Below are 576,716 nucleotides of genomic sequence, written 5' to 3'. Positions count from 1 at the left end.
AAAATGCACATGGGCAATAGCTCTGACCTTGGAAAATCATAAAATAGTCATGGAAACAAGTACCTGTGAAGATTGATGGCTTGAAAGACATGACTTAACAAACCGAGAGGAAGAGTGGAAGAGAGGAAGTATTGAAGGACAACATACTTATGATTGCTTTCAAACTGACATACAGCTTGCTTCCCTCCACTGCAGCGGTCTATAAAAATTGCTAACAGGAACAGACATTGAGCACAAGTGTTCAGTGCATCCTTATAATCTTCCCTTGACATAACCATACAAAAGGGAAAGTCTCGACACGAATAAGTTAACAGATGATATTGGTGGATATCGTAGAACTTCACATCACTAGCCAAAGTATGTTAAGGAAAATGTATTTTCAATTCCCAAGAACAGTTTATACTAACTCTTTAATGTGTTTGCTTATAAAACAGTTATTTCCTAAATATACACAATAGACCAGGAATTACTCTGAGCTAGAGAAATATTCTGCCCAAGGAACTTAATTATTGTGAAAAAATGCTAAGTAAACACACAATTAGAACACAGTGGGATAAGAACAAATATCCACATCATAAAATACAATGTAGAGAAAAGTTCAGCTGTCTCAAAGTAGGAAAAGCCAATAAGTTTTTGTGTGAATATACCTATTGATTATAAGAATTCAAAAATAAATCTTAAAGAATACAAGAAAACACTCCTTCAGAAGACTGCAAATATTTATGGTAAGATAACTATAGATAGCAGATAGGTGATTGGATGATTAATTGGTAGACAGGTTCAATAGCAAGGCTCAGAAGTTCAAGGGCCATGTATGAGTAGCTACCAGTTTATACTGGCTTTTTGCTAACTGGTTTGGTTTATGCCCAAGACTAAACTTTTTTGTGCAGTCTTAGGTTCAAGTTTTTAATGTATTCACATGGAGATTTAAGACAACAACAGCATATGTATATAAGGTTTGTATCAAATAAATGATAGTCTCTCTTTTTTTATTTTCTTTATTTTTCTTTAGTTACTTTAGAGGAAAGGAGCGAGAAGGAGAGAGAAACAGAGGAAGAGTTCCCTTCGGCTGGTTGACATTCCAAACGCCAGCAATTGCTGAGGTTGGGAAAGGCTGAAGCTGAGAGTCAGGCACTCCGCGCAGGCTCCTCTCGCATGGATGAGACAGATACCTGCTCATTGAACTATCGCTGCTATCAACCTTGGTGTGCACAAATGCAGGAGCAGAGCAGGAACTCAAACCAGGTACTCCAAAACACTCTGCAAGCATCTCAAGTGATGCTTAACCACGACTTAGCTGAATGTCTGCTGCAGGCTGATAGCTTCCATGTTAGTAAGGAGAAACCTTGCATAAATGAACCAGAACATCAGAGAGAGGGTTGGAAAGAGTCAGAGTGGTAAATCATACCATGAACAACCATCCTGTCCTATGAGCTGTGAGAAAATATGTCACTGTAGATAGATGATTTACAAGGTCCGAGTCACATTTTAAAGCCACCACTATGTCACAATCAAGGGATGTGAAAATATTGGAGGCATTGGAATTCTTTATGAGACTGCCTACTCTAAAGGTTTGAAGTCGAGAGCTGTGTAACCAAGACTGTCAGCCTGTGTGAACAAGGCCAACTGCGGGGTTGCAAAAGACAGGGCAAATTTAAAAGATTTTAAAAATGTGCATGGCATCCCTGGCAAGTCTCAGTGTGTTAGTGCTTTAAGACTTTTGAACAAAGTTGTGAATCTTCTGAAAATAATTCTATTCTCTGCTTCGAGGAAACAGTATTTGACTTGTCCTTCATCCCTGGCACAAATCTACAATCCTGAACACTGGACTGCTTGTTACGAATTCAGCATTATCTGATCCAGAAAGCTATAGGTTGTGATGTGCAACATCATACTCATCAAATGGAAGCAACAGTACAGACAGTTCTCGCTTTGCAAGGTTGCAATATGCACAAATTGCAATCCCCATGGTTTAGTAAAACACCAGTCCCCCAATTACGCATAAGTTTCAGTGCCACAGTTAACTTAGAATGAGCACTTTAAGTACCATACTCACTGCTAAGTCTTCAGTCTACACATAGAAACATAGGTACAGATCTGTTCCACAGCCATTGACCGAGCATGCCATTTTTCTAAGTCTATTCATTTTTTGTCACTACTACCCAATACAAACATACTTAGAAAGAAAAAGAAACTACATTATCTCTCCGTTCCCCAGTCATAACCCTATGGCACTGTGGAAGATGGCTGATAATTAAGATGCAATATGCCAACACAGATGGAAGTGTATTGAAGTTTTAAGGGGGCACAGAAGAGCTAACTGTTGATATGATGCCAGTGCACAGCTTGAGGCTTATAGTCAAAGGGGCAGAATTGACATGATGAGACATGCAGCTGTAGTGAATCAGGGATCAGGTTTGGTCTTTGTATGGCATCACATTCTCCTGGCAACTAGCTGCCCAGCCTTAGACAATAGCATCTGTCCTTTCTAAAAGCAGAGCCCCAGCCTAGCAGTGCCCGAACACCATGCCTCAGCTCTTTCACATTCCTCTACCTGTTCAAGATTCAGTCTCGATCAGAATCATTACAAGTGGGACCAAGCTGCTAACAATAGGACAATGGAAGGACATAGCCAAGCCAAAGTATCCGACGTCTAATCGTCAAAGCTCCCATGTGTCTCAGCCGAAAAATGCTCTTTCCATGGCCAAAGGTCACAAAGATATAATTCATTCCAACACCACTCTCCTGGCTTTTTTTCCCTGGTTTTCATTTGTAAGCACAGTGCAAGCTGCCAGTTCCCCATAGCTCTTCTGTTCCATGCCCTTGCAGCTCAGCACCTAAGGAATGTCACTCCTGGGTTCACCGGATGTGACCCCTACCAGAGTCATCCGTAACGCATTGTTCACCTCCTCCTCAGCTTTTTCTCCCTCGTCTTCCAGAAGCTCCCAACTACGGCCACATTCTCCTTCCAAAGCTGCTTCCACATTTTCAGCTATCACTATACCCACCAAGCCACTCAAGGAATCAATTCTGTTACTCCAGCAAATTATCTCAGACTGGGCAGTTTATAAAGAAAAGAAGCTTAGCTTGTTCACAATTTTTACAATCAGAAGTCTAAGATTACATAGATCCATTAGTTAAACTTAAAGGGAAATGGAATCTGCCACATACAGAGGAGACCAACCATGTTTGGCAACATGTATACAGCAAGCAGGTCTCAGTGCAAGCTTTTCTCACAGGGTTCATTTGTGGGAATGACACTAATCTCATTCAGAGACAGTTTCCGCAGTTATCTAATTACCTTCCATTTGGCCCCACACCCCAAGGTTCTACCTTCCCTTAATGGTTTCACCAACTCTTGACTTTGCCACTCTGGGGACAAGGCTTTCAATACATGAGCCTTTGAGGTGAAATCTTACACCATAAGAAAATTGTAGCCAGCGCTTTGAATATATCATAACACCTTCCTCTGTCTTGCAAGGTTGCTGCAGAAAATTCCTCAATCTTTTTAAATAGAACAAGTCACTTTTTTCTTATTGTTTTCCAATACTCACTTTGTCCTTCATTTCTGATAGTTTATTTCTAGTATGTTTATCTTTGGATTCATCTTCACCGATATAAATTGGACTTCCTGAATCAAGATTTCCAGACCTTTTTCAAGGCATGGAAAGTTTCAAGCCAGAATTGTTTCTTAAGAAGCTGTTTGTATTTTTGAGGGTTTCTCCTTCTGTGACTCTGATAATGAAGGCGTTGTTTTCTTGATGACATTCTGAAAGATCCTTACCACAAATCTCTTTTTCTCTTGCATCATCTCTCAAACTTCATCTCTCCAATATCTTTGTCTCAAACTTCTTCCTAAGTTTGCATCTATATGATTGTTCTTTTGAATTTCATGTTGGGTAAATCACACATTTCCTTTTTTTTAAAATCAGAATCAGTTTCTGGAGAAATGTCATATTTAATTTGGAACACATTTCTCTGTTTTTTTTTTTTCAGTTTTCATCAATCATTGAGTTGGTTTCTAAATATTGGGTTAGGGCCAGGTGCAGTAGCCTAGCAGCTAAAGTCCTCACCTTGAACGCACTCAGATCCCACATGGGCACCAGTTCTAATCCCAGCAACCCCACTTCCCATCCAGCTTCCTAACCTAGGAAAGCAGTCAACAATTTCTCAAAGCCTTGAGACCCTGCACCTATATGGGAGACCTGGAGAAGTTTCCTGGCTCCTGGCATCAGATCTGCACAGCTCCAGCTGTTGCAGCCACTTGGGTAGTGAGTCAACAGACAGAAGATCTTCCTCCCTGTCTCTCCTCCTCTCTGTATATCTGACTTTCCAACAAAAATAAATCTTTAAAACAAACAAATGAATAAATAAATAAATATTGATTAGAATATCGCATTTCTTCATCTAGTAAGATTGATAACCTATGACAACTATACCCTACCAAATCAGCCATAGCAGGTACTCCAGATGCTTCACAAATTTGTTTGCTAGTCCTTGATGTCACGGGTCCCCAGCTTAGGATGTGCCAAATCCCATCAGTATCTCGAAGCAGGTGAGCAGGAATGCAACCTCTTTGATGCTGTTGAGAATCTGGGATGTTCCAGGTCCTCAAGGAGAAGGTGGAAGCTGGAGATTATCTCCTACTAACTGTACACTAAGTCAGGAGCGGGATCTGTGATGAACGCTTCTGTTCTGATTCATACCACCTACTTTGAGCTTGAGATAATAGTCACTGAAAATGTACCCATTTCAATTAAAAAAAATCTCTGTGTCTTTGGTCTAGTAACACTCAGGGATACCAAGTTCTTACAAAGTTATTGATTACTTAAGAGAAAAGCCCTCTGTTGCAAGCTATAAATTTTGGGATAGTCAATCTATGCACAACTCCTTTCCGGAAGCACCTGTGAATCTGAATATATTACTGGAACAAGTCCAATTAAAAGGGGGTAGGAAGCGTCTACCCACTTTCAAGTTCACAGGCATCTATTATTTATCTGTCCCATTGGCTCGCAGATACAGGCCACCGCAAAGCCTCGCCCGCAGGCAGCAGCTGAAAATGCAAGCAAATACACCCTTTCCAGGGAAAAAATGCAAAGTTTGGCCTTTTAGATGATTCTCTCTTGAATGATCCCAGACTTTCCAGCGAACAGAAATACTGACAGGTCATTCAACTCCACCCATTATTCTCCCCTCTGAATTTCAGGTAGACTTGAAGTTCCAAATGCCTACAGTTGGAACATGGAAGAGCCACATCCTCTGGGAGGACCTGGAAACAATGAAGAATGGCAGGTAAGGGGAAGGGGTGGTGCCTGCTGCGCGATGTGTGCCCTAATGCTCCTCAGCTTTTCCTTTCTGCTTGGATGTACATATTGTCCGTCCCTGTTCCCAGTGTGTGAGACACTGTCTGCGAGTTCCAGATTTTTCTGCGAGGATCGATCCACAGGAAGCTGCTTCTTCTGCGAAGGAAAGATGGGAAAGTCAAAAGCCTGTGTATATCATCTTGCGAACATCACTCCATGCTGTGGGGTTGGTGTTGCTGTTGTTAATAGACAAAGTATAAAGATGGATAAAGTAATCCCAGTAGGATAGGAAAATTGACCTAACTCATACCCTAGCTGGTGACAGAGCCAGGATTGTTATATTTGTGTTTCGACTTCTGAGCCTTATTCTCAAAATTTTCTTTTTATGTAAATAGCCAGGTGATGAAGGATTGCATGGCACAGAGTCTGAATTTTCACTTGTGAAGCTTATTGGTTTTCTATTGTTTTGTCGTGACAGTTAATTGAGAAGGATATAGGATGTTAAGCATCACTCTTTGTACATTATTAGGAGGCCAAAGAAAATAATCTAACTGTGAAATATCTGGTCTTTCTAAATTACCTAGCTTAGTTTAACATAAACCGAGCACATATTGACTCACTGAAGCAGATCAATAGGACTGTACAGTGGAGATTACACCCACCCAACTAGCTGTTTTCATCAATATCTGTAGAAGAGTTAGACAATGCTGTACACTATCTCTGAATAGAACTGTTATGGCCCTCGAACAAAACCAAGTCATCTGGGAACACAGAGTCCAAGCAGAGGGTAAGCAGCGAGTACAGTCACTATCAGAAGACGACTCCAGGCCACATGTTAACGATGAGGCACAATTAAGAAAACAAATTCCAGTCCTGAAATACGAAACTCATGACATTGGGTTAGAAAATCCCAGCAGATGTTTGTACGTATGCATTTTGATAATTAAATGCATATGCTGATTTCTAACAACTCAAAAATACCAGCAGAAATATAATTAATAAAGATATTTAAATATACAGGCTCAACAGCATAGGATGAGATTACAGTAGGCAAGTGATAGCAATCTCATTTGAGAAAATGCAATTCATCAGTAACTGATTTGGCAAATCACAAATCTGAAATCAAAAGATGTACGGTTAGAAGTCGTAAGAATCTTGCAAAAATTTAACTTACAGAATCCTGGAAGAATTCGCAATTGCAGTCAGCAACCTCTTAAAGTGGGACCAAAGGTGCAGAACTGAAAAAAGACAAATTAGCTAAATTTCTTCACAGTGCAAAGTTAGACACCACCTTCCCATTCTCCTGAAACATTAGGAAACAACTGTTCCTTCTGCATGTTGCAGAACGTGAAAGTCTAGTTATAGAGAGCTCGAAAGGGGACCGAAATGCCCATCAGCAGAAGATTGGATAAGAAAGCTTTGGTTCATCTACTCCATGGAATACTACTCAGCTATTAAAAAAAACAAAATGCAGTTCTTTGTGGCTAAATGGGCACAACTGGAAACTATAATGCTAAGGGAAATGAGCGAATCCCAAAAGATTAGATACCACATGTTTGCCTTGATTTAACCTGTAATTTTTTGTTTGGTTGTTTGTTATTTTTTGAACCTGTCATTGATACTGTCTCAACCCAGATGTTTCGAAGAATGGAACTTGCATTATTTTTAACATATTGTTTACCCAATACTATGTCAATTAATTCCATAATGTTGTATAATGATACTGAGGCCTTGTTGGGGCTTTTAACTGACTGGATCTTTACTCTGTTAGACCTATCTTCAGACCATAGAAGGTCTCCCCAAGAGGCCACTGAACTTATCTGGACAATAAGACGCTGAACTTTATGCTAGGCATGTGTTTGCAAGCAATGAATCTCAACTGAACTTGAACTATGGTTATGCAACAAGGTGGAGGAATCCACCATGGGGGGAGGGGTATGGGAGGGGTGGGGGGATCCCCAGCGCCTATAAAACTGTACTACATAATATAATGTAAGCAACAATAAAAAAAAAAAAAAGGAATTTAGTCACAGATTAGAGGACAGAAGTGAAACAATTAAATGAAAATAGAAACAAAAAGGAGCCTGCAATAGTGAAGGGAGAGATCTCTTCATTTCCTCATTCTTTTTTTTTTAAGATTTATTTTTATTGCAAAGTCAGATATTCAGAGAAAAAGGAGACACAAAGAAGATCTTCCATCTGATGATTCATTCCCCAAATGACTACAACAACAGGAGCTGAGCCAATCCAAAGCCAGGAAGCAGGTACTTCTTCCAGGTCTCCCATCGGGTGCAGCGTCCCAAGGCTTTGGGCCATCCCTGACTGCTTTCCCAAGCCACAAGCAGGGAGCTGCCTGGGACGCGGTGCTGCCGGAATTGGAACCGGCGCCCATATGAGATCTGGGTGTGTGCAAGGTGAGGACTTTAGCCACTAGGCCACTGTGCTGGGACCCATTTCTTCATTGTTTTGACTTTGAGAATATCGTGTGCTAGTTTAATATGCCATAAAATTGAAGGCTGAGAATGATTTTATCTAGAATATTTTTTTAACCCAAGATGTGAAACAAACTGTAGACATGAGACTATATCAAGGGAGGGGCATCGATGAATGGTGAGGTCCTCCCTAACAGATTGTACTTACACTAGTTTCCTCATTAAGTAACAACAAAAGTCCAAGCATTTTGGGATAATTCTGATGATTCTTCAATGGGGAGGTCATAGACCAAAGCTTTTTGAACAAATTAGTAGGAAAAGGAAATGCACAATTAACTGAGGAATATGGTTGCGTATGTACCTGACATTCCAAGATACAGCTAAACATGTCATTGATACATTTGCATATGCTTATATTTTTATACAGTATAAGAGATATAGAGTGAAAATGACTTCACAGTAATTAAACAAGCTGTATACACCAAGACTTACAAAAGAATAGCTACAAGAGAATAATTTAGACATTACATGATTAATCTATTGCGAATTAAAAATAAAATTTTGGGGGCTCACATGGTGGAGTTAGTGGGCTTGTGGATGGGGTGGGCAGTTATTTCAGGGTCACATGCTCCCCCACCATCTAAGTATTCCCACCTGCCCTCCTGTGACTCACCTATCACCTGAAAGGGGGCAGTATTGCATTGTTGTGTAACCACTCCCCTCACCCTTGTTGGTTGAGTATATCAATCCCTGTGGTAGACCACCAGCAGGTGGGAATGCTTATTCCCTCACTGTGAAGTAGTTTCCACCTAGCGTTTCTACCTCTGCGGAAAGCAGAGATGTAGACTGCACATCGATACAGCTTCAACGTTAATGAAAGAGAATGAAGAGATAACACCTGGAACAGATTTAAGGAATGACTGTTTTTTTTCAGAAAGTTTTTTGTAACCAAGAGCATACTGTTTATAGATTATGTTAACTTGGTTAGAGTCAGACCCATCTAGTTACTCTGAGTGTTGTTATGGTTATTTTGAAAATCTAATTAAACCCCCTCTGTGCTAAATTTAAGTAAGAAATATTGTTTCTGCTTATTGTATAAAACCCATTGAATTAGCAGAATAAAGCAGAATTCTCTAAGTAGACAGTAACTGATTACTTTTATTTCATGTGTTTCCTATGAATTTACATGTCTGGGTTCCTCAACCCAACTGCAAGAATTTCAAGGATATTTCTATGGATGTGTTTGTACATACAAGGGCATGTGTGTAAATATGACTTTTCTCAAGGTCTTGTATCTGTGCTTGAACCCTGACTCATACAAATGCTGGAGTGAGAATATTCCAAGAAGTTTTGAAATACCAGAGGACAGCAAAGACAATCGAAAGCAGGGGAAATTTGCAGATAAACACTTTTTAAGAACCCGAATAGCATTAAATGTTTCAATAACAGGGACAGGCATTGGGCTCAGTGATTAAGTCACCTTTGGGAATTTTGTGTTAGATTGGTTCAAGTCCTGCCTACCCCATTTCCAATCCAATTTCCTGCTATTAAACACCCCTGGGAGGCAACAGTTGATGACTACAGTACCTGAGTCCCAATCATCCACTTAGGAGAATAAGAAATAAATATTTCTAATATGATCTGGACCAACCCCAACTGTTGCATGCTTTTGGGTTGTGCAACTACATTCTAACTCTTCTCTCCCTCTCTCCATTTCAAATAAAATGAAAATTAAAATAAAATATTTAAAAACAAACACAAATAATTGAAAGTTTCAACAGTAACAACTTTTGTTAATCACATGATTTAAAAGTGATTTCAATTATCTAAGGTAAAATAATGCATAAAATATTATATAGGCTGTGTTATGCATTGACTTACGTCCTCAAATCAGTAGGTTAAAATCTACAAATATAGTGCGTAACAACATAACTTTATTTGTAAGTGGATCAGTACAAATTCAATTAGTAAAATCAAGAAGATATCAGATTGGAATATCGTGGGCCCTTATCACCAATATGATGCACTTATAAAAGAGAGCTTGTGAACAAAGACAGACACACACATGCACACACACACACACACACACACACACACACACACACACACAGAATATCATGAAAAGATAAAAACAGATATCTATTATGTTTCCAAATTTTACAAAAGCCAAAGAAAGTCAGCAAAATAGTGGAAACAAAAGAGAAGCAGAGAGGAGTGAACGGGGCTCTCCCTCACAGTCCTGAAGGAGAGCCAGCCCTAAGGACATCTTGACTTTAGATGTCTGGACTCCAAGACTGTGTGACAACAAATCACTTTTGTTTAAGTTACTTAGTCTATTTTAGTTTGTTAAAGAATCCTTAGAGAACTAATACAGTCTAAGAAATTTGGAAACCAAGTAAGGTAGAATGCAATTTTGGCGTTGTAAATTCTCAAAATACTTATTTTTCATGTAGTTCTTGCTTTTCAAATTCATTTTCATTTTTACTTGAAATTAGAGAGACAGAGAGACCCATTTGCTTGTATGCTTCCCAAATGCCTACAATCATTTTGGCTTGTCCCACCAGAACCCAGGATTCTAGAACTCAGTTTGTTCCCCAATGTGGGTGTCAGGATCCAAGTGCTTGAGCTATCCCATGCTGCATTCCAGTATATGTGTCCCAAATAGAATCTTTGATATACCAAATGTCACAGGTATTGTAGCCTTGTCCAGCCTGGTCTGCCCCTAATCCCAGCTCCCACACTCGCCAGTGGGAATAGTAGCCCAGTAGGGGAGCTCCCTGTAGTACCCTACTGGGTTCACCTACTCTCCCCAGGGTCTCACGTGTGCTGGTTGGGTGCTGTGGCCCAGTCTGATATGTATGTCCCACCCAAGCTCAGCTTTTGCCAGTGGATGCTCTAGCCTGGCTCAGCCCAACCTACCCCCGGTTCCAGCTCATGCTGATAGAAACTACAGTCCAGCCAGTCCAGCCAGCCCCCAGTCCCGGCCTTTGTGTGTACTGGCTGGTATTGTGGCTTAATCTGGCATGACCCACACACCATTCTGGCTCTTGGATTTGCCAGCGGGTGATATGAACTGGTCCAATCTGGCTTGCCCCAGATCTGAACCATAGCTAAGCCTGTGGGTACCATTCACTGGCCTGGTCTAGGCTGCTCCTTTTCTTGGTTCTTGCACTTACCTGTATGGACTGTGTCCTGACAAAGGAGTTGCCGAGCTCCTCCATCAGAACCTCTCCCAATTCCAGATCTCACATCCACCAGTGGGTCCATGGGCCAGCCCTACTTAGTCTACCTCCTGTCCCACAGGAACAGTGGGAAAGTACTGTGAAAATGTGTATGGGTTTGCATTCTGGAGGCAAAGTGTGGCTAAACCAAGTGCCCCAACTTTCCTATAACAGCAGTTAGTCAGTTAGCCCCGGAAGTGTATCAGTCAAAATCCACATGGCTCTCTGCCTCATCTACAGTAGCTAACTTTGCATGTAGGTACTTCAAAAATTAACCTACAAAAGGTTTTAATATTTTAGTTACCATTATTTTTTAACCATGATGTCATATCTACCAATTACAAATTAGGTAAAAATACATGAAAATTTTTGAAAACTATTATAGTTGAAAAGGAGTAAGTTTTAAAAAAATATTTCATAGTTCCATTAAATTAAGTGACATTGAGAGTCATTGTCAGTGTACTGATATCCTCCAATATTCACTCAGTAAATAATTATTGGTCACATCTGGAATAACATTATCCTTTTCTTCCTAAAGTTCATCAGAAGAAAGATCTCAATGCTTTTGTTAATTTTAATAATGAGAGGGAAAAGCTGTGTTCATTTATTTTATTTATCAGTTATTTTACAAATGTGAAATTGTATACCAATTGTTGAGGCAGTTCTTCAGTTCTGCTTATTTGTGCTGTCTAAAATTGAGTTAACCCTCAGCTGTATGTAAATAAAGTATTATTTGATGTCTCACGGTATTTTTTCTATATATTGTTTCATTTAATTAATGCTAAAAATTCCTTCTAAAATCCTTCTAGAACTCCTTTCTTTCCTTCTAACACTTTCCACCTTAAATTACGCAAGTCTCACACTCCAAGAAAGATAGTAGAGAAAGCCAAATTTCCTTAACTTGCATATTCTGTTTCACATCATTCCTTCTGAGTTTAATATCTTTCATTAGAATCTTCCATTGTCAATGTTTGTTTGGAAACTTTTAATGATAATGATGATGATAATGATGATGATAAAGTCATGATCTTTGAGCAGACCACTCAGCATAATTGACAATTAGACCAACTGTACTGTTCTCATTGTCCCATGTAAGACAAATAATTAGCCTGTTGTAATATTCTTTTTTATAACAGAAAACCAATTGATTGGTCATATAATGGTGTCAAAGACTCTGTCTCTGAGACTTTGGGCTTAAAGAATTGAAAAATCTAGCATTTTTCAAGTAGTAGTAATTATTGCACATGGGAGAGGTGGCTCAAACACAGGATCTTTGCTTGTCTTTGGAATGTGCAGACTCCATTTATAGGCAACTGTGAGAACCGTACCCTCTGTGTCCCTAGGAACCGTCATACTAGGGTTAGCTCCATTGACGAGCATAGGTTCCATTTGACACTGTGTTTGGGGAAGCCTCAACAATAAAGGCAAGATTGAAACTGGAGCAGCCAGAACTAGAATATGTTCCTATATGGGATGCCAGCTTTGCCAGCAGTGGTATAACTCATTATGCCACAGCGCCATCCCCAGGATACAAACCTAAAGAGCCCTGTGCCATCTGTGCCTTTACCTTTGCACCCTGCCTTATTCTACTCTGAGTCCCCTTAAGCTCTGGAAGTGCACAAGCTGATTCGAGTCCCCAGCCTTCCCCATGTCTTGTTCACGGATCTTTGCATTTCCACAGTTCTTGCTTGAAGCCTTTGAGGAAGGTTTCTCTAACAGCCTCTCTTGAATGACACCTTCCACCACCTCATAATATTCTTTTCTCAATATGACAATGGTTTCTCACCTGAGTCATGTCACTATGCGTTACATTACTTCGCAATTTTTATTGATGCCTTATCAGCAAAAAGACCCATGCAATTATTAATGCCTTATCAGCCACAAGTTTGATTAGGGTATAGTAATTGTCCTTTAAATATTTGGATAAGGATTGAAACAAAGAAGAAGGAAAAGTGAAAGTTAAAATGAATGAAAAAAAATGAATACAGATGAAGAAAAATAGAAAATCTTCTAAAGTCAATACTAAGTTAAACAATTATAATAATTTGGGGTCTGATGTGATGGCTCAGTGGCTAAATCCTCACCTTGCAACCACTGGAATCCCATATGGGCACCAGTTCATGTCTCAGATGCTCCACTCCCCAACCAGCTCCATGCTATGATCTGGGAAAGCAGTAGAGAAAGGTCCAAAGACTGGGACCCTACCCCCTGTATGTGTGATCTAGAAGAAGCTCCTGGCTCCTGGCTTCTGATCGTCTCAGCTATGGCCATTGCTGTCACATGAGGAGTGAACCAGCAGATGGAAGATTTTTCTGTCTCTTCTTCTCTCCGTAAATATACATTTCTAATAAACTAAATAAATCTTTAAGAAACAATTATAATATTTTGAAGTCTGTTATTTGGAAAAAAAAACAATGTAAGACTTGAAATATGAAAAATGCATGCATATGGAAATACTAGAAAATTTTTCCTTGAGTTAAAAGGAAGGGATTAAAGAACAAATTAATCTCAAAATCGTAATACCTGAGTGACCACCTTTTAAGGGCAGCTCTTGGAAATAACCCTGGTATTGTGGTATTCATCTAGTTCAGCTCATCTATATGAATGCATCTGCTACCCACATCATTAACCTCATCATTTTATCACCACAGAGTACTCTGCCCATGTCCGCCTATTCTCTGGCTTGTCTCTTTGGACACACTCTGATCTGCCTTTGGGAACTCCATTTCTCCACTACAGACCCTAAGGAGACATTCACTTATTTCTGCCAAACTCTTGTTGCTCTGTGCTTGCTGATTGGAACTGAATATTGTTGATTAAAAAAAAAAAAACCCCTCCATTACGTTGAGGACCTTCAAATTTGATTCACAGAGTGTGTGGTGCTGCACGGTAAGCAGACCCTCAACAGAGGTGAGCAGAGCTACAACACTCTCCCAAGAAGTTTGCTTTCCTTCTTTCCCCCACAACATTTCCCATACCTCTTTCTTTTCCCTCAAAAATCACCCACCTTAGCCCCCTTCCTATTATCAAATGATAATTTTATCTCATGGTCAAGCCATTAAGCTCACTCTTCCTTAAGCTCTTCCCAGGAGATAAATCAACAAACCCACGTCCACATTCAGTCTCTTCTTGCATGGATAACATTGAACACCCCCACACTCGTATTAAAGTTGAACTTCCTGCTACTGTCCAGTTCACGTCTCTTCACCAAATCCTTGCTTTCAAAAATGTTCTCTCTCATGTTTGCATGATCAACTTTTGTCCTATTCTGGAAGAAAAAATCACCAACATTCCATTTGCTATCATCATCCTTTTATTAAATATCATTTCCAGATACCCAATTTCTCTGCTTTCTTCATGAAAAATATTTTTTAATGGAATTGATTATTTTTTGCCTTTATAGAGTTCAGCTAGGCAAACACTGCTGAAGTTTGTGAATGTGTGTGTTAAAGGAAATAATTTATCCCAATATGAAAACTACTCACCTAGTGTTGTAAGCCCGCTGCCTCCATGTCTAGATTGAAATATAAAATCCACAATACAGGTAGTCAGGAAGGGTCATACAAGATGGAATCTACAACCATGATCTAGAAATCCACAAAAGTGGAGTGAAATGTGTGTGCCTTCTTTTTGTCTCTGTTCTTGAAGACAAGCATAAACTAGAAGCGCTGTGATTCTTTGTCTTGGTTCTAACTAGAGAAACTGAAGAATCGAGTGAATGACAGTAGAGTGATCTACAAACCAAGCTGTTACTTCCCACCAATATGATGAGTCTGTGGAACAACAAGCATGAGAACCTAAGAGTGGCCGTTAATTCCTCTCCTGCCTTTTAATCACCCAAGAGTGTCCCCTGCTGCTTACTCCACCAGAGAAACAATGAAAGAAACCTGAAAATTTTGGAAAAGCAGGTTAACACTTTGCAAAGGCATCACGATTCCCAAGCCACATTCTACATTTAACCGTGGAATACCAATTGGTTCCTTAGCTAGCAGTACCTTGAGACCAATTCTGTTCTGCTTGTACAAGATCTCTCAGGAGTTCTGTGTGGTTACCAATTTGAGTCATTATACTTATCATTTTTGGAGGGGGATAAGCTGTAATTCTGATACAAGTAAACTGCCTTCTTTCAAAAGGAGAAATGACTACCGGAGGGATTTTTAGCCAGTGGTAGAAGTTATCATCTTGTCCAACATTAAGCTGGAGAAGCATTGGCAGCCTTTTGTAATTGTCCCAGAAATACAACAGAAATATATATTTTAGAAACACAAAACAGTATGTCCCACTCTACTGCCAGAATCCAAGCACCTGGAAGTGCTGAAAATCATTCAGCTTGGACAATGGAATATAATTGAAGGCAGAGTCACGTAAAGACAATTTGAGCTAAAATCACTATTTGCATGTTGTAAGCCCTTCGTTTACAGTAACTTCTTGTAAGTTTCTTTGCTGCCTGGCACAATGGAGCAATGGCTAAATCCCCACCAAGCACTGAGATCCCATGTGGAAGCCAGTTTGTGTTCCAGCTGCTCCATTTCTCATCCAGCTTCTCGTTTCAGACATGGAAAAGCAGTAGAGCATGTCCCAGTTCAGGGGACACTCCACCTGCATGGGAGGCCCAGAAGAAGATCCTGGCTCCTGAGTTCAGATCCACCATTTGAGGAGTGAAGCAGCAGACGAAAGATCCTCCCTCCTACGCATCTCCATATCCCTTTCTCTGAGTAAGCCATATTCCCATGCTTACAAGTATGTTGGTCTCAGAGCCTGGTCTCCCAGCAGGGTGGTGTACCAGCCCAAGGTCTTGCCTGCCTGCCTGCCTGGGTCCCGTGTAAGCTCATGCACTTTTCTAGATCCATCTGTCAGTATGCCAGCGCACCAGCATCTTCTCCCCTCATACCCTTTTGAAAAAAAAATAGAATAGGTAACTATGTTGGCACACTGGTATAGCTAACACAAAGTTGGCATTAAGCAGGACCAGAATGTAACACTTGCTTGAGTATAAGGCAACCTAGACATTCACATGTAGCTGGGGATGATGGTGTGTTTCTAAGAAACAGGGAAACAGGGCAATTTTACTGTGAGATTATGAGCTACTGTAACTCATTATGACAAATGGTAAGAAAAAAAAAAGCCGTTGGGACCATTGTAAGTCACTCTTTGTTGTTGTAACATAAGATTTATAGAGCTGGGTTTGGTAATTACCAATGGGACAGTTCAATGAAAACAATATAAACTAAGAAACAAAGTTGAAATGACTGCTTTAAATGTCTTGAATAAAACCTCAATGTCCTCAGATCGATAGTAAGCAATGTAATAAGAGATACAACAGTAAAAAATTGAAAAATAATAGCTAATTTTGTTTCCCAATTTTATGTACACATCAGCGCACATGTTCCAGAGCAATGGGTCTCAAGTCGTATATATGTAAAGATAAAAAGCAGGGAGGCATATTTGTACTAACTTTTCATTATTATGAATAAAATAACCCAAATAAGATAAATTATGAGTCCAAAAGCATATTCTGACTTACAGTTTTTGAGACTTACAGTTCATAATCAAGTAGCTTTAATGATTTGGGCATTTGCTTAGGTGATGATTAAAGCAGGTGAGGAATGACTTCTGGGGAATGTCCAACAATTAGGCTACTGCACTTGCAGGTAAGCAAGGATGCTGAGACTATGGGTGGGAGGAAAGAAACCCATGCGTCAGACCAATGCGTCAGCCCACATGGGAGACTTGAGGTGGGCTACTTGGTATCAGCCACCACCCATCACTGCACATGAAATACAGGGCTGCAGGGCCAGCCCAGCAGAGCTGGACCACAATACACACCAATTAGTGTCGGGATGGGAATTGGGCCACATTAGCCTAGTCCAAAACATTAACCAGCACTTGAGAGAACCAGGCCTGAGGCAGATTACATGGGGTATCTGAGTGCTTACCCCTGTGGAACTGCAATATCCACTGATTTACTCAGTATCTGGCGGTGGTGAGGTACTGGGTTGGGGATCAGGATGGGCTTGTACAGGGTACGGCATCTGTAGGCACACCCAAGAATTGGGTATGGGTTGAGTTGGCCTGCAGCATCCACCAGGACACATAAAGGCCAAGACTGGGGTGGACTATGCCAGGTAGGAGTCTAGCACCTACTCTGACAGTTATGAGATCCAGTTATGGCAAACTCTCCTACCATGCTGTAGCTCCTGTTGGTAAGCATGAGAATCAGGGCTAGGTTTGTGCCAGACCAGGGCTGCTCCACTTCTTGGCAAGTGTGGGCTGGCTTGGGGGATGGACAGGCAAGGCTGTACCAAGCCATAGCACAATTGACTGCACAGGAGCCATGTCAGGGTGCAGACCATGCCATGCTATGCTATCACACCCAACAGTTTGCGTGAGAGCTGTGGATTGGAGGAGGCTAGGAAGGCTTTGGTTGCAGTATCTACAAATGACAGGAATAGGGGCTGGTCAGACCATTCCAGACTGCAGCATCCAATGGGGCTTAGGTCATGCCAGCTTGGGTTGGAACAACCACTGCCATGTGCAAGATTTGTGGCTAACAGTGGGCTCAGTAGAGAAGCTAAGGGGACCAATCTGCTGTGCTGTGGGACACACTGGTGAATGCAAGAGCTGGGAATGAAGGCAGACCTGGTTGAACATGGCTGCAACATCCCTTGGCACATACACAGACTAGATGTGGGATGTGCCAGACTGGGCCTGGCTCCAGCATCCACTGGTACTCGCAAGAGCCAGAGCAGGTATTAGACAGGCTGAGGAAGATTGAGACATGTGCTGATCCACATAAGAGCCAGGTCTGGGGGTGCACCAGGCAAGCTGGGATATAGCACCCAACAGAAAGAGCCAGAACAGGTGTGAGCTGGTCTGGCAAGGTCACATTGTGTCAATGAAAGTTGGGCCTGGAGGCAGGCCATATTAGGCTGAGTCAAATACCTATTGGTGCGTGCAAGATCTGCAACTGGAAGCTGGTCTGACAGGGTAGCTTTAGGAACTCCTCTGTTACAAGGAGCCCCAGCTTGTAAGCATGAGAATTAAGCTTGGAAGCATTCCAGTTCAGGCTGGGCACCTGTTGGCATATATGTGGGTCAAGTCTGGCAATGGGCCAGACCAGGCTATTCTGCAACATCCACAGGCAGGTGTGAGAGGCAGAATGGGGTACAGGCCAGGCCAAGTCGGAATGCAATACTCACCAGTTCACATTAAGCCCAGGACCAGGGGCTGACAAGGCTGGGCTACACTGAAGCATCCCAGCATTAGCTGGGATTAGGGGCAGACTTGACAGAGCCAAGCTGCAGCTCCTGCCAGTGAATGACATAGTGAAATGGGCCATGCTGGACAGGCCGAAGCACCTAAGAGTGTACTCAAGACCCCAGGTAAGGAGCAAATCAGTTAGGGAGATAAAGGGGCACCCCACTGAGCCATTGCTCCCACTGGTGAATATGAAAGCTGGGACTGGAGAGATATGATTGTGACAACCATCAGCCTGTGCATGAGCTAGATTGGCAGAAGGACCAGGCTAAACCACTGCATCCACTGGCACATTCAAGAGCCGGGATAAGTGCCAACTGACTGGACTTTGCCGTAATGTCCATTAACAAGTACCAGAACAGGGTGAAAGTTGCATTAGACTGGATAGCACTACCTCATAGAAAGGCCAAGACCCAGGGCTTGGAGTGGGTATAGTGGCTACTCCTCTGCTGGGCTATAGCTCTCACTGTTGAGCCAAGAGCTACAGCTGGGGTGGTCCAGGCAGGACAAAGTGGCAGCACCCATCGATATATGCTTGGACTGATTCACAGGGTGCAGTGAGCTGAGCTAAGCTGCAACAACCACAGGCATATACAAGAGCACAATTGGGATTTGGCACTGACCAGGCTAGTCTGCTGTACATGTTGGCACGTGTAGGAACTGGGAGTTGGGCAGGCCTGGTGCCGGTTATTGAGGGTCACCTTAGCTAGGCTGTAGTTCCCGTGGTGTGTGTAGGGGCAAGGTCTGTAGCACATTGGGTTTGGCTGGACCACAACACTAGTCAGTTTACATGGTACATGGGGCTACGGACAGAATTGACAAGGAGATTGTAATTACAAGTGTGTCACTCTGCACCAGATCCTCTGCTGGCTCGCATATGCAAGAGTCAGGTATGGGGTCATCCCAAGAGAGGCTTCTTGGGGTAATTCCCAACTAGATCATTGGACTCAAAACTCCAGCCACAGAAGAACCATAGGATTGTGGTCCAGCCTTGGAGTGCATGTTTCACAACTGGGCCTCCATGATTGCTATGCCTGTGTAGTGGACCACATGCTCAGGTGTATGAGGGGAACATGACGACCAGCCTATTCAGGCTTGCAGAGGACATTGGGTGCCATGTAAGGAGGAAAGCAGAACAACTCTGCTGGCTGAGCTTTGCCAGCAAGTGTCTGAGTGAGTGGATGTACTAGGGTGGACTCCTCAGCCAATGCGCTTCAGAAGGATTTTCTCAAACTTGAAGCAGCAAAACCAACAGCATCTCGGAACTCTGAAAAGTACTCTAGTGATACCCTCAGGTCACTTCTAAGATGACATCAAGTGGACATCCCCAGCCCTGGATACTGATGTAGTTTGGCAGCTGTGAGCAGAAACCTCCCAGTCCTGCCCCACTCTACACTCCATACATGAGAAAGAGGAAGAAAGGGAAAATTGGAAGCCTTTGTTCCACCTACCTTCCTCCATACCTATGGGCCTACAAAAATGTCAATTATGTGAGCAACATCAAAAAATAAAACTAAAAGAGAGAGAGAAAGACAGAAAAGCATTATCTTTGAGTTCATTTTTTAATATAAATGTATTTATTTTAGAGACTGATGCAGCAAGAAAGTGTGTGTGTGTGTGTGACAGAGAAAAAAAGAAGGAAGAGAAAGAAAGAGGACGCACGCCTGTGTTCTGACTCTCTCCATAGCCGGGAGCCTAAACCAGGAGGCTGGAATTCAATCTGTGTTTCCACATGTATGGCACGGAGCCAGTTACTTGAGCTACAACACTAGCTTTCCAATATTTGCATTAAGAAGGGAAACTGGAGTTGGAATTCAAGCCAGGAATTAAAACTAGGCATGCATTTTAATGACATCTTAAGCATCGGACTGAACACCCAACCCTCCGTGAACTTTTAAATGAATCCTCCACGTGTTCTTTTTTCCAACTTCATCCATTGTGGAGGTATTCCTGATAAATGAGAAATGAGTAAGAAAAATACACACATTTATCTTATATAATTTTTAGTGATGTGGACAACTTCATAAATGCAGACCCAAAGGAGCATGGCAATCTATGCACTATAGTGCTGAACTGATGAAGTGTAGACAGTTATGGGGAAACATGATTGGAAAGAGTTTGCAATTTTGATCATGAACTGGGGAAAACTGGAAGAAGTAGTTTGTTCAGATTCATCTTGGCAATTTCCTGTCTGGAAAAAAGCTATTCCTTTCCTCTGACAGTGGGGAAGGTATATGATCTTCTCAGGACGCCAGCTATATAATCTGTTTCAGTGGAAAATGGCAAAGGCAAGATGAGTGTAGCCTTTGTGTTTGTGTCCTTTTCTCAAATACCAAGGTGTGTGTAAGAGTTCTCTCCATATATTGGCTCAAAAATGTAACATCTTCTAAATCCTGGGATCCATAGACTTTGCACTGAGTTACAGTTCTCAAGTATTCACTTTCTTCCATCACTAGTGTAATCCTAGGTAGGTTGCGTGAAGTTCAATGTTTGGCCAAAAAAACAAATGATACACATTAAACTTTGCATGGGTCATTTCCTGCATAGCTCTCTTTCTTCCTTTTCCTTTCCTCCAAACTGTATTAATTTCTTTTTGTAATATATTTTTAATTTGAATTTTGAATTGTGAGGTACAATTTTCTGTAGGCTGGGATTCCCTCCCCAAACTCCCACCCTCTGTCAGATTTTCCCATTTTGTTACAATAGTGTAGTCCTTCATAAGGAATCATAATTCTATCAGTCTCTTATTTAAATGTACCCCGACATCGTTGGTACAGACAATGTCAGACAGTCCAGCATCCCATTGTCTACACGTGTCCAATAGTTTCATTTGGAATCCATCTTTCATTTGGAAGCAGGGATGCATGTTCATCAGACCCCCACATCTGTATATGATAGACCCCAGTACTCCATCACTATACGTTACCATAAGTGAGAAGCCATGAAACAATATCAACAACTGGTATGAGCTAGAACAGCCACAACAACAACATCAACAACAAATTACAGCACCATGAAAAAGAAAAACAAAACAAAACAAATCAAAACATGAATTGTATTAATTTCAGCAGCCAAGAACTTAATTTCTATTTCCTGACTCTAGCAAAGCAACCAATTTTTAAGCTCCAAATGCCTGAATTTAGGTTTCCTCTGTGTCTCGGTGCAAAAAGTGATGAAAGAGCAGAGCACACGTGATAACATCCCCTCGAAGTCTCAGTCCTAAACTAGGCATTGTCCAATGCGAAAGACAGTTTATCCTGCTCTAGAGTTACTACAAGGGTTAAGCTTGAGGTCCTGCCTTCACATAAACTACAAAATAAGCTCAAGTATAAGGTAATCGAGTATATATGCATAGTGTCATGGATGAACTATAGAATGGAGACTAGCATAATGGAGCATAATGGAAAATGAGGATATGTGGCAGTATAAATCTTGACTCCTGGATAGAAGGAGGATTCCTAATGAAACAGTTAAACATACTTTGACAGCATGAAGCTAGCTCTTCTACCTTTGCCTGTACCTATGATTAGCACAAAGTTTAATTTGTTACTGCTCCTATAGGACTATACTATTGTGATGATACGAGGGAAAATGGTGGGAAGGGACTATGGGAAGAGAGAAAGGGGATGGAGGAATCCCTACGTCTACAAGTCTGCATCATCAGAAAAATAATAATACTGAATTTAAAAGTGTAAAAATATTACGTCCATCAGAATCAGAAACAAAAACTAATGCTTTGAAAATGTGAGATGAAATTATGAATGTTTCACTTGTATGTTAAAGATGACACACTTTGGACGTGAAAATGCTAATTATAATGAGTATAAATATCTTTTCAAGTTTTACATTTTCATTGTTTTCTGTAAATAAAGTCTGCAAATTGTTCATTTGGTGGCGTATAAACAAATTGAAGATAATTTCAAGGTGCATTGTAACGCAAATCCATTTTTTAACCGTATCTTTGTCACTCACAGTGATTTGTGCTAGTACGTGACACATTATAAACGTTGTGTTGAGCAACACTTTCATTTGCTCCAATACATTTATGATTACGTTTCTGCATACTCTTATTGAAAAACCTAAGGGAGCATTTCAATCAATCATAACATCGCTTATCATTTGGATACAAACAAGACTGATTTACTTTTTTAGCTACCAAAATAATATTAATGTCAGGGTTGTGCAATGTACCTCCTCACCTTGATTTCTCTGCACAATATTAATTACAAGTGTAATCCATTGAAAAATTTTTTTTAAAGTAAAAACAAAAAGTATAGAAAAAGTAGAAGGTTCATTTGACAAACCTGACACTCAGTTAATTTTAGCTCTTATTCGAGGAGAATTGGGCTCTTTGTAATGCATTGCTTAATATTTAAATGTAAGCTAAAAAGTCAAGCACACTTGCAAATAATAGTCACATATTTCAAAATATCAAATGTCATCCCACAATCACTTTCAACCTTTTTTCCAAATGATAAAATTGGATTCTTAATTTCAGAACCAAGAATGCAAAAAGAATTCCAGCTTTTTAATTACTAGAATGGGATTTATTAGCACATACCTAACATAACATCACAGTCTTTATAAAGTTTAAATCTCAAAACTCTAAAACAAGTTGTGAGCCATGAATTACTGCAGAAGGGCTTTTCAGGTGGTTGAAATGCTTCTATCAGGCCATTTGCGTATGCACTTACAGGAAGCCCCGTGAAGCTAAGCATTTATCTGCTCTTGATTAGCATTGTTTTTCCAAGCAGATTATTTATTAATCCAACTTCTAGTTACTGGATCCTAGCCTGAAGACATGCATGCTAGGTAACAACAATAAACAAGCAGGCATCATTGTCTCCAATGAACTCAGTGTAGTACAAAGGCAAACATAAGCAGTCATTTACAACAGAATGCGATGGCTGCAGAAACAGAAAACTCAGGAGAAGCTCAATCTCCTCTCTATGCGATGACTCAGCACCTCCCACTGGGAGGTCCCTGTGCCAGGCCCTAAGGAATCACATTACATTAAGAACAGTGTGGGACTTGGGCCTTCAGACTTTTTGATATCCAACTCCAACCTTTTTTTTTTTTTCATGAAAATTCATTAGGAAATAACTTCTTCCTAGGAGCCATTTGCTCAATAAAAATAAACAAGCCTATTTTTAACCTGCTTATAAGCACAAACTTTGATAGCAAAAAGAGCTAAAATAGATTAAAACTTGAAAACAATAGGAAAATAGGACTACCATATGCATATTTCATTTTAACCATTTTTTCAACTGTATAATTATATCACTTTTCTTTAAAAGTATAGTATAAAAAGTGTATGTGGTGTGGAAGTCTACAGTTTCATGGCTTCAGAAAGCGCAAACAGCCTAAATCCAGGTTGAGACACAATATCCACATTTTTGGAACCACTTTTTGTCCCTTAACTTCAACTCCTAGCACATCACACTGGATCGAGGTATCATTCTAACCTTTTAAAAACATTTAATGAGGCCAGCACTGTGATGCATCCAAGTAGGCCTCCCACTGCAATGCCAGCACTCCTTAAGGTCACTGGATGAAATCAGAGCTGCTCCACTTCTGACAAGGATTTGCACCACTGCCACCCAGATGAGACCCTGAAGAGCCTCTTACCACACAATGTTGGCAGGATTCAGCCACATCATTATGGTCGCTTGTGGAATTCATTAGAGAACAGAAAGCTCTCTCTCCGGTTTTCATGAAAGAGAGAAAGAGAAAAAGAAATAAAGAGAGAAAGAGAAAGAGAGAAAGAAAGAAAGAAAGAAAGAAAGAGAGAGAGAGAGAGAGAAAGAAAGAAAGAGAAAGAAAGAAAGAAAGAAAGAAAGAAAGAAAGAAAGAAAGAAAGAAAGAAAGAAAGAAAGAAAGAAAGAAAGAAAGAAAGAAAAAGAAAGAAAGAAAGAAGGAAGGAAGGAAGGAAGGAAGGAAGGAAGGGAGGGAGGGAAAGAAAGAAAGAATCTTGACACTCAACTGAATAGTGGCAAGGAGAGTTACGCACAATTTTAAAAATGCTTGAAGAACTGGGCCAGTAAACAATGTCAGAATAAGTGGCTGGCAATAAGATTTAATTCCAGAAATGCAGACTGCAGAAATGCCTCTTTTTAAATTTAGGAAGTGCCCTTTTGATGTTACTAGTGCAAGACTTGACACATTGCAAATACATCAACAGCAAAAACACCATCATCTTTTTACTTCAGGGGTCTCTCTGGCCACTCGAACTTGCTCTGAAAGACATCATCACTTGACCATGACCTTCACTCCTATGCTAGAAAAGAAAGAAGAAAGAAAGAAGAAAGAAAGAAGAAAGAAAGAAGAAAGAAAGAAAGAAAGAAAGAAAGAAAGAAAGAAAGAAAGAAAGAAAGAAAGAAAGAAAGAGAATTGTGGGACTATTTTCTTATTGAGAAGATAATCTGAAATGTGTGAGTGACAAAGTCCATATACTTAAAGTGCACAATGTGTTTATTGTACAGTGATCCCCACAATCAAATTAATCAGCACAGCCATCACTGGCCATTCCGTACCTTAGACGTTCACAGTTTGCAATAAGAATTGGAATTTTATACCCTTCAATCAATATTAATCATTTGCTTAATTTCTACCATGTTTTAGAATTTTACCAATTAACATTGCATTTCTAAAAATATTTTTCTTAATTTTTAATATTCAATTAATACCATTGGATTATATGTTTTATCTTGTGAATAGCATACTTTTTTAAAGATGTGAGAATCAGGTATACTGTTGAAAAGAGCTGAAAAAATTACTTTATTGAAATTTAGGGGCCCGGTGGCGTGGCCTAGCAGCTAAAGTTCTCGCCTTGAACGTGCCAGGATCCCATATGGGTGCTGGTTCTAATCCCAGCAGCTCCACTTACCATCCAGCTCCCTGCTTCTGGCCTGGGAAAGCAGTCCAGGATGGCCCAAAGCCTTCGGACCCTGCACCCACGTGGGAGACCTGGAAGAAGTTCCTGGTTCCCGGCTTCAGATTGGCGCAGCACTGGCTGTTGTGGTCACTTGGGGAGTGAATCATCGGATGGAAGATCTTCCTCTCTGTCTCTCCTTCTCTCTGTATATCTGACTTTGTAATAACAATAAATAAGTATTTTAAAAAATAAATAAAAAAAGAAATTTGGTATTTCTTTTTTCAGCATTTTATATTTACCTATTGAATATTATCATTAAAATGTTTCTAGGTAGGAAAACATGATTCATATCAATATACATGGTCAAATTCCATACTATAATACTTAGACCTATTGTCTCCTTTTCCACACTCTTTAAAAGAGAAAGGAAATTTCACCCTCCTCCAGCCTTTAAATAAATACTTACTTACTTGTTTACATTTTCCTGAAAGGCAATGTGACAGAAATAATTGCATCTTAAAGAGATGGAGACTTTTTCTTTTATTTGTTTGATAAGTATATTAGCCATTTCTTCATATTAACAAACAATCACAAAATTTTAGGAGTTTGGAATGGTAAGGATCCATTTTTCTTACTCAAGGTTATGCACTTGGAATGGCTTTGCTCCAGGCTGCAATTTTAGTTTAGCTCTTTTCCACATGTCTCTCTTACAAGTTCAGTTGTAAAATGCCCACAACAGCAGAAACAGAAAGCTAGGCACTTTTCTTAATTTAATAAGTAATATATGCTTTCTTAAGGCAATTGTACAGATTTCTACTCCAATTGTTAGTCTGCATATTTACAATACAAACTATGACATTTTGTAATGTGAAAATGTGACCTTTTGAGAAAGTGTATTACCTGACAGTTAAGATATCAATACGCCACACATGAGAATCTGAGCTCCATTTCTGGCTGAAGCTCTTGACCTGGGAGACAGTAGTGATGGTACAACCTATTGGAATCCTGCCACCCAACCGGAAGACCAAGGGTGCTTTCTCAACTCCCAGCCAAGCTGTTGCTGTGTACCTTTGGGAAAGCAGGTTTTCTATCTCTCTCAAATTTTTTTAATTCTCTGAAAAGTCGTAGTAAATATCTAGATAGAATTGAAACAACATGACAATGAACTTGGCAGAATATCTTAGGTAAGCAGGATCTCAGCATGTACATTAACATTTGTACTTCTACACATCCTCGGTAAACTTTGATATTTTTCATTTTAATACTGCCCTTTAGGTTGGAGGAACAATGATCTTTCTTTGTGATTTTTGTTTGCATTCCTCTACTAGTTGTGGAGATTGGCCACAGACCATTGTGTTCACTGGTCATTTAAACCACCTTGAAAAGAGTGTATGCCAGTGTCATCCATGCTCATACTGGCAGTGGACTATATTTTTTACCATCGAGAGTTAGCTGATATTTTTGAATTTGGGATTATGAGACTTTCACTTTTATTTTTAAAAACACAGCATAAATTTAGTGTCAATAAATGTGTGCAATGAATTAATCACTATTGGGTATCTCACTTTTTCTGATTCATAAACCTGCCAGGAAGCTGGTGCTACAAATCCACTCAGACACTCTACACAACTGAGATAGTACCCTTAACAGCTCATGAATCAACTTCCAATAGATGGCATTATTTTAATTAGCTGGCATCTGGAGTTACATAAATACCATGTCCACTCGGTAGTGAGTTCTCACTGTTGTAACCCCAGGCACTGTCTAACCATGTCTTCTCATTCTAGTCTGTTTCTCTTTCAATTCTTGTTGCCAAAGGCACACATCCTAGGTTGAGAGAACAGTTTAAAGATATTGCAGTAATAACTTTAAGTTACACTGAAGCATCCCCCCAAATGACCTATCCTTGATTCAACTCTAGATCATTACATGAGGATGGGGTATTTCACATTTCAAGCAGGTAATTTAACAACTTGATTATTTATCCCTTGCACTGAGACCTAATTGAACCCATTCCAGCCCCATTGGTGACCCCAAAAGATGAAAGTTTACTGATGTACTTATGAACTCTGGGAACTTGCTCTTGCACTTCTGAGTCTCAAAGAGTTTTTCCCACGATACAAAATAAAGGATTTTCCCGCAATCAGCACCCAAGTAGCACTAGTGAATTAACACCATTCCTCTTCTCTGAGTCCGTCTTCAATACATAAGACACAAATCTCACTCCTTGAGGGACAAGAAGAAAATAAAAATCAATTCCATCAACTGACATTTTTTATGATAATGCCAAGATGTTTGCTGTGGGTTAATGATATCAATATAAAATATTTATAGGTATAAGACATGTGTACCTCTTACTGTCCTGTTTGAATACTAAAATTGAAAAATGATTCTCACGGTTGGTGCCACAACAAATCTACTATTACACTTCAGCAGGCATTCATAGGAGGATTTTAATTTAATTTTAGTATTACATATTCATTTTATATTGCTCTTGGTTAACTTAGAAAAATTTCAGTTACTTCTGAAGTAATGCATTTAATAATATTCTCAGCGACTTGAAAAATTAGCTCATTGCATAGCATTTAGTTAATCAATGCTAGAGTGTTTGCTATATGTTAAACTTCGATCTGGGATACAGGATCAAGATTTTGGAAAGAATTTACAATACTTCAAAAATAATGCTAAGTCAGTGAAGCATGCTGGGATTATGATTAACTTGTCAACACCTGGCTGAAATGATGTACAACACAAGTTCATAAATGGTGAGGGAGCATAAATTATCATTTGGTGAGCATTTTTCTTTTTGTGCACAATGAAGTTTAATAAATGCGTGAAGTAAGACTTAGTAAGCAGTTTGACTTCTATCTCTAACTGATATGTATCTTCTATTACTGTTTCATAAAAATAGGACAAAATAGGGTGATTAATATTTTTGACTGTATTGCTTCATAATTGCAAATGTCAAGTTCCTTTTGGCTTGCCCCCCAAAAAAGGAAAAAAAAATTGTTTTGGTAGGTTGTTGTGAAGGATATCTATTCCACTGTGCTGTGCAGTGTTAGGATCTTATTAATTCTGTTTTGCTGCCTTTTCATGCAACTTCCCTTTGGCTCCTCATAGTTCCAGGACTCTAATAATTTCTGTGTTCTGTCAAATCCAATTATTGTTAACCTCCATTAATGAGGGAGAAGATTCAGAGTATTTGTCTTTCTCTGTATGGCTTAGTCATCATATAACGTCCTCCAATCCCATTTTTGCTAACAAATGACAAGATTTCATTCCTTTCCATTGGATCCAAATAATATTCATACATATATATATATATATATATACCCATGATGTTATAAGTTTATATTTTCCTGATTGCTAGAGTTACTGAATTCTTTTCCATATAATTGATGGCCATATCTTCTTTGGAGTAATATCCATTCGGATCTTTTCCCCATGTTTTTACTGGATTGGGTTTCTGTTGTTGAGGCTTGGAGTTCTTTCTACTTCTGAATGTTATCGCTTTGTCACATACACAAGCTTTCAGAGGTTTTCTGAGCTCTTGTTCCTTGTCTCCTTTGTGTGTAGATTGTTTTCCTTCTGTGCATAAGCTTCTTGATTCAATGTAATATGATATGTCTACTTTCAACTTTCTTTTCTGTATTTTGTTTTTGCTTGTGGTGTGTTATTAAAACCATCTTTGCCTACATCACTCTCTTTTTATGTTTTTCCTTTGCTTTCGCCTTTTTTGTGTGATTTCATATGAATTAAAGATTGTTCCTTTAATTTCTGAATGAATAATGTCATTCTGAGAGAAGAATGCCATCAATAGGGACTTCATTGTACCTGTAGATTGCTTTGGGTACCTTGGATATTTCAACAACAGCAATTGTTACAATTCATAGATGTTTTCATTTATTTATACCTGCTACAATAATTTTTATCAATGTTTTGCAGTTTTCATTGTACAGGTAGTTCACTTTCTTAATTAGATTTCTTCCTTAGAGTCATCTGTGCTTGTGGTGAGAGTGTTTTGTTCATTTTCCTTTCAGCAGATGTGTTGTTGGCATACAGTGACACTGGTTCTTCAAGTTGGTTTTGTCTCTTGCAGATTTACTTCTGCTTTTTTATCCTAGCATCTTTCATGCAATGTAATTAGATTTTTCCATGTATCTTATCATTTGGCAATGCAGACATTCTGACCTCCTGTTTTTTGGTTTGAATGCCTTTTGTATATTTCTCTAGCTTACCTGCTTTTGCAAGAGACCTAAACTTCAGTGTAATGAAAGTGGACATCCTTTTCTTTTGCAGATCTTAGGCCAAAATTTCTAGCTGTTCCCCACTCAGCGTTGTGTTGGTTTGATATGCCATGGAGAGATTATTGTTTTCAAGCACGGTCCTTCTATGCCTAAAATAGTGCTAGTTTTTATCAGTGCAGAACAGTAAGTCTCATTGATTTTTTTGCATCTATTAAGGTAATTAAATGATTTTCATTGTTCCATGTGTTGCACTTCATTATGTTCATTGATTTGTGAATGTTAAGTGACTTTTGTATGCCTGAGATAAATCCTATTTGATTGCAGTGTCTGATCTTTTGATATGCATTTGGATTTGATTTGCCAATATTTTGCTAAGAATTTTTGCATGTATATTTGCCATGATACTAAGCTGCAGCTTTCTTTCTTTTTGTTTTTTGTCATGGTTTTGTGTGCTTTTTGTTACTCGTGTTGATCCCAAGATTAGGAGAGGAACTTATTCAGATCCACCAAGTGAACAGGGCAGTTCTAGATGTAGAGACAGAGGAATGGAATATAGAGTAATCTGTGGGAAGAAATAGTATGGGAAGTCTGCAGGGCCATTGCACTGACTAATCTCAGGAGTCAGGAAGCTCTGTAGACACTTCAGAGCCAGGTTCAGTACTAATGTCTTGCTATTGACATGGAATTCATGGCTTAAGTTAAAGAAAATTAACTAGAAAACAACACTTAGCTCAACACTTCCTCACTAAAAGTAAATTGATTGTTTGTTGAGTTGCAGTTTAAATATGCTTTTATTTAAGTATCTACCTGCCTCCATGAATGTACACATGAGTGTGTCATCTTTTCATTTGTTTAGATGAATAGAGAAATGTAACCATTTTCAGCAAATAGAAGCAACATATTTAACATCAACCATATATTTGAGTAACTTATTTCTTCATTCTGTCATTTTTATAATTCTATGATCTGTTTATTGGTATAAACAAGTCAAATGAAATAAAATACAAATAAAAATATATTTAAAGTGACAGATTTTAAATAAAATATCAAAAAATGTATTTCATAAACTTTTTAGAAGATAGCTATGTAGAGTTAAAATTATTTGCAGCACTAAACACAGTAGTAGCAAAAGAAAGATATGCATCTGAAATTAAAGAAACAGAAATATTCTCCACTCAACTATCTCTATTAAGCTGTCATTTGCTGTTTAATTTTTTTTTTGTCTTTTTTCCAGCTGATTCTTCTCTTCTGTTCTTAGTCAGCTTTCACTTCTGACATAAAGACAACAGAAGACAATGCTGAGATGTTTATTCTTGTTGTACCCCTGTTGGTCTATAGAATTCCTTGTATGGCTGTGTGTGAATGTGCATGTGTGTGGGGGAGGGGGGAGGGAGGCAGAGAGAGAGCAGACTGACCCAACAATGCAAATCAAGAAAATGTTACATGTTGGTTAGTGAACAGTGGAGATTGATGTTTATAAATCCATATCGGTCAATACAACTGAAGGTCACAGGAAGGAAAACCCCTGGAATATGGGAATTAACATTTAATTATAATTTCTCATTGTCTGTCACTCTGTGTCATCCACGCAGGCACCCCACAAAGACGTTTAAGTTATTAGACCTGAGGATCGTGTGGTTTGCTCTTCCTGTGGTGAATCGTGCAGAGCTGTATTTGTAATATCAGTGTCACATTCCTTCTGTCTTTGAAACTGGCCTGTGAATCCAAGTGATCTGGGGTCTTACTCTAGTCGTATGTTGGTAGAAATCAGACTGACTGCATATTGCTCTTCAGATTGCCGCGGCCCCATCTCCTGAGTGTTTCTGCGATCTTCAGCATGTTCTCTAATGGTCCCTACCTAAAGCACACGCTGCAGCATGCTGGATCAGTCTGTCTTCAAATCAAGCTTGTTAAACTCTAAACCAAAGTGGTCATTTAAAATGTTATCATAATATATTATGAGAAATGACTATTTACATTTGAAATTTTGGAAAAGTACACATTGATATTAGTATGTTAAATAAAGCTGTTGTAATAAAGAAAAGGCTGAAATTTTCAGCAATATAAAATTCCATGAAAGCCTATTGTTGAAGACTTCAGTTGTGAAATGGGTACTTAACTTCCTTATTGTGTGGGCTGACTTTAAACTTTCATGTATTCCTTCAAGTATGCATATTAAGATATTAACCCATGCTGCTTTGCTAAATACAAATTCTATCCTTTCTTGAGAAAGAAAAAACAATGGTATATCCTGGGGTCTTAAGTGCTACTTGTAGCTAGTATTTTTCCTTGAATCTGCAGTGAGGAAAAACACATTTAATTGCTAGTTGTCAGATTTGATGAAATCAACTGTCAAGGAATTTCCAGTAAGCTGTAGAAAGGGACAAACAGTTTTTGTGAATTTTTTTTTTTTGATGATTTACATTTGCTGAAACAATGCACTGTAAATCCTCAGGCTGCTGGAAGATTTCAAAGGCAAGGCATGATTGTAGCAGCAACCGCAACTTCAGCCGTGTAAAGGAAGCCGTATTACAGCTGGTGGAATCTAGTGGGGACTTGGACAAAATATTCCTCAGTCACAAAGCACAAAAGTCACTTTGTCCTCTCTGCCATAGTGCTTAATTTTAAGTGTTTTCTAATCTAGAAAATCTAACAGTAATATAAAGTAAGATTCCAGGCCTACAATGTCTTTCAAAGTTTCAAGTTATATCTGCATCACAGCCGAAAATGTAAAAGAAAAAAAGAAGGAAAAAAATGAAAGAAGGTTGAAGAAATTTATAACTAAGCTAACTCCATTGTTGGATTTTTGGGAAGAATTCTGATTTTAAATTTTAAGTCAGAGGACAGACTGAAATTAAAGAAACAATGTGAAATACAGAATGAATTTTCTAGGAACAAAAATTGCACAATTTTTGGTATGTTTTTAATAATCGATGTGATTAGATAACATGTGTTCATGAAAATCTTCCAAATGGGGAAAGAAAACAGCCATTAGGATTAGCCAGCACATAAACCAGCTCTATGAGGAGTCAGTGTCCTCAGCTCCTTTGGAAATGGCCCGAGACCATCCCAACTCACCCTGCTTCCCGTTGCTGGGGTTCCAAACTCAACCAATCCCCAAATGAGTAATGATCTGGAGAACTACTATTTCACCTGATGTTGTCAATATTTGAAAATATTTCTATTGCTATACTTTTTGCTAATTGAAAAAGTTATTCTGAGAGAGAGACAAAGAGAATACAAACTTCCATTTACCGCTTCCTGATTGTCACAGAGCTATGCATTGCAAATTAAGATGCCACATTTTTTAGGAAAGAGTTGACAGTGTTTGATGCTATAAATTCTCAAAAAAGGAATAATACAATATTTTTTTCTAGAGTGTCCTCAAGTTTAGTTGAAGCGACTTTAATTACTTTTGTGTTAACATAACAACTATCTTCATTAACATGGTATCTGTTTACAAACATGTGCATACTTTCTAAGTCTTAAAATGCTTAACTATTACAATGAAAGGTGGCTTGAATTAGCTTTAGGCAACTGATGTCAAGCAGGATCTCCTGCCTAAGAATGACTCTCCCAATATTTGAGGAGCATTTTAATATTTAATCAGGCCAGGGTCCCAGGTGCCTTGAAATATGTAATCAAACCCAGACTAACTTGTTATTACAGATGCCAACAATATCCTGTTTGAAGCACTAAGAAAGATTAGGTAATCAGTTTGAATACACGCAACATGAATTCTGCTAAAACTGAACAAAGAATATGCAATTCATGGTGAAGCCTGAGTGTGAGAATGCAAAAACCATTGAACTATTTGGAAAACATAGGAGAACATTGCACCCAAAGAAATCAGCAGTTTACAAATGCATCAGATGACTGCAACCACCAGTGCACGTGTGAGCTGACATGGGTGATGGAATGAGCCAGATCCCTCATTGCCTGGCATGCGCAGGAGTCAGAATGGGGTCACCTCTGGCAAGGTTTCTTTGAAGATCCACCCCCCCACTGGACCATTGAACTCAACAGCTCCAATGACATTGAAAATCACAGGATCTGTGGTTTGATTGTGCAGTACATGTGTCAGCATTGGGTCTCCTCAGTTGCTGAGGCCTGTGCAGTGAACGGCATGCCCAGATGTTCATGGGGGACATGACAACCAGTTTTTTGAGACCTGCAGAGGATGTCTAGTACCACAGAGGGCAGAACAAATTGGATGGCTCTCTCTCCTGTTCAAGCTTTGACAGTGAGTACGCAGGGAAGTCGAGACTTTAGGGTAAATTATGTCATGGAATGGACTTTGAAAGGATTGCCTCAATGTTGCAGCAACAAAAGCAATAGCATCTCAAACTTGTGAAAGCCACTTGAGCAGTATTCTTGGGACATGCTCCATATGAGGGAACCTGGGATGACCTCAGATGGGCTGTCTCCCAACCCCAGGTACAGGTGTGGTTGTGCTGCTGGGAACAGTCCTCTCCTCTTCTCTCCCCACTTTCCCCAGATACAGGAAGAGAAAAGGAAATAGGGGGCAGTTACTTCATCCACATTCCTCCATTCCTAAACCGTCCCCAACCCAAATTGGTGGTCCACAAGAGTATGCATCCCCATCAACTATGTAATCAACATCAAAAATAATATGAATGCACTATTTAAAAGCAAAACGGATAACTCATTTTAAGCAGGAATTAGACATGGCAGAAGATGAAGCTCACAATGTCTGACTACACATCAGCCTGCAAGAAAGAAGCTGATCAAGTCAGCAAAGTGAGAAAAAAAGGTATAACCTTCAAATATTATAAAGAACTGCTTCATAATAGCGAGAATTTGTTTTTCTAGTTTACATTATAATTGTAGTTTTATTTTTATGTTTTATCAAGTACACTGTCAAAAAAAATAATACAACAATTAGGAAAGATACTTTATCTTCCTTGAAAGTTCTACCAATAACAACTTTTTACCTTGCTGTACTGTGGAGGATTTTTCTAATAGTCAATAATGAAAGACAAATTTGTATGAATGCTTAGAAATTATCACGTGGACCCAGTGTGGAGCCCATAGCATGGTAACCTTCTCCCTGTAATTGTTGACATTTCATATGGCCAGTTGCTCCACTTCCAGTCAAGCTCCGCGTTTCTGACCTGAGAAAGCAGTAGAGGATGCCCCAAAGCCTTGGGACCCTGCACCCACGTGGGAGACCCAGAAGAAACTCCTGGTTCTCCGCTTTGGATTAGCTCAGCTCTAGTCACTGCAGCTACTTGGGAGTAACCATCAGATGGAAGAACTTCTCTGTCTCTCCTTCTCCCTGTAAATCTGCTTTTCAAATAAAAATCAATAAACCTTAAAAAAGAGAGAGAAAAAGTAAAGAATTTTTTGCCTGCTCGTGACGCTGAAAACACACACACACAGACACACACACACACAATCTGAGCAAACTACTTTTTAGCAAATAAATTACATCCTCAATAACAATCCTACAAGTCTGGAGACCATCTTTTTAATGGTAAAAGTTACCACTACTGACATTTGGTTACACCCCTCCGTGCCTTTCTTATCAGGCTATAAAAGAGCAAGAGATTCTTGAGGAAGTCACTTGTTTCTGGCATGTCCCTAAAAAGAAATGCTCATTTTTATTTTCTCCATCCCTTTCTTTTTCTCATCCTCCATTCTCTGTTTCTTCTCTCTCACTTTGCACAGAACAGAATCAGTTTCAGACAAAAAGTAATATATGTAGTGTGTATGTAAATGGTAAGGGGTATTCAAATAAAAAATTTACTTTAAAATAGTTCTAGTATATGGCTCTAAAATGGGATAAAGTTAATTATTGAGATGAATCAGTCACCTGTGGACTTTATTTGAGATGCTACCTGTTTCTCCTGAACATTTTACTGATGCTTTGCTTTGTAAGTTTCAATTTCTAATTAATTTAGCTAATTTGTAAACTAAGCTCAAATTGGAAAACTTAAAGCATGCTAAAAATTTAAAAACGTTGTAAATTTGGACATATTATTTTAAGAAAAATGCAAATGCATTGAATAATATCCAATGTAAATGGGACTCTTGATTTCTAGTGTCCATTATAGCATTTGCTTGTCCTGTTCACATACCAGGCCTCTTCAAAGGTTCCCTTAGGCGAGTCACAGTCATTTTTCTGCTTCAAAGCTGTTTCCCTAGGTTGTCATAGCCTTTCCCATGATTTTCCATTTCCACTCAAAATGAAACCACCATTTTTTTCCTCAACTAGTGCAATGATTAAGCTAAATCATTGAGCAATACCAAAAGTGCACTGGTTTGATGGAACAAATTTATTTTCTTGTCTTGTAAACTTGAGATCCAAGCAATTCTGCCCCCCTGCTGCAAATCACTGACCCGGGATCCTCCAAGTCCATGGCTCCAGTGCCTTAATACTTGACCTTTCTCCTTAATCACTACGGTAAGACAAAGGTCACTGGAGGCCATCAACCGGAAAGTAAACAATCATCCCGCCAAGAGGTACATGCAACTCCTTAAGCAACACAGGAGAGGCACGAATTGGAGAATTAGTCTTCTGGGTATGAGAAAAATTAAAGTGGTGATACCAACGCTCCTTACACAACTGGAAAATTGCAGCCTTTTCCCTTAGTCTCCCTTTGACCTCCCTTGTTTCTATAACCTATTTTCACAGGAAACAGGATAACACCTGAAAAAGGCATGTTTTATTTCATAATCCTAATTTAAACCTTTTCAGTGGGGGCCAGCTAGTAAAATTGGGTGCAGAAAGGTAAGCCAGCCAGAACCCCAGATCTCCTTCCTGTCCAGCTCCTTGCGAAAGCAGCCAGGGGAGCAGCAGGTGACCCAAGTGCGTGGGCTTTTGGCACCCACATGGGAGACCCACTTGGAGTCTCAGGCTCCTGATCCAGCCTGATCTAGCCTGGCTGTTACAATGATCTGGGCCATGGACCAGGGGATAAAAGATTTTCTGTCTTCCTCTCTCTCTTGTGTTTCTTCTCTCTCTCTCTTCTTTTTCCTCTCTCTCCCTCTCTTCTTCTCTATCTCCCTTTTTCTACGAAGTCTCATGAGAAAAAAAAAATGAGGATTTCAAATATTTTACGCAACAAAATCTTTTTAAATTATGTTTTAACGATTAACATTTATTTATTTGAAGAAGAGATAACAAGTATTCCCACACAATTCTATATCCAGAATGACCAAGACTAGGCCAGGTTGAAGCCAGGAACTGAATACTCACCCCACGTCTCTCAAATGATCAACAAAGACCTGAGGTTTGAGCCACCACCTACGGCTTCCTAGGCTGTGTGTTAGCAGGAAACCGAAAGGAGAATAAAGCTGGACCTCAAACTGAGCACACAGCTCTGGACTGCACATATTCCCAGGCAGTATCTTACTGCTATGCACAATACTACCTCTTAAGCACATTTTTTTTCTATAAATTTATGCTCTATAAAAAAGGCACAGACACACACAGAGAAGTTAGAGAATTTAAATAATATAAAAAAGTTGAAGTTTATAGGATGATTAGATTAAAAGAAGTCTGGTGCAAAAAAATTTTTAATCCATGCATTGTTCTGTCATAATAAACATTTTTCACAAATAAATCTGAATGCTAAAGACTTTTGCACTCAAATTCATCTTCCAACTGTATTTTTCATGAAATTGTAGAAGTACTCTCATGTAAAATCCTATTTCTTGAGGTTCTAACGCAGTTACACCTTCAAACTCAAGTGGAGCATAAAGGACATAAAAACAGATTAAAACTTTCAGTGTGAGGTTAGTGGTCACCATCAGTTAGATACACGAGAATTAAATAATCCACAGCCAAGCCAGCTGCTCATGCTGGAGAAGGCAGGTGATATGAAAAAAAAAAATCTATCTTTTTCAGCACTACAAATCAGTAATAGAGGATTCTAGATAAAATGACAACATCTTAATAGATTCATATAGCCCAACATGAAATTTCTTTTACCCGGCAATCAAGTCTCATGAAGAATCAAATGCAAACCATTCTATAACAACATAGTAGGTGGTGCAGACTTAAAGAGATGAATATAGCTAAAAATGTCAACACTTGGGAAGGCTCATAAAAAGAAAATGCAGCCAATACTTAGCAGTTTCCTTGGGAGTCCATCGGGAAGTAGAGATGCATACTGCTTTGTAATTGTTTTGTATTTTGACAATAAGATGCTGGACTCTCTACCATTGTTCGTACCTACAATGTCAAGATGTAATTAAATAGCAGAATGATGGACTTAAAGACTATGAAGAACTATACTATTGTAATCTTATAGGGAAATCAGTGGGGGGAAGTTATTTGGGGAGGGGGTCGGGGAAGTCCCAGAGGCTATGGAACTGTATTATAAAATAAACAAATTATTTAAACAAAAAAGAAAGAACGGTGCAGTGAGTGGCTCGGATCAAAGAGGGTGGGACATGGAAGAAAATTTGAGTGAGATCCAGCAAGAATCAGAGTGCATAAGTGAAAACTCAGTTCCCCAATGGATTAATATCCCAAGTAACACACAGGTGGAACCTGAGGGGACAATCTTCAGGTCCTGGTGATTGTCAGGCAGGAGCTAGAAGCCACAAGCCTTCAGGAAGGGATGGAATGTTTCCAACTTTGGTAAGAGGAACGTATTAAAATTGTATCAAGTGAAGTGTACTTTAGTGCATCTTACAGCTGTGGTTGTCAAGAATACTAATTAAAAGTTACAAGTGAAGATCCCAACTTCTTCAGTTCTGATATGCCTGCCTGCTTATTCAAACAGTTAAGAATGTATGGCTGTCTTCTTAGAACCGTATCCATAAATTCATGAAATCTGTTCTCTTCACACTAATAAAATATTTTTTTAAAGAAAAAGAAGAATTTTCTATACCAACTGAGAAAGCAGGCATGGAGCGTTTAAAATGGAGGACGTTTACATAGAAACAGAGATTGTTCTTAGGAAAAAATATGAAAGAACTTCTAAAAGGGTCTGAAAAAATGAAATTCTAAGACTATAAGACTAATAGTAATGCTTTTTATGCACACTGTCCGTGACCTTATACAAAGATCTCTCTAGCACATAAAGTTTTCAAAAAATTTTTTTACAAAACAATTCACACACACACTCAGGAATACTACTCAACCATTAAAAAAAATGTTGTGTTTTACAACAAAATGGATGCAACTGGAGTCATTTTTGCAAAGTGAAAAAAGCCAGACCCAGAAATGCGTCCATGATGCTTTTTGAAGTTTGTGTAGCCCACATGTAGAGTGAAAAAGTGAGTGGACATGAATGAAATTGACATCTTGAGATTTTATTGTTGTTCATAATCCTCATCTACATTTCAGATGAATACGATCTTTCTATTTTTTAATTGTTGAACGCTTTGTTTATTGGAATATTAAGCTTGCATTTTTAAAGTAAATTAAAATTATGCAATTGCAAATATTTTACAAAAAAATTAATAAACATAAGAGGAGGAAGAGAAATATTAACATATTTTGAAACTGTATCTCGCAACTACATGGAATTTGTTATATTTACATTAATAAAAGCTTAAAAGCATCTATTACGTCTACACGCAATGAAAATTCAGAGTTAAAAAGGAAAATATTGGCCATACATAATCTTAATGTAACTCTTCTTTTAGTTAAGTTCTTTAGCTTTAGAATAATATTTAAAGTTGTCTTCAGATACATGAAGCAGTAGAAATGTTCCCAAGACGTGCCCCTGAGTTTTTTCTGTTTGTCTAACTGAATAATGTCAAGTAATTCTGGCGTGTGGTTTGGACCGTCTCTTCAGGTTTTGCTCTAGAGTGTCCTGGCTTTGCTAAACGCCTACAGTGACTCTCCCGGCAAACAGAAAAGTCTGTCCCAAGCAAGGTTCCTGAGGTCCACTGGGCGTGTCACTACCTGGACTGGGGTTTTACACTGACACAGTTCTCCATCGCCCCTTCCTCCAATAGCAAGTGCACAAATCCCTCTCTAATGAAAGTATTTGTTGTGAATTTAAGACTCCGTTTTAACTGTCTCTGCTAATGTTCACACTAGGACATATAACATTGTAATGCAACATCTTATCTTTCTCTTTGATTTGTTAAGGCCACAGTGGTGAAAGAGACACGTTAGAGTGACTATCACAGTAATGATGATAGAAATATTTTATTCATGTGATTTTGAACATGGTTAAATGTAACATAATTGTTGCTTATACTTACAGCTTGAAGACTAATTTTTACATCGTTTCCGTATAACCACTTGGTTAATTGTACTAGGATGTGTGATTAGAAACTGGACAATATCACAAAGTGGTTCTTTGCAAAGTGTCTTTTATTCATAGGTGCTGACACTCCTCAACGGTGCCTTACTCAGAAGTCCCTGGGGAATGCTTCGTGTAAAATTACAAAGGCCATTTTAGGATCCTGAGATTGCTGGGTTCATAAATATACAAGGGAATGATCCATAAAACATCACTGGACTATCAGGTTGAATCTGTATGGAATTAGTCTCTAAGTGCATCATAATCCTAACAGATTGTCAGGAGAACAAAGGAGATATCAACAACACAGATGAACTCATTCAATACACACGAGGACATGGAATTGTCAACAAGCTCTACATGTAAGACTGATTAAGACATCAAACTTCATGAAATATTTCCACTGTATGTTTGAGTTCTTTGATCTGAATTGTTGACATCACCTGAGTACCCCTAATAATGAGCTAGTCTTATCATACTCTTAAAGATTTAATAGGATATCATGTTAGTTTATCCATCATATAATATTGCATATCCTATACAGTACTATATACCAGAATATACTTTGTATTGTGTAATAACTCAAACTATTTGGGGAACAGTATTCTCAGAGATTGAGAAAGCAGAGCCTTTCCACCACTCAAGAGGGAGGAATGCAAGCAATGTGACAGAGAACACTGACGATTTAAAATCCTCCCCGTGCTTGTGGGAAAGGAAGGCAGCCGGATGCTGGGAGAGTGTGGGACAACTTGTGATCAACTTTTGCAACCATCAAAAGACAAGTTGTGTAAATTTTTAATAAAAAAAAAAATCTAGTCTCTAATATGGCTTTCAGCTAGTTAAAAATATTGCTACTTTTTAACCTGTTGTTCACAGATAGATCCATTTTCACGACTTGAATAGTCAGTGCTCTCCTAATTAGCTGAACCCAAATACCGTAGCAGTTTTAAGTGAATGGCAAGTTACAAGTCACCTGAGCCACATTAAAGTCATGTTTCCAACTACTGGTAAATAATAACCCAGTATCCACTAATTCAATTAAGAATGTCAGAATTTTTGCATCAGCAATACAACTTTAAAACGTGTTCTTCATTATGATTTCATGCTCACCAACTAGTAAGTTATAAAGCAATTTCTACGGTGCTGTTTCAGGAGACTAATCCTGTACACCGTGGCACCAGCATCCTGTATGGACACTGATTCATGTCTGTGCTGCTCCACTTTGGAGCCAACTCTGCACTTACACAATTCATCTTTGGCTGTTGCAACCATTTGGCAGGGGAGAGGAACAAGTGGATGGAAAAATCTTTTTGGGCCTGGCGCAGGAGCCTAGTAACAGAAGTCCTCACATTGCATTCACTGAGATCACATATAAGGACCAGTTCATATCCCGGCTGCTCCACCTTCAATCCAGCTCCCTGCTTGTGGCATGGGAAAATAGTCAAGGATGGCCAACGCCTTGAAACTCTGCACCCATGAGGGAGACCTGGAAGAAGCCCCTGCCTCCTGGCTCCGGATGGGCTCAGCTCTGGCCATTGCAGCTACTTGAGGAGTAAACCCGAGGATGAAGTTCTTTCTCTGCATCTCCTTCTCTCTGTAAATCTGCCTTTCCAATAAAAATAATAGATAAACCTTAAAAACTCCTTTCTGTCTCTCCTTCTCCCTGTATAAAATATGCATATCAATTTTTAAAAATCTTTTAAAAAATTATTTCCCAGGAATGTTAAATACTGAACATTTCAATATTGCAAGGCTGAAATTGAAACACATTGAATAGAACAATCAAACACATTTACAAAGCAGCCCCAGCCATACGTTCATGAATAAAGAAGGCATAATATATGACATACATTGGCATTCCAATAAATTCAAGATATGTTTTCAATGTTGCATCATATTAGATGGAATAAATGATATGGATATACAGTATTAACTTCTAGTTGATGATAAATAGGCAATATTCTTTCTTATTTATTGGGGTGGTATTCTTCTTGTAGTATATCAATCTCATCCAATTAAAAACACAGTCTTCTTGACTGATACCTTGAATTATTGACGATTAATATCCAAGGCCAACTCAAGGCTCTGAGATTGAGCACAGACAGCAACCGAGAGCTGTAGAAGAGCCACTAAACACCTTGTAGTGCACAGTGGGAACAGAGACGAATGCAAGGGAAGCTCCCATGGAATTCATTCAAGATAGAAGACGTTTGTAGGTAAAGTTTTCACAGCATAAACCACATATGTCAGGCACAATTCTTGCTTATTAATGTATGTACATTTACTTGTGATTTAAGATTGTGGGTAGTCTTGCCACTAACAATAATACTCAAAATTAGATTTACCAAATATTTAAGTTGGTACTATATCTTTGATTTTTGTGTACCCTCCTTTAGTTTATTGTTTTATTGGTAATGGATATCCTTTAGTGGTTTAGCTGGTGAAGATCCAAGAGTAATAAGTTCTATATGTCTTTGTAAATCTGAAATGAAAGCACTTTGTTATAGAATTCGGGGTGAACATCACGCCTCCCGATATCCCTGGCCCTTGTGGCTTTGGGAAAGCCTGGGCTCGATCAGCGATTTTTTGTAGCAATGCTCTGTGTTTCCCACCTGGTAATTTTTAAATATATGCATAACTTAAACTTTAAATTCTGAATATGTACTATAATCAGTCATTGGTTTGGCTTTATTTCCCTTGTTTGGGGTTGGGGATGACTCTTCAATCTGAGTTTCATGTCTTCTCTCCTTTATAAAGAATCTCAACCATACATGTTTGCAATGAAAGAATCATGACTGGATTTGAACTGTAATACTGCCACAAGGAATCCACCATGGGGGGAGGGTATGGGGAGCGGTTGGGGGAATCCCAGAGCCTATGAAACTGTGTCATAAAATTAAATGTAATTAAAATTTTAAAAAGCCAGTTAAAAAAAAAAGAATCCCAACCATTATACAATTTAGTTGTGTTTCCTCCTCATTCTGACCCTCTTTCTGAAACTTATTAAGTAAGATTGGAGCTTCTTCTAAAGGGTCTGTTATCTTCTTCATTAGATTCTGTCACTTTCTCCAGGAATGTATAGTTATTAATTCTGTCTTCTGCAAAGATACATTTTACCTACATAAGCTTTTTGATGGCTTTATTTCTCATTTATAGATTTTTAATTTTATTTTACTTATAATATTTCTTTCCTTCCTTCCTTCTTTCCCTTCCTCTCTCTCTTACTTTCTTTCTTTTGCTCAGCTAGTTTTTCATCTCTGGTATCCTGTTTTTGTTTGATTCATGGTTTTAATTTAACACATTTATCTTAAGGTCTATTTCCAACTTTGTTGTATCTCTGAACTCTTTCTGTTACATCAAGCTTTCTGTCCACCATTTGGTAATTTTCAATCATCAGCTCATCCCAGCAATTATTTATTTCAAGGTGAGTCACAGCTTCTAGACTACACAAGTCTTAGGAACCACTTTGTGTTTGATTCTGCTGAAGCAGTGAAACTTTGAAAATCGCACCCATATCCAGCTGTGAATGAAGATTTTGACTACTTCATGGAAGCCTACCCAATCAAATGTCCTCTTTCTATCGTTATCGCCAGTACGTAATATGGAGTTCTGTAGTAGGATTAATTCTCTTTCCACCCATTCCTTACGTATTACAAACATTAAATGCATATATTTTCCCCTACATTTTTGGCTAGGACTTAGAAATCATCCAAAATGTGTACCATGAAGCCAAATAATGTATAGGAAACTATATTTTATTTCACAATTTTTCAGATAAATGGTATTGAAGCTATTTATCTCATGATAGAAGACTACTTTCTCTGATATGTTAATCTATGTGCTTTTTTTCATTCACACAAGTATAGAAACCATTACAAAATATACTTGCATAAAAGCTTCAAATTTAAACTGCTTGTCAGGTGTAGCAGTTTTGTACTTGCATGCCCTCATGCAAATATTTATTTCCCAAGAAAGCTATTATGCTATACTAATTTCCTGTATTAACAAAATGATAGGCACATATTAAGGGAAAAATAAAATTCCCAAAGGAATGAGTACATTCTAAGTACATAAATTATAAAAACTGTTTTAAATGTTAATCTATGTACAAAATAATATGCAAAAAATGAACCTCCTGTTACATTTGCCCTGCAGTAAGATAATGCAAGATGTCAGAAGCAAAGCAAGCTGTTGGTTGCCAGCCCCTAACAAAGGATCGGGTTTCTCTAGACTGGGTCATCACAGAGTACTTCTACTGAAATAATAATGGAGACATATCTTCATTGATATTTCTTTCCATCAGAATAATTTCAGAAAAGGTGTAAAATAAAATATATAATATTGGCAATCTGGAATTTTGGAGTAAGTAGAGTATATTTTAGATTAGTGCAGGGGAATTAAGCTACACATTACCCATGCTTAATCTAGATACAGGGTGGTTGTTACTAGATATTATTATTTTTGCATCATGATCAGTAGAGTATTTCATTTAAAAAGAGTGAAATCTCTCAAATTTTTCTTCTCTCTCTCTCTCTCTCTCTCATCTATCTCCACCCTCTTCTCTCCTCCATATGTGATTCAAAGATTTCCCCTAAGTAGTACACACAAAGGTTTTCATTCAGCCTGATTCCACTTCAATTCTAGCCAGACTAAATGTCTAGAATAAATCATCATAGCTCATATCTGGATCAGTTAGGCATCTAATCTGCCTCTACTCAGAGCAGAACATTTTTCCAGATGATCTTGAGTTAATGCTCCCTCATTTGTCATTCTCGCCAACAGTACAGAATGTGCTAGCAGTAGCCTATGACAGAGAAAGATTGGCCAGAACATCCTAAGCTATGTTCCAAGCACCTTGAGAGATAGGATGTCTTTCCCTGTTTTTGGTAAACATTTCATGTGACCCCCTTTCCCTGCCAGGTATGAAGACCACAGTGGGTTGCTTTCTGAAGTGCCTCGGCTGTGGTGCAAGTGTGACGGCACAGAAGAGCTGCACCACTTCATCTACTCTCAGGCCAGCCTCCTGTGACTTACAGGGTTAGCCTATCAGGAATTCTAAAATTTCTTTATTCTTGCTGCCTATCTGTAACAATAAATTGCTTCAATCAATTTATCGTATGCAGGTGCTCATCGTCACTGCACTGAGTCAAGCTGGTAATCCACACAAAGCGAATATACTTTACAAAACTGATGCATGGGATACAACCTTATTGGCAAAGCAGGAGTGGTCATTGCTTCTGGGTAATACTGAGCCCAAGACTGAGATGTTGAACACCAGTGTGCACAGGATGATGTGACACACTTAGATGACTGTGCCTTTGTGGAACTTGAAAGCTCGAGAAGTGTAGACTCCAGACTCTGAGACACATGAGAGGTAACCAATACACCCAACATATACAGACATGAAGACACACTCTCCACAGAACAGATACAGAGAATCCCAGAAAAGTCTGCCATAACCTCCTTGCTGTGTTTGTTTTGATGGAAAGGTGCTTCGGAGTCTAATGCTGCAGTCTGGTGTAGGTCTGAGGCCTCTTGGGCCCCTCCAGAGGTCAATGGGCGTAGACTCCTGTAATACAAAAGGAGAAAGGGGTAGATTCAGACTTTACCGGAATTCACGGACACTAAGGTCTACATGATAATATTCAGGAAAAGGCCAGTCATGACAGCAAATGGTCTTGAGACAAACATCTGGTAACACACCATGTCTCTCTGGCCCAGTGCTGATTGGGATTTGGCTCTGTCAGCTAAGGTTTGCAGAAATAATTCCCAGTCTGTTATTATTTAATGTAGTACCTTCCAGGGAGTGGAGAACAGGCCATCACTCTGTAAACACAGGACATGCAATAGATGTGTTGGAACCCACATTGTCAAAATGTTATAACAGTTTCTTTTTAAAAGTTGGACATTGACAATGGACTGCCACAGACTGAATGCCAACCAAGGCCACTTGGGCAGTAACCCAAAGAAGAACTCTAAAGCCCATATAGGAAATGATTAGTGCATTTGGGAGACTGGGCTACACAAGAATCTCTTGTGCATGGAAAATAACTACAATAAGAGCCTGCTGCCTGTATGGAGAAAATATATGCCGCGTATGCCCCTTGGTAAGTACAGGGACTACCATCACCACATTAGATCGCATTTTGCTGAGCTTTTGAATGATCGATGAGACTACCCAGACGAAGAAATATCAACTTCGAAAAGCACAACAATATGAGCAATTTCATAGTTTACTAGATAGATGATACATAGATAGATAGATAGATAGATAGATAGATAGATAGATAGATAGATATTCAGGTATACCAGTGAAAACATTGAATGATGAACAACTGTCTCATAAAGAAATTTAAAGAAAGACTTGAAGACAGCCTACCAATCATTCCACCCTTATATTGCTATGGAGTTACACCACCAAATACTGCATTGCAACCAAGGGGAAACACACATTGCAGTGCAGGCTGAGAAACAAACTGTAGGTCACTAGCAGGGAACTTCTGGGAATTCATCTTTGCTCTCTGTTTCCTCCTCTATACGATAGTGCTCATAGAAATGCTAGGTACAGCAGCTCGTGCCACGGCATGGCAAGCCAAACTGCAGCCTGTTCTGCCAGCATCTCATACAGACAACAGGTCAAGTCCTGGCTGCTCCAAGCATGACCCAGCGCACTTCTAGTGACCCTAGGAAGCATAGAGAAAGATGGCCCAAACACTTGAGTCTTTGTTACACAGGTAGGAAACGTGGTATTTTGCTGGGCCAGCCATAGCTTTTATGGCCATCAGGAGAATGAATTGATGGATGAAAGACGGTCTGTATCTTCCTCTGTCTCTCTGTAACTTTTTCAAATTAATTAATTAATTAAAAATACGTAAAATTTTTAAAAAGGAATTGTTGAGTACATTAACTGGAAAAAAAAATTGAAAAGGAGTTCAAAATTTCACCCATTGAATTTCTAGTCCAGATAAATTCTTCAAATATTTTATACTCTCGCGATTACTGCTGAGTTTTGTTTTTCATATTATTAAGTGATAAAATTATGGAACAACATATTCAGCATTATGAAGCAAAAAATTATACAAAGAAGATCAATTCATAAGGAAAATAAGATATAAATCATCAACAGCAATTTTTCTGCAATGTGAGTTAGCAAATTTTCTCAATGATTCCTGAGGGATTTTTAATTCATCTTGTCATTCAACAAATACATCCTGTAACTGCCTGTGTTCCATGCCCTGGCCTGACTCTGAAGACACAGTATAGACCAAAATAGATGACGTAGAATTCATGGTACTACACCGGAAATAGAGACTAAGCCCTCAACAAACACCAAATGTGACAACCTTCATCTTCAATTTCCCAGACTCTAGCACTGGGAGCAATGCATTCCTGCTTTTCATAAATCACCCAACCTGTGATATTTTGGTATAGCCATACAGCCAGAGACTCCACAGCTTAAGCCCCGGGTACAGCTGATGTTCTGCACATTTCCACGTGATATCAGGTCAGGAGATGAGTAGAATTGCTCAGCATGCCTTTCATAAGCACACAATAGCTACCAACTGGAGGTGCTAGCCATAAAGATTGGAGCAGGCCAGAATATCTGAAAAGTCTGGTTGAGAAATTGGAACACACTAGAAATACAAGGAATAGAAAAGAGAAAAATAATCCATTTAAGAGGAAACAAGAAAAGCCTTGATACAAAAATTAGTCATTTTATTATCTTGTCAAACAAGAGGAACACATATGTTGAAATTCACTGAGGTGCTTCCCCAAATAATTTTTTTATCACCTTTAGATTAGTTTCCCAACAAAATCACAGACACGTGTAACATGTTAAATGTGCAGTTAGAATCAATACTTTATTCAGTTTCTGACAGGTTAGCGTTCTACTTTCATAAATCTATTTTGTCACATTTTTAATAATTTAAAGGTTAATTTCATTCATTAGGAAGCATCAATGAAAATAATCAGAAGATAAAGTTGGTTAGACTTCTAGTACTTGCAAAATAGAGCATTAGTGCTTACTCAATACTAAATTGCATTAATACTTCATGCAAAATAATATTTTAAGTAAAATACTTTAAAATACTATAAAATGCTTAAATCACTAATGCTTATGCAAAATAAAGTATTAGTGTTACTCACCTTCTCAAAATATGTATTTCAAACGCATGCCTAAAAACACTCTAATGTTCTACAAAAATTCTGTGCTAGCAAAGTAAGCTAGAGAATGCCATTCAGTCCAAGGTCCATATGCATGTTCATCAAAAGAATTAATAAAACTAAAGCAAAAATCTATCATTCTGAAATCAAAGAAAAAATAGTCAAAAAGGCATTTTAATTTTTTTTAAATTTTGTACATGACACTCTGTCTTCCAATGTCTAAAGTACTAAAAGTCTTGAACAAGCACAATACTGTAGCTGCCCCGGAAAAAAAAAAAATCACCATACCCCTTAAATTGCTGCTAATTACTATAGACGTTATCCCAAAGTGGCATGTTCATTTGCAACTTTGTGGCCATCATGTGGCTTACAACACAGGCTAGCCAGTAAACACAGACAGGCTAGTCTCTCAAAGGGGCATGCCATCCATGTGACTGTACCCCATATGTCCATGCTGCTCTCAGGCGTCTCAGCAGGTGCAAGGCTGGAATCAGGTGAATCTATTGAGAAAGACATCAGTTTTCCCAGGAATTAGAGCATCAGAGCATGCAACGTGGAGAGCCGCCCCAGGGACCCCAGTGAGTTCACGGAGGGAGCAGCCCTGCCTGGGTGGACAGTCCCAGTTCCAGGAGACCATCTGCTACATCAGAATTCCTTGTTTCCTCAGACCCATCTTCCCATCCTTTGCCTTGGGAAACCATTTTCAATCTTTGGCAGGTGAAATTCTACCAGTAGCTTTGACTTTAGCACATTGTAAAAATCGCCCTCTTCCCTAAAAACTCCATTTTTTTCTGTTTCTCAGCTCCCATAAAGTTTTCTGTGTCATGCACACATCAGAATACACACACCCAGGCAACCACGTTTCCACTTTTCCTTTGTATGTCTTCTTTTATCCTAACAGACTGTGAGATACTTAGAAGTCATCATGAGATGCTGTTATTTCACACAGTTGGAGAAATTGTATGAGCTACTTTTCAAATCTAGAAAATTTTTAGCAAAATATTTTCAATACTGTAAAAGGTCTCTGGACAGTGTCTATGAGCACATAGCATGAATTGTCATGATACAGCCTTGTTCTGGCACCGTTTACACCGGATAAAGAAATATTCAGCTTTCATAGTAAATTATAATAATAATTCTAATTATGCATTCTTCTGAACAGCTAAATTAGCCACCTACTAGGAATGGTGTGTCTGGAAAGAGTGAGAGACCCTCTGACAGCGCTGGCAGGAGTGATTGCCTTCTTTTAGGAAGACACTTAGCTATGCTGCTAGCTTTTAGCATAAAAAGAACCAAAGTATTGAAGACAAAATGAATGCAAAAGGTTCCTCCTGGGAAGGTCTGACTTCATCTTCACTCTACTAAGCACCTGGTTGTTGGAACTGGTGGGTGGTATTCTTGCACATGTCCTAGACGTGCTAACATCTTGGAACAGCAGAGTTAAGTCTCCATTTGCAATACTCACCTCTGTCTGATCCCAAACTGCAGTTAGAGACCTGCCTCCTCCACTGCTGATCCAGTTTCCTGATCATGCACCTGGGAAAGCAAAGGGGTCCAAGTGCTTGAGCCCTCACCATCCATCGGCGAGACCAGATGGGGCAATCCTGCTATGAACTTGGCTGTTGCAGCTACTTGGCAAGTGAATCGGCTCATAAGAGGTCTCCCTCTCTCTCTCTCTCTCTCTCTCTCTGCTTTTCAATTAATAAATTAATAGATCTTTTAAAATAACCCTATGTTGGAAACCAACGATCCTTAGAAACCTCATGAGAAGCAGGGAGGTAAGATGGGGTTGGTGGCATTCTAGCTCAGAGGGGACCTAGGTGGCCAAAGCCACATGCAGAACCACTGTTGGATCCTCCACCAAGCTGGTGCTGCTGAAGAGAGAGTCTGTCACATTCATCACTGCGGGGCCTCAGGATTCACCACCAAGAGATGCCCAAGTTACCACTAGCATCAAAGCCATGAAAACTGCATTTCCTCATAGAGACTGAAGCATAAATGATGCACACTTGTCATGTTAGAATTATTCAGAATTATTTCAAGATCATTTTTCTTCAATTATGTTTTAACTCACATAGAAAAAAAGTAAGTCTAGTTGTCACTGAATCATCCACCATTGTGTTTTCCAATGCTATAATTATCAATTATGAGCTGATACTACCAGTGGACGTGCCAATGTGCAAAAGTAGCAAAGCTATTCCAGGAGGAGGCCATCCCTAGGGAAGTAGCTAAGGAGTTTTCTGGAACTGTTCATTCTCAGTGTAAACGAACTGCACAGAGGCTGGCATGGTGGATCTATAGGCTATAATCCTCCACCTGCAAGCACCTCATATAGACACTGGGTTTGTGTCCCGGCTGCTCTACCGCCCATCCAGCTCTCTGCTTATGGCCTGAGAAAGCAGCAAAATTGTTACAGCCCTTGGGACCTTGCACCCACAAGGGAAATCTGGAAGAGGCTTCTGGCTCCTGGTTTCAGACGACACAACTCCAGTGGTTGTGGCCATTTAGAGAATAAATAAGTGAATGGAAGATATTTCTCTCTGTCTTTCCTTTTCTCTGTAAATCTGCCTTTCCAATAAAATGCTGGCATGGGGGGTGGGGACAATTTCTGTCAAGTTAAACTGCACAGCCACCTGGAGAGCACAAGATTCAGGAGTGGGAATGGGCCAAGTAGGAAACAATGGGCTCCTCCCTCTTTGGTTGCCACTCCCACTGGTGAGCATGAGAACCAGGACTGGGGAAGACACGCTTAGGCAGAGAGTGGCACCTGCCAGCACATGTGTGAGCTGGACAGTGGGGCTGGTTGGGTTGAACTAGGCTACAATGCCCATTGACACAATTGAGAGAAGAATAGGACATGGGACAGATTGGAGCAGCCTGAGAACCAGGGCAGTAGGCTCCTGAAGCTCCCACTAGTGTCTATGAAGGCCAAGTGTATGGTGGGCATGATTAGGTTGGGCTCCAATACCCACTGATCTGTGTAAAAGACAGGGCTGAAGACAGAACTGACCCAGCAACTGCAACCACCAGCATGTGCATAAGCTGATTGGGGTGATGAACTGTGCCAGACCCTGTATTGACAAGCACACACAAGAATCAAGTCTGCGATCACCTCAGATGAAGTTTCTGTGGGATTCCCCTAACTGAATTGCTGGACTCAGAACCCTAACCATAGAGAGAATTGCAGATTCCATGGTCTGATGTGGAGTGCATGTGTCAGAGCTGGGACTCCTCAGTGGCTTAGACCGAGCAGTGAACAGCATATCTAGGTGCACATGGAGAATATGGCGATATGGCAGTTAAATCGGAGCCTGCAGAGGACACCTGTTACCACAACAGAGGAAAGAGGACAGAACAAATCTATCAACTACCCCAGCCAAGCGTTGGCAGTAGCTAGACAGAGACTCTAAGGCGGACTATGTCCACAATGGATCCTGGAGAGATTTCATTGTGCTTGGAGTGGTGAAATTGGCATTAATTCAGAACTGTTGAACTATCGAAACTTCATGAGCAGGACCCTCACAGCACTCACTTCAGGGACCCTGAGGTAGTGTCAGGTGGCTGCCCTCCATCCCAGGGTGCAGAGGCTTTTGGGAGGCTGGGTGTGGCTTCTCTCCTTATCTTCTCCTTTTCCCTCAGATGCAGGAAGGAAGGAAAAAAAAAATGTGGAAATGGTAATCTCACCCAACTTCCTATAGCTCATAAACCTAGTCACCCTAATCAACTATGAAAAAATCATCAAAAATAAAATAATTAATAATTTTTAAAAATTATATGTATATAATTTTTAAAAGGTGCTTCATAAATAATGGAGACTGACATGTGGCAACTTTCTCGTTACAGAGCTGGTAGATGTGGAATACAAACCTCTCTGACACCTCCTCAACCCCAGTGCCTATAGGCTCAGTGCAGACAAGATCATAAATTAAAAAGGCAAAATCAGTTTCACTGAAATATGCTTGGCTTGCCTCACCCTCTGTTCCGACATGGAGTAAGTGAGGGGCCTCTGGAATGTTCTCTCTGCTCCTCTGTAAACTGCGTTGTGCACCTGTCACCATGATTCCTGCATACGCAAAATTAACAGCATCTTGCAGGAGTCCCCAGTACATAACACTAGGAGTCCAGTAAAGAAGCAACGTTCATACAGTCTCGAATGGAATGGGAAGATGATGAATACAGCACGATTGACCAGAGGGGGCAGGCAGCAGCATTTGGGAGCAGACTTGATTTGCAAGAAAATGTGAGAAAACACTAGGCAGGACTTGGGCGAATTTTACCATTCTCCTCCAGAGGTGAGCAACACCTCATCTGCACACGGGCAGGAACCACTCGGAGAAGCAAACTGAAGGTGGATTGAGGTGATACTGCTGCTTTCTGTACGTCAGCACTGCAATGCCAGGGTTCTTTAAGGATTGCATGGAAAATATATACCATTAAAAACCTATTTTTGCATTTAAAATCCATTTTTGTCAGTGAAATGAACTTACCTTTTCATTCGCTTTTTCCATAAACTAAGCTTGGAAGTTTACCGATTCTTACATGCGCAACTATTATAGCTTCTGACTTTAATCTTAACAAATGTACATTATACACTACATTCCAAATATGACTCCAAGGCTGTAGTCATCAAGCCAGACTATATTAACTTACACAGAGTCAAAATGCAATCAGACATAATTTTCACATCTGTGATAACTGTGATTCTGACATACAGGAAAGGAAAAACCTCTGAATAAAGTATAGAATTTTCCACCAAGAGCAAGGAGATGGAACCAATTGGCACTAAGATGTGAGCAGTTCAAAGAAGTGATAGGAAGAGTTCTCATGAGGCAGGAAGAAAAAATATTTTTAGAAAAGGAAAGGAAAGGAAAGGAAAGGAAAGGAAAGGAAAGGAAAGGAAAGGAAAGGAAAGGAAAGGAAAGGAAAGGAGAAAGAAAGAAAAGAAAGAAAGAAAGAAAGAAAGAAAGAAAGAAAGAAAGAAAGAAAGAAAGAAAGAAAGAAAGAAAGAAAGAAAGAAAGAAAAGAAAGAAGAAAAGAAAGGAAAGGAAAGGAAAGGAAGGGAAAGGAAAGGAAAGGAAAGAAAGGAAGGAAGCAAGGAAGGAAGGAAGGAAGCAAGGAAAAGAAAGAAAGAATCTTGACACTCAACTGAATAGTGGCAAGGAGAGTTACGCACAATTTTAAAAATGCTTGAAGAACTGGGCCAGTAAACAATGTCAGAATAAGTGGCTGGCAATAAGATTTAATCCCAGAAATGCAGACTGCAGAAATGCCTCTTTTTAAATTTAGGAAGTGCCCTTTTGATGTTACTAGTGCAAGACTTGACACATTTCAAATACATCAACAGCAAAAACACCATCATCTTTTTACTTCAGGGGTCTCTCTGGCCACTCCAACTTGCTCTGAAAGACATCATCGCTTGACCATGACCTTCACTCCTATGCTAGCACAGCAGGAAGCTCACCCACTCTATCAGCCCCAGGCATTGTTTCAGACTTTGGGATAGCAAGATAAATAGTGGAGCCCATACCCTCATGGAGTTTATAATCTAGAGAAAGTTAGGATCAAATAGCCACAGGCATGATGGACAACTATCTTATCATGCTGCATTTCATCAAATTGGAAATGTCACCAATTGCATAGCAATACACATAGACTTCAAAGCGGTCCTCGAGGTGTGAGTGCTTGACACAGTGATTAGGGTGCTGCCTGGGACCCCTGTGTGCCCCTCTGGTGCCTGGATTGAGCCCTCATTCCTCTGTTTCTGATCCAGCTGCTTGCTAATGTGCACTGTGGTAACCTCAGCTGGTAGGGTCCTCATCACCCATGTGGGAGACTCGGATTGGATTACAAGATCTCAGCACCAGCTTGGTCAACTCCTAGTTGTTTGAATTTTGAATGTGAACCAAGCAAGTAAGATTTCTGTGTCTCAAATAAATATGTTAAAGGTCACGTAAAACTGAATGTATAGATGTACAATTTGGGGTAAATATTTTGAAATAAGCACATATGAGGGATTTCCAAAAAATTTGTGGACAGGCAGGAGTTCAGTGATTAAGTTGTCAGCTCCTGCTGCATGATGGAGTGCCTGGGTTTGAGTCCCAGTTCTGCCTCTTGACTCCACAGTTGGGTGTGAGGGCAGGCCCTGGGAGACAACAGCAATGGTTCAAGTAATGAAGTCCCTCTCACACCACTGGAAGACACAGATCACGTTCTCACCCACCACTACCATGAGAAGTGAGCCAGGATGGGAGACCTGTGTATGTGTGTGTTGTCATTCCCTCTCCATCTCTCTTCCTCTCTTCTTGGCCTCTCAAATAAATACAGTCTTCAGAATATTTGTATAAACTGGTATTATGAAAAAAAACACATGCTTTCAAAATCCTTTGCACCAAAGTAACTTCTCTTTTTTATAATTTTAGAAAATATTTCAATGGCAGAGAGGGAGACAGAGACAGAGAAAGTCCTGCCTTTCAATAGTTCACTGCCTGAATCTTTGTTGCAGTCAGGCTGGGGCTGGTTACTCAGGACCTGGGAACCAATCCAGGTCTTCTCTGATCATTCAGGTTATCCCCCCACTGCCTCCCACAGTGTGTGTCATTAGGAAGCTGAAAGCAGCGGTGGAGCCAAATGCAGATGCTATGCTATGGGATTCAGTGATAGCAAGAGCCTGTACCAAATAGGGGTCCTCAGTTTCCCCTTAAACGGTATTTTCCTATGAACTTGTTGAAGCATGCTAACATACATTATTTTGTATCATTATTCAATCACGATAACAATAGGATGTTGTTTTGTACCATTAAGAAGACAAGATAATCCTCTTCTCTGGAGAAATGTTTTCTTATCTCATAATTTTATGTGTTTTAAGAATATATACGGGGCAGATTTTCATCATATATTGCTCTCATTTCATAAATACAAAAATATGTCAGGGAAAAACAGCTTCATAGTGATTCCACAGAGCTTTCCTGTATCCATAATCAAGCTCTGTTCAGTGAAGTTAATGTCCCATGTCCCACAAACACACACACACATACTGTCTCATACACACACACACACACACACACACACACACACACTCACACTCAATCACTCAGTGTGCTACAAGGAATGTTACTGTTGTAGGATTTCTTGTCCATTTTTGCCTCCAAATTTATTCCCAGTCACTGAACCCCATTCTGCAATTTGAGTGCCAGTAATTCTCACTTTAGCACACGACAATCAGTGAGCATGGAACTCGGTGAGAAACGACATGCTGTCATCATCTATTGTTTGTATCTTTCTTTTCCAAGTGCCATAAAGAAATGTATTGCACTTTTCAAATAAATGCAAAGTAGCACTCATCCTGCCATTGACTTCTGCTTGCTACATTATCAAACTCACACTACCTGAGCAGTGTTTCTCCTTCTCACAGGCATTTTGTGTTGTCGCTGTATCAAAGCAGTAACTAAATTTATAACGGAACAAAATGTACATTATTCTACCCTTCACTACTTTGTACTAAAGTGATTAATCAACAAAATCACAGAAAATTAGCTGCTAAATAGAAAAAAATAACATATAGTTAACAAAAGAGTCTCTGCAGTTAAATGAGATAACAAATACAAAAAAAAATTGTAAAACATCATCCAAGTCAGTGACCAAAGAGTTATAACAAACTCAGATTTTAAAACTTTGAGAGGAATTGTTGCTACATTGTACAGGCTGTTAATGCAGTCAGGAAAAGATAACAATGACGCAATAATAGTGATAACAAATACAAGCAATGTAGACAGCAAATTCAAGTCCAAAGAGAATGAAAAGATCCCAGACACGTTTAGCTTATAGGGTTAGGAGGATGGAAAGATTCTATTTTTGAAATATGGGAGGCTTGAACACATAGAAATGTCAGTCAGTATAATCTACTCAAAAGAGCAAAGTAGCAAAGAATAAAAAAGAAGATCAATAAAGTACCAGTGAAAACAACAGATTTCGATTAGGCTAAGCATTCAAAGAACTCTATGAGCAGCATTGCATTTGAGCTCAGGCCTAGAAAAGTTACTCTGGATGGATTTCAGGAAGTTAGCTAACTATTCTATACTTCAATTTCCTCATATGAATTACGAAAGTAGGTACCTGTCTCACATGACGCTCGTAAAAAATCAATATTTGTAAATTACTTGCAATAGCATAGAACAATGTTAAGCACTTTATTATTATTATTTTATCATTTTGGGGGATTAAACTCATAAAGTCAGTAATCTTCTGAATTAATATCTCAGTTCTTACAGGGAAATTGATAAGTAAACTTTATGTTAACATTTGAAAAAAATTTGACTTTGCAAAATTAAATGAACACTTCAAAATGCACAATCCCAAAAGTCCTTCCAAAGTTTAAAAGGCTATGGTTTAAACATGATATTTAACAAACACAATAATAGAAAATTATATGTATGTAAGAATATAACTTCTCTGAAATTTCAAATGTATTCACTAAAACTGGTTTTTAAGTTTCTACCAGGGACTAATTTTAAACCCAGTTAAAATGTTTGTATTTAGGAGTGGTTATTTGGCTCACAGCATGTTAAGATACTGTTTAGGCCAGCCACAGTCCCAAGCAGAGTGCCTGGGTTCCATTTCTGGCCCCAATCCTGATCACAGCTTCCTGCTCTCCCGGACGTCGGGAAGATGAAAATGATGCCTTGATTGGCTGGAAACCCACCAACCAAATCACAGACCCAGAGTGGGCTTCCAGTTCCCAGCTTCAGCTTGATAATGTCCTAGCTGCTTTTGGCATTTGTGGAGTAAATCAACAGGCCAAATTCTCTGTGTCTCCAGATACGTCTGTTCCTCTCAAATAAATGAATTAAAAAAAAAACACACTACGTTCATTAGCTTATATTCAGTAACCTGTTTTGTATACCTCTTTTGTATATTCTTGTTCTGACATTATTTTATATATATATATTTCAGCAGCTTTAATTTTGTCAGTTCCTCTCCGCCACGCTTCTTTTATTCTTTTTTTTTTTAAATCAAGCCACCTTCTATTTTGGGTTCTTTTTAAATATTAATTTCTTGTTTTATTGTTTTTGATAGTTTGGTTGGCACTGGAGTCTCCCTTCCCTCTCCCCTCCTTTCTGTTCTCCCCTCCAGTCTCACAATGGGTGTCTTTCGTGAATTTTCCTAAGTCCATCATGCTGCCGTTGCAGTGTCTCCCAACCATGTAGGAGACTATTAGTCACTTGGTTGTGAGTTCATTCTTGTATCCCAGGGCTTTAATGAAGGTACAATGAGGACTAGATCCTCATTATTTACGGGAAGTACCAATAACAATGATAAAAGGACATTGACCATCTCAGGTAATTATAAACAATCAGTCTCTTATGGATGGTTGATTAATGAATTATATTACAAGATCTTATTACTAGTGTTTATCTCATCCTTACTGCCCTAGTTCTTTCCATACAATCTCCCCAAAACAACAATAATAAATCAACAACAAATAAAACCAGTTAATCAAACAAGCAAAGAAATCTAGTGAATTTGTTGTACGGGTCCAAGGAGATGACTTTGAATTCAAAAGAAACCAGGGAGCCAGTTCTTGGGAACAATAAGGACTGAAAATGTTAAAGGGAGAGACCCCAGGTACTAGTTTTTCACTAGCATTTTAGGTTTTCAAAGCTTTACTGCTTTTGTCTCTCTATTCCCATTCTCTCCTTCTCCAGCAATTTTCCTTGCATTCCACCTAATGTAGTGACTCATATCCACCTATGTTTCCAGGTTTAGATGCCACGATTCCACTTCTACCTAGGAGATTTATCAAACCAAAAAAATTCATGAGAAGATTTTATTGTTCTCACCTGGCCAAGGTAGACACTCCATGACTAGTATTTGCCAAGACATAGAACTGTGTGTGTTACCAGTGAAATTGATACAGTGTGCGTATGTAATCCTTGGAAGAGCAACAAGTTTTCCATAGAACCATAGAAGCCAGTTGCAATATGAATTGTGCAAAAAAAAAAAATCTAACCAAGTATTCTAGTAAAAATCACATTTTCTATTCTTTTTTTTAAAGTAGCTTGATGAATTTTTATGTACTTCTGAAGAAACATAATTTTTATGAAGTTAGGAGGCACTATAGAAGGTATTGAGATACTAACAGATGTGAATATTTTATACATCCTGATTTTAAAGAGGATGTGGGATTTAAATTCGTTCTTTTTATTCTCACCATATTAATTTTTGACATTACCTTTATCCTAGTGTAATCAGATGATGGACAAAGCGTACAAAAGTATGAAAACACATGAAGAGACATGGAAATGTCTACTACAAAGATAATTATTTTGCACCAAAAATAAATTTGTCTTTTAATTCGAGGTTCCCTTGAATTTTTTAACTATTCTTATACTCCATGACTTCTTTTTTTTGTTTGTTATTTAGCCTAGCATAGTTTTTCATGATAAGCATTTTGCACAAACCTTTTGAAGATTCTTCATATACATGAGTTTTATATTATTTTGTACACAAATAAACATAATTTAATTCATTTTCCCTTTTAATTTTCCAAGTTTCTTATTTTGGAAGGTGGGATATTTAAGAGGATGCATATAAAAATCTTAGATGCTCTCTATACTATCTGTTTATCATGTTCCCCATACTTTCATGAAAGAGCTACTGTTCAGTTTGTTGTTGTTAATTGCATGTCAGAATTACAGAGACAGAGAGGAGGGGAGAGAGAGAAAGAAGAAAGAGAAAAAACTCTTCCATCTCCTGGCTCTTTGTTGAATGAGCACAGCATCTGAGACTGGTCTCCAGACAAAAGTTAGGAGCCAAAAGCTTCTTCCTGGCCCCTGGTGTAGGGGTCCAGGCACTTGGGCCATCTCCTGCTTTCCAGGTACATTATCAGGGAGCTAGATCACAGGTGCAACCTCTGGGACTAACTGGTCTTTAAAGCAGATTACGGCATCGCAGGCAGTGACTCTGCCCTTTATCCATCACAGAACATGTCAATCCCAAGAGCTATTTATTTGAAACCCAGTGTGCTAAAGAGAAAAAGAGAAGGAGGGCCCGGCGCGGTGGCGCAAGTGGTTAAAGGTCCTCGCCTTGCACCCCCGGGATCCCATATGGGCGCCGGTTCTAATCCCGGCAGCCCCGCTTCCCTTCCAGCTCCCTGCTTGTGGCCTGGGAAGGCAGTCGAGGACGGCCCAAAGCTTTGGGACCCTGCACCCGCGTGGGAGACCCGGAAGAGGCTCCTGGCTTCGGATCGGCATAGTATCGGCTCGTTGGGCTCACTTGGGGAGTGAATCATCGGACGGAAGATCTTCCTCTCTGTCTCTCCTCTCTGTATATCTGCCTTTCCAATGAAAAAATAATAAAAATAAATCTTTAAAAAAAAAAAAAAAAAAAAGAGAAGGAGAGGGAGAGAGAGAGGTAGATGAAGAGGAAGGGATGGGAGGGAGAGAGAGAGAAAAAGAGAAAGAAAGAGAGAGAGATTATAAGAGAGATGGAGACAGAGAGATTCTTCCATCCTCTGATTCACTCCCCATATGGCCATAGCAGCCCTAGCTGTTCTAGGCTGAATCCAGGATCCTGGGGTTTCCCAGGTAGGTGGCAGGTCTTAAGCACCTGGGCCATCCACTAGTGTTTTCCCAGTCACGTGAGCAGTGAGCTACGTTACAAGTGGAGCACTTCGACATGCTGGGATAGAATGCAGATGTTATAGTTGTGGCTTAGCCTGTTATACCACAGTGCTGGCCCCAACACTCTTATTTTACTCCAGTCTTGATATAAATACTTGCATTCCTAGTTAATTTGACCATAAAAGGTTATCAGTTGATATCAGAATACAACAAAACAAGTTTCATATTTTCTTCAAAAAATCTTCTTATTTTCCAAGAGCAGCATTACTAACAAATTGTACATGCATATGCAAGGTATTGTGAAGCTACATTTTGAAGGACTTAGAGAATATCTGTATGCTATTTTTTTTCATTTATTGTTGCTAACAACATTTTCTGCCCCAATTTTAATTAGCCGCCTGCAAATATTATTCTAATATGTGATAAAAATATTCGTGCAGCTACAGAATGGGTGTTTTAGTAGAAAATTATCTAACATGGATGATGGTCAAATTTGTAATTATGCTTTAAGATGTTTTAACATGGAATGCTTGCTTTTATTTACATAAATATTTAGTACAGTATAAAAAATGAAAATCATTCTTGGAAGATTTTGTTTTGCATGTAAATCGTCATTTACAATTTGGATTATTCGTGTAACTCAGTGGCCAGTGGGAGTGATAGAGGATTTTGACTTAAAAAAAAAGAGACAGAATTTTGATGGTTATTTATAATAATGATCAATTAACACACTTTAAATCTAAAGTGATTTAAATGTTCTGTATAACAGGTATTATGCCTGCATCCCATTTAGGGGCCAGTATATACCTCGGCTGCTCCACGTCTGATCCAGCTCCTTGACTATGGCTTAGGAAAGCAAAGGAGGATGGTTCCAGTTCCTGAGCCACTGCACCCTCCTAGGAGAGCCAGAGGAGGTTCCTGGCTTCAGGCTGGCTCAGCTCTGGCCATCGTGGCCATTTGGGGGAGTAAATCAGAAGGAAGGTGGCTTTCTCTCTCCCCATTTCTCCTTTTCTTTGTAACTCGCCTATCAAATACAAATAGATTTTTAAATATGTGTGGATCCATAAACGTGAATGGATGTAAACATGACACCAAGACAGAAGCCATTTTAAGTGTACACTGGTACAATGTTGAGAAGAAGCAGCAAGGGTCAATACCCTACTTTTCTGCTGAACTTACAAAGAAAACAGTCTTTTACCTTCAACTATGATATTTGCTATTGATTTTTGCAACTCTCCTTTGTAAGGTTGATTAAATTCCCTTCTGTTTCTGATTTGCTGGGAAATCATGCAGGTGTTCCATTTTGTCAAAACCTCTTTGTAAGACTAATGAGATATTCACATCATAGGTTACCGCAACTGGGATTTTTGATTAAATGAACTTGCACACCTAAAATACATCCAGCTGATCATATCAGCACTATTTTTTCCATGTAACTAAATTTTGTTTGTGGTTATGTTGTAGGAAGTTTTCATAGTCATATTCAGGAAATCTAATTTTTTTTGAGGTATCTTAGGAGGTTTATTCCAGTGGGGCAGGAACAAGGTAGGGGTGATGGAGATGAGCAGGGAAAGGGGGAAAAGGGGGAAAAAGAGAAGGGAAGCAGGGAAGGGAGGTCGGAAGGAGAAGAGAGAGACAGAGCTGCACCTGGGAGCCTTTTTGTCTGCAAGGTGTGGGGCGGGAATTGGGAGGGACTGAGGGCAGGCCTCAGGGGATTGGTGCCCAAGACTGTCACAGGTGATTGCTTGAAGAATGATTGGTAAGTGGGCAGAGTTGGGGAAGGGGCTGGGGGGCTGAGGGTGGGATTCTCAGGTGAAATGCCTGATTGGTGGACTGCTGGACTGGCTTGAATTTCGTGAGCTGTGAGGAAGAGGAAATGGCGCTGGGTCCAGGGTGGGATATTGGAATAACTCCTTACATGCCTCTCTTTTGTTGTATATAAAGGAAGAGGGGCACTGTTCTCTATGGCTTCTTGGAGCTGTTTCCGCTTGGCAGTGGTCGCAGCCTGGTGGGAGGAATGGGAGCTGGAGGGATGCTTCTAGTCCTGCCAAAGAAACTGGTTAATGGTTTCAATAAAAAAATTTTCTTTTTTACATTTGAGTGGATGGCGCCGGGGTGGAGGGAGGGTTATTAAGAGTCTTTTTTAAAGGGGGGTGTGAGTTCTCTGTTTCTCTTAGCCAGGCCTTCTTGTACTTTAGTCATTGATTCTTCATTACTCCTGAATGGTCAACGTAGACAGGGTCACTTCACCAGGAACCAGAGACCCTGACTGCCTCTCATCCCATCTGACTCCTCACATTTCCGTAGGAGTGAACAGGGATAAAGGGACGATGGCCGCTCGAGCTGCTTCCAAGTATTCCAACTGGGTTTCTAACTGAACTCAGAACCTGTTAGGTTGGGAAAGATTATAACTATGTTACGTTTTGTTATCTGAACTTCAACAAAGAGAAGCCTTCAAGTGCCAGGCAGTACTTCAAACACCTGATGACTTCTACCTTCATCCAGGAACCTCTAGAACCCCCTACTGCTGCAGTTACTCAACAACGCCCCCTTTCAGCTTCATGTTTTATTATGCTGTACTTGCCTAGCGTTTGTGTAAGGATAAAAAATGTCCTCATAGAATGAGTTGGAAAATATTCCCTAGTCCTCAATATTAGTTTAATTGCTTCCTAAATGTTTGGTAGATCTCACCAGTAAAGTCATTTGGGCTTGGGCTTTTCCTCATAGAGTGTTTTTAATTAGTTGTCATAAATGATGAGCTTATGGCAAATCTTCCCACATTTAAATCCCCAAATATCATGACTTTGATAACTAAAATATTAGCACAAGACAACAGAGTCTTGAAATACTAGTTTGGGACTATGTGGAATGTTCAATGAGTTATTTTGAAGCCAAGGATAACAGGAAAGCTAAAACATTTTCCGGTCACTGTTAAACACCTATGGAAGGTAGTGTTTCCATCATCCTCTCATGCTTTTAAGCTGGTAAAATGCAATATGGAAGCAAACTACATTGTATTAATATGATTCAATGCTTTATGTGCTGCTGCTCAGACAGTGTTACAGTGTGCAGAATTTTTGTGTGTACATGCTTCGTTTAACAGTTGTGTCACCTGAAACTTTTGCTTTTCTTTTTGTAGACATATTCATTTTTTAATGGAAAATCATATTTGGCAGAGAGAAGGAGAGACAGAAAGATCTTCCATTTGCTGGTTCACTCCCCAGAGGGCCACAATGGCCAGAGCTGAGTTGACCAGAAGCCAGGAGCCAAGAGACAGGAGATCCTTCTGGGTCTCCCACACAGGTGCAGGTGTCCAAGGCTTCGGGCCATCCTCTACTGTTTTTCCAAGCCACAAGCAGGCAGCTGGAATGCAAGTAGAGCATCCAGGACCTGAATAGGCTCTCATGTGGAATCCATGCAAACGTAAGGGAAGGACTTTAACCACTAGGGCATTGCGCTGACCTCATCATCTAGAACTTTGACACTTTCTTCTACTTTGCAAGAGTTTAGTTTTCTATTTCGCAACTATGGTGTTTCTATGCTAGCTACTTTCAGTTATTTATTACATGTTATATCGAGTACCATTTTCAATTAAATCAATAGAATGGCTTACCACCAGCCCCCAATAAAATTTATATTACATAATCCTAATACCACAAGTGATGTTTTTAGTGAAGTCAGCCTTCAAGAATGGGACTGATTTGTTTTATAAGAAACTCAGGAGACTTACATCTGATGCCTCTTCTGTCATGTGTCCTCATAGGGTCATGGCCATTATGAGAAAGCAAATTTCCAGCATAGTATGATTCTGCCAGCTCCATAGTCTTGGGCTTTTTATTTTTAAAGATTTATCTTATGATGATGATGATGATTATAAAGGCAGATTTACAGAGAGAAGGCGATACAGAGAAAAAGATCTTCCCTCTATTGTTTCAATCACTAAGTGGTCGCAAAGCCAGAGCTGAGCTGATCCAAAAACAAGCCAGAAGCTTCTTCTGGGTCTCCCATGCAGGTGCAGGGTCCCAAGGCTTCGGACCATCCTCCACTGCTTTCCCAGGCTACAAGCAGGGAGCTGGATGGCAAGTGGAGCAGTCAGGACATGAACCATATCATCACCCAGATGGGAAACCTTGCCATATACAACAGGAGGATCTGACCATCGAGGCATCATACTAGGTCCAGTCTTGGGCTTCTTAGCTTCTGGAACTCTGTGACATAAATGCTTGTTATTTACAAGCCTCCCAATCTATAACATTTCCATTATAACAGTTTGAACAAACCAGGACAGATACATAGCCTCATTATCAAATAAATTTAATAATAAGTAACTTAAGTCATAGTAATTTTATGTGTTGGTACCTCTTTTTCAGGTTTAACCTTATCAGTTAAGTGTTTTTAAGATAATTAAGTCAAAAGTATTCCTGACAGCAAATTTCCATTCAAGGCTACTCTAGAAACTTGGTGCATATTTATTTCAAAACTAAACTTTATTACATAAAACATCACAAGGGGTGGTGACTCATGGTCCATGTGCCACAGTGTGGGGCTCAGGGGCTAAAAGGTCACTAAGTCAACAAGATGGCGACTAACAATCCAGGTCACTGACGGGCAAGATGGCGGCCAAGGACAGAGCCCTGGGCTTGAACCAGAGCAGGAGTCACGTAGCTCCAAGGAAATACTGATTAACTAGGGCCATCTCGCTCACATACCCCTGGCCTATGGGAGGTGGCTTCTGTAGTCATTCTCCTAGTAATTGGCTCCTAGTTTCTCCCCTCCCAGAATTCCCGAATTTCCCAGCCTGAGGCTATCCCTTACCCTATATAAGAAACTGAATTTCTCCAATAAATTGGAACTGCTCAGAAAGAATCCCTGTCCGTCTGTTTGTCTCTCGCGGGCCAGGAGGCTGGGTGGTGGGCAGCAGGCTCATCTTCTCCGGCAATGGGGTACTAAAGGAATCTATGGGGGAGACCCCACACCACAGAATTATTATTCTCACAAATTGAAATTTCTTGCATACTTAACCCTAAGTGGAAACTGGTAGCTCGTAGGCCATTTGCTTATGTACCGCTCTGATAACATGGCTTAGCTCCTCAGAACTGTGACTTTCAGCAATGGGCATCTTCCTTCACTCTTGACTTCAGTTATGCTAAATATGCCAGACTATGGAAATCTCCTTAAATAACAGGTATCTTCTGTGGTTCTGGTCTAGTTAAACTGTGTGAGCTACTGTGCTTGGAAAACTAATTATGATACCTCCTCAAGTTTAGTGCTATAAGAGCAGATGTAATGTATAATCTGCTCTACAGCCTAGTGAGGGAAAAGTTCACGTCTTCAGTTACAAATGTATATCATGGCCGTCACAAACGTGTAGAACTTAGTTTCTTTTCATTCAGACAATTCTTTGAAACTTCATTTCCACCCTATACTTGACTACATCCAAATTTTCCTCCAAAAGCAGCAAAATTAGCCTTTCTATAGCATTTGTTTTATACTTATGATAACATTAACTTTGAAATGCAGGCATCCTTTAATGGTTCATCTAGGTTTAAATCCCTAATTCACATCCTAATTCTAGCCTTCTGTTGATCCTCACTCTTGAAGGTGGCTGGACACGGTTCAAATACTTGGTTTCCTGATATCTACATAGCAGAAATGGATTGTATTTTTGTTTCCTAGCTTGAGCCTGCTCCAATCCCCTGTTATTGCAAATACTGCCAGGGGTGAACCCATGGCTGGGTCTCTCTCACTGTCAAATAACTGAAAATTTTTTCAAAGAAAAATTAAATGTATTTACTATCTGATATAGAAAAATAACACTGGTTAAGGAATGTTCTGTATAATATTTAATGTATTCCTAGGGTTTATTGCATCCACTCTCAGCTAACAAGATACACAGCTGATAGACAGCAGTCATTTATGAAAACAACAACCGTCTGACCACAAATCCAAGTTTCCTGTTATTGTACTATCTGTCCTCAACCTCTGTTTCCCAAGATGGCGTGCATCTATGGAATGAGCCCCACAATATAATGCAAATCCCAATTTCTTGTATCTTAAGAAGGCTGAAGGATGGGGATGGGCTGAAGGGTGCACTGCGGGATAAGGAAAACAAATTTCTCTTTAATATCTACCAGATTTCCTTCAAAGTAATAGTTGAATACAAGGTGCTAAGATTGCCAAATTTTCACTGCCACTTTTTGAGGTAGAGACAATTAATCTCATTTTAGAGTTGAATAAACTGAAGCTCAGAAAGGTTAATTGCTTTGCACAAAGTAACAAAGCTAATAAAGAAGAACAAATCTAAGCACCCGGTTCTCTGTGATCTATAAACCTAGCTGCCTTCTCACACAAGGATGCTCCTGCTGATTAGCACCGTGTATTAAGTAACAGCTAATCATTTAGGATGCTCTTTGTTCCCAACTTTCTTCTCCATAAAAGTTCCCTTCCTTATCCTTGCTTTCCAGCAATGATTATCACTCTCCCCTCAACCCCACACAAATACGTATGCTCTTCATTCTGCAGCACACATACTTTCATCTTCTTAAACATTTTAACATGGAGCATTTCCAACATGTATAAAGTACACAAAGCAATGTTATGACTCCTCATGCATTCATCACTTAGTTACAAAACAAATCAGCATCAAAGGTGAACATCCTCCTCAGTCTCACTCAGTTAACATGTTAGGTAAAGTTTTATTGGATTGAAATGCACAAATATTACATGTATGATTTTATTGCACATGTACAGAGTCTATTTGTTAGTCAGTTGCTCTTGATCCCGGAGACAATCATTAGATCAGCCACATTGTTTTTGTCAACAATTTGTTGTGTTTTGGAGTTGAGGGTGAAGTTCGGCAACATGTTGATCTGACATATGTATACATCACTCATGTCTCACGCATTCTTCATTTGTCAGCTGGTTACTATTCAGAATATTTAAACCTTCAGGCTGCTATAAAGGAAGTTCCTAAGAACACTTGGATTAAAGTATTTACATGGAAAACATGTATCATTTCTTAGTTATATTTCTTGTTCCAGCTACTTACCTATAAATTTATTGCCTATAAAATTCTGTCCGGTGAGTGACCAAAAATATTTTGTCCCACTATCTGTGGTGTATAGATTGTTTCCTTTGCTGTGCAGAAGCTTGTTAGTTTCTAAGAATCTCATGTGTATATTTTTGCTTCCTGTGCTTATGACATACTACCCTGTAATCATTCTACAAGGAATATCTTCAAGCATTCCCCGGAGGTATGCTACAGGTAGTTTTACATCTTCCATTTAGGCATTTTTTTTTCCACCTAGAGTTGATTTTTGCAGAAAACGAGTGATGAATAGAGTTCACATTTTATTCTCTTGCACATGGATATTCAGATTTTTCAATACCATTTACCTGTTCCAAAGTATGTTTTTGGTGTCTTTGTTGAGACTCAATGGGTTTTGGAGATAAGCATTAAGGAGTGCTATTCTTTCCCCTCAGTCTATGTGTCTAGTTTTTTGTTTTTTGACAAGTGTTCATGCCGTTTTGGTTACTATACAAGGTATAATGATGGTTCTAATTTCCTTTATTGTTGGAGGTCCTTTGTGCTTCCCTGGGCATTTAGGATGCCCTGCTTCTGTGAAAAATGTGTTTTGATGGAGATCACACTGAATCCTTAAAGTTCTTTGGATAATGAAGACATGTTGAAAATATTATCTCTTCCAGTTCATGATCATGGTGGTATTTTCTCTCTCTTTTTTTTTTATCATTTCTTTATTTTCTTGTTACAAAAGACATTAAACTTTAATTGTAGGTGTTCTCTATTTCTTTGTTTTTATCTTTGATTTCCTTTTTTTTTTTCTTTTTTCCTGTTGTGAATATGATTGCTTTTAGGAATGAAATGGTTTTTACACAACAAATTAACCACTGGTATGTATAAGGGACATTGATTTTGGGATATTACTTTTGTGCATTTTTACTGAATTCATTGACTATTATGATCTTTGAGGCATTTAAAAGGCTTCGTTATATAAAGTATTATATAATCTGCAAACAGGTAATTTCCTGCTTTTATATATTTTCTTTCTTTCTGTTATCTATCACTCTAAGACTAACAAACATTGGCACCAGACAGTGGACCATGAAGGCTGTTTGGTTCTCAGGTACCAAAATACTTGAGTTCACTTCACTTTAGGAGTGGGTAACATCAAACACAAAGTAAACTGCTGGCCAAGCAGATGCACACTCCGCAGGTAAAGCGGGGTCTGATCAGAGGGAAGTGGTCCTAACCTCGAATTGTGTTTATTGTTAAAGAGGAGAAATGTTCTAATAAGAAGGAAATATCCTAATATGGGAAAAAGGCATCCATGTCTTCTATTGAGAAGTTGAATTCTGTTTGCCATTATACATGCATCATTTGATGAAACAGGAGGAACATTCTACGAAGGATACTTGCTAGTAAGGGAAGGACAACCATGATGTTTCTGAGGAATTTTTATTCTGTGTGTGGTTGATGTTTCCCATCCTGGTACCTGGAAGCTTTGCCCTACAGCATGCCAATGTATTATGATGACTGTAGGCCATGATGGCCCAAGATTACGATGAGCCTGATGCAGGCCAGTTGTCTGTTTATTCTTAGTCTCGGGGAAACCAAATCCAAGTTCTATAGATCAAATTCTATAGCAGCTGTTATTATCTCCAGGTTGCTTAGCTTCTTTCTGCTCCACCTCCCTAATGGACAGGTGATGCATAACATTGGTGACAGTGGCTGTCCTTCTCCTGTTCCTCACCTTAAAGGAACATTTTGAGTTTTTCTAAGTGGAGTATGATGTATGTTTGTCATGGATAGCCTTTCTTATGCTGAACTCAATTCCTTCTATAGTTAATTTGTTCAGTGATCTTATCATGAATCAGTGTGGAATGTTTTTCCATGTCCTGCTGCATGTATCTGTTGATCCAATCTTCCAACCCTGGAATACATACCAACTGATTTAGATGCATGATTAATTGGTTCAATGTACTCTAGGATTTTGTTGAGAATTTTACATTTTTTTATCAACAATGCTGGTCTGTTTTGTTGGATTATTTTTTTTTTGGTTGTCATTTCTTGTCTGGTTTCATAATGAAGGGATTTGATTGGCCTTGTTTGAAAGAAAAAACAAAACTGATTGGAGAAATTGCCACAGAATCCATAATTTTGATACTCTAATCCAATGTGCAGCAAATTTGGGTGGTGTCAATCAGCAGTTTATTTGCAGTGCACCAAACAAGGAGTCAGTCAGCTAACATTTCATTCCCAGATTCCCCAAAGGGTTAAAAGCAGTGAATTATAGTTCAAAATTTAAGATGGGCAATGCATGATTAGCTCATGTGGGGACCCTGGTTAGTAAATAGTGTGTCTTTCCTTTGATTGGTCAATGACAGCCAGTTTGTTTCTTTTGGAACAGCAAAGGTGGTCTCCAGTCTTTCTGTCTAAGGCGCAGGTTGAGTGTCACTTCCCTGAATTAGGGCATTGAGTTCCAGCAGGACTCTCACAATACAGGTTCACCCAGAGACGTCAGCTATGCGAAACAGAATGGCAACCCAAGTCTTGCCTTATGCTACTTCATTCTTTGATTTTAAATTTTTTTCCTAATTTTTCAAGGTGGAAACTGAGGCCTTTGATTTGAGAATTTTTTTCTTGTATTAGAACAAAAGTTTCCTTGAAAGGTAGAGTTACAGAGACGGAGAGGGGTAGCAGAAAGGAGAAGAGGAAGGAGAGAGAGGAGGAAGGAAAGAGAGAGGGAAGAAGAGTAGAGGGAAGGACAGAGAGAGAAAGACAGACTCACAGATACTAGTTTAATCCCCAAATCACTAAAATGGCCATAGCTGTGCCGGTCCAAGGCCAGAAGCTAGAAGAGTCTTTCAGGTCTCCAACATAAGTGCAGATGCCCAAGGACAGGTGTTACCCTGTGCTGCTTTTCCAAGCATGTTAGCAGAGAGTTGGATGGGAAAAGGATAAGCGGGAATTTGATCTGGCACACATATGGGATACCAGCACTGCAGGTAATGTCTTTACCCAGTGTGACACAGCACCATCCACCAATTCATTTTTTAATAGCTTCTTAGCATTTCAATGCATTTTGTTTATGCCTCAAATTAGCGCAAAATAATTTCTTATGTAACACTAATTTTTACTTGGCCTAGAGGTTATTGGGTTTCATATTTGGAGGCGTTCCAGTTATCATCTTTATTTCTTTAGTTTTTAATTCCTTCATGATTAGGCATATTCCTGTATATGACTTGAACTGGCTTGACACTTATTGGATGCATTAACTGATTCAGGAGAAATTTGTAATGTAGCATGCGCATCTGAAAAGAAGGCTTATTTTAATTGTAGCCTTCTCTATTTCTTTTGAAAACCTTTTCTTCATTAAGCCTGAGGTCAGTCAGAACTAGCTGAGGTCACTACAACCTCCTGAAGAACCGAGCCTTTTTCATTAAGTCATTTCTGTGTCCCAGGATATTTAGCAGGTATTGGATTCCTGGAAATTGTGTCACCCACAGAAAACACTTTTTAAAATTTTTTTCTATACTTTCATAGTCTGAATTGTATTTTGAATATTTTCTTTTGCTGTATGGTCTGTGCTGAACTATCATTTGGATAATTTGATAAAATACATTTGATTTCATTGTGGGAAGTCTATTCTACTGCTCAAGAGAATGGTCATTGCATGATGGCTATTGTGGATCTGTGCCTGCTCAGACCAGACATTTTCCATTCCTGCTAATTTTCACGATCTCTCACCTAGGGCATCACTCAGTTACTTGAAAACCACTTCTTGATTGTCCAGATATTAACTTTAAACTTTCTTGGGTCTGAGGCTGTGGTTAGTGATAGAATGTTTAGAACTAGCAAGAAAGCTTTTCTTAGTACCCCACCTGATGCTTAGGAATCACGAAGCATTGCACTTTGTTCAAGCTAGGCAATGTTGATCACTGTGAATCTCAAGGATGGTTATGTCTCACTTTGGTTTGTGGCTGTTTTTCTCAGTTATTTTTCAGCTATGTATTGACCAACATGATTCAGCCTTCAGGAATTCAGTGGGGGGCGGGGATGGTGTCGGGAGTTGGGCACATGAATCCATCTCTTCTATTTTCTCTTATGCTGTACTGTGAAGGCTACCTACTCTGGCCTCTGTAATTCTCATAGCACAAGACTGTCAAAAAGCTGCATCAGGAACATTCCTGAGAGCGTAAGTTATGACAATTGTACTGCTCGCATATTTTTCTAAAAAATTATTTCTAGGGGATTACTCCTGCATTGCAAGATGCGATTCATTGTTTTACTGTTTGTTTCTTTTCAAAATTTTATTTATTCATTTTAAAGGTAGAGTTAAGAGAAAAGGAGTAACAGAAGGCAGACAGATCTTCGACCAACCTTCAGTGACTACAATCACCACAACTGGACCAGACCAAAGTCAGTAGCTAGAAGCTTCTTCCTGTTCTATCACACAGGTGGCCGGGTCTCAAGCAAATTGGGCCATATACTGCTGCTTTCTCAGTCACGTTAGCAGGGTATAGTCAGGACAGGAGCCAGGCCCACATGGGATCCTGAAGGTGGCTTTTTTTAGTTTGGATTCTTAGTTATTTCTGATAGCAGTATGAATATGATCCCTTTTGCTCAACCATGGCTAGAAGAAAAACTTCATATATACTCACCTTTGACATCATTATACCTTGTACATATCAATCCACCTTGTCATTTGGTGTTATTTTCATTCACCCTGAATTAGTTCCTTCGGAACTGATATTTTTATTGATCTCTCTTTAAGTTCCTTGGTGCTTTATTCTGCTGTCTCCTCCACATTATACATTTCAAAAAATGAAATTCATATTTCATTTATCCTATATCTGAGATTCAGTGCTTAGTTCTCTTTTAAAATGGCTTTATTTCATTTCCCATCTGTCTACTAACTATGGATATATGTTCCTTTAAGTCATTGAGCATATGTTCAATTTATTAATGTTTTAATTATTTGAAAAGCATAGACAGAGACAGAGAGAAGCAGGAGCAGCCAAATAGAGGCCTTACATTTACTGACTCATTAGCCAAAACCATGCAAAAGTTGGCACAGCTCAAAGCCAGGAGCCAGGTAGCCAGGAGCCAGGTAGCCAGCGTGCGTCTCCCATGTCAGTGATGGGCACCCCAATTCTTGAGCCATCACCTGCTGCCTCTCAGAATGTACAATAAGATGAAATTGGAATTGGGAACAGAGCTGGAACAAGAGCCGAGGTGTTCTTATATGGATTGCCAGAGTCTCAAGAATCATCAGAACGACTGAGCCAACTTCCCGGTTGCACTGAGCACACTGTAACAGTTCAAACTTCTGGACTGCTAATTCTAATTTTGTATTCTGATGATTTCTCCTTGTGCATTGTACATTATAAAGGCTATAGATTTAATTATAGTCGTTTTCAGAGAGTTGATTTTTTAGTAGTTTATTTTACTTTGCTGAACTCTAATTGTGTCTCACCTTTGTGGGCAGCAATAAAAATACCAACTCAGATCTTTCAGATTTGAGCGATTACATTTTTGTGGAACCCTATACTATCTTTCCTGAACCAAAGAAAGAAAAAAAAAATCGAGTTCCCGGGCTAGTGTTTAGCACAGCGGGCAAGCCACCCCCTGGGGTTCCTGCAGGTCCTATCTGAATCCTTCTGTTAGAGTCCTACTTGCCCTATTCATCCCAATTCCCTCTAACATGCCCCCTGGAAGGCAGCCAGGGAGGGCACCGAGTTAAAACCCTGCTACCCACAGGAGATGCAGAGGTTGAGCTCCCGTCTGTTGGCACCGGCCTGGCTCAGATCTGTAGCAGGTATCTGAAGAATAAACCAGTGAATTGGAGATATCTCTCTTTCATGCACTGTCTATCAAATAAGATAAATGTAATTTCCAAAATCATTGCTTTATTAAGTTTTGTGTATTTTCATTTTTTTGTTTGTTTTTCATCTCCTAGCCAACTCTCTTTGCCAGGATTTCCTCCATAAATTTCCAAATGTTTTCCCAGCACTAAACTCTGCTCTTAGGATTTAAGAAGGCCATGGTTTCCTATTGTAGGGTAGTGCTCTTCAGTCTCAAATAAAAAAGAATTAAAAATAAAATAAAACTCACGAATTCAATTTATTTCTCTTTACAGCAGACTCCTCTCCAGTTGTTTCTGACTTATAGCATTGTATATTGCTTTCTAATATATATTTTAAATATTTTCTGTTTTATTATTTCTCTCTGCAGGGGGGGTTATTATAAGTAAACGACAAGAGCTGGGACTCTATTAACCTTTAAAAATATTATTTCTGTGTATGTGAATGTACATCATTTTATGAAGGGAACAGGATGAAAATAAGAAATAAGTAACAACCCTCATTTGTCACTAATCTTTCCCAATTGTTTGTCTCCAAAATGTGCCGAGTGCCCCTTATTCCATGAAAATCAGTGTTATCAGAAAATTGCTTTCAAAAATCAAGCAAAGGAGGACTCATCGGTGGGTTACCTTCTTCTCTGAAAACTCTGTACGTGCCAACTACGTGTGATTTTATAGCGCTGGGTCTCTGCACCTGAACTGTTTTTAAGAAGGACTTTTTTTTCATATGGAGTAGAAACATTGGGGTCTACCCATTGGACTGAAGGCATGCCATTTTCTTTCTAAAACGTATCCAGTTTGCTTTCTGTGGAATCTTCTTCCTCACAGGTCTACTTCTATCAGATGCTAAGTTTGGGCTACCCCTTTCATGGAGTTATATAGGATTTTCATTTTTGGTCTTTTTTTCCTCAAGTTTGATTGGTTTTCACTTTATTTGAAAAGCAGACAGAGAGAAAGATAGCTCTTTCACTTCCCAAACGCCCACAACAGCAAGGTTGGATTCAGCCAAAGCTAGGAGTCAGAAATTCAATCCAGATTTCCTCTGCGTGGGGAGAGGGACCCAGGCAGCTAAGAAATTGCCTGCTTGCTGCTCCCTGCCCAGGGTAAACCCTGGGAAGTGGCTGGACAGGAAGTGGAAGAGCCACTACCGGAACCAGGTCTCTGATATCTGATGTTGATATATTAGGTGATGTGTTAGCCTCTTTGCCAAGCACCTGCCCTTCTTTTCATTTACCTAATTTATCACACTGTATTGGAATGGGTGTATTAATTTATCTTCCTAAAAGATTAAATTCCTTGATTTGGACATTACATTATTTAAATCGGTATATCTATCATGTATTACAATATCTTTCAAAAGTGTTTTTTTTCAATAGGTCCAGTTCAATGAAAAGTTTGGAGGTGGAATTTTACTATCTACTTTGTATATTGTTCTTACAACTTAAAAATGAAGATGTGGAGAAGTTGCTTTGCCCTGTTTTTTGTTCAACTGTTCTGTCACGTAAAAGTACTGAAATGGTATAATGTTTGTTCGCTTGTTTGTTTTACAATTTTAGCTCATGCAAGCTTTTACTTCATTCATCAGAATTGGCATAAGTTAGACAAATCTCCCCACACAGTCTTGCTTTTAAATTATAAGTGAATACCATCCTAGCCAGTGCTTTTGATCGACATGCTTAACAGCCTGAAGAATCAGTGTCCATGGCTGTTCAGTTGTTACACACACTTTGACCATTGATTTCACTTTATTAGTAAATGAAATTAACAGGGAACAATTCAAAACACGGACCTTATTTTACATTTTGACTGAAACGTTACCTTTTGCTCTCCCTTAAATTAACCAGAAATTTTACTTTCCTTTGAGGTACAAAGCAGACAGTGTGGGAGGTTGGTAATTTTGAAAACCTTGAATACATTTTTCTACAGAAAATGCATTCTCAACATACTGAAGCATCATTCCATATTCAAAATATGTTTTCTAAACAGAATCATCGTTCAATATTTGTTGCTTTGTTGCTTGTAAATATTTTTCACGTCACAAGCATTTCTTTTAACGGATATAAGGCTTTCATTAAAAGCAAAAATGACAAGTAATATTTAGGTGCCTGCACAAACAAGAAGGAACTGTTCTTTCTTTCTTTTTTTTTTTTTTACTAGAAAGGAAAATAATCAGAAAACAGATGATAATGAAATAATGTCAAAATAGGGTGGGTAATTTCCTGGTATCTGCTTCAATAAATACATATTCTTTGTGTATTTAAAATCTATATTTCTCTCTCTCTCTCTCTCTCTCTCTATATATATATATATATATATATATACACACACACACACATCCAACCCAAACTCATTGATCGTTATTTTCATCCAATGTCTGAAAATCAAAAAGAAATGATTTTTTTTTTCACAAAATGGAAATAAAAGCCTGATCACAGCCTTTAAGGTTTTGTTTCATTGTGAGCCACTTGAATTGCTACGGTTCTGGAGAAAACTGTACTGTCTGTGGTGCACACGGCTCTTCTGTTGCCCAAAACACTGCTAGCAGGTGGCAAAGATGAGGAAAAGACAGAAAATGAACAGGTACCACTTAGGAAAGAATCATTTGCTCTAACTAATCCCTCTCCCTCCCCAGAAAAACATTAAACTGCAATTCTCCAATATGTTGTGTTACAAATGGAGAGCCAAATCTACAACCTGCTAACAAATTTAAAAAACGTTTTAACCAGAGACTGTATCTTCTCCTCCAGAGTGAGGCAATAGCATGCTGCCTTCGGTAACGTTATTGCTGAAACCTTCCACTTTCAAAAGCTGTATCAGCTGACAAGGTGTGGTTTCAACACATCGCACTGAGCCTACAAAGTGACACACTGAGCTTCCCATGAAGGTGACTCAGTTCCTTTTAAAAACACAGATGAAACCATCTATTCTCCATGCTCACTGAGCCATGTATTCCAGAGGGGTGTTTCAATACTCAGTTACTCAGTAATGGTCTGGGATTTTTTTTTCTTCCTTTTTTACTCAGGAAATACTTTCTTCAGGCTAATTTTCACTCTACATTAAGGCTAGTTTAAGTTAATCAACTGGGGACTTTATGGAGAGTAATCCTAAAATGTCTTCAGAAGGAATGACAAAAAAATTAAATGTTAAATTCCTCAGCTCGCCACTATGCTTTCACGCCCATCATGATGGAACAGTTCCACACCCTTCATGGGCTGGCCTTTTTCACAGTGGGATCCTCTCTCTTCACATTGCATTTCTAAATAGCAAATTATGAAATTCAATATGTTCAACCAACTAGCTTGCTGCCAGCGACCACACAAGATATTTTCCGAAATAAACAAAGATACTGTAAGATTGAGTGCCAACAAGAGTATTCATTGATTTCTACTTGAATATGTCTTTGTTTGAGAGACAGAGAAAGGAAGAGGCATTTAAATAGAGCTCTTCCACCTGCCGTTTCATACTCGAAATGCCCTTGACAAGCAGACCTGGACCACGGTGGGACTAAGTGGCTGGAACTCCAGGTACCACTCCTGAACAACCACCTTGCTACCTCCCAGGAGATGGAAGAGCATACATGGAAAGGAGAGAGGAGCTGGGAGTCTGACTCATCCTCTCATACACAGCGTGGGTGTTGCAGGCAGCCTCTCTTTGTGAGTATACATAATTACATACACATATTTTTTCATTGATTTGAAACCCACAGTTGTAGAAAGAGAGAAGGAGCAACAAAGACAGATTATACATCCCTTGGATCAGTTCCCAAATGGCCCCACAGCCAGGTCTGGACAAGGCCGAAACCAGGTGCCAGGAGTTTCAGCTGCGTCTCACACATGGATGCAGGGGTCCAAGAACTTGGGTTTTCTGCTGCTCTCCCAGCAGCATTAACAGGGAGCTGGATCAGACGTGGAGCAGTGGAATAGCAAAGAGCACCCATGTAGAATGCCAGGACTGCAAGCAGTGGCATAACCTGCAAGGGAAGCCACTGCAATGGCCCCTGAGGGCATCCCTTCGCTGCCTACTCATACATCTGCTCCTAGAACGATTTTTTTTTTAAAGATCCATCCATTTTCATTGGTACAGATTCACAGAGAGAAGGAGAGACAGAAAGAATTTACATCCACCGGTTCACTCTTCAAATGGCCTGAATGACTGGAGCTGAGCTGACCCAAAGCCAAGAGCTTCCTCTGGGTCTAAAGGCTTTGGACCATTCTCTACTACTTTCTAAGGCCACAAGGAGAGTGCTTGTTCAGAAAGGAGCAGCTGAAACACAAACCTGTGTCCATATGAGATGCTGAAGCTTGAGGTGGTGGATTAGCCAATTGAGCTATGCTGCCTCTAGAAATTATCTTAAGAGATAGTAGGAACTAAGAAAGTACCTGCAGTGTTCTCAGAATGGTTAAATATTTTCAACAGCAAACAAGGGCTTTCTTTTGTCTTTATAAAATGATGGTGGACCTAGGAACCTGTATGCACACAGGTGCACGCATGAGAGCTCCAAGCAGGCTCACAGGGCCACAGGTTTGCTTGCTGCCCCAACAGAACACCAGGCTTAGGGACTGCCTGCTTGCAGGAATGTGGGATGTAGAATGCTCCAAGGAAGAGTATATGGGGATTGTGGGAGGTGGGACCTCTGAGGGGGTATGTTACAGGTGAGGAATGACTTCTGGGGGACTTGCAACAACCAGGCAAATGAAGCAGGTAAATGTGGAGGCTGAGACCAGGTGATTTGAATGAAGGAAACCAGAGGAAACTTCCTGGGTCAGAACAATGCATCTACTCACGTGGGAGACCTGAGCTGGGCTGGTTGGCATGGACCACCACCCCCTGGGAGGTGCATATACAAGCTTAGACTTCAGGGTCTGCCTGGCAGGGGATCACAGTACCCACCAGGGGGTGGATCACGAAAGTTGGAACATAATACTAATCAGCAAATGAGAGACCTTGGTCTGGGGCAGATTCTGTAGGGGATATCTGGGCTCACCCTTGTGGGACAGCAATACCTGCTGGTTTGTATAAGGATTGGGATGGGGGTGATAGGCCAAGCTTGGCATGATCATGGAGCTCACTGGCATTTATAGGAACTGGGGTTGGGAACAGGCTGGGCTTGCCCAGGCTGCATTATTTGCAGGTGCACCCCTGGGATGGGCCAGGTTAGATACCAACCAGTACACACAAAGGCTGAGATTGGGGGTCAAAGGGGCAAAGTATGCCATGTAGAGACCTAGCATCTGCCTTTTTTGTGCTGTAGTCCCCCCTGGTAGTGTCACATCAGAAGATGCAGCCCAGAACAGGTTGAACAAATGTCCTGCTTGAGCTTTGGAAGCAAGAGTCTGGGTGAGTGGATGCACTGCGGTACTCTGTAAGCCAAGGGACCATGGAAGGATATTCTCAACCTTGGAGCAACAAAACCAACAATGTCTCAGAATTATCAAAACTACTCAAGCAATATCCTCAGGGCATTCTCCTCCAGAATAGCATTTCTAATATATCAGATGGACACACCCAGAATGCAGGAGAAAAGGAAAGAGGAGGAAAATTGGAAGCATTTGTTCTTCCCTCATGCCTGGGCCCTCCCCCCACTAATCAGTGGTCCTCATGGGTGTGCATCCTTCTCTACTGTGTTAACAACAGAAAAAATATAAAAGAAAGTGGAGCGACTTCAAATGAAACCTGCATCTACAGTGGGTGCAAACACTTCAGGTAGCAGCTTAACCAGTTATACCGTATCATTGCCTCTCTTGGCGACTGGAGTGGACCTTGGGGGATTTTGGGGGGCTCAATAAGACTGGGGGGCATCTCACAACTTTGGGGCCACTCAGGTGGTGTCCTCGGAGCATTCTTCTTCACATCAGGGTTGCTGAGGTTCTATCAAGTGGATAGTCCCTTTCCTCAGGTGCTGTTGTGGTTCAGCAGCTGGGAGTTGTCCCCACCCCACTTCCTCATCCCTGCACACGAATACAGGAGAGAAGGAAAGAAAGGGAAAATTGGAAGCATGTTTCCTCCGACCCTCCCCCATGCCTTGGCCCTCCCCACCCCAACTGATCTTCTTTGTGGGCAATGGATCCATGTCAGCTGTGTTGACAAAATCAAATATTAAATTTAAGGAAAAAAAAGTTGAAATCTCAACTGTGTCTAGTGGTTGAAGCTGTGCCCCAGCAAGCAGTTTTGACTAGTACGTAGTGGGATCTGAGCTAAACTGCCAAGAGCAGCTTTGCTCCATGTTTCAGTGGGTTCACAGGCATCTTCACCTGCTGTTGATATGAATTATTTATTTATTAGTTTATTTATTTATTTAAGATTTGTTTTTTTTTAAAGGCTGATTTTACAGAGAGAGTGGGAGAGATACAGAGGAAATCTCACAGCTGCTACTTCACTCCCCAAGTGGCTGCAGCAGCCCGATCACAGCTAATCTGAAGTCAGGAACAGGAGCTTCTTCTAGGTCTTCCACACAAGTGCAGGGTCCCAAGGCTTTACCAGGCCACAGGCAGAGAGCTGGATCAGAAGTGGGTTAACTGGGACACTAATTGGCTCCCATATGGGATGCCAGATCAGCAAGTGGAAGATTAACTTACCACACCGCTTTGTTGGCACCAACACGAATTTTTATCTGGATTATTTTGGCCCCATCATGGGTACTGTCTGACCTGAAATTCTACCCTATCCTTTTCATCTAAGAACAAGAAAATATTCCTGAGCCAACTTGATGATGGTGAACTACGCTGCCAAGAACGGCAAAATTATAATTATCACCAGAATTGAGGCCATAATTACTCCAATGGCTAGTGCCATCTTTCTGGTTTTTACCTTTGTTTCACATAAAACTCACATTCATGCTCATGCTTTAAAGCACAAATCAGTGAACTCTGGCCAGAAGACTATGTCTGACACTTGTCAGCTTTTTGTAAACTGTTTTTTGGACCACAGTTACACCCTTCACTCATGTATGTTCTGGAGCTACTGTACACTACAATGGGAGACCCGAGTAGGTGCCCAGTGGACCATATGGGTGACAAAGCCAGAGATAATTGCTGACCTCTTACCAGAAAAATCTTCTAAGCCTTATTTTAATGCTGCTGCTTGAGCCCTTTGTGGGTGGTAATTGTGATTTTGTTCACAAGAAGATCAGCACTGAAGCGTTTTCCTTCTTTTTCCTGCCCAGAGCCTTGCTGCATTCCAGCATGTCTCCCAGGGGAAAGATCATCTGACACGAAATAGTAAAGTTTCATTTGTCATAGTTCACTGTGATGCTTCTTGACTTCTGTCACCATGGTCATAATGACAGAGGCACATGACAGAACTCTAATTTCTACATGCACAAACCTTTTCCTTTGCTGTATATCTATTAAAGGTGGAGTTATGCAGAGAGAGAAAAGAGAGAGAGACAGACAGACAGAAATATCTTGCTTATATTGGTCCGCTTGCCAGTTGGCCGCAATAGTTGGGGGGCTAGACAGGCTGAAGTGAGGAACTGGCAGCGTCTCGTTCTCCCTTGCAGGTGCAGGGGCCCAAGGTCTTGTGTCAGCATTGCAGGCATTAGCTGTCCCAGTATGCCACTGAATTGGGTTGCCTTTTTTTTTCCCATTTCTCTGAGAACCAGAGACACTCAAAGCTAATTAAGCATTCATGTTATATTGAAAAATACACTAACAAAAATGACCTGCCTTTGATTGTATACCTCTACTTGTGTTCATGCATTGTTCTTGCCATGTCTCTGAAAATTAAGAATTTGCACTTCAGAAATAGCAGTTCAAGGGCTCAGTGCAATGGCTCAGTGGCTAAAGTCCTAGCCTTGTAAGCGTCAGGATCCCATATGGGTGATGGTTCATGTCCCAGCTGATCCACTTCCCATCCAGCTCCCAGCTTGTGGTCTAGGAAAGCAGTCAAGGATCTTCCAAAGCCATGGAACCCTGCACTTTCTTGGGAGAACTGGAAGAAGCACCTGGCTTTGAATTGGCTGAGTTCTGGCCATTGAAGCCACTTGGGGAGTGAACCAACAGATGGAAGATCTTTCACTGTGTCTCCTTATCTGACTTTCCAATAAAAATTTTAAAATCTTTTTTTAAAAAGTGGCAGTTACTTTGCTTTTATCTATAGGAGCAACTCCAACTACACATGGGCTATGCAGCTTTTTTGCTTTTTTCATACTGATTTGAGAAATTCGGCTTTAAATTTTGACTTCATGTAGGTATGAGTAGGGCTATAAGTCACTAATATGCATTTGCCATGATTATATTATCATGAATACTGAACACACCCCAGGGCCTGGCATGTAAGAGAGTATTGTGTGCTCTATACATGCATCAGATCGTGCCATTTGTACTGTTAGTAGTGCTTAAACAGAGTATAAGTCATTCTGACCATGTTAATCACATTCTTTCTTGGGTATTGTTATAAAATGGTGCCCTATTTTCATGGAAAACCCCCGAGTGACCCAGCATGATTCATAAAATATCTCTGATGTTTCATGCACATGTTAAAACACTTCATGAGGGAACAGAACTTCAGGAATAATTGTGTTGAAACAAAGTGCCACTTTGGAATGGTAATTGCCCTGCAATTCTCTGTTGAACAATATGTTAATTCTTTAAAATCTTCCCAAAGATAAACAAAATGCAAATGTAAAAGGGGGAAGGAAAAATAAACAAGGAAAACTGTTCAAGTAAAATTAAGCATTCATACACCTAGGTTCAATATTTAAGTAGTGATGATAAGAGAGTGAACTAGTGCATATTTATATTAGATAGCACATGAATCTGAAATTATGCAAATTTCTGTAAATTATGTAAGATACAGCATCTATGTTGTGAAGAACTGTATGATATTATATGCATTTCATATGTAGGAGAGAATTCAAGAAGTTCAAGGTAAAATAGAATTAAAAGAAATGATTATTTTGGTACAAAACCATTTTGAAATACATACAAGGTTTTTTTTTTCATAATATTTATTTTCCAGAACTTTTGAAAGCGCTCTGATGAAATTGAAATGAAGTATTTTGTTGTGGTTTGGATGCGGTCTCCCTGAGCTTGGTCCTCAGTGTGCAGTAGTGAAAGGTGCTGGGCATTTTCAGAGAAGAACCTCACCAGGACAGACGATGGGTAACAGGGCCATGGCCGTCTCCTGAAAAGCTCACCCTTGCTCCCAGGGTGGTTTGGGTGAGTTGATTTTTTCCTGCTTGGCCATTTGTCACGAAGGAGGGACCCCATCCCCTTCCTGGCCATCTCACCACATGTTCTCTTCCATCTTCACCGTTTGTCACGCTCACAGGTTCATTGCCACGAGGTAACTCAGCCAAGAAGAGACTTGCCAGACACCAGCACAACTCTGCTTGGATTTCTAAGCTAGTAAAACCATATGCCAAATCAATCTTTTCCCAAGTACTAAGCTTCACGTATTTTTTTTATTGCAGCATAAAATGAACTGACACATGTTTACTTTAGTGCAATGGGAAGGAAACTGTAAAATGAAATAGGCTAAAGAGGATTGGCAGATGTATGGGTGTCTGTGTCAATTGCAGAGAAATGGTGGGCAAGGCAGTTTTCAGGTTAGTACTGTGGTGCTATTCCAGAGCTGAACTGTTGAGCTGAAACATTTCCTTTATGGTTATATATTGTCCAAACTATTATATTGAGAATGTATGATTTTATTGAGAGTGTATTATCTTTATAATCACAAAAAAAGCTAACATTCTCTAAAGGTTGATTATGTGATTCGTCACTTTCTCGTTCTATCAATAATCACAAACATACCAAAATACAATTCCTTAGAAAAACAGGAAGGTGCTATTTTCTTGGCAAAATTGAGGTTTAATGGTCTAACCTTGTTTTCATTATATCAACATATCTTTTTCCAGAGAAGTCATTTCTCTCATGCTGCCCCTATCTATTGAGTCTTTTCCTTGCTTCCTACATTCCCTCACCCTCCAACTGGACGCTCTACAAAACTGCCTACCTCCTTGACTTTTATAAGGAACCAATCAAAAACCCAGAGAAACTCCAAGCAAAATACAGAAAGTGTTTTCAATTCTTCAAAATCTTCCACGTCCACTTGCATATTCATTCCTCGGGTCTAAATTCTGTCAAGTACAAGCCCCAAATTTTTACTCTGTTTTCTCTCTGACCTTGACTCACTGAAGACTGCGACCCGTAACAGATATGGGAATTGACTTGTGCTCACTAGTTCTACAAAATGTGTGCTAACTTGTTATAGCAGTAACAGGGATAAGTGCAGTTGGCTGCACAGTTACATTTCAAATCCTCTTCCAGAGTGTGTACTCCTCCAGGAGATTTCATCTCTGCCCACAATTGCAGTCAGCATCCTTGATACCTGGTGGCGAGCACTGTCTACACTTTGAGTTCAGGCAGAAAGCACTAATTCAAAAGTTGAACTGTGGGCCCGGCGCAATAGCATAATGGTTAAGGTCCTCGCCTTGAACGTGCCAGGATCCCATAGGGATGCCGGTTCTAATCCTGGCAGCTCCACTTCCCATTCAGCTCCCTGCCTGTGGCCTGGGTAAAGCAGTCGAGGGCAGCCCAAAACCTTGGGACCCTGCACCCACGTGGGAGACTTGGAAGAAGTTCCTGGCACCTGGCTTCGGATCAGTGCAGCACCGGCCGTTGTGGCCACTTGGGGAGTGAATCATCGAACGGAAGATCTTCCTCTCTGTCTCTCCTCCTCTCTGTATATCTGCTTTCCAATAACATAAATAAATCTTAAAAAAAAAAAAAAAGTTGAACTGCAAGCATGGCTCCCTGTCATCCTGCTACTTGCTGAATCTCCTGTCATCAAATCGAAGCTCTATACCATTATTGCTTCTAATTTAGGTTTAATTTAAGGCCACAACTGCTCCCTCATAGAATCACTGTGACCAAATCTACCTCTTCCAAACTGTGAAAGAGTGATATCTTTAAAAAAGCAATCGGATGGTGTCAATTCTCCACTCCAAACAAGTGTAGGATTGCATTATACCTAAGATAAAATCATCTGTTGGGGAAGATAACACTTATTTGTTCCGTTATGATATTGTCCCAATATGGAATGATTTCTTCGTTTTTTAAAAATGCCATTGACTATTCCAGGCCATTAAGTCAACAGTCTGTAGATAACCTAGCAGAATGTCCCACATTCTGGTTATGGATGCATATTTCTTTGGGTGGTGCTGGCCATATTATACCTCCTATACCTCCTATAAAGGAATGTTATACCTTGAGACTTGCTTCAGATTAAATATATTTGGGGTTAATATTCCATGGGTGGTGTTAGGTATTTAATATGGAATTACATCTAGAATAATGTGATTGAAGAAAAATTCTATGGGGTAGCATGAATTTGAAAATGAATGATAGGTTGTATTTTATATTTTCTTTCAAAATACATCTTTGTTTTGTTGTAGAAACATGAGGAGAGAGGGAGAAAAAGGCAGAAGAGGAAGTGGGGACAGGGAGGGAGGAGAAAGAGACAGAGACACAGTGAGAGAGCGAGGGGGACCTGGAGAGACAGACTTCCAAAGAGGTCAGGGAGATGCATGCAGGCACATACAGACACAGAGCTGAAGGAGCTGAGTGTATGACCCTGGTGGTTAGCCAGTGACAAATTTACATGGAAGTCCTATAAATCCAGTTGCAATTCAAGACTGGCAGTCTGGAAACAGAAAATTCTTCCTTGGATGACTCTGCCTCTTCAACCTTCAGTTGCTTGTATGAGGCCCAGCCACACGATGGAAGGTAATCTATTTTACTCAACATTTACGGACTTACATGCTAAGCATACTTAAAATTACCTCCACATTGGGCTCAGGGAGGTGGCCTAGTGGCTAAACTCCTTGCCTTGTACGTGCCAAGATCCCATATGGGTGCCAGTTCTAATCTGGCTGCCTCACTTCCCATCCACCTCCCTGCCTGTGGCCTGGGAAAGCAGTCAAGGACAGCCCAAAGCTTTGGGACCCTGCACTCACATGGGAGACCTGGAGGAGTTTCCTGGCTCCTGGCTTCAGACTGGCTCCTCTTTGTATATCTGACTTTCCAATAAAAAATAAAAATAAATAAAGCATTTAAAAAGCCTCCACATAAACATTAATACCAGTGCATAGACAAGCATCTGTATGTCATAATCTAATCAACGACATGAAGTAAGCGTGACACATACAATTCTATTTGTATACATCTAGAGTGCCCACTTCACATATTTCTTGTCTCCAGTAGGCCTGTTTTCTTTCATGTTACAATAAGGCTCTACCTTTAAGTGAAGTAAGTTGTTATTTCTAGATTGCTTGTAATTATTTCAGCATTTTCAAACTTTTTCTATTTCCCAATTCTTCATGATATGTTTAGTATCATTACAAATTATGACATGGCGCCTGGTGCAGTAGCCTAGTGGCTAAAGTCCTTGCGTTGCACACTCCAGGATCCCATATGAGCACCAGTTTGAGGCCTGGTACCCTGACTTCCCAGCCAGCTCCCAGCTTGTGGCCTGGGAAAGCAATGGAGGACGACGCAGAGCCTTGGGACCCTGCACCTGCGTGAGAGACCTGGAAGAAGCTCCACGCTCCTGGTTTTGAATCGATGCAGTTCCGGCCATTGTGGCCACTTAAGGGATGAATCAGCTGACAGAATATCTTTCTCTCTCTCTTTCTCTCCATATACCAGACTTCCCAGTAAAACTAAAATAAATCTTAAGAAAAAAAAGAAGCATGATGTATTTTAACCCAGAAAATGTAGAAAACATAATAGCATGAGGTTATCATTTCAAATTGTAATCCACAGATATCTTTGATATAGACCCCGCACTTACAGAGTCTCTTCCGGCATGAGAATCATATAGCAACAGCTGTAAGCAGATAGTCACAACAGCGTTGAGATTAGACTGTAGCACTCTGAGGAGTACTCCAGTACTCTGTACAGTACTCTGTACTCTGTACTCTGAGGAGTACTCCAGTACTCTGTACAGTACTCTGTACTCTGTACTCTGAGGAGTACTCCAGTACTCTGTACAGTACTCTGTACTCTGTACTCTGAGGAGTACTCCAGTACTCTGTACAGTACTCTGTACTCTGTACTCTGAGGAGTAACTCACGCTCAGCATTGTTGACAGGAAAGCTCCCCGCGGGCTTCATTTCCAGTCAAGCTCTTAAAGGCATTCAGAAATACTAATGTAGGCTTCTGGAAAAATACAAAAGGAATAACTTCTCCCATCCGAAAACTCCCTGACCATAAGTCAAATCTCCACATCATTTCATTCATCAAGTTTCAAAATGATATGGCATTCCTAAACTCCCCACATTCCTTCTTGATTTCTTTGGAATTTCCCAAAATTTTTACTTCTCATTTGCTTGTCTCTTCATGGTGACGAATACATTTAATACCTGGAGCAAGCAAGGAACAGACCCTGGCACTTTTTTTGGCGATGGCCCAGGGACCAGTTCAATTTAACACCGGTCTGTTTTAATCATTCCCTAATTTTGCTCTTTCTGGAAGAACTGACGCTTGCATTTAGTTCTGACTGTGACCTTCAGGACAATAGCTCAGACTCAGCTCTTTAACTGCTACTGATTTTAGGTAGAAAGTCCAGCTCTTTCAGATTTAGTTCCGAGTGTAGTCCCTTGGCTGGCACTGAATTTGGATGTCTTCCAGTCCCTTGCGTAGAAACTATGGCAACAAGACTTATCCACAAGATTTGTCCTTGCCAGACAAGGGCTGGCAGTGCCAGGGGTGGGTGCACAGGTGCAGGGTCATCTGAACGTGCACAGCACACTTGTACCTGGCACTCAGATCTCTGATGTGCTTGTGGGCATCACTGATCATTGTTTCAGAAGGTCTAAAAGGTATCTCTCATCTGATCAGAAGTCATGGCGTGGTTTAGAAACAAAAATTGATTACCTTGAGTTTCTTACTGATTGTGAGAAATGTAGAAACTAGTACATGTATTTTATCAAATGTGATTTTTACTTAAGAGGATATGAAGAAAGCTCAGTGGCTGTGTTTAATGCGTGTCTATTACTAGAGAAGACCCAGTGACACCGCCTGTTTAGGTCTGCTCCTGACCTTCAATTCATCCTAAAGATTCGGAAAATATTCTTTCAATATGAAAATCGGATGGGAATGAAATAGTGAATTTCATGGAGGTTTCAAGGGACAGAGTTAACAGCCTGCCTGGGGGCTGAGCCAAGGGGCAGACACAGCCTTGCCCTGACTGTTCTCTTCACTGCGTGTCATTTACACGAGCTTATGTGGCAAGCATTCCAGAAATGGCTAAAAGTAAGACTAGATACAGCTCAAACCATACTAAGATTGTGTTGCAAATAAATAGAGCAAATTATTTTTTTTCTGTTCCATACCCAACCTTCGGCAGAATCAAAAAGGAGAAAGAAATCAAGTCTTATAGAGTAAATATAGGTTAGTAAATATTTTAAATTGCATGTAGGTAGATCAAAATATGGATTTGATGATAAATTGTAAGATAATTAAGATAATACAAATTTAATCCTGTTCATCTTAAGGGAGAGGAACTTCTTTATAGTTAGTGGGTGTTATTTGTGGGTTTTTTTTTTTTTTTTTTTTTGGCTTCAGGACGCAGCAGGGCAAAGCAATTACAATCCAAATCACCTTTGTATTCAGCAGTGATGCTCCTAGTAACCCCTTTTAAGAATCTTTCCTATGTAAGTATTGTGCTTGTGTAACAAAGATAAAGTGTTAGCAGTAACTCAATTATCTCATCAAGGGTGATTCTCATATGCTACGATTTGATTTGATTAATTGCCAAAAACTTCACTGGCAATGATGTTTAAGCAAGAAATGATGAAACTAAAGCAGAATTCAAGCACACATGCAAACACACTACACGTGTGCTCTTCCCAAACACGCTCCATTACCCTGATGCAAATCACGGAAGACAACACAGCCGAGCACCCACTGCCAAGGCTCACCCACACCGGCCAGCCGACACCCACTGCCAACGCTCGCCCACACCGGCCAGCCCGACACCCACTGCCAACGCTCGCCCACACCGGCCAGCCGAGCACCCACTGCCAAGGCTCGCCCACACCGGCCAGCCGACACCCACTGCCAAGGCTCGCCCACACCGGCCAGCCCACACCCACTGCCAAGGCTCGCCCACACCGGCCAGCCGACACCCACTGCCAACGCTCGCCCACACCGGCCAGCCGAGCACCCACTGCCAAGGCTCGCCCACACCGGCCAGCCGACACCCACTGCCAAGGCTCGCCCACACCGGCCAGCCCACACCCACTGCCAAGGCTCGCCCACACCGGCCAGCCGACACCCACTGCCAAGGCTCGCCCACACCGGCCAGCCCACACCCACTGCCAAGGCTCGCCCACACCGGCCAGCCCGACACCCACTGCCAAGGCTCGCCCACACCGGCCAGCCTGACACCCACTGCCAAGGCTCGCCCACACCGGCCAGCCGACACCCACTGCCAAGGCTCGCCCACACCGGCCAGCCGACACCCACTGCCAAGGCTCGCCCACACCGGCCAGCCTGACACCCACTGCCAAGGCTCGCCCACACCGGCCAGCCCACACCCACTCACCAGTTTCAAGGTCTCCAGCACACCCTCAGCATTGGACGCCGTGCCTGTGTTATCTCTTGTCTGACAGTTTCATTGACATCTGCAGAACTTACTTACGTGTCATTAGGAAGTTTAACGTGACTTTAAGCAAGTTTAAGAGAGCTAAATAAACTCTATGGAATAGTAATTCCATGAATGCAAATTCTCTTCACTATCTCGGGTTCTCTACTTCCTGGAACCACACAGCTTACCTTGTCACTACCGGATTCTCATCTCTGACTCCATGTCCAGGACCACTCAAACTTAAAATTTTGTTAAACTAAGAAAATAATGGAAACATGGGTCTCACTGAAATTTCAAACTGTGAAAAGATCAAATTAATTCTATGAGTTTTTTTTTCACTGCCAAGGCTTAGTAGGTATAATTTATAAATAAAATTCATGCTATGCTATAAAAATATATGCTATATAATATGATGTTTTGATAGCTATAATGTTGTGATATGATGAAATAAAGCTACTTCAAATGCTCCTCCCACAAACTTCTGATTATTTTGCAGGGTGAAAGCATTTGAGTTCTGTACTGCTAGCAATCACTCAGGCACACAGCACAATAGTGCTACGCAGTGTTACGCAGCATGGTGACTATACTTATTGATCATGTACTGGCTGACTTTCAGTTTATTTATTTTACATATATAGACCAAAATCCACTTGTGAGAAAGAATATTTATCATGTGATACATGTTTTTAGTGTCATGGGATAGAATATAACTACATGAGAAATGGAGGTTGAGTTGCATTCATTTCAGTAGAGCTCCAATTGTTCATGTTTAGTTGCTTATCACAAATAATTACTATCTGTTGAAAATTTCATTTGTAAATTTCAAAGGTTCTTAAATATCTTCACTGCCTTCTGTTCCCACTAATTTGTTTTTATCTTTAGTTTCCTTCTTGCCAAAGAAGATAAAACACTTCCTGAAATCCTAACAGGTGCTTCTGACTCTGAGCCATCACATGCATTTGTCTTTATTTCCTTTCAAATCAACGTGATACAAGATCACTTGCCATACACGAACAAAGCTTGTACTCACAAGGTTGCCTTGACCCAGTGCCTTGTGAGTAACTGTAAATAGTAAGGCCCCTTCTTTCACGTTGGCTAACACAGGGAGGGTGGGCTCTATTGTTACCATCCTCTTGTAAACTCACCATTGCTGCAGCATCTGGTCCACCACATGATGTTCTAGCTGTGTGTCTCGCACGTTTTGTTGAAAAGGAACAGAGTATTTTAAAGTCAGTTGCCAGTGTTTCTAAAATGAGAATTCAGAGCATCCTTGCCAGATCTGTATATGACAAAAAAAAAATTAAACTATGACATTCTGCTCCAGTGGATATGAAAGTGAGAAATCTCACCTATGTTTGAATATTAATATTGTACAATTAAATAATGGCAGAACTATTGATTTACATGTGCTCTAATATTAAAGTATTTTTTCCTAATATGTGTACTGTAGTCTTCATTTTGCATTCTGTGCGTATTAAGGAATAGTATAAGAGTGTAATAAATATTTCTAGAATTTGGTATATTTCAAACAGTTGATCTTCTGCACCTAGTCCTGCCATTTAATGAATTAGAGTTAAAATACAAATTCAAAGATGTTTCCATCAATTAGTAGGCTAATCACCTTACTGTGAGGCAGGGCAGAAGGACAAAAGAATTTAAAATGCAATGACAGGAAGTCTTGGTCATGGAGCTGTTTCAGAAGATAAAGTCAGGAAGATTGTTATTTAAATGCAACAGGATTTGGGGAGAGTAACAAAGAGTATATCATTTAAAAAATGTGATTTGAGTACAAGTTTTTAATTATGTAGAAAATATCTTGAGGGACTTAATAACCAAAATTTTTAAATTAAAGAAGTATATAAATAGTTTTTTTCCTTTAAAAATTAGAAAGTATCTGAATAGGTAAAACATGCTGATATATATGGCAAAGGCTGGTTAGAGAATCCTTTCCAAAGCAAAAGGCAAGAATTAGGAAGAATATAGTTCACATATATTTTTCCAGCTGTGGCAGCATTCCAGAGGCAAAGCTAAAAGTATGTAAACAAACACTCCAACAAGCCAGTTTCTAAGAGGCCTCACTTCTCTGCTTCAATTCATGCATTATCTTCATGCAAACTCTACACATAGCTCGCATGACTTCATGGAGGAAAGACTGCTGGTTCTTTGTTTAAGCAGAAATGCAGCACATGTCATTACCATGCTGCTAAATGATTGTTCTTACGGCATTACAAGAGCTTAAGAATATTTTACATGAGAAAAAATACGGCCAAATCTGAATGACGACCACATGAGATGCAAAAGGTAGCATATTTTTAGCATATTGCGCACCCATCAATGAAAGAAAAGACATGACAAATCCACTTTAGTAATGTGTTGATTTGGTAAACTTATTTGAATACAATTTGCTGAAGACCAAGTAGATATATCACAAATGAAATGAAAGCTTTAGGCTTTCACTGCTGTTGCCCAAGCTTAAACCATGGCCATTATTTCACTAGTGCCTTTTAATCAAACAAAGGCTAGAGAGCTGTACTTCATATGTTCAACATATCCAGGGGATTGTGTTAAATTAAAAGTAAAACCTTCAAATGGTATGACATTACACTATGAAGAATTATTTTCTTTGTAAAAAAATGTAAAATTTATTTGACTTTTATATATTTGAAAGAGAGAAAGCGAGAGGCAGCTGAGCTCTGTCACCTGCATTGTCACTCCTCAAATGTCCACAGCTGCTTGGGCTTGACCTGACTGAAGCCAGAAACCAGGAATGTAATCCAGATCTATCCTAGCTGGCTGGCAGGGCATCACTCCTGCCTCCCAGCGTGCACATTAGAAGATGGCTAGAATGGAGAAGAGAACAGAATCATGCCTCACTACTCCAGTGTGGAAGGCAGCTACCCCAAGCAGTTTGTTAACCATTGCGCAAAAACACCCTCCCCTAGAAATGGAGTAACTCAAGAGAGCTATTTGAACAACAATAACCTCTGGAGTAAGACATGGACACTCATCTGTCACTGCAATTTCAGAGCAAGGCAGTTCTAAGTCTCACATTCGACATGTCTAGGTAGTAAAATACGTGAAAGAGACATGAGATGAGAAGGAGAAATAAAGAGAGAGAACCAAATGTAGGTGAGATGTCCCTAGAACGCATTGATTTTGGTCTTAGTCGACACTAACACAGGGAGTCATAAGGGTAGGTGTGTTGAGGAACTCACCTGCTCATTGAGCAGGTGTCTATGGAGCGACAGGAAGAAGGCAGGAACTGCTGTGGGTGGTGCTTCACATGAAGCATCTTCCAAAAGTTCACGAGAATGCATATTATGAAAAAGTCTGTATGGATTTCAAATTTGATTTGCAACAAAACAACCTTCATCCCGTTTTCCTAGGGACCATTGGAAGGAACCTTGTGTAAAACACAGCAGAGATGGATTACTCTGGGAGAACATACTCTAGGAAACAGAATAGAAGCACTGAGCAAAAAATCTGAATGACAAGAGGGTACCAACTGAGGAGTTTTAAGAAGTGGATAAACAGCAAAGCAATTTGGTACTCGGGGAAGCAAAGCAGCAAGGACAGTGTGAGTGAGACACAATGTGACAGGAACTGTGACAGGGAGAACTGTGCCAGGATCTGGAAGGTAAAGCTGGGGTTCGTGTAGCACAGGAAGAGCAGTGGCAGCAAGAGGAGAGGGGCACGAGTGAGCGAGTTACACAAACCAACGGAGCTGGGAGTCACATCATCCAGGAGGCATGACAGCAAACCGAAACAATCATTTGGAAGGAAGAAATCAGTGAATCGCTGTTGTACCAGCAGTGGCACGAAGGATGTCTGACATGATGAGCGCCTTAAGACTGCTTTTCTAAAGCTGTGGGCCAAAGCAGCCACAAAATGACACATTAGCTAGAGCTGCCTGACGGACTTGGGAAACTCTCCCGGCTCATTGTTGATGTTCAATCGTTTCCTGTTGCAACTACATCAGCTAAAGGAAAGAGCCTCACAGGCTTACTGTCCCGGAGTCATCCAGGCAGCCAGGACCCTTCCAGTTTCTTTCACCCCCGTCTACTCCCTTGAGCTCCTCTCCCTTTGCCATCTGTTGAATGAGAATGAGAATGGCCTCCACGTTGGAGGGTGTTCAACACCTGCTGTCAGAAGAGAGCATTCTACCTCCTGTCCTGCCCTCTTCTCACAGTCCTCCTCTCTCAGTATGATGGATGTTGGAAACATGGCCAGGTGTCACCAAAAAGGAACCTGGAATGCTCTTTGTGCGACCAGAGAAGGAAGCAAAACAAAGGAAATTAGGTCAAGGATAATGCACATGTATTAGAAATAATCAGTTAACCAACGGGCAGAGTCAGCAACAATGTATATAGTAAAAATGATTAAGATAATGTAAAATAAATAGTATAAAGAAAACAAGATATCCAGTAACAGATTTTAATATTTCCTTTATGAAAAATATACAAAGTCACCATTCATGAACTGATTAACATCATGCTAGAACAGGATGTACTAGACTACATTCACATATTACCTTTTGAATTGAATATTACGTTTTCTGGCTTCCTATCCACTCAGAAAGTACACAAGCATAGAAAGTACATCAGTGTAGATCATTGCATTTGGATATTGGGACTGTTTTTAAACATTTAGTTTCTGCGTGTTCCCAGAGTGAATAATGCAGGTTCATTATGTCCTCATTCTAAAATGCAATATGTGTAATCATCTGTGTGGTTTTTATTTATTGAAGCAAAGAAAGCTAAAATTGAGATTTTCCCACTTTTTAAAAAAATTAATCATCCAATTTTTACCTTATTTGAAACATAGAGACTGAAACATATACACAGAGATCTTCCATAAATTGTTAAGTCCCCAAACGCAAACAAAATCTTGAGCTCCAGCCAGCTGAAACCATCACATGGGCATGCAGTGCAGGCCTCACAAGTGGGTGGCACACATCCACTGGACCATCACCTGCGTCCTGCTGAATCTTCCACCCCTGGGACTCATGAACCCAGCACCCACGTCACATGTGAGCCTCCAGACCCAGGCCAGACAGCCTGGGCCCTGCCAAATCTCCCACCTCCCCGCTGGGGCTCACAAACCCAGCACCCACCACACAGGAGGGCCAAAGCCCCAAGCCCTTGCACATGCATAGTAAGGGGTTTCTATGTTGTGATAACCATTGTCCCATAATGGGTAAGTGGCATATAAAAATTTCTTCCAGGGGCTGGCATCATGTTGTTGACACCACAATGCCAGCATCCTATAGAGAGGCCAGTTTGAGTCTTGGCTGCGCTACTTTTGATCCAGCTTCCTGCTAATGGCCTGAGAAAAGTAGCTGAAGATGGCTCAAGTGCTTGGGTCCCTACCAAGTGGGAGACATGGATGAAGCTGCTTGCTTCTGACTTTGGCCTGGCTTAGCTCTGGCTATTGTGGCCACCTGGGGAATCAAACAGCAAATGCAAGATCTCTTTCTTTCCCTCCCTGTCTCCCTCCAACTCTGAGTTCCAAATAAATAAATAAATCTTTGAAAAATTATCCTATGAAATACGCATTCAATATAAGATTAATTATCAAAACAAGAGCCAACATAAACAGCAGCAATGGTATTTATTAACAAGTTCAGTTATTGGGTCAGGACTCAGGGGACAAAAATCAGTGATGGATTAACTTGAGAGTACATAAATTCAACACAAATTTTCTAGATAATCCAAAAGACAACTTGAGGTATCAGTTTTACTTTTTTATGAATTAAGTCCATATTATATTCAACCACTCTATATTTTGTGTATATATAGCATACGTATTATATATATTATATATACTATACATATGCTGTATTATATATATAATAAATGAGTTATAATTTATAATTAAATTTTGGGATACTTGTGGAAAAATGGTTTAATGATGGTATATGTTACAAAAACTTTGGAGACACAGGTCTACACAAAGATGTACATTTTTCTAAATGCACGCAAGAAAAGTGTCTTCTTAACTGTCAGTCTTTACACTTCATTAGCATATCTCATCACTATATTTGCCAATAAATGCGAAAAGAATAAAAACTCAGTCGTTGGGCACGGACATTTTTGTGAACGCCCTTCAGATCCAGTCTCTGTGCACGTATGTCTCCTACAAAGCTTGCAGAAAATCTGCAGTCATATTGCTATCCTTCCCTTCAATGTTTCAGAAACAGGCTTTGGCCACCAGCATCCCATATCACCGCACGTGGTTCCAGCCCCAGCCCATTCACTTCTGATCCTGCTTCTTGCAGGAGCACCCCTGGGCATGCGCTGTAGGTGGATCAAATGCCTGGGTCCCGGCAACCCATGTGGGAGATGACCGTTGAGTTTTGGTCTCTTGGCTGCGATCTGGTCCTTCCCTGACTGGTTCAGAGGTTTGGAGAATGAACCAGCAGATGGAAGGCATCCCTCTATGTTTCTGTCTCCCCCTCTCCTTTTCAAATTAAGTGATGGCAAATAATTTGAAACTATAATTCAGGAACCTACAAGTTAAAAAAATAGAAAGTTGTCCTTCCAACCAATATTGGTTGAAGTTCTACTACAAGTCAGGAAATGAGCCAAGTTTTAGAAACACTGTAGAATGGTAAATATGAGATCATTATAAAAAGGTTATGAGCTTACACGTGGGCAACAATGGATAACAGTGTTTTCTTAAAGTGTTGCTCAATTTTTAGGCCCAGATTTGAGTAACCTTTTAATTACTCTTTTCTTCTCTCTCTCTCATTCTCCTTCTCTCAGTCTCTCTGCTTTTCAAATAATAAAATGAAAATAAATAAAATTTAAAAACTCTATGATTTCATATCAATGGACTGAACAACTGATAGCTTTCTTTCACTGATCAACTTACAGCTCCTTTATTTAAACAAGATGACCTGATACATCCCTGCGTTCTGCTATGATCAATGGGTACCTAAAAGAACTTGCCATTGCATTTATTATTTCAGATATGAGAACAGCAACCAAAACGAGAGGAACAGAAACAAAGCTCTATAAGTATCAGAGCAAATCTGTACAACAAAAATCACTCAAACATCTGTCAAAGAACCAGAATGAATAAACTGGCAATTCTCAGCTCAGGAGGCCAGACCTCCATCCAGTTCCTACTCCTACAGCCCGTGTATTTAGGCCATCTTCCACTGCCTTTCACATGCAGGAAGCAGTGCAGCTGACTGGGAATCGGAGTAGCTGGGACTTGAAGCAGCCTCCCAATACAAGATGCCAAGTGGTGGCTGAACCTGCGTCACCTGCTGGCCCAGCGTGCTAATTTTTAATCAAGGAATTTAAACTGCTCACATTTACTTCCCTAACATTATATTTTAACACTATTATCTCTTCTCGGCCTTTTGGCTAAGATCAAGTGCAATATCTGTCCTTATTATTTTAATTTTAATATTTTAACACTATTTATCATTTCACCATTTCGTTGTTTTGGTACTTCTGTTTCACTGATTTTAAAGAATATGGTGCTGGGCTAGATGGCTGCTTAGGAAGTAGTTCATACGGCAGGAAGACACAATCAGAGTACCTGGGTTTCCTTCCTGGGCACCTGCTACCGGCTCCAGGTGCCTGCTTCTGGCTCCACGTGCCTGCCACCGGCTCCAGGAGCCTGCTTCCGGCTCCAGGTGCCTGCTAATTCAGACCGGGGGAAGAAGCAGCAATGGCTCAGGGAACTGTATGCTCTTCCCACAAGAAAGATCTGGATTGAAATCCTGTCTTCCATTTGTGGGCGTTTGCAGAGAATACCGGCAAATTGGAACACTCTTTGTTATTTCCTCTCTCTTTCTCTTGAATAAATGCATATTTTTTAAATGGAGTGCACATTTCAATTGAATTACCTAGAGACCTTCTTGGCTTTAAAATGAACACAAAGGAAACAAATTTCATTAATTTGGGCCTAATGTGGTAGTCTAGTGGTTAAAGTCCTTGCCTTGCATCTGCTGGGATCTCATATTTCCCTGATGCTCCACTTCCCATCCAGCTCCCTGCTTATGGCCTGGGAAAGGAATTGAGGACGGACCAAAGCCTTGGGATTCTGTAGCCACATGGGAGATCTGGATGAAGCTACTGTCTCCTGGCTTCAAATCAGCTCAGCTCTGACTATTGCAGTGAATCAATAGATGGGAGACCTTCCTCTCTGTCTCTCCTAGTCTCTGTATACCCAACTTTACAAAGAAAAAAAAATTCATGAATTTTATGCAGTTTTAAGAACATAACGATACTTCCCACTATCCCCTCCCCTTCATTCTTTTCTATTTTTTTAAAAAGTTTTACCATGCCATAATGACAGATTTGTTTAAACGCTTGATTCATATTCATGTTAAAATCAATCTTTTAATTTGGATAATTCTTAATTCAGTTGCCATACATTACCTCCCTAGCATTTTTCCCAGTTCATATGTATTTATTTTTTTCCTTGAATGCACTGGTCTTACATTGAAAGAAGAAAAGTCATCTTTCCAGAGTAAAACTTGTGCACTGTATTCTGCAGTTGTGTTTATAGCACTTGTTTACATTCACTAGCATAATTCTCGTCCCCACAGATTTCAGCGCTTTTATACAATAATTATAGATTTAATTACTTAATTCACTTGAAAGAGATCAGGAGATGGAGAGAGCTGGAGTGAGAAGAAGAGAGAAATGAGACATTCCGTGTGCAGGGTCACTTCCCTATGCGCACAACAATTGCATTCGTTTTTAGCTGTTCAATGCTCCTAGCCACTCCTTAGTTCCATTCCATGCATCTGTTGGGGACACGCAAAAATTCTTCTCGAAATTTTTTAAGGAAAAAATATTGGGGTGTCATTTCTGTTCAGCCAGGCATGTCTCCGTTGGTTTGTTGCGAACACGAACAATACCTTTAGCGACATAACATATTTGAATCGCTATCATTTTTCTATTAGATCTCTATTGACTTTGCTTCACTGTCCTCTTGAATTTATTGTTGCCTAGAAAGAAAAAGTGAAACTTCAGGGACTCCTTAGAGAAACCACAGCTCAGAAATCTAACAATAAGGCAGACGAACAGCTTACTGAGAAATGATTTACCAAGGGAGAACTACTTCCTGCTTTGAGGAAAATAGGGCAACAACCTTCAGCCCTTGTCACATTTGAAACAGTTCAGCCAGAAAATTTTATAAAATGGGTTGAATAGCTGGTTAAGCCTAAAATCTCCACACTTCAAATGCTTGAGTTCCACTTGTAGGAGACTCACAAAACAAGTTCAGGCATCTTCCTTGTGCTGGAAACCACAGAAAAATGGATAATTATGTGCCAGTCAGACAACAGAAAGCTGCAAATCATAGAAGTAACTGCAAGAGATAAACAATGAACTAACCACTGCCAACAACGAAGCCTGGAAGTAGATCCTTCCCCAGTGGGGTCTCCAGGTAACGCATTCCCGTATGCGGCCTTCATGGCAGACAGGGAAAGCCAGGAATCACGGAACCGAGGAGAGCTGTGCCCAATTTCTAGAAACTGTCTGAGTTGATGATATGTTTTGCAGCATTGGGCAACTAATACAGCAAATGATATTCAGAATCCCATTCTTATTTTCGTTTCCTCACACAAACAAGATTCTCTATTTTGACTTCTCCAGAGAACAGAATCCCAGTGTTGGGTGAGATAAGAAAGAGGTTCACCCGTGAAACCACAGAGACTGGGTGAACTTGTAATTCTGTTTGAAACACAATGTCAACTAAAACTTTCCTTTTCTCCAGGAGTCCACATCAGTTTTACTTACACCATAAGTTTCACAACTTTTTTGGAACTTAGGGTGAAAAATCATATTGATATTAATTTTTCTGCTGGTTAGTTTAGCATTCAACTTCCTGTGATCACTTCATTACTTCTGACCCATTCATTAAAATACATAAAAATCCACCCATAGATTTCTGTTGTCTTTTTTCCTGTTTTCTTGCCATTGTGATTTGGTGTTGAAACCAAACATATCAGCAAATTTTAAACAGACATTTCAGCAAATTTTTGGAATCACTTAAAATGGGTTAATTCTCTATCATCATCATAAAATGCAAAATTCATCAGTATGCGCCTACACGGCAACGACTTTCAAAAATCCAGAAATTATCATGTACTCGTGTGGGATTAACAGTCTACGGATATCTTATACTGTTCTTTATAATTTTTAATATTTAAATATCAAATTTAGATTTGAGAACTTACAGTTAAGATATTTAGTCCATTTAACAGAGTCCTTGGATTTCCACAGTACTATAAAAATATTTGATCATAAACTAAACAATTTTAACCCACCTAAGTTTATGAGAAAATTTTTTTAAAGGGAGGGGACTCCAAGTACAAATCATGACACAAAATAACCAATATGTTTTTGCTTCATAGGTGATTTCTATGTGTGGTTTTTTTTTTTTGGAGAAAAAAAATGCATAGAAGTAGACATGCTGTTTTCCTCCAACGTACTTGGAGAAACCATGTACAACCGTATGCCTACAGGCGCGAAGGTGTTTAAACAGAGATCTGTCTCCATTTTCCTCAGGCCCGCCACTTGACATTTCAAAAGATAAGAAGTACTGCTCAGCTTGAATGGACTCAAAAATATCTCTGCAAATGTATTTGCACTCATCCTTTGAAATGTCAGCTTGGGACCAAATGGCATGTTACAGGGACTATAACATAAAGAGTTAGGAGTTTGAAACAAAATGTTTAGAGACAAAATGAGGTTGAAGAATATGCATTTTGTGTCAATCAAGAATGTAAATGATTTTGTGGCTATGAAGTCATTAAAGCAGCTTGATACTATTGGGATTATTGAAATTTAAACATAAGAAATGGTTTCTAAAATGCGTGTATGTTCAATTTTCTGAAATCTGCTTTTAAAATTTTTATTTACTATTTCACAGATTTTTAACTTTGTTTTGCATGTATGTTAAATATTTTTATGTCTCTCAATGTTTTCTTTTTTAGAAAGATATACTACAATAGTGTGCGTGACACATCCTGCTCTTTTTGGATAATCTGGGGGTAAAACAGACATAACAGTAAGCACATATATTTAAAACTGATGATAAAAATTGACATACCAATCCCACTTTAGTGCATTTCTCCTACGGAGATGATGACCCATTTTTATATAAGAACCAGTGCTCACAGCACACATGTTCATGGAAGCCTTATTTACCCTACCCCAAGGTTGGAAACCACTTGAATGTCTGTCATGCGTGAAGTGGTAAAGAAATTGTGGTACACCCATACTGTGGAATACTACTCAGCAATTAAAAAGGATTGAGCTGCTGACATGCAAACAACCCGGGTGAAGCTCCAAGGAACTGGGTTGAGTGGAACAGCTAATCTCAAAAGTTTCTAATAGATTCCTACCTGTGTAAATTCTGTAAAAACAAAAAAGTATACAATAGATCAGCTGATTTTCAGGGTCGATGGGTGTGTGTGTGTGTGTGTGTGTGTGTGTATTGGGAGTTGTTCATGTTTGTGTGGGTTTCAAGGGATAACAACAGGGACAACTGCAGGTGCTTTGGTTCAATTATGAATGGTTTGGCTCCCGAGTTCATACAAGACTTTGAACTCTAAAGTCATAACGAGAAGACATAAGGAGAATGGAAATTAATCCAATTATGTTGTCTAGAGATGGGGCCTTTGGGACATGCCGGCTTCCATTAGATCCCCAGGGTGCAGACTCATGATCCAGTCCTGGAGGCTTTCTCTGATGTTGCCCCAGCACCCACACAGCTAGAGGCTGACACGTGCTCCCTGCCTTGGCCAAGTGCTGCGAGGGGCCACATGGGGACTGCACCACCAAGAAGGTTGCCTGACCTTGGTGAGGCGAATAAATGATGAGCTAAATAAACCTCCTGTCCCTCTTAACGGGTGACACTGGGTATTTCCTTACAACAACAATAACTGCTCTAGCAGTGACAGCGCAGCTACCATATCCTAAGTGTCCTAATGGTTTATCAGGGACACACATGTAAGAAACCGCAGGCACACGTGTACACACACATAGGTACATACACACAGAGTGGTTGAATAATTGTTGCAATCTGAATGAACTCTGTAAACAGTGCATGTCCATTTTGATTTTATGCTAACACTTTGGGAAATTTAAGGGCCGTGAGACTTTATGCATTTCTCTGCAACATCTTGTGAATTTGTAATTATATCAGAACAAAATGTTGACCAAAAACTCTCTTGAAGAAAAATAGTTCTGACAGGAAAAACCTTAAGAGAAATGATGATGTTACAAGAGCAAGTCCCGTTGCATTCTGAAGGCTCTCCTGTGCTCACATTCCATTGGGAGGCAGGCCAACGCTGCAGTGCTTGGACTCCGCACATGTAAATCCCCAGGGAGACTGCGCCTAGGCCCTGGAGCAAGAACTTGGAACTTGTTTCATTTTGACCTTAAAAAGACCACAGGGGGTCTTTTTTGGCATTGTTGATTACACTTTGTAAACATGGAAAGAAACTTATCCTAAGGTACAAGTAATGCTGGGATATGTTTTCTCAAGGTAAGGAAGAAGACATTTTTTGTTGTTGTTGTTTTGGCAAACAAACCTTTTGTTTAGTATTTTAAATAGAAATGTTATAATATATGCTTTAATTTTTTTATGAGTTTAATAACTAAACTGACTCCTAAAAAAAAGAACTACTGGTATATCCCAAACCATCGTCTGGGTTTGGGATTTAAGATTCGTACGTAGGGGTTTTTTTTTTCACATTTTTCTTCAAATTTGTTTTCATTTCATTTGAAAGGAAGAGGGACAGAGATGAATGCATAAAGACAGCTTTTCTGAATGCTGGTTATTTCCCAGCTATCTGCGAAAGCCAGGTCTTGGCCAGGACGAAGTCAGCAGAACGAAGTCACAGCTGTGCCTGGGGACATGAATCAGCATCTATGGCTTTCCAGGCAATATTACCAGGCAGATGGATCGTAAGCCGATAATCAGTGTCCAATCTGACAATCCAGTATGGGATGATGAAATATAAACATCACAAATGGTGATTTAAACACAAGGGCAAATGTCCTAGCCTGCAGGACACAACGCTCAAACCCTGAGGGTGGACTGGGGATGCAGGACTGCTGGCCCCCTGGCTGCTGGCAAGAAACACAGGGGCACACGTACTTGGAGAAGAGCGCTCATGTCCTTTATTTTACTCCTCATATATATACCTTCTTGAGGAGAGGAGGAGGGGGTGGTTTCTGGAACTAATTATCTTCATTAAGACAGGGGAGGAACTAATCATCTATATTGAAACAGGGGAGGAACTAATGATTTGAACAGGAACAACGGTGGAGGGTCTGTTCCGCTTGCTTTGCATGGGATGTTCTGGCCGCAATATCCTGCTTGCTGTGGCCCTGCTTGCCCAAGGCAGGCTTTGCAATGCAACAGGTTGTGAGGCATGCCAACTCCAAGGCCTGTAAGTCTGTACCTCCTAACAGGCAAATTCAATGCTTGTCCCAATACTCAGCTTTCAAAATGTGGTGTTCTTCCAGAGAAGCCATAATTTTTGTCAGTTGACTTAAAAACAAAAATCCAATGGCACTTTAAATATAACTAACCAATTGTGATATGCACCTTAAAGAACAAAGCAAAAAGAACTGTTTTGGAGGTTGGCTCCCTCTTGAACCGCAAAACTAGAGGAGGCTCTTTAAGAATTTTTGGGATTGTGGTGGCTGAGGTTCTGTGATTGGAACCCTCTTAGAAGAGATTGGGCCAAGGGTTTCCTGAAAGAAATGGCTTGAATGTGTCCCCAATGGTTCATGTGCTGAAATGACTGAAATACAATTCCCATTGTGAGATCTTAAGAAGCAATCTGATTACTTCTCTAATTGGAGAAATTTGGGAGTGGATTAGGATCACATGGGGAGATGGAGGGAGGCTCATATGATTCAGCAGTGCTGCTTTGATACCCGGAGCTCTGTGGTCCTCGTCTTTTACCAGATGATCCCTACATGACCATCATTTGATATAGCTCCTTAACCTTGGACTCAAGAACCGTGAGCCTAAAATGAATCCCTTTTCTGATACGCTTCCTAGCTTCATAGCAATGGCAGATGGAGCACAGTGGTTGGGAATGTCAGGGTGAGCACTGAGGCACAAAGGGTGAAGGATGTTCCTTGAGGGCGAGGGAATCCAGGCAAGGGATAGCAGCAAAGCCTGTGATGAGAAGTGATCTCTGGGAGACCTCAGATGACAAACTTTCAGACAAAACCTCAAAAGGTCAAATGCTATTTCTTTTACTTTCTTTTTTTTTTTTCTGTATAAAATTTGTATGTTGGGGGAGAATCAAGACGGCGGAATAGGGTCAGGAAACATTTAAACAGATGGAGAAACATTTGATCAAGATGAAGCAGAGAGGGCACATTCCAGGAAATAGGAGAGGAAAGAACAACAGCAGAGGGGTACCTAGAGACTGACAGACACAGGAAAGCAGCAGACACAACAGTGTGCTGTTGCAGTGACTGATGATCCAGCAGCATTCAGCTCACAGTGGGCAATTTAAACTCCACTAGCAGCCGGAACTCCACCAGCAATCAGGTGGGAAGGGACTTTCCCTGGGAGCATGGGAGGTGAACCCAGACAAAGAACTGTCCATCTTGCTGGTCTGGTTGATTTGACCAGGAGCAGAGACAGAGCAGCAGATCCCAGATGGGCAGTGCAAGAACAGGGTAGATTTCACAGCCTGGTCAGCCCCCTAGAGCCGAATTGGGTGTCATTTTGTGTAAGGAGGCAAAGACAAGGAAAAGGACTGAGCATAAACTGAGCTGGGAGTGAATTCATTTTTGACTCAGTGAACTGCATCAACGTAGCATCCTACAGGATCCACCAGACAGGTCTGGGTTGCCCTCAGACCTGACGGCAGCAGATCAAGAACTCTAGTAGTGCTATGTCAGTTGCCATTTTGTGCATCATGGGCAAAGTTAGGATTGCAAGGGACAACAGTGAACTGCGCATGTGCTGAAGTCACGAGAACTCACCGAGTTCAGTGGATTGCACTGGTCCCACAGGAAAATAATACGGACTGTGGCATCTTATGGGTCAAAATAGGTCAGTGTGGCATCCAGACCTAATGTCTAACAGGTTCCGGCAAGATTAGCGCCACCAACAACCTACCTATTTAGGATACCTGGTGTCTCCCTAATCCTGGGACCTGCTCCAACCGGAAGTGGGAGAAAGGTTGCAGAGACAACAGTGGAACCTCAGCATGGTATCATAGGAGGTGGAGACTGGTGAGCCAGGAGTTGGGGCTATGAAGACCATGGTGGAAATCTAACATAAGAACCAGACCTGGAGCTTGCTGGAGGGAGTGACACAACTGGCTGCAAGCAAGAAGCTGTGTACCAACTGCAATAAGTAAAATTAAACTGTAGACCTGTGGGTGACACAGCTTAGAAACCGGCCCCAAGGAGAAGACTCTGCTAACCAGAAGTACAATGATCAAGAGCAAAAGAAGAGACAAAGGCACAATGAATATTACTGAAGACTCCCTAGCAAAAGAGCAAAATCTTATGCCAACTTCAGAGTTAACTGAGGAAAAAATTGAGAAAATTAGGGACACATAATTTTAAAAAGTCATTATAAAGCTTCTTATCAACAATGAGAAGCACATACAAGAGTTCAAAGAATTTAAGGAATATTTTGCACAAGCAATAGCAGCAATAAGGCAAATTAAGGCAGATATATCAGAAATTAAGAACACAGTAGAGCAAATTAAAAGTACAGTGAAGAGTCCCAAAAATAGAATGAAGCAAGCAAAACAAAGATTCTCAGAATTGGAAGATATTTCCTGTCACCAGGGGGAAGCAAGCAAAAAGCTGGAAGCATAGCTGGATCAGGCCAAAAAAAGTATTCAAGAATTGAAAGATACTATTAAGAGGCCAAATATAAGAGTTATGGGAGACCCAGAAGATGCAGAAAGAGAAACTGGTTTTACAGATATATTTAACGAAATAATAAAGGAAAATTTTCCTAATCTGGAGAAAGAATTGAGAAACAACATACCGGAGGGGCACAGAACTCCCTACAGGCTTGATCAAAAGAGATCTTCACCAAGACATATGATCATCAACCTCTCTTCAATCTAACATAAAGAAAATATACTTAAATGTGCACATGAAAAAAACCAATTGACATATAAAGGAATGCCAATTAAACTCACAGGAAACCTCTCACAGGAAACCTCTCACAGGAAACTCTACAGGCCAGAAGAAAACGGAATGACATATTCCAGATTCTAAAAAAAAAAAAAAAGTTGGCCCAGGATAAGATACCCAGCAAAAGTTTCTTTCATTTTTGAAAATGAAATATAGTTCTTCCACAGTAAAGAAAAGTTAAAAGAATTTGCCTCTTCCAAACCTGCCCTACAAAGACTACTTCAAGATGTTCTCTTGACAGAGAAGAGGAATAGCACCCATCAAAACCAAAGGCAAATGTGAAGAACATCCCAGTAAAATGACAATAGAAGACTAAATCAAAGAACAACCTATTGCTAAAATGACAGGACCGAATTACTACCTATTTGCATTAACCCTGAATGTAAACGGTTTAAACTCATCAATCAAATGTCATAGATTAAAAGACTGAATTTTTAAAAAACCATCTATTTGTTGCCCACAGGAGACACATTTCACCAACAATAATCAGCGGAAACTGTATCTCATAGATTTTGATTTTTGTTAGTTTCATCTCTTCAAAACACCTTCTTCTGTATAAATTCTTCACTGACTCATAGATCATAGAGTAGCATTACTTTCTTTAAGAAGGTTCTTGATTTTCTTTTTCATTTCTTCAGAGACACATTAGTTAGTAGAATATTATTTAACATCATGGTGTTGTTAATTTCTTTTTTTTTTCTGTTGTTGATTTTGTTTTGTGTCTTCCTTTAAAGGGGTGTATAGTAGCTGTGTAATGGAGACTGTCATATATAGTAACATGTTATTTAAATTCATGGCATTGTAAATTTCTATTTTTCTATTGTTGATTTTGTATTGTGGTTTTTCATTTAAGGGGATGTACAGTAACTGTGAAATGGAGACTCTCATATCCAGATTTGAGGATACAATGTAGTATGCATCTCCACTTCCAAAGATGGACTTACAATGAAACTGCTTAGTGTATCTTGACAATAGGATGCTGGACTCTCTGCCATAGTCCATGCCCCCATATGACATATGACTGTGTATGAAGAACTGTACTTTTAGTAATGATATAGGGGAACTAGGTGGTGGGGGTGGATTTGGAGAAGGGATAAGGGAAATCCCAGGAGCCTATGGAACTGTATCATAAAATGATAATAATAATAATTTTCAAAATTCCAAAAAAATGGTATGTGTATGATACCTACATGTTACTAACAAAGGGAGATGGATGTGATCAATTGTGAAGTAAACAGCAGGAAAACAGGGCCAGAATGACATCAAATTGAGGGACCTGGAGAACAGGGGGGGAAATGTCCTGAAAGCCGAGGCGTGTGAGCGAAGTCGTGCCACGCACAGCATCTGAGTGCATGGAACTGCGGCTGTGTGAGAGACAAGTGAGTCACAAAACGGCCTCCCTACTTCTTGAAAGAGCAAAGGTTCACTCAATTAAATTTCATTTTATTCATCTATAGTAATATAAATTTGCTTGCCCTCATCTGCTATTTTCTGTCTATCATTCTTCCTTCTTCTTTTGTTTTTCCTTTTCTATCGTGTGTGTGTGTGTGTGTGTGTGTGTGTGTGTGTAAAGAGGGCATATCATTTCCAGGAGAAATTTTTACTTGCATTTTTGTATTGTTATTCAATGAATGCTTATTACAGAAAATGTCCAAAGTAAAAAAATAAATGCAAATTATTCACCAGACATATGCAAATATTATATTAGTGGAATGGGTCTTTCAAAACTTAAAAGGACTTTTCTTTTTATGCCTTTCTTTCACTATTTCAGAGTGGTTTTTTTAGTCCATACATATTCTCTCAGGCATTGAAATGAAATCATAAATCTCTACTTTGTAGACTAAAATATTTACCTTTTGCAATTGAATATTAATATTCCGGTCTACTAAAATATCATTGTTTAATAATTTAGCCCATTTTCATTTGCTTAGATTATTCTTCACATATATTTGATATACATAGCATAGCTACTGGATCGGAAATCACCCATATTTTAGCAGCAGCAGAAGACATTGTGAAATCACTCTGCAAAATTATTTTAGCTCAGCGTCTCCCAAGAAAATATAAGAATAAGTGAATTATAACAGCTTTCATTTATTTTTAATTTTGTTTCATAATCAATAGTTGTCAAAAATCCATACGAATACTTTACCTCATCCTGTTCCCCACCCCTTTGTAAAGTAGAGCTAGTTACATTATGAAACGTCTTGTAGGAATGGGAGAGGTAGAAGTTTCAAGTCAGTAAAGACACTGAGTTGAATTAACAAGTCTCTGAATGTGTGAAATGGTACAGCCTCGCTCTTTTTTAGCCTTTTGGCAAGTGCTTCCGGAGTCCTGAAGACAGGCTAGAAGAGGCGGTGGCTGCATTCTCACACTTGTGCCACTTGAATCATGGGACTCTGTGTACAGTTTTCCTACTTCTTCAGTCCTGAGAGTTCTGACCGCTTCAGTGACCACACTTTCACACGCAGCGATTGCTGTCCAAGATGCTGGGGACACATCATGACCACAGAACTTTCTGGCAAATCAAGTTGGCTCATTGTAAGCGACAGCATCCTCGACGCATGCTTACTGCGATGTCTGTCATATGGAATCGTTAAAGGAATGGGGAAGGCATGAACCAACGCTGACAACCACTACGGTTCTTTGGCTCACTATAATTTATTTGAACATCTTGTTCTTCCTTCTTTGCCACAAACCTTCCTATTAATAATCATGAGCGCTGTGAGGATCTCAGTCTGTCCTCAGTGTTCATATAGAACAGAAAAATACTAGTGATTTTTATAGAAGCACTTGTAGGGAGGTCCAATGAATAAAAAACTCAATACATTTGAAATAAAATAATGTATAATCTCAAACTCTCATTAATTCATCAAAATGATAATAATTATTTTAAAACTAAATAATACCCAAGGGATTTCTGCATAAATTTTAGTCTAAAATTTAATCTTATATTGACAGGTAAAAATATGGGTCATTACATGAGAGAAGGGATTCTTGTATTTCATGAAACAAAATTTTACTAGACAAAAATTACAACAATTTGTTTTGTGTCCAAAATTCAGTGGCTAAATTTTCATCAACATTTACCTTTGGAATAAAAATAGTTATCAAAGCTACGTCATCAAACATGAATCCTCTTTAAGAAATCACATACCTGAAGAACTGATTCATTGGGGCACATGACAGCTTCACTAGAGCATCTTATAACAACCTATTTGGGGTTAAAATTTTACGATTTTGCTTGCTTTCTCATCAAATATTCCCAAAGAGAGAATGCAATTATATATGATAAACAGCTAAAGCATCGATGTAAAAACTGCTATTTTATGACATTTTAGGGCAAAATGCTCTGGGTTTGATGGAGTCCTATTTACTTCTTACAAAGATGACGGCTTCTGTGTATTACCATGAATGACCTGAATTTGGGGCCATTTGTTAGTGTGCCAACCATCTATCTGATCACAGACCTCACTCCTGTTAGTACCTCGATTTGATCTGCTGCTTCCACTGTGCACAAAAGTACACAATTTTGTGCATGAGACTCAAGTTGTATGTATTTATGATGCTTACTTTCTTGTTTTCTCTTACATATTTGCTCTGTGTTCTACTATTTGTTCAGTAACTCGTGGATTTAAACGAACATGAAAAAGTGGAAAATGTTAATGTATTATTAGTCTCACTGATGCAGAATTTTGAGGTAATCAACTCTCAACTTTAGTGTTCAGTTCCAATACATTAGAATTGTCTTAAATAGAGCCAGGACCTCGAGCCAGCTGTGAGCTTGCTCAGGTCACCTTGCCTCATCTCCTTAATTACCACCACAGGGCACCAGTTGCAATGTGGCTGATACACCAGCATTAACTAAAATTCCTGCTCTAGAAACATCCCCGAAAGCTTTGGGCATAGCAGACTTCTAGCAAACACCGGCCAGTCTTCTGTGAGACTTTGTAGTCTCACTTTGAATGCAGTGAAGAGATGCTCCGGTTTCTTAATATTTTCAAGCTAACTGCAGCACAGTGTTTTACAACAGTAGTGAGTGAGCTTCCAAGATGCCTGATCAAGCTTCCTCTGAATAGCCCTCGTTTGTAGGAAGTTTGGCACCTAAGGTACTTCCTGGCATTAAGGCCAAAGCACCCGCTAGGACAACCCATTCAACACTGAACCACAACCTCTGTCTATGCAAAGCGGTGAGTATAAAAGGGAGAAAAAAAAATCTGTCGTGTCTGTCAATGCCAAGGTCCTGCAGGTGCACCGAGAGGGTTTACAAGCCCAGATTAAGCCACGGCCAGTGCAATGTCTCCTGTGACACTGAGGTGCACCGGAGACATTCTCAGTGCCTTCTTAGATTAACCCTCCTTAGACCAAACACTGACCTCGGTTGCCACCACTGGGGCTTCGTCTTGCAGCAGCTGACTGTTGCAAAGGTCTGCAATAAATGCTGCTAAACAGCTAGGAGAACTAGGGCTGGCACCGACAGTGGAAAAATGAAAAGGCTGTTGCATTACTGATTCTTAATCATTTAACAAGGCAGCGATCTGGGCTTGGAGCTCACATGGATGGGGTCCTAGGGTTTCTTTGATAGCTTTGATTTAAATTCTTTTTGTACATAGAAATAAATACACGATATATATGTGCACAACCCCACCAGTATGTCATTCACAGAATTTTGGCGTTATGTAGACTGACATAATTCATAAGGCACAATATTTGGAGGAGGAAATCTAAATCTTTTTTTTTTCTGGGAAAAAAAGCATTAACCTTGCATAGCTGACTCTCCTTGGGCACTGGGTATCACAGAGGAGGGCACTGGGGAGCCCAGGGGGCAGATGTTAAATATTTTGGGGGTGACAGAGTTTCTGTAACTTGCACTGGCATATAAAACCCCCTTGACTTTAGGGGATCACCGAATTGGAAATTTTATTGTGAAACAAAATTCACAATTCGTAGAAGCTTTTTGTAGCACAAAGTGTTTGAAATTTCAGGCTGAAGAAGTTGGAGTATTTTGTAGTAAAAAAAAATCGAAGAGAGAAGTGCAGGAGAGTAACACAAAAATGCAAAGAATATGGAATTAAGCTCATCTTTTGCAAACCCCTCCCTTAATTGATGAGAAAACCGAGGCCTGCAGAAGGAACCTTCTGCCTCCCGTGACTGTATTACAGATTCCTAGGCTATAGATGTGTTACTTAGTATTCTGCTTCGATATTTTTAAGTAACTCAACTATCTAGGGGAGGAGGGAGGCTTCCATTTTGAACGGTCCTCAAATAGCAACATAAATTTTAACTTTCCATTTCACTGTGAGGCTCTTTGCCAAACTGGGAGACGGATCCCCTGCCTTTGCTCTGAATGTGCCTCACGCATTTGGAGCCCATCACAATACAAAGAAGCTGTTTTCAGATTTCTGGTGCCAAAACATTTCAGGAAAAAAAAAGAAAAATCAAAGCTGGGCTTCCACCTCGTCACAAAATTGCATCACTGTTGCTTTCTCCTTTCATTTTTACTGTGAACATTTAGACAAAAAAAAAAAAAAAAAAAAAAAAACCCAATGTCATCCGCTAAGGACAGTGAAAGATGCATTCCAGAAGGGCCTGGGCATTCCAAGCTGGCCAGGCGACCAGGCTATACGGGGGGAGGTGAAGGGCGCAACCTTTGTAGTGGTTGCTGCACCCCCAAATTAAGGGAGATGTCATCCCTCTACCATCCCATCTTTCCCGAAGCGTTCTTTGCCATCTTTGCTAAATGCCAATATAAAATCCTTCCAGGTACGTGTCTTTGAAAAAAAAAAAGAGTAAATTCGAGGGAAATAGTACAGGAAATGAAGGTATAAAATAGTTGAAGCACTGAACGTTAATGTTCCAACTATTTCTCTTAATCACTTGGAAATCTCTCGGTGCAACATAACACAGGCAGTTATAACAATAGTTATGATAATCCAATTTCTAAAATGCCTGAAATCATTTGACCCTAGTTACGTTCACTGGAATTAGTGGCCCGTATCTGCATGACATACAGTTTCTAAAATATGAAACCCGTAAGTGAATGGGATCATCACATGAGATGAGTACTTGGCATAGCACAAATCCTCATGTCTCTCAAAGAGCTCCTGACTTCTGCTTTAGATACCAGGCGATTTACTTCTGGAAGCAAGGTGGAGTCCTTACTGCATTCCAACCGCCGAAAAGTCCTCAGAGAAGCAGGGAGAGACGCGGGTGTTTAAGCAACTGGCCACGGATCCGCAGCGACGCGACCACCCCCCTGTGGATGCTCCACGCCCGCGAGGGGCAACAGGCCAGGTGCTCGCCCAGGGGTTTCTCTGCTCCCGGCTGTGCCAGAGCTGCCTTTCCCGCCGCCTCCCGGGAACCCCGGGCCTCCCGGGCATCGTCGTCAGCAGGAGCCTCGCTCCAATCCTCTGGGGGTTGGGGGAGAGAAAGACGCGCCTGGCCCGGAAACAGCTAGGCAACACTCACCCGGGCAGCCTGCCTGCAGACGCCTTCGCTCCGTGGGCGTGGGGCTCCGTCTAAGCCGCTGACACCCGGGAGCGCGGGAGCGGCGGAGGGCGGGGAGCCGGGGAGGGGCGGCGAGGCGGGGAGGAGTGGGCGGCGCGGGGAGGCCGGGGGCCGGCGGCGCAGCAGGAGCGCGGCGTGGCCGTGCACTTCCCGCTTCGCCTCGGCGGCCGCGCACTCGCCGCCTGCCCGCGCGCCGCGGGCGCCGCAGCCGCTCCGGGCGCACTCGGCGCTCCCGCCCGCCGCCTCGCCTCGCCGCCGCGCCCGCAGCGCCTGCAGCCGCGGCCAGCTCCCGGGACCGTCGCCTGCGCTCGCCCCTCTCCTCTCTCTCGTTCTCCTGCGCCTACGGGATCCCCGCTCCTTTCCCTGGACCTTTCGCCACCCTGCTCGCTGCCCTTCCATTTCGGTGGAGGCTGGTGGGCATTTCGACTTGACTTGGGATGACTTGTCTTCCTCGCCCGGGTCCGTTTCAGCTCTGAGGACCGGCAAGGAGCCTCTCCCAGCGCCACTCCAAGACGCTGACAAAGTGTGGAGAGGCGGAGGCGCGGGGCGCGGGACACCCGCACCGGCTTCCCCCCTAGGACTCTTCGGAAGCCCGTCGCAGGGGACGGCGAACCCCACGAAAACTTGAGCCGTCTCCACGTCCCCCGCGCGTGCCGCCTTTGGAGCAGCCGCCGCGAGCCGCGCGCCGGAAGGCGGAAGACCCCGGGAAGCGCGAGGGGGACCGGCGGCAGCCTCGGCCGCCCCCTCTGCGACGCGGGCACCGTGCCTGAGGCGCGCGGGACAGCCGCGGCGGAGGAGGCCGGGAGAAGATGCGGGGCTCAGGGCCCCGCGCCGCGAGACGCCGGCGGCCACCGGGCGGCGGCGGCGACACCCCCGGCCCTTGCACATCCCTGGCCGGCTGCTGCTCCGCACCTCGCAGGGCCCCGCTCTGGACGTGCCTTCTCCTGTGCGCCGCGCTCCGGACCCTCCTGGCCAGCCCCAGCAACGAAGGTAGGGCGATGGGGGTGGGGACCGCGGCGACCCGCGGCGACCCGCGGCGGAGGTTCGAGGCGGGGCCTGGGAGCGTGGGTCGCGGCGCACCGGACTCGGGGCCCAGGACTACACCTTACCATGCCTGCCCGCCCTGTGCTTTGCTCGGGCCGCGGCGTTGCTTCTCTGCCAGTCCCAGGCTACTGTATTGTTTGACATGCGCTACGGGGCGCGGGGCAACCGACCTACCCAGGGACAGGGCCCGGCAGCCAGGCGGAGAGGGGAGGCTGGGACCCGCGCCGCGATGTTGGGTGCGGCTAGGTTTCCGGGAGGGTGCCTGGGGGAAGTGACAGTTCTGGCTGCCTGTTGTGGGAAGTGTTGGAGGCGCAGCGACAGGAACGTTGGGAGCTGTGGGGCTTGTAGGAACCGTTATTTGAGGACGGTGATAGGAAACGTGGTAGGAGGTGGCTGGGTGCTGTGGGCGCAGTGATTTAGGGCATCGCCAGCTGCTATTCCGGGGTGGTTGGCTGGCACGTGCTTTGGTTTCTCGGATGGCGAACGGAGAAGCAGCCCCGCGGTGCTGCTGCCCTTGACTTGGGGGTTGTGTGTGGGAGTGCTCCAAGACATTTGCAGTCCAATGTGGACGAAAGAGCGAAAGTGGGACGCGACGATAGGACAGGCGGAGGGCCGGGGTGTTGCTGCGGGGAAGTTGTAGCTGGAACGCTCCGGGGGAGAGCAGGGACTTGCGTGATTCACGCGGCGTCCCGGAGCGCACAGCCGGTTCTTCGGGAACCCTGGAGGTTGTCCTGGGGGCGCTCCAGGAGAGAAGGACCGGGCGAGCGCGCGCAACACCTGTGCCTTGCACCCCAGGCTCCGGGAGAGATGCTGGGCCCTCGGCCCGGTTCCCGTGCCGCCACGCAAACCAAACCCACCGCCCGAAAGCTTGAGGGTCTAGCTCACTCAGTTCTGGGGGCGCAGTCAGCGCTACTGGCGGCTGGGGCGTGGGGTGGGGCGGAGGTCGGGGCTACCGGGTCAACTGCCCCCTTAACCCTCATCCTGGCACCCCTCCGCAACGGTCCCGAAAACCCTACCCCGTGGACTGATAGGGATTCGGATTGGGGCAGTGGGGCTCAGAACCTTAAAGATATTCCTGGAGTTCCCTGGGCAGAAGAGGACGCTAGAGTGAATAGATGAAGCGGCGGCCAAAGACCCCCGAGTGCCCAGCGGGCGCCCCAGTACCCCCACCCCTACTCCTCATCACTCACACTGGCCCTTTCTGCCTGGAACCTCCGGATTTGGGTTAAAATGCTGAGGGAAGTACACATCTCTGACTCTCACGCCCTGCCTATTAATGTCAACTCCCAGGCTTAAGCCGAGCGATTTGCATTTTCCCTTCTCAATGAAGTTGTCAAAGTGTTTTGTGAAGCCCTAGACCACTGCTGCATCGCGTGTTAGATTCTTTGCACGAGAAATCCCGAGTATTACGGCAGGGGCAGGGTTCTTTAGAACTGCTCTTAGGCCTTCGCGGGAGGCACACAGGTGAGGGTGGCCAGAGCCGTTCACTGGTGCCTCCTTCATTCTCCCTGTGGCTCTTCCATCTTCTGGTCCTTCCAGGTGTCTTGGGCAGGAGGCATGAGATGGGGAGGGAGGGAGGAGTGAAATCCAAAGGAGGGTGGCGCTGGGCAGGAACTCTAGCCTGGGGTGTGAGCTCAGGGGAACGGTGGAGGGAATGGATGGGAGCTGTTGGTGCACAGCCTGGCTGGCAGATGCTGCAAACGAGACTCCAGTCTGGTGGGACTCGGCCTGGCTGTTTCTGTGGATTTGTCCTCCACAGGTGGATCACTGTCTCCCAGCAGGTGGAGCGGGTAGCAAAGCTTGGGCGGCGGTGAGCTGGGGTGCAGGGGATCTGACATTGACCCGGCAGCACCTGCCCCTTGGGGCTCAGGACTTGAATGCAAGCCTGCTGTCCCCAGCCCCTTTGGTGACAGGTCTCTGAGTACACTGGATTAAAAATCAAGTTTTAGGAGTGGCTGTGGTTTTAATCTCAGCCCGACAGTCTCCCATCTTCATAAGAGTGTTTGTCTTTAAATTTACATTCGTTTTGTTTCTCTGTATCGGTGTCCTTATAAATTGAGCAGCAAGTTCTATTAAACTGTTTATAAGAGGATACTGTGAATTTTCTTAAAAATATTGAGGAGTGAGGTTTTTAGTTTTTGTTTCTGGAGGAACGTTGAAACGGCAGGGACAGAAAGATATCCGTGTACTCAGAATTCATTAGTAGCTTAATCTCATACAATGTGCCGTCTGTCTTTAGGAGTACATGCTGGGTTTTCAAACTGTCATGAGTATATGCATTTATATATGGGGATACTATGAGGACTCGTTTTGTGGAAAGATTTATCATGAAGATAGAAATAAACATTACATATATAATTGACAATCAGTCATTTTAAGCTTAACTGACAGATATTAGCAGTTGAACAAAAGACACTTATCACGAATCTTGAAATGATGCTGCAATTTATTTTTTTCATAGTAGAATGTGTTGAATTGGAAACAAGAGGAAAAATTTAGAATTCTAACAAATTTATATGATAAATACCTGTTACCAGTTGTTGGACATTAGGCATAAACTCCATGCAAAAGAAACCATGACCCAACAGTATGCATGAAAAACATGATTATGATTAATTCAGAGGGAATAGTAGAAAGAGATTTGTCTCATTGACCAGGCAGGATACATGTGACAAGTGCTTCAACAAGTGAAATTTAAATGGCTCTAATATTGGAGCATGTCCAGTACTGGGAATTGTGGAGATGGCCTGAAGTTATTCAGTAACTGCCACTTTTTGCTGTCTACAGATATATTTGTAAACAAGTATTATTTGACAAGTGCTTTTCCCAGCAGGGACCCTTGGCCAATTACTGCTGAACAGCTCTGCATTGAAAATGATTCACCCGCCTTGAATCAAGCTGGCTTCCTCAAAGCTGAAGTCAGCCACGTCCCAGCAAAGGGTTTCTGACAGTTGTCAGCAGTTTGCATGGGAAAAGTCCAGTTTCTTGTCTTGGAATGTTTTACAGCCCTCAGAATGTGGTACCTGAGGGTTCTGAGAAAACAAAAGAAAAAAACCCCAAACACCCACACATGGCAAGGGGTAAAAGTGCTGAGACAACAATCATAAAACTGTAAATGTCTTTCCTGGCCAGGGAGAAGAGAAGAAAGACTTTGTGTTACGGTTTTTCTTGCCTTATAATAGGACCAGGCCCGTAAAACAGATTGGAGCACATAATAGATTTGTAAAACGAAATGGCTTCGTTTTGTGGCCTTGTCATCCTGTTGTAACTCATTTCTTTTTAGGTAAGTCCAGGGGCTCCCCAGAAAGGGGGCTGTGAAATCATTCCCTCACCAGGACATTGCTGGACAAGAAAAGCCAGCCATTGCCCTGCTTTTGAGTCCTAGTTGTTGGCACCAGAAGCAACCCTGAAGTTTGGGCTTTTTACTTAATAAGCCATGTCCTGGACAGGGGTTGGTCCGAGTGGGATGGCGGAGGCGCTGGGAGCTTGCCCCGTTCTGAGGCTGAGATGAATGTCAGAGTTTCAGAAAACGTGGTGTGATTTCCTTGTGAGACAGAGGGTGAGCAGTTTCTGTGTGTACACCCTGGGATTTCTCCCTCATTGAGGCTGTTCTCGCCATGGTCTCGCCCGGATATACTGTTCCTGTTTTACTGGAGTCCAACGAGAGCACCAGCAGTGTGGGAAACAGATGGACGCTTTACACTTGGGCCTAGATTATTTACTGTTATTTCTGTCATTCCTTAACTCCACAGGAGGTGCTCACTTAGAGCAAGTGGCTTTGGGATCTTTCCATGAAATGTTAGGATGCCATCGTAGAGTTTTCTGTGGATACAGGTGCCCAGGTCTGCAGCGTGGCCACTGGGCGTGTGTAGACTGACCGACCCTTCCTCTGAAATCGCCTTAGTTAGAGTGCATGTGTTTGCTTGAATGACTAATAAATTCTCCTTGCTCTGGAAGAAGCCTTTCTACATTTGATGGTAAAAACAAAATCGAACAATGTTGGTGATTCTGTTAACTAAGTGTAGCGGCATTTAAGATTTGAACCGCACGTGCTGTTTGCAATGTGAAGAGTGAAAGTATTGATCAGTTTTTACAATGTTTTTCCATTCAGATGAGCAGATACAGATGACTAGTGAATTATTTTAAATTAACAGGAATATCTAATTACTTCTGGAAGATTTTGACGTTTTAGCATTCTTGAAATTGTCTTACAGTAGTTTTCATAAAGCATCAAAACCCAATGAAATTTAAATGTCAAGGTTTGCTCACTAATAATTGAAAATATATTGCCACATTTACCTTTTCTCTTCAAGCATTGGGACCCGTGATTGTAACAGCACTGTGGGAGCTAAACCCGTGAGCTGTTTTCATGGAGCTTTGGAGAGATTTGTACCTGTGTGTTATCTCTGTTTGTACGGTTCAGGAGGAGCCGGATGGCTCTGCTGTGCTGTCTTGGCTCAATACATACGGGGGGGCATTTGGTTGGCATTTATATAATCAATTGGATAAGTCAAATTTTCCTCAAAAGAATATTCGGTCCACTAGATGATGGTTCATTGAAAAAAATCCCCCCATATGATTTCAGCCCAATCACACAACATTCCTGTGGAGTTGTGGACATGAAGGTGGGTGTGCAGAGGAGGGCTTCGGGCTATCAAAGTACACATTTGGGAACGTCCATCTTGTCAAGAAAAACACGAACAGTTCTATTTATTAGTCAACAAAATGAGATTTTGCAGTGAAATGCAGTCTGCATGGGAAGGAGCTGAGCAATGGGCGAGTTCCCCATGCGCTGACAGTTTTGAAATGCTGTGTAGCAAACGGAAAACTGGGAGATCTGACGGTTATTCGCTGTGAACAGCTTGGCAGAATGACCAGTTCCATTGAAAAGGCTTCTTTCAAAATAGGAATGACCTATTTTTAAGTATTTGGTTTTAAGCTTTCAAAAACACTTACATGATACTTTTCTTTTTCTTTTTTTTTAACATTCTGGCTTTTCAGACAGAACTTTATTTCTTCAGAGTTAATGAAATGGTTCTAAAGTGTCTGAATAAGGCCAAATGGATGCAGTGTAAGAATTACAATTTTGGAAGAACAGCTCAGTTTTGATAACCCATTTTACCATATGCAAGTTATTACTGTAATAAAAAGCATTTCTCAAAAAAGCCTTAATGATGTTAAAATTATTCCAAATTCCTGAATATTGAAACTTGCTTGAAATGTGCAGTATTTGTTTTCACAGAACAGATTTCACATAAAGAGTGGAGTTATTCTGGTTAATTATTCTTATTTTCAAAAATAAAGGTATGAATCTAACTTAAAATTCTCAGAGTATGTAATATTTACTTGAATTGTTTAAAACAAATTCAATTAACTAATTTTGTGAAGAATGGAGAAATTCAATTGTGATTTTTCACTATTGTAAAAATTCTAACTTGATATAATCCGTTAATACAAAACCAATAGAAACAGCTCCGTAAGTCACACTTGCGTGTGCTTTTTGGAAATGAGTAGTAATTTGTAGTCTTGTTCCTTTGCTTTTCTAAAAGTTCAGATTTTTCATCTAGCATTCCTAATGAGAATTCCAGGTGTTACAAAGTCATAAAATAAAACAGTGATTTACTAGGTGCCCACTTGGACTTTTTAAAGGCTCTAAGGTTTGGCATGATGACATTTATTAACTGCCATTAATGGGAGTAGAACGTTTTGCTTTTTAAAATAACTTTAGCCATCTGAAGAAGCCAAGAGTCCTTTCCGCTGCTTAGACATTGCTGGCAGATCTGAAAGCCGTGTGTGTCTCAGCTGTGCCCTACCACTTCGTTGTGTTTCACTGAAAGGAAACCTGGCAGATTCTGCTCTCTTTTCAACATTTAAAAAAAATTTTTTTTGGTAGTGATTCTTTTGCTCTGAGGTCTCACAGCCTTTATGCTGCCATCAGCTTGTGTATTATTTTAGTCTTCCTGGGAAGTGCATAGTTATAAACAAACTGCGTGGACTTGAAGGTGTCTGCATCCAGACATGTTTTCATTCTGTTTTCCGTGAACTGTTTGAACTCCCCTCGTGGTCCTGTCAGTTAAATGAGTTCTTAAACTGTGACAGAGCATCCAGAACTTTGTTGAGCACAACTGAAATCTGGGTCACGCCTCCTTTCCAGTGCATCTCCCAGAGACTTAGTGTTCCTGGCAAAAGGTGTAGGGCATTTACTAAGCAGCCTGCAGGCTGGGAGGGTGGGCTCTGGTCTACGTGCTCTGGGTCGGTGCCGATCAAGGAAGGGTAGCCGTGGTGTGATAGTTGCATCTTGGCAAGCCTGACATTTTGTTTTAATATGATTTTGAACTGATGCCTAACAGTTGTACAAAGCCAGTACTAAGAGAAGTCTTTTGAGTGTTGTTTTTAGGTTATTTAAAAAAAAAAAATCACACCTACAAACACACACACACACACACACACGCAAACGGAAGAAAAAAAGAATTCTAAGAAGCACAAAAACCCTCTGGTTCATTTTGGTTTGTTGAATTGGGTTGTTCCCCTTCGGCTTCGCTGCGCAGCCTTCGTCTCTGAGATACGTTTGTGATGCTTCTCCCTGGGTTTCAGCTGTGGGAGGGCTGCCCAGTCTGTCCTCTGAAGCCATCCGTTTGTCTGCACTCCTGCAAAAACTGGGCCCACAGCTTTGTTCAGTACATGGCCTTTTTTTTTTTAAGAGCCAAAACCTGAAGCCTGAAATATTTTGCATATGCTTTATGAGAAAATGTTCCTACTTGGAAACATGTTTCAGGCTAAGTATTGGAAGATTTAAGGAAAATACAGTCTGTTCTTTTTAGATGGATAGTATCTTTTTTTCCCTTTAATTTTTTTTTTTTCACATTTGTGTTCATCTGTCACAGCTCCCTCGTTCTCTCTCTCGCCCTTGTACCTTCCAGCTCCAGTGAGCAGGAGTTAGGTACGGAAGCGCCTAAGCATGCCAGGTTCCACCCGCGTCCAGGAGGTCATGCATTTCCAGTGGGGTATTAAGAAGCTCATGAAGTGGAGCGGGCTCTTACTCAATAGATCATGACTTAATTCAGACATCAGAAGTACAGCAGGTCAGCGCGCCATCTGCCACGTGTGCCTTGCTTACAAGACAGCTCACTTCGTGGCTTGGCTGTCCCTTCCTGGTCCAGGATGCTCGTTAATGTCTCTTCTAGGGAAAGACAAGCTCAGCAGGTACATCCTCCTGGCACCAGCTCAGCCCAGCAGTGCCACAGCAGGAGCTTGCTCTGTGAGCCAAACGCCTGTCTCTCCCTAAACCCTGGCCGAGTTATTAGCAGGCAAGGTGACAGAGACAGCCTTGGCGAGTCACTGCAAGCTGATTCTCTTGTCACGCAGCACAGTCCCTGTAGGCAGTGGTGGTGATGATGTGGGGCTGAATCTTATAAAGGGTACAGCCAGCCCCTGTAAGACTGGAAGCACTCCTGGGTCCTTGGAAATAAGTGTGTCCGAAGATTGAAACCATCCTGGTGGATTTCTGTTGAAGGAAGGATGGGAGGGGGCAGCAGTACTCACAGCCATGGAACTAAAGAGTGACCTTGACGTTGTAAATTTGGGATCCAGTTTTTGATTTCACCCTGGGACGTAAGGTGAGAATTAGGCAACGGAATTACAGAAAAATCAGAAAGAAAGAAAAAAAGTGGCCTTGGAATTCCAAAATAAACACATTCTTGTTTTTGCTAATTTCTTTTATGCACTTAAAAAAATCAGCTAATTTGTCTCTGTGCTGATTGGCAAAGTGTTGCACAAATGTAGGTTGAGGAGGGGTGAAAGAAACCTGGGACGGATGGGTGACACACATGGAATAACACTTTGCTGGTTGGACAAAGATTGGGAAGATTGGGCCCAGCGGGTAAGGTAGCCTAGAGGCTACAGTCCTTGCCTTGCATGCTCCGGGATCCCATACAGGCACCGGTTCTAATCCTGGTGGCCCCGCTTCCATCCAGCTCTGTGCTTGTAACCTGGGAAAGCAGTGAGAATGACTTGGGAGACCTGGAAGATGCTCCCGGCTCCTGGCCTTGGATTGGCTCAGCCCTGGCTGCTGTGGCCCAATTGGGGAGTGAATCTTTGGATGGAAGATCTTCCTCTCCGTTTCTCCTCCTCTCTGTAGATGTGACTTTGCAATAAAAATGAATAAATCTTTAAAAAAAAATTGGGAAAGATTTTACATTGTCTGGAGGAATTCCTGTAAGTAAAGGAATATGAAAATAACTTAATTTTAGAAATTTAACAAAGATACGGATTTTGTTAACCCTTTGAGAGCCCTGCAGGTTAATATTAGCTTCAGGAAAATTATGCTTTGTCTCTGGCAGTACAGATAAGGTGTAAAGACTGAACTCAGCTCTCTTCCGCGAGTGATGGTGTGGTTCTGAGCCGTCCACCTGCCATGCCTCACAGTGGACATGGTGACTGCTAAGGCACATTCGTAGGCTGCTGGGGAGGTGCAGGGATGTGCATATGTTGCGTAGTAAAATACATACAGCCAAGTGTGCACACAGAAGAGCATTGTCCCCGCCGTTCTCTTCTTGTTTTCTGTGGAGATTGGAGGTGTGACTTCGTTTTTCTTGAATGGGAGGAGGAACAGGCATCTGGGTAGGGAAGGCACTCTCAGGGAAGGAATTGCAAACTTTCCACCAGACTTCGCAAAATCAAAGTCAGCACACGAATCGTCTTCATTTTCTGTCAGTTTTCTTCATCAGGTAGTATTGAATGCAGTATTTGATTAGGAAATCAAGGGGAAACCACTGTTGCAGGGGCCTGGCTTGTAAACATTGCCTTGGGCCTCATCTCCCTCGGGTAAATGGATAGAAAGCAGATGTTTATAGTAGCCATGGACACATCCAGATTTATCTTCAGATATTTTGTGTATTTAATTCTTGATTTGTATGATACTGGTTTTCTTTTAAAAAATATTTTAGAATAGAGTAATGATTACACACACAGATTGGGTGAGGGGCTTGGCGTCGGGTCCAGGCAGGTAGGCGGAAGCCATCACTGTGACCTGACGTTTCACACACTACATGTGTGAAGTGTGGAGGATCAAATCCTTAGCAGCTTTCTGAAACATACCTGAAATTGCAAATTTACACTTCTGTGTTTAGCTTGAAAAATTTGTGGAAAACTGAAATTCAAAGATACTTTTATTTTGCTACCAGTCGTTTGGATATCTGTGGAATTTTGATAATATGAATTTTTCCTAAATTTTTGAAGCCCCTCACATAGATGGGTTTAAACATTGTGCCACATGTTAAACTTGGCTTAATTCCATTTTTCATGATCACTCTGAAATACCCTTGCATAATTTTTGGTTAAACGAGTTATGTGCTGCATTAGTATGATTTGGCACTGCAACTGAGTTTTTATATTTTCAGAATAGTTATATTCTGTGAGGACTTCTCTTTTACATAGGGAAACACACTTGAGCGTAAGGCAGTTTGAAATGCACCGTGTCTGGATAAGCTTGTACAACATATGTGCCTGTTGTGTGCTCGTGTGTATGCACCCGTAGGAGCAATCGCGCTCACATGGGGTACTGACATTTTGCTTTAAGTGCCTTCTTATTTTCCTCCAAACAAGCCTGGGCAACAGCATTGCAGCTGCCATCATCGTCTCTTCTCTGTTGTACCAGGAGACAGTGAGGCAGGCAGTGATTACAGTACATGTCAGGGTTTCATATCTGAGAAGGAAGGAGCCTGCAGTGAAACCCCGGCAGGCTGACAGCAGCGCCGTCCTGGCAGGGTGTTCTTACGGAGGTCACTGTTGTCCTCCAGAGATGCGCGGTCACTCTGACCTTCACCATCCAAGTAATGGCTTATTTCACAGACTGGAAAGAAAGTAAAAACACATAATCATATGGTCCCATTCACGTTCACGCAGCTCCAGTCTTTACCTTTCATAAACCTCTGAGTGATTGCTGGTGTTCTTACCCTCTCATACTGATTTATCCCTGATGACAAAGCTTCCGTCATCTGGAGCCCAGGAGCACGAGGGGACATCTCTTCCGGCACAGTTCCTCTTTCCATTTCAAAGTGTGTGTTCTGTATCTTTTTGCCTGTTTTTCCCTGTTACCTTGGTGTACATACTATAAAGTTCTCAGGCTCAGTACAGACTTGATCCCAGACCTAGTTCACACCCTGGAACCCCTTAGGAACCTGTTCTCTGGTAAGTGTTGTCTGCTGCTCGTCACCAGTCCTCTATTGGGAATAGAGAGGTGTTTGGAAAATAGAGTTTTATCCTAGTTTGTGACACCCAGAAAATTTAATTTTTTAGACAACACTACTTCTCAGAAGGGACTAAAAGAGTCCATGGAAAAAAAATATATATATGTATTTTTTTAAAAAAGAGATCTTTACTCATTTTTAACATGGACTTATCGAACTTTGTCTTTAGATTTTATTTGCTGAGACACAAATATACAGAAACAGACACAGAGAGAAATATGTGCAGTGCAGGTTTGCTCCCCACATGCCTCAAGGTCACTTTTGTCTCTTATCGAAAGTCAGTATGCTTTGTGTGGTTTTTTTTACCCTATTGAACAGAATGGCATTTTTTTTTTTAGAGATTTACTTTATGTGTCTGAAAGACAGAGTGACTCACACACAATGAGAGAGAGAGAGAGAGAGAAGAGAGGAGGGATGTATCTTTCATTTGCTCCTTCACTTCTCAAAGGCATTAAGCAGCCAGAGCTGTGTCTGACTGAATCTAGGAGTCAGAAATTTCTTTCGTATCTCCTGTGGTCCAGGGACCAATCACTTGAGACACCCTCCACTGCTTTCCAAGGTGTGTTAACAGGGAACTGGATCTAAAGTGGAGCAGCTGGAACTCAAACTGGTGCCAGATATGGGGTTCTGCTGCTACAGGCAGCAATTTTACCCGATAAGCCAACACTCTAGCCCTTATGTTAAATATTGTATAATCATTTGGATATGGTACTGTCATGGCAGTAACCGATTCCGCACGATTCATTAAATATCCCGTTGGCTAGAGTAGGGAAAGTCTACATGATAGATGAAGCAACTGAAACAGGAAGGTTTGACCTATTTAAAACACAGAAGTAGCTCTGAAGTCCTGTCACTGTGAGTCCATGTGGGACTGGGGAATTGAGCTCAGCCGCTGGGAGCTGTGTGATCGTGCACAATTGAATACCTACCATTTCCTATGTCTTTGTCTATAAAATGGGGATGTTAATGCGATATGGTTTGTAGAGATGCTAAGATGTTTAGTATACCTCTGTAAAGAACTTTTTAATGCCCTTGTGTGTAATATATAATAGCAAGTGTTAGCTTACACGTGCTGAGAAAATAGTGTGGGCTGGCTTTCTGACCTTTAGCACGATCAAATTTTCTTTGTTAGTGGGTGAGTACTGTCTAATATTTACTGTAAATGGAAGTACCAGAAGAAAAGCACTTGACTTCAGTTCAATTGCTCCACCAGGCTCTTATTTACTCCCTGGGTAAAGTCCTTCAATGGCCCTCCAAGACCCTCAGGATAAACTCATCTGAACTCCTTGAGGCTGAGAGTGAAATTCTCACTGGTTTGCTGCTGGCTCCCCTTTTCCTCCGAGCTCCCGGTCCCTGCACTGCAGGTGCCCAAGCAGAGCTGCTTGCAGAGGTGTTGCACTGTCAGAACAAGCTCACTTGGAGACCCTCCCTTGTCCCTTGGGTGGTTTGATCGTTGCACCTAGATCAGTACAGACTGATGTCCACAGGGTTCTGTGCTGTTTCTATCCCAGATGCAGTCTCTAATACTTAGATGGGATTCCCTTTTCATTATTTATGGACATTTCTAATGTTTATCATTTGCCAAGAAATTCAAATTAATTCCAGGAAAAACTGAGAGTGCAGGTTTTTGGGTTTGTTTATTCTTTTTTTTTATTTTTCAAAAATATTTTCCAACTCAATTTAGAACCAGCTCAGTGCCTCGTCCTCCTTATGTAACTTCAGGAATATATGGTATACTCTAGCCATTGATGCCTAAGTGAGTGGCTTGAAGTAACATCTCTGCATAATTTTAAACTCACTGTGTTTGTATTTTTAAAGAATTTTATTTCAGAATAGTATTAAATTTACAAAATAAAGAACACTAAGTAGTAATAGAAAGAGGTCACCTATCCTGCCAATCTCAGGTACCCTGTTAACATCCCTTGTTAATATCCCCCATTAGTCTGTTTGTCAAGTTAAAGAGCCACACCCAGGTTCCCCTGTTTTAGTGCAACAACTTTTATCCTGCCTGCTTCTTTTATCCTCCAGTGACAAACACATTATGCCCCAATTAATTTCTAAGTGTTCACACATAAAGGAGACTATGTGGCATTTGTCTTTATGCCTTCCTTGTTTCTCTCAACATGATGTTCTTCAGTTCATTCATTTTACTGCAAATGATGGCATTTCATTGTTTTTTTAGTCCAGTGATATTCTGTTGTGTGTGTGTGTATATCCTTATTGTCACTTCTGCTTGGTTGAATCTGTGTTTTGTGTTTTGTGAATGATAACCTTGAATGTGAAGGAGCAGTTGTTTTTTTTTTTTAACACAGTAAATTTATTTTGAGTTTATCTCCGTTTGTTGGGTTCTTGAGTCATATTGTTGTCTCATCTCCAGTTTTTAAAGAAATCAACCTCCTGTTTGCCACCGTGGCTGTACTAATTTGCATTCCCTCACATCACTTCCTCACCAGCCTTTGGTGTTCTCAGTCTTGTAGATAACTGCCGTTCTGAAAGATGCAACACGGTAATGCCATTGTGGAGCTGTTTTGCATTTCCTGAATGGCTGGCGATACTGAGTATGTCTCCACATACTTGTTGCCCACTTTTGTTTGCTCTGAAAACTATCCAGTGCTTTGAGCCACTTTTTAAATTGAATTGTTGTTGTGGAAGACTTTTCAAATTTGCTGCTGTATTCTGTGTGCTACTTCTTTGTTGGGTGAGTAGCTTGTGTAGAATTGCTCTCCTTATGTTGGCTTGTCTCTTCATTCTGTTATTTGAGTCCTTTACTGCACAGAGGCTCCCGAATGCAGCATGGCTCAATTTGTCTTGTTTTGCAGTTGTTGCCTGTGTCCTGGGTCTTATCCAGAAAGGCAATGGTGACTTACAGTATTACTCTTACATTTTTCCCAGCAATCTCATAATCTCAGGTCGTTAACTTAGCTCTTTGATCTATTTTGAGTTGGTTTTTGGATAGAATGAAAGGTGTAATGATGTAATTTCATTCTTCTAAATATAAATGTCCAGTTTTGACAAGGTTGTTGTATCTGCAGCGTATGTTCTTGGCACCTTTCTTGAGAATTAGTTAGCTGTATGCTCCTTGGTGAGTTCTGGGCTTCCTGTTCTTTGCATCTGTGCTGGTTTTTATGTCAGTGCCATGCTGCTTCAATTACTATGGCTTGATAGTATACCTTGAGATCAAGTATTATAGTGCCTCCAGCTTGATTTAAAAAAAAATTTTTTTTTTGCTCAAAATGACTCTTTTTCTGGATGTTTTAGTTTTCTATGTGACTTTTAGGACTGTTTTTTTAGAATCCTGTAAAGAAGTTATTATTCTGTTGATATATTGTAACATTCTCATTCCTGCCTCATTACCCTAAAGTGTAGCCAGTATAACTCTGTTCCAGAACCCATGTCTGGTAGAATTTAGTATGTGTTATTATTGGCAACAGAATTCACTAGAAGAGAATTGAGGACAAAAGGGAGTCTATTTAAGGAAACAATTTGCAAACTGGGAACACATCCTTGGGCCCAGAATGTTAAGTTTGCTCCTTGTGGAACCCTGGGGAGGGCTGTCTCAGGCTGATGAGGTGATTGCCATATCTTATCCCAGGCCACTATTCAAGGAGAGCTGGAAGATCGCAGGGGTAGAGAGTGGGACTGGGGAGTTGCTATTCCTGGTTGAAAGATTTTGACTGATTTAAAATGTTGTTATTTGGGGAGAGCGAGTGGAGAGAGAGTCAGGAGCTGGGGGAGAGGAGAGAAGAGTGAGAGTGAGAGAAGTAACTACTGATAGGCTGGCTTCCTCAGTCCCTGCACGGGTGTGGTAGCTGGGGGCTGGGCCAGGGCCGAAGCTGGGAGACAGGAACACCATGCAGATCTCTGACTTGAAGGGTAGGAACTCAGCCGGCCAGGCTGCTCTTTGCCACCTGTCCGACTCTGCTTTGTGGAAGCCGGAGGGAGAGGTCCACTACGAGACCTAACCCAGGTTGTTAGATGTGGGAGTGACATCTTAACCCCTTGGCTGAACATTTTCATCTTGACTGAGTTTTAAAACTGTGACATATAGTTCAGTAGCCAGGTTGGGTGATGAAACGGAACTTTATGGAGATTGTTTATCTCTGCAACATGCCTGGGCGGGAGCTGTAGGGTGATTTTCCAGGAGTCTGGTGCAAAACAGAGTGTGGGTATAACCTCTGGTCAACAATGGCTGCTGAGTTCCATTGTGACTCTCGTGAGCATCTGGAGTGTCAGGACCCATCTTTTAGATAGGTCTTCAAGGCTGTTTTCCCACACCCTGTCATAAGACAGGAAACTAAGACATGAACCAGCTTGCTGATGAAGCTCTTGCCAAAGCGAGGTAACACCAAGGCATTTATCAGCAGGATGCTTCCTTTCAGATTTACCCAAAATAGCAAGATTAGCATAGAAACCAATTCATAGATATCCTATGGTTACCTTCTCTCTTCAATTGAATGCATTTACACCCCTGCTCCCTTCTTCTGATAAAATTTTAACATTCAGATAAGTCGCACAAACCATGGTTAGACGGCATGAAGTAAAATTTTCTGCTTTAAGCAGGACTTAATTTTACCTCCAGAAAAATAATTAGTGTAAAACATCTGTTTCTTAACGGTTTGAATTTCTTGGGAGTAGATGGATTTACTTTTTCATTTGTTCTACGTTTCTTGGATTATTTTGACTGTCACTTACTTTATGAAACCCTATAGATTTACAGCGTGGTGGAATTCTTAATATTGCCAATAAAATAGCAGGGCAAAAGGATGCCATCAACGTGTCATTAGAATAGTCGTAAAGCGGATTTACATCTCTAGGGGAGACATTGTAAAACCCACAAGTATACATCTGTTTGTGTCTCACTAATATGTCTAATTTTTTTCCTTCCAAGGAAAACAGCATTTTTGTTATTTATAAAATAATAAGTACATCCAAAATACTAGAGGGCTTAGGTGGGATTCTACTGAATTTTAGGAATTCCTTGAACAGAGCTTCTGCCCAGTAGAGAAATATAACTGATAGCTGCCTCAAAGACTGTCACCATCTAATATTTGATCCTACGATCGCATTTGGGGGTTGAGATTATTATTCCATTTAAGGAGGACAGTTGAGTCTTGGGGCTCAATAATATCAAGCCATGTAGCCCATCAAGTTGCTAGAGCAAGGGCTGCGTGTTTGGGATGTTGGGACTCTGCTTATATCGAGTTTGCTGCAACTTACATTGATCTAATTAGAATTAGTTTCATAATGTGTATTTTATTTACGTATATTCCCTTTAAAGGGAGAGAACATTTTATAAAAATCATTTGCTTTATAAGAAAATTAATTAATTAGTGTAAGACTAATGTAAGTATGTGTATGAGGAAATATGGAAAACCCATGTCCAGAAAAGTCTCACTACCATCGGTGCTACAACAATTGAATAAAAAACTAAAGTATCAGCTTTCTGTTACAGAACTCTCATTTCGTGGTTGAAACTGACATTTTTTTTCCATCTGAATCTGGGGTATGAAAGAAGCTGACGACAGTGATATTTTTGTTTGACTTATTGAATAATGTCGTGAACAATATTCCTAATTTTCAAAACAGGCGCAGACGATTTTCGTCGAATAGATTCTTATGTAAGACCTTGTGGAAAGTCAAGGACAAAATGTTAGCAGTGGTTTTCTCATGGTTTTTTTTGTTGATAAGTAGCAGACAGTGTGACCTGTCCTTCAAAAGAAACCGCCGTGGCAGCACAGTCCACAGGAGAGATCCAGCAGAGGGGCTGGGGTGTGGCCTCCTCTGCATCGGTTGTGCTGCTGAACTGTGTCTCGTGAAAGCTGCTGCTGTCTGCACCATCATGTTTGAAAATGCACAGGATCAGGGTGAGGAGCATCCTGACTTGTCTCTTTCAGAACAGGTACTTGAGAAAAAAGTTCAACTCTACAGGCCAGCTTGCTCAGGGCAGCCGTGGGGGGTCCTCACCTAGAGGTGCCCGCCAAAGCCAGCCTCAGAGCATGGCTAAGTATAGTGTCTGCCCTGACCAGAATGCAGCGCTTCTAAGCTTCGCACAGCAATTTCTATGGAATGTATAATTTAAGAATCTGTTAATCTATAGTTTAGGAACCATCCGTAAATAGTTCTCATTTTTAATCCTTGTTTAAAAAAAAAAAATGCTTGCTGAGTACAGAGGTTTTCAGAGGCTTAGAAACTTCCTCCAGTTTGACATTTTCACAGTCTCCCAGCCATGTGATAGGTAGAGTCAGCTTACCAAGCCAGGGCGTAGTCTGGCCTTAGTGTTGGCAACCCTAATTAGTGTGAGGGTAAGAATTACTTGGTTGGTGATGGCTGGGGGTGGTTTCTAACATCTCTTAGCTCTGCCTACTACCCTGCTTTTTTCTGTCTTGGAAGCAGCCTCTGTGCTTCTGTTAAAACAAAACAAAACACTGCAGATGGTTCAAGTGTGGGTGATACGAATATCACACTTACAAAAATGATATATGAAGCTACTCCTGAAAGCATGTGCAAAATGGAATCAGAAGTGCATTTTAGGGGTCAGCGTTGTGGCATAGCAGATGAAGCCACCTCACAGTCGACAATCCCAGCTACTCCACTGCTGTTCCAGCCCCATGCCAACAGACTCTAACAGCATTGAACATGGCTGGAGCGCTTGGGTCCCTGCCACTTAGTAGGGAGCGTGAAAGAAGCTCCTGGCTCGTGGCTTTGCTGGGACTGTGAGGGGGGTGAGCCAGTGGGTGGAAGATATGTCTGTCTTCAGCTCTCTGTGTAACTCTGACTTCACAAACATCGGTAAATGTGTGGGAGAAAGTGTATTTCTGTACTAACAATTCTGTTTTGGATAATTAATAAATATAATAAAATATTCTTAAAACTTGTAAATGTGAAGATTGTCAAGGAGTTCATAGGGAACACGCAGTTTGAAACAACTACGTGTGGATTTCAAGTGTTTTGCTTTAAACCATTAATTCTACATTTACTCCTCTTTTACCCATCTATTTTTAAAGAAAAATATGTATTTAATTGAGAGACAGAGGGAGCAATTGGGAGTGCAGTCTCTTGGCTCATTCCCATGAAAGGTTCATGGCCGACACACAGGTGCTCACTTCCAAAGCCATCATCTGCTGCTTCCCAGGGACACATTAGCAGGTAGCTGGAACCTGGAGAGAACCCTGGACTTGAACCCTAAACTTGCAGTTTACCATGGGGCATAAGTAATCTCACCTGGTTGAACCTCTAGGCCAAATACCCTAATTAAACTGACCTTTTCATTCCATTCTTCCAGGAACATTGCAAGGACACTTCTCTGGGCTTGTGAATGTCTCACTTATGTGATCAGCACTCAGAAAATGCTGTTTATTTGCTCTTCTCAGTTAAAAATGAGATTATTAAACTTTCTAAAGTGAAGATGATATCCATGGCTGTCAGATAATAGTGTACAAGAAGGACATACATAATATCAGAGTCATCAAGAAATTATCAAGATATAAAAAGTTCAAACATGAGTTAATATATGTAGCTAATGATGTAGCCACTAGATTCAAAACTGATCTTTGAAGTATGTGCTTGGATTAATAGGTCCCCTTTTGTTTACAAATCATATAGAGCTAGATTTAGGGAATGTTGATGATCCTTCACAGGTAGTAGAAATTGGTACAAGTTTCTAGTCTTCAAAGCCAGGTAACTGGAAGGCTGAGCAGTCAGAATCAGCAGGGCCTTTCCTGGTTTGTTCACTGGTGAACTCCTGAAGCTCAGGGTAATCCCTGTCACCTCAGTGGGTGCTCAGTGACAATTGAATGCTGAGTTGGACATTATGCCCAGTTGCTTCTATACTATTCACATTATAGGTACTATATTAGGATACAAACCATAGAAAAGCCATTTAATAGTGGCTTGGAACTAAGGTTTTTGTTTGTTTGTAAAAGAGCTTTCAGAGTAGATGCCTGGTGGCTTGGACTCAGGAACCTGTGTGACCTTGTTGGCCTCAGCCATGCCTTGTTGCTTCATGGTCTCAAGAAGTCCGCTGTTTCTGCTCCTGTCACATTCAACTCAGAGCCAACAAAAGAAAGGGAAAAGAAGAGCCGAGAACTTTGGCAGCTGGCTTAGGCTGTTAGTTGGGGCAAAGAGAAATTTCCCGGTAAATGACAAGTAGCTGTCTGCCAGACAACCAGATTCAGTGGAAGCAACAATAATAGAAACTGCATCATCACTGTTTGCTAAGCTCCATCAGGATGGATTGTCTGGCAGGCAAGACAGCGGTGAGATTTGGCTTCTGAGGCAGGAGAAGGGTGTGAACAATTTAGAGGCATATTTACTTTATTGGTTTTATTTTTGTCTTGGCTGTTTTGATCTTTGGAAAAGGTAGGTAACTATCCACTGTAGTTAAACTTTGAACAATTTAGCATTGGGTGAACACGGCAAAACTGGATTACCACTGCATCAGCCTTTTACACACAAACACGCACACACAAAAACACAAAAAATCGTATGAAATTTCAGTAAGGTGTTTCCAAACTTTAAAAAGAAAAGCTCTGTGATGGGTTACTATCATTTTGTTTCATTTCAGATAACACAAATCGTCAACTTTAGCAGAATTGCAGGACGGACATAAAAAGTAAAATTGTCATAAAAAGTTGTGATTGTCACTTACTTTACAAAAAAGAATTCTTAAGTCACCCAGATGTTTGGTCATTTTTAACGTATGATATTACTTTACAGTACAAACTGTGAATCTGTGTGTTTCCTTTTTCTGCATCCTGAGATCTAATCATCGTTTAGCCCGAAGGTTGTAAAGTTAATGGCTGTATAGATTGTTTTGAAGTTGGATATATTGTAATCAAGCATTTAGGGTAATTAGGAACCAGGGTAAAATTACATTCAAACCCGAGAATTAGCCGTGCATCCATTCCCACTCTGTTCTAATAGTTTTTACATACTTTTTTTCGGACAAAGTATGTTTGGACAGATGCATGCTCTATTTGTCCCAATTAAGATTCTAAAAACATAATGAATAACAAAATAAAAAATTACACAAGAGGGACCCTCATTACTTTTTTGCCTACTCTTTGGCTTTCTGTAATCTCCACACATATTCTAATTTTCTTTCTGCCAGCAACTTGATACTAAACTGTGATTCCCCTAGGAAAACGAATGCCCTTTCTGACTTCCAACTTACATCCACTATGATGAGAGCATTACAGCGGCTGCCATCCACAGGCCACTGATAATCAAATTTATGGGAATAGCAGTTAAGTGTTTCAAAGGGGTGAACTTTCGCAGGAGGAAGGCTAGATACTGACCCAAATGTGATACAGAAACAAGAGTAAAGACTGAAGTTAAACTTGCGTTTGGATTCCAGCTACATGCTTGCTAGCTTTGGGATCTTGGCTATATAATGTTGGCTTTTCTCTTGAAACTGCAGAAGACTATGCAAGGCTTGACTAGCTTGGTTACGACACCTGACAAGGTGGCCACTGAAAACCGTATGGGCTGGCTCTTTTTCCTGCCATGTGTCCTGTGAATGTAGCAGACGGCTCATTAGTCATCATTTGGCTGTCGCTTCTCTGTGTTAGGTTTTCCTATAACTTTATGCAGAATAACCAGGGGATACTAACTGAGGTTTTTTTTTTTCTTTCTTTTTTGCCACCTGTCTGCATTCACACTTTTAGAATGTATTACCAATTCAAATTCTTAAGTGTGCTTCTGAAATGTCTTTCCCCCATCGTAGATGTCTGAAAAATGGTGTGCATTTTTTATTGCTTCATTTTGAAGGATAGTGGCTAAAACTCCTTTGTTGATGATGATGAAAATAGTTTGGAACAAAATGAGTGATATTAATTAGGACAAACAGATATAGGAGAACACGGAGGCTTAATCAGATCGAAAGGCACAGCAGAAGCCATCTTCTGGGCCGCAGAGCATCTGAGAGTTTAGTTGACTTCATTGTGAATTTCATTGAAATGCTATAAATACAACTTTGAAGGTGTCATGGCGGGACTGAAGGGAAACAGGCTCTAGAAATAGAAAGATGTGTTTGCCTGCAACCTAGGCCACTTGGAAATTGTGTTGGTTAGTGTGTTTTTGCCTGCACATATCCATAAATCACATTACATTGATTAGCAGTGAAATTCAATTTTCCCATATAAAAGTAAGTTCTATGAGAGGCAAGGTGCAAGTTAAGAACGATTAGCAAATGTGTGCTGTAATTTAGCACCAAGCACCTTGCCTTCACTTCAGCAGCCTCAGTCTGTAGGCTTTGCTGTCTTACTGCTACTTCTGTTGTCACCATGGCCGTACCAGTGTCAGGAAAGGCAGTCGTTGCCAGCCACTCCTGGGCAAGTCACGAAGTCTCTGCACTGGTCATTAAACAGAGCTGATTCAACAGAGGGATCGCATAGTTGGAATTAAAATAAGGTCATTTCTGCTAAAATACAAGAAGAGGGGAAGGAAAAAGCTTGAATAAATTGAGAGAAGAGAGAGGGGACAGCCTGTGGAAGGACATTAAAAAAAAAAGTACAGAATCCTGAGTGAGTTTGAAGTCGAGGAATGAGATGATCATATTGGTGGCTCAGAATGAGCTTTGCAAACAGTATTTTGAAGAAATTGCAAGGGCTTAGGCTTCTCTGCTGAGAAACAAGGCGGAAGATTTTTCACGTGGAACAGCTTGGCCAGGATGTGGCTACACTTATTTTATGTGAAACAGAGTAAGGAATTGAATAAGTTCTCAGTAAGATGGAGTTGGTATTGGGTCAGTAATGCACTGGGGTGGGGGAAGGGACAAAGACAGGATGACCACTCCCGGGACTCACGTTTCTGGTTAGAACAGTAGTCCTGTTGAATTGCATTTACTGAATCAGGGGACACTAGAGCAGGAGCAGGATTTGGAAGATTCTTTGCTCATTTGGGGCTACCTGAAATTGATATGACTGCTTTGTATAAACGTGTTTATAATCCTATAAACTGATAGGAATTTCAACAGAGAAATTCACATGATATGCAGATTTTGGAGTCATTAAACATTTAGATTATTAATGAATATTGGGATGTTCTTGTTTTCTTCTGTGGTAATTACTATGGGATGCGTGCTAATATTTCCTTTGATATCAACAAATAAAATGCCAATCCCAAAATTAAGTAAAATTATATTAGCCATTCTCTATCATTCTTGGTCCAATTTTGTGTGTGCAGAATCAAACCTTACCAAGACTTCTGTTCTTTGGCAAGCCCCTTTTATAGTTTTCATGCCAAAAATCTTCCTGATGCAAAAACCTAAAACACAGTTTTCACTAAACTGACAAATTGAATTTTCCAATGGGAAGCACATGTCTGTCTCAACACTCAGTTTGTCAACTGCTCTATGTCTGGTGCAACAGTTGTCAACCTCTAACCTGCAGCCTGGAAGCAGAGCCTGTGCTCAGGGGACCGTGGAGGGAGGCAGGGCAGCTCTGTGTCTGGAGTTTGTTCCCACAGATTAGTTAAATGTGAGCTGTAATTGAATCAGTAGCCTTTCTGATATTGTTAAATGGAAATCAATAAACAGACCTCCATCAAAAATCTTCTGTAGGCAGTGGGGCTTGGACTCAGTGCCTTTCAGGAGTGGGAAGGCCATCTTATCTACCACGATCTAAGTGATTCTCTCGGGAGCCTTGGGGAGAGGTAGAGCTACTGTTAGCACTGTGCTGGCTAATGGTGACGTCATGCAAGGAACCTACAGACAACTTAGAAGTGGGACTGCGCCTGGGGCTTTCTGCTTCACCTGTGTCTTCAACATCACTCATCCTCTCCAGGCTTTGCCTGTGCATGACGGTGGGATCACATGTCTGTCGTGTCTTTTGCCTTCCCAAAGTCTGAAAAGATGTTCATTTTTAGTGTGCCTATTTTTTCCTAGAGAATCCGATAAATTGGATTCACACTCTGGGTGACTTGTATTATTTAGCAAGGTACCAAGGAAAAATCATTGGAGTTGAGGGGCTATCTGGCAGGTTAAAAATGTTTGAAAGAGTCGTGGAAGAGCATGTTTGAGTTAGTAACTAAAGATGGTCCCTAGTTATTTGAATGTGGGTGAGTTTTAGGACACTAGTATTGCATCTCCCATTTAATATATTTTGTCCTCTTGCTACTATCCTTAAATTCCCAGAAAAATAATGTTAGCAGTACTCGACCTGTTTGAAGGTAAATTCTTTCTTTTTTTTTTTTTTTTAAAGATTATTTATTTCTACTGCAAAGTCAGACATACAGAGAGAAGGAGAGACAGAGACTTACTCCCCAAGTGACTGCAATGGTTGCTGCTGTGCCGATCCAAAGCCAGGAGCCAGGAGCTCCTCTGGGTCTCCCACGTGGGTGCAGGGTCCCAAGGCTTTGGGTCATCCTGGACTGCCTTCCCAGGTCACAAGCAGGTTGCTGGATGGGAAGGAGAGCCGTCAGGATCAGAACTGGCGACCATATGGGATCCCAGTGCGTTCAAGGCGAGGACTTTAGCCGCTAAACCAATGTGCTGGGCCTGAAAGTCAATTCTTTATTAAAGATTTTCTTCTGTTCAAAAAATATAACTGTTGATACGTCATAATGAAATTAAGACACAGGTAAAATTAAAGCACTGTTCACACTTAGCTTCTATTGAATTCTCTTATTTTTATTCGGCCAAAAGTTGAGGTTGTTTTATTTTTTTACTTTCTAAAATGTTCCTGTGATAGTGGCATTTTCTGATGTGTAACTTTGGCGGTTTGCAAAAAATAACCCTTGCAGAGTTATTGCTTGTGGGGAATGAGTCTTCCTAATGGCTGAGTAGCATAGCAGCCGCTGTCCCCAGCCTCGTGGTGGTTATATAGTGGCTGAGCGAAGATGACTTTGAAGGCTGTCTCCCAGTTTTCTCATGTGATGCTCTTAAAAATATATATAAATAATAGAATGAAGTATTTTCTATAAAATTTCTGATACCTAATTAATGTCTTCAAGAGTAATGCTGGTATCAAACATTTGCTCTAATTATATTCATTAGTGACTTCTCCTGGACACGTTTTAATTAAGTTGTACAATGTAGATCAATACTCATTGTGAATTCATTGCAATTTATAACAAGCATATATGCTGTTCAGAACAACTTAATTACTATAATTGTAGCACAGAAGACACTTGGTAACTCTGCTTTATTATGGCCAATCCCAACTCTTAAAACATCTAGTAATGAAACTGGAAAATGAACCTCTGAAAATTCACATATATCTTGTCGCCTAAACTTCTGTGCTTTTCATGTAACTAAATTTTCTCATTGTGCATCTCCATTATACAGCCAGCAGGTAAAATGAGCACCTGTAACAATTTTATTGGTTATATGGAAATGATTCAGGGGCGTTGTATTGCCAGATGATCTATTTGCATTTCCTTAATTAAAATTAATTTTTTATACTTTTCTTTGCTTATATAAGTAATATTATTTTGGTTGGAAGGAATGGCTTATCTCCTTAGCATGCTAATTATGTTAATGAAGTTCATGCTAGTGGTGTAGTACACAAAAGATTGAGAGAGTGGAGATTTTCTTGTAATATTATTAGGTTAAAAAAAATAAAAAAAGGTGGCTTCCCAACTATATGACCAGTAAAATTTGGAATTTTCCCTGACTTTTTCTTGTTAAAGATCAGTGACAAACACCTTCCCAATCCTCCAGCTATTGCGATTAAAATGTCTGCATACATAATCAGATCTGCATGGTGTTTGCTGCTTTGGACACACCCTCCTCATTTGCCCCCCAGCGAAATGGTGTTTTCACAAGCCTAGCAGTCAGGAGTTAAACATGGTGTTTTCGAAGGAAACAATTTGATTTTCTCTATTCAAGTTTCTGGAGACAGGAATTAGTAGTTAATGAAATATTCAGGAATGATATCAAACAGGTTTAAAGCAGAAAGGATCAGAAATATGTTCCTTAAGAAGACAGATTCTGAGCAGCTGGTAAAGCTGGCACTCTACAAGGGCTGAGAGCGGTTCAGAAAGCACCCGCGGCTGTTCAAAGCATGGTACGAAAAGAAAGATGCAGAATTTTTTTCAACTTTTACAAAAAAATTTATTTTTCATGCTACAGTCCCATAGGCTCAGGGACTTCTCCCACCCCCCTCATTTCTCCTTCCCCTTCGGCCCATTTGCTCTCATATCGTATTACAACAGTCACAAGTTCATCTTTCTGTTACTTAAGTGTATCCTGACATTGTATAGTAGACAGTAGCACAAAGTCCAGCCTCCTATTGTAAAAACATATTTAACAGCTTCATCAGGAGTCCCTCTTTTATCCAGGAATAGAGATGCATACTGCAAAGATACAGATTTTAAGATTTATATGTGAATTTGTATGTGAATTTTCTCTGATGCATTAATCCTGCCATATATATATATATATGAGATCAACATTATAATAAGCTAAAAGTAATTGTGTAAAATGTCTAATTTCCATGTTTTTCTCAGTTCCCATTTAAGCAATGTTGTGTATAAATATTTTTGCATGTGGATTTTATGGAATTATTTGTTTCCATAGGAAAGTCATGTTAGACAGTTATATTCCTGAGTTCCTGTGAGACAGCCTTTTGAAAACAATCACAACAAGGAAGGTTGTGCAGATTTCTGTTGTGACTATTTTCCTGTATTTTGTAGTATCTTCCACTCTCCCAAACACCCAATGCATGTGTTAGCTGCAAGGCTATTATTTTGAGCTCATTTGTTTTCTTCCATACATACAAACGTTTTAAGATGAAAGAAAGATAAAAATTGCAATTTTAAAGCAAACTCAGGTGTGTGCAATTAGATATTGAAAGGGTATTGGGAATTCTGTGGGTGAAAAATGAATATTTCGGATTCACATATTCTGAAGAGGTCTAAAAGGAATGCTGTGTTTCTCCTGGCTGGCTGGTTATGAATTCCTGGAATTCTGTTGCACATCAGGTTACCACCCCAGGATTAAGTTCATTGTCACTGTCTTCGGAGCTCACACTCAGCTCTGCTGGGGTGCTCTGCTTTTCCTGGGCTCTGCTGTTGCGCTGCTGCTGCTCAGTATCAAAGGTTAATCAAATGAATCATTAAGATGAATAAACATAACAATTTAGATTCCATGTTCCCCTGGTATTTAGTCATGTCTAGACACAGCCCCAGTGTCCCAGAAAAACTAAAATGAGGACAAGGACATTTATGTTTAATGCAGCCTTATTCCCATGGAAACCAGGAAAGCCAACAATAGAGTAAGAAGGGGTGTATGTATCTGGGAGCTCAGGGATGTGACTGGCGGGATTGTCAAGGTCAGTAGGTAGTCAGACAGCTCTAGATTGATTTCGTTTTGTTATTTTAGAAAGAAGTAGGCTATCAGTTCTCTAAAAAAGTTGTAATTCTATGTATTTAATTTTCTTATTCCTTAAAGCCGCAATGATGTGAATGGTTTAAAGATTTATTTATGTAAATAAATCTTGATGGTTGAGAGACAGAGGCAGGTAGAGACAGCTCCCGTCAGCTCTCATTGATTCTCTGAATCTTTGTAATGGGCAGAATGGCCAGGTCTGGGCTGAACTATAAAACTTGGACCTAGGAGAGCAATAGTAGTTCCCCACGAGGATGCCAAGAACCAGTTCTTGAGCTGTCACCACCACTTTCCAGGGTTAGCAGGACGCTGGAAGCAGGAGTTAGAGCAAGAAACACCCTGGACACTGCGCTGTGGGAGACAGGTGTTCTAACCCCCGGCCAACTGTCTGTCCGCCAGCCTATTTCAATGCTGGTAATATGGCTGTAGACATCACACTTTTAAGTGTTTAATAGATAAATAAGGGTGCTTCAAATACTTTGTGGCAAAAAAAAGAAATTTAAGGAGATTTTATACAAAAAAATTTATTTGCAGTGGTATTAGAGAGCACATTTTCGGCTGTACCCAGGGCTTGTTTTGCTTGCAGATAGAATGATCCATTTGGAATTGGGTCTGACAATGTAAGGATGCTTTGCTAACTCAGACTAACAGTCACCCAGGTGTTTGTCCTCTTAAGTGCATTTGCCTTGTTCATCAGACTGTCCAAGTGACCCAGCTGTTCAGAGAGCCAGGCACATTCATGTGGGGTAACATAATCCTTTAGAAAAATAAGGATATGTGATCTAAGTATGAGACATTTTGCAAGATAGTTGTCTTCAAGCTAATTTTTTTAAAAAGAAGATTTATTTATCTGAAAGGCAGAGTGATGGGGAGGGGTGAAAGAAAGAGAGGAGAGGGAAAGAAGGTATTTCCCATCTGCCAGTTAATTCCCCACATGGCCACAGCAGCTGCAGCTGGGCCAGGAGCCAGCAGCCAGCAGCCAGAAGCAAGGAACCAACAACCAGGAGCCAGCAGCCAGGAGCAAGGAGCAAGGAACCAACAGCTAGGAGCCAGGAGCAAGGAGCCAGCAGCCAGCAGCCAGGAGTTCCATTCAGATCTCCCACATGGGTGACAGGGGCCCAAACTTTGGCCATCTTCTGTTGTTGTCCTGAGTGCACTAGCAGGCAGTGGGATCTGAAACAGCAGCCAGGATTCAAACTGGTGCTCCAGAATGGAAACAAGGAAATACTGGTGTCACAAGTGGTAGCCTACTAGCTCTGCCTCAATTCCAGCCTTTCTTCAATCCACTTAAATATTTTTTCAGAAACTACACACACAAGCATATACACACATACACACATATATTGTATGTATATGAGTGTGTGTGCGTAAGAGCGACCCATGCACTGTTTGTGCATACATGTCTGTACACACTGATCCATGTCTTGTGTTTTTATTGAAAATGTTCTTTTCCAACTGGAGGTTCCATCCTGGACTTTTCAAGCATCATGAATCTGATAGTTCTATAGAAAACATCTTTCAGACTCTTAGTCTAAGTTTGGCAATGTAGTGGGCTCTTAGCCATAGCATCAACTTTAAGGATTGCTGTAATTTCCTTGTCTTGGTTAAGGGTGTAGAGATTTATTTCTTAATTAAACTTGCAATTTGGGTTACAAATTTGAGTTAATATCACACAAGTTACAAGCTTAGGAATAGTTTATTGCTGATTAATGTAAATTATTTGTTAACTGCATCATAATAGCTTTCTGGAAGAAAATAAAATATGTTCCAGTACAGCTTGATGACTACAGATTAAGCCCTAAACCTCTAATGCCTTTGCAAAGAAGCAACCTGGTGGGACCTTCATTTTGATGGGCCTTTCTTTCGTTTTTTTCTTGTTCTTGGTTATTAGTTCCATTTCCTTATTCTTGCTTTTTGGGAAAGCATTGAACTCAATGACTGGTGTATACATTTCTGCTCTAATTGTTCTCCAAATGTTTTTGAAAATCGCATGTTCACTTGCTTTCCAAAAATGTTTTCTAAAAATTACAGCTCTTGTATCCATCATAGTGAAAGCCTAAGGAAATTTCAGTCATGTAAAAAAAAATGTATATTTTTAGTAACACTATTAAAGCAGGATTGCGTTATTATAGATTTTGCTGAGTTCTGCTCTTTTTCTCTTTCAGTGAACCTGTTGGATTCACGCACTGTCATGGGGGACCTGGGATGGATTGCTTTCCCAAAAAATGGCGTAAGTTTTTATGGAATCTTTTCTAAAACCTGAGATACATGTGTTGTGACAATTCTGTGTGAGTTTGTGCACTCACCTCTTTGTTGTTCAGAGAGGAGAAGTATGTCTGTGCGAGAAGGGACGTGTGTCAGCTGTTGTAGCGTCACAGGGACTTCAGCTGTGAAAAGTGGATGCGACGGAAGTGTTTTCAATGACTGCCTTCCAAGCATGTTGTTTTCTCCTGAGTATTTTTCCGCAAAGTGATAGGAAGTTTTCTTTAGCCTTCAGGAAAATTCCAGATCCAGTCTTGGAACACACTTTCATAAATAACTGATTTGCTATATTAATATTGCATTTTGAAGAAGGTGAATCAATATTGATTGAAGACTAAGGTTCGTTAATCTAGTTTATTTAATTTACAGAATTAAAGAATGCAGCTATTTTAGGAAAATTCTTTAAATTCTCTTGATAAGAATTTCTGCAGTTTGAATTTGTTCAACATTCAGATTTTCAGTTTTAGTTTTTTAAGCTCAGAAAATATGCTTCAGTCATAGAATTGTATAATTAGCAATTATTTTAAAACAAAGTGTTTTATGAGATTACATTAAAAACGAAAGTAACTCATGTTAAAACCAGGTAGGCAATTTTTAACAATATATATTTTTAATTGTCATAATATTAACAGTTCTACCTATCGGCTACATTAAAGAGTACTCCATTAGCCTCAATCACACTTAAAACCATATAAATTCAATCAGATGGAAAGTGAAAATATAAGTAAAATTTTTAGATCTAGATCCATATTAAACTGAAATTATCAAATGTGTCACATTACTGTTCTATTTAAACATTTCAGACTCAAAGATGATTCTATTATCTAATATCTTTAATATTTCCTGAATTTCAAGGTACAGTTACTGAAATCCACTATGACAACCATACATCAGTTTCAGTGCTACCATTTGGATAAAAAAATATGAATCCCATGAATAGTGCAACAATTTTAATGCATATATGTGATTAATTTAATTTTTCACCCTTATGGTATTTTACATGACATTTAAAATGAGGTTTCACTCAAGATGGAATATTAACTAGCAAATTATTTTTTCCCTTCTGGAAATACAATCTTAGAAATATGGCAATGACACTATTTTTCAAAAATAACTGTTAATTTTCTTTTTAAATTGTCTGTCACTATCTGTAATTCATCTTCAGAGAGAAACAAAAAAACTGTTGAATTAAGTCTTTATCCTCAAGCTTTGAAAAATTTGTTTCAAGTAGCAGTGAATATTAGAATAGTTTGATGTGGTTTTATGATTTGGTATAATAAATTAAAAAACCATACAATACTCCCGTTTGAATTTATGATTTAATAGATGAAATACTTATAAAATAAAGTTATTTATAACTAAAAGAATGTGTTGAATGAATTTAGGAAATTACATATTGTATTCCTTAAATAAATTGTGTTCAGTGTTGTTTGTGTGTTAAATATTCTGCAATTTGTGTAGAATTGAGTAAGATAAGGACCTGTCCTTGACAAAGAATGAGTGATCTTAGTTTGATTGTTTCAATCATTAGAATGTACGAGGTAGAGAAAATGTCAAGAAGTTGACCCTTAATTCTGCAGTTCTGGAAAACTGACGTAGTTTAATAACATGTCACTAAGTCCCTCCCTCCGACTGTAATTCCTGGTTTAAAGTGAGTAATTTTACTCGGGAGTTGGGCTGTTGCCTGACGCTTTGGTTGAAACAGAGTGTATATGTTGAATAAGTAAATGAAATTGATTGTGTTGTTCTTGTGGCAGTTCAGAATTCTTTGTACGAAATATAGAAGCACGTGCTTCACTTTCTTTCCTCTGTGTAGTACGTGTTAGGAGTGGATGTAATTATTTCTGGGACTGTTTGAAAAAGGGCTACTTCAAATCTGAGTGTAAGAATTGGACAGAAATGTAGGGAAAACACTGTTATTTGTCCTCATTGTTTCAGACACAAACATCAAACATGTGTTAGAAACAGTCATTATGCCTGTCCCGCCCTTGCCCTTTCTTCTGTTACAGGGCGAGCTCCTACTCTTGTCGTGGATATTCTGTATTTACTGCCAAAACTTGGCTCCGTTTCTGACTTGTAACAGGACGTCAGCAAACATGTACTGAAAGGAAGCCTGTTCTATGCGTTTACTAACATTCATAAATGAACAGAAGCTTCTGACATATGATTTTTAACTCATTTGTTCTCATGGTAGTTTCTAAAGAAAGAGGCTGAGCCAAAGGCATGCATACAAGAGAGACTGTTTGCTGGCTCACTCCCCAGATGCAGCTTGGTTGGGGCCAGGCGGAAGTCGGCAGCCCAGATCCAGTGTTTGTCACATGTGGGTGGCAGGGCCCCAGGCACGTGATGCCACCTCCAAGGGTGCATCCGAAGCAGCAGATCAGGGACTCCGCTGTGGGATGGGTGTCCCAAGCAGTGACGTCACGGCTGTGCCCAGTGCCTGCTCCCCCGAGCTGCAGGTTTACAATAACTAGTAAATGGGATTTGCAGAAGTGACAGCCCACAATATCCTCCCTTAGCCTTCTGGTGAATTTCTTTCTTGTACAGTCCATAAGACACTTTGTCCATATCCTTGCTTATGCATGAGAGAGAGACAATTGTCATCAGCATGTAAAAATTTAAAAAATTTCAAAGAAAACCTAATTTCCAACTTTAACTGCCTAAAGGATTTCTGTATTTATTTGAAAGTCAGAGTTAAAGAGACATACCGGTGGCGTGGGGTGGAGGCTGCCAGGAGGAGGCGTGGGGTGGAGGCTGCCAGGAGGAGGCGTGGGGTGGAGGCTGCCAGGAGGAGGGAAGGAAGACAGATGTATTCTGCCCCCTCCTTGACTCTCTGGCCAAAGCTGCACACTTCAGCAGGGTCCCTGTCAAGGTGGCAGAGGTCAGGTACTTGTGCCATGTTCTGCCACTTTCTCCAGGCTGTTCGCGGGGTACTGGATTTGGAAGTGGAGCCACTGAGATATAAAGCAGCACCCACGTGAGGTGCTGGTGTTGTGTTACCTGCTGCAGCGCGATGCTGGGTCTAATTCCTGGCTTTTTGTTGACTGTTCCAAAGCTGGTCGCAGATTGCAGTTTTAGGAGATTAAGCAGATTCTCTGGTTTGGCTCCCTTTCTACTGACACCGTTCCCTGATTTAAGCTGCCTGTCTGTGACCTTGGCTCCACTGAGGATCCTTTTTCTCCCACATTGTGTGAGCATCAGCATCTCCTTTTGATTCAGGAAGGATCTTCTCATTTGTTTTTTTAACTTTGCTACATACGGAGATCATTGTCTTCGAATCCTTGTTTGAGTTCTTTACCTTGCTTAGGATGCATCGTTGCGGTCTGGGCTTCAGCCTGTCCATAACCCACTGTGTAAGTGATGGACAGCTTGATTGTCAGCATGCACCTGTGCGTCTTATGGTTTCAGCGTTATGCTGGACATATCAAGAACTATCGTGTCATGGCAAATTCCGTGCATGCTTACTCGGTGCCTCCATTCCAAAGTTGTCTATTCCCTACCTAGCCGGTGCCTGCCATTCACCTTTCTAGGCACCAGGTCTGCTCTCCTGAAGGAAGAAAGCAAGAGTTTCTGACGGTCACCCTTAAGTTTGAAGAAGTGTGATGATTCTGCGAATGAACAACTAAATAAACAACATCGCAGTTTTTTCTAGTCTCGTACTTTCTTTTTGTAGTTGTGAGGAAGTGAAAGAGCAATGATAGTACTTGCTACAATTGTGCAGGCTTGCCGTATGGCTAGAAAACACTGCATGTTTGTGTGAGAGGACACTGCAGTTTCTGGAAGAATGGAATGAAAAGATGCCAGGTTACGTGGGTGGCGGCGCTGGCATTGCGGCGCAGCAGGTTTGAGTACCCGGTGCTCTGCCTCCCAGCTGGCTCTCTGTGCACCTGCACACAAAATGGAGAATGATCCAAGTATGTAGGAGATTGGATAGATTCAGGGCTCCTTTTATTCATGTGGCTTGGCCCTGCCTTGTGGCTCTTGGGGATTGAACCAGCAGATGAAAGTTATGGCTTTCTATTTGTCTTTTTGTCTGACAGATGAAAGTCTCTTACAGAAAAATAAATTGGAAGATAAAATGTATTTCTTCCAAGTTTTTGATGATCATTTATACTGGACACATATATCATCAAACCACTCTTCATTTTCTTGAAAAACACTCATACTAATATACAATGCTTAACAGAGTGCACAAAGGGACCTTTAGTGTTCCTTTGCTTAACATTCATTTGTTTAATTATTTGAAAGGCAGAGTCTAGGAGGAGAGATAGAGAGGAGAGAGAGTGCTGTTTTCCATCTGCAGGCTCCCTGCCCAGATGGCTGTGACAGTGGAAGCTCCAACTCTGGCCTTCTTTTGGGATGACAGCATCGCAGGCCATGCCCTCATCCGGTTGGCCACAGCGTCTGCCCCGTTCTTTTTTTTTTTTTTTTTTCCACGTGAAGAGAAAGAGACTCAGTAAAGGCAGGTGACTGAGAGAAGAAGATGAAGAGGTAGAGTGCCCTGACGCTCATGTGTTTTCTGATACTGATTGTTCAAAATTAGAAATGAACCACACTAAACTGTTAGGTCTGTATGGATGTGTCTGGGTTTTGGAATGTGCTCGATTTTTGCTTTAGAGAAAGCAGGAAACTGGAAGTTTCTCCCAAGAATGCTTTATATAAGCAGGGCTGAGTTACATCGCATTCATGGGTAGCCCATGCAGTTTTTAACGTTTAGTTTTGAAGGTCAGTCTTACACATGCATGCACACACAGACACATATACAAGAGAGAGAGAACCAGAGAGAATGATTTTCCATCTGCTGTTCACTGCCCCGAGGTTCATGTTTCCGCAGGAGGGCCAGACCTAAGCCAGGAGCCAGGAGCTTGTTTCGGTCTCTCCCGTGGCAGCAGGTGTCTAAGCAGTTGTGCTGTCCTCCTCTGCTTTTCCCTGACCACTGGAAGGGAGCTACATTGAAAGTAGACCAACGGAGACTCCGAACAGCACCCTGTGCTACAGGTGGCGGTTTTACCTGCTATACCATTTATTTTAAAACAGCATATAATATATACATATATTTATATAGCAAAATGTATGCTGCATTTTATGTGTCTGGCTGTTATATAAACGTAAAATTATATTAATAGAACTAAGCCTGCAATTAATAGAATAAGTAACTCGATTGCCACCTCGGACTGTAATTTATTCTGTAGTACTTGGGGCCCCTTGGTAGTCAACTTTACATTTCAGCTAAGCAGAGAGGCTGTTGTATCATCTATCTCCTGGTGTTCCAGATAGTATAAAAATGATGTAATATATTTCAATGCACTATGTGACCCCCGAGCCTCTAAAGAAATAGGATGATGTTTGACAAAGCTCTTCTGTTTTACTTCCTTTCAAATAGGGGCAGGAAATAGACTTTGGTGGTTAAAAGAAACAAACCTCGTGTTCTCTTCTTGGCATATGACCGGCTGTAATGAAATGAGTGATATTTAAAGGCAGTCAGCCTTCGGCACCTGATGTGGACCTGGTAATCTCATTTCACTTTGAGTAAGATCAAAGAGAAGGGAAAGCTTCCACAACTGATACTTTCTTAATTTTTTCTCCTAAAGTTCAATTAATTAGTTAGATAGAAAGGATGGGAGAGGGCAGAGAGAGAGGAAGAGAGACCCTGGTTTACTTGCCAGATTCCCCCAAGAGCAGGGGATAAGCCAGGTTGAAGCTAGGAGCCAGGGGTTCCAGGTGGGTTTCCCACAGGGGTAATAAGTTCCCATGGACTTGAGCCGTCATCTGCTGCCTGGCAGGTGCGTTAGAGGGAGCTGATCAGGCTTGGAACTCTGTTCCAGGCCTTCTGAAGTGAGAGGTGACCACTCGAGCTGTGGATTAACATGCTCTGCTTACCCCCAAAACTGATATCCGATTGAAAACGAAACTGAGAGATATTAACTGATTTCAGGCTCAGTAGATGTAAAGCCAATTATAAATGTCACCACTTATTTGAGTACAATCTTCTCCAGCTTTCTTAGTCCAAACCCAACGTGGACAGTTCTTGAACAGTCTGTCATGAGGTCAGGGTTATTGTTACGAAGCTCTGCGAGCAGACTAAGCTGTGATACAGAGGTCCCAAGATACATTGTTTCTCATACTAAGGATGCTGTTTTTCCATTTATTCATTATGTTTTCTTCAGATTTTATTTTTAAATGTTTATAACCATTGTGACCCCTTTTTAAAGTTTGTTTTTTAGGTTTGAAGAAAAACATGAATAGAATGTCCAGGGCATTCTTTATCTGATAATTCTATCCACCTGTTTATTACTAGTGTATTGTCTTATTGGGGCTGATATTTTTTATGTAATCAATGAGCCAATATTGGAGACATTATTGTTCACTGAAGTCCATACTTCACAGTAGAGCTCAATCTTCCTTCGAACATTTTTTGCACATTCTGTAGATATTTAACAGAGTGTAACTTTAGGGTACATCACAGTGGGACCACTCGAATGGTGCCCCTGCCCTGAGAACTCCTGTACTCACATAAGTATCATGCCTTTAAGGAAAGTGAGCAAGGGCTTACTTGCTCCCTTAACATTGGTCTGGTTTTTTTTTTTTTTTTTTTTCAGCGGTTTCTCTGTTTTCCCTTTTCTAGAATGTCATATGTTTGGCATCACATGGTGTGCAGTATTTTCAGATTGTCTTCCTTCCGTTAGCAAAATATATTTAAGTTTGTCCCTATCTTTTTCTGGCTTCACACTGCATATTTTGTTATCATAAAATATTGCTCTATTTTTTAGAGAGGAAATTTTAGGATTTCAAGTAGTAGTTTTGTTTGCACACACTATGCCATTTAAGTGTCAAATATGTGAAAACAATACCAAGTCTAGATTTTAGAAGGTATATAAATCGTTACAAGTATGCTTCTCTGAAGCTAAAACTGATGTTTTATGTAGATCTATTTTCTATCAAAATTATAGAAGCATTTAGAATAGACTAGCAATCCTCATGGTAAGGATTTTTTCCTGATTTCTGATGAATCATTTGTCTGAATAACAAGAGCCAGTAGAGTCTAAAATATGTAATTTCTCAATAAGGATTTCTTCTCTCTTTTTGCCTTTACTCTCGTTGCCTATTTGGAGCATTACAAGCCTGTGTGTACATGCCCTGGAAACATATTTTCATTCATTCTGACTACATTAGTGTTATTTCAGTTATCTGTGGGGCATTTGATGTTTCATCTGAATATTCTTTTTTTAAAAATTATGATTTTTATTTTGGTGGTCTTTACATAATGGATCAGGATGATTAGGGTCATGGGCTACAGGTAGGGGGGTGAGATTACCATTTCCACATTCTTTTTTGTTTTTTGTTTTTTCCTTCCTGTATCTGGGAGAAGGGGGAAGATAAAGAGAGAAGCCACACCCAGCCTCCCAAAAGCCTCTGAACCCTGGGATGGACGGCAGCCACCTGCTAACACCCCAGGGTCCCCGATGTGGGGCATGCTCTGAGGGTCCTGCTCATGAGGTTTTGATGGTCCAACAGTTTCAAATTATTGCCTATCTTGTCAATCCAAGCACAGTGAAATCACTCCAGAATTCACTGGTTGATTTAATCCACCTTAGAGTCTCTGTTGGCTCAGATATTCACTGCCAACACTTGGGTGGGGAAGTTGATCAATCTGTTCTGTCCTCTGTCCTCTGTTGTGGTACCAGGCATTCTCCGCAGACTCCAGTGTACTGCCATTCCTCCATGTGCACCTATAAATGCTGTTCACTGCTCGGTTTAAGCCACTAAGGAGTCCCAGCTCTGACACATGCACTCCACAGTCAGACCATAGAACATGCAATTCTTTCTGTGGCTGGGGTTCTGAGTCCAGCAATTCATTTGGGGGGAATCCTACAGAAACTTCATCTGAGGTGATCCCCGACCTGATTCTTGTGTGTGCTTGCCAATACAGGGTCTGGCACAGTTCATCACCCCAATCAGCTTATGCACATGCTGGTGGTTGCAGTTGCTGGGTCAGTTCTGTCTTCAGCCCTGTCTTTTGCATAAACCAATGGGTGTTGGAGCACAGCAAGATCCTGCCCAGCGCATGCTAGGCCTTCACAGACACTAGTGGGAGCTGCATCCTAGTTGGAACAACCCACAATAACCCCCATCAGTCCTGTCCCCTGCCCTGGTTCCAGTGCTTGCCAGTTTGAACAGCAGACTGCTCCAGTCTGTCCCACATTCCATTCAGCTCTCATTCATATCAATGGGTGTTGTAGCCTAGTTCAACCCAACCAGCCCCACTATGCAGCCCACATACATGCTGGCAGGTACCACTCTCTGCCTAAGCGTGTCTTCCCCACTCTTGGTTCTCATGCTCACCAGTGAGAGTGGCAACCAAAGAGGGAGGAGCCCATTGTTTCCTACTTGGCCCATTCCCACTCCCGGATCTTGTACTGTCCAGGTGGTTCTGGTTGAAGTGGTGGTCCAGCAGCGGAGCCCTCCAGATCCTGCCGGCTGGGTTCAGTTCCTCCTACGCTGGGTCTCACGTATGCTGGTTGGGTGTTGTGGCGCAGTCTGGCATGGCTTGTCTTCTCTTGACGTTTGCCAGTGGGTGCTATAACTTGGCTGGGCCCAGCCCACCCCCAATTTGAACTCATGCTGGTGGGGGCTACAGCCTAGCCCAGTCCAGCTGGACCCCAGTCCTAGTCCTCATGTGAACTGGTTCGTGTTGTGACCCAGCCTGGCCTGACCCACACTTCATTATGGTGCTCGGATTTGCCCATAGGTGATATGAACTGACCCTGCCTGGATCACCCCTGACCTGCACCAAATGTATGCCAGTGGTTAAGGTTTCCTGGCCTGGTTCAGGCTGCTCCCAGTTGTGGTTCTTGTGCTCACTTGAAGGGACTGTGGCCTGACAGAGGAGTTGTCCAGGCTCCTCCATCAGATCCTCTCCCAATGCCAGATCTTGCGTACACCAGTGGGTCCATGCTCCAGCCCTATTTTGTCCACCTCTTGTCCTAGCAGGAACATTGGCCTTTCCTGACTGGCCTCCACCCGTTCCAGTTTTTACTGTTGGTTGTTACTGTCTAGCCAAGCCTAGTCCACTCCCAGACCCCTCAGACTTCAGAGCTTACTGCTGTGCTGCCAACAGGCAAAACCTGGCTCTGTTGTCACTGTAGCCGCCTACAAGCTCAGGATTTGCCCACCACTTGGCAGCGGTGAACAGGGTTCTAGGATCCCCAGCAGGAAGCCTGGCCTGGCATGGTTTCTTCCAGCCACAGCCATGTGGTTGGGAGATTCAGGCACCCACACCTTTGCTCAGACTTACCCTGGACTCTCATCTAAATGTTCTGATCATGGATGTAAACATGATTGTTTCCTGGAAATTTTTAGCCAATGTTTTCAAGGCTTAGCCTTACAAGAAGAAAGTGAATGGCTTTGGTGTGCGTTTGAAGCAGTGTGTGTTCCTACATCTCAGAGAATGTGCCTGTGCACACTTTTTCCATGTGTGGTGTTGCATGTGGTCACGGCTGTACCTGCCTCCTGTTCCCTGCAGGCTTGTCTGCACTGCTGTTTTTCTCACTGAGGAAGCCTCCGTGTTCCCCTGAGCATCCCCTCTGCCTGTTCTGCATTTGATTTCACTCTGTTTTCTTCTTCCAGTAAAATTCAGGGAGCAAACATTGTTTTTAAAATGGTTTTCTTATATTGATCTTAGAGACTGTTTAGGTAATTCAGGAACATTTGTGAATTCGAGTGAAATTCCAGAACGTTGACCTAATTCCTAGTTTGTACTACGATGGAGACAAAATGACTTGTTCTCTTTCTAGGGGAAGGGTAGAGTAGGAAGAAAAAGCAGCAGGCCTCCAGGTGTTCTTCAAAATAGGAAGTATAGCTTTTCTTTTTCTATTTTGTGATCTGTTTGAGAGGAAAGACGTGTGTCCTTGCTGTCTAAGTTGGCAGTAGCTCCGGCCTGGATTACTGGAAATGGATTATGAATATATTATCAGTGTTTTAGGTGCATTCCCTTGAGTCAGTCAAAAAGTAACCTGGATGTCCCATTCTGCTACTCAGTTTTTGGCAGAAGTAACTGTGTATGTGTTATATATGATGGTTTGTCTTCAAAATTAAAGGCAGAAAATAAAGAGAAGTATTTGAGCACGGTCAATCTCTTCTGTGTTGATTATGGTCACTATGGGTTTTGCCAAAGTCTTATTTTGGTTTTGCTTCCTACTGCAGGAAGGGGAATCTAATGGCAGGCTCTGAGGCCCATGCTTGGAGCGGCCGAGAAAGATCAAATTGATCCTGATGTGGATAAAAGAGTGCACGCTAGTGGATGTAGAAAAGCTCTTTATGTGGACAGTGATAGAAATGAATTCTAAAGGGACTGAATATTATCATATATAATGCAAATGCAGGATAATAAACAAGCCTAGTGCAGAATGGCTTTGTAGGCATTATTTTTCAAAAAATAAGAATCACACCCATTTCATAAGGTAATTAAAATAAATAATTTGAGGAATAATTTAAGATAGTCATTCAGTGTACAGTGAAGTTTGGAAGACATAACAGTTTACATTTATATTTCCCGCATGGGAACTTAGCAGTTATTAAGGAAGTTAATTTAAAGATGTTGTTTTTGTCTTTCACATAAATAACAATGTAGAATGAATAATGGTCATAAGATTTTATTACAAGGTAGAATAGAGATATTTATGTATTATTTATTCATTAGGTGTCACTCTGATTATGCCTTACATTCAAAGTAAATATAAAATAACACCAATAGGTTTTTATGTGCTGGGAACAGTTTTCTCACATGGTGGGGAAACTCACACGTCTATCTAGGGCATGGGTCAGCATTGTGATGCCAAGGATTAAGCAGCCACTCGCAGCTCTGGCATCCCAGGTTGTAAATTCTAACCCAGCTCTTGCCAGAAGAAGGTACAACAGGTGGTCCAGTTGCTTTTGTCCTGCCCACCTAGGTGGTAGACCTGGGTGGAATACCAGGCTCATGGCTTCAGTCTGGCTCAGATGAGGCAGCCATCTGGACAATGAAACGAACTACAGGTGACAGATGCTCTGTTATCTATGTGTCTATCTATCTATCGATCCATCTATTATCTATCTATTATCTATCTTTTGCCTATCTTCTGTTTCCATCACTCCTTCTCTTTACCTCCCTCTGTCTAACTGTCATTCAGTAAAACAAGTGTATATATTTTTAGAAAAGCTCATGGGATACGTGCATTCTCTTCTAATGCGTTTTCCATGAACTTGTGGAAGCATTGCTGTGTCATAAGCCGGAGAATGACTTGTGTTCTTGTCGCTTTTCTACAACCGGAAATGTTCCATTATTTTGATTCCATCCTAAGTATCACTTCCTCAAGCATGTCTTTGTGAGATGAGCTCCGTGCCTCTCAGCAGATCATGTCATGGAATCCTTCTTCCTTCAGTTCCAACCTCATGACTCTTTGTTCATTCTCCAGATTGGAGTGTGCACAGCTGTGATGCTCATCACTTTGTTTAGCTAAGTGTCTCATTCTTTTATATATGTAAAAAAATGAGGGACAAAAGAAGGAGAAAGACACACAGAGCTCCCACCGCTGATTCACTCCCCAGTGGCATTAGCATGTGGGGCAAAGCCAGAACTGGGATCTCCATCTGGGTCGCCCATATTGGTGTCAGGAAACCCATTACTTAAAACTCACCATACCTCTCCCTAGGTTACGTCAGCAGGAAACTAGAGTTAAGGGCTACAGATAGAATTGGACTGGTTGGCTCTCTTCTTTAATTATTGTTTTTCCCCCCCTCGTTTGGATTGTGCTTATAGCAAGTAGGGAGCCTAACTGAGGAAAAGTGTCTCAGGTTGCTTGTAACGAATGTCATACAGGGGACTGTGAAGTCAGGAGCATCTGAGATTCTGAGTGTTCCTGGTTAGTTCCCATGTATTTTGTTTCGATTCCCAATATTTTTCTTTTCCCTGTTATTTAGTAGGGGTTTGTCTAGATGCTGCCCTGGGCAGAGGTTTTCTTTTTTCTGTCAAGTGATGTAGTACATGCAAAATCTGAGCCTAAACTTCTTTCTCTTCTGGGAAAAAAAAATCTCTCAATACATTTGCACCAGTTTGCATCCAGATATAATATTAGGATGTTTGTTTTATTTTGCTCTTAAAAAAAAAAAAGCTTGCGTCTTCCTATTTATTAATGAAGATGTTGGATAAATCTGCACTTTGCAGCTGTCCCGAAGGCCTGACCACCAGGTAGAGTTCCAAGTGGTTTGATTGCTGTTTGTCACGATCTTTTTTTTTTTTTTAAAGTCCTTCAACTGTTTTCAATTCCTGTGACGATGTGCCCATGCAAATCAATTTGAATTAATTTTGCAAGCAAATGCTTTATGGTTCTGAGTACATAATCTCCCTCTCCCACAGAGAAAAAATATACTGTAATCATCCAGCATTCCTGTTGATTATTTCCATTAATGGCAGCAGGGGAAGTGGCAATGCGCTAGACTCCTCTCACATGTGAAGTTATTTGAGGCTTTTGCTATTCATCGCCTCATTGCCTTATTCAGTCTCTCCCTCTCTGCTGTTCAGTGCTCACACTAATGCAGAAAATTATGGGCCAAACTGGTCAGCGTGGGATTCTTTTTTGAAACTGGCTGCTACAGCAATTCTTTTTTTTTTTTTTTTTTTTTTTTTTTTTAAAGATTTATTTTTATTATTATTTTTTTCATTGGAAAGGCGGATATATAGAGAGGAGAGACAGAGAGAGGAAGATCTTCCGTCCGATGATTCACTCCCCAAGCGAGCGCAACGGGCCGATACTATGCCGATCCGAAGCCAGGAGCCTCCTCCGGGTCTCCCACGCGGGTGCAGGTTCCCAAAGCTTTGGGCCGTCCTCGACTGCTTTCCCAGGCCACAGGCAGGGAGCTGGAAGGGAAGTGGGGCTGCCGGGATTAGAACCGGCGCCCATATGGGATCCCGGGCGTGCTAGGCGAGGACCTTAACCACTTGCGCCACCGCGCCGGGCCCTACAGCAATTCTTAAGACCTTACATCCCGATACCTTTTCTTGCAAACGGACCTGAATCTCTCCTGTCAACTCTGCAGAGGATTCCTGTATGTTTCTACCCCTGGTGTTTTTGCACGAATGACGTGAAATACTCCATAGAACCCGCCATGATGTTAATCATTTTTTCAAGACCCAGTTCAGATGATTCAACAGAAAACCTTTCATTACCACCCAGAAGGGTGACCATTTCCTAGGCTGGATGGATACAATTCTTATTAAGTATTGAACACACTGAAAATTAGGTATTTGTAGTGCTGCATATTGTTTCAGGGGACACTGTAAGCTGCTCTCCTGTAAAGATCATTTTGCCCCTATGTCTAAAACTCATCCTATACCTCAAAAATAGATCCAGATTGGCTGAGTGCTGCAGACTGATTAGAAACTAAGGTCTTTAAATCTTTAGGCAGCAGTGGTTGTTGGAACGCTAGGGGTGCACATTTTTAGCTGAAAAAGGAATGGTGAAGAAAACATCAATGTTTGGCATTAGGGATGCCTATTTATTTGATCGTATGCAGCGTTGAACCAAGCACATTTAATATTGTGACTTATTTTATAAAAAATTGCTCTGTGCTGGATGCTGAAGACTCAGCTGTTCTCAAGTAACTAAGCAGATACGTTTTGGATGACACCTTACATACATAGAAGTAAAGGCAACACCGAGTCTGTTTCTCCATTACATTTCATTTGAATTACTAATCTGTAGTAACATTTGTCTCTAAGTTGGCAGTGAGGTTAACATGAAGACTTAGAAGTAAGCTAATCTGGATTCAGAATCGGATTCCACCCCTTTGTGCCTAACATGTACCAGGCAAATCGGTTTCTCCTTTTATCATCAATAGATGATATCCAGTACAATCACCTGCACAGAGCGGTGAAGACAATTAGATTGAGACAGCAGTACTATGGTTAATTCTGCACCTGGTCCATGTGAAGCACCCTGTGTGATGTTATTATCCTTAGTCTTGGTTCTTGTTCTTATTTGTCTCACCGCGAAACAGGTACTGGACATACCTGTGTTTCTATATTTCTGGGATGATTATGTTTTATTATTCACATAGTCTGTTATGTAGATTTAAACTATATGTTACTGAAATTTTAAGGATGGCAAACTTTTGTGTTACATAACTGATCTAGGTAATTTATTCATGGAGAATTTAGTGATTTTGTTAGAAGGCATGCTGCCTCTTTAGTTGGTAGCACACACGGGGAGTTTACCAAACTTTTGTCTTCATTGGTGAAGAATTTCATTGGTGGCAGCAAGAAAGAAAATTTCCCAGTAAAGGAAGGAACAAATCACCAATAATAAACAATTGCATGTTGGGGACTTGCTGCTGCTTGGTTTGCCAAACTTCTGAATGTTGGTGCCTCCCTTCACCCTGACCCAAAAGAAAAGTGCAGGATTGGACCAGGACCCAGTAGCAAGTAACTGAAGCATTATACTCTTTCTCTTCAGTAGTCAGGATATTAGAGAAATAGTTCATCCATGCATTATTAACATAAAACATTACTTACAAGGAGATTTTCCCAGAAGGCTTCTAACTTTATAGATGACTGAGGCGGATTCGGTTACTTATTATTCAGCCTCTTAGATTTCAGTTAATTACTAGTAGCATTACCTGACTTCAGCTAGTGTAAGAGAAAGAGAAGGTTTAATGTAAACTTTCAGAACTGGAAATGATGGTACCAGGGTCTGGGTAAAGTCCTCTGAGCTAAGCTGTGGTCATATTGCCTCCCGTGTTGCTGCTTCCCACCAATACTTACTCTTCCCCCTGAACTGAGACTCCCTGTTTCATTTGCCCATGACTCCCCTGCAGTTCTGAACTCAACTTCCTTCACTGCAGAGACCAGCTCACACTGCCTGGCAGTTCCACATTCTGCCTAGAAAGGTTATGACAGAGTCCGTTTGGTTCAGCAATTCATCATGAACACAAACAGTGTAAGCTGTACTGAGAGCAAGATAGTCATGGCGTGCCAGTGTTGTTATGGCTGTTGGGGGCATTCCGAAAAGAAAAGTCACAGTTGCCTTTAATTAGTCCCTTTTAAGAATTCTGTAGAAGAAGCATTTCCGTAAATATAATGCTGTTTTGTATAAGGTCGATTTAGCTGTGAAAGGAGGCATGGCTGTGAGACTTATGTCCACCATTGCTCTAAATCTTGATCTGTACAATGTATGTACATTTTACCTTGAAATAGACACTTACAGTGAATTGACCTTTTTGATTTTTTAAAATATTGTGTTAATATATGTAGCAGTGTAGATGTGGTTTTTACTTCATTGCTGCTTATTGGATATCTTTTTCTTTTTCCACTTTTCTTCCATTTATTCTGAAGCTTCATATTTCATTTTTTATTATTAATTACATTGTACTATGTGATACACTTTCATAGGCTTTGGGATTCCCCCAACTCCTCCCTCTACCCTCCCCTTGCCCTCCCCCCATGGTGGATTCCTCTACCTTGTTGCAGTATTACAGATCAAATTCAGTTGAGAGCCTTTCATTGCAAGCATATACCAAGCAAAGAGTCCAGCATCCAACTGTTCAGATACATTCAACAGTTTCTTGGGGAGACCATCTCTGGTCTGAAGGTACAGTTGGCAGAGTATCATCCCGATCAATTGAAACCCCAACTTAAATTAACGACAGTTTACAACATTATGGAATTAATTGACATGGTATTGAGTAACCAATATGTTATTATATGCAAGTTCTTAACCACATCCTGAGACTACTTCATTGACATTTTGGTTTTAGTTTGTATATAACCAGCTTCTATATACCTTAAAATGGCTATAGGGTACTATTCAGCTGTCTCGTGTCTGTTCTCATTTTAGTATTTAGCAGTCCGTAGCATTGAGGCATAATTCTGCTGAGCCTGGCAGATTTAAGGATAGTCTAAACTGGCTTATAACTCTAGCAAGGCATATGACAACAGTTGAGGTGTGAAACTATTTTAGGAGGGGTGTGCAGAGAATTCTTCCATTTCACAGAAAGGAGTATTTAATCTCTATGTCCTACCTAGTAAGGTATATGTGAATCCATGCTAACTGTTTCCTGTCAGGTTCTAAGCTTTCCTTATTGTTCTTTGTCTATTATGATTGTGTTTGTTTGTTTGTTTTTGGGGAGGGGGCTCCAGAGCGACCCTGATGGTCATTGCCAGAGAGGATGTGGATCCGAAGTTGGAACTAAGTAAGGACCAGCGAAAGCTCCTCTCCCGAGTCCCGAAGAAAGTTTGCTGTTCTTCTGTGTCTACAGACCGCTCAGGGCTCCTAGCTGTTGTTGCGATGACCTGGGTCCTGCGAGGAAGGATTTGGGCTTCTTCCATTCCATGTGGTAGATCCCAATGGGGGTAGGTGACCTCAGAGTCCTCGGCCTCAGAAGGCACTCCAATTCCCTATGGTCTCTGTGGCAGTTGGAATTTAGTCCTTGGTGCCTGTACTGATAGTCCAGGGGTCTCCAGAGTTGGGATACAAGCCTCCTCCTGTCCACCTGCTCCACTCTGGGGCCCCCCCCTGCTCTGTGCATATGACCTCCTGAATAAAAAATGATTTATTTATTTATTTTTATTGGAAAGGCAGGTTTACAGAGAGAAGTAGAAACATAGAGAAAGATCTTTCATCCACTGGGTCACTCCCTAAATGGCTACAATGGCTAGAGCTGAGCTGATCCAAAGTCAAGAACCAGGAGGCTTTCTCCGAGCCTCCCACACGTGGTTGCAAGGACGTGGGCCTTCTGCTACTGCTTTTCCAGGCCGCAAACAGGGAGCTGGTTGGGAAATGGAGCAGGTGGGACAAGAACGTACAGTCAAATGGTATCCCAGTGCTGGCAGTAGGATGATTAGCCAATTCAACCATTGTACCAGCCCTGAATGTCTTTCATACATCCTGATTCTTTTTTCTGTTTTAAAGGTATTTTTTTGAATATTTGTTTTTTGCATGTATATATATAATATTTATGATATTGATATATTATTTATAATATTAATGTCTGTAATATTTTTGACCATCTTTACATAGTTAATTAGGGTAAGAATGTTCAAGGGCTAAAGGAAAGTGGGTAAGACCATTATCTCCACGTTGATACGTTAATTGGGGAGATCTCCAAAGAGACTTTGTTTGAGGTGTTCCCAGACTAGATTCTTGTATGTATTAGCAAGTATAGGGCCCTGCACAGTCCATCACCCTAATCAGCTGGTGGTTGCAATTGCTGGCTCGGTTCTGTTTCTAGCGCTGTCTTCTACACGAACCAATGGGTGTTGCAGTCCATCCTGGTTCTGCCTAGCACACACTTGGCCCTCACATAAACCAGTGGGAGCTGCAGCCTAGTCGGAGAGACCCACAATAACCCCCACCAGGCCCACCCCCATCCTGGTTTGTCAGTATGTGCAGCAAGCTAGTCCAGTCTGAGCCACATCCCATTCAGCTCTCATACATGTCAATGGACATTGAAGCCTAGTTCAACCCAACGAGCCCGACTATCCAGCCCACACACATGCTGTTGGGTGCCTTCCTGTCTAGCCACCCCTGCCCCTGTCCTGCTTTTCTTGCCCTCTGGTGGGGGTGGTAATCCAAGAGGGAACAGCCCACTATTTCCCTTCTAGGCCACTCCCACTCACCCATCGTGCACTCTTCAGGTGGTTCTGCAGTTTAACTTGACAGAATTAGCCCCCTGTGCCAGCATCTACCAGTTGATACTGCGGCAAAGCCCAACCAACCCTCACCCCTCTGATTTGTGCTTTCACCAGTAGGAACAATCAGCCCAGCCTGGCTTTTCCCTGATCTAGCTCACATGAGGCCCACAGGTGTTATATCCCTGCCTAGTCTGGTCTGCACCCATCCCAGCTCACATTCTCCAGTGGAAGTAGCCGTCCAGCGGGAGAGTACTCCCATATTCCCCCTACTGACTGTCCCCTCCCTTCCTGGTTCTCACGTGTGCTTTTGGTTTAAATCCCCAGGTCCCAAGCTCACCCTGTCCCCCTCTGAATATTTGAAAGAGACAGAGTAACAGAGGGAGAGACAGAGACTGAGATGGTGATATTTCATCTTCTAATTCACTCCCCTAAATGTTACAACAGCCAGAAACTGGGCAGATTCAAAGCCAGGCGCTGGAAACTCCATCTGGGTCTTCCACGTGGATAAAGAAGCCAGAGCAGTTGTGGGTCTTTTGTGGGTTTTGCAGGCAGGTGTGCAGGGAGATGGCTTGGATGTGCCGTGAATAGGAGCTGAACCTGAGTCCTGCAATGGCGTGCTCATGTCATTGCAGGCAGTATCTTAACCTGCTTCGCAGGAATGCAGTCACCAGCATTCTCTTCTATTACAGGAGTGCTTCCATCCCCTCTGCTGCTTTGACTGCGTGAGCATTTTTCATGTCTCTCTGTATCCGGATAGTCTGACTAGTCACAAAACAAATACCATCCTATTAGCTCACTGTTTCCGTAGAGCCTGAGAAAATCACCCTTGTGATTGCTGACCTGGCTCTGAGAGTCCCTGTGCTGCCTCTCTTGGTTACAGATGAGTCGTGGATTGAAAAATACTGAAACAAAAGGAGGAGGCAACTTTTATTGTCTGTTCATATTGTTTTTTCTTATGTGGAATTTCCTTTTATAATATCAATACTTCCAAAATGTTATTATGCATTATTTAATGAAACAGGTTATGAATCTGAGTGCATTGAGCAGCTGTATTCCAATTTGGTTTTATTTCTTAACATTTGATCAAGAACTGAGATAATGGAAATGCTGGGTAGATATTGCATGAACATCTAACTTAATCCCTCATGTATTCATCAGGATAGTGTAGCTGCCAAGGCAGTTGGAGAAGCTTCATTTTAGGCAGAGTTTTGTATAGTTGGGCATGCATAGGCTTTAGTTGATTATAACATGCAAATGAATGATAAGCCAATGAATTACAGAGCCTACTGTGATTACAAATTATTCAAATAATGGGAGATTATTCAGTTTGCGCCACAAATCCTTGCAGTCTGCACAGTTAAAGGCATAACTGCGAGTGTGAACTTGGAAGCCACTTCATTAAGCAAGTCTCTCTGGTTTGTTGTTTTTCTTATTTTGGTGCCAGAGTAAATGCAGTACTGAATTTATCTCCACTTAGGATTTTTCATAATTTTATGTTCTAAATCTATATTAATGTATGTATAAATATATAATATATAATAATATATAATAATATATAATATATACATAAGATATATATATTTTTAAAGATTCATTTATTTATTTGAAAGAGTTAGAGAGATGGGGAGAAACAGAGAACAAGACAGACAGAAATATCTTTTAACACTAATTCACCCTCCAGATGGCCACAATGGCTGGAGATGGGCCTGTCCAGCCAGGAGTTCCACCACATCTCCCATGTAGGAGCAGGGGTCCAAGCACTTGGGCCATCCTCTATTGCTTTCCCTAGTGTGTTAGCCGGGAGCTGGATTGGAAATGGAGGGGTTGAAACTTGAACTGACAGCCATCTGCGATGCCAGCACCACAGACAATAACTTTGTTATCCTGTAGTGTCCAACCCCAGAAGGAAGATTTAGGAAATTGTGAAAAAAAAAACCAAAAAATGAACCCTACCATCGTTTAAACAGCAGTCACAACAGTGGCAAACGGTGACTATGTCTTTTTTATATTGAGTTAGATTTATGAGTTATTCCAAAATGTTATCACCTCTGTTTTCTCATTTCTCAAAGAAAAAATTATTCATTAAAAATGATTATTAATATTCAAGCGCATGCTTTTGCTTTGACACATGGAGTCAAGGTCCTGAAGTGAGTGTAGACAGGAAGGGCAAAGGTTAAGCAGTTGCTTGGGATACTTGGGATATCCACATCTACAGCCTTGTGCTTGTGTGTGCTTGAAGATGCAAAGTACCTGCTCCCTACTACCTGTGTGAGAAACCAGGCCTGAGTTCTGCACCCTGGCTTCAGCCTGCTGACGCTCCAGCTAGTAAGAATATTGGAGAAGTTAACTGGCATATGGAAACACTCTCCGCTCGCTCTCTTTCTGCATTTCAAATACATTGCAAAAAATGTAAGAAGTAGATGCAAACCACAATATGTACTTATTTAGATACTGAGATGAGGTTTTGGAAAATACCAAAGATGAACAATGGCTTTACTTGTTTAGTCTACAAGAGAATAGAACCCAATAATGCAATGCTTGCTAGCAGGAGCTGCAAGGGGTTCGTTCCGAGCCAAAGCAGCTCCACTGAGAGAGTGAAGGACATTTTGTTTATTGACTTTCTGGAAGGACAAACAGCACTAATAGCTGCTTACAGCGTGGGTGTTTTGAGAAATGTAGCAAAAAAAGCTAGCACAAAATACCTTGGAAGTCTTACCCAGAGAGTCCTTCCCCGCCCTGACACTGCCTCACTCCGTTCCTCTCCACAAGGACAGATTGCATAGCAGCTCCATAGCAGGAAGTCCATTTGACTTTTTTTTGTTTGTTTGTTTCCTATCCTGGAAAATATCTTTAAGAATCTCCCATTTTTCTTCAGTTACTAATATCGAGAAGATAGCAGTGATGTCATAGTCATGGCTGGTATCATTGCTTTTGAACTTGTGGCTTTTGTTGAGAAATGAAATTTGTTTTTTTTTTTTGTTGTTATATTTTAAAAAACTAGATTTATTTTATTCATTTGTAAGAGACCAATAGGAATGGAGAAAGATAGAGAGAGAAGGAATTAAATGAGTAAGAATTATCCCATCTCCTTACTTACTCTCTGAACGCTGGCCTCAAAATTCATGTACCCTTTCTCTGCTTAACCTGCATTTGAGTTGTTCAATAGTTACTGGCTTTCAAGAAGCTGAGCTTTGTTGCTGAGCTGGAAATCAACTTCAGACACTTCAATTTGTGATACAGGCAATCAGATTTTTGTCTGAAGTTCTAAGTAAAATTGTGTCCTTTACCAACTTTTATCTCCTAGAGTTTTCTTTAAATTTTTGAAATCCTTCGTATGAGGCAAAGACACTTTTAAAATCAAGTATCTATTTAATTAAAAGTTGGTGTTGCAGAGGGAGGGAGAGACAGAGATCTTTCCTCTGCAGATCACTCCCCGAATGGCCCAAGAGACTTGGCCATGCCAAGCTGGCACCAAGTGCTTCATTCAGATCTCCCACAATGTTTCAAGTTCGCAACCACTTGGGTCATTCTCTGCTCCTTTTCCCGGCCATTATCTCAGAGCTCATCAGAACAGTGTCCATGTGAAGGTCAGCATTGCAGGTGGAGGCTTGACCTGTTACACCACAGTGCTGGCCTCCCGAAATCTTCTTTAATTATTAGTTTGCAGATTCTTACAACTGGTTGTGTCAGGAAACATTTAGCCATATTTGTGGCCATTTTCATGAGAAGTATTCAGTAAAACACAGAACATTTTAATTCAAAGAAATTGTTACCGATTTAAACACTTAGGTGAAGACAGTGAGATAACTGGGAGTGCAGAAGTTGATAATTTTCTGTGTTGTAATGACGTACACAGTGGCACCTAAGATTCCCTTTCTTTTTTATCTTTTATTATTTGTTATTATTATTTTATGATACAGTTCCTTAGGCACCTGGGATTTCCCTTATCCCCTCCCAAGTCCCTTCTGCCCACTGAGTTCCCATATATCATTACTAAAGTATAGTTCTTCATACACAGTCCTTTTTTCATTATTGTGGGCATGGACAATGGCAGAGTTCATCATCCTATTGTCATACAGTAAACAGTTTCATTGTAAGTCTAGCTTTAATCTGGAAATGGAGATTCATACTGCATTGTATCCTCACATCTAGATATGTTAGTCTCCATTTTACAGCTACTGTAAATCCCCTTAAATGAAAAGCTACAATACAAAATCAACAATAGGAGGAAAAATAGAAATTTGCAATGCCATGAAGTTAAATAACATGTTACTAGATACGAGAGTGTCCATACATCCCCTTAAATGAAAAGCCACAAAAAGAAAATCAACAACAGGAAAAAAAGAAGAAATTAACATCACCATGAAGTTAAATAACATGGTACTGACTAATGTGTTGCTGAAGAAATGAAAATCAAGAACCTTCTTGAAGAAAATGATGCTACTGTATATCTATGAGTCATTGAAGAATTTAATTCGAAGAAACTGGTTTGAAGAGATGAAACTAACAACAAAAATGTCAAAATCCATGCGATATAGTTTCTGCTGATTTTTGTTGGTGAAATATGTCTCCTGTAGGTAATGGATGGGTTTTGTTTTTTAATCCTTTCTACTAATCTGTGACATTTGATTGAGCTTAAGCCATTTACATTCAGGGTTAATATGTATGGTTGGTACTTTGGTCCTGTCATTTTAGGAATGGGTAGTTCATCCATTAATTTAGTCTTCTGTTGTCATTTTCCTGGGATGTTCTTCACATTTGCCTTTGGTTTTGTTTGGCGCTATTCCTTTTCTCTGTCAAGAGAACATCTTGAAGTATTCTTTGTAGGGCAGGTTTGGAAGAGGCTAATTCTTTTCTTTACTGTGGAAGAATTTTATTTCATTTTCAAAGACAAAGGGAAACTTTGCTGGGTACGTTACCCTGGGCCAATATTTTTTTTCTTTTAGAATCGAATATGTCACTCCATTCTCTTTTGGCCTGTAGAGTTTCCTGTGAGAGGTCTCCTGTGAGTTTAACTGGCATTCCCTTAGATGTCAGTTCATTTTTTTCACAAGCACATTTAGCATTTTCCTTATGTTCGACTGAAGAAAGGTTGATTCTCATGCGTCTTGGTGAAGATCTCTTTTGGTAAAGCCTGTTGGGAGTTCTGTGCCCCTCCTGGATGTGGTTTTCCAATTCTTTCTCCAGATTAGGAAAATTTTCCCTTACTATTTCATTGAGTACACTTTTAAACCCAGTATCTCTTTCTTCACTTTCTGTGACTCCTATAGCTTTTATATTAGACTTCTTAATAGTGTATTTCAGTTCTTAATAGTGTATTTCAATTCTTGAATGCTTTTTATGCCCTGATCCAGCTCTGCTTTCAGCTTTTTGTTTGTTTCCCCCTGGTAACAGGAAATATCTTCCAATTCTGAGAATCTTTGTTTTGCTTGCTTCATTCTATTCTGGAGACTCTCCACTGTACTTTCAATTTGCTCCACTGTATTCTTCATTTCTGATATATCAGCTATCATTTGATTCATTTCCAGTGTGACGTATTCCTTGAATTCCTTGAAAGCCTGCTTTACATGCTTCTCATTGTTGATAACAAGCTTTATAATGAGTTTTTGAATTCTGTGCCCACATTTTCTCAATGTCTTCCTTCGTTTACTCTGAAGTTGGCAAAGGGTTTTGCTCCTTTGCTAGGGAGTCTTCAATAATATTCATTGTGCCTTTGTCTCTTCTTTTGCTCTTGGTCATTGTATTTCAGGTTAGTAAGTCTTCTCCTTGGGGCAGGTTTCTAAGCTGTGTCACCCACAGGTCTACAGTTTGATTTTACTTATTGCAGTTGGTACACAGCTTCTTGCTTGCAGCCAGTTGTGTCACTCCCTCCAGCGAGTTCCAAGTCTGGTTCTTATGTTACATTTCCACCATGGTCTCCACAGCCCCAGCTTCTGGCTCACCACTCTCCATCTCCTTTACTACCATGCTTAGGCTGCACCATTGTCTCTGCAACCTTTCTCCCACTTCCGGTTGGAGCAGGCCCCAGGATTAGGGAGACACCAGCAGTCCTATTTATTTAGGATATTGTTGCTGGTAATCTTGCAGGACCTGTTGGCTGTTAGGTCTGAGGGCCACAGTGACCTATTTTGACCCATAAGATGCCACAGTCCGTATTATTTTCCTGTGGGAACAGTTGAATCCATTGAACTCAATGAGTTGTCGTGTGCTCAGCACATGCACAGCTCACTGTTGTCCCCTGCAATCCTAACTTTTGCCACCTTGTACAAAATGGCACCTGATGTGCCCCTACTGGAGTTCTTGATCTGTTGGCTGTCAGGTCTGAGGACTACCCAGACATGTCTTGGGTGGAAGCTATAGGATATCACGCTATTGCAGTTCACCGAGTCAGAAATGAGTTCACTCCCAGTTCAGCGTATGCTCAGTCCTTTCTCTTGCTTTTTCCTCCTTAAATAAAATGATGCCCAATTCGGCTCTAGGGGGCTGACCAGGCTGTGAAATCTACCCTGTTCTTGCACTGCCCATCTGGGATATGCTGCTCTGTCTCTGCTCCTGGTCAAATCAAATGGACCAAACAGGACGGGCAGTTTTTTGTCTGGGTTCACCCTGAGCTCCCAGTGAAAGTCCCTTCCCACCTGGTTGCTGGTGGAGTTCAGATCTCCGTTTGCTAAATGCCACTGGAAAGCATTCACTGCAACACCACACCATTGTTTTCACTGCTTTCCTCTGTCTGTCAGTTTCCAAACACCCCTTTGCTGTTGTTCTTTCCTCTCCTGTGTCCTAGAATGTGTCCTCTCTGCTTCACACTGGCTAATGTTTCTCCATCTGTTTAAATTTGTCCTTATCCTATTCCGGCATCTTAATTCTCCATATTCACTTTCTTACACTTGCTTCTTAGGCAGCATAGGGATGGCTGGCTAGTCTGCAGCTGGAAATGGTGACCCCAACGTGGTTTCTGTTATGTTAGTTGGGCCGGACCCAGCTTGTGCTGCGTTGGTGTACAGAGGCACCGTGGTGTAGATGCGCAGGCTGTGCTGGGAAAGCATTTCTGGTCCATCTTTTCCAAATAAAATTTAATGAAACATGTTCCTTCTTAGTTGTAGGGAGAAAAGAAGTTTTTAAGCTTATTCTCTAATTGAACATCTGAGTAATGTCATTCGTGGCTCTGCGGTAGAACAGACAAAGCGGCTGTGAAAAGTCCCATAAAAAGCTAATAGACTTACATTTACTTTCTTGAGAAGAAATGCGTCTTTTTCCCAAATTTACTGGATCACACATAGGCAAGCAGAATTTCAAAGGATCACTTTGATTTGAAATTGTATGGGTTTATATAACTTCATAAAACAGCCTTAAAATTTAGTCTTGATATGTTTTAATTTACTTTTTCCCATTTTCATCTAACAGGCACTGCAGACAGTAACATATGACAGTATTAATTGATTTTTTTACATTATAACGTGTTGATTTATTGCTGTTTGGTTTGATACAGGAAAATGCATTACCCCAAAGATCAGTAGTGCAACAAGCATTTTTATCGTCGTTTCTCTTACAAAGAAAGACTTCTTTTTCCTTCTTATTATTTTAGGATACGATAGAGTAGGCTCTGGGATTTTCTTTCCTCCCTTCCCAAATCCTCTCTCCCCCACCCACTGAATCCCACTTATTATAACCACAGTATAGTCCTTCACAAACTGTACCCTGAAGTTGTATGGACATTGGCAGAGAGACTAGCATTGGCGATTTAAAATGAAGAAAGTCAACAGCAAGCAGCGCTTGTATTATTTAACACATGAGTCCAGTCGCATTGGGTACAACACAGTGAAATTTGGACTTCAATTCCAAATGAGTAGTATGTACCCGAAGAATGAAATAGCTGGGAGTGAACTCTTATAGGACTTGGGGAAAATGGTAAGGAAATCTTCTATTTCATTGTATGTTGGACTACAATATTTATAAACAAAAAGTTAAAAATTACTTTTTGCTTTTGTACTAAATTAATACATTTTGTTTTCCTTTGCAGAGATAAAGTTAAATGTCAAGATTTGTTTTACATAATGCTCCTTCTGAATGCAAAATAGCTAGTTAAATATGCTATGTGTGATATTCGGTTAACATTTGTTGAAATGCATTCCTTAAATGAACATTAAAATGACTGCCTACACACCTGTGTGCTAGGATCTGGAAGTTGGTTGTGGTTCTTGAGTAATACCAAAGTAAGTCTTGTTTATTTTTCCCTGCAAATCAAATCAGTTAGTAGTGCTTAGCGAGCAGTTTCATCCACAGTTAATTTTAAGAGTTGAACTGATATTTGCCGTGGCCTCTTTTTTAGAATTGGGTCATCAAGGTCAATTGCCAGCTCTTTCTAGAGATGAGAATACTGATTTACATCACAGAACTTCAGGGAGATACAAAATGAGCATGGCTTCAGTGCTTGCTCTCTCAGTATTCCTCAGTGCCGTCGCTGGGAGTTGAACCTGTTTAACGAATAGCGAAGGGAGTGGCTTAACCTGTTTAACACGCAAGTGTGATATCTGCACGTGGAACCAGGTGCATATATAACATGCAAAAATTTTTCATCGTGCATGTTGTTGGTATATTCCCTTAAAAACAATAGACCATTTAATCATTTTTAACATTCTTAGCTATGTGAATCTTAAATGTATATGCTGCCCGTTAGTGCAGTAAGCACTGAAATCGGAGGTGGTCATTTGCTCCATGCCAGTGACAGGTTTTTTGTTTTTTTTTTTTTTAAATATATCACTTGTTTTCAGATGCCCATTTGTGTGCGAAATCCATCAATTACTTACAAAGTGAGTTTTCCAGCAGTTGGTGGCCCTTAGAGGTACCTGCCTTCAATTGCTGAAAACTAGTAGAAGCTATGTCACAGCGGAGCCTCCGGAAGGATTCCCAAGCAAAGCTCGCCGCTTAATAGCAGTAAGTGCAGGTGCCTGCCACGGTGTGCCAACTGCCTGTTGCACATTCGACAGGTGTGGCAGCCAGAGTCTGCAGTAAATGTGTAAATAGTTGATACGAATGATACCGAAGAGTGACAAAATCAAAGTATTAATTAATTAATTGCAAAGTTTCACTGAATTTGGTCTTGTATTTAACGTAATTCAGTGCATTTTTGTGTTCATATTATCACCTCCTGATTATTTAACTTTTCCTAAAGCATAACATTCTCATATTCTTCTAAACCATTCATCTTAATTTTATAAATAAATGTCCTAGATTCTTAATTCAGATTACATTTTCCCTTTGTTTGTTCTGCAAGCATATGGTCTTTTATTACTAGTGTAACGTCAAGTTAAATAAATAGTGTGGATTTCACCTAACGTTCTTCACATTGTTCATTAATTACTGATAGCGCAGGTATGTGCAGTTTTGTATTTTTCAAGTTGACTTAGGGTTTAATATGCTTGTCAGATAACACCCTAACTTCAGTGCTGCTTCCGGTGTGTGCTGGGGCGAGTTCAAAGCGCATGCTCCTGTTACAGCATCCGGCTAGCTGGTTTCTGAGACAGATATTCTGTGTCACCTTTGTGTTACTCTGTGACACCCGTAATAGCAGAGAGGATCTGTGTCCTTGGTGTGGAGGAGCAGGGCTGTTTGCGCTTGGCCAGTCTTGGTGGAAGTCACCGAGTCCAGCATCTCGGTGCCTGAGCATCTGGGAAGTGGCCCTGCTGCGGGTGCCTAGAATCTCAAGGCCACGCTGCTTTGTACATCATAAAGCCATCTCAGAGAATGAAGCAGAAAACACCCAAATATGCCTAAGATTCCAAATCTTCAGGCCAGATAACTATCTTTTAATTTCATTGTCCTGTGAATATTGAAACACCCTTTGTGTTACGCGAGTCCATTACGTGTCCACTGTGGCACGCTGGCTCTGACGGCAGGTGAGGGGACAGCCAGGGCCGCCGTGGCTCGGCTCTTCACAGCTGTGTCCCCACGTGGTCACACGTGGTCACCGCGTCTGCAGGGTGACAGGACGAAGGAGTGGATGTAAGGCTGAAAGGGGATTTTGTTTTTTTTCATCATGGACAGGAATATGAGTCTAGGTACCTGGGATTGTTGTTAAAGGGCTTGTAACTTACAGTGTGATGCCCGTAGCAGCAGGAAGGCGTGTCCCACGTGTATACATACGTATATGGCCTTTTACACGAATTTTGGCTTTGAATTCCATCTTTGATTAATGAAAGTTTTTTTTTTTTTCTAAACATAGCAATGCAATTTCCAAGTTTCATGCCGGTTATTTCCCAAATTTATGAAAGTGCAACCTTTGCATAAGCTAGATGGCCTGAATTCACGGTATACAAATCAGGCGATATAGATTTTATATAGCGAATATGTGTTCATATGTTTAAATATTAATGTTCTGTTTTGACAGTTTTCAGCTCTGCTGGGTTTCTACATGGCACACCGGCCACTCTAGTCTCATTAATAATTAAAGTGACATGAACCTGAATTTTGAATACACCACTTTTTACCTCAGAAACCAACCAGATCAAGTCCAGCCAAGAGGCAAGATTTATTCCTTTTCCACAGTCAAAAAAAAAATCAGGCCAAATGAATCTCCTAGAATTATATAGGAATGATGGTGTTCATTAAACAGTGAGTCAAATATTAAACTCAAAGTACTTCCTAAATCAAAACTTACAAATATTCTCTGTCATTATCATTTCAATAAAAATGGAATTCTACTAATAAATTTTCTTTTGAATTGAGGTATTTTTTTTTTTTTTTACAAAATGTTTACTACAATGAATCCTCGTTCTTATGATTTAGTGAAACAGGGCCCAGTGCAGTAGCCTAGCGGCTAAAAGTTTGTGCCATGATCCTATATAGGCACCAGTTCTAAATCCGGTGGCCCTGCTTCCCAGCCAGCTCCCTGCCTGTGTCCTGGGAAAGCAGTGGAGGACGGCCCAAAGCTTTGGGACCCTGCACCTGCGTGGGAAACCCGGAGAAGGCTCCTGGCTCCTGGCTTCAGATCGGCTGAACTCGAGGCTTTGTGGCTACTTCGGAGTGAATCATCACATGAAAGACCTTCCTCTCTGTCTGTCCTTTTCTCTGTATATGTGACTTTACAATACAAATAAGTATACCTTAAGAAAAAAAAAGAGCTAGTGAAACTCTGGCATGGTTCATGCAATAACGTTTTAGGATGATGTCGGACTTGTGTCTTCATTTAAATATGATAACATTTGATTGTCCAGGGTTTTATTAAATCTGTCATGTGGCCTTCAGTTTGAATGCTGTTTTGTAACCTCACGTAGGTCCGTATGTAAAAAGCCATATAGAAGTGTTTTTGTGGGAATGCTTTTGCACTGCTAGAAAGTTCAGCCTTATTTCTGAGCCTGTGTTGTTTACCCAGACACAAGTTGGTAGCTTTGATCAAAACCTCGAATGTGTTTCTGGTTCGTCTTTGAAGAGAGCACCGAATCAGATGCTCTTTAGAGCTGATCCCAAACAAACAAAGTTACTTTTCTGTAAAATAAAGTACAAAATACAGTTACAGAGAACTAAGATAAGGGTGCCTCAAGCAGGTTGGGCCTGACTGAATAATTCTAACCTTAAGAAACTCATCTAAGGTTTAATCACGCTCCTTAGGCTGCGGCAAATTAGAGTTTAAGTGAAACTTTAAGCCCAGGACTTAATGGACTGCAGCCTCCTCTGAACTCGGGGCACTGGTGCTGATATCGTGCCCAGGCACTTGGTCTTGCCAAGTTTCTCACGCACTCAGGAGCATCCCGTCCACGTGCTGAGACCCGCCAGCCAGGGGCTTGAATCAGGTGCCGAAAAGCTCCCAGAATGCTCAGACCACATCTCTGCACCGACGGTGGAGACCACGTGAGGGTGGCACCGGCTGTCCTGGAGGAGATTCTAGAAATATCCAGCACCTTCGGTGCATGTCCTAGCCCCAGGCACCTGAGTTTCTGATACTGGATATCTAGTTTATCTTCTGATGATGATTTCTGAACATGTTTCACTTTGCTTTGGTGCCTGTTTTCCTGTTCCTCAGACAAATAAAATTACGAAGGCCTGTAAAGCTACGGTGCCGGAAGCACTGTGTGTGTACGAAGTAGTGTCAGTATAGCAGGCACATTGCAATTAGAGGGAGATGAAATTTTCACTTCCTTGTATTCTTTTTCTTTTTAATTTTTAAAAAAGATTTATTGACTTTTATTGGGAAGGCAAACATACAGAGAGGAGGAGAGACAGAGAGGAAGATCTTCCATCCGATGATTCCCTTCCCAAGTGGCTGCCATGGCCGGAGCTGCGCTGATTCGAAGCCAGGAGCCTTCTGTGTCTCCCACACGGGTGCAGGGTCCCAAGGCTGTTCTCAGTTGCTTTCCCAGGCCACAGGCAGGGAGCTGGATGGGAAGCGGGACGCTGAGATTAGAACTGGTGTTCGTATGGGATCTCGGCATGTTCAAAGCAAGGACTTTAGCTACTAGGCTACCGTGCTGGGCCCTTCCATGTATTTTAAAGCGAATGTTGTTACTTGAGGCAATCAGTAAATATGAGTTAATATCGCATCACGCACTCAACGTGCCAATGGCTCTGACGAGTCCAGTCAGCAGACATCCTTTCATCTTTATTTGCCCGACTTTTATAGGTTAGTGAAAGTCATCTTACCGTGTATTTTTTGGCTCCATGCCACTTCTGGCCTTAGTATTAATCCTTGCAGGTTGGGGTTTGAGTGTCCCAGGGCTTGTGCTTATTGTGATGGGAGCAATAGATAAAGAAGAAACAATTTGTGTCTGCAAGCGAGGCTCCTCGGTGTTTTTACTTCAGGCTATCTTGTTTCGTCCTGCTAATCCCCGCCGCTGTGTTCATCTTCCAAGTGAGGCTGTCCGCCGAGGTGGGAGCGTGGAAGCGTGTCTGTGGGACCGTCCGGTTGCGGGTGACCCCGTGCCTTTGGCTCACGAGTCCCAGCGAGTTACGGGACGTGCTTGTCGGTTCTCTGTGATGCGCGTGGGTGCCGGAGTAGAGAGGCGGCGCTTCGTGCGGTGTGCGCATCCCGCTGCACTCAGTCCGCCTTTCCGCTTTTCCTGCCGACCCGCCAGAAAAGGGGAAGCTGTGCCACCCCGGGCTTTTTTTTTCAAGATTTATTTATTTTTATTGGAAAGTCAGATATACAGAGAGGAGAAAGACAGAGAGGAAGATCTTTCATCTGATGATTCACTCCCCAAGTGACTGCAACGCCTTGTACTTCGTCTATCCGAAGCCAGGAGCCAGGAGACTCCTCTGGGTCTCCCATGTGGGTGCAGAGTCCCAAGACTTTGGGCCATCCTGGTCTGCTTTCCCAGGCTGCAAGCTGGCTGGGAAGCAAGGGTGCCGGGATTAGAACTGGAGCCCATATGGGATCTCAGTGCCTTCAAGGAGAAGACTTTAGCCGCCAGGCCATGGTGCTGGGCGCTCCATTCTCTGCGTTTTAAATTAAATTTATTCCTATATATGGAGAAAACCTAAGGAAAAATTTGTAATCTTATACAAATGCATCATCTGATACCTCAAGCTATCTGGATAATTTTTGAATGCATTACTTAAATTTTTCTTTGTTTTTGAAGATGTTAACATGTTTTAAGTTTTGGCAAATCCTTAACCAAAAAGTCTTTAGTAAGAAAGTGACCTGATATTACTTCTTAGCAGTACCTGAGCGTCTCTGCAAGAGCAGGAGCCTCACTGGAATGGCAGTTGCTCCAGGCCATGGCGAACTGTCCTGGAGATGAGTTACTGTAACTAACTGCCACACCTGTGCTACTGTAATAAGTAAGATACAAAAAGGAGCAAAGAGGATAGATACAAAACCTTGAAGAAATGAAAATGTAACCCATCTGTCTGCAGTTTCATGGCCTGGCAGTTGCCTGCTTGCAGAGAAAATGCAAAATCGGAGTCAAATATCAAAAACATCTCTCTCTCTCTCTCTCTGTGTGTATTCTGCAAGTGTTTTGCACAAGGGTCCTGACCGTGAACACACATCCCCGCCGCCCACCCGAGAAAGCGCCTCTCGAGGGAGAGAGAACCCTGGCAGCCGAGTCCCTGCCCGCGGTGTGCTGCGTCTGCCCTGTCTCCAGGAGCAGGCTCGGAAGGCATTCTCACAGGGGTTCCCCTGCACCTTTACCCCAGACTGCATCTTCCCAGACAGCACGGCCACGCCTCCCAGGGTCAGTGCCGGAGTGGAAGCTCAGCAGCTTTGAAGCGTTCAGGACTTCTCAGCTGAACTGAGTGATGATTAAAATGTATAAAAATGTCTGGGAATTTCTAATTATGTACTGTATTCTTAATAGATTCTAAATAATTATTATCATGTTTTCTTATTGAAATATAGACTCCTGGGCTCTAGAGTTCTGTACATGTGGTGTAATTTCATTCATTTTCCAAGGAAGTTACAATTTAACAACCATCAGAAAAGCTTATGATGCAGTTAATTATTAAGTCAGTATTTGGGCGTCTGTGTTCTTGGTCACCCGAGTTAGAGGGATCAGAGGAGGCCGGAGCCTTACAGAGTTGTGTTCAGTGTAGGCAGAAAGGTGACATCTATTTTTTAATAAATAGGAAGACCTAAAGAGAAACTGAGTAGATTTTCCAGCGAAATGGCAAGCTAAGGTTTTCTGAGTCACAGAGCATAGGGGTGTGACTCCAGCAGGGAGCAGGGACTCGATACACCTGTTAGGGGAATCCGTGCTTTCCCTCCTCGCTCCTTCACGCAGGCCGGGAGAGTCTCTCAGCGTCGTTCCTGCTGAATGGTTAATTCTGTCAGCTTCAGGGGGTTTCAGCAGAGAAGAAAAGGAATTAAGATGGCTGAACGAAGAAAAAAAATTATATGTCGTTAATCATTTTCCCCTGACAATAGATTTCAAAACTGTGAGTCAAGTTCAATTATTTAATGTCAATGTGTACTTTTTGTGAGGATACATTCTTTAGGGCTGCTTATTTTAATTTGAACAAAGCTGTATATTTCATATTTAAATATCAAAAATACTGTTTTAAAATTTTTTGCAAGCCATTCAGCTTAAATGTAAATAAATTATACCCATTTTTCAACCTGCTGAATCTCTTCAAAGTATCTTTTGTAGTATCTGTTAAAAGAGATTTGGGCCCGGCCTGGTGGCCTAGTAGCTAAAGTCCTCACCTTGACTGTGCTGGGATCCCATATGGGCACCAGTTCTAATCCAGGCGGCCCTGCTTCCCATCCTGCTTCCTGCTTGTGGCCTGACCCCATGCCCAAGTGGGAGACCTGGAGGAAGTCCCTGCTTCCTGGCTGCGGATCGGCACAGCACCGGCCATTGCGGACACTTGGGGAGTGAATCAGTGGACAGAAGATCTTCCTCTCTGTCCCTCCTCCTCTATATCTGCCTGTGCAATAAAAAATAATAGCTAAATCTTAAACACCCAAACAAAAAAGAGAGATTTCAGGTATAAAGAAATGGTTAACGTGGTAGCAGTGGGTGTCCATGCTGCGTAGTGATGTGCTGTCACCGTGTGCCTGTGCGACATGAGCAGGTTCCTGGCACGGTAGCTGTGTTTCCGTGGACCGTCTAAGCGCTCTGGGGCTAGGGCGAGTATGGCGTTTGCCGCTGTATCAACATCACACAGTAATGAAGGAAGGGTTTCATGCGGAATCTTACTGGAATTACAAGCCCAATCATCTCCTTCAAAAACTTTGGGTGTGACATTTCTTGCAGAATCTGAGAAAAACATACAGTAACATATGTGGAGCCTGTCTGTGTCCCTGCTGTAGGTGGAGGGAAGCCGTGATGTAGTTCCTGCTGGGAAGAAGGTTGGTGAGAGAGTGGTGATGGCCCCTGTGCTCCCGCAGGGGTGCTCCCCGGGCGGAAGCTCTGTGAACGTTACTAAGTGTCCCCCAGGGTCGAGCATGTGGAGTTGCTGCTTGGGTAAAGTCATAGCTCTGCCCAGTCCAGCTTCCTGCTCGTGCACATTAGAGGGGGGAGGGGAGGCCAACAGGTGCCCGCTCCGGTGGTGTGGAGTCCTTGCTGCCCATGCCGGAGGCCTGGGTTCAGATCCTGGCTCGGCCTCCGCAGTGGCTAGGCATCTGCGCACTGGGCGATGTCTCTCTCTCTCACTGTCTCTCTCTTGAAGTTTCTCTCTCATATTAATTGACAGTTTTTTTTTTTTAAGTGCACTGAGTTTCTCAGTTAAAGCAAATAGCATTGTTCTGACTTCCCCTCTAGCTTTGCCCCAATGAGTAAATTTATTAACAAGTGAGTATGGCTCATATTCTTTTGCAGTGGTCAGGGAAAAAGTATTTGTGTTGTAGTTTTTGGACTTGACATTGAACCCACCTAATTAGATCTTGGTCCCTAATAACATGGGAAATGAAGATACTATCACATGTCTTTAAATATCTTATACAAGAAGGTTAAAAATTGTGCTTCGAGCAAGCTCAACATCAGGTGACACTAATCCTGCTTCTATTTCCACAAATCATTGGAACTTATTAGTGTTCTAATTGGTCAATTTAATAAAAACTTACAATCTTCTGAGCCCTCCAAGGGTTTGCCAACTGTTACTTCCCAGAGAAAATTAGGAGCAGGGCTACACGGCTAAATGGAATTCACAGTGAATCAAGTAGCACCCGTTTCCATGAGATTCAATTCTCTTCACTATTAAACCTTTCCTGGAGCTGCCAGTTCTTAACACGGAGCAGAATTGAGCTTAACCTTCCCTTTCTTTCCTTGCTGTTCTGCTGCTGGAGATGGTTCTCGTGAGGAAGAAAATAGTGGCCAGAGCGAAAGGCTGGCATCATTTCAGGGCCGATGCGCCAAGTGTTCTTGGACTAAATTGCTTGTAGGAAAAGGCAGGGGAAGTAGCTGTCACTCAGAAGTTCTTCCTGCTTCTCGGCCAGTAGGTCCTGACACATCGCTGAGCCAGCCAATCACTGCTGCTGTTTTATTCATGATTCCTTCCTTTGTTCGACTTTCATTCATACATAGCTGACTTCAGTCAATGCTGTATTGCATTTGTACACTTCTTCAGGCAAAATTCTTAACACTGGGTGAGGAGCAGATGATTGGTGAGTCCTGGTTTTTTTTTTTTTCATGTCAGTGAGGAAATGAATGTCTTTAAACACACAGCAGCGTAAACTGACAGTGGGACGTAAATCCGCGTGCAAAAGGAGACCTCGGGGTTGAAACTGGCCTCCTGAGCTGTCCCTCCGAGTGGCTGCAGCCTAAAGCACCTGTCGGTGAATGCCATTGCATAGCTCCCAAAGCGTGAGAATGGGCAGCAAATTCATGTGTATCTTATGAAATAGCCATCTAGTCAGAAGTGGGAAATGTTATAAAAAGAGAAATTGAAAAATTTTGTGTGTATCTTAATATGTTTATGCATATTGCCAGACATACTTCAGTGTTGCACTCAGCATTCTCAAAGCTTTCATTTAGTATCGTAAGAAGATATAAACTAGAAAGAACCCTGATAGATTTCCAAGAAATTTTCCTTCTCTGTGAAATATTTACTAAGATTCTAGTTGCATAGACAATGCCTAGAGTGACATTAAAAAAAAATGAGGGCCCGGGTGGCGCCAAGTGGTTAAGGTCCTCGCCTTGCACGCCCAGGATCCCATATGGGCGCCAGTTCTATCCCGGCAGCCCCACTTCCCTTCCAGCTCCCTGCCTGTGGCCCAGGAAAGCAGTTGAGGACGGCCCAAAGCCTTGGGACCCTGCACCCGCGTGGGAGACCCGGAAGAGGCTCCTGGCTTTGGATTGGCATAGCATCGGCCGTTGTGCTCATTTGGGGAGTGAATCATTGGACAGAAGATCTTCCTCTCTGTCTCTCCTCTCTGTATATCCGCCTTTCCAATAAAATAATAATAAAAATAAATCTTTAAAAGAAAGATATAAAAAAATGAAACATGTAGTAGCATTTTGCATAAATAAAGTATATGGCTATACCTCTTAAAAATACCAGGCAGACTTCATTTATTCCATTCATCATTTTGGCTAGCAATGATTTTCCTATCCTCTTACTCAGGTTTTGCAAATTATCATGGTTCAGTGGATTCAGGTGTGAGCTTTGAACTCAGTAATTGTGTATTTCAGTCTCTGTACATGGTGTCATTCATGGTCTCATCGCTTCTCCATGACCATGCCTGTGGCGTGGCTCCAGCCTGTGGCGTGGCTCCAGCCTGTGGCGTGGCTCCAGCCTGTGGCGTGGCTCCAGCCTGTGGCGTGGCTCCAGCCTGTGGCTCCATCTGTTTCTTCCTTCACAGTGTCCATGTGTGTTACATCCTGCGCCAGACTCAGCAGCTGTGTGGGCTTCATGCTCACTACTTCAGTTACAGCCATGAAAACATCACTACATCTTTCATTTCGTTCTTTCGTGACTCGGCTGGCTTCCTTGTTGCTACTCAATTCCCACCCTCAACTTCTGGCAGCTACTAAACTCTTAGACACTTATAACTAGATATTTTGAACCATACTTGTTAATGGAACCGTGAGACGCTGCTTTTCGTTCAGAGTGGGGTGTACTATTTCATATACTAACCAGCAATTTGGTGGTCGACCAAAATCTCGTTGAAGCTACATAGTATGAAAATCATATGCATGTGTATCAGTACTTCCCCTCCAAAGTCTATATCTTTGAATTTCAGCTTTCCATGAACATTTGTAGTACTCAAACTAGTTTCTGCAGTATTTTTAACACTGGGTGTTGTCACTATCTAAAAATACAATTTTAACTCATTGTAAGTAGGTGTTCAGTAACGCTTCGCCGTGAGCTTGACTTGAATCTTCCTGGTGGCTAATAGCATCGATGGTCTTTATAGTGACTTAAAAAGTTTTGCTTCCAACCTGTTTTGTTCAGTGACACATCTATTCATCCCTTTTCTTCATGTTGTAATTGGTTATGTTTTTTCCAGTGAGTTTTGCAAGGTACATTTCTTAAGCTTAGTTTTGTGAGATAACAGAATATTTGTACAGGCATTTACTCTCCTAGCGTGTTCAGTATCTCTTCCGTCCTGGGCTGCCTCTGACTAGGAGTCAGTTGACGGTCAAGTTCCCTGACTCTCCATCTGAGATCTTTTCCTGTTGCTAGCCCCAAGCATTTTCACTGTGTTGGCGCTCGTTGGTGTGAGCAGGCACGGATCTCCATGGACACCGATCGGGCTCCGGGGGTGTTTTCTATCTGTGGATCAGTGTTGCTCGTTAAACTTGGGAAAACTTGGGAAAACTTACACGTTCATGCAGCATCATGTTCAAACATTACTTTGAGGACTTTTGTTGCATAGCTGCAGTTATATAACCTTTAGGTTTATATTTCTCTGGCATTCTCTTCAGAAATTTAGTGTCTATTTTCTAGAAAATTTTATATTTTTATGAATTGTTACTTGAATAAAATGTAATAACACTTCTGCATTTATCAATAATTTTATTGTTTATTAGAATTTGTGTTTTTTCCCATCGTATATCTGAAATCTTCTTGGATCTGAATTACTATTAACTTTATATGTTGGTCTATAATATGAATCGCATACCCTTTATTCCTATTTTTTGGTTACTGTTGACGATTGTCTAAAATTATTAATCAAAAGAGATCCTTTTTGTTGAGATTAGTTTTTGATCACACACAGTCTTTGTTTTAGAAAGATTTATTTATTTTTCATTGGAAAGTCAGATATACAGAGAGGAGGAGAGACAGAGAGGAAGATCTTCCATCTGATGATTCGCTGCCCAACTGGGCACAACAGCCAGAGCCATGCTAATCCGAAGCCAGGAGCCAAGAGCCTCTTCTGGTCTCCCATGTGGGTGCAGGGTCCCAAATCTTTGGGCCATCCTAGACTGCTTTCCCAGGCCACAAGCAGGAAGCTGGATGGGTAGCGGGGCTGCTGGGATTAAAACCAGTGCCAGTATGGTATTTGGGTGCATGCAAGGTAAGGACTTTAGCCGCTAGGCCACCGTGCCGGACCCCAACCAGACACAGTCTTAATGCAGAAGGCTCAGTTTGCACTTGATTGAAGTCTGTCCCTTCCATCTAAGAGAGAGACACACTGGGTTGCTGAAAACCAAAGCCATTGCTTATGGAAATTGCACTTGCTTCCTATCCTCCAAGCTCACCCAACACGACCTTCTGTTCTGTGACATTTTACGGGTGTGGCTGCAGCAAGGGGTCGGGTGGACTTGAGTCTATTCCTGCAACACAATCACGTAAACTTGAATAAGCTCTCAGCTCTAATGTGACTGTTTCCCGACAAAACAGTGAGCTAGAAATTTGTGTTGAATAGCCACTGATTACAAGAACATGATTAATCTGAGATATGGAATTGATTTATGGGGGCTGTTGTCCAGGCCTGTATCATGAGCCTAGTATTATCCACTGAAAAATGAGGGCAGAGACTAGAGAACACGGGCAGCTTTATATTTCTTGATATATTTTATAAACTAGGCACATAATTCAGAGTTGTAAATGGTTTACCGAAAACTTTTTTTTCTTGCCAGAATAGCAGAAGTATAATTATATTTATTTGCTCTGAAACATTAAGCACAGCAGAGGTTAATCTACTTTATTTTTGTTAAATTGAATCTCAAGTGAAATAGTTTTTTTTCCTCATTTACTGAAACATTCATACTTCTTTGAAAAAAAAAGTTTTCTATCAGACTTGTTGATTGTTTATAATAGGGCAGAATTTTCATGAAAGTGTATCATAATACTAATTTCAAGTTGTACATGTTATATACGCATGCAGTAAAATAGCATTGGGAGTTCATCTCTGGCTTCTTGTAATGACTGTCATGGTCAAGGGGTGTCTGAGATCTTCCGAAGCCTTGAAACACGAATATTTGGCTCTCGTTGGTGGGATCTTAAAAGCTTCATGGTGCATGTATCCTTCTGCTTAATTAAGCAAGTCTGTATTGAGTGGCAGTCAATCTAGAAAAATATAAAATCATTGATTTTGTGTATTGCTCTAATTATACACTAAAGGTCATTAATATTACCGTAGCTTTATGCAATGTTAAGGCCTGGACTAACGAAAGTGGTAACAGTGCATAATAGCAAGGTCCTGTAGCATCAGCAGGATGCTGTCTTCAAGTGCAATGGTGCCAGAGAGGATCTCATGGTGAGTTTTAGCCTTGTTGTTTTGTTGTTTTTGTTGCTGCTGCTGCTTAATTATAATTCGCAGCACAGAATCACCGACAGTTCAGATAATACTTGGATGACACACTGAGATCATGTAAAACTATATTCAGTGTGCTAATTTGTTAATTTCAGACATGTCTACCCACTTAGCTCGTTCTGACTTTTAACATTATTGCTGACTTGTTCTTAAGTTTGAGTTCATTCTCGTTGAGTAGGTTTCAGGAAGAAATGTCAGATTTTTTAAGTTTTGAAATATTTACGACACGTTTGATCATCTTACATGATGTAGAGCTATTTTTAAAGATGCACTTGTTTATTTATTCTTTTGAAGAAGTGGCAGCAAGAGATGGGGAAAGAGAGCTTCCATCTGCTTTTTGTCTTGCCAGATGTTTGCCGCAGCTGAGGCTGGCCTGGTGCATGGCAGAGTCCAGAAGTCATTCTAGGTCTCCTGTCTGGGTTACAGGGGTTCAGATACTTGTCTCAACATCTGCTGCTTACCGTGCACTTTGGAAAGCAGCTGGATTAGAAGTGGAGCAGCCAGGACTCAGTTAAGCACTCAGACATGGCATGCTGTGTCCTAGATGACAGCTTAACCTGCTCCACCATAGTGCCTGTTCCAACGTGCAGCTATTTGTGATCCCTTCCTAAAAGTTGGAAGAACTAAAATGTAAATATCTGTGACTTATAGTTTTCTTTTTTATGTTTATATTTTCTTAAATATGTTAGTTAAAAATTTTCTTGGCTGAATAATAAATGTCTTGGTTATTCATGTTTTAAAAAAGAGGTTTTTCAAATTTTGCCCCATGCTGCTTTGGATGTTGTAACTTCCAGGTTTATTTCTTTTGAACTTAGGTGCTTTTCTTAGACTGAATAAATAAATAGTGGAAACGGAATAAATAAATAGTGAATACATTAAAAAATATCAATGCCAGTATTCAAGGAAAAGCAAAGCATGCTTTATTTTTCCATTGGGAGAAATCTTTCCTTTGAGATTCATACCTGGTTTAAGAGATGCTCAATTGTTAGTGAATTGTTTTGTGAAAATAGCCATAGAAATTTGAGAGTTTTAATCCCTGTGTTTATCAAATGATTTTACTTGTATCATGGATTGAATTTGCTTTCATAAATAGTTGTGTTTTGTTCTGGAGACAATAAAGTAATCATATCCATGTTATTTTATATGTAGAAAATTAATTGGGTCATTTCTAACAATTTTGCTACATCATACTCATGAATTTTAAAAGATGCTTTAAACAAATGAAACTCCCATTTGGCATGTGTCAAGTCATTATTCCAGTAATATATGATTGAGCAAATGTAGCAAGATTTGGGTTCAAATGATTTTTTCTGAAAGTTGGTTCATTTAATTGTATTTATTTTACTAAATCATAGCTATAGGTATAAAACTTTCTCACTGTGACTGTGCATTAAAACTGGACATGCTGCTGTTGCTGCTGCCCCCGGATGCCTGGGTTTTCATCCAAAGGACACTGAACAAAGAAATTGGGGAGCTATGAGTCTACCAAAAAGAAAACATGTATCTACTTCACTAAGCAAAGAACATTTTTCTGTTGGCTGAAATAACCTCATGTGAACTCGCTTAAATTCTAATTTTAATCCATGCACAGATGAAAAAAAAACATTAATCCTAATCAGAGTTCTGATTGTGCAGATTAACTGAATTGGCACTGATTATAGGTATTAAATGTGCTGGGTTTCTTATCTGTGAATGGTGCACAGGTTTCTGATGTGAGTGTGATAATCACCTCGTGTACAGATGGAACTTTTTTAAAGCATGACTGTTTCATTCCTGTACTGTGTTAGCTCTGAGGTGTTCACTCAGCACAGGCTCACCTTTGAATTATAACAAAATGGTTTTCAATGGGTTGATGATGACTCAAGATGACATTTGCTATTTTAGTTGAATCTTCCCTGTGTGAGCCATTGGATAGCTATGGAAAGGCGGGTAGACAAGAGAGTGATATTTGTAACTGAAGTACCTTGCTCTTGGTGATAAAGTGTTTTTTCATAAAGAGCAATGGCTTCCAGTTGGTAGTAATACATCAAACACAGTGATACGAAGCCAGCGCGCACGAAACCTTTCAGTAGTGGAACCTCGCTTTTGTACTCTTGCTCATGTTCTTAAGTCACAGACTATGGAAGATTTCCTAGTCTGCTTTCTCTTAGGGAATGTCCTAGATTGACTGCATTAGTTCATGCCATACTTCTGCTTGGAAAGACATACAAACATACTCCATGGTACATCTAACTCAAAGCAAAAACACAGTGTTTTGTGTGGCCCTATGAATCTCCGGGGCAAATCTGGGCATGTTTGGCTCATTTTAGCCAATTTAGCAAAACAGGAGAAAAGGGAAGTCATGACAATGAAAATATGATATTAAATTATAAAAGAATCATTAGCAAGATACTAATAAAATTAAAAAAAATACCTTTACTGAGTTTGCATTTTTTTTGTTTGTTCATTTTTGTATATTATCTGATCTTTGCAGTGGCAGAAAGCTTGCACAAAGTCTGGATTTTAGGCATGCATAATTTTTGAGATAGTAATTCAAATGTTTCTCATTGGTTAAAATGATCCCTTTATATAAAATATCATTATGTAAAGGAATCATCGGCATGTACCAATAAGGTCGAAACAGGCTTTAGGTGATAAACAGGGACTTACTAGGAAGTCGTGCTTGGCAGGTGTTGGAAAGGTCTGGAGAGTGCGATTTTGGGTCATATTTTTTACACTGCTGTGCCAAAAGCATTGCTAGGATTGTCCTTTGAGTCCACGGAAGTCTGAAAAGCAAGGCCGTCGTGTTTCAAGTTATCCGAGAACGTGCATCTAAAGGTCTAAATGAGTTTGATTGCCGTTAAGCTTGCGATTGAGGATTTGAGTATGTGAGTCATTCTGCAATTTCTGAGTCAGAATTTTCAAGTTTTAGAGGAAAAGAAAGAGTTGTGTGACTTGGGGGTTTGAAAATGAGATTGGAACTAACAGTGTTGTGGGAGAGAGCCCACGTGTGGGGCACAATGCAGATAAGCAATGCAGGGAGCAGCTGACAGCTTGGGTGACTTGAATGTTGGGAATCCAGTGAAACCAATATGGCTGTTAAAAATAAGTCATTTTTACCTTTTTGCTACTTCTTTGGATGTAACTGACGTGGGATACCCAGCCAGTTGTGGGTTGAGGCTTCAACTGACTGGGAGCTCTCTGTGCCCTGAGGGAAGAGTAGCTAGCCTGGGCATGCAGTCCCTGGACTCTGTGTATCTAGCCCCGTCATCGTCAGCAATGACATAGAATCATAGAGACTTGCATGGGCCCCAAGGATGAGCTCTGGGGCACTAAGGATCTGAAGAAGCAGAGCTGTCCACCATGATTGGATTTGGTGAACCACACTGGCAAAAACACTCAGATTCTGACAACCAAAGGTGCCTTGGTTCCCTGGATGTTTGCACTGGCAGGGAAAGTGAGTTGTCCAGGTTAAAATCTTGGAATGTGTTGATACTCCTCTTGCTTTTACTTGCTAACAAGAAGCTGCTAAACGAATAATGCAACAATTTATGTTACATGAGTGATTTAATGCATTTTATTTAAAATTCTCGACTTTCATACTGGAAAACTGTCATAAAAAGATTTGAAGTAACATTAAGGTAGATTTTGAAACCTTTCTTGGAGAAGAATGATTTTTTTATGCTTATGTCCGTTTTACTAATTCAAAGACATTTTAATGAATTTTATTCCGAATAAATGGCTTTTTTGTTTTCATTTGATTAGTTGAGATGGTCCTTTGCATGAAGCATTAATCATGACATTTAAGAGCCGTTTATAGTAAAGATATTGGTGAAAAAATGTAAGTGGTGTAATGACGTGATAAAATAGGAAGCTGACTTAGGAAATCACAGGGTAAGCAGAGTTTACATGCTTTTTGAGAGAGGTCAGAGATTAAATCAGAACATGAATACTGTACATTGCAAGATACCTGTAAATTGTTATGTCAGATATAATCTTGATGGCTACATTTCGGGAGCTTAGGAATTATATCTCATTATCACCTTTTATTTATTTGTGTCACATGAAATCTAAAATTTTGAGAGAGGCTAGTGAAGGTAAGATATTTGTTTGCATGCATCTTTGATTTCCCATTACTGACGTTTTTGTCAACCGAACAGGGTCAAGAACTAACAGTGTATTGCATTTCATGTGTAAAGAGATGAATGTGTTAAATATGTTATCTATAATATTTACTATCTTAAACTGCTCATTTTAAATTTATTGAAAGTTAGCATGATTTTAATGCTGTGTTACATTCGAACATTGACGATTGAAGTAAAAGTTATATGTACTTTTTATACTCTCAAATTCTAAAAAGACTTAAGGAATTTTTTATGCTATAATGACATCATTATGAAGAATAAAAATTTGGTTCCATACTGTTGAAGAAATCCTCATAGCGCATTGACTTTCTCAGTATTGGAGTGTTTCTCTTTAAAGGAGGACGCTTGTATCTCCTTACCTGGATGACATTTTTGAAGCTGTGTAAGCCATAGTTATTGTTTTCAATGTCTGATGTGCTTCCAGAAATCTTCAGCTTGTTGTGCATTGAATAGCACATTGTTAAGGCAGAATTAATGCATTCCCAGGTTGTAACAAGAAGTCAGTTATTTTGAGATGACAGGATCATCTTTTATCAATCTACAATTTTGAAAATTTTACTTCTTTTTATTATCATTTTTTTTTCATTTTATGATACAGTTCCATAGGCACGTGGGATTTCCCTTATCCCTTCCCCAACCCCCCCCCCCCACTGAGTTCCCCTATATTATTACTATAGTATAGTTCTTCATAAACAGTCATATGTCCATCACTGGGGGCATGGACAATGGCAGAGAGTCCAGCATCCTATTGTCAAGATACAGTAAACAATTTCATTGGGAGTCCATCTTTATTTTGGAAATAGAGATGCGTACTGCATTGTATCCTCACATCTGGATGTGATAGTCTCCATTACACAATTACTGTACGTCCCCTTAAATGAAAACTCACAATGCAAAATCAGCGGGAAGAAAAATAGAAATTTACAATGCCATAAAGTTAAGTAGCATGCTACTAGATATGTTAGTCTCCATTAAGCCATTGCTATACATCCCCTTAAATGAAAAGCCACGATACAAAATCAACAACAGGAAGGAAAAATAAGTTAGCAACACCATGAAATAAAATAACATGCTACTGAATGAGTAGTGTGTTGCTGAAGAAACATAAAAAAACTCTACTATATTTCTATATCTGATAACAAATCAATGAATAAGCCTTTAACTATTGAATTTCTGTTGGGGTATTGAGTAGATGGGTTCAATGAAATATCTATTATTAATTTTAAATTTATGAATTTTGTATCAGTTTTTATTACAACATTAATTTGTTATTTTTAACTTGACAGGATGAAATAACTGGCTGTTTGAGAACATTAAAATTTCTTCCTCTTTCCCACATTTAGTTATTATAGAAAACTTATAATTTTATAAATTGTTCTCCTCTTTCCCATAATAAATATTGTCTCCACTATTTGTTCCCCTGCTTATTATTCTTCCAAATATATACTTTCTTTGTTCTTCTCATTAACCTCATTCATATTCAATTTTCTTTTCTCTTTTGCTCTGAAATGCACATTTCTACTGTGGAGCATATCAGTCAATCCTATACGTTCATCTTTGGTTTATGGGGTGTAATGAAAGATGCAAGTTCTTAACTTCAAAGGGAAAAATTAAAAAAAAAGTGATTTATTTTCTCCCAACATGTTGTATTGACCTTGTTGTCTCAATGCTGTACTTCCAGAAAATCATAATAAGTATTAAACAAAACCACAAATGGATTTCAGAACTTCTTTACATCCAAATAGCTGATTTTTGAATTTCAGTTTCTGTGACATTTCCTGACAAATCTTTGTGTGCATGTCAAGGCTCGAGGCATTTGTGTGGCTTATTCTTCCTTGTGATGTGTTTTTGTGATTGTTCCCGGTTTCCTTCCATTTATTTGAATATTCATCTTTCTCATTTTTGTTGTGCAGTGGGAAGAAATTGGCGAAGTGGATGAAAACTACGCCCCTATCCACACCTATCAAGTATGCAAAGTTATGGAACAGAATCAGAACAACTGGCTTTTGACCAGTTGGATCTCCAACGAAGGTGCTTCTAGAATTTTCATAGAACTTAAGTTCACCCTGCGGGACTGCAACAGCCTTCCCGGAGGCCTGGGAACCTGCAAAGAAACTTTCAATATGTATTACTTTGAGTCCAATGATGAAAACGGGAGAAGCATCAGGGAAAATCAGTACATCAAAATTGACACCATCGCCGCTGATGAGAGCTTTACAGAACTTGATCTCGGTGACCGCGTCATGAAGCTGAACACGGAGGTCAGGGATGTGGGGCCGCTCACCAAAAAGGGCTTCTATCTTGCCTTCCAAGACGTCGGTGCTTGCATTGCTCTCGTTTCTGTGCGTGTGTACTATAAAAAGTGCCCTTCCGTGGTGCGACACTTGGCTGTCTTCCCCGACACCATCACTGGAGCAGATTCTTCGCAGTTGCTGGAAGTGTCAGGTTCCTGTGTCAACCATTCAGTGACAGATGAACCTCCCAGGATGCACTGCAGCGCAGAGGGGGAGTGGCTGGTGCCCATCGGGAAGTGCATGTGCAAGGCCGGGTACGAAGAGAGAAATGGCACCTGCCAAGGTAAGACTTGCCTGCGGTTTCACGGCGGCCACGTCCCTCACTTCCAGCGTGTGTGCGCTTCCACCCAAGGTTGTGAACTAGTGATCTTTTACTCTGTTAATCTGTGGAGAGTGTTTCTCTTGCACGCTGATTTCTGTCTTTTCAAAAGCACTGCATGCCTGGCAGTGATCAAAAACTTAGTGCAGTAATTTATTGGCTCTGCATAATCGATACCCGCGGAGTTTCACTTTGCATTCGAAAGTTTTAGTTTTGAATGATCCGAATCAAGGAATTAAATACCTTGCACCGCTTGGTTATTGTTTGCTACTGTTTAATTCCTCTCCATGAAGCTGTTTGCTGCACTTGACTTACTGTATGAAATTCAAAAATGAAGGTTCTTTCCTGAGGTTTGTTTTGGCTTACTTTTGAAAACTCTTCAGAAGTGAGTTCAGCCATATGAACTTCAGGGCAAAACATTTGTAAGCTCACCGGACTTAGTTTATGGTATTTGCATGTGGCTGCTGTTACATGCTTGCTTTTTAAAATCTACAGATCCATTTTAGGAGCATAATAAGCCGCGCCCCACAAAAAGAGCTACTTGGTGATAGAGCCAATGGGCAAATGCTGTTTCAAAGCAATTTGCCCTTGGAGACTTCTTTTCTGCTTTAATTTTTCCTTTAAATTGAAACTCGACCATGCATGCCTCCCTATTCATTTGATGGCTCCTCGTTTGGCCGCACTGTGGTGAGTTGCCTTTTAAACTTGGATCCTGGGGTTTTCTGCAACAGGGTAACACTTGATGTTTGAGCAGAGGGAAGCCAGCTTTTGGGGAGTAAAGTAGCTATTTCATCCCATTAAAAATAATCATTTTTTTTTTCTGTGAGCCCAAATCGTATTTTATGTGACATGTTCGGGCTTTCATGTGCATCATTTGGGGCCAGTTGAATACCGACCTGGTGCCTTGGTCCCACCCTGTGCCCCATGGCCTCTTTTGTCGGGATGCCGCTTGTAGCATGTGAGTCGACTCGCCTGTTCGCCTAGTGTTGACTGCAGATGGAGCATAGATCCAGAGAAATGAAACAAGTAAAATCGCTTGTACATTTTCATGAATTTGGTTAATTATTCTTGCACTTAAGTTTCCTCTTTGAGCACCAGCTTCAATTTGGCATTTTTTGCTTTGCTCTCTAAATGAATTCACTTTTTCAAATAGAACACAACTGCCTGCACTGGATTTAGAAACACACACACACCTGACAGTCCTCTCAAATTAACATTATGTTTCTGAACTGTGTGTAAGGCTCTCGGTGAAATGAATCACAGCTTTTTCCTGATTGCATTTAAAAACGTTAACTTTCATTTTTGAGCATTACAGCTGGTTCAGTTCAGGTTCAATGTTAAGTGAAGAAATCCAAATCAAGAATTATAAGATCAGGGCCATGAACCTGTTTTAGTTTAAAATAATGTAAATATAAACCATGATTTACATTTCAAACATTTACTTAATAGTATTGTATGGCAGCGTGCTATAGTTGATTACTTGTTCATACCGTTTTGTGGAATTCGCGAGTGACTTTTGCTTTCGTTTAGGTTGACAGAGGAGGAGAGAGAGAGCTGTAGTTATGGAGGACAGAATTTGCGCAGTGTGATTAGAACAGTTTCCTGTGCCTATGAACTATATCGTGATGCTAGTGTTTTGACAGAATGTTAGTGCGAGCATTCACACACTTCCGCGTTCTTGCTTGCACTTTCCTAAGTAGGGAGGAAGTGCTGAATTGTGAGACAGTGGGCTTAACTGAGGAGTGTGCACTGTAGCCCACTTTACTGAATTACCGTGAACTCCAGCTGTGGGTGACGGGTCGTCTCTAGACCACACAGCCCAACAAGTGTGGTGTACAATTGAGGCTCTGTGAATCTTGATGCTGTACAGTAAACAGTGTATGCCATTGTAGGCATACAACGCAAAGTACTTAAAACATTTAGTGAGTAACTCAGTGCAAGCAAGTATCTGTCGGGTGTTTGCTTTGGACAAGTATACTCTCTGGCTGTCTTTTTGTCTGTATGTAAAGACGTGCATGGGTGAGGACTGGGTGGATGAGGTGTGTAGGGTAAGTGCCATCCTGGCTCTGACTTGCACTGATCACCAAGTCTTTAGAACTCTACTTCCTGCGAAGGCAGACAGTTCAGAAGCATCTTTGCCATCTTCCTGGGCACTCAGTTTCAATCCTTCCTAAAATGTTTGTTGCAGGTCCACCAAGTTCTCTCTTAAAACCATCTACTTCTGCTTCCTTTGTCCTTCAATTTAGCAGCCTGCCTTGCTAAAATTTTGTTTTTCAGATTTAATGAATGACTAGAAATTTTGATTTTTGAACCATATCCGTGCTATCCATATCCATATCAATATCCATATACATCCTGTACATGCGCAGTCCTTTTCTTGCCAAGTATGCCCTGGGTCCTGCGCACATCCAGCTGTTTTCTTCAGGCTTAGTGTTTGTCAGTGTCCTACGGTCCAGGGTGGTTTTTACCCAGACTCATCCCAAAGTGAGCTCGGATCCCTCCCTCTGCAGTAGCCACAGCAGATTTTTTTTTTTTTCGATTTCCTAAAGGAAGTTTGTTTATTTTTTACTATTTGTTCTTTCATGATTTTATTTTCTTCCCCTGGAATATTTCTGCACTTCCTTTATGCCTGCTGATGATGTTGATCCTTCCCACCTGTGCTCCTGTATCTCTGCTTCGCTGACAAGGTCAAGGCTCGCTGGTGTTAATTCATTCAATCTCCCTGCGTAGAATTCTTTCAATGTACCATTTTGCAAAGGTTCGTTGATCAGCAACTGGAGTAAAGACTCTTCCCACCCCAGTTGTACTACAAAGTCCTTGATATCAGCAGTGATTGTTTTCATTTAATGAATGAGAAAGAGACCGAATCGCAACAGGATGGAGGTAGATTCCAAGGAAACAAGAGAGGCCGTGCGAAGTCCTCAGTCTTGGATTTAAAACACTGCCTTTTGTTGATTTATCTCACATTTGTATTGTTTCGTCTTGCTATATCTGAAATTCTTGTTGGTGTTCCTGAAAATTGACAAACATGTCTTTAAATTGAACCTTCCTTAATCCTATGACGATCAGACCATATTCTGAAGTTTGGATTATTAAATCACATGTGATTGACACTTCCTATATTAGGTATGATAAAGACCATCTCAGTGGATTTTCTACATATCAAAATATATTTATAGTATGACCTTATTCTCTAATGATATTTAATTACCCAGCTTCCTTGATAACCTCACTGTTAGGATTTAATTAAGAATATAATTATAATAAGAATCTGAGGTTTGAATATATCCGTTTTAATAGTTAACATAGTATATTAAAATTTGGTGGAAGATGACAGCATACTTCCATGCCCATGATCTGTTACATGTGTGGTGTATAATGGAGCTGACTGGTGTCTGAGAAGATGCATTTTCAGTGTTCAGGATGCTGGCTGGTCCATGAACACTTGGTCTCAAGCCACAGGATCTTGGAGCAGTGAATCAGGAGTCCTTGCTAATTCCACATCTCCTCACTTAACTTCTGTAAACACAGGTGCAGTTCCTTTCCTGTAATAATCTGGTTTTACCGAAGTACTCCCATCTCAATTTTACCAACTAAAAGTATAGTGTAGATTTGTTTTGTTAGTTTTAATTTTATGCCTGAATTTCCAGTAATGAGCTGCTGAAGTACACAAATTTATTTCTTTGAAATGTTCTTTATGTTGAGAAACAAAGCTTATCCCAAACCTATTTATCCAAGTATGTTTCCCTACTTGCTATTTATTATTCTTTCTAATGACATGTCTGCTATTTTTCTTCTCTTAAGAGACATGTGAAAAACATTTTTTGAATACAAAATGCTTAGCAAAAGACCCGTTTTGAACATTTCTGCTTGTTACTGACGTGAATGGTGTTTGACAGAAGTAATTGAGATCACATGAATCAAATGTGGCCTGCTGAGTTCTCTTGTGATTATGTTGCTGCCTTCCTCCGATGCAAGGCAAGCCCACTAATCTTCATCAGTTGCTAGTGGAATAAAGTAGTAATTTGAAATTAGCCTTAGATAATTATGGTTTCCCATATAGCAAAGGGAGGAAAGAGTTTTAGATTGTAGGTCACTGCCAGAACCAGCCAGAGCGAAGAAGGTATAGAGTCCATGCTAAGATGCAGGGTAAGGGCGAGGTCCACCTCAAGCACAGTGGGGAAAACGCATTTACTAATTGTCCAACTGGGAGATGATTGCACAGTCAGGAAAATGTACTGAAAATACCCAGCTGAAAAAGAGCCTTGGTTCAGAAATAGTGCACGTGCAGTGGGGAGCAGTATGCCCATCATTCATACTGTTGGCGCTTGGTTGTGACTGAAGCAAAGTTGGCTGGGAATATAATCAGTCAGGTGTTCACATAATTATGCAAAGATTGCCTAGTTATTTTTTTTATTAGTATTAGTATAAAAATGTCAAAGGGCATTGAATGTTGATTCTACTTAATATTGTTGATATATAAAATAAAAGAAAATGGATTTTAATTTGAAAACTTGAATAAATGATGGTAGTGGTAGTCGTGTGAGCTGTCAGTGATGTGTATGGAGGTTGATTTGTGTGTGTCTGTGCTGCTGTTGAAAGCGAGACTCCAAGATAATGAAATGGCCACGTCAGTGCATTTTTAGATGTCCCACATGAGAAATATAGAAGGTCTTTATTGTTAAAAAGAAATAAACTGATATGTGGCATTGTATGGGGTTGGTTCTATTAAGCTTTCAGACCATGTGCACAGTTGATTTTGTTTTTCAAAATTTACTTATGAGCTTGAATGGCAGTGTGACAGAGAGGGAAGAGGACACACACACACACACACACACACACACACACACACACACACACAGGTTTTTTCATCTTCCATCTTCTGGTTCACTTCTCAAATGCCCCCAACAGTCAGAACTGGATGAGGCGGGAGCCAGGAGCCAGGTATCCAGAGTACTTGGCCATCCTCTCTGCTGCCTTTAGGGTGTCTTCACGAAGAGCTGGCTGGGAATGGAGTAGCTAAGTCAGGAACTGGCTTTCTGGGACAGAGTGGCTGTTCCCAAGCAGATTAATGTGCTCAGCCAGAATGCCTGCCCGTTTTGCATTTTCTACACTGTGCTTTCTCAGCACTCACTGGCAGTCTTGGTAATTTGGGCCAGATGCTTTTCATACTGGTGATGGTGGTGGTGGCAGTAGCAGGGATGTTTTGCGCATTTGAGGATGGTTAGCAGTTTCCTTGGGCTGTACCCACTAGATGCAGCAGAATGCGTTACTACTAATTTTGACAGTCAAAAATATCTTCAGATATTACCAAAATTATACTGAGTGAAAATTATTCCCGATTGACTACAGCTATTCCAAATATTCACTGTCTCCAAATGAACAGGTGAGCCACTGAAACTGTGTTCATGGAGAGCTTCGTGAGCTGGTCACCTTTGCAGCGTGAGCATGTTTACTTGTCCCAATTTCACAGAGTGAAACTTGGCAGTGTGGCTAACTGAACTTGAATGTGATGGGAAGCAGGTTGCCTGTGATTGGCGGTATGAACTGCTAATTAGCATAGATTCTGATTCAGGCTGCTTGCCTTCCAAACCTATGTGTGCCAGTTCTCAGCCCTGCATCCCTGTGCATGTTCCCAAATCTGTCTGCTAATGAATTTTCTCTCATTTAAACTCTTCATGGAAATCTTGTGAGCTAATACCTGAAAATTACTTAATACAAGGCCAACCATTTTGTTCTTAATTCAGTTAAAATGGGCCGTTTCTTATGTTTATCTTTATGTATCTATATCTACATCTATGTATGTCATTAAAAAATAAAATGTACTGGTAGGGATATGTAACTTCCATTATGAAAGGGCATTCCCAATACATTTTTATCTAACCAGGTATATACACCTAACTATGCATATTCTTTAGCTATTTCATGCACCACATGAAAATCCTACATTTGCATTTTGAGTGAACATGCTCTATAAATATCATAGGTCCTGCTTTATAAGGATTGTGTTAGGAATTCAAAGCTGAAAGAGCTGTTACTTGGGTGGCAGTTTATCCTTCATTCCTCAAGTTACCCTATAACAGGGCACTATAAGCTACCAGTGCAATTTCTGTATGCTGGGAACACAGCACGTCCGGTTGACATGAGTATGAACTCCCGTCTCCAGTTCCAGTGAAGGGGAAATCTTGACATGGTGTGAGTAGTTGGAGTTCAAGTGAGCTATTTTTTACAGGACAGGGGGAAAGATTTATTTCTTCTCTGTGGTCGAATCTTCACATGAGCATGGCTGAGCCAACATGTAAGAAATGCGGGAAACAGGAGCTTCCAGTGCAGAAATCTGGTCTAATACGTTAATTACGTGTCTCTGTTGTTGCTTTTAAAAACTGTATCATGCTAGTTTCTTTAAATGCATTGAAATATAAAAATATAAGAAATTTAAAGTGTTAATTTCTGATTTTCCATGTAAAAGTTGTTCTGAGTTCACACCTAAGATGAAACACACACATTTCAAGTGTGAAGTGGTGACCTCTTGATGGATGGAATCGGTGCGTGCACGGTTAGTTGGACATTATTATACCTTTTTTAAAAAGAGGACCTGGATATTGTATGGATCCAATGAGAGCAGTAAATTGGTGAATTTGTGGGTAGAAAGAGAGGATGTTTTGGCAGTGAAAGAGAGAGGAACCAAAGCAAGGGTCAAACTGATGACTTGAATTTGCATTCTCACATAAAAATAGGAATGTGTTAGTGCAAATTCTGAGTATCTGTCTAGCCACCTGTCTGTCTTCTCAAGCATCACACATAGTTGTAGTTTATGCTTGCAAGAGTTGTGAAAACAACTGTGCACGTTTTCCTTTAGGAAGGTTTCTAGGACGTTTTGTCCTGGTGAAGACTGCTCCATTGTATGGCTTTGCCAGTGGATTCCAGCACCGACGGCTTGGCGTTCCTTGTGATCATACACATGGAGAGTTAATGATGATTTCATTCTCAAATACACTTGGGCAAAACATGCATTATCACAGATTAAGGTAGAAAGTTGCTCCTATACGTTTTAATGACAATGACCTCACGAAGATCTTTACATATCTATATTCTTGCATGTTTTAATTGATATATTTAGAAGTGGCTGAAAATCAAATTTAAAAATGCTAGAAAAATAAAGCATAGTCCGTTTGTCTTATGTCTTCTTCTTCTTATTTAGATAGCAAGAAAAGGATTTGTATAAATTCTGATAACATGAATCGGTGGAGTCATCATGAGCAACATTATATGGGAAGAGAGATTCAGTACTGAAAAGTTAGAGAATGTATGTTCACAAATATGTTCCTGACAGTTTCAGTTTCCACAACTGTAAATCAAAAATGTTAGCAAAAATGATAAGAAGCGGGCCCAGCGTGGTGGCGCAAGTGGTTAAAGGTCCTCGCCTTGCACGCCCGGGATCCCATATGGGTGCTGGTTCTATCCCGGCAGCCCCGCTTCCCTTCCAGCTCCCTGCCTGTGGCCCGGGAAAGCAGTCGAGGACGGCCCAAAGCTTTGGGACCCTGCATCCGCTTGGGAGACCCGGAAGAGGCTACCCGGATCAGCATAGCATGGGCCATTGTGCTCACTTGGGGAGTGAATCATGGGACGGAAGATCTTCCTCTCTGTCTCTCCTCTCTGTATATCCGCCTTTCCAATTAAAAAAAAATGATAAGAAGCAAAATAGCTAATATCTGCATACAATGAATAAATATGAGACTCCCGGCATCGGATGGATGTGTGGAAAGCATTAGGAAATGTTTGGGTGTTCAGGCAATTCAGGATACTGTGCTTTTTGGGAAACAGGCCTCAGGTCATTCCCTTGTGTTTGGTAGATGTGTCACAGCAGGAGTGAACCTGACAGAGCCTTACCTGCCCTATCTGTGGAATGTTACATGCTGTAGTATGCACCTGTAAAGTGTGAATTTAAATCACATCATGTTTGCCTGCCAAGGAGTGTTTCCTGTGCTAGCCATCTTGGAAAACCCTGGCAGTACGGGAGAAATGAAAGATCTTAGTCCCAACCCCGGAAATACTGAGTCTAAGACTGCGTTGTTGGTAGCAGGGTTCTTTTGACCTTTGATGTGCTGATACAAATTTTACAAATTTGGAAGATGAGGTATGTGTGAAAAAGATCCTATCACTGCATAAAGTACAGCATATACTTATGCTGACTGCTTTGTATATGTCACAATCCTGCACTAACCACAGCGTATAAGACCTGATTTAGTCATGTCTGTGCTCCCCTCAGAATGTTCTGTGATGGTTTTCTTTTATAGATTGTAATTATGTAACTTTCACTGTATTGATCTAATATAATACTGTGTTTATTTTTTAATATTTGAATCTTGACTTAGGATTACCTTTTTACTGTCTATTCTTTGTTCATTACCATAAATAGACAGGAATTGTAAGCTGGGAGAAAGAATCAAAGCGTAATCTCCCCCATCTGTGTTTCTTGTTTGTTTCCCCTTTGGTTTCGGATCGTCTTACTGCCTCATAGAAGGGCCTCACATGATTTAGCATTCCCTCCGCTATGCCTCGTTCGGACACAATTTTATCTGATTGCTTGTGTGTCCAACTATTTTTTTTTATTATGTTTTTGACAATCTTTACATAGTAAATTAGGATAAAAAGATTCAAGAGCTATAGGAAAGTGGGTAAGACTATTATTTCCATATTGTTTCCTTCATGTTTAAAGGGGGATATTAAGGGAGAAGGCCCACCCAATTTCCCACCCTCCCCAGGTCCTGCATGTAGGGTATGCTCCGAGGTTCTTGCTCAAGTGGTTTTGATAGTTCAACAGTTACGAATTGCTGCCAGTCACGCCACTCCAGGCACGATGAGGTCTTTGAAGAATCTACTGATTGACATGGTCCATCATAGAGTCTCCATTTGCCCTGTGTTTTGCTGCCAACATATAGCTGAGATGGTTGATTGACCTGTTCTGTCTTCTCTCGTTTCTTGGTTAGGGTTCTGAGTCCAGCATTTCGATTGGGGACATCTCCAAAGAAACTTTGTCTGAGGTGTTCTCAGAACAGATTCTTGAATGTGCTAGCAAGTACAGGGCCTGGCACAGTCCATGGCCCTAATCAGCTGGTGGTTGCGATTGTTGGGTTGGTTCTGTTTTCAGCCCCGACTTCCACTGGAACCAATGGGTGTTGCAGTCCATCCTGGTTCTGCCCAGCACATTCTTGGCCCTCACATAGACCAGTGCGAGCTGCAGCCTAGTTGGAGGTACTCCTAATAACCCCCACCAGCCCGTTCCTACCCTGGTTTGCCAGCATATGTAGCAGTAGTCCAGTCTGTCCCACACCCCATTCCACCCCAGCCCCTGTCCTGGTTTTCGTGCCCTCCCATTGAAGTGGTAACCGAAGAGGGAGGAGCCCACTATTTCCCTCCCAGGCCTCTCCCACTCCTGGATTATGCACTCTCAGGTAGTTCTGTGGTTTGACTTGACAGAACTAGCCCCCAGTGCCAGCTAGCATGTACAGGGCCTGGCGTCCAACTTTAACAAAGCTACACAATCATTCTACACAATATCATGGCTGGCATACAGTGGACCGGTTTCGATCGTATTGCCTCGTGCTGGCTGAGTTGTCGATCTTTCTCATAAAGCCTCCCAGGTGATGATGAGTACACTCAAAACTGGGAAGTGTTGTGATATTTTAGCGTGCATGGATTAGTAAGAATCTGTGCTCCAGAACCTACTGAGTTAGATTCCAGAAGAATATGACTGTTGTCCCCACCGTCACTGTCACACTGCCTCTTTGGGCTCTCCATCAGTCGGTGGCCGGCCCTCTAAACTGTGTCCCCTTGAGGGGGAGGTCAGCTCTTTAAGATCACAAGCTCTCTTCCTCCTTGGTGCGAGGCTGGGGTCCTGGGCCCGGACAGGGACACCCATGTGTGAGGCAGCAGCTTTGCCAATGGTCACCCAAGGCTTTGCCTGTTTACTGTTGCTCTGCCTTCTGGATTGTCCTTCCCAGATTGTTAGTTTTTTTATTTCTTCTGGTTTCCTTACGCTTAAATATAACATAATGAAAAGAACCTCAAACTTGATTTTATTTATTTCAGGATTTCTAGGTGTTCCATCTGGAGGATTTTTTAGGTTTTCTTACTTCTGTCAAGTTATTGGAATTGGAAGCATTCTGCAAAATAATCAGTTCTAAGGCATGCAGTGCCCAGATATCAATCCCTTACTTTTAAAAAACTGTGGCCATACAAAAATTGTGGATATATAATACTTTCATTTGAACCTTCTTCATACTAAAGTGAAAGATATTCATCATGTAAAAAATCAGGATGTTTTATGAAAAATACTTCTCATTTATGCTGTATTCAACACTCATCTTCATTATGTATTTAATAAATCACCAAAAATAGTTAAGCTGTTTAAATATTGGAAAATTAAATAATGCTTCTGGTTTAGTAAGATTGTTATTTTAACAGAAGAGGTTTATATAATTTTCTTATAAATATTTCTTATAAATATTTTCTTATGAAAATAAACATTTCTAATAAATATTATTATAAAAATTTGGCAAGAAGCATTAGGAATAAAATGATTTATAAGACATTAGCATACCTTTAGTTTCTTCATATTCCTTCTTTTTTCTGTGATCAGATGCTCTCAAACTTTATTCAAAACACAGTATTTTAAAAATTCAGAAAAAATATATCTTGGCATTGAGAATGGAACTTAGAAGTAAGTTTGTGAAACGATACATTTTTAAAACTAGTCTAAGGAAGGTATACTTATAATCATTTTAGCATAAAGAATCCTCAGTGATAGCACAAGTCAAATTTTACTTCGTTTGTCAGCTCAGCAATTATAATCAAATCATGTCAAAAAGAAAAAAATGTGAATTTAAAGTGCTATGGTAATATTTTTATTGCAATAAGATTAATCATATTTAGTGGTATTTACAAGTTCAGATATATATTACAGACAAAATCTTAATAATTTGATACGTTGTATCAGCTGTTGCTCAAATAAGTAAAAACACAACAGTCCTTTGGAGAATAAGGAAATCTTCAAGGCGGAGGGAGGATATGGTGTTATTTGCACGATGTATGTAGTTTCAATTTTCAATTTTCTTTGTTATTTTTTTTTTATTTTTTTATTTTTTTTATTATTTTTTCATTGGAAAGGCGGATATACAGAGAGGAGAGACAGAGAGGAAGATCTTCCATCCGATGATTCACTCCCCAAGTGAGCGCAACGGGCCGATACTATGCCGATCCGAAGCCAGGAGCCTCTTCCGGGTCTCCCACGCGGGTGCAGGTTCCCAAAGCCTTGGGCCGTCCTCGACCACTCTCCCAGGCCACAAGCAGGGAGCTGGAAGGGAAGCGGGGCTGCCGGGATTAGAACCGGCGCCCACATGGGATCCCGGGCGTGCAAGGCGAGGACCTTTAACCACTTGCGCCACCGCGCCGGGCCCAATTTTCAATTTTCATAATTGAACATGTCAACTGAAGTTTCATGATGGCTAGCTAATTAGCAGGGATAATGAGGCTTGTGGTTGAGTCGGGGGAGGAGTTTATGTGCAGGCTGTCACACTTTGTATTTTCAGTTTGGACAAGAGTCACTGATGTAAGTTTAGACTCCGTTCTGCTTTTATTTCTTGTACTGTAAAGCTCCACTTAGCCCCCTGATTGAGCTGTAGTCTGTAATCACCATCGTGTACGTCATCAACCTGAGTAGGTGCACTTTGTGATAAGATGGAAGATGTTCTGAGCTTCATCTGTACACATTTAGTAAACCTCCTGAATAGATTAGTCTGGAAAACTACCTCTTTTGAGTGGTGCATAGAAAACTAGCTAGTTACCTAACTCATACATGTAGCTTAATTTTTTGTTTGTTAGTATCAATTTATCTAGCTCATGCGTGCATTAGTTTATGCTACCCATACGAAAACAGTCCTGTGTAAACTGAAGTTGTATCAATTTATTGCTTTGGAACTTGAACATGTGCCTTCGTTCAGAGACATAGCAGTTATTACGAAGCAAAAGCCCCGGGGGTCACTAACTCTCATAGTTCTTGCTAGAAAGTATGTCACCAGCAACAATAATAAAAAAGTGAATTTCGAGCTTTCAAACGATCTCATAACTGGTTTTCTTTACATGAAAATGCTTTTGTATTCTTCATTATTTGTAGTCATTTGTGAGGATCACGTCTCCTCGCGTTTCATTCTCTTCGGCGTTTTAGTGCTTTGTCCGCATTTAAGGCTGGTCGGTAGTATTTCATCTATAAGATCTGAAGTGATTTGTTGATAAGCTTTGATCTTTTCTGAGCTTGAAGATATCCTGTTCATTTTAGTGCTGTGAAGGTGGAATTTAAAGAAGAAAAGGAGAAAAAAAGGGAAGAGCCCCAGTTTGGGGAAGTAACAATTAGAGCAAAGGATGATTTGACTGATGGATCACTCCATTTCTTTGATGGGATTATTAGCAGGGCTCAGGCTTGGAGAGTGAATGCCTCAATGATCGCGCTGTGTGTCTGTAACAGAATGATGACACGCTACTCCATATGCACAAGGCCTTCCCCTCTGATGAATGCAGAGGGTTTTGAAAGGATTCCGTTAGGATGGTTCTAAAATAAAGAATGGGATCATCACAATTTTATTTTCCATTGTTTTTTTTTGAATGGAAATTGTGTGAAGTGATTCCTGCCAGTGTTTCCCTGCGTCTCCCTCACACTTCCTTTCTTCGCGCTCTCCGGTGCTGCATCTATCTCACCATCTGAAGGCAATGTCATTTCTTGGCCCATGAACGCCTTCCTCATACTCACCCATCCCAGTGTTTTCCAATGCTAAAAGCTTCTTTTTATAGCAGCAGACTGACCTGTGTTATTTATTTATTTACGATTCTCTTTAGAAGGTTTTGTGTGTCATCTGTTTTTGCTCTCTTGGTTCAAGCATGATTTAATATGTCAACACTGGTTTGCTTAACGGCCTTTGATTGTCTTCCATCCTTGACTTAGAACCGGGCAGTCGCCTTGGCATACTACTGCCCAGACAAATGAAATGTCACAACAGTGAGGCTCCTTGCTTGGTGACAGCGGCAGGGAGGTGGGGAGAGAATTTCAACAGCAGCAACAGAGCCAGGGGAGGTCACGGTGTTTTGCGGGCCCACGCAGACACACTTGGGGAGACCCTCTTCCTTCATTCAGCTAAAAATAGATTAAATTACAAAACAGGGTATTTTTCCCCCACTGTGGATGATTGGCAAGCATCTGTTACCAGTTGCACTAAAGTAACACTCAATCAGAGCACTTTTTGGCTTGTTTGTTTGACTTCTTCCATACTTGTGTGTGAAACCCTTCATAGTTTCCGCTCTTAATACAGAATGATAGTACGAACCCAGCCCGAATGAGATTTCTACTGGCCCCTTAACTGAATGTTTTGTTTCTGGTTTCAAATGCTATGTTGGATTGTAAGGACTGGGGACTGATGAAGCTCAGACCTTAGCACAAAGAACAACTGCTCTTGGGTGCTGTTTGCCATGAAAGATTTCAACAGTCTCCCTGAGAAGTATCCCCAGGTCAGACGCTCAGGCTCCTTTGCCTCGTTTCTCACTGCAGTCATGTGCCAGCGTGTGACCTGACCATGTAGGGGTGTGGCCTGCCCCACGACCCCCCACTGGGGCACGAGGGAGCCCTGGGAAGTGGAACACACTCTGGTGATCCAGTCTTTGCCAACTGTTTATGCCTAGGCCTCTATGGAGGCTCTGAAGGGTGGTTTGCGTGACTAGAAGTGTCAGTGTTTCAATAATCTTAATTTTAGAGAGAAATAAATTCAGCTCACTAGATCCGTTGCAAATGATTACAGGCAAGTCAGACAAATGGAGACCATTAATAAAGTGCCTTGATGAGGCACTGAAAAAGAAGTTAAACATTCAGCAAGCAGGGTTGAGAAATCTGAGTTCTGCAATAATCTGATGAAAGTGAAGTCTTCGCCGAGGGCATTTTCAGGGAAAGCCTGGCTGGGTGTTCCCATGATGAGTTCTCTGGAGGATGGAAATTATTTTCATCTGAAGCTAGGACAGGATTGGGATTAAAGTCGAGGAAGAAAGAACCTTGTTTCTAGCAAAGACAAAAGTGGGCAAAAGAGGCTGGTCTGACTTTCAAGTGGAGTGTACAAGGCTGTGATACTCTTAAACTAATAGTGATCCAAGGACGGCCCCGGAGCTGAATGTCAGAATCGTCTGGCTTGTAGACCTTGGATGGCAAGGCGAAGAGGGTTGACGTGTGTGCGGCAAACTGCGCTGTTCGATGTTTTATTTATAATCCAGCTTTTAAGCCAGCCAACATACTGTGAGCCACAATTTCTGGGGCAGCTGAAGCTCAGAAGGTTAATTTTGCTAACATCGCACAGACTAAGATGAGAAAGTGACAAGCTGACGTCTGAGGGCAGTGTGTTTGTTTCAAGATCTGCAGCTCAACTCTGCATCCTCTGTTCTCTGTGAGGGTTTTAATTGCATCATCTCAGATCCTGTCACCTGGAAGCTTAAAGTGGCGTGTGTGAGAGGTGCACAGATGTGGGCAGGGGCACCGTGGAGGACCTGGACCTCCTATAGCTGTCTTTCTGTGCTTAGTCTCAGAAACTCACACTGAGGAAGTGGCAGGGCAATTCAAGGTGGGCCGGAGAATGGGCTGAGTAAGCAAGTGAGAGCAAAGGGACCCGGGAGCCTCGCAAAACCTGAGCAAGAACACACAGAATTCCAGCATTCTTCCTGACCTTGGCATTGGGACCCTGTAATGAGGTTTTACAAATAATCTGGAACCAAACTGGAATTTACCACTTTTTCTTAAAAAAGGGGTACATCCTTTTGGAACAGTTGACTGTGGGCATGAACTCAACACACATGCTTTTGAGATATGACCTCTGACTGCAGGTGAAGGCTCTGGCATGTGGCATCTGTTTCGGAGAGTTTGTTTGCTTGCTTGCTTTAATGATTTGGCCTCTGGAGTCTCAAAGTGGCGTGGTGCTTAAATCTGGTTTGGTTATGTTTTGTCCGTCTGTTTGTTTGTTTTTCTGTGTAGGGTGTGATGTAAGGGAGTAAAAGCCATGCTGTGTTGAGGCTGGTCAGGGTTCTCCCAGGAGTGGCATCCTCTGACCTCCCGGGTCAGGTGCCATGGTTCGATTTTCTGACTCCACAATGAAGACGCCAGGGGACTGTTCACCTCCGCATCAGTCTTGCATCTGGCATGGGGAGCAAGCTGTGTGGTGCTTTCTTGGAGAAGACTGGCACTCCGACACCCTCCTGGCAGCTGGGAGGCTGAGCAGAGCAGAACACAGGCAGAGCAGACTCCTTGCTATATGTTGCTTCTAGCCCTTGTTCAAACTCCCATGGAGCTCTGGTTTTTGTTTTTGTTTTGTTTTGTTTTTGTTTGTTTTTGCTTGTTGAATCATAAGGTCAGCGGTGCATTAAGCCAGTGGTTATAGACTGACCTGAGATTCTGATTTTACAATAATTAAAGAAGAAAATCAAGGAGAGGAGGATAGGGATTGAAGGGAAGAACCAGCAGTAAGGGAAGCCTGTTTATCTTAGAATTGTGTGTTTGAAATACAGGGCACCTGTTCTTTTATGTTAGTACAGATTAAAAAGGAGCAAGGCACAAAGCCAAACAAAAGCATCAGAAACACAGCACTGAACAGACTTTTCTCCAAAAACAAATGAACATGATTGAAAGAGTTGTTGCTTCTCTATGGAGTGGTGTGAGTTAAATGATCAGCATGATAGCAAGGCCTGAAGACTGGTCTACTGCAGCAAGCAGGCATGCTCAAGGAAAAAAGAAATTACTCGTGCGTGACCAGCCTCAGCTATATGTCAGCTGTGTAGAAAACACTTTATTTTGAAGATTGATCTGTTTGAAAGTCAGCCTTATGAGGAGAAGAGGGAGATGGCTTTATTTAAATTATTACCATGTAGAGAAAGGATTGAAAGGATTTTGTAGGAAGAATTCTTCCATACCTTGCATCCTTTGATTCATTCCCTGGGTTACAGTGAGTCATGGGTTTCATCCAGATCGCCACATGGTTGGAAAAGATCTAATTTTCCAGGTCATCTATCCCTGCATTCCCAGGCTGATGATCAGGGAGTGGGCTTGGAAATAGAGCAAGGAGCCAAGACACTAAGCGGTGCCCACATGGCATAACGTTATCACACACAATGGCACTCCCTGCCCAGACACCACAAAGGTTCATAGGAAACACTTAAACATCAACAATAATTCAGCTAGATATATTCTATTCTTTTTGTTGTTGTTGTTTAAAGCTTTTGTTTCTCTTTGTTGAAAGACAGATTTACAGAGAGAAGGACAGAGAGAAATATCTTCCATCTACTGGTTCAGTCTTCAGGAGGGTGCAGTGGCTGGAGCCGCACCTTTCCTAAGCCAGAACCCAGGAGAATTTTCCAGGTGTCCAGTATAGGTGCAGGGTTCCAAGGCTTCGGACCGTGCTTTTCCGGGCAGGCAGGGAGCTGGAAGGAAAGTGGGGCAGCCAGGATGTGACCTGGTGCCCCTGTGGGATCCTGGAGTGTGTCAGCTGAGGATTTAACCACTAGGGTATTGCACTGGGTCGTCTATTCTGGTTTATATTTTCAGAATGTTCAGTTTAATATTCTTTTCTCTTTCTTCTTTCTTTCCTTCTTTCTTTCTTTCCTTCTTTCTTTCTTTCTTTCTTTCTTTCTTTCTTTCTTTCTTTCTTTCTTTCTTTCTTTCATTCTTTCTTTCTTTCTTTCTTTCCTTCCTTCCTTCCTTCCTTCCTTCCTTCCTTCCTTCCTTCCTTCCTTCCTTCCTTCCTTCCTTCTTTCTTTCTTTCTTTCTTTCTTTCTTTCTTTCTTTCTTTCTTTCTTTCTTTCTTTCTTTCTTTCTTTCTTTCTTTCTTTCTTTCTTTCTCCTTCCTTCCTTCCTTCCTTAGTTCCTTCCTTCCTTCCTTAGTTCCTTCCTTCCTTCCTTCTTTCCTAAATTTAATAAATAAAGCTCAGTTTTTATAGCTATTTCAGAGGAAAATTTACAGCCAAGAGCAAGCATAAAAACACTTTAGCATTGATTTGATGAAAAACAACAACTACTAATTCTTTTTCTAAAATCACATACAAGGGGCTAGTGTTGTAGTAAAGCAAGTAAAGCTGCCATCTGTTACCCAGAATTCCACATGGAGCTGCTTATAAAGTCAGCAGCTCATTTCCAATTCAGCTCTTTTCTAATGTGCCTGGGAAGGCACTGGAAGATGGTCCAAGGATTGAGCCACTGCCACACACTTGGAAGGCCCAGAATAAGCTCCGGCTCCTGTCTCTAAAATAAATAAAACATCTTAAAAATACAAATTAAAGAACACATAGTGATACTATTTTTCAGAGAATCAATATAAAGGATATAATTATATTTAGATAGATGTATAAGTAATGCTGAAACAATCACAGAATAACTCAAGGTTATACAATTATTGTATACCTTGAATATGTTTACTTTTAGTGAAATCCATGTTATACTAAATTGATTGTAATTATAAAACAGTTGCTAACGTGTCCATTTCTATAGGAGAAAATTTCATGGTTTAGTGCAACGTATTTTCCATTGAACTTCCTCATTCTTTAAACCATGAATATAATCTAGGAATTGAGGGCGATATGAGCATACATTCAAATATCCAAGAAAACTCCCTCTTGACCACATGCTCTTTGCTTTCCTCTTTGTTTTTCCTTTTTTATTTTTTTCATCTCCTCTGTTATTTTTAGGAGACTCTGGTGTCATTCTGAAAATGTTCTCTTTCATATATTTTACTATATTTGAGTTAAAAATTATTTTTTAGAACTGAATTTGGTGCATTTGAGTCAAAATTCTTTTTAAAGTTGTATGTATTACTAGTTTTACACAAGGCCAACATATGTACCTGAGTGTTATGGAAAAATATGATTTTTCTATTTTTCCTTACCAGTTTGCTCCTGAGAGCTGATCAGAGCAGGTGTTTTTATGGTCTCTGGCAGAAATGCAGCTAAAGGGAACTGGGGTCTGCAGAAAGCCTCATGTTTCCCTTTTCTCCCCCAATGCTTCCTTTCTGTAATCACAGAAACAGAAAGAACTGTCTTGGTGTTTTTGCCATTTCATTCTTGTTGATACCAAAATGAGTGTATCGTGTTAAACTCATGAAAGTATTGCCTATATTGGTTTTTAAGTTTAATAAAACTCATTTTTAAGGAAGTGTTTGATCTTGAATACCTATGAGGTCTCAGTGCTGGGGAGTTAAAGCAAGGTGGTTCTTTTTTCTTTCTGCTTCTCCAATGCTTAGGATTATCTTCTGAAGCTACTTTGTTCTTGTATTGTTTTGATCACTTGTATTGTTTTAACCACTTCCGATTAAGTCGTCTTAATTTCTCTCTTTCTTTGGTTCTGTCAGCATTATAAATGTTCTCTAATATAGACACATTTCCATTGATTTCCATATCTTTGCTCCTTGAGAAAACCTTACATTCTTGAGAGGAGGCTCTGTCGGCTTTCATGTATTCAAGGGATGACATTTGTTCTTTTCATCCAGAGGCAAAGTGGAGGGGATGGATGGAACTGCGGTGACATCTAGGCGTTAGCTGAATCATGAATATTTGTGAGATGCACATAGAACATTTTATGTGCAATAAATCCATTTTTGTTGATTTCTGTTGTTGTTCTTCTGTCTGTAGTGGTGATGCTATATGCCATGGTGTGTGAGGTAGGTTTTGTGTGCCACACACTCTTTTAAGCACTCAAAGTTTACTGTGTAGTTAGATGCACACACCCACAAGCGTGCAGCCTATCAGGTGGGTGCTATTTTAATTTTTACAAAAAAAAATTGAGATCATTTTAACTTGTATTCTAGAGCTTCCATTTCTCTCTCTCTCTCTCTCTCTGTGTGTGTGTGTGTGTGTGTGTGTGTGTGTGTGTGTGTTTAAATCATTTGTTTGAGAGAGAGTGAGAGAGGGGCTTAGAGAGAGAACCACCATCTACTTGTTCACTTCTCAAATGTCCACAGCAGCAGCAGAGCCTGGGCTGGGCTGCAACCAGGAGCCAGAAAGTCCAGCGGGGTCACCCATTGGCAATAGGGTCCCGAATACTTGAACTATCACTTGCCACCTCCAAGGGCCACATTTCCAAAAACTAGATTGAGGAAGACGAGGCAGGAATAGGCCCCCAGACTCTGATGGGAGGTGTAGACACACAAAGTAGCAATTTAACCCAGTGCATCATAATATTTGTCCTTGTAACAATATTTTCATTGAATATTTTTTTATTAAAAAATGGCATTCAGACATGCTTTTTCTGATAAAGGGAGAGTATTTCCAGGATATTCCATGAAGAGCTACATTTGCATATAAGGAGACTACTGAAAGTAAACAATTGGTCAGGAACAAAGATAGCAAAAAAATTTAATCAAAACACTTTTAAAATCAAAGAGGTAGAAACATCTTTTTTTTTTTAAAGATTTATTTATTTTTATTGGAAAGTCAGATATATATAGAGAGAGATCTATCTTCCATCTGATGATTCACTCCCCAAGTGACCACATTGGCTGGTGCTGCGCCGATCCAAAGCCAGGAGCCAGGAGCCAGGAACTCTTCCAGGTCTCCCACATAAGTGCTGGGGCCCAAGGCTTTGGGCCATCCTTGACTGTTTTCCCAGGCCTCAAGCAGGAAGCTGGATGGGAAGTGGAGCTGCCGGGATTAGAACTGGTGCTCATATGGGATCCTGGCACGTTCAAGGTCAGGACTTTAGGCTCTAGGCCTTGGTGTCGGGCCTAGAAACTTCTTTCTTGCAGGTATTCAGTTTTGGTTCGTACTAATTTTTATTTGCTCTGCTATGGATACAGGCTAATGAGAACAGATGTAATTTGTCACCCTGGGGACCTCCTTGGGGACGGACACCTGTGTCAATCCACCTCAAATCTGAAAGAAGCAACATTAAATTCTTACCAAGGAGTATTTTCAAATAGGACTTGAAGTGTTGCTTTTAATTTTTTAAAATGTATCCAAATGACAGTACAATTTGTATAGTTTACATTCAATATTGACATTTTTAGCTGAGTTTCCATCTTGTTATGCATCACGGTTAGTTTCCATCCAACAGTGACTTGGTTGGATGGAAAGTATTATATTTAGAATCAATTGATGTTTATAGTTGAAACAAATATTTCCTGTAGGTTTTCCTTAACATGACCACTTATTTCTTATTACTGTGAGAGGAAGGAAAATTCTTACAGCCGTGAGTGGAGAGAGTGACTGTATACCATAGGGATTTACTGAGCTATTTATATCGCTCATGTGTTGACACTGTATTTGGGTTTTCTTAGATTAATATCTGGTATTATTATAATTTATATACATATATACAGGCATATTTAATCTACTTGTAAATATAGAAATATATGATTTATTTCATTATTTATGTAAAGAATGGTTGCAAGTCTTTCTCCTTTACCAATAAAATCGAACTGTACATTTCCTTAAAGGTGATAACCGCAAGCCAGAGGGAGCAGGGCTGGACCACGTTTAAATTAGCCTCACTGTTCTAGCATGTCTTCCTGGACTGCAAGGTTAATTAGTACCATAGGCAATATGCATTATTCATTGCTGCAATCAGCATTTCATTCTGCTGGGCCTTTATCCCCTACAAACTGTTGTTCCTCTCATTGCAAAACCTTGATGTGCTAGTGCCATATTTAAATTTACTGTATTATATTTGATATATACATGTGTGTATGCGTGTATGTATGTATGTACATATTCTGATTCCATTCCAATATAGAAAAACAGTAAGGTTAATGACCAACGTCCTCTAATATTTGATGAAGTTGAGACAATGAATGTTAGTCGTAATGGATTAGTATTTAGTTTTGTACCTTTAATTGCACCTTTAATTTAATTTGTACCTTTTCCTATCTTATAAAGAAAGCTTTAATAATGTTCTACTTGGTGACTATAGATTTTATCTAAGGTATTGATTTTTTAAAATAATTCCATATGAATAATTGCTTATGTTTAGGGCAATTACTGAGAGCAGAGATTTTTTTTGAGATTTATTTATTTTACTGCCAAGTCAGATATACGGGGAGGAGGAGAGACAGAGAGAAGATCCGTGGTCGCTGATTCATTCCCCAAATAGCTGCAAGGGCTGGAGCTGAGGCAATCCAAAGCTGGGAGCCAGGAGCCTCTGGGTCTTTCACGTGGGTGCAGGGTCCCAAGGGCCATCCTTGACTGCTTTCCCAGGACACAGACAGGGAGCTGGGTTTTCTGGCATTAAAACTGGTGCCCACATGGGATACCGGAGCATGCAAGGTGAGGGCTTTAGCCACTAGGCCACAGTGCAAGACCCCAGAGCAGAATTTTTTTTTTTTTGTCTACTGCTTAGCAGCAGGCAGAATTGACCTCTGGCCTAAATATATTTCTAAATGAATTTAATGTACATGCATGTGCATTTTAAATAATTATGCATGTTTATTGACTATTATGTTGTTTTTCAGTTAAACAGAAACAATGAAGTGATTTTCCTCAGTGCCCACGCATAGATGGTTGTAACGGAAGGTATTTGTCCTAGTTGCCAGGACATCTGTGTCACAGACTGGGGTGTCTGGGTTCAAATCTTGACTCTGGCTCTGGAGTCCAACTTCCTGCTAGTGTAGATGCAGCATGGCAGGTGGTGCCTGAAGAAATTGGGTCATTGCCACCCGGTGTGGCAGATGGGAGCTCTGTTTGTCATTGCCTGCCTCTGTTCTCCGTCCGTCACATAAATTAAAACAAAACAAAAAAAGATTTGTAAACAACAATGTTAGAACTCTTGACGATGTGTCTCATGACGAAGAAATAATTTGTTTAGAAATCTGCTAATTTCATATTAAAGTTTATGTCATTTGTTTAATTATCCTTAGCCTGCCTTTCATTTTTAAAGAAGTAAAACACATAGAATATGTCTATCTTAGAACCAAGTAAAGATTTTAACTTATTGCAGTAAAGATGAGCAAGAATTTTTAAAAGCACTGCGGCTGATACATTTTAAAATTCATCTTTGTTCTGCACAAATGATATATTCATCTGTGTGGTGAACAAATTAAAAGAAGCCATTGAAGTTTGAAGCCAAAATCTTGAGACTGAGGGTATAAATAATTAGTGATGTTTGAAATATTCAAACCATCACTGCTTAGAGGAAAGTGGCTTTAGGAATGCCGCGTTCATGACTGGGTGGGCTTCCGCGTTTGGCCATCAGGATGAAGCTGACTTTACAGAAGAGGAAACATAACTTCCCCTTCATCTTCGTTAAGTCCTAGCTCAGATCCCTGTAACACAAGATTGGTTAACAAGAAAAGCAAACAGAAGGGAATTAACATGGATGTCTCCTGGATATCTGGGAAGAACCTAATTTAAAATGCGTAAATCTTGAACAGATACTTAAAACTTGGATTTACGTGAATCTTCCAAAAGTTCATGGAAAACGCATGGCATGCAGACACTTTCCATGCGGTTCAAAACTGCTTGTACCAGCAATTTCTTTTTAAAGATATTTTATTTATTTTTATTGGATAGACTGATATACAGACAGGAGAGACAGGAAGATCTCTCCTCTGAGTCACTCCCCCCAAGTGACCACAATGGCCAGGGGTGAGCCAATTCAAAGCCAGGAGCCAGGGATTTCCTCCAGGTCTCCCGTACGGGTGTTGGGGTCCAAGGCTTTGGGCTGTTCTGAACTGCTTTCCCAGGCCTCAAGCAGTGAGCTGGATGGGAAGCGGGGCTTCCGGGATTAGAGCCGGCTCCCATATGAGATCCTGGCACATGCAAGACAAGGACTTTGGCCACTAGGCTACAAGCTGAGCCTGCACCAACAATTTCAATTCTTTATTTCCATGATCTATTTTTAGTTTACACCAAGAGCGTCTTTGGCAAAGTACGTTTTTAGAAGTGACCACATAAAGCAAAGCACTTGAAGCTCTATGCTACGGAAATTGTGTGAAGGCAAAGAAATTGGGGGGGGATGTAAACTTAGGTTGATAACGTTTGTCATGTGGAGCCCTCTGGTACCATATCTGGGCTGATAAGTGTGCACTGTTGTTTTTAGTGGAACAGCCAGGACTTGAACCTGTGTTCTTGTGGGATGCTAGATAGCATGTGGCTCATTACACTGCACAACTCTGGTCTGCAGAAGTAGCATCTTATTCTTTGTTGAATAACCAGTAGTTTCACTTGTTTCAGTTACTTCCCCTATAAATCCAAGTTCCTGGAATAGTGTGTTTGGTCCTTAGAGGTGTGTTCTTGAGATGTGCAGACAGCCTGTTTTTGTTGGTTGTCAGTTACCGCACTCAGAAAGCAGAGTTCCTCATTCAGTCTTTGTAATTGACACATCGGTGATTGGCAATAAAAAAGGAAGTATTCATCTTTGAATCAGAGTAGTCATCACAGCACTTATTCATTGTTGAAACAGAGTAAAACAATAAGCACACATGAGTCTCCTTAATCCAGCAAACCTGAAAGCTGTTTATACCAATTGTGGGGAGATGCATTGAGCAATGCGTGCATTTAAAATTCTGATTTAATAAGTGCAGTGAGTGACAATTATCTCTTAATTTTGTCATTGTGTTAATGTGAGACTATAATTAATTATATATAGCAACCTATTCTAAATGTAATTCAGCATACATTTTTCTTTTGATATTCACGAGTCTCATAGATGCTGCGCTCCCCTAATCTAGAGACAGCCAACGAAGATGTGTTTATGCTCCTCATGAAGTCCCCTGCAAGCCAAGCACACACAACCTCCTTCCTCCCCTCCAGCCTCCCATACATGACCCAGGACAAACAACACTGACAGCATGACTAAAGTGATACACCGGTAGAGATTCCATTGGCTCATGCCTGTTTGCTTATTTATGTATTTTTCAGTTGCAGCAAAAATAATTACCTGAAGATGTTTTGAATAATTTATTTTTTAATCCCCCCAAAGTAACACACCTGTTGGTTACAAAGCTAAATTCTCATGTAGCAATTTCTGTGTTAGATTAACATTTTGAAACATCAAATACAAATCATTTCTTACATTAAACTGCATTCTCTAATTTAAGGTGTCATTGAAAATGAAATTACTATGGTGTTTGATTATTTCCAGAAACATTATATTACCACTCTCAATAACATACTCTAACACTTTATGATAAGGGAATCAGTATACAAGGCTGGTAAGAATTTTATGGCTGGAAACATGTAAGAATGTGTTATAAAGGCTTTTATTTATTTGTTTTTCTGAAGTCCAATTCTTGTCTATTTTTTTAGTTTGTTGCCAAATTGCTGTCTAGTGCTCATGTCATCAACATATTTATCATGAGCCTCCAAGACATGTTTTCAAGAATGTCCTTTTTGCCCCACCCTTTTGAAAAATTGAACACCATACTTTTGTTTGCAATAGTGATGATCTTCTTATAAATAAAATCGGTTTATGTGCATGGTTTCCATGCTTAATTTTGTACAGGTTTGCAGTTCTTAACCTCTGCCACCATTCTGCACTTGTGTAAGTGGATCAGACCATTGGGAGCTGGGGACATGTGCCTGACACATGCATTTGTCTCCCTCCACTTACTGGACCTTGAGGTCCACCACCTGGTTCCTAGAGAGGATCTTTAGTGCTGGCAGCTTTTACTACTTGTTGGGATCTGACACCAATGTTTCCCTGGAGAGGGGGAGTGAAGGAGGAGGCAGAAACACAGCCAGTATTTCCCCGAGTATAAAACTGTGGGAAGAAGTTTGGAAGCTGCAAAGCCACCTGTCTGGTGAGTTGTACATTCATTACCACCAACAGCACCGTGACCAACCCCATGCCGCAGAAATCTGGGGATAGAGATAGCGTTATAACTGGAGCAGGGTCGTGTAGAAACTGGGAAAATGAAATGATAGGACTTGAATTATGCTTGGAAAGGATATGAGATCGGAGATAAGAGAACGAAATTAGGTGTAGATAGAATTATTTTGATATATGGACAGAAATATTCCAAGATGAAGTAAATTTTTATGAGTTACTATTATTTATATGGCATTTAAAAATTTTAAAGTAGGCACTTATTGCTACTAACTTCATATGACATGTTAATAAAGAAAATTATTTGAGGGGTATATAGACACTCTGTGTTACTACCTCACTTTTTTTGTTTGTTTGTTTTGTGAACCTATTGAGAAATCTGTCGATAAGTTTGTGCCTCATTGTTCAACAGCTATGCATGGAATCCAAGTAATTGCTGCCTGCTCAGGTGATCAAACCTGAGCCTCATTGGGAGGTGTGGATGGTCACCTGGGGCTCGTTGGGAGGCATAGATTGGTCACCTGGGCCTCAATGGGAGGTGTGGATTGGTCACCTGGGCCTTGTTGGAAAATGTGGATTGGTCACCTGGGCCTCAATGGGAGGCATGGATTGGTCACCTGGGCCTCAATGGGAGGTGTGGATTGGTCACCTGGGCCTCATTGGGAAATGTGGATTGGTCACCTGGGCCTTAATGGGAGGCATGGATTGGTCACCTGAGCTTCATTGGGAGGTGTGGATGGTCACCTGAGCCTCATTGGGAGGCATAGATTGGTTACCTGAGCTTCATTGGGAGGTGTGAATGGTCACCTGGGCCTCAATGGGAGGCATGGATTGGTACCTGAGCCTCAATGGGAGGCATAGATTGGTCACCTGGGCCTCAATGGGAGGCGTGGATTGGTCACCTGAGCCTCGTTGGGAAACGTGGATTGGTCACCTGAGCCTCAATGGGAGGTGTGGATTGGTCACCTGGGCCTCGTTGGGAAACATGGATTGGTCACCTGGGCCTCATTGGGAAACGTGGATTGGTCACCTGGGCCTTAATGGGAGGCATGGATTGGTCACCTGGGCCTCAATGGGAGGCGTGGATTGGTGGTGATGCCCTGCAGTGTGACGGCTGGTGTGTGAGGGGAGGGTTCCTGGCTTCGGACAGATGCTCAGGACCAGTGCTGGCGGCATACTTTTCCTTTATCTTTTTGACTTTTAGACTGATTTCCAGCTAGTGATGCTGAATATCCGCTGATGTGTTCACATCTAGGCTGTTACTACATTTCCTCATACATCAATGCCTCGACCTAAAATTAAACCCGAGTTATAAGTAATCTAGTCTGTTTCAAATTAAAGTGTGAATCATGATGTATATGGAGAATTTGCCTCAAATTATATTACAGGCAGAGGAATAATAAGTAAATTGGGATTAATTACAATTATGTAAATTAACTGGCTGCGAATGGCTTTTCCTGTGCTGCTCTCCCAGCATCACACTCATCCGTTATGAACCACAGTAAATGTGTGGTTACTTCGCTCATGCACCACTGTATGAACAAATGATAGAACAGACTTTCAAAATATAAAAAAAGATGGAAGTTTCTATTAATGTGTAAATGTCCCTGAGGTGAAATATATATAGGAACAGAATTAATACAGCCTTAATTGAAGAAGATACTTTGTAAATGCTGTGACCCAATAGATAAAACTTCATTTTAAAATTAATTTTGGGTAACAACAAAGTGTTCATGCATAGTAGAATGGAATTGTTGCAACAACGTAGTAATCTCAATCCTTTGTTTAGCGATAATAGTGATAATAAACAACAAAATCTTACTTTCAGTAAAAGTTCTTCGCAAACAGTTTTTTTCTTGGGTTTGGAGAAAGTGCACATAGAATATTCTGTTAGCATCAGTATTAGAAAGTTCTGTGCCTGTTCAAGGGCAGTGGGCTGCCTTTTCCCATCTGTGTGGTGTATAAATTCATTTCTTTCTGTGTGGAGGATGTCATTCAAACTGATGGGCATGCTGTGAATTGGCCAGGGAGCTGCATTTACATTGAACTTGAAGTCAGAGCCTAAATCCCAGGGGCCCTTCTCCAATTGCCTGCCTGTCCCACCCTAGCTTCTCAGACTTTCTCTGTGTGTCTAGAGTGAGAGATTCCCCAGGTGAATTGAGTTATAAAATGTGTGACAACCCAATAGGAAATAAGGCAAAGGTGGCCAAGTCTATGAGTGCAACAGGAGCTTTAGGTTCCCCATTGTGCAAGTATTTAGTTGAGAAGCAAAGAGTGACAGAGGGTCCCATCTGTTACTGTGCTGCTCGGATACGGCTGCTGTTTCTGACTGATGGCAGAGGCGGGGAGCTGGGCACTGCATTCAGGTCATGTGTGTGTGTTGCAGGTTTCCAAGTACTGGAGCCATTACCCTTGCCTCCCAGGGTCTAAATTAGCAGGAAGCTGGTGCTGGCATCTAGGCAGGTGCTACATATTTTAACTTTCTGGAATGTTTGTGTATTTAGAAACTAAATTTTTGGGCTCGGAAGATAGTATTGTTTTATTTGAAATCTGTTCTATGTAGCTGTCATTGGTTTGCCGACCATTGCTGCTTAAGCATCACAGGCATTGTTTGAAGTGAAGCTGGGAGAGTTGGTGTGAAGGTCATGGCCTTATGGGTGGGTGGCAGTTACACATGCCATGCTCCATTCCTCATGTTTGCCTGACTCACACCTTGCCAACTTCTCCATGAGAATGGAGTGCTCCGGACTGACCACGCTGTAGAAACTCAAGCTTTGGCCCACGCTAGGCAGAGTTCATGTCAGTGCGTGGTGTTCTGTGATTATCTTCCATAATCTCACCATTTCAGGATGAGGGAGGTCATTGCAGTCAAACTGACCAATAAATATTTTCCCATAATATTTTATTGCTATATTTGAGGTACATTCTAAGTTTGCATTATAGCCACACGCTTAATGATCCACTACACAAAGGGTACAACAAGTAAAAAGAGACAATTATATTTCAGGGTGGAAATACGCAAGGGTTCTGAACAATAATCAAATGAAAAGATATTTGATGCCAGTGAGATGGCCTAGCAGGATAATCTCTGCCTTCAGTGCCGGCTTCCTGTAGTGAGTGCTGGTTCAAGTCCTCCACTTCTGACCCAGCTGCCTGCTAAGGGAAACAGCAGAGGATGCAGTGGGCCCTGGGCCCTTGTGGGAAACCAAGGAAGAAGTTTCCAGCTTCAGATCTGCACAGGTCTGGTTTCTGCAGCTGTTTGGGGAATGAGCCATTGAAAGAAAATCTCTCTCTGTGCCTCCTCTCTCTAAAATATGCCTTTCAGAGAAAATGAACAGGCAAATAAATCTTTAAAAAGACATTCAAAATCACTCCTATGAAGTGCATTTAAAAATAGTCATCAAATCATTAAAACTCTTGTAGTATGTAATTATTAACAAATTGGCCAAGATTTGAAACGCAGATCGGCAAAACGTGGCATTTGTAGCAGATTTTTAGATTGAGGACTAAATCTGATTTTGTGTGCTTGATTCTTTCCTTGGAAGCAGGAAGGAAGAATTAGCACCATTCAGGTGAGAAAATACGCCTCGGTAATCTGGTAATGTTATCATTCTTGGCAGAAGAGTATTTGGGAAAAGCTTCAGGAACTGAAGAGCCGGTGTCACCCAGGCGAAGGAACATGGGGAATCGGCCCTCTCCGTGTTGAGTCAGGGAAGTGGCAGAGAGCTGGAGGTAGAGAGGGGCCTGAAAGCAAAGCTCAGCATCCATGGGAAGTACAGGGTGAAGACGCCACGTCCTGCGTGACCATCCTGGGAGCCCAGAACCGTGGATCACCTCTGTGCCCAGGTTCTGAGCAGCCATCTCTGAAGACGTGATCTCTCGAGGCGCAGGGGACAGTCCAGTTCTGATGGTTCTGTTGGAATGTTTCTCATGGAATTGCTGCCGCCTTCTCTTTGGCCTGTCTCTGCTCATTGCTCCATCCTAAGATCGCTCTGTTCTCATCCATTCTTTCTCTCTCTCTTCCCCCAGATCTCTCTCCCTCTCTTGGATTTGTCCATTCCAAGGCAAGCAACACTTCCTTTTCTAGGGGAAAGTTCGTGTTTTCTTTGTGGAATAGTCTGCATCCGAATTATACCCCTATGGTGATAAGTTCTTCCTAGCAAAGAAACTGCTGTGGAAAAGCAGTTCTTTCAGGCATCACAATTTCCTTAACTTTGCTCTTGAACTGAAGGTGAGATTCCAGAGAGCCCGTTGTAATTTGCAGGGATTTAAAGAGAGCCAAGTCAGTGGTTGTATTCACACAAATGCTGGAGCGGCATGGAGGCATCCAGTACTCTCTGACAAGGTGACGTCAAACGGCTGTGTAAGATTCTTAGGTTTGGATACAGAGGTGACGAGGTGTTTAACTGTTTTTTCTTCTTGGTAGGAATGACATTTAAATATATCATCGTTTACTTGAGTATTGCACTTCAGAATTATTTTCTCATACTATGTGTCTGAATAGTTTTGAAATATATTCAAGTGAGTTTTCCGGAATTATGATGAATATGAGTACATACATACAGAATGAGCATGAATGAATTCTCTCCTAATTTTATTGTCATTTCTAACTTTGTATGTACATAGACCTATACTGTCCATATCCATAACCTGAAACTCTTTGTAAAAGAAACGGGTTTGCAGCCATAATTGCTGCAGATTTTCCCAACTAGTGTAAGGTTTATTATATTATTATAAGTTATGGAAGTTGTTAAGTGTTATTTGTGCTAAGTGTCTATATGCTTTCCCTCTGTTGGGATGATTCATGCATGTAATCTTTTACATGTGAGTCTTGGCTTTACTTTACTTCAAAGATCTGTCTATTTAAGGACAGATTTTATAGAGAGAAAGAGAGACAGAAAGGTCTTCCATCCACTGGTTCACTCCCCACATGGCTGCGGTGGTCAGAGTTGAGATGATCCAAAGCTGGGAGCCAGGAGCTTCTTCCAGGTATCCCGGAGTAATGCTGGTTTCCAAGGCCTTGCGTCATCCTCTGCTGCCTTCCCAGGCTATGAGCAAAGGGGGTCAGTGGCTGAGCTGCCAGGTCGGGGATGCTGAGCTGGGATCCCGGCGCCTCAGGCTGAGCGGTTGTCCTGTTGCACACCAGCCCTGAGGTTTCACGTTAAATACAGTGCTTCCATTCTGTTTCTAAACCAGATTTTACCTGTAATGTGCCTGCCTGGTGGATAATGCTAGATTAAAATGATCAAATAATGAAATCACTATGATGATATTATCACTAATAATGAAATTACTACCTCTATAAGCAGTACATACTTGAAAATCAATTGGAAAATGACTCTAGAGTGAAGACTTCTGAAGAGAAGTCCACTTTGGTGCCCTCTGAGCTGAAGCTTAGGAAGTGCCACTGCCATTTAGGGACAGAGTTGGAAAAGAGACATGACAAATTCCCCACTGTTTCTTTCTTTCTTTTTTTTAATGGTTCCCAGGGTGTGAAAACTGACAAGAAATCCTCCGGGGAGCATGGCACTAAGCTTTAGCTTACCTGCCTTGGTGTAGTAACCTACATCCTGCCCAGAGCCCTGAGGCTGAGTTCTGCCTGCACTTCACCTTCAGCCGTCTGCTCACAGGCACCCTGAGTGTGGGCCAGGCTTCCGGGGCTTGAACACCTTCTCCTGGAGGGGACCAGGTTGTCCTTAGGCTCTGGAAAGTGAAACAGTAAATGAGAAATCATTTGTTTCTGTCTCCCTGTCACTTTTCCTTTCAGATAAATTGGTAAAATCTATACAGAAACATTTCTTAAAATAACTAAGCTTCAAGGAGTCCCTTTATTTTTTTTCCTTTCCTTAAAAAGTATTGATTTTTTTCTTCAGAAACTTGCACATGATAATATTTGCCTCACAAGAAAAATAATTGATATGTTAGGGTTTTATTTCTACAGGGAACTTAGCAGCAATCTTCATAAGGGAAAGAATGAACTTTTAAAGATATTTTTGGCTCTAGGTAATGAGGAAGAATAAAGCAAAAAGAATCCATGAACCATTTCCTATTGACATTTGTTTTAATTAGGGATTTGTTAGTTCAAAATTGACATGATTGGGAATGAAGTTGACTTAAAAATTAGATATTATATTCATTATTTTGAAAAGTTATATTTCTAACAAGGAATGCTTATCATAATTTTGGAATTCTTGTTACAATCTATTAATTTTTACAATATAGAGCTTTTTGGAAATGTAACTTGTAATAGAAGTTCGGAATGTTAGTGTTCAATGTTAAGAAACTGAAATTTGCATAGAAAATTCAGACCCTTCCCCAAATATGAAGCAGGGCATTCCCTTGTGACTGAATGAAAATACAGCCATTGCTTGCAGATGGAGGTGCAGTATGAGAGGTGTGTGGGTGGGTGGTGGTGGTGTGAACATTCTGGTGAGTGTTCAAGTCTGAATGGGGTAGTTTACTGCTCATCTAGTGCTCGCAGGTTGTAAGCCTGTGCAAGTCACGCCATTCAACACTGTGGGGATCGTAACTGCAAAATGTGATGCATCTGTGTGCGGCATTGGCCTCAATGGAACCTGTAGAAAGTGAGAAAATGGGAAAGGATCAGACATTACATTACTGTAGATTTTATAAAAAGTAATTATTTATTTGAAAGTCAGTTACATGCATTGTATATTATGTGTTATATATTACATATATATGTGGAGAGGGGAGGGAGTAAGAAAGAGAGAGAGCGAGAAAGAGAAAGACATCTCCCAGCTGCTGGTCCACTTCTCAGATAGCCAGGGTTAGTTCCCACTGAAGCCAGGAACCAGGGGCATCGTCTGGGTCTCCCACTGGGTGGCAGGAGCCCAGGCACTGGGTCTGCCTCCCCCTGCGTTTCCTGGGCCGTTAGCAGGGAGCTGGATTAGAGATCTGGCAGCCAGAACAAGAACTGGAGCTCACAGAGGACGCTGCTGTCCCAGGGAGCAGCTCAACTCAGTATGTAGCAGTGCTGGTCCCAGGATGGTATAAGGACACTAGCTATTAAGGCTAAATTAGACTTCATTTTTTTCTCCTTTAAAAAGATTGGATATTATAGCTTTTTTATAAGCACTTCAAATTTTTAAAACTTTTGAATGCAATGTAGTAACAGCTGGAAGCAAACATAATGTATAGCTGGACAACAGTGGTTTCCTGACACCATTCCTCTTTACGTGTTTTGTATTTTGCCTTTTTTCTTTGTCAGGGTTTGTGTGTGTGTGTGTGTTGTTGTTGTTGTTGTTGTTGTTGTTAAGAGCTAAAACCCGAAGACACACTCACCCTAGGCCCACACAGTGTTGCTGTCTTCGCATTTCATCCTACAGGAAAGTCTTTGGGGATGGGATCAGCCAAGGAGCTGTTGTCTGTTTGACAACAATGCCTTCTGCTGGAATAGCACCTGGAGAAGCTGTGTGAGGCTGATCACAGTGGAGTACACTCTTAAGCAGCACTGAGGGAGTAAATGTGCAAGCCAGTATCTTACCAGCTCATTGTCATTATCAGGTGCTACGTAATCATACACAATTCCTTAAGCTCCACTTTCACCCTGGCGTCATCACAAATACCTGAAGAATGCATCGTGCTGCTCTGTTGAAAGGGTTAAGGTGTCATTGGGTATTTCAGCTGTGTCTAAACATTGCGGGACCGTTGTCGCATAAAGGACCTGGTACTGACAACACTGTTCAGTGCCTTGTACCTTAGACCTCAGAAATCAGCTTTCATGAAAACATGGCTTGTGGTGGTCACCTTTAGAAAGAGACACAGATGATAAGCTAAATGGTTGGAGAAGCATGCCTCTCTTTATATTTTTTAAACGTACCTTATTTTTCTCATTTCCTCTTGCTGCTTAATAATAAAATGTTAAGGAATTGGGCGGCTCATCTCATCCATCTTCTCAAGCACTGCCACATACTATTTAAAAAAAAATCCCCTGAATGCTAATAGTTCATTAAATCTTTTTTAAAACAACTGTTAATTTAGATAATTTAAGTAATATATATTTAGCACTTGTTGCTGACAAACCCACAGATTATTCCTTTTACAGTTAAATGGATGATACTGTGTTTTAAGACAAACATCCCTTTTAAGGGTAAATTCAAGATAAACTCCTTCTATTTTTATTCTCCCCTTCTACTACTCCAGGCGATGTTTCTACTTCTTGTTTCCTTATTATATCCTTTATGAGGTTTTCATTTACTCAGTTGGGAGAGGCGGGATGACAATTAGAGGATGAGAAGACAGGAATAAAGAGATGGTGAGGAAGAAGAAAATGAGACCTGTGACTTTTATTGTAATTCTGAATTTGATGCTTTCGTGGTATTTGTTTCTTCTGGGGTTTTGTGTTCCCATTCTGTCCAGATGCTGTGACATTCTTGTATACAAACATGTTTAAAAATGTATTTTCGGAGAGAGAGACACTCTCCCATCCACTGGTTCCGTAGCTCACCCTCAGGGTCCATCCAGAACCATTTTTATCCTGCTGGAGTGGAGCTGTGGTGCTTGGTGGACACTCTGGAGAGGCGATCTGACAAGGGAGTGACATTCATCTCAAGGCTCATGAACTGTTTCAGAAGAATGTGGGACATTTGTATTTGAAGAGACCTGCCAGCATGGCAAGAACGGAGTGCGTGTGTGCCCTGTCTGTACTCAGAGTGACCCAGTCGGCCAGGTGCCCATGGCGCTTTGAAGCTCTCTCGGCCGTAGTTCTTCGTGAAGGGCACAGAACGTGACGTAGCCTGGCATGATGAGGGTATGATGAGGGTACTGAAGCAAGCTGTGTTTTACCAGCTTCTATCAGAAAATAAAGCACGTCATGGGGGCAGGGAAGGATCCGTCTCAGCTCAGAGCTTCTGTGCTGCCTGGCTCACTTTCTGGGTTGGGGTGTGAGGTTACTTCAGAATGTTCATGGAAAATGGAATGAAAAGATTCCAACATTGTTGATACCAACATTTTGATATCCGTGAAAGCTATTTTTGTAAAATCATTTTCCATGAATTTTAAAAGGTGCTTCCCATAACCGTGATGAGCCTTCCCCACATATTGGATGGAGATCTCTCTCTCTCTCTCTCTCTCTCTCTCTCTCTCACACACACACACACATACACACACACCACACATACACACTCTCTCTCTCACACTCATATAAAACCATTTAGTAGATAGTTGTGTTAACTTGGAGATTTTGAGCTGCAAGTATCTTTCTTATAGAATACATTGCTGTAGCAAGGAGGTGATGGACTTTGAAAATGTTTCGTCAAACCCTGTGTGAATTCTTTAAAAAAAAAAAGATTTATTTATTTTTATTGGAAAGGCGAGTATACAGAGAGGAGTGACTAGAGAAAGATCTTCCGTCCGATGATTCACTCCCCAAGGGGCAGCAATGGCTGGAGCTGAGCCAATCTAAAGCCAGGAGCCTCTTCCAGGTCTCCCACGTGGGTGCAGGGTCCCAAGGCTTTGGTTCCTCCTCCACTGCTTTCCCAGGCCACAGGCAGGGAGCTGGATGGGAAGCAGGCCTGCCAGGATTAGAACCTGCGTCCATATGGGATCCTGGGTGCTTTCAAGGCGAGGACCTTAACCACTATGCTATAGGACCACCCTGTGTGAATTCTAACTCACAAAATGAAAAGAGACTTGCCTAACATGGGAGTGGGGACACACCTGTTGCAATTGCAGATACTCTGAGATCAAAGAGCAAAGATCAAACCTTGTAAAGCGAAAGGCCTGAAGAAAGAACTTTACTTTTGCATCCTCATAGCAACTGGATGACTTTCGACATGTATATTTTTTTCTCTCATATGTGAATTTTATTGTTCTTTTTCATGCGGGTTTTGAATAAAATACAGTGTATGCTTAATCAGCAAAATCATTCTGTTTTAATGGTGTTTAATTCATCTGGCCCAACAACATTCTTTTTTCTTATCCTTTAAAAAATTATAAACCTCAAATAAAACATTATACTATTAATGGGATTTGAACAGAAGTATTTCTAAAAAGTATCCTATTGCCACATTATTTTTTTTTCTTCTACAAAGGCAGTTTTCCCCTCTAAGATTAAGCAGCTCTTTTAAAAGGCCATGTATGTAGAATTTAGTTGAACTGATACATAGTCTTAAAAGCCGTTTAAAGTGGTGGACTCCATCTAAAATATTAATCGCTTTATTTGGCTTATACAGATTTCATTTGGACTTAACAATATTAACAAAACATTTATTTGAAAAAAGTAAACCTAACTTTAATATTTATTGTCCTACACTCTTTAATATGGTAGTAATAGTTTTATCACTGGCTATTAGTCTGTATTTAAAATACAAGTTTCTGATAGAGGATTATGACAACTGGGCGTGACATGGTGGCCAGGTTCCCATACTGGTGCTGGTTAGTATCCCAGCTGTTCCGCCTCCTTTCCATCTCTCTACTTGTGGCCTGGGAAAGAAGTGGAAGATGGGCTAAAGCCTTGGGACTCTCCCCACGTGGGAGACCCGGAAGAGGCTCCTGGCTCCTGGCTTCATACTGATTCAGCTCTGGCCATTGCATTCACTTGAGGAATGAATCAGCAGATGGAAGATCTGCCTCTCTGTCTCTTCTCCTCTCCGTGGATCTAACTTTCCAATAGAAATAAATAAATATTAAGAAAAAATCATGACAATATGTGTTTTCAGCGATACCATTTGTTACACTTTGAAATAGTTTCTGACTGGAGAATGCCTTTTAAAATGTATTTATTTTTTATTGTGCTTAGATATATTAAGCACAGTTAATGTTAAAATATGTATTATGTGAAATAAAAATGCTAGTCATTTTAGTGTAATAAAATGCTGACTCTCAGTGATGAAAACTAAACATTACTAACAAACATTACTAACTATTTATACCTTAGAAGCTATGTAAAAATCAAGGTTGAGAAACATGAAAAGTACATTCATTTCACTTTTATATTTTTTTAAATAATTTCCTTGAATAACTTATATACATATGTTTTCAGTACATTATTCTTATTGCTAGGACATTCCTGCTTTCCCAAATAATTTCTCAAAATGACTTGCTATTTTTTATGTTGCATGATACTTGTTATAGATGTTGATGAGTTCTTCAGTGTAAACTGAAACACAGTGCTAGCAAATGAAGATTCTATTTTAAAAGGAGCAGGGAGTAGTATTGTCCATTAACGAACATCTTCTAGTATTTCACATTTGTGAGAATTGGTATTTCAGTTGATATTTAGAGTTGCAGTCTAAATATTAAATATGATTATTTGGTATTTCAAGACAACTCTGGAGCGAGTTTAATCTTGCATGTCACAAGAAATAATCGTGATTAGGGACAGTTACACCCAATGGACTGTATTTGGGAGATACATTTGGCTTAGGTATCTCAAAGTTGTGCGGATTGAACTCTCATACTCATGGCTTTACCAAAACAAGCATATTTCTCGTATTCCTCCTTGACAACTGCTGTTGGAATGCTTGAAAAGATGTTTCACGTCCCTCGTGAGCACTCTACCCCAGCAAAATTCAGAAGGTTTTTGAAAGAGACACTGGCCACCTGGAGTACAAAGACACTTTTTCTCTAGAAAAGCAACATCGAGTTGTGTATAACCACAAATTCTATACATGGCAAAAGAGCCTTTTAATGAAGTTAAATATATTTTAAAACTAAAAATAAGAACATAGTTTTCCAATATCAATTCTTTGCAAATGCAAGTAAAACTCTCTCCTGCATTAAGATTTTATAATGAAAACCAGCCAATGCCTTACTGACTTCTGAAAAACATTTGAAGAGCAGTAGTTTATCAGTGGACAGAGTCTATACTGAAAGGGGCAGAAGACAAGATGTCAGCGACTTCAATTTAAAAACAGCAGAATGTACAAAAGGAGTTCTCAAGTGGCCTCAGAGGAGGAAGATCCAGTGATGTGAATTTCTAGTTTCTCTGCGTGTATATGGAGCGTGCCATCACATGCTATCTTCAGTATTTCTTGAAAAATATGCTTTAAAGATGTACCCATTGATTTTTTGCATGTTGAATTTTTGTATGCTGCAGTTCAGTTCCATTCACTTTTCAGAGAGAATGTCATACTGACGTTGATTTCTCAGTTTGTCTGGGCTCTCTCTTGACTGTAACTTACAGAGTGCACAGCTGAGGTCCATCTTAATGTTTTCATGTCAACATAATTGTGCCGGCACTTCCCCTGTGCAAAACATGGTTTTGCTATGATCATGTCAACCTGACCTACCGTGGCCGTTTCAAGAGCAAGTATTGAAACAGAGAATCCCCAGTGTGTTGATGTAACCCTGTTGACTGCTAAAAGATGAGTAATGAATAAGTCACTGTGAGTAGTAAATTGTCTGCCCAGTTCATTGATGCATGCTTCATAAATAAAGAAGCTTAAGAAACAAAATTTGTTCACAAAATAACAAGAATTTTCTCTCAAAATGATCTATGAAAGCAAAATTTTTGCTGTTTTGTACTCTGATACTGTACTCTGATTATTTTCAAGATTTTGTTCATTGTCAGTGTGGTTCTTTGACATTAAGACCTATATAATCTCTTCACCAAAGTATCATAATAAGAACTGAGTCACCAACGTTCATATTTTGACAAAACCATTGTGTATTCAAAATGGTCTTTAATGATGCTAGTATTTTGCTAGAAGAAAAAACACAGAAGAGATGTATAGTAATTAGCATCTGTCATTTGCATTTCACTCCTGTTAGAGATGTGAATGGACAGTCTAGACAAGCACTGCCACTGACTGGAGCGGGTGTTGCTAATCAGCAGATGTTTGCAGGAACCTCAGACCTTTGGGGCACCTACTCCTAGCATCTCTGCGGAGAACAAAATTGGAATAGCACTTACAGCACCGTGCTGCCTCTCTGGATTTCCATAAAAAAATTGGAATGAAGAAAAGAAGAGAAAAAGGGGGTGGGCAGAGTTGAAGAAAAACTGAAATTCATTTAGTAACGGAGTCGCTACTGACATTGCGGCTTATTTCCTGAAAACGTCTGTAAGGGAAAGATGTTTCAGAAAAGTCCTTCTGGGAGAGGATTTTTGAGGAGCCCTGTGAGGTGTCACTTTGGGAGTTGCTACTCGCTATGAAGAGTGCTAAGTGGTGTCCTACAAAATCTCTGTGTACACCTGCCAGAGAGAATTGTGTGTTTAATACACACTGCAATTTAATCCATTTAGGCTGTTATTATACTGTGTGACATGTGCTCTGAACATCTTTGTTACTTGAATGGAATTGCTAAACAGACAGAGGAGTCTCCATTGTTTTCCAAGTTACACAACCATGAGAAAATAGAGGCAAAAAGCTCTTAATTACCATATTTCCCTGTTGTAAAAGTGGAGCCCCCACAGAGGTCGCTTTGTAATGCACAGGACTGTGGGATTATTAAAGACAAGTCTGAAAGATATTTTGAACTAGTTTGGAGAATTCAAGGTTGGAACACAAGAATTGGCCTAATAAAATGTCACGTCATAAAGGATAAGATGAGATAAATACAGCCTCCTCATTATGATTGTATTGTTAGAAGGAAATAAAAAAGCTCATAATTTATTTAAAGGTATAAACTTACAAATACTTAATATTTATTCAAAGAAATTCTGCAGTTACTGTTTGTTAGTTTGTGTTTCTAACATTCGTAAGCCCTTTCAAGCCTGTTTTTGACTCTGTTGTCATCCCTGGAAATGAATTTACTCTATGTGTTCAGTAAGGTATGACTTCTTCTAACCTTGGGGAATATCTTGTTGCTTGCCAAGTCACCACTAATCTGTTTTAGCTGACACAAGTGCAGGTTTTGCACAGTTCCTGAAAGCAGAATATTATTTTATTTGAACTGTGGATTATGAACATAATGAATAAAACCTTACATTTTTAGTCATATAGATTGACAAAAATGCTGTACCAGATTAAGATCAATTGGAGTGTAAGCAAAGGGTAATTGACTTAAGATGATGCTGGAAATGACTTAATTTTCATGAAAATCATTGATGCATCTTTTAAAATTTTGAGTTCCCAAGGTTCCTTCTTTCACAGGAGTAGAAGTGTAGAATTTAAAGTACTTTGTGAAGGCTTACGAAGACTTACGGAAATGAAATTTGGCTGAAAATATTAGGTTCTGAAGTTGAACTACATTTTTTTTCACATTATTGCATAATGATAAAAATTAGGTTCTGTTAACTCTGATTTAGCAAATGGGCCACTATTGATATTGAAACCTGTTTCCTAAAAATCCTGTCTGTGGAAAGGTAATTTGTCAAGAGCCATAGTTTTTTGGAGTTAATTTCAGAGAAACTCAATCAAGAAACCAGTACATTTCAATTGGGAGGAAATAGTTTGAGGTGGTTCCCTGCAAAATATTTTCATATGAAGAGTTTTAAGAAAATCCATCGAAAATGCATGTTATTTTTTAATCTCATTTTGCTATGGCATTTTCGAAGTTCTCTCATATTTCTGCTAGGTTTCCATAATTAACAGTGTACTGTATGATCCTAGAATCTTTGTAATGCAAGGACATTTACAGGCCACTATCACATTTAATTTTGGACACAGGTAAGGAATGTGTGAGGGGATCAGGTTCAGTGGAGAGCACCATGTTTGAAATACCAGCACCGAGGAATAGGACAGCCAGTAGACAGATGCCGTTTCGATAAGCTTATTTAATGTCAACCCATATACCAAAGCATTGCTAAATCCTGGTAATACTTCATTTTTTTCCCACCAGAGGCGATATTTATATGCTTTTGTAGGGTGAGAAATCTCTCAAAATGGGTAAAATTTCACAAGAATACCAATTATTCTACAGAATGAATTTTTAAAATAACTGTTACATAGAGCTAAAAAGCATTTCAATGGATAGTAACAGAAATTGTGTAGATCGAAATTGAACTCCACTCTCTTCTGTCCATGCTTCTAAAATGATATAATGGAAAAAGAAAACATGAGGTGACTTTATGGATAATAGAATGAAAAGATAAGTTTCCCACTGCTTAACAGGCCCTGCAGGAGGAAGTTTAGCTGAAGTGGCATAGTACTTGATGGAAACCTGTGTTGGACGGCAGCACCACTCGGGCACATTGTTGGATTTTAGAGTTCTGTGTCTATTCTGGTCCCCTAAGAGCACTTCCCATTGACCTTTAGGAAACAGCAGTTCTGCTGATGTGTTTGTGATGCAGAATCAGCAGGTGAAGGCAGATGCAAAGGCAAATTCTAGAATGAAGGAAACTTTTTGTGTTTGTTTAAAAATGAAGGAAGCCTAGTGGAGAAAGTAGGGTGAATTTGAACACAGGCCAGCTTATTTCAATGACTAGAACTAAGTCCTTCAACAAGACATTTGATACAAAAATGGCTGGAATGGAATTGTTCTAGTAATTGTACAATAGGTTGTCTTTTTTTTTTCCTTGTTAGCCTTGGGCTTTTCTCAGTGGGTGCCTTCAGAATTCATACTATTGATCCTTTATCTGTTTCAGTTTGTAGAGAAAAATCTCTCATCACTCAACATGACTCATCCCTCCCCCGAGTCATTTTTCCCCATATTATTACAGGAGGATAATCCGTTAGCCACAAATGGTGGGGGGATTCCTAAAATTACAGAACTGTGTCATGGAAAACAATAAAAATACATGCACACAGAAAGTCTTATCACCCACGGATTTTTAATAAGATTGAAATGAAAGGAGTAGGAATTTTCTTCCAGGTAAAAGCTAAGCGTGTTTGCATGTGCTAATTCATAAATATTTTTCTCAATAAGCACTTGCTTTGAGTCTTTGGTTTGCACACTGATTAGAAATAAGAGATGTGGTTTTGTTATTTTCTACTACATCTGCTGATTCATCCTTATATTCCCATAAGAGTGGTATTTGGATCATTTCCCTATAAATCTTTCAATTTTGTGGGTTTTATTTTAATTATTTCTTAATTTGAGTTGATTAAAACCTAAGTATAATGTAATCTCTTCCCACTTGATCTTTTAGAAAAATAATTACATTCTTGTCTGAATTGCATGTTTTCCTTTGACCGAAAGATACTAAAATGCTTGTGTCTCAGGATAATATAAATGTTTTAGCTTTCACTGTGAGTGAAGGAACTCAGGGCCACTCTGAACATGTGAATTATACCGGATGAGAGTATCAGTGCAGCCTTCATCACCATCAACTGAGGAGTAAAATTCATAACATTTTGGACAGAGGGCAACCCTGCCGACTGGGACCCTAAAGCAAATATCAGCCAGATAGCTCCGTGACGACACGAGTATAGATCACGTCTACTTGAAAGTATTGTTTACTTCAGTCATGGCGTTGTAACTCAAAACCATGTTAGGTACAGTCTATTTAATGCAGCAGTATCTTTCATGTCTTGCAGACTTTTGAGATGTCAACCCATATACCAAGGCATCTTTAAACCGGAACATCTCCTAAGTTTGTTGAAGAGTTCTATATTATAAGCTTCCCTTTTGGGAACTGGAGCAGTAGAGGAAAAAGCGAAAAACAAAGCAGCATTGTTCGATCCTCCTGAGAATTGCTGTGTGGGTCTTCTCTCTGACTCCCTTAAATGATGAATGTTCGGTTTCTCGCTATGCATGGCAGCGGAGTAGCAAAATTCTGTTACAAATATACTATTTGAACTTCATGAGGACGACTCAGTCATCTGAAATTTTGTATGTTAGTATTGGTAAGTCTGGTTTCAAGAAGTGAAATGCATTCCTTCCCTCCAGACTTGAGGGAATTACAGCATGCTCTAACTGTATGCACGCAGTCCAGATGACATCCAGTGCTGTTTTGGAGAGCCCCTAAAAGCCTCTGAAAATATAAGAAGAACAATCTAGAAGCAGAATTTTAAGAACCAACACTTAAATAAAATCTTACCCAATAATAAGTAAAAGAGTACTTCTCGGTAATAGGAGGAAATTAGTCATTAATTTTGTGAAATTAACAAAACCCAGAACATTTCATTGAAAATTACAATTGGACCGATAGGCGGTTGATGTTATTTTCATCATACTTGAGAAATATAACCCCAAAAAGGCATGTCTGTAGACCAAGTGGTTCTCACTCTTTCTTTGAATGATAGCTAATGACCTTGACATTTGACTGAGGTCCCAGATAATCATTGACAAGAAGAGCTGTGTGGCTGAAGGTAACTGCCTTTCTGATAAGCATGGTTCACCAGAAGCCGGTTACCGATCAAGTTTGTTGTGAAGATTATCATGCTGGAGAGTCACCAAAAATATCTTCGGATATGACTCCCTAGTGGCAGTGGGGAGAAAGGCCGTTCCAGGGAGAGCAACAAGGCAATTCTTTCCAAGCACTGATGTTTGCCTTCAATTTTCTGGCATATCAATCTTGCTTGAGAATTGTTTCCTAGAATGGTTTTCCCTTCAACCTTTTGTGGTTCATTCTACGCCTCCGCCCCCCTGGTTTCCAAGAAATCTACCACAGATCAATACATGTATTTGGCTTTTAGTGTAATGGAAGCACATGGACTTGGTGATGAGTTGAGGCAGTGCAAGAATTTAAATCAATACAGTGTGTCTTAATTTCAGCCACCGAACGCTCCTGTTGCTCACATTTTTCTGCTTCGACTATATCTACGCATTCATATATGTGAGAGTGGGGGATGACTGTTGAAGCAGTGGGCCACTGTGAACAGGTTAGGTTCAGAAACACACGCCCCAGCTGAGTCTTGCCATGGCACAGCCCCTTGCCTTTAGTCTGCTCGCTGCTTGCCCATGCTTGTGAGTAGAGCGACAAGGGGGTGCTCCCTGACCACCCAGGGCAGCCATGGGGCACCCCCTTGTCTGTGATGGTGGATAAGATCCCTGGTTTGTACCCGCTGCTGGCACATTGCCTAACACAGGGTTGGCACTCTGACTGTTCAGCTGCCATGAGTACAGGCATCTTAGAACAAATTTCACCATCTTAGAAAAGTGTATTTTAGAAAACGAATTTGATTTTGGAAAACAGGAATATTAAGTGGCTGTTATTTTAGTATTTTTGGGTTTAACGGTGCGGCAGGATGTATTGAGGACATTCTTTCTGCATGATTTCAGGTCTTAAGAAATCGTCTGAGATAGCACCAGTTTGAATTTCCATATTGGGTCCATGTCAATAATTGCCTTGTAATTACTAGTGAAAATGGCGTGAGACATCTTCAATATGAGATTTTTACTCTAATATGGAGATTATGACTCAGTGATTTAAACCATTCCTGGGAATACAAAGGCTCTCAAGAGGATCTGGGAACAGTTAACAAGATGCCACTAAACCAACACCAAAAGGTTGTTTGTTAGACAGAAACATTTTTTTTAAAAATACCGAAGGCCTGGCTCTATATTCTGTATTAGTTCATTTATCTGCAGCATATTCTTTAAGCTAGTTAGCAACAGCAAGTGTTAGTCAGGATCCTTATGTGCAAATAAACAGGCTTAAGCTGGCCATGATTGTGTTACCTTTTAGGTGTTTTGTTTTGTTTTGTTTTCTGTTCCAGGAGCTTAAAAGGCAGCTTGGATAAGGGCCTGGAAGGCTGACACTGAGTTAGTATCTAAAGAAAACCACTGGCTTCCAGTATCATGCCCAAAACAGGCTCCTCAAATGACACGTAGGCTTGTTACAATAAACAAGTAAGGATGTTTATTGCAATCATGGTAGACATTTCTCTGTAATAATTTCATTACACATGTCATAATGGGAGGGTGCTGCAATTTTCAGAGTAAAGTTGTTTTAAAAAAGGGCTGAACGACACAGAGAAGGAAAAATCCTCATCCTTTTTATGTAGAGTGAATATTAAGTTTTGGTTGCAGAAAAATTGACTAGGCGCTGTTTGAGAGAGGGGGACTCAACCAGGCAGCGAATAGCCTAAGAGATGCAAAGCGGACACCTGGCTCAATGCGCCATTTCCTTTAGATGGCTCATGCATGAAAAGGCAAGTGCATTGGCAGGGGCTCAAGGAGCATTTTGCATTTTCTGAAGGCTTTTTTTTTTTCTTGGTGTGGAGGTATTTGATAAAAACAATCACTTGATTCAGATCAGTATGCTTCAGATGACAGGGTTCAATATATTGTAACACTTCACACTTGCCAGGTGTGTCGCCACACTAAAAAGTCAGCCGCCTCTGGTGGACTAGAATCCTGGCTGTGAATGGAAGGAGTGTTCAGAGGTGACGGCCTCAGTACTTCCGGGATGGCCTCAGTACTTCCGGGACGGCCTCAGTACTTCCGGGCTGAGGTGGCGAGCTTGTCGCGCAGCAGCAGCACTGCCCGCTGTTGGCTGTGGTGGGTTAGAATAAGCATTTTGAAGCAAACATTCTCACATTAAACATTGATATTTTCAGCGATAAAGACATTTTTATCCTGTCAGAAATCAGCCCTGTAAGAGAAAACAGCCAGCAATTGCGCAACCTATTTAAAATGGGTGTTTTGTAGCTCTAAGCTGTGGGGAAAAGTCAGTCTAGAAGTCCCTGACATTTCCAGCACAATTTTTCTTTCTGGAAGGCATCCTAATACACATGATTCATCTGCGAACCTATGGGAGATTTCTCACAGGCCCCTCTGTGTTTGCAAGCTCTCACCCCACAGGAGCACCTGCCAGGTTCACCTGCTGGCTAATATTTATTAAAGATGAAGAGCCCGTGATATCTCTGTGAAACACAGTGTCGTGGAGGGACCGCAGAGCAGCCTCACCCTAGCTGGAGCTGGGAGCAATTAAAGGAACTGCAAGTGAAACAGGTGTATTCCATGCAGGAGAGAAGCAGACTTCACAGTGTGCTTCTTAAGATGGGACAGCCAGCGGCCCCACCCATTGCTGGGGGACAGCAGGCAGCAGCCCCGCCCATTGCAGGGGGACAGCAGGCAGCAGACCCGCCCATTGCAGGGGGACAGCAGGCAGCAGCCCCGTCCATTGCTGGGGGACAGCAGGCAGCGGCCCCGTCCATTGCAGGGGGACAGCAGGCAGCGGCCATGCCAATTGCTGGGGGACATCATGCAGCAGACCCGCCCGTTGCAGGGGCACAGCAGGCAGCAGACCCGCCCATTGCAGGGGGACAACAGGCAGTGGACCCGTCCATTGCAGGGGGACAGCAGGCAGTGGACCCGCCCATTGCTAGGGACAGCTGTGGAACGGCCAGTGCAGGCGCCTTCCTGAAGGTCCCTGTGGGTTATTTTTGAAGTGATTGGCAAACTTAGGTCTCTGCTTTTTGTGTGTGCTTTTTATGTCTTTATGAAGGAGGCTTTCTGCTGATTTGGGCAGATGATAAAGTGAAAAATGTTTTTTCATTAGTAAATGAAGAAAAAGGATGATTGGGGAAAAATAATTAAGAATGGTTGAAATTTACCACAGTGCATTTTATCTTAGAAAATTCTACTGGATACAAATTTGCATCAGAACACTATCTTTACCTGTTTCTCAGCTAAGTCCTGTTTTCAAAGAGGTGATGCTTAATTGCTCTGTGGTTTTTTTCCAAAGGGAAACCAATGATATAAGGCGTGGGGAGGCTGATTCCAGCCGAGCCCCACTTTTCTCTCAATGTATTCAGCACCAGGCCCGCCTTGCAAGGGAGAGGTGCTGAGCTGCCCCTGGTTGAGTCCTGCCACTCAGAACAACATTTTATTGACATCATAATAGTTCTTGTGGGATCTCTTGAGCCTGTTTCATTTAATCTGGCACGTGGTGAAATACCGCATCTCCACTCTTGCCATCAAATTGGCTTTATGCTTTTTCAGAACTGATGTGTCAGCTGAAAGGTGTATGTGTGTGTGTGCGCGTGTGTGTGTTTTACCAGGGGAGCTGGCTGCTGAGCTTTGCTCTAGGTCACAAGTTTTTCTCACATCTTAAGCTATCAGTAGGATTTGGTGAAGCTGGTACACATTCATCAAAATCAGCATATTTTTTTAGGTCTGTTTAAAAAACAACTTGAGCTGAAATTGGGTTAAAAAAGCTTATGGGCAAAGAATAAATTACTAAACAGTTGGAGAATTAATTTGAATGTATTTTCCCAAGGTTTTGCTATTTTTTTTTTCTGTTAGATTATTTTGTAATGCTTTGGAAAATCATAAAAAGTTTCCAGTTGTATGCAGACTAAAAAATGCCAAACTAAAAAAATGTATGCTCTGTGGGTATTGTGCTGGTGTTCCTACGTGGTAATGGCAATTGAGCACCCGACTCCTCCCGCGGTAGTCTAGCTGCAGGATCCTGTGTCTGCAGGCTCACACAGTCGCTTTCTGCCTTTTGTGAAACCACTCCTGCGAGCCCCTCTGTACCACGGGAAGTAGCCCAGATTTGAACAATGTGTTAGAATATGTAATATGTGAAAGTCAAAATAAAGCAACTGAATTTGTTTTCTGGTTCTGTTGCAGATGGATAAATGAATAGTTTGGTATTTTGTGGCTTGTTCTTAGAATGCTGTAAGGGTCTCTTTAGACCACTATTGGTGTAAATTCATTTTCTAATTCATCTTTGTGTGTCTGCATACAGACTTAAAGCCTTTCTTCACGTAGATTTCAATCTTTTGCTTATGTATTATTTTTTAAAGATTTATTTATTTTTATTGGAAGGGCCAATATACAGAGAGGAGGAGAGAGAGGAAGATCTTAAGTCCATTGACTCATTTCCCAAGTGTCCCCAGTGGCCGGGGGTTCCGCAGATCTGAAGCCAGGAGCCAGGAGACTCTTCCGGATCTCCCATGTGGGTGCAGGGTCCCAAAGCTTTGGGCCATTCCCCACTGCTTCCCCAGGCCAGAAGCAAGGAGCTGGATGGGAAATGGAGCAGCTGGGACACGAATTGGTGCCCATATGGGATCCCAGCCTGTGCAAGGTGAGAACTTTAGCTGCTAGGTTACCGTGCCCAGCCCCTGCTTCTGCAGTCTTAATGAGTCAATCTTGCATTCTTGTTTCCAGTGCAAGTGAAGATACATCTAGTAGTAAAGAGTTTGAATTACTGAGTGCAGTTGACATTTTCAAATCTCAGTTAATACAAAGTAGCAGCTTTGGGTTCATTGCAGTGGATCCATGTAGAAGCATACATAGGAAAAAAACAACCTGCAGATAAAACACAATGTCCATGAAACGGAGGAAACCTGTAAAGTTTCTGTTTTCTTGTGTGGAGGATGTGACATTTTACCCCTGGAAGTGGACTCTTTGCTACTCTGAAATATTAGTGCTGCATATAGCACAGATAATTTTTTAAAAGATTTAGTTATTTTTATTGGAAAGTCAGATATACAGAGAGGAGAGGCAGAGAGGAATATCTTCGGTCTGTTGATTGACTCCTCAAGTGACTGTAATGGCCAGAGCTCAGCTTATCCAGAGTCAGCAGCCAAGAGCCTCCTCCGAGTCTCCCATGAGGATGCAGGCCCCCAAGGCATTGGTCTGTCCTCCACTGCTCTCCCAGGCTACAAGCAGGGAGCTAGATGGGAAGTGGGGCCACTGGGGCACAAACCAGGTGCCCATATGGGGTCCTATTGGGGGCCCAGTACAGACAAGTATTTTGGATCCTAATGTGGGGGTTCCTGGGCAAAGGCTGCCCACTTTCCATACCCACCCTCACACAGCCTGGTTTGGAAACAGTAGCTGAGTTGCCCCTTGGGTGTGTTCTCGCTAACTCTTTTGCATCAGAAATAAACAGCCTTAGAAAGGCTAAAAAGAATCATGGAAAAATGTTTCAGGATGAAGAGATCCATTAAGCACACATAGTGTAGTAGTTCCTTCATCAAATACAGAGTGAATGTTAGCATTTCTTGAAAAAAAGAAAAAGAAAATGGAAGTTCAGAAGAAATGATGTGTACAGTAAACTTTGACTATAATGATTTATATTTTTGGTTTTTACCTTTTCCCTGTCCTTACTTATTGAATTGAAACTGATTTCTCAGCTGTATGTCCTGTACATGTTACTGAGTTTAAATTTGTGCATAATTTGGTAAGAAGTCATTATTTGGTGACGAGGGGAGACCTGGGTTTTGTTAATGTCACATAGTATGTTAGCATTATGGCCAACTAAATGATAAAACTCAAATTAATAGAAGTAGTAAGTGAAAATCATGGATGGTATATTTCTACTCTGTGTATATATATTTATGTGAACTTTCAAGGTGAAAACATGTAACTCAGAAATTTGAAGAGGTACGGGTGTCTGGGATTTTTTTTCCTAATATTGGCATCTTCAAAAAACATAGGAAATTATAAGTAGCGGTGTAAGAATCCCCCCCTTTTTTTTATTAAATGAACTTTCCAAGTGTTAAGGTATAAATATTTATTTTTTCTTTTGGATCAGTGACAACATCTTTTGCTAAAGGATATTTTTGCTGAGAATGTAACAAATACCCGTTTGGAAAGATATCTGGTACCTAAAATGAAATCAGACTTCTCCAGTGTTCTCTCTTAGGAGGGTGCACGATATCAAATCATTGAAAGATTTTCCATTTTGGGAAAAAAAAGTTATTTAAATCTTTAGGTTGCTGTGAAGCTTTCATATATAATTGATTTATAAACATTTGAGGTCCCACGTCTGAATACTTGATATAGGCACCGAAATATTTATACAGCCAGAGAGATTAAAGGAGGTGACCCAGTACATCACAAATATTTATCTAGCACTGTCTGTAAGCTACTGTGACCCACATTTCTTTTCACAGATTATTATAAAACGAATTTCATCTTCTTTTTCTGAGGGCCCAGAATTGATTGAACAAATCAAATGCTAAATGTAGCGATGGAGAAACCAAGGCGTGCCCCGTGTGGCCATTGGCAGGGTGGCTGCTGATGAAGAAAGTGTTTAGAAAACAAGGCAGTGGATGGAGACACCCGCAGAATGCAATTTCTGCTTTGAGCTGGTTTTATCTTTCAAGATACCTGCTTTGTTTTTTTCCTTGGTGTGAATTTTCATATTTAAATCAAGTAACGTCCTGGTGATGAACAGGTCCAATACACTGGCCATGGCCACCCGTGGGTCCATTTGGTTTTTGAAGTGCTTATAATAATCCTCTGATGATACACACACATATGCACATGTTATATATGCACATATAACACATACATATAAATACACACATGTACACATATGCATGAGTATCTACATATACACAAATACACACACACACACACATATATATATATATATATATTTGAATTTCTGCTTTAATGAGCTAGATGTAAAATTGTGTAGGAAGATGCATTTCCAAATGCCGACCTATTCCTAAACTTGTCATTGAGAGTTTGAAAGTTGCTACACTCAGAGAAAAGGTTTAGAGCATGTAATCATCTTTCTGAGGCCTTTGAAGACTCTAATTTTTATTCCCTAGCCAAGCTTGTATTTATCATCTAAAAATGGATAAATGTCCCCAAAGCAGGTGCTGTTTGGAAACTCTACAACTCAGCAACTTAGCATTCTGTCGCTGAATAATGAAGCAAGTACCTTAAGTTAAAATGACTTGGACGAGGTGCCTATTTTTGACATTATATTGACTATTTTTTTAAATGGTGTTTTCCTATTAATGTCTATGCTTTTTAATCAAGTAAAAATAATTTTGATTGTCATATTCCAATTTAGGAGATCTAAAAATACCGCTTGAAAGAGAAGCGAAACATGCAGAGAACATCCTTGAATATAATCAGTAATTTTAAGAATTTTAAATAACATTGCGACCTGACAGAGACTATATTTTACAAGTATTTTTGTCTCACGGTGTGAATTAATCGCTAATTGCCTTTGTGTGATGAGTTGAAATGGGTCCTTTCTTCCTTGTCACTGCCGGAGACATCTCGCCTCCCGCTTCTTAAGGAGGTCGGGGCTCAGGCCTCTCCTTGAATCCTAAATGAGATTTGTCAGTCAAGCGTAGCAAAATCTAATCTCACCCAAAGAAAAAGAAGAAAAGGGACCAGAAAATGATCTGATTTTCCGATTTCATGGGCAAGGTTAGCCCGGGAAGTGATGAAAGTGCCATTTAAAGTCCGTAACTAAGGTGGTATGTCAAACCTTGCGGTAATAACGGATAAACCGTGTGGAAAGATCTCGCTTTAACAATTTTACAGTTGCTAAGTGTGAAAATTGTAATGTGGTCAAGCTCCAGGACTCCATGGCAGTAGGTCCAAAGAACTGGAACAATGCTCAACTGGAAAGCGTTTTCAGCTCCTGTAAGTCTTAAATACTGATGAGATCCGCGTCTGCCCTGGCTGTGGGGACGGCGTCGGTGCTCGCGTGTGCAACAGCTTCATTAGTGACGTGGGTGTCTTGTTTTCCCTCGGCGCTGAAGGAAAGCAGCGATTCTGCGCAGACAGGTCGAGATGATGAAAGCCCGACGTGCCTCATGCCTAGTATTGACTTGAACTAGGTTGTAGCAAAAACACAAATTACTGAAGTAGAATTGCAAATGCAGACAGGATAAATATTTTTCTAAAAATCATAACATCTGAAACATGAGCTTCTGGTGCTCTGGATACTATTTGCACAAAGGCATCTACGAATGTACGCATAAAATTCAGTCATGACATGGATTTGTAAAAATTAATAAGAATATAGTTTCAAATTTTGTCAAGATAAATGCAAAAGTGAAAATAAGAAAGTATGTGATGTTAGAACATGGAGTTAATTGACGTGAGTGGCTGATATGTTAGAAAATGCAAGTTCTTAACCACATCCTGTGACTACTTAATTGACCTTTGTATTTTAGTTTATACACAACTGGCTGCTATACACCTTAAAATGGCTATAGGATACTATTCAGCTGTCTCGTGTCTATTTTCGTTTTAGTATTTAGCAGTTTATAGTGTTGAAGCATAATTTTGCTGAACTTGGCAGATTTTCAGATAGTCTAAGCTGGCTTATAACTCTAACAAGGCATTATGTCAACAGTTGAGGTGCAGAACAGTTTTAGGCGGGGTGTGCAGAGAAATCCTCAACACCTCAGTGAGGAGTAACTAATCTTTGTGTCCTATAGTAAGGTATGTGTGAGTCCACGCTTTCCGTGTCCTGTCTGGTTCTAAGCTTTCCTTGTTGTTCTCTGTCAATCTATTCGTTTGTGTGTGTGTCTGTGTTTTGGGGTGGGGGGCTCTGGAGTGACCCTGATGGTCATGTACAGGACTCTTTAAGTCTACCAGCGCCGTTTGGGGTATAAAGATGAGTCCAAGCAAGGAAACTAGCCCTGGTAGAGTTTAAGATCACTGTCTTCCTTTTTGTAAAGTCATATCTAAAGTAGAGATTTCTTTTTGTTTGTTTTAATTTCAGTTTTTAATTAGTTTTAACAGATTCAGTGTGGTTTGTAGATTTAATTCGAAAAACATAATGGTATTTCCTTCCTCTCTTGTGGCTGGCCTCCCTCCATCTCTCTCTCTCTTTCTCTGTCATTTTTACTGTAACTTAGTTGCAGCTTAAGGGGCTGCCTACACCTTGTGATGTGCATATTCATAGTAAAGAACTCTGAGCGAGCAAGCGTTTGGCGTAGTGTTTAAGACACCACTTTTAACTGGAGTGCCTGTGGTGCTTGTCCTGTCTGCTCCTGTCTCCACTTCCTTCTAATGCACATCCTGGCAGGTGGCAGGTGATGGCTCCAGTGCTTTAGGCCCTGCCACCCATATGGGTAACCTGTATTGAGTTCCAATTGCTTGGCTTCCAGCCTAGACCCAGCTATGAATGCATGCACATGGGGAGTGAACCAGTAGATTACAGCCCTCTCTCTCTCTCTCTGTCTCACTCTCTCTCTCTGTCTCTCCCTGTATAAACTTAAAAGGGAAAGTTCTTAGAACATTTTAAATTACTCATTCTTTTCTAGTCTGAATTCCATTGAATTTAATTTCCTTTATGCTTCAAACACACAATAAAGTGTTAAATATTAGAAGCTTTGCCTATATTAACCTTCTTTTTGATTTGTCATCAATCCTCCAACTCGCCCTTTCTGTCTGTAATTATGAATTTGAGGCCAGAATACTATTTAGAACTGCTCAAGTTTTTGTCTCCTTGTAATGATTTTCTGATTTGGTTGTCTGAAAATCACCTTGATAGCTTGAGAGCATTTTAGCTGATCATATAATTCCAGGTTGTCAGTTATATTCAGCCAGGACTTCATTCTGCTCTCTCCCACGTTTTCTGTGGGGAATTTACTCATGAGTCTGCTTTTTCTTGCATGAATATTATCTGACAAACTTCAGATTTTTTTAGTTTTTTCCTTTCTATACTTTTACTAGGTGGCTATGTTAAGAGCTGTGAAAGGTCAGCTCTGCTGGCTCTTCTTGCAAGCAGATTGCTTGCCACAGTTTTAGATGCTGGCTAAAGACATGGTGTTCCTAGATTCAAGACTGTTTCTCATGGCCAGGTAATTACTATGTGTGCCGGGTCCTTGAGCCCAGATACCTACATAGTGATGGGAATGGGAAGTGGGACAGTTGCTCACGCAGAGGGCTTCATTTCAAGTGAGAGATCCTGAGTTAAGAGAACGTGAGAGCTGACGCTGTTAGGTTTGTTACTGGAGAGGATGCAGAAACCTGATCTTGGCCCCAGGTCACTATCCTTGTTACCTGAGGCTGTGTGCTTTTCACACATCTTCATGAAAATATCCCATGACAAAGCCAGACAGTGCTTCTGCTTGTAAGCCACGCAGAATTCCAGAACATCTCTCTAGTGTATTGTTTTATGTTTCGTGTTTTCCTGCGTGGAGTTAGTAGAATTTCTTGCATTTGTGATTTCCGATCTGTCATCTGGTTTGGAAAGTTGTGAGTTGTTGCATTATTAAACAGCAATTCTGACTTATGGTATCTCTATTTCTCTGGTTTTGGTGAGGAGCTATTTAATTCTTGACAGTCCATGCCGTTTGTGTCATGCCTGGTCTTCCACATTTACCATGACTCTATTTTTCTGTATTTCATTCTGGAATCTTTTCTCCTGTATTCTAGATCATTGAATCTTTCTTTTACTTTGTCTAATCTGATGTTAACCCATCCATAGAATAGAATTCTAGATTTTGTTATACCTTTAAATGTTTATTTTTCTAATTGCGGAAAAATATTCTTATATTTTTCCCATTGGACAGTTATTTTAAAATAACTGTAATCTGAGCATTTACTGTCCGTATTGGTAGTTCTAACACAATATTCACTTGTCAGTTGCTATTGATTGTTACTCTTGTTTAAAATATGTATGTATGTATTTGAGAGATATATGAGATGAGAGAGAGGATACCGATCGATCTGCTGGTTCATTTCCAAGATGGTCACCACAGGTGATTCTAGTCTGAAGGCTGAAGGTGGGAGTCAGAACCTTCTTTGTTTCCCACTTGTGGCAGGGGCCCAAGGACTTGATCCATCTTCCATTGCTTTCCCAAAAACATCAATAGGAAGATGGGTTAGAAGAAGAGCACAATTTGAACAGGCGATCTGATATGGAATTGCATAGTTGCAAGCTGTGGCTTAACTTGCTGTGCCATAAGAGTGTTCCCGGTTGCTGTTTTATGCTGTTTTTTTTTTCCCAATGTTATCTGCCATCATAGTGTAGTGATTTTTGATACTTGATAGTAAGTTATATCATTGGAAAGTTATGACTGTATTTGACATAAAGCCATTTTTTTTTCTTTTACCACCAACCCTGATTGCTGGTAATCCAGGATCATCTCAGTCCATTTTCAGAAACTATAATAATCTGAAGCTAAATAGGATGGTGTATGAGATGATATCTGGGTTTATCTGGACTGCAGCCTTTCAGATGCACTTCACAATGCAGGTATTCGCCCCGGATCCTAGCCCCGTGGTGACCATACATGCCAGTCTATCCTTCCTATATAAAACAAAACAGAAGAAAACAAAAGCTTAACATTTCATTTTGAGAATAAATAGTGTATGGACAGTCCCCCAAATACATCAGGCAAATGTTTTTAAGTGTTTTGTTCTACTTTTCTGAGTGTCTCAGAATTAGGGAGCAGGGAAGGGATGGAGAGATGAGGGATGGAGGAAGGAAGGTTGGCAGAGAAAGAGCTTGAATTAAGTATTTCCTCCTAATCAAAAGAGGGAGTTTGAGAATTTGTTTTTTAAAAAAGTCTTTATTGATTTGAATGGTGGAGAAACAGACTAAAGAGATCCTTTGCCAGCTGGGTTTATATCCCCGTGCACTCTCCAGGGGCTAGGTTAGGCATGCCAGCCGACTAGAACTGTAGTTGTGCCTCCCCTCTCAGTGCAGGGACTTCAGCTATTACCTGTTATACCCCTCCACCCCCCACACCATCTATGTGTATTATCACAAAACAAAAATTGAGACCGTAGATGGGATTTTAACTCAAGCATGCTGGTAAGAGAAGTGGGCATTCCAAGCAGCCTCTTAACCTCTGGGCTAAATACCCACCAGTGAGGGTGATGGTACGACCTGTTTGTATTTTTTTTAAAGACAATTGAAATGGCTCAATCAGAATATGCATTTAATGGTAATACCACAAAGAAATATAAAAGTATTAATGGGTTATGAACTATTCTAGATGATTGAATGTGTCAGGAACTAGTCAATTGGTATTGACTAGCTTTGGTAAAAACAGTCCTCCTGTCTTGTTTGCTCGTTTATATTACCTACTTGCCTTTTTTCTCATCACTGAAGTGATAGCAGTAAAATCCTTCCTTTTTTCCACTTGACTTTGAATCTTCATTGTCTTGCCCATTTGATGTATAGGTCACTGAAGGTGACAGAATTCCACAGGGGTCAGAAAGCCAAGTTCATCCAAGAATGCCTCTGTCCATGCCATCTGTCTTCTCCTGCATGTGTGAGGTGCTACTCTTTCTCCGTCTCACACACACACACACACACACACACTCCCCCCCCACACACACACTCCCACACACACACTGAGCTCTTTCTCTCTTCTCGGCACTAATTCATCACGCCAGGCATTTGCAAGCATCTGTTATTATAGTTTTCACAGCGGAGAACACTATATTTAAGGTTGCAGTGACACTTCCATTACAGAATTGTTGCTTCTAGTCACATGGGGACTTATGAATGATTATTATGTTAGGGAAGAGGTTGAACTTTTCAGTAAATATATTATGCACATCGGTTACTTTGCAAGTTGTGCCAGGATGGCTTTAGTTGCTTTGAATTAATAAAAAGAAATAAAATAAAAGTGCTACCCGTTAGAAAATAACATGATTTTGATAACTGTGATTTTGGTTGTTTTAAATAGTATGCCACCATTTATGTCTGTCATAAGATTTTGAAAGTCATTACTATTCAAGTTATTAGAGTGTTATTAAGTAAAAAGTCCACTTGCTCAATTTGAACAAAATTAGAAAACTGAAGTATAAATTACTGTTATGAATCAGTGGACAGTTGCTAAAATATCTGATTGTCTCACTTTTGATATTCAATTACAGAAAAAGATGAACTATTTGAACACAAATAAGAGTCGTTAGAAACTTAGATTAACAGATACCTTGGAAAGCTGTTTATATTGGTAATTGTGTGACATCACACTGTAAAAAAAAACCACGGAGAATTCCACCCATCTCCATTAATCAAGTACTTTAAAGTATTTGCAAAGCTGGGAGCAGGTGCAGTGGAGAGATTCAGTGTCTGGAATGCCCACATTCTCTGTCCACAAGCCTGGTTTGAATCCTGCTTCCTGCGTTTCTGTTAGTGTGCATTGCGGGTGGCAACGGAGGATGGCTTCGGAAGGAGATCCTATCGAAGTCCTCCGATTCTGAGTTTGGCCTGGGCCAGCTTTGACTGTTGGCAGGCGTTTGGACAGCCAATCAGTCTCTGTCTGGGACCAGCATTGTCAAATAGTGGATGAAGCTGCCACCTGTGATGCTGAAGTTCCCTACAGGCACCTGAGAAAGTCTCGGCCACTCCACTTCTAATGCAGCTCCTTCCTAAGGTCCTGTGAAGGCAGCTGTCCAACCCCCTAGGAATGAGTCTGCGAAAGCTTCCGAAGGATGTGCTTGAGCCCCAGCACCCAGGTGGAGACCTGGAAGAAGCTCCTGGTTTAGGGTTCCAACGTGGCTCATCTCTGGCTGTTGTGGCCTATGAGTCAGTGAATGGCAGGTATTTCCTCTCTCCCTTCTTTAACTCTACCTTTCAAAGAAATCGTTTCTTACATTTTTTTTCTCTGCCTTTCAAATAAAACAGAAAACATTGAGGATTATATCTTCTGTTCTATTCAGAAAATATGAATAAAGATCATAAATATTTGTTTTAATTAGAGACCAGGATAGCTCTAATTTTATTAGTAATATTACCCTTTGCTGTGAATATTGTACACCAAATATGACAGTCAGAAGTTAGCAGCACTTTGCTCCTGCACTCTCAATGCCTGATGATGTACTTATAAAAGTAATTAATTTCAAGATAAGAAAGAAAGCAGAGAGGCGTAGTGGGATTATGAATAACGCTCTAAAAACCCAGCTTGATAGAAGGAGTATTTTCTGCTGTTCCACAGCACTGGGAAGGGATGATAGCTCATCACAACCTATTATGTATTTATGAATAACTACAAGGGAGGAGCTCAAAGGCTTCAATCAAAAATGATAAGGAGATGGAAATGCAAATTACTGTGAATTGAACAGAGCAAAACTTTATAAATATCTTGAAATGTCACCGTGTGTACTATAAATGTGTTGAGTTTGCATGTCAGTAACAATTTTTAAAACCCTGCCAAATACACAAATGAAATAATAAAGTGAATATTTCCTTAGTATTACAGCGAAATATTAAGACAGCAAATAAGGTGCTTATTTTTGTTTCACACGGAGGTCATCGCATACAGACACCTGAGCTACCTCTGCCTGAGTGGCTATTTGTTTGCATATTGGCTTGCTGCTTTTAAGCTACAAGTCAGAATGGAGCAGATCTGGGAGAGACCCAGTGACGTGGTGGGCTAAAAATACCTGATTTGTCTGTCAGGATTTTAGAGATTCCTGGTTTAGAGTAGTGTGAATATGGTTGATGATGCAAGCTGTCATTCCTGACACGCTGCATACTTGGCTAATCTGAATTTGTTAAACACACACATATGGCCAACTGAGATTGGAGTACTGTTCTGTGTTGCCAGTAGGGTCACCTCTTAGCAAACTGAGTCAAGGCCTATGTAAACTTCCAGTGGGTCTTAAGAGGTTGATAATGTATGCATGCCGTGTGTAATTTCTTCTGCCACTTTCGAAGCCATCCAATATTCAAAGTGTTTCACAATTTTTATTTTCACCGTATTTCTACTAGTACCCAGTTAGTCTCGGGTCTAGAATTCCTTATATGTCACTTTCATTAATGTCCTGAAGATTTCATGTAATGTCTTAGAAACACTACCACTCAGGACTTGGCATCATGTGTTGCTTTGATGTTTCTCTTCTCAGAGAGAGTGGTCCAGTTATGTCAACACGTAGTCTTCACAGTGCTTTAAGCAGAAGCTACTCTAAAGAGCCGCTTTGTTGGGCAGGGTTTTCGGGCCTGCCAGGAGGACCCTGGACCAGTCACCATCAGTAAAGTGATGCCCCATGAGGTCTGCCACAGATGATAAAGTGTTTATCACAGTTGATCTTTTTGCTATTGTCTGTCTAATTAGCATTTGAGAAGCAATGCAGATCTGAGATTCAGGAGAAGAATAATTGCATATATCCTGACAAATGTGAATTCAGATGGATTTCAGATGGGGAAGAAGGAAGACATGGAGGGAGAAGAGGAATGGAAGTGTGGCTGTATTTTCCTGGGTGTCACAGATTCGGGTTGTCCTCGTGTCTTTCTTTTGTTAAAATATATTCCTTTCCATGGATTAGAGAGTACTTCATGGCCAGAAGTGACAAATACTTGTAAAAGCAGTTCTGTGTAACACAACAGCTGATATGTGGTTTCAGAGTAGTGTGGGGAACGCTGCGGAGCTCATGCTGTTAAAGGGAGGGATGAAGGGAAGAAGACAACGCTGAAAAAATAAGCCATCTGAGATAGCAAATTAGGGTCAGTACACTTGGCCATCCTGCAACTTGGCTATCTAAAAGCATGGGTAAAACAAGCCAGGTGTTACAGAAGTTCCTAAAAGTTTTAAATTATGACTCGATTTGAGGTGTGACCAGAAACTTGCCATATTTGCCATTTTTGGTGAGCATCCTTTCAACTATTTCTCTCTTTTACAATATAAAACATAACTATTTTCCTTTTTTCTTTTACCATACTTTTTTTTCTGTTTTGAAAATATAAATTACCTTTCAAACATTTACAGAAAGCATTGTCAGGGCACCATGCTAGGCAGAAAATAAACAGTTCAGGGAGGGAAAGTAATGACTTACTGAAGCAGGGCATTTCTTGGGACAAAGGTGGGCGGCAGATCTTATTGTTCACGGGAAAGATGCAACTTGATTCTTGTGAAAAGATATGTTTTCATGTTGAAATTTCTTTACTTTAAAAGAAACCTCTTTTGGGGGCCAGTGCAATCACTCAGCTGGCAAATCCTCCACCTCCAAGTACAGCATCCCAAATGGTCACTACTTCGTGTCCCGGCTGCCCCACTTTCCATCCTGGTCCCTGCTTGTGGCCTGGGAAAGCAATGGAAGATGGACCAAAGCCTTGGGACCCTGTGCCCATGTGGGAGACCTGAAAGAGCTCCTGGCTTCTGGTCGGACGGGCTCAGCTTCAGTTGTTGCGGTTGTTCGGGGAGTGAACCAGGGGATGGGCGTCTTTGTCTCAGTTTCTCCTTTTCTCTGTAAATCTGCCTTTCCAAGAAAAAAAAAAAAAACTTAAAAAAAAACATAGCTTTTTAAAATACTTTTCAGATTCTAAGAATATATTTTTGGTCAGTACAGTGACATTTCTTACACATTTCTTGTTTTATTAATTATCTGATATCATTCATGATCAACTTTTATACATTCTTTACATTTGTTTCATTGTGCTTAATTTCATGTATGGTGCTGACCCCATCAGTATCTGTGTCCTGTCAACAGAGAATTTTGTTGATGGCACATAATTCTATTCTATTCTGTTTTTATTTATATATATATAAATATAAAATATATATATTCATATATATATACATATATATAAAATAACTTCTCGGGGATTCTATGGATCCAGCTACTGCACTTGCAATAGTTGAGAGGGAAACCAGAAGGCATGTCTGGGTCAGGCCAAGGCAAGTCTGCAGTACTCACCAAGATTTATGTGAGCCAGACTGGGGCCCGGCTGGGCTGGGCCAGACTGTAGCATCCTCTGGCACATAGGAGAGCCAGGACAGGTTGTGGGTTGCACCCAGCTGTGATAGGCAGCTATAGCTGCCAGTGAGAGCTGAGAATGCCCGTGGGCCATGCCAAGGTGGGACATACAAGATTAGGGTTGGGAATGAGCCTGGCAGGAGAACTTTGGGAATTTCCATGCCAGGCTGTAGCTCTCATTGTAGAGTATGAGAGCCAGAGCAGGGGGCAGGCCTGGCAGGAGATAGCTCCTGTTGGCATGCGTGTGGGCTGAGTCTGGGTGCCAGGTGGATTGAGGTAAGCTGTAACACACTTAGGTGAGCGTGAGAGCCAGATAGTATGTGCGACAGTCTGGGTTAGATCACAGCACCTGCCACCACACACAAGAACCATGGTTGTGGATGGGTATGGTAGGGTGTCACCCCTACTAGGTCATAGCACCCACTGGTGTGCATGAAGACCAGGCTGCAGGTGGGCTGGGCTGCCCTGGCCAAAGCACCTGTCAGTTCATGTGAGAGTTGGGGCTAGAGGTAGAACTGACCAGGTAGCTTACATCCACTGGTGTGTGAGTTGGCTGCTGCAGGTGACAGACCAAACCTGACACTGCATTGACTGGCAAACAGTCAATTTCTTGGGGGACTACCCGACCGGAGCATTTGACTCATTGGAGCCTGACCAAGGGACAATCCTCAGATGTGTAGTACAACATTTGAGTGCATGTCTTGGTCCTGGGCCTCCTCGGTTGCTGATGTCTGTGCAGCAGTAAGCATGCCAAGATGCATGCAGAAATTTCCTAATCCTTGAATTGGTGAAATCAACAGCATTTCAAAACTATCTTGAGCTGCTTGAGCAGAACCCTCAGAACATGCTCCACATCAGGGACACTGGGATGACATCACGTGGCCATTCTCCTTCCCCAGGCACTGAGGTGGTTGGGAGGCTGGGTGCAGCCTCTCCCCTTATATCCCCCCCACCCCCTGAAAATCATTTGAAACATATCCCAGTCACCTTCCTCCACTGACCTACCCACCCTACTCGGAGACCCATGCGGGTGTGCATCCCGCTCAGCTATGTAAACATGTTAAAAATAAATCCAATGACAGGGAATGACATTATGCCTATATTTCTGTATCCCATTTCTATAATTAACATGAAATATGTTTGTCATACCCAGACAATGTCTATGCCTCCTTTATATCATTTGACCCATAGAAGATTAATAGTTCCTTAATATTGCATTCAAACGCATGTTTTCTCTGTCTACCACCTCCTCTTCTTTATGGTTCTTCTGTTAGTAATTTTCACCATTTTTAAAGAATCCTCCGGCACAGAGTTTAATACTTGTTTTTGGGAAGGATAATGATGGAGTAGGGTGAAATAGGTAAATTCCATCTAATTAAAAGCTGTTACAGCGACAGTCTCACTTATTCTCCTGAGAGGAATGAACTTGCTGTCTCTCCGTAGACATGGGGATGCTTCCACCATGGATAAACATCTGGTAGGAGTAGCAAAGATGCTCTGTGGTGAATGTTTATGCGCACCTGCTGCCCTCTCTTCAGGCGTACAGCCTGTTTGTGCTTGTCTCGTGTTTCTGCAGCCGTGCTGTTTGCTTTAATAGGACTATCCGTCATAAATACCTATTACTAAGCTATTTTTATATTATTTGTATGTTCAGCCTTTTTCATCTCTTGGGGGGAGGGTGTCCCAATGAGAACTAAATCTGTTTTAAATACATTGTCCAGAGCAGGTTTGCTCCCCAGTTTTCCCAGTTTTTTGTCTTGTGGTTGCACTACTTTTATCTTTGATGATGGAAAGGTTTTTTTTTTTTTGAAAGGCAGATTTACAGAGAGGAGAGACAGACCCTCCATCCACTGGTTTACTCCCCGAGGCACGATAGCTGGAGTTGAGCTGATTCAAAGCTTGGAGCTTCCTCCAGGCCCCCCTGTAGTTGCAGGGTCTCAAGCCTTTGAGCCATCCTTTCTCTCTTCTCAGGCCATAAGCTGGGAGTGACCGGGAAGGGCTGCAGCCAGGGCATAAACTGACACCCATATGAGATGCTGGAATTTGTAGGTAAGGGATTTGCCAGTTGAGTCATGGCACTGGCCCTGCCACATTATTTCTTCCATGCATGCTTGTGTCTGTGTTCACATCCATGAGCAATGCTGAGAAGTGTTCTTCCCTGGTTGGTTATCATGGACCCATCTAATCCTCAAGAATCCTTTGATTAGGAATAGAGACTGGACCTGGAGTTGGTTATCTATTTGTTTTGTATTCTCTGTCTCTCTCCTTCCTTCCTTCCTTTTTTCACTTTCCTTTATAGCTTCTAGAACTTGTAGTGAGTGCACCTTATAGGCCAGGCTGCTCAGTGCATCACCTTTCTCATATCATGTAATGTATGCTTGTTATATTAGCAGGCTAATAGATGGGGCATATGACTGTTGAATCTCTAAAGTATAATCTTCCTTATATAGAGCTCTGTGTTGGACTACAAAGGAAGTAGGATGTTGCGGTCTTCTTCTCACCCAGCCCCCTGGTACTGAGTCCGGGAAACAGTGGAAGATGGCCCAAGTCTCTGGGCCATCAAAATGGGAGTCTGGATGGGAGTTTCACAGCGTTGGCTTGGCCTGGGCTGGTGCATTGTGGCCATTTGTTGAGTTAACCAGTGGAAGCTCTTTCTTGCTCACTCTCTTTTGATCTTTCTTATCTCTCTGTAACTCTGTCTTTCAAACAAATAAGTAAGTCTTTAAAAAATGTACAGTTATAATCAAAATTGCTTGTTACTCTTATCAGTTATTTGTTAATGCATAGCTTAGAGAAGAGTGATACTCTCATTATTAAAAAGGTAGTGTTTTTAAGAGATTTCTTTTGTTTGTTCATGTTGAAATTTTCCTCAAACTTAGGAACACGGAATTCATTTTGGTGATCATGAAATGTTGACTTCATTTACTTTGACCCCAAATACACGTTCCCTCTCTGGGCCCTCTTGTGTTTAAATTTTTTGTTACTCAAAAGGCATGCAGATTTTCTCTGAAATAAGGATACCAAGGGCCTGTTTAATAAGAGTGACTATAGGTCAGGTCCTCCCAGCAGATTAAAAGGGATTCTTTTCTTTAAATTATCAGTTACAATGAGGAAATTATGAGAGCAATATTTAAGAAATGCCTGCACAGTACGAGTTGGATGGATGTGCTTGTGGATATGAATCTCTTGGTACTTGGTAGAAAAACAGAAACATCTGAGGTGATTATTTTTAATATCCAGAAATCTATTATTGAAGGTAAAGAACAATTTGAGAAATATACATTAATCTACCATTTCTGATATGTGTATTTAATAGAAGTTGTTTCAGAAATGTTTTGTGTGTTTTTATGGTTTGTAAGCTCTATTTTGTAAGATTTGGGCTATGTGTGAAAGCGTACAACTATTTTAATATTTAGTTAAAATGAACAGGTTAACTATTAAGGCGGGAGTTGGTGATTTGCACCAGAATCCCGAATGCAGAGCTTTCTATTCCTGATAAATGACACAAGTTCAGAACCGACTGTATTTTTGGCTGACTCTGAATTACTTTGAGCTTCTAAGTAAGCCAAATATATGAAAACAACTATAAATCCCCCCCAAATACTGAACCAACATGAGAATCATGCACTGAGCTTTTGTAGATATTTATTCTGAGCCTTTTTTTTTTAAAAGCCGGGAATATATTCTGAGGGGAAAATAGGACTCTCTTACAGGTTTTGCAAAAGTTTCAGGATTAAGTGCCGGAGTAAAAAGGTATAGTTAATTTTTGCTATCTGCAAACGTTGATTTTTTTTCTGTTCTATGAATTTTACACGATATTTCTCATCCATCACACATTTATGTCTTAACTGCAAGTCTGGTGGACACTAGTTTTATTGCTTAACCTAGAGATGATAATGTTCCAATTTAGATGTGAATATATGCTCAGTTGAATTGCAAAAAATGTCTATTGGAAAATAAGTGGTCTGTATCCCATTTTCTTATAACTGAAAAATGAATTTTTGTTCAGTACCTTCTGCTATTTCTACCACAGGGAAAATATGGATATTCACCCTCTCTCTCCTGTGAGGAGTATGTTCCAATTTTTGGATCCCAAGAGTTTTATGGAAAATTTGTCCCTTTAAGTCATAGCCTGACCCAATTAAAATATGAAAGTGATTAATTCACCTACCATTTAAAAAATGTGAAACTGGGTTGTCATGATGGTAGCACCATTCTAAATATGCACAGATTCTACCTTTTATGGTGAATGGAATGAAAAATACATGAACCGTACTTGATTAACATTAGTTTTAGCTCCTCTTTGGGTATCATGCATTAAATATAAAGAGTTCTACAGGATTATAATTTTTCCAATTCTTCTTATGTGAAGGAATATTTTAGATTTTAGATTTTGTTCTATTGAAAATGAAGGACATATTAATCTCACTTCATATAGAAGAAGTTATTGAATACATGCTTACAGTTCAAAATATGATGTATTTAATCTACAGTAAAAAACGTAGTGGTCTTGCAACATGCTAAGAACACATTGTGATCCTGGATTCCCTGGGTTTGAACTCTGCTTTCCTCCAGCTTCCTGCTTCTTGGCATCCTGGGCAGCAGCTGAGGACTTGGGTACTGCGTTCATGCCACCTGTGGCGAAGAACTCCGTTGCACACCAGTATGCGGGCGTCAGCCCACTCATGCCTTAGTGGGGATAAATCAGAGGATTAAAAAGAGCCTGTCTCTTTCTTGCTTATTTTAAATCTGCCTTTCAAAAAAAATTATAACAACACAGTAAAATTGACGATCAAATAGCAATAAATGTATAGTTTTACTTACATGGTAAATCAGTGCCTGCAAAATCCCAGTATTATGAAAATTTTGTCTTGTGCCCCGTAAAACTGTCTTTGTGGCAGAGATTTCCTTGTGCTTCAGTGAGGACCCGATTACAAGAGGTCGTGATCCTGTCCTAGGTTAAAGAACTTAAAGGAGTAGGACCACAGCCATAAGGTGCTTGGTCGTCCGCTTCAGGAGCCATTAGCATGGGGTGATTTCCTATCAAGGCACAGAGGAGCAGACACGGATCTGCCCTTCGCAAACCACGGGGAGCAGGATGCATCTAAGCAAGTGCGTGACAGTGAAGATGGTCGGTCCACTGCTACGCTGAGCACTGACATGTACGTTAAAGTCACAAGATTGCCCGTAGACCATGAATGCTACTTTGTAGGATTTTTAAACATTCTGTAAACTTCATTCATGTGATATTTGTTTCCAAAGATCTTCAAAGCACTCTAAGAATCAGAAATACAGAAGTGTAATACCTTAAGGGGAAATTTTTATCCTCAGTAAAAATAATAATTACAGTTTTGGTTACGTTGTGTCTCTGTGAGATCACTAGCACAAGGTTAGACCTCGGTTCCTGATTGAGTTTTGCCTAAATCAGTTCTACTTTTTCTCTGGATTAGACTTACATTTTGCTCTTTGTGGTGAAACACATATTTTAATGCAATGTCCTGATCGTCTAATTCTCTGAACTCAATATTAAGCCACAGAATATTTATTGTATTTCTTTAACATCTTATATGTGTTGAAATGTTCAGTAGTTTGGAAAAATGAGTATTTTAAAAATTTGAATAAATTATGTCATAACAAAGACTAATCAATTGCCCATTCTAAGAAAATTTGCAGTCTTGCTTTTAATGGGCTGAGAAATTGGACAAGAATTGTTCCTTCGTTTTCTAAGGTGAGTTTTGTTGGAGGCCATGATGCTAAAATTTACTTGCCATCAAAAGGCATCCTCCTTCTGTGTGTTTTCCCACCCTTCGTCTGGCTCCTGCGGCCGCAGGCTGTGATTCAGCACTTCTCATACTTGTGTCCCAACACCGACATTGGGGAGCTTTCATTGTAACCGGGGAACATGGAAGGTTATCTAAGATTACCACAGTCTCATTAGCAATTAAATTATACTAATTGATTGGGAAAAAAATCCCATGGTGCGTCATAAGGGGAAAAAAAAAAACGTAAAACCAGTTCGTTATTTTGCTTTCGCTCACAAGCAGAAAATCTCGCTAAGCAGTGAGATTCACCATGTTATCGTGTGCAGCTCAGGGACGCTGTCCAGCAGGGAGGGCTGTGCATGTTTTGGCATTGAACAAGGGCGTGCACATAAGCACGCTGAGGGTTTTGGCAATTCACAAAGTACATTAAAGGAATATGATGGTAGAATTCTCTTAGGTGGCCAGCGTCACTGGAAGATAAACCAAAGCTAAGGCGTTTTTTTTTTTTTCCCTCACAGAAAATTAGAGAACACATCTCAGCAGGTTTATTTCCCAAGGTTATTGATTATTTGTCGAGGGAACATTATATGAGTATCTACTTAAGCTTATTTTATTGTGTTGGCACAGCAACATTCCATTGATGTGCAATAACCTTTTTCTTTCAATTTTAATTGATAACCAAAATTGTATATATTCGTGTGGTATTCATGTGGTATGATGGGCTGTCTCAAAACACGTGTGTGTTCTGCAGGGATCAGCTTAGGATAAGCACACTTATGTTTTGCAGATTTCAATCTCTGCTTTTGTGGGAAACATTGAAAATCCCCTCCATGTGTGATATGTATGTGTAATGTGTGTGTGTGTGTGTGTGTGTGTGTGTGTGTGTAATGGCAATCACCTGTTTTGCAATTAAATATTAGTTCTTGTTCCTAACAAACCAACTTCCACTCATGGACTCTCTCTCCTTCCACACTAGTCTGCCCCGTGTCTGAGAACCGCTGTTTTGCTCTTACCTTTTGTGAGGTCATCATGTCTTAGACTCGACTGCTGAGTGAGATCTCGTAGCACGAGTGTTTCTTATCACGCTCATTTTGTCTGAGATAATACCTCTCATGTGATCTGAAATTACAGCTAGCTTTTCCATCTTTGTACAGACATCAGGAGACACCACAGCTGCTTCCATTCCTTGGCTGTTTTAAATTTAGTGCTGTTAAACACGGGATGAGACGTCTCTCCAAGAGATTGAACTCATCTGGACAATTACCCAGTCATGTGCTCGCAGGGTCACGTGATCACTTTACATTAAATCTGAGGATCTTACATAGGTGCTATGAATTTACATTCCAGAGAACAAATTGTGAGGGTTCCTTTTTCTCCACATCCTCTCCAGTGCGTATTATTTTAAAAAATATTTATTTATTTTTATTGAAAAGTCAGAGAGGAGGAGAGACAGAGAGGAGCTTTCATCCATTGGTTCACCCCCCAAGCCAGGAGCCAGGAGCCAGGAGCCAGGAACTTCCAGGTCTCCCATGTGGGTGCAGGGTCCTAAGGCTTTGGGCCATCCTTGATTGCTTTCCCAGGCCACGAGCAGGCAGCTGAATGGGAAGCAGGGCTGCTGGGATTAGAACCGGCGCCCATATGGGGTCCTGGCGCATGCAAAATGAAGACTTTAGCTGCTAGGCCATCGCACCAGGTCCTGTCATTTTCTTTTGATAATAGTGATCCAACTAGAGGTACTAGCTCAACGTGGCTTTGATTTTCCTGTTCCTGTTGGCTTTAATACGTCTTCTTTTAAAAGCACTGATTATATAGCTCTCCTGCCTGTATTATTTGGCACACTTCTATATTAAGACTTTAGTTCTTTATATTTTCTTTGAAAGTAGAGGTACAGAGGGAGGGAAGGAAAGAAATACAGAGAGATCTTACAGCCAGGAAGGTCAGATGACCTCAATTATTGGTGACTGAGGTCCATGTAAGCCAGAATCCAGGAGCTTCTTCTGAGTTTCCCATCCGTATGCAGTTACCCAGGAACTTGGCATAACCTCCACTGCTTTCCCAGGTATAAACAGGGAGCTGCATTGGAAGTGGAACAGCTGGGAGTAGAACAGATATTGATATGGGATGCTGGCTGCCTAGGAGTGAACTTACACCACTGCACCACAGCATGGCACTGGCCCGCTGGTTTTTGGTTTTAAATCCTCATGAGATGCATGGCTAACCAGTATTTTCTCCTTTTCTACAAATTGTCTTTTCAGTCTGTTGGTGCTTTTTTCTTTTTCTGTTAAAAGCTTTTCAGGACCCGGCGCAATAGCATAGTGGTTAAAGTCCTCGTCTTGCACACACCTGGATCCCATATGGGTGCCGGGTCTAATCCAAGCAGCCCTGCTTCCCATCCAGCTCCCTGCTTGTGGCCTGGAAAAGCAGTGGAAGATGGCCCAAAGCCTTGGGACCCTACACTCATGTGGGAGATCCAGAAGAGCTCCTGGCTCCTGGCTTTGGATTGGCTCAGCTCCAGCCGTTGTGGTCACTTGTGGGGTAAACCATCGGAGGGAAGATCTTCCTCTCTGTCTTTCCTCCTTTCTGTATATCTGTCTTTCCAATAAAAATAAATAAATCTTGAAAAAAAACTTCTCAGTTTGATAAAATTCTGTCTGGCCATTTTTGCTTTTGTTTCTTGTGCTTTTAAAGTATTATCCATAAAATCCTTGTCCATTCCAATATCCTGTAATGGTCCTCTATGTTTTCTGATACTTTGGAAGTGTCAGGCCCTGCAATGAGATCTTCAATTCATTTTGTGTTGATTTGTATTCATATTGGGAAACAACAGGTCTTATTTTCTTTTTCTCAGTGCAGATATTGGATTTTTCCGCTATGGTGTTTGAAAACACTGTCCTTTATCCTGTACGCGTGTCCTTAGCATCTTTGCCCATGTCAGTAGGCTGTACATGTGTGGGTTAACTTTTAGGCTCTTTATTCAGTGATGTTTCTACCTTAAGGGATTTTATTTAAATATTTATTTATTCATTTATTTATGTATCTTATCTATTCCTTTATTTTTCCTTGTGAGAATTGCTTTGTCCTTTCAGAAATCTCATTATTAGTTAACTTGTGAGCTAAATGTTGTTTTGATAAATTCAACCAAATTCTGCTTTTTCTTTTTTTTTTTTTTGAATGTTATTTTCTGTCTTTTGTATCTGACGGGTAGCTTTTCTGTGTGCCTTGAGTGGCACGTTATTCCTGATACTGCTGTGAAGATCCCATCCTGTTGTCTCCAGGCCTGGGAAGTTCTGCCGGAAATTCAGCAGCCAGCTGAACTGGGACAGCCTTATGCACTGTGCGCTTCTTCTGACAGCTTTGAGAGGTTTTCATCTTGCAGAGCTTAATTATAAAATGTCTTAGGGTAAGCTGTGTTCAGAGATGAGACTTGATGTGTCCAGACTCCAGTGTCATTATGTAGGTTTGGAAAATGTTCTGTTTTTATCTCGCTCTTTTTAAAAAGATTTATTTATTTTTACTGGAAAGGCAGATATACAGAGAGGAGGAGAGACAGAGAGGAAGATCTTCTGCCTAATGATTCACTCTCCAAGCGGCAGCAATGGCTAGAGCTGAGCCAATCCGAAGCTGGGAACCAGGAGCTTTTCCGGGTCTCCCACATGAGTACAGAGTCCCAAGGCTGTGGACCATCCTCGACTGCTTTCCCAGGCCACAAGCAGGGAGCTGGATGGGAAGCGGGGCTGCCAGGATTAGACCCGGTGCCCATATTGGATCCCATCACGTGCAAGGCGCGGTCTTGAACCACTGCGCTATCATGCTGGTCCCTGTTACTATCTCTTTAATGTGTTCTGTTATTACCTCCTTGAATATGAATTTTATCTCATCAACCTTCTCAGGTTCACCATCAATTCCAGTAATCCAGAAGTTGAATTTCTTGTCGTTTTTTCCCAGTTTTCATTACCTTCCTTAATTCTTGTTGATTCTTTTGTTTGCTTGCTTTCCTTGCTCTGACTATTTCTAATGGATTTTTAACAGAGTTTTAATAGATTATCTTTCTACTGATAACTATTGTTTTTTTTTTTCTTTACTCATTTTACTTTCCCTGTCAAGGGTTTTGCTTTGATTTTTAAAACATTGTTTTAGAAACATTTCCATCTCTGTTAAGTTTCTCAGTAGTTTGAGTATTGAATTGTTTCTCCACTTGTTTTTTTAAACTTTTTCCTGTAAAGAGCGATTTTTGACTTGCATGAGGCATTTTTCATCGGATCTGTTTCAGACATGTTCTCGTGTTCCTTGGGTAAAGTCAGGGTTTGCTCAAAATTCCCCATGTCTGTGACTTATAGCAGCAATTTGTGCAGTGGCAGATGAGGGATTTTTTTTTTCTGGTCCTCATCTGGCTCTGTGACTGTTTTCTGGAAGCTCTAACCATCTGCCTGCTTCTTCTGGGTCTCTGTACAATTTTAGCACTAGGTGAGCCCTCAGTTGCGATTTGTCATAGTTTGTTACTAGTGTGGTGCTTTTTTTTTTTTTTGATACTATGCAGGAACCATATTCTAACATTGTCCCCAAATCAGTTTTTATGTCCTCTATAGGGAGAACTGAGTGCATATCTAAAAATTGGTTGTCTGTCCCTTTCCTGCAGAATGGCTAGCCCAGTTGTCTCTTCCAAGTCCCTGGTCTGTGGTTGGGTACCCAAGGGTTCTGACTGTGCAGCAGTACAGACAAACCTGTGAAGCATTAGTGACACAGAACAAAATGAGTAGACCCCACATGGTAGGATTGCTGCTTGTGGCTGGGACATATCTTGGAGTTCTATCTGTGAGCCTTGGCCGGGGGTTGAAGGCCACTGGGTTTACCTAGAATTGTATCACAGTATAGGTGGACCAATGCTGGGCTGCAAAACCAGGCGTTGACTTCCGCAGACTTACAGCTTGGACACTTTCTTGTCTGCTCTCAGTTACAGTAGGGGTGTTTGCCACTTGGCTGAAGTCCCCAAACACTACTACCTACAGCTACTGGCCTGGAGGCAGAATCTGAGGGATCTTGCTTGACCCTGCGTGTTAGAGTGAGAGGCGTGGGGGAGTTTCAAGTTTGAAATGTACCTCCCCCAAACGTGTGAAGTGTATGGCTGCTGGAGAGGTGATGACCGACAACCCTTTGCTGGTTTCATTTGTACAAGTGTTCTGATGGTCACACTAAAGTCAGGCAGTGCAGTGTCTCACCTGGTGCCCTTACTGCTTGTGGTTGGAGGTGGTTGAGTTCATGAATAGCTGCTCCACTTGCTGTCTTTTGCAGAGATGATTCCTAGGATGGTTGAGGTGCCATCTTATTCTGGCAACTTATCTAGAATGACCTTCACTCAAAGGGACTAACATTCCATCTGTAGTGGGAGCACACTGGACTCCACTGTTCTCAGAATCGGAATCAACTTGTGTCATTTATCTAAGTTAATGTTTCTGATCCTGACAGAAAATCATGTATGCAATAATTACTAAATGCATACACAGATGTACCTTCTTTGATATGTCTACTTAAGAATATTGTCATTTGAGAAGTGAATTTACAGAATGGAGAGAGATTGTGGGTTCACTCCCCAAATGATCGCAGTTGTTAGGCAGGAACCAGCATCTTGTTCCAGGTTTCCCATGCAGGTGCAGGGTCCCAAGGCTTTGGGCCTGCCTCCACCCTCTTCCCATGCAATAAACGGGAAATAGGATCAGCAGTGGAGCAGCCAGGACACAAAACAGTGTCCATAAGGGATGCCAGTGCTTGAAAGCGAAGGAATGGTCTGTTGAGCCACTACACCAGCTCTGATACGATTTGTCTCATTTTAATGACAATTTGCCCTGCTTGCTGACCTGCGGGTGTGTGCATGATCTGATGATGTTAACATGAAAAGACATTATAATGTTTAGGTTTTATTCAACTCAGAAAATATTTCCCAAAGGGTTAATATTCTGTTTTGGCAGGATGTTTTTGGGAGATTCAATGAAAATGAGAAACTCTAATATTTATGTAAATAATTTTCCCCAAATGTTTTTAATGTATTTCAGTAGATAGTATATTTTACAACTACCAGGAAGGTGAGGATAGCCATATGATGACTTATTATTTAGCTTTTACTTTGAATTTAAACATGTAAATGAATACTTAAAATCGCATGAATAAGTAATATACAACTTTCCCCAGAGTATCATATGCACATATACTTTTTTATTTCTTATGCTCCTTTTATCTGAAAAGCACCAAAGGAAGCAGAGCCACAGACAAGGAGACATTCCCCATCCTGTGATTCTCTCCAAAATTCTCACACTAGCTGAACTAGGCTGAAACCAAAAAACAAGAACTGAAGACTGGCCTGCTGGGTAGGTCCAGAGACCCAAGTGTTCGAGCCAGATTCTGCTGCCTGCCAGGGTGCACATTAGTAGGAAACTAGACAGAACAGGAGAACTGAGACTCAAATCAGAAATGGGGGCATGGTGCCCAAAGCAACGTGTTATCTATTGTGCCAAATATCTGCTACAGTATTTACTGTCTTTCATACAGCAGGTTTTTTTTTTTTAAAGTGTACCTAGTTGGGTATTTGAACCATTTATGAACTGTTGAGAAGATCAAAGCTGTCTGAGCATTGACACATTGTATTGCATTAGTTTTGTTACTAATCATTCTGAAGATGATTTTAAAACATGGCAATAATGCAGAGTACAGAACATAGAATTCATCCTTTTTTTCCTATATTCATACATGTTCACTATTAGCTTTTTTGGAGGAATTGGTAGAAAAATCTCTTGCTATTCTAAATTTGGAGTTAATATCTATAATTTATGAAAAGATTCTTTTTCCTTTCCTAGGATTAAAACAAATACTAGGTAATATATTGTCATCATTTTAGCCAGTTGTACAGAAGTGGTAAAAACCAGAATTTTAACTTACGCACTTTTTCTTTTGTATGGCTTTAAGTGTAACAGTTCATGGTACCAGTACAAAGATTTTCAAAAACTAAAGTGGGTATAATGATACTCATTTTGCTTAGCTCAATTGTGGCACATGAAGACAGGTTGATAAACTCTGAATTTTATATAGATTTGAATGTACTGCCAAAAATATTCCAAGAGTGAAAATATACATCACCATATTAAAATAATCTTAATGTTTATTAAGTCCCAAACAGCACATTTACCCAAGATAAGGAATATAAAAATTGCCTATGTTAATTACTTTCAGAGAATAATTTGTCTCAGCATTCATTGAGTGTTTAGGATATGGACTGAAGTCAAATAATTAAGAATGAAGAGAGAAGAGGGTGATGTTTGTGATAGGAGAATTATTAATGATAGCCTTCAGTAGGTGTGCGAAGTGTCCCGAAGCACTTTTTCTTCCCTGAGCTTAAGGGCATAATAGGATGAGTTCTTTGTTAACCAAAATCATATGGACATGAATCATGTGCAACAAAATGGGTGTTTTAGATTGTGTCAATGATGGCAATAAAGTGAGATTCTTAAAGAGTCCATTGAAAGGCATGCCTAGAGCAGCTCCAACCTGAAATTATGAATCTGGAAATTATGTGTGTTAAACTCTCAGTTGTTTTCTGAACTGTGTGGAATACTACACCACGAATGGAAGAAAAGAAGGAAATATGACCAATAATAGGTTCAATGATCAGAAAGTTAGAAGAAAAAGATATATTAGAGTAATTACTATATGATGTTGAAGGGGTCTGATTGAATCCAGGAAAAAGAATTTCAAAATGGTGAAAATTGTGCAGACAGCGTAAAGTAGTGTAAAGCAGCTAAAAATCAGCATGTGGGTAAGCCAACAGTTTCATCCTAGGAGGAAGCCTGGCTGCAGATTTTTATTTAAATGAATTGAAGAAGATTGTGATGTAATATTTTAATAAAATATTTAAATAAGAATCTTCAAATCATTATGTATCTAGTCCAATTGTCTTTAAGGAGATTTCAGTATTTAATGGAAGACTTTTGAAAAACCACATTGAATTATACCCCTAATTGATTATAAGTGAAAATAAGTGAACATTTTGTATTTTTAAAAGGGCATTGTGAGGAATGTTATGTAATTAATGTACAAATGTCAAGAGATAGCCCGAGCTAAGCTTTGTGGAACAAGAAATTAAGTCACTGCTAGTGATTCAAATCCATGTCAGAGTGCCAGCTCACTGCCAGCCTGGCTGTTGAGCTTCTCCTTCAGCTTCCTGTTAGTGTGTGTAGCTGGACGCCAGTAGGTGATGGTCAGAGTATTTAGATCCCAGGCACTAACGTGAAAAACCAGGATGAAGCTCTTGGTTCTGGACTTTGGCTAACCTTCTTGTAGTAGCCACTTGTAGAGTGAACCAGAGGACAGAAAACATCTCCCTGCGTGTCTTCCACTAATGCTGTCATTGTGCCTGATGAAACAAAACAAAAACGACCTTTAAAAGGGAGCCAGTGCATATTTTCTCTTACTCTTCTATTTGTTTATCCAGCATATGCTGATATTACTCATTATGCTGTCAGTTGTTTGTGTCTTTCACTGTCATTTCATAGCGCAACAATAGAGAGGAACAGACTAGAATGTGAAGCAAAGCATAGAGCTTGTGAGTTCCGCTGGGTGCTGTGACGAAAGGACAGCAGATGGACTTGCTGCATATTGAGCCATCAAGGAAGGCCTCTCTGTGGAGATGATATTTAAGGTCGCATCTCAAATGTGGAACATTTGTTTCAAGGATGAAAAGTACATTAAGCCTAATAGAGACATGACCTTATTTAATCATAGGCTACAGTGCAATACAACACAATATTCCTATGAGACAAGTTTATGTATCCATTAGAATAAGATGTTGAATGTAAGTGAAAGCCAAGAGGCCTCAGCAAGTTTCATTATGCAAAGAAGTGATTACTTTTCTCTTTTGTAGCGAGTGCCATTTGGTGTGATATTGATAATTGTACTTTAAATGAAAAAATAAACTGACTGATACTAAAACAAAATCAGCAGTCATTACATATTGTCAGCATGTTTGTGCAAAAACCATGCTTGAAGAAGGCCTTTCCGACATTGTGCAGCTGCCTGAGGATTGGAACGAGGGCGAGGTGGTGCACATCAGCTTGAATTAATTGTTTTTATAAACATTTCTTGAGCACCTATTATGTATCTGATATTTTTTCTGGTTGGTTTTATTATGTCATACACTACAGCTGTTTTAATGGGGAAAAAATAATTACATTTATTCCACTCCAACTTTTTCAGTTGCCAGATGTTTTAATTGAAAATAGCTTTGGAACACTCTATGGAAACCAGTCACCCCTTTCACAGTAGACAAGTGCTTTCCTAGCCCAAGGTCTTCCTGTTTCTCACTGACACTCTGGGCAGCAGGTTAATTGTAATTGCACGGTCACCTGGGCTATGCTGTAATTTGAAGTAGAGTTCCTCTTCTGTGTCAGGCTCGGCAGTATATTATTTCCAGGCATTAATGCTAGGATGTTCTTTAAATTGGCTCTGGAACTGGGCAAGGAGTGATTTACGTGCTCGATTTAGTGCGCTCCTCTTGCTGTCCGCTTCAGGCCACTTTCCTAGTAATAGCAGAATGTGAGTGGAATTAAAATTCTGATGTTAGCTAACATGGAAGAGTAATAGCAAACGCAAGGAGATAAAGCCACCCTTGTTCTGCACATCTTTGTGCAGGTAGGGAGCCTGCCAGTCACTAAGTATCCCAAACTACAAATTTCGCTTCTGAGAAACCCCGAATTAAGTATTAAATGTGGATTTGAATGAATGAGTACCTCTACACACTGGATTTGTAACCGACTTTCTAAGCAACCAGGAAGGGCAAATATAAATGTTTTTTAAGACAAGAAGAGGAAGAAGTGAGTTAGTGTCATTGCCTGAGAAGTAGGCAAAATGCATTTCAATGGGGGGAAAAAAAAGAAGAAGAAATGTAATTTTGTTAGCATTACAGAAATAAGTACCAAAATTAAAACACATTATGTTTCTCTATATCTAATTTTGGATTAATAGGATTAAATTTGGTTGCATATCTTCCTGTGGCATTTTGGCTCGTGGCACCTAATGGTTTATCAGAGCTTGTGACTTAGCTGCCTCCCATGTTGTAATTATATTTGCAGACATTCACAACAAGCTTATTATAGCTCTCATTATGTGAGAAATAGCTACAGCCTGGTGTATCTGAGAAGCAAATAAAATGTACACTTTCCCAAGTAGAGTCTTCTTTCTCTGAGAGTTCCCTTCACTATTTGGAAATTCATCATTAAAACAGCTTCCTTTTTTGATGAAGATTAAGAGTCAGATCTGGAAGCGGCCGGTAGGAAGCCCCTTCTGCTCCTAAGAAGGTGGCTGATGCCACGGTCATTTCTTGTAGTTTAAATATGGGGGATAGTCTTAGGCTCATTTGCAGTATGGCTTCCAAGACTATAAATTCATATTGGAGAACAAGCCAATTTTATATTCTTAGCTAACACTGAGCTTTTGGGGGATTTAAAGAGAATGTTTTACAATTAATTCGCCTCATTTATTAATTTATTTAAAAAGGTATGTAAACAGACCAAACTTCATGCCTCTCATATATACAGCTTTAGGGACAGAGTGATCCCGTTTCCCTTGACCCACTCGCTCCTGCGTCCCTTCCGCCTCTGTTTGTCTTTTTTTTTTTGTCTCATCTGCTTTCATAATCCTTGGCATATCTCCCACTAAATGAAGAATTCAGGTAGTAAGCAGAAGAACCACTGTTCCTCAAGCGTATATGCAAGAGCTATAAAAAAAATCATATTTTGAAACATCAGTTCCTCTCATATACATTCCTTTTTGCACCCTCTATGTCAGTTGCTAAAAATCAGGAAAAAAATGCATTTGTCTTTTGAGGACTGGCTTAATTCAGTAAGCATGATGTTTTCCAGTTTCACTTCTTTTCTTTTTTTTTTTTTTCCTTTTTTTGGTGAAAGACAGGATTTCATTCTTGTGTATAGTGGAGTCATACTCTATGGTGTGTATATGTACGACTATTCTCTCATACGTTTACTTATCTTCGATAAATTTCTAGAACTTAGAATAGTAGGATCCTATGGTGTACCCATTTTAAGATTTCTCTGGAATCTCCATACTGTCTTCTGTTGTGTTTGTATTAGACTCCATACTCACAAACAGTACATTCATTGTTTTGGGGTTTTTGGATGCCAACTCTTCTAACCTGGACAAGTGGAAACCCTGATGGTGAGTGATCCTGAACATTGAACATGATTTCCTGTGTCTTTTGGTATCTGAAAAGTGCCTGTTTATATTCTCAGCCTGTTCCTTAAGGTTAGTTTGCTGGTTTTATTGTGAATGAATGTTTAATATCCTTAAATATGCTGGGCATTAATCCTTTATCAGATGTATAATTTGTCAATCTTTCCTTCTATTCTCTTAGTTGCTGGTTTATTCTTTTGAGTGTTCCCTGTGCAGTGCAGAAGCTTCTTAGTCAGATGTAATTCCTGTCTGTTTTTGTCTGTACCGATCATGCTTCTGGGGAATTCTCCAAGAATACTTCGCCTTTGCAGTCATATGACAGTGCTGCTCCAGTGTATTCCTTTAATGATAGCATGGTATCGGGTCTTAGAGTTAGTTATCTGATACATTTGACTTGATCTTTTGTATGCGGTGTAAAGTACGGGTCTTCCACATACATAGATTCAGTTTTTCCACTACTCTGTTGAAGTGACCATGCTTTCTCCAAGGATTGATTTTAGTTCATTTGTCAAAATCTTGTTGGTTGTAGATGTGTGTATTAGTTTTGGGGGTTTGTAGTTGGCTCTCTGGATTGATATGTCTATTATATGTCTCTTGTGATTCCACATCAAATATAACATCGTTTTTCCAGATCTCAGAACATCTTTGGTGTTTCAGTTAAGATTGCATTGAATCTGTAAGTTGCTTTGGCTAAAGACATTTTGACTAATTAATTAACTTGATTATTTAATGAATTTGATACAGGAACACGGAAGTTTTTCCATTTTTTGTAGATGTCTTTTTTCATTGTAGAAATTTTTCACATCTTGATTAACATGATCTGAAGGCTTTCTTTTTCAGTTTTCAAATCATTTTATTGTGTAAATCTCTTACATGCAAATTGGGTGTTTATTTTTCATTTTGACTTTTATGGTACAATTATGTAGAATCTGGGATTCACCCCCTCAAATTAGTCCCACCCCCTAACCAGTTTTCCCCGTATTGTTACAATAGTATAGTCTTTCATAACAAGTTATAATTCTATCAATATGTTATTTCAGTGTGCTCCGACATTGCTAGTACAAACGATGCCAGGCAGATGCCAGTTGTCTAGATATACTCAACAATTTCATTATGAGTCCGTCTTTGATTTGCAAATAGGCATGCATGTTGCATTGTATCTTCACATCTGCATATGGTAATCTCTAATACTCCGTCACTATATTCTCCCTTAAATGAGAGCTACAAACTAAGGTCAACAAGAGATATGAAGTTATAAACAAAAAAGAAAATAATATACAACATCATAAAGTGAAAAAAATAAGCCATGGAATAACCAACACATGGGTGACAAAAAAAAAAAAAAAGATACAAAAGCCTAACTTGCATGGTGGTTTTCTTATTTTAGAGACCATTTTGTATATGTCTTTTTGTGATTGACTTATTTCACTTAGCATAATGGTATCTAGTTAGGACCATGTAGTTGCAAATGGTATGATTTCATTTTTAATGGCTGACTAATATTCCACGGAGTAGATATACCGCAGTTTGTTTAACCACTCCTCTTTGGATAGACATTTGGATTGCAATTCCAATCAAAATCCCAACAACATTCTTCTCAGAATTAGAAAAGAATACATAAAAGTTCATCTGGAGACACAAGACACCACAAATAACCAAAGCTATCCTGAAGAATAAAAATCAAACTGGAGGAATCACAATTCCAAACCTCAAGACATACTACAGAGCAGTGGTCATCAAAACAGTCTGGTACTGGTACAGAAACAGAGAAGACCGGTGGAACATAGTAGAAACATGAGAAGTGAGCCCACAGTTGTATAGCCAACTAATCTTTGACAAGAAAACTGGAAACAATCCAGGGGAAAAAGCCTAGTTTATTCAACAAATGCTGTTGGGGCAACTGGATAGAAGCTTGTAGAATTAAGAAGCAAGACCTGCATCTGTTACATTATACAAAAGTCAGCTCAAAATGGATCAAGGAACTGAATCTACACCCAGGAATCATAAAACTATTAAAGGAAGATATAGGAAACATGCTCCAAGAAATGAGAACTGGGAAAGAATTCTTAGAAAAGACACCAAAAGCACAGGCAGTTGAAGATAAACAAATAGGACTACATCAAAGTAAAAAGCTTCTGTATAGTAAAGGAAATGATTAACAAAGTAAAGAAGCAACCAACATAATGGGAGAAAAATTTTTGCACACTACATAAGTGATAGGGGAGTCATATCCAGGATTTACAAAGAGCTTCAGAAACACAAGGGCAGTTAAAAAAAAAAAAACAACCCTATAATCCAAATGTCTTAAAATTTTTTGGAACTTGTAAATTGAATAAATCATACAAGTAATTTCTCAGCCATGGCATTGCTTCTATATTCAAAGGATTTTCATTGTTTGAAAAAAATTTTTTTGTATAATTAGAAAAGGAGAGAAAAGACAGAAACATATTCCACTTAATATTTTACTCTCCAAATGGTCATAAAGTCTGGAGCTGAGTCAGTCTAAAGCCACGAAACAGGAACTTCTTCCAGTTCTGCTATATGGGTACAGGGTCCCAAGCACTAGAGCCATCTGCCCCTGCCTTCCCAAGTCATAAGCAGGGAGCTGGATTGGAAGCTGAGCAGCCAGTACAAAAACCGTCACCCATAGGGGATACTGTCAGTGCTTGATGTTGGAAGTGTACTGAGTCATAGTGCTGGCCCCAAAGGCTATTGATTTTTGTGGTTGATTCAATGTCCGCCACTTTGCCAGATTCTCATTTCTAAGTATCTCTGTTGACGTCCTTGGGTACTTTGCTATGAACTGTAGTGCTCCAAGATGTAATATGACATCTTTATGACTCCTGCAGTTGCAGTTCTCTTGCTTTGTATCCATGTAGGGAGTATACCTTGTCATTTCCAAAACCATTCTAACTTTTCCAGCTATTTACCCGGTCATCAGTAACCTTTAATAAACAAATAAAAAAATAGTAATACCTGTGATCAACAGGATGTTTAATGGGCCAGATATTGAATGAAATACTCACGTTGTAAATTTTAATATTTTTAAGTATTTATTTTTAAGGGGATGGTTGATTTACAAAGTGAAAGAGAAACCCAGAAAGATCCTCTATTACTTATTCACTCCCAAATGGCTGCCACAGGCAGAGCTGAGCCAATCGAGAACCAAGAGATTCTTCCATGTCTCCCACATTGGGTCAGGATCCCAAAACTCTGGGCCATCCTTCACTGCTTTCCCAATTGACCAGCAGGATGATGGACAAGAAATGGAGCAGCTGGGACACACACTGGTACCCACATGGGATGCTGGGACACACACTGGTACCCTCATGGAATGCTGGGACACACACTGGTACCCACATGAAATACTGGGACACACACTGGTACCTACATGGGATGCTGGGACACACACTGGTACCCACATGGAATGCTGGGACACACACTGGTACCCACATGGGATGCTGGGCTTTGAAGGCAGGGAATGAGTGTATTAAGTCACTGTACCAGTGACATAGATTCTATTATGATTCCACTTCATTTGCATTAACTGAAATTCATAAGAAGATAGTTTCCTCAAGTAGCAAGGCAGTCAGTTAAAGGAAATTTTCCTGTTCTCTTTATCAGCAGTGTCTAAATTGAAAATGGATTTCAAAAACAGATTTTTTTCAGTGTCTGAAAGAAACAGAATAAATTCTGAAAAACCTCATGGTAGTTGTTTGAAGGCAAGAAATGATGACATTTGATAAACTATAACTTTGATTATTTGTATATCATTCCTGTGATGGTGTGCTTGTGGTTTGTTTATATCAGGGGATTGCTCTTTGAGAAACTTATGTTTGTATGTTTTTGGTAAGACCCTGTTTTTCTTTTTATAATTTCTTTGTGTTTTTATTTGAGTAAGACTGTACTTTAAATGTGGACCCTTTAAGAAAGATATCACTGCTCTTTATAGTATAGTAAATAGATTTTCTAATCATTCCAGTGAGTGCAATAGGCTACTTTAATGGTCCATAGATGAGCATCTGTGAAATATAACATCGAATCAATATTTGTAGGAAACAGATTGATAACCAGTTCTAAACAGGAGGAAAAACTCTCTTTTAAAAGATTTATTTTTATTGGAAAGTCAGATGTACAGAGATGAGGTGAAAGAAGGGAGAAATCTTCCGTGCACAGGTTCACTCCCCAGGTGGCTGCCCTGGCTGGTGCTGAGCACATCCAAAATCAGGTCTCCCACGTGGGTGCAGGCTGGGCCATCCTCAGCTGGTTTCTGGGCCACAAGCAGGGAGCTGGATGGGAAGCGGAGCAGTGGGGATTAGAACTCATACCCGTATGGGATCCAGGCATGCAAGGCGAGGTTGTTAGCCACTAGGCCACTGGGCCAGATCTGGGAAAACTATTTTTTTTTTTTGGAATACTCTGGACTAGCATCTGAAATGTTCTGTAATAGGCTCATGATAAAATTTAAATGTATCTTTATAAATCATATTAGCATTTTCTGACACTCAGACCAAAATACTTAAGAATCGTAAAACTGCATCTTTTTGTTTCACAGTCATATTCATAACGAGCAATATGAAAGGACGTATTTCATGCCACATGCAATATCATTAGCATAAACTTCCAAGAAGTATCTAGGTAATAGACATTGAGTGGCTGGAAAGCTGTGTGACTGTAAGATTTGAAGTATCTTTTATGTCTTCAAGTATTTTTTCCTTAAGGCACAGAATACATACTTAGGATTATGCATGAAATTCAGCAGATGACAGGATAGCTCAAACATCTCTGAGAAAGTAAATATAGTCCGACTCACAAAGAAATGTGACTTTATGCACTACGGCAAACCATTGTGTGAAGTACTGGATTTTTGTGAAGACAAAGTTTAAGATTCCCTCAGACAGATTGTATGGATAATCTGATCACTGGTATTTTCCTTTTAGAAAATTTGTCAGCTGTTACAAAATCTGCTCTTTTTCATGGGAAAATAATGTAGTGAATAATCTAAAACCTTTGTCCTTTTGTAGATGTTAACACTTTAAAAAAACAAAACCTTGAAACAATTGATTGGTAGAGCAGATCTGCAGTAATAAAGAGGTCAGTGTAAATACTTGTAAATATTTCTCTACAGGTTATTTGACACTTCATTTTTAAATTCAACTCATATTTCATTGTCTTGAGCATATATGTTGGAATACATGTAACATATTTGCTCATGTAAGAGCTTACAGTTTGGAAAGAGAAAGCATAGGCATGGTTAATTAATATGAGATCTGCATAATGTGGTAAGTGGCATGTAAGTGTTCAAGCACGGATTACATAGGTATGCAAGTTCTTACAGAACTGTGAAGTAACAATAATCTATTATATTTTTAAAATGTTGAAAAACACACCTGATACTAACCTATCTTTGGCTTGGTAGACAAGGATAGTCTCTTTGTTTTCTTGACTGTGTCCTAAGATTCCTTCCTTACATAGTCATTCAAAATATTTTAAAAAATTGCTAATTTATTTATGGCTTTGATTGTCAAATCTCTGTTAAAATTCAATCCCTGTGGTGTACTGTTTTTACTAATGTGCCCACGTATACATATAGTGTAAGGGGGTTTGTATTGTGGCCTATCAGGTAAATGACAGCCTGTGATGGTGCCATCACTGCATGGGTGTTGAATTAGATCCCAGCTGTGATCCATTTGTGACACAGTTCCCTGCTGATGGCCGAGGAAATCCCAAGGACTTGGTCTGCCACCCACGCAGTACATGCGGCTGAAGCTCCTGGCTCCTGGCTGCTGGCTTCTGGCTTCTGGCTCCTGGCTGCTGGCTTCTGGGTCCTGGCTTTGGTTCCTGGCTCCTGGCTCTTGGCTCCTGGCTCTTGGATCCTGGCTGTTTGACTCCTGGCTGCTGGTTCCTGGCTGCTGGCTCCTGGCTGTTGGTTCCTGGCTCTTGGCTTCTGGCTGCCGGCTTTGGTCTAACCCATCAGTCTGTTGTAGCCATACAGCCATTGGGGGTGAAACAGAGATTGAATCTCTCTCCCTCTCTCTGTTTCAAATAAATGGCTAAATCTTTTATATATATAAATATGTAAATACATCTTTATAATGTGTAAGTCAACCTTTAATATATATTTATTTAATATGTGTCTGCAGTATAAGGAAAATATAGTGAAAGCAATGTCAACATCAGAAATACTTGTATAAATATTTACAACTTTGTATAGACAAAGGAGTTTTTCTAAACAATTGCTTTTAGGTATTTCTTGGTGCTTCATACTGTATTTGGGTATTCATATTTTGCATTTTTAAGTTTTTTGTGGCTCTAAATTAACATTCTTTGTATTTGCTTTATGAAAGTTGTGAACTCAGCAATCAGTAGAGTGGAAGCAGCATCTCATACAGGCAGATAGAGGTTGCTCCAATCCTGTGAGACTGAGGGATTCCATTGGACAGATAAACGGTCAGTTCCCGTTGGCCTCCCAAGTTGGTGGAGGTCATGTGACCAAATTGGCCTGTGAGGCTCTCCCCTCCCTGTTGCGATATGAAAGATCAAGATATATTGCAGGATAGTTATGATCAGAATATCTGTAATACTGACACAAAGACATGTAAACAAGTGGAACCACATATAACCACTGGAAGATAATCCACACATCTACAACAAACTAATCCTGGACGGACAAGCCATAATGAATTCATGGATATAAAGAACATTCAGTTCAATAAGTGTTGTTGGGAAAGTGGGATCTGTGCCTACGGAAACATGAAACCAGACTCCTGTATAAACACTTTATTTACAAAATCAATTCACAGTGGATCAAGGACCTAACTGTAGGTGACCTGATACCCTAACACTAGTAGGCAAAATCATTGGAGAAACCCTGCAAGTCATTGGCATAGTCAAAAGGTATTTTGGGAGAAAAACTCCAGAAGCACAGGCAGTAAAAGAAAAATACAAGTGGAATTATGTCAAGCGCAGAAGCTTCTGCACTGCGAAGTGAAGCAGCAACCAACAGATTGGGAGAACATGCTTATGGGCTGTGCACGCAGAAAGGATAAATCTAGAATATAGGATGAGATCAAGAAACTTAACACTAAAACAGCAAACAGTCCAGCTAAGGAATGGGCAAAGGATATGTGCAGATATTTTCAAAGGATGAAGTCCAAATGTACAACAGACTCAAGAAAAAATGTTCAGGATGAACAGCCAACAGGGAAATGCTAAAGGAAACCAGGAAGATATTTCATTTTACTCCAGTTATAATGCTTATTATCCAGAAATCAACAATGAACACATACTAGTAAGGAAGTGGTTAGAAAGGTCCTCCAATCCATTGTCAGTTGGTGAGTACATTAGTGCAGCAATTATGGAAGACGTGGAGATTCCAGAGAAACCTGAGTGTAGATACACCATATGATCTACTCATTCCAGTCCTGGGAATTCACCCATAGGAAATAAAATCAGCATATGAAAGTGTTGCTTTTCCCCTCATATGTACTGCAGCTCAAGAGCAGAGATGTGGAATCCACCCAAATTATCTATCAGTTTGATATCCAGTTAAATACCACTTATATACCATGGAATAGTACTCAGGCATAAAAAAAAGAATGAAATTCTGTATTTTGCAACAAAATGGCTGCATCTGTAAACTGTTTGCCTAGAAAAATAAGGCAGTCACAAAAAGGTAATAATGCAGTGCTTTACCTGATATGTAGCAGCAAATATAGCATGTGAAACATGTATAAGAATAAAGCTGCTTTCTTGAAGTCTAATTTTTGCTTTTAAACTTGTTTACACTAGTGTAGAACTGTGGTCTTTCTGCTTCCTTCTAGTTAAATATCATGTCTTAATCATGAATGCATCTTAGGATTATATACTGGACTGAAATTATGTATTTGCTACAGTGAAAGAAAGAAGGAATACAGGAGGGGGATCAGAAGATGGAGGGAGGACAGGTGGAAAGTGTTTTTATCTTGGGATTGTAACTGTGACATGCACGGAATCTGTTCTCTTATATTGATAAAAAAAAAAATGGAAAAGAAAGCAGAGCCCTCGCAGGTCTGCTGTTTTGTATGTGAAGTTACAAAGTGGAATCGAAAACAAAACAAAACAATTATGTCTATAGGATTCAGTTGTGTGCCCATTTCTGAGTACTTCCCTCCTGCACGAAGTTCTGGATCCACTAAAAACAATGAAGAGGTGTCTACAAATAAATAAGCGTACTTTAAACATTAATTGAAACATGATAATTAGGCATGGCTGATGGAAGATGTCTGTTATCTATGTGAGAACCTTTTCGTGTAATGGGAGCTACTTGTATCTTTTAGTGCCGGACACTTTTGGTTATTGATTATGCTTTTAGACTCCCTTGAGACACTCTCATTTCCCCTGATACCTCTCAGAGTGAGTGACTGGCTGAAAATGTGCTACAGGAGATCATCTCCTTAAGACACAAGTATTAATGAATCACTTTAAGTACAGAGCATTGGATGAACAGGAAATGAAAGTGAAGCGTTCAGGAAGGACGGATCACCTATGAATGCCCAACATGCGTGGGAGATGGTGGACAGATACAGATGAATTGGGAACCTAGTAGTTCCTCTGCTGTTTCTGTTACAACAGCTAAGATTTTGTTATTGTACATACATGTTCAGAACACCCTCATGCAAGTTATTGGATGAGCTCTGAAAAAATTTCCACCTTTTATTTACTGATATTCACAGAATTCTAGTCAAGCAGACACGTTGTAGAAGTTTGACTTGATGTAGTGTATTATTCCAAGCTATGCATGGATTTCAAAATAATTTAAACCAAAATAACCTTACTCTGACTTTATTTTTGTCATGACCATTTTATGGTGCCCTTGTATACTAGTCCCCGAGCCTATGGAACTCTATCATGCAAAATAACAACTGAACATACAACTTGCAAATATTGTTAATATAAATAAGTAATTTGATGACAGTGTGGGTTTGGAGAAGATTATAAGCAAAGTATCAGAGACTGTTATGGTTGAGTAATTGAGGCACAATTGCTGATCGCACTTGTCTTGACATGGTTCATGACAGTTTAACTGCTTGGCTAATCTGGCAGAAACAGAAAGACCTGTCTCTCATGTGTGAAAGTGCCAGGGTGCAAAAGGCCCAGAACCCGTCCCGGAGAGGCAGAATGCATGGCAGTAGCGCTCAGATGGGACTCCAGTGCCCCGCGCTCAGTGCGTTTCATCAGTTACTGGAATCTTAGACCTGTTCCTGCTGGTCTGAGTTCCGAAGAGGTGTTTCTCAGAAATACACTACTTGCTAATTAAAAGAAGAATTTGGATGAACTGTGGAATTTAAATGAAGAGTAATGTTAGGTTTCATAATAGTTTTCAGAATCAGAATTTCACCATTCCATCTCGGGCAGTGGCTGTCCATGTGGGAAGCTCGGACAGTGGACTTGCTGCAGCTGATTAAAGGGGGCTTGCCATGGTGGGAACAGTGGCTGGGTTACTTAGTGAAAGTTTTCTCTTTTGCTTTCTTATTGGCTGAACTTCACCAACATGGACTCTCAGATACTTAGGGACAGTATAGTTTAGGTTCAGCGTTTCTTTTGATGTTTGCTGTGCAAACTTAACTTTCCTGAAGAAAAGTAGATGTTCAAAGGAAATAGAGCAGGGGCTAGATATGACATACGGCTTCTGTGTATTGGAGTTAATCCTTTATTTCTATCCTCTGAGACTCCCCCTGAAACATAACTCCTCTTTCAAAGCTTTCTCCCTCTTAAGGGATTGGCAGGTGCACTTCCTTTCTCCTCAGATATCTAACACAGGAACACAGTGATAAAGCTCACACGTGTGCACCTGACTGAGGTCATTGAGGCAAGCCTTTTTTTTCCCCTCTAATATTCAGAGATTGTTGGATCTGTGTTGCATTGCGCATTTGGCTTCGGTAAGTGATTGAAAAGATTGGGGATTGAAATTAAAGTATACTGAATATGAAATGTGATTACAGAGATACAGAGGTAATGTGTGAGTGGATCTGTGAGTTTGTGAATACAAATGCATGCAGATGCAAGTGATTCCAAATATGACAAGATGGAGCAAACCTGTGCTTTTGGTGCACGTTTATGACATGGCATGTATTTTAGCAAATATTTTAAATTACCCAAATTTTATAGAAGAGGACAATATAAATATGAAACATTGATGAGTTTTCTCTTCTTATGTGATATTGACATTTATGTGAAGTTTAAAAAAATACCACCTTGGCAGCCTGGTGGCTAAGGTCCTCACCTTGCATGTGCCAGAATCCTATATGGGCGCTGGTTCTAATCCCAGCTGCCCCACTTCCCATCCAGCTCCCTGCTTGTGGCCTTGGAAAGCAGTTGAGGACAGGCCAAAGCCCTGGGACCCTGCAGTGGCGTCAGAGAGTCAGGGGAGATTCCTGACTTCTGGCTTTGGATTGGCTCAGCATTTGCTATCGTGGCTACTTAGGGAGTGAAGCAGTGGACAGATCTTGCTCTCTGAATCTGCTCTCTATAAATCTGATTTTCCAACAAAAATTAATAAATCTTTAAAAAATATTAAAATCAGCTTTTTATAGGCAAAATGTGGGCTTCCCTCAATATCTATACAGTGAATGCACACAGTACTCAATTCCAACATATATAATTGCATGATATTTACCTATAAACGTCACATACTCTCCAGTTTATTTTAAAATGTATCTGGATTGTAATATAACTACAGGGTAAATGGTGTATAAATACTACATTTTAAAGAATAAAGGTGAGAAAAAAATCTCATCCATGATCAGTACAGACATTTCCCCACACCCTCAAATAATTTCCGTATTTACTTTGTTTAGTCCTGGGTGTGTAATTCATAAAACCCAGAAAACAAGCTATCATTTATTATTTTGAAATAAGCCGATTTGATGTGTCCTTTGTCTTATTTATGCTGGAAATTAGCTATCAGTTAAATTTGTGACAGTGTAATGCTTTTAGAAAAACTTAGTAATGCATCTTTTTCTGTTTGTTTATAAATCTTATCTTCTTGTTTAGAAAATTATTTACTTCCTGTATTTATTTGAATCTTGTGATTTACTACTGAAAGGCCTTCACCAGCTGGAGTTGGGCCAGGCTGACATCAGGAGCCGAGAACTCAGTCTGGGTCTGAGTTCACAGACACAACTACTTGAGCCATGCCCTGTGACTCCCAGTCTCTGGGTTAGCAGGAAACACAGTGCAAGCATAGAGAACTGGATCCCACATGCAGTCATAGGAGATCGGAAGTGGCGTCTTAGGCTGTGCCAGGTACTTGGCGTCTTGAGTAGCAATTCCTTCAATACAATGCATGCTGGAGAATCAGGAACCCTCATGTAATTCAGTTCAAGTCTAAAGGCCAAAGAACCAGGAACTCAGCTTGAAAAGTGAGAAAAAAGTACTTGTGTCTGCTCAAGGAAAGAGAATGAATGTGTTTGTCCTCCTGCTTCTTGTTCTAGTGATGTCAACAGGGGATTGAATGATGCATTCCCACTTGAATGAGGGCGACTTCCTTATTCAGTACACCAGTTCAAATGCTGTTCTCTCCTGGAAAAGGATTCCTGCACATATTACCAACTGTTTGGGTGTTTTAAAGCATTTTCTTTTGCTATCACCTAATACCACACATTAAGTTATAATTAATGAACATTTATTTATACTGAGCAGATTTTTGGCTTAAGAAGCTGGTTTCCAATATTGGAATGCCTGAGTTTGAGTCCTGGATCCTACTCCAGTTATCAACTTCCTGCTAATGTACAACCTGAGAGGTAGCAGTTAATGACTCAGTTGGATTCTCCACTTCACCTATAAGGGAGAAACAGATCATGGCTTCAGTCTGCAAGTGTGTGGCTATTTTAAGTATCTGGGGAATGAACCTGTCATTGGGGTTGGTCTGTCTCTCTCCTGACCCCAGCACTACCTGTGAACCTCGAAGAAGGAGAAGGGGAAGGGAAAGAGAGGGGAAGGAGAACTCAGAAGAAAGAGGAAGAGGAAGCATTTGTTCAGCTCACCGTTCCAGAGATGCGAGATTGAGGATCTGATCTGTATTGTTGAGGTCCTTACGACAGCTGAGATGGAGCAGGGTACAAAGGTCTCTCCTTTGCTACTTATAAAACTAGAGTTGCACTGGATGTAATTCACATGACCTTATGTTTTCTGTGGCCTTACTTATCTCTAAATGTTCCACCTATAAGTACCATAGTGGGATTAAAGTAGCATCCTCTCAATATCTTCAATGAGGATTAAATTTTAACATGAATTACTTGGAGTCCTGAAATGCATATAGATACAATTAATCTCATATTAAATTTCAGCCAACTTCAATTTTAGAATTGAGAAGTTGATAGGATTCAAAAGGAATTAAAACTGAAATTGAGGATAATTTTTTTTTCAGACAAAGGAAATATAAGTACTATTTGTACTGCTCGATTAAAAAACCTTCTTGAAGATTTATTTTTATTGGAAACTCAGATTTAAACAGAGGAGAGACACACAGAGAGAGACCCTCTGTCTGCTGGTGTGGCCACAACAGTCAGAGCTGAGCCAATCCGATCCAAAGATAGGAGCCTGGAGCTTTTTCCAATTCTCCCATGCTTGGGTAGGGTGTCAAGGCTGTGCTCCACTGCTTTCTCAGACCACAAACAGGGAGCTGGATGGGAAGTGGGACAGCTTGTATATGAACTGCCACCCATACGGGATCCCAGCATATGCAGGTTGAGGACTTTTGCCACTAGGCCATTTAAAATTGTCTTAAACAAACAAAAACAGATTTGCTTTGGGAACTGGTCCAGTGACATATGAAGTTAATCCTCTGCTTGTGGCATTAACATCCCATATAGGCACAGCTATTCCATGGCTGATCCTGCTCTCTCCTAGTGGCCTGGGAAGGCAGTGGCAGTGGCCCTAAGCATTGAACCCATGTATCTGTGTGACTCTTGTCTCCTGGCTCCCAGCTTTGGATGAGTCCAAGTCTGACCATTGCAGCCATTTGAGGTTTGAACCAAAGGATGGAAGATCTCTTTCTGTCTCTCTCCCTACATCTGTATTTCTCCCTTGTACTCAGGGTCCCAGGAGGGTACAGCTGTGAGCTATTCTTTGCTGCCTTCCCAGGTCATTAGCAGAGAAGGGAGCTATCTGAATGTGAAGTGGAACAGTGATGATTTGAACTGGTGTTCATATGGGATACTGGCGTTTCTGATAGTAGCATTAGCTGCTATGCTAAAATGTTGACTACCAAAATTTTGTTATAGTGAGAATATACATAGAATGCAGTGTCAAAGTTCTCCCAAATTTGTATGGTTTTTTTTTCTGTGACTTGGGCTCAGGTATAATGACTATTTATCCATATTGACAGAAAATAAATGAGACATATAAGCCAGACCTGGGTGTGGCTATGAGAACTAGTATTGGGAGGTCCTCAAAGAAGTTCATAGGTATTATGCATTATGAAAAAAATTGGTGTATTAGTTTCAAGATTTTATCCATCGATTTCCCATGAGTTTTTGAGGTATTCTGCCGTGGGTTTTCTTGGGATTGCCCTGTTTCTCAGAGAGAGAGGCGGGTGACTGGGGAGAATAGGAACGAAAGCGAGAGAATAAAGCAGCTGTCTGGTAAGAGGGAAGAGCAAGTGCATAAACATGTACTTTGGAGCATCACGAAAGGTCCAGGTGAAGTTCATACTGAACTTTGTGTGACTTTGTATTTGCATAGGATTGAGTGACAGCTGGATTGAATCCATTGCATTTGGATAAAAACAAATAAGGAGTTTGGTAAAGTCCATTAATGTAGGGAGGAACGGTGATTGTGGAAAATGGATTTTAGAGGCTTGTGGATTTGGCACTAGAGGAACTAATGTGTGATTACAAACAGGTGGAAGTGGAGCATGGGTTTTTTACAACTGTCCCTAGTTTCATAGCTGTTGATAATCACAAATCCCGATTTGATTATGAAAATTGATTAGCGGAAATATTGGCTGAGGTAGATAAACACAATTGTAAATAACTTCAAGCAGCTGTATATTTTAAGGATATTTTAATTACCAAGAATTATCACATAAATTTGTTTAAAATCATGATGAAAGGCCAAGAGCTAAACATCTCCAAGGAACAGAAGGGAAGAAGGCTCAAGAAAGTATAATTTTATATGGAATTACAGCGTATGCTTTGTGGGGAGAATCAGGACAATTTCACATTCTCTTTTTGCTCACGAAATTCTGTGTTGGCGAGGCATGGTGTGAACAGGACTTTTCTGTTCCACTCATTGGCTGATGCAATGAGACTGAGTCTGAAAATTCATTCACTTGTTTAGAGTTTGTAGTTTTGAGTTGAGATCCTAATGCAGTTAAAAGCCAGGACGCTTAAATTTGACCTTTCCGTGTTACCACTAGATTCTTCACATCATCTTAGATTCAAAGAGCAGGGACATGGATCTCCCCTAGTAAAGAGAAGACTGGCAGCATCACACTGTTAGATGGTGGACTGCAAGGTCCATAGTGGCCAATGTGCAAAGTAAGCCATTCCCAGAGCAAGAGGAAACTTTGTGGACTCAGTGGCAGGAGAGCTAGTGAGAGGGGTCATGGACTACTGCAGTGACTGTGGTCAGGACAAAGCCAAGGGCACTAAGAGAAAAAAAGAAAGGGGATATGAAAAAGGAAGGCAGAGTACAGTTGACTAACAGTTTAAACTAGATTAAGCATCGCTTCAGTAAAATTGAAGGTGTTATATTAAAATTCAAAATCTGCCAAGAATGTTTAGTTGCTCCTAAAAAAGCCTATTTGTAGCGTCTTATTATTTAGATAAAGGCCCTAAAATGTGGGGTGAAGAAACACACATGCCATGAACCATCAAAATAAGTTCTCCCTTATGCCATATTTCCTATCCACAAATTACTCTAATTGTTCGAACCACATAATGATTTGAGATTCCCTTTCTCTGCAGGCCCACAGCCAAATCTGCGTGACATCCCTAATCATACAACTGCAGATTTTAGTTCTTGTCAACTGTTGCACATCTGGTTCTGAAATCCAGTTATGTTCTTCAGCCTCTGCCAGCAGATTAACTTTGAAATGTTTGCATACATAACACAATTAGAAAAAGATGTTGGATATACTTATTTATTTTTCATGTTTACAACTTTACCATTGAAACCGTTTATCCCGAATCTCACTAGAAACTAAGCATTACTTGCACTAAAATGAGTTGTTGCGAGTTCTAAGTTCGAAGGTGGTACCTGGGCATGGCATGAATAGCCTTATTTCTGACATCCCCGGAGAGTCATGACAGTGAGTCTGGAATTGGTGACGTTAACGAAGAGCGTTGTGAAATACCTGAAGTGACATTAGCAGTGGAAGAGAGGAAGGTTAAGAAGAAAAACGATGCTTTCTGTGACATGCGGATTCTGTGGCATCTGATTTTCTCCTAAAAATTAGTTATTATCCCCTTGAGGATGGATGAATGATATACTTGATAGAACACAATGTTAGAACAAGGGACCAAAACCCTATTCTTGAAGTTCAGTATGGCCTCAGACAGGCTCTAATGGCTTGTTGAGTCTTGAATAATGATTTGAAGTCTCAAAATGTCCTTTAACTTGCATGTTTTGGGGCATCTTCATGGGTTGTTGTCTGTAACTGCCACATATTCACTAGTACGACTCCTCCAATTGTGGAACAGAGGAAGTGGGTGGGCTTACTGTCTGGCATCCTAGCCAAGCGCATCTTCTGTGTGGATTGTGGCAGGACTTGGCAGTCACGTGCAAGGCCCTTTCTGCTTCTGCTGTTTCTTGATTGTGAGATACAAATCTGTTTTGAATTGAGTGGTAGCTGAAGCATCTAAAACTCATTTGTCCTTAACATATTGCTCACACAATTCAGCATGATACTTTTACTGTTCTTTTCCTCTTAAATTGTTTATTTTCAGTAGGTTAAATTTACTAACAAAAATATTCTAAACAATGTACATTTTTCTTTTTAAATAAAATATAATAAAGCACAAAAATCCCCTAAAAGAACACTTTACATTTATAATTCAAAATTAAGTTATCAGAATACTAAATATTTAGAAGACCTTGTCTTTTAAAAGGACCTGGTGCAATAACTCAGTAGCTAAATCTACCTTGCAAGCACTAGGATCCCATATGGGCACCCGTTATTATCCAGTGGCTCCCTGCTTCCCATCCAGCTCCCTGCTTGTGGCCTGGGAAAGCAGTCGAGGACTGCCCAAAGCCTTGGGATCCTGTACCCGCGTGGGAGACCTGGAAGCAGCTCCTGGTTCCTGGCTTCAGATTGGCTCAGCCCTGGACATTGTGGCCATTTTGGGAGTGAACCAGAGGATGGAAGATGTTTCTCTCTTTCCTTATCTTTGTAATTCTGCCTTTTGGAATAAAAATAAATAAATCTTTTAAAATATTTATAAAGTTACATGCCATTTTGTAGAATTGACAAAAGAATGGCTCTAAAATGAGAATTTTCCTTTTAGATACCATTTGTGCTTCACAAAGTTTATGCGTATGCATATTCTGAAAAGCAATATTCATGGACTTCAGATCTTTTTCACACCACAAGCAGCATCTTCAACTTCCATTTTTCTTCAGACTTCTTCCATCCACTCTGTATGTGTGTTTCTCACTTAAATCCTTACAGATAAACCATGAGAGACTATTTGCGGAAAAAGGGCCTTTACTCTCCATGTTATAAAGCATCTTCTCAAGGAACACATAGACAAAGATGGGAACGTTATTTAGTTTTGAATCTGAGCCTGTGGTACCTCAAAGAACATGATGCTCAATAGTGTGTTGTCATGGACTGAAAGTGTTGGAAAAGGCACCGTGGAGACCACAGTAACAAGAAAAAAATGCCGCTGGAGTTACTGCTTACTGCAGTCTACGGTTACACCGGGTTACCCTGGGAATGAGCTTCATAATTATTAATCGTTGGAATGGCTAATTGACAGAGGGATGCTGGTGAGGAGGTTGAGCTGTGTGACAAGATGACCACTGCAGTGCACTCACAGCTTTTGCAGTGCCTGATCTATGGGTTTGGTATTATAGTTTAGTTGTGCATCTATAACATGGAAAGATTGATGCTGATGAATTATGATCATTGTATGAGTGTATGGGAGTTTTATTCACTGGGTGACATTAGTGCTGGGCTAAGTATGGGGTTTTTATCAGTGTGGCTGCTGCTACTCTTATCTCTCGTGATCACAAAAGAGTATTTTGAAAAAAGGCAGCAATTTGGCAACCATGACATAACGATGAAGCAAGAAACGTTGTTTAAAGTCTGATTCTGTACCAAGAAGTCAGATGTCTGCTTTGTCTCCTCTCTGAGAGCAGCCTGTTCCAGCCCTTGCGTTTCTCACACTCCTTTTCTTCCTTCTCCTGTAACTTATTAAAAAAATAAAAAGTAAATGCTGTTTTAAAGTTGAGATGGCCAGATATCAAGGGTACAAATATAAACACTGCAGATGAGTGAATGATTCTATAGCATGGGTCATATTCACAAGAGAAAAAAATAAGCTAACATCAGCACATTCAAATAATGTGGTATAAAATGCCATGGGAAGTGAGCACATTTGAGCATTTGCCTGGGTTGAGCTTTGGGAATAACACATTGTGGAAGTACAGCTTTTACCATTATCTTGAGGATGAATTTCCCATTCTCTGAATAAAGACTATGCCCCCTCAATATTGACATCGGAAACTATTGCATTTGAGGCCCGGTAGGACACTTGCACACTGAAAATTAAGGGCAGACCGATGACCCTTTTCCCACACGATGGCATTAGCCAGTGCCTTTGCTGATTGACGGATTTTCAATTCTAAATGAGGAACGTTCCATACATAGGAATTAAACATCTGTGCAGCGAGTTGATTGGTTTTAATTCTCAGTGTGCAATTTGGAGGAAACTTATTTAGGATGATTATGTGCTCTGTGTTCTATGCCCTTCTTGTAGTGTATTTACATTCATGTCTGCAGATTTTCAGTTTTCTGATATTCAAGTAGATTCTCCAAACATTCAGGGGTAAGTTTGAAACATATCTGTTATTTTTGAGGAAGATTATAGTTGCCAAACATATGTTACTGTTTAATTGTATCTGTCTAGCTCTGCCTTTTTTGAAAAAGAGAACTTTATTGCTAAATCATCTGGGCACTAATTCTCTAACAAGACTGAAGAATTTTTGTTTTTGTTTTAGTAATTGCTTTTTTTTTGAAGGAGGCAGCATCTAATCACTCATAGATTTATTCTACATAGTATTATTGTTTGTTTAAAAAACAGTGCATGTTCATTTTATACTTTTTCATTTTTACCAAAGAGGCTTTGTTACAAATGCTGGATTGTCCTTTGAGTGAGTAAGGCAAGGCCAGTGGTACAGGAGGAAAGCCCTGCGGGACTGTCATGGTCAGGATCCTGCACCTGACCTTGTCTGTCCTGTTGCAACAATCGCGTTTGTCCGCACCTGTGCATCATTAAAAACAAACAAGATGTAACCGGTAGATCTGAACTGTTCCTTAAACTGAAACGTATTCACTGTCTACACCCGCTCAGACAATGCTTCTGTCTTTCTCTCCAACGCTGTATCTGTGTGTGTAGGCTGCCGCTGTACTTTACAACTTTGTCACTTTATATAAGTACATGTGCGTTTATGTATCATAAACATGTTACACCCTGGATACTATTTTTAAAGGTTGTGTAAGTGCTTTTTAAGTAAAGATAAGGTTATATGTATATACTTATATTAAGCATCATTCAAAACACACTTGACACACTTATGTAATCATTATCCCTGAAATCATTATCATTTTGTAACAGTCTAGTGAAAACAAGGCAATGCCTTAATAATCCTCCTGGGTCCGGTGTCCCATGTATTTCATGACGCATGTCCTGCTGATTTGTGAATAAACGTATGTTGGGTTAATGAATGTGCATGGATGTGCAGCCTAAGTCCTCGTCCTCATTTGTAACTATCATATAATTTCTTAAGATTTCTCTTAATATCTGATGAGCTTCGAGTCCAAACTGTGCACATGAGAAGTATTTAATACGCTTTTAAATAGTAGTCTTACTCTTCTATGCAGTTCTATTCTTAGAATGGTAGCCTTTGTAATTTCAGTCTTTGTCCATTCGATTTACCCAACAAGTCAAAATCTTAAGATTCTTTTCCTGTTCCTGTTATAGTCATTCAAGAGATGTTGCCAAATTAGAATTTCCTTATTTACATATATTTTAATTGTGTCAATTGATTTACACAGTTATTTTCATGCTAAGAAGAGCTTTTAAATGTGACCTAAAATATTGTGTCATCGCTCAATATAGTCATTTATAACCGTAGTTTTTATATTGATGTGTTTGTAGTTTCGTTATAACATTTGTGTTAAGCTGTTGTTTTCAACACATCTGTTGAAGTTTGGGTGGACTATCTGGAGGTTCCCTCATTTTAAAAAGCCTATTAAGTAATATCTGACTTACCCTGTACTCATTCATGTCTGACGGAAATATGGCAAATATCTTGTTCATAGTGATTTTCTGTCATTCTCAATAATGCATATTTGGACAAACACAGTAACTTTTGGAAAGTGAATTGTGTCTTGAATCCTGCAGCTCACAAGAGGTGTGTATTTCCATCACTCTTCATGATCGATACATGTTACATGTACAGATATGCATATACAGATACATATTTTATGTAATCCCTGTACATTTTAATTATAAATTGAGAGCATTTTTCAGAGTTACTAAAACCACATTTTTTGTTACCGTTTTTCAGTTTTGTCTCAGTATTGATGTTTCTGAAATGTTAACTTTAATTATAAAGTGAATATACATCGGCATCGTGAGAGTTGAGACTCTTTCTGGTTAGAATATACTGAACTTCATTAAAAGTGCATTAGAAGAAAATAAGCAGTTTGAATAATCAACCAAAATTGTCAGTATGATAGGTGTCGGAAGGTTTACAACATGAGAAAAAGTTGTATTGAAGATGAATATTCGAGTATGAGTATAAAGACTTACTAAAATGTTTTTTCTTCCACTGTTGAATTTGCAAACTTCTTTCAAGAAACAGATTCCCATGGGCAGTACTTCTTGTCTGGCAGTCATTGACTACCTGAAGTGAAACCACTTGATGTTTTCCGGATGACATTCAAGTGAGGTGTCTCCATCATGTGTGGGAACATTGCTCTGCTATACGTTCTTTTGAAAGAAGTATCAAGTTGGTTCTTAGGAAATGTCTATTGCTTATCTAAGCGATTATTTGTTAGTTATTATTAATAGAATGTAGAAATCCAGTGATATATCTATTCCTATCCATTTTCTGTCTTTTCTAGTATCTTGTGTTTCCTTTCTTTTTTTTTTTTTTAAGATTTATTTATTTCCATTACAAAGTCAGATATACAGAGAGGAGAGACAGAGAGGAAGATCTTCTGTCCAATGATTCACTCCCCGAGTGACCTCAACGGCCCGTGCTGTGCCGATCTGAAGCTGGGAACCAGGAATCTCTTCCGGTCTCCCACCTGGGCATGGTGCAGGGTCCCAAGGCTTTGGGCCGTCCTCGACTACTTTCTCAGGCCACAAGCAGGGAGCTGGATGGGAAGCAGGGCTGCTGGGATTAGAACTGGTGCCCATATGGGATCCCGGCGTGTTCAAGGTGAGGACTTTAGCTGCTAGGCTACGCTGCCAGGCCCAATATCTTGTGGTACTTATCAGGGTAAGTTAGTTTTAGTTTATCACCTTAACAAAATTTTGCCTTTGTTGCATTGTGAACTAAATATGTACACTTCACTTCGACGACAAATAATGGTCAGTGTCTTCCATATATTGTCAGATTTTCAGATCCTGTACTGTAATCCACAGCTCTCAAAACCAGTTTATTTTTTATAGATCTTGCTTAGAGTGCATGTTTAGTGTCCAGAGAGTGTCACAAATGCAGGCTGTTGTAAGGAGGCAATTAAAAATGAGACCATTATTAATGTAGAATACCGTACTAGAAGACATTTAAAATGTTGTGTGCAAGCCTGTTCGGTGTGCTAGGATTTGGTAATGGAAAGAACTTGTTTCCCAAAAGAGCAAAGTGCAGGGAATCTGTGACCTGCGTATTGGCAACAAGACACCTAGAGCCTTAACCAAAGCAGGTCAAGGTGAGCAGTTTCACCATGGCAAAAACACAGCAGGAGTTTGTAGTTTTGATATGGAGCAAAACTACTTGGTAGCTACGCGGAGACTGACTGCTGGGATTAAGTGCGGATTGCTTTGTGCCTGCTTCAAAAGCATTGAAGATGTTTGAAGAGTGAATTTAAGAGAGCGCAGTGGATTTTCCTAGTTCATTTGCAGATATTTCTCTTTGAAATATAGAAGGACACATCATTTTAGCAGGAATAGAAGTAGGGAGGGTTGGTACAAGTGCCTTCAGATTTGGAAACTTAGTGGTAAGAAAATGAGAGGTGCCTCTGAAATGCCCCGTGCTTTCTCAACACTCAGTACATCAGGCCAAAGGGATGGAGATGGTTAGGAGTCTGAAGAAGAGATATTACTGAATAGTTATGTTGATTCTGAGCAACGAAGTTAAATAATATGTAAAAGTGTAATTTTATAAGAGTTGTGTGTTCCACTGGGATATTGAATCATGAACCGGAAGGCAGTGGGTAATTCATTTGTGATATTTTTTCTTGGATATCTTTGAATTGTATATGCTTCCTCTGCTGGAGCTTCTCTGCTTCTTACATAAAATAGTGACGTTAAGCCTGTTCTCTCCCTCCTAACATGTCACATTTAGAGCTCCACAGCCTTTGGATGTAACACCTTGGAATCATGTGCAGGCTGTCCCATTCATCATGTGACCTATTTAGTGTTATCATAAAATCAATTTAATTTTGGGCCCCGCGCGGTGGCTCAAGTGGTTAAGTCCTCGCCTTGCACGCCCGGGATCCCATATGGGTGCCGGTTCTAATCCCGGCAGCCCCACTTCCCTTCCAGCTCCCTGCCTGTGGCCTGGGAAAGCAGTCGAGGACGGCCCAAAGCTTTGGGACCCTGCACCCGCGTGGGAGACCCGGAAGAGGCTCCTGGCTTCGGATTGGCATAGTATCGGCCGTTGCGGCTCACTTGGGGAGTGAATCATCGGACGGAAGATAAGATCTTCCTCTCTGTATCTCCTCTCTGTATATCCGCCTTTCCAATAAAAAATAATAAAAATAAATCTTTAAAAAAATCAATTTAATTTTACTTTTTTTCTTGATTTGTTTCTCCTCACTTGTAATTGGAAACCTTTTTATGTGACTTATTCATTCTGGACTAATACTATAAAAACAAAAAGTTAACTGTCCCTGTTCTTTCTCTTCTACCTCTTATAGCTACTAAAGAATTATCCCTAAACACCATTCTTATCACGTTGTTTCCCTGCTCAAATGTTTGAAACTACTGTAAATAAATTTTAATTTTGTCAGTTATGCTTAGTGGTGCCAGCAGTAGGATCTGACATTGACTGCCATTTATTTGCAAAATAGTGTCACAAATGCAGAAATTCCTCAACTTACAACCATGTTCCATTTTGATAAACCCATTATAAAGCAGTCATAAAAGTAGTTGAGCACCCAGTGCCGTGGCCTAGCAGCCAAATTCCTCACCTTGATCACGCCGGGATCCCATATGGGTACCAGTTCTAATCCCGGCAGCTCTGCTTCCCATCCAGCTCCCTGCTTGTGGCCTGGGAAAGCAGTCTAGGATGGCCCAAAGCCTTGGGACCCTGCACCCGTGTGGCACCTTAGCCATACTCATAACGCTCACTTGCAGTAATCCTGTAATGGAACAGTCGTCCAACATCAAGCTGACTTTATGTATCTCAACCCTGCATGGAAACCCGGCTGGGAGCTACGGCTGCTGCCACGACCCGGCATTGCGTAGGATCATTGTGCGGATCAACAACCGCGGGAATATCAGAGCGCAAAGGTTCAAGTATGGTGTCTGCTGAACGCGTGTTGCTTTTCACTCCCCAGTTGAAGTCGGACCTCCTCACTTGAGCCACTATGTGCCGCAGACCATCTCTACGTACTTAAGAGAGTAAGGTGTTGTGGGCTCGTGACCTTTGCCTGGCATCCCCACTGTGTTTTGTGCACCTTGTGTGTCCCCAGGGAAGATTTTTCCATCTTAAGCATGCTGCTCACGTTGGGTAATTTTCCTGTCTTTCTTGAATATCAGCAAAAACAGCAGTTCCTATCGCATCTCAACAGATTATCGTCACTGGCTGCTGAACCTGTGAGTTGAATGTGAGGACCAGGGTTCCATCCCAATCGCAGCCTGACACTGGCATTCCTCTTCTTCCAGACCCCAGTATGTGCTAGGTGTCAGTATGCCCTCCCACCCAACTTTCTTTGTATTGGTAAAATCATATTTGTATTTTTAATGTGATATCTTTATGATTCACATAGGGGAAGCCATGCATAATCTTTACTTTTGCAACTGAGTACCAAGCAGTTTGTCACCTGCCACACAATCTAAAAGCATTTTGTAGAACATCTGAACTTCTGGTCCGTTTGATTGTTGTTTCATATATATATGTAGATAGATAGATAGATAGATACACACACACATATAGAAACACATACATAAACATATATATATAAATATATAGTTTCTATTTTCAAAGCTTCCATGTGCTTTGAAAAACAGTGTCCTATATGATATTATAGAAAGCCTCTAACAGACATTTATTAAGAGAAAAGTGACTTTGCTTCATAAGTGATAAATGAATTCCAAGGATGCATAATGTGTAGATTGACACATCCTGATTTTGAAAGCAAGTAGAGTTTAAAGTGAGAATGGCTTTCCTAAAAGGATTAAAGAAGAAAAATTGGATTGTTGCTACATATGGTATTGGCTGCTACAGGAATCCTATTATGAGAAAAATTATATTTTAAATCTTTTCCTAATCATTTAACTACAAGAAAACCCTTAATGCTATCAAAAGGCTCTTCTTATCTTTCCGAGACCTTCCTGTTCTCTCTGAATGTGTAAGAGTATTAAGGCTTTAATATCACCATAATTAGGTCTGCAGAAAAGAGTTCCTTCTCATTTTTGCCAACTCCTGCTTACTTGTGGTGATGGCAGAAAGCCTCAGCACTGATTACTAAAGCTCAGGATCATTTACAGCATATGGAATTTAGCCCCAGCTCATTATGTCTGTCAAAATTCCAACTGAAATACAGGTTCACCTTTGAGATGCAGCAAATGTGCACTGATGTTTGAACCAATACACTTGAGTAAATGTGGTGGATTTTTCAAGTAGAAAAAATAGAATTGATCAACTTCATGAAAAGCGAGCACGAAAAATATTCCAAACATCAGTTAGGTGGTCTTCAGATGTTCGTAGCATGTGTGTACTTGGAATACTACAGTTTTACTTCATTATTGATGGAGAATACATTTGAATGACTAGGAAAGATTTACTTCATGGAAACATTTTACCTAACTACTAATAGAATAATAGCTAAAATTTTGCTAAGCAGTTTCATGTAGTTATTTACAAATTTCACATCATGTTGTTTATTCATGTATGTATTTTGCAATGCTTTTTGAACATCCATTGTGCCAAATACTTTGATATGTATTGTGAATGTAAAACTAGGTAGACACAGTTTCTACTCTTTACAGATCATTGTAATTTGAATAGAATAAATATTACAAATCTTAGAATAAAGAAATATTGAATTAGCATGAAAAATTCTAAAATAGAGTTGAATGTAAAATAAGTGCATAAAATCTGACTTCAAAAATAAATATAATGTAAATGATATAGGCTGAGTTAGACATTCTCCATAAGCTACCACTTATTGTAACGTTTGAACACTGCAACCGAGTTCTGATGATCTACTATGTACTTGTCCATTGCTGGAGTACATGGACCAATTTGCATTTATTCATCATTTCAGAAATAAGAGAATAAAGGAACATTGTATTTAAATAAGTGCTTCACTTTTGAATACATATAAATATGTGCCTCTTACAAATATAATTTCTTAAAAACTCCATTTGCATAAATAAACTTCTATGCTTTCGGTAGCATTCACTGTAAATATTTTACATGGACATTTGATTATCTGAATGAATAGCCTGCTATTTGTGATCCAGAAGCCAATGACAATTTCTTGCAATTGATGCAAACATTTGTGTTTTTTGTGCTCTGTGTATACATTTCAAAATATTGCCATGATTCAAAAAACAAACGCTGCATCTGTTCCTGGGAAAAGCTTAGTCTCTTATTTCTCTTGACAGTGTGCAGACCTGGGTTCTTCAAAGCCTCACCTCACAGCCAGAGCTGCAGCAAATGTCCACCCCACAGTTACACCCATGAGGAAGCATCAACCTCTTGTGTCTGTGAAAAGGATTATTTCAGGAGGGAGTCTGATCCACCCACAATGGCATGCACAAGTAAGGAAACCCACAGTATTTGGTGACACTAACTTTCACCAGCTTGAAGAAACAGTATGGTGGAGCCTGTTAGCAATCTAACGCTTTCCTCTCAAACAGGCCTAAAGTAAAGCTTCTCACTGTAGTTTCACCACATTTCTCTCTCCTTGAGAAAGCATTGATAAACCTGTCTCTGTATTACCTGCTGTTGGAAGTCCCCATTTCCCCTAACTTTAATTTCAACATCAGAAATGTAGGTGCAGATTTTTTTTCCTTTTACTTTGTGATGTATTTGACTGTTCATGATACAGCATGACGTTGGTAAATGCGCTTTCCTTTTCATGCTTGATTATTTTTCTAAAATCAGGTCTCTGTTCACATATATATGAAGTAAGTAGCACTTTTGCCTTATTTTTCGAAGTTGTCATGGCTGATAAGAGGGTTGTGTATGTAATTAGGCAGGAAATTTTCCACGAACAGGTAGATCTGGGACTGTACACCCGATTCAAGAATCATGCAAACTACAATTTAGGCTTTTTAAAAAGCTGTCATGTTTATTATTAGTTGTGTATCCTTTACTATTATTAAAACTATTTTTTCTAATGATGCAAGCAGAGTGGCTAAAGCTTGAACATTTAATTTCAAAATCTGCAGCTCAGCGATTTGTGAGTGATTTCAGGACTCCGTTTTATTAGTTACGTGGGAATGTCATTGATTTACTTGATGACATCATTCCTGACATTTTTGCCGAAAGCAAAATAAATACAGTAAAAAAAAAACCCACAGAAATGAAAGGCAATAAACGTGAATTTTTTTCTCACATAATGGTTCCGTTGCCTGCTCCATTTCAATATTGTAGGTCCCAGTAGCTTGAATTTGCTTGCAGAACAATTCAGGAAGTCTTAGGGAATTTTGCTATTGATTTTGAGTTGTAGACAATCATCATGGATTATTTTTAATAAAATCATCACACATTGAAATTGTTTCTGAATTTCGTAATGTCAACTGAACCTTGAATATTTTCACAGTTTCCCGTATTGCTGTCATTACTTGCTTCACGTTAGTGAGGATCATCCTGTTGTGTCTAGGCTTAGGATCTTAGACAATGAATGATTACCAAATGAGAAGAATTCTTCTGCCAATGAGTAGATGATGTTTTTGGAGAACATCTGAGTGGAAACGATACGAAGCATGAGTGGATATGATTTGTATTTAAATGGAAGTGTGAACACTACCTAAGAGTGTAGTAAGATTCTGGAATAGAGAGGGAGCACTGAGGTCTTGACAAAGAAAGAACCTGGATGTTGATGATGTTGATGCTGGTAGGAGGCTCATTGAATTGGTATTTGGAAGGCTGTGCCCCAGATAAAGAATTGTATTTTTTATGTAATATAACACACTTCTTCTTCCTTTATAAGGTTATATGCATACAGCTGATTGAATATTACATGTTTGCATGGCATCTTAGCTTTAGGAAATGACATATAACTGCATATGTGCCTAGATACCAGTAACATCTGGCTAGTTTCTCTTACCGCACACAGATGGTGGCATACATGCTGTTTGGGCATTGGCTAACACCATTGGATTGTGTAGAACTGCAATGGCTGAAAGAATTGAAAGCTAATAGCTCATGGCTATATTTCATAACTAACTTGAGTTTGGGGGCTTGTTTTTATTTTCTTTTATTTAATTTTTTTAAACTTCAGGCAGGCTCTACCATGAGATAGAAGAAAATAATGACCCCAACAAAAATAAAATTTTTTGTCACGAGAGTGGAACTGCTTAAGTTAGCGGAATATATATTGAATTGTTTTTAAATATCAGTTTTTTAGTCAGTGTCTTCCTTAAGTATTCCAGTTGTTGACTTGCTTTCGTTGGCATAGACCTGAGCCTCCCTCTGATAGGCTTGTCAGGGTTGGGCTTGGGGAGGAGATCGTGCCTCATTGGCACGTGTGATCTGTAGAGTTTGCTCTTAGAATTTAGGTCAGAAACTCCTAGGCAGACTTCACATCTTTGTCCAAGTGTGTGAGTTCTAGCAGTGCTTGTCGAAAGAAAAACAATCTGCACGTATTTCTTAAAAATAAATAAATAAATAGAAAGGAAATGAAAAGTATCTCTTAGGATTCGGGTATAAGATCTTTCTGATACGTTGCCAGAGAGAGAGAGAGAGTGAGAGAAAAAGAGAGAGAGTATGTGTGTGTGTGTGTTTAGTTGTGCTTAGAGTACAGCTGATTCTGCATATGATCCTGTAACGACTGGGTCCATGTTCAGAGCAAGATCCCGAACCTCACTTTGCTGTTCGCTCTTTGGAAGTGAGCTTACAGGTTAAACTGCTTTGGATAGTGGAAATATAGTTGCAAATATTTATTTACCTAGTAAGCGGTATTTTACAAACAAGCAAGAAAAAAAAAATGAAAAATCCGAGGGTGATGTATTTGCATTGTAGTTAAGCATATTAATCACAGCTTAGTTTAGGTCAAACCTGTTTTATAGAGTTTCACATTATTTAAGTGTGGGTTAGACATGGCCTCTTTCTTTTTTTTCCCCCTTTGTTTTTTTAATCTTGGTGATCTTTGCTTGAACTTGAGTTTCATTTTGACTTAGAGGGGCTGTTAGCAGTAGAGTCAGAGAGAAGGGATTAAATACTGCTAGGTTTTATAGGCTTCCAGGAAAGGTGTTAAATACAAGTGTATTTCAGTTGACCAAAAAAATATGGAAGTTTAGCACTTCTTTTCAGCCGGACATATTGGGCTAGCCATTACTTTTTTTCCTCAGAAATTAAGGGTGTAACTTTTTCTATTTTTCCAGAAATCCCGTGTTGTCTACTTACACTGTAAGTGGAGGTTTTAGTAAACAAGAATGCTTATGTACTCATTTAAGAACTGTTTTGACATAAAAGGGATGATTCTGTGTTAAAGCATATGATGTGGCATGTAAGGCAAATTTATGGGGTTTATTCATGAGTGTAAAAAGTTGTTTTGGGAAGAAAGTTTCAATTTCGTAGTTATGGAATTCTTTCATTTACATCGTATTTCTATAGCTATGTATCATTAAGTACTAGGTAGCTTTCTGATCAGTTTTAAACTTACTCCTTGGTAGTCATGATTATAAAATTTAAGTAGAAGTTAATGTGACTGTTTGTATTTAAAACAGACACTGTATATTCAGATCAACTTAACGACCTCCTCCTTTGTTTTATTTAGTTTCTGAATCATTCACCATCTACCATGCTCCGTTTTGTTTCATCAAACCAATTGTTATATTTTCACTTTGAGAATATCTGATCACAAAATTTGAACATGTGACTGAAATTTCAATTTTATCTTAACTTGAGAGTTAGAAATTATGTGAATAACTTGAGATTTTAATATGCTAATTGTTAGGCTCAAAAACAAAATAATACACAATTAGGATATTGTTAACTCTGAGAAATCATTTAAGGAATTCTAAATGTGATTCTCATTGTGAAAATTTTAGTGAGCCAATTCCATCTCACTAGAATGAGACAGATTTTTACATTCATTCTCTATTACCATAGGACTGAAAAAGCGATGTGTCTGTTAAGTACTTTTTGAAGTTATATCATTTACATGGGTAGTTATTTCAGATGTTACGATTCAGTAGTCTGTATAATTGTTTGATTGAAGTGCATGACTTTCTTTATTGTGGAAGATTGTTAGAAGCTGAAATTTGTTACCTGACCTATGAAAATATGAACATTTTGTCCTTTTCCAGTTGAAGTGTTCCTCATGGTTATTTTCAAATGAAATTTTGTATTTTTCACAAGTGGCAGGTCCATACTATAGAAGAAAACAGCGAAGTAGAGTACATTTGTTCCTTCAAGTTGTAATCTTGACCAACACATAGTGATGTCTTGGCATAAGAGAGAGGTTTCAAATTATCATCATTATTTAGCAATAGGCAGCTTCTTTTGAGGTGAGCCAAGGCTGTTAGTTAATTCTTTGACTAGCTACAGAATTTGTTTCCAAAAGCCACCCTGGACATTTTGATTTCAGCTGGGCTCGTTGGAATTTGCTTCTTGAATTTGACAGATCAGTGTCAACAAGGATAGAATCATGTGTAGTGTACACCCCAAGGAGGCCCACTTACTAGTTAGTGTTCAGCCCTACAATTGTAACAGCCATTACTTGTGCACACAATTCTGCCCCAGGAGTGTTTTCATATACCATAAGCGAAACATCCGCCTCACCTGAAAAATGTTAGGACAGCATTGTTCATCACTCCTACAGGGCTTCCACCCTACTCATGTCCCTAAAATCTATAGTCAGCTTTCTCCCAGGTAACTAGAAGTTATGACCTAAATGAGTGATTGCAGATCTCTTTTGTTTCCTTCAGGCCAGGGGTTAGTTTGATAAATGATACCTAATTCATATCATCTGAAAATATGTTTTTCTCACTTTACTTTCCAAACCAGGACCCCCCTCTGCCCCTCGGAATGCCATCTCAAATGTTAATGAGACTAGTGTCTTTCTGGAATGGATTCCGCCTGCTGACACTGGTGGAAGGAAAGATGTGTCCTATTATATTGCATGCAAGAAGTGCAACTCCCATGCAGGTGTGTGTGAGGAGTGTGGCCGTCATGTCAGGTACCTCCCCCAGCAAACCGGCCTGAAAAACACCTCTGTCATGATGGTGGATCTACTTGCTCACACAAACTATACCTTTGAGATTGAGGCAGTGAACGGAGTATCCAACTTGAGCCCAGGAGCCCGGCAATATGTGTCTGTAAATGTAACCACAAATCAAGCAGGTAAGTGCCGCACCCCACCACACCCGGTCCCTTAGATTTAGCTCTGTCTGTTGCTGCAGCTGGGAACAAGGTTGACAGATGTGGGAGATGACGCCCCATCTGGTAAAGCTCAGCATGTCATACAGATTACATCTCAGGATGCTTGATGGGTTAAACAGATAAAAGCTAAGATAGGCGTACCCATAGACTGCCTTAAACATGTTTCTGGACCGAGTACATTTGTAAGTAAATGCTTTATATCATACAATTTTATAGAGTGCATGTTTCTACTATATATCTACTTTCATTTTTGTTTTCTTACATTCAAGAATTTTGTCTGTTTAATTTGTTCATTTACCATGTGATCAGTGAGAATTCATTTGTTTGTTTATTTGATTGCTTGCTTGGCACCTGCACTAAATTTCTTTTCAGATTTTGATAGTTTTTTTAAATTATTTCTATTCTTCTTATAACAGAAATGCATGGAACCGATTTTTGTTTGGTAAGCTCATTCAACCAAAATTTTAATATGGTGAACTGTTGTGTAACCACATTAACAAGGCAACTGAATTCCATGTAGAAATCTCCAAGTTAGTGAGGAACAATAATTTGAGAGTACAGAACATGGTGCATGCTACTAATTCCTCTACATTTCCCATCACATATTCAGTTGTCAAGAAGATCAACATAGAAGATTTACTTGCTGGTAAAATGAAAGCCCAGTATAAAATAGAGTTTGACTTAAAAATTCAGCCAGCTGTATGGCAAGAAATCATTCCGAGTCCAAGAATTATTTATAACTTGTGTTTGTCCAGCAACTAGCGTCTGGGAGAAGACAGATATTAAGCTCAAACATTTGTAACTGTCCCAACTGATTGGACCCCAAATCTCAGTCCTCATGAGCACCTCCAGTCCAGTTCAGTCTGGGGTAGCATGCTTGCCATCAGGGCGCACGAACATGTACGATGAGCTTGACTGACTCATGCAATGTTCATGTAACCTTTTTGGTGATGTAAGGAGAGAATGCAGTTGATCGTCAACTCTCGGCCAAAATAATTCCCGAAAACTTGTCAATGTCAGTTACATCAATGTTTGTCTCTTCAGTATAAGAAAATACTTAAAGTGGAGTTTACGATTTCCTGATTTGTAAAGGTTGGTGGAAATATTCTGAAGTAGCCCAAATGACGTGCAGTACCTGAGTAATTCACAAAGAGTTGCTCTGGGCCCTTTCATCATCTGAGCAACAGTGAATACGTGTTGATAGGACTTTTTTTTCCCACAAGCAAAAACAGTATGTCCATAAATTCCAGTTTACCAATGCCTTCTAATATTTCCTGATTTACTTCTCAAGCAAAGATGGGATTAATCAAAGTGCTAAATCAGTAGAGTAGTGAAAATTACTTTTTCCCTCAGTATATGCTCGACTGCAGGACATGCTAAAATTTATCAGCTGTCACAGTTTCTAGATGATATAAGTGTTCACTAAATTTGAAATATATAACTATATCACACAAATACGAAATTCATTAGAAATTTATTTTTAGAATTATTTGAAAGGCAAAGCAGCTTACAGAGAGATAGAGAGAGAGAGAGAGAGATTGTCTTTCCACTGGTTCACTCCTTCACTGGCCACAACAGCCAGTCTAGAACAGGCCAAAGCTGGGAGCCAGGAGGTCTGTTCTCTGTCACCAATAGCAGGGACTCAAACACTTGCAACACACTTGCACCATCCTCTTCTGCCTTCCTGCGCACATTAACAGGCAATTGGCCCAAGAAGAGCTCGGACACAGTGCAGCCTCTGAGATGATGGTGTAGGAAACACTTGTTTTACCTGCTGAACTACAATGCCTGTCCATAAACTAATGGTTTGAGATCTCGTATGGAACAACTTTCAAACTTAGTTGGTCTCCATAGAATTCTCCCATTAACACGTTTTAGATGGAAACAAATTCTCTAGTTTACTTAATCTCACCCACATTGAAAGAATGCTTTAATGAACTAGGTACAGGAAGTGAATTTCCTTGTGTCATGAGGTGGTCAACAGATAAATATTTGTTCCAGTTGTCTTTGACTGTCGGCTCTTTGACATTGAAACTCTTAAATGTCAGGAAGATGCACTTTATCCCGGTGATCAGGGCCTGGTTATCCTGCAAATATTTGTATTCACAGGAGACACTTCGTTGACTTTTGCTTATTGCTTTTTTTCCCCAACTGCTCATGGTACACAGTATAACGATTTTGCCAATCTAACCAAGCATCAAAATAAGATTTTTTCAGTGTCATCATTCAAGACTCACTAACTCAATTTCCATGAAAATCCTTATGCTATAGTAATTCCATGAAAGCTGTAAATTTGAGGCTACCAGAAGAATCCTCAAGTACTGGCCCTATAGCAGTGAGCTGTACTAGTTTCTGTTCAGTATGTGAATATTTCGTAAGCTGTCTGCACTTTACAGGGATTTTTATGTAAAATTTATTTTTCCAGATATTTTTAAATGCTGATTTTTTTTCAATGACTGTTAAGCATGCATGGCTGACCACATTGAAAGAGGATACAAATAATATACATAGTATATATTAATATTATATACAATATATACAGCATAATGTAAATCAATAAAATATTCAATACCAATATATCAATAATATATGCTATATGTATTATATGTATCTAATATATAATATCTCTTACTAAATTATAAATTTCATATATATAACACAATAACATGTATATAATATATGTACATAACATATATAAAGCAACTGTACTATATATGTATCTAATATATAATATCTCTTACTAAATTATAGATTTCACTTGTGCATGCATATATGTGTATATATATACATATATAACACCTGTAACCAATGGGAAGCTGGACTGGGGATGGAGTATCCAGGACATAAACCTCTGCAGCAACACAGGATTCCCTGATCGTAGGAGGTAGCTTAGTGTAAAGGGAAAGAGGGCTAGCCTGTTTACGTGGTAGGTAAAATATTTTCATAACAAGTATTACTCTGGAGAGAAGCTACCTGAATTCGGTTGATGCTTTTTTGAGTCAAAATATGACACTGAAATCCAATATTGTAATTGATTTAAATTTCTGGTTCTTATAGAATGTGGTTATAGTATTGCAACAGGAAAGCATTCTAAAATTTTGTAACAGTTTCCTCGCCAAGAAAATGATGTGTGTGAAAGGGAAAAAAAATGAATATTACGGAAAGTAAAGAATACTTCTGCGAGGAAGTGGGAAATGAAAGCAAAATCAACGGAATGGGTTCATAAACTCTTCATAATTAAACTGCAAAGGGTGTGAGATTGCCGATATGTGTATCGTATATTACTGAGCAACATGAGAAACTTAGGAGAGGCTAACATTGAGAACCTCGTGTTTTCTAGCAAGTGCGTGTCTCCTTCATATAAGATATTCTTACAAAATTGGTTTATATAACTTGTCAAAAGGATTTAGAATTTTTACACAATGACATTTCTGCTGTTTCTTAAAGAATTTAAAATGCGTTCTCATTTAGAGATGCATCATTCAAATTAAAACCCCTATTGCAAGCAGTTTATTAAAAGTTGTATCTGCTCATAAAAGTATATGTAGCAAACATGTTTTCTGTGTATTTTAAATGTTTTATTTGAAAGCAACTGCACTAGGCACACACAATTAGCTAGTTTTAGCAATCTGTGAGTGTACACATGTGTATGTTTTAGCCCAAGAGAAAATTAACTCATTCTAAGACAGAGCCGAAATTGACTGATCAACATGCAGAGGTTCCGAACTTGATTTGTGCGCTGAGATACGTCGATTCCTAAGTGTTGAAGCACTTGAGCCCTGCCCTCACGAGAGCTGTGTAGACATCTGAATAAACTGAAGCCCACTTCTCTCTTAGCTAGCAGCCGCCTTGTCTGCTCTAGTAGTTTGGAAACATGAGCAACGTTGGTGACCCCTGTGTTTGCAAGGACTCGCCCCTTGCCTCTTGCCCTGGCTTCCGGAGGATGTGCTCATCCTCCATTGGAGACCTTGCTTGGTAAGCAGCACCAAGCCTTACAGGACTGTGAGGTGGTCAAACTCCTGAGAGTAATACTCTGCAGAGGTAGACTTAAGGAAACGGGAATCCAGAGTAAAAAGGCACAGCTGTTTCCTGGCGGTCCCAGTTTGCTGGTCTCCTTAAAGCAAGCTCACATTACTTCCTGGAACATCATTAGAGTACAGGTATCCTTTGGGTAGAGATTACTTTGTGGTCTAGCCAAAGTGCACCTAAACACCTTTTGATTTCCAATGTTCTTCACAGTGGCGTTAATTTCCCCAGGGATGTATTTTCCCTCTGTTATAGGAGAAGCTAAGAGGTCCTAAGTGTGGACATTTCTTCAGTACTACAGCTTTTAATTCATGGGCTGCTGAGCCCCCAAAATGTTTCTCGTTGCAGAGTAAATCTTGCATAGATCTGGTAAAACAACTGAGAGATACATCAGAGGTATCACTGTGCCAATTGCAGTGTATGCTCAGGCCCACATCCGGTTCATCACAAGCCACTCATAGCGTGTTTCCGTCACTGTTAGTGCTTTTCTGAGTCCCTTGCATGGGTGTCAGTTCCAAGGACAGAAGTCACAAGCCGCTGAGGGGTTAGGGTGTTTCCATCCACCCGTTTCCCTCTCCCAGTGCATTGAGGACATAGTTGCAGATGCCTTGGAGAAGCTAGCAGGGGTGTTAACCTATCTTCTGGAGTTCTGAAACTTACTGAGAGACCCTGAGTAAGGAACAGGGTCACTAAATTCAAATTCATTTGCTACACGTTGCTGCCATTGGGGTTCACTCCATGTGTCCGCAGTGTCTGCGTGTCAGAAGCCATGTTTCCTACCATTTAAACCTTGATGCCTTGATGAGATCTGTGCTCAGCCTCCTTGCCCGGGACAGCACCACTCTGGCTGCTGCCACTTCCTAAAGCACCTATAGCCCAGCTGTGCTTTCCCTGCACCTGCAGCTTCCAGCTGTCTTCCCACAAACAAAACAGAAGTTAGAGATCTCTTTTTTCCTCCTCTCCCCTCAATTCCCTTCTTCTCCTCTTTTTTTCCTCTTCTTTCCTTTTCTTTTCTTCCCTTCTCTTTTCTTTTCTTTTCTTTTTTCTTTTCCTCCCCTCCTCTCCCCTCCCCTCCTCTCCCATCCCTCCCCTCCCCTCCCCTCCTTTTCCTTCCTCTCCCCTTCCCTCCCCTTTCTTCCCTCTCCTCCCTTCCTTTCCCTTTCTTTTCCTTTCCATCATTCCCCTCATTGTCCTAGAAAAGACAGTGTCTGCTGGGCCATTTTCAAAGATGTGAACAGCGGATGAGTTCACAGATCTGGAAAAAATTTTACTTTCAATTTGCTATTTCACTGTTGTTTTTTTCTACCAAGAGAGAGAGAGAGAGAGAGAGAGAGAGAGAGAGAAGGAATTTCCTGCAGTTTCTGACTTTAACTTAGGCCACTTTCCAGTCCAGACTTTGATCAAGTAATTATAGACGCCTTTAGCACCTGTGCTGGCTCTCAAAAATAGCACATTGACTCTAGTGACGAATCATATAGAAAATTCTTTTTTGCCTTAACAACAGGGAAGCATGAAACCAGTTTTTTCGCATATGTAGATCCTCTCCCTGTGTCGTCAAATGGAAGCTGTAGACCCCGTATGTGTGTAGCCAACCCACGTTTTCTCGATAATTGGCTCCCAAGTCTATGTTCAGTTCTTGAGTTGAGCTGGAAAAGAAGGTTAAGGCGGGGAGAGAATTGTTTCTCTCCTTCAGTTAATCGAGCTGGATGAGGGAGGAAGTGGAGATTGAAAAGATGAGGAAATGACTTCTTATTTCAGGTCTATAGTATCTGAAATGCTAGGACGATGAACTTAGTTTCAGAAACTGAGAATGTTTTGAGTCTCTTCAATTCTCCCATTCATCTAACATTCCAGAGATCTCAAATTTTCATTTCCCCCGCATCATGGGTTCTTTATGTAAGGCCAGCATGTTCCATCATTTATATAATTCAGGAATTCTGCAGAAATACCTGCATCTTGCTATTGTTGAACTTGCCGTGCTTTTAAAGTAGGTACATATATATGTACATATCTAAGAGTTTCAGAGAGAAGAGGCTAGAGAGGTAGATAGAGAGAGAGAGAGAGCTTTCATCCTGCAGTGTACTTCGCAAATGTCTGCAGTGGGCCACACGGCAGCCGAGAGCCAGAAGCTTGATCCAGGTCTCTCGGGTGGGTCCAGGGGCCTAAACACATGGGTCATTTCTCCCTGCTTTCCCAGGTGCATTAAAAGAAATGCAATCAACAGTGGAGTGGCCAAGACCCCAATTTTCATCCATATATGATGCTGGCATCGTAGGCATTGCTTTGTCCGCAACACCACAACAGCAGCTCCATAAACTTGAAGTGCATTTTGATACAACCCTTTGCACATTTTTTTCTATTTTTTATGTTCTTATGATAGTAAAACAGGTGCAATTTGTTCGGGAAAAGTGCTGTCTTGATGAAGTGTTTTGAGGAGAGCACAAGTGATGTTATATCATGCTTCCTGATTTTGTCGGATGGCTGTCCTGAGGTGCTAAACAGATGCTTGATTCCCTGACAATACAGTTGCTGCTCCTGAGTTTCCCTTTCCTTAAAGAGCTCTTATCCTAAAACATTCGTCCTGGCCCGCCAAAAATGTTTTTAATGTTGGTTTTCTGAACTGCAAGACTCAGGAAAGAGTGATCTTAAACATAATAAGGGACTCAGAGAATTATTGAATAGAACAAATTCAAGGAGCAAAGTCTGAGTTTCTTGGAGGAAAGCCCCTGAATCTGCCAGCAGTCAGCCTCAATGTTGATGCCCGCAGTTGCCCAGCATTGGAATGCCAATGATCATGGCTTGGAGGTTACAGCATTGCCATCTCTGGACAGTAGACTTGAAACTGCAGGAAAGTGTTAGCTTTGCCAAAAGCAAAAATTGTTATATTTGATCTTAAGCAGGAAGAAAAATATGAAATCTATAAGACCATCCTGGTTCATTACATTGATCACATAAATCAAGATTATGTCTGCAGTTGTAGTGTATCTTGAGCCATATGTCTTTATTTTGGGAGTGGAAACAGTTCATTATATTTTCCCTTTATTTGTGGAAAGACAGGGTTTATTACTTGGATTTTATGTGATTAACTCCACTCAAAAAAGAGTATGTACTCCTTGAATTTTGTAAATTTTACTTAGCTTTTTTGTTTAATTTGAGCAAACATTCCTACATATATGTACTTTCCTTTTTTACATTTATTTATCTGAGTAGCAGAGGGAGACTGAGTGAACTCCCATCCGCTGGTTCACTCCTGTTATGCCCGCAGCAGCCAGAGTGGAGCTGGGCTCCTGTGAGGAACTGTGCACTTAGTGCAGCCCGCCTTGTTTGTCCAAGAACCCAGCCACTGCAGCCTTCTGCACTGCCTCCCAACTTACTCATTACTACAGGTGGGACTCAGCAGCCAGAGCCAAGAATCCAGCCCGAGCACTCCCTGTAGGACGCAGGTGTCCTGATCCATGTCTGAGCCACAAGTCCGATCTTGGTCCATCCTAACATAGATGGTTTTGAACCAGTTGTTCATAATCTTCGGGAAGAATATGCTTTTTCAGATATCTGAGATTTGTGGATGCTTTCTTCATCTCTCTCTGTATTTGCACTGTCTTCCATGCTTTCCTCCATCCCTTGCTATTTTCCTTCTGTTTTATTTTATATCTCAGTCATGAAGGATCCATTGCTTTTATACCTCAGTTAATGATACACTTACATTTTTAAACCATAAGAGACCATCATTGGGCGTATGCGTTTTCTCTGATTCTCACTTTGATTCTTACTCTAGGCTCATCTGTTGTTTTCTTCTGTTAAAGAGCAACCCTTTAGTAGTCAGTATTGTGGGGCAGCATGTTAAGCTTTACTCTGCACTGCCAGCATTGCGTAGGCGCAAGGGTTCAAGTATTGGTTGTTCTACCTCCAGTCATGCTCCCTGCTAATGTGTGTGGCTCAGATGCTTGGGGCCTTGCAACACACATGGGAAACTGAGATGGAGTGCCAAGTGACTGACTTGAGCTAGGCCCTGGTCATTGCGCCCATCTGGGAGTGAACAAGCAGATGGAAGTTGTTTCTTTTGCTTGCCCTCACTCTCACTCTGTCCCTCTGTCTCTCTCTCTCTGTAACTCTGCCTTGTGAACAAGTAAATCATTTTTAAAAATGCATGAGCAACCATTTTATGTGATTTTATGGTTAGATAATATTTATTTACATTTATAAGCATGCATTTTTAATATATGTATATTACATATTGTATGCCTCTTTTTGCCCTGGAAATTTCCCACCATAGTCAGAATGTCTTTACATTCATACATGTTGTTTTTGGTCATCTAACGTAGAGCTTGTTACTGCTATATATGCACTGTGCTTGTCATGCCATCTGACACCACCAATAGGAACTCCAGTTATCTGACTATCCTATTTGAAGGCATTCTGTATTTAGTCTTAAAGATCTAGAATTGTGATTTTGGAAATCAATATATACAAGTTTAATTCCAAAAAAGAGGAAAGAAAAGTGACAACAAATTGCTAGGCCTCATTTTCAGTTACTTTAACTTTTCTACATAGTGGATTGAATGCATTTTATTATCTACCAAATGAAATACACCAAGATGATATTGTTACATGAGACACCAGATTGTTAGTTTGGCTAAATCTCTGGATTGTTTGAAGCAGACTTTCTGGTTTCCATCTTTTCTCTGTCACTAATCAGTTTTTTTGATTTGGATAAATATGCCAGGGTCTCCGTTTAACCACCAGTGGAATTCAGTGAAACGATGTCTGTGACAGAATGGATAGAACAAAGACATGGATTAATAGTTGCAGAGTAATTGCTATGATACCTGGCATGGAAAAAGTATTTTTAAAATGTTAGTGTAGTGATATTTAAGAAGCCTTTTATTAACATTCCAAGTAGTGTGAATGCACGGAATAAACTGTGTGAGGAATAGTGTTCAGGCTGTATGAATATAGTGCATAGAAGATTTGTGAGCTAAAATAATGACTAGAACCACTGACTATCAATAACAAAAGGAAATGCTTTAAGCTTAGGTAAAGTGAAGAAAGTTTCATTTCTAATACTGATTAAATCTTCAATTTTTTTGAGCATTGTACTTTATGTTGACACTGAAGTCCATGTAATTTTGATTCTCTTAATCCATTTCATTTCTGAAAATAATTCATAGCAACATAATAGTATCAAAATAGTAGCAATTAGGGAAAAATACTTCATTTATAGAAAAACATTCAGAATTTTGATGTTCATTAGCATCTACTTGGAAAAGTATGAACTGTATCATTGTCATATGTGAATGGCTATTAATTTGATATAATATGAACATTTGCAAGGAAAATATCCAGAGACAAATATTTTGACTAGTTGCATATAGTAGCCTCAACCAAGTGTCTGTGTCAAGGATAACTTTCTGATAATGGCTGCCAACAAACTCCCTGACCTTTTGCCAGCTCGAGCTGCTTCTCTGTACTGAATCTTGGTTCACATGAGGCTCTTGTCCTGTGCTTGCTCCCCCGCCTTTTTACTGTGTTGAAAATAATTCAAAGATGAGATTCTACGCCAGTGAATATGTCTGCAACTCATATCTGATTCACCTAATTAGCACTATTGGATGGTGCCTGCCAACATGCTTGTGTGTATCTTGATGAGAAATCCATGATTAGTTCATTGGCTAATCTTGCTAGAGACTCACCTATTGACTGTAAAACACTACGTGGCCTTCTATTTCTTCCCTACCTTCCCATTATGGAAGTACCATCGTCTGAAATTGGAGGTGAGCATGTTTCAATGAATTGTTTTGTCTATTTTAGTATGCAAGGAACTATAATTTTCTCTCCTTATCTGATCCTAGCAGTATCTTTGTGATGTGATGTTATCATTGCTGTGTTTTAAGATAAGGAAGTTGAAGTAAAAAATAGGAAGTGATCTCTCCAGTGTCACCAATCTATTTCAGGAGAGAAGAAATCTAAATGAAGGAATTCTAGGGTTAGAGCCATTATATTCCAAGGCGCCACACAGCATGGTAAGCGCTGTTCCCTTGTCTCAGCCCATGTTCTTGCAGTCATCCTCGAAAGCTCTGTTTTCACATCCTCCACTTGCTGACTTCCTCTGATCTCTCAGAGAAGCCGACGCTGGCTCCAGGGTTTACTCTGACTGCAAGGCGCTGGAACTGTGTATTCTAGTGGCTGCTTCTGTAGGATGATTCCTGGGGCTAAGAAAGGGCCAACAGTAGTCTTTGTTAAAATAATTCCTTGATAAATGGGTTTGATCGTCTCTGTTATTCAGACAAGCGTTAGAATCCCATTTCTTACTAGTGGTGAACCTATTGCTAGGAAACTTGTTTTTCTTAGGTTTGTTTTTTGTTTACCATTTTCTTTTTTTTCCTTTTAACTGAAGAACCAGACACAGAGCACTAATCAAAGATGATAGTTTAGGTTTTTCAGAACCCTCAAAAAGAGCTTATCCTTTAATACAGTCTGGTTAACTAGCCTGCCTCCTTTCTTAATAGTCTTTTTAGACACTGTAATGTTGCCCAAACTATTCACTGAATGGGACTGTCTCCATTCTGGAAATTTCATTAAATAATTACTGTTTTGTTTACTGACAATGGAAAATAGTTTTTCAGTAACTCTTTGTGGGCTTAAGAATTGACAAAAGCATGCACATATAGTCATCTAGAGGAACAATGTAATAGAAACTGTCATGGAGATGTAAAGATATAAAGTTTTATGCATCTCTACTTCCAAATCAGAGATGGACTCCCAGTGAAACTGTTCAATATGTCTTGACTGCAGAATGCTGGATTCTCTGCCATTGTCCATACCTGCAGGGTCAGGATACACTTAAATAGTAGAGTGATGGACTTGACTGAAGGACTATGCTATTGTAACAATGTAAGGGGGATCAATTGGATGAGGGGGCTTGGGGAGGAAGAGTCTCAGGCCTATGGAGCTATTATAAAATACAAGATTAAATTAATTTAAAAAGAGTTACCTTGTGAGTTTCTTAAAATACATTCTGATGGACTTCACACTCTAAATTTATGATTCAGTATGCCTAAGTAAGGGACCAGGGTTTTGCATAGTTTAAAAAACACATCCCTTGTTTCTGATGCAGGTGGTGTTTGGTGTGTATTTTGAGAGAAATCACGTTTGTGAGATGGTCTGATATTTCTAATCCCATCTCCGTGGGGAAATTGTGACAACTATCAATCAGGTTTTCTTTACGCAACTTTTCCCAAAAGCTCTCCACCAAAACACCTCGTGACAGCCTATTGTACCATCTCTCATTTTGATGAATGATGGCCTCTTTCTGTCTAATCTGGATGCTGTGTTCTGTCCACTACGTGCCAGGAAGGTAGTTGTAAATTCTGTTTTTGTGTCTGGCAAGTTGATATGCTCTTTAACTAGGACATGCTCAGTGATCCATTTCCTCTGTGAAACATCAGACTTCCCTGTGGCTCAGCTCAGAATCAGGGCAACCCTGTTACTGAACTGTTCAATGATCTCATCGGTATGTGTGATAGAAAATTATCTGCGTAAAGCTTCATGTTGTAAGTTGATATGCATAGAATATAAAGCATCACTCTGAAGCACCATTGTTCTTTATTGCTATTTTTGGGGATAGAGTTTTCGAAGCATCCTCAGTGGCCTGCCTACTTTCTTCATCTGTCTTTAGACGTTGCAATACTGCCTTGTGTAAGTCTTTTCAGCATGTTGTGTAGGCGTGGTAGAATAGTGAAACTACTCATGAAAACTCATGTTTGAATCAAGCATATATATGAGTATGCCATTACATTGCTGATTAAGTTCACTCTGAGTACAGAAATGTTTTGGGCAATGTGTAAAGAAATAACATTTTCAAGTGGTTTTCCTGAAATTAACCGCCTTCCATTCAAATCTGTTCACTCCCTCCAGTGTTCATTCTACTCCACTGAGCATTCTTTTGTATACAGACTTTTAATATTTTTATTTATTTATACTTGAAAGGCAGATTCATTGAGAGAAGAAGAGAGAAGGTCTTCTTGCATCTGCTGACTCCACAAATGGCTGCAACGGTCTGAGCGGAGCTGATCTGAAGCCAGGTGTCCGAGGTCACAGCCTTTTCAGGGTCTCCAACATGGGCGCTGGATCCCAAGGATTTGGCCTATTCTCTAATAATTTCCCAGGCCACACACATAGAGAAGAATGAGAAGTGGAGCAGCCAGGACAGAGTGGAAGATGAGCTTGTGGAGTCAAGTTGCTGACCCCTTTATGGAACATTCTGAAATCTATAGAAATAGCTGGAGCTGTGCTGTCTTTCAGTGACCTTATTTTCTCACTGAGTAAGAATTCAGGGAAGCAGACTAATGAAGTAAAACAATTAGAAATCAATCAGTGCAATTGGATATTAAACTCTACAGTGATAACATGAAATTAATTACTCTGAATAACTACCGGGGTGCTGAATTTACATTTTCTTTTCTTTCTTTTTCTTATTTTTCTTCTTTTTTGCACTGTTAGGACTTTGGTATGCCTGTGGAAACTTCACTTTAATCATGGTACAGAGTTCCAGTGATTGCCAACAGAATCACAAACCATTTAGTAATAAGGACCTGCTATTCTCAAGACTTTGGACTCTACTGGTTTCCCAGGCTCTGAAGCAGGAAACTTGAAAGGAAGTGGAACAAGCAGGACTTAAGTCAACATCCATATGGGATGCCAGAGCTGGCAGGGGGAAGATGAGCCAGTTGAGCTATCTTACTGAGCCCTAAAGTACATGAATTTAAGGAGTCTCGGTTTTCCATAACAGAATAGTAGGTGCCATTTTGAAAGGAAAGCTGAATATCTTAGCGTTTTAAAAAATCATTTAAGATAATTTTCCTACTAATAGTTTATTCACATTAAGTCTGCATTTCACGGTAAATGCATTTCATGAATCTTTGATATGCTATTCATATAAAAAAGTTTCCGCTTCTGAAATATACTTTCATTCAGAAGGATAAATTAAAAGATTTTTTTTAAAGTTATGACTGTCGGTGACAGAGCTGCTCCCAGTGGTTTTTATTTTCAGGCACTTCAGGAAACTAAAGCTTGCGAACTAAAGCACTCTGAGGTTGATGTAAGTTTTCCCAATGCAACAACATTAATACCCTCAAATGAAAGCAGACGTGCAATTCTTTATGATATTTATAGATATTTCCCTAGGGAACTTAGAAACATGAGAGATTTGTCCCAAAACATCAGTGAAACTACTTAACATAATTGATGAGTACACTAAACCTTAAACAACTCTGTGCTTTTTATGATTTATTTGTTTTAAAATTTTTATGATGCTCACATAGTTCATCAGAGTGTAGAGGGAGGAAGCTTAGGGGAAAGTGGATGCGATTACTGTTTCCAAGTTTTCTTTTTCTTCCTCCTGTATCTGGTGAAGTAGGAAGATAAGGGCAGAAGCAGGATCAATCCTCTCACCAGCCTTAGTACCCAGGGATGGGGAACGGCCACCCGGTGTCCTCCCAGGGTCTCCAGTGCTGTGAGGGTCCTGTTTAAGTGGGTTTGATAGTTCTGAAATGCTATTTATCTCACTGATCTAAGCATGAGGAAATTCTTCCATGCATCTTGTCTGAGGCCGTCACAGACCTGATCCTTGAGTGTGCTTGCCAGTACAATGTCTGGCTCTGTCACCTTCATCAGCCTAGACACGCACTGGTAGTTGCAATTGCTGGAGCAGTTCTGTCTCCAGCCTCATCTCTTATGCAAAGCAATGGATGCTGAGGACCAGACAATCGGCCCTCACATACACTGGGAGGAATTGCAGCCTAGTTAACATGACCTCCAATAACCCCCAGCAGGCCCACCCCCAGCCCTGGTTTCTGTGTTTGCTAGTATGTACAACAGACTGGGTCAGTCTCTCCCACATCCCAACTCCCATACACGAATATGGGTGTTGCAGCCTGTTTCAACTCAGCCCCAATGTCCAGCACACATTTGTGCTGGTGGGTGCTATTGCCTGCCAAGCCTGGCCCTCCCCTTTCCTTGGTTTTCATGTTCACCAGTGGTAGTTGAAGCCCATTAGAAAAGTACCTAGTTTTCCTCCTGGGTCAACTCCCAGCCCGGGATCTTTTATTATCCAGGTGCTTCTGCAGTCTAGCTTGATAGCAGTTGCCCCTTAGTAGCACTAGCCAGCTGATGCTGTGGCAAAGCCCAACCAGACCGCACTTATTCTGGCTCATGCATGCACCACTGGATACAGACGGCTAGCCCAGCCTGGCTCTCCCCTAGTCCCCTTCACATGTAGACCAAAAGCTGTGGCCCTGCCCAGCCTGGTCTGCCCCTAGTCCCAATTCTCATGCTCAGCAGTTGGAATAATGCCCCAGCAGGGGAGCCTGCACTGCCTTCCTACCAGGCTTGCAACCCTCCCCCAGATTCTCACGTGTACTGGTAGGTGCTATTGCCCAGTTTGGCATGGCCTGCCTTACCTCAGCATTTGTTGACGGGTTCTGTAGTCTGGTTCTGCCTTGTCTGTGCCAGATTGCAGCTCATGCTGGTGGGTGCTGTAGGTTAACCTGGCACAGTCACCCCCCCAGTCCCCGGCATAATGTGAACTGCCTGCTGTTGCAGCCCAACCCAGCCTGTCCTGCCCCATATCCAGGTTCTCAGATCTGGCAGTGGATTTTATGATCTGGCCCAGCCTGGCCACAACTCTGTTCTTAAAGCATCACCATTATTTCTAGTCCTACCTTTTGTTTTGTCTTTTCCCCCTAAGATTAGTTTATTTGAGTTATGATAAGAGAGGGAGAGAGATCTGTCTTCCAACTGCTGGTTCCCCACACCTTTTCCTCCCACCCCTCTCCCACCTCCCATGGCCACAATGATGGAATCTAGGCAAAATCCAAAACCAAGATCCAGCAGCTTCACCGGTTTCTACCATGTGGGTGCAGGAGTCCAAGGACTTGGGCCATCCTCTGCTATGTTTCCCAGGCTCGTGAACAGCAGCTGAATGGGAAGTGGAATAGGCTGGACACATTGGGTGTCCACATGGGTTGCTGGTGCCACAGATAGCAACTTTGCCTGTACAACACAACACTGCCCCCTTATCATTTGTATTTTTAAAAAATTTAGATTTATTTATTTTTACTTGAAATTCAGAGAGAAGGAGATACAGAAAACAAACAAATAAACAAACGAACAAAAGCTTGCATTCTATGTGTTGGTTCACTCGCCAAATTGGTTCGGTGACTGAAACTAGGCCTGTCCAAGGCCTGCAGCCCGGAGCTTCTTTGCGATCTCCCACATAAGTGCAGTTGACCAAGGTCTTGAGCATCCTCTGCTGATTTCCAGTGTCATCAGCGAGGAACTGGACCAGTTGTGGAGCTGTTGAGATATGAACAGAATCTGTAGCAGAGGACTAGGTTTCAACACACCTTACTGATCCCTCGACATTTCAAAGAAAACATTCAACAGTGTATGTCATGGTGCTGATTTGAGAGAGGTAGTATGCAGTGTTGGTTTCTGTTGGGCAGCAGAGGAACTAAATGTTTTGCAGCTAGGTATTCAGGAGACTCTGTAGAGCTGCGTCTGGTACTTAGATGTGAAATGAAATTCTTGGGCTCAGAATTGTTTACTCCTGTGTAAAGATGAACCATGGGCATCTTGAGCAATGACTAGTGTTTTGTTGCAGAATCACATTAGTTGACGCTGTAACTTTATTCTGGTCTGACAGCAAACTACTCTCCCTTGGACTTACTAAGTGAATTAATTCTTGACTCTCTGAATGCCTTCAACTTCTTTTAAAGATGTTGACAACAGCAATGATGATTATGGCAAAAATATTTTACTCTACTCCAAATTATCCTAAATTTCACAGAAACACAATAATTGAATTTTTAAAGAATACATCTAAAGTATTTTTGGTGAAATTATCAGCAGTCTCAGAATCAGCTTTTTTTTTTTTTGAAGTGATCCTCTTTCCACAGAGTGAAATGGTCATTGCTATCTACCCTGTGGCCTTTCACTCTGAAAGCCTAAGGTTATATGAGACTTTTTCCAACACAAATATTGTCTTCTTTTTTAACCAAAAAATTTCTCCAGTGAGTTACTCATCCTTACATAGAAACAGCCAAAAGCACCACAGTTCCTCGTTTTTACTCCTCCTATCAACTCTGAAGATTATAACTCATATGCAAATTTTATGCAGAGTTAATAGCCCAGAGATTTAAATTCATAGTTGCCTTACCTTGGCAGCCAAGAAACAGTGAGTAACATAAATTTAGCTAGAACATCCTCGAAGCGTGGAGAGACTCAGTTTTATTGTTGGAAAGCACTGCTTTCAGGAAGGGTTGTGATGGCGCATCTGGCTCGAGTTCTCTGAGATTTGCAGTTTGATCTTCTTTTGAGTCTCCCTTACGTCAAGCTGGAATTCTCCCTTCTTAGCAAACTGTCTGTGGACGCCCCAGAGTTTATGACTGTGCACTGCAACATCCAGAAGGCAAGAAAACTTTTCTTACTCCCTGTGTCAGTTCTGTAACTGGTGTATCTTGGATACAAAAGTGGCCTAAAATCTTAAGCTTTTATATTTTCATGACTGTTTCGGTGCTAACTGTTGTGTAAATTTATTTTCTCTTTGACTAGTGTTTAATTTATTTAGACAATTACCTTACCCTTTCCATCAGTCTACACCTATTTTTTTTTCCTTCAGGGTGAGGCTCTCTTTTGTTTTTATAAAAAACAGTTTTTAAAGATTTATTTATTTTTATTGGAAAGGAGATTTACAGAGAAGGAGAGACACAGAGAAAGATCTTCCATCCACTGACTCACTCCTCAAATGGCCACAATGGCCAGAGCTGAGCTGATCTGAATCTAGGAGCCAGGAGCTTCTTCTGAGTATCCCACGCGGGTGCAGGGTCCCAAGGCTCAGGGCCATCCTCGACTGCTTTCCCATGCCACAAGCAGGGAACTGGATGGGAAGTGGAGCTAGCACATGAACCAGTGCCCCTAAAGTGTCCCGGTGCTTGCAGGGGGTGTTATACTAGTGAGCCATTGTGCCAGGTCATTGAGAACATTTTCTCATCTCATCCAAAGGTATTCTGGCATCATACGTCAGAGACATAACATGTAGGAAGCCAGCACTTAGCTGACATGTCACCAATGTCCCTTCTTCCCTCATCCTTTTACATTCAGAAGCAAATATCCACATTTGTTTCTTCTTGTTGTTATTGTGCTTTTGCCATAAACTTAATGGCAAACCAGTACACATGTATTGTTTTAAATTCTGTAAATCTCTCACATGTTAAAATTCTCAGTTAGCAAAGCGTTGCTCCCTTCTGGAGGCTAGCCCTCCCGTCCTTTTGTTTCCTGCTTTAGTGTGTCTGGCTCTTTGATTCTGGCCCCACTCCACCCTCTTCAGGGCTAGTATTGATGGCATGTGCCCATGCATAGCTGCATCCTGGCTTCCTCCTCTGATGCTATATTCACTTTTATGCACCTGTGTCATGGCATTTTGCTCACCTAGATATTCTAGAATAAATTCTTTATCTGCTTATCAGCAGCACTTACTCCATCGTGACTTTACACTTTTTCCCGTTCCCTGTAAAGTACGGAATGCAGAGGTTCTGTGAATTGTCATTATTTCTTGCTATGTGCTACTGGATGTAGGCAAAATGTGGGGAATTCATGTTGGGCAGCTCTAGACCCAAAGGCATTGAACCTGCTTTCTCAGCGCTGAAGGAAAGCGATACAGCGAGGATGCTGCCTTCTTGACTAAGTACCCAACCTTACTACTAGGGCTGTTTTCCAATAAGGGCAAAGGCAAAAGAAGCAACCCAGCAGCAGGCCTATGCTTAAAATAACCAAGTATGTTTCGGTGGTTGTAATAATTTGATACAACCGCCCCACACATCCACAGTCATAAAATCTCACATTTAACTTCAGTAATGCCTGCCTATTCGACATAGGTGAAGATGCATCTATAAAGCAGTGAGGTGCCACAACTCCCATTGCTAATGGCTTCATCTCAATTAACATTATTTCAATAACTAGATTTCCACAGTAGTTTCGTAATTAATTTCCTTACTTTCCCTGTTGACCTCCATGGCAGCCACTGGGACCATTTGAATACACTTAAGTTGATGATACACCCTTGCTCACAACCCTATGATGAATTTCCATTTTATGAAAAGTAAAAGACATAATCCACAGGCACTGGAACTTTTCCAGCTGGCCACATCTTCCAGAGTCTTCTCTCTTGCTCACTCCCCAAAGTCCACTTGCCTCATTGCTAATTTGAACTCTAGGGCTATTCCAGCCTCAAGACACCTATAGTATCACTTTAGCTCTTATGTATACTCATCATCTTTAAAATGTTGATGATTCTACAAGCCTTGGTAGCATTTGATTCAAGTGTATTTTCACAAGTATTTCCAGATTGTTGCATTTACAAGGAAGTACATCTCCATTTCTCTGTCTCTCTTACAGTCCATGGAAATACAACCATTTCCCCTCTATTTTTCTTGTTCTATTTACCAGTATTATGTTTTTCCACGACATTTGTTAGGCTCTGAAATAATAAGACTTAGTTTGTACATTTATGGTCTGTCACTGAGACAGTGAGTTCCAGTAGGATAGGAACTTTACTGTAGTTTGTTTATTGAAGTATATTCTAATGCCACTAATTGTGTTGGCCCAGAGAGACCACTAGCTAAGTATTTTGAAGGAATGAGCGAATGTCCCAGTGTGTGCAATTATTAAGTGATGTCTTTGTGCAGATTCATATTTCTTTTAAGAAATTGCAAGTTCTCTTAAGAACATTCCAAGGTTATGATGTTTTCTCAAGCAAAGGGCACTTTTTTTCCCCCTAATTCTCAAATCATTTGCTGTTCTTACACTGAAAGATTTTGCATAGTGTGACAGTGCAGGACTCCGTGTGAGAGACAGCCATCTTCCCTTTATTTGTTGTACTTTTTCTTGGCTTCTAATCAGCCATTGTGAATGTATTATTAATGACTTAATTCTCAACAGTTGCCCTGCTTTTAACATGCGACAGCTATTAGTGGATGTTTAATGAGTAAATGAATGGGTGTAATTCATTGGTATTTTATTTTTAAATCGGGATTTTTTAGCATGTAATATGAATCTTTAAAAGATTTATTTATTCAAAAGATGATATTATATAGAGAGAAAGTAACTGAGAAAGAGAGAGAGAATGCTTTCATCTGCTGGTTCATGCTCCAAGTGGCCACAGTGGCAGGGGTTGAGACAAGCTGAAGCCAGAAGCTCCAGCCGTGATCCTGGCTTAGGCGGCAGGGTCCCAACCACCTGAGTCATTTTCAGCTCTGTTGTCAGGTGCTTCATCATGGAGTTGGATTGTAGGTGGAGCAACCAGATCTCTACCTGGTGCCCAAATGGGATGTGGCTTACAGGTAGGGCTTAACCCCACTGGGTCACTTTAGTGGGCCCCACATTCCTTTTTAAAATAGTGTTGTTTCAAAAAGAGAAAACTGATCTTGGGGCCTTCACAATGGGTTAGCAAGCTAATTCTCTGCCTGAGATGCCTGCATCCCATTTGGATTCCAATTCCTGGCCTGTCTGCTCCAAGTGCAGTCCAGCTGGGTGCTAATTCTCCTGGGGAGGCAGCAAAATGGTTCAAGTTCTTGGTTCCATACACCCATGTGGGAGACCCAGAAGTTCCAATTTCCCCCAGTGTCCAAAATCAGTTTGACATTTCTTGCTTAGAATTAACCAACAAAATTCATGTCACTCTGATAAGGACTCTTCACATTGGTGTTTTACCCTTCTTACTGACTCAACTAGATGCTTTTCAGACACATTGTAACAACTTGATAAAAGTTCATTTTGGTTGAAACATGTTTACGAAACTGCATGCATATTATCAAAAATAATGTGTATTTTGTCTGAATGTTTGAAGATATCTCAGTGTACTTACAGTTGCATTCATATATTTCATGATACTCTACTATTCATTATTATTTTGGGGGATTTTAATCTTTTAGTGAAACTGCAATTCAATTTCTTTACAGTTCTATTAGGTATTACATATTTAGGATAGAGGAATTAAACAGTATTAATCATTTAATCTTAATTGTTAAAAAGGAAATTTCAAATGTACGAGAATACATTTTCACTAGTTTGCTGGATCAGCTTGCTATCTGCATTTTAATGTTTTAATTATAGTTTTTTTTCTTTTTTATTGACGTCAGGATCTCTATACACATATTGTCTGGGAAAATGCTAAATCTGCAAAGGTTCACATTTATTATAAGAGAAATAATTTTGAACAAAATAACTAAGTAAATTCTCAGAGAAGATGATCGTAAAGATTTGTGTTCAGTTTGTCTTGGAGACTGATTTTTTTCCTGAGAGCATTTATACTGAACTGAGCATCGTAGCCAGTGAAGTACTTGTGGAAGGCTAACACTCATTGAAAAGCGCAGGAAGTCAAGAATGTTTTTTCTCAGCACAGTTAGCATTTTTTTTATTATTATTTTTGACAATCTTGACATAAATAGGGTAAAAAGGTTCAAGCACTACAGGAAGATGGGTAAGACAGTTAGTTCTGTATTGTTTCTTTAATATATCTGATGTAAAAGGAGATTTTAAGGGAGAAGCCCCACCCGGTCTCCCACCCACACCAGGTCCCAGACGTGAGGCATGCTCCGAGGCTCTTGCTCAAGTGGTCTTGATAGTTCTACAGTTCTGAATTGCTGCCACTCCCATCACTCCAAGCACGATGCGGTTCTTGGAGATTTCGCTGATCGACATAGTCCATCATAGCGTCTCTGTTTGCCCAGTATTTTCATTGCCAACATGTAACTGAGGTAGTTGATTGACTTGTTCTGTCCTCTGTCATTTGATGGTTAGTGTTCTGAGTCCGAAAGCTTGATTGGGGGGAACCCCAAAGAAACTTTGTCTGAGCTGTTCCCAGACCAGATTCTTGTGTGTGCTAGCAAGTACAGGGCCCAGTACATTCCATCGCCCCGATCAGCTGGTGGTTGCAGTTGCTGGGTTGGTTCTATTTCCATCCCTGTCTTCCTCTGGAAACAATGGGTGTTTGCAGTCCAGCCTAATTCTGTCCAGCGTATACTCGGCCCTCACATAAACCACTGGGAGCTGCAGCCTAGTCGGAGCGACCCACAATAACCCCCACCAGGCCTGCCCCTACCCTGGTTTGCCAGTATGTGTGGCAGACTAGTCCATTCTGTCCCACATCCCCTTCTGCTCTCATACATGTCAATGGGTATTAAAACTTCCTTCCATCTAACCAGCCTAACTGTCCAGCCTTCACAGATGTTGTTGGGTGTCTGTCTAGTCACCCCAGCCCCTGTCCTGGTTTTCTTGCCCTCCGGGGGGGGTGGCAACCCATGAGGGAGGAGCCCACTATTTCCCTTCTAGGCCACTCCCACTCCCAGATTATCCACTCTCCAGGTGGTTCTGTGGTTTAACTTAACAAAACTAGCCCCCAGTGCCAGCTGCTGCCAGTTGATGTTGTGGCTAAGCCCCAACAATCCTCACCCACTCTACTTTTGTTTGCACCAGTAAAAATAATCAGCCCAGCCTGGTTTTTCCCTGATCTGGTTCACATGAGGCACACAGGTGTCATAGCCCTGCCTAGTCTGGTCTACCCCCATCCCAGCCCATGTTCTTCAGTGGAAGTAGCTGTTCAGCAAGGGAACCACCCCTTATTCCCCTGCCAGCTCTGCCCCCTCCCTTCCTGGTTCGCACATGTGCTGGTTGGGTACTGTGGTCACATCTGGCTCAGGCAACCTCACCTTGGCATTCCTTGTTGTGTACTGCTTTTGTCGTGACTGAACCTGGCTCGACCCACACTCTGTTCTGGCATTCAGAATTGCCAGTGGATGACGTGAACTGATTCAGCCTGATCTGCCCCCGACCCATGCCTTTGTATGCTAGTGGGACACCTTCTATGACCTCCTGGCTGTTTCCTATCATGTTTCTTGCGCTAACCTGCAGGGTCTGTGTCCTGCCAGAGGAGTTGCCCAGGCTTCTCCATCAGAATCCCTACAAGTGCCAGCTTTCGTGCATACCAGTGGGTCCATGAGCCAGTACTACTCAGTCTGCTTCCTGTCCTAGCAGGAACAGTGGCTTTTCCTAACTGGCCTTCAACCCATTCTGGTTCTTGCTGTAGGATGTTTCAGCCCAACCACGGCTCATGCATACCCACATATAGCTCGTATATGGTTCAGTTGGGGTTGAGACCTAGCCTAGTCTGTCCCATATCTACCCTGGTCCTCCAGAACACCAGAAAGTGTTGCAGTCTGGCCCAGCCTGGTGCCTCTTGTCCCAGTCCACACTTGTGCCAAGGGAGACTACAACTGTATCCTGATCAGAACACAGCCCCATTCCAGCCCACGCACCTCTTGGTGGGAACCTTCACCCTGCTAGGGTGTCCCTTTAGCCCCCCAACTGGGCCTGTTCCCAGCCATAGATTGTACACATTCCAGTGGTTGCTCTGACTCATGTTGACACAGCCCCTCACCTGTCGCGACCCCTGCCTTAGACACAGTGGCTCAGCATCTGTGGCTCATGCAGACCAGTTGGTGCAAAAACCTAGCTGGGTATGTCCTGTGCTCCACCCTGATTTCCAATCTTACTTGTGGGCTAAGGCTTGCTCAGTACTGCCTGGTGCATCCGTTCCATTGCCTTTTCATATATTGACCAGCCGTTGGTGCTACTTTGCCCAGCCTGTCCAACCCCCAGGTCCAGACCACCTCTTCAGCAGTGAGAGCTATAACTCGCCAGGGAACTCCCCAAGTTTCTTCCCCTGATTCCCCCCAGACCCAGTTCTCATACATGCCACTGGGCTTTAGGCCAGTGCCGGTGCAGTCCGGCCCTCCCCTTTGCTTTGCATGAGCTGGTGAACGTTGCAGTCCTGCCCACCCCACACCCTATTCAGGATGCACACTCGAGTGCCGCTGCCCCAACTAATCCAAACTCTTGTCGGTTCTCCAATCTGTGGTCAGTGGCAAGCTGCCCAGTCACACCTAGCTTAGTCTGCCACAACTCCATCTCTTGAAGTAATCTGTGGGGCTAAAATTTCCATAGGGTTTGGCCCAAATATCCCCCACAGAATCTTCCCCTGGGTATGGTTCTCTAGCGTGTTTGTTAATCTCATGGCCCTGCTTAATGTGACTGGTCTCTGCTGGTTCCATTCTGTTTCCAGCCTTGTCATCCACTTGGACCAATGGGTATTGTGGTCCAGCCAGAGCTTACCCACTTCATACTCGGTCCTCACGCAAACCAGTAGGAGCTGCAGCCCAGCTGGGGTGACTCCCCATAACCCCCACCAGGCCTGCTCCCTTCCCTAGTTCCCATGCATGCCGCAGGCTTGTTCAGTCTGTCCCTCCTCCCATTAAACTCTGGTACTTATCAGTGGGCATTGAAGCCTAGTTTGACCCAACCAGCCCACCATCCAGCCCACACACATACTGGCAGGTGCCCTTCTGTTTGGCAACCCTGCCCCTGTCCTAGTTTCCGTGCTTTCCAGTGGGAGTAGTTACCCACGAGGGAGGTGCCCACTCTCTCACTACTAGGCCACTCCAACTTCTGGATTATGCACTCTCCAGGTGGTTCTGGCATTTAAGTTAACAGAATTTGCCCACAGTGCCAGTCTCTGCCGTCTGATGATGTGGTAAAGCCCTACCAACGCTTGCCCACTCTAATTTTGCTTGTACCATTCAGAACCGTCAGCCCCATCAGGCCCTTCCCTGATATAGCTCACATGAGGCCCACAGGTGTTTCCCTCACCTGTCTCAGCCTTTGGCTTCAGTGCTGTGGCATAGTATCCCTGCCTCCTGTAGACCAGTTATTGTAAGAGCCTGGGTTGGAAGGACATGTGCTCCATCCTGATTTCTATTCTTTTTTATTTTGAGTTGAAATTGGCTTGGCCCTGCCCAGTCTGCCCCTTCCAGTTGCAGCTCAGCCCACTCCACATCCTGTTTTAGGATGCTTCTTCGGGTGTTGCTGCCTTTACCTGCCCAGAATGCTATTGGTTCCTTTACCCATAAGTGATGGCAGGAACCATGGTCACTCATAGCTTAGTCTCCCGCCACCCTAGCCTGCGAACTAACCTGCAGGACTTTTACTTCCACAGAGTTAGGCCCACACTTCCCCCGTAGAGCTTACTCCCAGACCAACTTCTATCACGTGCTGGTAAGTGTCTTGACCCGGCTAAATGTGACCAGTCCACTATTCCACCACCCAGTCAAGTGATGGTGCCCAGCTAGACAGGTCCCCGTCCATAGCTTTGGTGTGTGGCAGTCAGTGATCTCTATGCTAATAGCCATTCTCAGGATTCCTAATTTGGCTGGTGTTTCAGTCTGGCTCAAATAGATTTTATGGGCGCTCCCCTCCAAGCCTTCAGGTCTCAGTCCCAAACTTTTCATACAGTTTCATGTCCCTGTTCCTGGGCATCACCAGAAATTCATGTCTTAGCAACACTAAAGCTGGCCTTATTCATGGCAGATATTTCATGTCATAAAAAAAAAAAAAAACCCAGAGCTTGCTGCTGGGTGGCCAGCAGGCAGAGCTGGCACAATTTGTTGCACTGGCTGCCCAAAGCCAAGGACTCAGCCACCGCCTTGTGGCGGAGGCTTTGGCCTGAGTCCCCAGTGGGATTCTGCCTGGCAGGGGCACCTCCCACAAGTGCCACCCTGTGGGGGTTTCAGACTGCCCCCAGCCCCAAGATCAGAATCCACCCCTTCTTGTCCTGCTGCCAGATTTTGGCAGCAGGGCAGAGCTAAGACTTTAATCCAGCTCCCAAGTTTCCCTCATGGCTACTCATCCTGGGTTAAGGTTGCTCCTGAGCCTGGAGAAGCCAAGGACTCAGCCACCGCCTTGCGGTGGTAGCTTTGGTCTGAGTCCCCAGTTGGATTCTGCCTAGCCCTGTTAGCCTTCCTGGCTTCTCCCTTCCAGTATTGTAGTACTGTCTTTAAAAAGTTTCTGGTACTTTGAAGAACATATTGAAACTAATAATGACAACTCACATAGCATTTGAAGAGTCATTTTTACAAACTCATGACTGTGACAGCTTAAGTGACTACAGTCCAGGTTAGGCAGCATGATGCACGTCGTTGATACCTCTGATTTGCTCATGTGAATGTCACCATCAAATGCCCAAGCAGAGCTTTCCGAGTGGAAAGCTGCCTGCCATTTGGAAGCAAGCAAATATGTGTCACACAGGAACACACACTTGTATGTGGCTGAGACATTCTAGTCTCCATCAAGAAAATGGAGATAAAATTCATAGAGTTGCTGATTCTTACCTTTGTGGATTACATGCCAACCTGCTGTGAAAATATTAGAACTATCTTCTTCAAAACTTTTTGTTACTCAATGTAGTTTCTATTTCCATGATTGTACTTATCAACCACAGGCTTCTTTCAAAAGGAGGGAAACATTTCTTTCTAGTTTTATTCAGATTGAAATTTGATATAATTATCCAGTTGCAAAAATAAAAAGAATGGCTATGAATCAGTATGAAAATAGAGCCATGCATGTTTATTTCTACAATGTTTGTATATTTATTTGAAAGGCAGAGTTACACAGAAGGGGGTGGAGTCACAGAGAAGGATGTCCTCCACCAGTTGGTTCACTGCCCCCCAAAGCCTAAAGAGCTGGGCCCTGGGTGCACCAAAGCCAAGTACCTGGAATGCCATCTGAGCTTCCCACTTGGCTTGCAGAGGCCAAACACTTGGGTCACCTTCTGCTTTTCCAGATGCGTTACCAAGGAGCTGGATGGGAAGTGGAGCTGCTGGGATTAACAATGTTTTGAGAAGCAGCTTGACTGTATCACGTGCATTTAAATCCTGGCCCAAGGCCTGGTGCCGGCAGCCTCACTTCCCATCCAGCTCCCTGCTTGTGGCCTGGGAAGGCAGTCGAGGATGGCCCAAAGCGTTGGGATCCTGCAGCCATGGGGGAGACCCGAAGAAGCTCCTAGCTTCGGATTGGTTTAGCTCCAGCCGTTGCAACTGCTTGGGGAGTGACACATCGAAAGGAAGATCTTCCTCTCTGTCCTCCTCTCTGTATATCTGACTTTGCGATAAAAATGAAATAAATCTTTAAAAAATAAAATTAAAATTAATAAAATAAAATAAACCCTGGCACAGAGGTTGAGCTTGGTCCATCAGCCCTGCAATCTGAGCCACACTGTCTCCTTCATGGACTGATGGAGAGCTGAGGGAGGAATGTGTTTTGCTGTCTGTTGTGCCACTAAAGGTCTGCGGTGTCCCCTCCCAGTCTCTTGGTGCCCTGTGACCACCAGTTGTCCCACAGGATGAAGGCAGTCAAGACCTGCAGAACAGTCACCCAATTAGTGCTTCAAATTAGTAGACACCTTGTCATTGCTCCAAGTCACCAGATACTGCAGATTAAAAAAAATTGCCTTATCATCATCTTGTAATTTCACATGAACTGTAGGGACATTGACGTACACTTCCATGCTATCAGTCAGTGGAACAATCAGAATTTAAACCCAAACATTTGGCCTGAGAAATGCCCTGTTTACTGCAAAAAGATGCTGTGGAAATCTACACACTGGATTTATGCTAGAATCAGAAAAAGACCAGCCTTGTCCAGTAGCCCTGCCGCATGTGTGAAATGCTTGGGTGTGTTTAGCTTTTTCTCTCTGATTCTCTCCTGTTGTCCACCCATGATGTAATTCTGTCAGTAGACACTATGTTTTACTTGGTCGACTGTTTAATTGTGTAATATCAGTAATATTTGGTGACTGTATCTCTGAAGACCTGCCCAAATATTTTTATGATAATATTTCCCTCGTTAGCTTTTGTTTGATTTTGTTCCTTTCTATATTTCACAATATTTTCATGTGCATGTTTCATATTCTAAACTGAGCTCTCTGGATACATCATGTTTTATAAGTTGGCTCATTTTTGTAGCGGTCTAAGAAGGTTTTCTGTACTCTTAATTGTGTCATTTTGTGTCTGACATTACAAGGTATCAATATCCCTTAAGAAAATTGTGATTCATTGTATTAAATGTTAGATATTGCAGTTAAAAGCAATTGTTTGATGACATTCCTTCGTCTAATATTCTAGGATATAGAATATTGCTTTATCAGTATATAGCATAATAAATACTGGAATTAGAGTGCAAGATAATACAGACAAATAATTAGTATTTTGCTGGTTAAATATTCAACAAACATATGTAAAATGTATAAAAGTGAATTAGAAGTCCCTTGAAGGAAGATAAAGTACACATTTGAACTTATAGCAAAATGCATTTTCTTTTCACTTCTATGATTTACAGTAACAGATTTTTAAATGTCCATGAATAAACTACATAAAAGCCTCCATAGCTACAATTGTGTAGTGAAAAAGAAATGCAATACTAAATTAGGAGTAGTGACTGGATTTGTTCTCTCCATTCAACTTTATCACAAGGGAACCTAACTGGGGGCTTATATTTCTTTATATTTGATGTCTAGCTGTAGCTTTGCCATGAATCTCCCCTTGACAGTTATTGGTTTGTTATTAGAGGAAGAAAAATCTCAAAAGGTCATAATTTGCCAATATTCTGTGGCATCGTGGAGATAATGTAAATGAAAAGCACATGCATCACGGATCATTTGGGAATTTACAGTAAATTTATATGCTGTTTTCAGTGCTTCTGCATATGTTATCACATATAGAATTTATTAAATTAATAGCAAATTGATCAGTTCAATTTATAGTGATTGAACATCAAATCTAAGAAAAAAAATTTGAAAAAAGGAGAAATGATTGAAGTATTAGCTAATTCTCCATCTCTTTTCGTCTTAAGCAAGCAGCCACACTCCGCTGTCACACAAATGCATTATGCTGCTTGGCAGGGAGAAGTGGTTATAAATATTACATTGACTCATGAAAATCCATAAAGAATTGTTATTTTTGCATTGTGCAAAATTGAGGAAAATAGGGAAAGTAATTTTCCAACAAAATATTTTGGTGTTTTGTAATGTCTTCCTGTTAGCTTACTTTATATTGATGGGAAAGGCAATTTGCAAATGTTAGGTCTTAAAATTTTAATTAGAAATGGATACCTCAGTAAGTTGTATTAATTCTCTTGCTTTGTTTCCAGATTGAGTTTGAATTAGGATGCGAATTAAGTATCGAATGTGGTCGTTGGATCAAATTATAACCTTTTAAGATTTTTCTTTATTTAATAATGTAACCACCAAGGAGAGATTCATTACACATCTGCAGCTAGCCATCAGGAATAACTCCGTGATGAAAATTTATGGAGTGAACAGATGCAGTCACTTTTCATGATTTAGTACTGCGTTTTCATTTGCTTACAGAGTTTTGGGTTTGGGGATTTTTATGTTGTTTGTTTTGGACATTCAAATTATCTACTACTCAAGTCATAAAAATACAAAGCAAGTGTCTCTTGCTGTAAGTTTGTGCAACATCGTCCTCTTTCAGAGAACTCATCCACTTTGACGCACTTTATATGTTTACTGAACGTATAGCCAGTAAAGTGCTAATTATATCCTCGTGTTATATTGTGCTATTTTAAAACATTTGTTTTATTATGCACTTCTTTGAAAACCCTTAATTTACATCACAGAACATTAGAATAGTGAGACAGTGGGGCTATTCATTTGTAAAGGTTAGTGCAATGGTTTGGAAAGCTTTAACACTAGACAAAAATATTTGCGTTAACCCTCTTCTTTTTGGATCAATCAATAAACTTTCATGAAGCTTCGTAGTGTGAAGGTAACTGTTTTTGTTTGTGACCTGTTTTTTTCTCTTGTGTCCTTTGTTTGTGACCTTAAAAAAGTTATGTGAAAGCAGAGGGTCAGAGAGAGGAGAAATCCCCAGAGAGAGACAGAGAGAGAAAGCCTTTGCCCACTGCCTAGTTCCCCAAATTACTTGGTGTGTTAGCAGGAAACTGGACCACAATCAGAGAATCTGCAGTTTTAACTGGCTGAACCACAATGCTTCCCTGATATAATTTTAATAATAATTTAAATGAATAATGGAAAATGTGGAAAAAACACAATAATGTTTGTATTGGCATGTATTATAGTATGTAATCTAAAAAGTTGTCCTTGGCAATCCTCTTAAGGAAAAAGAATGGTTATCTAAATGACACTGCATTTCCAAAATCATGAGCCCGGTCCCAGGCTGTTATAACTTAGGGGGAATACATATATCTTGCATGTTTTTGCTGTCAATTCTCATGCAGTAGGTGCTGGCATATACTTCAGAAAAAAATTGCATTAGTCTATGAAACTTCTAAATGACCAAAAACATAAAATTGTGCAATGGAGGAAAAGAAAAAGCTAATAGCCAGTGAGGAACTCTCCATTCTTCTTCCAAGGTAGGCATTTTAAAGTCCCTCTCAGAGAAAGCTGCTTGACGAGTGTGTCCCCAGATGGAAGAGAACCTGTGGTATTTCCATCGCGTTTGCTCCATTCGGCATAGCAGGGTAGCGGATGTAGGTAACTTGCCGACATCACAGAGCGTCTAAGCAGAGTTCTCACGTGGGACTGTGCTCCATCAGCAAGCAGTGGGTGATTTCCTCACCCAAAATCCAATGCACTTCTCCAGCCACTCATACAGGAGAAATGAATGAGGCATGTTTGTTTAAATTCACGTATGATAGCTTATTAAAAGCGCTCTCCAGTCTCCAAAAATATGAGTGCCTTTTGGAGATCATTTCTCAGCTCACATTTCTTTCTGTCCTCTTGCTGCTTGCACTGAGTCACACTACATCCTAATAAAGCAACATTATTGACCATGCATGTGATATCTACCACTGAATGAGGTAGCAGCTGCATTTGGGATTATACATTGTCAGGCATTAAGCATTTTAATCAAATGGAAAGGAAAAAAAATAAGTTTTTCAAGTTGTTTCCATAGCTTTCTTCAAAACAGGAAGACAATTTTCACATATTGATAATCACTTTTGAAGAGGTGATTGGGTGACACAGTTTCTAAAAATAGAAAAATTTCCATATCTTTCTAGACAATTTTGAAGCAGTAGGTAGGTGGTGTTAAAAATCAATGTGTGCACTTATGGCATTTTCTCTTATAGCTGATATTATTTGATAAAATTCTACTTGGTTAAAATAATTGCATTTCCCCCTTTTTCTTATTGTTTCATTTATATAAGGTGAATACATTTTATGTATTTTACAATACAGATTTCAGAGCATAGTGCTACTTTTCAATTAACATTTTATGTTGATTAGCATTTTAGTTAAGCTGTTTCTAAGACTTGTTCCTTCAATCCCTACAAGTTAAGCAACACACCAAATTATTTTAAAATAGAATAATCTGGTTGAGACATACTACTGGTTAATAGTTTATTAATATTTATTACTTAACTCTAAAAGGAAATGTATGGCTTGCTTTTTGTCTGATCTCTGACAATTTGGAGAAAACAGAGCATCTTCCACATCTTGCTTAGAATCCTGTGGCTTTTTTCCACTCCTGTGAAGGAAAAGGAAATTGATGAAAAAGGTGAAGGGCAGTTCACAAATGGAACCACAGAAATGCATGCTGTGAGACATGAAGAGGATAAGGCAGTGACGCTCTGCTTCTGGGCTAGAACCACCCTCTGCTGCTTTCCTGGCATCTCCATTCTCTCACTGGGGAGCACAGCTGGGTCATTCCGCCCGATCACTGGTCATTTCCCTTGAATTTGCATGGTTGTTACTCACACTGATGTGTGCTACTCTTTTCCATGAAAGTTTCCCTACCCCGGTCAGCTTTCTTCCAGGTGTTGTGAATGCTCTGAAATCTGATCTTTCTGTGAAAAATCGGGAAAAGATTCTGTCCAGATTCAGTTCGTGAATGAAAGTTGTGTAATATATAGGACATGTGTGTTAAGTCAAATTGGAACGCAGTTTCTGACAATAAGGAGACTAATGTGTCTAAAAATTGGCTTAGTGTCAAGAAATACGGAGAAAACCTAGCAAGAAAGAATAAACAGCAGGTCTGGTGCACAGTTGTTGCTGATGTAAACCCAAGCAAATTGATTTGTGCCCTGAAATTTAAGCAGTGTTCCATTACAAAGAGAAATTAATAACTTCTTCAAAATATGAGAGATATGAAGTGTCAGAGGTGAGGAAGTCTGATACATTAGAAAAGTCAAGTTCTACTCCATTAAGAGAAAACAGAGTTAAAGCTTGCAGTTTTGAAAGTATTTGCACTGTGTACTAAGTACTTATAGTTTTCTTTTAATATGTTAAAGTCAAACTTTGCCATTTCTCGTGAGTTGAGATGTGTTCATTTTCCCAAATGTACAAGTGTCCCGCATTTGCAATGTGTTGAGGCAAATTCACTTTTCTGGATTCACCAGGTCTTGTGCTGTGCCCTGCCGTTATCCATGATCTTAGCTCACCTGGGCAGCATATAGATTGTGAAGACCTTGGAAACTTTGCGGAAATCTGCAGCTGCAAATCAATACCACCTCCCTGTGTTTTCATCAGCTTTTAGACAAAACTCATTCTAATCTTTGACTTCTGTTCATATTTGCCTCATGAGCTCCTGACACCGATGTGAGCTCCTAGACACATACTAAAATAATGTTTCACTGAGTTGACTGTTTTCTTACAATAGTACGATCTGCCCATTGACTATTTCATAGGACCAAGATTTTTTCAAACTCATAATTTTAATTATAACTGTTTTACTTGGAATGTTTAGCATTTGAAACTTGGTTCAGTCTAAAATATTTTAGATGCATTGCTTCATTTAGTAAGGATAGCAACATGATTAATTTGTTCCTTTTTAAGAAATCAGTATTTTGGGATGTCAGGAACACAGCAAGTACATTTTAATTATAGAACAATTCTTGTCAGGGCTCATGTTTATGTGCTTATTAACTCAAAGAGGACAAATTCAGTGTAACTCATAGATGCAATTCTAAGGGAAAAAAAGATACTTTTTTCCCTTCCTCCCGTCTTCACACCTCTCTTCTCTCCTTTTTCCCCTCTCCTTCCTTTCTCTCCCTCCCTCACTTCCTTTCCTCTTTTTTCTCTTTCACTTTCATAAGATAATACGTTTAATTTCCATCATTTTCAAAGGCTGTTACTTAGCATAAACTTTTCCTGCCTTTTACCAGAATGTATATGTATGTATGTATGTGTCTATGCAACTTAACAAAGAACAGAATGGAATAATCTATCTGATATACCTCATGCCTACAGAGCAAAATTTTATGCCAGTACCTTCTTACTTGCTTTGAGTAGGCATTTAAATCTTTTTAACATTTATTATTAAAATTAAATTTTGTTTTGGGATACTATTATTAATTTCTACTTGTCTATATACCTGTACAGAAATCAATTCTAATCTTTACCTCCTGCCTTACTAACTGGCGATCCACTGAACTGGTGAGAAGTAGCTTCCCGGTTAAATCAACAGGGGCTATCAGTAGGGTTTTTTTTTTCTTAAAATATTTACTTATTTTTATTGGAAAGGCTGATTTATAGAGAGAAGAGACAGAGAGAACAGTTTTGATCACTAATTTACTCTCCATTTGGCGGCAATGCCCAAAACTTAGTCAATCTGAAGCTTGGAGCCAGGAACTTCTTCCTGGTCTCCAGCATGGGTGCCAAGGCTTTGGGCCATCCTCCTCTGCTTTCCCAGGTAATAAGCAGGGAACTGGCTGGGAGGTGGAGCAGCCTGGACATGAACCACCATCCGTTTGGCCTGCCCATAAGTACCAGCAGAGGATTAGCTAATTGAGCCATTACTCCAACCCCTACGGTGTAATCAGTTTTAATAAAACCTGAAGTACTTGATACTTTCCAATTGTATTGATTTTCTTTTCTGTCTGTAAGATCCGGTCTTCTAATGATTTTAAGTGTTAACTGAATGGATTTCTCCACCATCATCCATTAAATGATTGCAAAGAATTGAAACCCTAGCTTAACAAGATAATTGATCTTTGTTGGACATTTAAATGGGAAAATAGTAACAAACTGGGGGAGGGTGAGAGGCATTTGGTGCAGTGATCAAGTGGAAGCTTGGAATACCTGCCTTACCTATCAAAGTTTCTGAGTTCAATCCTGGGTTTCCTTCCAGTTCCAGCTTACTGAGACTACATACTCTGGGAGCAGGCAGATGTGCTCAACAACTTGGTTCCCTAAGACCATTATGGGAAGCCAGACTAAATTCTTGGCTCCAGCCCTGACATTTTGAATAGTTGGGAAATTTTCTCTGTCTCTGTGGCTGTATGTCTCTCTTTGCAATAAATTGAAACCAATAATTAAAATAAGTCAGAGAGATCATCGTAACTTCATGCTAACAGCCAGTCACCTGCATAGCTGGGGTTTCTAGTCCTTCCTTAACAGTCAGAGACACCACCCACTCCTCACATCCATCCTTCTTGGAAACACATAAAATTATTCAGAATCACCTTCCATATCATAGCGAGTATGTGTATGAAGACCTGACAACAAAGTTAGGCCTATTTGTATTATTTCAAAATTATTGTCATATTGTATATATCAAATATATAACAAGTATATAATGAGTTTAAGATAATCTTTTATTAATCAGTCCTGACTATACTTTTGGAAAAGAGCCAGATCTACATAATGATTCTGATAAAATATATTTGCTGTACCCAGAAATCAATTGTTTGTTCCATATCCATGATTTCAATTGTTGTCATGGTGCAATCTTAGCCTTTTAATGTCATATTTAACTGTGTAACTGTGATTCCTAAATGTAGATTTTATACGGTTTAAATCTATACAACTGGAATTTACTTAATCCAGTGACTAGGAAACCATAACTTATTTACTGTGTTTTTGTGGATTGGATAAAATGTGTAAATTGTAATTGAATGAATTTAAAGTATTCCAAATGATTTGTTTTGTTAATAAAACATACTGTAGTAACTTGAAGACTGATAACAGGAGGAGGATATAAGGAAGGGATGAAGGAGAGGGAAGGATACATATATATAATAAATATATATATTAATATGTTATATAAAATATATAAAGTATTAATAAATTAACAATTTGAAGATACTTTGATACATATTGTGAGAAGACTATATTTTTTCTCTTAAAAACTATCTTTTTGTCTTTAAATAGTCTTCCTTTAATTGAAAACCAGAGCATGCAGTGTTGCCTTTTCAGGCAGCCCAGGGTCTCAGAGGGAAGCTGGTTTTCCTGCAGTGTGTTTTAGCCACCTGCTCTGTGAGCCTGGCTTCAGCAGGTAACAGTGGGCACTTCTGAACTGCCTGTGGGGTGCTCTGTGAGCCTTTGAAGTATCATTAGAAGGTCTGTGGAGGAGAATAAGGTTTCACTGTTCACGCTTGAGGCATTCCTCAGCGCGGGAAGACCTCTCCTCTCATGCTGAATACCCTTTGAGACTGCACAGTTACACTTAAAGGGACAAAGCACTGCTCCTGTTTCAGTTTTGGCACATGAACACAGAAGAAAATAGTGATTTAGGATTTGTACTGACAAGTTGGATGCCTCAGTCATTTTGACTTCCTTTAGGAGTTGTATACCTGAAGATTAGATTGTGAGCAAATTCATCAGTTGGGTGTTTGCATGGGGCAACCAGAGCGGGCTGGCTTGCTACTATGTCGCTTTCATTTCTAAGACAAATATGTGATGACACGATATGAATAATACTTACAAAGAGAAACAATGATTGTAGTGTTTTACATGGTTATATGTAATCATTCTACTTTACAACATGTGAGTGCAATGAGTGACTTCAGGATTTTGCTATTCTCTATCTCTTCCCGTAATTGTCACAAGGAAGTTCACCTGTGAAATTATGGTACAGGTATAGATGGATCCAGTGTACATGAAAATGCAGAACAACGTAGGCTCTGTATGTTTCATTGATCGCATTAAGTGTTGAAACAATTCACCCAAAATGATGGAATTCACTTACCAGCCTGCTGAAATGTATAGGAATATCCGCCTTGTTAACATAAACGTGCCTTCTCTTTTAACAAAAGGCAGTGACAGTTCTGCATCCTGCCTCTCTTCATGTTCTCCCTAGAAGAGACGGTCTTCCTCGGGTGGGTCTGCGCTGCTGGTGTGAGCACAGTTGTTCTCCAACTTCAACCATAGGCATTCAACATTTTATACTCCGATACTCTTGTACATCTCGCTTTTCTGTAGTTTCAAGGACTTATTTAATTTGCTGCTTGTATGAATTTGCTCTGCTTGATGAGCATGTGTGTTTAACATTGAGCCAGTTAAGCAGTAGAGCTCTTCTCAAGATCCAGGTGTGAAAGCAGCACGGACTGGTTCCAGCCATGCCCAACTTCTGGACAGTGTTGGGCTAAGGGGAGCCTAACCCATATCCTGGGAAGGAAGGCGTTTTCCCTGTGTCACTTTCTCTTGCCCAAATTGCTGTTGTTTTGGGGGATGTGGTCATAGCAGATTAGGGCTCACCCTAAGAAAGCCATCCTATCTTAATCATTTGCAAGGGACTTCATATTCACAGGCACTAGTGATTGACTTCGACTGCTTTTCTGGGAATACGACATAACCAATCACAATGCCCATAGAAGCTTTTACTTTAAGCAGAATGCTATTAAAATAGACTACAGTATGTCCAGTCTTCCACTGACAGATGGCTTCATGTTGAGCCTGTCTTCCTACACTATTGCTTCTGCAGATTACATATATACAGATTCAGATTTATTTTATGCAAAGTTTTCAAGTTCTCCTCTAAACTTTGCAGATATTATCTTCTGAAAAATGTGCATCGTTGCAAAAAAATCCCTTCTCTGAACCTTTTCATTTTATCAAATTTTAAAATTTTCACTGTTAAATGGGTATAATTTTATTTTCATTTGTGTTTTATTAATATAAATCAAGCTTTAAAATGTATTTTAATTAAAAAGCATCCCAGTAATATTCAGTGTACTTTCTATTTATTGGGCTCATTTCACAGATTTTCATTATGTTCTTCTTTATTCTGTTATTTATTTAAATTTATAATTAATAATAATTTTAACATGATAGCTGTGCTAACTGAAACACTTAAGTCATTTTTGCATCTTTATTTTTTAATGAGTGAAATTCTTTTATTCCTTCTTGCTATAGAATGACAATAAATGTTTTTAAATTTCTCTTGAGAGTATTCCGATTGTCCTCTAATGGATTTATTCAGTAGTGTAAATTACACATTTATGTATATTTTCTTCTTTTGAGAGGAATTTCTTCCTCAAATTTTATCTTCCACTTGCCCTGTTTTTACAATTTTCCATGTAACAAGAAATTGATATCGAGATTATTTTTCATAGATATTGGAACGCACTATCATTATTGAATATGAGGTTATATAATCTTTGCATCTACAAATCTTGTCTTCTCTCCCATAGTCTTTTGAACTTGCATAAGTATAAATTTTTTATAGTATATCTCATGGTTTTTCTCTCCTAAAGATTAACTTTAGGGCCCGGCACAATAGCGTAGTGGTTAAAGTTTCGCCTTGCATGCGTCAGGGTCCCACATAGGGGCCGGTTCTAATCCCGGCGGCTGCATTTCCCATCCAGCTCCCTGCTTGTGGCCTGGGAACACAGTCTAGGATGGCTCAAAGCCTTGGGACGCTGCACCCGCGTGGGAGACTTGGAGGAAGCTCCTGGCTCCTGATTTTGGCTTGGCACAGCCCGGGCCGTTGTACTCACTTGGGGAGTGAACCATCGGACAGAAGATCTTCCAATCTGTCTCTCCTCTCTGTACATATGACTTTGCAATAAAAATAATTAAATCTTTAAAATAAGATTATGTTTAAATATTTGACATTTTTGTTTTATTTTTCCAGTTCTGTTTTCTAGATGTTCCCTTATTAGGCAAGGTTGATTACATTCAAATGCCAGAAATTCCCCAAATCATAGTTTATTTCCTGCCGTATACTTTTACATTTTTTGACAATGAAAAGAGATCACCTATAACAAAAAAAAGTTAGTTTTCTGTGTTGGGGAGGAGTTGTTGCAAGTACCTTTTGTTGATTGAATTCCGGATTTGAATTCTGTGAATTTCTGCTTGAAGAGAAGCCAGTGTGATTGTACCAGTCTTGAGTACAAACCTGAGAGCTACTCTGCATTGATGTATAAGTGTCTACACACACGTGTTCTAACATCCACAGGCCATGTAAGATTCAGTGAAACCCTTGTGGAAGGCTTTCCTGTTGGAAAGGGACCGGAATCATGTTTCTCCGCAGCCGTACTGATGGCTGCAGGACACACTGAATGAACTAATACGAGCTTGCAGAAACATTGGGGATATTTGGATCTGTGGTCATTGCCCAACAGCAGATGTCTGCACGAACACACTTATGACTCATTGGCTTACTTACAAACCTCGTGTTATCTGTTGTTTCCATTGTACTTAAGGCAAATTCTTGAAAATACGGACTTGGTGATATAATTCTTTAACTCTAAGAATTCAATATAACTAGTTGATCCTATAATAAACTTAAATGCTAAGTGAACTTTATTAGTTTTATGTGTCTGCTTAGTTTCATATTTCACTCTCCAAACTTAACACTTTGTATTATAACTACACAGATACATCTCTCCATGCAATAATGTATTACTTAGTGATAAGGAAATATTCTGAGAAAGGCATAACAGGTTAATTTGTGAGAACTTTTTAAGTTGTACTCACACTAAGATGGTTGTGATGTTACTAGGTGACCGAGTCTAATAACAGCTGTTATGTATTTGATCCATCATTGGTTTTGCCTCAGATATCATATAATTCCCTCCCGCACCCTGCAACATAACTCCACCTCTCTCTTTGTCACACATACACACAATATCCAATACACACAGAATATTCTTTTTAAGCGGTCTAATGTTGCCCTGCATTCCTTTAAACAACTTTATTCTGGAAATTGTCTCTCAATTTATAAATAATTTCCTTTGAGCAAACTTACTTGACTGTGCAAGAATGAGGGTTTTTTTCTATAGATCACTTTGAGAGCAGTTTTGGCCGTGGGGCTGTGGACACGAGACACAAGGCTGCTCAGATGACAAGAGTGACAAACAAAGTGGTGTGAGTACCTTGAATCTTAAACTTCAAAGTGAAGCTCCATATTTACAGAAGTTGCGGATTCCAAACTCTGTACCATTCTTAACTGGCGGCACTTTGATTTCTTCAGTTATGAGGGGAGAAAAAGGAAGAGCCTGCCAGCCTGGTTCCTGAGGCTGTGCTCCTCTGTGAATTTAAAGTATTTGATTTGGAGCACAGCTCTTTAAGCCAAGATTAATATTTTTGTGCAAGGACATTAATCCTTTTGTGAGTCTGAATGATGAATGTAGCAAGTCTAATCTGCCAGGGAGAAGGTCACTGTGTAAATGCATGGCCCACTAATCTATAGAAAAAGGTGCTCAAATTTTAGATGACAACTAACTTTTTCAAACTTTCAAGTTAAGGCTGGAGTCCACAGAAATTCCATTTAATATGATGCAGTGAAATGTTTATACTAAACCTGATGAGCCTTTATGGATAATTCTTTATAGGTAATTCTGTAGAATAGCTGATAGTTTGGCCTCTAAGGAAGCACTTTCAGTGTAGTTAGTATGATATAATAAATCTCATTTGGAGTGTTCACAGTCCTGGAAGCACCTGCACCAGCTAGAAAGCTCTATATGACCAATTAGATTTTCTCATAAGGCAGCATTCTTGGAAGAGTTCTTGGTATCCATTATTGGTTTTAAGCAAACTTCGTTTATGCTTGACCACCAGTATGCCTGCCCATTGATAATTAAACCATGCACATACAGTTTCTTCTGTTTAAATATTAATTTCAGTAGCAAAAAAAAAAAAAACTGAGCCACATAAAATGTGTTCCTAATCTGGAATGAGAAGTACGTGTCTCCTAATGGATACCATTTTAGCTAATTTCATGAGAACTAAATGAGCACATTTGGTATTTCCGTAATTATGATTAAAAATTTAAAATTACAATCAAACACGATGGCAACAGGAACAACAAACAAACTGATTCTGAAAGTAATCTGTGCGGCTGAGTGATGTGATTCTCCCTGCTAAACCGTCTCTAGTTTGGAAACACACGACAGTGTATGTATTGGAGATGATCTGTGGAAGTCTCCCTGGCAGTGTGCTGTCCATAGTAATTACCCTGTGAGCAGTGCTTTGATTTCCTCTTTTCTGCTGCAATGTGAATAAATAGAGTTGGATAATTCAAATAGAAGTACTTAGCATTCACAGTAAGAGTATTATATTGTAGATTATTATGTAGTAGATGGTAACTAGATTATATCAATATGAAATGCTTATTTTCTAACAAATTAGACAATATCTTAATTTTTTAAGAAATGAATAGAGGTCTGCAACAGATTTAGCTAGAATTTTCATAAAATAATCATTTTTATAATGGCACAACCAGAACTGAAGCTCAAGTTTGTGTTGTTGGAAAGGTGTGACTTTCCATTGTGCCACGTAGCCTCCTTATGGTGGAAGATTTAGCAAGAAAAACAATGATAATTTAAGTATACATGTCAGGCATGTACATTTAATAAGTATACATACTTTCAAATGATGACCTCCAGACTATTGCTGTACATGTGGCTTGTTACCGTGGAAACCACAGCAGCAGACTACATATGCCCTGTTTCCTCCAAGTGCCCTCAGCACACATGCACACGCATCCAGACATCAAGGACACTGGAACAGGGAAGTTCTTTGTAGGAGACATAGTTTGATGAATATGCTTGTCTCTAACATAAACCCGTCTTCATGCAGGTTGCTCTGCGGAGCTAGTACTAAGACCCAGGAGGCAGGTTTCTGCACGGTCAGCAATCACCATTGGAGGTCATAGGGGAAGAGAAAATGGAGTCATCCTTTGCATTTTGTTTTCAGTTTCAGACATTTTTCTCCCAGCAATAATATCTTGTTAAGATTTATTCATATTTTTATTTAAAAGGTAGATTTACAAAGAGGAGGGACAGAAAGATCTCCCACCTACTAGTTCGCAATCAAAATGGCCACAAATAATGGCTGGAGTTGAGCTGATCCAAAGCCAGGAGCAGGAGCTTCTTCCAGGTGTTCCACGTGTGTGTAGATCCCAAGGCTTTGGGTCATCCTCTGCTGCCCTTGCAGTACAGAAGCAGGGAGCAAGACCAGAAGTGGAGCAACCAAGACACAAATCAGCACCCTTATGGGATGCTGGCACTTACAGCAGAGAATCAGCCCTTAACCATTACAGCTGTCCCCAGAGCAACAATTCTTTGTCTCCACAGCAACAGGTGGTTCCAATCACATTCCCCTTTCAGAAAGTCCCAGAATTACATCACAGCACCCTTCACAGGCCCTCTTCTAAGACTTGAGTTAGCAGTTACTGACAGGCTTTTTGAATCTGATATCCTTCCAATTTTCCTTTTTTTTTTTTAATTTGAATGAATTATCCGCCTCTCAGATTTACTGGTATTGGATTGCCTCAGTAATTCTTCTTTATTTGATTAAGTACATACCACCAGCAATAAACAGTTCCCTATATTAAATACCCTTTGTTGAAATATCTAGCCTAACGATTTTCCTAACTAGACCAGTTCAAAATCTTTTCTTTTCCCACAAATAAAATGTGTTTATCTTAGAAAATCTGAGATGTTGATGTAATTCAGATTTGCAAGGTTTTATATGGCTACACTCCTTTAGTCATGAAAAACCGATGCATCTGTTAAGTACAATGTCTCAGACTAGATGAGTTGTAAATAACTTGGGCAAACCCCAGGATACTACAGCCAGGCCTTCTCTTCTACTATACCGGACATTTCAGATTTGCTGTTCTAAAAGGCAAGTCTCCAAGGTGTTTGAGGTTTCCAGCATTGTTCTATGAAAAGAACTGTTGGAGAATATAGTTTGTTCAATAGGGACTTGAAAGAGTTTCTGACTTCTGAAGCTCGGTCTATAAATGATCGTGATCTGGTGAACTTAGTACAGATCTGAGACTTGACAGTTGCCAGCTCCAGTGTCAGGGAGTGACTGTGTGACTGCTAGCAAGTCACTTGGCCTCCTCTGCATTTCAGCCTCTTTTCAGCTTACAGGACACTGGCAGTTCTTGATGAGTCTCCTGTGCCATTCTGATGACAACCAAGTGGTTGTAAAATTTCTGGGCTCTGTCTCTAAGAAAAAAATAAACACTTGTAACGGACAGGTTTTATTTTATTGTGCTTTACTGATTATATATGTAGAGAAATACAGGTTTTACAATGCAACGTGAGTATGTAGGGAAAAAAGAATTATCACTTCCGAGTGTGAGTAAGGGAATAGTTATTTGCGCCCTTGCTAATGTGCTCTCCCCCACACACATACAGGAGCACAGCACAGGCCATTAATAAGTGTGTGGCGTTGATGTGAGGGGCCAGTCTTTGTTACCGCCTGGGGCAGAGTGTGACATAGACAACAGGCATTTATTTTCTTCTAGCTTGGTAGCAGGGAAACCCAAAGTCAGTATGGTGGGTGCTCTGCTTCTGATGAGGCCTCTCTTTGTGGCTGTATTCTTGCTATGTCCTCTTTCTTTCAAGCATGCGGGAAACACTCTTTAGGGGCAGTGCTCCCATCCTGAGGATACAGCCTCATGGCCTCATGAAGAGTCCAGAGCCCGTGTCCAAAACTACCATGGCGTTGAGGTATAGGGCTTCAACATAGTGATTTGGGAGAGCAGCAAACAGGAAGCTCATTGCAAATTGCGCAAAGCTGTGTCTTACAGGTCAAGTAATCTTGTCACTTTCCTTAGGAACTTTGGCTTAGCCAGTTTGCTTATGTAATAAAGTAGCTAACTCAGGTTGCTGTGGGGAAGTTTAAATGATTCTAGCTATGTAAAATGCCTAGCATAATACTGAGACACAGTGAAAGATCATCGATGTGCACCTTTATTACAGCAGATACGATCAGGTAACACATTTGAGCTGGCTGGACTTTCCTACATCATATGCCTAGATCGAGTCGGCTTCTACTCTGCTAGTTTGTCTAAACGTTCCAAACTATTTTTCTTTAACATGCTTTGCAGAGTTTTCCCAGTCAGAATTTTGTATAGTAGTTTATACTTAATTTGTATACACTCCATTTTGTTCTTTTTAACAGCTGCAATATACTATGTAGAATGAATATAGTATAATTGTTAATATTTGTTTTCTTCTTTCTTCCTCATTCTGTCCTTCCTTCTTTCTTCCTTTCTATATTTATTATTTTCCCTTTTATAAAGTAAACTAGAGGAAATGGTGAGTCAATCCATGTGCTTATCTGCTAAAAAGATAAATCCCTTTAGGAGTGTACATTTTTAATTTAGTTAATGGCATAAACATGACTCTCAGAAGGATGAGGCTCCATTCTGATGACTAGAGGCAAGAAGAATCCATACACAATCTTTTTCATGTTCTTCACTGCTCTACTGTGTATTGCTCAGTGGTTATATCAGGATGCTAAAGTGTGGGGATGAAGAAAAATACAGTGATTTGAAATTACTGTGAAGCACATATATCAGAATGTTAACAGTCATTATTCAGTTTTAGATTACATTTTTTGATATAATGAGTATGTTTCTAATGTCTATTGGCTGAAAAAAATTAGACCCGAGTTACTCATGACAAGATATTTGATTAAATATTTAACACAGTCCTGGGCAGACGGCTATAGACAGAAGTTCTAGCACTTGTACACTTTGGAATTTTCAGACAGGGCAAACTATTACGGGAACAGTCTCCACTGAGGCATGAGCCACCAGAAGTGGATCTGACACCCGTCACCTCACCCCCTTCGTCCTCCCTCTGCCTCCCTCTCTCCTTAGAGACAGCAGGGTGCTTTGCATGTCGATGTCCACCTTTGCACTTAGCAGAATTGCTTTCTGTTTGTGTGGTACATGGAGTATAGGTTGGTGTCTAATGCGTTTAGAAGGGAGAAGAGCGAGGTCTGGGACTAGACAGAAGCAAAGCTATCATGAATGAGCCTTGAAAAATATTGTAACATACATGTTGAGCTGCAACAAAGAAACAGGCTTAATTGTACATTTTATGTTATAAAAATAGCAAATAACATCTTAATACTTGATTTTAATTGTTATTCAAATCATATAAATATAAAACTCAGTGTTAATGTATATGACTCTGCACTGGAGCTTCCTCTTTAATCACAATGTTTTTCTTACACTATTTATATACTTGTTGAATAGAGTGTTTCATGAAGTGGGGAGGACCAGAAAATATCTTTATTTACACTATTAAATAAGACTTCCATAAAATTATTTTCACCAATTCTGTGTTATGCCTAAGTAAATCCTGATATTAATTATTCATAAAATGTTAGGAATATTTTACAGTATTATATAAAGAACTTTATCTTATGTATATGAATAATTCTTTATAGTAAGATTAATAAGGACCCCATATCAGAACGTATTATCATATTAATGGTATGTTTTGAAAACATCAGGGGTTCTGTTTTACTGTAAATAGTTAAAAGCAGATAATATTTAGCATTGGGCTTTATTTCAGTCAATAAAAATAAAAGGAAATAGGCAAGCTCCATGCTTTTTATGCTCAGTGTAATTGATTTTGTTGGAATTACTACAATAAATCAGATTTGTTTTTAAAGGAGATTTTGAGGGACTCAATTAAAAATAAGAATGCAAATTAAAATATGCTGTGTTCTGTCTAAATTGTCAGTTAAGCACTGACTCCTTTGTTTTTTTCTTAGATACTTCTATGTCAGATTTACAATTGAGTTTAGGAAGGGATTTTCTGCCTACACTTGAATAATATGGTTTGTGATCTACTGTCCCACAGGCTCTGGGGTTTCGCTTGTGCCCTCCTCAAATTCCCTACCCCCTCACTGATTTCCCCAATATTATTGCAATAGTATAGCCTTTAATAACCAGGCTTTTTTCCTAGATTGCTTCTGGTTTTCTTGTCAAAGATTAGTTGTATATATATGTGTGGGTTTTATTCTGGTGTTTGTATTCTGTTCCATTGATGTTTTTCTCTGTTTTTGAATCAGTACTAGACTGTTTTAATGGCCACTGCCCTGTAATATGTCTTGAGGTCTGTGATTCCTCCAGCTTGATCTTTATTCTTCAGGATAGATTTGTCTATCCATGAGCTTGTCTTTCCAGATGAATTTTTGTGTCTTCTATTTCTGAGAAAAATTATTGTTGGGATTTTGATGGGGATTACATTGAATCCCTATAGTACTTTTGGTAATATGAACATTTTGATGATGTTGATCCTGCCAATCCAGAAACATGGTAAGTTTCTCCATCTTCTAATGTCTTCTATTTCTTTTTTTTTTAATGTTTCATAGATTTATCATAGGGATCTTCTACATATTTGGTTACATTAATTCCTGCATATTTAAGATTCCTCTCCACTATTTTAAAGGAGACTGTACTTTCAATTTCTTTCTTAGCCAAAGAGTTATTTGTGTATAGGAGTGCCATCTTTTTTGTGTTGATTAATTTTTTATCATACTACTCTTTCAAATTCTCCTATGAGATCCAATAGTCTCTTAATTGAATCTTTTGGTTCTCTTATGTAGAGAAAGAATCATGTAATCTGCAGGCAGGGATAACTTTAATTTGTCAGTTGTGATTTGAATTCCTTTAATTTGTTTTTCTTGCCTAATAACTCTGTCAAGGACTTGAAATACTATATTGAATAGCAGTGGTGAACGTGTACATCCAGTTTTCAGTGGAAAAGCTTCCGGATTCTCTCTATTTGGTGTGATGCTGGCATTGTGTTTTTCATATATTGCTTTTACTGTGTTAGAGAATGTTCCTTCTATGTCTGTCTTGCTTGAGGTTTTTTACAATGATGTGGTGCTGGATTTTATCAAATGCCTTCTCTGTGTCTAATGATATGATCATGTAGTTTTATTTTTTGATTTGTTGATGTGGTTAATTACATTTATTGATTTGTGAATGTTAAACTATTCCTGCATGCCAGGGCTGAATACCACCTGGTCTGAGTGAATGATCTGCTTGGCTTATTGCTTGATCCTGTTGCCCAATTGTTTTCCTGAGGATCACTGTTTGTTCATCTGGGATATTGGTCTGTAATTCTCCTTTTCTGTTGTGTCTCCATCTGGCTTTGTTACTAAGGCGTTATTGGCTTCATAGAAAGAATTTGGAAGGATTACCTCCCTTTGTGTTGTTTGGAGTATTGGGGTCAGTTCTTGAGACAGTTGGTAGAATTTAGCAGTAAAGCCATCTGGTCCAAGGCTTTTCCTGTTTGGGAGCTAACCATAACTTTGAAGCATCTAGAAAAACAAGAGCAAATCAGTTCCAAGATTAGCAGGAAGAACAAACTAGCCAAAATAAAGGAGGACATCAGGCAAATAGAGACAAAAAAAAAAAGAAAGAAAAAAATGATACAAAAGATGAATGAATCAAAGGAAAAAAATCACCAAAATAGATTCCCCATCAGCCCAGCTAATCAAAAGTGGAGAGACGAGGTACAAATCAGTAGGATCAGAGAAGAAAAAGGAAATATAACAACAGATACGCCAATCATAGAGAGAATTATTAGGAAATTTTACAGGCAACTCTATGCCAGCAAATCAGAATACCTCAAAGAATTGAATAGATTTTAGGATACATACAATCTATGAGATTGAATCATGAGACTGTCAATAATCTAAATAAATCTATAACAAAGACTGAAATTGAATCAGCAAGATTATTGTCAACTGAGGTTCTGGGAGCAATGTCTATATAATATAAGGATTAAAGGGGACTTGAAATAAATTGTAATTATGTAGTACTTAGTTACTTCTGCCTAAAGTTTATTTGTTCTTTTTATCTTATTTACATGTTCATGAAATGTCCCTTTCACTTTCTTCAGGTACACTTACAAAATTTAGTAGATCACTCAAAAATTCTATGCAGAAGACACTGTAAAAAGAAATTTTTCTGACATTGTGATGGAAATATAAATATCCAAAGCCTGGTACTGTTCACCCATAAGAGGATAAAAAGGAACCAAGTGTATGTATAAAACCATATCCTGGAAAAGAGTAAGAACAGGAAAGAAAAGAATTGAACATTAAATTATTGAGACAAAAGCCCTTGACATTACTGAAGTGATCAGACTCATTAAGATTTCCACATGCTAGGACATACAACTTAATTATGGGTAGACAATCTCACATCCAAATAGTTATCTTTGTAATCGTCGATACATTTTTATGAGCTCATACTGATCTCAGAATTTGAAACATGAATTTACAAAGCACTGTGCAGCTGAGACGAAGACCCTTTTACTGAACTGGGGTGTGGTAAGAAATGAGACGGAATTACGAGTCAACTTTTACTACACATGCAACACCATGTTTCCTTTCTTTTGTCCATCACTTTGAATTGCTAGACCAGTGCTTCTTATCCCGTAGTAATTGTTTAACCAGAAGTAGATACAATGATGGAATCTTTTAGTTAATCAGAAATTTTAATTTTACATGGAAATTACCCAAGAAAATGGTTTTTTGTTGAAGAATAGATTTTGTATGTGTTTGTTTATTTGTAGAATTCTGTTGACCTACAGAATAATGGGTCAAGACACTAAAATATTTTCTTCATGGTGTCAAAAATTATTTGATAAATACAAGTAATTCAGTTGTAATCTATTGCATATGACTACTAATTCATGCTGTATTTTATTAGAACAACTCAGCTTCAAAAGAAGAATTTGCCTCAAGTGATCAAATTGTTATACAGATGTAATTGGAATGACCAAGTAACAGTTTATTTCATCCAATGTTAATTTTATGTGTTGTTGTTTTATCTATTGATACTTTTATTGTTTATTCATTATATTAAGTTTATTACTACTGAAGATGATGGATAATTACGTTGAAATATTGTCATAAATATTTAGGACAAAGAGAGGCAAAAACCATATTTTAGGGCCCAGCGCAGTGGCACAGTGGTTAAGGTCCTCGCCTTGCATGCCCGGGATCCCATGTGGGCGCCGGTTCTATTCCAGCAGCCCCACTTCCCTTCCAGCTCCCTGCCTGTGGCCCAGGAAAGCAGTTGAGGACGGCCCAAAGCTTTGGGACCCTGTACCCACATGGGAGACCCGGAAGAGGCTCCTGGCTTCTGATCGGCATAGTATTGGCCGTTGCACTCACTTGGGGAGTGAATCATCAGACAGAAGATCTTCCTCTCTGTCTCTCCTCTCTGTATATCCGCCTTTCCAATAAAAAAGTAATAAAAATAAATCTTTTAAAAAAACCCATATTTTAAATTTTATCGAAAGGATAATTTTTCATTCATGCAGGTATTTAAATGGAATACATTACTTACTACTTGTCAAGCAGAAGGGATTGAGTTCATCAAATCAGAATGAATTTTTTTCTTTCTATTACTTTAAAATATTTTTAATTTGACATATTGTGATTGTATATATTTAGTGGGGCCATTTGATGCTTTCACAGCATCGCACATAGAATTTGTTTTACGTTTCTGAGAGCACAATGCAGATAGTTCATTCCAGTACACTACATTCAGATTTCCATCTCTTCTCAATTCAAGATACAAGGTTTCCAGGAGGCCCCGACACTTTAAGAAAACAGAAATGGAAAGGAGCGAAACATTACAGCAGTGGAAGGAATTCTTTCTGTGTACATCCTTAATTCTGTAGCTGTTACTGCTAACGCCGGTCAATCTCATTGATTATCTCATCTGTCTCTTTAAGGCCATGCACACCAGCATCAAGATCTGTACTACTTTGATTTCTCAGTGTCTTTTATACTTAGAAAATCCTTTGGAGATGAAAAAATCATGTAAATGCTATTATGACTATTTATTATGCCTTCCAGCTTAGTTTTTCACTTAAATGCTGCAAATATTTTCCTTTGCCCATCTGTGTGGTGGGATCAATGAAATGCCCTCAACTCTGAGTAGAGAAATCAGTAACAGTGGATACAAATCATGTACTCATCCAACATACTCATTACACAGATCTATAATCCTCAGGGACAGTTTGTTGGGAGTGGGGCATTCATGACGTCGTGTATATATATATTCATAAATATATATAGTTTATATAAACACACACACACATCCATGCATATGTAGGGGTTGTGACCAAGTGTAGAAAGTTAGTAGTGTAATTCATTCAACTGTTTTTTATGTGATTGTTAAATCAAATTTAAGAAATTATTAAGTTTCTGTGCCTACTTATACTACAGTTTGCCTACGGTGAGGGGTGTGGGAAATATATAAGAATGTGTTTTTTCTGGATTGCCACTCTTGGATAAAATAATTGATATTCATCATTTTTTTTGTCTTAATAAAACATAGTGTGTGACTATTTTTTCTCCAAAACAGGCTAGAAAATTCACATAGCTTCCAAAGCAGCACATACCTTGTAATTCAAAATCTTCTAGGAAAAGTTAACATTTTGATCTTAACTTTACTATGTGTTTTGCATTTTTTAAATTTTTTTATAATACAGTTCCGTAGGCTCAGCGATTTCCACCCCCCACACGTAAACACGGATTTCCTCTGCATTGTAATAGTATAGTCCTTCAACAACAATCCCACATCCATCTTTATGCTATTTAAGTGTATCCTGACATTGTAGGTGTAGACAAATCCAGTGTCTAATTGTCAAGGTATATTGAATAGTTTCACTGGAATTCCATTTTTTATTCAAAAGTATGTTACTTTCCATTTTACAGCTCCTACAGATGAATCAATGTTCCTACTTATGAAGTGACATAGGTTACAATAGTATGTGAGGCAGTAGTCTTGATACTAGGGAGCAAGGCGGGACTTATGGCCTATCTCATTACATTCTGCATGTGTTATAAAAGGCCAGCATAACAATATGGCTCCTTATAAAAAAAGAGACAGTAGGGGACATTGATCTGTCTGGTGGGTTAAGGCACCAACTTCAGTTCTTGCATCGCACACAGAAGTCAAGCTAGAGTCCCAACTGCACCACATCTAGTCAGCTCTCTGCCAATGTGCCTGAGAAAGCAGGTGAGGATGGCCCAGCTCTTTAGGCTCCTGCCACCATGTGGCAGACCTAGCAAAAGTCTCTGGCTCCTGGCTTCCGCCTGGCCATTGTGGCTTTTTGAGAGTGAAGCAGTAGATGGAGATTTTCTTTCTCTCCCCACTCTCCACCTGCCTCCTTCCTAACCTAGCTCTGCCTTTCAAATAAACAAAATAAAACTTTTTTTTTTTTGAAATGAGAGACTGTGTGGGTTCTGCATGGTCACCTAGAGGCTAAAGTCTTCGCCTTGCATGCCCTGGGAGTCCATATGGGTGCTGGTTTGTGTCCTTTTGGCCCCGCTTCCTATCCAGCTCCCTGCTTGTGACCTGGGAAGGCAGTTGAGTATGAGACTTGGGACCCTGCACCCATGTGGGAGACCCGGAAAAAGCTCCAAGTTCCTGGCTTTGAATCAGCTCAGCTCCAACCTTTGCAGCCACTTGAGGAGTGAATCATCAGATAGAAGATCTTGCTCTGTCCTTCCTCCTCTCTGTGTATCTGATTTCCTATAAAAAAAATAAGCAGATCTTTCAAAAAAATAGAGTTAGACTTTGATAGAAAGGGGCTGTGGCAATTGGATTGATTCAGCGTCAGAAGCAAGGAGTATGCCCTGAGGTCGGAGGAAGGAACTGTACCCAGGATGTTAATGGACTCTCAGATTTAAAAAGGCCCAGAATCGTTCTCTGCTACCATCTCCAGAGGGAACACCCCCGGGACATCCAGATCTCTAGAATTTGTCATAATGGATTCTTACATTAAGGTACAAGTTTGTGGTGGGCTGTTGTAGGCACCATAGGAAGTAACCACAATATGATAACATTGTACTCAACTGTGTGAGGGGTACCTGTACCTGGATGGATTGAATCAAGAACCACACGCCTCGCTATTGCCAACAGTAAGTTGATTATATACATTCCAAGACAATATCAAAGACGCCTGTGTGCATGAAGTGTGTATCTCACCACAAAAGTTTGTTATATATGTGTGTGTGAACATATATACATATATGAGCTTTATGCAAATTTCCTACAATTTGTGTTCAATTTCCACTTTTTAAAAGATTTACTTATTTTGCTTGAAAAATCACAGTTACAGAGAGAGAGGGGGGAGGTAGGGAAATCTTTCATCTGCTGGATCATTCCCCAAGTGGTCATGACAGCCAGAGCTAGGCCGATCTGAAGCTGGGAGCCAGGGTCTTTTTCCAGATATCCCAAGTGGCTGCCAGGGTCCCAAGCTTTGGGCCATCCTTGTCTGCTTTCTCAGGTCATGAGCAAAGAGACAGATGAAAAATAGAGCAGGTGGGGACTCAAACGGGAGCCCATATGGGAGGTAGGCCGAGGGATTACGCTGCTGTGACACAGCACCTGCCCCTTAGCATCTGTTTTCACAGAAGAAAGTGTTTGTATTAAGAAGTAATTTTAGGTATATTAAAAAGAAATAGCTTGTAGTGTTTTTAATGTGACAAAAATATTGTTCAGTCTTCAAACATACCTGATGTTCTTTACTTTGTTCCACTTAAGTATAAATATGATTGCTTAGAATTAGTTGGTAAAACTTCCATATATATTCACATGCTTTGCTATACTGCTAGCCAATTCAAATTCATTTTAATGGACAACTCTTGATATCATTAAGCATGCAAGCAGGATATGAGGCACACTTAGATTTGTGGTCTCCTGTTAACTCCCAACTCCACTACTTATATGTTATTGATAAGATATTGAATTGCTAAATATATTTTTATTGATACTCACATAAAATATAGATTAGCAGTCCATATCTACTGTATAAAATATAAGACAACTTCTACTCAGTGAAAAATAAAAATGGTGAAATGATTAAGTAGAATGGCAGTTTTACTAAGCTGTCCAAGATTATTTGCAAGAGTCCTGGCTTTTTCTTCCAAGATTTGTAAATAGTCTCTCCAAAATAGGCATTCATAAACTTTCTTCTCACTGTATTTAAATCATTTAAATGTAACAAACCTCGCTCCTGCTTTGTGGTAAAAAACTGGTCATTCTCTACATTTATAAATATGATACAACAGTTCTTTCTTGTAGTGTCACTGAGACATGTGTTAAAAATGCATCATTGTAAAACCTAGTGATTTTGAGCCATCTCAAGTGTGTTTTATAGTCACATGAATCGGTTATCTTGTGAATTTTACTCATCAGCAGTGTGATGAGACATCCAACTTGACATAAACTGAAATTGGTACATATTATTTAAGGGTTTTGCAAATGCATTTCCTTTTGAATATTAAATCAAAGCTCATATACAAGTAAAATGGCGTTTGTCATTTTTATCCATAGATTTTGAAAAAAACACAAAATTCTGTTTTGTAATGATGATATTACATCTATAATACTATTTGGAAATACCTTGTGCCACTTTCCTGATTCATTGACTTCTTGATTGATTGGATATTTTTAGTGATTGGGGACAAAACATGTAGTTGTTCTTGTTCTACTTATGGAGGCGACAGAGATCATGAGGTCAGTCACTGGACTAAAAGGTGCAGTGTCTGTGAGGGAGCTGTACGCATTCCCAGCATGATCTGACTTTCTGAATGCAGGGCATCGAATACTTATTTCCAGATGATTCATTTTTAATATTCCAGGATCTATGTGTACTGACTAGGATGTACATGTAAGGGGGTGCCACCACTGATGGTTTGCACCAACTTGTCAGGTTGACAGCGGACAGGGCACAGAAAACCCCTGACTTGGGGCTCAGCGCAAGTGTAGTGCGAAATGCTGTCGCCAAGCTTGGGAAATTAAGACTCCTCCTAATATCCCACACTTGGGTCCAGTGTGCCCTCTCCCACAGCCCGCAACAGTATGGAGGTGTTGATTGCCACAGACCAATTCTCTCACGTCTGCCACATGTCCAGTGCTCAGAAATATTAGGGTTGAAGGAAGGAATTGGAGTTTGTTGAGAGTAGAGTCGCTGAACACACTTATTTTGCCTCCTGGAGTGTTTGGAAGTTCTCCGGAAAGGTAGATGGTGTATGGTTGTTTTGGGATAAGAATGAACTGGCCTAAAGGAGGAAGAATGTATCAAGTGATCACTGAATGCCTTCTGTCTGTTACTGGTACCCATGTTCAGCTTTGTGGTTTCTTGTATGTTACTTATTAAGCTTGAACTAATTGAATTCTCTAAGCTATCAACTCTTAAATGCAGATTCCCTGGGGGTATACATGGCTCTGTGTCTGATAATAGCTGCGTCACACAGTGAGGAGTAGAGAAAGTTGGACTTGAACTTAACTTGCAAGGATTCCTTCAAAATCCAGTTTGGGGGCCCGGCGCGGTGGCGCAAGTGGTTAAAAGTCCTCGCCTTGCACGCCCGGGATCCCATATGGGCGCCGGTTCTAATCCCGGCAGCCCCGCTTCCCTTCCAGCTCCCTGCCTGTGGCCTGGGAAAGCAGTCGAGGACGGCCCAAAGCTTTGGGACCCTGCACCCGCGTGGGAGACCCGGAAGAGGCTCCTGGCTTCGGATCGGCATAGTATCGACCCGTTGCGCTCACTTGGGGAGTGAATCATCGGATGGAAGATCTTCCTCTCTGTCTCTCCTCTCTGTACATCTGCCTTTCCAATAACAAAATAATAAAAATAAATCTTTAAAAAAAAAAAAAATCCAGTTTGTGATGGGTGTGGTGCAGCTCGTGGAGAACCATCATTCCGTTTGACTTTAATCGGAGCTGAATATTATGGCTTGCCTTGAGACATTTTCATAAGAGAATTGGCAAGTTTCAATGGTGCAGAATTATATGTGATATCTCTTCATAGCCCAGTCTACATGTGTTGTTGAGGCTGCTTTACACAGTTCTGGAAGATCCCAAGGTGAAGCAACAAATGCCCCACGCAAGACCACCAGAAAAAAGAGACAGCCAGGAGTCAACCAACCAATCCTTTTATTGAGTCTAATAGTGATACTTATAGACTTGGTGAAAAACAGGAAACCCAGAGCATTAGGAACAGTAACGTGACTGGACCCCGACCCCGTAGCCCTCAATCAACTTAAAGGTCAGTTTTAGATACAACCCTTCCTGGAAAGAGCTATCTGCAAGTCTGACCTAACCACAGTGACCCCTAATTGTTCCCTCATTTCCCAGTGCAAGGTGGGGATCTCCTTAGCAGAACAAAATAGAATATGAGCATGCAGTCCCAAGGCACATGTCAGCCATCAGGTCAAAGCAGGGTCTCAGTTTGCCAAGACACCCGGAGGTTTGTTAGGGGTACAGGTGCTGCGTCCTCATGACCTCCAGCATAGGTCAAAATAAATTATATGAAAATTGTTTTATTAACCATAGATATAGAAAGTCAGGCCAAAACTCAGTAAATAGAAACTGCAGTCCCCAGCTCCTGGATGCAATGTTATCCAGCTCCAACTATTACAGACATTTAAGGAGGGAACCAGTCTACAAGAGATGTAATAGATAAATCATAAACTTAAAAAGTTACTATAGTTAATACAACACAAACAAAATTATGTGGCATAATTGCATACATTTTGTGACAATAAATCTTACCTATTGCTTATCAGATACTCTTTATACTTTTTGTTATTAGCAGTGCCAACAAAGTGGACAGAAATTAACATTTTTAAATATTTTAATTGTTACATAATTTATATAAAATAGCATTTTAAGCATAACATCTCTGTTAGGAGCTGTTCTTCATGCAGTAATATTTAGAATATAAGGTCAAATGAGTTGGCTTGAGCCCACCAGTGCTTTGTGGGCTGAACTTGGGCTAGTTATTGAATTTTTCTGCCTCAAAAAGGGGTGACAGTAGTTTTTAGGATGTTGGAAAATATTAAATGATTAGTGTATATGAAGAACTTAGACTGTACCATGTTTGGCACATAATGCTAAATATAAGTTCAATGTACTCTTATGGTAGTATCAAAATATCTAGTCATCCATACATGCATTTGTTGATTTCTTTAGCCAATATTTTTCATTATTTAAGCTCGCTAAAGAAAATTGGACTTAGTCCTTTCTAGCAAGTGAAATTTTTAGAAAATATCCCATTTTGAGTATCTTACATAAAGGATTACATGCACTTTATTTGTCGGTGTGACTACAAACTGCTGTTGAGTGGCCTGGAATTATGTACCTTGGGTCATTTAAGCGTCTGTGGCCAGACACGTAGGGCTGCAGTTCACAGTTCATCTTCTTTGACCATGTCCCTGTGTGCGACCGTCCAAGAGGGAAGCGGCATCCTGCGGGCCCCAGCATTAGTCCACATTTTCCACAACTTGCAGAAGCTCTAGTTTGATTCATTCATGTTAGTTCCAGGGAAAGAACTGTGAAATTAAATTCTTACAACATTACAAATTTCATGTGGAGTGTTATAATTTGTCCTTCTTCTGGACTGTAATGTGTTGACCAGCTGTGATCATTAATTGTGTGTTTTCTGTAGTACCAAGTGCTACTGAAAGAAATTGTCATATTTAAAGACATTGTGATGTCAATATTTCTAAGCACACCTGATAAATACCTCTTGGGTCTCCATGGTTTTTCTGTAGTCATGAAGTTTAATTTTTTTGTGTACATTGGCCCAACTTCAGGTTTTAAAGTAATCTTGACTTATGGCCTCAGAGAAAGTACGTTTAGGGAAAGAAAATTTAATGGCCCTGTGTTTCAGTAGTATAATGGAAATCAATATATAAATGATGTTATTGCTGTGGTTCATGGTGAGTTAAATGATTCTTCTTGATAATATGGTTGAGATTAAGACCCATGAAAAATAGGAAAGGACATTGCCATGCACATTTTTTATATTTGTGATATGTTTATTTGTTCTTTTACAGTATTTTAACAGTGACACATAATGTGAAAATCTTGAATTAATTAAGAATTCACTTATAGTATGTATTTTATGGCTTTGTAAATGTTAATGGCTTATTCTGCAGCTAATAAGATGTTATAATGTTATATAATGTGCATTTGTAGATTATTTTTTTTCTCATTAAACAAGGGCATGAGCTGTAGGAGTTTGTTCTTTGACCTAATTACTGGTTATCTGCCTATAAAACTAACTGTTATAACCCATAACTAAGGTTTAATATTGATAAAACAATGTTGAAAATTATACTTTCAACACCGTGTTTCTTCAAAATAGTAGAACTTATCACCTTATTGTTTAAAGTTTCCCCAATGTGCCTCATTTCTTAGCTATAACCTTATTTTATTTTAAAAGGTTACTGCAAGCATTGTTTAAAGGTGAATATTGTGGTGGCTATGATTCAGTACTTGTTGATATTAGCTACTTGCTATGCTAAAATTCTGCTACAATTTAATAACAAGTAATAAATGGAAGGCAATGTGTTTTAGCTGATGTAGTTAATTACTGAATCTTAAAAAGGCATGTCATCATTTTACACCTAGTTACTTACACTGTTGGCTGTTACAGTCTGTACAGTTTTGTGGTTGCTTTACAGAGTGAGTTGTAAACCCCGGTGGTATAATTCTCTGTATTATCAATTTTCTTTTATAATCATCATCATTGTGACTGTGATTTTAGAATAATACTTGGTGCATGTGGCTCTGCGAGTAAATTACTCATTTCTACATAAACTGATATGTTTTTAAGACTTTGTGAGTTTCAGATTTTTCTTAAAGAGGGTATTATCTCTCCAGAACTAGTGGGATGTAAAGCCAGTTGTGTGTGTGTGAGTGTGAAATGGTAGTCTTCGACACTTCTTTGAGATCAGATATCAAAAGATGAACTTGCAGGTTTCTAAGATGGAATGATTGTAGGTTTTTTTTCTTTTCTGAATGAGCAGACTGAAATTCCATTTGAGAAACCTTGAAATGCCCTCTTTCTTTCTAGAGACTATGGGTAGCAGGAATGCTTCAAACACATTATGCTCATGTTTGAGGGGCCAGTCGTGTCAGTTGGTAACAAAATAAGAAAGTATATATGAAAGAGGTGATAGGTATTTGTGATTTACAGACTGCATATACAGGAGGAAATATAGCATATATGCAAGCCATGTGTCTGTGTGTGTCTGTGCGCATGTCACAATAATGGTCTCATGTAAAAATGTTAATTTGTCCATAATTCAGTACCTGTATTTGTTGTTTGCTTGAGAAAAGCTAGGTGCTCACTTTAACTTCAAATGATATGTGCATACTCCAAAACAAATATAGGAGAGGAATCATGTACAATTTCATTGAAACTGCTCTAAAAGGGAGCAGTCAGCACACGACTACCTATTTCTATTTCTTTCCTTCCTTCATATGTACTCTGTATGTGTGTGTGAGCATACTGTTTATACACATGGAATACTTATGTGTGTATATAAAGCAACTAAGTACATAGTTCTTTAATTATATGCTTCTTTAACATATGTATATAATCTTGCAACAAGCATATGTCTGTGTGTGTGCATGTGTGTAGCCTGTGGAAAGGTTTAAATTGAAAAATGTCCTAACTGGTAAGGTATGTGTGAGTCCATGCTGACCGTTTCCTGTCTGGTTCTAAGCTTTCCTTGTTGTTCTCTGTCCATCTATTCTAATTTGTGTGTGTGTGTGTGTGTTTGGGGTGGGGTGCTCCGGAGCAACCCTGATGGTCATTGCCAGAGAGGGTGGGGATCCGAAGTTGGAACTAAGTGAGGACCAGAGAAAGCTCCTCTCCGTATTCCCAAGGAAGTTTACTGTTCTGTTTCTGCAGAATGCTCAGTGTTCCTGCCTGTTGTTCTGATGACCTTGGATCCTGCGAGGAAGGATTTGGGCTTCTTGCATCCCATGTGGTAGATCCAAACGGGGGTGGATGACCTCAGAGTTCTCGGCCTCTGAAGGCACTCCAATTCCCTGTGGTCTCCTTGGGTATTGAAGATTTCTCTGCACACCCCTCCTAAAACTGTTCTGCACCTCAGCTGTTGACATATGCCTTGTTAGAGTTATAAGCCAGGTTAGACTATCCTGAAATCTGCCAAGTTCAGTAAAATTATGCTTCAACACTATAAACTGCTAAATACTAAAATGAAAATAGACACGAGACAGCTGAATTGTACCCTATAGCCATTTTAAGATGTATAGCAGCCGGTTCTGTGTATAAGCTAAAATTGAAATGTCAATGACGTAGTCACAGGATGTGGTTAAGGTCTTGCATCTTTTTAGCATATTGGTTACTCAATACCATGTCAATTAATTCCATAATGTTGTAAATTGTTGCTGATGTTATGTTGTGGCTTTAAATTGATCAGCATGATATTCTGCCAGTTCTGCCTTCAGACCAGAGATGGTCTCCCCAAGAAACTGTTGAATTTACCTGAACAATAAGATGCTGGACTCTATGCTTGGTAAATGCTTGCAATGAAAGAATCTTGACTGAATTTGAAATATAATACAGCAACAAGGTGGAGGAATCCACCATGGGGGGAAGGTACAGGGAGGGGTTATCAGGTTAATGTCACTCAGAGTATGTCTTCTAAATTGTCTCCCCTCTGTTTATCCTCTTTTATTCATGAATATGTGAAAGAAAGTTTATGAGTAGGAAAATCAGACATAGCAGAGTTAAAACCTGTACTCTATTTTTTTATTATTTTAAAAGTCTATTCCTTATTTCTCTTTGGTTTTTATCACTTCATAATATACACATAATTGCTTACATATAAATGAATTTGAAATGGTGCATGTATGCATGCTATGCTGTAAAATGTATCTTGGTAACTCATTTCAAACAGATAATTTGGGGTAATAGAACATAGACTAAAATAAGTTCTTCACATTTTCCCCTATAGATCCCTACATGTATTAAATTCTTCATTACTGATGTTTATTTGTTTTATTAATGTCATCAGATTCTTATAGATCATGTATGTATTCACTATATGATATTCACAAACAGCTTTATCTACATTGTGCTGTGTCAGAAACACATTGAAAGCATTTTATTTCCAGCACATATTTACTGGAATAGAGCAAACATCTGAGTAAATCGCAAATAGTGCAAGCTCCTGTTGGCATGGGAGATTGCAAACTGCAAAGTTGAATGGTTTGTGTGACAAGTTTATTTGATACCTAGGAAAAAGAACCATGTGTTATGTAACGATTATTAACTTTAAACCATATAGAAACAATTCATGCACAAGAAAAAATAGAGATCACCCTATGTTCCCAGAATTTTGAACGTACATGAGATGCAGTAAATTAGACAGCCAAAGTGCTTCTCACCAAGGAGGCTGCATTCTTATAGTACACAAAGACATGGACAGTAAACAAGAAAAGGCTCTATCAGGAAGAGCTAGCATGAAAAAAAGGCTGGAGCTACTGAACGGTAGATTAGTGTGTAAACATGGCTTGCTTATAAAAATATAGGGGAAGAACAAAATGCATGATGTTCAGGGAGTGTGTTCGCAATGTAGAGACATATGTGTGTAAAGATCCCAAGATACAGGATAATTTGAGAGTGTTCGTGAGTATCAAAGGGAACAGCCCATGATAGAGGAGATGAGTTTTTAAATTTGGCCATATAGAAGGACACTCATGGTTTACTGAACCACTGGGCACAGTGGCCATTTTGAGCATACTAGTGACGTGAGCAAGTTTGTATGAACAAAAAGACATCCGTCGTATTTAGGTGATGAAGGTGGATAGAAAACTTGAGTTCAACCAGGAGGATCGCTACAGTGTCTTCAACAAAATGGTGGTTGTGTATTTCAAGAATTTATCAGAAACTGCTCTAAGATTGACAGGGAAAAGCAAACAGGGTACAGATGTGTTCTAACCTTGTAGAGATTACGGTCTGATCAGATAAAATTACAACATATTTGATTGAAACAAGAACCAAGAGAGACTAAAGGATCAGAGTTATTAGATACCAGTGGAAATAATCACTGAATGCAGAAAGACCAGGCATGCTGAAAAAATCATGATGGCAGTCAATAATGGGGAGGAAAAGGTTGAAGACCAGAGCAGCTTACAAAATATCAAAACCAATCCAGTTTTCAGCTTCAACTATTTGTTAATAAAATTATGCTAAAAGGAAAACTAATCCTAGTTTGAGCTACCTTCATTATTCTGTGACTTTTACTAATAAAATCACTCCTCAAATGTATTTTTTTAAAAGTACTTAAGTCATAGTCAAAAATTTCAAGAAAGAGATCTGCTAACCTGTTCTTCAGGGAAGACTAGCCTAGACCCATCTGTATAACTAGGGGCTTCCAAGTGTGATCGAAGATGCATGGCAGAGAAGAAACATAGGACTCTCAGCTTTTGAACAATGGAGTTGAATAGCAGATACGTGTAAACTTTTTCAACTACATTTTGCACAAACATTTTGAAATACCCTCATGTTACTGATGGCTGTGCTTTGTATGCCACTGTTTGTGCCTCTAAGATGCTGGACATGATCCCAGGATACCCTTCTCAGTATCTTTGACAGCGAAAAGCACTTCATAAGCAGTTGGTCCTACAAAAACGTTTAGCTAAGCAGATGGCAGACAGACTGTTTGAGTGGGAGTACCCAAGAAAGCAATGTTACGAGGGTAGAATGGCCCAGGCAGTGACTGATAAAAACTGGTACTCAAGTGTAGCCTAACACAGACAGAGATGAACGCATGATGAGGTACTTCTGGTTGCACGTGTTTTATTTCCTTGTTCTGTCAGCCTACAAGTAACAGCATCTCAGTAGCAACAGGCTCACTGGCACCTGGATCGCGGCCTCTAATTCTCTTTTACGGTCAACTCAGTGCTCCCTGAAGAAATGACTACTTCTAGTGCTGCCCTCTTCTGCCATCAGAAGTAATATTCTGTCCTCACTTGAGAATATTTTTAGGGCAGTAAGGAAGCAAAGTGTGGAGAACAATGGCATGTGTTAAGTGATCACTGAAAGCTAAATAACTCAAGTTTCACGTGGACGGATGTAAGTGAATCACAGACTGTCCCACGCTGAGCTGATGTATCTGTGTTCACAGCTGTTTGTTAGCTCGCTTTGAAGTGGCTCATTATTTTGTGAAAGAGTAAATGGTAAAAAAAAAAAGTACAGATTCCCAACTGGTATTATCCTTCATATGCCTTTAAGATGGACAAAAATAGTTTTCAGTGATATGTGATGATGTGTGCTGGCCAGTCATTCATCTATTCATTCAGAATGACTTAGTAAATTTTCACAGGCTAAATAATAGCTTTGCCATTGAAATGTATCAGTGAATGAAACCCAGTCAGTCCCTCCCTTCATAAGCAAATGTGTGAAATACAATTCGTGAGGGGAATGGAGTCAACACCACCAGTCTTTTCCAGGAAAACTGACAGCCATCTCTGAAGGGAGGTTTGCACGTAGTGAAGTGAAAAAAAAAACAAAATGGGAAGAAGTATTGTTACCGAAGTAGAAAATAAATATATACAGTGGACAGTTTAACTGATGATTAAATTCATGGAGATTTATAAAGAAGTTTACTACCAAACAGATGCCAATTAAAGAATATGTTGCCTTCCTTAGCTCTTCATTGCTGCTCCTGTTGCAGGAGACTCACGGTTTTTCTGCAAATCCTCCAATGAAGTAGGCAGTTCACAGCTTAATATTGTACAGTGCTGTGTCGCTGGATGCCGTCTCCCCAGTGTTGAACAAGGCATAGGTTTATAGCTCTGCCCTGATGGGAAGTCAGTAAGACTTTGAACTTATGCCAAAAGGTGATTGTGAGACCTGCCAGTAGAAGTAACCACACTGTGATATCAATATCACCATTAAGGCAGACGTTGCTCATTATACATACTGTTATACATGCACACTATTATATAACATGCACTGTTATATAATGTACGTTGTTATAGTCTGGTTATATAATGATCAGAAAATGTTATGGGGCTTCCCATGTTTGGTTTATAACTCATATGTATCAAATTCATAAATATGAAAAAGAGCCTTAAAATTGTGGGTATGTGGTACCAAAGCTATAAATGGGTTAGCATTATGGATTATTTTCACTGTCCTTACATTTTGCAAACACAAAATATATATACAAGTTGACAAAGAACATCTTCATTCTTTAAAAAAAAAGTAATTTTTTACATGTCTAAAATTTATACAAAAAATGGAAATTTAAGATTCTGCATTGCTACAGGGATAAGAAAATCCTCAAAATACATAGCTGACTCCTATTTGCAAAGCATCTTTTAATCATAAAGTTAAGCAGTTACCTGATTAAAATTAAACTGCCGATAGTCATAATATGCTATATTGTAAAAATGTCAATATGTGTGACTTGTGCAAGAAAATACAGTTTGAATGATTCCATTAATCAAGTTTCCCTTTTTTTGTTGTTGTTGTTTTGCAGCCCCTTCTCCAGTCACCAACGTGAAAAAGGGCAAGATCGCAAAAAACAGCATATCTTTGTCCTGGCAAGAGCCGGATCGCCCCAATGGAATCATCCTGGAATATGAAATCAAATACTTTGAAAAGGTGGGACTAACAGTATAAAAGATGTCATTTCTTTCCTTTCTTTCTCATTTCAGTGGCTGCAATGACCCGATTTGTAGAAGAGAACGTGTCAATTTCATGTGCAAATCGATGACAATTGATTCTGTAGTCATGGTTGTGGAGGCTATAGGGCACGGGGTGGTCTGTTCCTCTCTTGCACTGCCAGATAGTTTTTGCTGCCTGGGAACCACAGTGTAATCTAACATTAGCTTAACTAAATTTCAGAGCACTAAAGGATGAAATCATAGGACACTTTGGTGTGTTACAAACACTTAAGATGCTGAACTGCAGTAATGACTGCAGGGAAAATCTTCCGTGCATCCGGACAGGGACTGGGCCTGAAACCCAGCAGCAAGCTGCACGTACAAGAAGTTCCAGAAAATGCCCATTGGGAAAACCAGCTCCTACATTTGTAACTTTCCATAAAAGTAAAATTACCTTTTAATTATATTTTTCACAAGCTTGTTATTTTTTTATTTATAAAGCTTCATATTTAGGAATGTGCCGAGAAATTATTACTAAGCTTAAAATTTTTGCGATGCTACATCCTTGTATAATTTCTTGCCCATTATATCCAATATAATGTCTTATCAATTACTTTTCACACGGAGGGTACAAAGTCAGATATGGGGACCTATACAAGGTTAGTGTCTTCTTCCCAGACTGCCTCCTTTAAACATATGTTTATTACAACCCAATGGTAATATTCACCTCTGTGTGAGCAATTGAAAAAGACTGGTGGAGTTTATCACTCATGATGAGGTATAACTTGTCAAGCTGAGCTGGAGTGGGCAGCTTAGAAATGTAGCCAACTTCCACCTCCCCTGTTGTGCCCCATTCCGGGGCCCTCTGTCCAGCATTTTAAAGTACTGTTGACAACATTTACATATAGCACATGTGCCAGCCTGGGCACCATTGTATTCCTTTTCTGCTTACATGAGTGACCCTGGGTGTTTGCCCTGCACCCTTCCACATACACACGGCTCTCAATATGTACATGCTTTTTAAGAAAGTGCAATGATTTACATGTTTCACAAAGTGACGGATCCTAATAGGATTACTGAACAAGTTGATAAGGAGGCCTTTTCCGTGAATATTTCTGTTAGTGAATTTTATTCATTTTGTGAAGCTGTTTTCTTTCTACATTAATTTCTTTGGAAGTATGTAATTCCACTAGGATTTGTTCCTGCTGTATTTGCTGGCATTTAATGCCATTATACTACATCTTATTTGTGTAACTCAGTAAGGAAAAAATGTTTTTGAGAAAAAAAGTTTCTTTATATAAATTGCCTCTTAGATATGTAAAAAGGAACAAAAAGTTTACATAACAGATTATCCTGGTGGAAATTGTTAACTCATTTTGGTCATTGTTTTCCTTTCTACATTAATATGCTAATTTTCAGACCTTTTTGTCAAGGTCTGTATATTTAAATATTTTACTTGAAAATATTTTTTAGGATCTCAGAAAAGCAAAATGGGATCATGAGCTTTTATATCATGCATTAAGGGGAGCCGGGTAGATCTCTCGTGTTGAACATTGCAGACAGCACCCATTTTACTAGATGGCTTTTGGCCAAACCCAGGTGGCGGTGTTTTCCAGGGCACATGCATTTGCCAAGTAGCATCGCTGCCTTCCATGGCCCAGCTCTAACAGAGGTCGGTGGGCCTCTCTGCTCCAGCGTGGTGATGGGCTCTTTGCCATCTCTTAATTAACGGCGGAGGAAGGAAGAAGCTGCCCTTCAGCAGCTTGTGCCAGCTGGCTGCTGCACAGGCCCTCCTCCCCTGCCCACATGGCAGCGCCATTTGCTCAGCAGCTGGGGAATGCAGCTCCCATGCTCTGCTGGAGGGTCATGCAGCAAAAGCCACTGCCCTGAGCCAGGACTTGGCAGCCGGGCAGCTGTGGGTGTTGCCGATGTGTAAGAAGGGCTTGCACGATAGAGAAAATTATAACAGGTGAGAGCATTAACAGAGTGGGATAGATGCACATTCAGGAAGACATTTTCATTGCCCCCACTGTCAGTTCAGCGACGTTCATCATTTCACATGCTTGGCTAAATTCTCTTCTCTAGTAGACAGCTAAAACAGAGACACAATGTAAAATTAGAGTCTAACAATGGCAAAATATATAAACATTAATTATGAAATCGGCATGTTGTGTAATATTTTCAGTTGATATTTAATCATGCACTCTTTCAAGGAGAGCATTCTGATTTCGATATTCACTTTTCTCTTTTTAAAGAAGGTTTACTTAAAAACATGTTTGAAAGCCAGTGAGAGAAAAGGAGAGCGAGACATGTTCCATTCACCAGTTTGCTCCCCAAGATGCCTCTAAAGCTGGGGTTAGGCTAGGCTGGCATCAGAGCCTGGAATTCCCATCCAGGTTTCCCATGTGGGTACCAGGGGCCTAAGGATTGGAGCCATCACCCACGGCTTTCCCAGAGGCTGAAGCTGGGAAACGATGGAAAGCTGAGTTGCTGAGTCTAAATAGGTCAACTGTGGGATGATGTCATCAGAGGCACCTGCTTGATTTACTGAACCTCAAGGCTGGCCCCTGATTATTACTTTTCATTGGAATTTCTACCACCACGATATGCAGTTATGAATCAACCAATTCAGCTACAAGCTACCACATTGTGGAGCAGGTGCCTTCAGCTCTATAAGTTAACTCGGTGTCATTTCCCCGTTACGATTGAGCAACACACTTCCATGTTATAGGGGCGTAAAGTGATGCTCAGAATTCTGCACTGACATCCATGAACACCTACTGTGTTACTGATGTTCTAATGATGCTGTTCCTATTTCATTTTCTTTTAAAAAATAATTCCTATTTTACACCATAAATGTTAGTATTTTATATCAAAATCATTATGGTGTCAAATGTATCAGAATCATATATTTTACTTTTGAGCAAATTTCCAACTGTTTAAAATGTTTTAAATAAAAAGGAATAGGGACCTGGTGCAAAAGCCTAGTACCTAAATCCTCGCCTTGCATGCTCCAGGATCCCATGTGGTCACTGGTTTGTGTCCCAACTGCTCCACTTCCCTTCCAGCTCAGAAAGCAGTAGAGGATGACTCAAAAACTTGGAACCCTGCATCATGTGGGAGACCTGGAGGAAGCACTTGGGGAGTGAACCAGCCGATGGAAGATCTTTCTCTCTCTGTCTCCTTCTCTCTGCTTATCTACCTTTTCAAAAAAAATAAATCTTTAAAATCATCCAATCAATAAATAAATAGGAATAATATCAACAAAGGCGTTGAAAATTTCCTACAGACACAATATTTCTGTACTCAAAGCTAACATCAAATTATGTAACTTAGAAATAATATTGAATTCTAACATTGAGAAGTAATACAGGCATCATCAGGCTTGTTTATTGATAAGCTTTAGCTTTCCTACGGCACTTCATATGTTATGGGAACTTCTTACATGTCTTAGGGGAAACATAAAAATATTACGCTTTTACTGTTGAATGGAAAAGATCTAATAGTATAGGCTAATAGACAATAAATGTAGTGAAAGGAGAAAATTATTGGCATACACTTGAAGTTTTTGAGAATTTAATTCCTTCTGGAAGTCTTTCGTAAAACTCTTTGACACTTGATTCAATCTTCTCGTTAAAACCTAAAGATTACTCATTTACCCCAAAAGAATGAGGAATATTTGGTTTTGGAATTAGTATTTACTTCTTTAAAGAAGATTTTGGACGTATTTCTCTCTCAGAGATAATTTCATATGTTGGTGCAATAAATGAGGAATCATAAGTTTATTTTTTTTAAGATTTATTTATTTTTATTGGAAAGTCAGATATACAGAGAGGAGAAAAGACAGAGGGGAAGATCTTCCATTCAATGATTCACTCCCCAAGTGGCCTCAATGGCTGGAGCTGAGCCAACCCGAAGCCAGGAGCCAGGAGCCTCTTCTGGGTCTCCCAAGCAGGTGCAGGGTCCCAAGGTTTTGGGCCGTCCTCAACTGCTTTCCTAGGCCACAAGCAGGGAGCTGGATGGGAAGCAGGGTCACAGGGATTAGAACCGGGAGCCTATATGGTATCCCAGGCGTGCAAGGCGAGGACTTTAACCACTACACTATGGCGCTGGGCCCCGTAAGTTTACTTTGAAAAAGAATACAGGTTATGTATTTTTAGGTAGGATTGGTGGTGGTATTCAGAGTAGTTGATGTCAGCATTGATGGGTCCACTTAAAAAATGCTGAGAAAATAAAATAAGTATGAAATGAAATCACATTTCAGTTTATAAATTGTTTCCGTATGCGTTGCATGCCTTGTTTTAATCACACCTCCATGGATTTCTTCCTCGGTTTCACGGCCAGGAGCACTGAGGAATCAGTGCAAATGGGCCTGCTGGGTTTTCGCGTGGAATTTCTGTGTCAACCCTCAAGTCAGACACAATGAGCAGCGGAGGATGGTTATTCTGTTATTGGCCATCAAAGTAGAAGACATTCTTGGAGTTTCTAAAATTGTCTTCACAATGTGGTTTTTTTTTTTTTCCCTACTATTTCCCCATGCACTGTTTTCCTAGTCCTGTTCCCATTTATGGTGGATATTTTTAAAAGAGGAAAAAAAAAAAGATCTGGGTTATTTGCGTGTTTTTATTAGCCCTCTTTTTTTAAGCCTAATGAGTTAAAGTCCCTCGAAGTTCCTAATGTCTTCTCCTGATCCTTAAATATAATTATGAAGTGAATTCACCGGTTTTAAAGAAGGAAGTCTCATCTGGCAGCACGTGAGAGACTGTCAGCTTTCCCTGAACTGACATCATACTAGATACACTCTAAGGACAGCAAGTACACCAGTCACATTAAAGAAAACATCTCTAAAACACCCGCAGAATTGTTATTTCAAAGTTTTAGGAGTCTGTTTTTTGCCAGAAGTGAGTATGGTAGATGGGTGGCAAACATGGCATTATCATTTTAGTTTCTAGAAAAAAACTTTAAGATTTTGTATAAATAGCACACATGGGACACTCAGCTTTTTTGTCCTAAAAAAAAAGAAAAAATCTGTGCTAATTGACAGAGGTTTCTGGTTTGTAATCTTGTGGTTCTAACATTTGCCTCCATTGGAAACTCCCATGTTGACTTTTTTCTCTGTATCCCTTTGTAACTCAAGGACCAAGAAAGCAGCTACACGATCATCAAATCTAAAGAGACAAGCGTTACTGCAGAAGGCTTGAAGCCAGCCTCGGTGTATGTCTTCCAAATCCGAGCGCGTACGGCAGCAGGCTACGGGGTCTTCAGTCGAAGATTCGAGTTTGAAACCGTCCCAGTGTGTAAGTCATTTTCATTACTGTCAGCTCATGTCTCTCTGCAAAGGTTACCAGGAGATTCAGCAGATCAATACCCTCCCAGGGCGCAGATCAATACCCTCCCAGGGCCCTGTGTCGGCCTCGCTCTCCCGCTGTCTCCCACGCACAGCCGCTTTGGGTAGGAAGCACCTGTCATACGCTCACGGTCGGTCTGTGGCGTAGCACTTCCATCCTGCTCCTCATCGCGTTTAGCCGACCCGGACATGGTCCATCAGGAGATCCTTCACGATGTTTTAACCTTACTTTAAAAGGCTTTCTTCCTACTGCTGCCATGCTTTATTGAATTATTGCCATTAACTTTGTGCTTATTGAACTGTGTTACGAAGTTTAGTCTTTACTGGAAAATTCCACAGGGAATGAACAAGAGTACTGAGTTTGGTAAGAAAAAGGTACCCTTGGGAGCCACTCTGACTTCTTAACAACTTCTGAATCTCTGACAGTGTCTTTCAGGGGGGAATCTGGGAAGCATTCTGAAGCCTGCTCTTGGTGCCCCATCATTTCCCCAAAATGATATAAACACCTTTCTGCTTTAGATTTAAAATCCAACAGAATATTTATATTATGTACTTGTCATTAAGGGCCATGCATCAAAGTAGCAGTGGAAAAAGACTTGAAGAACTTGACTTACTAATAGATGTAAGAGTGGATGGTAGATTTGCTGTGATTGTTAGTCAGCGTTTATGCACTCCTGTGGAACTGCAATCTTTATATATTTTACATGTTGAATGTTATGGTTAGTGGCAACTTCAGCCTGTGATTGTAAAATTTACTATGTTTTTTGAAAAATGGACTATTTTTTTAATGGAAGGGAATTGATGAGAGTAAGAAAAGAGAATAAATATATTAGAATTGTATTTGATCTATTTGCATTGTGCTAATAAAAATTTTTAAAAAGATGTGTTTTAAAAAGAAAAAGAAATAGCACAAATATTGTAAAATATTAAATGGGTGTATATAACTTCTAAAGCACTCATATAAAATATAATACTGTTCAAATGAAGAAAAAAAATGCATGTGTCGGTTTTGATAATCACCATGAGATCCAAGTTATGCAGTTAACTTTCTAAGTGGTGGAATCAATAAAAATGTCTATGTAAAAATTCTATTTAGTCCATGTATGATGATCCTTTGGAAAATCAGGATGTAATGAATGTTACAAAAGGCATGTTTGATGGAATTAGGTAGAAAATCTATTAAGGTGTTTTGAAAGAATGATAGCCAGAGGGCGAAACAGAGAGGAACTTCAACGCACTGCTTCCCTCTCCACCTTGCTGCCATGGCCAGGTGGGAGCCAGGCGGCAACCGCGAACCAGGCGCTTCTTCTGGATCTCCCGTGTGGGTTGCAGGGACCAAATGTTTTGTTGATTTCTAGGGCCATTACTATGGAACTGGATCAGAGGCAGAACAACCAGAACTCAAATTGTTGCCAGATGGTAGATTAATCCGTTCACCAAAACATGGGCCAGAGAAAATAATCTCTGTTATATAAAAAATGAATGGGTGGTTCCCAATGTGGTCTTCAGCTGAATCTTAAATAGCCAAGTGTGCCATCTTGAATAATGATGGGTTAATTTTATTAAAAACCAAAGGCTCACAGCTGGGATCTAATTGGAGGCAGTAACATTTGAATCATTAATAATATTTGGAAAACTTTTGTTTCGGATTTTAGAAGACTAGAATATTCAGAAAATTCCCATAATCTTGCTAATTAATTATTTAGTCTTTGTCTTTGAACCCAAAATGGATTTAAAGCAAAAGATGCGTAACCTGCACTGGCCATTGTAATAGGTCTTGATGCTGTTTATGGATGTTGGTGTGAACTCTATGGATGTATATGTACTGTTTATGCAACCTGGCAACTCTGGGAACAAAACCATATCTAGTATCTTAAAATATGCTTGAGGTGGGCCCGGCGCGGTGGCACAAGTGGTTAAGGTCCTCGCCTTGCACACCCGGGATCCCTTATGGGCGCCGGTTCTATCCCAGCAGCCCCGCTTCCCTTCCAGCTCCCTGCCTGTGGCCCAGGAAAGCAGTCGAGGACGGCCCAAAGCTTTGGGACCCTGCACCCACGTGGGAGACCCGGAAGAGGCTCCTGGCTTTGGATCGGCATAGCATCGGCCGTTGTGCTCACTTGGAGAGTGAATCATGGGACGGAAGCTCTTCCTCTCTGTCTCTCCTCTCTGTATGTCTGCCTTTCCAATAAAAAAAATAATAAAAATAAATCTTAAAAAAAAACCAGTTTTGAATAACTTTATTTAATTTAAAGGCATTTTTTATTTATCCCCAGTCAGTGACTAGAGTTTTCACCCGGAGTACTGTGGATGAATGAGTCCTGCAGGGTACCCTCCCTTCTTTCTCAAGTTGCATAGTCTCAGGGAGTCAAACCTGATCAACAATTGCAATTCAGCTTAGACCTCAAGTCAGAAATTAGGCTCTGTTTGTGTGACAGACCTTTAATTTGACTGTTATCAGTGTGGTCTTTGTGACTCTTCATTATTTTATTCACTAAAATAAATTTCATTATTTCACTGGAAAATTAATGTGTGACAATTTAATTCTTCTCATGTTTAAATACATACTTATATGCACACCTGTACACATGTGTATCTCTTTATATATCTATATATCTATAGCTATATCTATACATAATAATATATAATAATATATAGATATAGATATAGCATATCTATATATAATATGGATATACATAGATATTATTTTTCCCCCAACAAGTTCTCCTAATGTTACAATGCATGAAGTATGCAATTATAGGTGATTTTAATTTTCCCAAAATGTATTCAGCGGATTTTTCTTTGGTAGAAATAGTGAAGACTCCTGTCTTTATTGGGACATTTTACTAAGGAAAGCTTATTTCGTTTTTCCGGTATTTAAGGACAAGAATATTGTTTTACAATTAGGTGCTTCCCAGGCCATAAGCAGGGAGCGGGATGGGAAGTGGAGCAGCCAGAGCACAAGCCAGCATCCATATGGGATCCTGGTGCTTTTAGGTCAGAGATTAGCCACTGGGCCACAGCACCAGCCCTTTCTAACTCTTATTGTCAAAGCTGCATTACCTGGCTTCAAGAATAATGCTGGTATGATTTTAAAATTTGAATTTAAGAGTAAATTCACACGTAGTATTTTGTGTAATAGAGAAATTTGGCATATATTGCTCAGTTTTTCCTAATGGGAACATTTTGTAAAACTAGATTTACTCCAGGATATTGACAGTGAAGCAACCCACAGATTTAAATCACCTTAGCTAATTCTTCTTTGTATATTGATGAAGGTGTCTGTTGACACATGGGTGTGACAGGGTGATCACTTGTCTGTGTTACGGTGGCTGTAAGATAGCATACTGAGCAAACATTAAAAAGCTCTCAAGTTTTGCCTTTAAAACCGCCCTCACCACCTTGGGAGTAAGTCCTAGTCTGCCAGTAACCCCTGCTAACCAGTCACCTGTCCTGCATTTTGATATTTCAGAAATGTTTCATTTGTTGAATAATTCGGGAGGTGGTATTATATTTTGAATTTGTTTCTCTTTAGGTTTATTTCCTGGAGATTTTTTCAGGTTTTTGTATCTATCACAGTTCTTTATTTCTTCATTTTTTTAAACCTAATAGTATTCCATGATATACATACCAGACTTGGTCTCAGAGCATCTTAACACATTTGGTCATTCTGTTGAATAATATCTAGGTTTTATTTTTTTCAGTTTTTGCTCTTTAAAAGCTGCCATGAACATATATTTTTGAGCCAATGTAAGTTTTCATTTTTTCTGGAATAAATTACCAAGTGCAAAATTGTTGGGTCATGTGATAATTACTGCTTGGTTGTCAAAGGAACTACCAATTGTTTTCTGTAGCACACTCATTATTTTACATTCCCACAAGAAATCTATGAATAATATATCTCCCCTTCTTCATCAACATTTGATGCTTTCGTATTTTTTTCTTTGTTATCCATTTTGGATTGCTGTGTCATGATCTCTCATCATGGCTTCAAGTTGAATTTTCCTGGCAGCCAAAATGTTTCAACATCTTTTCTTGTGGTTACCTGGTTTCTAACGTGGTTCCAAAGTTTCTACTTCCTTGTAGATGCTAATATTATTTCTGGAAAGCTGTAACTTAGTAAGGATCTCCAGATGAAGGAAGTTAACCAGTGATTGTTGTTGTGTTCATGCACAGAATGTAGGAAATATGTGAAGGGAAAAGGTGTGCGTTTTCAACCTAGACTGTCTCAAAATGTCCAAGTATGATGTGAATGTGTAGTGGTTTGAAACAATAAACATTGTTATGCAATAAATGATACTAGAATTATAGCTGTGATTGATAGCATGTTCCATTGCTTGGAACGTGCCTTTTCAGTAGTCAGCAGCACACATTCAGCTATTTTCCAAGACTATATTGTCATTAATTAAAAAAAACAAGTAATTTGGATAAATGAGTGTCTGAAGGCTCATTTTGTCATACACAACATGTTTACAATATGGTAAATGATGAAATTAGCTCATAAAGTAGTTAATGATTAGAAATATTTTAATCAAATTCATGACTGTTGGATGAGGGGAACTGATGCATGGGGAAAACAAAATAATAAGTTGTGAGTAAATGAAGGTTAAGAAAGACCCATTGGTGGTTAAAAGGAGCCAGAAAATAGCAAGTCAGTTTCAGTTATTGGTTTGATTTATGTTTATTTGTTGACATGTTGTGTTCATACCCTTCAGGGTGGATGTAGTGTAAGGGTCAATTTTAAAGTGCTGTTTTTATGTGACAATCCCAATAAAGCAGAGAACAGTCTGTTATCAAAAAAGCAAAGTATTGCTCTTAAGAGAAATAGTAGTTGGAGGTACAGAGACCGACGTTTATTTTACTACAAGCAAAGAGTTGTCAAGGAGAGAGAATAGAAAGATTAGGAAGGAGAGAGAAGTGAGGACCATTAGCATGAGCTCTCATGAAAACGAAGAGAAGGTAGGAGAGGAAGACGCGGCTCCAACAGAACCCACAGGTTCAGGAAAGGAAAAATGAAAAGGGGGGAACATGTTGCCTAATAAAATAAAGAGCAGGAAGTGAGTATCTTGAGGATGAGGTGTCAGTTCACCTTGATCACATTACATATTTTATGTACAAGGTAAGATGAACTGCATATCAAATTATATCATGTATGTATGATATATGTCAAATAGTATATGTCAAACCTTGCATTCAGTTCAAAGCAGAAGATGGCAAGACAAATTTCAGAGTTTAATAATGCTGGCCATCAGAAGATAAGTATACTGACAGATAATAAGGATAGTAAATAAACTTGGAGTTGAGTAGACCTAATACCTACTGTTTATTTAAGTTGGCAGTAGTTGAGGCACTTTGCAAATTGCTTTTATGTAATCACTGATCTTACCAGAAATACAGGGGTCTAAGGAGATTAAACCTATTTGAAAATTGAAGGAAATGTGATCCTAAAAGGTTGTAGAATCTCCTTGGCTCATGTGTTTAGTGAATGTTTGGCCTGGTTTTTAATCAGGTTGAACTAATGCTGGTAAGTTTAGTTATGAAGAAACTTTCTCCCCAGAGAGATATACTCTCATGTATATAAACGATAGAGTTTCAGCCTTTCAGAAAACAATACTCTCTCCTAAAGGGGAGTTTTCATTTTTAAAATTTTTTCACTCATATAGTATAAATTTTAAAAATAATCCCAGCTGATTAAAACTGCAGTGCTGTATCATTCTTAGCAATTCTTATTCAAAGAAGCAAAACAAAATTTCACAAAGCTGTGTTTGCAGCAATGCTGTAACACTAAGACATTCATTTTTATTTATATATTTATTTATTTTTTTATTTTGGAGAATGGTTTAGAATGAATAAGTCTTAGAAATTGCAGGAAGGATTTTATCAGTAGGGTTAAGTAAAAGAAGTTTTTACAGTTTTATGTGATCATGGCATTCAAAGTTCACTGCTTTTATCTGTCATATATGACATTTCTAAATATGGGCAGTGGAAATGGATTAATCCAAATAGAAAATAAGAAGGATTTGTTAGGGAGATGATTTTTTTTTCAGTTACTAAGAGATATCCAGAGACATTCAGCAGCAGTCTGAATCCACTCAAAATAACACTCAATTTCAAAATAGCAAACTTCTATGGACCAAATCTGGACAGATTTCTTCAGAAAGAATGTGTTCTACTAAAGCAAACACAAATAAAACAGAAAACCCCAATGATAGAAGTGTTCTTAGTTTAGAATTTAATAATTTTCTCCACTTCATTTGTACTACACAAATAATTAAATCTGTAGGCAGCACTGGAAAAATAGGAAAAATCATGGTAAAGTATTATTTGTCTGTAAATTTCTCAAAGAGAAGGTAGGAATACAGATTTGTAAATCATTGTTTCATTTAGTCTGTTTTTTACGTAGGTTTCCAAAGGCCATAAAGTGGCCATAGAACAAGTCCGTTTTGGAGGATGAGAAGTAAGGGGTTGGCATTGTTGCCTGGCACGTGAGGTTGCCAGCATTGCATAGCAGAGTACCTGTGTCAGGTGCCCACTGCTCTGCAATTCCGGTCCAATTTCCTGAGAATGGTTCAACTGTTTCAGTTCCTGCTGCTCACTTGCAAGACTGGATGGGTTTCCAGGCTCCTGGCTTCAGGCTGACCCAATCTTGGTTGTTGTGGACTGGAAGAAAATTATCTATCTGTCTCTTTGCCCTTCAAATCAATTAATATTTCATAAGAAATGAGAATTGAGGAGAAGTTGATCAGATTGAAAGGGAACTGTGAAACCCAAACTGTTGTTGATATAAAATCTTGGAAGAAGTTACAAAAGCCAGACATGGACAATGTTCTGTTGTTAATTCTGCTTACTTAAAAGTTGGTCTGGTGCAGGTGAACTAACAGCACTCTGCACTTATCAGAATGGCTGTGTCTTTAGGCAAGAAATATACAGATATTCAATTAATGAATTCTTGAAACTATTAGTAGAATTTATTGTAATTAGATGTTTCCTGTTTTAATCAGGATTGCTTATCAGTACGAGAAATGCATTTGCTTACTTAGATACAAATAATCATGTTCATATCATGTTTCTTTTATTATATAAATTACGTCATTAAAATATAGAAATTTTAACCAAAATCCTCTTGATTTTAAAAATGTGATGTAAGTGAAGCTGACCTAAATGAAGACTGCGTGGATTTCAAGATGCATGCTTTGATGTTTATATAAAAAAAGATTATACTGATTATGTTGTATTTGGAACTACATATTCTGTTAAATTACGTTAAGAATAACAATATGATATATTCACCTTCATTGAGTTCTTAGTCTCATTATTTGGACTTCAAACTATGTCTGTGGGGAAGGAATCCTATCTGACTTAATCTCATTTTTTTCCCACACAACTGCAACATGTAAAACCTAAACATTGTTAAATTCCATGTACCTAACACCTCCTTCTTGGGCAAATTTAAGCAGGAATTCCATTTTGTCTTGCAGTTGAAAGGCCTGTAGATGAAAACTGTGTAAACAATATACATTCATTCTTTATGAAGACAATGAAATAATCACTGAATTTAGTGAGTTTTTTTAAAATTTGGAGTGTAAATAATCTCTCCTAAAAATGACTTTGCAATTACACAATTTTAAAGAAAGAATGTTAGCGGAAAAGTTCAGCCAAGTGTGAGTGAAGGGCTTAAACCATGAATTGGTTATCAGCTATCGGACAACTCTTATTTTGGATCCACATGTTCATTCTAACCACAAGCTCCATTTTCTGTGTCTCCTGTCAGCAGTTGCAGCATCCAGCGATCAGAGCCAGATCCCTATAATTGCTGTGTCTGTGACCGTGGGAGTCCTTTTGCTGGCAGTGGTTATCGGCTTCCTCCTCAGCGGAAGGTAAGAGAGGAAGCTGTGACACTGAACTTTGCATCTGATCTCTGCTTCCATTGATCTGACCATTTGGCTGTGAAGCACATCCCAGAACCGATCAGCCAAGTGGTCTATCAGATTAGCTCAGTGTATGACATGTGCCTTCAGCCTTAGCTTGTCCGTGTGAGTGCTAATTATTTTTAAGTACAGGACTTCTATTTCCAGGGATTCCGTCTTCGTAAGAGTGGTGTGAATCTGTTCTTGTTTATTCTGTTATTAACATAACTTGATCTCTTTTTCTGATGTGGTCAACTCCTAATTCTGGACTACTCTCTCTCTCTCAGGAGTGTATGTACTTGACTAATTTCAGTTTTCACTATTGTTTAAGAAGGCCTATGTCTGTGCCCAGTAGATCTTTGAAATAGGATTGATGATTCCAGCGCTATGTCCTAACAGGATGATGGACAGAAAGCAGACTTTCTGGCAAACAGGATTTGGGGAAATAACCAAGCCTTTTCGGGGACTGTTTCTATTTTCTTCTACCAAAGAAGCTCAACCCAAATACGTCAATCATAGTGTGTACTGGTTTAGAATGAACTTTATCTAATGTCAGATCCATTGATATGTGAACAGGTGAATTACGTTTCTACATTTTTTCCCCAAGAAGAGCTTTTGTACAAGTTATTTTCTAACATTGAGCTAGGCATAATCAGTTGCTAAAAATAAAATAACCCAAGTAAATGTATAAATAGGTATACTGTATAGCTGCAAGAAATGTATTTTTATATGTTTTATCCGGGCCACTGGTAGAAGGGGTATTTAATAATGAGAGTTGTCCACTTGAAAATGTATTTGGGTGTCAGACCATTATAGGAAACCTGATGAAAGTCTTCTTGGAGATCATTTAAACCTGACTAAATGGGAAAAATGTACTGTAGGGCTCCCCCCAAAAGGTCAGGAAATCAATATTCATATTGATTTTGTTACTGTTCTATTCATTTACTGTTTGCTCTCCAGCACCTCTTCAACTCATAAATATACAGAATTAGGCACTTTTCAATACACAATATTATGTTCCAAAGTGATTTATGACCTTATCCTTAAGTCACAAGAGGCCCCATTAATTTTCACAATATATTGCCATTCCCTTGAACCAGACTCAGACTCATAGCAGCTGAAAATTCTATTTGCTTTAGTTCTTGTTCTTTAAGAATGGCAGACGTTTCCTCAAGAACACATAGAGTAACCCATTCTTTCAATATGAGAAATGCTGTGCACCCTTCTAGCTGGAGAGCAGTTTCTGTTCTTTTAAGACAGTTAAGACCAAGCAGGGGCCGGCGGTGGGGGGAGTGCAGGTGTCTCGTCTTAGCTACCCTCTGGATATCTAATCTTGCTGCTGCACATAGCAGGAGGGCCGTGTAGGAGACCAAGGTGGAGTTCCTGGCCCCTGGCCTCTGCCTGGCCCAGACCTACATGTTGAGAGCAGGTGTCACTGCCTGTTGCACTGCTTTCGAGATCACTAAGCAAACGTTTCAAACAGAGGTCACTCTGCACAGGGGCTCTTGCCCCCACCCCCCGACTTTCTTAAAGTCACCTGAGGAAAATATTTAGTGTGACGTTACGTTCTGCAAGAAAAGCTGATTTCACCATATTTTCCTAAGATCGTTGTTATTTGAAGGATGACATCACACCCCAGGACCCCAAAAGTCTAAGGGTTAACTATTTTTACCAGCAAAATTTCAGCAAGAAATTGTCCCTGCTTAAATTTCTTGAATGTGTATTCTTTAATTTAATGGGATCTTTGTTATCTTATTAAAATATATTTGGCTACTGTGTTTTAATCTATCAGCAAATTATTTTTAACTGTTGCATCGTAGACATATAAATACTCAAAGCCTAAAGGATAAGATTTGTGAAAGTCTTTTGCAATCTCATTGAACTCAGCAAATGTTGCCATTTTTGTCTGAACCTTGTCTTAGCTGCAATACTGCATCTGGATGCCCTGATTTGCAAATTCAGGAAACTGTAAGTTCTAATAAATTATAGAAAAAAAAAGACCAATATAAGCTGGCTAAGTTATGTTGATTCTCTCTTCTTTCTGTGGCATATATGACCCACGCACGTAGAAACGTAATGACTTTCTCTCCTTTCTACATTTTATTCTCCCAAATATCATATTGTAATCAAGGTATGCCCTTCTAAATAATGTCTTTGAATTTTAAAACAATTGGCCCTTTAGTGCATTTTAAACATTTGAAATCAAGAAAATATACATATTCTAAATCCATATTATTGATGATTTCTGTTTTTACTTAGACCAGAGGAAAATGAATTGCCACTCTAGCATATGGATATAATAAAATGAATTCACTAAAAAAAAAAAAGAAATACTTACTACTTTTTAAATGATAAAATGCATGCATCGATGACAGAAAACAATATAGAAACTCCCTAGTTCTGTTTTTAAGTCTTAGTTACCCATTCAGAAACTTTTAGAGGCTTCATGCCTAGACTTAGCTTAAAATAATAAATACTAATGTTGAAACTAAAAGTTTTGTTTAAGAAATGGTAGAGTGGCTGCCTATTTTAAGTGTTTTCAGTATCAGGCAGTGTTTACTCAGGGTTCACCCTTCCATGACTTTTTTCCCCATTAATCATTAAAATATTTTTTCCCCAAAGAATTACAATGCAAGTGGCAAGCTCTCAAAATTTATAAATTGATTTATTTAGGACAAATATAAATTAAGCCCCTTTGTATGCATAGCACATGGTAACTGGTCTTCATTATTTTTCTGTATATCGATGAGACTATGAGACACTAATAATTTCCTTATATCCTGATTTTGTGATATAAACTGTAGACATATTATTGACACCGCTGCTCTTTCATCTCCAAGCTCTAATGGTTAAATGCCTGAGAAAATAGTTGTGTACATTTCCTCTTTGTCATTCCTATAGCATGGAGTGTTTTATTTTTTTGTATTTACATTTGACTCTTGGTGGCTAAATTTGAAGTTTGAATATTGGGCGCTTCTTAGTCTGATATAAAGATCAAAAGTATGGTATTTACTGGAACAGATAATTCAGAGCAGAGCACCTTCTAGTGGACAGAAACCACTTTTTCCTTTATCTTCTTCAATACAACTTAATGAGATAGCAACCATTCTCAGTACTTTGTTTTTGATTCTTCATTCACGAATGTGGTCAGCTTTCAAGGAAATTTCAGGGCTGTCTAGTTCAAATTAATTTTGCATGTTTGTTCATACTCCTGCCTATTCTGGGGGTTTTGCATGTGCTGCAAAAAGGTAAACATTTTCTGCCAACTTTGAAGTTGGAAAACAAAACGACAAGCAATTCTCCGAGGGGATGAAGGATTCTTTAATGCTGTTTAGAGGTGACTTTCATACTATTATATTCTTGAGGTGATCAGTTCAATGAAAAGGGTGTCTTAAGACTTCTAGAAATGACTTAATAAAAAAGTTTCCTTTGTATGACCTGGTCATCTGAAGTTCTGTGCCTGGGCATAAAACTGCTTTCCTCCAATCTCCATTAAACAATGTAAACTCTCCGTTTGAAAAGGCCTCATGATTTTCAGATGCAAAAATCCCTCAGTAGCTGTGATAGATGGTATTTGGAAGCCAACCTTTCAACATTCAGACGTTAAGACCACATCAGAAGCATGGTGGAATAGTAGATCATGTGAAAATACTTCTTTATGAGCATTTTCCCTTGAAAAATACATTGGGAATTAGCATTTTATAATTATGTTCAAGTTTCCTGGACTGTAACATTATAAATGACATCTTCACAATCATTCATTATTAACATTTATTAAATTCCTTTACATGTCACTGCAAGGTAAGTTCCATGCATGGGTGACCAAATCAACACCTCTCCTCCAGATATTTCTGCCTTTATTTTTGTGTCCCAAAACATGTAGAAATAAAGTAAAAACTTTAAAGGAAACCAGGAGTCATTCTCTTCATGGTGCATTTTTTATTTGTACCAATAATAATATTATATTTTTTTACATCCAGAAATAATTTGAGTTCTTATTACATACCTTCTAAGATTAGAGTTAGCTAATTAAATGATTATTCTTTGTCAAAAAACGTGAACTAAAATCTAACAACGCCTGGAACTAGTGTAATCCAATCAGTGTAAGCTCAGAATTGACATGATAGGTGACCGTGAACATCATTTCTGTATGAAGTTGAGACATAGGAAGTCTCCATTGGTCTCACTTGCATGTTTTGTGTTATACAGGACCCTGTAGGTTACTGATGATGATATCTGATGTTTTCAGATCTGGTCCAGGCTATTGTACCTATAGTTGTCTTCAGTATTTACCTCTGTCTCATGGTCATTCATGGCAACAGCCTTTAGGACTAGGGCATCATATATGATGGTTGTTCCACAAGAAACTGAAAAAGTCAAGGGTTTAATTTTACTGGTGTCTTTTTGGCTTATATACATAAATAGTTGTTCTAAGTTCCCTTTGATATTCAGGACAGTTGATGCTGTACAGGTTCGTAGTCTAGAAACAGTGAACTATTACCAAAAAACCCACATGCACAGCAGACTCTGCCCTCTAGGTTTGTGCGCATGTAAGGTTGTTTGCACAATGATGAAATTCGTTGAGGACACATTTGGCAGAACATAATCTCATCATCATAAAGATTCATGGCTGTAACCTGGAAAATGCGTTTCAAGTTCAGGGTATTCTGTTACTGATCCAGTTTCGTTCTAAGGCAGTTGGAAAGACACTCACTGCATTATGGCTTAAATACTTGGGTCCCAGCCCCCCCCCCCCACCCCATGTGGGAAAGCAAAATGAAGCTTCTGCTTTCTGGCTTGGCATGAACCAACATGGCTGTTGAAGCCATTTGTCTCCCTCCCCTTCTTCCACTTCCTCCATCACTCAGGATTTCAAATAAGTACATACAAACACAAAAATAAAGTCTGGCTTTTCCTGGAGTCTAATAAATTGTAAGTAATCATTCCAAACTTGTATTAGTCTGCACTCCGTGGTCCAGGTCCAATAGGGAAGTGGAGACTTTCTGTTCTGAGTAAATGTGTGCTGTACCATCTGGTACCTGAGTCTTAGCTCCGCAGTGCATTGAGAAGGAAGCCCTTGTGTGCATTTCACATATCTGACTGTGGCTTTTGCAGATTAACTCATCAGATCTCCATCTTAAGGTGACCAGCTGCTCCTCCTCTGATGTCTTCAAGGATTTCAAAATCCTTGTTCTAGTAAGATTCAAGTAACCCATCTTGGAAGTCTCTCAGGGACTTTAGGACATCACAGGTCCCAAAGTGAGAAGCACTGTCAGCTCTGCTTCCATCTGCCCACCTGTTAGGTGGAGCTGTACAGACAGCATCTGGACAGGTCCTGCTGTGTTCCAACATGTCCTTGGTCAGTCCCCTAGATGAAAGACCCCTATCCTCCCATTACTAACTACTCTTGGGGCTCCCGGATCCTTCAAGTTTCTTTTTCTAGTGTATTTCATTGGGTCTTTTATAGAGAAGACATAATTGATAGATCCACTTTCTTTCCAGTTGTCTTTTATTTAGGCCAAGAACATACAAGACAGATGTACAAAGAAAAACAATACTATGAATGGTATCACTATTTCTATTTTGCCATATACTGAAGGTTTTTCTATACTCAAAATTGAATTTATAGTATAGCATGCTTCATGTCTTTATGTAGCATACCACATGAAATATATGAGTAAGTGAAATTGTATTAAAAGCAAATATTTTCTCATATGTTCCCCTTTAGTTTCCTGTGGTTATTTGGAGAGAATTTATGTTTTCTTATGTTACTGTATCTGCCTTCAATGTGCCTGGATGTTAAAACATGCCTATCTAATTCAAAATAAGGTAAATTGATATATTTTTGAAATTATTGATGCATAATGAAAAGTGGGCCTTCTAAATTTTTGTATATTCAACACAATGAACATCTGCAGCAGGCATTAAATTGCCTGGGGGTTCACATACTAGTTAAGTGTTTCCTAAATTAATCACAGAAACATAGTTCCATTTTTAATTGCATGTTTAAATTTTAAGCTAATATGTAATATGTTTTACATGTTAATATTTTATATTTTATACACTATATATGTGCAGGGAAACATACAGCAATGAGCTGTTTTGTATACAACATATATATTGTCTTTTGCTATTAAAGTTAGGTGGAACTTAGTATTTTTATACAGTAAAGTGTCAAATTCTTTTTTTTTAAAGCTTTATTTGTTTCTATTACAATGTAAGATATACAGAGAGGAGGAGAGACAGAGAGGAAGATCTTCTGTCCAATGGTTCACTCCACAAGTGACTGCAACGGCCAGTGCTGTGCCAATCTGAAGCCGGGAACCAGGAACCTCTTCCAGGTCTCCCACATGGGTGCAGGGTCCCAAAGTTTTGGGCCATCCTCCACTGCCTTCCCAGGCCACAAACAGGGAGTTGGATGGGAAGTGGAGCTGCCGGGATCAGAACTGACGCTGATATGGAATCCCGGGGCGTTCAAGGCGAGGACTTTAGCCTCTAGGTCACGCCGCATGGGCCCAAGTGTCAAATTCTTTAGAACTATTACATTTTTCTTTTCACAATTCATATTTTGCATAATGCAATATTAATTATGTTTGGAGACTTAAACTGATATTTTTTTGCATAGCTGTGTAAGTGTGCAGTACTGTCTGCCTTTTCACCAAAAACTCAAATAAAAGTGGATATAGATCCTTTTATCACCAACCTGGCATCGGCTATCAAAAATATCCTGTTATTTTTTCTAGTTTTAAATGATACCATATTCATTTAAACAATGTTAGGTTGAGTTATTTATTCATGTTTGGCCAGATTAATTTTTGTAGGTGATCGTAAATTATAGTTGTAAATACTTCATGTAAACATTTTTGTGCAAAATGCATATATATGTTATTTTACATATGAAGCAAATTAATCCATGATTAACCAATTATACACTATAAGTGCAAATGTATTGACAGCATATATGCCAATAATTCTGCTATTACATCACAATAGTTACTCTTAAATATTTATAACTGCTAAAATAGCTTCTTTAGTGCTCTGAACAAATATGATTGGAAAACAAAATGTAGTTACAGAGAATAGGAATGCTTTTATATGAAAATATTACATTTGTTTCATTTTAAATTATTCTCATATTCAGCCATGCTAATGCTTTTGTGGTGATCACAATCCAGACTTCTTTTTGCCTTCTGGTAATTTGAATATACTTCTGCAGTTCTTATTTTAGAGTGAAATAAATTTACATCCTAGTCTTTTAGATTCTTCCTAGATTTTAAGTTTACTGTTGCTGTACATCAGCTACAAAAATATGCTGACATGATTGTGAAACAATTTTAAAAGAAAATGATTAAACATTCAGCTTGTTTCTTAGAATTCTTTTCAGTCTTGTTTGAAACTCATGCATATTTTAATTGATACTATTTTTTATTAATCCAATGTTATCATCAAAGATGTGTTAATAGCCTTGCATTTTTTTTAATGTGGCAAAGCTAGCATCACATGTGTGCAACTTTATCTGCCAGAAGATTTGTTTTCTCTACTATTCTCAAAATAATTTGGAACCTAAAACAGCTGAGCACAAGCAGATTCATCATTGTAGTCACACCTTCCTCTGTGAAGGCCCACGCTCAGGACTGATTCAGTTGTGAAATGAGTGGGAAGGGACAAAACTTCAACGGAAGAATCTTACAGTAAACTCAAGGTTCCAAGACTTGGGGGTAATTAATGTTGGCCCAGTATAGACTTCAGCGGGCTAGAAAAAAAATGCAAGATTTAGTATGTCATATATTAACACTACTGTTGTGAGAGAAAAGAACTAAATTGTGCTTTTCTTTTTTACCGAGCAAGTAAAAGGATCTTTTCTGTAGAAATAAACTGAGGCCACCAAAAGGAAAACAGATTTGGGCTAATCTTTTCTGCAGAGTTTGCAATGGAAGGTCGTCCGCCAGCATCGCTTGAATTTGGCAGAGCCTTAAAAGCAGGCTGGATCGTGTACACGTGCTGTAATGGACAAAAGGGAAAGTGGACATGGTCTGATTGGAGAAGGCGGAAGTGGGCCAGCTGGCATGGAGCTAGGGAGCTGGCTCCCTTTGGTTGGCCCTCATTTACAAGTGGAAACAAAAATGAGGGAAGTTGGCAGTTAGGAAATGCTGACCTCTCGCTGCAGTTGTTGCAGAGGTTGTGGTTTGGCTTCTTGAGCTGGTTGCTGTCGACTGCCGCTTGGAGAGAACTGAGAACAAATTGCGGTGTGAATGGAAGATGCTTATTCATGTCTGAGTTGGTGTGGAAATTGTGTTATGGAAATGACTGGTTTGAGCCTTGTGCGCTTTAAGGATGGTGAGGAACTTTAGCTGAGTTCACTGAGTGGAGACGGCAGCTGTGTGCGATTGGACCCAGCATGGCCAGACTCGGGCCAGCCCTCCGTGCAGCCCGCAGGCCTCCCACGGGCCCTGCCGAGACCCCCTCCTCCCATGACCCGCTGCTCCCTAACCTGGAATATAAGAGCTTCTCATACATGGAATGATCTTAGAAACACAAGGAAGTTAACTTCCAAACACAAATCAAGCTTTCCTTTCTGGAATAGTACATTTTTATGACATGGCGTAGTCTTTAAATCTGTTTGATTGTCATTGCTGTTTGACCTGAATTTATGAAGGCTGTTACTTTTGTCATTGTTTTGATTCATAAAGCGAGTCAGCGCTTTTGTTCCTTTTATACGCACAATAGAGGCGGAGGTTTCCAAATTCTTCAATCGCTGATACACAAGTACAGTTAGTAAGGAAATACTAACTGTATTCAGACGCACAGGTGCTCTAAACAGCACGCGACGGGACCTTCCTGCAGTGGCAAGCAGACTCCACAGGGAGCTGAATGAGAAGCATTTTATCCGAACCACAGAGGGTTAACTAGGCTGTCAGAAAATTCCATTTGTTTCCCTCCCCTGCCGCTACCCCTGCCTAATGTAAAAGGGAATTGTATTTTCCTGATATTTCGCTTCCTTTATCATTGTTTCCCGGGTAGTACTGGTGTGGGGCAGGTGCTAATACGAGTGATGCAGTTGCGTATTTCAAGAGAGAGAAGTGATGATTCCTCCGGGAGACGTATTTTGTTCTATCCTATTATTGTCATAGCAGTGGCATGTGAGGCCTTCCATAATTTCTTAAATTTTATGGGGAAAGCAAAGAAGAAATCGCATTTTCTTGGAAATGTGCCTAAGTGTACGTGTGTGTGTGATCTTAGTATCCAATCATGGGTGTCCTGGCAAAGAGTTTGTATTCAGAGATGGCGTTAGTTAACTTTTGCATTGTGCAGGCGTACAAGTGTTCACTCACACAAATCTTGGTGTTTTATTGCCAACATCTAGGCTGTATAACTAGACCCTTCTATGTTTTGTCACTGACTAAAGTGTTGAAGTGAGCAGTATCACAATATAACATATCTGTTATATAAAAAATAATCTAGTTCTGATAAAACTAGCCTTAATGAGCCCAGTGCGGTAGCCCAGTAGCTAAAGTCCTCACCTTGCATTTGCTGGGATCCCATTTGGGCGCTGGTTCTAATCCCGGCAGCTCTGCTTCCCATCCAGCTCCCTGCTTGTGGCCTGGGAAAGCAGTCAAGGAAGACCCAAGGCCTTGGGTCCCTGAACCTGTGTAGGAGACCAGGAAGAGGCTCCTGGATCCTGGCTTCGGATCGGCTCAGCTCCAGCTGATGCAGCCACTTGGGGTGTGAACCATTGGGGGGAAGATTTTTCTGTCTCTCCTCCTCTCTGTATATCTGCCTTTCCAATACAAATAAATAAATCTTAAAAAAAAATGTAGCCCTAAAATGGGTCAGAGTGTGATACTATATGCCAGGATATTCACCTTTTTTTCAAGACTGTCTACAAAAGTCTATGCAGAAAAGCTGAATTTTACTTTTACACGAATTTAAATCTGCAATCCAGTAGCTCAGAACTGCACAATGCGATATTGGATATGGATTTTTTTTAAAGTAGTTTGTGGATTGAGTTGAAATTCAGACAGAGGCAGGAAGAAACAAATGTTCCATCTATTGGTTCCCTTGCCAAATGGCCGGAATACCGTGACTGACGCGGGCTGAAGCCTGAGTCAGGAGCTTCTCCGAGGTGTTCAGCTGGAGCAGCAGAGGTGCAAGGATTCGGCCATATCCCACTGCTGCCTAGCGCGCTAGTGGGGAGCGGCTGAGAAGTGGAGCAGGAGGGACCAACCGGGCCCCACCTGGATGCTGCTCAGTGATTTCACCCCCAATGCCAGCCCAGAATGCATATCATTTTATTTAGTTCATGAGATTTTATGCTTTCCTGAAGATCTAGATAGCTAGTACTGAAAGGTAGAAGGGCAAAATGCTTATGAAGATCACTAATTTTATAATTGAAAACAATGCTTATTGTATTCCAAGAAGCAATTGTGGTTGAAATTAATAGGGATCCAATGAAATGTAGTTACTTGGCAGTGGGTTATTCTTTATTTGTAGATAATATAAATTAACATTGTAAACAAGTTAGAGGAGAATTATTTAAAGTCCTTACCAGAGAACAAATTGTCTTTAAGCACCTCCAGGCACTTCAGAAGTTTTTACTAACAGATCATTTATATGCTAATTACACACTTTTCCTTTTCGTTCATTAAGTCAATTCCCCAAAGACCACCTTAAGGAGAGTCATCCAATTCAAGTATTCAGGAGTACCTACTGGGTAGTGATTTTCAAGTTGGGGGAAATTTAGAAAGTTTCCTAACAGCTTTTGAAATATAGTGCTGTTTGGCTCTGAAGATTAAGGCATTCCGATTAAATTCTTACAAGGTAAGGACTGGACATCACGTCTTATTGTTGTTTTCACATTCCCTTACATATTCAAATCTGTAGTCAGCTTGAGTATCACATTATTACAAGGAGATAAAAAATCCTTGTGATGTAATTTTTCCATTCTTTAAGAAAGATAGCGAATAGATTTTCAGTAAATTACACAGTAATTGTGTCTACGACTGTTGCAAGAAGTTTACAAAAGATGGTTACTATTTCATGAAATTTGTTTGAGTTCAATTATGTGCTGGAATAAGCAAGCAGTGTCTAAGGTGTACACTGCCGTTTGATTGCTACCTCAGTGCCTTCACATTGTGGCATGCGTGGGATCCCTGACCACTAAAAAGATTAAGCAAGGAAAGCACAGAGCATTATTAAAGTTTAGATGGAAAAAAGCAATTGTGTATCCAAGTGTGTGTAGCCTACCTCAGTGATTTATGTGATTTAATCTAATCTGTTTAAAATATAGATTGAAACAATACAGTAGAGTGAACAGTGTTGAAACATAGCTTGATAAAGCCATTACCTGCATTGCAGGCGTCCCATGTGGGCACTTGTCCTTGTCCAAGCTGCTCCACTTCTTATCCAGTTCGCTGGTAATGACCTGGGAAAAGCAGTGAGGAAGATCCAAATACGTTGGAAAGGTAGATACACAGAAAGAAGGAGACACAGAGAGAAAGATCTTCCATCAACTGGTTTACTCCCCAAAGGGCCACAATAGCTAAGCTGATCTGAAGCCTGGAGCCAGGAACTTCTTCCAGGTCTCCCACGTGGGTGCAGGGTCCCAAGGTCTTGGGCCATCCTCTATTGCTTTCCCAGGCCATAGGCGGAGAGCTGGATGGGAAGTGAAGTAGCTGGGGCACAAATCGGCACCCATATGGGATCCCTGAACCAGACCCTAAAAAATATTTCTAAATGTACTTATTTTCATTTTATTTGAATGGCAAAGGAGATAGAGACAGAGAGATTTTTGTCGTTCTCCAAATAATTGTAATAGCCAGGGTGTACCATGCTGAAGCCAAGAAGCAGGAACTCCATTCAGGCCTCTCACATAGGTGGCAGGGATCCCAATATTTATGTTGTCTCTGGGTACACATTAACAGGAGGTTAGATCAATGGTAGAACAGTCAAGACTTGAACCAAGTACTCTGAGACTAGGTGAATTCTTTCCAAGCAGCAGTTTTAATCACTGTTCCATTGGACTACCCCAAGAACTTTAAAGAAAAAAAAAGCCTGTATTATTTAATCATGAAAGTAAAACTTGTTCAAAATATGCATTCTTTTTTAAGAAGACTTACTTATTTTCGTTGAAAAGAAAGATTAACAAAGTGAAGGAGAGAAAGAAATATCTTCCCAAATGACTGCAATGGCTGGATCTGAGTCAGTCTGAAGCCAGGAGCTTCTTCGGGTCTCCTGTGCAAGTTTAGGATCCTAAGGACTTGGACCATCTTCTCCTGCCTTCCGAAACGGGGAGCTGCATGGAAAGTGAAACAGCTGGGACATGAACTGGCACCTAGTGGAATGCCCTTGCTTGCAAGTGGAGGATTAGCTAGTGGAGCCACAGTGTCAACCCCAATTATATACATTCTTACTTAGTAAGGCACTATTGATTTCAAGAGGGTAAAGATTGGTTCATGTAGTAAAGAAATTTTTAGGCATAACAATGATTCATGGCCTTCAATAGGACCACAGTACATACAAATTCATGTAATGTTTCTGTGGTATTAAAAGGTATAAGAATGAACAACAACAGAAAAAATGAAAAATCTTAAAAAAGATTGAAAGGAAAATTTCCTTACTAGTGTTGAGAAATCTAAAAGTTATCAAGAATATTATCATCTGTAATTTTACCAATTTGAAAGAATAATTTCAAATGTTTTTCTTCATATGTATTTTTCGTTAGTTATAAGCACAGTGTGTATCTAACTTTGACATTTATTGTGGGAATTTCTGACATCATTTAACATCCCTTAAAATATATTTTTAAATGATAAAATATATATAATTTTTTAAACAATGGAAAAAAAAAAGACTATCCAAATACCTGGGTCTCTCCGACTCAAGTGGGAGAACTTGAAGAAGTTTCCGGCTCCTGGCTCTGGCCTTGCCCAGTGCAGGCTGTTGTGGGTCTCTTGATAGAGGAAAAACGAGAGAGAGAAAGAAAGAGATTCTCCATCTCACTTTCTATGTCTCTTCCCCCCCTTGTTCCTTTTGTCTCTGTAACTCTGACTTAAATAAGCAACTCTAAAAATATAATATAGTCTACAATGGGTCATACAAGATGGTATCCTTCTTTTATTGACTTAAAAAAATTCAATAGAAGGCTCAGCATGGTAGCCTGGCAGCTAAAGTCATCACCTTGAACTCTCCCAGTTCCCATGTGGGCATCAGTTCTGGTTCCAGTGGCCCCATTCCCCATCCAGCTCCCTGCTTGTGGCCTGGGAAAGCAGTTGAAAACTCCCCAAAGTCCTGCAACCCTAAAACAGCATGGGGGACCCGCAAGAATCTACAAGCTCTTAGTTCCAGATTGACTCAGCTCCAGCCATTGCAGCTGCTTGGGGAGTGAATCAGAAGGAAGATATTCCTCTGTGTCTCTCCTCCTCTCATAACTGACTTTCCAAGTAAAAAATTCAGTAGATTTTAAGCTATATGCTAAAATTGTATAAAGAATTTTTGGTGTTATATGGAATTTACTGTGACATCATTTATGATATATATTTTTAAAAGATTTATTTATTTTTATTGAAAAGTCAGATTTGCAAATAGAAGGAGAGACAGAGAGAAAGATATTTCATCCATTGGTTCACTGCCCAAGTGGCTGCTATGGCCTGAGCTTAGCTGAACCCATCAGAAGCCAGGAGTTTCCTCTGAGTATCCCAAACAGGTGCAGGGTCCACAAAGCTTTTGGCCTTCCTCTACTGTTTTCCAAGGCCTCAAGCAGGAAGCTGGATGGGAAGTGGGGCAGTCAGGACATGAACCACAGCAATATGGGATTCTGTTACATGCAAGGCGAGGATTTAGTCACTAGGTTACTGCACCAGGCTCTGTGTCATACTTTGTAATGGTACAAAACATCCATGAAGAATTGGGGTATAACATTTTTTTATTCATTTATTTTTATTTGCTATATGACAGCATTTAATAAGCACTGGGGTCTCTCTCCCTGCTAAGCATGTTCCCCTCCCCTCCTCCCCTTCTCCCTCCAGTCTTACAAAGGACATCTTCCGTGAATTATCACAAGTCCATCATGCTGCCACTGAGGTGTCTCCCAACAATGCAGGAGGTTATTAACTGTATCGCTGTGAGTCCGTCCTTGGGCTGTATGCATGAGGACATGATTCTCTCTGTTTCCATCTATGAACATAATAATTTCCGCTGCAATTCTATTATACATCCCCTTGAGTACAGTCCACCACGGAGAAAAAAAAAAAAAGAACATACAGGAAAACAAGAAAAAAATTAATGAACCTTGATCCACGTGAGATTGGCAAACATATAACAAAAGTATCAGTGTGACACTAGGGTGGTGAAAAGGAGCATCCAGGATCTTCACAGAGTGTCCCGTGTGGCACTGCTGAGAGCGTGATGAGGATCAGATCATCAGAGTTACTTATGGCCAGTAGCAATAACAGTGATAAAGGGACATTGACAGTCACAGGTGTTAACAAGCAATCAGTCTCTAAAGGATGATCAATTAATTGATTACATCGCAAGATCTTAGGACTTGGGGATCCTGAATGAGAGGAGGAAAAGTGTAAAGGTCCTTCACAGTATTCCTCTTGAAAAGAGAATAGAGTATGGGGAGATCGGCAACGAGAGGCTCTGGGTGATAAGGAAGGAGTGAGCTTCCAGTGCGAGAAGACGCCCTGGAGCCATCTCTGGCCTTTTGCCATCGGTACAGCTGTTTCCTCTTTCTGCATCCCAACACCGTCAACTCTACCACCAATATCGTCTTGTAGCATTACCACATTGCAATAGCAAGAACAAAATGAAAGCTTGATCTTAGTTAGACTTGGAACTTTAATAGGGAAAACTAAGAGTTTACGATGCCCCAAAACTTGTCCACCAGGGCATGGTGCCTAGGATGAGACATGCTGCAGGTATTAGGGTGTGGTCTTAGAGCTAATGTGAGCATTCTGATTGCCATTCATGAAAGCTGTTATGCTGTAAAGCTGAAGTGGAAAGCTGGAAAAGAAGGTAAATTTTAAAAGATGACTATGAACTACCCCATTCAGCCTGTGCTGGTGTCCCGGCTCAGTGATTTTGCATACACGAATCCCAGTGTATGATACAGCTGTAGTATTCAGTTCTGTGATACTCAAAATCACACTTTAAAAAAAGGAAAAACAGACGAGATCGGGCGCGTTAATGACCAACAAGTTTCCTCCTAACCCCCCTGACCCCCTTCACACACACACACACACACACACACACACACACACACACACACACATACACACACACACACACACTCATATACACACACTAATAGGATGAGATAACCAAAGAACAATGAAGATAGGTCATCAAGGACTCACTCATGTACTATTAGATGGAACATAAAGAACAAGTACCCATTAGCAAGGTATGAGAGATTTCTCTGCAACACCCTCCAAAATCGTTGCACACCTCAATTGAGGAGGTGACATTGAAGTAGTTGTAGAAGGTAATCAAGATCTTACATGTAATTTTAACATATTGTCTACTCAATACTATGTCAGACATCTAATGTTTGCCTTGATTTAACCTGTAATTTATGCTTGGTTGATTGTTACTTTTTGAACCTGTCACTGATACTGTCTAAACCCAGAGGTTTTGAAGAATTGAACTTTTTTTGTTTAACATATTGTTCACTCAATACTATGCCAATTAATCCCATAACATTGTATATCGACGCTGATGTTTTGTTTGGGGTTTTAACTGACCGGAACTTTACTCTGTTAGCTCTACCTTCAGACCAGAGAAGGTCTCCCCAAGAGGCCACTGAACTTATCTGGACAATAAGACGTTGGACTTTATGCTAGGTATATGCTTACAATGAAGGAATTTCAACTGAACTTGAAACGCGGTTATGCAGCAAGGTGGAGCAATCCACTATGGGAGGAGGGGTGTGGGAGGGGTGGGGGGACTCCCCAGTGCTTATAAAACAGTATCACATAATACATTGTTAATAACAAATTTTAAAAAAAAAGGAAAAACAAAACAAAACAGAAGGTATTTCTAATCAGTTAGATTTATCTTTTTCAGATAAGGTCGGGAAATTCTGTGTCTTTGTGTTAGGAATAGTTTTAGTAAAGTAGAGAATATTTGACTCACATATACCATCATTTCGGTTGTGTCTCCTTTCCGTTGTTTACCAAAGATTTGCTTAGTTTTTTAGCCAGACATGGTTGCAAAATCTGTTCTAAATCTTAGAAAAGTGGAAGTAAATATGGGCAAAAATGCAAAGGGGAGTTTGTTGTAGGGCACTCAGGCTGCTATGACAAAATACTGGGTGGGGAATGAACTGTGGTTTTATTTCTGAAAGTTCTCAAGGCTTGGAATCCACAATGAGGATGCTGATGTAAAATGAAATGAATACGTGCTCATCTCCCACTCCAGGGCAGCTGCTCCGATCCTTGAGTTCTTGCCATTCCCATGGAAGTTTGCATTCAGTTCCTGGCTCCTGGTTTCTTCTCATCCCAGTCCCAAGGCTAGCACATTTAGGGAATGAACCAGAAGATCAGAGATATCTGTTTTTTTCTCTCTTCCCTCTCTCTATACCACCGTCTTTCAAATAAACACATAAACATATTAATCAATTAATTCTTGCTAAAAGATTTTGATCTGTCCAGATGTTGAAGATAACTTCTTTCTTGCGATCTTCACATTCAAGAAGGGACCAAGGTGCTGTCTTCATTCTGTTTGATGGGGAGCCTGATTTTGTTGCTGGGAGTCTAATTGTCACAGTGGAGGTCAGCATATCAACATAGGATTTTATTGGGATATAGAAACTACAGGCATGGTAGCAGGGCCCCAAGCGATACCTTAAGAAGTATGGACAAGAATTAACAGCATCAGTGTTAATTACTGTGGGCAGTTTCCCCAGTTTCCTGAGCTGTAAATGTTAATTGCACATTTACATTATTTTTAATCACTTTAAAACTGGTAAGTTGTGAATATCAGTTTGAGCAGAAAGGCTCAAAATTGGGATAGTTTCAATTCTTTTGTTATTTTATTCAAATTATAAGTGAAATAGAGAAAATCAAAACCCTTCCCATAGCTATAATTAATGTAACATTAGCACCGTATGTCTTAGGGGTTTGATGTGCTCTAGTCCTATCATTTCATTTATCTTCACATGATTGTTACCTAATTAAAAGTAGATTAATGCTCAATTTCCACAACACCCCCCCCAATCCACAGGCAACTTATACATTTATTTTATACCCAAAATATGTATTTCTCATTGTTTTGTTGACTCCAGAAATAACGTTTTGTTTACTGTATTTGTTTACAGTGTTAGTAATTCCTGTAAGATCTGTGTTCAGCTTCAGGGATATTCTTTTAACCCAATCTTTGCCCTTCGGCAATACTATGAGAAACTTTTAAATGCTGTGTGCACTCGCAGGACAGCACTGAGAGCTTTGCATGCATTCTTAAACCATTCTTCAAAGCAACACTGTGTAGTAGTGTCTGTAATTACTTACCTCATTGATGTTTCCACGCAAAGCCACACCTGCAGTAGCAGTTACACTGAGGACTGCTCCTAGGCTCAATGCAAGCCTTACGCTCTTCATGCATTAGACCACTTCCTCATGCTCTGGTAGGTCCAAGGTGCGGCTGCTTCTCTGCTTACAATGATTGATACAGCAAATGTAGGCAGAAAACATTGTGACTTAGAAAACGCGCTGAGCGGGTGGATGCTACTGCACATCGAAGCTCAGTGACCCAGCACAGTGTTCAGGGTTCCAACTGGGAGCCAGAAGGCTGAAGAGCAGCTGCCAGCACGTGGACAACGATGTATGGCATGACCACCAGCCTGTGAGGGTAGGGTGGGAAAGCATCATGTAACATTGGAAGGGTCGCTCCTGAATATACACTGCCTTTTCGTCATTGGGAAGTGCAAACACGCCAAACCAGAAGTCAGAGTTTAAGTATATTGTTTTCTGCAGGATCTGCACCATTGTCACTGCCTTCCTCACTGGCTCACTCTGGGATTGCCCATGCCTTTCCTGAGGTCCCCCACCTGCCCCATGGATTTCCCCCCGAGTTTTACGGTGGTTCTCCTTCCGGGACACTCACAAGTTCCTTGCACTGTTACTGACGTGTTTCCAGACAATGTAGGCATGGATGTTGTCAGAGGGTCCTTCATCTTACTGTTAGGATGTGTTTTTTAACTAGAGTATTTCTTCTGTAAAATTGCTCTTCCTTCTGCGTTAGTCTTTTTCTTACTTCCCTTCTGATCTCTTGTTGAAGAATTTAACTCATCCTTTATCCATAGGACGCAGTCTTGCATTTTGGGGCGGCCTCCCTTGGGAATTTCCTCCTGGGAAGAGTGACTTTCTTCTCAGGAGTCAATTTCTCTTTCTTATATTGTTCAACTTTCAGAAAGCTTTGCTTGGCCAAAACAACTTTATTTGAATTTGCTCTGAGTCTGGAAAGCCTCTGTGATCGCATTTTAATCATTTGGAAAAAAAAAAGGCATTAAAATATCCTGTTGGAAAAAAGACCAACGGGGTTTGATAATAAGCCAGGAAGATTTTACCTATTTTAAACTTGGATAATAATGATCTTGTTACGGCTTCACACGGTTACTTATGGAGTTCCAGGTGCTAAAGTGATGGGAATGCAAATGTACCCCCCAGTTCAACTGCAGTTCGCAGAAATTAGATTGGCTGCTATTTCTAGCACATTTTGGTTTCTATATCTAAATTATCTCCAGGGGTTGTAAGGATTTTCAACCTGCGCTTATCTGAAAATTGACTGATTAAAAAAGACTATATTTTATACCATCTGGTGCTGAGATGGCGTGGTGACAGCCTCCTCGGAGTTACGTTAGGAGTTATTAATCCATCTCAGATATTTATAGAAAGGAAACTTCAGTTTTCGTTTTCTCAACAGCATGTGGAAATAGTTTTTTTTTTTTTTTCCAAATTGCATTTCTGATTACCTATCTAGGTAATTGAACTGAATACAATCATTTGGTTGCATTATAAATAAGCTTAGGATGATAATGTTATATGGATAATGAAGAAAAAACAATTCTGTCCAGAGAATGAGATTCTGTTCGATTACAGTAATCATGGTAGAGCTGCCAGTTTCTGCCCAATGTTTGATGTGCCAGATGCTGATCAAAATGAAAAATATGTATTCTCTCACTCTATTTTCAAAAAACCTATGCAATAAAACCTATTATTAACATACTTTAAAGCTGTACCCTAAACACAAAGGAGTTTACTGTGTTGTCGAAGGCAATTTTTTCAGGCTTTTTAAAGACAGGCCAAAGGTAGCCTCAGTAAAAAATCTAAAACAATGATTCAGAAAAAAAAAATGTGTAAGTTTCATTTTATGTGTGTTTAGTTTTCTAACTGAATTTCATTGAATGTCTAAAGTAGAATTCTAATGATGGGTAAGGTAACATATATTCTTCAGGAGTGGAATTTGTAGATTTGTTGTGACGCTGAATTGCGTGTAAATGTGTGCACGTGTGTGTGTGTGTGTGTGTGTGTGTGTGTGTACTTACTGGAAGGACACAAGGCATATTAATGTTTTCAGAGACCTGAAAAAAGTTCTGATTTCTTTTAGAATCCCTACTTTATCTGTTGAGTATGACAGCAGTGACCAGATATTTAACAAATCCTGTTAGCTAATGGGCAGTCACAGCATGGTGGACACTTTTTCCCAGCACAGTTTTTATGGATTTGTAAACTCCACACTCCTTCACCTGCAAGGATGCTTTCAAGTTTTCACTTCATGAGCAGACAGCGTCATCTTCTGACTGAGAAACAATTGAATATGATAGTCAACAACCAAAAATTATTACGATTTAGCAAATTGGAACTGCTATCTATCGGCTTTCTATACTAGATCACAGTGAATTGAGACACATGTACCGCCAGTGAATAGCAGTTGCAGTAATACATCGGCAACTGAAGTGTCATTCTTTGTGCTTGAAAAGTGATAAAAAAAGGGATCTCAGGATTATCCTCAACTCAGGAAGTCAACAGTCCAGGAAAGGAAGGTACGCTTCTACTGGAGGGCGACTGCTCTGGGCTCTGTGGGCCATTCAGTCCCTGGCATCACTGCTCCACTCAGCCACCCTGGCAGGAAAGAAGTTTGGCAAGAACAACAGGCCTGGCTGTGCTCCGAGATGATTGTGTTCTCAGAGGCAGAAAGTGGCTGGATTTCTCCTGTGGGCTGTGTTTTCGCTAACATTGATTTGAATGTTGTGATAAGGATGCAGCCGTAAGAAATAGAATCCATAAAATAGTTTCATAATTAAGGCAGTCATTAATTAAATGTAAATATAAAGAAGTATATCAAGATCTTAAAAATGTTTCTCTGATGTTTAATCTAGTCCTTGAGTTTTTAGTATTTTCGTATGTTGCAACTCCAGCTTCTAATATTTCAATGGGGAAATGGGTAGCACGGGCTTTAAAGTATAATTTATTAGCTAGTCAAACTCAAAATAAATGTCATGATACCCATTTGTTTATTAATATTCCACTTAAATGGCAGCCAAATCATCAGACCCTAGATATTGTCATTGTTACAAAAAAAATATATAGATAACATTGGTTTCCATTGAAAATGATCCATATTGACTTGGAAATATTGTCTACTTTCATCAGTATTTGCAAATTTATTAAATATTTATATTTTATTATCTTTCTCTTATTCCCTATAAACTGAAGTGGATATATTTAAGTAATTCAAAGCACAACTCCTTTTTAAACAGAAGCCAAGATTTGATAGTACCTGTTATCATTTCTGAATTCATATTACAGTCCTCTTGAAATTATTGTAAATGCTATTCATAAAAAAATGCCTGAAAGTGAATGCATTGAAGCACTAAATAATTTCTTCAGTAGATTGTGCCAGCCATGTATGTGGTTTTTGTAAAGGAAATGCATTTTATGATATAACTTACTGTATTTTCTGGATTACTTTTGCTGTGGCTATTTGGCAATTTTTAAGGCCTTTTGAGTATTGCAGTATTCAGAAAAGTGTATGTAATATGTGCAATTTGCTTTCCTTTCATGTACCAATAGATGTAAAAATAAATATTTGGGTATGTATTTCTTAAATCTGAAAATGAAAATTTAAATCAGTAGCCTTCCAGAAGTGAATGGATAAATCGAATAAATATAGGCATTTCAATAGGCTCTGATAAATAATAATACCACTTGCCTAAGGAATCAGTGGGCCAAATGAGGAAGACTTAGTTCTCCCTCTAAACTTACAGACTTTGTACAAAACTTACATTTAAAGGGCTACTTAGGATGTCGTCCAATGTGTATTCTGAAAGTATTTCTAAGGGAACATACACTTAAATGGCTTTAACTCTTTATTTGTATATCTATTTTAATTGCATACAGTGAATTCAAAAATATTGGTTTTTTATATTTCCTACTACTAACTCTAAGTAAAACAGAAACTACTAGCATTACTCTATTTTTAAATCCTTTAAAAGCTTCTTCATTGGAACAGTATTGTGGAAAGTTTTTGATTGCATGCATTTAGGGATTTTGTTTTTGGAAGCAGACACCTGAGTACATTGAGTTTCTTGATGCTGTCTTCTGGGGTCGGGATCTCCTCCTTATCTTGGGCTCTCTTGTTTGCTTTTCAGCTGCTGCGAGTGTGGCTGTGGAAGGGCTTCTTCCCTGTGCGCCGTTGCCCATCCAAGCCTAATATGGTTAGTGTCCCTTCCCACTGTCACTCCGTGCCGTCCACCTCTGTGTATCGCTGCCAGCGTTGCTTTGATTTCTCCATTTGTGTACATCCTTAACAGTTAGCACGCGCTTACGCCCTGACAGTGAGAAGAGGATTGTGAAACTGGCCCCCAGGTGTGAAGCCTGCCATGCGATGTCACAGTGTGGATTGTTCCAAGTAAAATATTATCCACGCAGCATTCCATCCCAATATCAAGCAGTCATACCTCTCTTCTGAGGCTTTAAACACAGTTTGAATCACAAGCCTGGGCAGTCTGAGATTATAATATGTGTTCTGCATTTAACATGTCGCTGTTTTTGTTGTTCCATATCACGCATGGAAGTAAAGTGCTACTTCTGTCAAGGTGAAATTCCCTTTTCCATCTCCCAGCATCGTGTGCTAACCATAACGTGACTGTAATCTGCTGTTGCCATAACTCCTTTGGCTACACCAGGCATTGGAAGAGAAAACTATTGTCTTCACATATCCTCATTTTATTAAGTCTGAATGATTTTTGATGTTAGAAGGCATATTTCTGATGTGTTACCAGTAAGTTAATCAGTTTTTTGGAAGCACCATCTAAGGAAGCTAGGCACAGTTGTTTATGAAGACAAACCTTAAACATGCATCTGAGTTATAGTACCTCAGTCTAGAATGTGAGAAGACTGAGAATTCAACAACCTCCACTCACAGATCTAGAGAGATTTCTAGACAACAGTAAGCACTCCTGCATAAATTAAAGACTCAAGAAAATTACTTTGTAGATTAACAGACTTTGAATTTTTGCACTATTGGAATGAGTTGTCACTCAGTCAAACTTGGCCAAGAAAAGATGGTAATAGAAATATCTTAGAGAATTATTGAGTTTTCTAGAATCATTTTAATTGTGGCTTCAGTTTTTTAGGTATACATTTCATTGATTAAATAAAATGTTCATGTGAATTTTGTGCACCAGTATGCAAGTAAGAAAAAGTGTGTCTGAGTGAGTGTGCACACATGCATAGCCAAGAGTTTTAAGCAGCCACAAACACTCTAACTCGAAAGTCTTTCTCTCAAGATTATGCAATTATCATATTTGTAAATAAATAAATAAGGCTACTATGAGAACACCAATTTGCACCAAAATCTTTAATTTATCTGGATAACTATTAGGAGAATGGAGCTTCAATTACTAAGAAAATAGAAACCAAAATTATGGTCACTTAATATATAAAATCAAATGGCTTTCTATTTATATCTTTTCCCACTTATGAAGAGGTGAAAAAAGAATGAATTACTTATTCTATTTCAATTTCAAATATATTTGCAGTGAATAAATTCTTACTGAAGCAAAATAGGCAGGATTAATCATGTTTGACATGTATATCTACCTGGAACAAAATCACAAAGGTACCTCAAAGCTAGGGTGAATATTTATGGAACTTTGTCTTAGGAAATTTTAGCAAAAACTAACTTTAGTTAAATTGAAAGCGCATATCCTTTAAAGCTAGTATCTTCATTCTCTGCTATTTGGTTTCACAACTACAGGAACTATTTGGAAGCTTGTATGGTAAATAGAAGGCAAAACTCTTCTATTTTCACCAAGAAACTGAAGATGAACAACTTCTTATAACTTCTTTTGAATGTTGCTAGGAATTGTGGAAGCGAAAATTTGTGTGCACATAAACCTGTGTGTGTGTGCGCATGTGTGTGTGTGTGTGTGTGTGTGATAAACAACAAACAAAATAAAGGCAACAAACTAATTTAGCAACATAAATTGTAGAATGAAAATATTGGCTAGGATTATTACTTGGGAAGAATGACAGTTAAAAAATATTTTGTTATGTTTACTCAATTTCTTCTTTTCAATTTCAAGTCATGACATGGTTTCAAGTATGGCTGACGTGAGTTCTGATTATAGCATTAGGGACAGAACAACCTTAGCTAATGGAAATCAGTTACTCAGAAGAACCATTTTTTTTTCCCTATGAGAGTCTATAAAATCCTAAGAATTATGAAATTGTGTCACCTAATTTTGTGTGTACAATCATCCTAATATTTGTTATTTGCCATGTGAGTTATTTCCAGGAAATATTGTCATCAACATTCATGAACAGACTCATGTGAATTATAAAGCAGACATTAGACATTTTGAATATAACATTTTCATTGTTCTGTGCTTGGAATGTCATTCATGAATATGTTTCCTTTGGATATTAACAGCATGATTCATATGCATTAAAACCACTTTTTGTAAATGCACTGACTTTTAGAAACACCTTGAGATACCTATGGAATTCTCGACTCCCAGGAGCATTATTTCAACTGCATTAATCTCAATCATTGTTTCTGCAGCTCAGCTAAATGAAAGTTCCTGCCAGGCTCAGGAATTCTCACATTTACTCTGTTTCTCACTGGTAAACTGTACTTAGGTTATTTTTAAAATATATAATGTTCCATTTATGAGATGAAAATTATATGTTGTTATCTTTGATCCCTCTGCCTCATTATTTTTCATAACTATAGTTTCTTTGTTGTGACATCCATAAATAAAATATCAGTGTTCCAATTATTCTGTGTTCTTCCATTGAAATCTACCCGGTGATGGATGTTATTCTGTAATATATATGGATAAAGTTCAGATACCTAGATATCAAGCACTCTGTTGCTGAACTTGCCCCAATTTAGCAGAGGTGTCTCTGTCATTCCCTTTGTGCCGTTGTAACTGGCCTGATGATCTAATCATTGTTTTACTTCCAAAACGAAAGTTGCCAATTTTTGTTTATGAGCAGTATTTGGTGGACCATTTTAATGCAAGTAGGATGTATCAGTTCTAAAATAATGTCGACAATTATTCCTTAATATTTACTTAGAACATTGCTTACAGAAAACCAATTCAGACACGCAGATATATAGTACAATTGTAAGTCCGTGGGAAATATCGCAGAGTTCCAAAGTATGCATTTCTTTTATCAAATAAGTGTGTCTATTTCTTTCATCCACCTGTCTTCATGCTTTCCAATGTTTTCATCTCATTTATTGCTTTTTCTAAGAGGTTCAAATGACAAGGACATGGAAGTTAATTATTTAAAAATTAGAGGTGTTAAATTCTTAATGTACTTGCTTCTGTGATTTTTTAGAAAATTAAGTTCATTGTAAATAAGTTTTCATCTTCAAGTTTTCTTCTGAAGCTGAGTTGGCTGAGCTTTTATTGAAATAACCCCTGTAGATCTGGTGAGAATCCAGACTTGAAAAGGTCAGAGGATTTTTCAAAGCTATTATTTTCAAAACTCCAGCAACAAAATTCTTTGATGAAGATTGCAGTGTTTGTGATCACTATTACATCAGAACAAGGCAGTGTGAATAAATAATGTGAGTTTTATGTGTACTAAATTAATGATATTTAATTTCATTAGATAACAGAGATAGTGTTTACTGTAATATGTTGTCCTTGCAATAATTTTGATATACATTGGAGTATAGGAAATGCATTTCTTAATGAATTTCGGAAATAGAGAAAGGAGTATCTTTCTGCTCTAGCTCTTCATTGTGCTCACTGTGACATTGGAAAAAATGTAAAATCACTGTTTTTTCACTATTGTGTCCCAGCCCTTCTTATTTAGATTACAATGAAAAAACCATTCAGTGTTCATTTCTGTAGATAAAGCAAGAAAAAAATAAAACAGTCCAGGGGCTGTTGTTGAGCAAGGATTTGCATTCTCTTTAAGCTGTTCTATTCATTCATCTTTTCTCATTGGTCACTAGAGAGCCATTTAGTCAATTACTCTTTAGGCATTGGTTTTCCAGAGTGCCTAACTCATTATCAAATCCTAAATTTACACCCAAGAAATAAATTATTCATTGGCATTTCCATGCATGTATAAAGGTTAGCATTTTTTGATCATGTGATATGAACACTTTAGGTATGCACATTTCAATGTTATGGCTAGGTCCAGGTTTTTAAGATCAGGATTATTATAAACAAGCTTGTGCTACTCAGGTCCTTAGGATAGGAATGGGACCAACGAATTTGTTTCCAAATCACTCATAATTGCCATCTTTATGTATTTATGAATTAATTCCGAGTTTTGCCCTCATGTAATATAATTTCTCATGCCCACACTGTTTTCTGAAAATCAAACCACTGGGTTTTCTAGGAGAACATGAATATAAATTATTAAAAGGTTATTCCTCTAAATACAAATACTACAGATACTTCAGCGCAGTCATTTTAAAGCTCATTAAGACACAGTAAAATGTGGAAACCTTATTCTCCATTCAGAAAGAAAGAAAAATACTTCCTGAATGTAGGAGGCATAATTTATGTACAGAACGACATATTTCTTGAGTGGCTCATTGCTGAAAATGATGCATCTGGAGCAGGCTCAGTGATCGTTCGGAGTGCACAGGCTTCTTGCACAGCTCTGTTAGTGCGGCTGCGCCAAGGTGGATGCCAGGCTCCACCAGCTGCGCTTTTACTTGCTGTATCTTGTTTGGGCTTTTTTAACGATGCCTTCGGGTGTTCAGGAACTTAATGTTATATGTTAATTTGACATGAGGCGGTATATGAGGCGGTATAGAATTCCAGAGATGCCCATAGTCAGAAGCAACTTCTTGCCCTCATAATAGTAAGAAAATGTTCATCATTTTTCACCATTGTGTTTGCAAATCCTATTTAAGTAAAATCCAAAGTTCCATTTCCATTTTCATAGGAGGAATTTGTATGCAATTAAAGCATCTGTAAAGCTCATTTCAATTATAAAGGCTATTTTTGAAAGCTGATTTTTTTTTAAGGTAAGAGAGTTAAAGTTTGGGTAGATATATATTTTTTTCTGTTGTAAACTGTTAGAAAGCGTATACTTATTAGGTTCCAGAGTTTCTCTACAAAACTTCTTGGTAGCATTATTCAAATAGCATAAATCTCAAGATCATTTTACATTTTTGTATTTGGAAGAATATTAAGAAAAAATGTCAATAATGCTTATCTTTAGGGATACATAAAGATCAAAAAAAATAAAGTAACGAACACATAGCAACATCATGAACAGCTACAGTAATACAACGTAGGTCTTCACTAAACAGACCAAATGCAGTTTCAGGATGATTTTATGTTTTCTCTCCAGTTCATTGTGGTAAGATGGTTCAAGATGTCCTAATGGCTTTTGAATGCCAAATGTATCCAATTGTTAAAAATGAAATTTTTAAAACTATTAAATTCCTGTTTGTTTTCCTGAACCAAAAGCTCTCTTTGTTTAAGTGTATGACTTCAAATTTACTCCAAAGTACACTAGCTAAGCTTCCTAAATTAATTGCCAGTTTTAGTATGATAATGGGGGTTACATGTTCAGAAATTAATAAAATGAGAAATTGTGTCGACCAAATTTTGTGAAATGTCAGTAACTACACAGCAGGAAATGACAAAATGATTTTTGATGCATATGAGAATCTAAGATCTTTAAATTATACTAGCATATGTAACCTAGGGACAGTGCTTGCTGTACAGTATCTGTTGGAGTCTCATTTTTCATCACAGTTGATCTGTAACCAAATCCACAATGTAAACACTTTATCATTTATCAGCCTATCATCTTGGCTCTCTTTTCATAAATTAAATTCACATTTGTCGTATTTTGAAAATCAGTTGAATTTTTCTTTTAAATAAACTACGTTTTGTGATAGGCCCTTATGAATAGTAAAATCACTTGCTTGGAGTTTCACTAAAGCTAATTTAAATATCTTCATTTCAGCTAGTTGTTTCATGTCATGTGGCTGATCATTCTCCGCATCAATTTAATATTCATCGTCATAGTTCCTTTCCAAACACCTGTCCTTGTATAGACACAATAAAATCATTCGCTTGCTCATTACCTCATTTGTCAGTATGACAAATATTTTTGGTGGCAACTCTGAGTCAGATACTAGATCACTGAAGGAGTTTATGGGTAACTGCTAGTTGCTGTCATTCAAATAATTGAAGGCATTAAGGGAGCAAGACAATTTACTGTAAGGACAATACTGCACTATGCAATGGGAGTCAAACCACAAGAGAACAAAGGCATTGTGTTCAGAGAGTATAACATTACTTTAATTTGGAATATCAAAGGCAGAATATGAAAAAGGCAAAATTGAACAGGAATTTGATGCCTGGAAATTATTAGGAAGGACGGGTTCAGTGAAGCTTAAAGAACTGCAAACATAGAGAAGCCTGGTGCAGTAGCGTGGTGATTATAGGGAAAGGTTTTATACTCCTGAAGACAGATGGTTGGGCATGACACAACCAACGATTTCCGGCTGCATTTAGCAGTGTTTACCTTGCTACTTTACTGATGACTTTGCAGCAGATAGCTAATGCAATTTAAAAGTTATATATGCTCTAGTATGGCTAAAGATATGTCTAGCATAGTCTAGCGAAAAAGTTCTAGAACAAAGAAGAATCATCTCAGAGGCACTTAATAGTTATCCAGATAAGAAATAGCAAGGCTACAGCTGAGGAAGAGCTAATGAAAAGGAAAAGATGACTTGTAAATTATCTACATTGCTTAATGCGTGGAATTGGACAATTAATTTGTTGTGAGGCACATGGAATAAAGCTTTGATCCGAAAGGAACCAAGGACATGACAGTGTTATGAAAGGAAAAGACAGGGAATCACTGGATGATATAAACAGAAATACACTTGTATCTTACTTCAGATCCATTGAATTAAATGCAGGGGATCATCTTTACACAGAAATGCATTTATCGATAGAGAATAAATACATTTGGGACAAGGAATTAATCGTCCAAAAGTGAATACAGAGATTTAGTGTGTTACTTATATTGTTAGAAATGAGTAGGTTGAAAGGAGAATTGAGGAAGTTCATGCAGAGGACATGAGGAAAGGCCCCGCACAAAGCCAGGGAGAAGCCAGAAGTTGGAGAGAAGTCCTTAGTGGTATGCGTGCCTCTGCAGCCTGGACAGCCAAGATGCAGGCTTTGCAGGGACAGGTTAAGAGCTTGTCTGTGAGATTTAACAGGACAAGTTTTGTCGGCATTTTGAGCAACCAGGGATAACTGCAAACTAACGAGTTTATGAGAAAAAGCATTAGAGTCCAGGGCTTACAGAATGGGATCGCAAGGCATTGCAGGTTGTGGTAAAATTCATAGTGACCTGAATAAAAAACATCCAGAAAAACAGCTAAAGATTGCACACAAGGGAAAGAGATAAAGAGTGACAGAGACTGACAGAGAAGAAAACAGAGTCAAAAGAACTGGGTGGTGCACCTGCTAGACTGGTATCAGAAGTCTAGTTCGAGCAGTTTGTCCTGGAGTAGAAGGGGTCTCTGAGCTGACAGAATGAGTTGGAGGGGAACAACAACAAAAAAAGGCTTCTATGTGGCTGTGAGGTGCAGGGATGTTAAAAAAAAAATGAGATCAGAGAACAGATTTCCCCATGGAATCTAGGCAATATTGTTAGCCAAGTGTGGAGGAATACTGACAGAAGTCAGTGACATCCAGGAGGAATATGGGTGCTGTTTCCGTTATCAGAATGATTACTAGTTTAGGGTTGTAGTAATCTCAGTAGCCTTCCAAGTTTCTGGGCAGATGTGACTGACCAATGTGAGACCAGGCTAATCGTAGCTTACTTTGTTCCAGGCGGTGTGGCTACAGCAAAGCAAAGCAAGATCCAGAAGAGGAAAAGATGCATTTTCATAATGGGCACAGTAAGCATGTTGCAAAATAAAAGCAAAACAGAATAGGGAATGTCTGTTTTTTAAAGCATCTTGTTCTTTACACAATTGATCAAAAACACCTTGTTGAAAATGCAGGAATTATGTCAGGATTCTAGGAGGCATGGGGCTTTGGCTTTGTTGGCTGGCCTTTGAAAGAGCTGTTTTGTTTAAGATGTGTTTATTTTTGTTGAAAAGGCAGATGTACAGATAGGACAATCAGAAAGATCTTCCATCCACTGTTCCACTTACCAAATGGCCACAATTGCTGGAGTTGAACCAATCCAAAACCAGGAACCAGGAGTTTCTTCTGGGTCTCACGTGTGGGAGCAGGGCCCAAAGCTTTGGGCCGTCCTCAACTGCTGTTCCAGGACGTAAGAGGGGCGCTGGATGGGAAGCCGAGCAGCCTGGACAGAAGCCAGAGGATCAGCCAGCTGAGCCATGACACATACCCCTAGTTTTATTCAGTTTCTAAGGAATATTTCTGTTATAATCATTCAAGTAAAAATAAAAGGCTTAACATAAAACTTTTATATTTCAAATAAATTCTCCAAGCCAATTCTAATTCCTAACTGTCACTAGAAATCCATCATTGAGTCACAACCCTAGGTAAAATAAATGATGCCTTTTGGCATTTTTCTTCATCCAACACTACAATTCCTGTGAACAGCTGCCTAGGTTCAAGGAACTTGGAAAAAATACCATAAAGAAATGTAGAAAATTTTGGCCTGGTGCAATGGCTCGGTGACTAAATACTGGGCTTGCAAGCACCAGGATTAAATATGGACACCTGTTTGGGTCCCAGCTGCTCCACTTCCCATCCAGCTCCCTGCTTGTGGTCTGGGAAAGCTGAAGAGGACGCCCCCCAGCCATCGTACCCTGCGTACCTGTGTGTAAGACTCAGAAGAAACTGCAGCTGCTGGCCTTGGATAGGCTCAACTGAGCTCTGACCATTGTGAACACTTGGGGAGTAAACCAGTGGATGGAAATCTTTCTGTCTCTCCTTCCCTCTGCAAACATGATCTGCCTATACAATATAAATAAATAAATAGACAAATACATACCAAAAACAAAATTAGAATAGATCATTTAAAAAATGTGGCTCAGGAAGATCTAATCATGGTAGTTTAATAGGTTTCTTTTTCTGTTAATAGTAATGTTGAAGTTAATTTGCCAAGGAAACGGCAAAGGATTTCTTTTGTATTTTGTCACTCTGGCTTGAACACAAAATGTAGATCTCCAGAGCCATATAACATGTTTTAGTGTTCAGACAATTTCAGAGGGTTAGTTTATATTCTCAAACACACAATGAATGCGATATTGCTAGTCTTTCAAGTGATAAAATAGGGTCATAAAACAGAAAAGTATGGTTTACTGTCTTGCAGTGACAACAGCAAAGCAGTATGTAGGAGCCTCCTTTTCTTTTGATGTTTCTGTTTAGTCACTATTGTAACAGACCACTGTAAGTTACTTGAAATTACTTTTTATAAAATCAAAGTGAGTAATGTGTAATATATCTAAATAACAGTGTAGCCAAGAAAGCAGAGACGTAGCCTCTCATTGTCTAATTTAATAAATAAAGCTGTCTTATTTTACCTGTGATGCTGATTTCTGAATTTTGTCAAGGAAAGATGCACTTATTCAAAAACATGGTGACACATGCATTTTTTGTGTATGCAGGCAGTCCAGATTTTCTTGAAATGACAAAGACTATATACAGAAGCTGTGCGAGGGACTCTGAGTTCTGCATATCATCCGTTATTGAAGCTCAGCTCCGTCCTTCTAGGAACTAGAGATGTGAACCATAGGAACATATTAATAAGGTTGATACTGTTGCTTACCCACTACTAGCACTGCCATTTTGATGCACATTTATTTTTCAGTTAAACTGCCTGGAGTAAGAACTTACATTGACCCACATACCTATGAGGATCCCAACCAGGCGGTCCATGAATTTGCCAAGGAGATAGAAGCTTCATGTATAACCATTGAAAGAGTTATTGGAGCAGGTGAGACGAGTCTCCTTTACACTTCTGGTTTTATTTGTATTACGCAATGTCGTAGATCGCTATCCTGGTCCAACACAGGATGATTTAACTTTTCATACTTGTCTTTGTTTCAGACTTGCATGTAGTTGGCCATATCATAGTACAACCTTGTCTTTCATATACGCTTAATGTATTGAGTTTCTAGTCTAAATTTGGATAAATAATATCTCATCATCTATTTGATAAATTGTTTCTACTGTCCAATCCATTTCTGTCTTACTTTTTTACCTTTTGGATAGTTTTAACCTTTTCTTGTCTTTGTTTTGTTATCAATAGTACTTGGGGGAGAAAGAGCAGGAAATGAGGGTGTAATTTGAAGTTCCTGGCTTTTACTTTCTTTCAAACATTCCCACAGTGGTTTTGTAGATGAAGTGACTGTAGTTGGTGACCCAGGGTCTTATGAGCACCTGTAGATGACTTTTCCCAGTTTGCTACTTATTTCCAATACGATGGATAGTAAAGTTTATACTACTGCTTCCCAAGTGCTAATTTTGGTCTAATTTTTAATAATGTGAAGGGTAGATTATAGTAAGAATTTAAAATAAGATTATGTTTTCTCTGTCTTTATCACAAGGTGAATTTGGTGAAGTTTGTAGTGGACGGTTGAAACTACCAGGTAAAAGAGAATTGCCTGTGGCTATCAAAACGCTGAAAGTAGGCTATACAGAGAAGCAGCGCAAAGATTTCCTCGGCGAAGCAAGCATCATGGGGCAGTTTGATCATCCTAACATCATCCACTTAGAAGGTGTTGTGACCAAAAGTAAGTGCAATTTATATAAATCTATGTGTATATGAAACTTTGTTTTTAGAAACTAGTATCTGTATCAACGAATAAACATATCTGGATTTTGTTACTTCTGCTCCCAAACACGCTACTGCAGTTGGGAAGATAATTCTGTATCTTTGATCCCCTAATCAATTATTCTACTGAGCACACTGCCTCCATGAGGCTAAAAACATAAAGGGAGAAATGAATATTAGACAATTCCCTTGTGTATACTTTATATTCTCTGTGAATTGAAATCATCCTTCTCTTCCGTAAAAGTGGCTCTGGGAACTTCAAAAGTCTTCAACTTGTTTTTAATTTACCATGTTGCATCTCACATTATTTGTGTCCTTAATTTCATGCTCTCTGATCTGATGCTAATTTATTCAACAGTTATTCTCAACCTGCAGCACACAGATAATGAGACATAAGTGCAACTAAATCTTATGAATCTTGTGATTGGAGCTGAGGCAAGAGCCAAACTAGCACCCCTGTGGGTGGTGTCAATGGGAAGGTTCATCTTTCCTCCATCACCGCCTTATGTGCCAGTAGCTTGGCCTCCCATTCAGATTCTGTCTGTGATTTGTTGTGAAGCAAGATCTCTCTCTGTCTCTGTCTTCTCTCTCTCTTTGTGTGTATATGAATATATATTCATTCTGCAGGACCTTGAATCACATGATGTAAAAAACACAGGTCCTGATTTAATTGACTAATTTGCAGTGTCTGACACTTCAGTGGAATGTACCCAATGATAGCTTTCACTGTTTAATCAGATCAGAGAAAACATATAAAGGGGATAAGGTTGTAACTTCTGCATTTCAGCATCGTTTTTCTACCACTCAAAACTTTGCCAAAGTGACTTACAAAATATTTCTGCTCCTTTCTAGAATTCCCATAGTTCAATGTATTAACTTGTTTTTTAAATTTACTTTTAAATGTCTTCATGATAAACTTCCATAGGCACAAGAATGCCTCCTTTCAACATTCCCCCCTATCTTTCCACTCTTACCCCCACCCCCGTTATTACAGTAGTATAGACCTTAAGCAATAGTCAAAAGTCCAGCACACCGTTACTGAAATGTTTCATGGCATGTAGGCATAGAAAGTGGTAGAAAATCTAGTGTCTTATTGACAATATATATTTAACAGTTTCACTGGGAGTCCTCCTGTCATTCAGCAGTAGAGATACGTACCGTGATGTATCTTCACTTTCCAGTGTTTCCGTCTCCATGCCACATTTTTTCTGTGAGAAGATTTGTAGAAGCATGCTTGCTCATCTGTCTGTTTGTTTTGTACTTTCCATGAATTTCCCTTACATCAGAGAGAATGTATGCTGTTGTCCTTTTGAAACTGGCATGTTTTACCGAACTTAATGGTGTCTAGTTGGCATCATTTTATTGCAAATAGTAGAATTTCATCCTTTTTTAATGGCTGAGTAGCATTCCATGGAGCAGATTTACCACAGTTTCTTCATTCATTCCTCCTTTATATACTTCTAGGTTGTTTCCTTGTCTTTGCTGTTGTAGATTGTGCCACTATAAATATAGGGTTCCAGGTCACTTTCTTGTAATCTAATTTTCCTATCTTGGGATATATTCCCAGGAGTGGGAAAGCCAGGTCATACGGCAGGTCAATTTTCAGTATTTTTAGCACTCTGCAGACTGACTTCCATAGTGGTTGCATTAGCTTGCACTCCCACTAACAGTGAAGTACTTTTCTCCCAATATCTATATCAGCAGGTATTGTTAGTAGAATTCTGAATGTAGGTCGATCTCACTGAAGTTGGGTGGAACCTCAATGTGGTTTCATTTGTATCTCCATAATACCTTGGTAGCCTGAGTATTTTTTCATGTCTCCTAGCCATTAGAATTTTTTCTTTTGAAAAATGTCCGTTCATTTCCTTTACCCATTTCTTCACAGGGTTGTTTGTTTCGCTGTTGTAGAGTTTCTGAAGCTCTTTGTAAATCCTGGATGTTAGTTCCCTATCGATTGTGTAGTGTTCTAAGATTTCCTCCCAGTCTATTGGTTGCTTCTTCACTCTGTTGATTGTTTCCTTTGCTGCACAGAACTGCTTAGTTTGAGTTTTGTTTATTTTGGTTTGACTCCCTCTGCTTTTGGTGACACTTCTAAGTCTTTCCCAATTCCTATATCTTGTAGGCTACTTCCTATGTTTTCCTCTAATAGTGAGAGTTTTTGGGTACAGATTCAGATTTTTTTTATTCCATTTTGTGCTAGTTTTTGTATAAGGGGACAGGTGAAGGGTCTTGGTTCTTTCTCCTGCAGGCTGCTATCCAATTTTCCCAACAGCATTTGTTGAAGAGGCCAAACTTTTTCCTGGATTCTTTCCAGGCCTGTTGTTGAAGATTTGTTGGCTATCCATGTTGTAGGCAACGCCTGCATTGCCACGTACCTCAAGCCCCGAGTCGAGCGGAGGGACTAGGGTTATGAGACAGACAAGACACACAACACACTGAGACTCATTCTTGTGAAGTGAGGCCTTTATTCAAAGTCGAACTCTCTTATATAGTTTGCTTGGCCCCTCCCAGGATCTTCCCAATGGTTAAGCAACACCTAAGCTCCCCCAAGGACATGCAAAAAGGGGAAGCAGGAAGGAGGGAAATTGCAGTCAGGACGTGCAAGAATGGGAGGCAGGAAGGAGGGAAATTGCAGTCAGGCCATGGGCTAAATGTATCAGGCCATGATTACCCTTCCTGTTACACCTCTGAGAAACAGCTGAGCTGTGGAGTTAACCCTTGGGAGACCGGGGCCTACACCATGTGTGGGCTCGCTTCTGGGGTTTCTGCTCTATTGCACTGATCATTCTCTCTTTCTGTACTGGAACCATACTGCGCTAGTTTGTTTTTCCTCCACCTTTATTTTCATTCGCCAGGATAGCTTTGTCTCTTGTGGTCTCTGGTGTTTCCAGATTAACTCACCTATGCAATTTTCTATTTCTGAGAGAAATGCTGCTGGGTTTTGATTAGGACTGCATTGAATCTGTATAATATTTTGGTAATATAAACATTTTAATGACATTGATTCTGCCAATCCAGGAAAATGATAAATTTCTCTATCTTTAATGTCTTCTATTTTAAAATTTTTTGTAGTTTTTATCGTAGAGTTCTTTCACATCTTTGATTAAGTTTATTCCAATGTATTTAAGATTATTTTCTGCTATTTTAAAGGGGGCTGCACTTAAAAGTTCTTTCTGGGCCATGGGGTATTTGGCCATCAATTTGTGTCCATTAATTTTGTACCCTGCTACCCTAACAAACTCTCTTACGAGTTCCAGTAGTCTCTTGTTTGAGTCTTTTGATTCTCAAATGAATAGAGAGTGATCTACAAAAAGGTATTATTTCATTTCTTGTTTCCACATTGAATTCCTTTCATTTCTTTTTCTGGCCTAATAGCTCAAACAAGGACTTGCAATGCTGTGCTGAACAGTATTGGTGAAGGTGGACATCCTTCCTAGCTTCAGATCTTAGTGGAAAAACTTAGTCTTTACCCATTTAATACGGTGCTGGCATTCAGTCTTTCATACATTGCTTTGATTGTACTGTAGAATATTCCTTCCATGCCTAACTTGCCTAGGGTTTTTAGCATATAGTGGTATTGGATTTTAAAAGCCTTCTCTGCATCTATGGAGACAATCACATGGTGTTTAGTTTTCAATTTGTTTATGTGCTTAATCACATTTATTGGTTTGCATGTTGAACCATCCCTGCATGTCAGGTATGTATCCAACTTGGTCTGGGTGAATGCCATTCCTGTATGTTGTTGGACGCCGTAGGCTAGTATTCTGTTGAGAATTTTTGCATCTGTGTTTATTAGGCATATCAATTCAATCTGCAATTTCCTTTCTCTGTTATGTCTCTGGCTTTGGGAGAAAGAAAATATTGCCTTCATAGAAAGAGTTTGGAAAAATTGCCTCCCTTTCTTTTGATTTTAATAGTTGGGGTAAGTCCTTCCTAAACTTGTAGTCATGTACAAGTAAACTTCGTTCTATTATGAATTTAGTAATTCACAAATTTCGCAAAATTATTACGGGTTTCTCCAAATCTCACTTTAAATAGATGATAATTGATGATGTATTACCAGACTATGTCAACTCATTTATTTATTTTTTTAAGGATTTATTTATTTTTATTACAAAGTCAAATATACAGAGAGGAGGAGAGACAGAGAGGAAGATCTACCGTCCGATGACTCACTCCCCAAGTGACCATAAAGGCTGGTACCATGACAATCCACAGCCGGGAACCAGGAACCTCTTCCGGGTCTCTCATGCGGGTGCAGGGTCCCAAATCTTTGGGCCATCCTCGACTGCTTTCCCAGGCCACAAGCAAGGAGCTGGATGGCAAGTAGAGCTGCTGGGATTAGAACCAGCGCCCATATGGTATCCCGGTGCGTCCAAGGCAAGAACTTCAGCCACCAGGCCAAGCCGCCAGGCCCTCAACTCATTTATTAACTTATAATTTCATTATTATCATTCTACCTCATTGAGTCTTTTCCTTTCAAAGACTGTTATATTAATTTCAACAGCCTTCAAACATCTCCACTTAGCCCATACATTGCTTCGTGCAACTGTTAGTAAAGCACTGCTCTCCAGTCAAACTTCACCATCAACAAATCAACCAGGGATCAAAATGCATTTAATTTGGAGCTGATTTGGGTATGAATGTGCTACAAAATTCTACAAACTCTGCCTGGTTCTTTATATGTCCAGTTCAGATACTCCACTTGATCCTTGTATATCTTTCCTTTCAACTTGATTTTAAATTTAAATTCAAATGCAACTTTTCCCATGAGGGAAAAGTCCTTAGTGTCTGTGTAGTAGAGTAGGCACGCAATAATGCTGAATCATTCATCAATAGAGAGCTTCCCAGATCTGTGTCAGAATACACACTTAGCCGTACAAACTTCTAAAAGCGTGGTTTATTTATTTGATTTTTCATTTGAGTGCTCTGAAGTGAAAACCCTGCACATTGGAGTACTTGAAGTATTTGCTAAATAAGTGACTTCTGTTCCTGAGTCAATCACACAAACACCAGTAGCCTTTCTCTGCATTTTGTCTTCTTTTTTTTTTAAAGATTTATTTTTTTATTATTTTTTTATTGGAAAGGTGGATATATAGAGAGGAGAGACAGAGAGGAAGATATTCTGTCCAATGATTCACTCCCCAAGTGAGCGCAACGGCCGATGCTATGCCATTCCGAAGCCAGGAGCCTCTTCCGGGTCTCCCACGCAGGTGCAGGGTCCCAAAGCTTTGGGCCGTCCTCAACTGCTTTCCCGGGCCACAGGCAGGGAGCTGGAAGGGAAGCGGGGCTGCCGGGATAGAACCGGCGCCCATATGGGATCCTGGGCATGCAAGGCAAGGACCTTAACCACTGCACCACCGTGTCGGGCCCTGCATTTTGTCTTCTTATCTAATATGTCCATTGTATCCACACGTTTTATTCCCACTATTACACAATGAACACCTCAAAACTAACATAGGATCAGACATATTCAGGCAGTTGAAATTAAACAGAAGGATGAATAAATTGCACTGGTGTGGATTAGTAAAATTAGTTAGAATAATACCATTTGTATTTTATTTTAAATAACCTTATGTTTACAAAAGACATTATGATAGAATCCATTAACAGGCTCTGTAATATGCTGATTATTACACCTAACAAATCATTAGCATCAAAAAAATTTACAGGTATAACACCCTTTGTCTGGTTCTTGGATCAGAGTGATGATGCTATTGCTATAGGCCCTAGTATTTGGATTTTTTCATATAAGGAAAATCAACATTAAATTGAAATAACTATTCCCCATATCAGGAAATTATTATGAATTAAATCCATGTTTTCAAAGAGCTGCTATTTTTGACTCTAAAATCTCACCTTTTAAACAATGTGGAGTCAATGTCATATTCTATCTTCTTATGTATGTAAAACAATATTATATTTATTCAAAATATTAATTGATAATCTAGTGTTTGTCTTTTCCTATTAATCGTTGAATGTAAAGCAGGAATTAAACAGACTGAGATTCTTTCTTTATACAGCTTACTTTGAGTAGCAGAGACAGAAAAGAACATACACTTACAATGTGTCAAATGCAGAAAGCCAAGCTAGTGAGAATATTAAGACCCAAGGGCTTACTTGGGCTTGAGACACCTGGGAACAGAGCTGCAGGAATCAGACATGTTCGGGGTGTTCTGGAAGTCTGTTCCTGCTGCAGTGGGGTGAGCCAGAAGTGTCTGGAGAAGCTCATGTTAAGGGAGCAGGGGAGATGACATAAAGATACTTCCTGGTCTCTCCAATGACCTTACTTCATTTCAGCTTTAAAAAGTTTACCAAAATGAGACAGAATCCAATTCATACATTAACGAGATCAGTCAGGTGACTGAGATGAAAACAGGTGGCTTGAACCAATGTGCCTTTTTATTATTAATGTAAAGTTGTTCATATTGTTTATTTAAGAAGTAAATATATAGAAAAGGAGAGCAGAGAGAAATTTCCCATGTGCTGGTTTATTCCCCCAATGCCAGCTACAACTGCTAGGAGCCAAGGACTCAAAATGAGTCTTGTGCATGAATGTCAGGAACCCAGGTATTTCAGCTGTACATTGCTTCCTCCCAGGTACATGGCAGCAGGGAACTGGGATGGTGAACAGAGCTGGCACTCAGACACAGGCACTCTGTGTGGAATTCCAGCAGCCCAAACACTCACCTCTTCCTTTTTAAATATTTACTTGCTTAGTAGCTGGTGTTTAAGCAGGGAGGAAGAGAGCAAGCAACTGAGATTATTGACAGGTCATAATGGATTCGCTGGTCCTCGAATGTGGGCAACAGATTCAGTCACTTTCGCCATCACAGCCATCCCTCAGGGTCTGCATTGGCAGGAAACCAGAGTCAGGTACTCTAGGCAGGACTCAAACACAAGTACTTCAGTATTGAATAAGAGCATCTTACCTGCTATCCTAATTGTCCACATCCTGTCTAGATGATGCAAAATCATGTAAGAAAGGTTTCTCGTGAATGAGAGGAGTCTATGATCATTATGTGTCTTTTTCCTGAGTGTATTAAAAGACGTGACATTAACGAAGAAGAATTTGGAAGGAGAATGATTATGGTTGACAATCAGTTGTGGGCATATTAAAATTGGGATGTCAGTTAGTATACTATTACAAAACCTTGTGTGTAAGGATGGATCTACCCTTAGCTCTAAAAAAAAAAAATGTGTGAATATGAGTATGCTTGAGATTTTTTACATATATGTATGTATTTATTTATTTGAAAGGAAGAATTGCAGAGAGGGACAGGGAGGAAGGAAGGAAAGGAAAGAAGAGGGAGAGAGTGAAAGAGAGCGCGTTCTTCCATCCTTTAATTTGCTTTCCAGCCTGCCAAACAGCCTTCGCTCTTCTGGGTCTTCTGGATGGGTGGCAGGGACCCAAATACTTGAATCATCTGCTGCTGCTTTATCCAGATCATTGGCATGGAGTTGGGCCAAGAGTGGAAAAGCCAAGGCTTAAACTAGCACCCGCGTGTGATGTCGGAGTAGCAGGTGGCAGCATGATTTGCTGTGCCGCAAAGCTGGCTCCAAGGAAGATGTTTTGAAAGCTTGGAATTTCTGCTTGTAGGCACAGTTTACATTTTTCTGTTCTAGTCTCACAGAAGATACACAGGCTTTTTTTTTTATCACATTTCCTTAAATTAGAATTATGTAATTTTATAATTGATTTACTGTAACATATTAGGCAGCTAATAAAGATCGTAATATAATTATGGTATCTCAGTACCCTTCTGCATTTTAATGAGCCACTCCCTTGCTTTTACTAGTTACTGCTATCATTTTGTATATCTCCCTCAATAAGTCATATCTAGGTCTAGTACAAACACAAGATTCTGTTTTCTGGTTGACTTGGATCACCATCCTTGTGTTATTCCAAGTTTCCCTTGGAATAAAAGCAAAAGTAATTTAAAGAACTTTTATTGTTGGCTTGCTAACTGGATTGCAATTTAAAGAGCTGAGATCCCTTCATCATTAAATAAAAGTATATACATTAAAGTTTATGCAGAAGGAAGTCACCTGTAGGTCCCACAAAATGCTTCTGAGAGATGATCACCTTGAATCAGGGTGTCACTAAGTGAAGAACTGGGATTCTTCACTGACTTCCTATGTTTATTGATGACTTAGTGGTTTCAGAAAAGCAGTTGGAAATAACATGGAGAAAATGATCAGTCTAGATTTAGTTGCAACTACTGTGGTGCCACCCAGCTTAGTGTTTGTCAAACTGATGTAGCTCAGGGTGTATCAAATCTCTTTCAATACCTGGGATTGGAGACTGTCATTGTATGTTCCCAACCTCGCAGGCCGTCCCCCTGCTGCTTGTCAGGAACCTGACCCCAAGCACCTGAGCTGGAGTCATTTCCCAAGTTTGTTTTCCCAAAATTGAGATGTTTGATGTCAGGTTTGCATCGTCCAGGGTGACATATTCCATCTTCTTTTGGACACGTGTTACTGAATGTTGACACTGAAGTATTGCACTGCAAATAGACATACTCATTTCTTGTTTACTGTGGGGAAAAAGGAAAAAAAAAAACTCTACCCTGAGATTTGTTCTTCTAATTTTTTTTTAATTGTGTGGCAAAGTATTGCTGACAATGAGCACAATGATGTGGTGCAGACTTCCAGAAGTCTGTCACATTGCAAAACCACAGCTCCATAGTCATCAAACAGTTGCTGCCTAAATCCCACTCCCTACAGCCTCTGGTGGCCACTGTTATAACCTCTGCTTCTAGGCTTGAATTACTTGAGGATGTAATTCCAAGTACTGTGGAATCCAAGCTCATTCCAAAGTAGACTCTTCAGAGCATTGCTTAAGTAATGACTTTATTAAAGGATAGAATGCTTAGAGAGTGTTCTAGCCTTGAATGTGCCAGAATCCCATATGGGCACTGGTTCTAATCCTGGCAGCCATGCTTCCCATCCAGTTCTCTGTTTGTGGCCTGGGAAAGAATTCGAGGATGGCCCAAAGCCTTGTGACCCTGCACCTGTGTGGGAGACCCAGAAGAGCTCCTCATTCCTGGCTACAGATCAGCACAGCTCTGCCAGTTGTGGCCATTTGGGGGGTGAATCATCTGATGGAAGATCTTTCTGTCTCTCCTCCTCCTCCTCTTCTCTCTCTCTCTCTCTCTCTCTTTCCCTCTGTCTCTATTTTTCTCTCTCTCTCTATATATATATGCATATATATATATACTCTGATTTTGTGATAAAAATAAATAAATCTTAAAAAGAAAGAACACAGAGAGAAGCTGAGTTGCTGCTAGGGTAGCTCTCAGTAGTGGACTATGCATTCCTACTAGGCTAAATCTCAGTAATTGGATAGTTTAAATAACACAATCACGATGACCATATTTGTATAGGTCCCAGAAAGTGAATATTCCTGAGATTCTAAAATGAATGTTAACATGTAAAGTAAATATTTATTTTGAAATTATAGGCCTCCTAGTATGGAGGAAAGGAAAAGTTCCATATGTATTCAGAGGGATAGGTATTTGGTTTCTGGCTTTGCTTCTTGTAACTATGTTGTCAATCCAAATAATGGGTTTGACTTCTCTAAATTTCTCTTTGAAAAAATCCTAATGCTTTCATAAGAATTTGTAAGAACACAGTGCTTTAGAAATAGTAAATGATGAAAAAAATGAATAATGTGAAGCCCTATTATTATTATCAATGACAAAGATCACTTCTATAGTGTGTGGCTACTTTCAGACTGTACCTGGGATGGGCCCCAAATAAATAATAAATACAAAGTAATATAGGAGCTCTACTCTGTGGGTGAAGTCTTGCTTTGACATGCTAAGAGCACGTTTTCCATGGATTTTTGATAATATGCTTTCAAAATTATTGGCAGATCCATTCTTTGCCTGAATTACAAGCTAGATAATGGAAAATGATCTATACAGTTTGATTGAATTTACAAGGGTTAGAGTAAGCCAGGTTAATTATCGCTATGTCATTCTTGCAGGCTAGCAGGAACTGAGACAAAACACAAGCCAAACTAAATGTAATTAGCATCAAAATGACTCCAGCATGGAAAATAATCCGATGGGTTCTGAAGTGCCTTATTCTTGTCAGCAAAAGAAGATAATATTTGTTTGCAAATATTTCTTTTAATTGGTTTTCTCTCATCGTCTAAGATATAATGACTGTTTTATCCTTCTATTATATTTCTAAAAGAACATTTTTTTTGTTTTTGACATAACAACCTATCTTGTCACATATAATTAATTTGACTTTTAAAACTAGATGATGCTAGCAAAAAAAAAAAATTTACAAGATGAATCCGTGGTGCCCATCTTCCTAAGAGTAATTGCTTTTCCTTTCCAACTGTATAAGTCATAAGTTCAGCATATTCTCTTTAGAGTATAAATTCTGTTGTCTAAATTCAGTGAATCTGAGTTTTATTTATGATACGTATTTGTTCAAGAAAGAGACGGGGAATCTTGCTTAAGCACTATCCATTAGACTTTGAGTAAACAGTTGTGGATACAGCAATCTCTGCACAGCTGCGCATTCTAAATCTTTGGGTTCTGCCCAAGACTCCAAGGATGTGGGCTGGAGGAGTGCAATTGCTTGTTTTGAGAACACATTGAGCCTACTTTTCCTCGTCATTTTTCATAAACAATAAAGTCTGAAAATTATAAGCATAGTGCTTACATTGTATGAGACTTTAAAAGTAATCTATAGATGACTTAAAGAGTATAAATGAATGTTTGCAGCTTACTGCAGGCACCGTTCCGTTTTAGGTAAATGGCTTGAAAGACAACACATTTTTAGTGTACACAAAGTTGCTTGGGCTAGTTGCCGCTGCACATCTAGGGGTGACTGTGTGGACCACAGAGTCTCGAGTGTAAGGAAATTCCAAAATATGAGAAATCAGGCAAAAAGAAGAAACTCTGAGACATGAGTGAGGAAACTCAAAATGCTGTATGTAGCTGCACGGAGGAACTTCTACAAGCATGGAGAATTTTATGGGGATGCAGTAGATGATACTAATGTAGACTGATGCTTTGTTTGCCTGGACAAGATGTGAGCTGTATGCTCAGGGGTGCCGAGGAGGGAGAAATAAGGCTGCTTTCTTGGGGTGTTTGCTAATTTCAGTTCCCTATCATGTCTCAGGGATTTGTGCAAATGATGGAGTCAGTGATGCAGAGTCAGGGTACCGTCACACAGGAAGGATTCCTGGAGTCTCAGGCTGGCTCCAGGAAATCTCAGCTCCCTTCTGATTAAACAAAGGCTTGCGTTCAACAGGTGCACTCCGTGTTGGCTTTGTTGGCTGAAGGTTTGTGGGTATATTGCTGTCCTCTTTAGTAGGAGAGCTACCCACATGGGTGTCCAAGTGCAGGACTGATGCCTGGTAGATCAGGGCAGTCTAGAGTCCTCCAGTGTTAAAGCTGATATGAAATCTAACACAGAGGCACTTTGCTAAGCTGACTACCCCCAGCAGGCATTTTGAACTCTGAATTATGGATATGTTAAATAGAGGGGCTGCAGATAGAAGTAAAAATGCTAACATGGACTCTAAGAGCTGAGATGGGGTTGAATGTAGAAACACAGAATTTTGTCAGTGTTAGGGTTGAGCTGAGGTACTCTAAAATATATGTGGCCAGATCATTAGATGAAATTTAAATCTGAGGGTTATGGGAGGGGTAGGGGGAATCCCAGTGCCTATAAAACTGTATCACATAATACAATGTTATTAACAATAAACAAAACAAAACAAAAGAGTAAATAAAATTTCTTTATTAGAAAAATCATTCAAGAGAATAAAGTGATCTGGCACATTTCTCCCAAATGTAAAAAAAAAAAAATTTAATTGAAAGCATTTCTCTAAAAATATGCCTAATTATGTAGTGTGTTTGCTAACATACTACATTCCTATTTAGTTTTAAAACCTTCATTCTTCACTTCATATCCTGTTACTTCCTGATTTGTAAAATGAATAAATAAAAAACCAAAGTTGAAGTCATGTTTTCCTTGCCCATGACTTGCCTCTTTTCCTGGAGTATGGACCTCTCATTTTTACAGCCGTGACACATTCCCGCATCAGTTTTACAATCAGATGACATCTTTGATCTTGAATACACAATCTCTACATGTGTGTTAAACTACCCTTCACAAACATATGTCCAGGGAATTATCTTTTTCAAAGTTTGGTAACTTTTTCACGAATTGTAAACACCAGGGAAATTGTGGTTTTGCATTGCACATGTTGCGTTCCATTAAAAATCTACCTCTAAATATTTTCATAAATGATTTTGAACCTGGGAATTTAGGCTGGCCTACCTTAGGATTCCAAATGGTGAATTATTGCTGTTGTGTTTGTAATTGTCACACTTTCTATATCTGTGTTTGTACATTGAGGAAATTGCTGCACACAAGTGAGCATGATCTAATTTTGTGACCTGAATTAATCAGTTCTTAAGTAAAATACAGCTGCCCTTCTGGAGAATACCATTTAGTTCATTGTAATTCATTTCACAGTTGCATAGGCCTTATTTCCCTTCACAATAGAAGAAGTTAATTAAATGGAAATATAATTATGCTGTCATAAATCTCTTCTTTCTCAACTCAAAATAATTTAAATTAATGCTACAATTTTATTAAGTGTGTGTTGTTAAAAAGTAAAAGGGACACTTTAAAATATAGTGAGGTTTATCTGAAATAGTGCAAATAATCACTGTATTTGAGGTATTTTTCTATTACAGCAAATTTTTATTTATTCATTTGTTTACTAATATAGAGAGAATGGATTTCAAGTACTTCATACATATAATTTTTAAAGATTTATGTATTTTTATTGGAAAGACAGATACACAGAGAGAAGGAGAGACATAGAAAAAGATATTCCATGTGTTGGTTCATTCCCCAAGTGGCCACAATGGTCATAGCTGAGCCAATCCGAAGCCAGCAACCAAGAGCTTCTTCGGGGTCTTCCACACGGGTGCCGGGTTCCAAGGCTTTGGGCTATCCTTAACTGCTTTCCCAGCCCACAAGCAGGGAGCTTGATGAGAGGTCAAACAGCCAGGATATGAACTGGTGCCCATGTGGAATCCCAGCAGGTGCAAGGCGACTTAGCCACTAGGCCACAACACTTGGCCCATACATACCATTTTATTATACTCATACTTATCTACCTCTTTCCATCTTCTTTTTTCCTTTCTTTATTTTGTCGTCTTTAATTTTAATGGGATGTTGCAAATCTTTGTATTGTGGATCCACTGATTACAGATGAATACAGTCATGAGTTTATGGGAGCAATCATATAACTTACTCTATTAGTCAACTTTGTCTAGCAAGAAAGTTAACCCACAGAAACAAAATTAGTAAAATATGTAAGATGATAATATTTAACGCTTACATAGAAAATTCAGAATAACAGGGACTCTTCAGTGGCTTGGGTCACCATGCCCTGTGCAGTGGGTGCCAGTGTTAGTCTCTGTTCATAGATGAGAAACCTTGGCATAGAGTGAGTTGAACTGTTCAATATCACTTGAGAGTGTCTGTGCTGGTTGGGTTCTCCAGAGAGCTGGGACATGTGGAATGTGTTTGTAGAAACATGCACAGGGATTTATTACAGATTCATGCCAACATGGCTGCTGACAGGAAAGTGGATGGTGATGGTGGCCTAAAGCTGAGAGTCCTGGAGGGGCAGAGAGGGTCAGTGTTGTTAAGCTGTTGGCCAAAGGAGTGGGCCTGGACTTGTCGTGTCCAACACAGCAGCTGAGAAGTCTCTTAACTTCTTGGAGAAAAACAAAGTAATCCTCCTTCTATATTTGTTCTCACCATGCCCTAAGGCCCAAACGGTGCCACCTCCTGCCTAGAAGGCATGTCTTGGCTAGTCTGCTCAGATTCTTAGCTAATGATTTCTGAAATCATTCCCACACACGCACCACAACTAGTCCTTTGCCACATTTCCAAGTGTCTCTTAATGCAGCGAAGAAGAGACCTAAAATGAACCCTCACAATGCACAAGGAATGACTCACGGCTCCTGCGTTAAAAACTGGGAAGTGTGGCTCCCTGAAACTGTCCAGATAACCTCGGTCTGCAGTTTCACAACAGATCCAAGAGTGGAAAACTCTTGGTGAAATGGTCCCTGGGGAAGCTGTTGTGAGCAACGTGAATTAGCCCAGGGCTTTGAAGAAGGACGACACAAGCTGTGTGTAGTGGACAGGAGATGGCAGATAACTCTAAAACATTAATACCACAATCATCAAGTAGAGAAGCATAAGGTGTACTCCAGGGATCCTAAGCTTGCTAGGTGTGTGGAGAGGGGGAATTTTTCTGTAGAAATTCTAAAAGAATGTGTCTCCAGTGCTTTCCTGCATAATATGTGATATTTCATTACATTCCCAGAAATGGCGTAAATCTTTAATCTTGCTTATTTGTGTAAGTCAGTTCTGATATTGGCAGCTGAGTGGATGTGTACTTCTGTTATTAACCTCATGCCGCTTGATTTCTCACTAATCCGTTCATTATACCAAGTTACCGTCTCTGCCTGTCAGGAGTTTGCTTGCAGCTCAGCGCATTTAAAATATGCATTTATCTAGGCATAAAAATATATTATTCTGTATGTGTATTGTAAAGTTTGTGCGGTAAGATTATTTGCAAAAATGTTCTCTGGTAGAATTTGCAAAAATAAAAGAGGAGAGGTTTTTCAGTTTCTTTTCTTTTCAGGTAAGCCCGTGATGATTGTGACAGAGTATATGGAGAATGGCTCTCTCGATACGTTTTTAAAGGTATAATTTAGTCCTCATTTAATTGTTCAGAGAATTGTTTACATAGTGGTGGTGATCATGAATTTGTATGTAGGTCCCTTTGAAACTAAACTATTGATTAGGGTAGAAATACCTAGAGTTAGAATAATTATACTCCCAAATTAACTTTTATATGAGAATTATTATTTTCAGAAATCTTTTACAAATGCAAATTAGATATAGCCCTGGCAAAGCAAAATGCTTCCACAGGGCTGTGGAGTTCATGAATGGGGGCACTGTAGGATGATCGAAGTGCCGCAAGCCAGCCACTCCTACCACCAGCACAGTACATAGCAAGAGAATCATCAGCATTGTCTGACTTGTAAACAACTGGAACTTTGGTGTCTTACTTCAGTAGTAAAGAGCCTGGGTGAGCTAGTGCAATGCATATTGGTAGGCCAGATCTCACACCTTGGCTAATGGTTTATATCTGTAACATGTTGACTGCTACTTTAGATTACGAAAAGAGATGGGGTGGTGTCATTGATGATAATGGTAAAATTGGCCTATGCAATGAACTGATGATTTTCCAAATTTCTCTTCCAACCTGAAGCCTTGCACCAGATTTGTTTGCCAGATTTCTTCTTGCCACCATGAAGTTACCTTGTGTTGTAAAATCACAGCATTCCTTTAGTTCAAAATAACTGTAACACCTTGTTAAGTCTATGTGACGAGTAACAAAGAATCCACTTCTTAGGCCTGCCAATGTCGCTCTGAAGCCATGCCCGTCCATCTGCTGCTGCAGAAAGCCCTCTGTCCCGCTGGCCATTTCATCTTCACATCAATATGCCACCACAGCTGGCTGTGCTTAAATCACCTCAGAATCGGTGCCAGGTTAACGCAAAGCAGGTAGTAGGTTAGCGTGACAAACACTCCTCTGATGACGGAGGATAAAGGCATTGCAATGCAGGAAAGGTGAACGAAATGCAACTTTCAAAAATGACTTTCAAAGCCTTTATCTGCTTTAAGCAGCGGGCAGATAAGCATTCCCCACTTAACTGTGTATATTCCCACACTTCACATTCTCCATCAGCTGGAAATGGCCTGAGGGTGGTGATGGACAATAGGATGAATTTGGAGACTGAAGGAAGATTCTTTGACATGGTCACGCAGTGATTACCATAGACTAATATTTGCACACTGTCTTCCCAGAAGAACGATGGCCAGTTCACTGTGATCCAGCTTGTTGGCATGCTGAGAGGCATCGCTGCAGGCATGAAGTACCTGTCTGACATGGGCTACGTGCACCGAGACCTGGCTGCTAGAAACATCTTAATCAACAGTAACCTCGTATGCAAAGTGTCTGACTTTGGACTTTCCAGGGTGCTGGAAGATGATCCAGAGGCAGCCTACACCACCAGGGTAAGATGTGATGGAATGTATTTCCGAAAAACTAGATAAGGATATTTAATTTTTAAAGCTGTTAAAGGAAATTACAGAAGGACATTTCTCTAACAAAGTCTTGGAGAGAGAGTGAGGAACAAAATCACAGACAATACTCTTTTTTTAAAAAATCATTAAACTCTATACCTACAATGTCAGGATGCACTTAAGTGATGGACTTATGACTATTTTTGAAGGACTATACTATTGTAATAACATAGGGAAAATCAGTTGGGGGAGAGGAATTGAGGAGGGGAGCAGGGAACAACCCTGAGCCTGTGGAACTGCATCATAAAATTGTTAAATGTTAATTAATTTAAAATGACAAAACTCAAATATAGAACTTATAAGAAAAGTATTTGGCTTCTGAGCCTCGATAATTTATTTTTCTTGAGCATACTAAAAGATCCTAAATTCAGAATGGCTACAACAACGTTAGAATCCTGAAGTGTTTTAAATGAAAAAAAAAAAATAAACAGCAAAACCCTACATTAAGAGAAGTATATAAGTGTACAGGATTTGTAGAAATGTGAAATAGACATACATATATACATATGTATCTATATATGAGAGCATCTGAAAGAATTAATTATTCCATATATCAAGGCCTCTGCAGTACAAGTATCCACTTGTATGAAATAAATATTCGAAATAAATATAAATATTCCATATATCAAGGCCTCTGCATACAAGTATACACTTGTATGAAATAAATATGAAAAATCCAGATCAGACTTTTCTGAAGAATATGTATCGGGGAGAAGAGAAACCTAGTTCTTCAAAATGTTTGATTAACAAGAGAGAACTGCAATGCCTCGTTGCCTTCTTCCAGTTCTGTGAAAGCTGTCAAGCCCACATCTGTGGAAAATCGGTCACTCATCTTGAATGTATGTGATACATAGTTGGCAATCTTTCCTGTGGCTGATTGCGGCCATGACTATTTGTGCTATTCTGTGTTTATCTGATTCTAAGTCTTTCTGGTAGCATCAGTTGGGTCCCTCCAAATGAGAGGAGTGAGCAAGTTGACTGAAGGAGGGTAGCAAAACAGAGTGGAAGAAAGAGACAAATAAAATAAATGGCATCCAAGGCTCAGGCAGCGAGCAGCTCTACCCTGTGTGCCTTGCTGGTGGCAGGGACCCCAGTCAGCTGCAGCATCACCGGCTGCTCCCTAGGGTCTCCCGGCACTGGCAGGAAGCTCAAGGCTGCATTGAGAAGCAGAGCTGGGACCTGGCCCTGAGTACTGTAGCATGGATGACGTGTTGTCACAAAGAGCATCTCAACTGCGGTGCCAAGTGCTGACTATCAATTAGACATTTTAAAACTACCTCTACTGATGATCTAATAACGATTTTTTGTCATAGATTATTAAAAAGGTTTTTATTCTATTTTAGATTTTTTTTTGGCTTTGTGAGTTATAAATATTTGGGCATTTGCACTATGCTGAACAGGCATGTGTGATTTACCCAAGCAAATAAAGCCTTCCAAAAGGCAGCATAATAAATCAATGAATGTGTTGCTGGTTGGATAGACCGCTTCCTTGAGACCGAACTCTCGTCTTTGCAAGCATTTCTATTAAATGGAAATCAATTAAGAGTTCTCCTGGGCTCAGAGTTGCTCTTAACAAAGTTGACATGAGTGAGTTTGAGGTCATAAAACAGTTCATCATCAGGGTGATTGGTTGGTGTCTCAGTTAATACAAAAGGATAATTTTAATTATCAGTGTCCTTGTGGCATGTTCCAGGATAGGATTAGACATCCAGAGACTCTCAGGGGGTACTCCTCTGAAGAAGCAATGATAGCAGTTTGAAGGAATTCTGCAATCTTAAAAATGAAGTAATACAGGATTTGGAATGACGTACATGACATGTGGATGTCCAGAATTCCAGACGAGAAATTATAGGATAATGTTTAACATCTTGAAGAAATGGTGATTCTAAAGGTTTATTTAGAGTATCAGACTTTTTTTTGCCAACTTAAGTTCCACGATATGACCTATGAACATCTGTAAGTAACACACATAATTTTCAAGAGTGTCATCCTTAAACGGGGTGTCTGTCATCTGAGGAGCAAGCATGCTGAGCCGAACTTCAACTTCCAGAATAATTTCAGGCATGGCACAAACTATCATTTCCTCATGTATTTTGTAACTGAATCACAAGAGCAACTTAAGTTTAATTTTTTCCCTAGGATATGTATGGAAGAATTTATTTCCTGCAAAATGGGAAGGCATATATTAGTCTTTTTAAAAGATAATACTCTCTCATATCCATCCATATATATACATATATGTATACATACACATATGTGTATATATATCACATGAATGTTTGAAACAAAAAAATTGAAATTGGGACCAACCTTGTGATGTAACATGTTAGGGCGCTGCCTGGGACACAAGCATCCCTCCAGAAGCTAGTTCAAGTCCTGACTGACCAATTCTGATCTGTCTCACCACTGACACACCCCAGGGAGCACCAGAATATGGACCAGACATTTGAGCTGCTACCACACTCATAGAAGACCCAGATGAAGCTGTTGGTTCCTGGCTGTTGTGGCCATTTGGAGGAATGGATCATTGGATGGAAGATTCATTTCTCTTTGTCTCCCCTTCCGCTCTATCTCTTTTTAGCTGCAAGTCTGCTTTGCAAATAAATACATACATCTTCAAACTTCAGTTTATAATATTCATTTTCCATAATTTATGTGAGATCTTTCATGCTTACATGGGAATAAAATGGTTTTCTGAGTTTCCCTGTTTTTAAAGATTAAGAAAATAAAGGGTACCGAAAGGCTCAGGGATGAAAAGGTTTATTATGTGACCAAAGAGAAAACATACCAAATGTGTTTCTCTAACATGTTTCAGCATGGAAAACATTATAAATTTTTAGCCATAAATCAAAGTCAATTAATTTTTTTCTTTTGTTTAAGTGTTACAACATAATGAAGTCTTTGGCTAAACCATGCCAAGTGAAAGGAACCATAACAAAGAAAAGATGAGGAAATACAAATCTAAACAGAAGAACATAACGAGGAAAGAAACCATGACTTCCTAAAGTTACTAATTTTCTGTCAGGAAGACACTGGGTGATAAAGTTGCCCAATTTTCATGCTTGTCTTATTACCTGGGATGCTTACTCAAGTTGACATAGACTTTCTGCTTTCGATTTCTGTACTAAAAGAGGAAGCATGAAGGGAATTTGAGTCTTTGGCTAACACTTGTAAAGTCAGAGTCTAGCTCGTGGATCCCCCTGGCTGCCTCTTTGCGCCATACATGCTCCAGGAGTCTAGCAGCATTGACTAGAGAACTTCTAGAAAGCCGGTCAGCTGTTAGTCTGCAGGTACCCATGGATCGTGCGCTTGTAGGACAGATCCTATTATTATGTTCTATCTCTTTCCAGATCCTTTCAGTGAAACATATCCCTGGGTAGATTCGAAATAGGCCACGGTTTAGTTTCTCTTCCATTTTCTGTTTCAGGGAGGCAAAATCCCGATCAGATGGACTGCCCCAGAAGCGATAGCTTTCCGGAAGTTTACCTCTGCCAGTGATGTGTGGAGCTATGGAATAGTGATGTGGGAAGTGGTATCGTATGGAGAGCGACCCTATTGGGAGATGACAAACCAAGATGTGAGTATGCAGCCACTCTCCTAAGTGGGTGCTTTCTTCTCCAAGTCAAGGCGCTTGGCTGTGGTTTTTGTTTTCCAAAGCGACAGTTCCTTAAAGAACATGAAATACTTTGCTTACCCTGTGATCTGTTTTGCTGCTGTTGAAATAACCTTCGTGCAGCTGCTCAGAAAGCATTACTACAAAATAAAATAAGTTATAGTTCTGTAGGAACTCGGTCCCTTGCCAGGCAGTATCAGCTGCACCGGAGTGATGTTTCACTCAATTTATGTCAGTATCATTTTCAAAGAGGGAAAAAAAAAGCCATCAAAGAGTGAATCCTCACAGGCAGGATTTTTATGATTTGCATTTGGTGAAAGAAGCTCAGACTCCATACTGAAAGCAACATTGGTCTAATAGTAGGTGTCCTTAAATGATAAAGGGTAATCATCAGTGTTTATTAAAATTAAAAAGTATAAAGAGAATTGAGCAGTCTATCTCATTTGAGAAGGAAAAAAACATACTTCATTCTGACAATGAAAAAAAAATTCATACTTGATATAATCTCAGGAATAAAGGAACTGTTAAAGAATCTTTTACTGAAGTTCAGAGCATTTATGACATGGCACTTGATTCTCCAATCTTTCCTTTTGTTTCTCATTGAAATGTGATGTGGTTCATTCAGATAATCAGCATTATTTAAACAGCATAATTGGAACACTTTCTGTATCTTATACACTGTCTTGAGTGTTTTACTGATAAATACGTCACTGCTTCTCTGTAAAACTATTACAATGAACAGTCCTAATTCAATAGTTACTTGTTTTAAACTTTTTATTTTATGCTCTGATTATTTTTTCACTCCATGCTCTATAAAATCCCCCTGTCCCATTAGTGTCCAAGGGGTTGTTAGATGCCGTACCTCTCCAGCCAAACTTGGTAGTCCTGAGCCACCATCTAACACATTCTAATATAAATATTAAAATGGATATTGAATGGTGGTCACCATACCACTTGAAAATGCTTAGATCGTATCAGAATGCCTGGATTTCAGTTCTAGTTCTGCTTCCGATTACAACTTACTGCTGATGTGTGCTTCAGGACACAATAGGTGTGAGCTGAAGTACTTTGAGTTCTTGGCGTCCACATGGGTCCCAGGACTGATTTCTTGGCTCAGGTTTGGCCTTTCACAACCAAGCCATCTGCAGGCATTTGGAGAGTAAACCAGCAAATTGGATTTCTCTTCCCCCTTCTGCATACACAAATTTAAAATCAGTTATAAGGCCTGGCACAATAGCCTAGTGGCTGGAGTCCTCTAGCCAGTTTGTGTCCCAACTGCCCCACTTCCCATCCAGATCCCTACCTGTGGCCTAGGAGAGCTATATATAATGGCCCAAAGCCTTGGTTTCCTCTACCCATGAGGTAGACCTAGAGCAGGCTCCTGGCTCCTGGCTTCTGATCAGCTCAGCCCTGGCTGTTGTGGCCACTTGGGGAGTGAGCCAGAGGATGGAAGATCTTTTTCTCTCTCTAATTCTTGACTTTCCAATAAAAATATATAAATTTTTTTAAAAATATAAACAATTAACTTCAATCTTATTTGAAGCTATTCTCTAACCATTTCAAGGTATCTTCTGCAATCCCAGATGAGTCAGTGCTGGTTAGGAAGAGGCTTAGATTTTTATTCTGCCTTCCTTGCCCATGTCTTGTGTGAACTCCACATGGTTGTCCAGATGAAGAGGTTGCAAAGAAGCAACAAGACTGCTTTCCCTATCCGGGGTAACTGGAGCTGCCTGTGAGCAGACACTCAGACATGACTGCTCAAATGAAGAGTACGCCAGGCTCTTGATGGGCTCTCCAGCTAAGTCCTCTGAAGGAGACCCACGTCCTTCCAACCCACTCGCACGGGACTGCTGCCTTGGGCCTGGGCACCAGCTCCAAATCTTTGGCTGCACCACACTGGAATGTGTTTTCTTTAAGAGAAACATCCTGGTTGAGTGCTTTCCCTCTGCTCCTGCTCTTGAGATTCCCAGGAGGCACTTGTAGCAGCCTACTTGTTCACATGTGCCCCCCAAAAAGCCGTAGTCACACGTGAACTTTTCCAGGAATTCGTTTGGATTGCTGTTCCCTCGTAGCAAGGGCTATGTGTGTCTGTGGGCTTCTGCCTCTTGCATTCACAGCAAGCAGCTGGAACTTGGAGGCCGCACTCGTGTTCCTTGGGGCCCCATTCTGTTTACTAGAGAGAGAGAAGTCGTAATCCTACATCTTCCAATGTGAGCAAATTTCTTGATGCATTCTATAGCTTGTGTAAGAATTCTGTCATTTTTCAGACATTTGGTACTCATTAGGCTCTTTGAGCATTGTAGCATCAGCCAATCTTAGAGTTTCTTCCTTTGCATTTTAACTTTTTTGAAACTTTTTGTCTACTTCTGTCCCGTTATATTGATACTCTTTGCAAATAATGTTTTTTTTTCAAACTATATACAAATACCCAAGGGAATCATGGTGTCATATTTCAGGAAGTTATAATAATAAAAGTCATATTTTGCTTTGAATGAGGTTTACAAAAGTGATCATATGTTTATAGATCTGTTTCTAACACAGTGTCTATTTCAGGCTTTCTTGTTTCGTCAATAAGACCTTGGTCATCTTTGACATTTAAGTTTCAGATAAGCCCAAATTGCCATTCAATTCTGCATCCCAGAATCATGACAGAGCAACTTTATATGAAGATCATAACCCCTCAAAATTTGCTTGTGGGGAAATGGTAAGCCGACATAGAAGCACTGGCTTGGCAGTTTTAAGGGATACAGCCCATCTTTTCTGCATTCCAAATGCTCTGATTCAGAAAGGCCTTTGCCACGTGAAAACCTTCGTGTTAGCCTGCCATTCAAGGCCATCTAAAGTCCACAACACCTTCCTCTGTGTCAAGGGGGCAGAAGGCAGAAGCGAGCTGTTTTTGATTTAGGTTTGCTACTGTCATCACAGGGGGAAAAAATGTCATAATATATAGTAAAAAGTCAACTAGAACAACTAAGATATTTGTAAATAAATATCAAATCATGAACTTGACTCAAGTTCAGGAGTCTTAGATGATGTCGTGTAGTCAGGAAGTAAGTCAGTGTATTAACAGCAAACATTTTAAATGTCAATGTTTTTCAGGATCTAAAGCAGCCAGCAAATTGAAGACTTTATCCCAGTGCACTTTTATATTTCATGGCTGACTTTTTCCTGGTAGAGTCATGCAGAATGTATCCTGCCATGGATTCAGTGAAACACGGGCATTTCAAAATGCTTTGAGAATTCATTGAAGTCTTCTGTTTTTTAGGCCTTTCTTGTTACAACACTTTTCTCTGTGTTCTTCCTGCAGAGCGTAACCCAGCAGGTTATCACCACTTCTGATGTATAGGTTGATTTGGATAGCAGGGAGGATTGACAGTTCCAGAAGAGGTCAACATTCTTTTTGTGAACCAGCACCTCATCCCTTTTCCATTCTTTGTTTCAGTCTGCTGTGACCTACATCTTCAATTATAAAAGCAGGAATATTTTGGTAAAGCAGAGAGATAAGATACTGTAGGCAACTGAAATAGAAGTGAAGGGAATTTAATTATTATCCAAGTACTACAAATTACTAGGGCCTGAAATCAGCAAATGATTCAACTTCTTAGTCATGCTGTAGTAATATCAAAAACGGGAATATTTCATGAAACAATTTAATATACTACCTTTATAATAAATCTGGCTTCTTTTAAAAGAATGATGCATTCAGAAATATCTGTGCTACAGGACAAAATCCATGTACCTTGAGTTTAACAACACCAAAATAAAATCCTTGGATTTAAATCCAGCAGTATCTTGAATTCTACAACTCTTGATCAGCTTCAATAATTATTGAGGGAAGGGATTTATATTGAAGTTTTCATGGGTCTACTTAATCTTTGGAACTTAGTTAATTCAGGACTGATTTATGAAGAAAAAGACAGTCATTATTTCTTCAGTAACTATTGAAAACAAGAATGACACCCTAAAACAACACTGATGCACCTGATGGTGTTTCTGTTATTTGAAATTAATTACAGAAATATATTTTTTAAAACTCTAGTTATAAACAGGGACTCTTTGAGTTTGTAGTAATTACTCCTACATGTGGAATTTCAATCAAATAATGGCAACATAGTTCCTACTCCCTAAGTAGAATTTACTGCATTGACACACAGCAACTACTCAAGCCTGCTCTATAATTCTCCTGTCGCTTGGATATCAAGCATATATTTTCACATTTCTTGTGATAAAGAATGTACTATACTCCAAAATTGCTCCTTTTAATGGTAAGTGTGTAAATATGTAAGAATAAGGATACAAAGATATTTTGTAAATCTCATGAAATACAGAGTTAAGTGCTAAATTTATTTTGTTACAACAATAATTTTAGAATCTATGTATAGTATTTTTCACAATATGTACTTTATTAGCTTTTAGAAGATACTTTTACACAGAAGTGTTTCACGCATTGTTGTACCTTTGGAAGCTTATATTTGAATTAATTTTTATGCGCTATGTACACATATACATTGTATGGCACAACAGTACAATTGTTATGTAAGATGCATATCTCTCACATCCCCGCTACCTCTGGGCAATGCTGCTTACTAACAATTTGATGTGTCTAAGAACCAACATGAAAAAAAAAGACATGCTTGCATGTCAGAAATCATGGAGGGATGAAGGTGAGCCAGCAGAGACGTCAGCATGTGACATGTAGCTGTGTCCCCGTGTACCAGGAGGTTGGGGAAAGGATGACTGGGGCCAAACATTTGAGAGAGATGCAGTCTGAAGAGCGTTGGAACAACTAGAAGATCTTGAATCCAATGCTATCTGTTCTAGGAGTCCCTTACCTCATGGTGACCTGTCGTTTCATCCCTGCGTGGTCAGGGACTGCTGGGAGGAACCAGCAAAACATGGCTTTGGTGCCAACATTTTGAAGGGTTGAAGAGCACAGCAGTGACACTCATTGGTCAGGTGTCTTTCCTGTGGGTAAAGATTTCAGAGACGCAGTTGCTTTATGGTCATACTCTGTCTCTCCATAGCACAGATCTGTTCTTCAGTGGCCATTCTCCTATGGTGACAATTCGCCCTTCCTAAGGGCAGCTCAGGCTTGCAGTTCAGCTGTCATGTCTTCACAGCATTCTGTGAAGAGAGTTGCTTACAGACAAGGAGCTTTGTGCAGTGCTGTGTGCGAACCAGCTCATACGGGCTAGCTGATGTTCAGAACATGCTAAGTGTGCCTTCCTCGAAGGAAGGTCAGTTAAGTGTTTTCCCAGTATTGTTTAGGGCACACACGGTGTGGCGAATGAGCTTGGCCAGAGTCCATGTTGGTGGATTTGGCATTCCCCAGCTCGTAGGGCTGGCCGATGCTTCATCAGCAAGAAAAGCCAACTATACCCAGCATACACAGGTAGAGACCTGCAAAGGTGAAGCCAGTCTCTCACAGGATGCAACCTAGCCCACTGGAATCGTCTAGCCCCCGAATGGATAATACCATATCTGGGGTGCGATGTTGAGGAAAAAACCCTAAAGAGAGGGGTAACATTTTTTAAATTGTGTTCAGAATATTTTCATGTTAATGCCGAAAAAAAGGCTATTTATCCAGCCAGGACACTTCTGAACTGGTGCCAAACTGTGTAAATTCTCATTGCCTTTTCTTTCTTTTCATTCTTTGTCCGTCTCAAGCGTTGAGTTTAACAGATATAATAATGATGAGGCAGTCCATTAAGATTGTGATTCATCTAGTTGTATGTTACAAACTGCATGGTAAAATTAATGACCGAATGGCACATGGGGTGATGCAGGTAGATTTTTCAACATTTCGCAAGTCAAAAGAACACCAGTGCTATAAGACACTACTAAAACTACCAAAGAAAAAAGAATTACATTGAAAACAAATTCAACATTTCTAAACAAAATCTGAAGCTCTAGTTCCAATCCTATATGTAGATTAAATGCTTGAGAAGAAGTTATCACTACATGTGAAGACTTAATTATGTGGGCCAAGTTTTAGGTTACATGAAGGGAAATTATATTTCTGAATATAATCTATCTGAAAATAACACTGATTAAGTAATAAATTGTGTAAATAACTTCACAGGTCAGATAATCGATTGTTTTCATAGTAGCATATAAAAGTTGCTGCCCAGTGGAGTTAAGACCATATTGTAGATTAATAATAAAGAGGAAAATAGAACCAATTGGTAAAACATTGGGGGGTTATAAAGCACATTATAAAATAAACCGTTTTAAACTAGAGGTGAATTGCCGAAAATGCTCCATGATTTATGCTACTTATGTTGGTATTTCTTATTTTGATGCAGATTTGTTCTTCAGGAAAGTATTCAGTACCATTATTAGAAATGGGGTATGGGTATCTTACAATAAGTAAATTAATGAATTTGTATTCTTGCATGAGTGCAAGTGATATTTTTTATTCATTTAGCATTTATTTTTTTATTACCAATGAGAGTTTCTTCTCCAAATTATTAGTTATTTGGTTCTTTTGTGGTCTTTGACTACTGTCTACTTCCTACTTGTAATTTTATCATGTTTTTCTCAGTATATATTCATTTTTAATGCAGTGGCTATGTTAGTCAGACATGTCAGTTGTTGCAAATATTTCTTCTGTGATTTGTACCATATTGCGTATATTGTTTTGAGTTGAATGTGTTGATTACACTGGTCGGTGGCCCGTTGGGTTTTGCCTGTAGTGATTCAATTATTCCTGTAACCATTGATATTCAGAAGCCTTAAGTCCTTTCTGTTTCTCTGCCTGCATGTAATTATTGGTGCCTCTCAGAAACCTTTATTATATGCCTTTCCTAAACAGAAATAAACTGCACCGGCCTCAAGCTGTGACCAATCACTGATGACCCTCGCATGTGTATTATCAGCCCAAATGTCTCCTGTGCTCCAGCCAGGTGCCTGCAAATTGCCATCTGGGTGTTCTCCGTTCACCTCAAATAAGAGAAGGCACGAATTAGACCTGACAACATTTCCCTCCTCTGTTAACCTGCTTACCTGATGTTGGTGGAAATAGCTATCCAGTATGATAGTATTAGTTTTTAGCTTCTCTTTTCTATCTGTTCTACTCCAAGATCACACTGGGTCTTCCATGGCTTGTTTATCTGCAGCACAGCGTTTTGGCAGGTGTCAGTTCCTGTAGGAACTGGGTTTTCTCCAGTAACTCAGAACTCTTTGTAAAGTTTCTCCTCTATTCATCTTACTTCCCATGGATCAAGATCAAAAATCTAAACTCCTTTTCAGGAAACGTAAACAAGTCAGCTGTTAAATATATATTCATTTGAAGATTAGAGAAATATATTCATTAATCTCTTGAATATCAATATCTCTTACATATCAGTATCTCTCAAATAGTGGAGTCTTCACTTTGAGTAAGACCTTAATTTTTAAATACCATGAATAGTTCATTTCTGGAGGTAGATATTTCAATGACAAACCAAAATTATAAATATATTTAATAAAACAACCTCACAATTAAACTGATAGTCGTGTGTGGTTATGTTTGAAAACAATGACGTTTGTAATAGCTGTGTTACTGCAGAGTCATTCAGAATACCTCCCGAAATCAGAAGATGATCACAAACCGTTGAAGCTTGACATTATTAAATGATACACGAGACAGTTATGCTAATTTAACCTTTGGCATATCCATCATTTGCCATCCAAAAGTCACTTTTGAAATAGGATTGCAGTTCTATCACTTTAAAAAAAAATGTTTCTCTGCACATATTTTTTCATTAAAAAGCCACTAACTTTTCAGCGATATCACTAGAAAATTTAATCTGTTGGATTCTAGAATATAGGATAAATAAAACATGAGCTGTTCATTTCAAGTCAATTAATTTTACGAATCACTCTTAACCGACATTTTCATTAAAAGTATTATCATTTATGTTACTTGTACTATGTGAAGAAAGCTCATCTTTATTTGTTGGGATAATGTGTTTCTAATATTACACTGCTTTGCAACAACTGGAAGTAGTGTTGGAATTCAGTTATGTTGTTTTTTATTTGTTCCGATTTTGTTTGTTGTTTGTGTAGCCAGGGCATAGATAAGGATCAGTGTTAGCACGAAGCTCTCCCGGCCCCCCTGTGAGTGCGTGCTGTCGGGGTCCTGATGTGCTCTGTGTCATGCAGGTGATTAAAGCAGTAGAGGAAGGCTACCGTCTGCCCAGCCCCATGGACTGCCCTGCTGCTCTCTACCAACTAATGCTGGATTGCTGGCAGAAAGACCGCAACAGTCGGCCCAAATTTGACGAAATAGTCAACATGCTGGACAAGCTGATTCGTAACCCGAGTAGTCTGAAGACGTTGGTCAATGCATCAAGCAGGTACAGGGCCAGGCGTGAACACTTTTCCTGAATGTAGTTATTTCAGATTGATGTCCCAGATTGGTCATCAATTAAATTCGTATTGAATACATGTTAGTTTTATGAATATATGATTAATTTATGATCTTTGCAGTCACTCTTGAAATAAATGAAATTAAAACTATCAAAATAGAGTTAAAAGAGCAACAATAACCTAATCTAATAGCATACTGCTACATGCTAGATTCTGATTTGTGTGAATAGTCATGTTTAGGCAGAATAAAGATACAACATTTAACTGTATGTATTTTTAAGAATAGATGATGATGAAGGAGATGCATCAGGACAAAGCCAGTGAATCACGGATACATTCTGAAGTATAAATATCAAGCAACAATTGCTCTTCCACTTCTTTAGAATGAGTTATAATCCATCATTTATGTATGGAGACATTTTAGTGTTCCTTTTTATGAACATTGACAAATTGTGAGACCCCTTTTGTCATTTCCATTTGTAGGCAGATCCTTAGTTAATCATTTAATATGCAGCTTGATCAAAATAAAGTTGATAAGGGGGTATCTTGTAGAGAAAATTGGTAAGAGGACCTTATTTTCATTTAAATAGTGTTGCATACTTACACAGGACCTTTATTCTCTTTACCTGAACTATTATAAATTGACTCTGAAAAAGAATGAATCCATTTGATTCCATGTTAGAAATATCCACTTTATTTGAGGCAGCTGTGTGTTTTTATTAGAGTGTTACGTCAGAAATTGAATTGTCCACCTAGCAGTATGAGCTAAATGAGGAAAAAAGGTGTTGATAAAGTTGCGTATGTTTTGTAATTTTGACATAACACTTGTTTACTAGGCACAGAGTCACTTTAAATACAAATGAGACCTGAATCTTCACACTGTTCAGGCATCATTAACTTTCTATAGCAGCAACTGGGGAATGCTGGCAATTATTCATTACACTGTGCCTTGAATATTTACTTTTAAATTGTTTATTGTTCTATAAAATATGAAGCCTTTCTTTCATTTGTTTGTTTGAATTATTTAGGATGTCACAAATAGACAGTAAGGAAAAATTTTAAAGCAAAATGTTCAGTGTGCCAAAACTACATTAATTTAGGTTAGCATTATCATTTTAGTTGAGTGCAGTTTAAAAGCAAAAGCACTTTTGTGTTTCCTTGTGTAACTGTAGAATTTGCTGAGTTCATTAAAATAAATTCAACTCGAATATCGCAACATTATTTACCCTTCTTTTTGAGTCATTTGCAGAGCCTGGTTCTAGAAGGCGCTGGTCCTGAATTCAGTGCCACTTTTGCGCTCTGTGCCTGCCTGGGTTACAGACTGGATCACCTCACTTTGCAAAGTGTAGGTGATGCTGATCTGTCAGGACTTGTGAATCTCTTCTCCAACCATCGTGTTCTCCAACTTTGCTTGAGCTGTCCTTCCCAGGCTTACAATGCAGATCTGATATTACCAAAAGGCGCAACACAACCACAATTTCAACTTCAAGGAGTCTATTTTCCAAATGTTCCCTCTTTGAGCCTCACTCTGTGGAAATTCTTAAGAATTCTCCACTCCAATGTTTATTGGCTGGAAGTTACTATAATACATTCTTTCGTATTGCCAACAAATACTCATATTTTTAGTCTTTTTCATACTAGGTGTTACTTGCCAAGTATTTATCATTGATCTTAGAGTCCGATTTATCTGTCTTTATGGAATCCACAAAGTAAAAATAAACCTCAAGTAAAGCTTGTGTTGGGCCATGGAAAGGGAATGAAAATAAAATTGAAAGAAGATAACTAGAAGTCTTGAACAATTTTGTGCAGTGTCTTGAAATTTTGATGATAAATGAGATAGAGAAGTAGTCAGATGTGCAGTTAACCTGGAAGTAAAACTGATCTCATGGAGCATGACCGATTACTAAGAGTGAGGGGTTCAAATCAGCACCCATATGGGATAGCAGCACTTAGCATTTTAAATGACTGTGCCGCAGCACTGCCCCTAGAGACTTTACTCATCTATTCATGCTATATGAAATCCTTAGCTGCTGTTTTATTTTACAGAAAAAAAAATAAGTATTCACTAATTCTAGAGAAAACAAATGTCAGTGAACTGATGTTATGCTGCTGTGTAGACCTAATTATTTCCTTCCATGTAACTATTTCTATAATTTTGTCTCATAAGTATATTTTTAAATGACTCGAAGATCCAGTTAACCTCATAATAAATTTTGCTGCAAAGGAGTAAAAGTATCATTTCTAATATTTATGCTTTATGTATTTTAGAGTATCTACTTTATTGGCAGAACATGTCCCAGTAGGATGCGGGGCCTACAGATCAGTAGGCGAATGGCTAGAAGCAATCAAGATGGGCCGGTATACAGAGATTTTCATGGAAAATGGATACAGTTCAATGGACGCTGTGGCTCAGGTGACCTTGGAGTGAGTAATCTTTCTCATAATTTTTACATAATTGCTGGGGAAAGGCGAAATGCACAGAAACCAATCTGGATGAGGTCAAGGTGTGAAATCAGTTTATCCTGGTCCCTGTGCAGCAGCGTTCAAAGCCGCCTCATCCTTTTTAGCCTGTATTGTTAACAACTGCATGATTAATACTTCTTTTACCAGTATCTTGCCTTTGTGTTTCAAGCAAATAGCATTTGAATATTTGAATGATTGGACTCACAGCTCCTTGGCAAGGTACTGGTTTTTTGTGTGTGGTAAAGACGTTTTCTTGACATGGTTTTTATACTGGTAGCTATGTCATATGAATGTAAATACGAAACAAAACGAACTGTAAGCACAATTGGTGTGGCTAATCCTACCTAACAGTGAAACGTTCCCAAATTTTGGTTGCCTTCAAAGAACTTCCGGGTAACCACAACTTGAGGAAAACATTTCTGGCAGGAATCTCATTTAACCTCCCAGTGGTGCACTTTAAACGTTCTCGCAATCGGAGGATCTATCAAGTCCTGCCGCTGATTCGCTATGTTACAATCTCAGTGGAACCAATTGTGCCCTTTTTGGTTTGCACGTTTAAGATAGAATTTATCAAACCTTATTAAATAAAAATCACTAGAGTTAAGTACTAAGTTCTTAAGTGTGAAAGTTGTTTGTATTTTATTATATACTCTGTATGCGTAATTATTTCAGCCTAATTGTTATTTGTGAAGAATTAACTGTCCTGGTGGTTCAATCTAGATCACAGTCACAATAATGAGGTTTTAACCTGTGACTACAATGATTATGTCAAATGGCCTGCAAATTCAAAGCTTAAAATATTGTCGTGAGGTTTAGAAAATGATAGAATATTCTAAAGCACTAAGCTGCAGTCCTGCTTTCATTGCTCCACATCAGATGAATATTAAAGAGTTCACCCTTGCCACTCTGTCATTCTTGCATTCATTGAGTTCATTGATCATCCCCACAAAAGGTAACAGGGTACCAGCATTTATCAGCCATGGATGTCACTTCTCAGCATTTTCTTCCCTCATATCAGTAACTACAGGCAACAATCATCAACCATCAGCTGGCTTATTATCATTTTCTGAGTCCCATTCTTACCGTCACCACCAAATCGTATCTGCTTTATCCCATATAGACTTTGCCCATTATTTCTTTGGATATGCAAGGAACGCATTTGTGATATATTTAAAATAGAATACTGAAAAATTGATACGTTTAAAATATTTTTACATGATTCCTATTTAATTTTTCAGTAAAATGGTCATTTTAATTTATTAAAGTCATTTGTCATTTTATATTAAAATGATACTGTAGGTATTTCTTCTACCCAATGTCAGATTATTTGTAAATATGCAATAAAATTAATAATTTTAAACAATGCATTAAAACAATGTCTCTTTTTATTAGAAAGAACACTTGCATTTATAGTTGTACTTACTACATATTTGCTTCTTCACAGAATAGATACAAAGATTTTGTTTGCATTAATTACCTGTGTTTTACTTAATTTGGGGGAGGGGCAAAAAAAATCCCATAAATAAACTGAATATTTTACTGTTGTGATTTCCCTTTTTCTCACTTCTTTTCTAATTATTTCTCACTTGTTTTCTAATTATTTTCCTATCTGCCCTGCTGTCCCCCAACTGTCTTCGTTTCTGGGTTCTATTTCTGACACAAACAGAGCAATCTCTCTATTCTGCTATGGTGGTTCTTACCCATTTGTTGCCTTTAGCTGTTCTTGGAAATAGTTTTGTGTTTTGCTTCATTTACTCTGACCAAACAGCAAGGAGATGCATCAGCATCTGACTGCTTGCAGACTATCCGTCTGCTTCAGTCAGTAGCTTCAAAAACCTGGGACCCGTGAGAGTGGACAGCTCCTTACCATGAGCTGAAACATAGATCCTAATTCTGGTAAAGCTGATTTCTTGCAAGGTCTAAAACTTTTAATAAATATTCTTTGGTTGACTGTGTTAGGGACTACATTTTTGTAATCAGTAAGAAAATCTCAAACTGTGAGGTCATTCACAAAACAAGGATTAATCAGTTCTTTGGTTGGTCAATAATAATAATAATAATAAAGATTATCCATACATTTTGTTTGCTTTCCTTCCTTAATAAGAGAAAAAGAAAGTCTGATAGAAACTAATGTCAAGGAACTCAGATTATCAGCAAAAGAGAAAGACAAAGTCTCAAAACACCCTGTGAAGTTCATCGTTCAACATCTAAACAAGAACCTAATGAAGTCTCAGACATAATGATGGAATTAAATATCATTCCTAGAGCTGTTGCCATGACATTGTAAAATGTGACATTGTAAAATGACACAGCAGTGTCATGGAGCAATGCACTACTCATGCTTAGAAAATAGTAAAATCAATCCTTAAGAGCCAGGAGTGAGTGATCAAACTGCCATGTGATAATCAAAGATGTGTTTTAATTTGGGATATCAAATTTGTTTTAAATGGCTTAAGAAAAACAAGGGCAAAATGCTTAGGTTTTTATACTTACCTGTTTTGGTTTAAATTGTTTCATACAGGTTTGATTTGATTATGAATTATTTGCCAGTATTGTGTGAATGAATGGGAAAATAAAGAACTTATAAATATTGAAGTCCAAGATGTTCAATGAAAATGCTTCGCAATATTGCATGTTTTTGTCTCCTGTTTACTCCGTGCTGGAATCTTGCTGTTACATGTCTAGATTCATGGTAGATGGATGATCGTGGCAGTCACGGTGCAAACTGTACACTCATGTCCAAGTACAGTAAGTCATTGTAAGAAGGTGAATTCCAAACTGCAACTTGAATAGAAAGTTGTTAACAGACAGAAGAGCTGCTTCAAGCAGTATTGTCAGAACTGTCAGCCTTTGATTATTCAGAAAACGAGCAATGTCTGATTAGTTTCAATTTGTATAAATTGGTAGGATTCCTGTTAATATCTTCAAAGGAATCTTTAATTACCAAAATGAAGTTTTCCAAATCTGGACCTGAAATGTAGTCCATGAACTCAACTAGATTCATTAATTTATGAATAAAATACTATGCATTATTTTGGGTTTATCTTTGTTCAAAGTGCACATAGAATTTACTATCCTTTTTGTTCTACATAAATAATCTAAAACTCGAGGTTTAGCCCTCACAATATCTTACCTGTGAACAGTATTAGCAAGTTGTTGATAATATTCTATTGCCAAAAGAAAATGATTATTTGAAAACTAATTGTTAAAACTGATTACCAGAATTGTCTAAGCTAAAAACAGGAGAACATACAACTGCGTGGCAAGACTAAGGCGAATGTGATACACACTGAGATGTAGTCAACCTTCGTTGAACTTTCTTCTCCCTTCTGTTCGACCTATGTTGGAACTAAGTTCCAATTCTAAGGCTGAAAGGTGTGTAAAGCAGAAGGGAGCAGAAGGAACAGGCAAAGAATCTTCCACAGTCCCATGAGTTCCATCCTGAATAATCAAGAGTTGGCTCCAACACCAAACAGTTTATTCTCTATTTTTAACATTAGTGTTTTAGCTTCATAGTATGTAAAATAGTATTTTCTCGTGAATAATATTTGAAAAATGCTGGAATGTAATTGTCAGATAGCAATTCAGTATACTTGCAATTCTTCTAAAATTAGTTAAGCTATGTCAAAAAATTAAAGTATTGTTATGTGTCAATACTATTTTCACTATGTTTCAAGTTGTAATCCTATGTTCAAAGAGTTTATGGTCATTATAATTGGCATTGAGTATTGCTTAAGATTACACGTGATCATGGTGAAATTTAAAAAATATATATTTTAAAAGGGACACACTTAAAGCCAACTTTCTAGAACTGTTCTTCTCTAGAAAGAAAAGGAGCAAAGAGAAAACAGCATGTCTTATATCCTCTCCAAATTTTATATATATATATGTATATATATATAGATATGCTGGATAAGGCAGAAACTTTGTCATTAAATGGAAAGCATTTTATTTTCATCAAATAATCTCATTGTGTTGCTAATTTGACCGTCTCATGTCATACTGTTCAGTTAATGCAGTGAAAATTGTTGGAAATAGCAAAAAAAAAAAAAAAATGGAAGTTAAAAGCATGTAAAAATGCATTAACCACATTGGATTAAAGTTCTCTGTTCCTCAGTGTGAGCATGTTTCTAATGCCATGTTAATTTTCAATTGTGGGATCATTAGAAAAATAGTGAAACGGATTGTTTAAGACAACTGTCTTGCTATTGATATTAAGCTTAAATTGCATAGTTTGAGGTCTCCTTCACTTTGTAAAGAGACATTTGTCAGTTGCATGCATTGTAATCATGCTGTCTTCAAAATCTTCACACATTAATGGGACAGCTCTAGGACAGATTTAGAGATGCCATCCAGCCAACATCATTTTTGGCATTGCATAAAATCACGTGCTTCTTTAAATGCCTTCCATAGAGAGAAAGAAGGCAGAGGCAAGGAGAAAATAAAGGAAGAATATAAGTGGGCTGAACATTCGTATGTTTCTTAGGGAAGAGCCAGATAAAAAATTGATTCTGAAGTCAATTTATCCCATTGGTTCACTGAGAAAATTGTTGCGAATGTTCTAAGGAAAGATAGCAGTCATCTTTTTCATGAGCACTGCTTTTACACCTAAATTTGTTACTCAAGCAAAATTCCTCAAAACATTTATTCTTTAGCATGACAGGAAATCATGACCATTTTGTTTTTGTGATTAATTTCCAGAGAGTGAAATAATATTTACATCTCATTTTCATAAAGTAGTTCAGTATAGAATATACACAAATAAAGTCATTGTTGAGATTTGATATCATTTATAGACCAACACTCTAGAGTAGGGCTTAGGGCAGGTTTATGGGGTGGCGACTTCAGCCACACATTGGGACACTTTGATCTCATGTTGGAGTGCATGCATCCAGTCCTACTGCCTTGTATCTGATTCAGTTCTTTGCCCTTTATTCTGCAAACACAGTACATAGTCCTTCACATTCTGTCCTGTCATGCGTATTGGAGACCGGTCCGGAGCTCCTGATTGTCTGGGCAAGGTTTGGCTGTTGGGGGCCTTTGGGGAACATATCGGCAGATGGATGATCATTCTAGCCCCCCGCCATCTCTTCTCTCTCTCTCTCTCTCTCTCTCTCTGACTCTTCATTCCTGTTTGTGTCTTTCTCCCCTCCTGGCCTTTCCATCTCTGTTACCTTGACTTTCAAATCAATAAACACATAGCCTGAAATATGAGTAAAGAGTTGGAATATGGAGCAATAAACTCACATATGGCCACTCACATGTTTTTGAAATGGGGAAATTCTCTTCATGATCAGATCACCAACAGTAAAAAAAAACAAAACAAAACAAAAAAACAAGTCATTCTCCAAAGCTCCTTTCTGAGACACACAGCAGTTATGAAGAGTGAATAATTCATTGAGTCGGCAGCTTCTTTGATGCACTTTACATCGTTTATTTCTCTATATCAATAAGTTTAAATGTTTCTTAGATGACAGTTTTTTAAAACTCCATTTCCTATCCAAATTCAATGTTTTGCCAAGGAATTGTTTTCAACTTAAAATTTTTTAAATTTTGTCTTTTTTCCCCCTTGCCTTTGAGCCAGTCTTCATCAGTATGCATGAATATTCACATCTACACATTTCTTCATGAATAGTAAGCAGAAATATAAGAATGTTCATTAGGCCATAATGGAAACTGACAAGTATAAATTTTATTGTCTTGGTCTTCGTGAAGGAATGATCAGGAGTCTTCAAGAAAATTCATGGAGAGTACATATTATAAGTTTTACGTGGATTTCAGCGTTTTCCTGACAAAATATATTTACTTATTAATTCTGTGTTAAAATGTTTATGTTTTATTTATTTTAAGCTATTTTATATTTTAAACACTTGAAAGGTAAAGTGACAGAGAGGCAAAAAAAAAAAAAAGGTAGAGCATTTTTTTTTCCCCCTTAAAGATCTACCTGAGTCATGGAAAAAAGCTTAGGAAAGCAAAATTCCATGAAATAAAGTTTAAAGAAACATAGGCAATTTTCTTGGTATCTACAATGGATGAATTTAAAAATATTTTCAGTTTTCTTTTTTTTACAACAAGTTTGTTACATTAAAAAAAAAAAACCCTCCTGTTTCTTGGTTGCAAGGACTTTCTGATAGCGTGTAATCTTCCCAATGCTGTGAATGCCAGTAAAGACATTACTTGGAAAAAAAAAAAATAAACTCTGATACTTGGGTTTGAAATTGGAAATAGCATAAAATGTTACCACGGGATGATGTGGTGTTGATCATCCCTGAAAAAAATGCCTGTTATTATGAAATGATTACTGTAGAAGGCATCATTTGAAAAGTTGGCTCTTGACTTCTCAGCTGTACGATTTTAGACATGTATTTTATGGTGATTTAAGGAAGAAGAAAATGTGTGTGTGTATATTGTAGGTCCACTTTTTCAAAACTGCTTAGGGAAATTGTACCATTTACATTTGAAAGGCGTAGGGAAAATGTACAAAATTGTTCTGCCACCCACCAGGCCACTAAAATACGGATGACTACAAATGTGGATAAACATAAAAAGAATAGATAGATGGATAGATAGACAGACAGACATCACTTCCCATGATAAATGCTCTGATTACACATTTTTTATGGTACAATTTTAAAACCAGCATTTGAAAATTGGACCTTGTTGGTCTCCTTAGGCCTTGGAATCTAGGGTCTGCGACATGTGTGCTCTGGCCGTGTGAACGGTTGAGGTGTGCTGCCCATTGAATCAATGCATACACCCAACGTGTGCTCTCTCCACGCAGGGATTTGAGACGGCTTGGCGTGACTCTTGCCGGTCACCAGAAGAAGATCATGAACAGCCTTCAAGAAATGGAGGTGCAGCTGGTAACCGGGATGGTGCCATTGTAACGTCACGCTCATGTCACTTCTGAAAGCGAATAAGTCTGCACTTTGTAAACCACCCCGAGATTTAACACATAAAAAATGGGGAAAAGGGAAAACGGTGATTCTCGAACATTCAGAGTTTTTCTCAGCCACGATATTTGTAATCAGTGTTTTAATACGCTCTCGGGATCTTCCTCTTGGTTTCTTCATTCTTCATGAAGCAACTAAAACCTGAGTAGAGTCAGAACGTGAGCTTAAACATTATGGTATAGCAGGAAAGTCCTTCCCATTTTGTACATGAAATGTCTGACTATATAGCACCTTTATAGACTGAATCAAGGCCGTCCCTTTCAAAACGTCCAGGGGTGTACTTGAAAGGAAAAAAGAAAAATTTCACAGCCTCTCGTGGGCTGAACAAGCTGCAGTTCACTGAAGTTTACTTAAAGTCCTAACTGTCTACATAAGTGTATTGAAGAGCAATATGATTCTTTAATAGATATCTTCTTTTGTAATTTAAAAATGCTGTTACACAGCGCTAAGTTATAGAAATCAGTGTATAAACATGTCACTTGATGGAGCAAGGAAAAGTACAATACAGGGTGTGTATTTATTTTTCTGTGTTATCAGATTTCTGTTTAGTTGCTCTTCTGGAGATTACTGGCTGTCCATGTGTATATACTGTCCAATTTGCAATATATACAGGAATTGAATTCAGTTGGAGTTGTATGTGTGTGTATGCTTGCACTTACGTGCGCTACTATTCTGCTTGCCTTTTAAGTAGTGTTTTAAGTTTAGACACATATAGGAACAAGTGTACAAATCTGTAATATGAATAGGAGAAATAGGGAAGCAGTGAAGGAAGAGTGAGCACAAGCTTGTGTCTTTTTCCTCTCATCCGTCCAACAACTGCTCATTTCTGTGTTCACGAACAGGAGATCTCTGCAAGAGAAACCCACCTTTGGCTTTTTCAACAGGTTATGATATCTGTGACAATGCAGTTCTTGTAGCCATTCATCTTACACCCCTGTAAGAAATTTCACCTTTCTGAATCCAGAAAAGAGCTTGTCAGGCCAAGTTGACACTGCAGGGCACCCCGTCAGTGGGATGTAGAAGGGTTTAATTGTGCAGCTGTTGCTAATGTTGTTAAACCGAGGCACATAGCAGGAAGCGTCATCCTCAAGTGCCAATCCTTTGTCTCCATTCCCATTATGGCTCCGTGCAAGAAATGTTGATGTTAGGGCAGTAGTGGGATAGTGTTACCATCCAGAATGTTCTATTTCATGTTTTGACAGGTCTCGTTTGTTGATGATGTTCGTGGAGCGATTCTGTTTTGTGTTCGGCGACACAGCATCGTTCTGATGAACCCCATTCTGAAGTTGTATTTGATTTGAATTTTTTAAGAATACAATGTACGTCCTATTTGTTCTCTATGTATGATAGCAGGTGAACATATTTTTCACACAAATTAAAGTTTATTGAAAATTGTACAAAGCCCTGTTGATAATCAACATTGTTTTGTAGTGTGCTTTGTGAACATCATGGAATGCTGTCTGGGTAAAGAAGCAGTGTTTAATTAAACGGCAGCCTCTTCATCAGAGCAGTGTGAATTAATGAAATGCTTAGGAAATGCACTTGTATGTTATTAACTGTGCCCTCTTCCAAGTACCTGTTTTAATTGAAAGTTAGCACACCCATGAATTAACTTTTGGAGAAATAACTTATTTCCATCCTGTCCGCTCTTTACTTAAATAGTAATTTTTTTTTTTTTTTGCTAAAGAACAAGGAAAAATCAAAATGACAATGACAAAAAGGAAAAAAAAAAAAACCTCAGCTTTCAAATGATTGGTAACAGAGCTGAGAAATACCGTAGTTCCCCACGAACTATGCTCTGAGGCTGTAGCGAAGCTTCCAGAAAAAGCTGACAGAGGTGTCTTGATAAAAATCCTAAGTCAATAGGTATCACCATTACTAACAGATTCATTCGGTCAGTTACCAGAAAATCTAGAAAACTGACTCTTTCTACAAAATCTTGGAGGTTTCATTGCGTGTTACTGGATTTTTAAAAATTTCTGAATTTTCGTGCTATACCATAGAAGCACTTGAAAGACAAAATAGGGATTGAGAAGGAAAACCTTTCTAAATTCCAGTGGGCAAACTACAATTACTTAGACACAACAAAACTTACTAATCAGTTTTACAGCATTCCCTGTTCAGAGATAATTAGGACGGGGAGAATTTGACTGAGTATAGCTGGAAGTTGCAAGGTAGATTTCCTCCTTCCTACAGAGGAAGAAAATAAATGAATTTTTATCAAATATATTTGCTTGTTTTGAAATTCAAATGGCTGCTTTGGGAAATAATTTGAAATTATAGTTCCATATGCACACAGCTTTTAATGAAATCCCCAGTTGTACGAGAATTTGTAAATATGACAAAATGATTTCCACAGGAGGCAAGGCTTTTGACAAAATGTATTTTTCCTCCTCAAAGAGGAAAGAGGAAAGCTGTTCTAAAATATTTGTCCAACTCTGGAGATTTCACTCCCTGGAATGTGCCAGTCTCAACTGTACGAGAGCGAAATGGAACAAGTCGGAAAGCCAGCTCTGCGAACTGAGAGCATGACCTGACAAATTTCGATTGTGTGATTTCATATGCTGTTGGTTCATCTTGTCATGAGAACTACAAAAATTATAGTTTCTATCATTTTAGTACATGCAGTAGATTTGTCAAGTAATAGATCGTGTTAACTGTTAGTAGAGGCATTTTAGGGCTGGAGTCTTTGTCATTGTCAGACTTTGGAATCAAGGTCCAATCACAGCATCATGTTCAGCTGAGCAGCACCTGCTGAAGTCACTCGGTTACTGCTTTTATCAACCACAGTTTGGTTCCAATCGTGTCATTTCCTCACTTGTACTACATTTGGTCATTCACTGTTTCTGAAATGTGTCAATTAGATATAAGATTGCAAAGCTTTTAATTCTGTTTTAAAACTTTGAATGTGCATGGTCTTTTGTTGCTTACATTTTATTTACCACATCAGTGTTCGAAAAATGTTGAATGAATGCAAAATTTACACTCCAATATGTAATCAGAACTGTGGCCAGCACTGTTAATTTCAGATAACCCTACCCAATAGCAAACATCCTTGACTCAGTTTACAAAAGAGTTGTAAGTGGTGTGTGGTGGCAAAGACACAGTATCGGGTTGCAAGTTTAAAATGGAAAATGAGTATTAGCTCAGCACTTACGTATTGGTATGTTTGCTGTTTAATCTGAACATGAGAGTGTGAGATTGTTTGATGCCTCTCTTTCTCCCTTTTAAATTTGGTTCTTGGAAGCACAAGCAGAGATGTTTACCTATGGAAGGAGTTGTTTTTTTGGCTATGATGGGGCTTTGACTGGCAGACACAGTTTGAGTCAAGGGTTAAAAATTTTCCTGGATGTATCCTGTCATGTAATAGAGTAAGAATTTTCTCTCATTTGTTCTTTCTGAAAATTTGAAAATGAAAGTGAAATAGTACATGCTGTGATTATGTCCTAGCTGATGTTTAATTTCAAAGTAAATAAACTCTAGGTACAATATGATAATAATGATGCCAATGAAAACACAGAGTTCAATTGCTCACTTTATTTGAAATTTAACAGCCATCAGAAGTCATCACGTTTACAGCTCCGTAGTACAGCTGCTTAAATTGAACATTTCCTCTGTTTATTTGGTGTTCGTTACAAAAAAAATGTATAAAAAGAATCATCAAGAATTTTATTTTCATTTCAAAAAAGAAGAAGAAGAGCACTTGAGTAGCTGAATGTTGTTCAGAATGACCACACAGCTATTGCTTAGGGAGCACACCAAACACACCATTGTTCTTTGTTGTTCTAAAAAGTGTGTCTGTAATAGAGCTAAATGTTGTGTTTTTTCTCCTGAATGTGAATAGAAAGAATTAAAGATGGCAAAAATATGTCATGTTTGTTCAGGCTGGGATTATATTAAGGGAAGTTTCAGCGATCATCATATTTGTGAATCTTTAGACTGCTGTAGTTCTACTGTTAATTATTTATGAGTATGAATCAGATCTATAGTAGCCAGAGAATAATACCTAGACTCTGTCATTTGTTAATATGTTGATAAATATCTGTCTGTGTCAACCAGGTTGGACACAGCTTTAGAGCATACACTGCTATGTGGTAGGTGGCGGGCTACCTCCAGTCCCTGCCTGAGTTAATTCAAGGAAGGATTAGCATTTCTATATATTTTTTTTTCCATTTGAAGTTCTATGTGCTTTTGATTTATGTACCTGTTTTTGTAGTGTAAGATATGAAATTTTATATTTTTTCAAAAAATAAAAAAACCCTTTGAATACAGTTAAATCCGACTGTCATACTTAACCCTCTGCTAAGACTTGAAACTGACGGCTTTTGTGTAATGATCCCTGTTATATCTGACAACGCATTTGAATTTCCTGTGCTAGACAAGGAAAAGGCCTTCCCGTGATATCTTCATATTCATGAGGGTTAACACTCATATAAATGTTGCAAATAAAGATTGACACGGAAATTATAATACCTAAGTATTTCTGTGTCAATACCTAATGGGAAGCTGGTTTATGACAGTGTGAAATAATATTCTTTGAAGGTTATATTTTTCTGAGTAACATCAGCCAAAGACCTTCCTGTGGCCACTCACTGTTTATGGCGTGGGTTGAGGATTTGCCCTGTTGGGAAGGGGGTGCCATTGAGAACAGACCCTCCTTTGTTCGTGACTGCTGTATCAAATTTGTCTCTTTTTGTAAATAGAGCAAACACTGCTGGATCAAGTAAATCATTGGTTATTTTTGCATTTGCAACAAGACAGTGACTATATCCTGCCTGGGGGGGGGGGAAACCACAACACCTGTGTCTATATTAAAATGACTATTATAAGGATATTATTTAGTAACCATCCTGCTTAAATAAATCTGATTCTTTGTCACCAAAAAGGCTAATTTATGAAAGAAAAAGGAGAGAGATTTCTGTCCCATTGTCTACTCAAACTTGGCCAGGTAGAAAGATGACGTAGTAGAAAAAAATTTCTATTGTGCGGGAATGCAGCGTTTGTTATAGAATTCTTCATCTTCATCATTGAGTTACACACTGTCACTTCCATTTTCCTGAAGAGGAAACTGCTCAAACGTTCAGAAGTTACCCAAGTCCTGATTTATCTTCCAGGGTGGTATGATACATTGAAAATAAACCACCAAACTCGTTTTGACCATGCTGTTCAGACCGTGAAATCATTTGTGCCAACCATGTAGCTTAATTGCTGTCAAAGCTGACATGAGAAAAAATAAATTGCGCATTTTCACCCAGAATGTGGGAACCAGCAGCCAACCAACCACTCTGCTAATATGTTCAAGGCTGTACAGTATAACTCAGGGTTCTTTCAAGTTGAGGTTCGGGATTTTGTAACTACTTCAAAGTGGTACAAACCATGAATGGGAACCATGCAGGCTCAGGAAATTGCATTAAAAAATCTGACTTATTTCCAGCTATAATACTCAATTTTGCTTACAGAATTTTGAAGTCTGCAACATGAATCATTATCAAGTTGTCACCAAATCCAAAGTAAAATGTTTGCATTTGTAAAAACTCACAATAGCTATTTAAATCAGGAAAACCTATACAAAAAATACTGATGGTAATTGTACTTGGAATTAGAAAGTTAAACTAGAAAGCTAGACTGGATAAACACGATGGAAATGCTGAAATACAGAGTTTTTTTTTTTCCCTTGGTAAGTGTATTGTCACTTAAATAATTCTGTAACTTTTTTTTATTAAAGATTTATTTTTATTATTTTTTCATTGGAAAGGCAGATATACAGAGAGGAGAGACAGAGAGGAAGATCTTCCGTCCGATGATTCACTCCCCAAGTGAGCGCAACAGGCCGATGCTATGCCGATCCGAAGCCAGGAGCCTCTTCCGGGTCTCCCACGTGGGTGCAGGGTCCCAAAGCTTTGGGCCGTCCTCGACTGCTTTCCCAGGCCACAGGCAGGGAGCTGGAAGGGAAGCAGGGCTGCCGGGATTAGAACCGGCGCCCATATGGGATCCCGGGCGTGCAAGGCGAGGACCTTTAACCACTTGCGCCACCGTGCCGGGCCCAATTCTGTAACTTTTTAAAAGATTTATTTTTTATTGGAAAGTCAGATATACAGAGAGGAGAAGAGACAGAGAGGAAGATCTTCCATCCTCTGATTCACTTCCCAAGTGACCTCTATGGCTGGAGCTGTGCTGATCCGAAGCCAGGAGCCAGGAGCCTCTTCCGGGTCTCCTGTGCGGATGCAGGGTGTCAAGGTTTTGGGCCATCCTTGACTGCTTTCCCAGGCTACAAGCAGGGAGCTGGATGGGAAGTGGAGCTGCCTGGATTTGAACCAGTGCCCCTATGGGATCCTGGCACATGCAAGTCGAGGACTTTACCTGCTAAGATACCATACTGGGCCAATAATTCTGTAATGAAAAAAAAATTGATTGACTATGAAAAACATTTGGATGTTGTGTTAATATCTTTAAGACCTAATTAATGTTACATTTACAGAAACAAATCAAAAGTTTCTTACAATTTCTTGATAATTCAATTTTGAAACAAGATGCAAAATGTTAACTTGGATTTTGATTTGAAAATATTTGAATTTAAAAAGGAGGTAAATGATTAAAGTATTTGCATGTTCCTAAATGAGTCTTCGCATGTAGTCAGTGCGATGGCTTACCTGCTGTAGCATCCTGCATTCAGATGTTGCTCTCCGAGAACTGATCATTGGTTCCTGTCTGTTTGCCAGCTGACTGTTTTTTCCTGCTCTAGTTGGGTTACTGTCTGACTGGAGCCCTTCCCCCAACTCAGACGTGTGTCCTTCCCTCCTTCGTACTTTTCTTTCTTTCTTTACTTATGTCTTTTCATTTGCAACTTCTGCAAAGATCCCACCGTATCTTGGATCATGTCTGAGCTTTGCATTCCTCTTCTGGAATAGCTTCTTGCAGCCATCTTTCATAGCATTCACTTGGTCTTCAGCCCTGTTTTATTTGTAACATATTCCACGGCCTGAAATGTAAAGAAGTGGCTAAGCATTGACTGAAGTTTTCCCTCAAAGCTAGAGCTTAGATTTCACACAGCTGCAGGTCTCATTGTGCTCTTAACAGGATGACTTTCTTGCTTTACTATTTCATCCATTTCAGTATTACGTGTCTACAAAGAAATAGATGTCTTTTTTTTTTTTTTCAGTTCATCCTTGAGAAAAGAATACTGTTATTTCTTTTGGGAATCACAAATTCAGTTTGCTTGTCTCACTGTTTGATTTCAACTGCTCATTGAGTTTTTAAACTTACAGACCCATGGATCCAAGTCAATATGAACGCATATTCAAAATTCTTACAGAAAGAAATCTTCTATGGCTCTCACGTTGGCGCTGGCAGCCTCTGCGATGTACACACGTGACACTGAGATTGAATTGCATACTTGATTAAGCTAACAAATTTGCCTAAAACCCAGTTAAGCTGCATTTAAGTGTAGAACTGTGAGTACCTTTCCTGGTAAGATGTGGCCATTCTCTGCCACCTCTCGCCCGACGGCCTGTGTCCATTCTGTTTGCGATGTCTGAGTTATCGTCCCTCCTAGTCATCCCTGCCTTCATCCTTCCTACCACTCACACTGGTTTATTTTCTGTCTATATCATTCTTAGTACTGACAGCAAACGAAAACCATTATGCCAGATAGGCTAATTGAGTAATCAGAATAGCACCATTCAAGAGGAGTGCTAGTTCACAAGTACTAAAAAGTTTTCAGAAATAACAAGAGAGAAGCGTTCTGCCTTTTGACGAAAGACCCCGTTGTAATAACTGGAAACAATCCAATTATCTCAGCTCTGCACTTCTTTCATGTGAGTGCTGAAAAAGTTCCGTGAATCTTTCTACTTCTTCACAAGTATTTTGTTGCTTGAAGTCCATAGGGATTCCATAAATTAAACATAAAAAGGGAAATTCTCTTCATTTTGTGGATGAGAGATTGGAAGCTCAAACACAGTGACAGAGTCACACTTAAGTGGCCATCCTAAGCAGCTCCGAGACTTGTAAAGGTTTGTCTTTAATCAGATGACTAAGGTACCCTGCACTAACATTGTATAATATATTAATAGTAGCAATAAATATGCTGTCTAAAGGCCAGTTTCTTCCCAAACACTATTTGAAATATTCTAATGTATCTGAATTTCATTCTGCCAGTAGCTTCTGAAAATACTCATTTTTGTTTCTGCTTTAAACAAATGTAGAAGTGGAGACAATGCAGAAGAGATACGGCTTTCTTCGGATCGCACGGCACTATTGTTTGAAAGGCGGATATACAGAGAGGAGGAGAGACAGAGAAGAAGAAGAACTTTTGTCCGATGGTTCACTTCCCAAGCAGCCGCAACGGCTGGAGCTGAGCCAATCTGAAGCCAGGAGCCTGGAACCTCTTCTGGGTCTCCCACAACAGGTGCAGTGTCCCAAGGCTTTGGGCCGTCCTTGACTACTTTTCCAGGCTACAAGCAGGGAGCCGGATGGGAAGCTGGGCAAAAGGGATTAGAACCGGCGCCCATATGGGATCCTGGTGTGTTCAAGGCGAGGACTTTAACCACTGCGCTATCGCACTGGGCCCACACACAGCACTTTAATACGTGTTCCAGCCATCAAGCTAAGGTCACTTTCTGCTAGAGTCCCAGATGACACTGCCCTTTCTGCTTTGGCAACTATTCTGTCAGTTTTTCCTGGTCTTAAATGTCATCAGTTATCGGTGTTCGTGGCTCCCTTCACCTAGTCTTGGGCCTCCCACACAGTACACAGTATGGCTTCAGTACTGTCCTATACTGACAGCACATATAAGCTGCCTTAACTTTTGCATCTACTTCTCTTTCTTATTTTTTACATTAATGTTAGAAAATCCAGTAAAATTTTAATAAATTCCCTGGCACCTAGAATCTAGTCATCTTTTTCTGTTTCGTGTTACTATACAGAATACTACATACTGTATAATTTAGAAACGAAACAAATTGATTTGGTCCATGACCCTGAAATTTCTGTACTCGAAGACAGAGGGGATTGATCGGGTGTTTTGTTCTTGTGTTTGAAAAGCAAAGTGACAGAGATAGACAGGGACAAAGAGAGAGTCTCCGTTCGCCTTTTACTCCCCAAATGCCCAAAACAGCTGGGTTTGGGTCTGACTCAAACCATGAGCCAAGAACTCCTTCAGGGTCTGCTGCGTGGGTGGTAGGAACCCAATCACGTGGCCCATGACCTGGCAGCCTCCTGTGCACACTGGCAGGAAGCTGGCTCGGAAGCAGGAGCTGCATTGTTGCCCGGTGGACTGCAGAAGGGCAAAGGAGCGTTAGGAGAGAGGAAAAAGGAGCTGGAGCTTGTGCTTTTGTCACTAAGACCCTCAACCCCAGGACGGTATGACATACTCTCCACTGCTGTTATTTCTTCTCGGGCCTTACTCCGCGTGTGCACCTGTTGTTGTTGTATGTGTGTTACATCCCCCGTTAGCTTCACTAGGAGCAAAGTCATCAAAGCAAACTGCCTTCCTTACTCTGAGTACAGTTTACACCTCCTGTAATTCCTAACCAGTAGAAGATAACATTTTACGTGCAGGTATCAACATATGTTTTAAATTTTGTCTTTCATTAAAATGCATCCTGAAACTTTACCAACTTCATGCTAAACGTCTTACTGTTTTAAATTTTATTAATATGAAAAATTATTTTATGTATCTCCTGCTAAGAAGATAGCCAAATTTTCATCCCTCCATCCTTCCCTCAACCCCTTCTCCTTACTTCCTTCATTATTCTTTAATTTTTACAATAGCATGCTTTCAATTTATTTGTAATCACAGTCATGCTACATCAGTAACCACCATATACAGTAAATAAAAAGTAAAAAGGCCAGTTTTCTAGATGAATATAAACAAGTGCTATAAATTATGAATCAAAAGATGTCGGTTCTATCATTTTCCTTTTATATGTTACTAGCAAATACAGAAGTAAGTAAACCATGACACTTTATAGGAAGTGGACTAAAAATTATATATTTCATCCAGAACCAAAGAGAAACTCCTACTTTTTCAGAAGTTTCTTGCGCATGCTTTATTTAATCCATTTGTAGAGTAAGGGATAAATAAAGATCTGACTGCCTTAACAGCAAACTTCTACGCAAAAGCTTGACAGCCAGTATGACTTACTATCATGAAAGTAGAAACTGTCAAGGATGCATTTGATCCTTTGTCCAGATAAATGCGCATGACCAGAAGAGAATGCCTTGTGGGCCATATGGGCAAAATGGCCTTAGATGATGCTGAAAGTTTGTTTTTAAAGATAAAATTTAGGTCAGCAATTTTAAAAGGTTGAGACTTGAAGGTCTTTCATTCTGATCTAAATATGAAAGAAAACAATTCAGTGTTGAATGTACTATCGGCCCAGCATTAACTGTATCCAGTATAGAGGTCAGACAGAACACTAAACACCCACTGCCCTTTTATCCTCCCGCGGTGGATGAAAGTCAACTGGAACACATGCTAATATCAAGGAAGTGCATTTGAAATGCAAAGTGTAAAGATTTTTCAGGACAAATGATTTGTATGTCCTGCATCCTTTGCTTGGCTGATGCAAAGAATAAAGTGAAGAATAATATTGTGATTTTGCACTGAAGCTCAGGTCTTTGTCAGGATTTGCTGACATTTCCTATAGCTAATTCCTTTCCTATAGCCTGTCCAAACAACACATACGGTTCTGATTTTCCATAATACAGAAGAGAATATGTTAAATAACTTTTCTTCTCTGTACAAGAACGTTCTCAAAAAGGAAAAATAAATAACTTCCTTTCTATTTAAATGAAAGTGATCCCAAGGTCAAAATCACATGTGTTTTGAAAACCTGCAGCATTTCATCTTCTCTTCCAACTTCACGAAACTTCCTGGAAGCACAGGTTCTCTGTGAAGCTTTGGTCAGTGATTCCCCAAATGTCTGAGCACAACCTCATGTTAGCTGGCAGCAATTACGACTCTCACGTGCTGATGCTGAGGAATGCCACCAAGGTAAATGCCTATAAAGTTCAAGAACGTTCTGTGTCCCTAGTCAACATTCTTTGGGGAAACATGGACAAAATAATTATATTTTTAATTATATCTATATTAGCTCAATATGTTTCCATAATCATGCATTTACACTCATGCCTGATTTTCTTGAGGATCTATGTAATACTAACACATTCTATCTTTGGAACATGTTCTATACTTCACTAATATCTACTTTTCAGAATATGGTCTTAAAAGTAAAGCTTTATGATTACAGTATTCAAAAATAATGGAACTGTGATCCTGGAATTATTAAACATAGTACTCTGGTGAATTGATTCAGCTGACATAAATATGAATGTTATAAAATATACAGATATTTTAATCTAATAAACTTAGAGAAAGTAGGAAATAGATAAGAAAGGTTGTCCTAAAGAAAGCCAATGTGTAACAGGCAACTTTGAGCAGAATAAAGACCTCAGCAGTAATGAGATGTCCCGCACGGTGCATCCACTCTGAGGGCTGGGCAGTAGCACTGAATCTACCATCGGGCGTGAAGATATAAAGACCTTAGCAGTAATGTGATGTCCCGCACGGTGCGTCCACTCTGAGGGCTGGGCAGTAGCACTGAATCTACCATCGGGCGTGAAGATCAAGAATGTACTTTAGGTAGCATTTGGTAAGCATGTGTTCATGCACAAATATCAACATACCCCGCATTTAATAGAAGACGGCAGTGGAAAATCAACTCTTAAAATTTGAAATGCAGATACTTTCCGATTACCTATAACTTCCTATATAAACACATTTTGTTACACTTTCTTTCATTTTTTTATTGTTTTTTGATACAGTTTCGTTGGCACTGGGGTCTCCCTTTCCCTTCCCCCAAGTTCCCTCCCCACCCCTCTATTCTTCTCTCCAGTCTTACAATGGGTGTCTTTTGTGAATTTTGTTACACTTTCAAATAAGAATATTATTAGGAAGAAAAGGGAAAGCATAAAAATGCAATGCATATATGTAGAATTCAGAAAATCAGAGATTCAAGTATGTGGAGCAATTTTCGCAAAAATAGTTCTGGAGAAATGATCCAGAATCATGACTCTTATAGCAAGTCTTTTTAATGGTATTTAACATTCAGAAAGAGCTGTAAGGAACTGTCAACGCATGTAATGCCACAGCGTGTGTTGAGGTTTATATTGAAAACAAAGGACTCATGGCCCTCCGTGCAGCCTCAAAGGCCTACTTAAAAATAAAATGCTAAAAAACTATGGACTTAGAGGGCAGGCATTTGGACTAGGGTTATATAATACTTGGAATGGGCGCTGCCCATATTGGAGTGCCGGGTTCGAGTTATACCTCTGGCTTCTGATTGCATCCTCAGAGTAATGTACATCACATGAGGTAGTGGGGATGTCTACCACGCACATATGAGACCAGGTTTGATGCTGTGAGCTTCAGTCCAGGCCTTTCTCTCCGCCATGCCCCTCATATATCAAATATATATATATAATATATCATATAATATACTACACAATTATATACTATAATATATAAGTATATTAAATATAATATATACATATTAATTCCTTGCTTAATTATATTATATATAACATATTATTAACTATATTATACATTATATGATATATATAAATTAACTATATTATATAATATATATATTTTTTTAAATTCCTGACTTAATTTTTGGGTAAACGCTTGCCTGTGACATTTTGTAAACAAATGATTTATAGCAAGTATTTTGCTATTTCATTTTGTTTTTCAAAACTTAATGTAAATTCTAGGAATTCATCCTGAGATGTTACTCTTCAGAGATGAACTTCTTGGTAGCTTTTGCTATGCATACAAAGCTTATGATAGTAATAAACACTATTCATAATAGATATCAATAGTAGTATTAGAGTGGGGTCTGGAAATAAAATCTCTGATTTCTACTTTTATGAAATATAAAGCTATATTAAACACTAAATGAGTTCCACTATGTAACACAAACAAAATAACTTTAAAAACAGTCAGAAATCACTTAGCCGCTAGATTCTGTGGCTATCAAATCTAACAGTGACAAACCCTGTGTCTCCAAGATCCGTTTTGTAATCAATGCTTGTTATCATTTCGACAGCTGCCATTAGCAGAAACTACAGCTTAAATAAAATTCCTTCTGCTAAGCCTTTATATGTGTTTCTCACTAACTTGGCCAATTGCTTGACCTGTATTCCAATCCCAGCATTTATTTACTCATTTTCTCATTCATCTAATCATCAAGATTGTTAGATACTCAATATGAAGATTTTCAGCATTGGGATCCTATATGTTTGCTCCAACCGACCCTTCTGCTCACTAGCCATGTTGTCCTGTGAATGTTAGTTTACATTGTCTACATGGCAGCTTCCGAATCTGCAGTGTGGCCACCAGATATTTCACTCAGAGCATGTCACGTGCCCCAGCCTCTCAATGTTTCCTTCACACAGACCTTCATAGCTTTGATTGGTCCATTATTCATAAGATCTCTCAGTGAATGACTGCTGGTCTGGGTACTTGGTTTGTCGGAAAGTATTATGCCACTTTCAGTTTTGAATCATCATAGCATCCTGTTTATTTATGTGTAAATACATCAAAAGCATATTTTCATTTTACTTCCCTACTGTATTTGTTACCTGTATTTCTTTCGAAAATATAAACATCATAAAAACAGGAACCACATTTGTTTTTATGACAACTGTCTTGCTATTACATGGTGGAGTTCATGGTTAAGTATAGGCGTTTGATACATATGTCTAGAAAGAGAAAAAAGTGGGGCGGGGATAAAGTATCTCACACAGTATGGCACAGAATAAGTGACAAGTATATGTTAGCAAGGGAGAAGCAGAATACCAAACACTAACCAATTCTTTCTTGTTTTTAACCAATTTAGGCAAGAGATAAGTAACCCTATGAATCAAATCTTTATAAAATGAAACCCTGTGAAGTCTGAAAGTATTTCAAAATGTTTGCAGGTACTAGAATGGAAAGATTATGTTATTATGGTGCAAACTTTTTTGAAGCCCATCTCTGAGAAATCTTCAAAAAGTTTATGGAAAATGTGTATTATGCAGTTCTCAGAAATTCTTGCACCAAGGTAAACAGGTTTTTTTGAAACATCCTCATGGAACTCTGACTTGAAAAATGGGACTTAAGTATGAGATTAAATTGAAGCTTTCCATCATTTCCTCCTGAATCAAGGGCTTGAATATGGTTCATTGACAAGTTAGGCCATCAAGGTAGCTTCAAGTCTGTTTACAAACCATTCATAAAAAAAAAAAAAAAAAGTTGGCCTCCTTTACAAGCTTATTTTTTGCCATATTACAAAATGCAAAAGAATAGTCTCCTAACCAGCCTGGCTTCCTCTAGAGGGACACCCCAGTCTTGACCCAAATGCGTCTTTGTTTAATAAACTTCAACGCAGAATACTCTCGCTCGTTATTGTATACGAAGTGAGCCAATGACTGTTAGGCTTTCTTCGGTAAGATTCCATTATGATCCTCCAATAAAGAGCAACTGGTGACAACACAGAAAAATGTTTTGGTGAGTCTCCCAAAAATGCCAGTTTGCCAAGGAGTCACACAAGAACATGGTAGAATGACATGGTAGCTATATCACTGTCTTTTGTTGTAGTTTGCATGGCTGTAACTTTAAGGGCAACATTCCCGACCTTAAGATGTTACAGCCAACAAGAATGAGACAGTTTTTAGTTTCTCTGCTGCCTCTCAAGTGCCCACTGGTGTTTGGCTAGGAGTTATTATCCTGATGGACATCACAGGCATAGACTGTCCATCATTGCAGAATTCTGTTGAACAGAGCTGATCTGGAGGTCCAGCACCTTTATGTAACTCTGAGGGAGTGTTGTCTTAGAGGAAGGAAGAGTGTAGTCAAGAAAATCAGTTAAGGGAGAAACATAATGGGGAAGCAGTATGAGAAATGCCTAAATGAGGGAAACAATGATGTGGGTGTGGAATTATAGGACTACCAAAATAATGGAAGATGGAGCATCAATAGAATGTATGTATTAACTGATGACAGGTGATTAGGAAGAGAGAAGTTAAGTACATAGTGTGCAAGAAGCCACTTACAGAATTTAGAAAGTGCAAGAGATGCAAGCAATGACCTAGCAGTTGAAACACTGCTGGAGATCTTTCTGTTCCACGTGGAAGTAAATGGTTCAAGTTGTGGCTCTGCCCCAAATTCGAGCTTCCTTCTAATGCACTCACAGGAAGCATCAAGGGATCACAGAGTACTGGGGTCCCTAACACTCGTGATGGAGTCCTGGATTTAGTTCTAACTACTGGCTTCGGTCTGGGCTAACATGAGGTGTCATGAGCATTTTGGTTCTCTCTCTCTCTCTCCTTCATTTTCTCTTTCTTATCTCTCTCATTGTTTCCTTTTTCCTCTCTCCCTTTCAAATAAATAACATAAACATTGAAATATGCCTTGTACGTCAGCATGAGCATCAACAAATCCATTCCAGCTGTTTTTCTAATGAGTTTTCTGGTTAAATATAACTACCAGCTCTCTCAACCGGTCTGTACTCCCATGGATCTTAGTTCTGGATCCAGGATACATTCAGATATGAAAGATTCATGTTCACAAAGGCATCAGCATGCAGAGCCATGCAGCTATAATCTATATCTGCAAAAGAAACATTTCTCCCCTAAAACAGCAATGCAGTTTCTTATTAGGAATGATCTGACTCCAATAAAACATGGGTGTTCATCTACATGAAAAGAAAAGTCCTGAGCTTAAAAGTTCAAAGTCCATCACTGCCTCATAGAGTTTATCCCAAATGCTGGTGTTTTGTTTTGTCTGGAATTAAAGAGATAATTCTTGAGACCCTTCCAAAGCACACACACAAAAATTAAAATAACCAAACAAAAATATTTGCAGGAAGAGAAAGGAGAGGCATTTAAATATCGACTTCAATGCATGCAGGAAATAGTTTAAACCTGTGAAGAAATATTCTTAGTTGTCTAGCTTCCAATAGTCTCACCAGAATTCCACATTTCAAAACATTTTTTTTTTTTAAACTGGGAGTTGTTCTTAGAGATTGAAGTACACACCGGGGGGAAACGTCACTGAACACTCATTTCCTCACTTCCACATCTTGATTGGGCATCTCTAAAATCCATGTTTGTGAGAATGTCAGTATGACACAAAAGGAAGGGAGGGCACTGGACATGATATTGCTATACAAAACAAGGATTTCAGTTTCAACAGGATCTCACAGAAATAGGACTCCACAAGTGAAAGGCTGTGACTTTGTCCACCAGTTTCCGTTCCACAATGATTAAGAGTTGAGCTCGGGAGCTTTGCATCCACACACTTCCATGCCATATTTGTCCACAGATCTTGCATATTCTTTTGGATTCAGCAGTGACCTGATACAGAAGATCCAAGGTATGAAACACAAAAGCTATGTGTGTGTTTTACCAGAACCATTCTAAATGACTGTGAATAACATCACGGTCAGTTTAAAGGAGAATGGCCCAGCACACTGCACATTTGCTACTCCAGCCCACCACTTCCATCACTCAGGTATCAATTGTCTCTCAGGAAAAAGCCTGTAACTTCCCTAGTGTCAGCACATGCTCAGTTCAGCTTCCTGGTTGGGTACAGTGCCCTATAGCTGCTGTCTTGAAAAATATTCTCTCTAATCCAAATAGCTGTAAGAAAAACTTGGTGTTGCACCACTATGCCACCAGGCAGTGTTGGGCCTGTCATGCAGCATCATGGCAGACAGCCGATTATGGACATGTCTTTTGCCCAGTTGGAACCCAGATATCCAACAACTTTTCCTATGAAAGTTCCTGTTCCTTAGGTACACTGATCCACTGTGTTGGGCCAGTAATTCTAGGAAAAGTAAAATTCTCCTACAAGCCAACTACTGTCTGCAAGATGTTATCGATTTTGTAGCTGGCAGGCAAGCCTGACATTGCATTAACTGTTCAGTGACTCTGTAAGTTAAACTGGGGGGAGGGGAGCTACCAGGTCCTGAAGAATCTCTTCAAAAGAAGGAACACACATGAAATAGAAAAATGAGAAACTCATCAAGAGAGCAGATGTAAGAAAAGAAAATGTTGGGCCCAGCATGGTATCCTAGCAGCTAAAGCCCTCGACTTGTATACAGTGGGATCCCATATGGATGCTAGTTCTAATCCAAGCTATTCCACTTACCATCCAGCTCCATGCTTGTGGCCTGGGAAAGCAGGAAAGGACGGCCCAAAGCTTTGGGGCCCTGTACTTACGTGGGAGACCCATAAGAGGCTCTGGGTTCCTAGCTTCGGATTGGCACTGCTCTGGCCATTGTGGTCACTTGGGAAGTGAATCATTAGACAGAAGATCTCCCTCTCCTGTGTTCCCTCCTCACTGTATATCTGACCTTTCAAAAAAAATGAATCTTTAAAAAAGAGAAAGGAACATGTTTTATAAAGTATTTTAGCATCCCAGGGTGTTTTCTTTCTATTTTGGAACATTCTGTCTCACATTCTCCTTTTGTAGCAGGAACCACAGATTACAAGTCAGCATTCCTCAAAGTGCTCGGCCATATTTGCCAAAAAAGCGGCCAAGACCAAAGAAGCAAGGCAGCTGCTGGCGCAGGCGAGATGGTATTCATCTTCACCCTCTCTGCCACCTGTTGTGACTTTTCTGTTGCTGTTGGAAGGCACTGGTACCAACCTCCTTTATTTGCCTGATTGTAGGGCACACACTGTCAGCTTCAGGTGGTCTGACCCATCACACAGGCCTTCTCATCCTCTAATTCCTGTATTTACCCAGGCAATGAGCGTAATACAGCATTCCTGGAGACACGGCCCCACAGACATATTTCTTTTTTTTCCCCCTCTCTAAGAACAGTTCTATTTCACATAACAAGCAGGGCCAGTTCTCTCAGTGCTCTGATCTGCTGGTTCTATAGTCAAACCCCAGGTTCACGATGGGAGGAACTATCTTACAGTTTAAAACACTGCATTTGAAAGAGAACAGTCCTGGAAGCAAAAACTGAGATAACAAAGTTTGCGAATAGACTGCGTTGGTGTGCTGGAGCTATTGCAACGGAGTGATGGATGCCAGAACTGTGTTTTCTCACACCTTTGAAGGTTCAACATCTAAGATCAAAGGGTCTCCCATTTGGTTTCTTCTGAGGATGCTCCTATTGGCTTGTGAATGATCATCTTCCCCTTGTGTCATGACCTCTGTGTCATGACCTCTCTTTACTAAGACCTAGCTTGTTAGGCTCAGAGGGTCATACCTCTTTGAAGATACATAAACCCCAAATATAGCCACATACACAGAATTGGGGCTTCAGCATATAGCTTTGAAGCAACAGGAAATAATGAAACCCAAGGACTTAAGCCATTCTCTGCTGCTTTCTCAAGCATACACAGGGAGCTGGATCAAAAGTGGATCAGAAGGGACATGAACTGGTACCCACATGGCATGCCAAAACCACAGGAAGGGGAATAGCATACTATCCCCCTGGCATCAGTGCAGATCAATCTTAATTTCAGTCTTGGGTTTCCATACCCAAGCTTTCTAGCTGTTCGAGGTAGAACAGAAACATGGGTACCATTTTAAAAATAACATTTATTTGGTTATATTTATAGAAAAGGCAGATTTACAGAAAGAGGAAGAAACAGAAAGACATTCCATCTGCTGTTTCACTCCCTATGTGGCTCTAATCATCAGAGTTGAACCAAGTTAAAGCCAGGAGCTTCTTCCAGGTCTTCCAGATGGGTATAGGGTCCCAGGCTCCAGTCCATTTTCTGCTGCATTCCCACACGCAGGGAGCTGGATAGGAAGTAGCACTCTTTTAAAATTTATTGAGAGAAAAACAACAGAGAAACTCAGGAACTCCCGAGGATCAGATTTTCCAAGGAGCACCAGGGGCCCAAGCATTTTAGCCATCTTCTACTGATTTCCAAGGCATATTGCCAGGGAGCTGGATCAGAAGTAGATGGCGTAACCAAGACTTGAGCTGGCATGCAATATGATATGGTATGCCAACATGACAGGTGGCAGTTTAACCCGCTCTGCCACAATAGAGGTCCCAATATATTTGTTCATGTATGATCAACTATATTAGCACCAGGATAGCACTATGACCTTAGAATACTCACATGACACCTCGGATGTGACTTTCAGAGACATTTCCTGTCAGTGACTAATGACAGAATGCTTGGTCTACATCCAGGTGAAGTGTATATGGTGTACAGTTATACAGTCAAGCACGCATGTTCTCAAATGCCCCACTCGAAAATGGAACCTTGGCCTTGGAATGTGCTAGGGGACGTGTGTGTGTGTGTGTGTGTGTGTGTGTGTGTGTTTTGGGGTGGGGGGCTTCGGAGGGATCCTGATGGTCATTGCAAGATAGGGTGGGGATCCAAAGTTGGGACTAAGTGAGGACCAGAGAAAGCTCTCTCCCTAGTCCCAAAGGAAGCTTGCTGTTCCGATGACCTTGGATCCTGCAAGGAAGGGTTTGGGCTTCTTCCATCCCATGTGGTAGATCCAAACGGGGTTGGATGGCCTCAGAGTTCTTGGCCTCCAAAGGCATTCCAATTCCCCATGGTCTGCTTTGCAGTTGGGATGTAGTCCTTGGTGCTGGCACTGATAGTCTTTGGTGAGGATCCAGGAGTCCCCAGGGTTGGGATACAAGCCTCCTCCTGTCCACCTGCTCCGCCCTGGGATCCCTCCCTACTTTGTGCATATGACCTCCTGTTAAGAGGTTGTCAGGATCGCTCTTGATTCCTCCTGTAAATCTTTGTAGTTTTACTATTGTCTAATGCTGATTCGCGTCTGTTGTTCATAAGTTACCTGTTATGTTCCTTCACGTCTTCCTCATACATTCTAAGGAGATGGAAGATTTCTCTGCTCTCCATCCCCATTTCCGAGTAGCAAAGGGTCTTACAAGTATATTAGGTTTTACAATTCTTTGATGTAGATCATTAGCAGTCTGACTCATAACGATTGTTGGCTCATTGGTTACTTCACAATATCTTATTGCATGAGATACAGGCTGTTTGGGGTTGAAATAATATTACTGTTTTTTGGATTGACATCATTTCATAACAGCCACATCAATAACAACAGCAACAACATCAACAACAAATTATAGCACCCTGAGAAAATAACACACCACTGAGTGACCAACACATGCATGACAAAAAGGAAACAGAAGTTTCTTGGGAAAATGATGCCGTTGTATATTTCATGAGCACGTGATGAATTCTACTAGAGAAAAGAGATTATTTGGAAGGAACCAAACTGAAATAAAAACATCAAAACACATGGGATACAGCCAAAAAAACAAACAAACAATTTTTTTAAAAAGTATAGATTGGACTGTTGAAGTTACACTTTCCATCTTGGCTTCCTTATATGAGAGAGAATAATGGTCATCAGCTGAACACGAGGGCCCCAATGCCCTTGACAGAGATGTAATTTGCAGTAGAGCTGTCAGAGCCACAGAAGTAGTAAGGTGGGCAGCTGTGCCACCACTTTCTGAAGCTGACTTAGTTCCTGTGATATGCTGGGAATTTAGACCTTTGCTATTGTGTCATGGTTGTTGTGTAATTCATTGGATCTTGGAAGTTCGTAGAATTGAAAACACACGGAAGTTTTATCCAGCCTTGAATTCACCCATCCTCCATCTCTACTACCAGCCAATAATGTATAGTACTAGATGCCGGAACTACCACAGCCCAGTAGTGTTCTCACTTGACCTTTCCCTCATCCAAGGCAGCTCCAGGAGTGCAGTATGCCACTTCCCACCAGCACTGAGATCCAGTTTATATTTGGGTGATGATTAACCGCAGTGATTCTGTAAGATAGTGTAATTCCACACAAAAGTCCATAAAACATAGTCACAAAAGTCTACTTGATTCAGTTTGGTTGCCAGTAGTAAAGACTTATAGCAGGGTAGCTGTATTTAGAAAAACAGATTTAAGGGGCTCACAATGAGGGCCTTTCTTGACTGAAACACATTGTAGCAGATCTTAAGGGAAAGAGCTTGTCACATCACAGCAAGCAAGAGAGCTGAGCAGGGCAGGGCAGCATCTGGCTTTTCTTTTTTTTTTTTTTTTAAGATTTATTTATTTTTATTGGAAAGGTGGATATACAGAGAGGAGAGACAGAGGAAGATCTTCCGTCCTATGGTTCACTCCCCAAGCGGCCGCAAGGGCAGGAGCTGAGCCAATCTGTAACCAGGAGAGTCTTCCGGGTCTCCGATGCGGGTGCAGAGTCCCAAAGCTTTGGGTTGTCCTTGAATGCTTTGCAAGGGCACAGGCAGGGAGCTGAATGGGAAGCGGGGCTGCCGGGATTAGAACCAGCGCCCACATGGGATCCCAGTGCATTCAAGGCGAGGACTTTAACCCTTATGCTATCGCGCCAGGCCCAGCGTCTGGCTCTTCTAACCATCATCCTACAAGCAACAACAAGGAGGAGTTCATAGGGGATTTTTTCAAATGGTTTCAGTGACACAGTTTCAACTGACCTAAGGTCCCCCTCTGGGTTCCACTTCCTGCCAGTGTCACTTCACCAAGATCCTAACACGTGAACCCCGAGGGCCAACTGCCTTCCAGCTATAGCAGAGGCATGAGTGGAACTGTAAGGTGTCATGCTGAGTGATGGAAGGAGCGTGCAGGTAAGAGCAGGAGACACCAGACTCTTCTCCCCACATGCGGTGATTCTGACTCCTGATCCCAAACTGCAAGCATCAAGGATCCTCGTGCCAGGGGAATGAAAACGTTGGTTTCCACACATTGGACACATTACCAAGCCAGCTGCTAAAACGTTTCACCAAGGTGAGTTATCAAGGTACACAGCCCTAAACAGTATGAAAAAGATGGCGCTGAGGACCACCAGGGGAGTTAACCCTGGGGACCACCTGGGGAGTTAGCTCTGGGGAGTTGGCTCTGGGGACCGCCTGGGGAGTTTCATGCATTAAATAGCAAATCATACATTACCAGATAACATACTTCACTGTTATTTTGTCCTAGAGTCAGTATCAGATATCAGATGTCTACAAGTCCCCATGGATAACACAGATAACCAATTCCCCCTGAAGATAGGTTTATCTTACACAGTGACCTAGTTTCACAATCTCGCTGGAATCGTTGCTTACTAGGGGCACCTTTGGCTTTAACTTTTTTTTTTTTTTTTAGGGGTTGGGGTATGTCCTCAAAGTAGAACCTGAGTCAAGGACATAGTTAAAAGTTATTTATTAAAGAGATCCTAGAAAGCCAGAGAGGAGAAAGGAGGAGAGAAAAAGGAAAAAGTGGCAGACCATGTTACTGTGTTTTAGCTGGGATCACTAAAATGTGTGATAAAGTTGCCTCCCTGATATCAACGCCTGCTTGAGGCATGAGATGCCATGCACCTGCTCAGTGGTGCTCAGCCCATGTTATCTGATGGTTGCTCCTCCAGGCGTTGCTTCACCTACGCTTCAAGGTTGCACTAAAAACCAACCAACATTCCCCTATTGGAGTTGAGAAGACTCAAGAGCTAGTCTAGTGGCTGTGATCGTTCATGCTTTCTGAGAATCCATTGCAAAACATAGCTGTCATTTTAAAATTATTAAAATGTGTAATGAAATTAGGTGCACCACAAAGGCAATTAAAACTGAAAACCCATTATATCCTCATCAGTTTCTATTATGTACCACTTGATATTACTTAAGTTTGGTGTGATTGAACGATGGAATACAAATAGTGCAGTAGAGTGCTATGCTAGTGTGTATCTCTCCCCAGCATGCGTCAATACATCATGTCACCACTTGGAATTTGCCTTGGTGGTGACAGTTGTATTCTGGAAATCAGCAACTGGATTACAGCTGGACATATAGCTGAGTTTGATTCTTGCTACCACGTCCAGCCCGAGCTACTTTCAAATAATTGCTCACATTCTATTGTAAGAAGTAAAGAGAAATTTGCCATGTCGCTAAATTCATTTTTAGAATAATTTAAAACTGCCAGTCCATCTTTATGAGATAAATGATCGGGCAAGGAGATGTAAATGAAGAAAATCTGGTAACTACTGTGCTTTCAAGTGGTGACAAAGTAGGGGAATTAAGTTCTCTTCTGCATCTGTCCCTTACGCCACACATACAGAAACATTACAAGCACACAAAATGATTGACTTTGTGGTTTTGAAAGGGAAAAAAAGTTAGGGATGAGACTTTCAGGAACCGAAAGACCAGGTAGTAAATGGACTACATCCACAGCAGTGAAGTTAGGATGATACAGAAGTCTGGCTCAGAAGAACATAAGACAATGAGGAAAATATTTTAAAATTTGACAACCTAGAAAGCTGGTTAGATAGTAGCATATTTGAAGATGTTGCCTTCACTACAGGGGAAGGATTTCACATGTGAGCTAGGTAATCCATGTAAGAGTCTTTACAATAACATTCTCACCTTCTGGGGCCAGCATTGTGACTTAGTGTATGAAGCTGCCACCTGCAGTGCTAGGATCCATGTGGGCTCTGGATCTTGTCCTGGCTGCTCCACTTCTGTGCCAACTCCCTGCTAATGCACTTGGGAAAACAGCAGATGGATACATAGCCCAAGTGCGTGGGCCTGGTGCCTACCTAAGAGCCGCAGAAGATATTTCAGCCCAGCCCAGCTCTGGCCATTGAGGTCTTTAGGGGAGTGAATCATCAGTGAAAGATTCTCTCTCTCATTCTGTGATTCTGCCTTTAGAATAAACAAAACTTATATAAAACAACAACAACAACTCATCTTCTCCCTGTCTTTTTTTTTTTTAAGATTTATTTTTATTATTTTTTCATTGGAAAGGCGGATATACAGAGAGGAGAGACAGAGAGGAAGATCTTCTGTCCGATGATTCACTCCCCAAGTGAGCGCAACGGGCCGATACTATGCCGATCCGAAGCCAGGAGCCTCTTCCGGGTCTCCCACGCGGGTGCAGGGTCCCAAAGCTTTGGGCCGTCTTCGACTGCTTTCCCAGGCCACAGGCAGGGAGCTGGAAGGGAAGCGGGGCTTCCGGGATTAGAACTGGTGCCCATATGGGATCCCGGGCGTGCAAGGCGAGGACCTTTAACCACTTGCGCCACTGTGCCGGGCCCCTCCCTGTCTTTTATATCACCACCAACCAAAGCACACTTGGAACATCTATAAAGGACAATTAGATTCACATTCTAGTGATTACCATGTGTTAGGAAATGTTTTATGTCCGCTAAGTAAATTATCTTTGTAGAGTCAAATAGCAATCTGACAGTTTAGATGGTATTACCACTCCCACACTAAAGGTAAAGATGCTTGAAGCACAGGGGGGAAAAAAAGCTAAATAATGAGAAGATACATATATGAAAGCCAGCATATAAATGCTCCTGCTTCTTTGGAGAGAGGAATCTTCATCTCTTAATGAATCGCAGTCTCCTGTTACCCTTGGACACAGTTCACCTTGCACCCTTAGCAAGGGATGGAAACCTTCACACCTGGAGGTAGACGGGCATCTTTCTCACCACTCAAAGCTGCTTCCACAGCACTTGTTACTTCCTCCTCTTTCTGGCATCTCAGCCTCTTTGCAGCATATTCCAGCAGAGCCAACTGCCGTGTCTTCTTTGGGTGTGAACAAACTTTCTAGGCCTCATTTGTTGAGACAGTGAATACTATTCGATTTTACCATTAGTTTTGTGATTTCGCATGAGGACCTACTAATATAAAGAGTATGTTTGTGCAATTTATGTTATTGGCTATTTTCAATGTTAATTCCTCATTTTAAAGGCAGAATTACAGAGAGAGGAGGACATAAGAGCGATTCTCCTGCTGACTCATTCCACAAATGGATGTGACAGCCAGGTGAGGGTCAGGCTGGTGACAGGAGCCAGGGGATTCATCTAGCCCCCACACATGGGAACAAAGGTCCAAGGCCTTGAACCATCTTCTGCTGCTTTCCCAGGTGTATTAACAGGGAGCTAATATGGAAGTGAAGCAGCCAGGTCTCCAACTGACACCCATATGAGATAGTATTTCAGACAGCAGTTTAACCTACTCTGCTTCAACAACCACCTTACATGTTATTTTTAAAAAGACTCCTGAGATGTGTATGCCTTTCTGTGATGTACTCCCAAATGGGCAAACAAATTTAAAGTGTTGTCCTTTCTTCCACAGTGAGATTATCCTCACTTTAGGAACCATGGCAAGAAGAGGCTGGCCACAAGCTCTGCCCAGTGATCCATTTGGGACTCAGATGACCCCCAAAAATGACTCCTCCAATTCTAATTTTTAAATTTCTTTTTTTTTTTTTTTAACTTTCATTGCTGTCACTGATATAGCCATTATAACAATGAGTCTATAAACTCCCAAGCTGAGACCACAATTTATATTGTGAAAAACTAAATAATTTCCAGAACATAATTTGTGTTCGCCAGATCATTGCCAAGTTGTAGTAAGCTGAGCCCCTTGCCTGTAGGGCTGGCATCCTATATAGGCACCAGTTCATGTTCCAGGTGCTCCACTTTTGTTTAAATACCTGCTTATGACCTGAAAGCGCAGCAGAGGATTGCTCAAAGTAGAGCTCCTGGCTCCTGGCTTTAGTAAGTCCAGCTACGTTCCTTGTGGCCATGTGGGGGGAGTGACGAGCAGTTTGAAGACCTTTTCCTTTCTTTCCTTCTCTGTTAACTCTTCTTTCAAATAAAAATGAAGTAACTTGAGAGCAAATCAAGATGGTGGAATAGGAAAAGAACACGCTTAAACAGATGGAGATATATTAGCCACTGTGAAGCAGAGCGAACACCAGGAAACAGGAGAGGACATAAACTTCAGAAGGTTACCTGGAGACTGACAGACACAGCAGTAGTGTGGTGTTGCAATGATTATACCCCAGTGGCATTTGAGAGTGACGGTCTGAATCGCACCAGCAGTCAGAAGTCCATCAGCAACAACATGGGAAGGGATGTTTACTGGGAGCTCCGGAGGTGAACCCAGACGAAGAACTGCCCATCCTGCTGGTCTGTTTGATTTGACCAGGAGCAGAGACAGAGCAGCAGAAGGCAGACAGGCAGTGTATGGAAAGGGTGAATTGCAAAAATGTGGCATCCTATCGGTTCCAGGCCCTCAGTTCTGATGGCCATCAGATCAAGAACTCCTGATGTGTAGTGGCACATCAGGCGGCATTTCTTATAATGTGGCAAAGAACTCTAAAGATTTGGTCACAAACCCCTGCTACAGAAAAGAAAATAGAATTTTTTTCAAAGACATGTACAAGATATTTAAAGGTTCTTAAGTGGCTTTCTTTTCCTGGCATCCATCTACCCAATGAACATGTCCAAAACTAATGTTCCAGGGCCTGAATCACTTCCAATAAAATCTATCCTTTTGGCATTCAGTGAATATTTAAATGGAACAACACCTTTTAATAATTTATTTTGTATGTCTTTTGGATTTGCAAAGGAACATTTGATGTTCAAATGCATTCTTTATAGCTTTTTCATCACTAGATTAACTGTGGTTCTTTCTTCATGCTGTCTTCTCTACCTGAGCTATTGCTGTCATTTTTGGCTGTCCCTCTCTCTCGTTGCTTCTCTTCCTCTTTGCAAAAGAATGCTCTCATAATTGGGGCAATTGCCAGCATGAACAATGACTGGAAACAAATTCATCCGGTCTAGTCCTATTTTCCAGAATTAAATAAGGTTGTTGCATTTGTATTTTTAAGTCAAAGTAACCTCGGAATTCATTAACTTAAACAACCATCTTTAAAACAAAAATTAGAAAAAGTTGCAAATATTGTCCCACAAAAGAAATAGATTCTCAGAGGAAAAAAAAGCCCTCTGGCTGTACAACAGAAGTATATAGGAAAATATTTATATATAATTTACTAAATTTGACTGTTAGGCCAGAGCTATTCCATTATGATAGACTACTCAGCCTTAATAACATTAAATAGAGAATATAGTGATTTCTGTGCTTGAATAAAGAGAGAAACATGTTAGGCAACATGCACTATTTATACCAAAGAAAAATAACCTTTAAAACAACTTCTTTGAGTTTTAAAAAGTATAACTGTAGATAATTTTATGTTGCCATTTTCTATCAATAATTAAACTGAACACAATTTCTAACAAACACTTCCTCTGCAGAGACAATAATAAAATAGGTATTGTAGATAATATAATGTGAATCTTGGTTGGAAATGTTGTCATAATGAAGAGCTTGCACATAATCATGTTTCCAAAAGAGAAAGTTCTGCTTTTCGCCTGTAATAAATGGAAGAGGTGAGGAAAATCAAGCTCAGTTGAGTTATAAAGAATGAAAAGAGCCCAGCAGCATAGCGTGACTCAGTGGCTAATGGTACTTCTTTCTAGTTTGGTATAATACCCATATTTTATGCCTAACATTGAACATATTTTAGGGTACATGGGAATATGAATTGTGATTGGTGACTGTAGCATATAATTACGTATATATTTATATGTTTTTAAGCTATAAACACCAGAAATTTTGTTAAAGTGGAACATTTGAAGGATGGCCTTTAAGACAGACATAATCATTAATTTAAGTTACAAGGAAAATGTCATTTTGTTGTAATTTCTAGGGTTGTTGACAAAAATTCATTAGGAGACAGTTAAACTGAATATGCTTTAGAGAATCATTATGTTTCATTCCAGCATTTATAAGACTGGAGGGTAAGGACAATGACAATGAAATACTTAGTGATCATTATTAAGCAGGTGTTCTTTTAATGTTACTATTGAAATAGTTGTTTGGATCATTCACTTTTGTATCTGCAATGGAAAGCACGGGATAATGAATGGCCTGAAGTCACATCTCAGTTTGGCTCCAACCGATGCTTTAGCTGATTCAACCTTAAAAGATCTGTTTCATTTGTTCTTATTTTACTTTTCTCCTCAGCAGCTTGCTGCGTGTGTTTTATTGAATGAAGCTTGTTTTACATTTGTTCATATCTCCCTTTATTGGTGCAATATCCACAAATGGAAGAGATAACTTGGAGTAGGATTGAGGAAGGGTAGGGGTGTTGATTTCATGCTGCAATGTCTTGCTTCCTTCTATTTCCAGTTCTGGTTGGTTTTTAGGTGTCTTACTGTTCTGGGTATTTTATTTGGATCACGTGGATGAAATCAGTATTTATTAAATTCTTCCAAGAAGTGCCTGGTGCAGTAGTCTAATGGCTAAAGAGCTCACCTTGCAAGTGCTGGGATCCCATATGGGTGCTGGTTCATGTCCCAGCTGCCCCACTTTCTGTCCAATTCCCCACTTGTGGCTTAAAAGACAGTAGGTAATGACCCAAAGCCTTGGGACTCTGCACCCGTGTGGGAGACCCAGAAGAAACTCCTGGCTCTAGGCTTCAGATTAGTTCAACTCCGGCTATTGCAGCTACTAGGTTAGTGAACCAGTGGATGGAAAATCATTCTGTCTCACCTGTACATCTTTCTTTCCAATAAAAACAAATAAATCTTAAAAAATAAAATGCAATACAGAGACGACAAAACACATGCTCAATGTACAGTGTTTCCTTGATTATTTAAGAAATATCCCGCAATCCATAATTCCATGCTTAAGAAATGAATGTCTTCCTTAATTGAAGACCTCTAAAGCTGATCCATTTGAAGGAGAAAAACGCTTTACAATAGTGTTTAATGTGTGTTTAATATATAACAGGGAAATTGAATCTGGTCCTCTTCTCCATGATTCGCATGCCTGGATTTTTAGAGTTGCCCAAGTAACAGAAAGCCAATAGACTCAACTATGGGCAATACGTGTTTAATGTTTCTACATGCATACATTGGTCTCTTCAAGTGTCTACTCAGGAAACGCCAACTAGCTCAGACTCTTCAGGTTCTGTCAGTAGTGCTGGGCTTATGCTTCAGAGCCGAGCCTTTTCAGAAAACTTGCTTGTTTGCTGCCCCTTCATCCCTAAACTGATGAGAAACTTACAAACTAGAACAGAAATTCATCACGTGACTAGGTATTCTTCTCTCAGTGCCTGCCAGGGTGTTGTCTGGAGGAAAGCATTCTGGTTGTGCTTTTGAGGATTTTGTCACTTTGTGAAACTTTAGAAAGGGAAATTTCAATAAAATTTTGACAAATGTTATTGTTAATAAAGATGTGACATCTTTTTTGGCTTAAAACTAACACGTGAGGGGATTGAGTATTTTATAACAGACTATTCAATTACTTTAAATAGCTGGAAAATAAAAATAAACAATTTCTAAAAACAGGAATCCTACTGGTTTTTCTTGGATACTAGGAAATGTTTGTTTTGTTTTCTCTCAAACACACCATTAGGAAAATGGCAGCAATTTGAGAAAACATTTCCTTGGGCGTAATTCACTTATGAAGATTTCAGAAGCATACCAGTTCTATTTAGGCTTTAAATATGGCTCTGTTTCCATTTATGTATTTATTTATTATTTATTTTCAAAGATGATTAAAATATCACATGCGAATGCTAGAACATTTGAAAAGATGATCAGATTTAATGCCTTAAGTCCTTAAACTTACAAAGCTCTGAACTGAGGATTAAATATAGCACTGGTGGTAACTATGAATTAAATATTTTGGCAATTTTCAGAATTGAAAATAAGGAACCCGATGAGTTTTAAAACCTGGTAGTGGCCTGGTTTTACAAAGCAGTGAAAACTTTCAAACACATTATTTCATTTATTTCAATATTCCATGTAGATCAATACTTTGCCATATACTGGGATATAATGTGTCCATCTCAAAAATAGCAAGGTTACCTGCTAACATCATTGTAGTTTATAGTTTGCATCAGTTACTCATTTTCTCACATTCAACCTTTAGGTACATGATGCCAAAAATGTTCATCCCTCGATTGTCAGTAGTTCTTAAAGAAACTTCACACTAGGAAACACTAGCCGAGCTTTTCTTCCCATATATCCACTTTTCCATCATCCTTCGGTGGGTGGTTGAGTTCTGTTGGCATCCTGGAATATTCCATCTCTCTTGAAGCAGAATCTTTCATGCTGTGTTAATTTTTATTTTCAGCTTTTTGTTCTGACTTATTTTTTAGGTTCACTCTCTTCAGCCAAGAATGTTGTACCAGAAGTGGAGTACCAATTGTGATGTCCAGACCAGCAGCATAAGCACCAATCTGGAATTTATTAGAAACACAAAACCAAAAACAGGTAGTGAAGGCTAGAAATCAGCAAATCATTCTGATAAAAACCAAAATAGGACAGCCACTAATATCTATTTTTGCCCTTTCTTACTCTCCAGTCTCTTCTTTAGGCTACTCCTAGGAAATAGTATTTTCTCAAAGTAGACGTCAACAAAAACTTTGTGTGAAATTGTGTGTGTTTCCTTATGGACCATAAGATTTCTGTTATAACTGCTCAACTCTGAATCCAGTCATAGGAAACAATTAACTGAAGGCCCATGATTATGTCTCAGTGTAGCTTTATTTAGCTACATGAAGTAAGCTTGTTATTTATCTTTAAGTCATTTATCCACCTAAGTGCCATCCCAACTAACCATGTAGGATATATATCGATTAGGGAGGGGCTGGCCAGATGAGTCCCACTATGCTACAAACCTCTGCTTCTTCTAGTATTTCATTCACTTACATGCAAATTTGGCTAGATTGTAATCTTTTCTAATTCAGTAGTATTTTTAAATGTATTTGTTTGTTCAAACACCAAGCTACGTGTTGTTGTAAATTTAGTCTTTAGCCATGATTGACACTGAAAGTAGCAGACTTTGAAGGAAACGGCCTGCCCACTATAATTTCCATGGTCCTTGTTCACTCAATTAAATATTTTAGAAGAAAGATTGAGGCTTCTTCAAGGGGAAAGGACTCTGTTTCCAGCAGGCTACAAGATGAAGACTATAGCACTGAGTCCTAGTAGAATTTCTAGTTGACCTTATGAACTTTGAATTTGTTACCTGTCAAATAACATGAGCCAACACCCTAAAAAAGTCTCTCCATCTGTCTGGATCAAGATAAAGCAATTATGAGTGTCCTCTAACTGGTTGTTTGGATAGATCAATATGCATGACAATAATATTCAAACTCTTAAGGACTAACTACTCCAACGTGGGCTGTGGCCTAGCAGCAACTGCATTAGCAAAGATCTTGAGAAATATTCCACAGTCACGGACTCCACTTGGCACCTGCGGATGCAGCGTTTCCGTTGGTGTGCATCGTGGCGAGTTGTGAACCCATCACAGGTCAGAAGAATGCCACTTTTCCCCCGTTTTTAAATGTGCAATCTGAGTGGTTCTATTAGCTTATTAGTGGATTCTACCAGTTTATGAAGAATTGATTTCAGATGATATCTATTTTAACTGAGTTGAAATTCGAAATTCCTATTCCAAAAGCCGAAATAACAGAATAAAAACAACTACAACTAGCATTAGACAGTTCAGAACTTGAGATCAATTCAAGTTTAGATTATTTTCATTAATACAACTGCAAAATACCTTATATTCCTAAATTATACTATCATATAGTATTGACTAATAATAGGTGACATTTAAGTTACATGAGAAGTAGTGTATTACTGATATGATTAAAAAATGAGATTTGAACAAAACCACTACTCAGAGGAAGTATATATGTTTTGCAGTAAAACATGGACAAGAAGTAGTAACTTTCACTTGCTAATTCTAAGGCGTTTTTTAGTAAAAGTGTGCTACTATGTCTTCTCTGTTCTTAAAAATAATTTATTTATTTCAATTTTATTAGAAAATTATAGAGACAGAGGAAAAGATACACAGAGAACTTTTATCTGCAGATGAAATGCCCAAATGCCCACAGTACCTGGACCTAGAACAGGCCATGCAGAAGACAGAGTTCAAGGCCTGGGTACCAGAGGTCAGTGCACTTGGCCTACCATTTCATCATGCAGCTACGTTCCAGCAGAGTCGCTGGAACTTAAAGGAAGTGCTCTCATACGGAATATGGGTCTGCCAAGTAACAGAGAAAGCCTAGGGCACATATTTACTCAGTGACTTGTTACTTGGCAGACCCATAATGTTATTTAGTATTTATTTGAAGGCTTTACAGGCCGTAGCACTATGACGCATTTCTTTGACCAGCAATCAGTTTTCTTACTTAGTCGAGCCTGGATTGTTATATCTACTTTCTCAATTGAAATTGAAAGGGAGAAGTGTTCTTTTCCCCCAACGTTACAAAACATCGACAATTTAGTAAGATATTCAGAAACAAATTGCATGACCCAATGTCAGCATATATTTTGGTAATTAGTTTTTTCAGACAAATACGTGACCATAACCCAGAGATTATGTGATCACGTGCTTTAGTACCTTGGCCATTGTGCTCATTCTTCTGTCATATGTGAGAACCATGAAGAACTGATATAGTTAAAAGTTTTTTTCTTTATTTCCTGTTGCAGTAGTCCACATTCCACTAATTACTATAATCCTTTGGTCTAAACAATGGCGAAAAGAGAAAACTCAATCAAAGGGATTGTCTGGAGGACAATCCATCATAAAATCTATTTTTCTGTCTACATTGGAAAAAAAAAACAGTCTTAAAAGAAAAGCTACTCAGCTCTGCTTACTTACTGGAACGCAGTAATACGATAAGCTTGAAAACCAGATTAAAAAAGCTTTTAAAACTCTCCTCATTTTTCTTCATCATTTTTAATGTAATACTAAAAAACATACTTCGTTTTCACAATGGGGAATTATTGAGACTAAGGAAGTTAAAGTTCTCTCCTTCATAATGGGGTAGATGTATTCTCTTGCAGAAATCGAGTCATCTTGGTACCCGCAGCATCCATGTGGGTGGCTCAACGAGTCTCCCTGTTCCTTGTTCATCTGATGGCTGTCTCATCTCTTTCCCTGTTTCTTTTCTTTTCTTTCTTTCTTTTTTTTTTTTTGCTTGCTTTTGTTCTGTGGCACAGCCAAGCCTTTTCACAAAATGTGACTATGAAGAAAGATACACTGGAAAACAAACACTATGAAATGTCATGGTTTTTCAAGTGAGGAAGGATTTCCCTGGGAGTTATAAAATGCATCAAAAATGAAGGATGTTAAGTGATCAGGGAAGCTGAAATCTAAGATTGCACCTGCGGAAAGGAAGTTAGCATCTTCTAGGAGCGGTCTGAGAAACTGCTGTCACAAGTTTTGTTTTTTTTTGACTTTGCTGTTGATGTTATACTTGCTGATTATTGAAGCAAATCTGATGCCTTTTTGTTTCTGTTGATTATGTATATCTTCCTTGCAATATGTTTTAAGTCCTTAGAAATATACAACTCCATTCTTACTTTTGTTATGGTCAACATTCCTCCTGGTGTATATGGAAAGAAGAAAGAAATCCTGTAAACAAATTCTCACAAGATGAAAAATACTGTTGTGTGTTTAAGCTATAAACGTGGTTTTTAGGGATTATCTGAATTATCGTTATTTCAATACAAAGTGATGGAACACATCCTGTCATCTCTCTCATCCTCACCACTGCAGAAGGCCTCTAACTGTCAACAAAACCGTGTATTCAGGGAAAGGGAAGCAAAGGCATTCAAAGCCTCCTCAAATCACAGGTCTCAAAACACTTGAACGGGGAAAGCAAGCAGGCGCCTCACAGGGGAGCTGGTCGAGTATGTGCAGCAAGCAGCTCCGAGCTCTCCGCGAACTGGGCTTGTCCCGCACTAACACAGCTAAGCCGTCCTTGAGGCCCAACCCTACCATAGCTTCACTTAGGTGGTTTTTTTTGTTTCTGTTCACTGATAATCTCTAAAACTCCAAGAAAAGACGACTGTTAAGAATAGCAACTATATCACTCCAAGCAAAGGTGCATATTGCTTTAGCTTTTAATAAAACTTTTGATACTTTCCTTGGGAAAAAAAATGCAGGTGATAATTGCTATAATTCCAGTAGACTATAAAAATACATTATTCTGTGATTTGTCAGTACAACATTCAGAGCAATGAATTTCACCGTTGCTTTTTTATAGCTAATTTATCTTTTATTAAAACTAATACACAAAATACAGTATTTTTGTAATGCTTTCATTACTTACGTATATGACTATGTAACATATTGAAACTATATGAAAATATACCGATTAGCTGGTAGCAGAGCCAGAGACTTATGCAAGAATACACTTTGTTTTCATTTACAGAAAGGCAGGTGGCATTTTTTTTTTTCCTCTGGTACATATTCCTTTGCGTGAGTTACTCTACAGCCATCTTCATCTTCAGATGATGTTAACACGTATTCCTCAATTTCTGTGGTTTTCCTGATTCGGAGATCAGAGTGCCTGGATCTGAGCCACAACTTCATGGACATGTCTGGCTGTCTGATAACGTACATCCTGAAACACAACAGATGATGGAGCGAAGGGATGGGCCGTTTGAGTCTAGATGGGAGACTCTGATTGGGTTGCGGATTCCTGGCTCTAGCCTGGCAAGGCCCTAGGTGCTACGAACATTTACAGTGAACCAGTACATAAGAGAACTGACTTTCTACCTCTCTATTTTTCAAAAGAAATAAGTATAAACATGCAGGAAGCATATTCTGGTTAGTGGGAAAATGAGATTATTGTAATTCATCAAATTGAATTTCACATATAACTTGTCCGAAGAACTATTTTATTTAATAATTCAATGGCTTCGTAGCAGAAGAATTTTGTTCACTGCATGAAATTCTCATTTCAACTTGGAAATAGGCATAGCTTCTTGAATTCTTTATCATTGTGCTATGTTTTCATCTACACTTCCACATTCTAAGCATTTCAACAGTGAACCGTGCTTAAGGTTAAGAGATTTTTATCCTCATATCTTTACATCAAATATTAACTTTTGCACAGTTCTAAAAATGTAAAGCTATTACTTACATATAAAGCAATGGCAATGAGCTGTTTTTATTCTGCTGAACAAATGAAGAGAAAATCAGTAAGATGTTAAATTGGTTCAATATATTATCTTTATAATTTTGGCATCTAAATAACTTTATTCTTCATGATTAAATGCTTAGGAATCGCTTTAAAAATTTACCAGGAATAGTATACTTCAAAATGCTCACACAAATAAAAGGTAAGTTAATTTTACTACAGAAAAGTAATATACTCCATATTCACTAACGGAGCATGAAAAAGAAATGAGAAAATAAGAAAAGTTTCCCTAGATTTTTAATATCAGATAGTTACTCAGTTACCAACACAACAGTCCATTTATCATATTCAAGCAGATGTTTGAAATGTTTCTTAGGAGATTCCTTCTATCTAAAAAATGTATACCAAAAATAACATACATACGTGTGTGTGTATATAAAAAAGTGCTGGTATCATAATTAAACTAAACTTCATTGTGACAAATAGATGATACTTGTGTCAGGGCTGTCTGAGTATCATTTCTGGGTTGGGAGAAGTATACTAATGTAATATGTTAGCAAGTGAGGAACATGATGTGAGCTAGAAGTACTGCCTACTATGACTCAAACTTCATACATTGAAAACCTTCTGAAATTAAAAATTAAGGAAGTACAAATTTGTAAAAACTTGACTTTAGTGATTAGTGTCAGTCACTTTAATTTAAAATTTCAATATTATATCTCTTAAAAAACATTATTTAGATGTGTGGTTTTAAACATGTGATCAGTCTTCTGACCACATGCTGATATCTACAATTTTATAACAGATTTGTCACAATTAAATGTGAGCAGGTAGAGAGATGGCGATCTGATCATTTATACATCAAGGCCAGTGTTGGTTGGATCCTTCTTTTTCTTTAGTGATCAGAGTTCAGAGAACAAAATCCCACAAGATTTGTACTGAAGAAATATCAGGTATGTACACATGCATGATGTGCTGCCAAGTAGGTTCCAAGTTAAAGCTCCACTTTGCTTTCCCTGTTTCCAAGCCGAACTTCCCTCTTTCATTCTAATTGCTTTTCTCGCCTTGTCTGGTAATGTGACCCCTGCCACTGCGCATTAACCTCCCTGAAATCAGTATGCCCTTTGTATTAAGTCACACAGCTGAAAATGTCTAGATGGTGAAAAGGCCCATATCTGCCTTCTATTGTCTTTCCCATCAGGATTATTAATACTATAAGAAAATTGCTCAGCAAGGTATTCTCTTCCCTACTGCATTTTAATAAGCTTCTTATGCTAAGCAGGTGTCTGCAATTGTTGTGCTTGTAAGCGGGGTACACAGTCCATCCAAGGGATGAGCAGGTGAATCTTCTTCAGCTCAGGCATTTACATGGCTCTATAAAATATGTATGACCAAATTTACATATCAATGCAAATGGCCATAGTTAGATGTTCTTTTCGACTCATCTTGAAAGATAAAAGTAAGAAAGATACTAGGGATTTAGAAAGATTATCCTGGAATTCTCATTAAAGCTATACAATACAGGAGAGAAAGTAAAATGAATGCAGATTAAAAACAAAAAATATGAAGCATTCTGAACTCTAAAAACCACTGTGCATTTTTCTCAGTAGTACTCATTTAATGTCTTTGAATCTAGGTCATCTTTGAAAAATATTCAGGGAAAAATTATCTTGAAAACTTCTGAGATTTACATAAAATTGCTAGTAGCAGTGTGGTAGGTGGCATTGTAACAGATTCGGCCTTGCACTGCTGTCTCTTTAATCTATGTGATGTCTGCTGTATTCTTATCCTGTGCACTAAGAGAAACCCTCTTCAGACTGAAGAAGGGTAATTATAACCAACAGGTGGACTCTTTCATTTGGCTCCATAAAGAGCAATCTACTCTGACCCTGTCAGTACAGCTGGGCCTTTTGAAAAATGCAGAGCAGAACCACGCCTTCTGTGATCAAGATGGTCCAGTGCTTCCTACGCACATCCGAGTGTGAGAGGCACTGCTCACAGTCCTCAGCCCAACACTGACTCAGGACAATGTTATTGTAATTATTGGACCGTGAAAGAATGCCTCATAATATTGGAAAATCAAGAATCAATACTACCACAGACTTGGTGTCATTACAAAATAAAGCTAGATGATGTTTCTGCTAAATTATGTATAATAATTTCTGCTGTTTTTCTGCCAAAATACATACTTCCAGTGCACTTCTAGAAGAGAATCCAAATGCCTAGTATACAATGCCTGTGATGACTGATACATAACAGACATATCAAACCATGCACACATCATGTGCCCTTGCAGGTTCCCACTCCACTGCCTGTCGGCACTCTGTAAACACTCACTTTTTGGCTAGAATTTAATATTCTTAGCTTCTCTTTTTCAGCTTGATAAAGCTTCTATCAGGGATGGTTAAACTGATGCACAGCCCGATTTGTGACTTTCACGTTGGATTCACACTCTCGCCCGTGCAAATTCTGAGAAAGAAACGTCCTTTTAGTTTCTACACATTTGTGATCAAGATACAGCACAATCTGTATGAAATAATTTTGTTTAAAAAGGCTTTCAGTTGGTATATATACATATATATCAATTTAATATTATCACAGAACATTATAATAATAAGGTCGTATGTGATATTTATGTCACTGATAGAGAATTTGAGTGTGACCTGGAACAACGAATTCTACCTGTTTTCCGATTCTTAGAAGTGAAGAAGCCTAAGAGAGACAGAAGAGAGATAAGGAAGATGTGAAGCATATACCTGTCATCTGTACTTGAACTTGAAGGCCCATCAAAACCGAAAGTCTGATCCTATCCCATTGCTGGACTCTCGGTTATTTACGAAGTTCATATAATCTTCACAAGCAACACATGTGTATCAAAAAGTTACTTACAATTCACTTCCTGACAAGTAAGAAATGGGAGGTTAAAATACTCCTAAGGACTTTTTAATCAATGTTTCACAGCATTATTTACTAAAATTTTGGTGATAACACTTTGCATGGAAAGAATACAGGGAAAATATTAGAAAACCAAAATAACTGGCAAATTAAATCCGTTAATTTCAACAGAATATCAGAAACATCTAAATTTTTGGAACATTTGAACAGATGCAGTTCTGAACTAAGTAATGACAAGACACATCATTGTAACTGGGATGTGGTTATAGAAATTATCAGAACAATCCGGCACCAACACACATCGTTTAGAAAGTGAAATGAGCTGATGAAAACCCCTAGACCTCTTACATCTACTCTTCCAGCTGTGGACTTATTTGTCCATTTTTCTTAACAGCTTTAACAAGCCTTGTATACATTTCTACTGTGTGATATTTATTTGTGCACCCGTTACTTATTGATTACTTACAAGGAGTTGAGAAGCCTGTGGAGGACAACTGTGTCAGCATTGAGATGATAACAAAGGATAGACATAGGGAAATAGGCTGTTTCTGAAGTACAAACACTTGTGGATGTGTCTGGGTTATTCTAGTGAAATATTTGTTTCACTACCCAAGGTGTTTTAGTGTCTGAAGTCACATCATTTAGAAAGCAACAACTTATAGGCGATACTTTATGGCTTGTTTCTAAAAATAATGACTATGAACATTCTTAGATACTATCAGAATGTTGGTATTGCATGTGATTTTCAACAGCTTTAGGATAATATTCAAATTTCTGGCTTGTAAGTAAATTAGAGTACTACACTTTGCACTGAAAATGTAATTGCTAATATACTTTAATTCAAGGCAGTTGTATTATCATGCTTTGATGCATCAATTGGCAACTACTATTTGTGCAGTAAAACCCTTAAGATCCGCAGTCACCAAGGCCAGTTGTTTTTTATGCAGTGCCAGACTGCTCAAACAGCTTCCCAATTGTGTGTGGATTTCAGGGAATCCTTTTACTTAGCCTCCATCTGCATTGCATAGACTAGAATGACATCAGAAACCTAAAACGATCTTTGTAACTGCTCAACATGCTGAATTATTTTATTCTGGTGGTTATTACTTTTACAATTCTTAAAGTTTAGATCAGCATGAAGTATTTGTACATTTCTAAGGGATCCAATAGAACTATTCAGCACACACACACACACACACACACACACATCTTCCAATGATACTTCTCGTCAGTGTTTCTTTTCATGTTCTCTCCTTCAGTTTCTCCCACAGGACTGTCACACACTATTGTGAGCCATACTGACCCCACTGTACTGCAGAATACCACAGCATCCTGGGACACCTTTTCACTACTTTTCTCTATTGGGTCTTTCTCTTTTTGTAAAATGCCATCTGAATTATATAGTGTTTAAACCAAATTCTTTTTTTTTTACTGAAGTTTGTTTAAGCATTATTTATTCATATAAAATCTGAAATTTCCTTTCCTGAGAAAATATCTGTACTGCTTTTTTCAGTTCCTTTTAAAATGTGACTTTCAGAAAGCTTATTTTTTTCAAGAATACTTTCTAATGGATCTATAATTATGTCTGTGATAAAAAGACTGTGGTATGCATCTTTTGCAAAGGAAAAATTCACACAAATTTTTCCATTAAAGGAATGAAACTTTGGATAAATTTGCTTGTGCTGAGGCATAGTTTGTAAAGCTTTTACCTGCAGTGCTGGCATCCCATACGGCTGCTGCTTCAAGTCCTAGCTGCTCTACTTCTAATCCACCTTCCTGCTAATGTGTGTGGGAAACATGGAAAATGCAAACTGTTGCTTGTGTCCCTTTACTCACGTTGCAGATCCAAGTGAAGCTTCTGGCTCATGACTTGGCCAGGCTCAGCCCTGGTCATCACAGACACTGAGGGGGTGAACCAATGAATCAAGGATTTCTCATGTTGTAGCTCTTTACCTCTGTTTCTTCCACTTTGTAAAACTGCTGCTCAAATAAATTAATTCGTATTTGCGGTGATCAGGGAACTTGGTGCAAATACAAGAATTATAGTAACATTAAAGTTCATTTTTTAAAATGAGGAAACTCTACCGGAACACCATAAAATGCAATTAGAATATCAATATCTATCAGGCATTGTACTCATTATGAACATTTTCAGTCATAACAATTGTAAAATATGGCTCTTAAATTCACATGATGTAAAGAAAGAGAGCAGTGACTACAAAAGAATGAATGTGGTAGAGCAAGTCTTATCAAGAATTTTTGGGGTGATGCTCCAGGCAACTTCCTGTTGACCTCATGCTGAGTTAAAGAGGCGCAATTTCTGTTTATTGTAACAACATTTGAAAATTTAGTCAAAACTTTGACAAATGCCCCAAGTTTTCCCCCAGGGAGCCCCATCCACTTTAACAATACACCTGCTTATTCATCTCAGGAAACAAGGATGAGGGGAAGATTCCCAGGTAAAGTCATTAGGTAAAGACTCTTATGGCATTGACTGACTTCCTGTTTTCTACGGTTATTAATCTTATCTATTTTACTCATTTGAAAAGCAGAAAGTGTGAATTGGAAGGGTGTGTATGTGTGTGTGTGTGTGTGTGCCTCACCCCAACAAATGTCCACAACTCTGGCGTGGCAAGGTTAAAGACAGAAGTCAGGAACTCCTCCTGGATTTTTTTAATGAGTGCTAGTAACCCAGGAACCCAGGTGCTTGAACCGTTATCTCAGGCAGCTGGAATTACAAGCAGTTAGGACTTGAGTTCAGGCACGCTGACACGGGATGTGGTTGTAGCAAGTGCAGTCATCCACCACTATTTTCTAATTTTTAAAACTCTTTACAGGACATGCAGTTTTCTTCAGTGGATAATGTTAAAAACACTGTATTAGCAGTGTGTCTTCTGTTATAAAGGAAGATCTTTTGGTAATCTGACAGTGTGATGCTGTTGGTTATCTGCCTTCTACAATGCTGTCATCCCTTATGGGCACTTGTTCAAGTACCAGATGCTCTATTTCTCATCTGGCTCACTCTTAACTTGCCTGGGAAGGCAACGAAAGGTGATCCCAAATGTTTGAGTCTCTCCCTGCCTCAATGGGAGACCTGGAAGGAGCTCCAGGATCCTGGCTTCAGTGTTTCACTGCTCTAAGCTGTGGGATGACTGAATGGAAGAACTCTGATCTCTCTCTATGTCTGTAACTCTGCTTTTCAAGTAGATAATAAATCTTTTTAGCCAAAACAATGTCTTCTGAGCTTGATAAAGCTTGTGTTGAAAATAAAGTTGGTGAAGCGGAGAGGGCACATTCCAGTAAACAGGAGAAGACAGGCTGATGGCAGAGGGGAACGTGGGGAATGATGGACACAAGAAAGCAGAGGAGACAACAGTGTGGTGCTGCAGTGACCCCATATGGCAGAGACATTCAGCAAGTGGAGATCTGAACTCCACTGGCAACCAAAACCCCACCAACAACCAGGTGGGAAGGGGAGTTCACCAGAAAGTCAGGAGATGAACCCAGAGAAAGAACTGCCCATTCTGCTGATTTGTTTAATTTGACCAGGAGCAGAAACAGAGCAACAGATCTCAAACAGGTGGTGTGGGAACAGGGTGGATTTCACAGCCCAAATACCCAGTAGAGCTAAATCGGGTGCCATCTTTTATATGGAGGCAATGGCTATTGAGCAGCGCTGTGCATGCACTAAGCTAGGAGTGAATACATTTTGGGCTCAGCGAATTGCACTAGCCAGGCATCCTTCATTTTCCACCAAAATAGGTCTGGTAGCATCCAGACCTAATTCCAACAGAACAAGAACTACATAAATTGCATGTCAGGTACCATTTTGTACAGCATGGCAAAGGCTTTGAGATTCCAGGGACAACATTGAGCTGCTCATGAGCTGAGCTGCAGGCAAACTCACTGAGCTCAGCACATCACACTGACCCCACATAGAAAATAATACCAACCTGGCACCTTAAGACTGAAAATTAATCTTGGTGGCCTTCAGACCTAACAGTGAGCAGGTTCTGGCAAGATCAGCACTTCCAGCAACCTAGCTACTCAGGACACCTGGTGTTTCCCAAGGCCTGGGAACTGCATGAACCGGTACTGGAAGAATCATTTTATAGACAAACATGTGACATCAGCACAGGATCACAAAGGTAGAGCCCCAAGCCAGGACCTGTGGTATGGAGACCATAGTGGAAATCTAACATAAGAGCCCAGATCTGAACTCGCTGCAGTGAATGGCACAAGTGACTACAAAAAGCTGTGTACCAACTGCAATAGGTAAAATTGAAAACTATAGACCTGTGGGTGACACAGCTTAAAAAACATGCCCCAATGAGAATAATCTGATAATCAGATGTGCAATGACAAAGGGCAAAAAAGAGACAGGAGCACAATTAGTATTACTGAAGATTCCCCTGCAAAGGAAAACCCTTTGCCAACCTCAGATTAACTGAGGAAGACATCAAGAAAATTGGGGATACAGAATTCAAAACACTTGTTATAAAACTTCTTAGCAACAATGAGAAGCACATTAAGCAGTCATTCAAGGAATTCAGGAATAAGTCACAGTGGAAATGAATCAAATGAAATCTGATATTTAGAAATGAAGAATACAGTGGAGCAAATTAAAAGTACAGTAGAGACTCTCCAAAATAGAATGAAGGAGGCAGAAAAAAGGATCTCAAAATTAGAAGGTATTTCCTGTCACCAGGGGAAACAAACAAAATGTGGAAGCAGAGCTGCATCAGGCTAAAAAAAAAGAAAAAAAGAAAAGAAAAAGTATTAAAAAATTAAAGCACACTCTTAAAAGGCCAAACATAAGAGCTATGGGAGTTAGAGAAGGTGCAGAAAGAGAAGCTGAGTTTAAAGGTGTATTTAATGAAATAATGAAGGAAAATTTCCTTAATCTAGAGAAAGAATTGGGAAACAACATCCAGGATGGGCACAGAACTCCCAACAGGCTTGACCAAAAGAGATCTTCACCTTGACACATGAGAATCAAGCTCTCTTCAATTGAACATAAGAAAAAAATCCTTAAATGTGCACGGGAAAAAAATCCACTGACATATAAAGGAATGCCAATTAAACTCACGGGAGACCTCTCACAGGAAACTCTACAGGCAAGAAGAGAATGGAGCGTCATATTCCAACTTCTAAAAGCAAAAATTTGTTGGCTCAGGATAATACCCAGCAAAACTTCCCTTTGTTTTTGAAAAGGAAATAAAATTCTTCCACACTAAGGAAAAGTTAAAAGAATATACCTTTTCCAAACCTGCCCTACAAAGGGTACTTGAAGATTTTCTCTTAACAGAGAAAAGGAATATTACCCACCAAAACCAAATGTAAATCTGAAGAATATCCCAGTAAAATAACAAGACTAAATCAATGAACAACCCGTTGCTAAAGTGACAGAACCTAATTACCACTCATTTATATCAACCTTGAGTGTTAAACTCATCTATCAAATGTCATAGATTAGTAGACCGTATTTAAAAAATCATCTGTTTGTTGTAAACAGGAGACACAGTTCGCCTACAAAGATCAGTGGAAACTGTTATCTCATGAATTTTGATATTTTTTGTTAGTTTCATCTCTTCAAATCACTTCCTTTTGATTAAATTCTTCATGGACTGATAGATCAGTCATTTTCTTCAAGAAGGTTCTTGATTTTCTTTTTCATTCTTCAGCGACATATTAGTCATTCGGTAGCATGTTATTTAACTTCATGGTGTCGTTAAATTATTTTTCTTCTGGTTGTTGATTTTGTTTTGTGAGTTTTCATTTTTAAGGGGATGTGCAGTAACTGTGTAATGGAGACTATCATATCTAGATGAGGATACAATGCAGTATGCATCTCTACTTCCAGAAAAAGATGGCCTCCCAATAAAACTGCTTACTATATCTTGAGAATAGGATGCTGGACTCTCTGCCATTGTCCAAGTCCACAATGATGGGCATATTGATTGTGTAACAGAACTATACTATAGTAATAATATTGAAACTTAGTGAGGAGGGAGGTTATTGGGAGGGGATAAAGGAAATCCCAGGGCCTATGGAATTGTATCATAAAATCATCATAATAAAAAGAAGTGAAAACAGGATGCTTTTTAGAATAAGATAGATTTCAAATAAAAAAACAATAAAAATTATTTAATGAAATAATACAATTTAATGAAAAAGTTTAATAGAAAAACTTCCTTCATCTGGAGAAAGAATTGGGAAACAAAACCCAGGACACAGAATTCCCAACAGTGTTGACCACGACACATGATAATTAAGCTCTCTTCAATTGAACATAAGGAAAAGATCTTTAAATATGCCCATGAAAAAATCAATTGACATTTGGAGGAATGACAATTAAATTCACAGGAGACCTCTCACAGGAAACTCTATAGGCTAGAAGAGAATGGAGCATCATATTCCAGATTCTAAGAGCAAAAAAATTGTTGGCCCAGAATAATGTACCCAGCAAAACTTTCCTTTGTCTTTGAAAAGGAAATAAAATTCTTCCACAGTAAAGAAAAGTTGAAAGAATATGCCTCTTCCAAACTTGCTCTAGAAATAATACTTAAAGATGTCTCTTGGCAGAGAAGAGAAATAGTACCCACCCAGACAAAGGCAAATGTGAAGAATATCCCAGCAAAATAACAACAGAACACTAAATCAATGCTGAATGACAGGACCCAATTACCACCCATTCATATTAACCATGAATGTAAATGGACTAATCAATTAAATGTCATACATTGGTAGACTGGATTAAAAACACAAAACCCATCCATTTGTTGCCTACAGGAGATACATATCACCACCAAAGATCAGTGGAAACTGTTACTGTATGAATTTTGCTGTGTTTTAAGTTTCATTTCTTCAAAATATTTTTTCTCATTAAATTTTAATAACTCATAGATCATGCAGTAGCATCATTTTCTTCAAGAAGGTTCTTGATTTCCTTTTTATTTCTTCAGCAACACATTGATCATTCAGTAGCATGTTATTCAGCTTCATGGCATCGTAAGTTTCTATGTTTCTTCCTGTTGTTGATTTTGTTTTGTGGCTTTTTACTTTGGGGAATTTATAGAGACTGTGCTGTGGAGACTGACATTTCCAGATGTGAGTTTACGGTGCAGTGCACATCTCTACTTCCCGATTTAGGATGTGACCCCAGGGAAACTGTTAGATGTTTCTTTTTTTTTTTAGTTTTATTTTATTTATTTTTTTTTTAGTTTTTTTTTTAATTACATTGCATCATGAGACACAGTTAGATGTTTCTTAACAATGGGATGCTGTCCGTCTGCCATTAACCATGCCCACAATGATGGACTTATGACAGTTTATGAGGAACTAGACTGTTGTGATGATACAAGGGAACTCAATGGGGAAGGGGATTTGGGGTGAAGGTGAAGGAAAAATCCCAGGGCCTATGGAACTGTATCATAAAATGATAAGAATAGGAACATAATAATAAAAAAGAAATTGATATTATGTTTTCATTATTTTCCCCACAGAATGTTTGAAGTATCTCTGCATTTCATAACTTAGAAATTAATTTATCTATTCATAAAAATGCTAAACTTCTCTATTGAAACAATAATGGCATCTACTACTTTATGCACTATAAAAGAAAAATATTATGAAATATTATGAAATATGCCAGATACTTGTAATTTTTTCAAAAATATTGAAAAGCTGCATCATTCATATAGGAAGCTGTCTGCCATTTTTTTTTAAAAGCAAATTAAAGATTGTGGTGCCATTTCAGCTGATTGACACTTTCACCCACGTTAATTACTGAGGGCGTGTGGAAATATGTACTACCCCATTCTATTGACCGTTGTGGAAATGTGCTCGACCTTTTTCGAAGGCACTATGCATAAAAATTAAAAATGTGTACACACTTTGACTTACTAATTTCACCTCTAGAGATTTATGCAAAGAAAAATAATTGGAAAAGTGCAAAGATATACAAAATGTACGTGGAATCAAAATAGCACCATCAAATAAAATGTAAGTTGAGAAAGCCTGGATTAAAAACATAATACTCAAAATAATGTAAAGCTGCTCAGTCATCCTACATCGATAATAATGTTCCATCTGCTTATGAAATAAGTACACTTAATGCTAAGCTAAAATATAGGACAGACTCTTAAGGAAGCTTGAACTTTGGGGGGGTATGTGTGTACAAAAAATCAAATACAGAAAAAATCTTAATTATTAAAATTAATAATTGTGCATGGTTAATTTGTGGGTAATTTTCTTAGGAAGTGCACATTTTTATGTCTTCTATTTTATCTGAGAATGTCATTTCCATAAGAACACATGTAACTTCCTTACATTTTCAAATTGTTACACTCTCACACAACTACACAGACACACACACAGAATGTCCATACTTGTCCAAATATGACAGCAATTATTAAAAGCCAAATCATCTGCTCATTTTTATTTTTATTTTCGTGCTGTTCATTTCATCAAATAAGTGAGGGTGGGAACTTAAAAGCTGTGTGCTTCCACATAGAAATTCATAAATTGTATCACATGAACAATTTTAAAATTAGTCATGCTAACCAAATCAGTAATAAGATGGCCATACATTTCTTTGTACTGGAAGGCACAATGAAGAAATTCAAATATGTTCATTTCTATGATAAAAGTTCAACTCTAGTGAATAGAGCAACTATATAAATGTTTTCTTTGTGGTGTTCAATACTTACAAAATGAGATTTGAAAAACATTTTGAAATACAATTGAAATGAAAATGCACTGGAATGGATATCTCCTAAATAATGACTAATGAGATACATTTTGTAAATTCATTTTCATCTGTGTTGGTATATACAAATTTTAAAACTTTATATAGCAACAACAACCAAATGTACACGAATAGTAAAATGTTTTGTTTCCAGTTTATATTAGATTTACTTCAATCAAAAATATTTTACCTCCAGTAAGTAGTATTCCTTCATTTTCCAAGCATCTTTGATATCATTTTTACAAATACATGAACCAAGAATACCATTTTAAAATTTAAGCAGCTACAAGAAATGGGAAAACTTAGCTACCATGAATGCTCTTCTTTTCTGTTCCCACAAAGCCCCTGGGTGTTTCTAATTAGTAAACATATGTGCTTCCAAGTGTGCATTTTTAATAACATGTTGAGTGCCAGAGGTCAGTCTTTATTTACATAAAAATGGGCATGGAGAAGGCAGTTCTCAATCAGATGTTAGTACAAAAGGCAAGATGTTAATAAGAGAATCTCCTGGTACAAAAGACATTATCCTAGTGCTTTGAGCTCTTTTGATTATTCATTCTGTGCACTTGTCCGTAGATTCAAATCACAATTAAAGTGAAATGGGACCAAGTTCTTGACACAACGGGGAGTGTGATGCTCACTCCCTGGCAATACTTACCACTGGAGAAACGAAGTTTGAGTCATGTAGACCCATGGGTGTGGAGCCCGTGATCTGGAAGCCCCTGGAAATGCAACAGTCCTACGTGTGTAATGCCCAGAGCTTGCACTGATTTAAGGGTCTATAGACACCAGGAATTAGTCAGAAGCATACAGTAAAGGGTCAACAAATGCATACAGTTTGAGACTTCCTGGATAGTAGCAGCCTTTAACACAACATAGATTGTCCTAGAACTTCATTTGTGGCAGTTGCTTATAATTAATTTGCTTTCAAATTTTTCTCCTAAGACTCTTGCTTTGCCAACAAAAGCGCATATATAGTAACTGAGTCTAAATCATTTCTTAAATGCTCTATCTTTTCTTCTCAAGTCACACTGATAAATTTTTCTGAAAATTGCTTCCTAATCCCATATCTACTCCCCAAAAGTCACGATGTAATGCAGATATTGTGACAGTTAAAACTGATTCCACAGTCTCACTGACAGAGCCCTCAAGTAGCTCAGAGTATGATGAGCTGCCTCACGACTACTATGAGTAATTTGAACAACCATTTTCCGTTCAAAGTGGAGCATTTTGTTAATAATTAAAGTGAGAAACAGTGAGTACAGGTGTGACATGACGATGATGATGAAGAGTTTTCAATGGTTCTTTAAGACTTGAACTCCTGGCTATTGCACTATCTTTATCAATTGTCCAGACTCAATTTCAAAATAGTTTCAGGAAGTTAACCAGAGGGTTTTTAGCAGTGACAGTGGGGTTGCCTTTAGAAAGCATTTTATTTCTGCTTATTCTTTATAGGGGCAATTTGCATTTGATGATCAGTATTTCCCCTTTGACATGAGAAACCTGACCTAGTGAGGCTTGTCCTGCCATGTGGGACTGGAGCTTAATGCTGAGGAATCCCCTTCGAAATCTGGCAATGCAGCCACTTTGTCACTAGTTTTGCATGTAGATTAATATTCTATGTGAAATTTACTCATTACACCAATTCTGTTGACATTAAGAATCGGGTTGGTTAAGGTATTGTTTTAACAGATCCTATGGAACAAAAATAAAATAAAAAAAATACATGCTTTGGAAATAATGTTTTACAATTTTTACAATTCAGATAGATTTTTTTTCTTTGCTAATATTGTCCCTCAAGCATTTGAGAACTAAGTGATTTTCTTATGCTTTTCTTCATACTTGTTAGATCTGCTATAGAGTATACAAGACGTGTTTGCATTCTGTGTCGTCAAGGCTTTGTGTGAACTGTAAAGGCTGTTTTATCTCTTTTTGCATGATTTTCTTCCATTGAAAATGAGAATGATAGCAGTGATAGCATCTCATTCTTCAAAGAACGTTGTGTGAAACATCCAAGAATCATTTAAAATGTTCTAGACACTTAAAAATGCGAAGTACAAAATTTCTGCTTTTATTAGTATGTTGTTGTTTAGTAGTAAGTACCGTTTATATGTGTGTGTTCTTCCTCCGACAGAGTATATGGAAAAGACTATTAAGACCAATCCCATAAAGCCACGTTCCTGCAGTCACACAGGACATACAAAACTGCAGTACTCCCATGGAGACAGAGGTCATGATTTACCAAAGTCTGAGTGCACATCACAAATTTTGAAATTTTGAAATACACTTTCTGGACCTCTTCAACTGGGTCTGTGCTCCTAAAGGCTAACCAATAGGTCTACTTAAGCAATTTCTTCATACTGTTGTCCTCTATTTTTCTTCCTTGCTTCTTTCCATCTTTAATTTTTATGATAACAGTTCCATGTGCTCAAAATTTCCTCCTCCACTCTCCACTTTCCTCACACCCCCTATTTCCTTCCTTTTTATTTATTTGAAAGGCGCAGAGAGAGAGAGAGAAACATGGATAGGGAGAGAGAGAGAGAGAGAAACACAGACACACACCACACACACACAGATTTGGCCAGGTTGAAGCCCACAATACAGATTCCATCTGAATCCCCTACATGGTTGACTAAGACCCAAGCAGTTAGATCACCTTTTTCTGCATCCCTGGGTGCCAAGCAAGGAGCTAGACTGACAGCTCAAGAGCCAGGGCTCCAACTTCTCTTCAATGTGAGATATTAGTGTCTTAGGCAGTGCACTGGTCTGCAGTGTCATAGTATCTGCCCTCCTGTACTATTTTGTGATTGGAATTAGGGAATGGTAGGTACTTGCTAAAAATTAGAGAGAGAAAGAGAGAGATAGAGAGAGAGTAATGTTGTTCAAGGTTCTTGCATATGAAGTCACTATCTGTTAGCATTTTGTTGACTAAAGGTCTTTTGTTTAATTTGGCTTCTTTGTACTTTATTTTTTCAAATCATTTTTTTTTCATCCCTTCTATTACTTCTTCGGGAATGAGGGAAGAAAATACACTTTGCTATTTGCTTCCTGCATGGCTTCCATCCACCTTTCCGGGACCTTAGACATTTTCATTATACGTAGATTGTCCGATCTAAGATCTGTTTCTGGGTAAGACTGAACATTTCCCGTTCTTCCCACTGGTGCCTATCCTTCTCCAGGATATGTTCCCATGGCTTTGTCATTGTTTCAAGTTTAACTTTTAAGTTGGTTCTGCCTTGAGTATTTCTTTGCCCTTGAGAATTTCATCATACTTTGAAAGCTCCCCAGACATACATGCTAGCTCACTTAGTATTCAATATTGTCATTCCTTCCTCCACCCAAACTTCCTGTTGTAGAGTTAAATCACAAGAATTTTTACATTGGACCTTGCTGTTATCCTGTCATTTAAAACACCCATTGACACCAACTTTAGCCCCTTGTTTGATCTAAACCTATCTGATGTAGTCTTGCTTTTGAGGAAATAGCCCGATCTCACTGTTCTAATCATCAGTATTATTTCACTTCATACATATTTCCAATAGTTCAACTGTATTCATCTAAACTTTTAACTCTCGGGCCTGGCCTGGCAGCCTAGTGGCTAATGTCCTTGCCTTGCATGTACTGGGATCCTAAACGGGCACCGGTTCTAATCCCAGCCACCCTGCTTCCCATCCAACTCCCTGCCTGTGGCCTGGGAAAGCATTGGAGGGTGGCGGAAAGCACTGGGACCCTGCACCCACATGGGAGACCTGGAGAGGCTCCAGGCTCCTGGCTTTGAGTCAACTTAACTCTGGTCATTGCAGCCACTTGGGGAGTGAATCAACGGACAAAAGACCTTCCTCTCTGTCTCTCCTCCTCTCAGTATATCTGACTTTGCAATAAAAATAAAATAAATCTTTTTAAAAAAGTCTTAACTTTCTCCTTTACTCATAGATTTTTTTCCCTTCCACAGCCTGCAATGAAGTTTCAAGAAAAACGACATAGGATGGCCCAAATGCCTGGGACCCAGTAGCTGTGTAGAAGACCTGGGAAGAGTTCTAGACTCAACGCTTTGGCCTTACCTTGTCCTGGCCACTGTGACCATTTGGAAATTAAACCACAAAACAGAAAACGTTCCCTGTCTTAATTTCTCTCTTTTACTCTCTGTCACTTCCTCTTTGTACCTTTGACTGTCAAACAAATAAAAATATTCTTTTACAAAAGGAAAATTAACTCTTTTACGCTGCACACCAACCTTAGTCAACTAGTTTACAGCTAAGCTCATTTATTGCACCTCCTAGCTTTATGACAGAGAGTCCTAGTTCTCGTGGAATCTGGCAGTGATATGGCCTCTGCCACTCAGAACAGTCAACGGAACCCAGTGACTTCAGATATAATTAGACTTTATTAATATATTAATATATTAATCTTGGTTCTCACATAAGTGGCATCACCTCCAAGAGACGGGAATTCGTGTGTGTGTGTGCATGTGAAATGATTGGGAATTGGGTGATTTCAGTTGGAAAAGACATTACATTTGTGTGTGTGTGTATTTGAATGTATATATTTAAAACAATACCTGGTATAGCATAAATGAACAGTCAGTGGAAATTCCTCATTATTGTAAGCTATCTCAAATCTAGTTTCAATATTTTTAAGGTTCAAAAGGCACTTTTGGAATTGTTTTTGTCTAAAAGAGTTTCTTTTTTAGTTTTAAGATATTTTTGAGTCTACTGCTATATTTAATTCCTGAAACTGTTAAGTATGTTGGGTTTCTCTAAGAATCTGGATTTTGTGAAAAACTATTTTTTTTCCATGGAAGTTAATAAAAAAAAAAAACTTCAGAATATTATCACCACCTTAGGTGTCAGGATTGTTAATGTACTAATCAAAGACCAGCTCTACAAGTGCATTACTGCTTTGTGTTGGTTTGAGGTCCAGTGTGATCCATCCTGTGAAGTGGCATCTGATGGTCACATTATTGGATCTATGAGAGCTTCATGACACACAGGGCTGGGCTCTCATGGACCTGGCAATGAGTACTGCTACATCACTCAGGCCCTAGCACCCAATGGTAAGTGGGTCATTTCAGATGTAATTAAGCTTCATGCTTAGCCTATCACATGGATTTAAACAGCCACATGACTTGTATTATATGCCAAGTGATCAAAAGTTGACACACTGCTCATGACACATATTTTCTTTTTCTGAAAATCACTTTTATGGCACAAAACAAGGAAACCATAATTTTAGTGAATATCCTTCATTAATTATCTTGTATCTTTCAAGATTCTCCTTGTTTCCAAACTAAGCATGTCTACACATTCTAACACCAGTGGCTTCTAGCTGTGAACATTTCCCAAGGGGGTTAAATAACAAATTAACACTAGTTTGGGTAAAGGTTTCCTAATTAGCTGATCAAGGCAGTCAGGCCATGGGAGGCAGCACCGAGCCATGATATATTTCACACTCCACATGCTGCTCCCTCCCACCGGCCCCTCCTCCCTGGATGTGCCCCTCCTCTCACTAATTCTGTCTCATTAGTTCAGAGGCCCTGAGACTGGTTTCGTTTTTGTACAGAGGCTTTTGTAAGTTGCAGTCTTCCTTTCTTAAACATGCTTGTTGTCAGCAAGCCAAAAGTACATTCAATATCTTCTGTAGACGGCATCCAAGGGGGATCTAGGTTCATAATACAAATTCTATTTGCATATAAATTATGCATCGGATGTAAGAAAAAGTGAAGGCTGAGAAACGCTATTATTTGGAAAGAAAATCGAGGACATTCTGGTGTAAAACCATTTTAAAAAGTTTTCTGTGATTAGGTGGGCTGTGTTTCTTGTGGCAAACCAGCTGCCAGTTCAGGGGGAAATTTTGGCAGACTGCAGCACTCCCAGTCAACACTCCCAGTACTTAATTGGAGATCAGAATCCTGCTGTGGTGTATAAAAAGGGATCAGAGATAAATTATCAAGCCCAAGTTCCTTGCCCATTTGGAATGACAGAAGAAATTCCAAGTATTATGATACTTTTATTGTTTGTACAGACCCTTGCATAAAATTAGAAATCAGAAAATGATTGCTAGGATAACAAATATTCCACTCACTTAAAGCATACATTTTTCACAACTATTATAACATTCTTAAAAATAGTAATAAGCAGGGGATAGAACATTTTTGAGTACAAATTTGGCTTTAAATAACCAACAATATTCGGTTGCTAGGTTCTGTTGGGAAAGAGCCATGCATCTTTACTCTAAAACTGCAAATGATAAAACAAAACTGCTGCTGAAAAGAACAATAACTGAAGACGTACTGAGAGGGCCACGTTACTGGAAACAGAACTTCACACACTCCCAAGCAGTGCTCTGTCTGTCCTCTTATGACAAACCCTGAGAAACCTGTGACTTGACAGAAAAACAGGAGGACCAGTTCAGCCATTTATTTCTGATGAACAAAGGAAATAGATGTTCAGGGTGAAACTTCACCTTGTTAATGAGATAACACCCTGGCTAAATTAAAAGTCTCAACTAGCCTAAAGTCATTAGATCTGTTCTTTGTTCTTTTGCTTTTGTTAGCTTCTCTCTGTAATCTCCAGTCTCCAGTCTCTTATTGACTCCAATGTATTCATGCTCCAAGGAGAGGTTTATTTCTTTTGAGTGTAATGAGACTTCGCATGAGCAGGATAGAATGTAAAGAGGTTTTGTCTTAATATTTAAAAAGTATTACTGAGAATATGTATCTGCTTAGACAGTGTTTCATTTAAGGGCCCTGTCTTCTTTTGCACATGTTTTATTGCACACCTTTAGTTGCAAAAGAAAAAAGCCATTTAGAATTCTTGGCTTTCGTGTTAGCTCATGAGTCCCAAGTAATGGTCGTCTTCCAGTCAAAGCCAAACACTAAGGTGTTTAAGAGCAGACATCACCAGTGTAGAGCACAGGGGAAAAAGACCATTGGTTAACTTTAGGACTCAATTCCAAACAGGGAACAGTTTTTCATTACATTGGTGGTTGTGAGATCAGGAGACTTCACACCATATTTTTTCTTTCACTTGCAAAATGATAATTTTAATAATGTGCAAGATTAGAAGTGGATAAAAATAGTTCCCAAATTAATGAGTTAGAACTGTTCCTGGCTGCAAGAGACATCACATCAGACAGATCTGAGATGTATTAGGGAGTTTTTATTAACCAGGCTTGGTGATGCCAGGGCCCAGCTGAAATTAGCAAATAGAGACACTGTAGCAATCCACTAGGAATCGAAACCCTGAGAGGAACAGATGATCATTACCGTGAAACTCATCCATGACACTGAAGACCTATGATCCAGCTTTCCTAGCAACATAAACTGTCCTGACAGAGACGCAGTGAACAAGCTGGACACACAAAGCTGCAAACATTCACCTGTCCCTGGCTTCTCTGTCTACATTCCATCATTGCTAGGACTCTCCTCTCCTGGAACTCTTAAAATAACACACACTGGAAATACAAAGCATCGTATCATTTCAGAGTCACTGACTCACCCGAGCAGTGAACAGAGGATGAGGAATACAGACATACAGGGGCAATGTTCATGGGCTGCCTGTTCTTTGAGTCTGCCTGCAGGAAGTGAGAGCAAACAGGTACTGGGAGAAGCCAAGTGTCCACATTCACCAGCTATGGAAGCACAAAGCCAATAGAGCAAGCCCCGCCCCATCCCAGGTCTTTATGGGGATTTGCGGGGAGTGGTTATAGATGCAATACCTCCCACTGCCAGGTGAGACAGGTGAGCACCACAAGTGGACAGAAAGGACCACACAGGTGGTGGAGGCGAAGCTTTCAAGCCTGTGACCCTGATACAGCTAAGACCACGGCAGAATCAATAGCACACATTGTTTTCAACAGTGCAGGCCCTTAGATTACCTTAGCATGGAGAAAGTTTTTACAACTTTCATCTGCTGCTCAAATTCTCATCTCTTGGTTTTTTTTTTTTTTCTGTCTTCAAGGGGGTCCAGCCACCTTTTAGTACCTGCAGTCCATTAAATACCGAATTAGATTTAAAGATGATTATTCAGGCTGTTTATTATAGCATACAAAGTCTTTCATTATCTGATTCTTATTTAATTTTATAACGCCTGCTCTTCTTCCAGACCATGTCACATGGATAACCAAATAGAATGAAATTAAAGGGAGAAACTGACTTTTACTTTCCCACTCGGCTGGGTTCAGTAAAGCCCTTCCTTGCTCGGTTAAGTCTTCCACACAGATCCCTGCTGTTTTCTCTGGGATCCAACAAGGTTCTACCATGAGTTTGCTTGATCCTTTCCAAGTATTGATATTTCCAAGTTTCTTTGTGTCTCTTTACATACTGCGAATATAATCATTCTTAATTTTTATTACATTTCAATTAAACAGGCATCTGTACATATCTAACAGGTGTATTACAGGAATGTGTTTGTAATTGCAATGTCAAGTCAGGGTAGTGTTGTCCTATGAAGCATTCTGTGTTGTAACGTCTGGACTTGATGCTTTTAGTCACTTTTAAATACCTTGTAAAGTGCTGCAGAACTAATTCCTGCAATGGAACTACGTTTTCACACTCATTATCTGACTTTTTTCCGTCTTTAAACTCTGCCTACTCTGCTTTTCTCAGTTTCCAGTGGCCACTACAATACTCTTTTTAGATAATCTGTCGTATTTATTTTCCAGCGATGAGCAAAAAATGTGCAGTTTGTCTTTCTGCATCTGAAATAATTCATGTAATACCTTGACCTCAAATACCTTCATGTTAGTGCAAATGACAGGAGTTCATCGTTTTCATATCTTACTAGTAACCCACTGGGCATAGTAACACATTTAACTTCCTCATCTCCTGGTGGGCATCTCCATTGGTTCTTTATCTTCACAAAGTAACTAGTGTTACAATAAATATAGGAATGCAAGGAGTTTCTTGATGCAATGATTTTCTTTCCTTTAGATATGTGCTCAGTAGTAGAAATGATGTATCACATTACTATTATATTTTTAGTTTTCTGAGGAAACTCCATACTGATTCTTATACCAATTTCTGTACACATCCACAAGCAGCGTGTAAAAGTTATCCTTTCTGTACATGCTTGTCAGCACTTTTTTGTGTGGTTTACCTGATAATATATATATATTCTTGTGCCAATCCCAAGCCAGGAGCCAGGAGCTCTTCCTGGTCTCCCATGAGGGTGCGGGGTCTCAAGGCTTTGGGCCGTCCTTGACTGCTTTCCCAGGTCACAAGCAGGGACCTGGATGGGAAGCTGGGCTGCTGGGATTCGAATCAGCGTCCATGTGGGATCCCAGCACATTCAAGGTGAGGACTTTAGCCACTAGGCTGTGATGCTGGGCCTGATAATGTATATTATTCTAAGATGAAATAATTTTGTCAGTATGATTTAATTTACTTTCCAGTAAACAAATGAATCATGCGTGAATAAGGCCATTTTTTTTTCATGTAGATTAAATGAATTATTTTAGAAACAGAAAATAAAGCAATTCAAGTGGAATGAGTTCTATAACATACAGGAGGAATAGCTAAACAAGTTCTTTTAAGAAGTTGTTACAAGTTTCTTCACCTAAAAGAAAAATGAATTTCAATAGTACAGATTACTGGCACTGTGGATTTACAGGGTAGTCCTTAATTTTGATGATGCTGTTGTAGGATTTTTGACCCTGAATACAACAGCAACCTCAATTATTGTCTCGCAGGAAAGAAGAATCTTCATGTGGACACAGTTTAGTTTTAAAGTAAGACTTATTAGAAAAGCTGAGAAGAGAGACTCCAATCCTAGAGACAGAAGAAGCCGTACCTCCTGCCATGGTGGCAGCAGGAAGAGAGAAAACCTCGACCTCCTGCCACAGCGGCAGGAGGAAGAAAGAATAAGAGAACCCGTAGTAATGACGGGCAAGTTCCACAAATGCATGTGTTGGCGATGTGAACTCCTACGTGAATGTGAGAGCCAAAGTGTGTTCAGATCATGGCAGACATATTGAAAGTGAAGTTCAGATGCTTAGTGAGTAAATGCATTATTCTCCTTTTTACTATTTCTCAATACAGCAAAACGCTTAAATTACCTAACAGGAGAGCACAGGAACTGAGGGAAGTCAATGTCACATTCTCTCATCTTAATACTTTTCTACAAGCTATTCTGCTGGATTAGAATAATCTTTTTCCACATCCTTTATTTTTACTGTGTGTTCAAGACTCCCCTTTCCTATCCTATGCCCTGCTAATGGGATATATTGGTAAGAATCATGTGAAATTGCCTTCATTTGCTAAAACACACCTGTTTGCATTTTCTAGGAGTGGGAAATACATCCTACTCAGGAATGTCTTTTGATTTAAAATGATATTCTGTCAATTTAAATTATTATTTTCTATTTATTGTAATTATTCTTCTCAAAACTCTCCATTTTTAAATGTTTCTTTACATGGCACAAATATTATTCTATCTTTAGCTAGGAAATTTTAATAATTACTTCAAGTGATTGCATAATATTTATTTTAATATGTAAACTTTGATAATTTATCTAAGGTTATAAATTCCATTTACATATTTAATCTATTTGGTTTTCTTACTGAATACGGTAATAAATCTCCTCAACTATTGAGTAATACTTGTGAATCTAATAAATTAAGCTTATAAGTATTTTTACTTTTAAGTTTATTCAAGAGTCCCAGTAGGGCTTATAACCTGAGTCAAATTTTGACATATAATAATTGTATGTAATATATTAACATAAAATATTTTTGGAGAATTATTACTTAATTAATCCAGTCTTTCTCATGCAGCATAAATACTTCTCATACCATGACATTACTTAATGCCCATGACATTACAATTAGCATAAAACTAGTTTTATGTATTTGATTTGCTTATAGCTACAACAATTACAAATCTTCCTGTCTGTAAAATATTGATACAGCAAAGGAAAATTATGTAACATTGTCATGGCAAAATAGCACTCTGTCCCTCTATTTGGCCAAATCCAAACTTTTGAAACTGGGATTATTTATCTGAAAGGATAACATAAATTTAACAGATGCATGCAAGGATATTAACCATGATGAACAGAGTCTCTGTACTTTTCTGTTTGTATAACAGTATCTGTGACAGAATAATTCATAAAGGAAAGACAAATATTTTTTATTCACAGTCCTGGACATCAGAGTCTGGTACCATGTCTTCTTGGTTTTTGATGAATACCTCATGGGCAAAAACACACAGGCAAGAACATCCAGCAGACGAAGCCTCACAGGACAAGTGGGAAAACTATAAGAGCTGAAGAAGCTGAATTTGTTTCATCAGAACTCTTTCCCCACTAGGAAAATAAGAAGTCACTCACTGTGGGGGGTGGGGTGCTAAAGCCTCTCCTGGGTTTGAGAGGGGCCGTCGCAAAATGGCGGCTGGCCCAGGGCCAGGAGGCAGAGTTGGTCTTGACAGCAGGTAAACAGGAAGTCACAGGGATAGGCTAATGTCCTCGCTTCGATTATGTCATTGGTACTGGCTTATCACATAGTGCCAAGTGGACCCATGGGGAGAAGTGAAGGTGGAGAACGAGATAAAAAGTAGCCAGTAAAAGGTAGGATGGACGGATAATGATGGACGGTGAAAGACTGGGATGACAGAGGAGAGGGATGATGAGGAGAAAGTCTGGGGAAAGAATAAAGACGAAACTGGAAGAACAGGGCAGCAGAGAGGGGAAGAAGGGTTAAGATCTTTGGGTAGAAAAACTAAGGTGTACGGGAGGAAAAGCAGCAGAGAGGAATACAAAAGTGGTATGGAAGCTATGCAGACCTACCTATGAGGAGAGGAACGGAAAGAAGGGTGGCAGAGAGAGGGCTGGCGAAGAGGGGAGGAAAGCTAAGACCAACGGAGAACAAGGCAGTGGGGAGAAGGGTTTAAACGCAGCTGCTTTGGGCAGTGAAGGGTCTGGTTGAGGTTCTGGCTTGTCCCAGTCCCTCAAGAGTATGCCTTGTTATTTAGCGCCACTGCTGGGTGGCGACAACTCATGAGACAGAGGCATTCGTCCAGCAAGGAGAGCTTTGCGTTGAGGACTCAGACACCAGTCTCACCACCGAGCAGCACTCACTTCCCAACGGGTTTCCACTTCTACCAAGTCTAAGTTCCCGTCAGGTCTCATTTCTCAACACTGCCACACTGGGAAATTAACCCTCACAGTCAGTTTTAGTGGGGACAGATCATGGTAAAACAATAGAAGGACGTTCTTTCTCAATATTTTTGCTTAGTCCAGTGTGTTCACATGTATCCGTCCAAGAAAGAATCTTTCCTGGCTGGGTCAGAGAGAAATCTGAAAACATAAGGGATCCAAACTTACGTGAGATGAGAAGGAATCTATACTGACTTGAGACAGAGGAAAGAGGGCAGGACACAAAGACTATGAGCCTCTGGTGGAAACAAGGAATGCACTCCAGCTGACACTCAGACCTGTAATCAACCGTCATCCTGAATCAGCAAGGAAGTGCAATCCTCTTGAGCTTCTCCAGAAAGAAGTGCAGCCTGACAGTCACTTTATCTAAGGCTGATGGTGTGTGTCTAGGCCCTCTGACCTAAAAACCTAGATGGGGTGAAGCTTATCTTAAGTCAAACATTTTGTAATAAGACATTTAAGGAAGAATAGAAAACCAACATGAGATGCTTCCAAATGTTCACGTAGCATCTGTGTTATAAAATAAGCTATTTTCAACATGCTTGTCTGCCACATTAAATATCTTAATTCCACTTTCCCATGATGAACTTTTTTGAGGTATGGTTGTACAAAACCCATGCTAATTCTGAAGATGAAATCTCAGCTGATAGATGAAAACTTCTGCTTAGTAATTTAAGCCAAGTTGTGAAGGCCAAAAGAACAAAGATTTGGTGGACTTTCACTACACACAGACTGTCATACTGAGCCTTTGCCCATCAACATTTGTACAACAGAAAACCTCGAGTCCGAAATGAACAGTTTTGCATCCTGTACTTTCCTGATTCACATAACCCAATTCAGAAATGCAAACCTCCTGTTGTTGTACTTCTTGTTGCTGTTAAACTAATAGATCTATCATTGTGGTCCATATGAATTATGGTAATAGACCCAGAATTTTCCCATATTTAAATTGCAGTTGGTTTGTTTCTACATGTCTCAAGAAGTTTTAATGTTGTGATATCTAAGATCATTGTAATGACAGTAAGGAAACCATCTTTGCAAGACTCACTCCCACATATGTCATCTGATATCCCCTTTCATGTAGTTCCGGGGAAAACCTCCTGCTCTGTATTTCTCCCTCACATTTATCACTCTATATCTTGGTCCATTAATGATGCTATAATAAAATGCCTTGTGCTGATTCATTTATAAAGAACACAATATATTCCTCAAAGGTCTGGATGCACAAAGTCCAAGATGGAGGTCCTGGCCTGTTTGATCACTTGTAGGGGCCTGGTCTCTGCTTCCAAAATGGCAACAGGCTGGTGCATTCTTAAATGATTAATTTATACTATTTGAAAGGCAGAATTTCAGAGAGTAAAAGAGACAGAGAGAAAGATCTTCCCTCATCTGGGTCATTCCCTAAAAGGCCCCAGTGGCCTACGCCAGGCCAATCTGAAGCCAGGATGCAGTGGAGGAAGCCAGGAACCAGGGAACAGGAGCTCCTTCTGGATCTCCCACATCAGTGCAGAAACGCAAGGCCTTAGGCCACCCTCCACTGCTTTCCCAGGCCTTAAGTGGGAAGTTGGATCTGAGGTGGAGTAGCCTGGATGTGAATGGGTGACACACGGAATACCAGCTCTTATGGATGGAGGATTAACCTGTTGAGACACTGTGCTCAACAATGAGTTCTGTACCTTCTTAAGACTGACTGAATTCTATGGAAAAGGCAATTTATAGACTCAATGTGATCACAATCAAATTGTAATCATCTTATTATCAGAGTTAGAAAAACGATTGTATAATTCACATGGAAACACAAGAGACCCCAAACAAGGTAATAAAAAGCAAACAAAAGCAACATTTGAGGCATTCCAAGACCAGATTTCAAGAATATTACTGGGCAATTTAATCAAAACAGCATGTAAGTGGAAAACACATACACGTGCAAAAAAGACATGGAGACCAAAGGAACAGAATAAATACCTCCATAAATTAGTTCACGTATCTATGACCATTGAGAAGCAAGCTAAAACTCTCTCCTTGGAGTAAAGGAGCATCTCTTCAACAAATACTGTTGGGAAAACTGGATCTCTATATGCAGAAGAATGAAACAAGACCCCCTAAAGACCTTTCACAAAAATTAGCACAAAATGGGTCACAGATCTATGTCTAGTACAGGAAAATATTGGGGAAACTGTGCAGGACATCGGCATGAGCAAAACTTTTTGGTTAAGAACCAAAAGAAGAACCTAGAACCTAGAAGCATAGGAAATAAAAGTAAAAGTAGAAAAGTGAAAATATGTTAAGCTAAGAAGCATCTACAGAGCAAAGGACACAGCCCACAGAATGGTAGAAAGAACCCGCAGGTCATGCACATGATGAAGGATGAATATGCAGCCTAGATAAGGAAGCTAAGAAACATTCTCAAACTTTTCCTGAGGCACTGGACACTGAGGGCAGAGTGCTAGAGCCCAGTGACTGTCTACAGGCCTTATTCCTGTTTTCTGACTTACTTACTTGTCTTGAAAATCAGAGTTTCAGAGAGGGCATGGGTGACAGAGGTGTTCAATTTACTGGTTCACTTCATGGAGAGCTGTAATGGACAGCCCAAGGCCAGCCCGAAGCCAGAAGCCAGGAGCTTCATGCAGGTTCAGGTTCACATAATTGAGGAATATACTGCTTTGCCCAGATCATCAGCTAGGAACTGGACAGGAAATGGAGCAGCTGAGGCGAGAGTCAGTACCGATATGGTATGTCCGTGTTGCACCTAATGGTTTGTGCGCCATGACACTGGCCCCAAGTCGTACTTCCTAATAAAACTGCATTAAGCCTTAAGTTTCGACATGAATTCTGGAGGGCTCATAATCATATAAACTGTAGCAGGCTATCTAGGATTTTAAAAAATATATCATTATGCTGTACAATATGGTAAACTTGTTAAAGAGTTGATGCAGATGCATAAATTAGGAGTGAATTTATTTAGTATGCTAATATTAATGAAACTAATGTATTTTATAAAGAATAATGTCCAAGAAGATTGTCACCTTGATCGTTTATAAAATGTTTATTTTATTTTCACTTTAAAGGCGCAATTACTGAGAAGAGGGATAGGAAATGAGGTCTTCCTTCTGCTGGTTCACTCCCCAGATGGCTCCAATGGCCAGAGCTGGGCTTGTCCTGGTTCAAACAGGAACACGGAATTAAGCTATCTTCCACTGCTTTCCCAGGCCATAAAGCAGGCAGCTAGATGGAAAGTGGAGTAGGCGGGACATGAAACAGCACCCAGGTGGATTGCCAGTTCTGCATGTGGAGGCATAGCCTACCACGGCATGGAACCAGTACCGGTCATCTTGATTTTAAATCATTTTTCCTATTAATAATTTTAATTAGGTGTAATATGCACACAATAATGATCATTCTTTTTCCTGGAACTTTCAGTTTGACTTGTTTTCAGTTTGAAAGTTGGCCTCTAACAGTTTCATGGATGCTGGCAGAGGAGATGGATGTCCAGCAAAAGGCGACATTACTCTCAGCCTGTAGCAGGTGCTTCTAGTTTACGAGTCACAATCCTAACAACCAATTGCCGAAACAGCCAGATTGTACCTGCACATGCAATAGAGAAATCTGTAGCTTAGGGAACTCTCATACCTCTGATGATAGTGAGTCTTTTTTCCAGAGGGAAATCTTAGCTTTTTGATACTAGACAGCAAGGGATCTTGGTCTATATGTTTGATGAAGATGTGTGATTTCTTGTGTTCTGTGTCTTAGATCACTAAACCAACACTTGGTCAATTATTCTTGGCATGATTTTTGTTTAGCAAATATCCTGGAGAAGGTGGTCAAAGGCAGTAGTACCTCTACTCGTCTGTAGGATGTTCACAAAGAGCAGTCATGGGGAATTATGAACAAATAGTAACCTCTCAGCCTTGCGATAACATCTAGACTTGCCACGAATTTTCTAACATACTATTTCTGTTGGACACTCTGATTAACCTGGACTACAGAGACTGGAGTAAAACATGTTCAGTCTTTTTCTTTTATGAATTATGGCTATTGTTAACAAGGATTCAAACACTATGGTCTTTCATGCTGAGTTCAACGTGGACATTTGAGTCTGGCATTTATCTTGTGATTCGTTGAATGATGGTGAATAATTATCGGTGTATTCCTAAGGAAGCCAAGAGACTTGGTAACTGCACTTTCCTTTTGGCAAATACATTACTCTACGTGAGGCATGATGCATTATTGACTTTACAGACTGCCATGATTCATAAAGAAGAAGTTAGAACAAATCTGTGGATCATAACAGCTCTTGGTAGAGATCTAATGAGTAACCTGAATACCTTCAGTGAGTATTGGCTGTTGGTGATTTCCTCACCTTCGGTCAGGTACATATTTCATGTTTTTGTTGTTGTTTAGTTGTCATTTAGTTAAATGATTCATTAATCATTTATCTTACTGGAGGACTTTCTTGGATGTATTTTCTCTCTCTGTACTAACAATTTGTTACAAATTTGGTGGTAGTAAATAATAGAAACTTAACTGTTTGGCAGGTTTTCAGTCCTATAACTTAAGTTTCAGCAAGGTAATTATTATTTGAGCAGGCTGTGTAGGAGATACAGTTCCAGTTCTTGTGGCTCCACGTTCCCTTTGGCTTGTGGCTCAATCATTCTGATCCCTGATTTGCCACTCACATTGCTTCTCCTCCTATGTTCTGTCAGATCTCTCCTTGCCTGTCACTGATTTAGAGTCCATCTGGAAAAAACAGCACAGTCCCATTATCTCAATATCTTTAACTAAATTGCCTTTGAGAAGGGCTCCCCCCTCCCCCCCAAAAAACAGTAGTATTTGAAGGTTATGAGGATTTGAACATGAATGTAAGTGGTAGAGCTCACCGTTCCATCAACCCTACCAAGTAGTCAACTGTAACATCATTTCTGAGAAGTCTCTGGAGTTGCATGAAGCCTGCATACAGAATCGTGGTATTTTAAAAACAACTGAAGACCTGCACAAGCACTGCTAAGAGGTGATCGCCATGTTCTGGAAGGAAGCAGGTTGCCTCCTGGTTTCCCATTGGAAGCTCGGTCTCAGGGACATAGGTGGTATCCCTGTGGGGAAAATTTTGATAATTGCTACAGATCTGCAGAGGGAACTTCCATTACTAAGGGGATACGAGCGGATAGGGCTTCCAAGATGCTTTCTGCCTGGATAATTTACTCAAAATGATGGCACCGAGTACTTGCTTTTGGTAAACTGCCTAAAGGCAGTCAATCCAATGAGCCTGTTCACTGTATGGCACTTGTCTATCCTTGGAATACCTGAGTGATGGCTGCGGGAGAGTGGGTGTGGCTGGTATCCAGAGATTCTAACAGATATTTTCCATGGGACATGCAGGTAATTGGATCATTACCTGCTGTTTCCAATAAATGTCCAGGCAAGATTAGAAGGGATATCTATCAAATCATGGTCAGAGGCATCTGGCAGGGAATGTCAGAAGCAGCAGGCGGTTAAATATAATGCACTTGCAGCAGTTTAGGATAGCCAAATCAGGCTGTTTTCTTTCACAAGGAAGCTTGCGGCAGGGTTTTTAAAACAAAAAATATCATAAATGTCTTTCCTCACTGACAATTTTTTTGGAATCTAAGATATTTTTTCTGCAGGTATCTCAATGGCAGTCTTCATGAAATTCTACATCCTACTGCAGTAGCTGTAACTACACCATTGTCTTCCTAGTTATCTACACACACATAGGCCTTTTCTCCAGTGCCAACAGGCATGATACTGTTAAAGGAATGCTTGTAAAAGGCAAGCAAATGCATCACACCCCATCTTTAGAGGGAACCCAAGAATAAAGTATTCATTATGATCTACAGCTATGCTAGTTTAATGAGACAGAACAAATAACTGGATTGGAATTAATAATAAAGTGCACAGAGCAGAAAGCAGGCCAGCCTGGTTTGTCACTAGAAGAGACAAAAAATCATTATGTCCAGTAACGGTCAGAGCTTAAAATATTTTTTAATATTTATGCTATGTCTCACCCTGTTCATTGCAATCAATGCACATAGTAAATGCAAAGAAAACAGTGATTTTTGCATGAATGCTCATCAAATTCACCTAAACATCTTAGAAAATGTGTATTTGGAATGTTTATTTGGATCCTGAGCAGGGGCTAAATTGTGTCAAGTTGCTTGGTGACAGTTAAGCTGCAGGTCCCAGACCACACTTTGTTATTCCTTATCGGACTCTACTTCATATGTGTGGCTTTCAACTGAGGTCAAATTTTGTCTATACTTGTCATTATTTTAGAATTCTTAGGAAAACCAATAAGTATATTTTGCTTCACTTTTCCTTTGTGTTGTACAATTTGTACATCATATGTGGTCAAAAATGAAACAATAAATCTTCACCATGGTGGTATCATAACCATATCTTCAACTGGATGTGCATTTTATCTCCCAAATTATATATGTTTGTATGATTTGTGTAATTATTGGTGATGTAAAATATATTGGAAAGAATTGGAGTCTACTTGTCTCTATATTCTTGCCTATTCAATTTCCATCTGTACTTAGAAATCTTGTTGTGTTTCTTATACTTTGAAATAGAGCCAAGGCATTGGCCAATCCAGAGAGTGTAGATTTTTTTTCAGCTTTGAAAATATAATGATCACGAGTCTTGATAGATAAGTTGGGTGATATATTGCTAGAGAGGTTTTCTGACTTATCTTAACCGTACTGCCTGTTCAAATGACCCTCACGGCCTACGCAGCATGCCACTTAGTTATTTGATGGGACCTGGCATGGTCATTTCTAGACCAGGCCCGGGCTCACAGGTCTCCAGCAACCCTAAAGACAGTGTCACCTCAAGAAGGATGAAATTGGCATGTTGCTTAACACCAATATCACTCTCACCAGCAAAGCTTATCGTCCCTTTACCAAGAAGCACCCTGTGGCTGGCTGACTGAATACAGGTTGAGAAGGGAAGAGAATCCCTTCCTTCTGGAAATGGTTTTCAGATAGAATCCTTCACAGTACAATTACATAACTACTACCTATGTCTGGTCTATGACCCGGCAGGATTTCACCATCCATCTTATAAGAGAACAGCCAAAAGAAGCTGCTTCAATATCAGACCATATCTAGGACACAACTCAGAGCCAGAACTAAAGGGGGAAAGGTCATCCCTGGGGAAACTGAGTCATGAGGACCAGTAGAGCTCTCCAAGTGTGACGGAATATTAAAATATCACAAGATATTTTAATAGTTGAAAATAAAGTAAGTATAAAACGTGTAGATTTCTACATCAATCTTTCTTTAGATTGAGTTAAATATCCCACACATATATTTTAAATTAACTTAGCAATTATGTTCATGTAATATAACATGGACTCTTCAACTCTATAGCTGTATAATATCTTCAATGTAAAAACTTTGGAATATTATTAGGAAATTCTACAATTAGCTCTGTTGAAGAACATAGGTATTTGTAGATACTCATACAAATAATTGTACACTTTTTTAAGCAGTTTAGTAGTGTTATGTAACGGTAGCACTAAATCACAGACAACACACTAGTGAAGGTGAAAGATGTGTCTGTTTGAAGCAAAGAACTGGCAGGAGCTGTTTGCTCTGCGCATGCCCACGAGCACCCAGCCTCCTCAGGTGTTAATACTCCTTAGCATGGGTTAACTCAGAGCATACATCTGCTATTTAAACATATGCTTCCTGTTCTGAGACAATCTCAGGAGTTGTGGAAGGGCAGCGTCAAATGAACATGGTTGAAGTCAGTAAGATAATTCCACTTAATTTTCACAGTTAAGACACTGACAAGCATGCTTCTTGATAGCTGTTCTCTCCAAAATGAAAGTATTTTGCAACCCACCATCATTTTCTTGGCATGTGTTAAGGTGCCAGTGACCGTATGATCATGCCAATGTTGCTCTTGGCTCCCAAGCTTGGAGAGCAATCCAAGATTATAAACTGCAAAAGATGAACATCAGAAACGACATGTCACCAGTCTGAGCTATTTCTTTCAAACATGCATGAGGATCAGCTTCAGGTTTTCAAGGATAAAAACTCCTTGTTTCATGTTTTGATCTCTGGAGTCTTTGGACTGATCTTTTTTTTTTTTTTCTGATGGAAAAGACTGAAGTTGGAAAACAATACTGTTTAGTGGAATAGAAAAATTACCCATACCAAGTACATGAAGTAGCAGCCTGACTCCTGTTACTCTGGCTCACACACATCGGAATAGTTCACAAAGAGAAGAAAACATTGTTTCATTTGATTCAGAAGACAGATTGTTAGAAAAGGAATTTTCTTAAGTATGTGTGATATCACATTCATTCAAAATATGTGACATAACATGTCTTGGGTAGATAAATGAATAATAAACAATTGTTCAGGCATTTATCCATTATGCAGAGAAAAAGGCTGATGTTGTTTCATTTTCAAGAATTAGGGAATAAGTACTTGTAAACACACACCTAAAATGATAGGTTTTATGAATCTCTGTGTCAAAGACAAGAAACTAATTAGTAACTACATGATAATGAATCTTTGATAGTTTTTAATGTTTCTTCCAAAAGGACACATTTCCCAAGAGTAAATTGAAAAATCTGTAAAGTTTTGAAAATGAAATGTATTTCAAGGATAGCATTTAAAGGGAGGTTTGGTGTTTAATATTGCTCTTAAATAAAAGTGAAATTATTTCACATAGATAAAACACTGTACTATTGGAATAAAGAGATGTTTGTGCCTGGATGGATTTGCTGACAAGAGTTACCAATGGTGGGCTAGAAGGAAAGATTTGTGCATGGTTAATTTTAATGTGTCAACTTGACCTTCCCATGAAGCCCAGATATTTTGTCAAATATCATTTGGTTGTATCTGTCAGGGTTTTTAGATGAGATTAATTTCTGAATCCGAAGACTGAGTAAAGCCGGTTTCTCTTCCTGATGTGGGCAGGCCCTTCCAATTAGTTGAAGAACTGAATTAATTACAGCTACTTGCATGCACACACACACACACACACACACACACAAATCTTTCAGGAATTAGGGTGAACTCTTTCTGCCTCTTTGAGCTAAGTTTTGCCATCACTTATTTTTTTTCTTCTGTAGCAAAGGCTACATGGACAATAAATGTAGCCACCAGTCGTTGGTTCCTAGCCCTCTGATGAGCAAGTCACCTTCCTTAATTGTTTAAGCTGCTGATCTTAGATTCCAGAGACCATGTTTGAGACAGGTTAGACAAGGAGATTGTGTTTCCATAGCCACAGTCTGAGCACATCACTTCTCCCCCTTGAAATAAACTCCCTTCCTCCATTATGCCTTCAATGATTGACTGTGATGACATCTAATTACAACTCCTTCATTCTCATTTGCATCACTAAGGGGCCAGCTTCTCTATTCACCATCAGAGATACCACAATGCAGCAAGCAAAGAAAAAATTTCTCATGACATAATGTGGGAAGCAAAGACAAAGGACCCTTGTACTCTTTCATTCTGTTTCCATCTTATAACTTGGTTACTTTGCCTCATGGGAATGGCACGGCTTAGGCAGGGCTCTATCAGCCTCTCCTTGTCACAGTTCACCAATTCTGAGTAGTCATCCAGGACAACTCATTATCTGCATTGCAAAGGTTTGAAATTCAAATTCCTCGTGTTACTGTTGGCGATGAGGGTTACTTCTATCCTTATGTCTATCTCATCTCTATGGATCTCTCAATTCTATTTTACATCTCCAGTCCTATCGCCATCATCTACATTTATTGATGAACATATCGGAACACTTGTTCATTTGCATATACACTCTGTGCATGATAAACATCTCACAGATTTGAACTGTGTATTAATGATACAGTAGTGATGCTCGTCAAGATTCCTCAGAAACAACCAGTAGGATGGATGTACATCTGTCTGTATAAATACATGCATGTCTGTGTATTTATAAAAATATTTAAAATATGTTGGTCACATGATTATGGAGGTTAGTGAGTCCAAGACCTTTACTATTGACTAGTAACAGCAAACTGAGGATGCGCAGAGTTCTGAAAACATCCCCCCTGGATATGCTTGCAATCTGAAGGCAGTCTGTTGGAAAGATCTTTCTCTTTGTTCTACTGCTTGGATGAGGCCCACCTACATTATGAAGGGCAATCTGTTTAGTCAACAGTTGCCAGTGTAAATGCTCAACGCACTCAAAGCACTCTCCGTGTTGACACATAAAATTGAACATCATAGATGGTTATTTTTTCATGGTTGCTGACTAACCCTGTGTGTCTGTGTGTGTGCACACATATATGTGAGTGTGCTTTTGCCATTTTTGGAACTTGAGGAATTGTTGGAAAAACAGAATGTGATGTTGCTTATAGAAGAGTTTTAAAAACTGAATAGTTCATTATAAGCATGAAGTGAAGGAATAATAATACTTGTAAAGCTTTTTGGAGTCGTAATAATGCTGACTGCACTCGTAAGGAATCCCCAGAAAGCGAGAGCCTGTGAATTCATTATGATGTTTAGTTTGGCGTAATTTTTCCATCATTGTTATCAGCTTTGTGTCAAGAGTTTGAGTATTTATGGAGACTGTTTCTTTATTTTACTATTCTAAATTTTCAATGTGAAAGTTGCCTTCTGTTGAATATTACACACAAAAATAAAGGCTATTTACTTTATTGGGGCCAGACTCATAGTCAAAATCTTTCAGATTCCAGTGCTCCTTGTCCTTTTTATACAAAGTGTCTGCTTTTGTTTCATAATGGATTCAGATGCTGTTTAGCAAATGTTGCAACTCAGAATCAAGATTTTGAATCCACTAATTTGTGTTTTACAGTAATTGGAACATGAAATGGTAATTATATACTAGTAACACATAATTTCAAGTATATTAGAACTTATTTCACATAAACAGATCAGAGTTCATGAATAGTTTCCTTGGTTTATATAAGGTGTGGAGTAAAGTTCTGCAGAGATTTAATATTCTGGTAGACGTTCAGGAAATAATTTTAAATCATAAGGGACAATGTTATTTTCTTTGGAAATGTTATAAGTATCATTCATTGCATTTTTACATTATGAAATTCAGGAGATCATGTGGAATGTGGTAAGCACCCAATAACTTCCCAAATTAAAGTAGCCTTGGCTCATCCTGAATATTTGAGATCGGCATTGTTTAGAGTTAGTTGCTGAACACAGCAACAAAATTTATGTCAAACATTTTGTTTTAAGATTGGTTATTACATTTTTATGTGTATATAGATACGTGAATATAGAAAATAGCCCATATATATATATATATTTATATATATATGAATATAAAAATACGTAAATCCTAGGGTGATGACTGAATTGTCTAATCTTCCCTCACAATGACAGGATCACATGAGGGCACTGGTTCATGTCCTTGCTGTCCACTTCACCCAACTCCCAGCTTGTGTAATGGAAGAGCACTGGAGGATGGCCCAAAGGTGTGGGACCCTGAGCCCATGTAGGATTCCTGGGCAAAGCTCCTGGTACCTGGTTTCGGATCCACTCAGCTGTGGACATGACTGAGATCTGGGAAGTGAACCTGCAGGTGGAAGATCTTTGCCTCTTCTTTGCTCTGAAGATCTGCCTTTCCAATAAAAGTAAACCAATCTTTTTAAAGAAAATCTGTTGGATTATGGACACTGAGAATCACCTCACCTTTAATGCCAACGAAAAAAATTTAAAAGGCAACACTGTGAGAGGGACATGAATATTATATTTAAGATACTTAGTTTTCGTCACCACATTTATCTATTTGTTTAATTACGATTCTTATGTTAGAAGATTCAATACTTCATATACTATATGATTGATATGAAGCTAGTTTAAAAGCTGAACTTATACATTTACAGATACTCCATAAAAGGATTTTTAAAAATTGTTTATATTATCCCAAATGGGACTTCTCTAAAGAAAGTTTTCAGTGAAATGATCGAAATTCCAATCTGCTTGATCAAATTAACTTTCCCCTGTGTTTGTGTACATTGCAACATTATGTCATATGCCTTTAATATTACCAACATGATGGTAATAGGGATATAGTTGTTTCAAACAGGCCTTGGTAAGTGCTTTATTCAGCACCTTCCCTAATCTAACCTATCTACAGCTCTCAAGGTGATAAAGATTCGTTTAATTTTACTACTGTGTCTTAAAACCTTCTCACACACATTGCAGATATGTATATATATAAAAAAGGTAGATGGACAGAAAAAATTGTGCAGTGCTTCTTATTTGTAATGACCAAGCTGAAACATCAAGAGAAAATCCCCAAGGAGGTCATTTCTGTTAGATTGGGACAGTAGAAGTAACTCCACAACCCTGCAGAAAACAAGTGGACACTCCCATTCAGGAATGTTTGGAATGCACCCTAACCTCGTCTCTGAGCAAACGTTAACACCCACCATAATGAGTACCCCGTACTACATGGCACACGCATGCACAAAACAAGGAGCTGTTGTCTTACCCCATCCCCTGCTCTTACGATGTACAAAAACCCCGTTCTGATTAAGATGGGCAGCCGTTTCCCTACTGTATCACCCTGCCCTGTGGAAGTGATGGCGGGCTGTCTACCACCAGGGCGCTGTCTACCAGACTCTCCTCTCTGGTTAATAAAACCTTGACCTGAACTAAAAGCTTCTGTCTCTCACTGTAAATCCCTCTTTAACCTAATGATTTCATGTTACTTTGATCATTAAGTTACTAGCTAAGAGAGTGTAAGATTCAGGATTTACAATCTTCCTTTGTAGGACTCACTGAGCACTGTTTCTAAGCATGTGTCACAAAATAAGTTGCCAGCCAACTCATGAAGTCACCGTCAATCCTCACTATCCATTTCCTATGAATTACATATATATTTTTGTAAATGGTATTTACATCATATGCATAGTGAGTTTTCTGTATACAAACAGAATTATTTGAGACACAAGCCAACAAATGATCATTCCAAATCATGATTTCAAACATAAACAGGCTTGCTACAATCCAGAAGTTAATCACACTCAAATGAATGCATCAGCTAATAAACATATTTGTGATAAAACTCCAATCCGTTAGGAACATAAAATTGCCTGGAACTAGATTGTGTTGTTATTTGAACCATACTGTGGGTTTATTTTTATTTTTTTGCTTTCAAAGAAAATTTGAAAGACCTCTTTTTAAGGCATTCCATTTGATAATTTAAATTTCTTAAGTATTCCTTCCTAAACATTCATTTGGCTGGCCACTGAAAATCAATACATCTGAGGAACACTTGAAAAAAAATGAATTAAATGGTTCTCAAATTCTGTTAAAGATTAATGAATTAAAAATTTATTAAAACTCTCCATCTGCAAATAATACTTACTGGGCATGAGCTGGTGTTTCATTAACGGCTGAGAAAGTACGTAATGTAAGGGGTTACCTCTCAGAATTTCTTAGACTTCCTTCAGCAAGGGGATATGAGACACTTGTGATAAGTTAAGTGTAAAACACAAACACGAGATACTTACAATAAAGAAGGAAAACTCCACAGCAGTATTATTGTGCTGCCTGCTATGGAAAACAGTGTTAGAGAAAGTAGAAGCTGATGTCATTGAAGAAGAAACATATTTCAAACTTAAGGAACATGTCCTTTTTAGGAGCAGAAATTAGGAACAGGAATGAGGAAGAGAGATGAAGAGAAGGATTACATTGGTTTGGGAGATACAGCTATTGTTGAGGTGATGCAATGAAAATAAAAGTGTTAGGCAGTTGACAATAAAAATGTTTCAGCATCAAGTTTCAAAAACAGAAAGCAAATATGTTCGGTCTAATTTTGAAGCAGCATATATATGTACTGGACAACCGTGACAGAATATTAATATATTACAAGTTTTAAAATGGGAAAAAAAAACTGATATAACAAAAGTAAATAAATCATACATGCTATGCATGTGCACAATATCTTATAAAATTAGAATAAAGATGTAAAATTGATATAAAAGGAAATGTCTGGTGGTTGAATATTGGTGATAATATTTTAAAGAGCGTATGACAGGTAATTATGGCAGTAATTAGCATTAAGTTCTGAAACCATTGAAGTTGTGTTATTTAGGAGAGGGAACGATTATGAATAGCATGAAAAGCTAATGACTGAGCTATGAATATAGCGATTAAAATTGTTAGACTTTTCATTTTGAGATGACGAGTCTTTGTTGACTTGACCATTGGAGAGCCAGGAAAGTTGTCATTTCTTGAAGTGTAATGAATGTTCTTATTAGTGATGGGTGTAGCAAGCCTGTGCCTGCCCCTAGTCCCTCTTGATGTGACTTGATAACCACTTCACTAGTTCTTTGGAGACCTCCAGAATGTTTTAATATTTTTACATAGTTATGAAATAATTTAAAAATGATTTAACACAAATTGTTTCATAAATTATTCAATTATTTAAATCAAAGTAGATACACAGAGAAAAATAAAGGATAATAAACTAGATTGTATTAGATAGTAGAGTAATTTAAAATATGTACATTCTGTTGCCTTCCCTAAACACCACTGCTAATGGGCCAATGTGACATGACTCTGTTTTTTTTAACAAATTTCCCAAAGGAGCAAAAAAAAAATTCTCATTGCAAGCACATTTATTTCAGTCCTTGGGACACATCAAAATGTTCATGAGCAATAAAAAGCAAAATCTATCACATCTTGAGTTATTGTTTCCAGCAAAATAACAGGCAATTGAACTTTAATTACTTTCTTTATTTTTAAGATTTATTTGGTTATTTACTTGCTTATTTATTTGAAGATCAGAGTTATAAAGAGATAGGGAGAGACAGAAAGAAAAAGAGGAAAAAGGAATGCAGTTGTGGCTGCAAAAGTCAGAGCTAAAAGAGACAGAAGCCAGGAGACAGAGGATTCTTGCAGTTCTCCCATATGTGTGCAGGGGTCAAAGTCCTTGGGCCATCATTTGCTGCTTTCCCAGGTACATAAGCAGAGAGCTGGATTGGAAATGGGGGGGAGCCGAAACTGGAACCAGTTCCTGTATGGGTCAAAGTTGTTATGGATGGCAGCTTAACCTCTCTCTGCCAAAGCACTAGCATTTAATCTTAATATTTTAAGATCAGTTTAAGTTGGATGAAAGGTAGTATTTTATTTTTATGAACTAGTGGATGGAAGATCTTTCTCTCTGTATCTGCTTCTTTCTGTAGATCTTCCTTTCTAAAAATAATAATAAAAATCTTTAAAAAAATAGTTCTACTATATTTTAAGAAGAGGTATTTGGTTTCAAGATAAACCACACAGAAATTTCCTTTTAAAAAAGATTTAATGTTTGAGAGGCATATTTTACACAGAAAGAAGGTGAGAGAGAGAGAGAGAGAGAGAAATGTTCAATGTGATAGGTCATTCCAAAAATGACTATAACAACCACAGCTGGGCTGGTCCAAAGCTGGGAAGCAGAGGCTGCTTTCTGTGTCTCCCATGCAGATGAAGGAACCCAAGGACATGAGGCATTCTCTCAGGCTAAACAGGAAACTAGGTTAGAAGTGGGACAAATCATCGCCTATATGGAATGCCAGCACATTGGCCCTATTCACAGTTATTTCAAGAGAGGATGTTGATACTCAGATTTCATAAGTACAAAGAGAATAGACATAATGAAGAGAAAGTATCTAGGAAGCAGAAACACATCTGAGAGGATATAATGAGTGGATTAAATTGTCTACTCCTTGAAATAAGGAAGAAGGGCAGCACAGAACAACTGAAAGTCACATTCCAGAAAAAAAAAGTATAATCTGTATCTCTGGCCCCAGGAAGGAGGACTGAGTCTGTGAAGCTTGAAGACAGCTACTCTGATGTAGGGTAGTCCTCCTACTGTGCTCTACTGCTACGGCAGCAAAGTTAGGACGGAACTTCACTCTTTCTGCATTCTGGTCTATGGGTCTGTATTTTGCGTTGAGAGAAAACTAATAACCAATATACTCCTTTGGCCACTCAAGATATACTGCTCTACACTATTCAATTAATTTTACAATCAAGCAATCTGCTCTTGTTAATCCAAATGTAACTGTCCTCAATGCAGTGAGGTCCCATTTGATTGCCCAAACAAGGAGAAGGTTTTTCTTTGACAGTAATGGTAGCCAACTTTGGCCTCAGTTGTAACACATCCATCAGGAAATCCAAGGGCAGCACTGGAAAATCAGCCAACAACACTTACATAGAACAATGCAGTAAGTGGGAGCGAGAACTAGACAGTACTGAGAATGAGAAAGAATAGACAAACATTAATGTATGATTTTGCATTGCTGTTGATTGAAAAATATTTGTAAATGACTGTAAATGGAGCATTGAATATTTGAAGGTAAGAAAATTCTATGCAAAATATTTAGGTGTTATGACATATATCTTTCATCAGCTTCTAATATGCTGAGTGGTTTTCAGTGCTATAAATACACAATACGCTCTGAGTGGTTGTGATATGATTATTTTTCTATGTTTCTTAGTAATAAGCAATTTCCATTGCATAAGTATGGTGGAGATATGTATAATCTTTTATTTGTGGCATGATGAACTTGTGATGAATAATATTTGCTTTTCTTTCTTTGATTAATACATTCTTGAATGCTTGCTGAAATGGAGACTTTTACAAATTCACCGTTGGATCTATTACAAATGTGTTTCCATGTTTCCTGATATTTTTATTAAATATTCTGCATAAACTGGCAGCAATTACCATCCATCATAGTCTCTTGGGCCACAGTTAGGGAATTTTCATAAACTCAGCAGCATGAGTACTAGAATGACATGACACAGAACCGAAGCCTAAGGTATACATGTTTAAAATGCTTTAATTGTACAGGTATCCAGGTAACGTAATTATATCAGATACTATTAATAATTAATGTCATCCCCCTTATTTAATCTGTTCATATTGAGATAAGCTGCAGAGTAATATGAATACTCTCTGCTATAGATTTTTCAGTCTCCCCCCACCCCCGCAACAAGAAGATAAACAGAAAAACATTTTTTTTCACACTTTTGAACTCCGTTTAATTTCAAACCAGACAACCATGAACTCTTCAATCCTGGCATGAAATGATCAGAGAGAGAACTCATCTCTTCATGGAGCTCAAGAATTATTTTGCTTTGTGCAATTCTACAGGATACATTGTGACAGATCTTCCATTTCCATTTGTTTTCTAATAAAAATCTTCAATTTTTTTTGGCACTGGTATTGGTCTGAGTAGTTCAGGGGCAATGAGCATAATCAGCAGGGACAAAGTATATGATATTAAAAACACAATTACCTCCAAATATGGCTAAAAAGTGGAAATGAAGGTTAATTTATTTACCTTTTTGCAGAATGAAAGTAATTTCTGTAAGTAAAAAAAAGTTTAGTGGGAAAGTAGAAAATATAATTAATGCACATGGAAGAAACAAAATGGACTTTTGACCAGTGAAAAAGTGACATTTTCTAAAATCAAGATGTCAGGTGTATACCATTCTCAGGACAGTTAACCTCTTGTTTTCTTTATGCTGAGGTTTCTACCTGGAAAGACAGTCATATTGGAAGCCATTCTTAGCTATCCTGAACTTGTCTGTGTTTTCCAGTTATGAGGATATAATGATTGAACTCTTACGAAGTACATGCAAACAATTTGCAGGAATTGCTTCATGTTACCCTCATAACATTATGAAGTAGCTGTTGGTGCATCTTCAGTGGAGGCATTGGGCAAGGGGAGGAGGGAGGTTCATTGTGTGATCTAAGAATTAGGGTTTACATTAATCCCCACCAAGCCTATGAACTTGAAAAGCATTGTGGCCTCTGAGCAGCTGCAGTTTTCACCACGGCTTGTGGGTTGGCAAGCAGCGCTTTGATAAACTTGCACTGGCTCTCTGCCTCTGCCAGAGGCATTGGTAAAACAAACATTCTGCATGGTGTCCCTACCGAGATCATTGGTAGAAATAGAATTCTGTTCTCCAAGACTTGCCTCTGTCACTGCTGTGTTCGCATTTTTTCAGACTCTTGAATCCTATAAATTCAGTTCTCTCCTCTTCTCCCAGATTCCTTTTTGTTGTTGTTGTTAATTTTTTTTTTAATCTCTCTCTATATAAACAACCCTGGAGCACTTCTTCTAGATACTTCTGTTACACATGTTATTAACCTATTGATTGTGGCTATAGTTTTTGTCAGTGACCTGTCAAGATTTTTATAGTGAAAATTGTCTCAGCATGCAAACAGTCACACACTAAGATTTCAATACATACATGTTCCACAAGTAGAGTTTCACTACCAAGAGGAAATTTGTGAAGTATATGTCAGGAGCTAACAAAACATGGATTTAAACCCAAAAGTATGGAAGGACATGTCCAGGTGGAAGAATAATTTCTTTTACTTGTCTATTCCAGTTGAGTATACACTGGAGAACTGATATAGGAGCCTGGATGGGGCAAGAATCAGGATCGAAGGGATTAAGCTCTTTCTCCTTTCTTTCATGTTCCCTGGAGCTTTACTTGTGTTGTTCTGGTTTGTATTCTGAGTTTCATTGAAATAGGTGTTATGTTATCACAGAAATGAGGCTAAAATGCATATTAACCCCAACACATAAAGACGTTAGACTGAAAACAACTCAAAATACTCTGTGGCCCACGTGTATTTTGCTCTTCAGCATGACATTTAAGAGAAAGATAAGGAAATGGAGTGTCAGATTTTTAAAGTCACTGCTCAGTTGACATTTCTAAATAACAGAGGATTATAGCAATATTAGATAGAACTTTACTAATCACCTTACATTTGACCTTACTTGGTGAGCATATTTATTGCAATCATATAAGATCCAATTCTACCACTTTGTAAGACTTTTAAAATACCACCAACTAATACGTCTGTGAGAAATTAAATTTTCTGCACCTATGATTACATATGCTACATTTTATGTCTATAAATAATTCCTTTCATGCATGCAAAATGCTGTGCATTTTTTTAAAGACAACCTAAAACATACATTGAACTGCTAAAATAAAGGACCATATGGTCTAGGATATGCTGGTTAAGATATTCAATGTGTTTGATTCCTAATCTATATGCACATTAACAGAAAAGTTACAAATAATAAATTTCTAACGAGTTATTCACTTTATAATTTAGTCAATGTATTTTCCAGAAAATTAGAAAAATATAAACATCTTGGTGGGTGTCTGCAGAGCCAGGGCAGAGATTAACTCAGAGCAATTTAGGTTATATTCTGATTTTAAAATCTATGTCTTCTCACTGGCTTCTTATTAAAATGTGAGGATAGATAGTTTTACTAAGTGAATTTTCTTTGAGTTTACTTGTGAGCACTGAAAATAAAACACTTTGTACATCTTTAGATTAAAAAAATGTACGAATAATTGTGCAATAATTGGCAAAGGCAAGTAGTATAGATAAATTGAAATTATAATACATACTTTATTTAACCTGTCCACTGCCATAAATCTTACTTACATGCTAAAAGCTGCTATTATGATTAATTTGCTCCATCTGATTTGAGTCTCATAATCACCCTCCCAGAGCAAGACGTTTTATTATCCCTATAACACACAGGGAACGTAGAACCACAAAAGGTTCCTTGCCTACATCCATGCAATACATAACAATGTGGATTCATATCCAAGCAATCTGACAACACAACAAATGATTTTGAATCCTATCCTACCCAGCTTGCATCTAATTGTATAACATCAAGGCAACATTGGTTGAAACACACAGCTATTTTTAGAAGAGAAATGTTTAGAAGAGGAAGGAAAAGTGATGTATTTACATCTGAACACTTGGCTCATCTCTGAAACAAAAGGGTTAGTGAGCATGCATAGTGAATTTCTTATGATTGAAGCCAAACACAAGGGTGTGGTCTCTGTGCAGAGTATAGCAGCATCAGCCAAAGGTAGATGACAGAATGAACCTCAGGCTTGCAGGTACTTGTTCACGTGTTAGGGAGGTTTTTCATGAGAAAAGAGACAACCTGCTTCTAGTAAGTTCTTATAGCATGAAGCTTGACCCTTTGAGCAAACCGCATAACCTCTGCAAATCACAGCTTCTTCTGTGATATGAGATTATTACAAGTATCTGACTTCGTTAGTGTGGTGAACACAAAATGAGTTAAGGTTTATACAGTATTTAGACCGATGTTTAGTATAGTACAAATGAAATGCTGTAGAATTGTTTAAGTAAATAGGATTTAAGGGTGGCAAATGGGCATCAATAAGAATGAATAAGGTTTGGTGAAAAGATTTTAGTGCCAACTGGTACCCTTTATTCCACACCTTTGCTTATTCACTTTACAGAATCACATATCGCTTCTAGGAAAGAAGTATGATGTGCAATTTAAACCTATAGAGTGATTTTGAGCAAGAATAACATCAAATTAGGTTGAGGGGTATAGAAAGCTGACTGAAATATTATATAAATACTAACAACAGTTTTAATTTCAATTTACCAAAAGCAGTTCCAGTACATTGAAAAGCAGAACATAATGAGAGGGCCTAAGTAGGCTGGCTGACTTGTTAACAGAGTCATGAGGGATTCAGGGAGACAGCGCTGAGCCGCAGCAGCAGCAGCAGCGGCAGCGTAGTCAGGAAACAACAGTGGTTCTTAACTGAAATGGTGGATGTGGTAAGTATGTCTCGACAAAAAGTAGTGGCAGTTTAAGTACAACTTGAAGAAATTGTGCATTTCATGCCTCATTGAAATACACACACACACACACACACACACACACACACACACACATCAGTGTAGCCATCCTTGAATACTTGGGTACTAACTCTTTACCATGTACTGGAAGGTGATGACAATATATAGACTAAAAATGTGGTTTTATCTTTATGCAGCCTTTAGCTTCATTATCTGTCTCTATCTATCTATCTATCTATCTATCTATCTATCTATCTATCTATCTATCTATTTATCTATCTACTCATCGTCAATCTTTATAGATACAGATATATGCATATGCAACGTTTTCACCTAAAACCATCAGACTTCCATTCAGCAGATTACCGTAACTGTCAATCATATCCTTTTTGAACTTATTTTTTTTCAACCAATTTTCTAATTTTTTCTAATATTGCTACTCAGCTGCTAGAAACTAATGTAACATAGGCCTGACTTCATAGTCTGGTCTTTATCCGACTCTGTAGGATATGTTCAAATGTGTGATAGCACTTTAGAGGTTTCCTGGAGAAATAACTTGAAAAGGTCAATTCATTTTGATGCAAAATGTTTTGAAATCCACATGTAGTTTTCCACAAACGTGAAGTCCCCTTATATCTTCTGACATAAAGTCTGGAAACATCAATAAGTGAAATGATCTTTATCATCTCAAATGGAAGAAAAACCAGAAAATCAAGAGATGTTAAGGACCCAGTGTAGTAGCCTAGCAGCTAAGGTCCTTGCCTTGCAAGCATCAGGATTTCATATGGACACGAGTTCATATCCTGGCTGCTCTGCTTCCCATCCAGTTCCCTCCTTGTGGCTTGGGAAATCAGTCAAGGTTTGCAGACTTTCCAATAAACAGATCTTTTAAGGAAAGAGTAAGTAAAATAAAAAATGAATCAATGTGAACTATTTCTGAAGATTTCAGACGGTGAACACAAATGATTTACAGTAACTCAGCTGCAGAAAATAATCATAGATGGTCTCTGAACGGTATACCTCTTGATTTTGGAATCTTTTCAATTAAAAGCTACCACATTGTGAATTTTTAAAAACCCTCTTTATGTAATTGTTTAACACTTTTTCTCATATTGTCAATTTTTTTTTTGGTTTAATGAGACTTCCATTTTTAAATAAAATCACATTGGATCTTTTCTGAGTTTAATGGGAGTTATTTTAATGACCTATGCGGCTGCAGTATCCATGCTTATACCTCACTTTACAATTGTTTTCATTTACTTCCCTCTTGACATGCAAGTCATTTGAAAAAATTGTGAGAATATAAAATAAAAATCCCAGAAAATTTGCTCAGAATTTTACTCTTCAGAGACAGAATGGCTCCTCTTTTGACATTTTTGCCCTCCAGCTTGTTACGTTTAGATGAAAAAACAAAGAATAGTAGGGTTCTTTTATTTAAAATCAAATAAAAATATAATGGAGGTGGTTGGAACTCAGACAGTGTCACTTCCAAAAGGCTGGAAGTGGCAGCCCACTTGCTGATTGAATCACGAGTGAAATGCAGCAAACCCCTGTGAAGCCTGCAAGCCCTAGTGCCTGTGGGGCTGGAGGGCCTGACTACTTGGGGGCTGGAGTGTGAGAGATCCTCTGGCTGCTATTGGATTACTCACATCCAGTGATCTCTACCAAAGTGTTCAATAAGCCAGACTTGTATAACTAGGTCCATGGAGGTAGTTCTCAAAACCCATAGAACTAATCTTTTACAATTATTTCAGTTAGTTTATATTTTGCGTGAACAGCCAAGTTTCCTGGAAAGGGCTCATCAACCTAGGGAGGTGAACACTGGATTCCTGTCAGGATTCAACATGGTGTTTCTTAAGCTAAGTATGTAGTCTCCAGCCTGGAGGGAACCATGTCTTCCTTATCAACTACAGGTAGAGAAAGCAGAACACTAACCAGTTCCAAACAATGAGGAGATACAGCTGTGGTTTACATGATGCCAGATCAAAAAAGTTTATTTAATAGCAACTGTTTCTCAGTGTTCTGTACGTATAAAGACAACAATTAATCAAATGGATGCAAGGCGGACTTACAGGGATATGAGAAAAAGAAAGAGAAAAAAGGAGAGGGAGGGAGGAAGAGGGAGAGAGGGGGAAGGAGGAGGAGAGAGAGAGAAATAGATAGAGAGAGAGAAGAGAATGTCCATCAGCTGGTTCACTGCCTAAATGGCTTCAATGGTCAGGTCTGTGCCATGCTAAAGCCAAGATACTGAAACTCCACTTGGGGCTCCTCTAGTGTAATTGATTTTTTTTTCACATGCATATTTCAGGTTCTTTTTCTTGTGTTCAACTGACGAGAGCTTGATTATCATGTATCATGGTGATGATCACTTTGGTCAATCCTATTGGGAGTTCTGTGTCTCTCCTATGTGTTGTTGCCCAATTCTTTCTCTAAATTAGGGAAGGTTTCATTTATTATTTCATTGAACACATCTTTTTTTTTTTTTTATTATTGTTGCTTACATTGTATTATGTAGTACAGCTCCATAGGCGCTGGGGATTCCCCCCACCCCTCCCACACCCCTCCCCCCATGGTGGATTCCTCCACCTTGTTGCATAACCATAGATCAAGTTCAGTTGAGATTCATTGCTTGCAAACACATGCCTAGCATAAAGTTTCGTGTCCTATTGTCCAGATAAGTTCAGTGGCCTCTTGGGGAGACCTTCTATGGTCTGAAGATAGGTCTAACAGAGTAAAGATCCGGTCAGTTAAAAGCCCCAACAAGGCCTCAGTAAATCAAGGCAAACATTGAACACATCTTTAAACCCAGCTTCTCTTTCTGTGCCTTCTTGAACTCCCATGACTCTTACATTTGGACTTTTAACACTGTCTCTTAACTCCCTAATCCTTGTTTTTTTCCTTAAAATCACTCTATTTCCACCTTGTTGATTGTTTCCCCATCATGGCAAGAAATATCTTCCAATTCTGAGATTCTTTCTCTGCCTCCTTCATTCTGCAGTTGATGCTTTACACTGAATTTTTAACAGCGGTCCTCTCAGAAGAAACTCTACAGGCCAGAAGAGAATGGAGTGATAATTCCAGATCTTAAAGGGGAAAAATTGTCAGTGCAGAATAACTTACCCAGTAAAGCTTTCCTTTGTCTTTGAAAATGAAATAAAATTCTTCTGAAGCAAAGGACATACCTCTTCCAGATCTGTCCTACAAATGTCCTACAAATGATACTTAAAGATGTTCTCTTTACAGAGAAAAGAAATAGCACCTGCTAAAACCAAAGGCAAATGTGAATAAGATTCCAATAAAATACCAACAGAAGACTAAATGATACAATAAACAACTGATTGCTAAAATGGCAAGACCAAATTATCACCTATTCGTATTAACCCTGATTGTAAATTGCTTAAAAGCATCAATCAATGTCACAGGATTAGTGTAATGGATCAAAAGGAAAAAAATATTTATCTGTTGTCTACAGGAGACATATCTCACCAACAAAGATCAGTGGAAACTGTGTCTCACAGATTTTGCTGTGCTGTTTTTGCTTTAATTTGCTCAAAACAGGTTTTATTTTCTTGTATTAAATTCTTCACTAACATATAGATCAGATAGTAGCAAAATTTTGTTCCAGAATGTTCGTGATTTTCTTTTTCATTTCTAAAGTGACACATTATTCATCACCAGCACGTTATTTATCTTCATGGCATTGTAAATTTCTATTTTCCTTCCTACTGTTGATTTTGTTTTGTGGCTTTTCATTTAATGGGATGTGTAAGAGGATGTGATTTAAGGTAATGGTAACAGAGAAGAGCATATCCACAAGTGAAAATAGAATGCAGTATGCATCTTTGCTTCCAGATCAAAGATGGACTCCCAATTAAACTGTTAAGTTTGTCTTGACTATAGAATGCTGGGTTCTCTGCCATTGTCCATGCCTGCACTAAATAGCAGAATGATGGTTTATAACTGTTTATGAAGAATTATACTATTGCAATATAGGGGCAATCCAATTGGGTGGGGAGGAGGGAATTTGGAAAGGGACTAAAGGAAATCCCAAAGCCTATGGAAATGTTTCATAAAATATAATGAAAAAAGAAGAAACTCCAATTTAGTCTCCCACATAAGTCTAGGGTCCAAAGACTCGGGCCTTCTTTCATTGCTTTCATAGACACCATAACAGGGAGCTGGATAGGAAGTGAAGCATCAAGGACTCAGCCAATACTCATTTTGGAGGTCAGTATTGAGATATTATAGAACACTATAATATTGGCTCAGAATTTCTAAAAAGTGATAGAGAAAATAGTTATTGTATGGACATCATATGACATATCAGTATACTAAAATGTAAGTTTTCTGGATATTTCTGAATGTACACAGATTTGTACACAGATTTATCCTACTCATTTTATAAGATTTTTTAAAAAAATTATTTATTTGAAAAATTTTATGTTTGATAATGTTTAAACAGTTGATCAGGGTGGGAAGAATTAAGACATATGGGAAAGTGGGTGAGACCACTATTTTCACCTTTTCTTCTTCTTCTTGTATGTTGGGGAATAGAGGAAGTAGTGGGAGAAGCCAAACCCAGGCTCCCAACAACCCCAGTACACAGGGATCCTTCCAATGACCATTGGCTTACATAGCCAACTGTAGTGTCTCTATTTGCCCGTGTATTGCTGTCATTGCTTGGCTGAGGGATTTGCCCTATCTGTTCTGCCCTCCTTTCTCTGATACCATACCTGAAGTCCTTTGCAGAACCCAGTGGGCTGCCCTATCCTCCATGTGCATCTGTGCTTGCCATCCACTGCTCTGTCTTACACTGAGGAGGCCCAGTTCTCACACAGGCACTCTACGGTCAGACCACTAATCCTGGACGTGAGCCCTCATGTCCTGCATTTACCTATGTGTGCTGTCCCCCAGACCCCAAGCAACCCCACACAACGAGCCCCAACCAACGTGCCACCTGGTGGCCAGTGTGCTTCGCCCAGCACCATTGGCTGACCTGGGCCCCACAGAATCCCCCAACCCAGAGGCTCAAAGACACAGCACCCACAGTGCAAGCAGGCCTAAGGACTTAGGTCAAGTGGCCTGGGCTTCACTGGACCCCCTGCCCTTAGGACTCAAGGACCCTCCTTCTCCTCCCCTCCACATGCCTTTAGAAAAAGCATAACAACAACAACAGATTAGGCTAGGTGACCATGCTGGCACACTGGTTTGGTTAACACATATTTGTCATTAACCAGACCCAGGATGCCTGCCAGCTATTACCTGCTTTTCTCCCAGCATTGGAACACCTGCTTAAGTATAAGGCAATCTAGGCCATTGTCCACAGCTGGAGTGCAAGATTTCAGTAACACATTTTGGATGCTGTTCTTTTGGAAATGCATTATGTTGAAAATTAGAGGGAGACATACAAATAAATAGAAACACATCCTTTATTCAACACCTCAGAGGAGAGGTTAATGGGAAGGAGGACAGGGGAAGGCAGAGCTTAGAAGAGGGAAACCATGTAGCAAGATAAGAAGCAGAGAATCTAGTTAGGATATAATTATTGTATCAAGCAATTCAACCTACCTTGTAAATAGTTTATATATAACTTTACAGAAAACTTCATATTCCCATTTTTAATTTCAAAGCAATACAGAGAGAAATTTTATTTTTTACTCTTACACACCAAATGCCTCAGCATGATACCGGGGCTCATAGAAGATTTCTGTTGTGGAGTTTAGCTTTGATTGAATGCATTATGACTTCAAAACTTCTTACCATATGCTATGCTCTTCGCCACACCATCAAACTATGTGCCTAGAATACTTGAGAAGTATCTTTCCTGGCTGTTGAGATGGAATTATTCTCCTCTTTATATTATACATCATACTATATATTAAACACATTAATCCTGTGAGACTAATTTTTATATTAATACATTCAAACACATTTGTGGAAATGATTTTATCTCCATTTTGCTTCTATTCCAGAATCACTAAAGTGTCTCCTTGATCATTATGTTCTAAATATATTTTCATGCCTCATTACATGAGTCAAGCAACACTGCCTGCACTCACTTCTGTGAAACTCCGTTCCTGTGATTTCCTCCCGACACAGATTGCATATGTCGCTCTTTGAGGCCAATTCCCTCCCAGTGAAGCTGTCAGTTCCTCATGTATGTCCTACAACTTTTCTCCTTATACTTAACTCCGTGGGAAATCTCATCATTACTCACAACTTTAATAAACATTGATCGGCTTGTGTTCCACATCTAACTCTCAGTCTTATCTTAGCTGCTAAATATCATACCCAGATATTTATCATCCTCTCTGAAGTTATGTCTTGGATGTCAGAACATCAGATTCAGGGTACCTAACAGTAAACTCAACTTTTTTTTTTTTAACCCATATCGTGACTTTCCTGGCAAAGCAATTCCTTAACAAGTGGTGATCTAGTGTTAGTTTCATGGACAACTGACCGTTGATGACTTAGGCAAGGCTGTTTGGAAAGAGTTTAAGCAACAGTATTTAGCTTTACACAAAGCACTTCAGAGGATATCACATCTGAGCAATCTTTTTGCCAAACTCACTAATGAAGGGTGCACTGCCAAGATGTTCTGGGTTTTGGCAGTCTAAACAACTTTAAAACTTCCAGGCCAATTTCCTTTTAAGAACTTTGGAAAGTGACTTCCTAAAAGAAATGCATTTGACATGGCTAATTCATTGAAATACGTAAGTAGGGGTGACTGATGATAATAATTAATAAAAATATTTAAATGCACTGTACACAAACAGTTAATTGTAATGATGGAGAGCAACATAGCACTGAAAATACTAAGAGTACATTGTTATCTAACTTCACGCATCTTCAAAGGTCTTTGGCTAGAGAATTGTATTTTGTGAATTCATATATCAGTAAATGTGAATTGTTTCAACATCATTTAAGCTGAATGTTATTGTTTCTCTTCTGACTTACAATATTCATTTTACTTACCAGAAAGTATTGTGATTGATCGTTGTGACTGAGAAAATGAGCTAAAGGGAGAAGAAGCAGTACTGTTTCTATATGGTGCAAATTTTTAGGTCAGTAAGGTACTATGAACAATCTTATTTTCCAGAGGTTTTTTTGATAGTTTTCAATCACAATATTGATATTTCCATTTTATTTCATAACTATAATATAATTTAAATAGCTCTGTTTCCTTGTGATAAGTATACAAATATTTTTTAAAAAGATACATTTAAAAATTTTTATTAAAAATAAAAATTGTGGTCCTTATATTCAAATGTTTGCTAGTATCTTAAATTTTCCTTTATTGAAAATTAATACCTGGTGTTACATATTTATTGCTCAATTTTGAGCTTTGAAAAATTTTAATATGGTTTTGATTGACAAGTGTGAATCAATATCTAATTTTAACATGATGTCTTTATAGGCTTAATCATTGTGAAATGGCTGTATACCTTAGCTCACATACTTACACTTTTTGTGTGGTGTTAACAAAACCTACTGAATCATTTTCAAGTGTATAGCATATTACTAGGCATTATTCTTTACAATAGATCTATTGAACTTGCCCTTCATGTTTACTTGAAATTTTGTGTCCTTTTGTTAGTATCTACCAAACCCTCTCAGACACACAACATGCAGTCACCTTCACGTTAGTCACAGGTTTTGTGAATTCGGCCTTTTAAAATTCCTCTTTATTTATGGTGGACAGGAAGACATAGGGAAAGAAAAATACCCAATTCAGTAGTTTCACAAGAAACAAGCAAGCAAACATGCAACAACAATGCCAACAAACCCACACAAGTTTGTTCAGAAGCGGGCAAAAGTTCAGACACAGAATTGCCATCCCAGATCAGCCACACAGCTGGAAAGAATCTAAATGCTTGAGCTGTCATGCGCTACCTTGTATGACACCAATTATCAGGGAGCTGATTCAAAGAGAAGGCAGGACTCCGTCAGAGTCATGTAAGCTGTGGGCTTCCCAAACTGTGGCTCAATATACTGTCCCACACAGGCACCACAGAGTCCCTTTTTCAATTGGGTTACCTTTGTTGCTATTGAGCTGTGTGTCTTACATATATTTTGATATTAGCTCCTTAAAATCCTCACATTGCCAAGTGCCATGATTCCATATGGGCACCAGTTTGTGTCCCAGCAGCTGCACTTCCCATCCTGCTCTCTCTTTTGGAAAGCAGAAGAGGATGGTACCGTATTTTGGGACCTTGCACCTGCATAGGAGAGCCTGAAGAAACTCTTGTCTCTTGGCTTCTGTTGACTCAGCAAAGGCCAATGTAAACATTTAGGGAGTAACATAGGAGGTGGATGATCTTTCTGTCTTCTTCTAAATCTGATTTACGTCTCAAATAAAAATGAATCTTTTAACAAAAGATACAAATGAGGTATTTATTTTTAGATAAGTATAAATTTGACTATATTTTATCAGTTTTTTAAGTTTCTAATTTGCATTTTGATCTTTTAGCTGAAGAAGTTTCTCTAGTATTTCTGGCAAGACTGGTATGTTGATGAAGAACTTCAATTTTTACTTTGCTTGAGAAGTCTTTATATTTCCTTAATTTCTGATAGAGCGTCCTTGGTTAGTATTCTTTATCCTCCATCACTTTGAATATTTCATTTCACTGTGTCTTTGCTTCTGGGACCTGGAGAAATCTACTGTTAAATTTGTTGGAACTCACGTCTTCAGTGCTTTGATTTCTTTCTCCTACTGCTTTCATGATCTTCTATTTGTATCTGATCTTTTTGGCATTTTTGCTGCTTCTTTGCTTCTTTCTGCTTCTTGATATGTTATATATAAAATAACTACTCTTTTGTTTTTGTTTCACAAGTCCTGTAAGACATTTGTATATATTGGCATTTAAATAACCTGCCTTAAAAGCCTCACAGATTCCTTTGTGTATCAATTCTGATAATATGATTGCTGCTGCATTTCTCATTTCCTTCATTGCATTTTTCATTTTCAAAATTTGTATTTGACTTTTAAAAAAATTATCTATTTTTATTGGAAGATCAGATATACAGAGAGGAGAAGAGACAGAGAGGATTTTCCACCTGTTGATTCATTCCCCAAATGCCTGCAAAGGCCAGAGCTGTGCCAATCCAAAGCCTGGAGTCAGAAGCCAGGATCCAGGAGCTTCTTCAGGGTCGCCCATGTGGGAGCAGAGTTCCAAGACTTTGGGCCATCCTCCACTGCTTTCCCAGGCCACAAGCAGGGCACTGGATGGGAAACGGAGTTGCCAGGACAAGAGTCAGTGCCCATATGGGATGCTGGCACATGCAAGCAAGGATCCAGGCACTAGGCTACTGCACCTGGCCCTTATTTGACTTTTTAAATAATTTATAATCTTGGTTATATTTCGTATTTAGACTTTATTTATTTATTTATTTAGTATCTTTAGACTTCCTCATTTTTTCTTGAAATAGTTCTTTGAAATATTTGATGTTTGTTGACTGTCATGAAAGATTACTTTGGGGGCAGACATGCTGGTGCACAAGGCTGATCCTCCCTCTGCGTTGCAGCACTGGCATCTCACATTGGCCTCATTTCATATGTCGGCTGCTTCACTTCAGATGCAGCTCTCGGCTTAGCGCCTGGAAAGGCAGTGGGTGATTGCCCAAGGTCTTGGGAAATTGAAAAAAAAAAAAAAGACCCATTTTTGTTTAGTTGAAAGACAGAGATAGAGCTATGTCCTAGCTGCTCAGTCACTATGGAGATGCCAAATCCAGGGGCCCAGAACTCAATCTGTATCTTCCATGTGACTGTCAGAAATCTAAGTACTTGTGTCCTCGTGAGATGTTTCCCAGGATGCATTTTAGTGGGCAACTGAATTGGCAGTGGAATAGTTGTGATTTAAACTAGGTGCTCTGAGACAGGACCCTGGCATTCCGCCTCTGAACCGAAAGCCTGGTGCAAGGGGAGCTGAACTTGCTGGAGGTCTAGCTTATTGCTGCAAGTTCAGAGACATGCAGCAGCAGTTCGGTTCAGGGGCCTGTGATGCCAACCAGCTTGCTCTGTTGATCCTTCAGGTTTCTGGGCATCTGTGAAGGGCCTGGAGCATCCCATGGCTGTCCCCTGGATACTTAAGCATGTCTGCCTCACAAAGTGAAAGGTGATCCTCATTGAGGAGATAGTCTATTTTTTCACATCTTTATGTGCCTGTCACATTTTTTCTATGAGTGCCCTCACCTTTTCTATACAATTGTGGCTTCTGAGTAGCTGTTTAGATTTATTTCTTGGATGGAGGTTGCAGCCTAATGTGTCCTTCTCTGCCACTAGCGACACTCTAATAATCCCAATTTGTCATATTCTGATGAGTGTACATTCATTTGCATATGGTGATGAATTTCTGTGCCCAGACAAATGAGTATTTGCAGCTTATTTTAGTTTTCACTTTATCCTTACTTTGAAAATTCTATATTAATATAGCTCTTGGATTTATCTTGATGTTAAACTCAAATTACACTATAAATAAGAAAGCAATATATAATATTTTATAATGATGTATTTTAATGGACTGATATAAAAATATTTACTTACATGAATTGCTTTATTAAATCAAGCAAATCTACCCCCAAAGTAAAAAATTTTCAGAGAAAACCCCTGACATTCACAGTTTTCATTTTTAATTCTCATTTCTAAATCATGAATATTGAAACTGGGATTCAAATATAGGCCCTTACAGTTGAGTAAATATTTTCATTAAATCTCAGGAAAGGATTCCAAGACCTATTATTCACTGAAGTAGCTAGGAATATTGGAATCAGGGACTATTCATTTGCTGGAAATCATACATGGTCAAGTGATTGTGAAGTTTTATTTTAATCTTCTTTGATTTTTCATGTTCAGATTAGATTTGAACAACCTGCCGTTCATTAAAGATTCACAATGCAAATAATTATTAAGGGCTTGTTAAGGGACACTTGTCCCTGGGACACTGACATCCTGAAAGTCTTGTGATGCGGATGCTCAGGGCTTGCTTCTTTGGGGACACCTTTCCAAATATGTTGGCTACAGTGAAGCACCTTGGGAAACAGACCTGGAGTCACTGAGGCTGTGCTTCCAGTCTGGTACATCATAAACAACAGTGACCTTGAGAATAAAGGGAACAGAAGAGACTGGTTACCGTAGAGTTGCACTTTCTAAATGCAGAGTTCTTCCGCTAGGTGCCCTGCTCCATCATGCGGACTGCTCAATGATGTTGACAGCTTCTTTGTGCTGACTTTCCCTGGATGCATTCCCATGACTTCTATGGAACGTCAGACCAAAGAAAACTGGCATCAATGTGCTCATGCTTATGCTGACTCTGCTGTGAGTAGCAAAGAAACTGTTTCTGACATAGGAGTGTTACACCATCTCTCAGCTTCTGGGAAATATAGTCTAACTTGTTAGCTTGCAAGAAGAGCAAAATTCTCAGGACCTCAGGATATTTGAAAATATTCTAAACTTTTTTCAGGGTTTATATTATTTTAATAAGTATTTCCAAATATGTTCACCTATGAGGCATATTTAAGCTGTAATGTATGGTGGTATTCTATAAACATAATAATATGATCAATATTGGTATAGCTAATGCAGTGAATTAGCACATTTTTGGACCAAGTAATCTTCCAAAATACAATTTAGTTTGTTATTGAACCCAGAAAAATATATTAAGATTTCATTGCTTTCAATAAATACAGGTTTCCCTTCATTCTATGGCATTGCATGTAATCTGGAATTTGTTTCAACCATGGCTAATAGTTTCAGTTTAGTTATTGATCACAGAGAATATATTTTCGTCTTCCCACTTCTGATTACTGGCAGAAGAGAACAGTGTTGCCATGGAAATGAAGGTTGTGAGATTATATATGAAGTAACAAATACTAGAAAAATGCATGGAAAGAAAGCAAGGTGTTGGAGTAAATGGAGGATTATTTGAGGATACCTCCACTGAAAAACAAAATGAATATTATTTATGCAATATTTCCTGCCAGATCTAATGATTTTTATTAGAGACTTTGCTCTTTTTAAAATGCCAATGATATTTTGGATTTATAACTGCATATATATTGAAAAGATAAAACCCCAATCAGTAATAAAGCATTTTGCCTCCAACATATGTTCATCACATTTTCTTAATTACAAGCTGTGAGACTCTTCCTATCACAGGAGGTAAATATTTTTTGTCAGGTGAAATAAAGCAGAATGAAAGAAGTTGGCAGGATCCCTTTAGAAGTGAAGGGTTCTTTGGAAATGTGACAGCCTCCCTGGTGGTGCAGCTGTGACAGCCATGTGAAAAGATGCAGGCATTTTGGTTCTGAAATTGTTTGTCACTCACTTGTGACTCAGCAGCAAAACTGATTCTGTTGTGATTTTTCGGGTCTGACACTCTTACAGTCTCTTCCACATCGCAGTACCACACATTTAAAAGAAGCAAACTGAATCTTTTGTAGGCACATTTTTTTTTCTAGTTCTTCACTTAACAATGATGTTGCAGCACTCTCAGGTGATTGCTGATGTTGCTGTAGATGGAATGTGTTGTCGCTACAAAGCCCGTGTTCGAAAGGTAACCATGCATACAAAATTAAAGGGATAAAGTTAGGAAGATGCCAGATCATCAGGTCCCTGCCCACATGAGGGTTTGAGGCTTCAGTTTATTTCACCTTCTTCCCATCCTTACTCCAGGGGGTGACACACAAGGAACCCACAGGCTGCTGTGGGGCTCATGGCTGTGGACTCGCCAGCCTGCAACAGAATGAATTACATTTCTATTCTTACAGTAGGAACACACAAACCAGCTGAGACCAAGCATAAAAGTTTTCCTTAAGTTTCTCTTTTATATTAGATGATTCTAGAATTTTACTGAGAAGAAGGAATGTTCTCAAACTAGAACACAGATCAACAAATAAAATTTAAATTTCATTGAAAGTGTTCATTCATTGAACCTTTGTGCTTGCACATTTAAAAAATGTTTTCCTAGATATATTTGAGAATATGAATGTGATTGAAATTTACAAAATAATGAAGTGTTAAAGACAAATAAAATTGTTCAGCAGTCAACAGTCAGTGATAATGACTTTTATTAATTTAGGAAAGTCAGATATCCAGAATGGCAGAGAGGAGGAAGATCTTTTGTCCGCTGATTCACTCCCCACGTGGCCGCAATGGCCAGAGTTAAGTTGATTCACAGCCAGGAGACTGCAGCCTCTTCCAGGTCTACCGTGCAGGTGCTGGGTCCCAAGGCTTTGGGCCATCCTTGACTGCTTTCTTAGGGCACAAGGAGGGAGCTGGATGGGAAATGCGGCTGTCAGGATTAGACCCGGCGCCCAGATAGGATCCCGGCACATACAAGGTGAGGACTTCAGCTACTAGGCTACCATGCCTGCCCCAAAAGACATTGTTCTTAGTTTGTCATTTATCTGTTTGTCCTATTGACAAATTGTTACGTAAACATGCTAAAGATGTTGTTTAGAACTAGAGAATCAATTTATTTATTTAATACCTTTGGATTATGAACTTCTGAGATTTAAACAGCGAGCCAGTGTTTTCCTTTGTTTCTACCTTAAAGGAAATACATTAAGGCTCTCTGTCTTTCAGGTATATGCAGTTTTTATGTTTTGTCTTTCGAACAAGTGACACTCATATAAGGAAGGTTTAGAAGGATTTTTTTTTAATATATAGTTATTATAAAAAGTAGTAATGTGAAGATACCTAAGAGATACTAACAGAATGTTATTATAAAATAATTATGTCTAATAAGTCACAAAGGTTTATTGCTCATCTGTAGCCAAATAAACACTTTAGAATATGCAGAACATACATATCATTGTTTCAGTTACATTCTTTTTAGGTATATTAACCCTAGTGTGTAAATGAATGTGGACATGGGACATTTAATTACTTATTAAATGATGAAGGAATCATCTTTTAGAAGATAGTATTGTAAAATACAGCTTTTGGCTTTGAGAAACAAGCAAACACTCAAAACCCCCATCTCTGAGCATGTCAATTCCACCCAAGCTATCCATTAGGAATTGTAATAGAGGGCTGTGCAAGGTTGCTATTTGTGAAGGGCAATGGAATGCAGGTTCATATCCTTTCAAGAGTTGAGCTTTCCTCATCGTAGCAGCTGTCAGATTTCAGCCCTGCTCTCAGATGGTTACGGATGTTAAAATGTGAAGAACTGCCAGAGACTCTGCTCTTCACGTGGCTTTCAATATCATCCGTTTAACGAAGGTGTCACAGTGCTTTGAACACTGCGCTCCTAAATGCTATCCAGTAAGAAGGAATATTATCTCGATTCAATACAATTCAGGCAAATACTATTACTGTCTGACAAAAAATCAGCTGTGAGGAATTTCAATGCAACCTTCTGCAACAATGCTGGAAACATGTCAAAATCACTAAGCTGAACTTGAGCAGAACCTAACTTTAGAACTTCCTAAACTCAGGGATTCAGAGTCCAGGACTGATGCACTTTGACAATCTTGGGGTCTCTCATTGCTTTGCATTGGCCCTACTAACGGGAAACTGCTTTGGACTTTTGGTCAACAGGGAAAAGCAGTAGCCACAAACATTGCTCACTTCATGAGACACTTGACAGTGTTCAAATACACGTATACCTGCAAGTGTGAAAGGGTTCCAATCCCTTTATTACAGCATAGGTTCAATCAGAATCAACTTTACTGTTATTTTTCATTACCAAATGATTCTAATGATTCACTTACTTTTGAAAAGATTTATTTTTTTTTTTATTAGAAACTTAGATATACAGAGAGGAGGAGAGACAGGGAGGAAGATCTTCTGTCTGTTGATTCAGTCCCAAAGTTGCCATGATGGCCAGAGCTTAGCTGATCCAAAGCCAGGAGACTGGTGTCTTCTCCAGGTCTCCTGTACGGATGCAGGATCCCAAGGCTTTGGGCCATCCTCTATTGCTTTCGCTGGCCAAAAGCAGGGGGCTGGATGGGAAATGGGGCTGCCAGGATATGAACCAGTGTCCATATGGGATCCCAATGAATGCAAGACAAGGACTTTAGCCACTGGACTAATGGACTGGGCCCAAAAGATTCACTTACTATCATTTAACTCAAAGCAGGGTCACTTCTTAACATTCCCATCAACACTTCTCATGCAGTAAAATAAGAGAATTGTATGTGTATGTGTTTCTTCCAGGGTCTATGACACCAGGCTGGGAACTAATTAAGGGAAAGATCTTTGTCTCCTATTTCAGTATTCACGGTGCCTTTATAAACATTGTTCATGGAGTAGATTCTCAGCCTTTCCTCAAAATGTAGTTTTGAAACATGAATGATTAAATCTGAGTTTCTTTCCTCTTGCTTGTTCAAGATTATTTGCGCTTCATGAGGCTCTCATTCATTACACACACACATTTGCCTGTGTGTATATGTCAACACACACGTCTTTTCTACACATATTCATTTGCAAATAGTTATGTGCACACTCTTACATATTTGAAAATTGGCCTTCTGTATCTACAGGCTCCATATCTAAATCCAATTAACCTGATTCAAACTATTCAACACTGTCTGTATTAAATATGTGCAGATAATTTTCTAATGATTTTTCCTGTATACAATGTAGTGTAGCAATTATTGACTTAATATTAAAATTTTTCTGAGTATTATAGTAATTTAACGAAGGCTTATAATGAATGGGAAATTACATTTGTTATATGAAAATGCTACACTATTTTACATAATCAATGGAACATTTGGAGATTTTTGTAATCATTTAGGTCCTGGGACCAATTACCCATAAATACAGAGGAAGGATTGTGTATGTGTGTTTAGAAAAGATACGTATTTTGATCTGGTAGAACATTTTTGTTTAACTAGTAACTCAATGAGCACATATAGCCATTCTGTGGGCTGGATACTTACAAAGATTAATGTAAAGATAATGAAATTGTTCTTTAAGAAGCTTATTCTTTCTAAGTTTACTTTGACATTTACCTTGGGAATTTATGCTCACCGATTTTGCTTTAGATCAGTTCTTTTTAGTTCTAGCATTTTACTATTGCATAGTATAGCTTCCAGTGAGAATTATGTTTGTTCCAATGCATTGCGGTGTCAGCTAACTTAACGTAGTGTTCTATGTATTTCCGGAGAAAATAAGACTAGACAGCAAAAAGCTTCATATTCACTAAATTTTATAATATTATTATGTAACCACTGAAACATTTTAAATAGCTATAAAACTGAGAGGAAAAAATCAACTTGCAAGAACATAAATCTGCAGAACAAATGTAACCACCATGTAAATTGGACAGGCTGCAAAATGAAACATATGTTCAGATGCAGAAGAAAGTGTATTCTCAGAAGGACTCAGTTAAAAAACATTATGCTTCCCATAAAGCCAATTATTGATGACTTAATCATTTCTCAAGAAGAAATATTACTGATAAAATGACTGTGGGTTTTATACTGAATATAATAGGTTTACACTTAAGAATATCAGAAAAATACTGAGTTAGCTAAATTGTTAAGTAGTTTGAAGAAAAAAACACCATAAGTTATACCCAGTTATCAAAACATTTTATTGTTTTTGGCTCATTAGACTATAATAATGTAAAATAATACAAAATGCAGAAGATAAAAATATGGCAAATATGACTAACTGCAACATTTTTGGATAATGTAGTTAGCAATCGTTTCTGGATAATTTAAGTAGAAGATAAATGATATATTTTGAAGAAGTTCACCAACTCAAGAAACTTGGTGAAACTATTGAATTACAGTTTTGAACATCAGAGTGAAAAGAGAAATGCAGCATTTCAGAGTCGAGGAAGCAACCGATGTGCATCTTTTGCTGTGACCGAGGCCTCATGAGCGCAACAACACTATTTTAAGTAGGAAAGAATGAAAATGGGGAAGCACTTATATGCAACTTTTGGAATAACAGAAAAAAAACTGTGATTCTTGGGGTCACCAAAATAACTCTCAAGGTTACAATAGCTATTGCAGGTTAAGTGTTAAGCAAACTGCTGGCACCTGTTTTCAGTGTGAAATGAAGGATACATAGTAGAAGTTACTGGAAACTGGAAACTCTGGGGCAATCCTTCAAAGTTAAGAAAAGGGAAGTCTGTGTAGAATGAATGCTGAATGAGAAATCAGGGCAGAGAGCACTTCCCTTAGTCTTCAAACAAATACAGTTCATCTAATTTATATAAAGTGAATACCGAACATGTATTTCTCCCTTAGTCTCTTGATACATATCAGACTGTCTCCTGATATTTAGGCAAGCTTTTATATCCACAAAAAGAACTGCATGTCTTTATACGCACACCTGGGTGATGAACAGCTCTGGTTTCAGGATATTCTAATAGTAACTTGTTGATTTAAGAGAGAAGGGTAGAGTAAGTGTGATGAAGATTTTAAGGCAAAATTCCCCACACTGTTGAATGAAACAGTAATATCGTGTGAGACAGTCATATATGCCCCAGGGAATGGAGTATTATTCCATATGGAAAAGTTACATTTGTTATAGGTTTCAGCACTGTGTTAGTGTTTTGATGATTGAATTACATTACTGTAAAGAAGCTTATTTAACTTTATAGAACTTGGCTTGCTTTCCACATTTTCTTTTAGGTATCCATGAAAGGTCCTTTTACAAAATGTGTGAAATACTTGTGAGAAGAGAGATTCTAGTCCATTTTCCTGACTTCCAAACGGGAGCCATAGAAATGACTGCTCTATTGCTCTGTTATGAGTATCCTCTGCCTGCTGTTACCTTGATGCATAAAATGTTTTGTTTCTACACTATCAGATTAAGGAAACAAAAATGTCATGAACCACAGTCAACAAGAAATGTAACAAAATATATGCTTGTGTACCAAGCAAAAGAAAAACAAAGAGAATATTGGACAAAAGCTATGCCAGCACCACACTTTTATATTGTATGTGAGCAGAAACAGCAAATGTGTTTTTTTTTAATAAACCTACTCATATCAGCACCTTAAAATTTCCTGGAATGTATTGATTTATACACAGTTAGGAAAGTCATAAAAAATAAACAGAAAAATCAGATTAATCTATCATCAATTACAATTTTATTAAATAAAAGAATGTAAAGCATTCACTGACAGCTTCTGATAGATCTATAAATAAGAAACACAAAATGATAAAAAAAATGTAACCTTATTTTCATACAATACTGAATTGCCACTTGAGATTCATGGAACTCATATATCTGTAAACATTAATGTATGTGTATTATATGTATGTATGTGCATGCAATGGTATAAATGTATATACACACGTGAATCTGTGTCTATGTATATATGTATCTATAATTGTAGGAGATCACCCCTGGATCTCCACCTGCCTTGCCCATATGGGAGGCCATAGGCATATGGCACATCATGTCCATGGGAGAACCTATGACAAGAGTCGTAAGTAACAGAGACCCCAATATGGCCTGTTCACTGGGCATGCAGGAGGAGCGATGCACTTCACTCCAGCCTCTCTTCTCTGCCCCTCTAATGACCTATGCTAAGACTTTCTTTCTAAAAAGCTCTAGGAAGTTAAATGTTACATTCATCCTCTTCAGCAGGTAACAAGTTTGCCCTGAGACACATTTTCTCATGCTTCGCAACCTTCTACTTCATTGGAGGGTCTAGAGAGATAGTCACAGTGTTGTTGTTGGGTGGAATTACTGTTGGGACTGGAATTACTGTTTGTGACTTCTCTAAATAAAGGGACATCACTCACCACCAGTTTGTCTCCAGCACTGTCAGCTCACTCTTCAATGGTCTCAGGGCCTGCTAGACAAAAGGCCACTGAGATATAATCTTATGAAACTGAATAGCAAATATCTCATTCAGTGGGTAAAAAGAAGACAATACATGTTGTATACACATGGAAGACTTTATCCTGCTCTATTATAAACTCATTGGAAGAAGCTTCCAAAATCATTTCTACTAATCCATGTTGGAAATCATTTTGCTATGGATTAGCAGTGATAATTGTGATTAAATAGAAAGAGAAATACTGATTACTAAAAGATCTTATGTTTTTGAATTATTCTGATTTACATAAATATAAATTGATCTCATAACTATTATTCAATTCCATAATTAGCCATTCTGTACGAATCCAGGAATTTTGGGATCCTTTACCTTGTGCAATCTAGAGTGACTAGATATAGACCTACTAAAGCATTTTATTGGTGGTGACTCATCAGCATCATTATGCGAGTAAAAATCATTAGAATGTTTATGAGCTAAGTTAAAGGCATACAATTATGTTTTTACTACGTCATTTATTCCTTGTTTCTTATATGCCCTAGTCCAATAAATAATTTTAACTGAAGGATAATTTCTTGTCTTAATTTAGAAATGTGATGGATTTTTAAAAAAACGTACATGGAGTAAATGGAATTAAAAATATTTTGATGCAAAAAAATATTTGATGCAAAATTGTGCTTTAAGAGACAAACAGTGTAAGAAGGTGTATGGAATAATGAACATGATTACTCACTCATGTTGGGTTTCTAGATCTTGTGAATAATAACGACCAAAAAAGCATAGGAAATGCTTTTTAGGATTACTTATGTCAACTCATAGCATCTTTATAACAATTCATAGCATCCTTATAACAAGCGTATTTGGTACCTTCAATTATTACCCATACTTTAGTGTTGGGAACATTGTTGGAAAAATTTAGTAGCTTTCTAGAAGTCCCATTACTCATAACTCCAGGACTCCAGATTCAAGCCTTGTCACCCTATGCTACAGTGTGTGATAGCAATCACCATGCTAAATTCTTTTTACAGGTAAAACTCACAATATGATCTAGAGTTTTAATGTTATTCATTTCCTTTGACAGAGTTAGTCAATGGCAAACTTTCATACCTCAAATATTGGAAGAGAAATATGCAGTTTAGAAGAAGACTACATTAAAGTTATTTGACTTCAGTAGAATTTGCTAAATCACAACTTGAAGAGAACTTGTCAGTGTCAAGAAATGGTGACGAGAGGGATTCAGAGCTAATGGAGACCAAGGGACTAAGTGAATGTGGGCAAGGGAGACAAAGGAGAGAAAGTGAGCCAGCTTGGGGAAAGATGACTTCCTTTCGGGTGTATGAGAAAGGGAGGCTATAAGCTTGGTAGGAGATTGTAGGGCAAGAACAAAAATCCTCAATCAAATTTGAAACATTAAGTTTTAATGAATTGGAGTTAAAATAAGTACTGCATGAAAATAAATATACATTGGGCTACTAATGGCCCAAGTATCCATGCCACTGTGGATGAATTTACAAATGTTCCTGTTACACTTGACAGATATGTCTAATTGAAGGACATACTTTTAAAATAAAAAAAAAAAAACTTGTAGAGTGTTAGGGATACCTTGCTCACAGAACTGACCTGATGCTTCTCCTGTTAGTCGTGAATGAAATCAATGTTGTTTAATAAACCATGCAGAGTGGTTGGAAGTGACATAGTACTGTGATATTTTTGCTGAATTGCTTGAAGCAATACCCTAGAAATTCAAAGTTCTTGACTGAAAAGTTTGGATAACACTTATACTATAGTACTGGTTAAAGTTCTTGAAAGAGAACCGTTTGATATAGACACTTGACGGGACTTTAAGGAGAACTGGTTCAGGTGATTCTAGAGGATGAGTCCCCTGATAGGCCATGTGCAGGTTGAAGGAAAGTTATAGTGTGGTTCAGACCAAGTTGGAAGGACTTGGAACCAAAGAAACCAAGGCTGGAGAGCCCAGAGTTCAAAGGCTGAAGAATTTGGAGTTCTGAAGCTCAAGAGCAGGATATCAAAGGTAATGAGAGAGAGAGAGAGAGAGAGAGAGAGAGAGAGAGAGAGCGAGAGCTGTTTGCCCTGTTTGACATTCTTCTGCTTTGGTCCCAAGCCTGCTGAATGGAGGCAGTCACAGCGAGGGCAGACCTGCCCCACTCAGTCCTCTAACCCAAGGGCCTGACTTCTCTAATAGCACTCTGAGACACAACCAGAAACAATGCTCAACCAGCCATCTAGGCATCCCTCAGTTTAGTCAGGCTAATACCTACGACTTACTATCTCAGATTTGTAGAGCTCAGAGACGTCCCTGGGACCCATATTCACAAATTTCCAGGCTAACATTACTAACATGGAGGGAAGAAAAGGGGAAGGACAGATGGTCAGAGGTGTCTGCAGTATGGTTGGTAGAAGTAAATAACTACATAAAACTAATCAAATGCATTGCAATTCATTTGGGTGGATAGAGACACAGGTAACTACTGTCTTTAAAACAAGCTTAATAGCTGAGCAAAAGGGCAAAAACGTACAAATGGTAGTATTTAGTATTTGTCTCATTTCCAAACATACTTCGGTGTGTTATGCTAATGGTATACTGTTGGGGGCACTGACCATTTCCTGCCCTGTGATTGGCCCTTTGCCCTGATTGGTGTGCCTTGGTTATCTTTAAGTTGATTGGTCAAGTTTGACAGTTAAGCGGGGGGCTTGGCGGGGGAGGGGCTGGAGCGTAACGGTCATAACGGACACAACGGAGTTAACGGACGGAACGGGAGATCAGAATAAAGGCGCCTTGGAGACTCTCTCAAGTGTCGGGTGATTTCTTCCACGGGACGGGAGGACCCCCGTAAGTATACAAAGTGATGTTATTTGTGTTTGTGTCTATTAATGTGCTCAACTTTTCTGTATAATTTTTTCATCCATTCTTTCACTTTGTGCAAATAACTTCATAGTCATTTAGTTTACCTTATTATGAAATACGAGTATGATTTGATTTACTCATTGAATTGGGATGAAGATTAAATGTTAATATATGCTATGTATTTAGGTATGTAATACATTCAGAATAGATAAATAACTGGAATGAAACAGCATAAAATTAATAATTATTGCCATGTATACATGTGTTCATACATTGAAAGGAAGAGAAAAGCTATTTAGGGTTTTGAAAGCGATGGCAATCATTAAAACTGGGTGTGAAAGTGGTGTATGATTTCATTTTCAGCTTTGAATTTTTATGCATTTTTCCAAATTATTTATAAGTTGTTATAAAACTGTGTCAGATGTGATCTTGGAAATTTCCATTGAATAGAAAGGTGTTAGGTGACACTTTGGTTTATATATATTTATGTCTTTTAATAACATACATTATGCATGCAATATATTGAGAGAAAGGTCAGTAAGTATAAAGGAAGTTGTTGGTCTGTCACCAGGTGTTTGGAGCAGCCTGGCCATCAGAGGAGCGTGGGTAAGTTCCTCCCTGAGCCTACCTGTAACTTCAGTGTTGTCTCTCAAGACCATGGGAGGAACCTTCCAAAGAGTCAACTTTCCTCAGTATGGGTTTGCCCAACATGCTATGCTAACTAATTTAATCTAGTATAGTATTTTCTTCTAACACATGATAATTTTACTGATTGGTACCTGTATTTTTTACTTTTTATTTCTATGTTTGGTAAGAACATCTTGCCAATCATTCAATTTCAAGTTCTCATATTATTTACTTCATTCATGTAAATATTAAACTGTCAACACAAATAAATTATTTATTTTATGATTTCTAAATAAACTAGCACAATATTTATATATGTTCTATTTAATAGGCTAAAACTATTCAGATTGAGAATAATAAATGAAGTCATTGTGATTTTTTTCTGATTTATTTTTAAAATACTTCTGTTTTACATAAATTATTCAACTTTGCATTTTTATTATGTGTAAATATTTCAATATGTATGAAATTAAGATTTTTATTCATCCTTATGCTCTCTCAGAATCACAGATTGATTTTCATTGTTTCATTTTATTCTGCTTCCATTTACAGTATTATTTCCTCATTTGTATATGTTGTATATGTATATGTTGCTTTTTAAAGATTAATGAATATAAAAAATGCATTTAATAGAAAAAATTTGAGAAAATTTAGGCTGAAATGCAAATATAGAAAAACAATACACTGTGTATTACTTTCTATTTTTGCCACAGGTAACATTTTCTAAAATTAAAGTATTTCACAACTAGGTTCTTGACATTGGTGCTTCCAACAGGTTTCTAGTTTTGTTAGTAGTTGGAGCATTTCGTCTGTATTAAATTCAATACAATTTTATCACTGTTGTACATTCATGTACACTGTCGCAGTCAAGGTTCTGGTTAGTTTCAAAACAGCCAGGAAGCCTTTTGTTCTTTTCTAGCAATTCTCATCTTTTCTTTCAGTATAATTTGTTAGAGATTCAAGTAAGATTTTAATATGTAAACTGCTACTTCCATTATCTTCTTTTTTGGAGTGACATCTTGCATGGTATGAACATACTAATTGTTTAATTATTCACTTATTGAAGATCAAGTTTGTTTTCAGTTCAAGGTTATTATAATTTTGGTAAGAATCTTTATCCAGATTTTGGGAATAAATGTACAGGGTACAATTGTTGCATCATCTGATAGCTGTCACTTAAACTTTTTTTTTTCAAGTAATCACCACTATTTGCAGAACAGCTTTGTACTTTACACAATTAGCAGAGATGCATAAGGGGTTTTTCATTTCACCCACAGTAAAACATTTGTGGTGATCACACTGTAGTAATAATTTGTATTTCCCAATAAGTCTAATGGTCTTCAACACCTTTCCATTTGTTTACATTGCATGTGTTTGTCTCCTTGAAAAGGCAAGATTTTAGTCACTGTCTTGATCCCATAAACTTCCCAGGCGTCTTGTATACACATAGGCGGTTTTGGCAAAGACGAACCAAGTCCAGGCATGTGAGTTATAAAATGAAATGATGGTTGTTTTGAGCAATGGAGATTTGGAATTGCTTACTATGCAACAAACGTAACAATGAATACATAGCTGCCTTACTTTCCTTATAATTTGGCTGTAAGCATCCTCCAAATATTAGATCCAGGACCAAGTGCTGGTTCTGGGCTTTACAGAAATTGGAAACAGCACAATCCAATTAAGAATAGGCTTATAGATCTATTACCAGAGAGTAATAGTGCTCATGTTGAAATTATTTCAGAAAGTTGAATAAGAAGTTATGCGGAATGCTTCAAGCATGATTTTGTTTTAATAAATGTTGTATGAAATATCATAATTACAAAATATTCTTACTAAGCCCTAGGGAATCTGACCCCTCTCCAACTGTTGTTTATAATAAATTAAATGTCTATTATTGCCAAGGAGCCAGCAGCCTTGTGACTGAGTCCAATGGACTTAGCTGAGGTCTGAATCATAATCCTACTATCGACTATATATTCCCGTCTGTACTCTGATTACGTATTAAAGCTTCTGTCCATCCTTCCTTACTTCTTTCCTATAACTTTGGAGTTTCGAAAGCATATGCTACTCCACCACTGATAACTGTGAATTATATAAAGAGTGATTTTAAATTATTAGCAATGTTTCCTGGATCTTTCATCACCTGAAAATAATTGGTTATAAATTGGTTGATGTTTATATGACTTTGCATTACATACGTGTTCTGTTATTCCTGACGCAGACACACCACAAAGAATATCCTGAAAGATCAGATACAGAAACCACATGGTATTACCACTTTAGTTTTAATGATATCTGCTGTTTTAAAACACAATTAAGTGAACTAGGGAAATTCGATTTTGATTTTGAAGTTTTGTTTTTAAAAATGACTTATCCTATTCAAAATACTACTTAATAAAAATCAACCTGATAGCAAATTTAAAAACAAGGTTCCTTGTTATTATAACCTGACTATTAGGTTCCAAAATTTTTGTTTATACTACATGTAATCAATGCAGATTTGACTGGCTGTGGGAATCAGATTATTGTATTTAATTTACCTGCATAGGTTAATTAGTATGGTATATACTGAAACTTACCATTCCATGAGGATTTCATCATTGCTTATGGTTGAACCATGGAAATATTTGAGTGGATTGAATTGCTTCATCTTTGCTTAATGATGAAGAACATTGAGGATGCTTGAGCACATTACAATATCCTGAACTAACTTAAGATGCTTTTAAAAGAGATTTCTGATCTTAACTATAGACTGAACTCACATAGAAATGGGTGGTCTGTATTTCCATATAAAATTTTTCTAGCCCATAATTAATCACAAAACACCGTCTACTTTTTTAGGTACAGGTAAAGCTTTGTGAGGAAGTGTCTTCACCTTTACCTTGTGCATTCACATGTCTTTTGCCACTGAACATAAATGCCTTGAAGTTAGGAGGTTTACGGTCAGTACTAGAAGGTCCTGTCTTTTGGCCTCTTGGAGGTGGAGCTTTTGCTGACAGAGTCAAGAGGTAGTGCAGAGCTCAGATGGAAAGACACAGGAAAGATACGTGTCTGTTAGTCTGTCCTTATGAAGACTCCAGAACTCAATAATGGATGATTCACTCTGATGACTTGACACAATCTAGTGCCCCACAGCCTTCCTATAGGAGTCAAAAGTGAATTCCATTTCCACGCTGTTAATACCACCCAGCAGAGACTATGTACTAAACAGCATGAAGCTGGGTGGCCACATGTAAGCCATACAAAGTTCCCAGCTCCCATCTGCCATGTCTCGTAATCTTTAGAAGCATAAAGAAAAATTGCCTTTCTTTTGCCTTTTTTTTTTCCATTTTACTTTATGTAAGATTGTTCCCAGACAGCTCATTGTTTGTGGCGTGGGGAGGAAGCAGAGCATGACACGAAATCTTGGGCCCCTGCACCTGCATGGGAGACCTGGAAGAAGTTCCTGGCTCCTGGCCTCGGATCAACTCAGTTCTGGTCACTGTGATCATTTGGGAAATGAACCTGCAAATGGAAGATTTTCCTGTCTCTTCTTCCGTCTGGAACTCTACCTTTCCTAGTAAAAGTAAAGAAATACTTAAAAAAAAAAGAGAGAGAGACATAAAGTCAATTCTTTCTGAGAATCGTCAGTCACCAGGACAATTGTTATTCAATTTCTCGTCTTCAAAATATTCATCTATAAAATTTATGATGTAATGTATATTCTTTTTTTTCATTGAGAAATATCCATTTATTTTTCAGACTGAAATTAGCTTTATTGGCCTTTTTTCCTCAACACTAAAATAAAACCGATTCCTAAATTATAGTACTTGAAGTGTTTTGAAACAACGTAAGCCATGGACTCACCAGTTTTTATTCTTATTTTGGAAGATATTTTAGATATAATAAAATATTTTAAAAACTACTGAATTGGGCCCGGCGCGGTGGCGCAAGTGGTTAAAGGTCCTCGCCTTGCACACACGGGATCCCACATGGGCGCTGGTTCTAATCCCGGCAGCCCCGCTTCCCTTCCAGCTCCCTGCCTGTGGCCCGGGAAAGCAGTCGAGGACAGCCCAAAGCTTTGGGAACCTGCACCCGCGTGGGAGACCCGGAAGAGGCTCCTGGCTTCGGATCGGCGTGGTATCGACCCGTTGCGCTCACTTGGGGAGTGAATCATCGGACGGAAGATCTTCCTCTCTGTCTCTCCTCTCTGTATATCCGCCTTTCCAATGAAAAAATAATAAAAATAAATCTTTAAAAAAATACTGAATTGTTTATAATCTATTTTAATAACATAAAAGGTCTGAACAATATTATGTTTTTACTTTGTGATCTCTGTAACTTAAACACTCTTACATTACAAATAAGAATAAACCCTAGTAATGAAAATATATGTTTTATGGTAATAAAGGAATGTTATGCATTTAGTTTCTTTCATTTGTCACCAGCAACAGAGAATAATGTAATATGTATGTTTAAGAAGGAAAAAAAAACTACTGTTTTTTCAAAATATATTTTAAAACCCAAAATGACATATCATGTTTTTAAATATGCTACAGTGTAACTTTCCAGATTGTTTTAAATATTGACTCTAACAAATTCAAAAAAAATAATCACACATCTTTAAGGCTAACCTAGACCATAATGGATTAAATAGTGATGACAGATTTAAATACAGCTCCATGTAAATTTGATCCTTGTTTAAAACTTCCACTTTGAGGTTAACTAAATGCACAAAGAAGGAGATAAGCACAACAAAACTAAACTGCAGACTAGGATGGAAGATCTGGATTTAAAAGCAAGATAACACAGAGGCATTCCATAGGGGCAAGACCTGGGTGGCTGCTCTCAGTGTGGCTCTGTGACGTGTGCTTCCTGACTGCTACCTGGGCACCTGATCTGTTAAAGAAGAGAGCTGTGTATAGAGAAAGAAGTTCAGGAGTATTAAAAATTCTTACGTTCACACAAAAAGTATATTGCATCACGGGACTCAAACAAATTGCCCATTGGCTGAGTGACTTATACGTCTGTAGACAGCAGCACATTGGGCTAGTTCTCCTTGCAGTTGTTGGTTTCTCTACAACTCGCTCTGTGTTTGATGTGTGACAATGCTAACTATGACAGATTTCCCTCTTTGGTGTTCTACGAATGAGGATTTATCAATGTCTAGGGTTGCCAAGCAGGTTTTCCACTCACCTATGTATCTTTCTGAAGTCAGAAATCTGTCAGCAATTTTTTCTACTCAAGGTAAGCTGTAAGCCAATGATGCCTAAATGAACTTCTGAGGGTATCTTTTTTGTTGGTTTTGCCAATGTTAAAGTCTGAAGCAATAATGCAGGCAAAAGGAAGATGAAAATCGATTACTCCCCAGAATTCAGGACTGGTAAATATGGCTTTTTTTTTTTTCATGACTAGAGCCCTTGTCCTGCTAGTACGGGCACTTACACTACAGGGCAACACAAAAGCTTGATCAGGTGCACATTCTCTTCTTGATCTGCTGCCATGGTTCTGGCAATGGGGTCCTATTCCACTCCACTGCAACCTCCTCAGTGCACAAACTGTGACATTGAGCATAATGAAGTCATGTGACCTGACTCACAGTGACTGTGAGTGTTGAGTATTTGAAAGTAAATCCCATTTGTAGATTTTAGTGTGTAAGATTTGATTATGTGTGCATCATATTTATTTTTTTATGATGACTAGCATGATTTATATTTTAATTCTATTTGCACACTTGCTTGGTCTTACACAGAGAACTCCATTACTGATCTGTTTCTATTAAATGAAAAGGTTTCAAACATTCATAGAAAGAGATAACATAATACGTGGAGTGAGGTTGTGGTGCATGGATTAAGATACTGCTTGGTCACTTGCATTTTTCACCACAGTGCTGGAGTTCGATTCCTGCTCTGTTTCTCATCCCAGCTTCCAGCGCAAGCACCTGCTAATTGTGGCAGTGAGGGCTGAAGGACCTGAATTCCTTAAACAGATCTAGGGACGTGGGTACGGTTCCGAGCTTCTGGATTCATTCAAGCCTAATCCTGGCTGTTACATGCATTTGTAAAGTGAACCAGTAAACAGAATCTGTCTCTCAAAAAAGATTAAGGTGGTTTTGTGCACCTCTTCTTGAATTGTCTTCAGAGGGTTGTTCCAAAATGGGAGAAGGCCTGCCCTGGTTTCATGTTTTGCAATCTCATCTCTCCTTTTTGTACATGTGTTCATCCATTGTCAGCTATTTATTGGAGGCTAAAGCAACCGATTTGTTTCATCTTGGATTTATCATTTTCTAAACAAGTGGCTGAAAATCTTCAATTAATACCAAGGTTTATGTTATAGCAATAATAATACTGAATAATAAAAAAGAAAGACCCTTTCTAAAGACCTCATCTTAAAATCTTTTTCATCTAACAATCCATTTCCAAATAAAGCCACTTTCACAACCACTGAAGTTTAAGATGTTAACTTCTGTTGGAGAACATAATTCAAACCATGAAACATTCCAGTCAGTATCTGGTTGATTCCCTTCTTTGTTGCAACTGTTTTGCACAGGGTCACTGATGCCCTCAAGGGGCTAATGTTCTGTTTGTTCCTTAATTATCACATCATTAGAATTTGGTGAAGTTGATCCTAACATATATTTTGAAACACTTTCATTTGACCCACAGTTTGCATATGTTTCTGATGCCTACCGAATCATTACCCATCGTTGTCAGCTCTTTAGTTACTTTTGCTCCTCAATATCTTAATTTAGGAAAACCAATGATTCAAATTTTGCTTTTCTTTATTTGAACTCATACTGCTACTAAAATATCGAAACATTTGTCAGTAATACCATGGGCAGACAAAACCATACACACTTGCAGCTCCAATTCAGCTCTCCCATACGCTTCCTTCTAAAGCACGTACATATTACCATTTTGTTTTACTAGAATGCATAGTTTAAAAATGCAAAACACATCTAAATAATTAAATTTCCAGGGATTCCTCTAAGTCATTATGTGTCTAGTCTTCTCATTGTCTGTCTTATATCAATGAATAACAACTCCATTCTGATATCTGATTCAGAAAAGTGAAGTTGTCTTTGACTCCCTTGGACTTTCAACTCTGCAAAGCCAATCTCATACCATATGCTTTTGGCTTCACGCTGGAATTGACCCTCTCCCTCTATCAGTACTGCTGGAGCTTTCCACCCAGGCACCGTCCTCACTCGTTAGGGCCACTCATACCCTCAGGAGCCTTAGCGTTGCTAGCTTGGAACTTACACATTTTTCTCAAACATCTGATTCAGAGAGACTTAGAAAACCCTAGGCAAAATATGTTATCTCATTATGCACAATCCTGCAGTGGATCGTCCTTCCCTTGACAAAATGCTGAAATGCATCAAATGCATGCAATGCCATATTTATCTCCTAGTTCTCTCTTCTTGCTCACTTTTGGTAACCACACCATTCTCTTTAATGTTCTTAGTAAAAATGATAAAACAAACAGGCAAACAAACAAATGAAAAACTCACTTGGAACTCACATGCTGATATTTTACTTTGACTTTAATATTTTTTTTCCCAAAAAGATGCCTTACCTCGCCTGCTTTAAGTCTTTACTCAATCACTTCTATAGTTAAGCTGACATTATATTCAAGACTGTGTATTCTACTTTTCCTTTCCCTTTACAACATCTTTCTATTTTCCATTGCAATTATTAAACAATGGTGTCACATAGTACTTAGAAATGCATACTCCCAGCTCTGCACATATGAAAAATTCTTTTTTGGCTCATTGATATATCCCAAATGATTAGAACACTATCAGCACTTCTCACAAACTGATGCCGAGTAGGTTGAATTCACAGCTAATTGATCTATAGAATAAGATGGCTACCTACTTTTTTAGATTATGAGCAGGATGGCCTATTCAGAGACAAAAACAATACAATCTAAAAAGCCACAGAAAATTAAGAATTGATGCCTATGACACAATTTCATTTTCATAATTCTCTATAATTTTGCTTTCATCATATGTTGTTTCTAATAGAGAAGGATGTCCAGGAGTTATTACACTTTAAAAAAATATGTTGAAGCAGTCAACAAACATTTTCAATGAGTTCCATGCTTTCTTGTCTCCTCAGTTTAATTATTCATCAGGTATCAATTGAATTGCTATTATGAGATTCACATGAAATAGTCGGCTTGAAATGTGGGACCCCCCATGTTAAACTGGGCTGCATCTAAGGAGATGTAGCCTCCCCTTTTGGAAACCTGTGTGATTGTAACCAGGTGAGAGAACCTATCCTGATTGGCAAGAATGTTCAAATTCCTGCTTAGGTTGCTCAAACATGACTGGGAGAAAAATAAGTTTCACCTGATACAGTTACAAAGCCTTCAAAGTTAGTATTTAACTTGGCAACCTTTAGCTCAGTTATAGCTCAGTTCCACTGAACCCACCCAGTTTGTGGTGTTTGCCTTTTTTAGAATCCCGCCATTCTGTAGTTCGGGATCCAAAATTCTTCAGGGCATGAGCCCACACTTTTTTGTTTTTCTAAAGATTTATTATTATTATTTTTATTGCAAATTCATATATACAGAGAGGAGAAGAGACAGAGAAGAAAGATCTGTCCTGATTCACTGCTCAAGCAGCCGCAGCAGCCGGAGCTGCTCTGATCCAAAGCCAGGATCTGGAGACCTCCTCCTGGTCTCCCACATGGCTGCAGGATCCCAAGGCTTTGGGCCAGCCTCAACTGCTTTCTCAGGCCACAGGCAGGGAGTTGGATGGGAAGTGGGGTTGCCAGGATTAGAACCAGCGCCTATGTGGGATCCTGGCGCGTTCAAGGCGAGGACATTAGCCGCTAGGATACTGCGCCCACTCTTCGTGAAGGACTTCCAAAACTTAATCAGCACAAGGCAATCCTCTGAATTGGCTTGCTTGGGTGCAACACGCAAAGACATAGAATTCACTTTAAGTAATCAAACAAAAAATACTTTTTTATTCAAAGCTCAAGTGTTTTGGAAAAACAAAATCTGTCTGCTACACATGTAACACACACACAGAGACAACTCTATCTGCAATAGGTTGTTTACTGAAAGAAGGTAGCAACTCAAGCATTTCTTTTTGGTTTCTATTTGAGTTCATTACAACATATGAACAAAAGAAAAAAAAAGAAAAAGAATGTTTGCTTTTGAAAAAAATCAGTAATGCTGCAGCGAAGATGAAGTGCCAAAGGACTCAAGAATACACGTTAAGGCAAATGAAGGAGGAAGACTTAGACATTAGCCAACATATGTTATAAGAAGCGAAAATTGGGACAATAGGATTTTCCAATTATCAAATCCCAGGAAAGTTTAGAGTCCTCTAAGGCAAGAGAATGCATGACTGCAGGCCAAATTCCTATTCTAACTCTTTGGAGTTAAAATCCAGGGTGAGTGAGCTTGATGAGTAGGCATTACTCCCCTGGAGCCACAGAATATAATTTGGTCCCAAGCATTTAATTCACTGAAAATGCATTTTTTAATATAAAGGAGACTGCTGTAAGAGGTGCTGTACCTGAGAGGGTTGGGAATGTGTACTGTGTTAACGTGGGTGAGATGGGCTCTGTTCCAGTACCTTGGCCTCATAGGCGGAGGAACTGTCCTGAGACACGGCACGGTGGGAGATCCTTTCGAGATTTGCTTGAATTATCCTTTGCTTCCTGAAAGCCAAACCTATATAAAACGAGGGCCAGTGCTGATGACATTTCCATGGGAAAAAAAAGCCACTTTGATGCCCAAATGTAGTTTTGGCACATCTAGCCTGGCTGTCATTAAAAAAAGCTGACCAATGAGAACCCAAATGCTGATCCAGTCACTTTCTCCAAATTACATAGGTGATTGCTAGCTTTTTTCCTCTTTTCATATGAATTATGTGCCTAAATTGTTAATTCTCACCTGGAAGCATTATGCTATCTTATTCATTAATCTATGCTCATCAACCATTACATTTATTATTTTTATTGCTTTATCTCATTATTATCAAGAAGGCTGTATTTTATCATAATGACAGTGTTCTATTAAAATGAAAGTGAGTAATTAAATATTATGCAAATAAAATCTTACTTTCAGCCACTCGATGTGCTACATTATTTGAAGCATTTAAGTAAATTTATGTATACGTTATAAATAGAACAAATGCAATATGTAGTAACTTAACTAAAACATGAAAAGATACATTCCTATAACATTTATCATTGCCATTGGAAGAAAAATATGCTTTCTTTTCCAACTGATTCTTATATTCTTGAATTATAAAATTAAAATTATTTTGATAATGTGCTTGAAAATTTTAGTAAGTCACATGCAAAATCAAACTCATGAATAAAACATTAGATTTCTTAACTTTATTAGATTTATTCAATTAAACTTATTAAATGTACCATTGACTCTATGGTGGATTTATGCTTAATAGTTTAGTACTCATTTTCACATAGTACTTAACCACTATGTTAAATGTTTAGGAATTAGACACATGATAGAAAATACAGTAACTGAGTCACATAACTTTCATTCTATAAAAGTTGGGCAGTTTGTGGGGTAATGTTTGAACTTTTTGATATAAGATGAATCATTTGATATTTTCTTGATTATTTTGCAGGAGTATTTTCATTCTTCAGCCGTGCACATTTAAAGATATTTGTAAACACTTCTACTTTTTAGAGATTTTGATAATAGGCTTTGTAAGCATTTTTCTAATGTCAGTTTTTATTTAGTTAGGATTTTTAAGTAATTGAACAATTGTTTATTTATGCAACCTAGATTAGCAGATGTTTATGTAAATTTTGCTCCATTTTGAAAAGTATTATTACTATTATTAGTATTATTATTATTTGCAGACAGAGAAGTTAGTTTGCAAAGGGACCATGTGAGTGGGAAAGGCAAAGGAAAGGGAAATTACCTGCTGAGAGAAAGCCAGGAGGTGGAGTGCCTCTCAGAAGGAGGGGAGGATACCCAAGGTTTGAGCAGATCTTGAATAAATACATAATATTTATAGTCAGATTCACATTTATGTATAAATGCTCAGTATAGTGTTCATCTATTCAAAACCCTGTGGACGAAAGACAGAGCTCATTAATGACACGGGTTGTATCACCTGTTTATTAGGGCTTATTTCTAAAGGCCTAATGTTTCATTTTCTGAAACATTAATCCCTACTTTAAACTTCAGTACTAAAATTAATACAGCTTTAGGTTTAGGTAACAGCTTCTTCAGTTAATAGACCAGCTCTTCAATTCTCACTATTTTTGACTCTGTTATTATAAACTGTGATCACCTCCTAGTGTTGCAGAAAAAGTAGATGACACTGGTTTTGAAATGCATTTGATATATTGCTTTGTACATAGCAATTACCGTCATAGGGATAAAAGTTAATCACCAAATGCATTTGTATTTGTCCTCCTGCACACATATATACATAGGTATAGGGGAGTATTCTTCAGTGCACCTGAAGTAGGAGCTTCGTGAATTTCCACAACTGGTGGCAAAGTCCTTCATGATGCAACATGTATTCCCACTTTTATTTATTCCATTCTGTCATCTTCCTGGTTGGAATGCTATGCTACTCACATGGTACGACTTGTACCTACACTTGACTTTTCACAACTTTCTGTGTTTTGGAGACTTCTACCCCATATTTCCAGGTTTTCACACCTACTTTTTCAAGAAAGTTAGGAAGGGAATTTGAATACAGGTAACAAGTAATGTTTATGTTGTTTGTGTTTCTATAAACAACATGCATTGTATGTATTCAATAAATACAGTTCTAAGAAGACAGCCACATTTCCCACCCTCCTCAACTCCCTTCCCTCCTGTCCTTCTTCCTTCCCCTCTTTTTAGTCATTGATTCTTGCAAAGATACATTTTAATCCACTCTATAATCACATAAATCAGCAGTAACAATAACGTTCAGTAAATAGAACTAGAAAGATCGCATGCATTGTGTTTTAAACAGAAAGTGAGTGCATTATTTGAAAGTGTCAGAGCAGTGACTTCCTTCTATAGAGAACATAAATTTCAGAAATTCTGTAGGCTTCATTTAGTAGAATTAAATGTCACTGTTTATAGGGCGAATTAAAATTTTTCCTTTACAGGAAAAGGAATACTTACTTGTTTCTTTGATTACCTGTACTTCTTCCAGCAGGTTGTGCTGTGTGCTCTATATTATTAAAGAGACAAATGGGAAAATAAAGTGGAGCTTTATATTTCATTCTCAACACACATGAGTGATGGGTGGCATCTTTTTTCCAAATTAAATTACTCTTTTGCACAAAATAATTAAAATTTATATCAGAAAGCGCACACTACTGTTGGAAAAAGAAGTAAATGAACAACAGTAAATTATTCATTTACTAATCACGCGGCCTAGAAGGCTGAATAAAACATTAAAAAGCAACAGCAACTGGCTATGAGGCGCAGCAGCTGAACCACTGATTTCAAGGCCTACACTCCAGGCCAGGGTGCTAGTTGGAGTCCTAGGCGCTCTGCTCTCATCTGACTTTCCATAGTGCTCCTGGAAAACAGCAGAAGAAATCTCAAATGCGAGTCCTTGGACCTCTGTGGAAGCCCAGATGCAGTTCCTGGAACCTCTCTTGGTATCTCCCTATACCTCCCCACCACTCTCTCAAATAAATTAATTTTAAAAAGAAAGAATAAAATTAGAAATTCAGGCCAGATTTTTCTGTGTGTGTGTGTGTGTTTAATCACCAGTTTCAACTCCATCTGTGAAATCAATGAACTGCTCACCTTCAGTAAACAGCACCAGTTTTCAGTTGGATTATCAATTTAATAGTCCCTTTTTACAGTTTTGCCCTCTGTTTCATGTGTTATGCATCTAGAAATCATGTTGGTTCTACAGTCAAATTACATCCCTCCATTTCTCCATCTCTCCATTCTGTTTTGCAATCTATGTAGACCACACGATGGACAATCAGAGGTGTTTTCATCATGATGCATGGAACCTACGACTGTGTTAGGTTATATTAGAAAGCAGTTAAGACTGCAAACAAAATCCAGGCTGACAGCATGTAGATTATGCAATGAAAATTTGTCCTAGATTACCTGGGTAGAATGGAGAGACAGAAAAGGAAGACTCAGAAACATGGCGATGTGGGAAAGACTTACTGGCACTGGGAGCAGTGGAGCTGGAGGAAAGAACGATGAACCAAGGAATTAAGTAGGCACAGTCCAAAAAATTCCATGACAGATGCAACAGGGTCTTGCAGAGAGTCTTCAGAGGAATCCAGTCCTGTGGACACCTCAGTTTCATCCCAGGTGATAAGAATTCTGTTCTTACATGGAAATAAATTTACATAGTTAGAGGTCAGATAGTCCTAATTTTTTAATGGTAGCTATGGGACATTAATACATTAATTTACTTAAATCATTCCCTTTGCCATTATTCCAGAAAACTACTGGCCTCCATGATCAGATTTTTGGCTTCTAAAGAATCTTTCTACTAAGAATCCAAGATATTTCTCTTGAACTCTTCACTGAATCAAATCACCTAAAGGCTTTCTAAATCTAAAATTTTCATTCTAATTCAGTACTAATGAAAATAACTTTAACACAGGTCTATATATATGTGTTACTGCTACATGCCTGGTGTCAATTATCTTTATGTAATGCAGGGCGGTTGACCTTGGACAAGTTGCTTAACTCGATGCCAAAGTTTCCTAATCTATATATTTTAGGTACAAGCAGAATCCTTGTAAGTTTGTGGCAAGAATGAAATGGCATAATACATCAAAGGACTAAAATACACATAGCAGGCATTTACATTTTTAGAATTAATGGATAAAAACTCAAACCAAACTCTTGTTTGTGATAATAAAGTACTGCTTAATTTCCCTGAATTTTTCTCGAACATAAATGTTGTATTTACTATACTTAGCTTCGGACTTACTCAGTTGCTTCAATATCTTATTTGATATTTTGAGAGAACAATGTGAGAACAGTGTGGTGTTCAAGATATGAGAATAAGTAAGTTGACATTTCTACTCTGGTAATACTGGAAGATAAGATCTTTGATCTCAAGACCTATAATAATATGCAAAATTTCAAAGAGTAGTCTGTTATCCTCCACAATCACTGAAGAGCTATGATGGAATGTGATCTAAGTTTTTTCTTTCTTGAATGCAAGGTGTTTTCAGTTATTTAAGTGCTATCACTAGCTTGTAACAGGAATTAAAAATATCAGTGCTGTCCATAATCTCAGGACAAATACTAAAAGCTGATGGACTGAAAGACATAATTACACTCTCTAAGCATTTTAAAAGAACTCATGTGTAACTTATAATTTGAAAAAATGTACAGTACACTAAAGAGTTAAAAAGTTAGTGCTAAGCAAGCTCTATTTTGACTTGCTTTATTTCAGCATGCTACATGTGGTTTTAAATTACTTGTCCATGTTTCAGATATATGGCTTTGCCATCCCTGAATAAAATTTCAGTCATCCTCCACTAACTGATGTTATAATTTTCTAGACAGAGGACAAAAAATAGGTATTTTGATGATGTCTAAACACTTGCAGATATTAATAATTAGATTAATTACTCCACAATTAAATTTATTTGTTTTCCTGGCAGAAGTACTCCGAAATCAAATTGGCTTATTCTAAACATTCTGCCTGGTGATTGAAAGCATATAGTTAGTAACAGGTTTATTTTAGAGTTAATTTATTCTAATTGGTTCCCTTGGAAGAACCACTTGTCAAAATAAGTGGTATTATGGGTGATTTCTGCGATTTACACTACCTCTGCATTTCTCCATATGTGCTCTGACTCAAGTGGGTGATTTGGACAGGGCCGAAGTACTCAGCGTAGTCACAGTCAGATCAGAGCTTTGCATCCGCATGAAGAATTCTTCTCCATCTGTCCCCTCCTCCTGCTCCTCCTCCTCCTGCTATTCTTCCAGTTCTCTGTCAGGGGAGTGAGCAACGAAATCCCAGGGATGATCTGTGCACAATTTAGTAAATCACAACACATACAAAAAACACATACATGGTAGGGATTAGCTTGAATTAGATCTATATGCATTGATTTGGAAGAAGGTTCATGTCATAAAAATAAGAAAAATAGTTGCTATACTAATTATTTAGACCTATAAGGATCAAATTATAGTCTTCTGGGCACAAAAGCAACTAGAGTTCAGCAGAAACTGTACTTTACATGTTTGATTTCCTGGATTAGCAATGTATTGCACAGTCCTTTCACCCAGGGCTGGACAGTGGCAGCAAACTGAATCTGCTAGTTAGCCATGTGACCAGTAGAATAAACAATTGTTGCTCTAGAGCACATTTACGAATACCCACTAATATATATTTTAAATGATTTCTTGTATGAAGAATGATTTCTGTTACACTGTCTATCATTTTAAAGTAGATAGTGGAGAAGAAAGGAACGGTGGTGCAGCAAAGACATATATTCAGGATCCATCTCTCTGGAATTTTCTGTTTCATTTTTTTTTACTTGCTTTTTGAATAAAGATTTTCTCCCCCCTTTTCACCATGTTATGCCATGTTTCATATGTGGAGGAGGGAAAGGCGGAGGTATGTGCTGATAAATTATGCTTAGTGTTCATGTCAATAGACTGAGTAGTCATAGTTGTTCAGAACATAAAACTCATTCACCAGGAAACTTGGATTCTGAGCTGGACCTCGAGCTTTTGAGAGTAATGCTTGTTTGTGGAAAGAAGTGTAGACGGATATTTTGCACACAGGAGTATGGAAAGTGGAAGAAGTTATGAACAGGTGTCTGCTCTCTATTCTTCTTCCTTAAGTCCACTAAGAAATTTTGCAAAAATGCAAGTGTATGTGTGAGATAATTGTTGTAGAAATGTTGTCGAGAAAGTAGACTATTTTTCATTACTGAAATATCTGCTTCTAATGTTAAATCAATAAATCTTCATATCAAATAATCTGTGGATTTGATCACTTGTATACACCATAATTTAGATATGTCCAATCAAATTCAGGTGTTGAAAATTTAATCACCAATATGGTGGTCTTGGGAGGTATGGCAGTTCAAAAGTAATTAAATTCTGAGGACTTTTCACTCATGAATGGATTGAAACTAATATCAAGGCAGTGGACTATTTGTTACAAGCAGAAGTTGAGTCCTATTTTCTTTCCTCCCCTGTTCCTCCCTCCCTCTCTCTTTTTCCAGATCTCTTCCATTCAACCTTCTGTCATGGAATGACACAGCATGAAGGTCTCTCCTACCTTCATGCTCCTTGGTACTGGACTTCTAGATTCTGGAAAGTTAAGGAACAATGTCTGCTTCTTTGTAATTACTCTGTTTCAGCTTTCTGACACAGCAGCACAAAACAGACTAGGTCAGAAAACTTCTACAGATAAGTGAAGCTGTTTCTATAACAATAGCACAAAATGTAGAAACATCCTTGCATGTAAGTGAGGGGTAAAGTTAGGAAGAATTCAGAGAGTAGGCTAGAAAAGCCTTCATTGTTATGAATGTGACTCATTCTTTTGATGAAACCTCACAAAAAATGAGATGTATAGAAACTTACATTCTTAAAGGATTGGTGTCAAAATGTCAGCACAAACAAGAGTGGCAAAAGTCATCCTGATGAAGTATCAGATGGACACGAGCAAAGAAGTAAACGCTGTCTCTTGGGCTTGAGGAACCTGGGTAAATTGTGTCCTTATGCAAGGTTTTTATGAAAAACAGCATGAAGAGCCATGGCCAATTATATTTGGCAGAATACGTTTTCGAACAAAATACGGAAGCAACTTGGTGACTGCTTTAATCTACGTAAAGTGTAACACTACAGAAAAGAAATTATTTAAAGATATGTGAAGACATTCAGGTTTCTTTTTAAGATTTATTTATTTATTGGAAAGTCAGATATACAGAGAAGAGGAGAGACAGAGAGGAAGATTTTCTGACTGATGATTCACTCCTCAAGTGAGCACAATGGCCGATGCTATGCTGATCCGAAGCCAGGATCCAGGAACCTCTTCCAGGTATCCCACACGGGCCCAGGATCCCAAAGCTTTGGGCCGTCCTTGACTGCTTTCCCAGGCCACAAGCAGGGAGCTGGATGGGAAGTGGGGCTGCCAGGATAAGAACCAGCGTCCATTTGGGACCCCGGCTCATTCAAAGCGAGGACTTTAGCTGCTAGGCCACACTGCCAGGCCCAACATTCAGTTTTGAATAAAGCATAGAAGATTGTTTAAATTTTTGAAAATTGGCAGCCAGATCATGTGAAGAATAAAATAGCCTCATGGGGAAAAGAAACTGAAGTGGGAAGAAGAAAAGACGTAATGGTGGGATTTATGTGAACTCAGACAGAAGAAGCTGGATTCTGTTCAGCAAGGTGATGCGACAGTGAACTTGAACGAATTTCACAGATATTGAAATCCCAGAATTGTAGAGACACCGGGTTGCAGTTCCAGACAGGGAAGCTCCGAATATCAGGCTCAGCCCACGAAAGCCACGCAGCATACAGGATTCCAGAAAACTTTAGGGCTGCAGGTATTGACCGGCCAATCCCTTTCTCAACTTATCCAGGAGGCAGCACATGGAGTGAAATATTCTGATGTTCTAAGGTTTAATATTCTTTCCTCTGTTGAGTGTGAATTTGCCAATTTCTTCCTATTCTATGACTGTTACATTTTTATAATTTAGAAACTCACAAAGTGTTAATATTTTGGGGCAGAACTCACAACAAGAAACAAATTTGCCTCAGGATTAAGCGTCTTGAGCGTCATCTGTGTTTGCTTTCAGTGAGTGCCTGAGTTGACGTTGGAATTGATGCTGGAACAAGTTAATGTTTCTGGACTACTGGTATACAATGCATGCAATTACCACATGAGAAAGACACAGATTTGGAGAGGGGGTCATGGGTAAAATGCATAGTCTAAACACATGTACCAATGTTCATGGCCTGAAAACAGAACACAAAGATGTTTGGAAGCAAAATATTTTAGAGGACATTAAGGTCAGGATCGTTTCACCCTCAGAAATAGAACTAATGTCAATGTCATAGAGTGAAAATTTCTTTTAAAAATATTTATTTATTTTTGCACCTGGAGCAGTAGCCCAGTGGTAAAAGTCATTGTCTTGCATGCCAGGATGCCATATGGGCACTGGTTTTGTGTCCTGGCTGCTGCACTTTCCATCCAGCTCCCTGCATGTGGTAGTGGAGGACAACCCAAGGCCTGGGGACCCTGCACCCATGTAGGAGACCCTGAAGATGCTTCTGGCTTCAAATCGACTCAGGCTTTTGTGGCAACTTGGGGAGTGAAGCAGAAGATGGAAGATCCTTCTCTGTCTGTCCTTCTCTCTCTAATTCTTACTGTCCAATAAAATAAATGAACAAATATTAAATAAATTATTTATTTTACTGAAGAGGCAGATCTACAGAGAGATGAGACCAATGTCTTCCATCTGCTGGTTCACCTCCCAGAATGACTGCAACAGCCAGGACTGAGCTGATCCAAACCAGGAGGCCAGGAGGAGCTTTTTCTGAGTCTCTTATGTGGATGCAGGAACCCAAGGCTTTGGCCCATCCTTCACTGCTTTTTTTATGTTATCAGCAGGGGCTGGATGGGAACTGAGCAGCTGGAGCTGAATTGATGCCCATATGGGATGCTGGTGTTTGGAGGAGGAGGATTACACAGTTGAGCCAAAGCACTGCCCCCAAGAGTGAGTTTGTTATAAATTAACTTGACTCTCTCTTTCTCTTTTTTGGGCATACTGTTTGGCCTTACAACTTCTACCATGGAATGATGCGGGGAGAAGTCTCTCTGAACTGAGGTCCCCGGGGTTAGTGACCTCCTGGGTCCCAAATCTAGGTGCTAGTGAATTCATTTTCCGTTTGAATCACTTAGTCTTTAGCATTGTGTTCCAGCAGCATAAAACAGGCTAACAACATTTTTTCTTTTATATTTACTTGATGAGATGAGTATAATCAATTTTTGAATGATATTTGTGTATGATTGCTTTTTAAGGAATTAAAATTTGCCATTTTGGTATTTAACCATGATTATAGCTTGATATTGACGCATAAAATTTTTTATATTCAGAGGTGTAATGAACACTAGAGTGCACTGACTTGTGTCCTTTTTGTAATGGCAACATCTACACATAAGTAGACATTTTGACACATAAGTAGACACATAAGTAGAGTAAAGCATTATTTTTGCAGTCTGTACATTGGAAAATCATCCAAAAGAATCAATAGCACATTGATTCCAGAGAGTACTTTCTTTGTGAAAAATTAGGAAAATTTAGCAATATTTGTTGGGTTTTACAATCATTTTACAATCATTTCTTTAAGTATTGTTAGTGAGCACTAACAAATGTTCAAAGAGGAAGAATATAATTTATCATAGGTGCCTAACACTCTTTCAAAGTGGATGTTTGGGATTAATACTTAATTCACACGACCTATTATATATCAGATGTTCAGGTGCATAAGACTTTAGAGGTAACAAGGGCTTAAAATTACATATTTGTACGGTATATGATTGGTAGATAATACATTAGTATAGCTAAATACAGTTAATAACAACGAACACTTGTTGAAGAGGTTTTTTGTATACATAGGTGTATATACAATAGAGTGTGTGTGTATGTGAACATATGTGTGTAGCTTCTTGCTTATTTTTCTATTCCAGGCTCCTAAGCTGCCAACAGTAGCAGAGAAGTGGTAAGGGAGAGAATAGCCTGCTAATTCTCAGTGAAGGAATAACAGTGGGATGTGTGGCAATCATTATTTTCCCACCACCTGAGTCTCTGCTTGCTTACAAAAAATGCAATATTTTTTATTAATATTTGACACATTATTAAGCATAACAATATTTGAATTTTTTATTAAGTAAATGATTTGAGATAAATCCTTAATATATATTTAAGGAGATAAATACAATCAAATTAATGACTGCATAAACTCAACAGTCTGAGTGTTTGGAATGACATTAATTTGTGATTAGTAATTAAATAAACGTGAAGAGAGTGGTTTGGAGCTAATTAAAGCTCTGTTTATGGTAAAAAGGAAGGGCTAAGAGTTTACAGTAGAAGAAATGCTATTTATTTTCAGTAGCATTTGTTTCATATTGGAGTCTTGATATCACCCAAGGCTGCCTGACTATTTTCCTTTAGTAACTATATTTAAATGGTTCAGGGTGACAATCAATCTTGTGTACTCTGAATGATTTCAATTTACTTAGTTTAGCCTGTCTGGTAAAACAAACAGTGTGTAATAGGTCTTAATTCAATGAAAGTTTGATGAATCTATTTATTTTCTAACAAGATCAAAAAATGAATTAAATTGATTTAATATTCCAAAGACATAAAAATAAAACATACATATTGCAGCAAATTATAGCATGCTCTTTGTAACATTACACTTGAAAGTATATTTACTAAATTTCTGAGATACATGGATATAGTACATATATTTTAATGTGATTTCAGCAAAACACAAAAATGCATTACAAATATGAAAGGTTATGAACTCTAAAACAATACTTTCATAGTGCTATTTTATTGGCTATATAGATTCATGCTAACAAGCTCCAAAAGCATACAATTGTTCAATATGATTTGTATGTATGCATTATTCCAAAGCAGATTTTCACACACTGTATACAGTAAGTAGAAACATCCATATGATGTTTCTCAGGTCTCACAAAGCCCAGAATGAATGATTTCATTTATGAGGAAACGTTAGCAGGAATGACGAACCTCTGCGTGCAAAGCAAATGACTCAGTGCCATTCTCACGCCCAAAGTACTGCACAGAAAGCTTGAAGACTGAAGGGTCTGGAGGTATAATAAATTTTCATCAACATGCATCTGTGGTATCCACAATTCATGGTATAGATGACAGATCAGAACTTTCGCTCTCATGGAAGCAGAAAGACAGCAACAATCTTTCTTCGATCCACACTTTACAGGAATGCATTCAGGCACACCATCTCTCGGAAGGACGATGGAAAGAGCTGAATGACCACAGTGAATGACTTCATGGCCTCTAAATGTTTCTGGCAAAGCCAGTGTGCTAGAAACTAATAATAAAATTACATCTTATATTTCTTTGAGTTTCCTCATTTGGTGTAAAATAGTAGAAAGTCAAATGATGCAAGTAAAATATTATATATGAGATTGTAGTAGATTTACATTTACTCAAGCAGAAGAAAAGCTATATTAAATGGCAGAATTCGGGATACATTACTTCCTAAGAGACAAGTGACCACATCACTTTTTATTTCAATTCCAAAGCTCCTAGAATAAAAGCCTTTCCACATAGTTAATAAGACTTCATATGATCTTTCTACTGTCCTGTTAGTTGTCCTTTGGGTGAAAACATGATCCACCATGGTCTCCACCAGCACTGGTGTCTTCTTTACTCCCTGGTATGTATTACGTTTCATTAAGTCTTACTTTGTTTTTGATCGACATGTAGTAATTGTACAAGGGATCTCGGACCTTCAAAAATTCATGAAAAATGCTCCCTTGAGATATTTCTTGTTTTACACTGCTCTCCTAATTTTTCCTTGTCTTTTATCTTTCCTAGGTTGCGTATCATGTGCCTGAGTGAACTCCTCTTGGCTTAAATATCATTGCAGTTATCTATGTCCCAGGACTTCTCCAATGATGATAAATCTCTCTTTCTTCTATGGGCTTGGGTGGGTCAACCGGTCAAGAATCAGACCGTACATTGTCTGCTTTTTGCTTCTTTAGGAAGCTGGACCACTGCTCTAATTAGCGGGGAGCCACTTCTGAGGCTCCACAGTCAGGCATAACTATGGCATCAGCTCTACCAGGAAGCAGACTGCAGACCGTGGATGTGGAATTATTACCTGTGGTTGGGTATGGTTGTAGGATTGATGCTGAAGTCAGGTAGTCACTGCCTGTGGTGACAGAACTGATGCTGTCTTGGTGGAAAGGAGCATTTAAAGTTTGACTCCTACTTGCATGCGATGTGAGAGTGAGTCTTGAGACTGAACCAAGTGTGATTTAACCTCCTTGGGGTGGTAGAATCAGCTCCTGTCCATTCTCAAATTCCCTCTGGGGTTTTCTCACTGTTTGTACACAATCCGAAGGTGAGCTTTCGGGGAGTTTAAGTAGTTCACTTACACTCCCAAGTGTGGCAAACTAGCTTCTGATCTTTGCTGAAATTGCTGTGCTCAGTCTTCTCTTTCTGGCCAAGGCTTTGAGGTGGATTCTAAGGATGGACTTGGAGAATGGCCGTAAATAGCTTCAAGCAAGGGAGACGTTCCTAGCCATTTTAATGGCATCAATTTATTTTTGCAGAAGAGCTGTGGACTGGTACTTTTGAGATGCCAAGTTCAAGTGCTTTCACTGAGCTCTCACTTTGCTTTACTTCTTAGGCCCAATTGGTCCAGCTGTGCCGTTATCCTTGAAGTTTCTCAGGAAGTGACACCAGAGTAGCTTTTCTGGGGGAATACAAGTGACTTCTTCTATGTCATTTGGCCCATTGTAGAAATCATGAGGCCCATATAATTGCTTCTATTGAGCAAGATTTGGCTGTGACATGGATTGTGAGTGCATTTCTCATGGCCTCCCCTACAGTTTTCATTTGGATCGGTGACCCACTTACATGTCTCAAGTTTTATTCCCAAGTTTCCATGTTTCCTTAGAAGCATCTTGTCTGTGAATATTTGCAAGCTGAAATATCTCTGAGGATGGAGAAAAGAAGGAAATTAAAATCTTAAATTAACTTTTAGGAAAATGAATGATCTCCAAAGTAAGGTGATAGAATAAGATATTTCACGCTTTCTTTTTTGCATGTTTCTCTCCCCTCTTACCATCCTTCTTTTACTTGGATTATTAAAAATGTTGAACTATATGTGTTCAGTATATATGATTTTAGATAGGAAATCATGTTTTCCTGGAAAAATAATTAATTCTCCAGGAGACATTTTTTGTGTCGTCTTTTTAACCTTGGTCAGCACTAACCATACTCTGATACTTTCTTTACTTAGCAATTCCCTTTCTGGGTTCTCAGTTTAGCTTCCTAGTTCTAATTATATTGTCATTGCCTAACTCGCTATTTTGAATCCATTTATCTTTTTAAAAAAGATTTTAAAAATTTTTCTTGGAAAAGCAGAGTTATCAAGTGAAAGACAGAGGAATTAATCTTCATGTATTGCAGAACAATTTCCTTTGAACTCATTCTACAACTTTCAATTTTTAAATTCTGTTTTAAGACACAGTTTCATAAGCTCTGGGATTCCCCCAACCCCAACCCATGCCCTCCCCCCATGCTGGATTCCTCCACATTGTTGCAGTAGTACAGATCATAACCGGTCATGATTCCTTCACTGCGGGCATGTACCATGCGTAGAGTCCAGCCTATTACTGTCCAGATAAACTCAACAGTTTCCTTGGGAAACTATCCCTGGTCTGGAAGTAGAGTTGGTATAATATTATCCCCTCACTGAAAAGCCACAGTATTTCCTCAACAACAATTTACAACATTATGGAGTTAATTGACATGCTATTGAGTGACCAATGTGTTAGAAAATGCAAGTTCTTAACCACATCTTGTGATTACTTCATTGACATTGCAATTTTAGTTTATGCACAACTGGATGCATGTGCATTCTTGCTTTTCTTGCATGTGCATTCGAGTTTTATTTATTTGAAAGCCACGGTCGCTTTTTTTCTCTCTCTTTCTCTTACACACACAAGTACAGACAGAGCAAGTGAACAGGAGGAATTTTGCACATTGTGGTTCACTCCTCAAATGTCACAACAACTGAGTTGAACCAGACTGAAACCAGGAGCTGAAAGTCCGTTCGTACTGTACGTGTGGGCTACAGGGACCCAATCACTTGGACAACTGCCTGTTGTCTCTCTGGTGCGCTTTAACAGGAAGCTGGGATGAAAGCAGAGGAATCAGGTCTCACTGAATACTCTTCCATTGCATGTTGAGTTCCTCATCAGTGTCTTAATCACTGTTTCATACCCACCTGTTTTCTTGCCTTCTTGATTACCCATGCAAAGAATAGAAAGTGCTTCTTAACTTAGTTAAAAGTACTAATCATATCATATCATATCATATCATATCATATCATATCATATCATATCATATCAATTCTGTTGGAATCAGAATCATATCAATTCTGTTGGAATTTGAAAAATTTAATCAGCACCCCATCATATTTCACATCTCATTTAAATTTCTCTTTATATTGTGAAATATTTTATTCCTTATTTATGTAGATTACAAACAATGACTGTATTTTTGCAGTTACATATATCCTACCTGCACAGTTGTATTTCCTCATTTGTCTCTAGAATGGATTTTCCCATTTATTTTCATAAATTAATGGTAATAGTGTTTTCAGTAATAATAGGAGCAATAATAATAGAAACAATAAAAAATAACGTAAACGCGAATACCCAGCCAAACAAAGGGAAACCCAATCCTGAAGTGAGAAGGCAGACAGCAGTCACTGCCTTGGGGTACAGATTACCCAAGACAGAGCTTTACAGTCTAAAAACACAAGGGACCTCAGATATAACACAGTGTGACTAAAGTGTGCCTCAGTATTTGATAGATAAGTCTATAAATCAAATAGCAACAGCACTTTGGCACAGCAGTTAAAAGCATGTTTAGGATGCCAGCATCCCATGGAGGTGCCTGGCTTTAAATACTGCCTTTGCCGTTCATTCCCACTCTCGGCTGATGCCTGCCCTGGCACACAGGAGGAAACGGATGCAAGGCTCATGTTTCTGCCACCCATGTAGAGGCCTAGACTGAGTTCCAGGCTCCTGGAGTCGGCTTGACCCAGCACCGGTTGGAAGCATTTGCGGACTGAATCGGTATAGGCAAGAGTTCCATCTATTTCTCTCTGTGCCTTTAAAATAAATATAATTTTTTAAAAATTTAAAAATCAAAAAGCAATGTGTTCCATTAAAAGTTCATGCTATCTTCACTTTTGGCATAAAGCTCTCCACCATCTGTCTCATACATGTCTTTTAACGCAGAAGTCTATATTGACTTGGTGAAACAGGTAAGTATATGCGAAAGGAAAGTATTGCCCTCCCAACTAAAGCTGAGGACTTGCTATTCCTTTACAGTGCAGAACCGTGCCGCTTCGCCTACTGCAGTTAGCAGCAGAAGCACCTGAAGAATGATGAGAACACAGCCAAAGTCTGCACGGTCGCCTTTCGGTAGAAAGCTTTTGCTTTTACTGACTTTTGATAACATTTGCTATCCTTTAATTCCATGTCTTAATCTTCTAATATAATCAGGTTTTCTTGAGCTCTCGGAAAACAGAACAAAAGCCTTTATCTAGAAATGTCAATTTACTTTTTCCCGGACAGTCTTCCCCGAGGGAAACATCATTTTCCTACTAACTGTCTTTTTTTTCATATTTGTTCTCAAACTAGGGCATTAGAAAGTGGCACTAGCCACCATGATTGCAAATCCTGCGACTCACCAGTGTTTCTTTCTGGACAACTTTGACTTAAATGGCAAAATGAATATTAAAAAACTTAAAGAACAACAACAATATACAATGAAATGCAACGAAGGTAGAGATATTTTTTAACATGCAAGAACTCATATAAAGTTGCCAAACCTAGTTACACTAAAACACAAGTGAGAAAAATGTAGATTGCCTCTCAGATTTCAAAAACCATCAGGCACTCAATATGCAGTAATGACTGAACGTATTCTCTGTACTTAAAGCCTATATAAAAAGAAGTGTTTAAAGACGTTTGAATTAAAGAAGATTTGGTGAAATTTGCCTAAGTAGAGAATACATGTCTATTTGGAATGTTCATGCTTTTATGTAAGACAAGTGGCAGATAATTTCACAGCTGTCACTTAATGCCCATAATGAAGGCCTTATGAAAGGATGGAAGCATGAAGTTGTATTCACGTTCCCCAAGTATGTAAAATAAATTCAAAAGGATGTCAAGCTCTGATATGAAATGAAAAATGCAGGACCATTTTGGTTTAGTGCTGCACGGGGACGGCTTCACTACTGTGTGGGGGTGGATGGGAAAGAAGGTGTCAGCAAACTCTGAGCACGTGTCTTCCTATAAGTAAAATAGGCTTGTAGATAAAGACAATAACTGCTTTAAGTATTCGATTTTTACATCAGTTTCTCAAGAATCTAGCATGTAGCACTTGTATTAATATGATATGTGGACAACATTAATTTATTGCTTTGAAATATTTTGTGTTTTAAGTTTACTACTAAAATCTGACATTATATAGCTTGCAGTATTGTGAGCATTTTTTTTTCTGTTCAAGGTGTGTAAGTTTCATCTCCACTTGAAGAAAAATAAGGTATGATGAGTTCAATAAAAATTGCCCAGCATTATTGTGGGGATGACACAGTGAGTCTAAAACTCATCCACCCATTCTGTTATGAAGGCACTTCATGAAATTTTTACCAGAATTACTTCATGTTTCAGAAAATAATGAAATCCAGGAGACCCAAGACACCTGAGCAGTGAAAAAGCCACACTGACCACAGCCACATAGAGATAGCAAAAATTCGAAAGAATCACCATTTTCCTAGGAGACCGAGAGAAATTTTCAGTGGCCAATGCACAGAAGAAAACACAGAGGAAACTCGACCAGGCAGGAAAGAGACCAGGCAAGGCAGCCATGCTGCCAAGAACACCTTATCTAAACTCTTAGTTCCCAGTTGGGAAAGAGTATCTTGCCAAAATAATGTAGGAAGTAGCTGCACAGCGTTGATAGAAGAAGAATTCCAAGGTTCATTTAGGCTTTGAGTCTAACCTGAGAAGATGACAGGTTTTAAGAGGTTAGATTACTACACAAAAATAGGTCACATTTCCTGCCTCTCCTCCTTCCATCAAAGCACCAATTGCAATTTGCTGCAATGAACTTGCTGCTGAGCTCTGCCTGATGTGGGGGACAATGGGCAGGCATGTTGCAGTCAGCGGCTGCTGGAACCATGGCCATGGAAGCATGTAGTGTGGAGCATAAACCCCATGCACCCTGTAACTGATGGAACCGCAGAGGTTTAGAGTAGCTTTAACATCAGAGATGAAACTTACAGCAGGCTCAGGTGCACACACCTAGAAGGGGAACAGGTGCTGGCTTTGTGGACTTCAACTGTGAATCAGTTAATTCACCCTGGCAAATTGAAAAGCTAGGCTGGGAACACTGACCAGCACAAATCCTGCCTGTTGTCAGTGACTATAATAAGAAATATTCTACTATGCCCATCTTGGGTTAAATTCCAGACTCTTGTTCTGCCCTCTAATTGCGGCCTGAACTCCCTGGCCCAAGCTAGCATACACCCACAGGGTTCAATGCTAAGCTTCATGTGTACCAGGAATCCTCAAAGCCATACTGCTGGGAAGAAATAATCCAGTAAAAACATTCTCCAAAAGAGATAGAAACATGAGACCATTAAGATGCACAAAAATCAACATAGAAACACAAGAAATAGAACAAAGAAGGCTGTATGGTTTCCAAATAATAAGTACAAAAGTACACTAATGTTTATGCAAAAATGGGAAATTAATGAAAAACAATGGCAAGGTTACTCCAACCACAGACATGCAGTTTAATGAAGTTGGGAAATCATTACATGGCATGGATGAGAAATTTGGCAAAGAAATAGATTTAAAAAACAAACTAAAAATGCAGAGTTGATTAGGCAAACAAACAATACACTGAAAATCTTAGCAACAGATTTGGTGATATAAAATGGATATAAAATAGATATAAAATGGAGAATATGTAATCTAGGAGACATGAGTTTAAAAATAGCCAGTAGAAACTAACAAAAAAAATTATAAAGACTGAAGACTGTATTTGGAATCAATGGGACACGACCATAAATACATAGCAGTATTACGGGTTCCTTAAAGTGTTAAAAAGAAGAATGACATAGAAGAATTATTCAGTGATATAATAACAGGAAATATCCCACATCTAGAGAAATATATGTATATTCAATGACAGGAAGTACACAGAATCCTAAATAGGCTTGATCAGAAAAGATTCTCACAAAGTTACATTATCGTCAAGGTTTCAGAAGTAAAACAAGAAAAGCAGATGCCCTGCTTTACAAGAGATAAATGCCAGGTCGTCTTTAAAGGAATGTCCATCACATTGATGTAGTTTCACATCGGAAATCCTAGAGGTCGTCAGACAATGGGCAGATTGAGTCCAAGTTCTAAAAGAAAAAAAAAATACCTGTGAACCCCGAATGTGCTAACCAACAAGGATCTCATTCTAAAGGTGAAACAAAGGCCTTCCGAGGTAAGCAAAAATTGAAAGAATTTGTCACTACCTGGTCAACCGTATAAATGTGCCTTAAGAAGGTACTTCCAACTGCTGTTCTGCTGCCCAAATGGCCGTGATGGCTGGAGCTGAGCCGATATGAATCCAGGAGCCAGAAGCTTCTTCTGGTTTTTCATGTGAGTAGAGTCCTAAGGAATTGAACTATCTACCACTGCTTTCTCACGGCACAAGCAGGGAGCTGGATGGGAAGCAGAGTAGTAAGTACATCAACTGGCACCCAAAGATGGAAGCTTAGTTTCGTGTGACACAGTGCTGATTCAAGAAATCAGTTTTCTAAGACAGGTACTCAAAGCTGCCTACTCTGCTAGCCTATTTCATGTAAAGGTTTTGGGGATTTGTTCTTCATCTCATGAGGCCCTTAAGCAGATTTGGCAGCAAGGATTTGTCAAACTCAAGGAGAGTATTTTGAAATAGATATTTGCTGTAGAAAAAGAATCTTGGAGTTCTTCATACACCATTTAAGCTTAGTGTGTCAGAAAAAAATGCGAGCAGGTTTTTTGGAGGGACAAAACGGACATAAGGGATAAAGTGATCATTGTCATCAATAGTTTAAGTGATTCAGCTCCAGAGGAACACTGAAAAAATCAGTAATGTCTGTGTGTTGGTTCATGCTGACCCTGGAGAACTTATCATTCCCTCCGTCCAGTAATGAAACCATGCCCTTGATATGCCGACTCAGCAAACCTTATGGACGTGCAAGGGAACAGTAGCAGCTGAGACATATCTGTAGAAGAGCGTGGGCCATGGATAGCAGATAAATGAGCAGATGCAAGGGCTCACTAGGAAAAGTGTTGCTGTTCCATTACTTTTTGCCAAAAAGCCCAGCATTCTCAGGATAGGAAGTAGAAAGAATATTGTGACAGGTTTGATTGCAAAAAGACTGGCAATTCTCACCTGGACTCATATTCTCATGTAATGAATCATTTGCTAGAGTCTAGGCCACGTGGATTTCTTCTCTGAAGTGTAACCAGCTGTTTGTAGTCATGATAAGCAACTTGCTGTGGTGGAGTTGATGTGTGTTTGCAGATACAGGCAACTCTACAAGTCTGGGTTGAAAACGTCTGGCTATAGCTCCCTTACTAGCAGAACTGACATTCATTTCACAAAAGATCTGATTTCACCTTGAACATATTTTAGAATGTATTAATGCTTTCTACCTCGAAACTGCTATGATAAACTGTGGAGAGAGACTTAAATTTAAAGGATTCTCTATTTTGAACAATGAGCACCGTGTCTGATGGTAATGATGGCGTGAAGGATATGGAAGTTTCCTTTTTACTCAACTTGCTCAGGCAAAGAAAAGAAACATTTATTTATAAGCATTTATCATTGATTCCAGAGCCAGTGTTTTCTTCTTGCCCTGAAGGTCACTTGGGATGAAAAAATATAAAATTCTGCATTCTTGTTCAGCTCATTATTTCACTGTTTGTCCAACAGGACTAACCACTCTGGATAAATCAGTACCTCAAATAGTTGGTTGTAAATAGGTTGGCAATCCATGTGGGAGAAAAAGGCTGCTTTCCTGCTGTTTCTGTGCCAAGCAGGGACTCAGACTGAGAATTTCTTATATTACAGAAAATACATCTTTCGTCTGCATAGATCCACGGTTCCCGAAAATACAATGCAATTTCCCCAATACTCAATCATACTATAAGAATTGAAGCTCTTTATCCAATATGCTTCCAAGAGCTGGAGGTGAACCAAGCAGAGGCAAATAGGGAATATGACAGGGGTCTATTTTCTCTATGATTCTGGGGGACAAACAGGAGGGGGATTTAATAGGATGCTCTGGGGAATGGAATTGTATCTTACACTCTGGGGTCTTGCCTTGTAAGAAGAACACTACTCCCGGAGAGGTTAGTCATAAACAACCGAATAGATGGTTGTGAATCTGTGTTCCTTCCACATGCAGGATTTCATAGGGGAAATGCTCTTTTTAAAATGTTGACAGAGGTCGATATTTTCTATGCAGCACTTGGACCATGAGTGATGCAATAGTTTTACTACTGTTTTAAAAGTTCTTGGTGAATCATAGTTCTTATTCCACTGCATGACTCAAAGGTACATAGTGGTGAAAATCTGCACAATAAGCTCCCATGCACCACCCCCCCAAAAAGACCACTAATCATGATGCAAATAATGACCAAATAAGAAATGAAAATTCAATGTCCATTGAACAAACACTATGGAGAGATGAGGACAAGGGTGTCAGCATAGGAAAATGGATTACAATACTTAAATTAAAAAAACCACTCATAATAAGAACGAATGTAAATTAACAGTAAAAATAGCATGTTCTCATCCATGATTAGCTCAGGCTGAAGGTGGTGGGTGAGGATGATGTAATTAAAGCCCCAAATCAGCTCGTTTTTTTTTAATGGGGACAGAAGGGATATCACTGCGCTCCTAAGTGTGTACTACGAAACTTGTTACACAGATAGAAATATACAAGCTAAAGAAAGTCAAGTTCAAAATGACTCTAAAACTTGGACAATAGTGTTATTTTCATTTTGTAAACAAAAAGAAGAATTGTAGTTACCCTCTGCTGGTTTGTGGAAGAGATAAGACTGCTGCAATATGAATATTGCTTCCCTTCTATTTCCGTAATGTCCCCACAATCTAGATAATTAGATTTGATATTTAAAGCCATTATGCAGAAAAAATAAATGATAGGTTTATAAATAAAAAGTAGAGATTTGGAATTAAAATTAAACTTGCTGTACCATTCGGAAAGAGGAATTCACAGGAATCAGACAGGACAACTTTTAATTCTTCCATTTCTTGTTATTGATCTCTATATCCTTTTCCATAAAGGAAGGTGCCAATTCATCAGTATTATTGGAATATATTATATCTTTATTTTATACATCTACAGTTAATCATTGATATTATCCTTTGTATTGCTGGAAATATGTTCTTTAGCAAAAATAACAAGCTCTCAACTGAAGTTTGGTAAATATAATTAAGTAAGAAACAATAGGATCGCATTCAACAGTAGTGCTGACATGTACATTTATTTTATAAAATATAGAAATTCATCTTTAAAAAGATAGTGTCTCAACCTACATATCGTAAATCAGAGTAATTCTGACAAGTGATAGTGACTTTATTAGACTATATTTTTCGGTTAAAATAAAGCAAATTCAGGGGAAAATCCATTCCCAAACATTGCTACAACTAATGAATATAGATGGCATTATTCATTAAAAAATCCAGTTTGAAGCTAACGTGTTATAGATGAATTTGCTCACTGAAGATTACAATGACAAACACTTGAGAAAAAGATGATTTGATAAAATAATTGAATCAAATGTTTTATAGAGAGATGTCCCTCAAATTTTTGCCAAATAGCATAACTTCTGATAATTTTTATGAAAATATCCACTTATTTCCAAATATATGACAAAAATCTATGGGTTGAAGATACCTTGAGCAAATAATCACATGGAAAAATTCATCTTGTGTTATATTCAGGTAAATAATGGTCAACACATTTAATTTGATGCCACACTTTGTGGATCAAAGTAGTATATCCTTCCTACTCTTTGCATATTATTTCAACTTACAAGATTATGAAAAATAATGCAAGTCATACTATAAATTTACTCTGAGAGTATTGTGGGGATTCATGTTTGGTATTATCCAGAAACTTCTGAAGTGATTCTTCCATTCATGTTTCACTCTTCTTTTTTGATTCAAGCTCTGTCCTCAATCTGTTCTTTAATTGATCTGCATTATCACACGCATACATACACAGATACAGACACAGAGACACACAGACACACAGACACACAGACACAGAGACACACAGACACACAGACACACACACAATCCATTCCTAATTCTATTTCACTCTCTATTTCCTTATAATTCTAGAAAAACCTTTACTACAGATAATGTAAGTGCAGTAAATTACTGAATTGAAATGCAAGCATTTACACTTTCTATAAAAGGAATTTTAAATAGTTGAATACAATTCATATTTATATTTGGGGAGATTGAGATAGATGAAATCTTGATCCTGTAACTCTATTCCTGATTATGCATACATAACAAAAAGCAGCCTTTCTGGAGCTTATTATAAATTTACACTCTGGTTTATTTACTCTTGGTTTTATGTATCATGAACATTTCTCTTCTAGGTTCTTAACCAACACTCAACATTCTAGGCTATGTGTAGTCACATCTGACACTCAGGTTTAGAGGAACTCCTAAGCATTGTAGGTACACAAATTCTACCAATTATTCTTTTAATATTTTTTTTTTTTATTTGAAAGCCAGATTTACAGAGAGGGGGAGAGACAAAGAGAAAGATCTTCCACTCACTGGTTCACTCCACACATGGCCCAGTGGCTGGTGCTGAGCTGATCTGAATTCATAAGCCAGGAGCTTCCTCCAGGTCTTCCAAGGGGTGCAAGGTCCCAAGGCCTTGAGCTATCCTTGACTGCTTTTCCAGGCCACCAGGTAGAAGGGAAGTGGAGCAGCTGGGACAAGAACCGATGCCTATACGGGATTGTGAAGCATACAAGGTGAAGACTTCAGCCACAAGGTTATCACAAGGGCCCTCTATCAGTTATTCTAAATTTTAGATTTTACTGTGTCCAAAATGCAAAATTCATTTTATAAGTGTTATCTGGGTCCTTCCCACTAATTTTTCAAAAATGCAAACTTTGTCTGTGTTTTGATGGGCGCTATAATGTCAACTGAACCTTAAAAGAAGCCCATATAAGATTGTTTTATTAGGTCAGGCACAATGCAATGACTAAATCCTTACCTTGAGGATCCCAGGATCTTGTGTGGACACCAGTTCATATCCAGCAGCACCATGACCCATTCAGTTCCTTGCTTATGGTGTAGGAAATAGTAGCGGATGGCCAACGCTTGGAACCCTGCACCCACATGGAAGACCTCGAAGAAGCACCTGGCTCCTGGCTTCCAATTGGCTCAGCTATGCCATTATGGCCATGTGAGTAAATTAGTGCATGGAAGATTTTTCTCTCTGTCTTTCCTTCAATTTGTAAATTTGATCTGTCTTTCTAATAAAAATAAATAATTTTTTAAAGATTTATTTTTATTATTTTTTTAATTGGAAAGGCGGATATACAGAGAGGAGAGACAGAGAGGAAGATCTTCCGCCCAATGATTCACTCCCCAAGTGAGTGCAACGGCCAATACTATGCCGATCCTGAAGCCAGGAGCCTCTTCCGGGTCTCCCACGCGGGTGCAGGGTCCCAAAGCTTTGGGCCGTCCTCCACTGCTTTCCCAGGCCACAGGCAGGGAGCTAGAAAGGAAGCGGGGCTGCCGGGATTAGAACCGGCGCCCGTATGGGATCCCGGGCGTGCTAGGCGAGGACTTAACCACTTGCGCCACCGCGCCGGGCCCATAAATAATTTTTTTTAAAGAAAAGGAGTTCATTAAGCCACTTTACGTATAGAATGCTAGTATGAGGAAGATGGGCAATCTGGGAACAAATGGCAGCCAACTTTATAGTCCATAGAATAGAGCAGAAGGGGAAGCATAAAAATATGGGTAAATAGAAAACATCTGATCAGCTAAACTAATGAAAACAACGTTATGGTTCGAATTAGCTTAAAATGCTGGGTAAGATGCCATCCTTCCACTTCAAGTACCTGATTTTGATCCTTGGTTGTGGCAGCTGTCTCCAGCTTCCAGCTGAGATAGAACTCCAGGAGACAGCAGGTGTCCAGTCAAGTAATTGAATTGCTGTCACTCATTTAGGAAACTTGGATTGATTCTCTGATCCCTGGATTTGGTCCTGGCCCATCCCTGGGCCATTTCAAGCATTTAGAATATGAACTGATGGGTGCTAGGCTTGCAAATGTCAGCTTTCTTACTAGAGGGCAAGGAATAAAAGAGTAGCAAGTTTCAAGATAGTAGTACTTTGGTTGGCTGGCACCTTGAGGTGATGGTGTATTGCCACCATATTAAAGTATTTAGTTATTTGTGAAAGACAGAGACAGAGACCTTCCATACTGTGATTCACCTGCCAGGATCCCCAACAGCCAAGGTGGAGACAGCAGGAGCCAGAAGCTGAGAACTAAACAGTCTCTTACACTAATAACAGGAATCCAGCAACTCAGCCATCACCTGCTGCCTCCAAGCACAGCCTGGAACTGAGAGCGAAATTTGGCTTTAACTCTCGGCTCCCATTTGGGATACAAATATCTTGTACGGTGAATTCTTAGACCATAAGGAAAACACGTATCATATGTCATAATTTCTTCTCTTCAAAAATGTTAGCACTGTGGGCCTGGCAGCATGGTCTAGTGGTTAAGGTCCTCGCCTTGAACCCACCGGGATCCCATACGGGCGCCGGTTCTAATCCCGGCAGCTCCACTTCCCATCCAGCTCCCTGCTTGTGGCCTGGGAAAGAAGTTGAGGATGGCCCAAGGATTTGGGACCCTGCACCCACATGGGAGACCTGAAAAGAAGTTCCTGGTACCCGGCTTCGGATCGGCGCAGCCCTGGCGGTTGCGGTCGCTTGAGGAGTGAATCATCATAGAGAAGATCTTCCTCTCTGTCTCTCCTGCTCTCTGTGTATCTAATTTTGTAATAAAAAATAAATAAACCTTTAAAAAAATGTTAGCACTAAGGTAACAGCAATAAGGTAGACACAATGCCAATTCTGTTAGTGCCTGAGCTGTGATGGGAAGATGATCAAGGACAGCCAGTACGGTCAGATGGGAGGGATAGAATTTGAGACCTGCTATACAGACTACATCTTAGAATATACAAGGGTGATAGTTACATGCTCTAACAACAAAATTGTAACTGTGTTGTGTTAAGGAATTTGTTCATTAGCTGGATTTAACCATTCCATAACGTGAATGTGCTTCTAAACAGCATCTTGAATATATGTTAAAAAAAATACAATGATATGCCCTAAATAAAAAGCTTCTCATCTCATATTATGAGACATTGTAACATATTAAGTAAAATTCCTAGTACAAAATTTGTTCATTAAATGTTAACTAACAATGGATAATTAATTTAGATTTTTGACTTATTGCTAAAAGTACCCAGAATAGTTCTGAAAATTTGATTTTTTGAATGCCTAATTTCATATATTTAACTTATCAGGAATAGATTTTAAAATAGAATAAATATAATATATTCTTGCTATGTAGATGAAGAAATTTTGACTGATTATAATTACATAAGGCAAAGGAAGAAACACTATTTAAGACTGTTAATGCTTAAAACTAGCAGTCTTTGATTCAGTTTAAGCTTTCAGGGCTTTCAGTTATATAAATTTAACTGGGATTAAGTGATACCAATATTTATTTTAAAATTAAAAATAGAAAGCATTACAGTTATTAAACTTGAACCATATGCACTAAGCAAAATGCCTCCATGTTGGTATTATTGTATCACAGTTTAACTCTGAAGAGTATAACATGGTTTCAGCCCATGGTAGTGGATGTGTTTATGTGGCGATGGAGGCCCTGTGAATGTGGCTGTATATGTGAGTGTGTGTATGTGTGTCTCAGTGCGTTCCAGACTACATTTGCCCCTCCCTCCTCCTCTGACATGAGTAAAAGCTGGTATTCCTATATTGATCGATGTCTTCTTGGATTGGTTTTCTATCAACAGATCCTCTATACTTCGGGTCACACAGTCTATCCTATAGTGTTACAACCTGACACATTTCATCAAGAAGAAAAGTTCTGTGTTTCCTTGAAAGTAAAGTAGCTCACCTTCTCAAATTCTCAGTAGCAACTGGTTGGGCTGTAATGAATCATGCTGTCAAGTCTGATAAGATAAAGAGAATCTTGTTAGTTCTAGGTAGCCCTGATCTGTTTCCGTGATTTGGATCTGATTTGAATATTTAACTTCCTTTTGGAAAAATCATTATTAAATTAGCAGAAGTCTTTTTAATTGTACTGAGTCTAACAAAATAATGATATTTGTTTAGTGAAAGGACTGGATGAATGAATGTGATATAAATACTCTGGTCAAAATAACACTGCAGTCCTGTGCTGTGTTACCTTCCTTTAAAGCATCTGGTGTGATTGGATGTGTAAGAATCATTCACCAGATGAGCTGGGTCTGCTTTATTTATGAGATTGTTTTGCTCTCATGGAACCCTTTTAATGGAAAATGGCATCATTGATTTAATAATAATGACACTGTTGGAGAAGATGTAACAATATGTTATTTCCTCTCAAACAAAAAACAAACAGGATTTCCAAGGCAAAATTGTTAGAGCTGATGTTGTCCATCTGGGGAAGGTCAAGGGAAATAGCAAGGACATTGTGTTCACCAGGAGCTCAGTTGTGCTGGATGTATCTCATTGCAGATATGCAAAGTTTCTTCACATCTATTCCCTCAGTTGTTGGGGCAAAGTATAGATTTTGTAATTCTTCCACAGCTATAATTAAACAAATTTTCAAAAATTCTGAGTACACTTTGAGGCAAGATTGTCTTTATCATTAAAATCTTTAAAAAAAGAAATGAACTTTTAAAATTAAAAAGGTCTCCATTAAAAATCACTTTCATTTAAAAGAGCCATATATATTTATCGGCTGCAGTGCAACAATGCAATACGCATGTACAAAGCTCAAGTCAGGATAATAGAGAGGTTCCCTTATCCGACACCACTGTATGAATGATACATTGGATTTCCATTCTTTTACTTGCTCATAGAATTCCTACTAGCTTATTGTGAACTGTAGTCAACCCTATACACTACAATTTATTCCTTTGACCCAACTCTTAGTTGGTACCCATTATTTAAATCCTCCTATCCTTATCTATCCATGCCAGCCTCTATTGTAACTGGAGTGAATTCATTAACTTCCACATATGAAGAACACATAATATTTGTCATTCTACATCTGATTTATTTCACATTTTCTACATTCATTTGCAGAGATAATAATGGTGTAAACTTAGTCTTTTACCATCTGACATTTGGAGTTTTAATCTATAATGGCAGTCTCTAAGTGTGCAACGATTATCCTATGATCTCACACACTCCTGAGATCAAATTCAGGCTCAGGCACTTATTGTGTTATACTGGATAGTGACTCAATATTTCTGAATTTTGTATGGTTTTCCCTGAACTTTAGCATGGGTTTGATTCAGTATTCAGTTGAATACTGGTCACTTGTGTCATAACTGTTGTATTAATCAGCTTTTTTATAATGGCAGCACATATATTGATTCATGAAAGGAATTTCATGAAATTTATATGACCCTTTGTATAATGTGAATATTTAGAAAGTATTCTGTCAATTTATTTACTTAAATTGTCTTCCCTTTTTTATCTTATCCATTTCTTCTTTGCTTTATAAATACTATTATGTCTTAAAGGAAATGAGTACAAAATTTTCAAAAGAACAGACCCAAATGGCTAACAGACATATGAAAAGATGCTCAGCCTCCCTAGCTGTAAGGGAGGGAAAAATGGAAATTACAATGTGGTACCACCTGACTCCAGTGAGTTTGGCCTACATTCAGAATTTTACTAACAATACCTGCTGGTGTGGATGTGGGGAGAAAGGAACCCTTCTTCACTGCTCGTGGGAGTGTAGGCTAGTGCAATTACTATTGAAATCAGTATAGAGAGGTCTCAGAGAATTGCAAATAAACCTGCCATATGACCCACCTGTCCCACTCCTAGGAATACACCCAAAGGAAAGGAAAACTGTATATGAGAAGGGGATTTGTAATCCTATGTTTACAGCAGCAGAATCTACAATAGCAAAGACATGGAAACAATCCAGATGGCCAGCCAAAGAGGGATGGTTAAACAAAGTATGGTGCATCCAGGAGTATTAAAATGAAATTTTACCATTTGCCACTAGATAGTCCCAACCAGAGACCATTATGCTCAGTGAAATGTGTCAATCTGAAGAAGGCAAATACCAGGTGATCTCTCTAATATAAGGAAACCATCATGCAAATTGAAATGTATGGTGATAGAGTAATAGAGACTACCATATCCAGATGTGAAGACGCAATACAACATGCATCCGTACTTCCAATTCAAGGTTGAAATCCCAGTGAAACAGTTGGACACGGCTAAACAATGGGATGATGGACTGTCTGATGTTATTTTGTACTGGCAATATCGGGGCACACTTAAATAACAGAATCATGGAATTATAACTACTTATGAAGGACTATATTATTTGTAACAATATGGGAAAAATCAGTCGGGGATGGGAATTGGTGGTGGGGGGGAAATCCCAGAATCTATAGAATTTGTACCATAAAATTCAAAATGAAAATGAAAAAAGAAAAAAAGGAAGTGCTGTTGTGGCCATTACAAATAGCTTTTGTAAATTTACTCCAAAGTAAATGTTCTAGTTGTGGATTTTGGGAATTGGATTAGACTCTCAAATTCCTTCTCATCAGTTTTGTAATTGGTTTGTGAAAAGTTGCTAGGCATTTTATGCTGAATCTATAAATTCTGCCTTGATTCATCTCTAACAATGCATAGAAGTTGTTTTAGTTTTTTTTTTTTCTGTGTATTAATGAGATTAGTTGTGAACAGGGATAATCTGGCCACTTTCTTTTCAACTTAGATAAAATTTATTTCCTGTTTTGTCTAAGCGCTGCAGTCAAGGCTTTTGCCAGCGTGTTGATGGTAACAATGGCTATTAATAACAGGCGTCTTTGTCTTGCTGCTTATCATTGAGGAGATGATATTCAATGTTTCCTCATTAGTGTGGTGCCAGCTGTAGGTTTGTCATACATTGCATATGCTGTGATGCAAATACCTTTTGCATATATAGTTTTCAGAGCTGTTATAACAAATACATGAAAACTTTTATTTAATAATTGTTTTTGTCTTTTAAAATGTTTGCAAGTTTGTTCTCTTAGCTTTATTGATGCGATGTACCATACTTACTGATTTTTGTATATTAAAATATCTTTTCATTCCTGGGATAAATTTCACTTAATGATTGTGTGAGGTTTTTTAATGTGTTTTTTTTCCCCCTGATTTTGTTATCATGTTAATATTGGCTAGGTAGAATAACTTTGAGAGGACCCCTCCATTTCAGTTCTTTGTAATGGTTGAATAACACTTGGTATATCTTTGGTAAAAAATTCAACAGTGTTCTTTCATTACTGACCAATCTGGTTACTTTTTATTGATCTAATTGATCTATTCAGTCATTTTATGTTCTAATGGATAAATTTAGGTTGCTATACATGTATACTAATAAACTCATTTCTTCAAAATATTTCAATATATCAGCATAGAATTTTTCCTAACAGTCCCCCAATATTCTCTTTTATCCTGTTTTATGCATTATAGTTTATCCTGATT

At 39.4% G+C, this 576,716-nt stretch overlaps 2 protein-coding genes and 1 pseudogene across 10 annotated transcripts; all 3 read left to right on the top strand.

The window, feature by feature from the left end:
• Positions 1-83,953: 83,953 nt before the first annotated feature.
• Positions 83,954-87,847, top strand: LOC121147287 (extensin-like). The gene is made up of 2 exons (XM_040967107.1): positions 83,954-83,960; positions 87,021-87,847. Exons 1-2 carry the CDS (start codon positions 83,954-83,956, stop codon positions 87,845-87,847), a joined length of 834 nt encoding a protein of 277 aa, XP_040823041.1.
• A 7,331-nt stretch (positions 87,848-95,178) lies between these two features.
• Positions 95,179-95,399, top strand: LOC121147647 (annotated as a pseudogene).
• A 15,878-nt stretch (positions 95,400-111,277) lies between these two features.
• Positions 111,278-437,015, top strand: EPHA5 (EPH receptor A5). 9 transcript variants are annotated; one of them, XM_040967109.1, is made up of 18 exons: positions 111,295-111,488; positions 139,283-139,347; positions 184,218-184,881; positions 286,173-286,328; positions 290,746-291,081; positions 352,400-352,524; positions 357,664-357,823; positions 365,642-365,747; positions 387,427-387,492; positions 395,122-395,189; positions 397,079-397,204; positions 397,818-398,003; positions 412,749-412,810; positions 413,981-414,190; positions 417,687-417,836; positions 426,018-426,211; positions 428,493-428,648; positions 435,469-437,015. In XM_040967109.1, exons 1-18 carry the CDS (start codon positions 111,308-111,310, stop codon positions 435,572-435,574), a joined length of 3,117 nt encoding a protein of 1,038 aa, XP_040823043.1. In that variant the 5' UTR covers positions 111,295-111,307; the 3' UTR covers positions 435,575-437,015. The 9 variants fall into 9 exon arrangements, with proteins under 9 accessions (XP_040823048.1, XP_040823043.1, XP_040823045.1 ...); XM_040967110.1 differs by having other exon boundaries at positions 111,308-111,488; positions 365,645-365,747; XM_040967114.1 differs by lacking the exon at positions 435,469-437,015 and having other exon boundaries at positions 111,278-111,488; positions 428,493-430,064.
• Positions 437,016-576,716: the final 139,701 nt, after the last annotated feature.

The sequence above is a fragment of the Ochotona curzoniae genome, unplaced genomic scaffold (genome assembly GCF_017591425.1).
Source record: "Ochotona curzoniae isolate NIBS_2020 unplaced genomic scaffold, NIBS_Ocur_1.0 scaffold_4506, whole genome shotgun sequence".
NCBI classification, from domain to species: domain Eukaryota; kingdom Metazoa; phylum Chordata; class Mammalia; order Lagomorpha; family Ochotonidae; genus Ochotona; species Ochotona curzoniae.
This window is presented reverse-complemented; position numbering and strand designations above follow the sequence as displayed.

Coding starts and splice junctions, on each gene's coding strand:
- EPHA5 (XM_040967109.1), top strand. CDS start 111,308: ATGCGGGGCTCAGGGCCCCGCGCCGCGAGACGCCGGCGGCCACCGGGC. Junction 286,329..290,745: donor ACCCACAATGGCATGCACAA/GTAAGGAAACCC, acceptor TTTCCAAACCAG/GACCCCCCTCTGCCCCTCGG. Junction 426,212..428,492: donor TTGGTCAATGCATCAAGCAG/GTACAGGGCCAG, acceptor TATGTATTTTAG/AGTATCTACTTTATTGGCAG.